The 576,716-nt window shown below is 43.5% G+C and overlaps 13 protein-coding genes and 1 non-coding gene across 23 annotated transcripts in view; 11 read left to right on the top strand and 3 right to left on the bottom strand.

Annotated features, from left to right (window-relative positions):
• Nucleotides 1-21,921: 21,921 nt before the first annotated feature.
• KIAA2013 (KIAA2013 ortholog) lies at nucleotides 21,922-28,551 on the bottom strand. Its single transcript, XM_054009149.1, has 3 exons — nucleotides 27,368-28,551; nucleotides 24,549-25,402; nucleotides 21,922-22,660 (listed from the first exon to the last, which is right to left on the bottom strand). Exons 1-3 carry the CDS (start codon nucleotides 28,365-28,367, stop codon nucleotides 22,643-22,645), a joined length of 1,872 nt encoding a protein of 623 aa, XP_053865124.1. The 5' UTR covers nucleotides 28,368-28,551; the 3' UTR covers nucleotides 21,922-22,642.
• A 6,967-nt stretch (nucleotides 28,552-35,518) lies between these two features.
• On the top strand, nucleotides 35,519-58,752 carry PLOD1 (procollagen-lysine,2-oxoglutarate 5-dioxygenase 1). The gene is made up of 19 exons (XM_054009399.1): nucleotides 35,519-35,735; nucleotides 41,575-41,666; nucleotides 42,408-42,541; nucleotides 43,469-43,632; nucleotides 44,436-44,548; nucleotides 46,540-46,603; nucleotides 49,089-49,186; nucleotides 49,966-50,067; nucleotides 50,221-50,352; nucleotides 51,073-51,194; nucleotides 51,729-51,833; nucleotides 52,823-52,948; nucleotides 53,701-53,842; nucleotides 54,391-54,504; nucleotides 54,847-54,912; nucleotides 55,467-55,571; nucleotides 56,132-56,278; nucleotides 56,577-56,702; nucleotides 57,009-58,752. Exons 1-19 carry the CDS (start codon nucleotides 35,654-35,656, stop codon nucleotides 57,162-57,164), a joined length of 2,190 nt encoding a protein of 729 aa, XP_053865374.1. The 5' UTR covers nucleotides 35,519-35,653; the 3' UTR covers nucleotides 57,165-58,752.
• Nucleotides 58,753-60,394: 1,642 nt separating this feature from the next.
• Nucleotides 60,395-79,071, top strand: MFN2 (mitofusin 2). Of its 2 annotated transcripts, XM_054009039.1 has the most exons (19): nucleotides 60,395-60,465; nucleotides 62,029-62,167; nucleotides 63,780-63,958; nucleotides 64,619-64,754; nucleotides 65,387-65,549; nucleotides 65,888-66,012; nucleotides 66,310-66,418; nucleotides 66,506-66,613; nucleotides 67,101-67,254; nucleotides 67,501-67,568; nucleotides 67,755-67,876; nucleotides 68,243-68,369; nucleotides 68,693-68,797; nucleotides 69,392-69,494; nucleotides 70,729-70,949; nucleotides 71,101-71,256; nucleotides 72,060-72,256; nucleotides 72,714-72,848; nucleotides 73,776-79,071. In XM_054009039.1, the coding sequence occupies exons 3-19, from the start codon at nucleotides 63,784-63,786 to the stop codon at nucleotides 73,843-73,845; spliced, it is 2,274 nt and encodes a 757-aa protein (XP_053865014.1). In that variant the 5' UTR covers nucleotides 60,395-60,465; nucleotides 62,029-62,167; nucleotides 63,780-63,783; the 3' UTR covers nucleotides 73,846-79,071. The 2 variants fall into 2 exon arrangements, with proteins under 2 accessions (XP_053865014.1, XP_053865015.1); XM_054009040.1 differs by lacking the exon at nucleotides 71,101-71,256.
• Nucleotides 79,072-81,722: 2,651 nt separating this feature from the next.
• On the top strand, nucleotides 81,723-102,738 carry MIIP (migration and invasion inhibitory protein). Its single transcript, XM_054009517.1, has 10 exons — nucleotides 81,723-81,881; nucleotides 87,784-87,974; nucleotides 88,723-89,196; nucleotides 89,838-89,940; nucleotides 90,588-90,699; nucleotides 91,719-91,783; nucleotides 92,213-92,342; nucleotides 92,759-92,855; nucleotides 95,681-95,788; nucleotides 96,122-102,738. The coding sequence occupies exons 1-10, from the start codon at nucleotides 81,842-81,844 to the stop codon at nucleotides 96,260-96,262; spliced, it is 1,461 nt and encodes a 486-aa protein (XP_053865492.1). The 5' UTR covers nucleotides 81,723-81,841; the 3' UTR covers nucleotides 96,263-102,738.
• Nucleotides 102,739-116,781: 14,043 nt separating this feature from the next.
• On the top strand, nucleotides 116,782-156,271 carry TNFRSF8 (TNF receptor superfamily member 8). 3 transcript variants are annotated; one of them, XM_054009283.1, is made up of 11 exons: nucleotides 116,782-116,912; nucleotides 134,986-135,076; nucleotides 139,180-139,305; nucleotides 140,462-140,617; nucleotides 140,740-140,833; nucleotides 141,719-142,077; nucleotides 142,466-142,588; nucleotides 143,042-143,092; nucleotides 145,808-145,833; nucleotides 149,235-149,448; nucleotides 152,982-156,271. In XM_054009283.1, exons 1-11 carry the CDS (start codon nucleotides 116,850-116,852, stop codon nucleotides 153,227-153,229), a joined length of 1,551 nt encoding a protein of 516 aa, XP_053865258.1. In that variant the 5' UTR covers nucleotides 116,782-116,849; the 3' UTR covers nucleotides 153,230-156,271. The 3 variants fall into 3 exon arrangements, with proteins under 3 accessions (XP_053865258.1, XP_053865259.1, XP_053865260.1); XM_054009284.1 differs by lacking the exon at nucleotides 143,042-143,092; XM_054009285.1 differs by lacking the exons at nucleotides 142,466-142,588; nucleotides 143,042-143,092.
• A 4,212-nt stretch (nucleotides 156,272-160,483) lies between these two features.
• TNFRSF1B (TNF receptor superfamily member 1B) lies at nucleotides 160,484-198,714 on the top strand. Its single transcript, XM_054009128.1, has 10 exons — nucleotides 160,484-160,600; nucleotides 180,527-180,629; nucleotides 187,227-187,355; nucleotides 188,642-188,794; nucleotides 192,325-192,418; nucleotides 192,518-192,726; nucleotides 193,593-193,670; nucleotides 194,354-194,364; nucleotides 194,835-195,081; nucleotides 196,441-198,714. The coding sequence occupies exons 1-10, from the start codon at nucleotides 160,538-160,540 to the stop codon at nucleotides 196,740-196,742; spliced, it is 1,389 nt and encodes a 462-aa protein (XP_053865103.1). The 5' UTR covers nucleotides 160,484-160,537; the 3' UTR covers nucleotides 196,743-198,714.
• Nucleotides 198,715-206,321: 7,607 nt separating this feature from the next.
• VPS13D (vacuolar protein sorting 13 homolog D) lies at nucleotides 206,322-390,762 on the top strand. Of its 6 annotated transcripts, none has more exons than XM_054009133.1 (69): nucleotides 206,322-206,480; nucleotides 210,037-210,114; nucleotides 210,439-210,629; nucleotides 213,020-213,100; nucleotides 215,018-215,134; nucleotides 215,463-215,567; nucleotides 216,682-216,852; nucleotides 217,023-217,123; nucleotides 217,746-217,914; nucleotides 219,939-220,031; nucleotides 220,853-221,063; nucleotides 221,843-222,022; nucleotides 222,763-222,893; nucleotides 223,959-224,031; nucleotides 224,927-225,097; nucleotides 226,325-226,455; nucleotides 226,916-227,048; nucleotides 228,570-230,795; nucleotides 231,297-231,448; nucleotides 233,141-234,175; nucleotides 236,008-236,098; nucleotides 237,164-237,290; nucleotides 238,733-238,913; nucleotides 240,726-240,908; nucleotides 243,770-243,998; nucleotides 245,171-245,381; nucleotides 246,746-246,917; nucleotides 248,114-248,226; nucleotides 248,730-248,939; nucleotides 251,894-252,159; nucleotides 252,376-252,509; nucleotides 254,046-254,201; nucleotides 254,943-255,171; nucleotides 256,032-256,106; nucleotides 256,979-257,185; nucleotides 261,355-261,444; nucleotides 262,521-262,661; nucleotides 264,130-264,249; nucleotides 266,029-266,103; nucleotides 269,503-269,608; nucleotides 270,114-270,266; nucleotides 271,154-271,289; nucleotides 272,425-272,472; nucleotides 277,434-277,584; nucleotides 279,110-279,320; nucleotides 281,041-281,288; nucleotides 282,506-282,697; nucleotides 283,413-283,539; nucleotides 285,314-285,456; nucleotides 289,145-289,275; nucleotides 289,890-290,065; nucleotides 290,690-290,813; nucleotides 291,810-292,045; nucleotides 293,598-293,706; nucleotides 295,155-295,318; nucleotides 296,016-296,124; nucleotides 299,111-299,290; nucleotides 299,604-299,720; nucleotides 300,072-300,221; nucleotides 301,523-301,672; nucleotides 302,792-302,888; nucleotides 306,265-306,413; nucleotides 313,707-313,841; nucleotides 314,414-314,581; nucleotides 341,969-342,101; nucleotides 344,054-344,249; nucleotides 380,032-380,163; nucleotides 387,341-387,581; nucleotides 390,267-390,762. In XM_054009133.1, the coding sequence occupies exons 1-69, from the start codon at nucleotides 206,384-206,386 to the stop codon at nucleotides 390,396-390,398; spliced, it is 13,200 nt and encodes a 4,399-aa protein (XP_053865108.1). In that variant the 5' UTR covers nucleotides 206,322-206,383; the 3' UTR covers nucleotides 390,399-390,762. The 6 variants fall into 6 exon arrangements, with proteins under 6 accessions (XP_053865108.1, XP_053865107.1, XP_053865106.1 ...); XM_054009132.1 differs by having other exon boundaries at nucleotides 306,262-306,413; XM_054009131.1 differs by having other exon boundaries at nucleotides 243,767-243,998.
• A 31,125-nt stretch (nucleotides 390,763-421,887) lies between these two features.
• On the bottom strand, nucleotides 421,888-466,445 carry DHRS3 (dehydrogenase/reductase 3). 2 transcript variants are annotated; one of them, XM_054009222.1, is made up of 7 exons: nucleotides 466,173-466,445; nucleotides 465,499-465,648; nucleotides 428,932-429,075; nucleotides 427,348-427,467; nucleotides 426,265-426,503; nucleotides 425,164-425,289; nucleotides 421,888-423,572 (listed from the first exon to the last, which is right to left on the bottom strand). In XM_054009222.1, the coding sequence occupies exons 2-7, from the start codon at nucleotides 465,646-465,648 to the stop codon at nucleotides 423,488-423,490; spliced, it is 864 nt and encodes a 287-aa protein (XP_053865197.1). In that variant the 5' UTR covers nucleotides 466,173-466,445; the 3' UTR covers nucleotides 421,888-423,487. The 2 variants fall into 2 exon arrangements, with proteins under 2 accessions (XP_053865197.1, XP_053865196.1); XM_054009221.1 differs by lacking the exon at nucleotides 466,173-466,445 and having other exon boundaries at nucleotides 465,499-466,160.
• Nucleotides 466,446-489,960: 23,515 nt separating this feature from the next.
• On the top strand, nucleotides 489,961-503,985 carry LOC128826123 (arylacetamide deacetylase-like 4). Its single transcript, XM_054009224.1, has 4 exons — nucleotides 489,961-490,146; nucleotides 496,787-497,006; nucleotides 499,950-500,013; nucleotides 502,335-503,985. The coding sequence occupies exons 1-4, from the start codon at nucleotides 489,991-489,993 to the stop codon at nucleotides 503,107-503,109; spliced, it is 1,215 nt and encodes a 404-aa protein (XP_053865199.1). The 5' UTR covers nucleotides 489,961-489,990; the 3' UTR covers nucleotides 503,110-503,985.
• A 21,465-nt stretch (nucleotides 503,986-525,450) lies between these two features.
• On the top strand, nucleotides 525,451-530,035 carry LOC128826234 (arylacetamide deacetylase-like 4). Its single transcript, XM_054009429.1, has 4 exons — nucleotides 525,451-525,633; nucleotides 526,984-527,203; nucleotides 528,814-528,877; nucleotides 529,255-530,035. The coding sequence occupies exons 1-4, from the start codon at nucleotides 525,451-525,453 to the stop codon at nucleotides 530,033-530,035; spliced, it is 1,248 nt and encodes a 415-aa protein (XP_053865404.1).
• Nucleotides 530,036-537,800: 7,765 nt separating this feature from the next.
• Nucleotides 537,801-548,862, top strand: LOC128826235 (arylacetamide deacetylase-like 4). Its single transcript, XM_054009430.1, has 4 exons — nucleotides 537,801-537,821; nucleotides 540,428-540,644; nucleotides 543,385-543,448; nucleotides 548,088-548,862. The coding sequence occupies exons 1-4, from the start codon at nucleotides 537,801-537,803 to the stop codon at nucleotides 548,860-548,862; spliced, it is 1,077 nt and encodes a 358-aa protein (XP_053865405.1).
• A 2,032-nt stretch (nucleotides 548,863-550,894) lies between these two features.
• LOC128826296 (5S ribosomal RNA) lies at nucleotides 550,895-551,013 on the bottom strand. The gene has a single exon (XR_008442828.1). It is a non-coding gene; the product is annotated as a 5S ribosomal RNA (ribosomal RNA).
• A 14,066-nt stretch (nucleotides 551,014-565,079) lies between these two features.
• Nucleotides 565,080-575,095, top strand: LOC128826166 (arylacetamide deacetylase-like 4). The gene is made up of 4 exons (XM_054009309.1): nucleotides 565,080-565,752; nucleotides 572,001-572,217; nucleotides 572,641-572,704; nucleotides 574,039-575,095. Exons 1-4 carry the CDS (start codon nucleotides 565,576-565,578, stop codon nucleotides 574,811-574,813), a joined length of 1,233 nt encoding a protein of 410 aa, XP_053865284.1. The 5' UTR covers nucleotides 565,080-565,575; the 3' UTR covers nucleotides 574,814-575,095.
• Nucleotides 575,096-575,196: 101 nt separating this feature from the next.
• CFAP107 (cilia and flagella associated protein 107) overlaps nucleotides 575,197-576,716 on the top strand; it is an 8,832-nt gene continuing 7,312 nt past the window's right edge. Inside the window, exon 1 of the mRNA XM_054009310.1 lies at nucleotides 575,197-576,557. Within this exon, the coding sequence (XP_053865285.1) occupies nucleotides 576,447-576,557 (111 nt within the window). The 5' untranslated portion in view covers nucleotides 575,197-576,446. The remainder of the gene's footprint in view (nucleotides 576,558-576,716) is intronic.

Here is a 576,716-nt window from a genome sequence, read left to right as displayed (position 1 = left end):
GCAATCCACTCCCATAGTCTCCGAGATACTCCCCTTGGTCCAGACGGGCACCGTTGTCCCCTTGCCCAGACACTGGAGAGCCCAGTGGAACAACGTTATTCTTGAGGCTCTGTGGGGAGCTGTGATGAGATCCGTTCTTCGGCTCCCAGCCTGCGTCGCTGATCGAACTCCCAGCTGTCCAAGCCAGGTCAGAGGTTACTCTGGTGTGGCTGGCTGAGCCCGTCCCATCCTGAGATGCTAAGGTGCTTCTCTCACTCAGCACTGCACCCACGGTACCTGTACTAGACTATCAAACACAAGGGAACACTAGAGTTATCATCCATACACTGCAGGGGCCTCCCAATGACTTAGAGGAGAAAAAACGATCCAAGTGCCCCACTTATCTCGGCCGATCACCATTCATTACATAGGACCTCCCACCGACCAGAACACTCAGCCCCTTACTTGTTGGGCAGACAGCAGACTGTTCTCCATCTTCTTTTTCCTGGAAATGGCTGGATTCCAGTGACAGACCAGGCTGTCATTTTGGACGCTGTAGTTCTTGTTCCCAAGGAGCCAGTAGGTTTTCATTTTGCCTTTGCCCTGGGCAAAAATGGGGAGAGAGCAGAACAAAACCCATTGCCATTGGCTGCGATCAGCACAGGGAACTACTGCTGGGGCCAGACCTATGATTTGTGTTGTCAGTGCATGGGTCTGACACTCATAGGCTCTTTCTACTCTCCTCTCTGGAGGAAATGATTGTGCTCATGGAAAGATTTCATGCTCTGCACAGACTTGAGGCGCTCGTACCACAAGCAGAAGGGGCATATTTCTCACATGCTCAGGTTCCAGAGAGCTGCGGCTTCAGATCTATTCTGGACTAAAGGAAGCAGCAGTGTCAAGCTGCTAAGATGGCTTTGGAGCGCAGGGAAAGGATCAGTTCAGATAAGGGACTTGCAGGGGGGAACTGGCAGCATCATTCCATGTCATGATGATGCTCTTCTATTTATACTTCATTCCAAAGACATTTACAAACTGTATACGCAGGGATGCTACCAGCCCCACCCCTGCCAATGAAGCTGTGTGGGTCAGATCCAGCAACCATGTTCACAGCACACACCTTTAACATGACAAAGCAACACGCTACCACAGATGAGGAGACGTGAATTGCCCCATCTGGTTACATTGGCAGGGGCAACTTAGGTCAGCCGTTGGAACTGGGCCTGAAAACCACACTTAAGAGCCCTGCTCTTTTGTGAAAAGTGTCAGGACGTGATCATCCGGGCAGGAGGACAGGGACCTTTCAGTGTCATGTCTTAGCCAAAAGGCAGCACTCCCAACAGCAGAGTAACCCCTAAAACCATGACAGGACATCAAGAATTCCTCAAAGGGCTGAGTGTCCCCTACTAACTCACCAGCACCTCTTCCTAGACAGCTGGCTTTTCCCTCATGACTTCCGATCCAATCACCCACCAGGCCCAACCCTGATTAATTTGTGAGGGGGTCACAGACGATCACAACTTGAGGTGATGGGACTTGGGGGGTGGGGGAGGAGATCTGTTTTCTGTTTCTTCCCTGTCCTATTAAATTGCTTTATTATTGCTTTATTACAGGAGACGGTTACCTTGATTTCAATTTCCCCTCTCAGCTCGATTTCATAGGCGTCGTCCGTGAGCAGCGCGTGGTACGTCACAGAGCTGATGTGTATCTTCTGAGCTACAATTCAGTGGAGAGCATTAGAAGTGCCTGGCGCCAGACCGCCCCCTAGCAGGAACCCCGTCCCTCCTGCTTCAGTGTCGGCCTGGCCCTGTCTTTTCAGCACTGCATGGGATTCAGCCGGTGTGAAAATCAGTGGGTCTAGCTATGTGCAGCTAAGGCTTTTGTAAGTCTTGGATAATGGAGGGTTGAGGGGAGAACTGTGAACCACAGTGAGGGCAAGACCGGTGGAGAGTTTGGACTTTGTTAGAGCAGAGGAGATGGTGCGTACAAGGTGGCGGCTGCAGCCAGTAATGCACAGCGCAATAACAGGAGCATTGCCATGGCCCGTGTATCCATGGGATTTCTAAGGGACCTGTTACTTTCATATCAAAGTCCCTACCTCTCCTTAAAAGCAGGTGCTTAGCTTGCCTCGGACAGCTGTGGCCCTTCTCTGCTATGGGCATAGGCACTGACTTTTATTTTCCCCGATGGATGCTCCACCCTGGCTCCACCCAAAGCCCTGCCCCCCTCCGCCCCTTCTCATGAGGCCCCGCCCTCATTCTGCCTCTTCCTGCCCCTGCTCCGCCCCCCCCCACCTGCCCTTCAGTCGCTCCTCTCAGCCCCCTTCCCCAAGGCTTCCCGCCCACCCATCCACTGGTGGCTCCTCTCTGCCCTCCCCTGAGCCCCTGATCAGCTGATCAGCAGCCAGTCCCGGCCCACCCAACAGCTGGTGGGTGCTGCGCACACCCTATTTATTTTCCAGGGGTGCTTGAGCCAAGGAGCACCTACAGAGTCGGCACCTATGGCTATGGGTCATATTCTAGTCAGGTTCTTGTATCACCCACCTCGCCGTAGTATCTGAGTACCTTCCCAGAGCACCTTAAGTGACATACTAGCGTTTGTCAGGTGTCACGGTCTCTCTTCTTCCCTTTTCTCTCCAATGGGAAAATTGTGCGTGTGTGTCTGAATGCAAAGTGGTGATGCTTGAAACGGTTCTTAGAGCCTATGGGAGTTCATTCACCAGCCCCAGAGAAACCTCCGTCCCTTGCACACTTAACCCCTGCCATTGTGCTGACATGGCCAGTGGGCAGGATGGATACGTTGGGTATTTCTGAGGAGTCAATCATCATGGTATCGACATGCCCTGAAACGTGGACCTGAGCCTGTTTGGGGCGTCGGCCTGTTTGCTGAGTGAGCGCTGGGAGAGACAGGACTGGGGGGGAAAGGGAAGCACCTGAAACACTTACGCAGGCTGGTAGACTCCATGCGAGAAGCTGTGTTCACCGTGTCCCCGAAGAGGCAATAACGGGGCATTTTGTACCCAACAACGCCAGCCACGCAGGGGCCTGCAGAAACGCAAGGCAGAGAGAGTCCAGGGTTGAGAGAGGCCCAGCAGAAATGCCAGAGAAAAGTGAGATGCAGGTGTCAGTTTTAGTCTCTTCTTGAGCATATCATTTCTGACCCTCTGAAGTCAATGGGAGTTGCAGGCCCTCAGGGCCTTGCTTGAGTAAGGACTTCCGGACTTGGCCAGCTATTAATACTTTGTACTGATGTGGCACTTGACATCGGAGGGTCTCAAAGCGCTTCCCCAATATTAATTAAGCATTAGAGAACCCCATGACGTAGGCAAGAATCCTTATCCTCCCTTGGCAGAGGAAGAAACTAAGGCACAGAGACGTGACCATCTCAGGATCATACAAGGAGTTAGTGGCTGATCTGGAAATGCAACCGAGAAGCCCCAATTCCTGTCCCCACCCCGTCCTCAAATCACTCGACTGCTGCCTCTCTCCTGGTTTTGTTCTCTGGTATCTGTCTGCACACCTGTGTGGATCCCAGCCCGCAGCTGCAGCCTCTCCATTGGCATATGGGGGATCAGGACCTGTCGGACTGCAGCCACCAAGTCCAGAGACATTTTGGCAATCTCATCAGCATGCTTCTCGCCATTCCTCTCCGGCAGGCCACTCACTACCATGTAGGCATCGCCGATGGTCTCTATCTGGTGGGAAGGGACAAGCATCATTGAACTGCTGGTGCCGGTCGTGCCAAACCTCCCTCTCAAAGAGACAGGTGGGCTCTGGATTCAGGGATCAGGAGAGAACAGGTTGCCTGTAGCACCCCACCCACTGGCCAACTGGATGGATTTCCCTCCAGGAGGGTGTTTTAGAATCACACCCTGTCCTGCCAGGCAGCTGGTATTCAATGTTCTCCTGTGCTGTGAAGAGGTGTGGAAGATTTTGGGGACATTCCTTGCACTACTTATCCCGCTGTGGGGGAGCCCCATTAACCTAGGCAGTGGCACTGGGACAGACTCTGGTCTTCAGAGCGTGGATTAAAGCAGTGGTTCTCAACCAGGGGTACGTGTATCTCTGGGGGTGCGCAGAGGCCTTCCAGGGGGTAGATCAACTCATCTAGAGATTTGTCTAGTTTTACAACAGGCTACGTAAAAATCACTAGCGAAGTGAGTACAAACTAAAATTTCATACAATGACTTGTTTATACTGCTCTCTATCCTATACACTGAAATGAAAGTACAATATTTATATCCCAATGGATTTATTTTATAATTATATGGTAAAAATGAGAAAGTCAGCAATTTTTCAGTAATAGGGTTCTGTGACACTTTTGTATTTTTATGGCTGATTTTGTAAGCAAGTAGTTTTTAAGTGAGGTGAAACTTGGGGGTACACAAGCCAAATCAGCCTCCTGCAAGGGGTACAGTAGCCTGGAAAGGTTGAGAGCCACTGGACTAAAGAACCAAAGCTACAACTCCCAGCCAGACTAGTGGATTAAGGGTTAAATTCCTAAATGCCAGCCCCTAATCAGCTCTGCTGGGGTCTCTGGGGGTTAGGGCTGGGCAAGTAACCTGTGGCTGTCTTGCTGAACCTGGCTTGATCAGTGCAGGTGACCCTTGTTGCCTAATCAGGAGTTTATAAGAGGCCTGGCTCCCTCTGAGGGAAAGAACACCCCGTCCCCGGGTCCTCAGTGAGAGATGGGATCACTCCACAGCTTGAACAAGCCCGGTATGTACCTAGTTTGTTCCTTGGCTCCAGCAACTGAGTGTTTACTTTGTCTGCAAGTTTATCTTAATACTAGATCTTTGCTGGGCCCTCAAAGGCTGGGGATGTCCTGTGGGTTAGGGCTCATGTGAGCTGAATCGTGAAGTCTCTTCATGGAGAGGAGAGAGGGTTCCTCCTCCACTGGTGGGAGTTTTTGGGGTGTGCAGGGGGAACCTTCTCTCCTCTCCTATCCTATCCATGCCCCCCCTCCACACACACCCCCTACCCCTCTGCCTTGGTCTAATGGTTGATTCACACATGCACAATTTCTACATATGTTTAACATCTGCTGCCCCCCTGAATTTACACAGAACTTCTCCACAATAGTCCAGGTACACGGAGCAGAAGGCTCCGGTGGGAGAGAATTAGTTGAAGCAACAGTAGCATTTGTTGCAACCGAGCAGCTGGAGAGGTGCCAGCTTCCCCCCTCCCAGACCGCGAATGAGAAGATCCATGGCACATAGCCCCCGCCTCCACCCCCACCAAAGAATTTCACTCACCTTGTAAACATCATAGGACTCGATCCTGGTGTCAAAGCAGTTGTAGAGGTTGTTGAGCATCTCGACAACTTGCAGGGGGGTGCAGGAGGCAGCGATGCTAGTGAACCCCACGATGTCCGAGAAAAAGATAGTCACCTGGCAGAGGGAGATGGGTGTCCTGAAGCTAAGGTTGCCAGGGAAGGTGGCAGAGTTTTTGAAGTCTGTGTGTGTGTCTTACATTGATTAAAAACCACAAACAAGGACCTGATCCCGCAATCCCCGCTCAGCGAGGTAGTCCCACTGGAAATCATCAGGACCCAAATTTTCCCAAACCTAATGATGAACAAAGGTGCTGAAACTCCCGTATGCACCTCTGTGTGAAGGACCAGCACATGGTGTATGCACCACTGCAGCCATATTTCAAGGACTTTAATAGAACTGCCTGCCTGGAAAAGGGATTGCAGGATCGGGCCATTGATTTCCAAGAGTCTTCATTTGTATCAACTTAAATTGCTTTTACTAGCAGGAAGTTTTAAAACACGCTGTACTAAGGTTTCAGCTCTGTGAGCAGGCCCCTTCCGCCGGGGGGGCCTATTTTTGTTTCATTATTCAAATTGTGGTGATTGGATTCAAGTATCTGCACAGATTCAGAAATAAACTCTCAAGATTGTGGGGGTTTTTTTCACATTAGGAAATGTTAATAACTGGGCATTTTTTCCTTTCACATAAAGCCTGTTTTTCCTATTCTTGTTAATCAAAGAACTTACTGAGAAGGGAAGATACGTTTTAAAAACAACCCTTCACCACTGGCATGAAAAAGAAAATGTGTGTTAGTGGCCTTGACAAATAATTCACTATCCTGTGGTAGCACCTGATCAGTGTCAGTTCCTTAAATTGCAATTCATGGTTGGGGCTTTTTTTTGTTTTATGTTAGTAGCAATTATAATGCCAGATGGTTTATTTTAAACCCCCTCTGCCTTGGGTTAGCTTCTTTTGATGGCACAGCTATGGCTAATTATATGTAATTATCTAATTATAGGTTATTATTTGGGTAATGACACCTAGAAATTAAATGCAAATATTCAGTTTTTGTGTGTCTCGGATGAAAGTAAAGGAGTGTCCAGTAGACAGGATTTCTGGAGGGTGATGATCTTTGTTGTGGGCTCTGCAGTGCAGACAATATAAATGTCCCACTAGCTGGCTTTGTGTAGCAGCCACGTGCATGAGGTGGGGGAAATCCTCTGGCAGATCTCCTTGAACTCAGTTTGACAAACTGGATAGAGCTCAGAGAACAACAAAAACTGGTTGAGCGAAATGACTGAGAAGGATGGAGTGAACGACACACACATTTAGCTCGTTTGGCTAAGAGATGATTATAGACCTGGCCAAAGCAAATTACATTTGTGGTGTTCTCCCAGCTCCAGCCCTCAGCCAACTGCACAAATGCAGAATTAGCAAAAGAACATATGGTGCTATCTGATGTTACTGAGAAAGGAGATCCTGGCCAAACTCGGTCCTTGGTTATATCCCTGTAACCCTATTGACTTCAGTACAATAGCAACCAAGAGCTAGTCTGGCCCTGTTGTCCTTCTGTCAAAGCTTCTGGTCCAAATTCTGCTTTCAGTTACATCCAGGCAACCCCACTGATGTGCAGCTACAGAGGTGTAACTGAAGGCAGATTTTGGCCCATTCTGCCATGGTGGTTCTCTTCATCTTGGAACCGGGCAGTTCAGACTTAGGACTTCATCCTGCAAGCCAACCCAAGTGCGTGGTCCCTTAAGCCCAAACAGAACAGTTTATAGAAGCAAGGCCTTTGATAGTTAGAGCTGGACTTTTAAAAACTAGCCTTTCTTTTTGCACCAGCCGATTCTGCAAATCCATTTATAAAGCATATGTTGGTCGGATTTCCACCCTCAGTTAATGGTGGATGCAGAATCACACGCACAACAATGGAAACCACGTAGAGACTCTTTTAAATAAAGTCAGATCCATCATACCTTTCCATCCAGGTTGCTGTGACTCTGCTAGTCACACTACACATTATGGACTTACCTGGTCATAGTTTTCTGCCTGAACATGTTTGTGTTTTCTCAGCTGCTTTGCCACAGATTTTGGCAACATCTGGTGCAGGAGGTCCTCAGCCAGCCGCCTCTCCCTCTTCAAGTCTTCTGTCCTTTCCTTAAGGCTCCTGGCATAATTCTGGATCCAATCTGTCATTTGCTTAAAGGACACCAGGACTATGGGGTAGATGAGGCAGGCTATCACCAGTAGTGTGATCTTAAGACTAATTGTGGAGACGATTTCCTTAGACTTCCTGTGGAGTTTTTCGTGCCCTTTCTGTAATAAACAACTCTGTACATAATTGAGTTCCTTGGCCAGGCTTCTGCTGGGAATTGGTGGGGACGAGCCCAGGAATGGGATGAAAAGAGAAATGCCTTCATAGTGAGTGAAATAGTGTGACAGGTTCATGTTCTCCATCCAGCACATCTGTACGTTCTCTGATGTGAAGATGGCATAGTTCAGAATGGTGGTGATCAGCTGCCATGCTGATTGCAAGCTTCTAGGTGGTGGTGATGCCTTGGACATCTCATGAGCTCGGAGGATGACTTCCTTTATTCTAAGTATGAGTCTAAGGGACATCACATCTGCCCAGTCAGGGTTGGATCTCACAGTTATGAGGTCCTCACTGGGGCTATCAAAAGCCTCCAGCAATTCTGAGATAACTCCAGACAACACCACACCAGGCTCAACAACATCCCAGGTGTTATTTAATCTTTGTCTCATTTTAGTGATGTAAATCCCACAGGCAGATCCTTTCTCTTCCTTGCATTGGTGGTTCTTGCTGTATAATGTCTCTTCAGTATCTTGGCAGAGAGAGTTTAACCTTTCCAGTAGATGAGCGTGCCAAGATCCATTCCTCCTAGCTGGTTGGTCCCAACAGCAGAGATGTCTTTCTTCCTGGAGGTGAACTATAAGGCGAAAAGCCAAAAGATTCTCACAGGAGGAAAATTCCCGAAGGGCTTTCTCCGTGTTTCTCCACATTTCAAAACTACTGCTTAAATCAAGAGAGATGGCTCCTAGGAGGGTAAACAGGGAGACCATGCATGCTGCCAAAATCCTCTGGACTGTTCTGCTACCTCCAGAGTTTAAGTTGGGAGAACATCTAGAGGAGAGAGAGAGAGAAGAAGGAATTGGATCATTGCAATAATTCTTCCAGTCACTGGAAATATACTAGCAGAATTGGAGACACTTCAGAATTTGCATGTGTTAAATGTAGAGCACAAGGGGACGTGCATCATGAAAATTTTTCAAAGGCTATTAAAATATTTTTTATTTCTTTTACCCTGCCTTACTCCATGAGGCTGCTTGAAATGGAAACTGGGGGGGGGGGATTGTTTAGCTCTCTCGGCCTGCTCTGTGCAGCACAGAAGACATAGAGACTGTCCTGGCCTCATGTATTCTAGGATTGGTCACCTAAGTCACATGGTATTTGGTTTTGCTCCTTCAGTGGTGGCCTGATCCAAGTCCCTTTGAAGTCCAGGAGAAGATGCTTTGGATGATTGAAACATGGTAAACAGGAGAATTAATTTTTTGGTGTGAATTTTCAGATGTAGAATCATTTGTGCTAAAATGTGTGAAACCTTTAGGACAGGTAGACCTTTGGATGAATGTTCCCCAGTTGTCCCCATGCTGGTGAATAAGTGAACTAGATATTTGGTGCTTTTATTTAAAAAATAGTACTTGTAAATATTGTGCCATTCTCATCCATGCTGCTGGGATAATCCATGCTCAATCTGTTCTATGGCAGAGTGATCGGTAATATGGAACAGAACCAGTAATCAGTCTTCCATCATCTGTTACTTGAATGGCTCTGATCAAATCGAGAAGCAGGCTGGGAACTGATCAATGGGAGCTTTGCCAGTTACTTCTATGGGCACGGGATCCGGTTCTTGATAAAGATATTTGGGAGCTGGAGAGGTTCACATTTGTTCCAGTGAGGAGACCGTTTGTCCAGTTCTCCTTCTTTGCTTGGTTTGTTGTATGCGGTAAATGTGAATTTAAGAAAACTCACATGCCAAACATCCCTCAGATTTCCTATTGCGTTGGATGGATGGCTTTGGATTTATAGCAGAAGGAGCATTAAAAAATACCCTAAAACAGTATTTCTCAGCACAGGCAGATCTCAGGCAGATCAGACACTTCTCCTGATCTCTCTGGCTTTCATTATTATAAAGAAGAAGAAAAACTGTCCTTGCCGATGAAAAATAGGCATGTAAATATACTCCTTATTACTGACATTTACCAATCTAATATAAAACACAGAAAAAATACTACTCCTAGCGTACATCCAGACAGATGTATTTCAGAGCCCGATGGCTTTATACTCAGAATTATTATTCACTTTTTGTTTTCCTCGCTAACGGTTGCTTGTATATAAACTGCCCCCCCCCCCTTTAGTCAATCGTTTTATTACTTTTGAAACTATCCATAAATGTTAGGAGGAAAAAAATAAAACCTTGACTTGACTTTATACCGCCTGCTTTTCAGCCCACACTGGTCATTGCAGACAGATTTTTTTTTTTAAGTTGGCACAAAGCTAGAGGTGATGGGTTTGTTTGCGTTTTATTAAGATGCGTTTGCGAAGATGCAATGGTTTGAATTGTCGCTAGATGTTTTGCTCGGTTAACATGATTGTTAACTCCTCTCAGCTATCACAGCGCTGGTAGAAAGCAACAGCATCAAACTAGACCTTAAATCAGCCATGCTATTCGAGCAGAAATCCAGTACTGAATATTAAACTCTGGCCTGAGCATTTTTCAATATTTCCATGGACTGTACTCAACTCTTATGTCCACATTTATTTTACGATATCTTCGGATTTTGATATGAGCCTTCTTTTACCCCATGATTCTGGATTAAAATAATATCAATTAAAACGCGTAATAAACATCCCCGTTTATCATTCCGATTGTTAAGCGCATGGGGGTTATTGCGTATTTAAAGATCACGGTATTTTAAGCACACGTATAAAATCAGGCAGGGTAAAGACAATATTTAAGCTCGGGTAGGTTGAGGTTTAGCTCTTTCCCCGTAGACTTGTGTGATCGTGGTGGGAATAATTCCCTCTCCCCAAGAACGGAGTGTACCGAATAGACTCTGTCAAATCGGGGAGACTGTATTTGTTCGCCAGGTCTCCGTTATCCCGGCCGAGGGCTTGTAACGGAACAAGACACCCCCGCTTTCAAAAGCCATTCGTTGCCCGTAGGAAAACTGGGCCGATCTGTCCTATTAAAGTCCAGTGAGAATTGTGCCATGTATCTCGGCTGCAACAGGATCGGGGCCCCGGGTTTCGGCCATTTCTCAGCAGCGGGGGGGCCCTATCCTAACTTCTGTTCTTTAGAATCGTTCCTCCCCCTTCCAATAAGATGGGGGCTCCCCCCCCCGCCCCCAAGTCTTGCCCCGGGGATTAGCTCGCGGTGGGGTTGCGATCCTCGGCGTCTAGCGCTGCGCTCCGTGGCTGGCGTTATTGAGAAAGTGTAAGTGACGCTAACCCCGCGAACAAATGCACCCGTCAGGGCGCGACCCCGCAGCCGAACGGCGACCCCCCAGGTTCTAAACGGGCCCAGAAGCGACGTCTTTGCAGGAAATGTGGGGCACCTCTGAGCTCCTCCGACCCTCCTCGGGGAGTCTCCGTCACTAATGGGCTGTAGCGGCGAGGAAACCCAATTCCCGGGGCAGGGGGGAGATTAGAAAGTGCCCCGGGATTCTGTGGTTTAAAACCCATCCATCCATTTCTCTCCCACGTCCCCACGGAGCACTTCGGGTCTCGGAGGAAACCACGCACCGGGTATCCCGTCCTGCGCTGCCGTGAAACGAAGTCCCCCCTTTTCCCCCAGTCACTGGGGTACCCTCCCCCCCACACTGGCAAATTCCCCTGGGCTTCAGTCCGACCCTCAGCTCACACTTCCCCCAGAGCCCCCTAGATTTCCAGCCCTGGCTTCTCCTCCCTTGTCCTGCCCACCCCCCGCCTGCCCCACCAGCCCTGGCTTCTCTCGCTCCCTTCCCGAACCCACCTGCAGGGTTCGGACTCCCCTTGCTCCGCGATCCTTCCCTTCTGTGCTCCGGCTGCCTCCTGATCCTGCCTGTCCGCCGGTTTCCCCCCCAGGGAAGGGGAGGAGAGGAAGCGGCCCCTGCTGCCTGCCCCCGACATGGGAGCCGGCTCTCAGAGGCATCCACAGCCCAGGAGTGATGGGGGCAGAGGCGAGATGCGATCCAGTCCGGCCCGAACTTCCCCGGGCTCTTTTATCCTGGGCGGAAAGGCCTGGAGGGTCCCCAGCCCCCTGGCTGGGTGCGAGGCGCAGAGCAGCGGCGCAGCCCTTGGGGAGAGGCTAGACCTGTGAGGGCCCATTTCCTCCCCGGGAGATCATCGCAGGGGTCTGGCGCTCTCTCCTTTCGGGCTGGAAGGACAGTGCTGGCTCCAGGAAGCCAGGGCCAAAGGTTCCCCTGGCGAAGGGGGCTGCGATAAGCCCAGGTTCAATATTTTCACGTGTCCCTGTAGGCCTGGGTCAGAGGCCCCGGCCGCACCCAGGCTTCCAGCTCTTCACTGCATCAGGACCAGCAGCCCGGCAGAATCAGAAGCAGGCTGGCTCGTCTCAAGGGCTTTACGCAGCGCCCAACCCGAGCGGTGTAGAGAGTGACTCCTCAAGTGCAGCTCTCCTGCGACGCAGGTGTGAATCCGACACATCCTGGGTCCGGATTGACCCCGAGAGTGTTCTGAGCAGCAGCCTGGCTCCAGCCAGGGGCGCTGGGGCGGCTGGAGAGGCCCGGGGAGGAAAGCCAGGACCTCTGTCCTTGGTGCTGAAGCGCCCAAGACGGACTAGGCCTCAGCTCGAAGGGGATTGGATAGGGCAACAGCCGGGGTCGTCAATTACTTTTGGTCAAGGTCCATTTTTTTTGACCAAGGTATAGTCAAGGTCCAGACTCCAGGGAAAATAATAAAAAAGGTAAATCAATGAAAAGATCCTGGGGTATGTTCAAAAGCAGCTGGCATTGGCAATTGTGAATGGAGCTTCCTGGTATTCTGTGGCTTGAAGGGAGGTAAAGTATAGTCCTAGTAGGGTTGTAATGGTGAGAGTGAGGATGGTTTGACTTCGGTTGGCTTCTATTAGGGTGTGGTGGGCCCAGGTGACTACCCCCGGTCTACGGGTTTTAATTTCTCCCTCCTCAAATGGTGGGATTCATGCCCCATCTGCTTTCCTTATCTCAGATGCAGTTAAGCAGTGCCTTGTTCATCCACACGGCTTGTCACCACCTCAGACTCATTTTCTGTAAGCAAGCAGCGCTTTTAGGTTTTAATGGAGGCCTTTGGCACCTCCACCAACTCCCAACCCTTCACCCCCATGGCACAGATATTCCAGGAGATCACATTCATCACTTATCCCAGCTAGGCACCCTCTCATGCAGCTTGGGAGAGGTCGTAAGGGTCACTGGGAGCATCAGTAAAGCTGCAAACAAACCCTTCTGGATAACAGATAGGAACAGTTGGTCAATGTCTTCAAAATTTGGCCAACCGCTCCCCTGCCACCACCTACGCACATCCCTGCACCTTGTGTCAATGTTCTCCTAAGAGCTTGAATCCCTGAGGAGATCCCCTCAGTTATGTGTTGGATCAAACCGAAAATGACATTTTTTTCTTATTTGCCGTGTCTTTCTGGGGATGGTTTATGATGACTTAGTTGTATGGTTTCCATCTATCATAGGCAATCCCATTGCCAAACCTGAGGACATTACAACCTTTCATTTAATATTTAGCACCCCTGCAAAGGAGTGAAGTGCACATATCCCCATTGAACAGATGGAGAAGTGAGGCAGAAAGACACTAACTGGTTGTCCAAGGTCATACAAGAAGTGTGTGGCAGAGCAAGGAAATTGTATCCGGCTCTCCCAGCTCACAGAGCTAACACTTTAACCACTAGACCATGCTCCCTACTTGGTTTTATGCCCGGCTTTTCAGAAGTGCAGAGCACCTACAGTGAAAGTCAATGGGCAAACTGACTGTGCTCAGCTCTCCTGAAAATTAAGCCCTTAATTTTGGTTTCCTGTGTGCACTGGTGGTTTCAGTAATCTATAATTTGCAGAGGAAAGGGGACAACTCAGGTTTACAGCCTGTTAATATTTAAATGCATTTTGGTGTGGAAAGCCTGGACCGTTCTACTCAAGGGAATATGGATCAGAAAGCATGTCTGGTATTGAAGCATAAATTCCCCCGCAAAATCAAAAAAACAAAGTTGAAATTTGAGCTGAGGAAAAAAATGGTCTCCGATCTCTTTTTTTGCTTCATTTTAACAGTCCCTGGTAAATTCACCTTTAATCTGCATTGTGTCAGCATTGGGGATTAAGGCCTGATGCCTTTTTCTCCATTCACCCTGTGAGGGGGATGGTATGTGGACTAAGGCTGTTGCTTTCTCCTCACAGTATTGACTTCAGTAGGAGCTGCAGGCCCTCAGCATGTCTGAAAGACAGGCCACTTAGGCATTTAAATAAGTCCTTATGCATGTAAATAGTTCTATTGAACACCAAGGGACTACTCACCTGCACCAAGTTAGTGATGGGCTTGCATTTTTGCTTGATTGGGGCCTAAATATGGATTGTGGTGCCTAACTTCAAGCACCCAAATTTGGAAACTTTGACCTAAGTTTGCTTTCTGATGTCCTTATTCCCCACAGTTTTGTTGATTTTGATCTAGCGTAGGTATGTGGGTAGATGTTCTGATAAGGAGATTAAGGTGAAACCCCATGTGAAGTGTTTATTTCATCTTATGGATGGCACTGGGTGAGGAATAGGAACCAGCCATGCCCACTTTTCACTTTCCTTCTATAAAGCACGCAGAAAATTATTATTATTGTGTTGCATTACTTGTGTGTATATGTCACACAACACACAACTAACTGTGGAACTCAATGCTAGGGGATGTTGTGATGGCCAGAAGTGTAACTGGGCTCAAAAAAATGTATGCATAAGTTTATGGAGGATAGGTCCATCAATGTCCATTAGCCAAGATGGTCAGGGGGGCTGCCCCATTTCAGGGTGATGCTAAACCTCCGACTGCCAGAAGCTAGGAGTGGAAGACAGGTGTATCCCTTCATAATTGCCCTGTTCTGTACACTCCTCCTGAATCTCTGTGTATGGGCCACTGTTGGAGACTGGGTACTGGGCAAGACGGACCATGGTACGACCCAGTATGGCAGCTCTTACATTCTTATATGGTAGCACCCATATGCCAAAATCAGGATGGGATCCCGATTGTGCTAGATACTGTTCAAACACAGAGGTAGACACAGTCCCTGCCTCAGATTTTTGCAATCAAAAAAGATCTCAACAAAGAAGCTCCAGCATTTCACCCCCCAAAACCTACCAGCCATGTAGCATGGGGACACAATACTACCAGAGGGGAGTCTGAAACGTGATTTTCTGTACACTTATTTCACAGGCAGTATTGCGACTCCCATTGGTGACTTAGCCACACTGCCCCTCTTGGAAGAACCGTTCTCATATGCTTCCCAGAAACCATCCCGTGGAACAAAGAGGCTGTCAAACCAGCAAGGATACTATCAGACCCCCTCTTTATTAACAGAGAACAGCACTGAAGAAGAGTTGAAACAGTCTGAGTGAACGGAGACTATCAAGTTACTGTTTAATCTGAATCAGTACTTTCTAGGGCGATGTATTTATTTGGGTAGGACACAGAATTCAATTTTTGGAGGTTTTGTTTTTTACTATGGCCTATTTATTTCACTAACATTAACTGCTGTGAACATTTACTAACATGGACGATCATTTTGATTGTGCTATCGGGGAAGGGAATGGCCTCATTTGTGTGTCTCTTTTATAGCACAGAGGCACTTAGAGCTGAGCTTCCCAAGACCCCCGGGAGCCGGCTAATTTTCTGTTGTCCATTTGTGAAACACAGAGAGATTAAAAGAAACTTCCCAACTCTCCAGTGAGGCCGAGGTAGAGCTGGGAAGAGAACCCAGAACTCTAAGCACTAGATTTCTCACACACACGTGACTATTTTCAATCACCCCATAACCTGTCTTTGACTCACTAGCTTCTTGTTCTGACTGATCTGATTTAACAGTTGGTGGTGGGAAGGCCAGGCAAAGGTTATGATGTCATGTTCTTTCCACAGCTGCCAAACGGCGACGCTTTGATTCATCCCTTCTTCTTCACCAGTTTCACTTAACAAATGATTTCACTAACTCCTTTCTCAGGCAGGTTGCTCATTTTCTGACCAGCTGGATTGCTGCAAAGGGGCTGACCTCTGTAAGGGAAGATGAGTGTCAACTGACTCAGGCAGTGTTCTGTACCCCTGCTAAATGAATAACCCCACCAGTACAAATATAGACCCAGAAAGGTCCTTTCTCTTTCATCAGCCTGTAAGTAGATATCTTGCAGATGCAATGATCTGAGAGCCCATCACATTCCATTCAAAAAATGGGCTCCAGCAATTGTAATATGAACAGTGTGAAACCCTTCTGATCTGGGATGAAAAGAAAAATCAGGCAGGGGCTTGACAAGACATTTCAGGGAGGAAGAAGAGAAAATTAGTTATTAGGTCTATTTAAAGCTGGATCCTACATTCCTTACTCAGGCAAAACTGAACAAATCAGACTAAAATAATTATAACATTCAAAGCTTAAACATCTGAACGAATCAATGCCAAACTCATCTGTCATTGCTCCAAATTTATAGCCCTGGGATTCCACTGGAGTTACTCCAGAGTTTCACCAGTGTATCCAAGAAGTGAATTTGACCAAATGTGTGTCTGCTTCCAAATCGCTCTCCAGCTCAGCTATATGTCTGTTAGTGGTACCATTGCTGCCTAGTGAACTGACACTGCCAAGGTATTCTGCAATACTTTCCTCAGTGTGCTTTATAAGATTCCAAGGAGTTCTTAAAAGTGGCATCTGATTCCTTAACACAAATTTTCTTTTAAGAAATTGTCTGCACGCTCCCTGTTGTAGAGATTATCAGGGCCCTGTACTTTATATACTGATTGGCGGTTGTTAGAGTTGCTGGTGCTGTTGTTTCCTAAGGGAGCACTGGAGCCATTGTTTTACAATATAATAGAATGGCATGGACGTTTTCAGACAAAGGGGCAGATAGATCACAATGTCTCTTGAATGCAGAACCCCCTGAAAGCCTTCTGTTTTCTCCCTCCTGTGATCGGCACTGACAGCTCGCCCACCTCTTTCCAGGTCTAGTCATCAATATGCATGTAAGCAAGTCTCACTGAGCTGAAGTAGCTTCCCTGGAATAATTGTGCCCCAGAAACTCTTTTGATGTTCATTGGTGGAGAGGCCAAAAGCTCCAAACTGCAGCTGAGGCCAATGATGATCAAGGACCCAATTCACAGAGGGCTGCTATAGGCTCATGTCAGCTTCATTAGAGTCTTTTCATCCCATCCTCTCATTCCAGCTGCTGCACAAACCCAAAACACATCATGGAACTTCAGAAAAAGCCAGAGCAGGGACAGCCTGTGGGTGTGCAGATTCTACTGACGCATAAGAAGAAATTTTTCTTACAATATACTTAGTTCTTACTATCTGAAGAGTTATAATGCCTGCCACTTGCTGTCTCCCCGTTAGTCCATTCGCTCTTGGGGTAGCAAAAACATTAAAATAGTAGGTGTTGAAATCTGCTTTTCAGAAGATTTCCCACAAACTGTACTTTGATTTTGCATAGCTTACTTTCCAAGGCAACAGAGTGCAACTCATTGAGATGGAGAACAAATAAGATTCAAGGCCAAATCCTGTCCATGCCCTTCAGGAAAGCCAGAGAATGGAGTTTCAGCTTTCCTACAAATCGGCTTGTTAGTTTACCTGTGTCTCCACAGGGCATTTGACTCACCTAACCCACAACTCTCCTGAGCGCTTTGTGACCTCTGCAATAGGCTCAGGGCTCTTGCAGAAAGGCCTGTGGGCCCCGTTCTACTTTCCATCACCCATGGCAATATGGATCTCTTAGGAGCAATGTTGCCGTTGGATCTTTCCACCAAGACCCCGCTCAGGAGGATGCAGGGGGCCGCTGATGGGAGCAGAAGGCTCAGTAAAATAATGTCTAACACTTGGGTAAATGTGGACTAGATGCTCCAATGTCACTGCTTGTTTAATGACTCCTGAAGTTGGCCCCTGGCAATTCCCTGCTCCCTTCTCAACAGACTGGCATGTTCAAAAGCTTGGCCGGTGGAAGTGGCCTGTGCGTGTTGGCTTTGTTTTTTGCTGCCCAGTTCCAATAATCTTGTGATTCATCCTCCCCTCTGCTTTGCATTCCCTACCCTGCCCCACTGCTGTCTGGTGCTCTGTTCGGGATGTTCGGGATGTAACTAACTTGGAATACGAATTGCAATAGGCCCTGGCAAATTATTTTGTATATAATAAACGTAGATGACAGAAATCTAAGAGTCTTCAGGCTCTTACTGCATCTGTGGTGATGGGGACCATGGTGAAGGCAGCTGTGATGCACATGGAGAAAGCCAGCTGAGGTTGCCAAAACCAAGCACTCAAAAGTTAGGAAATGACAGAATTAAGGTTGCCCATGCAACCTTAATTCACCCCCTTGTGTATATGCATTGTGATACAGTCTTCAATTACATGATCATATACTATTTTTTTTTCCACAGGACCCTGGCCTCCTTCAGTGCACAGAATGAAGGGTGCTTATTTAACGAAAAAATATTCACTATTTTGTTTATCCTCATTGTTTAGCGTGTGGCTCCAGGCCTTATTTAGTGCACACTATTCAAATCCTGCTTTGAAGACAGAATTACTAATTCTTCATGGGCTTTTCTATGGTGCTCATCGCTATACGCTCTGAATGCTTCACAAATGTTAATATTTATTTTCACAATGCCCAGTGAGGCGAGGAGCGCTACTATCCCCATTTTACAGACAGGGAACTGATGCACAGCTTAAGGTAAAGAGTATCCACTAATTTGGGGTGCCAAATCTGAGACACCTAGGATCTGATTTTTCAGAGTATTTAGCATTCTGTAGCACTTCACATGTTCAAAGCACAGTTTCTGTGAATTTCAGGTGCAGCTTTAAGTGTTCGCACTTTAACAAATCAGGCCCCAGGACACAACTCAACCCAGAAAATGAAGAACACACAGTTAGTGACCGCCTATAAAAAGTTGGGTTTAAGTGACTTGCCCAACATCACACAGGAACTCGGTGGCTGAGGCAGGGATAGAATCTAATTCTGCAGGGCAACATTCAACTTCTTTAACCATTAGACCATCCTTTCTGTTCTTCCAAACCCCTGCCTCATCTGGACACATCTTCCAATTTCTGCTAAAAATGAGGCCGGCGTCCTACAACTAAATCTTTACTACACAACCCTGATTCATTCTCAGAACAAGCCCATCCTGTGCACTGCAAGAGGCAGGCCTCATGTGAAAAAAATCGTGCCTGATTATGTAATTAAAGACTGTCATATGATGCATATGCAGAAGTGGCTACATTAAGGTTACACAGGTAACCTTAATTCTGGCATTCCTTAGACTTTGCAGCCAGAGTTTTTAACAGAGCTCTGTGTGATTTCTGAGGCTTCGAAAAAAGCAAACTGAATAAACAAAGTCAATGGAGCATATTAACATCCTCATGGCTCATCAACATGGGTGGAACCCTCAGATCCACCAAAGAGCTAACTGAGTAAGCAATAGTAGTAGTAGGTTGTCAGTCTCATGTGGACCAGCACGGGCTGGGGTGGGACGTTTTGCCTGTGCATTTCAGCTATTTGCTGACAGCAGAGGGAAGAGGGAATTCCTTTCTTGGCTCTGCAGGGATGTGTGTTCTAGTAGGCACAGTGTCTTCTGCCCGCTCCCCACAAGTTTGATACTTTCTTCCTTGTCTCCTCCAACCTGCCCCTTCCTCATCTCTGGTTCCTCCTTCCAGTCCCATTCTCCTGACCTAGCCGATCCCAGTCTCCACTCCTCAGATGTCTCAGCCCAGTGTCCTTGCCAGTAAGTCCTAGTCCCATCCCTCCAAATTACCAGTCTCCCCACTCCCATCCCCCACATCTGATCTGTCTCTCCCCAGTCACCCCATCAGTCCCTATCTCTCTCCCCAGGTTCCTCATCCAATCTATGTCCCCTTCATGTCCTAGTCTGGTTGCCCAGACAGTCCCAATTATCCTCTGGTTCCTAATCAGATCTGTCTCCTCTCCCCACTACTTTAATTTCTCTCTTCCTACCTCATCTAATCTCAGTCCCGTCCCAGTACCCATTCCCTTGCTCAGCCAGGCTCAACTCCCAGCCTCCTCCCCAGTCTGATTTCTCTTCCTCACCCACATTCCCCATCCCCGCTAGCTTCCAGTCCTCATCTCCCTCCAATCTCAGTGTGTTTTCCATCCCCCGGGCTTCTTGTCCTAGTCTGCTTGCCCAGCCAGTCACAGTTCTCCCTAGCTCCTTGCCAGATTGGTCGTCCTTACCGCTCTCCTGCACCCCACCCCAGTTCCCATTCTCCTTGCCGGGCCAGTCCCCCTTGCCTTCTCATCCAATCTCAATCCCCACCCCGCAGCTACGGCTTTTTGCCCAGCCAGTCACAGCCCACCCCTTGGCTCCCACTCTCCTGTCCCCAACCCAATTCCCTGTCCCGTCCCGTCCCACTAGCCTCCAGTCCCACTCTCCACACTCAGGCTCCCTGTCCCAATCTACTCCCTCTGCCCCAGTCCTGCTTTTGTCCCTTCTGCATTCTAATCCTGCTGCTGGGCCAGGGAGGGGTCAATGAGAGTACAGGAGAATGTCTCCCTGTGCTTAGTTCAGGTGCCAAGAGCCAGCATGGCCTCCCACAAACCAGAGCTGCAAGTGCCGGGAAAGTCCTGCCCAGCCCAAAGCTAGAGCACGCCCATGGCAGATCGAATCTTCAGGGGAGTTAACTGCTAAACGGTTAAGCCTCTGAGTGTGTGAGAAGCAATTTTTCAACAGCTTCTAACTTGGCCAAATTTGGATGGATTTTCACAGGAACAGGAAAAGTCACATCCCTGACACAAAGGCTACCCCCTCCCCAAATTTCAACCCCTCTGCTCAAGTGCATGGGGGGCACTAAAGCTGTTTTAAAAAAAAAAAAGTTGACCAGAATTTCTTTTAATATGTGCAAAGCAATGTTTTCCCTTAGCCTCATTCTCAGAAACATTTCCCCCCCAAAATTAGCCTGAGGCAACACGTAGTATGGAAAATTTCAACCTGAATGCTAAAAGTTTGGCAAAATTGTTATTAGTAATTGAAAACAGGGTCTTAGAATGGAAAGTGTTGGGCAACCTTAGCACCCCTGCCTATAACTACTGAGCATGCTCTGTCTGCTGCTGCTATCTACCTTAGCAGAACTGGTAATGTGTTTCTTCCCAGTGTTGCAAGTACCTCATTTTACTTGGAGATACAGCTCTGAAGACAGGTCATTTATTCTCATTAGAAATTCCTTGGCAGTTACCAACCTTGTGCTTAGTTTCCAGAACAAAGTACTGAACTTAACACTGAGAAACCCCTGACCATGATCTTTAAGTAGTAAAGAAGCAGGAGTCTACTTTCCTTGTAATTCAGAAGCATCATGTTCTCTTCAATACTGTGTGGGAAAATAAGATACAAGGTGCTGCTGCTGCTGAACAGATAAACCATTGATCAGTCCTTCAGTAAAATCCTGTTACAGAAAAAGCTTTTCCAGAAGCACTAATCTCTGGTGTGGTGTTCTCTTACAGCCAGTAAATAGGTTGCTCTTATTCCCCTTTTTGGCACTGATTATTGCCCTGAGAGGTTTTGCAAACTGCCTTGAGAGAGAGAGAGAGAGAGAGAGAGAGTGTGTGTGTGTGTGTGTAAAATAAGCGAGTCTTCTCACAGTACTACCTCGGCCATCTAAATGGCACCAGGAGCACTGAATAAGTTTGGATAACGGAGGAAACTTTTACTGACACCATGGACGTGACCCTGTTTCACATAACTAAACTTGTACTGTTTTAGTGGACGGCAGAAATACCACAGGATCAGATCTCATTAGTTTGGCATTTCCCTACAACATACCTTCTGAGAGTTCAGTTTAAAAATATGAACTTTAAAACACAGGTTGAGATTTCCCAGATACTAGGGTATCTAGACATTTGAAATTAATGGAAGATGTTTAAATCCCCTAGACTGCTTGAAAATCTCAACCTTAAAATAGAATATAAAATGAGTAAATATTACTGCTTTAAGGGACAAGTCTTCAGGAGTGGGCTAAAGGGATCCTTTTTTGGCCTATAGCATAACAGGGAAAACACAGAAAAACAAGTTTTTATTAAGAGGTGGTTCCTTCTCCCCCCCCCTTCGATATGGAACTATACTGGGCAAAGCTGAAATTTGTACTTTCTTTATTCTGCTTCCTAAAGTACTGAGTAATAGCATCTTTTGTTCTTTCTAAAAAGATCATTGCCTGGAAATAAGTTTCTCAACATCTAGCTATTGTGTAAAAAATTTTACTTTTACCCATGATTTAGAGAAAGTTTGGAGTTCTTGCCCCTTTTCCCACCATTTTTTCCTATTTAATTATTTTTCCCTTTAAATCCAAACCCGCTTCAGTAACATACTTGGTTCTGGCTGTAACTAGAGCTGCTGGCACTCCGTTTTCAAAAGGTGCTGCTTTTTCTTTTTAACCTACGGAAAAAGTGAACTATAACACGTGTAGACTGAAAGGTATTTATTTAAAAACAACAACTTTGGTATTTTAAAACCAAACAATCTTCAAATCACTACAAAGTAGAATGCCTCCCCAGTAACCAGAACATACCAATGCACAAAGTCTCAATATTATCCTCAGAACAGAAAATGGACAGGTCAGCATTTCCAAATTTAACCCAGAAATCACTTCATTAAACTGATTATTTTGCACTCTATAATCACAAAGGCTGAACTAAACTTGTGACACCAGCACTTATACATACAGTTTAAGTGGGTATTATCTGCTATCAAAGTTGAATGCAAAATTAACATCCTGTCCCACCCCTGCCCCGCAGTGCAATAAATTAAAATGCATACTAGAAAGGAGAAGTGACATTGAATTAAAGAGTTTTCTAGTTAGGTTAATTCTGAAGGGAACATTCAATCTTTATTTTCCTGTAAAGTTAAAAAGAATCAAAGGACTCATATTTTCAAGTATTCCTCACCAAATGGATTAATCTTATGGAACTGAACATGTTACACATCAGAAAGACACCCCAGTGATACATGAGATTCTAGTGTAAACCCTTGCATAACCATCAACTTTCCAAGTCATGGATTCCCCTCTTAACAAGGCACAAAAGGGTTGTTGCTTTCAGAAGATCCTTGTTCTCAGCCGCAGAACTGTCGGGCACTAGGTGTCTTGTGCAAATGGAGGCTGAAAGCAGGACTGTTAGTTCACTTGCTCAGACACTGGGATCTTCCTGTGCAATTAATAAAACAAGGTGTTATCTTGCTTACAGCTACAGAAACATTATATTTCAGCAATAGATTTCACTTCATCTCTGTCTGTGGCACTGAGCTGGCATTAGACCACAGAGGCTCTGCACCATCTTCATTGTAGCTGGCTCCAGCCCAAGACATTGAATGAGCGAATCTGCTGTACATTGCACGACTCCTTGCAAAGCAAAGAGCCCCAATGCCAGAAACAGATGCTTACTCAGCTCCAAGTCTATGGCTGTGCAGTTTCTCAGTAATTCAGTGGATAGTGTCAGTGCTAATAAGCTGTAATGGTGAACACAATCCATTATGTCAAAGGCAGAAGGTGAGTCTCCCCGATCCTCCAGTAGCAAAGGCAGAGAGAGATACAGACAGCAGTGAATAAGGATCACGAGCTAGTTTGAGTTCCAGGATGTAGTAGCACGCACCACAATACAAATGACTTCCTGAGCACTTTTCCCTTTGCGTTAATATTTTGATCATGAGCTCAGGGTAATGCCTGGAGAAAGAATGCAACTTTCTGCAGATTTCTGTGAGCTGTACATTTAATCTACATCTTCCTATGTCTAGCTGGAGTCCCACAGGTGCTGCTGGAGCACCTTCAACTCCCAATGATCTCACAGGGTTGCAAGTGTTCAGCACCACTCAGGGTCAGCCTCCCAACAGCAGTCAGGGAGCCAATAAGTTACTTGCATCTGAGAGATGAGAGAATCTCCTTGAAAGTCCATCTCTAACCCCCTCTTATTTGGTGAAAATTAAACTAAGTCCAGTGTCTAATCCAGCCTCAGCTAACCTTCCTTTAATTTGCTTTTCTGATTTAGAAAAGCAGGACAATCTGAAGCCAGAATGTTTCCCCTGAGCACATCTCTATTTGGTGACTGTTTATTAATAAACACACAAAGTCTTGCAACTGATCCTAAAGAGAGGAGGTTTTGAACAATGCACTTGGCTCATGCAGCAAATCAGTCTAATTTTCCATCTTCCCTCCATGCCAGTAAGGTGCAGCTAGAAAGTATTGGCACTAAGAGCAGAAGAACGTTTTCTAGGCTCTGTTCTGTACTAAGTTTCTATCTCTTCTGCTGTTGCCCTTGACTATACCTCGTAAACCAAGTAGTCAAAGCCCTTATGCAGCTGGGAGGTGCAACAAATCTTGGGACCCAAATCCCCAGCTTTCAGGAAAGAACACTCTGTCCTGCCTTCAGGATGGCTGCATATTTAGTCTAAATAGCAGGAGAACTAATATTGGTTTAGCACTTATCCAAACTGAGGCTGGTAAAGGTGACATTCAATGAGAACCGTGCAGTGACTACAAGTCTAGAATATTTATTCACAGACCCAACAAATAAGCATCTGGACTATGTACTACGGCAGGAGCTTGCATGTGTGTGAATTTCCACACTACACAATTCACTCACAGCAGACAAGTGTGCAAGCAATGCCCACACAACAATAGGGATAAGAGTACTCCATGGAAAAAGCACAGCAGCTTTGTCACTAGCATTCCACTACTGTATAATTGCAGGACAAACACTGTAGGGTGTCACTGCTGCAACTGTGGTGTTAATACAAACAGACCTCCAAGTTGCTACAGTGAAAGAAGGTGTCTGCTTTAAACGGCAGCCATCCAAAGATTTTTACAAGGAACAACAATGGATTTATTTTGTTAATGGGTGAGTGAGCCCTATTCTTGCAGTCTCTCTGACCTAATCCTACTGTCTTGCAGCAAGTGCACACACACACACACACACACACACTTCAAGACAGACTCCAAACCCTTTCACAACCAGAGAGAACCTCCCTAGGAACAGCTGACAGAAAACCAGGCCGATGACTTGGCTCCCAAGAAAGCAGTGGAGAGTGGCAGCTTTATACCTTACTCCTGAAGAGTGGCTTGGCTCCTGGCCCACAGTATTCATTGTAGATGAGTTTGAACAGAAACAGGTGGAAGAGTGTGATTAAGGAGGCCACACTGAACCAGAACAGGAAGGGTAAACCTGGGTACTGCTTGGCCATGTGCTCCTCATGGGCCAGGATCGCTTTCAGATGTAACGTGTGTCTCAGGTCCTGCAGATGGGTCAGGTCTGTAGATATATAAAGTAACGGTGTGATAGGCTGAGTCACCATGACCGGGAATGTGTGACCCCGCAGCTCAGAGGTCAACTCCACAGGCTCATTCAAGCAGCCTGCCTCGCAAGCATACAGCCTAACGGGCTTGTCCTGGAACTTCACAGACACATGCAGGAAGGGCTTTCCTTCAGCATCCAGCAGAACGGCCAGGTTAATCAGGTCCTTGTTATAGTGGATCCCACGCAGGGAATAGCTGTTGTGAAGCACATCAGGGTCAGCCTGAAACTGGAGATGGTTTTCTGTGAACTGCAGACCTCCAAAGCTGAGCACCATCCCCTGCATGAGTCCATGGACCCCAGCTGCCACCAGACTCTTGCATCCCCGCTTCTGGAGAGTCAGCTTCCACAAGTCTGAGAGCTGCAGGATCTGAGGGACACTGGACAGGTTCTCGGGCCACAGGTTCTCTGCATGCATGGTTGCATGGCCACTGAAGCAGTGGTCGGCATAGTTCAAGTTGGCTTCCATTTTTTCTCTGTCCTCACCACTGATGAGTGGGTCCAGCAGAGGAGCTGGCATGCAGGATAGGACATAGTAGAGAGTCATATTGACGGTCTTGCTGGATGGTGTGTGGGAATCTGTAATCTTTCTCATTTCGACCCCTGCAATATAGAGAAAAAAACCCGCTCAGTTTGGGAAACAGGTGTGACGGTAAGCGTTTAAACAGAGAAAACAGGAAGTTCAGATTTGCAAACACTGGTGCCAACAGCTACACAGATGTTGGTGTGGGGGTGACAAGGAACTGAATGTAAACGCTTACGCTTGGCTGCCAGTGCTCAGCCACGTCTAACCCTGGTATCTTCCATTTTAACTTGGTTTGAAAACACTGAAGTGAATGGAACAAATTAGGGACCTGATCACGTCCCATTTATTATAAATCAAAACAGGAATAGTTGCATTTTTCTCATTTTAAAAAAAATTGCTATGTGGAGATCTTGTACTAAGTTTCAGCCAAGAAGAAGTTTTAATGGGCAAGATACATATCCTGTGAAAGGAGACTTACATACTCCCTTTCCCTAGAACCGTACACACGTATAACACATGGAGACCTCAAGCCTACTTTAGTTCCAGTACACTCACGTAACTGACATTAAGAGGGTACGTCTTCACTACCCGCCGTTTCGGCGGTTAGCAATCGATTTATCTGGGATCGATATATTGTGTCTCGTTAAGACGCGATATATCGATCCCCAAACGCGCTCACCGTTGACTCCGGAACTCCACCAGAGCGAGCGGCGGTAGCGCAGTCGACGGGGGAGCCGCGGCCATCGATCCTGTGCCGTGTGGACCCCAGGTAATTCGATCCAAGATACTTTGACTTCAGCTACGCTATTCGCGTAGCTGAAGTTGCGTATCTTGGATCGATTCTCCCCTCCCTCCCTCCCCCCCCCCCCCCCAGTGTTAACCAACCCTACCCAGTCTAAAGCAAGTACAGGACTATTACATTGTTCCTGGAGAAACAAAGGAGCTCTTGGTTAGGAGTGTCTGTGGTTGGAGTGTCTCTAGTTAATGGAAATTCTGCTGCTTTGAGACCCTGTGGATGTATGTGCAACAGTGACTAACTTCCTTATTAATGTAGTTGGATTTTCCATGCTTTTTGAAAAGGTTTACAAACTATAATTTACCAGATTTATTTAGGTACTTTGTTGCCTTATCCTACTGATCCCCAGAATTGATTTCCAGCCTGTAACAATAGATTACCTCTGAGGAAAGGTTAAAAAATGGGTATGTTTAGTCTTGGGGGGAAAAAAAGACCGGGAGGGTAGGGGGGCATGAGTTGATAAGTCTTCAGATATGTTATAGCCTGTTATAAAAAGGACAGTGATCAATTGTTCTCCATGTCCATTTAAGGTAGGACAAGAAGTAATGGGCTTAATCTGCAGCCAGAAAGATTTAGATTAAATATTAGGAAAAACTTTCTAACTTTAAGGGTATTTAAGTACTGGAATAGGCTTTCAAGGGAGATTGTGGAATCCCCATCATTTGAAGTTTTTAAGAAGGGGTTAGACAAACACCTGTCAGGGATGGTCTAGGTATACTTCGTTCTGTCTCAGCACACAGGCCTGGATGAGATGACCTCTCATGGTCTCTTCCAGCCCTATTAAGTGAGAGTGTCTTAGTATTCAGCCCCCACCAGTCCCATTAACTTAAAGTTGTGGGTGCTAAGCACTTCTGAAAAACTAGCCTAAAGTTTCTCAAATCGAGCAGCCAGGATCAGAGGCTACTTAGTTTTGGCCTTTGACTTGCCTTACACTACACAGCAAGTTAGTGGCAGATCCAGAGCAGAGACTAGAAATCAGTAGCCACTTCTTAAAGTTCTCTCCTTAACCTTAGTTTCTTTATCTAATAATGCTTAGCTACCTTTGAAGTGCTTTGAGCAAAAAGCATTAGGTTATTAACAACCTAAGACCTCCCTACTGTCCCTCTAACCATCTCATAAGGAGGATGAAATTTCATGTGAGCTGAAATGCTCCTTAAGTGACCAGAATGTTGTGGGTGGGGCTCACCTGTTAATGCAAGGGGGTGCTCTCACTATTTGGTTGTCAAGTGAACCTAGCACTCCTTACCTGAAATAAACAAATCGGACCAAGTCTGCTGGTGCTCCTGGAACAGGTCTTCAACCCCCATCTGCATCACCTCCAGCATCTCCTTCTTAGCTACCTCCCTCAGCTTGCTGAAGGTTTCCTCCAGGCTGGAAGGCTCTATGGGTTCTGAGGTGTAGACCACGGACAGCACTGTCTCGTAGAAATGAGACTTGGGCGCCACCTGCACCCGGGTCACCAGTTTCTTGGCGGCCACCACCACCAGCACCACCTTGGAGCTGCCAGCAAGGAGCACCCGGCTAGAGGAGAGCAGGAACTGCCTGTCCCCCACCTTCTCCAGGCTGGTGGCGAACTTGGCTCCCTGGGCAGAGGCAGGGGAGGAAGGGGTGGAGGCCTCGAAGGCGGTGACCCTCTCGGTGGGGTTGGAGATGTGGATCCGCTGCAGGTAGAGATGGGGCCGGCTGCGGTGAGCCAGCAGCTCCTCCCGGACCGTCACGCAGTCGCGGGCGGGGGGTTGCGCTGCAGCCGCCCCCTGCCCGCTCTGGATACACCGGACCCGCCGCACCGCCCCGTCCCTCAGCACCACCGCCGCGGCCCGGGCCTCAGCTTGCCCGCTCACCGCCTTGAGCTGCACCAGCGCCGGGTAGTCGGTGGCGTGGGCCGGGCCGGCCGCGGAGGCCCCGGCGGACACCCAGAGCCGGTTGGAGGCCACGTCCAGCAGGAGGAAGCCGTTGCCCACCAGGGCCGGGTGCCCCCCGGGAGCTTCCTGGGCGCCGTCCCCGGGGAGGCGCAGCCTCAGGGCATCGCCGCGCTCCTCCAGCCCCGGCCAGGTCCGCGTCTCGGCCTGGAGGCAGAGCCCGGCCTCGCCGCCCCGCGGCTCCCCGGCGCCCCAGGGCAGGCGCAGGCGGGCGCCCCCCAGGTACCAGTAGGCGACGAGCAGGAAGCCGAGCAGGGCCAGGAGGCGCCGGGCCCAGCTGCTGGAGAGCAGCCCCGGGAAGCCCTTCAGCCGCTGCTGCAGCCACATGGGGGGCGGGGAGTCGCCCCGGGGCCTGTCCCCGGCCTGGAGCTACCAGCCGCCCCGCCGGGGCGCCCTCATCCCCGGCCTGCGCGCCTCGCTCGCCCGCCCGCCCGCTCTCCGGCCGCGCCCCTCGGACCCCCGCTTCCGCCCGCGCCTGCCCGAACTGCCGCAAACCAAGCGCCACCACGGCCGGAAAGGGGAGCCTGCCCCGGAGCACGACACTTTACGACAGACAGGGCCGGGCTTAACCCTTAGAGGCCCGGAAGGTGGAGTGTTCGGTGCCAGGCTGGGGGGGCGGTGCCAGGCTGGGGTTACGCTGGGGGGCGGGGCAGTTCCAGGCTGGGTGTGCGCTGGGGGGCGGTGCTAGGCTGGGGGGCGGGGCGATGCCAGGCTGGGTGTGTGCTGGGGGGCGGGGCAGTGCCAGGCTGGGGGTGCGCTGGGGGGCGGGGCGATGCCAGGGTAGGTATGTGCTGGGGGGCGGGGCAGTGCCAGGCTGGGGGTGCTTTGGGGATCAGGGTGTAGTGCCAGGCTGGGGGTGCGCTGGGGGGCGGGGCGATGCCAGGCTAGGTGTGTGCTGGGGGGCAGGGCAATGCCAGGCTGGGGGTGCGCTGGGGGAGGCGGGGGTGGTGATAGGCTGAGTATGTGCAGGAGGGCAGGGCGATGCCAGGCTGGGAGCGTGCTGGGGGGGGGGCGGTGCCAGGCTGGGTGTGTGCTGGGGGGCGGGGGCGGTGCCAGGCTGGGGGTGCGCTGGGGGCCGGGGGCGATGCCAGGCTGGGGGTGCGCTGGGGGGCGGGGCGATGCCAGGGTAGGTATGTGCTGGGGGGCGGGGCAGTGCCAGACTGGGGGTGCTTTGGGGATCGGGGTGCAGTGCCAGGCTGGGTGTGCTTTGGGGATTGGGGAGCAGTGCCAGGCTGGGGGTGCGCTGGGGGGTGTGGGGGCGGTGCCAGGCTGGGAGCGTGCTGGGGGGGGCGGGGCGATGCCAGGCTGGGTGTGCACTGGGGGGGTGGGGTGATGTCAGGCTGGGTGTGTGCTTGGGGCGGGGGCAGTGCCAGGCTGGGGGCATGCTGGGGGGTGGGGCAGTGCCAGGCTTGGTGTGTGTTTGATGGAATAGGGCAGTGCCTGGCTGTGTGCAATGGTGGTTGCCAGGGAAGCAGTGCAGACTGTGAGAGAGGGGGGCAGTGCTAGAGCATGTCTGTGCTGAGAGTTGTCGACGGTCTCCGCTTGTCTTAATGTGGGGGTTGCCAGACTGCTCTGCTGCAATGGCGGGTTACTGGGCTGGAAGATGATGCCAGGCTGTGTCTGTGTAGATAGAGAGAGCAGTGCTAGGCTTTGTCTGTGGCGAGCTCATGATATGCTGGTGGGAAGGTGGGGGCAGTGCCAGGCTTTGTGCTGCTGGGGCCAATGTAAGATCTAGATGTGTGTCTCTGTGGAACAGTCTCCAGCTATCTCAGGCAGTACCAGAGCTGTGTGGCCCTGCTAGGTTATATGTGTCATAGGAAGTCCATGATTAGTTACAGGATAAAAGATATCAGTTCTTTCTGAGAATCTTAACTCCTGCGCTTGTTGCCCCCGGCTGTGACTTCCTTGTTAGATTTTGTTGGCAGGGGTCAAACAGAAAGTGACGGAGATAAAATGAAGAGTAGATATTCTCCTCTTTGGAGATGTGCTTTGAAACGAAGTGTGGCACAACTGGGCAGTCAGAAACTCTTTAAAGTTCCAATTTGCCGTGTTATATTTCTGGTGACAGTAGGGTGATATGTTCAAAATACACTCACATCATAAAGTATCAGACATAGATGCAACCACTGGAGAGGCAAGGAGAGATGTGCCCCTCAACTTTACTCTCTCAGTGTAGCTGAAGGACGCTTGAATTTCATTCTCGCTCTCCTTCCCCCACTTCTTCAAGCTCAACTTTTTTTTAACTGTGGTTGCACCACTAGTTAAGTTAGGCAAAGAGCAACTTTCAGCACAGTGTAGACCCTACCACATCAGGGGCTTGTTTCAAATCTCTACTATGGGAATATGCAAGATCCACGCAGAGCAAGTCCATCCATTGGGTTGGATCATTAGTAATCGATATAAGCTGCTCTGCACAGACACATACAAATCAGGCAGCCTTCCAGAGTCTAATTTAAAAAACAGCCTGACTTGGCATAGATTTCTTATAATATAACGTGGATATTGTTACTGATAGAGCATTACTAGAGCAGCCCTGCTGGAATACCACCAGCTTCTTATTATAAATCTCTCTTTTCAGACATCTAGATCTCAATCACTTAGCATCATGTTGGTCTGAAATATGATATTTGAGCAGCTGGCTCAAATGAGCCACTAAATCTCATTCATTTGATTTTAAGTTGCTCTACAAATACATTTCTGTAGTTTCTGGAGATTTGACACCGGTCTCAAGGCAAAAAGAATTATTTTGCTTATAAAATTAAAGTTGGCCAGGAAGTTCTTTTTTGAGGATTAGTTGTTACTTAGATGAGTCTACTCCAGAGAACTTCTAGTTGCTGCAGGAAGTGGTGTCAGTGATTTAGAGTCAGTACTGAATCAGTGCCCCAACATGGAGCGTGCTGTACCGCTGAAGATACTGTCTTTTCTTCAAACCAAATTCTTGGCCATGTGACGATTTCATGGTACCTTTTGTATCAGCCAAGGAGTCATGGCCACATTTCAATGTACGGAATTATATTTTCCCTCCTTAAATCTGCTGACTTTACTGACGAAACCAATTTTTTTCTCATAATACAAGTTTTTAATTACATTTTATTCCTGTTATTCTAGCAGAGCCTGTAAGCTTAGGGAGAAAAAGGTGGATTCTCTTCTGTAAGGTTTAAATATTTGCCCACACTGTATAGTGAATGGAAAAAATAAGCGTTATGATGTGACTGAAATCTACAGACCAAGCCAATGCAAATTGTGCTCTGCACTATAGTTTTCAAATGACAGTACAAATCATAGAGAAATATAATGAGTAGAAGTGGGGTAGGAAATGTGTTCACTGGGTGGGAAATTAACTATTTAGAGCCAGAGAATTGACAGTTTAGTGAGGGGAAAGAGAGGAGGAAAATTTCTTGGCTTCCTCCCTGTAAATACATTACTGACTTTATGGCACCTGGGATCTTTTAAAAAAATGGAGGAAGAAATCCCAGTACCATCAAGCGAATGACAAAACTCCCTCTGATTAAATTAAATAGGGCCACGATTTTTCATCCAGAGTATCTACTTTTTGGCTGAGGACCTATTAAAACTGAGTTCTGTTTCTTTAAATCGGTTGGCAAGCTGATGCTTCACATGAAGCACGTGTTGCACGTACTCACTGGAACATCTGCATTGGCAGCTTCTGCTGTTTAAAAAGACAGGCAACGAATTCCAACAGGAGGGCAAAGGGGAGGACAAACAGAGAACCAGGAAATAAACATACACTCCCTGGGATGGTTGGTATAGCTGCAGAATGCAAGCAAGGCTGCCAAGCTGGGATAGTTTGAATAAAGGGAGATTATAAACAATGACAAATTCGGGTTTTAGATGCACCGAGAAATCTCTCATCTTAGAATGGAGATACTTAAACTGACTTAAAATGAGAGACAGACAGGCCTGTTCCAAAAATCTGAGATGAACTGTTTTCAGAGTAGCAGCCGTGTTAGTCTGTATCCGCAAAAAGAACAGGAGTACTTGTGGCACCTTAGAGACTAACACATTTATTAGAGTATAAGCTTTTGTGGACTACAGCCCACTTCTTCGGATTCATTGAGATGAACTGTGGAGCTGAATCCAAAGTTTGAATCTAGGTAAAGTGCGGAATCAAAACCTGGATCTGAACGTAAGACCTGGCTCCAAACATGAACTCACAGCTTTGAAATTTGAATCTATATAAAGGGCTCAACCAAAACCTGGGATCTGAACTTCCCTCACTCTAGGGAGTTGGAATCCAGACCCAAATTTTTCCAGTGTTTGGTGTGTCCAGATCTGGGGTTTGGATCTGTGTTATTACATAGATATTTATTCAGTATTTATATTGCAATAGCACCTAAAGGTCACACACAGGTTGGGGGGCATTGATGGATTTGAGCTGCTTGGGATTTGAATCCAGGGTTTTGGTTCGGGGTTTGTCTCTAATTAAACAAATCCCAAGTGAAAAGAATCTTCCTTAAAAATAAAACGAATGAGACCTGGCAGGTTTGAAGGGTCAGGTTCTCTAGGGAGAATCCATAGCCTATCAGATTGCTACCTGCTGTGGTGCATTGTTTTATACTGAAGACTTTTCTGTTTGCCCAACTATATCGAGAAAACCCCCACTCTGAGGTCAGGGATTGGAATCAAAGGTGATTTAAACACACTCAGGCATTTACTTTGATTGCACAAACAAAATCAAATCTATGGCTCTTTGTTGAGGTGTCAGGGTTGCCAATATTATTACATGAAGCAAAACTGAATGCCCCAACTAGTTATAAAACGGTAGACCCTACATCTCTCTGGGATATCTTTGATGTACTTCATATTTTCTGGTTTCAGAGTAGCAGCCATGTTAGTCTGTATCCACAAAAAGAAGAACAGGAGTACTTGTGGCACCTTAGAGACTAACAAATTTATTAGAGCATAAGCTTTCGTGGACTACAATAATTAATTGGCCTCTCAGAGTTGGTAAGACAACTCCCACCTGTTTATGCTCTCTGTATGTGTGTATATATATCTCCTCAATATATGTTCCATTCTATATGCATCCGAAGAAGTGGGCTGTAGTCCACGAAAGCTTATGCTCTAATAACTTTGTTAGTCTCTAAGGTGCCACAAGTACTCCTGTTCTTCTTTTTTCATATTTTCTCTTCCTTTCAAGATCTTGCTTCCTCAGGTTTCCCTTGCAGAGGCCCATAGTCCTTAGGGAACTAAAATTCCACTTGATTGCAAGTTTGTGTTGCCTGCCTAAAGACAGCATCTACATCACTGAGTGTGTTTCTTCTCTGATTTACAACTGTGAGCTTTGTATCAGGAAGCATCCAGCATCTGACCCATTACTTTGATGTTAATATCCTGATACACGCTGTACATTTCCTGACACTTGCTCCCTATCCTCAATCAAGCACTCCCCATCTCTCTGATACTAATGGCACTTTTTTCTATCCCAATGCACATGCCCTACCATCTCCAGTTCTCTGCCCCTGACTTTCATATACCCCTGTTGATCTACCCAATGCTATTCCCTCTATCCTGACAGATATCCTATCCTCACATATGGGCAGTGGGCCAAATTCACCCCTGTGTGGAGGAGGGGCTTGGGGCTTCAGCCCTGCAGGGCGCACCTGCCAGGGCTCGGGGCTTCAGCTGCCTTACCCCCCGGCTCCTGGCAGGTGTGCCCTGGCTCTTGAACTTCTGAAGATTGTCGTATGTGGCTCAGAGGGCCAGTAAGTTTGGCCACTCCTGCTCTAGATTCTACTGCAATATAAATAGTAGTAATAATAAATAATATTTAATAACTTGCTCCAGGCCACACAGCAAGTCAGTATCAGAGATGGGTCTACTCGGCGCAACATTCAGTACCTTACAAAAATGACCAGAACCCCCCCTCCCCGCCTCATCCTTTTAAATTAGTATATTTTTATTACACCAATAAGGCAAACCAAACATATAAAATAGCCTTGTTACAGAACTAAGCAGGACTTCAAGGGGGGAAAGGCTTGCACAACAAAATAATTAAAGATGAACTAACCAGGTTCTTAATGATAAACAGAAAAATAAATGTAAACAAAAGGAGAAATGAGCAGTAAACGTTAGCTGATGAAACACACCAGGGATCTATGTGAGTATTGTAACAGATTTTATACTATGCTAGTAAGAGATGACTAATGTGAACTGACAGGTGGAAGGAAAATATTTAATAATGATCCCCAAATTCCAGAGCTGTGTGTAATCTTTTTCTGTTGCAACTTTCTCATGCTTAATGTCTGTGCAAATGTGCAAACCACGTGCAGGGGTGCTGGAACAATTTGTGTACAGTAGAACCTCCGAGTTATGAACACCCCAGGAATGGAGGTTGATTGTAATTATGAAATGTACATAACTCTGAACAAAACATTATGGTTCTTTCAAAAGTTTACAACTGAACATTGACTTACTACAGCTTTGAAACTTTACTATGCAGAAGAAAAATGCTGCTTTCCTTTTTTTTAGTAGTTTACGTTTAACCCTGTACGGTACTGTATTTGCTTCTCTTTTTTTGTCATCTCTGCTGCTGCCTGATTGTGTACTTCTGGTTCCAAATCAGGTTTTGTGGTTGACTCTGGTGTTCGTAATTCTGGGGTTCTATTGTCGTGGGGGTGCTGAGAGCCATTGAACCAAACTGTAAACCCTGTATATGATGGAAACCACTTCAAGGGGTGTGGCAGCACCCACAGTTCCATCACCTACAATCACATGATAACCATGCATTGGATGAGGCTGGGGGGAAGTGTTCCTCCCACTTCTAGTGGCTCATCTCTGACCACGATTAAATGCTCCACTTCCCTCAGCTCCTTCAATACAAATCCATCCCTTGGGTCCTGCTACACACAGGGAGGCTGGAACAGTGGGGGTGCTGGGGATGGAAACCATGTTATTTGGTGTCTGTTATTACTACTTGAATCCAGCCACAACTGCCCTAGCTCCAGCACCACTGTACAGTCACAATAGGGGGGGGGGGGGGCGTCCAAAGCAAACCCGGCATTCCCCTGAAGACCCTCCACCCTCAACACACCCCCTTTGGGAAAGTTGGGATCTGAACTTTGCCACATGAGTTCATTTCTAAATAGTAAGAGAGAGGATCTCTCTGTGTAGCATTTCTCATGCCTAAATCGCCCGCAATACTTAACGAGGTGTGTCCAGAAAGCCCCCCTGAAGTGGGGCAGTGGGGATGGGGTGACTGGAGCCGGAACCCTGTCTGCTCTAGGTCCCGCAGGCTGGGGGCTGGGGTAGTGGGGAGCGGGTTGGGGGTGGGGGAAGGCAGTGGGGTGGGCAGACTCCCCAGCTTTCGGGGGGCTGGGCCCTTGTCCCAGTCGGCTCCAGCGATCCGCCGGGCGGGCGGAAGGGCTGCAGTCGGCCGGGCTGGGAAGGGGCTGAGCCAGGACTGCAGGGAGGAGCCCCCCGGAGGGGCGGGTTTAGTGCGTGGCAGCGAGAGCCGCGCAGCGCCGGGAGTTGGCCGGGGTGGGTGGCCGCTTTGTCCCGCTCCCCGGTGCACAGGGCTGGGTCGGGTCTGCAGGCAGCACCGCGGCTGGAGCCGGACTCGGGGAGCCCAGGAACCGCCAGAAGCCGCCCCCATGCTGCCCCAACTGCTCCTGCTGCCCGGGCTGGTCCTCACGCTGCTGACGGCGGAGGGGAGCTGCGGGTCCAAGCAGGAGGGTAAGAAGGGGGCTCTGTGCTCCCGGGCACCGCCAGCCCGGGCCATGTCCCCTGCCCAGAGAGATCTGGACACCGCCAGCCCGGGCCGGCGTCCCCTGCCCCCAGACACCTTGGCACCGCCAGCCCGGGCCGGCGTCCCCTGCCAAGAGAGACCTGGGCACCGCCAGCCCAAGCCGGCGTCTCCTGCCCAGAGAGATCTGGGCACCGCCAGCCCAAGCCGGCGTCCCCCGCCCAGAGAGATCTGGGCACCGCCAGCCCAAGCCGGTGTCCCCCGCCCAGAGAGATCTGGGCACCGCCAGCCCGGGCCGGCGTCCCCTGCCAAGGGAGACCTGAGCACCGCCAGCCCAGGCCAGCGTCCCCTGCCCCCAGAGACCTGGGCACCGCCAGCCCGTGTCCCCTGCCCCCAGAGACCTGGGCACCGCCAGCCTGGGCCCATGTCCCCCGCCCAGAGAGGTCTGGGCACCGCCAGCCCGGGCCGGTGTCCCCTGCCCAGAGAGGTCTGGGCACCGCCAGCCTGGGGCCGTGTCCCCTGCCCAGAGAGGTCTGGGCACCGCCAGCCTGGGCCGGCACCCCCTGCCCAGAGAGACATGGCCACCGCCAGCCTGAGCTGGTGTCCCCTGCCCCCAGAGATCTGGGCACCGCCAGCCTGGGGCCAGTGTCCCCTGCCCAGAGAGATCTGGGCACCACCAGCTCGAGCCCGAGTCCCCTGCCCCGTGAGTTCGGGGCACCACCAGCTCGGGCCGGTGTCCCCTGCCCAGAGAGGTCTGGGCACTACCAGTGTGGGCCGGCGCCCCCTGCCAAGAGAGACCTGGCCACCGCCAGCCCGAGCCCGTGTCCCCCACCCAGAGAGATCTGGGTACCGCCAGCCTGGGGCCCGTGTCCCCCGCCCAGAGAGATCTGGGCACTGCCAGCCTGGGGCCCGTGTCCCCTGCCCAGAGAGACCTGGGCACCGCCAGCCTGGGGCCCGTGTCCCCTGCCCAGAGAGATCTGGGCACCGCCAGCCCGGGCCCGTGGCCCCTGCCCAGAGAGACCTGGGCACTGCCAGCCTGGGGCCCGTGGCCGCTGCCCAGAGAGATCTGGGCACTGCCTGTCTCACAGCACAGAATGAGTAACATGAGCTTCAGGAGCGCTCTCCTGCTGACAAAGCTGCTGCTGCTTGTGGGAGATGGAAGTTTTTTGTCAGCAGGAAAACTCTCTCCTGCTGACAAACAGCAGCTACTCTGTGCGGCTTTTAGCGGCATGGCTGTAGCGGCACAGCAGTGTCGCTAAAAGCTGCGTAGTGTGGCCATAGTCTAGTGCTGCCGAATTCCTCCAGCAAGCAGATCCTAACTATTTATGTGGAGAAACATTTAAGTCCACCCTGGTAGTATGGCTGTTTGCATTTATTATTGATCTAAAAGTTGTCTCTCTGTGACGATACTTTGCTTACACAGCTCTTTTCACCACAGTGCTCCAAGTGTTTTAGAAAGGTTGGTAAGCATCATATATCCATTGTACAGATGGGAAAATGGAGGCCCAGAGAGTGAAGTGCTATGCTAATGTCACAGAGCAGGTCAGTGGGAGGTAGAACCCAAGTCTCCTGAATCTAAGGCTAGGTCTACACTACCCGCCTAAATCGGCGGGTAGAAATCGATCTCTTGGGGATCGAATTATCGCATCTCGTCAGGACGCGACAATCGATCCCCGAATCGACGCTCTTACTCCACCAGTGGAGGTGGGAGGAAGCGCCGTCGACGGGGAGCCGCGGAGGTCGATTTTGCCGCCGTCCTCACAGCGGGGTAAGTTGGCTCCGATACGTCTAATTCAGCTACGCTATTCGCATAGCTGAATTTGCGTATCTTAAATCGACCCGACCGCCCCCCGCCCCCCGCGTAGTGAAGACCTGCCCTAAGTCAAGTGCCTGATCTGCTGATCCATACTGCTTCTGTACCCTGTGGTTGTACAATTAACTGTAACTTCTCAGGTTTCTGGTTGTCCGAGTGGCCCTCAGCGTTGCTGAGTCTGGATGACCCTGCTTGGCAGAAAGGAGTCAGTGTTTCTGTAATGTGGGACAGAAGAGGTGAAAGACTAAACCTGCTTTTAAATGCTTCCACGAGATACCGAACATCTGTTACCCTGCTCGCAAGGGCTTTCGAATGATGGTGTAAACTGGCACCATTCCAGTGATTTCCAGCTGGGGATCTGGCCCTGTGTGATTTATGTCTGGAGAGGGGAGCTAGGATTTGAAATGGTGGAGTGGAGAAAGAGAAGAGCGTTCGGGGAACCCAGCAAAGGGCTTTGCCGGTTATAGAGCAAAAAGGAAGGAAAAAGAAGGATTATTACTGCAGCGTAGGAAGTGACCATTCACTTACAGCAGTGACTTTGAGGAAGAAAGAAAAGAGTAAAAGGGGAAGGTGGCTGGAGGCCGCATAGCTCAGCCTTAAGACTTCCAGGACTGGGCTGAAAGAATGCCTCGTGGGTGGAAAGCTCTCTCTGCAGCTAGAGGTCTCTTGGCACAGAAGTGAAGCCTAGCTAGCATCTCTCAAAGTTGTTCCTCCCCTCCAGATCAGTAATTAAGGGGAATCTTTATTGAGGAATTCGGCCCAGAGTCTGGGTGGGGAGGACTGAAGCTCTGCACTGGCTTTTTCTCGCTCTAATTAATTTATATGCTGCACAGTGCGGGCTTTTTCTATCTCCGAAATATGACACCTCTTCCTCAGCCATCCGCTGGAGCCTCTCGCACTCCCACCAGAGTGGCCATCTGGTGCAGGAAAACTCTGGAAGTCACATAAGATGAGTGTGAACAGTTTGCTGACTGTCTTTGGAAGGTGGCGTGAAAATGAATTCCTGCCTTGTTTGGTTTGAGATCCTCGGTCCTTGGAGAGAATTCAGGCTGGAATAACTGCCCAATAGTGGGCTCCTGTAAATTATTCAGTTAATTTACGTCTTCAGCTCTCACAGCAGGGGCTGGAATTTAAAGTCTCTCTTCCAGCCCCCGGCCTGATATTCCACATTTGCATCCCTTCTCACCAGCAGGCTGATTCCCATTTTCTAGGAAAGCCCGAGCTCCTGGCTCCCTAGCACAGGAGGCTGTCCTGGTGCTCTGCACGCTGTCACATGACTGGAGACTTGCCGGCTTTAGCGTAGTCCGTGGGGGACTGCATACTTTCCTACGCTGTTTACATCTTCTGACTCCACAGAACATACAAAGCAGGAGTGTAATTAGGGCTCCAACTATGCTGGCTAAATAACTGAGTTTAAAAAATCATTCAAATTCCTCTATAGCTTTGTCCATCGGTCTGGCCATCCATCTGGCTCATGCTCAACACTGTGGTACCTAATGACTAACAAATAGCCCAGAAGGGCACTGTGGAGCTCGAAAGCTTGTATCTTTCACCAACGGAAGATGGTTCAATTAAAGATATTATCTCACTCAGCTTCTCTCTAACAAAATATGCTTAAATCCAACTTGATGGTCTCTTATTGACCTGTAATCTCTCTTCATATTGTTCTGGTGGGAATAAAAGATCTCATGGACTTCTGGTTAAAACCCCTTCTCTCCTTCAGCTAGGAATCCCAAACTTACCTCTACCCTCGCTCCCCCTGCCCCAGATTCTCTCTCTGCAACTGTACTATAGTTTCATCCATATCCCAAGGACTCCGACAGATAATTGCTATGGGTTAGTATCAGCCCTTCACCATTTTCATAAGAACATAAGAACGGCCATACTGGGTCAGACCAAAGGTCCATCTAGCCCAGGATCCTGTCTTCCGACAGTGGCCAATGTCAGGTGCCCCAGAGGGAATGAACAGAACAGGTAATCATCAAGTGATCCATCCCATCGCCCATTCCCAGCTTCTGGCAAACAGAGGTTAGGGACACCGTCCCTGCCCATCCCGGCTAAAGCCATTTTATGCTCAGTGGTCTACCAGATCCATCCAGAGATCCTGCTTTTCTCATGCATCCAGAGGCATCGGGCTCTGTGTGCCCAGGAAATCGATCCGGATGCATTGGGAAGGCACATCAGGTACATCCATTAGGAAATTCACTCCTCCAGTGTCACTGGATAAGCCTGCTAGATCCAAGAAAATGCTCCTCCAGTGGAATCGGTTATTCTTGGAATTTTCCAATGTCCCATTCAAATGGCATGGGATCCTGTTTAAACACTGCTGCCAGGACCCATGCACATTCCTAGCCAGGTGAAAGTGTTAACATGAAGACCTGCCAAAAAGTAGAGCATTCAGTTACATCAAAGAAATCCTGGGTCCAATCCTAAAAGTTTTACTCCATTTTTACTTAGACAAAGCTCTTATCGAAGTCAATGGGAGTTTTGCCGGCATACAGATGTGCAAAAACTGAAAAAGTACTTCAGAATTTGGCCTCATATTTTAAGAAACTGGAAACCAAAAAAATCAAGAGCAGTAGGGAGAGAATGTTGGATGGAGACTGTGACAGAATAAATCCACATTATATATAGTAGACATCTGGAATACAGATCCAGAACACAATAGAAAATCAGAGGCGCTTCCAAGAAAAAAATAACAGCTACCTGGCCAAATGCTGCAGTTCCTTACGTCGGTGTAAATGCTGACTGGAGAGAGAGAGCAATGCTGCAGGGAAGCACTTAAACTAAGTGGATGATTTTCAAGTACACACTTTCATTGATAAGAACAGGAGTACTTGTGGCACCTTAGAGACTAACAAATTTATTAGAGCATAAGCTTTCGTGGACTACAGCCCACTTCTTCGGATGCATATAGAATGGAACATATATTGAGGAGATATATATACACACATACAGAGAGCATAAACAGGTGGGAGTTGTCTTACCAACTCTGAGAGGCCAATTAATTAAGAGAAAAAAAACTTTTGAAGTGATAATCAAGCTAGCCCAGTACAGACAGTTTGATAAGAAGTGTGAGAATACTTACAAGGGGAGATAGATTCAATGTTTGTATCACTTGTTGTATCAGGGGCTACACTGGCTGGCTGCTCCAGCGGAGCAGTGCTGTGGGTGGGCATCTTGCGTTGTCGTGGTGCACCTCCAGAATGGCTTTCCACCATTGCTGGCCTGCGGCCCGGCTTCCACCAGTGGACTCCAGGCTGTGAATCAAATCCTGACCGTTTTTTAGGAGCCATCTTTTCCCAGGGACAGAAGCACACCACCCACATTGAGATCAGTAGAGCAGGGCATGCAGAATTTGGTCCAAACTTAGGAGATGAGAGTCCGCAGTGGAGCATGACTTTGCTATTGCAAACATTTGACCCTATGTTCAAGTCAGACGTTGCTTTAGTCTGTGCTTCATAGGACTGTGTTGTCGCAATGAAAAGCACAGGCTGTGTGGAGGCAGTCAGACTGGGTGGTTAGTGAAGAAGACATCAGGACTCTGTCAGTTTCTATTCCTGCGTCTGTGGCTGGCTTGCTATGTGGCCTTGGGAAAGTCACTTAACCTCTTGGGGGTACGTCTACACGGCAGCTTGGACCAAGCCTCCCAAGCCAGGTCGACAGTGGGGCTTGAGGTAGCCTGCTAAAACAAGCAGTGTGGACGTAGCCGCTTGGGCTCTCAAGCCTAGGGGGTCAGAGCCACACTGCTATTTTTTTAGCTCGAGTCCGGCTAGAGCGAGTCTGTCTACCTGGGCGAGAGGCTCGCTCCCAGCTGCAGTGTGGACGTCCCCTCTGTGCCTCAACTTTCCCCACACTACCTACCTTCATGAAGTCAGTTGGGGCCTTCAGGCTGTCAGTCCCCACCTTGACCCTGTTTCTAATAGCACAGCTTCTGTTTGAAGGGGGATTGTTAAACTGTGAAACAGATAAGGGCCGAACGTCTCTCTTTACCTTGTGCTTTCTCCTGCCGACAGAAAACCTGCTGGTTCTTACTGTGGCCACCCAGGAGACGGAGGGATTCAAACGCTTCAAAAGATCAGCCCAGTTCTTCAACTACAAAGTCCAGGTGAAGCCCTGCAGCCTCTGGTGCACAGTGAAAGGGGAACTCTGAGATGGTTCTCCTGAGAGGGAGGAGGCCGGGGGCATGTCCTCTCAGGGATCATAGACAACTCACCCAGGGAGGGCATTCCCGGGGACAGCTCTGGCTGACAGAGGCTGGGACGGTGAGCTGCTGTACACCAGGCTTCCCTTCCTCATTCCCATAGGTGGGCTGAGGGGAGATCATCGGGAGCTGCTCCAAAGGGACCCGCCCCAACACAACGTTTCCATCAGAAAGCTTTCATGGTGGCGTCAAGCCACGCTGCTGTGATGCAGCATCCCGCCGCAGTGACTCAAAAACCGCTACGGCGAGCCAGCCCCTGTCCCTGATCATTCCCTACAGAGAGACTCCCCGTGAAAGCTCGTCGCCGCCAGCTCTCCCGCGCCATTTCTCCTGGTGACGCTCAGTGGCAGAGGATGGCACAGCAGTAGCTGCGTGTCCACCAGAGCAAGTGTCCTTACACCCTTGCCCACAGTGAGTTGCACTGGGAAAGGTCAGGACGGGTGTAACTGAGTTGCTCCTCAGCCAGCGCCCCTGCACCATTGCTCCTTGCCAAAAGTCTAACCGGAGGCCAGCAGTGAAGTAGCTGTGAGTTTCTCTGGCAGCTGGTCCTCCTACCCCATTTCTTACAGTGACTCATGCTGGGGAAACAAGCTGTTGCCTGTGCAGCATGAACCCTTTGTTAAAAGATACCCTGTCCCCCTTTAGGTGCTGGGGCTGGATGAGGAGTGGCGTGGTGAGGACAAGGCGGCAGCAGGAGGTGGGCAGAAGGTCCGTCTCTTGAAGTCAGCTTTGAAGGAGTATGCGGATAAGGAGGACTTGATCATCCTCGTCACAGAAAGGTAAATGGGGCCGAAGGGATTTGCCATGAGTTGAGCCGAGAGGCAGGTTCTTAACAGGGGGTGATTAACGCTGAAGGAGGTTGGTTGGGGAAGATGAATTCCTGCCTGCTGGGATTCCCTGCACCAGGCTGACTGCAAATGTTAAATGCATCAGTGCCAGCTGGGAAGCTCTGACTGCAGTGGACCAAATCCAACTCTTGTGTAAGGATGATAGAGTTACCCCTGCTTACGTCAGACTGAATTTGGCCTCCAAGGGACCAGTGAGCTAGTCTGCCATTCTGGCCTGGCCTTTCCCAGTGGAATTGTCTGCTTGGCGAGGAGAGGCAGAGAGCCCGGCGAGCAGCAGCTTGGGGGCTAGGAACTAGTCTGCAGTGAAGAGAAATAAGAGAGTGGGCTGACAGATGCCAGAGTTGGCGTCCCAGCACCCACAATGGACAGGTCTGGGATACCAGCGTCTGCCGCGGGCTCCGAGGACGTGGAGGGAAAGCTCTGTAGAGGCAAATCCCCTGGGTGTTAAGGGATGTAAGGAACAATCCACCTGCAAGCTCAGCATGTTATTGACCCACAGGAGGTTAGTTTGGAACTAGTACCATATCCCGCTCGACGAGTATTCACAGAACCATAGAAAAATAGGACGGGAAGGGACCTTGAGAAGTCATCGAGGCCAGCCCCCTGCACTGAGGCAGGGCGAAGTAAACCTAGACCATCCCTGACCGGGGTTTATCCAACGTGGTCTTAAAACCTCCGGTGTTGGGATTCCATCGGGCTATTATTGGACCATACTGATGCCTGTAATGACTGCAGGGATTGTAATGCCGTAGCACAGGGTTAAAAGAAACGGATTCCTAGAGAATCTTCTGTTTCTCACACTCTTTTCTTCCTGACCTGTTCTGTTCTCTTTTCTGCCGTGCTCTGCTGCTCCTGTAGCTATGATGTGCTTTTTGCATCGGGCCCTGCAGAACTGCTGAAGAAGTTCAAACAGGCCAAGAGCAAGGTGGTTTTCTCAGCAGAGACCTTTATCTACCCTGACCGGAGGCTGGAAGCCAAGTACCCTCCGGTGCAAGATGGCAAGCGTTTCCTGGGTTCTGGAGGTAAGAGACAGGTCAGCGTCTCCCAGCTTGTGTTTCCGGGAGACAGGGCTCTTGGAGAAGATGGAGCGGTGGGGGCGGCAGAAAAGTACTGTGCAATTAGAGGGGAATTGACACCGTGTATGTACACATGCATAGCACATAAGCTAGGCACTTGCAAATATGTCTCCCTCCATTGACTGCAGCCCATTTAGAGGATAAGGAGTATCCTCAAGATCCTAACAGAACAAAGTGTAATGGTTTCAAGTTGCAGTGGGGGAGGTTTAGGTCGGATATTAGGAAAACCTTTTTCACTAGGAGGGTGGTGAAGCACTGGAATGGGTTGCCTAGGGAGGTGGTGGAATCTCCTTCCTTGGAGGTTTTTAAGGTCAGGCTTGACAAAGCCCTGGCTGGGATGATTTAGTTGGGGATTGGTCCTGCTTTGAGCAGGGAGTTGGACTAGATGACCTCCTGAGGTCCTGTCCAACCCTGATATTCTATGATAAGAACCTGCAACTTACTCTTAGCTAGGGGGATACTCCTTTAGCTCAGGTTACAGCAGCCTGTGCTTTGGGTGTTGAAGATTAAGGGTTCTATCCCCACTGATGACCCATGGCAGGGGAGAGTGAGTATGCACGCAGGCTTTTGCAGAGAGATTGAAACTGTGTATCTGTGCTGTGTTGCAGGGGGGCACTGAGACAGTGTCTATGTCCCCTTGGAGAAGGGACTGAGACATTGTCCACATGTCTGAGTCCCTGAGAATGTTCCCTTCCAGGCTGGCTGGATTGAGAGGCTGACTCTCTTTCCCCTTTGCCTTGTTCCCGCAGGTTTCATAGGTTACGCTCCTAATTTAAACAAGCTTGTGGAGGATTGGAAAGGACTTGACAATGATAGCGACCAGCTCTTTTACACCAATATCTTCTTGGATCCGGAAAAAAGGGTACGTGTGAGTAGGCGATACAGTTTAGGAGGGATTGGGTGCCGCATCTGGCCAGTGCCAGTGATCCCTGGTAGCCCGAACCCTTTTCTGGAGCATGCAGTGTGTTTTTCATTTCCAGACTTACTGGTGTGGCATCCCCCAGCCCCCGTGCAGCGTCCCAGCTGGCTGTAAAAGAGGTTGACCACTTAGGAGCCTATCATCCCAGCAGTATTTTCCTGTTTTTTCCCCTTCTTCTTAGGATGTCTCCCTAGGTGTCTCTTTCTTGCCCCAATAAGGATTACACTGGCACTGGCACATGTAAATGTTCACTTATGTGTACAGTGACCCATTTTGTTCAGGCAGATGTGCCCCCTTGCACACACACTCCCCCACTGTACCGTCCTTGCAATTTTTGTCTTGAAAGGGTCACTGCCCGATCAGATTTGACCCAGATGGCAGGAGTTTTTAAAACAAGGTTTCATGTCACTTAATACCAATGGCAATGGCGTCATCACATTCACATTATCTTTGAACAAGGAAACATTCTCTTAGAGTGTTTGTGACCCAAATATTGCAGGATTGTGCAAGAGCATAGGAACCAGGAAGTGAAACTTGTGACGATAAAGAAAAGCGAAAGCGAAGTCCACTATTTGCAAAAAGCCGGGAGAAGCCAGTAAAGTTGCACGTACTTATCCCCAGGTCTGAATCCGGCCCATAACTTTTACCATGATAGTTTCTCTTTAATGATCTCAGCTAAAGTCCTGGCGCAAAGCCAGACCAGAGTTGAATAGTTCTATTGACAGGGCTTTCAAAATCCAGATACTATTACATCCATTCTCCCCCTCTGAGAGTTATTCTAATGTATCTTAGGTGATGCTTGGAGGGGCAGTGAATTGTTAAGTCAGACCTAGGTTTGAGTGGGATTCTGATGAAATCCAATGTACCATGGTTTGAAGCCGCCTGGTATAAATACAACATCTGCCACCCAGTCTTAAACCATTGCTAAGTTGTGGTTTAATACTGCTAACATGAGCAGCACTTGAGACAAGCACAACCCTGTCACTGGAAGATAGATAGAAGCTGGAGACTGACCACAAAAGAAATGTTTGCCAAACCTGCGCTCCTGGCTGTGGTTCATGACACGTGGTTCATATGCTGTTGTACAGGCAGGCCGGCATATTTCCATCCGTGTGCTGTTATTTGTCGTCTTTTCATGCCCTGGGAAGCTATAAGCAGTTCGTGTTATCTCGTTTTGCCTAGTGCAATATAAAAACCGTAGTCTGTAAAATGGGGATAGTGAAACTGACCTCCTCTGGAGAGCACTTTGAGAACTAATACTGAACAGCGCCATGTAAGAGCTAGGTGGTGGTGGTGGTGTTTCAGCAAAGGGAGAACTGCTAAAGTTCAGGTGGGACGGGGGATCACTGGGATTATTTAAGGTTTTGGAGCCTGTGGGACATGCTAGTGATCAGAATGATACAATACATCTTCATTGAGCACATGGTCTTTCCCACAAACTGTATTTTAAAATGAGTGACATAGAGCAACAATAGCCCAGGGTGGGAAGCATGAAGAAACGTATGCAAGGAGAGTTGTTATTTTCATAGGAGATCTGAAAAGAGACGGAGCATCTGCTGCAGGTGGAGGAGGCTAGTCTAGAGATCAGAAGATAGAGCGGAGCAGGTTCTTGCATTGGCAGTGGTGAGACTGGGTGAAGGGGCAGAGATGAAACCTGTGGTGATGAGTGGAGGGACCAGGGAGCAGGTTCAGGGCTCCTAGGGGGTTGAAGTTAATGGTGTTAAACTGATTTACAGCAGCTAAGGACCTGGGCCTAGATCCGTGAGGGAGGTTGAAGCAAATCCATGGAGGGTTTGAGAAACAAGGGAGGCTGGTTTCATAGTGTTTTCTGCAATGAATAGAGGGGCAGTGGGAGGGCTGGCATGACCCATCTGTTTGCAGAGCGTATGCCTCGGTGTGTTCTAAATGAGGTTCTTTGTTTCATTCTTTTAAAGGAAAATATCAACATCACTTTGGATCAGAGATGCCGGATCTTCCAGAACCTGAATGGAGCATTAGGTGAGATGGAGGGGATGGGGAGAGAGAGCTTATTCCTCCTTGCAGAGTGCAGAGCAGCTAGAAACAGTCCCACTGAGGCTGACGTGGTTGAAGGCCAGAATCCATCCCCAGAGCAGGTTTCTGTTTAAAAACCTCTGCCCAGACGCCTGGAATCGATTTGCAATCCCCAGCCTGGTTCTCACTGCAATGCCAGCTCCACATTTAGGCCTGCAGGTCGGGTTTTCTGTACCACGCCTCCTCTCCACTTTGATCCCCACACATGTCAAAGTACACTAGCTTTGGGGAGTGAAACTGGTAGGGAGCTAGCAACACACAGCCCAGGGCAAGGGCCACCTGCCTGCCTTCTTGGTTCAGTACATTGGATTGAATGGCCTGAAAGGTGGGGAGCTGATGAGATGCATTCAGGGGCCGTGTGCGAGCACTCACTCACCTGTACGGTGTTTTGGCCAGTCGGTTATTCCACTCTTGGAAAGTTTTATCCATTTGTTCTCCCGGAGCGGAGAAATATAAGTATTTATTTTAGTTTATCTCTTCTCCCCTTCTCCTTATTTTAATTAGCTAGGCAGTTATCATTGGGGGGGGACTTTGGGGTCCCATTCTTATCTTGGTAAGGGTGGGAGTCAGAGAGTAGCTGGCCCTGTGGAGGGGGCAGGAGCCCAGCCTATCTCTATGGCTGAGTGAGGCAGCTCAGGTTCATCTGGGACTAGGTCACTCATTGAGTTACTGAGAGGCAATCAATTAGACAGGGAAGCATCTCAGTGAGATAAAAGGACTCTGCTCCCAGCAGGACAGGGCTGGATGAACAGGGCCCTAAGGGAGGGGAAGAGTTCCCAGACTGCAGGAAGAGAAAATGTCTACATAGAAGGTTTCCTGGGGGGAACCTGGTGAGAGGGGCTCACCAGCAAAGGAAACCCGGAGAGAATGCTCCTGAGTGGGAGAGTGGCCAGAAGGAAGGGCCTGTGAATGCTAAGTCTCAGAGAAGCCTGGCTCCCATGAAAGATTCCACCAGGCAACAGCAGGAACCCTAGATGAGAGGAATTATATGATGTCGTGAAGAAGAGGTTTTGTGGTTTGGCCTCTGTGGGGAGACCTTGACCCAGGAAAAGGGACCCTTCTGCTGCTAGAGACAGGAGGCCCCTGACTCCAGAAGAGGGTTCCAGGTCATGAAGGCCTCACCAGTAAGGGGCCTTGGACATCACGAGAGTTGACAGACTAAGGTTGACTCAGGCCCTCCTTTCTCCCACTAGAGAGGCTGAGGGGGAGGCATTTTTGCGTGATGTTCCGCCTTTGGGGTTGAACAAGCTAGACCCCTGAAGAGGCACTGTTCAAGATACGAGCGTCAGTGAACTTATTAAAACCCTCATTTGGGGAAAGTGAGGCAGAGACGCGATGGCGACACTGCACTGGGCCACCAGGGGGCGGTGCAGGGGTGAGGGTCCTTGTTACTGTGGGTGATGGGACTTTGTGCCTGAACTTTAGCCCTTTTTGGATAGCTGAGTTACACAGAGCCCTTGGCTGGTCACTCTGCAGTCACTGTATAATGCCATCTGGGGATGTGCCAGACAGACAGACAGACATAGAGGAGCACAGAATTCAGAGGTGGAAAAGCTGCTTTTGTCTGGATTCTCCCCACCCCCTTGCTGGTGCAGAATTGTTCCTCACCACATATTCTTTGCCTAGTCTTGATTTAAAGGATGCAATCAGTGAGGCTTTACCAGTTCCCCATGGGAGACTGCCCTACAGCTTAATACAGGGGTGGGCAAACTTTTTGGCCCGAGGGCCACATTGGGGAATAGAAATAGTACGGCGGGTCATGAATGCTCACAAAAATGGGGCAGGGGTGCAGGAAGAGGTGCAGGTTCCAGCTGGGGGTGTGAGCTCTGGGGAGGGGCTGAGAGGTTTGGGATGCAGGAGGGTGTGCTGTGCTGGGATCGAGGGGTTTGGAGAGTGGGAGGGAGATCAGGAGTGGGGTAGGGGGTTGGGGCATGGGGAGAGGCTCAGGGGTGCAGGCTCCGAGTGGCGCTTACCTCAAGCGGCTCCCGGAAGCAGTGGCATGTCCCTTCTCCGGCTCCTAGGCATGGAGTGGTCCCTGACCCTCGGAGCGGAGCCATGGCGTAGCTTTCTGGAGCTGTGTGGTGCGGCCCCCGACCCAGCTCCCCAGCGGGAACTCGCGGGCTGGCTTAAAACAGCTCACGAACCGTAGTTTGCCCACCCCTGGCTTAACAGATTTCACTCTTCAAAGCCTTCCCTGATCCTGTCCTTTCTCAAGTTCCATCTCATCACTCCTAATTCTACCCCTTTGGGCCACCCTAAACAATTCCTCTCCCTCCGTGGATTGTCTGTGCCCCACAAATATGATAGATGGTTATCCAGCCCCACTCTCCCGGCTTCCCAGGGATTGCTTGTGTGGGATGGCTAGGGCATTGTGTGGCCAAATTGCGCCTAAAGCCTCCTGCAGATAACATTGCCGTGATGTGATTTCTAGATGAGGTGGTTCTGAAGTTTGAAAATGCACGCGTGAGAGCAAGAAACGTAGAGTACGACACCCTCCCAGTCCTGATCCATGGCAATGGACCCACCAAGGTAAGCAGGAGCCTTGAAAGAGAAGGTTGGGTATGAAACCAAGGCAAATAACCTCTTTTGGCTTGGGGTGGTGAAGCACTTGCCCAGGGAATGCTGGGAAATCAGGCATCCATCCCTCATGCGCTGACTTCTTCCCGCATAAATTCACAGATGGGGGGATTGAATGGCCGCCTGCTATGACAGCAAGATGCGGAGCTCTTTACTTCTTGGTCACTGGGTCAAATCAAGACCAAGATCAGCAGTGACTGAAAGCTGAGGAATGACTGGCCAGCGTGTGTAACCCACACACCTTCTGGGTGTGGTGTTCTGTCCTACCTAGTGGCACCGAGACCACTTAGAGAGAGAGAGATTAATGACTTTGCTGTATAGCCTTAGCTAACAGCCAATTGGCTTTTAGCTCATGTCGTAGAGGCTTATGCACTAAGCTTCAAAGATCCCAGGTTCGATCCCGATGACTGTGGTCTGTCGTGTTACATGTGCAATGAGCTGGTGGACAGGTATTCACATCACAATAATTGCCACCCTTGGTCCCCTTCTTGCCATTCTCTGCACCTAGACGCCAAGGACTGACCGGGCCATGGAGACTGAAAAGTGCTCTCACCCCTTCGCATTATCCCAGCACATCAGTATCCTCCACCATAGGAAATTAGAGCCGCAGTTTTGCATCCTATTCCATTCCCCTTCTCCCAGGGAGAGAAGGAAGATGAGGCTGGTGATGGAACCTGATTGAGATTTTCTCCTGCCTTATAATTAAGCACTTGGGGGATTTCTCTTTGCAGCTGCAGCTGAACTACCTGGGAAACTATATTCCTCGGGCCTGGACATTCGAGACAGGCTGCACTGTGTGTGATGAAGGCCTGAGAAGTCTCACAGGGTTCAAGGTAAGGGTTGATGCATAGTTAGAGTGGCAGAGGCCTAGTGCTAACCAGAGAATACATTGTGTTTTGGGGTTACCTTGGAGATGGTGAGGAGGTAGCCAGGTTTCTGGAGCTGGAGAGCAGCCCTCATGCTTCTCACCCTCTTGTCGAATGCAGGATGATGTGTTGCCGTTGGTTCTGATTGGAATTTTCATCGAGCAGCCTACTCCATTTCTCTCCCAGTTCTTCCTGAGGCTTCAGAACCTCCAGTACCCAAAGAACCGTACTCAGCTCTTCATCCACAACCATGTAAGGAACATCTGCCTTGGATTGTCTTATGCAGTGTTTTTGTAGCCGTGTTCATTCCACGATGCTAGAGAGACAAGGTGGATGAGGTCATATCTTTTATTGGGCCAACAATAACAGATACTTCCGCACCAACCTTGTCCCTTTGTTTTGCCATGTGAGGGATGGCTTGCCTCCTAGAATCATAGAATATCAGGGTTGGAAGGGACCTCAGGAGGTCGTCTAGTCCAACCCCCTGCTCAAAGCAGGCCCAATCCCCAACTAAATCATCCCAGCCGGGGCTTTGTCAAGCCTGACCTTAAAAACCTCTAAGGAAGGAGATTCCACCCCTCCCGCTCAGGTAACCCATTCCAGTGCTTCACCACCCTCCTAGTGAAAAAGTTTTTCCTAATATCCAACCTAAACCTCTCCCACTGCAACTTGAGACCATTACTCCTTGTTCTGTCATTCCTCCCATATCCCAGAAGTCTTTGCAACTTCCCCAGACTGCCAGGACCTGGAAGACAGGTACAACTCATGTTTTGTTTTCCTAGAAGCCTGTGCATCTATTACCTCCAGCCACGAAGACATGGAGGTGAGGGTACATGCAGCTCACATGCTCTGGTGTTGCCAGAGCTCTGAGAGCTGGGCGGCCAGCAAGCCTAGCTTTAGCTGAGGCCAGACAGCCTGTGTTAAGCTCATGTAACCTACTCTTCGCTCTGTGTCATTTCCCTCTGTGTACAGGAGCAACATCACCTGTCTCGGGTGGACACGTTTGTGAAGGAGCATGGCAAAGAATATCACGCGGTCAAAGTGATTGGGCCGGAAGATCACGTGGAGAATGCTGATGCTCGGAACATGGGCGTGTGAGTGAAAAGGCCGGTGCGAAAGGCCAGACGATAGGGATACTGGAGTCCACCCCACCCTCCGTCTGGGCTCAGTAGCACAAGGGAGAGGCTTCTTGCATCCAAGATAACAGGCCTCTGTGGGCAGAGCAGCAGAAGCTTCCTCCATAGATGTCTGCCTTGGAGCTTTGTAGGACCAATGGCTGGTGCAGCCGTGGTATATTGTGTAACACCCCAAACCATTCCCCCGTTCCTTTCCTTCCATATGCCCTCATGCATTCCCATTAGATGCAACGTCTCTGGGGTGACAGCATTACAAACACACTTCGATGCCCTCATTGCCAAAGGGGTTCTCAAACCCTCTGCTAAGAACAACCTCAGGCATGGGGTTTTAACCCTCTCTTCCCCCCAACCCTAGTCAGGGGCTCTGCACCCAGACTGTAAAGGATAAACATCCCCATCCCAGAAGAGAGGGCCCCCTTGACCGCAAAGTGAAGGTCATCTCTGCTGTCCTGTCACTGTTCTCTCTCTGACCTGTGGGCTCTCTGGCTGTAGGGATTTGTGCAGACAGAATCCTGACTGTGAATATTACTTCAGCCTGGATGCCGAAGTGGTTCTGAAGAACTCAAAGGTTCTACGGATCCTGATTGAACAGAACAAGTGAGTCTGAGCGATCCTTACTGGGCAGGTTTCAGGTCAGGAACGTAGATAGGGAGCTCCTTCTTTCCTGGGAAATGTGTAAGAGGCTGAGAAGAGAGAGCATTGCTGGGAATGAAACTTAAGGGTTTTCTCCAGTAGAGATGGACCCAAACTGGAGCCATTTATCCAACTCCCCTCCCTGGATTATTGGATTCAGATGCAGTGGGCCTGGATGTAAACCATCCCTAGTTTTACCCTTATCTCTTTAGAGCAGAGCCTACACTGTTGGGAACAGAGAGGCCAGAATCAGAACCATTTTTTTTCCAAACCAGAAGTGGGTCCAAGCCACAGGGTTGAGGTCTGGATTTGGATTTACGTTTCAAACATCCCAGGCGGTACATTCAGATGCAGGTTTTGCTTCAGCCCATTATAAGGGGAGGGATTCATTGGAAAATCTGGATCTATATCCAGGTTCAGAGTCCAAGTTCTTTCTTCCCCATCCCTAAAGATCATGAGTGTTGGATCCAAGAAGCCAGATCCTTGACTGGTGTAAATTGATTTCAGTGATGCTACACCGACTTTCAACAGCTGAGCATCTGAGGGAGGGAGTTTTTCAGGCCCATCAAAAACCTCCAAACATTGGGGCTTCATAGAGAACAGAACCTATTCCTGGTTATGTCTGTATCTGACTCAAAGATTTAGCTGGGGCTTCAGTCTAAGGGAGCTGGATACACAGCAGAGAAACCTAAGTCATGTTACTGAAAAGATTTCCAGCTCTGTCTCCAGCTGCTAGAACTCCTTAGATCCCATTCAGAGGGGACTGACTGCTGAATGTGTTTAGATATAAGCTTAGGGCCCCAGTTTGCCCTTACTTACACAGGTGTCAAGAGGGGATAGCATCTGTGTCAGCGAAGGCAAAACGGGACCCGGAGACTCTCGTTGGGATCTTCCCCCTTTCCTCCCCTGGCAGCGTCCTGCCCTCCAATCGTCTCTCCCTCTTGTGCCTGCAGGCCGGTAATTGCCCCATTGGTGAGCCGTCTCGGAAAGCTGTGGTCGAATTTCTGGGGTGCGCTGAGTCCTGATGGGTACTATGCCCGTTCGGAGGATTACGTGGATATTGTTCAAGGGCGGAGGGTGTGAGTATTGCGAGGGACTTTTGCCAGTCAGAATCCCCTAAATACAAGGCTTGCTGAATAGACAGTGGCTAGAGAGCATGTACCCCCAAATCAGTCTAAAGCCAATTGGGATCCTGGGGCAAGAGTAGCAGACCATCACTGTGGTTAAAGAAGGAAGGGAAGTCTCTCCTTCCAGGCAGGAGCTGTTTTACGTATCTTTCCTCTACATACCATATGCAATAGCGGGAGTGAGGTCTGGTGACCAGAGTAGGGAACTTGGAGTCAGGAGCCCTGGGATTTGTTCCCAGCCCTGTTGCTAATTCACTGTATGGCCAAATGGCTTAATCTCTCCTGGTGCCTTGTTTTCTCCATCTGCTAAGGATAGAGAATGTGATGCTGAACTGTCCCACAGTGGGTGGGGAGGAGGGGTTGTCATTCTTCTTTAAATAGTGTTTGTAAAGGGCTGTGTGCTGCTTGGATGGAAGGTGCTGTAGATGTCCAAAGGCTGATTACTGGAACGGCTTGCATTCCTGATTTGCTTCTCTTTGGGTTTGTGTAGGTCCTTGTGTTTGGTTGCTATGGGGTTTTGAGTCTGACCCTTTAAACTTTGTGACAAACCAAATTCCAAAGAACAGCAATGCTTTGTTGTTGTTGTTTTTTCCCCCCTAAATACGTTCACAATTAAATCTAGCCCTTAGTCCTTTGCGGCCTGATCCTGTAAGCTCTGTCCTGTTTCTACTTGGTGTCTAAATCTCCTTCTTCCCATTTTGCAGTGGGATTTGGAATGTTCCCTACATTTCCAGCATCTATGTCATAAAAGGCAGCACCCTGAGATCCCAGCTCAACCAGGGAGACCTCTTCCACAGCGGCAAACTAGATGCAGACATGGCTTTCTGCCATAATGTCCGGGATCAGGTCAGTAGAGGGAGCTGGCTGCAGGGAGCAAGGGTGGAGATGAATCAACTCTGCAGGCAGGTTTCCGGGCACCCATTACAACAGTACATACCTAGGTGGAAAGAAATGAACTGGCATCAACTAAGCCTACATGCCTTTCCCGAGGCACATGCAGTCGGGGGAACCTCTTCCTGTGGTCTGAGAAACACGGACTAAATTCAGTTATACTCTAGGATCCACTCGTGCAGCTCTGGAGGACGTCAGTGGGAGCTACATGCACATAGCCGCAGGCCGAGTGACCCTTTGTGAGCTATTTTATCCTGCTTCTGTCTGTAGCTGATGAAACGTGCAGAGGTTCTGCCTCCATCACTGGCCCTCTCTAGGACTGTTTAGTCTTCTCTGCAGCCAGGGTGGGTCTGGGTTTAACAATAAAGGCTCACTGGGGAGGGGATGCCCAATGTGAAGATTAGAGAGGGAGGAGGGTGGACAGAGGGAATGGAGCCAGGGCCACTGGGAAGCAGCTCCCACTGTAGATAGTTGCAGCCTGATGGTTTCCCTCCATCCTACAGAGGGTCTTCATGTTCGTGACAAACCGGCACCAATTTGGACACATACTCTCTCTGGAGAATTATCAGACAACTCATCTCCACAACGACCTCTGGGAGATCTTCAGCAATCCTGAGGTGAGGGGCTGAGCAGGCTTGTCACTGTGGGATACGCCCCCTAGCTTCCCTGTTAGATAACGCTACTACTAGCCGTGTCTCTAAGGGGAGGGTCCAAGCTTTGCTGTGTGACATCCCTCTGATGGGGTTCCCTAGGTGCATAACTGCAGGGCTTTGGGAAAGCATTTCACTCAGAAACTCCTCTGGGCCCTGGAGCGTCAAAGCCGAGAAAATGCTGTGAATTGCTGTTTACTGCTCCACTTCCCCTTTCCGTGACGAGAGAGAGAGGGTGATGCCAGGGCACCACATCCTTAGCCACGTGCCCCAAAAGTGACCGCTTTGCTTGTCTTTTTCTAACCATAGGACTGGAAAGAAAAGTACATCCATGAAAACTACACACTAGCTCTGAAAGGGAGATTGGTGGAGACGGTAAGAAACGCTGCTCCTGTCTCTCAGCGGAGGAGAGAACGGCATGTCACTATCATATGATGAGGCCTTTCACCCTCAGAAATAGGTAGCTTACAGGAGACAGTGCTGCCTAAAAGAACTTCAGATTCAGAGAGAATGTGATCTGTCATTATTTGAAAGTATTCTTTGGGACAAATCCCTCCTTCAGAGGCACCTGTCCAGGTTCCTTAATTTTACTGGGAGCAAGGCATGTGAATCTGAAGGCAGGATTCAACCTTTAACATTTTAGCTGTTTTTCCAGTGAGCCCTGTCTCCCTACTCTTGACTTTGTCTTCCTCTTGTCCGACTAGGGACTGTTCATAAATTACATAACACATTGTTGGGTAATTTTTTTTTTTAAAGACCCAACCACCCCCTTGTAAAACTGAAACAAACAGCCCCGTGATGCTGTCCTGCAAAATTAAGGAACTCCCCCAACCCCATGTGTGATGTAGCTTCTGGAGAGCCCCCGATGTCTGTCTGTGTTTGTCTCATTCTTCTGTTTGTCTGAATTCTCGTGTGTTCTGTCTCTCCAGCCCTGCCCTGATGTTTACTGGTTCCCTATATTCACTGACGTCGCCTGTGACGAGTTGGTGGAGGAAATGGAGCACTTTGGCCAGTGGTCCAAGGGAGATAACACGGTAAGAAAAAGTTGGAGCTTCCAAAGCGACAGCTCCCACCACTTACACAGAGTCCTTGGGCATGGCTGCAGCCTGCTACAGGTGGGAGTTTTAATCCTGTGGTTAAAGCAGGGCACTGGAGTCAGGACCCCTGAGCTTTGCTCTTGACTCACTGTGTGATCTTGGACTTAGGCCCAAATGTTCAAAAGTGGTCGCTGGGCACTCAGAAAATCAGTCTGAGACCCCCTAGGCCTCATTTTTGCAGGCCCTGAGTACCTGCAACCTCCACTGCCGTCCACTGGAGCATTGGAGTGCTCAGTACCTCTGAAGATTAGAGCCAAGGGGTTGTAAAGTTGGACAACTACGATCATCCAGAGTCAGTAGACCACTTTTGAAAACTTGGGCTCCGACCTTCTCTGTGCCTTGACTTCCCTTCTATAAAATGTAGATGATTCTTCCCTGCGTTACAATCCTGAAAAGCCCTATAGATGAGCATTATGTTTGTTGGTTACCGTCAAACTGTTTTTCCTACTTATCATCTAAGATATTTGTCCCCAATCAATCTTATGGTTCTATTCCAGGACAGCAGGCTACTAGGGGGTTATGAAAATGTCCCAACTATTGACATCCACATGAACCAAATTGGCTATGAGAGAGAATGGTACAGGTTCCTTCTGCACTATATTGCTCCAATCACAGAGAAATTTTACCCAGGATACTATACAAAGGTAGGCATCAAACACTTTTTGTCAATGGGATTTGAGTGCTCCGCATCTTTCATGATCATGGCCACGGAGAGGCAATATCATCGGGGCACTGTACCAAAGTATGTGCCATAATGGAGGAAATGACCCTGGAGTATGTTATCAAGGTGTGCACCATCCTTCTTAATAAGAACATGCCCCTTTCTCCCTTACTTAAGGGGTATGTTACTCCTATTACACCAATGTACACACCATCCCCTAGAAGTGAATGCCCCCTGGGTGCTGTGGCACTGTCTGTGTATGCCTCTCTTCTCTCCTGCAGACACAGTTTGAGCTGGCCTTTGTCGTTCGTTACAAACCTGATGAGCAACCCTCCTTAATGCCTCACCATGATGCGTCCACCTTCACCATCAACATTGCCCTGAACCGGGTAGGGATAGATTACGAGGTAAGTGCTTGCAAGAAGGTCAGTCTGGAAGTCTCCCAGACCAGTCTAGGGTCTTCTCCTCTTTGCTGTACCCAGAACACCTCCCAGCTCATCCCCACCTCCATCTTGGGCACCTTGATGCCAAAGGGGACTGCAATCAGTGACTGGGTTTGAATTTCAGGATTTTCTAATGAGGGAGATCGGTGGTAGAACGTTCCAGCAACCCATCACAAGGGAGTCCAGAAAATCAGGAGACTGTTGGGATAATACAGGGATCCTTTCTCTGCTGGTACTTGGCTGATGCCTGTTTCTTTTTGTTTCACGCAGGGAGGAGGCTGCCGGTTTCTGCGTTACAACTGCTCCATTCGAGCTCCTCGGAAGGGTTGGACCCTCCTGCACCCGGGTCGCCTGACCCATTATCATGAGGGCCTTCCAACCACAAAAGGGACCCGTTATATCGCAGTGTCCTTTCTCGACCCTTAGAGCCATGCTACATGAGAAGGACCTTTTTCCCAGCATCACCCACTGCTGACTGTGAGTGGGAGTAGGGAACGCTGCTGAGTTTCCAAGGCATCCATCAAAGTTATTTGGATATTGATTTTTTTTAATGATGGTTTGACTTCACTGTTGGAAGATCACCTCCGCTAACACTGCAGATAATAAGTCGGAGTGTAGTTCTAGAATTTGGAGAGATTCTTTGTGCCTTCAATTCCAATACTCATCCTCATCTGTGCTTGGACTTTACTTCTTCACTATCTGCGATGGCTTACCGGACTACTTGCTTGGACTGAAAATCCAGCTCTTTGGGGGCAGGACATTTCTTTCCCCTCCCCACAAGCCCCTTATCCAAGCAGCAGCAAGACTGTTTCTATGTGCATCTTACAGAGAAATGGACTTTAGGAATCCTTTCTGGACACTGCTCCAAACATGAGTGGGATCAGGGAGCTGGTTCCAGGATCAGGGAGTGGAGTCTTAACAGCTGTAGCATTCGATGAAACTTAGTTTCCCCAGTCTAAGGTTCATCTTAGCCATACCTCTTTAAAGTTACTTGGAAGCACATCACCTTGTTAAAAACAGCAATGATGATAACCCCCATGGATCCTATTAGCCAAACCGTAGTTGGTTGATGATACTTGACTTCTGTGATTAGATTGAAGAGGTAAAAGATGTCATCCCAACCGTATCTTGCTGCAGCTGGAAGGGAATATGTCCACCGAGAGAGAGAGAGTGTATGTGTTTGTAAAAGGGGCTTCTTAGATAGGGGAGGCTGTGGAGAACTGGATGTTAGTCATGTTGCTTATTGCACTGCTGGAAGGGACTAAGATTCTACTGGCATGAGCCCATTATAAGAATCTATGTAGAAAAGAATCTTGGTTAAGGCATGTTTCTTGGGCAGTGTAGGGGAAACATGTACTGCCATCACCCATGCTGTATCTGTTCTGATAATTAAATAGAAGTCTTTAGTCCTCAGGTCTGCCAAACTAGAATATTGCTTGAGCTCTAAATTTTCAGCAAAAGTTATTTTGAACAGCCACCTTCTAAAACCAAATTCTTTGTGGGTTTCTAGAGTGACTCTGCCATTTGTTTATAACTACCAGGTAGTGGAGCCTACTGCCTCTGATACCAGGCAGTTACAGCCAGATGGAAGGAATTGCTCCACGACTGGGGTAGATAGATGTGTGTTTTGACTTTAATTAGCAAATATAGGACAGAAGAAGGGGACACTGACCTTTTCCTTTCTGGGCCCAGGCGCATGCATGTCCACAAACACACCTACAGAGAAGAGAGAGAAATCTGTGCACCAACAATCAGCTAAAAAACGCAAAACTTGCTTCTATTTTTAATGAAAATCTGAATCAAGTTAATTGCACCAAATGAATGGCCGGTGCAGGCCAGTCATTAGTAAGATGTTGAAGAGTTGTATGTATTTATTCAACAGATTTACCCATTTATTTGTTGTTTTTTCTTCTGCCCCAGGAATTGACTGGAATCAATATAGAGGTCTCATAGTATTTCACAGATGATGTACAGTTTTAAACAGCAAGTTTTACATTAAAACTTAACAAAATGATGTGTGCAATAATTTGATTCTTTAATATGTATATTTAAATTGTATGGGAGAGGCAGACTTCATATCATTAACGACAGAACACATAGCCCTGATATACTGGGGATCCACCAAGTTATCTACAGTAACTGGTAAAGCAGATGCTGGAAAATGATGTCACTCCCTACTATGGTTAAGCATGGGTCTTTACATGATCATTTGTCCTTCATCCTGATGATGAGGAGATAAGTGGTCTTGTAGTTAAAGATCAGGACAGATAGTCTGGGTTCAAGTCCGGGCTCTGCTATGGGACCTTTGATAAATCCCAGGACTAATCTCTTTGCTGTTTTACAGATGGGGGAAGTAAGGTACAATAATTATTCTCCCCTCATGTGGGTGTTTAATAAACGCATTCATGCTCATGAGATGTTCATGTGCTACAATGCTGGGGAGCTGTAATTCTTACCAAAACAGATACATTTAAAAAATATTAGAATATTGTTCTGGAAAATGGTGACCCTCATAAATTATTTTCATGTTGTAAAGAAGAAAAAATACCTAATTAGTAACAGTCTTGTCCAGGGCTTGGGTTAAGAGTCAAATTTTTGTGGTACATGTTTGTCACAATGAAGTATTTCCAGACGTTCCATTTGTTTACTGTATTTTGACTGTATGCCCTATGCTTTTCTTGTGGCAGAGGATCTCAGTTAAATAGTTCAAGAATGGCCCCCTAATGTTACTCTTTTGAAGCGCCAAGGTCTTTAAAAGAATCCAGAAGGAAATTGATCTCTCAATATAACTACCTAAGAGAGTGCCGGTGTAAGAGGGTTATTATGACCCCTTCCCAAAGACTGGGGGGATTAGCTGTGGGCTATGGAGGCTTTCAACAATTGGGTTACTGGTTTGAGTCCAGCCTAGGTTAGTGGAGGCTCAGACATTTTGTTTAATGCAGGGGCGGCGTTAGGGTGTTCAGTTTTGTGCCATTAGAAAGTTGGCAACCCTACCCAGAAGGCCTTTTTCGCTACATATTTCAGCCAGTATTTCTTCTTCGGGGGGCTCAATTCCGGTTCCTCTTTCCACTCTCAGGACTGCAGCTGAGGACACAGCCCTGGGCTCAGCTAGGCCTCCAGGTGGGGGCATTATTCCTACTTGAGCCTGCCCACTACCACCTGGGCTGGGTCTGCTGCACCTCCGGCCACTACAGCTGCAGTTTGAGGGAGCGGAGCTCAGCTGGCAGCGCCCTTGGCATGGGTGGGTGACACTGGGCTGGATTACACCCAGGAGAGCGGGCACAGCTCCCCCAGGCTGGCACAGTGCCCCTGGGGCTGCAGAAATGAATCTCCTCCCTGCTGCTGCGGCTCCCACCACTGCCCAGGTAAAGAGCAGGAGGGGAGAGGGTAAATCTCTGAGGACTACAACTCCCATGAGGCATTGGGTTAAAGCGATTGCCTCAAACTACAGCTCCCATGAGGCATTGGGTTAAAGCGATTGCCTCAAACTACAGCTCCCATGAGGCATTGGGTTAAAACGATTGCCTCAAACTACAGCTCCCATGAGGCATTGGGAAATGGGCGTGCCTGGACTACCCCTCCCATAATGCATTGGGGGACAAGGGACTGGTCGGAGCAGGCTGGAGGCGTTCCCGCCAGTCGCGCCGGTGGCGTGACGCACCCAGCCTGGCGCGCTCCGATGACGATGCTGGGGTGTCATGGCTGCTGTGCGGGAGAGAAGGTGAAGGTGAGAGGCCGGGGGAAGCGGGCGGCGGCCGGGCCCCCCGGAGCGGGAGCTGGGGAGCGGGCTGGGAGGCGAGGCGGCGGCGGCGCAGAAGCGAGGACCGGGTAGCAGTAGCAGCAGGCCGAGCTCGGGAGCGGGGCCGCAGGGACACGCCCCCCGGGGAGCAGCTGTGGGGGCTGGGTCCCCTCCACCCATCGCGTATGAGGCCCTGCGTGCCCCCTCGTGTGCAAGGCGCGCGGCGAGGGGAGAGGGCCGGCTAAGGGTGCGCACACACGTGTGTGACACGTGGGCTCTGGGTGTGCATACTGTGTGCAGGGCACGGGGAGGGTGGGGTCAGGGTGCGCACACACGTGTGTGTGACACGGGGGCTCTGGGTGTGCATACTGTGTGCAGGGCACGGGGAGGGTGGGGTCAGGGTGCGCACACACGTGTGTGTGACACGGGGGCTCTGGGTGTGCATACTGTGTGCAGGGCACGGGGAGGGTGGGGTCAGGGTGCGCACACACGTGTGTGTGACACGGGGGCTCTGGGTGTGCATACTGTGTGCAGGGCACGGGGAGGGTGGGGTCAGGGTGCGCACACACGTGTGTGTGACACGGGGGCTCTGGGTGTGCATACTGTGTGCAGGGCACGGGGAGGGTGGGGTCAGGGTGCGCACACACGTGTGTGTGACACGGGGGCTCTGGGTGTGCATACTGTGTGCAGGGCACGGGGAGGGTGGGGTCAGGGTGCGCACACACGTGTGTGACACGGGGGCTCTGGGTGTGCATACTGTGTGCAGGGCACGGGGAGGGTGGGGTCAGGGTGCGCACACACGTGTGTGTGACACGGGGGCTCTGGGTGTGCATACTGTGTGCAGGGCACGGGGAGGGTGGGGTCAGGGTGCGCACACACGTGTGTGACACGTGGGCTCTGGGTGTGCATATTGTGCAGGGCACGGGGAGGGTGGGGTCAGGGTGCGCACACACGTGTGTGACACGTGGGCTCTGGGTGTGCATACTGTGTGCAGGGCACGGGGAGGGTGGGGTCAGGGTGCGCACACACGTGTGTGACACGGGGGCTCTGGGTGTGCATACTGTGTGCAGGGCACGGGGAGGGTGGGGTCAGGGTGCGCACACACGTGTGTGACACGTGGGCTCTGGGTGTGCATACTGTGTGCAGGGCACGGGGAGGGTGGGGTCAGGGTGCGCACACACGTGTGTGTGACACGGGGGCTCTGGGTGTGCATATTGTGCAGGGCACGGGGAGGGTGGGGTCAGGGTGCGCACACACGTGTGTGACACGTGGGCTCTGGGTGTACATAGTGTGCAGGGCACGGGAGAAGGGAGGGAGGGGTTAGGGGGTGTGCACTCAGGTGTACAAGACCCATTGACTCGGTGTGTGTGCTGGGTGTGCCCTCCCAGAGAGGGTGGTGGGTCAGGGTATGTAATGCCCACATCTACCCCTGTGCACAGTCATGCATGCAAGACCCTGGACTGCCTGCCCTGACAGTCACTCACCCCCGAACCCTCACGGGTCTGTGTGCACCATCTGATCTCGCTCCTTCTCCTCCTGTGACTGGGACAGGCTGGATCCACATCGCCCCAGGAGTTGCCAGGCTGAGCCCCACCCAGAGGAGTGAGCACTGTGGAAAGCACTCATTGGCATATGGGACAGAGGGAGATGACCATGCCTGGCTTGTGAAAACTTAACACTCATCCTGAAAGTAAGCTAGATTTATAGTCTCCCCTCCCCGAGGGGCAGAGTCGCTGGTTCATGAAAGGGTAGAAGGGATGGAGGGTGAGGTGCTCCTATGGCACTTCGCTATGGGTGTGTCTGTATGAGCTCTTGATGTAGTGGGCTACAGGCTTCCTTACAGTGTTAAAGGATCCCTCTGAAGGGCTTAGACTCTTTCATGTTGCAACGCAGTTGGATGTAGGGGCACTAGGGTGGGCTGTTAAAGTAAATTTTCTGAGAGGTTTATTTAGTAGCACTTTTCGGAATCTTTGGGTGATGCCCTTTGTCCTTCATTTCTGTCCATTCCCTGTGAAGCACCTGGCATTGGCTGCTGTTTGAAGACAGGTTACTGGGCTAGATGGACCATTGATCTGACCCAGTATGGCCGTTCTTATGATGGAATGCAGTAATAGATTGTTTTGGTGCTATAGGGAGCTTCAACAATGCACTGTAATTGCTTTCTGAGACTGAAGTTGTGTTTTTGCAGCTGGTGTCTGTATGCTTGATTCTGTGCTCCAAAGGCAGCATGGGTAGTAGAATGACTTGGAGCCTGTGGCAGGGAGCCAAGAACTATGTTCTATTTTTGGCTCTGGGAGAGAGTCCCATCATCTCTTTGCCTCAGTTTCCTCATCAGTACAATGGGGCTACAACACTTCTTCAACATCCCTATGAAATATTTTCTAACATTTGGAAGTACTCTGAAAAGTAAAATGGTATAAATTTCAAGAGACACAAAGTGGGTGAGTTAATATCTTTTAGTGGACCAACTTCTGTTGGTGAAAGAGACAAGCTTTCAAGCTTGCACAGAGTTTGTCTCTTTCACCAACAGAAGTTGGTCTACTAAAAGATATTACCTCACCCACTGTCTCTCTCTCTCTCTAATATCCCGGTAACAACACAGCTACAACAACACTGCAAACATAAACGGGAAGTAAAATTTTTATACCCCCAATGCTTTTTTCTGAACTTTATCTATATTAGAAGGATGTAGAGAGAGAAAAAGGGAAGGAAGGAAGGATGACCAGTGGCTAGGTTATTAGCATGGTAAGTGGCAGGCCTAGATTTAATTCCTTGCTCTGGAGTAGACAGCTGTAGCTGATTGTTCCATAATGTATTCCGTGAGTTTCTCAGTGACTGTAGATTGGTGTCTTAAATACCATGTGAAACAAAAATTGCAATCAAATTTAGATTTTAAAATCTAAATTGTCCATACAAGAAATCTGGATGGCAATAACCAGCATGATTCACATTGAATCTGCTACTCCGATACTTATATTTGTGAAATATATCATAGAATAGAATCTCAGGGTTGGAAGGGACCTCAGGAGGTCATCTAGTCCAACCCCCTGCTCAAAGCAGGACCAATCCCCAGACAGATTTTTGCCCCAAATCGTCCCCTCCAGGATTGAACTCACAACCCTGGGTTTAGCAGGCCAATGCTCAAAACACTGAGCTATCCTGACTCTTTGTAACAGAGTGTTCTTTAAAATGTGTTAGCTATTTTTGTATCTGTTTGGGCAATAGACACATTAAAAAAACCTTTAGTTGGGCAGGAATTCATGTTTAAGGAATTGTATCTTATTAGATTTTTTTCCTCACAGCGCAATGTCCCTGTTGTTCACTCGTTCCAAGTCCATAGTTGCTGTAAAGAAGGATAAAAGACACATGGCCGAGGTAAATGCTTCTCCACTCAAACATTTTGTCACTGCAAAGAAGAAAATCAATGGCATCTTTGAACAGTTGGCTGCATATATCCAGGAGAGTTGCACATTCCTGGAAGGTAAGCTGTATCCCTGAGTAGCCCACCATCATGTGTACAGTAGTGCTTTATTTATTTTGATATGTCACACAAAAAACGCTAGATTAAATGCGATCACTAGACCTGTATACGTATAAAAGAGACAAAATTGAATCAGATTTGGATAAAGGTACAGGCTTCTGAATGTTCAAGTTGATCTCAGATTATAGTTATCATTGAACTGATATTTAAAAAAAAATTGAGGAAATTAGTCTTGTACTAGGCTGCACTGGTTTTTTTCTGTTTTTAATCCTTTGATTCTTACAGTCCTGACATCTCATTGCTGGCAACATGTGAATGTCACCTGTGCCAACTTCTGGCATTAACAGATTAAGAAATGCACAGCAGTGTATTTAAGGATCTTTGGGGTGTGAAATGTCAGCTGTGTGCTGTTCAAGGCACTCTTTTACATGACAACCCTTAGAGTTAAGAGAGGGGGCACTGTTCAACAGCCAGGGAAACAGACTTCAGGGTATTGGCAAGGTGTACTTGTTTGTGTGGCCCTCAAACAAGCAGCGTCTGACTGCCATGCAAATAAATATATAACTACACTCCAGAGACTTAGATGAGATTCATTCAGATTTATTTTGCTGTAGGTAAATTACTTCTGAAATTCAGGGGGACAATTTATTTGCGTTTTAGAAACACACAGGAATGTGGAACTTGACCCTGTCACCACAGAAGAGCAGGTATTGGAGGTCAAAGGATACCTGTCAAAAGTCAGTGGCATTAGTGAGGTGCTGGCACGGCGACACATGAAAGTGGCTTTTTTTGGCAGGTGAGTTGGATAATTGTGTTGCTTGGACTCTTCTCAATGAAGCAACTGGGATCTTTAGGATTATGGTTAAAAGTATTTATAGGAACACAAATTGTCCAGACCCTGAAATGTAAAAGTCTGATCATCATTGGTATTCTCTCACTTTCATTTAGAATCTCTCACTCAGTTTAGAAGTGGGTTCTAGCCCACGAAAGCTTATGCCCAAATAAATCCTTTAGTACTGATTCACCAGCAAGTTGCATATGGCAGCTAATGCACTACGGTCATGTTTACACTGAGGAGCTGCTTCTGGCGCAGTTCTGACAGTGTGAAGAGGTGTGATCTCCGATCAACATATCTGAGCTGGCAGAAGCCCCAAGAATACACTCAGACATACCAGCAAAACTGCACCATTAGTGGTATGGCTTGTTTTGCCCAGGGGGGAGAGAATAATCTATACTGAACAAAACATCCACATTAGGAGTGCTCTTCTGGTGTTGTATTTCAGTATTCCTATACCAATAGAATGCTTCTAATATATGACCTAACGCTTTCTGGAGCTGGCTGAGACATGAGATTTGAGTGGCTATAATATGCAAAGAGCACAGCTGTGTCTTGGGAGCCCCAGTGAACCATTTTGCATTTAACCCCAGGACAAGCAATGGAAAAAGCACAGTGATAAATGCCATGCTGTGGGATAAAGTGCTTCCCTCAGGGATTGGACACACCACTAATTGTTTCCTGCGTGTGGAGGGGACGGACGGTCACGATGCCTTCCTACTTACTGAAGGCTCAGAGGAGAAGAGGAGTGTCAAGGTAAGTTCCTAATTAGTATATGGTGATGGACTTTGTCCTAATCTAAGAGCTTTCAGAAAGGAATTTTCTCTTGATAAGGGTAATCTCAGTAATGTGTGTGAAGAATCCTGCCCTTGAGTAGTTCCTAATAGATGGAGACCTTTCTCAGCAGGAACACGTGTGTAGGTTTATGGGGAAGCCCCTTTTTCAGTAAAGGGAGAAAATGACTCTCATTTGGGTCTTGACTTATTCTTGCCTGTGAATATTTCAGGGCAGGGAGATAATTATTCTAGCAGTTATCAGACATGAATAACATACTCCTGTCGATCTTTTCTTGCTCCCTCCCTTCCCTTTGACAGACAGTCAACCAACTGGCTCATGCTCTCCATCAAAATGAATTTCTGAATGCTGGCAGCCTGGTCAGTGTGATGTGGCCCAATTCCAAATGTCCTCTCTTAAAGGATGATCTGGTGCTTATGGACAGGTGAGAGACTTCACTCTTCCCATGCAGAGACTCTGCCATGAAGTGACCTGGAAGCAGAGCTGAGAAATGCAGATGGAGTGCCACTTAATAATTCCTTTCATTTCCTGAACTAAATAGCCCCACAATACAATGTAGCCCAAGTATGGACATTAGCTGTGCTCAGCAGCTACACCTTTTGAATGCCTCTTTTGTAAGAAAATGTAATGTGCTGCTTTCTTCTTCTTTGGAGAATGTCTATCTAATTGTATTTTTGAAGTTTCATAGCTCTCGTGACATCTGTTTTTCTGTTATCTGTAGCCCTGGCATTGATGTAACCACAGAACTGGACAGCTGGATTGACAAGTTTTGCCTGGATGCTGATGTATTTGTGTTGGTGGCAAACTCTGAGTCCACACTGATGCAAACGGTAACTCGAATTCCACTTGTAAATGCTTGCTGGTTTGGGGTCAATGCTTTGACATTTTGCGTATTGATATGTGATTTCTTTGTTTAGGAGAAGCAGTTCTTCCACAAAGTGAACGAGCGTCTGTCTCGCCCCAACATTTTTATCCTGAATAACCGCTGGGATGCATCAGCTTCAGAACCGGAATACATGGAAGAGGTTTGTGCCATATTTAAATTGGTGTTCACTCAAACAAAATCCGATCTATGAGCTGAGGAGTGACTAATGGTAATAGAGGATGATTCTCTTACAGTTTGGACTTTGTTTACCATAATGAGGAGTCATCTGGCAGAAAGTATGGTCTAATGGTTAGAGCAAGGATCTGGAATGCAGGACTTCTGAGTTCCTGTTGTGTCTGACATTTTTGGGGACCTATGACAGATCACTTAATGTCTTCATGCCTCAGTTTATGTATTTGTAAAATGGTTAGAGTATTCAACTATCCCACAGGGGTTTCGTGAGGCTTAATGTATGAAAAGTGCTTTGAGACCCACAAAGGAGCTATAAGAGCAAAATATTTTTATTGTAGACTTGTATTGCTATATAGGGCCTGCAGGGGGCATCTGGTTGCCTGAGCCCGTTGAATGCAATGGCATGGACTGTCAAGCAGACTTTAAAACTGTGTGTGTGGGGGTTTATCCTTCAGGTCCGTCGACAGCACATGGAGCGCTGCACCAGTTTTCTAGTGGATGAACTGGGCGTGGTGGATCGAGCACAGGTTGGGGACCGCATCTTCTTTGTGTCAGCGAAGGAAGTGCTAAATGCCAGGATCCAGAAAGCTCAAGGGATGCCGGAAGGAGGTAGGAAAACTACGAGCTCTGTCTTTCATTTCATTTGTGCGGGAAGGTAGAGATTGTCTTAACCCAAATAATCAATTGGTGATTTAACTAAAAAGCGGGGGAGGGAAGAGAAGCCAAAATTAAACAAGAAGGTATCTGGCAGATCAGTAGAACCAGCCCCAGAGATGTTTCTGCCTTTCCTACTGGTGCTTCAAATTCTCTGTTCACTTTCCGTAAACTTGCCCTGGTGACCTTGTGTCCTCCTAGGTGGAGCATTGGCAGAAGGATTTCAAGTAAGAATGTTTGAGTTTCAAAACTTCGAGAGACGATTTGAGGTAAGCACCATCATTCGGCCCAAGCTACTATTTAAGTCACAGTCCTCTGAGGGGGGTGGGGCTGGAGAATGGAGCCTGTAACTTTGGGCTGACGCTGTGTCTTGACAGTAAATGATGCAGGAGAGAGGTCTATGTTAATGCCTCTGGTCGCTGCTGATTTTCTGATGGCTGCCTCTGTGTGCACAGGAGTGTATCTCACAGTCTGCAGTGAAGACAAAGTTTGAGCAGCACACAGTGAGAGCCAAGCAGATTGCTGAAGATGTTCGCCTTATCATGGACTCTTTGCATATTGCTGCCCAGGAGCAGAGGTGAGCAGCTGCAGAGACTCAGTGCACACAAGACAGAAGCTTGCACTGAATATTTCTGGGAGGGAGTCTGGGAAACATGAGTATCAGGCCTTTGCTTTTAAAATCACAATATAGCATACAACATTTCTGGGGACAGGAGGACACATACCATTACTCCTGCATCTAATGTATAATTATGGAGAAACCTCCTATCTCTCCTGTTTGCTACTTGTGTGTAACATGTCTTAGTTATTGTTACTGCCTGTCCCTGGGAAAGAGAATCTCTGCTCTTCCCCTCCCCCCCATGTCTTACCTCTGGGATTCCATTTAGCTTGCAGATCAGAGATGTGCGGATGCTTCTTTCTGATAGGCACCTTCTTTTCTCAGGGTTTACTGCCTGGAGATGCGAGAGGAACGACAGGAGCGCTTGGGTTTTATTGACAAACAGCTGGAGCTGCTCACTCAAGACTACAAGATGAAAATAAAACAGATCACAGAAGAGGTAGAAAGACAGGTAAGGAACAGGTGCTTTGTTGGCCTAGAGGCCAATCGGAGGGATGAAAGGAAAGGTGTGAAGGGTTGATTGGAAGATGTGAGGCGGATTAGGAGCTGAGAAAACACAACATACTGAATAAGCACTGAAGTCACACGGGTTCTATTAAAACATACATGGTGGAGACTTAGTGCTGTAGGGGTAACCGGTTTATCTGTGTGTTGATTTGCTAATAAGCAGCAATTTTTGAACAGCTTTTTTCAGCTCTCCTGGGAATAGTCTTGAGTTTTCTCTGCTAGTGTTCCAGATAACCCTGTGCATACAGTATATGGTTGTACTTTCAGGTGTCAAATGCAATGGCTGAAGAGATTAGGCGGCTCTCAGTGTTGGTAGATGACTACCAGATGGATTTCCACCCATCTCCAGTTGTCCTCAAAGTTTACAAGAATGTGAGTAATGACACTGGCTTTTAACATGTTGGACCAACCACCTCAACAATTTTGTTTCTTGCTCTGATGACTCAGAAATTGCCACCAGCTGTTCAAAATACCTAATTTTCAAGTGCACAAGGGGTAGGCACAGTTTTTTGTAGTGTAGAAATTGTTAGTTCTATTTGTCTCATGTGCTTTGAGGGGTTCATTACATCCCAGAAAAGGAACTGGGACTTTCCAGACTAACTAGTAGTAATAGACTGGTATAAAAGTATATAGTATTTAAATGCAGGGCATGACAGTAAGGCACTAGTTACCTTAGTATCTTGTTTCACTTTGTATGGTGTAGATGAAATGTAAGCAGCATTTTCACCAAAGCAGAGGGCATATGTACAGTTCTATTCTTCCTTGTCCCCTCGCTTCTCTCGTGCAATACTGGACTACTATTAACAGATGGTGGGATTGGGGGCAGACAGAATTTATGCTTCATATTTTGAAGAACTGCCTGTCTTGGGAGATCCCAGCACCTGCAGTTAATAAGCAGTCTGGATAAGGATGCATCTTGTGTCTAGATTTGCTTCAATGTCAGCCTCTGTTTTCTGTCTGTTTCAGGAACTACATCGACACATTGAGGAGGGTTTGGGCCGTAACATGTCAGATCGATGCTCTAATGCCATCACTGCTTCCCTGCAAACCATGCAACAAGAAATGATAGGTCAGTACAGCATGTAAAGAACCAGCCCTTACTACAGACAAATGACAATAAGTCTAGCATGGCAATTGGGTCCGTGCAGGTTTAGATGGGCTGTGAGGGCTGATGAACTGGTTGCAACTTCTCAATTAATAGTTCCTTGTTTAGTGAGACTGTAGTTCAAAGCGTCTGCATGGTCCCTCTTAAATACCTGTTTTCAGGGGTTTTCCGTGTCATGAAACTCATTCTAGATTGAAACTTCACACCCACCTCCTCTGCTTGGGAGCAGTTTGTTCTATACAATTTCAAAAACAATAGAACTTTTGATGAGGCTTATGCAGCAAAAATGCAGTGGTACTAACTAAAAGGCTTGCAGATCTTGCTGTGACAAGATGCTCTGGAAAAGACCTCATTGCAGGAATAGCAATCTTCTCCATGTTACCGCAAAAAGGTTTGATATTGTGATGTGCACAATTTAAAATACTTTCAGTTAGTCCCACTGCCGGGGCTTTTTGCTGGTTGCTCTAGCAAAGCTCCCGCCCACAGCTGGTAGGAACCATACTTTTCTTGAAGCAGTTTCAAAATTATTTTATGAAACCTAGTTTATGGTTTAGTGTGGTCAAGACAAATAAAGTGGTCATTTGTTCTAAATGAAACCAAATGGTGGAGATTTGATGCATTTGCCTCTTTTAATGTCGGAGCATGTGCTAATTTCTATAATTGATGGAAGGGGTAAACAATACCTCTGGCAACTTCTGTATAACAGAGATTCTCAGAATACGGATCATAGACTTCAGTGGTCCACAGATTAGAGGGAACTGTCTGCGGACCATTTGAATGGCGCTCACAGACCGCTGGTGGTCCACGGACCACTGTTTGAGAACCTCTGCTCTAGGTAACCGTGGGGAAGTGATAGGGGAAAGAGGAGAGAAGCAGCAAGGGAAGGGTCCACAGAAGGATCTCTCACAAAGTGGTCTATAAAATGGAAAATTGGAGAATGACTGCTCTGGGGAACCTTAGTGCCATATTTGGCCATAATAAATTTCAGATTCTACCAGTTGTTCTGGGTCAGGTTTTGGTGTGGTTTTTTGTTTGTTTGTTTGTTTTGTGTGTGTTTTTTTTTATTATTTTGAAACACCAATTAACTGATAAACAAGGTGAGCACAGAACTGAGAGCCTGTTTGATTCCAGTCAAGCCCATTCATACTTCTCAATTATGCTGACATTTTCCCTATCCTCTCCCATTTCTCATCTTCAGATGGTTTAAAGCCCCTTCTCCCAGTCTCTCTACGGGGTCAGATAGACATGCTGATCCCCCGGCAGTGCTTCACACTCAGCTATGACCTGAACTGTGACAAGCTTTGTGCCGACTTCCAGGAGGACGTTGAATTCCATTTTTCTCTTGGGTGGACAATGCTTGTGAATAGGTTTTTGGGACCAAAGAACAGTCGCCGGGCCTTGATGGGCTATAATGACCAGGTATGACATCTCATTAAATGTTCAGTGGGTCAGTAGTAGATACTGGGTTTCACTGAAGACTTCAGTGGCTGTCAAAGCTCTGAAAGAAACAGCTGTGGCTTGCATTCTCCCTTTTATCTGCGGCTTTTTTTTCTTTTTCCCTTCTAATTAGATTCAACGTCCTTTACCTTTAACCCCAGCGAATCCCAGTCTGCCTCCCCTACCCCAGGGTTCTATGACCCAGGAAGAGCTCATGGTGTCTATGGTGACTGGATTGGCATCACTGACTTCCAGAACTTCCATGGGGATCCTCGTGATTGGTGGAGTGGTGGGTTGAAAAATCTCTGTACAGACAATTGTTTCTCAGAGCTAGTTGTGCTGTTTGGTTTGAAAAGTTTTTTAGACTGCAGGCTTCAGTCAGTAACTGATGTGATATTCGTCCATCATGGAGCCTAGAGCGAAGTGTTGTATCCAAAGGAACATCAAAAGGGAGAGATCCACTGAATTATTGCACTTGACGTTTGGGGGTGGATTCGGGGCTGTTAAGATAAAATAACACTTTCAAAGCACATTACAAACATTAACTCCTACTCTTCTGAGCCTGGGTGGTAAGTAAGTATTATTTCCCTTTCAATGACGGGGAAGCTAAGACAGAGGTGAAGGCTGAAACTTTCACAATCAGTCTCTGGTTTTGTGTACTTTCACTTTTGGGATTCCCAACTTCAGACATTTTGGGCTGTTTTTCCCCTCCAGAGGTGCTGAGTTTCCGCAGCTCCCATTGATTTGGAGTTGTGGGTGCTTAGCTCCTTCGAAAATAAGCTCCACATGCCTCAAGGTGGGCATCCAAAATTAGAAGTCGAGAAACTTGGCTGAAGTTGCACAGCAAATCCTTTCTAGAGCAGGAGCTAGAGTCCAAGGCCCTAGTCCATATAGCACACTGTCTAGGTATGGAAGATCTCTTTAAGAAGGCTCTTGCTTAATTGCCTACACTTCAGAGACAGGGATACCGTGAAGAGGAAAGGGATCCCTTACACTTATGGACCTTTTTCAAGTGTTTTCTGTTCCATTGCAAGACGTTAGCATCATTCTTGGCTGATGACTTATGCCACCTTTCTACTGTGCTTATTGCAGGTCTGGAAGGCTGTGGGCTGGAGACTGATTGCTCTCTCTTTTGGCCTTTACGGGCTCCTTTATGTATATGAGCGCCTCACTTGGACTATGAAAGCGAAGGAGAGAGCCTTCAAACGCCAGTTTGTGGAGTATGCGAGTGAGAAACTGCAGCTCATTGTCAGCTACACAGGCTCCAACTGCAGCCACCAAGTCCAACAGTGAGCTGCCTCAATTCAACTAATCTCTTTTATAAAATACCATTTTCAAGGTACTCTACATTAAGCCACATAAGGCCAGCTGTCACCCTGGGTACCACATGGCTGGTCTGTTGTACGTAGTCTGTACTCCAGGTCTAAAAATGTACAGTGATGGATGAGCATGCGTTGAAACTTTATCGCATGTATTTCTAAAGCACCTGTCATCCTAGTAACCTGGTGCTTTTAAACATGAGCACTAACTCTTCAGGAGTATCAAATTCTGAAGTTCCTATACCACTGTCCAGAACTTGCAGTAAATTCCCTGTTGCCCACTGACTGTGAAATGTTCTGAAGCTGGAATGGGAAGAGAGAGTGTCAAGCTATGCTTTCTGGAGGTGGTATAATCAAATCCTTGCACAGTGTAAATACCTTTTGAGTTTGATCTCGTCTCTCCTCCCTCCTCTCTCCATTTTTTTAGGGAGCTTGCTGGGACGTTTGCTCACTTGTGTCAGCAGGTGGATGTCACACGGGAGAATCTTGAGCAGGAAATTGCTGTCATGAATAAAAAAATCGAAATCTTGGACTCGTTGCAGAGCAAAGCAAAACTGCTCAGGTGAGATCTGTGCTTCCTGGCAGCAAATTCATGGAGAACTGTCTGTATACTGTGCCATCTTTAGGGGAGTCACAATTACATGTAATGTAGAGATTTCCCTGGACTGTTCAGGTCAGAATGTGCCTTACTCCTGCTTGGAAGTGAAGTAAACATGGTCATTGATCTCTGTATCTTGTAAGTAGCCAATGAGTGTTCCTAAGGGACCAGATCTTGCATTGCTTCTGTACATAGATATGTTGTATGTCCTTTCATATAGAAGGCATTTCCTTCATTCAGCCTGTAAGAAGAGAGGGTTCCAGGATGTTCCTGGAGCTTTGGTAGCAGTTAGGTTGTTACCTTCAGCCCCTTCCTTCCTTCTGTAGGAAAAACTGATTTTTATTTTTTTTATCTCCTTCTCTTCTCCCCCCCCCCACACACACACAAACACAGATTTTTAGTCATATGGCACTAGCCAGATATCTGGTACTTCACCATTTTCTTCTGACTGTAGATCTGGTCAGGATCATCACAAACCCAAGAAAACTATGGGTCCTACAAGGGCCTTCAGGACCACTCGTATCTCCTAAAATGAGACAAAGGGCCTTTTTCCCCTCCTCATTGCAGGGCATGTGAGTTTCTGCTGTTCACCTTCATTCCAGATGGGCAGGGAGCTCCCCTCTCAAATATTCCACTGCAACAAACAGAGGATGAGATCACTTTAAACTTGCAACTAGGATTTTGGTTTGAACCCCAAAACTTATAGATCACTGTCCATGCAAGCTCCCTGACCTAGAGTAGCAGCACCTCGTCATGGGACTCGGTGGCAGCTCTCTCCATTCTTTGCCACTCCTGCATCCCTTTCATACCTTTTCAGACTGGAGTAGGCGGTGAATGTTAACTAATTTCAGTGCATAGGCCTAACTGAGACTGTTTTCTTCCTTCTTGCAGGAATAAGGCAGGCTGGCTGGACAGTGAACTCAACATGTTCACGCATCAGTACCTGCAGCAGAGCAGATAATGTGGGAAGGCAAAAAACCATTTCCCTTCAGTGCTCTCTTAACTGCTGCAGAGAACGTGGTGGGTGATGGAATCCCTAAGGAGCACGAGCAAAAGCAAGTTGTTGCGTGGTCTATCCCCATGTGAACAATGGGATTCTTCTTTCCCGTATCATGTCCAACCTCTCAACACACCTCTCTTCTTGCCTGCCGGGGAGATTAGGCAGAATTTCTGCTTCATACACGTACAGGAGGCTTTTCTAATGCAGAATGAAGTAGGGTAGTTTGTCAGGTTTTTTTTTTTTTTTTTAACCTCTCACGAGTCACCAAAGTTCATCAAGTTCAGATTTATTCTAACAAAACTTCCCCCTTGATGAATTATCACCTTAATAGGTAAAGATGGATCTTGATAATCCTTTGAGGTACAAAGTCACAAGATCAGATGTGTGTGTGAAAAGCAGCTAGTCATCTAAACGCAGACCATTGCTGCCCACCTCCCCCCACGCATCTAGGGCCCATATATCACTCTTAACAGCCCATGCAGAGACCTATCCACACTTCTCCATTACTCTTCAATTGCAATACAGTGGCAGAGAGACTTGCAGGAGAGAGACTTGCTGCTCTTTTTCTTTCCAAGGAGAAGTGTTAGTGCAAATAAGACCCAGGAGCAGAAAATAAATCCTTTTTTGGTTGGGGGTTGGGATCCTGCTGTAGTAAATTTCTTCTCCTGGTCTCTTTGGGTTTTGGGCATCTTCCTCCTGCAGGCTCTTCAGTTTAAGAAAGCTCTTTGCCTAGCCCTGTGTTACTTGAGAGACAAATCATGGCAGAGACAAAACTGACTGTTATCATTTAGTTATTGTGGAGTTAGTGGAATTAGGAGTTGCATTTGGTGACCTGGTAAATTGGTATCTTATTGAGGAAGATAAGCAGGATCTGAGACGGGCCAGTCGGCGGGGTGTGAATAGCTACTTTATGAAATATATAGACCAATGTGTTTTTTAAAAGTGCGTGTTTTGGGATGCAGGCTTCTGGAATTCCATTATCACTACATGGCCGTTAGGACAGGGTAGATTACAAGCTGTAGGAGATCTTGCTTCATGTAGAGCTTCCATAGGATGTTCCTGTCTGCATTACTATGTTCAGTTTGGGTGGGGTTTTTTTGTAGCTAGACAGACAACAGAATGAAGATGGGCTGATCCAGTGCAGCTTATATGGAACCAAGGAGACATGTATTGGTATGGAAATTCCATGCCAGGGAAGCAGTGGGTCACCATAACTTTCTAAGCTTTTCCTTATTTGTAAACAGATCAGATTAGTTTTAGGGTTTGCCCTAACTGCAGTTTTAATTCTGATCATATTCAGAACAATGTGACCCTGTTACCATTGAAACTGGGGGTAAAACTCCCGCTGATTTCAATAGCAGCAGGATCAGGTTCCCCTTCCTGTTGGTGGAAAATGCTTATCCACCATGTGTAGTGATGGGGCTTTTCTTTTTCCCATGGCACGTCTCTAGAAGTCAGAGATGTCTCCAAAGAATCCAGAATGAGTCCCTGTGGGATAACTCTAAGGAGGTCCCAGCTGAAGTTAGAAAGACCGAAGGGAGTTTGTCATATTGACAATGACACTTGAAAATGGTATCAACAGTCTTTAGAATGATTTCTTGCTCAAGTACAGATGTCGATAGCCATGTGCCAGTAACCAGCGTACTTGCTTCTCATCTAGTCCCAGAAAGGAGGAGGGAGATGTTACCCAGTGTCTGAGGGAGGATAAATAGTGAAGTAGCATTAAGCCAGTTAGGTTATTTTAACCTCGAAGCACTAGCAGTTGGGATTTTCCAGTGGATTAGCACAGAGTGTTGGTAGACTGAGAGTTCTGTTAAGTTCTTGTCACGAGAAGCAAGTCAGTTGCATTTTGGGATGGAAGAGGGGGAATAGATTCTGCCAGGGGCTGGCTCAGGGGATTAGCTATGGGATAATGAAACGTTTCACTTCTAGCTTGCTGGTTTAAATCCAACTCAAACTGGAAAGTCATGGCCCTTCTGATGGCTCTTCATTAGCCTTTGGGGAATGGGAATAATTTAGTCTTTTTCCTAAAGAATGTGTGTTCCCACCACAGTTGCCATCATAGCTTGCAGTAACTCGTTCCTGAGGTCAAAGACTGAATAGGCAAAGAGACTGAATTCTTGCCTCTGGAGGTGGTTTCTCCAGGTCATTGTTGTGGGTGTATGTGTAACCAGAGGCAGCAGCAGCAGCCTCTGGATCAACTCCACCCTTCGGACTGCAGGGCTGCTAATCCAGCATTACAGCAGGCAGTTTGGTTTGCTGATGAGTCAAAACAATAGGCAGATCCCTGCTGCAGTAGGAAATTCTTCCTTCCCAAGTGCAGGAAGGATAACACTGTGTTACATGGGGACTCTGGAAAGTGCCGATGTGACTTTCTGGGACGTTCACCGCTTCAAGTGGCCAGGTCTTTGTGCAGGCCTCAGGAAATAATCTGATAAGTGGCATAGGCTTCAAATCAGACACTATATTCTGGTCTTTGAACCCCCTTTAGAGGCTGGTAGAAGCAAAACAGGATATCTTGCTATTGGGTTGATATTGCGAATGCTTTCTTCAGAGATTTTTGGTGACTTGGGCATTCTCACTATGGCAGTGAAACCCCTCGCTCTACAGGCCAGATAAGAATTACTTGAACCTTTTTTTTTTAAAGCAAACTTGCTAATGCAGGCAGAGAAATGTTCTTAAGAGTATCTAACCCTAGCCACTAGAGTCTGGAGAAGATTGTCTTATGCGTGTTATATTAACAGAATCCAAGTTAACCATAATTGCCAATTAATTTGATTCTTCTAAAACTAAAGCAAAATACAACGGAACTCCTTTAATACAGACGTGTGGAAGAGTTCACACTGTTGCTGTATGCTATGAAGAGAGTTCGCCTCTGCCTCCTAATGGGGAGTGATCAACTCTTGTGTATGAGAGCAAAGGATTGCAAGAACAGACTCTTCCAGATTCACATTAAAGAAGTTTGGCTAAATGCACTTTATTTTATTGCTGCTAATTTACTTTTTTTTTTTCTTGGTATTTTTTTGTGTTGAGTTGATGGAACTTCTAAATCCTCTTAACAGTGAGTTTTCTCTCTGCTGTATTTAAGATGATACATTTGCATGAATTATTCCTGTATCAATGCGGTTAAAATTGGAAACCAAAATAAAAATGAATTGGGGGGGAAAATTGTGTGTGTCTCGATACAAAATCTTCATGAGCTAGGCCAGTAAATTCTGAAGAAAACGTGCTTTGGAATAACTGTGAATAGCTCTTATTCATCATTTGTTGTTAATAGCCTATTGTTGATAATTTCATATTGACCACTTGGGAGTTCTCCACTCTTTCTTCACAGCAAAACTTCTTGGCAGGCCCAGATGTATGAGATCATTTTATCTCATGGGGTAGGATTCGAGTCTGAGAAGGAGGAACTGAATCAGTGATTTCGTGAGAAGATTGCCTCAACTATTAGTGGTTGACAAATCCTGTGTGAAGGTTAATCCTCACATTGTCAGACACAGAAAGGTTAAAGGCCAGATTTCCAGGAACGTTTGACCAACTGGAGTGCCTGCTGACTTCAGTTAGGAGTTGTGGGTACTTAGCACTCCTGAAAAATCAGAGCCGGAGTATCGCGTCCAAGGCTACAGCACATGAGTGTCTCAGTGGTAGGGGTCTGAGCCTTTTCACTTGAACTGTGTCCAGATTTTGTGAAACATAAGGTCAGGAATGGAGACTATTCTATGATTAATAAAATGCCTCGTATTCTTGAAGGTATACTCATCACACGTGTGTTAGTTGTCCCTGACCACCTTGTCATACCCCTGCCGGCCCTGCGCTATTACCCTGACCTGAGTTGGGTGATGTTTGCTAATTCAAAATAGCTCTGCAGACTTGCCCTAAATTAATTACTAACTAAAAAACTTCCTTTGTACACCTTGCTTCCCAGGCTGCCCTGGTGAAGGTAATGGAAGGCATGCTCCCAGACCAGGGAATGTGGTGTCTGAATCGGATTTATGAGCAAACTGATTCCTCTTCAACCCAGTTCCTAAGCCTGGCTTCTGTTTTCATCAGCCCTGCCGTGCTCTGTGTAAGGGAGTGGGGGCTCTTTGCAGCCTGAGAGACTTGGATCTTTACCCTGTGCCCTAGGGCCAGCGTGATCCCAGCCAGTGTTTTCCGCAGGAATTGAAATTGGGAGGGGTGTTCAAATTTACGGGGGGAGGGGTCAGGGCTGATGAGGAGTGAGACCATGAAGGTGGGCTGTATGGCACCATACTGAAAAATGTTTCATGACCATTTTATTAGATTTAACTCATGTTTTAAAATCATCACACAAATTAAAGTTGGCTACTCAAGCCTTCTATGAAGCACTGCATCTACATCCTTGGTTTCTTGTTATAATTTTGCACAACTGTTAATGAACTTGAATGCAATGTGTTCATCTTTGGTGGCTTTTCATGTGTTCACTACTTCCATTCCTTCAATTGATATGCTCATTAGTTCATTCACATGATCAGGCAGAAGGCAACTTCTTTCAGAACACAAAATTCTATTCAATGATGAAAAACAACCCTCAACTGTAGTTTTTGTGACTGTGTACGGGGAGATTTTGACAAACCAGTAAAGTGCCTGAAACCACTATGGCTTATTGTTAAAGGCAGCCTAGTCAGTAAGCTGTAAATTGGCCATTCAGCAGTCTCAGCTTGACCAGGGCGGGGGGGGGGGAGGAGTTGTGGGTGCCTCAGAAAGGGCAGCTTGACCCCGCGTCCTTCCTGAGAAGAATTGTGTCAAAGTTGCTGATACGTGCATTTTAAAAGAGCGGGATGTACCCCAGGAATGTCTGTTGGGGTCTCAAGGCTGCAAACTCTGGAAAAACCCACATCTGGTTAATCAGTAATCAGAAGGAGCCTCTTGCTTGCCCATGGGAACTGTTTGCTTAACAAGTTTTCTTTAAATTCATATCATTCTATTACTAACGTATAAATAAGGGGAAAAGCTTGAGCTAGTTGGACTCGTTTTGGACTCTCCCTTTTGGATACATCTTGCAGTCCCCACTGGCTGGCAGAAGATTTGGCCACCGAAAAATTGCTGCTGTTTCACTCAAGAGCCACACTCAGCTTTGGTAATTATCAAGAGTTGGGGGTGTTTTACTAATCTGTTGTGGACGTGTGTAAGTGCTTGAGACTAAGTAAAGTGTAGCTTTCAGTGAAAGCACTCTTGTGTTGTCCTGTTTGTGCCAGCCATCTATCGGTCAGACGGCCGTGTCTCCCCTGATTTTTTTTCCTGACACCACCTCGCACAGCGTAAAAGTTACCAAGAGCTTTGGGTTGAAAGAACCCCGGGTAACAACTGGGAGTAGCAAGAGATAAATTCCTACTTCTTTCATTCCAGGAAACATAGCACAAAGATCAGGTCGAGCCACTAGTGATGATTTAAAAAAAAAGTTGAAGTCAAATCTTCATTCATTTGTCGTATGATATTCTACTCTGTACTCAAATTCTCTATTCTGTCCTGAGCACATGGCAGCCCCATTGCTGGTAGTGCCTCACCCCACTCAACTGTCGGTGTTTTATAGACTGGGATCTGTAAAAGCTATATAGAGGTTGAGTTGAATCTAGAAGTCGCTGTTGTAGATTTTTTAAGAATCAAGTCTGTGTACTTTTTCAGTTGTCTTAACAAACCGTTCTTGTCCTCTTCACTTAAGGATTCAATATAAAATGTCTTCATTAGTCAAGTTCTGGACTGAAGTCTTTGCTTCTTCCGGTACTTTTTCCATGGATAGCTCTCTGATCCAAATGTAGCGTCTATTGCTGGACAAAGATCTACTACTGTTGTAGCAGATGCCTGGATGGCATTGTTTAATGACCCAAGTGGTTTCAACAGTAGACTTATAAGAGAGAGAACGGCAATAGTCTTCTCTGACCATAGTAGCAAAAGTAATCCACCAGCCTCACTACTTCGATCCATCCCATCTTGGTAGATACTTTCCAAAGCCAGTAATAACGGCTGGAGTAATTTTAAGACAACAGCCAAGGATCGCTCATGAGAAAGCCAGAGGGTTTTCCCAGGTTGGACTAATTTGAACTTCAGGCGCAGTGTATCTTCTCTATTTCCCAAGATATTCAGTCTTTTTGGACTCTTGCTGAAAAAAGAATATAATGAAGACATTAAATATATAGCTTTTTAAATGTCTTTTGAAGAGTCTACAGCTCATACTAGCACTAGTTGGAGTAGATGGCCTCTGCATTGTGTGTATAGGAGAGACTAGGGTTACACTTTTTGCTGAGCAAAGCTTGTAGTCCACCATGTCTTCTACAGAAGTTTGCAGCACCATCAAATGCACAAGCAGCCATCTGTTTGGGGTCCAATTGACAAGCATTTAACTCTTCTAAGATGTGGGATGTCACAGATGCAGCCGCTGTGTCTTCTATAACTTGAACATCTAGAAATGTATCTACTGGCCTATCACTGACATCAAAATAAGATCCACAATGACTTAATACTTGATGTCCCTTTGCATCGGTGCATTCATCAGCCATGTATGCAAATTTTGAATGGGGTGAGAGAGTTCTTCTCTTTTTCAACTGTTGAGTCTTTCACTGTTGCACCCCATGCTTCTAGCCAGTCAGTTGAGTTTTTTGCAGAAAGAGAGTGAGCATTTGCTGGTCTTGTTCAGAACCAGTGTTCAACTTCAGGATGAACAAGCGACGGTGCCCTTAACGTTGGCCTCCGGTTTGTAGTGTGTGGTATCTCTTGCTTAAATAGAAAGTATGATGCCATAGCCATGTTTGTTCGCATGAACTGTGTTGTAGTTCCAGCTTTCTTAACAACCTTATTAACACTCACAGGTGTTGGCGTTGGTCAGTGGAGACTCAGAGTTCAGAGGTGCTTTCACATGAGTTCACCTCCCAGGTGGTGGCAAGAAGGCACCTTGCTCGTTTCTCCAGCTGCTCACTGTTTGCTCTAGCTACCGTTGTTTCATTGCCCCCTCACATTCAAGTGATTTGTAACCTAACCCCCAGCCAAAATCTATTCCTTGGGCAACACAGCTCTGGTTGCTAGATACCGAAGTAGATTAGGGGTGAATGTAAATACAATCTTGTCCTGAAGCCTTTTCCCCCCAGCTCATCAGTAGCTGTCAGGGAGAGCTCAGTTAGACTTTGCTTACAAGTCATAATTTAAATATAAATGAATGCATGGACATTGGCATAAAAAACAACAGCTCTATAAGGAAGCCACTCCATGTTCAGACTTTTCAAATCTATTATACGTTGGTCATATACAGGTATTTTATCATCCACTTTATATGCTTTTAAAGTAGGTATTAATGTTTCAATTTCAATTCAAATTTTCAATCACGAAAGTGGCAACACTGCATGTAACTAGTTCACCACACGGGTGGGGAGGGCGTTGGGGAAATTCAGGGGGGGTGGAGGGAAATCCCTGATGCCAGCTGCCCTGGGGCCCTGCCGGAGCTCCGGTGGCGGGGGAGGAGAAGCACCGGACACGTGAGCCAGCCGCGCACGTGTTCCCTCCCAGCTGTCCGCGGGGAGGAATCTGGCCCTTTAAACGGAGCCCCGGGCCGTTGGGGCGTTGCATGCTGGGGACGGGCGCCCTGGCCAATCAGGAGGCGGCTGGGGGGTGGCTTTTTGCTACAAACCAGAAAGCGACTGGAGGGTGAGTGAGTGCGGGGCTGGGGAACCCCCGGCCCGGGGGAAGCAGGCGGGCACCGGGGGGTCCACGTGGCTGGGCCTGGAGCCGAGCCCGGGGCTGGGGCTGGCGGCGGGGAGGGGAGGTCTGGGCGGGTGCTGTGATCCCAAGGGAGGACCCATCATTCTGGGCATGGAGGATCCGAAGCCCCATCGCCCCCGTGTCAGACTCAGCCCCACACGGCCCCGGAGCCTCCCGCTGACCCGCGGGGGGACCTGCCCAGCCCGCCCCCCATGTGCTGGGAAAGGAGCCCGCTGCTCTCTTACAGGGGATGCGTAAAGACCTCCATCCCCGCGGACTGTGTCTTTCAGGTGACATTACAGCCCGGTCTCTGCCCAGCTCAATGGGGACATTAAAGAGCTCCGTGGCTTTTAATGAGAGGCGGCTGCTTCGCTGCCCAGGCGATCAGAGCCTGAGAAACACCGTAGAAAGAGCAGATCAGACCTGCGTGTAATCCGCGGGGTGCCCCAAGGCCATATACTTCTGCTGTCTGGATGGTAGGGCCTCTCCCCTCGCTGCTGTGAGTTGTGTTGTGTTCAGTTGTTTCTACTGCGTCCTGTATGCCCGGGGGGTTGATCTGGGTCATGTGTCTAGCTGCCAGGGCAACAGGCACATGTAAACAAATCAGATGTGATTTATACAAGGTGCTTTGGGACAAAGGGTGCTATAGAATTGTAAACATAGAAGAAAATCCATTTTAGCCAATGGATACATGTTATCTACAGCCTGTTCAGGAAGGACCGGCAGGGGAAAGAGGCGTTGCTTTGGATAGCAAAGATGTATACTGAGGTTGAAAGAAAAGTGGGAGGCAGACCTGTTGAAAGTCTTTGGGTAAGGATAGAGAGGGTAAAACCTATGGGTGCTGTCATGATCGGGGTCTATGACAGGCCACCTAACCAGAGAGAAGAGGCGGATGAGGCTTTCCTTAAATAACTAACAAAATCATCCAAAGCACATGATTTCATGGTGATGAGGGGAGATTCAGCTACCCGGAGGTCTGTTGGGAAAATGATACAGCATGGCATAGGTTATCCAGCAAAAAGAACTGGAGTTCAAGTTCAGTAGTTTCTCGTCCATTTATTCTTTTACGTAGAGACTGTCCGGTTTGGCCAATGTACATGGCAGAGGGGCATTGCTGGCACATGATGGCATATATCACATTGGTAGATGTGCAGGTGAATGAGCCCCTGATGGTATGGCTGATATGATTAGGTCCTATGATGATGTCACTTGAATAGATTTGTGGACAGAATTGTCATCAGGCTTTGTTGCCAGGATAGGTTCCTGGGTCAGTGTTTTTGTTCAGTGATGTGTGGTTGCTGGTGAGTATTTGCTTCAGGTTGGGGGGGTTGTCTGTAAGCGAAGACAGGTCCGTCTCCCAAGATCTGTGAGAGTGAGGGATCATCTTTCAGGATAGGTTGTAGATCTTTGATGATGAACTGGACAGTCTCTACGCAAAAGAATAAATGGACACAAATCTGACATCAGGAATCATAACCTTCAAAAACCAGTAGGAGAACACTTTAACCTGTCTGGTCACTCAGTAACAGACCTGAGGGTGGCAATTTTGCAACAGAAAAGCTTGAAAAACAGACTCCAACGAGAAACTGCTGAACTTGAATTGAATTGCAAACTAGATACAATCAACTTAGGCTTGAATAGAGACTGGGAATGGCTGAGCCATTACAAACATTGACTCTATCTCCCCATATAAGTATTCTCACACTTCTTATCCAATTGTCTATACTGAGCTGTCTTGATTATCACCTCAAAAGTTTTTTCTCTTACTTAATTGGCCTCTCAGAGTTGGTAAGACAACTTCCACCTTTTCATGCTCTCTGTATGTGTGTATATATCTCCTCTATATATGTTCCATTCCATGCATCCGAAGAAGTGGGCTGTAGCCCACGAAAGCTTATGCTCAAATAAATTTGTTAGTCTCTAAGGTGCCACAAGTACTCCTGTTCTTTTTGCGGATACAGACTAACACGGCTGCTACTCTGAAACCTGTTATCCAGCAAGTTCATGGAATGCATTGGAGACAACTTTTTACTACAGAAGATGGCGAAAGCAACTAGTGGAGAGGCTATTCTGGATTTGATGCTGACGCATAGGAAGGAACTGGTTGAGAATTTACAGGTGAAAGGCAGCTTGGTTGAAACTGATCATGAAATGATCGAGTTCACGATTCTTAGAAATGGCAGGAGGGAAAACAGCAAAATAAAGATAATGGACTTCAAAAAGGCAGACTTTAGCACACTCAGAGAATTGGTAGATAGACTTGCTTGCCACAGGATCTCAAGCAAAAAAAGTGTTCAAGAGAGTTAGTTTTTCAGAGACATTATTAAAAGCGCACAAGAGCAAACCATCCCCATGAACTAGGTCAGATTATGAAGGATGACATTTTTATTCATATATATAATAACACACACAGAGAAGCATGAAAGGGTCGCAGGAAAATATTTTATGAATACACGAGAAGCAAGAGGAAGACCAAGGACAGGGCAAGTCCATTACTAAATGAGGAGGGAAGGACAAAAGCAGAAAACGCAACAATGGCCAAAGAGTTTTAAATGCCTTTTTTGTTTCAGTTTTCATCAAAAAGGTTAGCAGTGATCAGACTAACATAGTGAACAGCCGTGTAAATGGGGTAGGATCTGAGGCTAAACTAGGGAACGAACAAGTTAAGAATGACTTAGACAAGTTAGATGTCTTCAGGTAGGCTGTGACTGATGAAATACATCGTAGAATACTTAAGGAATTGACTGAAGAGATCTCTGAGTGATTAGTGATTATCTTCGAGAACTCATGGAGGACAAGAGAGATTCCAGAGGACTGGAAAAGGACAAACATAGTACCTATCTTTAGAAAGGGGAATAAGGACAACCCAGGGAATTATATACCAGTCAGCTTAACTTTGGGACCCAGAAAGATATTGGAGCAAATAATCAATTTGTAAGCACCTAGAAGATAAGGTGATAAGTAACACTCACCATGGATTTGTCAAGAACAAATTGTGTCAAACCAACCTAATATCCTTCTTTGACAGCACAACAAGCCTTGTGGATGTAGGGAAGCAGTAGATGTGGTATATCTCCACTTTGGTAAGGCTTCTGATATTGTCTCACATGATCTTCTCATCAGCAGACTAGGCAAAGAGAGCCTACTCTACGGTGGATGCACAACTGGTTGGAAAGCCGCACTCAGTTTTTTTAACCTATTGGTTCACCATCAAACTGGAAGGGCATATCATGTGGGGTCCTGCAGGGATCTGTCCTTGGTCCGGTACTATTCAATATTTTCATTAATGACTTGAGTAATGGAGTGGAGAATGGACTTATAAAATTTGCAGATGACCCCAAGCTGAGAGGGATTGCAAGCACTTTGAAGGACAAGATTAGAATTCAAAATGATCTTGACAAACTGGAGAAATGGTCAGAAATAAATAGGATAGAGTTCAATAAGGACAAATGCAAAATACTATGCTTAGGAAGAAGTAATCGACTGCAGAAATACAAAATGGGAAATGACTGCCTAGGAAGGAGCTGAGGGAGTGGATCACAAACTTAACAGCGTATACATGATCCTGTATGTTATACAGCTGCAAAAAAAAGCGAACATCATTGTGGGATGTATTAGCAGGAGTGTTGTAAGCCAGAGCCGAGAGTAATTCTTCTTCTCTACTCAGCACTGGCATGGCCTCAGCTGGAGTATTGTGTCCAGTTCTGGGCGCCTCACTTCAGGAAAGATCTGGACAAATTGGAGAGCTACAAAAATGAGGAAAGGTATAAAAAACATGACTTACGAGGAATGATTAAAAAACATGGGTTTGTTTAGTCTGGGGAAAAGACTGACAGGCACATAATAACAGTCAAAGATTGTTATAAAAAGGAGGGTTATAAATTGTTCTCCTTATCCGCTGAGGGCAAGCTTAAATTGCAGCAAGGGATACCTAGGTTGGACATTAGGAAATATTTCTTAACTGTAAGGGTAGTTAAGCTCTGGAACAAATTACCTGGGGAGGTTGTGGAATGAATGTCATTGGAGGTTTTAAAGAACATGTTAGACACACACCTGTCAGGGATGGTCTAGAATTATAATACTTAGTACTGCCTTAGTGCAGAGGACTGGACTAATGACCTCTCGAGGTCCTACATTTCTACGATTCTTTCCTTTATGAAATCCCTTTTCCCTGGCTTGTGGCCCAGCCTGCTGGACAACGAGGCCGTCGTCCCGGCAACACAAGTTTTTGTGGTTTTAACTCCCTCTACCTGTATTACCAACGAGAGAGGCAGCGTGGTCTAGAGGCTGAAGCAGAGGATTGGCTGTCGGTACACTTGCCCTGTCTGAGATGCTGATTCACACTCTGGCTTTGGGAAAGTCATTTCCCCTCTTTCTGCTCTATTTAGCTCATCTGTAAAACGTGGGTGACAATATTGACCTACATACTTCTCCAGGGTCTTCTATGGATTAATTACTGTGTGCACAATGCTTTGAATGTGTACATTTCTAGGAATTATTACAATAGCTATGATTAAACCAAAAAGTATTTTAAAACCCTAGGCCAAAGTTATCAAATGGAGTTACAGGTGCTCCACCCCTCTACAAATCAGGGTATGGGGTTTGGTGCCTAAGTTTAGGCTAATTAATATAACAGGTTTTCACATTCTTATGTTCAGTGCAGGGTTATTTAAACCCAATTTCATTTAAATATTTGTTTCTTTTGATACTGTCTCGCATGACCTTCTTGTAAACAAACTAGAGAAATGCATCCTAGATGGAGCTACTATAAGGTTTGAAAACCGTTCCTATATTGTAGTTATCGGTGGTTCACAGTCATGCTGGAAGGGCATAACGAGTGGGGTCCCGCAGGGATCAGTTCTTGGTCCGGTTCTGTTCAATATCTTCAGCAGTGATTTAGACAATGGCAGACCGAGTACACCTATAAAGTATGCGGACGATACCCTGGGAGGGATTGTAAGTGCTTTGGAGGATAGGATTAAAATTCAAAATGATCTGGACAAACTGGAGAAAGGGTCTGAAGTAAATAGGATGAAATTCAATAAGGACAAATGCAAAGTACTCCACTTAGGAAGGAACAATCAGTTGCACACATACAAAATGGGAAATGACTGCCTAGGAAGGAGTACTGCGGAAAGGGATCTGGGGGTCATAGTGGACCACAAGCTAAATATGAGTCAACAGTGTGACCCTGGTGCAAAAAAAGCAAATGTCATTCTGGGATGTATTAGCAGGAGTGTTGTAAGCAAGACACGAGAAGTAATTCTTCCGCTCTACTCTGCGCTGATTAGGCCTCATCTGGAGTGCCACAAGTACTCCTGTTCTTCTTTTTGCGGATACAGACTAACACGGCTGTTACTCTGAAATCTGGAGTATTGTGTCCACATTTCAGGAAAGATGTGGACAAATTGGCAAAAGTCCAGAGAAGAGCAACAAAAATTACTAAAGGTCTAGAAAACATGACCTAGGAGGAAAGATTGAAACAATTGGGTTTGTTTAGTCTGGAAAAGAGAAGACTGAGAGGGGACATAACAGTTTTCTAGTACATAAAAGATTGTTACAAGGAGGAGGGAGAAAAATTGTTCTTCTTAACCCCTAAGGATAGGACAAGAAACAATGGGCTTAAATTGCAGTGAGGGAGGTTTAGGTTGGACATTAGGAAAAACTTGCTAACTGCCAGGTTGGTTAAGCACTGGAATAAATTGCCTAGGGAAATTGTAGAATCTCCATCATTGGAGTTTTTTAAGAGCAGGTTAGACAAACACCTGTCAGGGATGATCTAGATAATACTTAGCCCTGCCATGAGTGCAGGGGACTGGACTCTCGAGGTTCCTTCCAGTCCTATGATTCTGTTTTTGTTTTTTTAAAATCATGGTGGCTTATTTCCTCTGTTAGGTTTTATAATCTCTCTTTTTAAGAGCACTCAGATTTGGGGCCTAAATTACTTGATAACTTCCCTAGGGGAAGAGGAATGAAAAATGATGCTTGTTCTTAGAGTGTGTAAAGCATGGAGACTTTTGAGGCTGATTCCTTTCTCAGGGGATCTGATAAAAACTCCAACTGTCAGAAAACCCTCCAACACTCCTGTCTCTAGAGTGGATTCCCCTCAATTTGTAACTCAATGGCTCCTCCCTTCCTGTTCCTTTGTGGAGTGCTCACAGTAATGCAACCCACCTTTCTCTGGCCCTTTAGGGACCGTCATGCAGAAGATGGAGTCGGAGCAACTGGAGAGGCTGCGTCATGCAAACCAAGACCTTCTGCAAAGGCTCAAGGTGAAGCAGGAAGAAATCAAGAAAAGACTTCCTCGCAAGCCACTGTCTTCATCCTCTCTTTCCAGAAGAACAACTCCTGCAGAGAGAGCTGTCCCTGTTCCTAAGAGAGGGGTATGTGCTGGGCTGGGCAGGCTAGATAAGAGTGGTGCAAAGGGGCAAAGATGCAGGAGCAGAAATGCATTTTCCCCTCTAACTGTTCCATGCCTGGAACTGAGGTTTCCTAATGTAAAAAGCCTTTTTCAAACCTGCAGTACCCAGAGGTTCGGGACTAGAAATGCTGAGCTCCACCAGGCACAGGGCGGGGAAGCAAATGGGCACCACAGTGACAGGCAGCAATGCTGCAGAGAGAGTTGCCGGGTAGACGGGGTGCATGTGCATGAGACTGGTGGTGCAATCCAGTGGCTGTGGAGTCTGCTGGAGAAATAAGCGATCCCATGGTCTGGGCTCCGTCCGTCTAGCAAAGGCTCTGCCTCTCAGCCCCATGAGACTCAAGGTGGGAGAGAATACAGTGGCCTAGATAGAGCAGCGTCTGCTACCACCAGCTGAGGTGGCAGGAGGGGTATCCTGGACCATTGTCCTTTAATTCCCCACCACCTCAGAGGCCACCCATTGCAGTGATTCTCGCCTGTGGGCAAAGAGGCCTGGATTTAGCCTGTTCACACCCACTCCGTACAGTGATCAGCAGTGGCTCAAGCCCAACACGAGGCCTTTCCCCTTCTCTCTCCAGCAGCCTCTGTATGACTGTCGCACGGCAGGGTGGGGATGTGTAGAACAGTAGGAGGCTGAGTTATTGAAAAGCTAATTCCCGAGCTGTCTCCGGCTCTGTGTGGTGACGTGTGGGTCTCTGTGCTCGTTACAGAAGGAGAACCACGTCCGTGCGACGAAGGGCACACCGGACCCCGTGACGCTAGTGTCTGTGGAACCCGGAGCCAGCGCAGCCAGGGCAGCCCTTCATTCGCCATTGAAACCCGCAGCGTGCGGCAGGGAGGGGAGGGGTGTGCTGCACCGCAGAGCGGGGGCGCATCCGGGTTCCCCCAGGGCAGAACGAAGCTTCACACCGGCAGCATCCATCACCAGAGAAACCTCCAGAGTGGCCAGAGACGGCAATGCCCTGAGAAACCCAGGGGAAGAATCCACCCCTGTGAAACACAGAGAGAGCAGACAGCAATCCACCGTGCTCCGTGGCGCCCCGGAGAGGGGCGGGCTATGGGCTGAGGCAGAGACGGTGCTGGGCAGGACCCCAGCGGAAGGGAATGGCCGGCGGCAAACGGCCATTAGAGACTCCAGGACTCCCAAATCAATCCTGCTGACACCTGGGGGGAAAGAAGTCAAGGTAAAAAGCAAGATGGGCATCGGCCTGAGCAGCTCAAGCCAGGTGGAGGGGAAATAAATATCCGGGTTCGAATTGTTCCATTCCTAATAGCTGAGGGCTCCGGGCATCTCACCCACCCTCTTCCCCCTTCTCTGTGGAATGAGAGCCGAGCCCCCTCCCTCACCCCACTGCTGCCCTCACCACACACATTTGGGACAGGATGCTCAGACAGCACGGCTACTGGCTTCCCACAGAGGGCCTCGTGGGTTACCCCCATTGCGCAGCTGGTCTCCGTAAGCTCAGAGTATACATCCGGCATCAATTGTTGCCGTCATCCTGCTAGGCAGCTCGGGGCAGCCTGGGGTAGCATTGTCAGCGCGGAGCTGGAAGTCGGCAAGCCCTGCGTGCTGATTGCAGATCTGACACCGACTTGCTGCGTGGCCTGGGCCTCCGTTTTGCAGAGAGGGGGTGAGAGACCCGCCCAGAGCCAGGCAGTGAATTGCTGGGACAGCTGAGACTAGAGCCCAGATTTCTCAGCCCAGTTCATTAGACCACAGCCGCCCCCCTTTCTGCAGCTAGCAAATAGGTCCCCTTTGAGGAGCGCAGTGTCCTTGTAGCCGCATAAGGAGTCTCTAGTGACCTGTGAACTCTTTTCACCCCAGAAGGAAGCAGGCCGAGTGACTTTTCTGTCAGACCCTGAGGAATACACCATCCCCGCCGATAGCTGGTCAGCACGTCCTTTCTTGGGGTACGACTGGATTGCAGGCAAGTCCTAGCTCCACCACACAATTGTGGTGTTATTGGGGTGATCTGGTTGACGGAGGGGCTAAAATCACAACTCACATCCTGTACGGCGAAGGGTACAGACCGAGGTGCAGGCCCGGGGCTGGAGACTGCGTGCGCTTTGGGACCAGGGCATAGTGAGCTGTTGCCCCGGTACTGCTGAAAAATCTGCAAGTTGGGCAGTGTTCTCAGCACAAGAGCTGCAGTTTTGCTAAGCCAGACACAGTTCCTCAGTCAGTGCAGAGATGACCTGTGCTTTCCTGGAAGGGCAGTGAGGAGACTGGCCAGGAATCCATGCAGCTGCGGTGGGGCTGGGAGAATTCGAGGGGGGCCCAGAGGAGCAGGAGATGAACGAAGGAAATGAGGAGGAGAGATCATTTCAAGGCTTTTTGTCACAGAAGTCACTGGCCCCTCCGGGTCAGTGGCACTGCTGGGGTCTCTCCTTCGACAGAGGCAGTATCTGCTTGGCAGTTGGCCACGCTGCTCCCTTCGTGTCTGCTGGTCTAATCAGTCGCCCTCCTTGGCACTCAGCACCCTGGTTAACTGACCACTTCACGTGAGCTTTCCCAGGTCACCTGCCTCTGATGCAGTTCCAGCTTTGAATTTCCTTCTCCGCTTCGCGTTCCCAGGGCTGCTGGAGATGGACTCGTCGTTGTCCGAGAAATCTGAGCAGTACTTCTCTGAGCTCCGGGAGTTCCGGCAGGTGAACAAGGAAGCGTGTGTCCACGAGGAAGACCTGGGGTAAGGAGGGGACTAAGGTGGCAGTGAATGCCAGGAACAAGGGAAGAACTGGCAGGGGGTCTGCGGAGCAGGAGACTGTGAGGATGGCTCATCCAGCCCATCAGCAGGTCACCGAGCGTTTGCTCTCTTTCTGGGGAGCAGCTGTTTGCTATTAAACTAGAGCCAGGTGCAGAGGGTGAACTGTATCATTCCCGCATGGCCAAGAAACCAGGAACGTCTGGGAGCGATTGCAATGGATTTCTGAATTAGTTCCTGTCATCAAGTACAGTAAAAGCTTTGTTATCCGGCATGGGGGAAGGCGGGGTGCCGGTAAGTCAAAAATTCCGGTTAACTAAGAGTTATACTTACCAATGGAGAGGAGAGAGTTTGGGTGTGGGAGAGGGCTTAGGGCTGGGGGTTGGGGTGCAGGAGGGGGTGCAGGGTGCCGGATCCAGGCAGCACTCACCTCGGGCGGCTCCCAGCAAGCGGCGACATGTCCCTGCTGCTCCTAAGCGGAGACGCAGCCAGTCAGCTCTGCATGCTGCCTCTGCCCGAAGGCGCCGCCCCCGGAGTTCCCACTGGCTGCGGTTCCTGGCCAATGGGAGCTGCGGACCCAGCGCACAGGATGGGGGCAGCACACGGAGCCCCCATGGCCGTTCTTCCGTCCAAGAGCAGCAGGGACATGTCGCCGCTTCTGGGGAGCCACACAGAGCCAGGTAGGGAGCCTGCCGGCTCCTCATCAACCGGACTTTTAATGGAGATCAGAAATGCCAGTTTCTAGAGCTTTCCGCTTGGTAAAGTGCCGGATAACACAGCTTTTACTGCATATTGTAATGCAGCAGGTCTGTCCTCTGCCCAGAGATGGGCATTTGCTCTGCGAATAGCCCTTTGGTTTCTTGGTGTAAGTGTGACGAGTGCTTTCCCCACCAAGCCAGTCTAAAGGGAGGTCTGGACAGCAAGAGACCCCCTCAGAGGATATTGCATTGTTCCCATCGCGGTCTCCAGAGTGCACAGCTGTGACTGCATCTTTGTTTCCTTAGGCCAGAGGCACCGGATTACTTGGCTCCTGAACAAGAAGCAGATTTGGTTTCCAGTTCCCATCAGTGTAAGATGAGATGCCTTCCAAATCTAGTTTCCAGGCATGGGCAGCTGTCTTCTGTGGCTTTCTTTTTGGAAAACCCCGGCCTTAAGCCTCTTAGAAGGGGCGTAGGAAGAATTCACAGTTCAGCCCCTCTCCAGCCCCCACTTCCCACTCCAAAGAGGCAGGAGTCCCTGGGTTGATTCTCTTTCGTGTCATCTCTGTTTCTCCAGGGTTCTCTGTAATTGACCTGACTGACTTACGTGCTTTAAGTTGAGGAAGTTCAGTTAAAGCTGCATCTGTTTTCAGGAAACAGTTGAATGGGAGGGAAATTACCGTGTAAAAAGTACTTTGGGAGAACAGCGGGGGTTGGTTCTGTGTGGTGTGTACGGTGCATTGGGGAAGAAGAGTGCCACAGGCTATGAATGAAGTAACGATCTCTCCTCTGCATGGCAGGTGTTTATTGCTATCGATTAAACAGGTGCCTGTTTACAGTCCCTGTGGATTCCCAGTCTGCCTGCCCCGTGTGTAAGACCCCGAGAGCCCGACGGCCTCCGGAGACGCTGGAGGAACCAGCCTACGTCAGGTCTGCACAGTGCTAGTAGCTCAAGTGTCACAGGAAGCCATCAAGGTAGACCGAGAGCAAGCTAGGCATGGGGGAGGAGGTCTCTTTAAGATGCCTCCTTACAAAGTTACTGTCTTAGGGGAGAGGGAGCTCTGGGCTTTGAAATGCAAAAGGGCCAAATTCAGCTATGACGTAAGCAGGAGCAGCTCCCATATGAAGTCAATGGGAGATGTACCCTCTTACCTTGGGGTTGAATTTAGTCCAGAGTCTGAGTCTACACACAAGTCCCTAAGGACTTTATCCAGAGCTCATTGACTTCAGTAGGCTTTGGATGAGGCCTTAAGACTCCAGGTGCGGCAGGAAGAGCGCAGATGCCTTCTGCACTGTGATGTCTCTTCTGGAGGACCTGCACAGTTACTTCCTCTGTTTGGCTGCAGGGTCAGCATTCCCAGGTCCACCCTCCTGCCTGCCTATAAGTACAAAATCCATCGCAGGAAGAGCTTTGAACCAGCAGATGATCTGGCTTTACCCTCGGTAAGTTTCCACCTTCCCATTTGACGGTTATGCAGGTGGCTGCATCATCACCAGGTGAATGGCAATGGCAGCATGTTAGGAAAACAAGAGAACCAAGAGCCTTGATTTGTTAATGCCAGGGATGAGTCTCAGCTAAGATTCCAGAGCTGAACACCCCTAAACTGTGGGGAAGTTCAGAGCGAGGCTTTGAGACTGGTCCAATCATTGTGACAGCCAGGAAGAGCCAAACCTAGGTGCAAACTCTGCCGCTCACGCCCATCTGTAACACAATATAATTTATATAACCCTCTGCGTACACTGCGTGTGTCCGAATGCTATACACTGAGAGCAAATGCCTGCAGAGTTGGGTTGAGTGGCTCTCCCGCAGACAGACAGGGCAAAAGAATGCAGCAGAGAGAGATAATCAGGCTGTTGTCTTTACTGCTCGCAACTGCAAATAAACAGTTTTGCTGGTAAAATCCAGTGAACAGCAGCATGTGGTAAAAGGAGACAAGCAGGATGAATGAGTAGAGTGTGGGCCAAAGCAAAGAAGGCAGGTATTTATAAAGACAAGGTGTATGTCTACACAGCAAAAGAAAAACCCGCGGCTGGCCCGTGCCAGCTGACGGGCTCCCGGGTTGTTTCACTGCTGTGTAGACTTCGGGGCTCAGGCTGGAGCCCAAGCTCCAGACCCTCCCACCCTGCAAGATCCTACAGCCCGGGCCCAAGCCCCGAAGTCAACACAGCAGTGAAACAGCCCTGCGAGCGTGAGCCCAAGTTGGCTGGCACAGGCCAGCCACGGGTGTCTAGTTGCAGTGTAGACGTACCCTCAGTGGCTCGGAGAGCAAAGAGCTCCAGAGAGACGGATCTGGCCTTGAAACTTTTGTCCTTGAAAACTGCAGATTTAAGTTGACTGAAACATTTTGTGAATTCGTGTCAATTTCGCCAAATTGTTTAGGTCAAAAAACCCAACAACCTATAAAATATCGTTTTCCAGGAAAATAGAAACATTTAGTTTTGACAATTTCCAAAGGAAACATTTTGATTTTTTTTTTTCACTTCGAAACAACTTTTTTATTTGAAATTTCCTTCCATTTGATTTAAAAAAAAAAAAAAGAAAGAAAACAAACGCTTCTGAAATTGGAACAAAAAACGGGAGCCCGTTATGTTTTGGGTCAAGCAAAATGTTTACTTCGACCCGAAACAAATATTCTTTTGGCTTGTTGATTCACTGAAAAACTTGAAAAGTAATTCTTGGAGGGCAACCAGTTATTTGCACAGCTCCAGCCAAAATTGTGTCTGGAGGAGTTGAGTGGGTAAATGGAGGCCCAGTGCATTGAGTTCAGAGTGTTCAGGAAGCTGATGTGACAAATCTTGCAACTACGTGTTATGTGTTATATGCAGTGTAGCTGTGAGAGTCCCAGATTAGTAGAGAGATAAGTTGGGTGAGGTGTTATCTCACCCATCTTGTCTGTCATTGCAACCACATGTGATTTGACAATCATTCGTTTTAAGTTTGATTTCAAACAGCAAATAGAAAACCTGGATTTAAATAATCAATTTTAATTTTGTTTGCATTTGTACTTTTTACTTATTTTCGTACAGAAAAGTTGGTTGTGATTGGTTGGTACTTCTTTTTGCTAAACCAGGAGGATACGCTATATTTATACGCATTTATTTAAGAAATTCTATAGCTTAACATTCATTTATTCAGATTCTTAACTTTTATAACTGTTTTATTGTTAGAAAATGATGTATTTTATTACGTTTTATTATGTTAGAGAATGATTCATTTCTTCTTGTGTTTTGTGTGTCAAGCTGCATTTGGATGGAAGTTGAAATACAATTAAAAATGACCCAAACCCAGCATTTTAAAGGGTGTTTTTTTTTGTTTTGTTTTGTTTTTTTAATTAGTTAAATAAAACTGCCATAAGTGTGCTGGATACACAAGAAAACACAAAGTGAGGTCATCAAAATGTTTTGTGTTTAAAACTAACTGGTTTATTAAACAAAGGAAGCACTATCTGTACTAATGAATTCAACAGATTGTTTCTGGTCACCATATCCTTCAAGATTTTAGAACTTAGTAGATTTCATCCTCTCACACCTAATTTTTATCCACAGATTGGAAAAGAGGGTGGGGGAAAAACTTGCCTGCTTTTCCAACTCCTAGTGAGTTTTTCAACGTTGAACTGAACTAATTGAATAAACTGATCTGAAGAAAATTCTCTCTCCACCTGCAGAGTAGGCTACTGCGGTTAAAAGATAGTTTACCGTTTCAACAAATTCTGGCTCCAAGCGCTTAGCCAGAAACTTCCACCAGTTCAGGGCTTTGACTTTCTTTAAAATTTCAGCAGCCAACATGTACTGCTTGAATTGTATTACTTGTATTTAATGTAAAAGATTTTAATAGCGTATAGCCTAAACATACATTTGTCATAATTTCAAATTTAATTTTAATTAGCTTTAATTTTTGAAAAGAAAACATGTATTTAGTTAAAATTTTAAAAAGGCCAATTGTTTTGATCCTTTTTTTTTTTTTTTTTAAACTGCTTTTGGAAATGGCTGGAAGCCAGTGAAGGGGACACCTGGGGGAAGTGAGGTAGCTTTGCACCTTAGAGCCTCTGGGAAGTTCTCATCGGTGCCCCTTTGTGACCATACAAAGCTCTTAAAGAAATGAACTCAACAGTCTCTCGGAGCCCCCTTTTGGAGAGACTGGGTTGTTGCTTTTCTGGGGGCACGTACACTACCAGAGAATTTGTTAGTCTCTAAGGTGCCACAAGTACTCCTGTTCTTCTTTTTGCGACTACCAGAGAAGGCATTCATAGATAGACCTCTCCCCGCAGCACTGCCTGGCCGGTTGGGAGAACGTCGTCCCTTCCAGCAGCCCCACGCTTAGCAGTTTGGATCTGCGAACTTCACTGCAACAAAAGCCCACTGACCATTCTCACCTGGTAAGGACAGGCTATTCTGAGTTGCACTTGCCCTGTTTTCAGGGGCCCAGGATGGTAATTCACTGACAGCTAAGCAAGAGACCTAGAGCGCATCAGGCTCAGTCTCCCAACTTGCCCCATTGGGTATGAAGCTGGGAAGCATCCACCTTCCAATGGGATGTCTGTCTGCCCTTCCAGGGAACGATGCTGCCGCTGTGCGGCAGTGAAAGGGTTAATGGAGCTGGGAGACAAGGCCCTGAGCCAAAAGTGCGTCGTAAGGCTCTCTGCTGTGACGAGATGGGGGAGTGGGAGTTTTGGTTTTGTAGGTTGATGGAGTCTTTGTTTGGGTTCTAGACCTTGGCGTCCCGAATGTCCGGAGGAACCAGAACGGACCAGCTCCTAAACCTGTCCCGCTCAGCTCATTTCAGACTTAGTAATGCTTCTCGGCAGAGAGCTCCAGACAAGCCACTATGCTACAGAGCAACTCCTAATTAAAGTCCTACTGTCTCAACCGTATGAGCTGCTGACCTGATTACCCAGGGCCCATGGGGGATACTGGGAGTGAGTAAAAATGATGGTGTTTGCCTAAAAATGAACCTTTAGAGGAGGGATTTTTTCCAAGCCCTGCAAGTGCAAACGCCCTCGCAAAAATCCTCATGCACGTGTGTGTTGGAATTGTGCAAGCTGCGATTAGACAATGGCAGAAATTGCTTGCAGTTGGCCAGTTTTGGCCTCTAACCGGCCCTTTGTACATACAATCACCGCAGTTGTGCTTTCCCATCCAGGGATGTAAACTAAGTGTAAGTGGTCAGTTGCTATAAGAGACATCTGGTAGGTTTGAGAAAACAGGATGACTAGTCCTGTTCCCTGTAATAGAACAGCCATTGGGTGTATTGCAATAGACACGTACAGAGCGTTCATCCGCCCAACTCATAAAAGTGATACGGTTGACTCATCAAACCAAGAATTCTGACTCTCTGGACAAGAAGTTGGGACTGTAAAGCTGCAGCATGAGGTATGCAAAGATACTCAATTTCATGCTTCCAGGAATTTGGGAACATGATTAATTCTTACATTAAAGAAGAGTGACGGTGCTTTAGTTCCAATAAGAAAAACATGTTTGTTTTTGTGCATTATCTTTGGACAGAGGATTTGGTAGATCATGTTCAGCATAGATCTGTGTGTGTGTGGGGGGGGGGGGGGTAGGAAGAAACCATTGTCAAAGAAAGAGGTGTTTTATGAATCACAAAGCCACAAAATGCCTTCCAACATTCTGATGTCATGTTTACCTCTGATTGTAAAAAGGCTGGTGGGAAGGCATTTTGAAGACCTGCTCATGGGGGTTTTTAATTGCATTGAAATAATGTGGGAGAGTTTGTTTGAGGTGTGTAATGTGGTGTGGTTTTATTTTCCCTTTAGGAAACAATAAAAAAGGAGTTTTATATTTTCTAGTATAACACCTGGAATGTAGAGTTCTATCATAGGAATTCTATGGATTGTAGAATTAACTCATAAGTAAGACTACGATTTACTTACGGGTATTTTTAGTATAGTCAGTATAGCATATACTATAATATAGTATATATTTATAGTAGACAGGTCACGGAAATAAACAAAAAAATTCGTGCCCGTGACCTAGCTATGACTTATACGATAAATACTCCTGGCTAAATCTTGGGAGGCTGTTACTGTGGAGGACATCCTCGGGGGCTGCTGCTGCAGGGGGCCTCTGGAGCAGCTGCTGCTCCAGCCACCCCACGAACTGCTGCTTGGGCGGTCCCCAGGGCCAGCTCCAGCTGCAGTTGGTGTGGCTGGCTGCAGGGCCACCCGAGCAGCTGGTCCCGGAGCCAGCTGCTTAGGCGGCCCTGGGGTCAGCCACACTGGCCACTGCAGAAGTCATGGAGGTCACGGAATCCGTGACTGACAAAGAGCCCTACTCATAAGAGTATTTAGAAACCTTGGTCCAAACCTATCCATAGCGTGTAACACAATTGACTTCTATGGGCTTACCCCAGGGATGAGTTTGGCTCATTGTCTATTAGTGTTACAGAGCTTACTACAGGTGCAAAATGTAGGTTGTGAATTTTTTTTTAAAAAAGCGGGAATTAATTTTACAAGACTATGAATGGAATAATTTTAATATTTAATTGAAAGCAAGTTTGTTTTAAATTAAGTGTTCATCTTTGGTGTGGGAAGTTTAGACATGGTTGGGCTGGGTGACTGGATGAGAAATAGAAAATGAAACTGACTATAAATGGAAAGCGCAACTTTAGTTTCTTTGACTTAATCTGAATGCAGTGCGAAAAAGGTACAACAAACAGTATATCAAATATGATGGAAAGTACATGGAATTTGTAAAGTTCTTTCCATTTTGGGGGCACAGAAACTAGACATACCCCTCAAACTAATTCAAAATACAGCAGTAAAACTTCATTGTGCAAACTTGTATCTTAAGGCAGGACTCCTTAAAACCTTTTCACCACTAAGCCCTCAAATCATAAACCCTTTCCCAGTTCTTCCCTGGAATAAGGCACAGCATTTATATAGAGTGTTATACCCCCCACTGCTCCATTCTACGCACCACCGTGGCTACAACCTGCTGCTGTTACACCCCCATCCACATAGATTATTCCCATATTACTAATGGGGAAAGTTGAAACCCAGACAGGTTAAGTAACTTGCTCAAGGCCACACAGTGTATCAGTGGCAGAACCAGGATTACAACTCAGGTCTCCTGGCTCCCAGGACTGTGCTCATTCCTACAGACCATACTGCCTTTCTAAAAAGGTGGGCTGTGAACCCTTTGGCTCCATATGGGAACCAGTAAGACCTGGGAGGACAGGAGATTTTGGTAGTGTCGTGCTACATGTCAACCAGAAAATGAGTAGCATCCCGTACTGGAAGCCATGAAAAGGAAACCAGCTTTCCAGTCTACACTTGACCATCTTCCCAGGTACATAAAGAGCCAGGCTCTGCTGAATTGAAACGAAGCCAAGCCCAGGAAGTTCCGAAGACGTTGACTGGCGCGCGTGTTCTATAGAATGACCGCTATTGGGCAGCCTTTTGTGATGTTGCTATGGGAGCAAGTAAATATCCCCTGCTAGGTTCCAGCAATTCCAGGTGGACTCTGTGCATCGTGGATTTTGTGATCCAGCCAGAGTACTTGTCCTACTCTAACGTACATGGAAGAAGGACTACGTATGTTGCTGTTCCTGAGCTCTGAGCTGTGGTTGCTGGGGTGTGTTCGTGGTGCCAGTATACAGCAGACTGTAGGTAATTGTTACTATTATTATTTGAATGGTGGAGGTGCCTACAAACCCTGTACATGGACCACTGTACAAAAACAGAACATTCCCTGTCTCAAAGAGCTTACACCCTCTAGCAAAGTCAGGCAGAAGGTGATTTTGTTCGACCTTTAGCGTCCAACTGATGCTCTAGTCGTGGCCTGTATGGCACTGAGGATTAGTAACTGGCTACAAAGTCTCTGATATCTAGATCATTAGCTGGAATATAGCCCAGGTTGATCATGGTGAAAGCTGTTATCTCATGGCTCTTTGGTGACTTCATGAAACAAGTCGGTGGGCCTCAGACCAGTTCCTGAAGGAGGCGTGATGACCTCCCCAAGATGACCATCCCAGTTAAACTCTTTGCTGGTAGACTCAGCAGAGAGGCCAAGGGCCCTCTCCCGCCTCGACATGGTGACTCCACATCAGAGAGGAGGCACAGTGGCATGGAGGAGTGGGTGAATGTTTTATTGCCCAATCTGTGGATGGAAGTTTTCCATCTACAGAGCTTTTGCCTTTTACCATTTTTTGCCATCGCAAAGTTCGCTGGCCTTTTTCATACAACCTTATTCAATCCTGTTTCAGTATAAGAAGTAGTGGTCATGCCAGAACCAATCCATTAGCTGTGCGAGTGTCTCATAATGTGGGTGTATTTGCAGCATTAAGACGTTCTCTTGGTTACATGTTTAAAAATCCTCTTGTCTCTTTCTTCCACCACCCAGTTCTAAGTTCTTAGGGATCTCTACTGTCCTTCTGAGTCCAGTGCATGCTGTCAATGGGAGCTTTGCCACGGATTCCAGAAGTGTAGGATCATACCCTACGGGTAACATACTGCTGCTCTCCCAGTAACGTCTGCCATTTAGAACACTCCCCCTTCCATAGCCTATTATCACTTCTGCCTATCCCCAAACTGCTCTGTTTCCCACCCTCCCTGCCCATGTATCTGATTTGACTCTCCACAGGGGATCAGCTTTTCCACTGGAACAACTGGCAGCCCTGGGTCTGCATGTGCGAGATACACAAACAGGCACGAATCCGGCACTTTGTGGTTTCGGCTGAAAACGTCACCGTGAACCTGAAGACTGCTGAATTCTGGGAGGAAAAGGCCTGCTCCTTGCTGGATTGTATCATGTGCAAGCCGGAGGAGTGTCCGGGCAGTCCTAGGCTATCTGGCTTCTTGCCCCAATTCGAACATCTCTCCGTTTCAAAGCCCAGCAACGCTAACCCACCTCCCATGAGCATCACTGACTTCGAATCTTATGAGAGTCTCCCGGTGGTGGATGACACAGGTGAGAAGTAATGGCCTAGAGGGGAGTGAGGTGTAACTTTCTGATGATTGTGCTGTACTCTGCAGCAACAGACAGGACAGGATTGAGGACAAGGCTTGCAGAGCACATGGCAAGATGGAGCAGAAGGAATACATGCTGCTGGAGCAACTGCTTGAACTGGACTAGAGAATCTGGGCTGGATGACTAAGGGCTGCATTGTATGACTCAGAACTGGTCAGCTGAGTTTGAATAAAGTTAAATGGAAATGTAATCATCTTTGGAAAGTTAACTTTGCCTTTCCCCATCTCGTGCGGCTCTCGTATACGAAAGAAACCTCTGGGCCAAAGGCAGAGCTGGCATAAACCTGTCGAGATGCACCCCCCATAGCCGGTCTGAATTTGGCCCTGCATTTGGTTTCTATTTATCCTGCCCTTGCCTCCTCACTGCAGCAGTCTGGAAACGCTGCCCACTCAGGGAACTTTTTACCCTGGGTATTGTGGTAACAAGTCCAATGATACGGTGTTGGCCCAGTTGGACATTAGAACCATCTCTGATTGCCCAAGTGAGCCTTAGAGCCCCTTCCTCCACTGACTGGACCAGGCCCCAATATGGTCTTCATTTCTTGAGCAGCAGGAGGGCCCTTTCCTCATTAACAGGACGAGGCTCCAGAGCCAGACCAGACCCTAGGACCGTTCTCTCTCCTTACTTAGCTGAACTGGGCCCCAGCTCTCTCTCTGTTCCCTCTTTTGCTAGGTTGGTCACGAAACTTTTTCCTCTCTCAGTAACTGCACTATTCCTCTTGCCCAGTCAGCGTATGCAAGGAGAGAGGCTAGGAACCCTCTACTGAATGGGCTGGACACGGATTTCTCTCATGCCTCTCTGACTGTGTCCTGGGATCTCCTTCCCAAGTACAAGACGGGATTATATGTTCAGGAGCCAGGCTCTGATCCCATTTTCATGGGGTAAAACTGGAGTAACGCCACCGATACTGATGCAATGACTCTGGATTTCTGTTGGCGTGACTGCAATCACAATTCTGTTAATCAGAATGGAATTAACTAGTTCTGGGTAAGAACAAGACTCCTTTAGCCCTTTTTGGTAACTGACTAATTGCAGTTAGTTGGCCAAATCCTCCACTGGTGTAAAATGGGCATAAGTCCACTGATGTCAACAGGGCTACGCTGATTGACCCCAGCTAAGGATATGGCCCACTGTTGCACGTTGAGTAGCTTTCAAAATGTCTGCCAAGCCCTTTTGACTATTTGAATCCCACCCTCTGATCACCAAATGTCTTTTCCTTCCTTCCCTCCCTCCTCCCCCTACATACTTCATTACGCAGAACGTTCTCATGCAGACCTGCTGGCTCAGAGCATCCGGGGCTATACTCCGGTGTTGCCCTCAGCAACAGGAGTGTATCTTTGTAGGAGACTTAATCCCTCCCCCACCCCCCGTTAGTCACAGAACCCCCCAATCCTGCCCCCATGCTACCCTGGCCTCCAGTTATCCCCATTCTTGTGCTCTCGGAGCCTTTGTGTGTGTTTGGGAACTAAGCTTTCCACAGAGGGCACCGTCTCAGAGTCTTTTTCTTTCTTTTGAGCCTAATTCATCACACCAGGGGGAGGGATAGCTCAGTGGTTTGAGCACTGGCCTGCTAAACCCAGGGTTGTGAGTTCAAGCCTTGAGGGGGCCTCTTAGGGATCGGGGCAAAATCAGTACTTGGTCCTGCTAGTGAAGGCAGGGGGCTGGACTCAGTGACCTTTTAAGGTCTCTTCCAGTTCTAGGAGATAGGATAGCTGCATTAATTTTTATTTATTTACAAGGCTCCTGAACTGCTAACCCCATTCCCTTTGCAGTCTGCTCCGGCACACTTCACCTTTGAACATAGGTGCCGACTTTTATTTTTCCCCTGAGGTGCTCCAGCCCTGCTCCTCCCCAAGGCCACAGCCCCCACTCTGACCCTTCCCCCAAGGCCCCACCCTTGCTCCACCTCTTCCCACCCCCACGTGCCAAGGCCCCTGCCTGTCCGCCACTGGCTGCTCTCCGCCTTCCCCCAAGCCTCTCCTCGAGGCACCAAACAGCTGTGGCCGGTGGATGCCGAGCACCCACTATTTTTTTTCCGTGGGTGCTTCAGCTCCGGAGCCACCCACAGAGTCAGTGCCTCTGCCTTTGTAGTGGGAGGAGATTCTTACTAACATTCATTTTCATGTTAACCCCCTTTGGTTTGCTTTCTCTCTGAATTGGTTTAGGGAGCAGTCTGAGGTTTCTACTTTAAGGGGGTGTGTGCTACTTTTCTGAAGCCTGGGACAGCTGGGTTGTGTATTTACACTGTGAATGACCAGATGATTTTTCTTTTTACGTTACTTGTATAGCAATGGCACGCATTATAATAAATGTATGGAATTTGTTTTTCCAACAGTAACCTAACTGATGCCTAGATTATTTTAGAGTGTGGGTCTATTCTGAAGAGTGACTCCCTGAGAATGATTTTGTCTCTTGGTGTTGCTGGATCAAATGTGTTCAGTTTACATGTATTTTTTTTTCCTAATGGCCACCTCTGCAAATTCAGCCTGGACTTTCTGTCCCATCACTGTTTGCAAAGATCTGCTGTTGGAACTGAATTGATGTCGATGATACATGAGCCAGAAGAGTCCAGTCAGCTCTCCAGGGTCAAGAGGGATAAAAAAAACAAATGATTGAAACCTTATATTTTTGTAAGAAGAGCTGACGCTGAATTTGCACAGAGGGGGACTGATCTTCTGGTAAGAAGCTTTTGTTTTTACTCTCTGATCACGACCACACTCCCGTTTTCGATCACCAGTGAATAGCTCAGGCCATCTTCTTTTGTGGCTGGTAGCTAAGGGAAATGAGTGTCCCCTTCTTATGTGGTGTCTCACAGTGACTCCACTGAGGTCAGAAAGGGTGAGTATGGAGAGGCCTGGATGCTGATCACATATGAGATTCCAGTGCTTACACAAATCCTGGCTGTCTTTAGTCAAACATCAGTGACATTCATGGTGACGGAGAGATGATTACTAAAATGTCTGGTCATGCTTGCTGAGAACTAGGTTTGAAAGTTTTGTAGTAATTGGATTTCAGGCCAAATTTTCCTGAAATTTCCCGTGCTTTCCTATGTGGTGTAACAACTTGGCTAAGCAAACACATGACACAGGCAACATTAAGATGATCCATTGTTTGAGGAACTCTTGGTTCTTCTTTTAAGCCAGAACATTCGTTGCTATAAGCAGGCTTTGTAGGATGAATATTGTCCAATGATAGCTACAGCTGATGTTGATTTTAGACTCCTGTGAGGAGAGGTAAGTTTCAAAGAGCAGAGATACCTAGGAATTCTTCTGTGGTGGGGTGGGGTGGGGTTTGAGGAAGAAGGTGAGGTTTCAGCTCAAAGAATCATGGAAGATCTGCAAGTGGACACGCTGCCCATTGAGAGGCCCTGTGCTTCCACCTAGATTTTCGCTCCCATGCCTTCTGTCTTTCCTAGGCAGATACATACTGCCAAGGAGATCCCTGCCCATGACTACTCCTGGAACCAAATTTAAAGGCTGCTGGGGTCTACACAGCACGGCGGGGCAAAGCAGTAGACGTCAATACAGCCACAAGCTGAGGAACGCATGGGGCATGGAGTAGGGGTTTTGCCCACTGTGAACTAGAAAAATATTGCATGTATTTTGGGGAACTGGAAGATGTTACTACACCCGCTCATCAGTTCCATCGCTTGCCTGAGGGGCCAGGGCGAAATCCAGCATGGGCTTCCTCTGCGTTTAGCTTCCTTTTTATCTCGTGGGATACATTGGCTTAGTGTGTGAGAGTACGGCTACTGGGCAGGTGACTGGCCTAGAAAATGTAATAGCCAGCTAAGGGAGTTCTCCTTTAGTACAATTGGTAGGACTCCTGTAGGCCTGTTGCTTCGGTGATGAAGGTCTAGGGTACCACCCTGGGTTGTCTATATGTACGTGGCCACAGTATATTCCCCATAGCATGGGAAACCCAGCTATGCTTAAATGGGTGAGCAGGGTGGGGTAAATGATGCTTTTTTTCATTGGAGTCAGTACAGAGCAGATGTTCCGCAGTTTACGGGCTAAACTCCCTTCTGTTCCTCAGAGGTAGCGGTAGACGCTGCCAGCGGGTTTACTCTGTCTGCTTTTACCTGCTGTCTGCCTCCGGGATTATTGTAAGATATTTTGAGAGTTGTTTCATCATTAAGCTTTCCCGTTAGCAAGACGATCCTCGTTGTAGCACCAAGAATGAGTGTGCGGCACTGGGCTACTTGTGTTATGTAGTAATCAGCTTGTCGGGAAATGACTGTCTCAACCACACACAGCCCCTTTGATATATTTCACCCAGCCCCACCAACCCCCAGCTCCAGCCAGGGCTTGCTTTTGGAATGATTTACCAACTTTGATTTAGGGGGCAGCTTTCATCTCCTGAGACGTTGCTGCAGCCTCGCGGCCAGAACGCCAATCTTCGCTTTTGAATTGTACAACATCTGAAAGCGGGGGAGAAACCCATGACTGAAACCCTCCTTTCAACTCGTTTCCTGGCTAAGGGTGGATGCTGCTTTACTTCATCAGAAGGCTTAGGAGCCCGATTCGCCACTCATCCTGGTGTAATCCATTTATTTCAGTAGCTACTTCTGATTTACACCAGTGTGAGGGAGAAGAATCCACTCCTAGAGTTTTCTGAGTCCAGATTCTCTTAGCCTGTCTGACAAAAGGTAACTTTCTCAAAGACCTGATTGGATCAGCCAGAGACCCAGAAGCAGAAGAAATATACGGCCATGAAATACAATCTCATTTATCTATTTCATATAACAATCTTTTGCATGTCTATACCTCCTTCCAGCTGAGGAACTGGAAGTGTCATCACACCCCTGTCAGTATTACTATCCTCAGTTTCTAGAGGCTCTGTTCCTCTATATTCCCCCATGATCTCTCCATGACCTTGATTGGCTTCATTTCCCCTCACTGAACTGCATGAACCCACACTACCACAAGCCTTCCACCGTGTGACCCTACTGTATCTATCCTGTCCCCTTTGAATGGGTAAGCCAGCAGGCTTGCATCTTTGTGTGGAGTTCAGGAAGAGGGTATGTTTAAGCTAATGTGTGGGAGGGGTGTTCACACTGGTTCCAGGGAGTGGGCTGAGTAATCTAAGCTCTCAGGAGGAGGGAGCAAATAGATCTGCGCTCCAACAGCATGTCTAGAGGCCTTGGGATGACAGCAGTGCCTGGACTCCGTTTAGATTCTGGGTGGGTTTAAAACGGGGATTTAAGGGTTGGATCCCCTCACAGCAGTCTGGTGAAACAGACCGGTGGCACCATATGGGATCAGCTTTGTTGCGTGTGAAGCTTTTTTAAACGGCTTTGGCAAGAACCTAGCACTGCCGCTCTTAAGCGGAGAGCAAAGAACACAGCAGTTGGTTGGTTTCAGGTAAAGTAGATAAAACCAATCATGAATTAGGAACCGTTCAAGAAAGAGCAGCTGTTAAGATCACAGGGAGGGCTGCCTGCTGCTGAGGAACTCCTGGTCAGAGGGGAGAAGTGACTTGCCCCAGGTTACACAGCAAATGTGTGTAAGCGTTAGGAAGAGCCCTCCGAACTTTTGACGCCCAGTCCTGGATTTTAGCCACGAGACGGTCCTTCCCCAAACTAGAGCTGTATTTTCGATTCTGAATGGAAACAGCATTGGAACTCTTGGTGCTTTCTCAGTTTCCCTGTTTTACTTCCCAGACCTGTAAGCAGCTGGAGCCTGCTTCATTTGCAACAAATAACAACACTGGCTTAGCGCTTCGGGTAGTCAAGGTGCTGCCCACACAATAACTAATGGATAGTGCCATGGTAGTTCTGTGCCTGTGCACAGGGTGTTTCATCCTGAAACCCCAGCTAGGGATAGTCTGAAATCACCTATTACTTAGGGTGACCAGATGGCAACCGTGAAAACACGGGACAGGGAGTGGGGGCGGGGGAGGGTAATAGGTGCCTGTATAAGAAAAAGTCCCCCAAAATGGGACTGTGCCTTTAAAAACGGGACATCTGGTCACCCTACTATTAATTGACAGGTGAGTTTTAACGGTTAAATACTTGCTGGTGTCAATTAGGATGGCCCCTGCTGATTTCAGTGAAGCTGTATGAATTTACTCCAGCAGAATATCTGGCCCTAGATTTTTGTTAAATTACATGGACAATAAACGGGGGCTCTGCCGCAGACCCGTTCACCTCTCACCCCAGCCCTGGGCAGAATCGCTCTTTCATGCTGTCAGTTTTCCCAGACCTTGATTACACAGGAGATGTTAAGTAATGTCTTTGAGGTCCTGTGTTTGCCTACCAGCTTGATTCTGGTTCCTCATGAAAGAACAACATCCTCTAAAGCAATGTTTCCCAAACTTGGGACGCCGCTTGTGTAGGGAAAGCCCCGGGTGGGCCGGGCTAGTTTGTTTACCTGCCCCATCCACAGGTCCGGTTGATCGCGGCTGCTGTTCGCCGCTCCAGGCCAATGGGAGCTGCTGGAAGATGGATTTCAGTTTTATTTAACAAGCTAGAGCTATACATATATTACATGCAAAAAAACAGTGTTAAAAGAACATGATTAAAGTTGCAAAGTCAAGCACTCAGAAGTTAGGAGATGTGGAGGGACGGCACAGGGGTGCAGTGCAATCACACATTTGAGCGGCAAGGGGATGGAGCATGCTCAGTGAGGATGGAATCTTCAGCGATTTCTCTACTGAGTACGTGCAGCCTGCAATTTTTCAAAGGTTCGTAACTTAATTTGGACAGATTTTCACAGGGACTATAAAAGACACGTCACTGACACAAGGACCAACCTGCTGTCAAATTTCACATACAGTATGTGGGCGCGGGAGCTGTTCAAAAATTGAACACTGGCCAAACAGTGTATTGTTTATCTTCTCCTCATTCTCAGAAACAGCTGGACTGTTTTGGGGCTGAAATTTCCCACAAAAAATCACTCTAAGGCAGCCAACATAGAAAATTTCAGCCCAAACAGTTAAAGTTTGGCAAGGTTATAAGCAGCTGAAAACAAGATTGGGGAAGCATTGGGAAGCCTTAGTAATAGGTACGCTACCAACTTGGTGTATGATAACCCTATAGGGACTGAAATCAGGTCCTGTGCACTAAAGCACATTTGATGGACCATGTTCGTTCTGAACTGGTCTTCATGAATCACCAGTAGAATTTCTCTGACTCAGAGATGCAAACCAGATTATATTCCTGTACTGGGCATATATCTAGAACAGGCTTTCGCTTTCCCTAATGGGAAGGGACCTGCTGATCTGTTATACCAAGACTATCTATCTAGGTACTTGTATGGCGCCCATCACCATGGTATCTGAGCACCTTAGAGTTGCTGATGTATTTGTCTTCCTAACAGCCTTGTAGGGTTGGGAAGTATTATCCCCATTTTTATATATGGGGGAACCAAGTCAGCTTAAATTATTTGCTCCAGGTCAGCCAGGAAGGTTGCTGAGGCAGGGAACTGAACCTGTGTACCTCAAGTTCTAGGTTAGATCCAGAATCAGATTATTCCTTGAGCAGGATAGACCCTAGGAGCAGGTTCTCTCTGACTTAACTGAAAGAGCTTGAACAGGCTCTGAATGGATGGCCCTGACTCTAGCTCCAGATGGATCCAGGCACAGGCGCCGGGGTTGAAGCAGCCATGGGAAAAAAAAAAAGTGGGTGCTTAGCACCCAGCGAGCAGCTGTTCAGCAGTGGGTCGGCAGTGGGCCTGAAGCATTCAGGGGAGTGAGCGGAGCAGGGGTGGGAAGAGGCAGGGTCTGGGGAGAGGGTAAAGCGGGGGCAGGAAGAGGTGGAATGAGGGTGGGGCCTTGGGGGGAAGGGGTGGGGTGGAGTGGGGGTGGAGCACCCACCCAAAAAAATGAAAATCCGCACTGGTGGATCCGGGAGTAGCTTCCTGGAAATGGATATCACGGTCTCCTCAAATGCTAGTGAACCTCCTAGGCCACCTCATATTAAAATGTCGTGCACTTAGAAACTTGCCAGCCAAAGGGAAGTGTATCCTTTATTTCCTGCTTCACAAGGACTTTCTTGTCATCAGTGGCTTTCCAGTGGTCTCCCTGTGCTTTGTGGTCAGGACAGCGTCGCAGCCTCACTGATACACATGCCTGCTATAGGACTTCAGAGCAGCGTGAGATTGAGGAGGACCTAAGTCAGCCTTGCAGCGGTAGGGCTCATTTCCACTGACATCATAAAAAATAAAACCAAATAATTGTTTCAGTTTTAAATAAGATGGAAACAGGTGAGGGGGTTGTACCAGAAATAAGGAGCTGCAGAGGAGAAGGTCCTGTACAGGCAGGGGATTGCGTGTGGGGCCGTAGCCGAGGCCAGTGCTGGAGGAGTGGCAAGGGAAGCTACAACTGCAGCGTAGGCTGAAGCCTTCATGTGATAGCTTCACACTTTCCCCCCTCCCCCCCTCAACTTTTTCCCAGCTGTTTGATTATCATGGTTGATTGGCTCACAGCATTGACTGTGATGCTGACTCATCCTTTCCTCCCTGAACCCTGCCAGTGGCAGCAAGGGTATAAATCAGAAGGGATGGCACGGTAGGATCATAGCATGCAAAGAATAAAGTGGCATCAGAAACGGTCCTAGTAGAGAACACAAAATGTAAATCGATTGCTCTTTTCCAGAGGCGCTGTCTGGTCAGGAGGAGCATGAGGGTTACCGAAAGCATCAGATATGCTATGATCTTTCTTCTGAGGTTGCCTATCTCTGTCAACCTCTCAGGATAGTAATTCTGCAACATGGTGGTGGTGTCTTTCATGGAAGGCCCAACAGCCTCTTTCCTGACAGCACCCTGAGTTGTCTGTCAGCTTTCTCATTTTTCAGTTTGACTCAGGAAGTGTTTTTGGTTTTGATGTTACTGTGCTCAGAAAGAAAGAAAAAATGTATCACATAGCTTCTCCTTTCTTAATATTAGGGTAATTTCATCTCTACATATAAGCTAAGATTATTAGTTGACAGGCCAAAAATAGGATCAGAGGACTTCCCTTCTAAGTCACCTCTATGTAAATGACAACATTTTGTAACAGCCGTTTATTTTTAAATTAGGCCCCCGCTATTGCGATTCAGATAGAACAGTCTGACATATTTTTTACGCCGGCTTTTATTTTCATTGATATCAAAATAATGAATGAATCAATACAATAAAAGGCAAATAAAATATACATAGCATCACGCTTAATATCAGCCACTAAAAACAACGGGCCAAAATTTCTGCTGACGTCGGTGGACTTACATCTGCAGAAATGTTGGCCCTCTAATGATCTCAACCACTCATACATGCAAAGCAACCTTGCTGCTTTCCGATGGCCAAATAGCAACGGTCTCATCGAGGGTCAGCCTTTGAGGTCAGTAGCAAGATTGGGGGGAAGAGACTTTGATGACAATTTGGGTACACTCGATGGGGCTATGTGCCTTATATATAAATCAAGCCCCCTTTTTATGTGCCTAAATCAAACCCCCTTTTTACATTAAAGTTAAAACCAAGCATGAAGATTCCTTTTCCTTGGTGTTAACTAGGTTCTCCACTGACCATCCCCATTCCAAAAAATATTCCTAGGACTAAATTAAGCTGGGATGTCATAATGCTCAGTGAATGTGTGCCATAATTTTGTGTAACCTGTGACTGCAGCCAGGCCTCTCCGGTCATGGCTGGCTCTGTAACCACCCCCCCAGATCTGTATATTTTTGCGGACTAGGTCTAGAACCTGATCCCAGCCCACTGAAGTCAATGAGAGACTTTCCATTGACTTCAGTTGGCCTTGGATCAGATCTATAGTGAGTGGAGAACAGAAGGATGGGGGTCATCAGAAGAAGGAATGGTGAGTTGGGGAATTTATGTGGTGGCAGAAGGAAAAGTTCAGTACTTTCATAAAGAAAACGTCATACCGAAGAAAATCTCTACAAACAAAATGGAAATACACTCTTTTGAATTAAATTCTAGCTAAACGCTCACTTGCATAAAACACTTTATAGCTGAAGCTAAATCAAAACCACTGGATCAGTGTTCAGATCAACGTTGCTAAATCTTTCCCCATAATGGACCAAATCTGAACTGCGTCAGAAAGCTTGGATGTTACGACAGAGGCAGTGCCTTCTAGTAGGTGGAGTTCAAATGCAAGTTTTTCATTTCGATCCATGTCTACCTTGTTCAATGTTGCCAACTTTCATTATTTTATCACAATATTTGGTGTTTTTCTTAAAGTCCCAGTTCCTGGAATCGTGTGATGATGTGAGAGACTCAGCTTTCATTTAGGAGAAAAGTAAGTCATGGCTGCAGAGGAAAAGTTGAAAATGTGCACCCTGAAGGCTCAGAAACCAGAAAGCAAATAATAGTTTAAAATCCCATGATCTTAAAGCCAATCTTCTGGGGCCTGAATCATGGGTTTTGGGCACCTAGATATGGCTTGCTTGTAACTTACAGGAGAACTTGGTAGCAGATGAAATGGAATTTTGGAGAAAAAAGTAACCTCATGATAGGAGTGACCAACAGATAAATCCTATGAAGGGCCAAATTCTTCCCTAATTAACACCAATGTACATGTGGAGTAACTCCACTGACTTCACAGGAATTATACCAGGGTGGCTAAGAGCAGACTTTGGTCTAATATGGGGAGAAAACAAATGGAGAAATGTCCAAAAGGTAATTTTCAAAATTATACATTGTAATAGTAATAATGATCTTGATATTGCGTGGGATAAATGACCAGTTGGAGTAAATGGCCCAAGATGAATCCGCTTCCTATAGCTGGCCACTAATTCCCCCCAAAAACACTGCACTTCAATTATTACTTTTCAATAGCACAGCTGGTTGAGACAGAAGTCCCTTCCCCACTCAAATGAGAAAATCTGGTCTGTTTTTCTACTTTCTTTTTCTTTAGATTGCAGATACTGAGTGTGGAACTTTACATACTATTAGAGATGTTGATATTTCCCCCCCTGTTGTTTATTATAGAACAACTCCTCAGTATGAGGATGTCTGCTATAGTGGAACTGCAAGTGTTGAAATAATTTGGGACTTTCCCTCTGTTCAAAGACTTGTTGTATCCAAGTCCACAACAAGAAATTCTTAGTATTCTCCTAGGACTTCCTGTTTTAATTCTTAGAGATTAAATGTATGGGAGAGAAACAAATGGGAACGTTTATTACATAAGAACGGCCATACTGGGTCAGAGCGATGGTCCATCTAGCCCAGTATTCTGTCTCCAACAATGGCTAGTACCAATGCTTCAGCGGGAGTGTACAGAACAGGACAATTTGGGGAGATGCACCTGTGTGTTCCCCTCCTGCCTTCTGGCAGTCAGAGGTTTGGGTCATCCCAAGCATGGGGTTACATCCCTGACCGTCTTGGTTAATAGCCATTGATGGACCTATCCTCCATAAAGTTACCTAGTTGTTTTTTTTAAACCCCATTTATACTTTTAGCCATCACAACATTTCATGGCAGTGAGTTTCACAACTTAATTGTGCATTTTGTGACAAGGTATTTCCTCTTGTTCCTATTAAACTTGCTGCTGATTAATTTTATGGGGTGATGACCCCTGGTTTTTGTATTGTGCAAATTAATTCTCAAGAACATTGCTACATCTCCAAGACTGCAGCAGTCAACTTTCTTTTCATGTCCATAAAGATCCAACCCGGCACTCCTTGCACAACCCAAACCCTTACTTTTCTGTGACCAAAGTCGGAGTTCTGGGTGTGAAAGGAAATGCAGTATCAAGTCTTAAAAGTTCAATGAAAAATTGCATAATTTGTGTGCTAATGACCTAGGCTAGCCAATTTATAATCAAAATATGTAGAAATAGCAAAGTCTCCATGTAGCCAATATTAAATCTAGTTCAAGAGGCGGTTACTTTTAATGAGACACTGGACAACAGCTAACACGACATAGTAAGAATAAACAAATGTTGGAACTGTGGTGAAAAAAAAAGAAGAGAACTAAATACATCTGCTATGGTGAAGTCTGACCATAGTTGACACCCATTCTGGGGTGAAACTGGAGAATTAACAGCACTCTCCAGATCATGTTATCAAAGTTGCCCTGAAAATATTTAACATACAGCAGGTGATTTGAACAACTGGCTGAATTTAAACCAACTGCAGAAAGTTTAAAATTAAGAATTAATGCAACATCTCCATACACATCCACCACAGTAAATACTGCAGGATGATGTTCCTGGAATGATTGGCCTGGCAAACGGACCTAGCCCAATTGATGTAAATGAGGCTATTCTCCAGCGAGTGGCAATTTCAAAGCGTTCGGAAACCACGGTTACTACAAAATGCGGCCGCTTGGGGGTCAGATATTTTAAGGTATCTCTAAGCACACCCTGCTTTTGAAAATCACACTATGTGCCTATCTACATCATTAGGCACCTAAACACCTTAAAAATCTGGCCTTTGCTTGCTAAGGGCTTGTCTACACTTGAAATGCTGCAGCTGCACCACTGTAGTGCTTCAGCTTAGATGCTACCTACACCAGCCGGCAGGGCTCTCCTAGGGCTGTAATTATTCCATCTCCCTGGGAGGCAGTAGCTAGGTTGACAGAAGAACTAAACTCTAGGCCAGTTTAATGATGTGGATTGTTCACACTTGTGAGTGATGTAGTTTGGAAAAGAGAAGACTGAGAGGGGACATGATAGCAGTTTTCAGGTATATAAAAGGGTGTCATAAGGAGGAGGGAGAGAACTTGTTCACCTTAGCCTCTAAGGATAGAACCAGAAACAATGGGTTTAAACTGCAGCAAGGGAGGTCTAGATTGGACATTAGGAAAAAGTTCCTAACTGTCAGGGTGGTTAAACACTGGAACAAATTGCCTAGGGAGGTTGTGGAATCTCCGTCTCTGGAGATATTTAAGAGTAGGTTAGATAAATGTCTATTAGGGATGGTCTAGGCAGTATTTGGTCCTGCCATGCGGGCAGGGGACTGGACTCGATGACCTCTCGAGGTCCCTTCCAGTCCTAGAATCTATGAATCTATGAATCTAGTTAACCTGACTTAATTTTCTAGTGTAGACCAGGCCTAAGTGGTGTTTCCTGATACAAGCACAATATACCACTGCCCCATATCTGCCCTGGCGGCCAGCTGATTTCCAGCAGAGGTTTAAGATGCTGGGTTTCACCTATAAGGTGTTAAATGGTTTGGGTACTGACTATACAAGCAGCCACTTCTCTCGCCGTGTGATACTGCAGCAGGTGTGATCCTCCAAGGCCTCGGGTTGGAAGCTCTCCCCTGGTAAAACTGGGAACGGGGATGGCAACAGAGAAATTTGGTAAATGATCTTCAGCTGCAAATACCTTCCTGAGTATCACTGTAGCCATGAGAGTCCTTGACCTGCAAATGTAACAGGGCCGTGTTCACTGAATATTGTGTTAGGACCTGATTTTGCAGCCTGCACATAGCGTAGCCCTTAACTCCAGCAAGAGGCTCCTTTCAAGCCATTGAGACTAAAAGAGTCAAAGATTGTAGGTCCTTTGGGTCTGATCCTGTACTAACAGAAGTCATTGGCAACACTCCCACTGCCATAAATGGGTGCACAACTGATGCCTTAGGTCTGGTCTATACTACCCGCCTGAATCGGTGGGTAGAAATCGACCTCTCCGGGATCGATTTATCGCGTCCCGTCGGGACGCGACAATCGATCCCCGAATCGGCGCTCTAACTCCACCAGCAGAGGTGGTAGTAAGCGCCGCCGACAAAAAGCGTCAGAAGTCGATTTTGCCGCCGTCCTCACAACGGGGTAAATCGGCTGCAATACGTCGAATTCAGCTACGCTATTCACGTAGCTGAATTTGCGTATCTTAAATCAACTCCCCGCTGTAGCGTAGATGTACCCTTAGATAGCAGCTGTGAGTGAAACCCAGTTTTCAAAAGATGGCATTTTAAACTGGCTCCTTTGATAGAATGATCCCTTGTTTCCATTTGACAGTGTTTAAGAATACCTCTTTTCTCAACTATTTTCTCACTCATACTGCAGCCAAAATATTTACCTTGGCACTGTGCTAATAGCATTGGTAATTAACAAAGCTGTCCACCTGAAAATCCATACACATTTAAGTAACTTTGCACCTGCATGTAGTACCATTGAGCTCAAAGGACTATTTATAGGCAAATACACATTTTAGTAAGTGTTTAAATAGAGGGACAGATCCAATTAGATGGGTATTATAAACAATAATCAATTGTGCTACCAAGGATTTTCTCTTTCTGCCCGTTAAATTAAAATTCCTTATGGAGAACTGGGACCTGGAGAAACAATTTTTCCGTAACATCTGTGTTTGTCTTCAGTGCAGGGGATTATTTTCTAGGAAATGAATGGAACATTTTGAGAAAAATAATTTTATTTTGCTGAAGCAGAGGTGGGTGTTGTAGTTCCTGGTATGGCTCCTTTCAGAAAGTCCCTGGTAATTCACTTGAATATAATCAAAACACGGTCTGAATCGAATGTGTTTATTTCAAACGCCTGAGGACTGGAATACCCATTCTGAGAATGGTATTATTTAATGCAGAGCCTACCTCACACAGTAGACAATAACAGTGGTCGGTGACCATGTCAGGGTTTTTTCCCCACACTGACACGGCACGTTCAATTTTGATTTGATTTAAACCCACATCTCTGTTTTTGGAAAGACTTAAGCTCTTGCCTAACATTAGATTCCTGTTCTATGAGCATCCAAGTACTGTGGTCTTGGGAGCCCTTCAGTCACCTAGCTGCACTTACTTCAGTAAGACCACTCATATAGGTAACATTAAGCAGAGGCAGTCCCATGTTGGTGCTTGTGCTAATAAAACACACATCCTATCCCCAAATTTGGCTGTTGTATTTATGTCGATTAAAGTTCAAAACAAAACCAAAAATAAATCAATCCAGCAACCTTGATTCTAGGAACCAAGAAAACCATGTAATCTACCATAAAGTTTAAATAAATTTTCCAGACAGTAATTTTAACAGCCCAATACACACACACACACTATCCCACTCAACCACTCTGCTGTCCCCAAACCTCAAACACCTGCTACCCACAGCCAGTTTGTGTTCTGTAAATTTATAACTGAGACTGCAGCCCAGGACATATTTTGCCAAACTAGATAATATGCTGGTAGGGATCAGTGAACTCTACAATGCAGTGCTCAAGGTCACCTCTGAAAATTTAGGGCCCTATGTTTATTTTAGGTTTCAGTTCGTGTGTGATAGCTGGGAATACATTGGTGTTCTATTGAAGGCATTAGACTGCATTTTTAAATGTAAAAATTGCTTTTAAAAATAGCCGAAGATAAATTTTACAAGTAAGGACCCAATCCTGCAAACACACCTGAGTCTACTAGTCCAAGGGCATGACTCGGGTGTGTAAAGTTAAGTAGATGCTTATGTGATTGTGGAGGGGGGGGGGGCTCTAGAAAAGACATCCATGACTCTTGAATAAAGTGAGTTAAATAAGGACTTCAAAAGCCATTTCAGCGAAAGTGCTCCCATTTTGCATAATGAACTTGGCTGCAGGAGAGTGAAATGCCGGGTAATTACAGGGGTTGTTTCAGTGGGGCTGTTGCACACCAGTGATAAATCAACGAATTATCCTCCACTCATTCTGTACTGACCTTTTCTTAAGCAGAATTTACACGCACAAAAAAGCATCGTCATGAAAACGCAGCTTCTCGGGACTTTACTGCCTGGCTCAGGGTGGCTTTTTTTTAACCCGTTCTGTCCTTTTTCAAGGGGCTATTTTTACAAAACTTGTTTTTGTTGGGGGGGGGGGGTGCAGAAGAGGTTTCATGCAGAGTCTTACAGGGAGGGGACTGGCTGAAATTCTCTTTGGGATAAAGCTAATCCCGCGGGGCTTTGGACCGTTCAAATAGAGAGTTGCTCCAAATCCACCTGAAATCAAGGGCAGGGCAAAATCCACCTGAAATCAAGGGCAGGGCGGGTTCCCCCCAGTTCAGGTTTAAAGCACCCAGACTTTCCCGGGGGGGGGGGGTGAGCTCGCTGTCCTCCAAGCAGAGGAAAATGAGTGTTGTCTCAGAGGGCGAGGGGTGGCTGGAGCAGGAGTTTGCCCAGCCCGAGGCAGAGAAGAGGGGGGCTCCGAGGTTCTTTGTTCCCGCTCCCTGCAGCCAGGGACGGGCAAAGGGGGGAGAAACTGATCCCCTCGGCCTCAGTTGTTTTTCGGGCAAGGGCGTGAAACCCCATGGGCTCCCTAGCGCTGCAATTTGCATGCTGGGGGAGCCCGAGGGGGGGGCAGGCGGGAGGGGGCCGGGCTAGTGACACGCTCTGTCAAACCCCTTTTCTCGGTGTGATTTCGGGGTTTCGGATTCTGCCGCCCCCGCTGCTCGCGCTAGAAAGTCTCCGCGGGAGCTGCTGGCGCGCGCAGGGGCGCGGGGCTGGCTCCAGGGAAGTGGCGCTCGGCGCGGTCCAGGCGAGCCGAGATGCGGGAGTCCCGCGAGCGGAGGCGCTAGGAGTCGGACCTTCGCGCTCGCGGGGAGCGGGGCTGATGGCTGCCCGGGGGCTGCTGCTCCTGCTGCTTCTCCTGGGGACCCAGGCGGCGCCCCCGCAGGTAAGGCAGCTGCGCCGGGGGCACGTGGCCACGCAGCTGGGGCTGGCAGGTGTGTGTGGGCTGGGGGCAAACAGCTGGCGCTGGGGGATTCCGTTCTCCCCCGCACCCATAGCGCGGACCCAGGGGAGGGGGGCACGGATTCCCCAGCGGCTATTGGCTTAGAAAGGGGATGCCCTGCCGGGGCTGGGTGGTAGAGGGGGCAGATCCCACAGCTGCTGCCCCCGGAGGTGGGCTGGGGTCTCCCCGTTGGAGAGGAAGGTGCCAAGACGGGCGGGGGCTTGCCCCAGAGAGCTGGTAAAGGATCCGGATTTATTCATCGCTTGCATTATGAACTTAACACGAGAAACGTCCCTGGCTCATCAGCTGGGCCGGAGGGTGAGCGGAGCCTGTTCTGGGAATGTCCTGGGGGAAGCAGGCTGGGCCCGGGTCCTCCTTATGCCTTGGCACGTCCCCGGAGATTTCGGGAAATCTGTCTGGCCCCGGCTCGGTTACAAGCGGAGAAACTCGGGCTTGACTTCGATCTCCCCAAAGTGTAAAAAGAAAACGGCTCCTTCTTTGGACCACCCACCACCCCTTTCTGTAGCAACTTCTGAATGGGATGCGGCTTCTGCATTGAATTTCATTCAAAGAGATTCCATCGTGATCTAGGTCTCTTCCCCCAACTCATCCCCGGTTTAAGACTTAGCTGTTAAAGCTCTCGATTTCAACCCAGGAGATTACAGCTCTGGCCTCAGTTAATATGGGTACCGGGTTAGAATGGGATAACAGACATCTAGTCATCTGGGTATCTTGGTACAGGGATTGCTTGGTGCAATTCCCAATAATTGTCCTCAATGTGTATAATGCATGGGAGTAGGATCATGGAGGCCAGGCACCGCCTTGCCTGAGTGTAGTCAAGCCAAGGGTGAGTGCCTGCAGGAATCAGGCCTCCAAGCTGACCTCTTCATGATTTTGCCCTGTCAATGGAAATGTTAGCGAAACCCAAACAGTCCCTCCCATGTGAATGAGTCATTTGTATGTGTACTGTGCCTAGGCAGTGCCTATCATGGCAAATTAGGGAGAAATATTTCAGCAGAACTTTGTGTGCTTGGAGATTTTTAAATAGAGATCAAAGCCAGATCTAAAGCTTGTGGGACTTCTGGAACAGACCTTTAAGAACACTTAGTCCTGCCTATTCTGCACTGACGTTAGCAGATCCTCATGGCCCTTTTGATTAAAAGTAGGGGTTTGCCCTGTGGCCCTGAGCTGTAATTTCCCCTCCCACACTCACGCAATTTACTGTACCATGGTGATCTGGCTCCCATCCTCTCATCCTTAAGGTGGAGTGATTCCTCAATATATAGGTCCTGATCCTACAATCCCTTCTCATCTGAGTAAGGATTGCAGGACTGGCCTGATGGTCTGCAGACCGATTAGGGGGGAAAGACCCCATATCAGTGCAAAATGATTGTTATTGCAAGAGACAGTGCATTTGCTTTTCTAATATTCAGCACCAATATTCAGACTCGGGTCCCATCCATTACTTAGCCCATGCCTCTTAAAACCTGGAGTCACCGAGATTATGATTGCTTTGGAGCAAGGATTGTCTTTTTACTGTGTTTCTGTAGGACGACTCTTGCTGGCACCCCTGGAATTCAGATGCTACCGTTTAGTGTCGGGCAATCCATAGCCTATTTCTATTTGAAATTGTTTCTGCTCTTTAGTTTACTTTTTTTAACATTCAGTTAACAGTTATTATTGATCTTTTTTTCCACACGCCCCATCAGACAGATGAAGTTTGTCTGGTCACGCTCTTAGACTTGGGCAGGATTCTCTTCAGTATTCTCAGCCTTTGAGTGGGAGCCCAAGAATGAGGCAATTGTTTTACTATTGCGGTACTGTAGTCAGTTCCAGAGCCGCTAGTGCTGGTAGAAGAGCCTTTCTTTTAATTTTTTACTGTAATATACTTTTCTTCCTGACGTACGACTCATCTATAGCAAACTGACTTTCTCATTTCACTGTGATTCACCACCACACTTTTTTTTTTCTGTGAGCTCAAATGAATATTAACGAATGAGTTCAGTCAGCACAAGACTCAACTGCAGCATAACCCACTGAGATCTGCTCCACCTCGGTAATGACCCTCACTTCAGCTGGGGTAACCCACATGCCTGCTGGCACCAGAAGAGTGAAGACAAGGAACAAGCCCTGATGCTCTCGAACAAACGCATCCACACGATATCCAAAGGGGTCAGTGCTCCCAGGCCAAAGACGTGTTCGTTTTCAGGGAGTCATAGAAATGTGGGTCTGGAAGGGATCTCGAATCCACCCCCCAAGCAGAGGCAGGATTCAATAAATCTAGACCACCCCGAAAGGTGTTTGTCCATCCAGTGGTTCCCAAACTTTAACAAACTGTGAACCCCTTTCACTAAAATGTCAGGTCTGGTGAACTCCCTCCTAAAAATAGATATTTCCAGGGATTTTCTCCCTTACCTCAGCATCAATTATAAAAGCAGTGATCTTGGAAATATAAAATTTGTTTTTAGGACATGCTTATTACAGATCATTTATTAACTATGATTTATCATCACAGTGTTTTTATTACATTCGGGAAACAGAAACACTCTGCCAAGATCTCACTTGTGTAGCTTGTATCACTTTGGATGAAGCCTGTTAGGCTCCTATCAGAGGCACCAGGAGAAAAAAGGGTTGCAGGGGCAAAGCTTTTGTGCAGCCGGGGGGCAGGGCTGGTGCTACCATTTAGGAAAGCTAGGCGGTTGCCTAGGGCGCCAAGATTTGGGGGTGTCAAAAAGCAGGTGTTGTTTTTTTTTTACATTGTTCCTACGCCCCCTCCCCGAGCGTGCCGTTGCTGCTCCACTTCTCCTGCCTCCCAGGCTTGCGGCGCCAATCAGCTGTTTGGCGCCCCAAGCCTGGGAGGGGAGGAGAATTAGAGCGGGGGTGGCGTGCTCCGGGAGGAGGTGGAGCAGAGGTGAGCGGGGGTGGGGAACTGCTGCACGGCTCCCGGGGGCGGGGGTGATGCCGTGGGGAGGGCGCCTCAGGGCAAGAGGGGGGGAAGCTGCCGCGGGGGGAGGAGCCTCACTGCAGGGTGGGGCGGGGAGCTGCTGCAGGGCTGGGGGGGGGGGGGCGCAAGGTGGAAGTTTCGCCTAGGGTGCGAAACTTCCTTGCACTGGCCCTGCTGGGGGTAGGGCCGGCTCCAGGCACCAGCCCACGAAGCTTGTGCTTGGGGCGGCACCTGGAGGGGGGCAGTGCAGCGCTCCAGCTCTGGCCACCGGGGAGAGCGGAGCCCCGGCCAGGCTCGTCGCCCTCCCCCAGGCGCTCTGGCCACCGGGGAGAGCGGAGCCGCGGTGGGCTCACCGCCCTCCCCCCCGGCGCTCTGGCTGCTGGGGAGAGCGGAGCCGTGGTGGGCTCACCGTCCTCCCCCCGGCGCTCTGGCCGCCGGGGAGAGCGGAGCCCCGGCCGGGCTCTCTGCCCTCCTTCCAGGGCTCCGGCCGCCAGTGGAGCCGCGGCAGGCTCGCTGCCCTCCCCCCCGGCACTCCGGCTGGTCGGGGAGAGCAGCCCGCGGCCAGGCTTGGCGCCCTCCCCTGCCGTGCTGGGGGGGGGGTGGAGGGAGGCTTTTTTGCCTTGGGCGGCAAAAAAGCCAGAGCCGGCCCTGGCTGTGGGGGCACTGCCAGAAAAGTGTGTGTGGGGAGGTCCATGGGGGCTGCTGGAAAAAAAGGGAGGGACCCGCAGGGAGGAGCACTGATATGGGGGCGGCACGTGACCCTCGTGACCCTCGTCGCCTCCCCGTCCTGGCGCCTCTGGCTCCTTGGTTTCATCAAGGAGGATCAGATGTGAAACAGCAGGAAGCTATTTAAGAAGCCAACTCAAAGAGTTCTTCCTACACAATCATTCAGCTCTTGAGCAGTCCAGGCAAACAATGAACGTTGCAACAAAGCTTAAACTTGTTCTTCGTAATCATTTAAAAAAAAAACCAACACTAGCAGCCTATTAAATTTTAAAAACAGCAGAAAATATCCACCTCCCTTTCTATTTCGTATAAGGAGTCTTGAAGTTTCAGTCTCCTCAGTGTGATAGGCTTGCTGTGATCTGCTTAGCTCTTGGAAGTCCCCAAGGCTCTGGGCGGCTGGCCCTGTGCTGCCCAAGGTCCCTAGGGACAGCTCTGTCCGCCATTAGGGAATTTTTTCCCGAGAACCCCCAGGGGTTCATAAACCCACTTTGGGACCCACTGGTCTAATCTGTTCTGAACCTCCAGTACAAGGGATTCCACAGCCTGATGAGGTAACCCGTGCCAGGGCTTAACTATCCTCATAGCTACAGAGTTTGTCCTAATATCCAACTGTGAGGCTTTGGGGCTCAACCCAGACCAGAAAGGGGTTGTGTCAGCCCTTGCCCTGCGACTCTGGGTGCCTTAGATGCTATGCTGCTGTGACTCACAGCCCTGACACCAACAGCCTGCATACAAGCCGCCAGGTCCCACCCTGGCTTCCACCACCCAGTTACTGTTTGCAGAGTCACCCCACAGCGTCTGATCCTGAATTTCCTTCAGACCAGCTGCTGTGTGACAGGCTGCTGGGGTTCCCAGGACTGAGTCACCACCTTACCCCTCTCAGCTTCAGCGAGGGAGAGTTTTGCTACTGTTAAACTGTGTGACAGCTCCCTGACACATCCGCTTGTGTGTCTTGCCAGCCAACCCTTCAGGACTCCATCAGTCCAATCCTTGTCTTGCAGGTAATAAACACTGATGCCTGACTCCTGAGTTCCCCAGAGCCATCTCCCTACAGCCCACGAAAGCTTATGCTCAAATAAATGTGTTAGTCTCTAAGGTGCCACAGGTACTCCTGTTCTTTTTGCGGATACAGACTAATACAGTTGCTGCTCTGAAACCAGTGAGTTATTAGTTTTCCAGTGATGTATTGCATGCCACCTTGTGGGTATGTATTGCAACGACAGTGTGTTAGTGAATATGTCAGTCCTGACAAAAGTTGCTGACACAGAGTAGTGAACCTCTGTGTCATACCAACCTAAATCTCCCTTGCTGCAGATTAAACCCATTACTGCTTGTCCTGCTCTTGGTGGACATGGAGAATAGTTGATTGCTGTCCTCTATATTTGAAGACTGTTATGTCCTCCTTCAGCCTTCTCTTCTCTAGATTAAACATGCCCAGTTCCTTCAACCTTTCGTTCTAGGGCAGGTTTTCTAAACCATTTATCATTTTTCTTGCTCTCCTCTTGACTCAACTTGTTCACACCTTGCTTATAGGGTCGTGCAGTACCCCAGCTGAGGCCACACCACTGCTGATCAGAGTGAGACAATTACCTCCTGTGTCTTACATATGACGACACATCCCAGAGTGACCTTTGCCTTTTTCACAATACCATCACACTGTTGGCTTCGATTCAATCTGTGACCCACTGTAACCCCCAGATCCTTTTCTGCAGTACTGAGCCTACCCTGTTATTCCGCATTTTGTACTGGTGCATTTTGATTTTTTTCCTTCATTTTATTTCATTGGTTTTTAGTATCTTGCAGTTAAAAATAGGATCTAGCTCCCTTGTAAACAGCACTCATCTTTGAGATCCATCAAACTTACTGCTCGGGGAACCGTTGAGTTCTGGGCACCTTCTAATATTCAAGATAGTCTCAAGTGTTTTAGGGACTTGTGGGTTCTATTGCTCTATTGGGGCCTCTCCTCCTGCTCCCACTGAAGTGATAAAATTTTCTTTGGCTACCCTGTGAGCAGGATTGGGCCCTAAGCACAGTGGTCCACTAGCTGAGTCCAGTCTCTGTGTGCTCTCTGCTAGTCCACTCTGAGGGGAAAAAACACCTCCACCTCTATCCTGCTCACAACCACATCTGGGGATAAGAAAGAGCCACTATCCACACGCCTCCCAGCTTCTGACCCTAAACATGGGGGTGGCATGTTTATACTTGAACTTTTAGTCATGCTGTGACATGACTAACACAATGGCATATTCTGCCCACACGAGAATTTGCAAATTGTTGTTAGTTGTGTCTAACCCTAGGCGGCAGTTGAAGAATGCTGGAAGTTGTATAAATTAATATATTTTCTCTTTCAGAGTTGGTAAGTCTTGTATGTCACTGAGATAAAACTAAAGCTTTTTGATTTGGAGTGGCTGGTCCTTTGGATGGGGAAATGTGCCATTTAATCCTTCTCCTTCCTCTTCTTGCCTTCAGGAACAGTTGTGATACCCAAGCTTGGGTGATGGTTGCTACTGATGTTGACTTGCCCACTGGAATTGGAACAGCTCTTTGGATTCACCTGACCAAAGATGCTGAGTTCAATTTGCTTCCCCATTGAGGTTCAGAGATGACAATGGGGAAGGAAACACAGTCAAAAGATGAAAAGGGAGAGATACACTGAAGATTAAAAAGAGTTTGAGGTTACCATGTTTTCATTCTGTACCTTTCACAGATGAGGGAAGCAGTTGAATTTGGCTTTTGAAGCTCACAAGAGGTTTCCCTGATAAAGCCAACCTCTGTGCTGTGTTGAAAATGCATACCAATTATATTACACTGCACTCTTAAATGTGTCTAGATATTAACAGGAGAGAAGGGGGGACTGGGGCAGAAGTGAAAGTTCTCATCCAGAGGCCGTACTTTATGACATAAGAAACAAGGGGTAAAACTTATGAAGTGAATCTTCTCCAGCTGACTAATCAACCATCAACACCTGCAAGGGAGGGATAGCTCAGTGGTTTGAGCCTGCTAAACCCAGGGTTGTGAGTTCAATCCTTGAGGGGGCCACTTAGGGATTTGGGGCAAAATCAGTACTTGGTCCTGCTAGTGAAGGCAGGGGGCTGGACTTGATGATCTTTTGGGGATCCTTCCAGTTCTATGAGATAGGTATATCTCCATATATTATTTATTATTAAGATCATTGGGTCCATGAAGAATGAATGATCCACATTTGGTGAGAGGTGGAGTGGTTCCCTGGAATGTTTTTGCAGCCCTCGCTTTCTTTTTAGGGGTCCCCTAAAGAGAGGTTTAGGGTAGGTCTCCTGGCATAGAGGGCAGCAGCTGTTTTGCAAGAAGGTGATAGTTTTGAGGTTTATAGAGTTCGGTTGACACCTTAGATTTCCCCTTCCTCCCCACCCCATTCACTTCATTTCAAGAGCTAAATATGAGCAATGGGGCCAGCTAAGTCAAATCTTTACCTTCAGTTTTTAGCTAACAAAGCGTCTTTATTGAATGAGACCATCTCCACTCTGAAATAATCAGTTATTAGTGATATTAATAACAATGAGTCAGGACTGGATGAAACCCTTCTCAGAACAGGATCTGCGTTTGCTGGTTCCCACACTCATTGTGTGACTTGTTTATAAAGACCTAAGGACAATATAACAAATGGGGAAATCCTCCTCTTCAGCCAACTTGGTGAGGCTGGGGAGGGGAAAGGGGGAATGAGAGAAGGACCAACATATCTCCAGAAAGAGTAATTGGCAAAGGGCCCTTTTTTCTTTCTGTGATCATAACTAGTCCTTATAAAGTGATTTTCATCTGTTGGTCTCAAAATGCCTTGTAAAGGAGGTCAGTGCCATTACCAGTGTCCCCATTACAGATGGGGAAACTGAGGCACAGAGCAATGGTGTGACTTGACCAAGCTCTCTAGAAGAGTCTAGATCAACTGCCTTCTGCTATGCTGTAATTAAATCCTCCTATCCTACTCTGCCAAGTCATAACCACAAGGGATGACCAGATCATCCAATCCAACCTCCTGTATATCGCAGGCCTTCAACACCACCCAGCCCCTGTGCACTAAACCCAACAATGAAATAGACCAAAGTATTTCAGCCCACAGGAGACTGAACTATTATATGTCAGGCAGAGACTGGGAGGGACTGAAGTGCACCAATGCCTGAGACCCCTGCAAGGGCAGGGAATGGATTGAGAGACTCCCAGGTGAACCTGGCGGTGACTGACAGCAGCCCTGAAGCATGAGATTTTAGGGACATCTGATATGAACCAGAAGGGACCCTCAGGGATCCCGAGCCTTGTCAGCCACCATCACAAGCCACCCCATCATACAGTCCCACTCATCAATTTGTTCAGCTTGCTCTTAAAACTAATTAAGTTGTTTGCCCCCACAACTTCTGTTGGGCGGCTGTTACAAGACTTAGTCCTCTGGTGATGATTAGAAACCTTCTACTTTCCAGCTTGAATTTTTTCATGGCCAGTTTATCCCCATTTGTTCTTGTGTCCTTTAGCTTAAATAGCTTCACTGTCCCTGGTGTTTACCACCTGATGTAGTTCTAGAGGGCAATCAGATCCCCTCTCAGTCTTCACTGTGCTAAGTTAAACCCACCAAGCTCTTCCAGTCTCCTCTCATAAGAGAGGCCCTCCATTCTCTTGATCATCCTAGTAGCTCTTCTCTGCACTTGTTCCAGCTTGAACTCCTCTTTCTTGAACATGGGTGGCCAGAATTATACAGTTTTCCATATGAGGTCCTACCAGTACCTCGTACAGTGGCACTAATACTTCCCTATCTCTGCTAGAAATGCCTCGTCTGATAACAGCAAATGCAAACCTAGCCGCACCACATAGGTGGCTCATAGTCATCCTGCGGTCAACGCACACACATAGGTTGGTCTCTCCTCCTCTCATTCCCAACTGATGAGTCCATACTTATAGCAGAAATTCTTCTGGTTAGACTGTAGGTGCATGACCTTACACTTCGTACTGTTGAATTGTATTCCATTTCTGTCACACCAGTCTTCAAGCTCATTCAGATCTTCTTGTGTAATATTCTGATCCTCCTCTGTATCATCCGCAAATTTCACGAGCACACTCCTACTTTTTGTGCCAAGGTCATTAATAAAAGTACTGAATAAGATCGGTCCCAAGACTAGCCCATGAGGAACTCCACTAGTAACCTCCCTTCAGGCTGGAAATTCACCTTTCAGCACAACCCAGTGTCTTCTCCCCTTTAGCCGGTTTCTTGACCACCTTGCCATTCCTTTACTAATTCCCATCTTCTCTAATTTAGCTAAATTTCCTATGTGCTACCATGTCAAATGCTTTGCTGCAGTTCAAGTATATTAAATCTACTGCATTTCCCAAGTTTCTTACTATTTTACAAGATGCATGTTTTGCCCCATGTTTGGACCCTTTAACACCTATAAAGACATTAGGGATTATTATTTATGTTGAGATCCTACCCGCAGGGGTGTGTCCAGGCACCAGCGCAGCAAGAGTGTGCCTGGGGCAGCAAACCGCGGGGGGGAGGAGGGGGTGTCAGTCGCTGTGAGGGCTGCAGTCAGGCAGCCTTCGGCGGCATGCCTGCGGGAGGTCCGCCGGTCCCGCGGTTTCGGTGGCAATTTGGCAGCAAGTACGCCGAAGCCGCGGGACCGGCAGACCACCCACAGAAACGCCACCGAATCCGCGTGACCGCAGACCGCCCGCAGGGGTGCCGCCGAAGCCCGCCTGACTGCCGTGCTTGGGGCGGCAAAAAACATAGAGCCGTCCCTGCCTACCCGCAATGGATGCATTAGAAACTTGTGTAAATGGGGTATTCATTTGCACTGTCGATCGCTCTTCCCCCTACAGGAATTATTTTTGTTTAGTCCTTGTACAAACAGGGCCTTAGCTTGCATGTGAATGATCCTCTGTGATTCCCTCCCCTCTGGCAGATGATCATTGAGCTTTCTAGGGCCTACCTCCCATTAGGAGAAATTAAAACAAACAAACAAAATCCTACTGTTGGTTCCCAGTGTTGCCACTGAACAGGTTTTAGGGAAAGCAGACAAGGCACCTGCGGCCGCAACCACTGTCAACACCTCTCACGTAACCTAGCTCAGACCAGTTCGAAGTGACACAGTGTGTCCAGGGCGATCAATGTTGCTACTACTGGTGGGAAATTTTCTCAGAATTTTCCTCATGTAGACAGGGCGGAGTGATACAATCTGCTGCCAGACAGTCCCAACACTGTAAATTCATTACCTTGGCCCCTGGCATCTTTGGCTAAGGATACCATATTAGCACCCTTTTAGCAGGTTGGGCTTAGATGTGGGGTTTTTTTTCTGGCAAGGTGCTAAAACGGCTTCCCTGGACAAAGGTCCTGTCTGCTTTAGGAAATTGACCTGTTGCTGACAGTGGATGCTCCCCCTGCACTGGCGACGAGAAGTTTAACTGCTAGTGCAGACAAGACCCAAGCATCTCCAGCACCACTGTTGAATCTAATCAAGACTTGGTGGAACCAAGCAATCTGCTCTTCATGGAGTGGAGAGAAGAGGTCCTTTTTAGCTGCCACGGAGCACTGCATGTATTGGTCCAGTGCAGCTGTATTTTCAGGTGATTGCCCTCTGTGCCGGGGAGTAGCTGGCTTCACGTGATCCATAAGGAGGACAGAAACATGTACAGGGATACAAGAATTTTGTAATGGGTATTTTGGCTATACGTGCAACATGTGTCATGCCCTAATATTATAAGCTTTATCTTCAAAACACTGTACAAACACTAAGGGTAGGTCTACACTTACTTCCGGGTCCGGCAGTAAGCAATCGATCTTCTGGGATCGATCCCGGAAGTGCTCGCCGCTGACGCCGGTACTCCAGCTCGGCGAGAGGAGTACGCGGCATCGACGGGGGAGCCTGCCTGCCGCGTCTGGACCCGCGGTAAGTTCAAACTAAGGTACTTCAAATTCAGCTACGTTATTAACGTAGCTGAAGTTGCGTACCTTAGTTCGAAGTGGAGGGTTAGTGTGGACCAGGCCTCAGTAATGAATCCTTACCACAGCCCCAGGGGGAAGGAATTACCACCATACAGATAAAAATAATAAATGACTTCTTTTCTAAGGGGTAAACTGAATCAGCTCTTAAGTTACTGACCTATGGTCATAAAGTGACAGAGCCAAGAGGGTGGATTGATTTAAATCACCTTTTTTTATCATGATTTAAATCAGGAAACCTTGGTTTAAGTCTTTGATTTTAATCTTGTTTTGCATTTGTACTTTTTGGTTATCTTCCTAAAGAAAGGTGGTTTGTTATGGGTTGGTCTAGTTTGGTCATTCTTTTTGCCAAGCAGGAGAATCTACTATATTTATGTAAGTAGAATATCAGGGTTGGAAGGGACCTCAGGATGTCATCTAGTCCAACCCCCTGCTCAAAGCAGGACCAATCCCCAGACAGATTTTTACCCCAGATCCCTAAATGGCCCTGTAGACGTGTCCTTTGTTGCTCGTTGCACAAATTTGTGGGAGACCACTCTTTCAAACACCAGTGTCCTTTTATTTTCCCACCACCACTTATATACAGCTTTATACAGTTCACTCCCAGGCAGGTAGCCCCTTAGGGGAACAGCTTGCTTTTACAGCTAGCTGGGAGAAACAGGTCCTCGCTTTCCTGTTCCTCCCCTCCTACTTCCTTCCTGCTAGCTTTATAGGCCTTCCCCCATCAAGCTCACAGGTGTCTCTCCTTTAGGGCTTTAATCCCTGTCCGCTCCAATCTCTTCCCCTTACTGGGAGCTGAGCTAGCAGGCTCTGAGCTACCAGGGGCTGAGTCAGTGCCTTTTGGCCAGCACCTTGTTACAGGCCCCCCTCAAGGATTGAATTTATAACCCTGGGTTTAGCAGGCCAATGCTCAAACCACTGAGCTATTCCCCCCCCTGCTCATTATCTGGGCAGGGATCTTCACCCCACATTTTGACTGCAGTATCTAAGCAAAACATTCATGCTTCCCAGTGAAAACAGAAATAGCCTCTGACAAAGTTATTTTCCTAAGAAGTCACTCAAAACTGCTTTCATAATCTTTTTTGTAATTCCACGGAAGCCTGCGGTCAGCCCTTGGAAATATTTCTGCTGTTTTTAAAAGGTCTGTCTTCATCTGCATTGCAAACATTTCATGATTCAGGGTCTGACATGAGACATTCCATCCCAGGGCAGCAGAGGAGGAGTGGACATTACACAAGAAAATGGCTTGCGGACCCACCGGACTGTGCTGGAGGGATCCTGCAGGAGCAGTGTCTAGCCTTCCTTAATCAGAAAGTGAGGGGCTGCTACACGGCCCTCAGGATAAAGGGGAAAAAGAAGTACCAGGGGGTAGTCTCCAGAAAACCCACCTTGGAATGTGGGAAATTACATACATTTTGGCTATTTGCATATAATGGACAATGGTCCAATATATAGTCAAATCAAGAAAGCACATGAAATATCACTTAATTATATTGGTACTAGAATTTTGATTTAGCCTAACCCCCATTAAAAAAAAAAAACAAAAAGGTAGAATTCTCAGCACTACCCTCCCTGATGCTCTCTAATAGGCACAGTGATGCAGTGGGCAGGCCAAGGGGCTGGGAGTCAGGAAATCTGGGTTCTACACCTGGCTCTGTCATTGGCTTGCTCACCTCTCTGTGCCTCAGTTTCCCCACTTATAAAATGGGAGTAATAATGCTAAATCACCGAAATAAAATGCTTTGAGATCCACAGGTGAAAAGTACGGTGTGAGAGCGAAGTATTATTGTTAACCTGAAACTTATCCTTCTGCACAAACACACCCATGATTTATAAAACTGATTGGATTAGAAAAGCCAGAAAGGTACCTCCTTAACTAGCATTTTCTGAGCTGCAGTGAGGATATGAATTTGTATCGTGTTACCTCTCTCTCTCTCTCGTTCTTCCATGCATAAGTTCTCACGAAAGGATAGTAAAAATTAGAGCTGTTTGGAATTGTTTCTTTCTCCGGAGAAAAATTTGACGACAAATGGAAAAAAAAAAAAATTTCGTCAATTTTAGTGTGTGGAAAATTTTGATTTTTTCCTCAAAAAATGTTTTTTTGTTTTTGTTTTGTTTTTTTGCCAGATACTTTTTGATTTTTAGTTAGCCAACAAAAAAATCAAACGTTTTTGAGGAAAGCAGTCACTTTCTATGAACATTTTAGTGCAGTTGAAAACTCAATTTTCTGCACAAAATAAGTCTTGATGGAAAACGTTTGACCAGCCCTTGTGGAAATGTAACCTAAAGGCAGTACTTGTGCTAGAATTGCTTCAGAACAGGGTCTGAGAGTGGTACTTGGAGGGCTGAGGGTGGCTAAGAAATAAATAAGCTATGATGAATTCTGCCCTCTGATATGGGACTGCACTTTCCATTGATGTTGATGGAAGACTGGCTTCTATTTTTGCTCAAAAGGCAGACGTTTAAACACTGGCCTTGACTTCATTTCAGGAGCCAGTGCTTTCAGTCTACAGCTTTGGAAATGTCTGAGTCGATTAGAGACATTGGTTTAATATCTAGGGCTGTTGGCACCAACAAATCTTTCCTCTGTCCCTCTGGCAGAAATAGCGGAGTCTCGGTAGGTTTCCGTACCGTGTTTCAAATTCTACAGACCAAGGGGCTTGGGCTTTAAAACCTAGAACAGTGATACTCGGACCGAGACTCCTGATCCACAAGCGGCTCTTTTCTGTGTCTCCTGCGACTTTTTGCCGCACGTGATATTAAAACACTGTGTGATTTTAATTATTAACCAGTCAGGATGCGTTTACTATGTTAACCAATTGCAGTTGATAAAATAATACTTGGTCAGTCATTTTGCTGTGAAAATAATATTGGTAGTTAGTTATAGAATTTCCCGTCATAGTGTTGAAGTATGAATAGTACTATAGTAAATGAAACAATGGATTAACACATCTTTTGGGTAATGCTGATCGCTAATTTGACTCCCGAACCACTGAGTATCACTAACCTCAAAAGATCATTTCTAGCAGCACCTTGGATGCTACCTCCTCTGCTTTTTGGATTCTCCAGAGAATCACTTCCCTTTAAACTGGTTGGGCAAAGGAATTCAGCTTCATTGTCTGTGATCCATCTCTCTTCTGCTCTCTCAAAGCATTGAGGTTTATTGCTGGGCCACTCACCCTGGTTGAAAACACTGAACTCGTTTCAAAAAGAAAAAAATCAAACCAATCAACCCTTTAATGTAGCTCCAGGGCCGTAATCAGAGCAAATGCGTAGGGGGGTTGAAAGTGACACATGGGTATACCTGGTTAAAGGCAGCTAAAATGAGGTAATTCACACCTTCTGTCCCTGAGTGTGTTACATCAGTTTATAGTGAGACCCTCTTATACATCAACAAACTGAGAGGCCAGAAGAAGGTGTAAATTACACCATCCTTGCTGCCTGTAGACTCACTTTGCCATGTGTAACTCCGACCCCCACCTTCCCCAAGCATTCAGTTCACACATGTACCCAGTTAGTTGGCCTTGTCATTTTTAACATGCCGCTCTCAACCCCAAACGCCTTCACGCCACTCGCTCCGAGGCCTGCCAGTCGGTTTTGGGGACACACTTGCCTTCATCCCACACAATCTTGCGGTTGTCACTCTACATTTTTGACATCAGAAGTGTGAAATTCTGAAACCAAGGTTATAGAAAACCCGGTACATGTTAAAGAAGCGAAGCCCACATCATTTCTCTGCTGTCAGTTTTGCTTATATCATTCATTTTCTGCCTTGATCAGGCATAAATGGTTTGCTGCTACTACAGGGACTGGGGATGTGGGGCAAACTGCCTGGCCAGTGCTAGTGCCCCATGAGTCACTTCTCAAGGGCCATTGTTCTGTTCATCACACCTAACACAAGGGGAGGGCTAGCTCAGTGGTTTGAGCATTGGCCTGCTAAACCCAGGGTTGTGAGTTCAATCCTTGAGGGGGCCATTTAGGGATCTGGGGCAAAAATCTGTCTGGGGATGGGTCCTGCTTTGAGCCGGGGGTTGGACTAGGTGACCTCCTGAGGTCCCTTCCAACCCTGATAGTCTCTGATTTTATGATAAGAGGACTTGACTATGCTGTGCTGCTGTTGGCTGGTTGAAATAGCTGAGGGAATGAAAAGGGGAGGCCAACAAAGGTCTGAGTCAGAAATGGGATGTCCACTGGCACCGAGCGGACAGTGGAAAGCGCTTGATGAGTAAGTTCATGCTCATGACCCAGCATAAGTGACAAACCCTCAGTGAGGCTTGGTGGACTGCCAAGAAATAGGAAGGCTGAGTCAGCAGAAAGAGACAGTCCATGGTAGAGAAACCGTGCCTTGATTTTAAGGAATCGTTTTCTACAAACTCGGAGCACTTTGGGATTTTGCGTAGAGGATAATAAAGGCAGCAACGCTACTGTGCTGGCCGCAGGGTGGTAATGGTGGGTGGATTGCGTGTTACTATGCTGTGTCATTTTCAGACCTGACCTTGGCAGCAGATCAGTCTGCGAGGTTGTGGATGTCAGGCAGTGAATAAGCGGTAAACCGGCAGGCAGCTGCCCTCTTGTGGCAAAATGAGGTATTAAGTAATTGAGTCACATTTGTTTGCAGATGTGCAATAATTTATCACAGTCGTTATTAGGCAGTGGGCCAGATTCTGCTCTCAGTCAAATCTGGAATAAGTCCATTTTCCAGATTTATGCAACTGTAACTACGAGCCAAAACTGGTCCTGTATGTTCAATATTTTAGACGTTGTAAAAACCCTCTCATTTAATTAAATGATGAAAAGCGTCTACGTGTTTTCCAGAAAATTCAGTGGAAGAAGCGGAGTGTTGCATCAATCATTTAAAGTCACATCGCTCAACTTGCTCTGATACTAAACATTCCTTACAGCCCAAAGTCGGATTTCATCGGAGAGCCAGGAAGGAAGCGCTGCACTTGTCAGTGACTTTCCAGAGAATTTACAGAAAAGCTGGGCCCGCAGCCAGTTTAGATGTGGCCACGGACTGTGGTTTTTTTAAATTTATCTTTTTAAAACTGGGCTTAGTTCTAATCCCCTTCACAGTACGATGTCTTAGCTGAAACAGTCTAGGGTGACCCCGGAGGGACCTTTCCCTCTAAACGACTGAGTTAATAACATCACCTCCTGCTGCTTAAATTAGTCTTAGAAGTTAGCTAAGGTGCTTCTGCAGCAGAGGCCAGGAGATCCCCCTTCCTCATTCTGTGACCTCAGACAGCCTCTTGAGTCCCTTTGAAGTGTCAGGATCCTTGGTTCTATTACTGTCTCTAGAAGGTAGTGTGTGCTAATGGTTAGAGAGGTTCTAGTGCCAATTCTGCTACTAATTTGCCATTTGACTCCATTCCAATGGGTACGTCTACACTGCAATTAGTCCCCCGCAGCTGGGTGATTCAGACTCCTGCAGTCCACCCATCTGTGACTCTCCCAGAGCCCAGGTTCCAGCCCGAGCTTGAATGTCTACACTGCAATTAAAAGGCCCCTTAGCCCGGGCCCCTTGAGCCCGACTCGGCTGGCACGGGCCACCATGGGTTTTTATTTGCAGTGCAGACGTACCCTTCCAGGCTTTCCTATCATTCTGCTGTGTGATTGGGGCACCAAATCCCTCCCCTGTAGAAAAGAGAGAGAGCTTCAGAGGCTGGGTGTGAGGTTCATGGATGAATGTCGGTAAAGCTCTGCACTGTCGACAGAAGGCATTGCAGAAGGGTGAAGTGTTATGCCAAAAGACTGGGGGAAATTCTCCCGCAGAAGCCAAGGGGATCATAGAAATCATAGAATGTCAGGGTTGGAAAGGACCTCAGGAGGTCATCTAGTCCAACCCCCTGATCAAAGCAGGGCCAATCCCCAGACAGATTTTTTGCCCCAGATGGCTCCCTCAAGGATTGGGCTCACCACCCTGGGTTTAGCAGGCCAATGCTCAAACCACTGAGCTATCCCTCCTGTTGATCTGCTGTGGATTTCCCAAGGTCCTTGTTACCTGTCGAAACGCCATCAAGAGGCATGGTCTATGGTGGATCTCCTGGTTCCATCTCTTTCTGAGACAAGTTGCTGTTTCAGATGATTTTACACTTTCCACCAGTGGCTGAAAATGGAATTCAGAGAATGGGGCGGGGGGTGAATGGGAGAATGCCAAGTTCAAACGATCTCATCAGAAAACTTGTAGCAGTGAAATTTCCCAGTACCTGCTTCAAATTGCTCTAAGCAAGGTGCTGATGCCACTGAACAGAGGTGCCTTCTGGCTTATCTGCTTCTTGAGACCATTCACAACTGAGTCTTTTTATCTAAGGTCAGAGCAGAGGCTGCTCCTGAAAACCTTTTACACACAAGAAAAGCTTCACTGAAGACAGTGGGGCTGGACATGGGAGTAAGGGATTGCAGGCTCTCTCCTTGGGCCACTGATGTCAGTGCAGGCTCTGTCCCCATGTTACCAGCGAAACAACTGAATTGCAAGCAGGTCTTTGGGTTGGATTATATCCAGTTAAACAATTGAACACAGATATCTATTTCCTACACTGAGAGGAGACTGCTGGACCCAGCAGGAGCTTAACAAAATGGCAGAACTGTAAAAAGGTAGTTTCAAGGAGCCTTGAGAAGGATGGCAGGCACCTGTTGTGTGTGGCCCAGGTCACCAGATGCCTGGAAACAATCCATAAGACTGACTATTAATGTGAAGAGTTAGTTTTATTTATCATGTCCATTCTGGCTGGATATCTACACAGCCCCGACTATGACCCAAAGTCTAGCATACACCAAGTCTAAAACCTGATATGGATTCCTTAGGGAGTCTACTTTGGTTATTCCAAAGTCCTGGTTTGGAGTGAAGAGAGGGTCATTCTAGGACAGTACTGCAGTCCATGCCAGGGCCGGCTCCAGGCACCAGCTAAGGAAGCAGGTGCTTGAGGCGGCCGATGGAAAAGGGCGGCACGTCCGGGTCTTCGGCGACGGGTCCCTCAGTCCCTCGCTTCCTCTTTGATCTGCCGCCGAAGAGGAAGGGAGGGAGTGAACGACCCGCCGCCGAATGGACCGGCGCGATAGAGCTGCTGCTGACATGCCGCCGGTTGGGTTTTTGGGGGTTTTTTCGCCGCTTGGGGTGGCGGAAAACCTGGAGCCGGCCCTGATCCATGCAGTTGTGTTTGTTACCATAGGCTTTTGAGCACTGAAATGGCAGATGGACGGGTTGCAATACAGCCTCCCATTCCCACACTCAGCTCGTCTACTCGTTCACAGGAAAGAGCTGCAGGAAGATGGGCTTTTCTGTGTTTTGGACTGGGTGCATATTGGATAATTACCAAGTGCTGTGCATTGAATACGGCTGCTTCTGCTACCGAGCTTTAATGCTGTCTTTGGTCTCTTTGATTTTCTAGACATTGATTATCTCACCTCAGTCCTGTAATGTGCTAGAGAACTGGCTCTATGATGAAACTTCACAACGCTGCTGCTACCAGTGTCCCTCAGGTCAGTATGTTTGTAACTCGGGAACAATTAACAGGCAAACGTTCCGGCACATCTTACTGGTGCAAATGCACTAGTCAACATGCAATGGTGGGGGGAGTTCTTTCTGTTCCCTGCATACGTGTGCCGTGTGCAGTTTTATGAATGAGCAACAGGTCTGGATCCAGATCCCCCTCCCCTCAAACGTCCCAGTGATCCGTAGTATGAAGGGCATAAGCCCCTGCTCGTTTTTAGGCATTGACAGTTTTGTCAGTGTGGCCTGCAGACATTTAGGCTTAAAATTTAGATCAATGTAGCTACGTTGGTTGGGGAGGGGACGACAAATCCAACCCTCACCCCCCCCCCCACACACACACCCTGCTCACTGTAGCTATGCAGACCTAACCCTCAGCAGGGAGGTAGCTATGCTGACAGAAGGATCCTTCCATCGCCACTGCTACTGTCGTTGTGGGAGGTGGTGTTCCTACACTGATGCAACAACCCCTTCCTTCCATCAGCGTAGGCAGTGTCTCTATTACAGGGTTCTGCCAGCATAGCTACAATGGAACAGCCAGACCAATATCGTCTCTGGGGTGTAAACATGCCCTGTGGACTTGGTCTGGCAAGGAGCTGTGCCACTAGCAATAAGGCACTCAGCACCTCGTTGGAGGTGCTCAGAGCCTTTGCAGAATCGAGTCCTTAATTTGCATCCCGCTGAATTTTTGCGTGGTCGCGTCCAGTGGTGCGAAACACGTGGACAGACGGTGTAAAACGCTGCCATTGTGAATTGCTGGTGTTTTGCACCCACTGCTGCGAGGGACTGCACCAGAATCGGCCCCACGGATTTGCTGCTGCAGGGTTTCCAACTGTCCAGTAAAACTGTGAAGCTCAATTTGCATCCGATCGCAGGCCATAAAAATAGCAAACGGCACCGGGGAAACTCTGTCGCTTTCTTCAGAGTCAAAACAGTTTAGAAAGTGTTCCAGAGGACAGGGAGGTGGGCAGCTTGTTTTCAGCGCCAGCAGCAGACCGCTCGGAAGTAGCATGACTCATGAAGAGTAACAAGCCTTGTGGTCAGAAACAGGAAATGGCTTAGAGAGACCAAGTCCCGGAAATGCCTGAAGCTAGCCCCATTGGCCAAAATAGTTCAGTGGGCGGGGCATTTTGTGGCATTTCCCTCTCGGTAAAAATGTTTTTCTTTTTTTTTTTTTCTCAAAAGGAAATTTTTGACATTTATTTGTTCGGCTGATAGCGTGCGGGGGTATTGTGCTTGGCTGCGAGCATTTGCATGAAGTTGGATTGGGTCAATAGCAGGACATCCTGCGCTGTGGCCATTGATGTCAAGACTATACCAGGGCTCCTGAGAGACCCATCCCTGTGTGTGGCCAGCCGAGACTTTACAAATTAGGAAGAGGGAGACTGCTTCCAGTAAAACAAGAAATTAGGGATGACGAAGCTGCTTTTACCCAGTTTGGAACCTACTCAAATGGATGGACGGACATCTGTCTTGTGTCTACACCATCCAAATCCCACATCTGGGCAGGGGGTTAGACTCGGGACCCTGGCGGTCCCTCCTAACCCTATGGTTCTATGATCCTCAACTGGGGTATGTCAGTGTAGCTTCGTTGCCTTCAAAGGGGCTTCACCATTTTTATAGCAGCTGCAGATGTGGGAGTTGTTACATTTGATTTGTACCTGAAGGATGTTGGCTTGGTGTTGTGCTTAAGGAAGACTGGGGAGGAGGAGAGAGGAGAAAAGCGGGGGGAAATCTCGGGGGAGAATAGCATTAAAAAGGGATCAGAGAGAGGAATATTCCCTGGACAAATAGATACTATAGTACAGGGGTTGGCAACCTTTCAGAAGTGGTGTGCCGAGTCTTCATTTATTCACTCTAATTTAAAGTTTTGCGTGCCAGTAATACATTTTAACGTTTTTTAGAAGGTCTCTTTCTAGAAGTCTATAATATATAACTAAACGAGTGTTGTATGTAAAGTAAATAAGGTTTTTAAAATGTTTAAGAAGCTTCATTTAAAATGAAATTAAAATGCAGACCCCCCCGGGACCGGTGGCCAGGACCCAGGCAGTGTGAGTGCCACTGAAAATCAGCACACGTGCCATAGGTTGCCTGCCCCTGCTGTACTACATAGCAAAAATGACACTAAACAGATCTTAAGGTTGCAAAATCAAGCCCTCAAAAGTTAGGAAATGCCAGAATTAAGGTTGTCTGTGCCGTCCTCCCTTAGCTGCTCACGCCAGTCCCAGTCCCCCAACCTCAGCTCCACGCCTGCATCCCTGAACCTGTCCACTAGACCAGACCACCTTCCTCCCAGCAGAATCCCAGAGTAGGCCAGCAGTGTTTACTCCCTGGGCTGCTGGTCAGATGTTCCACAGCCACACTCCGCCTGCCCTCTGCAGTGCATTATTTCAGCCTCAGTTCCTGACACAGCTGGTCGCTAAAGGGAGTAGCTATTTTTTTTTTAAAAGGACCATGTTGCAGGCCTGCGCACCGGCATCGCAGTGGTTGCCACCCTAGTGAGACTGGTTTCAGACAGTGGGAGGTGGGAGCCACGTAGCTGGGAGTTGTCTGGTGGCATTTAGTCACCTAAATATAGCACTGATGCTGTCACCTGCGCCGCCCACGCTGGGCTTGCCAGAACGTTTAGCGAGTGTGTTGTTTTCCTCCGAGTCGTTAGCCCGGAGGGTTGCGTTATGCAGAAAGAGGTGGGCCGTTTTCCTGGAGTCTTTCTCGCCCACCCTGTGCCCCATTCCCGTGCTGCTGCTGGGATTTCTCATTGTGCATCTGTTGCTGCCACTGTGCCTTCCTCTGTGGTCGTGGTTACCCACCTCCCAGCAACTCCTGGGGTCAAGCTTTCTGCAGCCCTTCTGATCTCCATGGTATAGCCAGGGCCTTCGTTAGCCCGCGTACCCAGCTGCTTAGAATACTGACCTTTTAGAGATGCCTCTGGCCCAGCCACCCCTGCTTGGCCTCCTTCCACGCCCCAGCACTGCTTTTGAGGGCGCATCTCTGCCCCTTCAAGCTCCCGTTTGCACCAGCATCCCAGAGGTGCTGGCGGCAGTCGAGAGGAAAGCAGATATCTAGGGCAGTCAAACGTTGAGCACCGGCCCTGGGGGTTGCTACCATAGACCTGAAGGAGCCAGCGAGGAGCAATTGTCTGAGAAATCTGCGTGGCAGTGGGGCACTTCCCTGCAGACCTGCCAGCCACCTCTGTCTTCCCATTTGTAACCTCCCTGCGCAACGATCCCAAGCTCTGCACCCTGGAATAGCATTACTGCAGCCCGGGTGACAGGTGCAGAGAGCAGATCCAGCCTAGTATTGTGTGGGAGGTGACCGCATGGACTGAGGAGCCTTCGGCTGTATAACAGGGTGACTGTCCCCTAAAGGGCAGTAAGCACTAGTGGTCAGTCAACACCTGTCCTGTGCTGTGTCTCTTTAAGTCCTTGGACTTTTTAAGAGCGGATGAAGACCCAGGAAAGGCAGAGCTAGGTACTGGGGGAGAGGAAGATGGCCTCAGAGGAGATAGTTAAGGGTTGGGGAAAACCCAGGCTGCTGTTTCTTTAAGGGCCTGGGATCAGGAGCTTTGTGGAGTGGGCGGGGCAGGACTCCTCTCTCAGCCAATCAGGACAAGCTCTGGGAGGGAAATCTATATATATACACACACACATTATCCTCCCTCAAAAGGAGTGGAGCCAGTGGCTGGGGGAGATCTGCAGGGGAATGCTCCTGGGGGAGAGTGAAGGACTGACTGGGGCAAAGAGCCAGCCGGAGGAAGAAGCTAGCAGAGGCTCAACACCCCCAGCTCCAAGGAGGAGAGCTGGGGGCTGGAGCAGAAAGCAGCGGAATAGAAGATGACTCCAGCCAGGTAGGGGCTGGGCAGGATGAAATTTGGACTCTGAGACCTTTATTTTGATGGGAACCATTTCTGATGATAATCCAGGGTATTATTGGAAGAGAAGAGCCTATTTGAAAGGGAAACTGAGGCTTGGCACGTCTGAGTGGCGCTTGGCCAGTAGAGGGTGCTGCCGGGCAGGCACAGCATTCTCTCCCTCTGCTTCTCTCCGAGCCCTTGGTAAGAGGCTTCTTACTTATTTTGCTTTCTGTCTTTCAGGCTACCATAAACGGAAAGAGTGTCCCACGGATCCAGACCGGGACTGCGGGCAGTGTGAACCCGAGCACTTCCTGAACAGGGAGCAAGGGAAGCCACGCTGCGAGGCCTGCGTGTCGTGCAAGCCAGGTATCTGTTTTGCTTATCCCCTGCACTTGCATCATGCCGAGACCTTCTCTGGGTTTGGGCTGGGCCAGTTTCATTGTGTCTTGATTTCCTGCCTTTCCACTACCTGTCTGGACTGGCGAGGGAAGCTGTCTTATCTTAGTCCTTGATCCTCCAGCTGCAGCACAGGGCCGATGAGAGCCACCTCTCAAGTTAAGGTGCACTGCAGTAAGGTATCCCCATTACGTGAAACTGGTCCCATTTGTATATTTGGGTGGGTATCTCAATAGGACATCCAAAGGCTGCATTTGGGGTCAGTGGTGGAATTTGAATCAGGCTCTTGGAGAGTGCACGTCTGGCTATTTTACTTTTCTACGTTGTGCACCTACTTGAGCATCCAAATGCTTGACTTGGATGTTCTGTTCAGTTTTGAAAAGTTGTCCCACCACGTGACATGACATTAGAGAGAGGAACGAACCACGGAGCTTGGATCTGAATTCAGATTTGCATCTTGGTTCTCCCCAAGTCTGGATCTGGGGTTCTGGTGCGGACCCATCTCTTGTGTTTTTTCACCCCAGTGGATCCCAAAGAGTTTTGCAGACGCAGAATTGAAGTGCAAGCCTTACTGGGATTGCAGCTACCTCTGGGGGGATGCACAGAGATGTTTAACAATGCACAACAACATTACAACAAAGGTTAGAACAGGGAGGTTAGCATGTTTAAGAGAAGCTACGAGGAAAATTTAGGAGGACGGAACACAATTGCCTGAGCTAAAATTTGGCTCAGGCAGGAGAGTTAACACCCTGATCTTGCAAATGTGCAGTGAGCTCTTGACAGCCTACAAGTGATTGGGATCCCAGTAATAACATTTCATTCAGAACGGCATTTCCAGCAGTAGAATGGCCCCCTGTGCTGGCTCAATACTTAGAGAAGGGAATGCCACCTACCATCTCACCGCGCCACTTCCTGCGGGACCTGGGATTTCCCCAGAGGTCTCTTATTCAGCTATTGACCAAGTCTGATTCCTGCTTGGTTGATCAGACTCCAGCCCATTGGTCCGCAGACTTCTCCTGCTCTTGTGACTTGAGTTGTCGTTGAACAGAACATTCATTATCCTTTCCAACTCTTCTCCTCTCCCTGCGTCTCCTCCATGCTAATTTTCTCTCACTCCCCCTTTCAGAATATGACCTTGTGGAGAAAGTCCCTTGCTCCTTCAATTCCAGAAGGGTGTGTGAGTGCCGAGCAGGGCTGTTTTGTAAGGTTGCCGTTCTGAACAGCTGTGCGCGATGCATTTCCCACGCTGTCTGCAAGCCAGGATTTGGAGTCCTAGTCAGAGGTAAGCATCCTACCCATGCCAGCCAGTCTCCTCTGGCTTTGGCCTCTGGACGGTGCTGGCGACACAGCTCACTCGGTCGCGTACGGCTCGACGATCGCTTTTTTTTTTTTTCTTTCCTGCAGGCACCTCAGAAGTTGATGTCTCCTGCCAAGAATGCCCTTTGGGGACCTTCTCTGAGCGGCACTCCAGCACCGAACGCTGCAAGCCCCACACGGAGTAAGCCCAGATTTTTGACCGGCTGTCTAGAGCTAGAGCTGGAGCTGGAGCTGGCTGTGGGAGGGCTAGCTCAGTGGTTTGAGCATTGGCCTGCTAAACCCAGGGCTGTGAGTTCAATCCTTGAGGGGGCAATTTGGGGCTTTAGTTGGGGATTGGTCCTGCTTTGAGCAGGGGGTTGGACTAGCTGACTTCCTGAGGTCCCTTCCAACCCTGATATTCTATGATTCCATTTTTTTGCGGGGGAGGGATAGTTCAGTGGTTTGAGCATTAGCCTGCTTAAACCCAGGGTGGTGAGTTCAATCCTTGAGGGGGCCATTTAAGGATCTGGGGCAAAAATCTGTCCGGGACAGTACTTGGTCCTGCTAGTGAAGGTAGGGGACTGGACTCGACTCAATGACCTTTCAAGGTCCCTTCCAGCTCTATGAGATAGGTATATCTCCATATATTATGGAAGCTGTCGCTCTTCTGGCACAAACTAGCCAAATCCAGCCCCGGGACAAAGGAGCAGCTTTTTGCTAGTGAGCAGAGATTTGAGGGCATCCCTATTTCTCTTATTACTTACACAAGATTACATGGCCGAGGGGGTGGGGAGGTTTGAGTGTGGATGAATGAACCCCTCTAACCTCGAGCTCTCTTGACTAGAGTGGGTTAGACTTGAACATGAATTCAAGTCTAGATTTGCATCTGGTTTAAAGAGATCCTGTGGGGCAGGGGGAGGAGTAATGGGAAGGGAGGAGCTTCTGGCTAAGGGCAGATGGCACAAAAACGAGCAAGGGGGTGCTTATCACTTAGGTAACCTCTCTCCTATCTTCCATTCCCCCAAGGATTCCTCATGCGTTTTTACTCTGTGACCTGTTACCTCTGTGTTCTCCTTCCCCTTCCCAGCTGTGCCAAGCTAAACAAAGTAGCTGTGGACAGCGGAAATTCCACACACGACCAAGTCTGCATGGACCCACCTCCCACCCACCTCACACCTGCCACTTTGTCTGCGAAATTCAGCAATGAGTCGAAGGATTCCGACAGGGCAAAAGCGCCGCTCCTGAACGAGCAGCCAACAACCGTGGGAGGCCAGCATTCCCACACTACCACAAAGCCAGTGACCAGCGCCAGCATCCTCATGAGTGACGCAGCCTCTGGTGATGCCAACTGGACCGCTGCGGGAACCGTCGGTGGATCGGATACAAAACACGCAGCTGGCACTTCTCCTACCTCAGATATAGCTACAGAAAAGACTGCCAAGACAGGTGATAGCACTGATAACGCACGTGGTGAGTGCAGTACATGGGGGAGGGATAGCCCAGCGGTTTGAGCATTGGCCTGCTAAACCCAGGATTGTGAGTTCAATCCTTGAGGGGGCCACTTAGGGATCTGGGGCAAAATCAGTACTTGGTCCTGCTAGTGAAGGCAGGGGGCTGGACTCAACGACCTTTCAAGGTCCTTTCCAGTTCTAGGAGATAGGATATCTCCATTAATTTAAAATTTGTTTAATTTAAGGCGGGCTTGGGTCTGCGTGCGTGTTCTGGCGTGGGAACGTCTTTCTCTCTCATACTGCCTGTGGACACCCCATACCTTTTCTTAAAAAAAAATCCCAGCTTCATTAACAATACCCCCTCTGCCCGCTCTGTGTTGCAGGTGATGGGAGCTTTGTTCCTTGGGGTGCGGTGGTTCTTTGCAGCATGGTGCTTCTCGCTGGTATGCTGGCGGTTTGGCAAAGGAAGGCCTGCAAGAGGCGGATCTTCACCCCCAATGGGAAGAGTGAGTTTCCTGAGCCCTCTAGCTGTTCATTAACCCGTAGCATGCTGGTAGTGTCACCTGTTCTTGCAAAGGTTTGGGTGGCTGCTGCATGTGTCGGGGAGAGCGACCAGCCCCTGGGAGCAGGCAGGGCAGGGTGAGGGCTCCAGGCAGATTCTGACCTCCGGGTTTTCAACGTTAGAATCCTATAAGCAGTTCATGGAGGAAGAAAGAGATGGTGCTGCCATGAAACACAGGCTGCGTGGGGAGTTTCTCAGAGGCTGTGGGAGAAATGGTAACAAAATGTCTCTCCTCAGCACAGAACGGTGTCGTCTGGGGTCTGTTTTGTGTGTTAGCTGGTATAGCCCCAAGCGGAGAGAGGGGAAGGGTAATCTTCGTTGGTAATGATCAGATCTCGTCCTCCATATGTCCCAGAGCTACTTTGGTGCTGAACATGGTGTCTCTTTATTTTCTCAGCTCTTGATCTGTATCCAGTCACTACATGTAGACTCAAATCTTCAAGTCAGGGTAGGTGACTGATAGAGGCTGGAGCCATCTTTCTGGTCTATCGCAGAAGGTTTTCTAGCTGAATTTCAATCCATTTTTGTGTTAATTAGGACAACTGTTACTGAGTCACGTTTTTACCTTATTAGACTTATATGACAGGTGCCAGGGGAAAACGCATTGCATTGCTCTCTCCAGCACTATTAAAACGGTGCAACAGATGGCGCTCTTCCACCTGAATCGATGCCCTTGTGTAGTAAGTGGGGCCCAGTGCTGCTAGAGGTGTGCCGTTTTTTAGATGGAACTTAAGATGGAACTTTTAGATGGAACTGCCTGACCTAAAGGCCTGGTGGCTTGTGTTACAAAAGTAGAGAGGGCATTAATCACAGTACCCTAACCAAGCCCCAGCCTGAGTCATTACTGTCATGCTGTCTGGAGTGACTCAACAGGGCAGACACCCCAAATGGTGGTGTATTCTAGACAGGGGCTCCGGATCGGGGAGGGGCAGGTGGCCAGGGCCCTCCCACTTAATACCTGCGGTAAGGGCGAGTGACGGGGGGAGGGGCGAAGAGAAGTGAGCAGAGGGCGAGGCCTTGGGGGAAGGGGCGGCGCGGGGGGCGTGCCCATGATTCGGGTGCCTGTGGGGCACCCCCTCCCCACGCTTTTAGGGTACTTCCAACACTCCTGGTTCTAGAAGTGGATTTCACCAAGCCAGTAAGAAATGCGAACTCCTTGATCACCATGCTAGCCTTACCACAGAGTCACAGACCATCCCCTTAGACTCTGCAGTGTGTTTTGAAATCCAGACAAACTAGACTTTTGTGATAAATGATCACTTACCCCCCCAAAAATCACACCACATTCAGGTTACTTCCAGTCCCAAGAGACCAGTCACTTACCCCCAGATCAGTTAGCACCTGACAACGCCAACACCTGTAGCCAATCCTGTAATAAACTAGCTAAAGGTTTATTAACTAGGAAAAAGGAACCAGAGAGTTATTTACAGGTTAAAACACGAATGAGTTACCATCTAAATCGTAAGAGTGACAGAGTTGTAGTGATCGGTCCATTCCAAGTGTCTTTCAGGGCAGACCCAGGAGGCAGCCCTTGGGGATCTCTGGCTTCAACTTAGGCTACCTGCAGAGTGTTTGCACTGTCAGTTTCACCGGTGATAGTGAACCGGTGAAAGAAAAGCGCTGGTTTGTGTTCTCACTTCCACAGGCGTCAGAGAGTGTTTACATTTGCAGCACTTCCATCGCCAATGAGAGCCACACACTGAGGGCAGCTATCCCACAGTGCAGCTCTCTCCATTCTCATGATAGGTCTCATGGGAAGGGCGGGGGGGGGGTGATCGTGGGGCATCCTGGGGCCCTGCACAGCCTCCTCTCCCCAAACACTGATCAGATTCAGTAGCTCAGCATTGCTCCAAGCAGGGGAACGTTTGCTCCATGGAGCAGCCAGCGTCACCTGGCCAGAGGATAAGTGAGCGCTTGCCAAAAAACCAGGCAGGGGAGTTTCAAAGTTCCTGGGGCTTGACAGGGGGAGGGGCAGACGTCTGTTTACCGGGTGTTGGAGCAGCAGAGCTGCTGGCCGGAGTGGCCACCTAGGCACTGTGGGATATCCTGCGGAGGCTAAAAGCTCTGTAAACAGGAAGAACGTGTCTTCACTTGTACATCACCGCAAAAGCATCACCGGTAAGAGCTGTATGTCTCTTGTGGAGGTGGTTTTCTTTTTGCGGTGAAACTCAGAAGTTTCACCGCAAAAAAGTCATTGGCAAGTGTAGACACTCCCACGGTCTTTGCGCAGAAAAGGGACTTTTTCCGCTTTCGATGGCAAATGTAGACATGCCCTTCGAGGCTCTGGCACTTCAGAGGGCAAACAGCCAAAAAGATGGAACTGTTTCCTGTGGTTTTGTTTATTTCCTTCATTCAGCTTCCAAGCCCACAGGAGGAGCTTCCTTGCACAGAGCATTTCCCAGATGGACAGGGCCATTAACCAGTCCTTTGTACTGCAATGATTCTTGATGGCCCATCTGACTTTGATAGTCCTTCTGGATGGGCAGAGGGAGTGGAGGATGGTTTCCATGTTTGAGTTCACAAGTTCAGAGCAAAGCACAACTTACCTATTTTCTTATAGCCTGGAGAACAGACATTACAAGTGAGATTAATGCAGGCAGCAATTTACAAGCATTTCATAAAATCTCAACACTAAATACATTCTTATAAGACTAACACCTATTTTGAGCAAAACTAACATACAGTTGACCTGGTCTGGTCTCCAGCTATGAGGTTGTCAGCTCTTAGCCAATGCCGGCAGCCTGGGCAAGAACTGCCATGTGGCCTGCCAGCCTCACAATTACGTTTTACCCAGCTAACCTCCCCTTGCGATTTCAATCGAATAGTCTGTTCTATCTGGCTTTTCTTCCCTTCTCGGTGCCTTCATATCTAAATACATTCAGCAGGGCATTAACCAATGTGACTAACATCTGCCGTGCATGGTTCATTCTTTATTGAATATGGGGGGGTTCTTTACAATTCAGCTGCATTCACTCCAAATGTGTCTGCATTTTAGTGGTAGGAAGGAATGCAAAGGGTACTTCAGTTTGTAAAATAACTTAAAATACATCAAGGTGAAAGCTGCTGTACAAATACAAGATGAGACATTGATAGTCTTCTTGGGATTGTTAAATTAATATAAACTTACCTATGATATGTTTTTTTCCCCCTCTTCTCATTGTAGGTTCTGATCTGATGAAGAACTGTGCAGTAAGTATGAAATAGACGCTCCCAAATCACTCCTGTTTTCTCCAAAAGGAGTAAAAATAATTAGTGGTATTTTATAATGTCCTTTTAAACCATCAGTGACAACCTTTTCAGGCCAGGTCTACACTACAGACTTATAGCTGTGTAACTACGTCACTCAGGGGTGTGAAAAATCCTCACCCTTGAGCAATGTAGTTTACCAACCTAACTCCTGGTGTAGACAGTGCTATGTTGGCAAGAAAGCTTCTCCCATCAACATGGTTACTCCCTCTTGCAGAGGTGGATTAACTCCACCGACAGGAGACGTCTCCCATCAGCATCTTCACCAAAGCGTTTTAAGTGTAAACCTGCCCTTCAGTTTGCCCCTTTCCATTGTAACCTCTGATGTACATGCACGTGGGGGATGTAGCCGTACTTGTTATCTGGGGCCTGATCTTGGAATCCTTCCGCTGGCAAAATTCCCATCAATGTCATGCTGCTAATGGGAGTTCTGCTTCAGTGGGGCGTGCAGGCTGTGACCCCGTTGTCATTAGATTGGGGCAGGAACCAAAATCGCAGAGGAGAACATGCCTGATCTTTTGGGAGCAGTTGGGATCTGAACTTGGCAGTTTCGTCCCATCTCCACTTGTCGCCCCCCAATGAAGTCATTGGGATTGAGCCCCCTCTGGTGCCCTTCTCTGCAGGTGTGGGCAAGAGTGCTTGTCCTAAAACGGGTGTTAGGAGGATATTGTTTGCTGGGTGTGCCAGGACTGGTGTAACGACACAGATTGAAGCTGGTTAGCCAACATGACCCTCTGGAAATAATTACCCCCATCCACAGTGCAGGGATATTCCCAGTTAATACAAAACAATGCTAATGATAAAGTAAGAATTTCCCGGGCTAGGGATGAACGAATCAAACGTAAATAAACACAGTAACATTAGAGGACAGACCCTGAGCTGCAGTCAATTGTCAGGGCTCCATGGAAGTTCATGTCTTTTGTTTGTTTGTAATCTTTGACACCAACATGGATGCCGTGCTAGTGAGGTAGGGCTTTCAGCTGAGCTCTGTATTTTTAAAAGCATTTCATTTCACCTGTAAAAAATGGTTTTTAAATCTCCAATTGTAAAGCAACCTGGTTTTACAAACTTCTGCCATCATTTCAATATTTCATGCCAGCTACTCAGGAAACTTCCTTTCGTACTTTTTCATAGAAAATGAGTCAGACGGGTGCCAAGTGCTGGGAACTTCACACTTGAAACCCCTTGCTCGGTTTTTGCTGATCTAATCGTGTGCAAACGGCAGCAGAGCTAGGAACCATCAGCAGAATTTGGCTCTGGGACAGGAAAGCTATAGCTTTGGTTAATTGGATCTTAGTTTCCCCTTTAAATAAATAATCATTAACCCCTGAGGGGGAGCTCTTCTGAGACAGGATTGCAGTGACTCTGCGTTGAAGTTCTATAACGCCAATTCAAATCCTGTGCTTGCTTGACCTTCCACAAGAGGGCAAGAACTTGCAAGAAATCAGGGGAAATTTACATGCATCTGTTTTCCTTTAAATTCATTGCCCCTTGATCACCCAGGGCTACATAATTTCAGCGGGCTATTTGCTTCGCTCAATGCTAAATACAGAGCGAGAACAGTCTTAACACCAATCCAGCTTGAAGTTGTGATGCTTGTGATAACAGAACAAGGAGTAATGGTCTCAAGTTGCAGTGGGGGAGGTTTAGGTTGGATATTAGGAAAAACTTTTTTTCACTAGGAGGGTGGTGAAGCACTGGAATAGGTTACCTAAGGAGGTGGTGGAATCTCCATCCTTAGAGGTTTTTAAGGTCAGGCTTGACAAAGCCCAGGCTGGGATGATTTAGTAGGGAATTGGTCCTGCTTTGAGCAGGGGTTTGGACTAGATGATCTCCTGAGGTCCCTTCCAACCCTGATATTCTATGATTCTAAGTTCTGCCTGAATACATCCATTAAAACAAAGTTCTTCTCCCTGGGATTTCTGTTCATTACACATACAACACTCCCCTACAGCAGGGGTTCTCAAACTGTGGGTTGTGACCCCATTTTAATGGGGTCGCCATGGCTGGCATTAGACTAAAGCCAAAGCCCAAGGGTTTCAGCCCTGAGTGGCAGGGCTCAGGCTTCAGCTTCAGCCCTGGGTGCCGGGGCCCAGGTTACAGGCCCCCCCTTGCCAAGGGTGGTGGGGCTTGGGCAGGCTCAGGCTTTGGTCCCCCATCCTAGGGTCATGTAGTCATTTTTGTTGTCAGAAGGGGGTCACGGTGCAATGAAGTTTGAGAACTGCTGCCCTAGAGCTTTGCAAACTCTATACTCCACCGCTGAAGTGCAGCTACTGCTAGGATACAGGCTAGCAACTGCTGGTGCACAGCATGCAGTACTACAGGTGGGGAGAGGACAGTCTTGGCCGTGGGTGCTACTTCTATGAAAATGCCATCGGACGATGCAGCGCAGCAACCTCCAGATGCTTAGACAGCGGAGGTCCGGAGCGCTGAACGTCCATGACCGCAGTGTACGGTATCTAGTAACTCCCCAGGATCGTTCCTGATCTGCTGCAGCCAGGTTAATCGTGGGCGACCACATAACCACCACCAGTCCGTGACCAGGCAGTGACCTCATAGTCAATCTTCAGAGTTCAATGTGCAGGGACTTTGTCTCTGAGTCCGGCAACGTGACCAAAAAGGGCAAGCCGGTGGAGGCCAATGATAACTTCAATCCTCTGGAGGCCAGTTCTCAGTGATATATCCCCATTGCTGATTGTGTCATGCAGAGCAGGCAGGATCTATTTAAGGTCTCATGTCACAAAGTTTATTGTATCCAATTTCTGTAGGACAGATGGTCTGTGTTTATGGGACAGGCCTGGGAACTTCAGTTCTATCACTGGCTCTGCCAAAGAGATCACTTTTTCAGTTTGTGACCTTGGACAAGTCATTTGACTGCTCTCTGCCTCAGTTTACCCCTCGATCCGATGGGGAGTGCTATGAGACTTAAGTCATTGCTGTATTTCAAGTGCTTTAAGACGGAGTAAAATTTTCAAAAGCAGCTAGGTTCCCAACATACAAAGATATTTAGGGTCTAAAGTTGCAGATAGGAGCCGAACCTGCTTCGGCACTTTATAAATCCCGATAGACACCTATCAGCATCTTTAGTCACCTACATATCTTTGTAAATCTGGCCCTAAAGGACTTAGGAGCCTAATTCAAAGGAACCTAAGCTCTGAAGTCATTTAAGCCCTCTTGAAAATTTGCCTCAACTGATGGAAGGTATTCTGTAAATACGACTATTATTCTTGCGGATTCAGAGGGATGCGGTTGCTTCCAAAACTACTGCAGTCCCTCCCTGTTTTGCTTCTTGTTATGTGAGCCGTAGGTTCACTGCCCTGTTCATCTCCTCTTTATGTCGACAGAAGAGGTTCAGTATGCTGAAAGCTGACAAAGAGTCAGAAGAGAGGGAGTTGTTAAACAGAATCCCCGTTGTGGAAACCAACAACAACTTGGTCTCCAGCTCAGAAAAAAATCCCAGTCCTGACTCAAGCCTGGCTGAGACGATCCAGAGCACCGGGAACGCCACAGACTACCCCGCTGATTCCCGAGTGAGGGACCACACTAATAACCGAATCGGTGAGTCTCGTACGCCTTTGCAGAATAGGGTGTGTGTGTCGGGGAGGTGGGAAGGAATTCAGACCCTTTGTATAATTAACTAGCAGCTTTTTAAAGTTTTCATTTACTGTCAGTTGCATGACTTTGGTGCCAAACATTTCCTCGAACAGTCAACCAAGCAGCACAGAATCCTGACCCGGAGTGACTGCTGCCAAAGAAAACTGCTTAAAAGGAAATCAAGAACTGCTGAGCTGGAGCAAAGGGGAAAATAAGCAAAGGCCATTTCCTGTGCAGCTGGGGGCATGCCCAGGGTGGGATTAAGCAATACAGTGGGTGAAGAGTTAATGACTGAATATATTTTAAAAAAAATATTTATCGCGACTCTTCTCCAGACTGGCAAACTGTTTTTAAATCATGGTCATATTTTTCCCAGTGAGATTTCACAGGCAGTTTCTGCAATGAGGCTGGAGGGGAAGAAGCATTTGAGGGCCTCCTCTCCTCTGCAGAAAATCTTGAGTGATGGTGCAGATCCTCTGCTGGTATAAATTTTGCAGAACTCCACTGGACCTAGGCAGATTTACACCAGCTGAGATCTGGCCCTACGTGTATATCTGAAGGAAGGACAAATCTCCATTGGAACTTGTTCTCAATTACAGGGAGACAGACGATACAGATTTGAGTTGGATGTTACGAAATGATTTGGTTTGAGAGCTTCCCTTTATTTGTTTAAGCAGATGTGTAATGAGGAAGGGTCTTTATTAGTGACCGGGGTCATTTCAAAGCCTGGTTGTCAGATAATATGCAAAGTGAGGAAATGTGGGGTGCTGCAGGTTCTGTATTGCAGTGGCTCTCAACCTTTCCCGACTACTGTACCCCTTTCAGAAGGCTGATTGTCTTGCATACCCACAAGTTTCACCTCACTTAAAAACCACTTGCTTACAAAATCGGACATAAAAATGTCACAGCACATTCTTACTGAAAATTTGCTGACTTTCTCATTGTTACCATATAATTATAAAATAAATCAATTGGAATATATATATCGTACTTATACTTCATTGTATAATATATAGAGCAGTATAAACAAGACATTGTCTGTATGAAATTTTAGTTTGTACTGACTTCACTAGTGCTTTTTATGTAGCCTGTTGTAAAACTAGGTGAATATCTAGAGGAGTTGATGTACCGCTGCCCTGGCAGACCTCTGCATACCCCTGGTTGAGAACCACTGCTGTATTGTATGCAATCCATGCTCTCTTCATGCCCGGTGCAAATGCTGAGAAACACTTTGAAGTGATGTTGATTAGAGGGCACTGTGTGGTCACGGCAGTATGGTTTTTGGAACAAAGCTCCTATACTGTACTCCACCAGGAAAGGTTATCATCAAAGTGCAGGCCTGTTGTGTGCCAGTTTTCAAACTGATAGTATGTTTGGACGTCATGGCATCCTGTCAGAGTTCTGCAAACAGCTCTGAATTAACAGTCCCCAGAGAACTTGGCTGCCAGGCCTAGTTTACATAACTCACTTATTCCAGTAGCATCTTGGTGCCAGGTCATGGTACGGTATCCATGGAAGTCCGCTCCCAATCTAAGCTACCCTGTCCTTGTTAGTGCTGACCTTTTGGAACTAAGTGCCTTTCATAGGTCCTGCAAATGCACCAGAACCTTCCCACCCTGTGAGTGATGCACTTGTAACTTCTGCAAAAAGACCTTTGCATCAGTAAGATGTGCCGGAACACTTGCCTGTTGTTCCCGAGTTACAAACATACTGACTTGAGGGACATTGGTAGCAGCAGCGTTGTGAAGTTTCATCATAGAGCCAGGATGAGAAGCTGGATATGAGTCAGCAGTGTGCCCTTGTTGCCAAGAAGGCTAATGGCAGATGGACGGGTTGAAATGCAGCTTCCCTTTCCCATACTCAACTCGTCTACTCATTCATAGAAAAGAGCTGCACGAAGATGGGCTTTTCTGTGTTTTGGACTGGGTGCATATTGGATAATTATGAAGTGTTGTACTCCCCTCTATTTGGCACTGGTGAGGCCACATCTGGAGTATTGCGTCCAGTTTTGGGCCTCCCACTACAGAAAGGATGTGGACAAATTGGAGAGAGTCCAGCAGAGGGCAATGAAAATGATCCGGGGGCTGGGGCACATGACTTATGAGAAGAGGCTGAGGGAACTGGGCTAGTTTAGTCTGCAGAAGAGAAGAGTGAGCGGGGATTTGATGGCAGCCCTCAACTACCTGAAGGGGGGGTTCCAAAGAGGATGGAGCTCGGCTGTTCTCAATGGTGGCAGATGACAGAACAAGGAGCAATGGTCTCAAGTTGCAGTGGGGGAGATCTAGTTTGGATATTAGGAAACACTATTTCACTAGGAGGGTGGTGAAGCATTGGAATGGGTTACCTAGGGAGGTGGTGGAATCTCCATCCTTAGAGGCTTTTAAGGCCCGGCTTGACAGAGCCCTGGCTGGAATGATTTAGTTGGGGTTGGTCCTGCTTTGGGCAGGGGGTTGGACTAGATGACCTCCTGAGGTGGTCTCTTCCAACCCTAATCTTCTATGATTCTATGATAACAATGTAAAGTCTGTAAGGCCTGTCATCCCCAGGTACACCTCCCCGCCCTCACCCCCCCACCCCCCACCAGCACCACTGAACTGCAGTGACCTCTGGGGTGGAGTGTGCCGTTCAAGTCCTAATGAAGGCCTTGAATTCCCTTTCCCATCAGGACCAGGTTTAACATGTTGGACACTACATTCATGTCCTACAAATCTGTCCTAAAATACCCTTTCTAGCGTAGTTGATCCTGCATTGCCTGACCCCTGATACCAAGTCTCCTGTGCAAGACCTAAAAACAGAGTTCAATTATCTCTCTTGTTACAGCTATCTGAGTTTCCTGTCAATTGAAAACTTTGCTTAAAGGCAGCCTTTTCATGCCGCTATTGGCGTCGCTGTAGATTAAAGCAAAAAACCACCTAGAGCATATGCCCTGGGGTCGTAGAAGACTCTTGCATCCTGTTTGCTGGCGTTATTAATTTCTCTGGCCCTTGCAAAAGCATTGTTAAGCAGCAAACACGTCTTTTGGTTAGAGAAGAACTTGAAACATAGTTTATGTTGCTGGTGGAGGGGAAGGTGGTTCAGTAATCACAGATGAGATTTGCAGGAGACGCGAACAAATATTGACCCAAAACTTTCTACATGATCCAAAAAATTTGGAAATGTTATAGTATGAAATATCCAGCTCTCTTGCACATGGCCTTTCCACAGCCCTCTCTTTCATTCTCTGTGTTCAGTACTTAGATTCCAAATGAAAGGTGCCTTATGAATATCCAAGACTTACTATTCATAACTAGTGGGGCACATACCAAAGGCCAGCATGGCTTAACCATTAATTATAGAGGGGAATTATGGTCTAGATGGGCCAGATCTGCACATCTCTGAACTTTGGGAAACTTCAGATAGGCATCCAAGCGTTGCAACAGAGGGAACCATCTCTGGCTAGCACCAGAAATGATAATTAGTAATGCTCAGGACTGATTCCTATCTGCTTCCTTCCGCAGACAAAATATACATAATGAAAGCCGACACTGTGATTGTGGGGTCCATTTCGGAAGTGCCCGTCAGCAAGAACTGCGCGGTTAGAGGATGTGAAAATGATTCTAAGGCTCAAGAAAACATGGAGGAAAATGAACTTGCAATGCATTATCCGCAGCAGGAGACAGAATCGTTTCCAGGAAGTGATGTAATGATTCCAGTGGAGGAGGAGGGCAAGGAATTTCATCACCCTACCACTGCCACTGAGAAGTGATGTCTTGCAGAGAAGCTCTTGAAGACTAAAGCTACACAGATGCCAATTGTGCTAGTGATATCCAGTGCATTGGGGAGCCATGAATGTCTTATTGTCTCAGATGCTGGAAGGATGGTTGGGGGTCATGGGAGCACTTTGGTACAAGGTGTCATAGAATTGATTTCATCCAGGAAACAAGAGAATCGTCAATAGTAACAAGCAGGATTTACACTTATGGATCACATCAAATATTTCTCTCCACTTCTCCTCCGCACATCCAGTTACAGATGGGACTGAATCAAAACCCCACGTTTGAACACTCCAAAACTCTGAGGACTTTTGGATCCTGATCCAAACCCTACAGTTGCCCCATCTTCATAACTGAATGATATAAATCCATTGTGGAAATTCAAGTCAGGATCCAAAGACTGAAGATTGGGGCCTATCTCTGAATCATCTATCTGTAGTTGTGTTGTTCCTATCATTGTTGCCAATTCTTGGGATTTTATTGCTATTCTCACAACACTTTTTTTCTGAAAGTCCCAGCTCCTGGAGTCATGTGATCACATGAGAATCTCAGCCCTGACAGTAGTGGATAAAAGCTTGGAAACATGACCTAAGTGTGCCCTCAAGGCACAGATACTAGAGTGTAAATAAAACAAACCCAACATTTATTCATGATTTTTTTTTTTTTTAAGCCAATCTCATGAATAGTTTGAAGCTGGACTCAAGGTGGACTTCTGTGATTAACTTTTTGATTTTGATAAAGAAAACTGACAATGAAAAGTACAAAAAGGTAAATGACTTACAGCTTGTATATATTTCCCAATACTGCATGCTTCACGGGCTCTCCAATGCAATTATGCTGTTTCAGAACCTGTCAAAGCTGCAAGACCGGACAATACAAAACCAGACACTACTAGATAGACATAACATGATAGAAATAAAATAGGAGAAGACATACATGAATAGGGAGAAGAGGGAAGAGGAGTCCAAGAGGGAGGGGAAAAGAGAATGGAGGTCTGGCATTCTTTGAGCCCTCTGTACATGTGTTTTATCTAAATGTATCTAAAAAAGAGGTCCACGTTTCTTTCAATTCAGACTCCAGGGTTTTGATGTTTGGGATTGGCAGTGCTACTACATCATGGCCTTCTCCAGTACAAGCCAAAGGGTTTTGAATATTTAGATGTTGTACTGAAAGTGAACTTTGCCTCCGAGTCTGAATTAAGCAGGCCTGGCGAATATGGATATGGTTGTATAAGGAAAACAAAAGGTTTTCCAAAACAAACCAAGATTTTTTTTTTTTTAAATGCCACATTGCTGGTTTCCTAAAACTATGTCCGTTTCTGCTGCGTTTGGAAGAAGTGCAGGTGGTGATCTGGGAAGCGCTTATTTACATATTATTTTTTAAAAAAACCTCTCAAGTTTTGTGATCAAATGACGCAAGATGCTAAACTCTCATGCTGCTAAGTCTATAACTGTAAATGTAATGCATCAGTGCTGACTGCGCTTTCACGTGATTATGGAAAATGAGTTACATGACAAAGTGTTTCTTGATAGGTTTAACAACAACAACAACAACAACAAAAAAGAGGAACCACAGAATTACTACCGACTCAGTAGTTTTTATATTGGACAGAATACAATGACAGATAATTGTGCTTCTCTAGTGCATTCATAAGAACGGTCATACTGCATCAGACTAATGATCCAGCTAGCCAAGTATCCTGTGGCCAGTGCCAGATGCTTCAGAGGGAATGAACAGAACAGGGTAATTTCAAGTGATCCATCCCCTGTCAACCAGTCCCAGCTTCTGGAAGTTGGAGGTTTAGGGATACGTGAAGGTTGGGGTTGCATCCCTGATCATCTTGACTATTAACCATTGATGGACCTATCCCCCATGAATGTACCCAGTTGTGTTGTGAAAGCCAAAAGTATCCCCCCACAATACATTCCCCAGGCTGACTGTGCATTGTGTGGAGAAGTATTTCCTTATGCAGGGCTTAATCTGTACCAGGGCTGAGCCCTGACACCTCTGGGCTTGGCAGTTCAGAGCCCTGTCACCTCTGGGCTTGCCCTATCAGTTACTTCTTTCATTACAAATTAAGCACTGTCCTTATGTTAGTTTTCAACCTGCCTTTTATCTGAGACTCAGTGCACTTTCCAAACATTGGTTAAGCCTCACGTGACCCATGTGATGGAGAGAAGAACTATGTTATGGTTGGGACCAGCGGCACAGAGAGTGTGACTTTCTGAGGACACAGTAAGGCAGAGCAAGCCGGAGAATCCCACCATCCTGACTCGCTGCCTCTAATTCATTTGCAAAATGGCGCTAGGCCCAAACATGGGCAGCTCCTTCACATATTCCTTCTTGAATTCTCCTTTCCTCTCCATAAATCTTCTGAGCTGCTCAACACCAGTTGCTATTGCTGCTGCATGTTTTCTTCGGCTCCTCCGCAAAGTTAAAGAAACCTCTGGTGTGGGCCTTCTCTGTTGTACTTGTTTGTTACATGCAGAAGACATGCTGCTCCTAAAACTAAAAGGCAACAGTCTGGGTCTCTACTGTTCTTAGTACTCGTCTTCAGTGGAAGTTGCACATGGTGGTGAAGACGGAAGCAAATCGAAATAACATTTCTCGCTAAAACTTCTTGATATTGTGCAGCAGAAGGCCAGCTCACCAAATATTGTCGTTAAACTAAGATGCAAGAAGGAAGTGAAACCACAGAGGACAAAATTTGCCCAGACTTTCTTCATTTTAACCACGGGTGCCTCATTGTTTCCCAGGGCTCAGCATGGGTTATGGAGAAATGACTCTTCTTTCAGCTATGAACACCGACGCGGTTCTGAATAACAATGCTCATGTGACTGTGATTGTAAGGGTTTTCCACAATAATGGAATTAGTTATAGAGGTGTGTGCCCTGTGCATATGTTAATCTGGTTAATACAATAGTTTTTTCAAGGGGGATTGAATGCATTTTTTTGCTAGATCTAGTGTAGTTGGTTAAAATGACAATTTTGCTAACTTTTGTAATGGAAAAAATTAAATGTGGATTAGCCTGTGGGCACACTTTGCTTTTTGATATTCTTGATGAAAGTTTGTATAAAGTGCCCTGTAATTAAGCAAGTGTTAAAGAACCAGATGGGTCCCAGGAAAATGAAAAGGTTTTTTATTTTTTCCTGTTTCAAAGACCAAACAATTTTAACCTTTAAGACAGCAGTTTGGCAGCTGCAGGTTCCCTCATCACCAGGGAATGCAATTCACATCCAAAGGGTCTGATTCTCGTTCCCATTAAGCAGGGATGAATGTAACTTAAAAGACGTACCAGTACTCCGGAGTCCTGAGCGGGGGGCGGGGCCTCAACCCGAAGAGGTGAGGCCTTTAAATCCCCGGGCCCTTTAAGTCTTGATTTAAAGGGCCCAGGGCTCCAGCTGTGGTAACTGCAGGGAGCCCCAGGCCCTTTAAATCACCCCTGGAGCTACCAGCTGCAGAGGCCCCAAGCCCTTTAAATCGCTGCCTGAGCCCCGCTGCTGGAGCCCCCGGGGTGATGGCGGCAGCCCAGGGCTCCAGTGGTGATTTAAAGGGCCGGGGGCTCCTGGCCGCAGGGGAGCCCCGGGCCCTTTAAATTGCTGACGGACCGCCAGGAGCTCCTGGCTGCCGCTGCTACCCCGGGGCTTGGGGCTCTGGCGGAGATTTAAAGGGCCCGGGGCTCTGACCGCCGCTATCGCCCCTTTAAATCCCAGCAGCGGCCAGAACCCCAGGCCCTTTAAATCCCCGCCTGAGCCCTGCTGCCAGAGCCCCTGGGGTAGCAGTGGCAGCCGGGGGCTGTGGTGGTTATATACAGGGCTCTTTAAATCACCGCCTCCGCCACCCAGGGGCTCTGGCAGCAGGGCTCTGGTGGCAATTTAAAGGGCCTGGGGCTCCGGCCGCTGCGGGGAGCCCTAGGCCCTTTAAATCGCTGGCCTGGGGAAGCTGGTACGGTCCGGCCCAGCGTACCGGCTTACCTTCACCTCTGCCATTAAGGCTTATTTACACAATTTGGGCAGAAGCTTTCAAGAAGCTTTCATCTGGGTGTCAATAAACTTCAGTGTAAATTCAATTCAGGCTCAGAACAGAAAGTTCCCCTTTCTAATTAGAACAGAAGGGCAGATGTATCCATAGAGATCTTGTGCTAAAATGTATTGCGTGTACCAGAGGTAATGTATAAAATATAGCTATAGCGTTGTGACAGGAGGGGGTAAAGGTAAATTTCGGACATCACAATCATCTTCTTCACAAGGGCTGAGATATTAGATTGAGGGAACTTACTTATTTCCTCCCCCCAAACAACCCCCAAGTTCAAACCTGTGTGTGTGCCTAAGAAAAAATGGAGCAGAACTGGGGAGCGGGACAAAGAGAGTGAGGCTGGCCCTGGGTTAATGCTATGGTTTATTTTAATTAGGGTGAGATGGAGACAGGACCAAGGCCACTGCAGTCACTGAGAGTCTTTCTGATCTTAGTAGGGGTTTGCACACTTATTCGCTTTGGTAGGCCGAGTGTATCGCATACACCAGGGCCTCCTGGCATCCCTCCATTCCTTCCAACGAGTTCCCTAGGCACCCCTCTCCCATTCCCCTCTATTTCAGGGACTCCCTGAAACTCCCCACAATCTCCACCTGCTAGTGGCTTTTTGGGCGCACCCATTCGTTCTTCCCCCTTCCCGGTGGCAAGTGTTTATATAACTTCCGTTCTCTCCTTCCCCCTATAGCAGGGTCCTCCGTTCCAGCTCCATGGCAGGTGCTTTGTGTGAACCTTCATTTTCCCCCTTGTCCACCATGCCAGCAGGCCCCTTTCCCCTCATATAGGGATCCCCCAATATACCTTCTTGTCAGTGGCTGTGCACACACACACACCCACACACCCCCCAAGATAGGAGTACTGGATTGAAGAGCTGAAGCCCAGATACTCAAATGAGTGCTGAAGTGTGAACCAAATTTATCCTTCATGGAGCATGAGATTACATCATAGGTTATGATGTTCAGTCTGCACCTTGCCTCCCCGGAATGTATGTAATAGCTGATTTATTACCCTGCAAATAACCACTGGAGCAATTTCACAGATGTTTGTACGGTGACCGTGTGGGTTGCTTAGAGTGTGATTCCCATCCCCCCCCACATCACAAGTTTTAAAAGCATATTTGGTGGATGATGAAGCTGTAGAAGGGATTGGAAAAAAGCTGGAATGTTAAGAGAGGCAAAATAGCAGATCAGAGAAATAAATAATGAAAGGGAAACAGAAAAGGGACCAATGAGCTGGAGAAATTCCCGCTAAGACTACACTTCCCATCTCCACTCCACCCTGCTGTATTGTTCCTATCTTCACTCCTTCCCCCTAATCTGAACCCCACCTTCTCTCCCTTCCCAAGAGGTGACTTGAAGGCTGTGGGAATATTCCCATGAGTAAGGGGAGTAGTGTTTGGCCCATAAAACATGACAGTTTTTGCTACAGAGTAAATTCAGACAAGGAAACATTTATTATACTCATAGGCTGTGTCTACAATGGGAAAATGTATCTTGATGTCAAATATGACAGGGCTAGTGTAGAGCAGGACAAAGCATGTGTAAAAACTTACTAGCTGGTCACGGTTTTCCCCACTCCCACCCAGGGATCGTGTTACTCAGTCATGGTTAACTCTGGAGAGGAGCGGGGCATTAACCACAATCAGCTACCATGTTTTTAAACATGCCGTGTCTCTGTCTACACTAGGTGCTAAGTCATGTTTACTCTCATGTTTTAAAGCCAGTTAGCTGGTCATAGTTAACCTTGGAAAGGTACCCTAGGGTTAATCACAAGTAGCAGACCTGTTCTTAAACACCATTCTCTTTGTCTGACTAAAGACAAAATTGTGCTTGGTAGCTAGGTAACATGTTTTCTATCATGAGTCACTTCCCCAGTGTACACAAGGCCCCAGGGATTAGATTCCCATCAGATAGGTGCAGCTGATTGTACTGCAGTTGATGGGTGGAGTGCTGGAAGGGAAAAATGTGTCATCTGCTCTGGAGAAATCTGTCTAATCTGGGCAGTAGTGACGAAGGGCTTGTCTACACTTACAGCACAGCAGCTGCACCACTGTAGTGCTTAGTGAAGATTCTACCTACTCCCATGGGGGGGGGTCACCCATTAGCATAGTTCAGGGGTTCTCAAACTGGGGGTTGGGAGCCCTCAGGGGGTCGCAAGGTTATTACATGGGGCGGTCACGAGCTGTCAGCCTCCACTTCAAACCCTGCTTTGCCTCCTGCATTTATAATGATGTTAAATATATTTAAGTGTTTTTAATTTATAAGGGGGGGGGGGTTGCACTCAGAGGCTTGCTATGTGAAAGGGGTCACCAGGACAAAAGTTTGAGAACCACTGATGTTGTTAATCCACCTCCCTGAGAGGTGGTAGCTATATCAGTGGGAGAAGGCTTCTTGTCGACACAGCTCTGTCTACACCAGGAGTTTGGTCCGCTTGGGATAACTGCGTTGCTGAGCAAACTGGAGTTATACCCACACGTTTATAGTGTAGACAGGGCTTGTAAGCCATTTCTTAGGGCCCCCAGCAGGTGGAAAGGGCCTTACTTTAGTATTGCCCCCCCAAATCCCATTCATCTCATTTAATGAGAACTCTTTACCCCCTGTATTAGTGCAGGTTGGGGTGGGATATTTTTGGATTGTGGAAACAATGCAAGGCAAGCAGTAGTCCTGAGCGGGCAGCAAAAATATTCTTGCTTTGGGCTAGCGCTGGCCCTGAGCTGGCCCAAGCCTTGGGGGAGCCCCATTTGCCCTGCCCTAAGCCCAAGGCACCTGCGAGCCGAGCCATCCTGCGCCATGCAGAGACGGGACTGACCTTTGGGGGATTGGATCAGCCTCCTGCAACCCCACCTCGGATATTTCTGCCCCCCCTCAAGTACTTCCCACCCTGCAGGGCCGCAGCTGCCCCCGCCCCAGGCAAGGCAAGGAGTGCTTGGGGCGGGAGGTAGGATGCCAGATAGCAAGTGTGAAAAATCGGGACGGGGTGTGTGTGTGTGTGTGTGTGTGTGGGTAATAGGCCCTTCTATAAGAAAAAGCTCCAAGTATCCGTCTGTCCCTATAAAATCAGGACATCTGGCCCCCTGGGGGGGCTTTTCCTAGCAGCCCCCACTCCTTAGCCGGGAGGGAGGGGCCGAGGCCGGCGCTGGCTTGTGCTCAGCCCCGGGGGGATGTCCTAGAGCCGGCGCCGCCCCGCTCCACCCCTCGGCTGGCTCCCCGCGGCGGGTTTCAGTCGCGGCGCCGCGGGCTCTGCTGGGCGAGTGGCGCGGCGGGGCTGCAGGATGGGGCCCGGCTGGCTGGTGGGAGCGCTGCTGCTGCACGTGGCGGGCTCGCTGCCCGGCAAGGTGGGTGAGCGCGGCCCGGGACCCCGGGCTGGACCTGGACCTGGACCCGAGCCCGGCCGGGCTCCGGCCCTTTCCCGTAACAGCTCCCATTGACTCAGACCGGGCGGCTGCTGGGAATCCATAGGTGGGGGGAGCGGGCTGGGCGCCCGGGCTCTGATCACCGCAGCCCGCCGAGTCCTGGCCTCCCTCTCCCCCGATTGCATCTGTATTAGCCCCCTGCTTACTCCTCGCCTTAGGGCTACAGTCATTTCACTGCCTCCCCTCCTGGCACCCCACGAGCCCCGTTTCCAGACGGGGGGGAGACCAGATTCCTCCGTTGGGTGCCTTAATCCGTGGCGCAAACGCGCCCCCCTTTTCAGTGCACCGAGGTTTGGGTGCATCCTGTTCATTCTTCTTCTATTGACTGTGCATTGCGGTATGGCCCAAGGGGCCCCTCGGAGATGCGTGTGTGCAGAGCCAGTCTCTGCCCCCGAGAGATGATTACATCTGGGGGCTGGGGCGTCTGCTCTGAATGAGTGAGAAAATAAATTGCTCACTGTTTTACGGTTATGACTACAGTACTTGTAATTCTCAAACGGCCTCTGCTTCTGCCCCTCGAGCTCGGCAGACCCTCAAATCGCAGCCCAGGTTTAACCCTTTACAGCGTTGCAAATGTCACTACTTTTTAAAAAACATTGTTACACTCGGTGGGTTCCCTCTTTGTGGAATCCGCGTTAGCACTATATCCGCTTCCTTGGGCTGTTTGCTTATTTTGCACAGACTAAGTGCACCCTGGCAAGTGCAGAATAAAAATCTGCACATTGTTTATGGGCATTAAACAGGAACCTTTGGTTGTACTTGATAAGACTTTAAAATCTGCCCTTATATACACAGAAAAGTCCTTTGATTTAGATCTACAGCGTGATTTGGAGCTACAGCTGGGACCCTTCCACTTTAGCTTATGTTTCTGTTTAACAGAGCACATAACTTTCCAAGTAAGAAACCTTGGAAAGGCCATTTTGACTTTGAACGTTGTGTTTACACACTATATTGATTTATGCCTGGATAAATACGAGGATAAATACAATAAAGGTGGTGGTGTATTCAGATACTGTGCAAGGGAGACCATATAAATACTTTAGATCTGTGATACTCAGATCTCAGTGGTTCAGGAGCAAAATTAGCAACCAACATTACCCAAAAGAGCTGTAGTGGTGTGAATTCATTGTTTCATTTACTATAGTGCTAGTCATATTTAAACAGTATGACGGGGAAGTACTTGTGTTTATATTTTTATAATATATATATAAAAATATAAACAGAAGTACTTCCCCGTCATACTGTTTAAAGTGTGTGTGTGTGTGTGTGTATATGTATGTGTGTGTGTGTATATATATATACACACACACAATTCTCACAGCAAATAAATTAATTTAACTTAATTGGTTAATAACATACTAAAAGCATCTTGATTGGTTAATGATTTAATTAAATTACCCAGTGTTTTAATATCAGGTGCTGCAAAGAGCCGCTGGAGACCCATTAAAAAGCCACTTGTGGCGCATGAGCGAGCGTCAGTCTGAGCATCGCTGCTTTAGACAGAGTTTCAGTGAAGCTTTGTATGTACCTGGTCTTGTGTTCCTTGCACACCCCGATCTCCAATAGTCTGGGATGTGCAGAGAATCCAAGATTTGGCTCTTTGGTGCTTATTTATAGCAAATGTAGAAGTCTGGAGACCAGAATGATGTTAGTGAACAGGACTAGGAATCTGGAGAAAAGAACACCAGAAAAATTGAGACATTCAAAGAGCTGAAAATAGCTTCCAAGCAAATGTCGATAGTAGGGGAGGGACCTGGATAACAGGACCACAGTGAAGGTGAGATAGTCAGGGGTGAGCCCCAGGACCTTGACACTGATCTGCATGCACAGTACAGTAATGAGGGATCTGAGGTGTCATTTGCCTTTCTGATATTTAGGAAGAAGTGATTTTGTAATAGTTTTAGTGACCTCTGGTTCACATGTTTAAAATATGACAAGTTTCAGAGTAACAGCCGTGTTAGTCTGTATCCGCAAAAAGAAGAACAGGAGTACTTGTGGCACCTTATAGACTAACAAATTTATTAGAGCATAAGCTTTCGTGGACTACAGCCCACTTCTTATGCATCCGAAGAAGTGGGCTGTAGTCCACGAAAGCTTATGCTCTAATAAATTTGTTAGTCTCTAAGGTGCCAGAAGTACTCCTGTTCTTCTTTTTATGTTTAAAATATCTATACAGTATAACAAACACATTATATAGGCCAAGACATGGGTGACGTTATCTGAATAGGTACAGAATTGGACATTCATAATTTACCTCCATCATGCTGATATGTACGTTTCTTATTTATTTCAAGATCTAAAATATTTCCCATGTTGGGGAAGCTTTGATAGGATGTGCAATTTATTTACGTATTTCTTTATATTAATTTACGGTTTATAGGATGAAAAGCTAAAGTGACCAGACAATCAGGATGAGTGTGTGTGTGTGTGTGTGTGTGTGTATACGTATACATACTACTGTATAACTCCAGGTGTAATATATATAAAATACCATTGTGTAACTCTGTGTGGGTGGGTGTGTTACACAATGGTATTTTATATATATTATACCTGGAGTTATACAGTGGTATTGTAGAGGGACTGGATACCTTGGTGGATTGGTAACAGTTTAGCAAGTTTTTCAGCCATAGTCTTCCAGTTTGAATCTAACCCAGGTAAGCAGTGACTGAAAGCTGTTAGCATTTGGTTGCCAGTTTGCCTGCTTTGTGTCTTCGTCTTGTGGTGCATTTCATCACCAAAATCCTCACAATTAGCCCTGCTTGTGCCCCTTGCTGGCAGCTTCAGTGAGGCCAAAGATTGATTGGGTTATCAACCGTGAACTCCTTGTTCACTCCTACACATGGTCCCACACTGGTGGCAGAGAATTGGGGACGCTTTCACCATCACTGCCCATGCTGTACCCATTCTGTTGACAAATAGGGGTATTTGGTCTTTTTGGGCTGTGAATCTTGCACCTTTCACCAGCAAAAAAATAAAATAAATAAATCACATGCAGATTGGGGGGAAAAAAAAAAGGTCACTTCAGAAACGTTGCAGCCACCATAATGATGTGGAAAAAAGAGATCTTCTGCCCATTATTGCAAAATGTGATCAGTTCAAAGAACCGGTGCGTAGTGGATCTAATGAAAGCTCAGCATTTTATTTGCTGGCAGGAGGGTTCAGTCAGGGGAAACTAGCAAAGCAAATAGCTCTTGAATGACACACTTTTTCTTGGTTTGTTTTTCTCATTCATTCGGAGTTACTTGAAAGATTCTTGTCAAAGGCTGCACTTACCCACAGGAACTGAGCCTAAATCTTGCCATTTAGAACATTTCAGTCAACCAGAATGTTTTGGTGTTTTTAATAGAAGTGGTTTCAGCAGCCCACAAGGGCACATGCCTTTCACTCACAAGCTGAGTGTCTCTGGTCTCTCTCTGGTGACCCATCCTGTAAGTGATAACTGGTTTCCGAAGAATTTCCATTTAGATCTTGGCCGGATGAGCGATGACCATGATACAAGGCCTGGGCAGCTGAGGGATGGGAATGGGGGAGAGGTGGTTAAAACACCAAAGCAAGAAGCTCAGAATAACCGTGCTGATTTCCCCAGCTTGTCTCACCATTAGGTCTGTGTGCCAGGGCTAGCTGGTTGCACACATTTTCATTTGTGCTGCAAGGATGAAGGAGTTCTGTGGCTAAGAGACTGTAAACGGAGCTGTGCAAAGCCGTTAGTGTCACAGGGGAAACAGGAGGTAAATTTAGCAAATTTAGAGTAAATCTCAGGAAAAACCTCCTTACTGTAAGAACAGTAGGAGAACGGAACAGACGCCTAGGGAGGTTGTGGAAGCTCCTTCACTGGAGGTTTCCAAAAGGAGGCTGGAGCCATCTGTCTTGGGTGGTTTAGACGCAACAAATCCTGCATCTTGGCAAGGGGTTAGACTGACCCTTGTGGTCTCTTCTAACCCTGTGATTCTGTGTTCAACATACTGGCAAAAAATGTCACTCTAATGTTTGCAGTTTGTTTGATCCATAGTCATTTTTTTTCCAGTGGCAGGTATGAGAATACCAGGCCTGCTGTGAGTTAGGTCCTATGTACAGCATCATTTTCGGAATTCCTTGTATCTAGATATGGGCCCAAGTTGCCAAGTTTGGAGCCATCTCTGAGTTTTCCCAAGGGCCATGGATACAGGGTTTGGGTTTGGCCGGGAAGGTTATGTCTAGATTACAATTAAAAACCCGTGGCTGGCCCATGCCAGCTGACTCAGGCTTGTGAGGCTTGGGCTCCATCATCATCATCATCAGATATTCCTATTACGCCTCTGACATTTAGGGCAGTGACGAAGTTTCTCCACTCCTGTCTGTTTCTGGCAAGTCTTTCAATGTGCTGTGCCCCAGACTTTTCAGCTCGGCTTCCACAGCTCTTCGCCATGTTGTTTTCGGGCAGCCTTGTTTTCACTTGCCTTCAGGTGTCCATCTTATTGCTACTCTGGTGGTGGAATCCGTTTCCATCCGAAGCACGTGACTGATCCATCTCCAGCGCCTCCTGGCAATGACGGTGCTCAGATCCTCTTGGCTGCACTGTGTCAATAGATCTTGGTTTGAGATTGTGCTGGGCCAAAAGATAGGGAGGATTTTTCTGAGGCAGGTTGTATGGAATGAAGACAGTTCAGACATGTCAGACTTTCTCATTCTCCAGCCTTCTGCACTATAAAGTAGGGTGTTGAAAGCACGCAGCTCTGATAAATCTTGTGTTTGGTTTTGGTGTTTGTATTTTGATGATTTCCAGACTGTATTTAAGCTCCTGAAGGTGTTCCTGGCTTTATTGATTCTGTTCCGGATGTCCTGGCTTGTTCCACCATCCTGGCGGATGGTGCTGCCCAAGTACACCTCTACCCCAATATAACGCTGTCCTCGGGAGCCAAAAAATCTTACCGCGTTATAGGTGAAACCGCATTATATCGAACTTGCTTTGATCCGCCGGAGCGCGCAGCCCCACCCAGTCGGAGCGCTGCTTTACCGCGTTATATCCGAATTCGTGTTATATCGGGTCGCGTTATATTGGGGTACAGGTGTATGTGAATGTTTCCACATTGGTGAGAACATAATCCTGTATCCGTACTGGTGATGGTGAGGCAATATTAGAGGTCATGATATCTATCTTATTGTGGTTGATTTTCAGTCCAATTTGCTGGCTGAATGCGTTGAGTCGAATTATTTTTCCTTGTATATGGTGTTGGGTATGTGATAGGAGAGTGACATCATCTGCAAAGTCCAGGTCTTCAAGGGATGAGAAGAGTGTCCATTTAATGCTTCTTGGCATGTCTCCTGTTGTATGCTGCATGACCCAGTCGATGGCAATGTTGAAGAGGATTGCAGACATGAGACACCCCTGACATACTTCTGTTTTGACTTCAAAACTGAGCTCTCTGTGATCAACACTGCATGTAAAGTTGAAGTAGAAGCTTTTGATGATGTTGATTATACGGAAAGGAATTCCATATGCCCGCAGAATGCACCGTAGGCTGGTCCTGTGAATGCTATCAAAAGCCTTCTCAAAGTCTATGAAATTCATGTAGAGTTGCTGTTGCCATTCTAAGCACTGTTCTGTTATGTTTCATAGAGTGACGATCTGGTCTGTGCATCCACTCCCTTTCTGAAAACCAGCTTGCTCTTTTCTGAGAGCGCTATCAACTGCCTCTGATATAAGCTGGACTATGATCTTACACAATACTTTGCCTGGCACAGATAAAAGTGTGATACAATGCCAGTTATTACAATCACTGAGAGTTCCTTTCTTTGGTATCTTCACATTGTTCCACTCATCTGGCACTTTTCCCCTTTCCCAGACTGATGTAAACAGAGCGGCCAGGAGAGATGCTGGCTGCTAATTTAGGATTTACCTTGAACAACTCTGCATTCAAGTTTCGTTTCCCCGGTTGACGTCGGGGTGTGGGTATTACGCAGAGAAATTGTAGTCTCAGGAGCACAGTGCAGCATACGCAAGAGGAAGAAGACCAGGCAATGACGGAGAATAATGCACTAATGCCCTTTGTATGATTCACAGTTCAAATTATATTAAGCAGGAGTTAAGGTTGTAAGGGAGAAAATCTAAATAGGACATTGTAGTTTAAAATACACAAACGCTGCAGAGCCAGGAAATTCTATATTAAAAATCCCCCAAATGCCACATTACAAGAAGCCTTTATGAATGTTTCCCCTTAATTTTATATAACCAGAACTTCTCCTTTTACGCCCTCTCTCTGGGTGATCTCGTCTCCTCACATGATTTCGTCTGCTCTCTTTTTGCTGATGATTTGCCTGTTGTCTTCCCCACTCCCACTCTGCCCCTCTCCATTCAATCTTACATCTCCGCCTGTCTCAGATACCTCTTCCTGGATGTCTTACCATCAATTTGTATTTACTTAATATGGGCAAATCTGCTTCCTTGTTTTTTTTTTCCTTCTGCAACTTTCTCCGACCCTCTTCTCTGCCAGTGTTGACACCACCATTCTCCATGTGCTTCAGGTGGTCATCTCTGATTCCTCCCTCTCCCTTACTCTGCTCAAAATGGTAACTGTGTGTAATATCTATCCTCTTTTCTCATGACCCTTGTCTTATGTTGTAAGATTTGAGGATTAGGGACCATGTCTTCATATTTGTTTGTACAGCTCCTGTCATCTTGGGTTCCAGATCTTTATACAGGCCTCTGGACACTCGGGACTTGTCTACACTTAGAGCGCTGCTGTAGCGCTTAGTGAAGACGCTACCTACACCAACGAGAGAGCTTCTCCCATTGGCATAGGTACTCTGCCAACATGGGAGGTGGTAGCTATGTCACAGGAGATGTCCTCCTGTTGACACAGCGCTCTCTACCCCAGAAGTTCGGTTGGCATAACGGCGTCATTTAGGGGTGTGGATTTTCCACACCTGAGCAACACAGTTATACCAGCATGAGTGTAGTGTAGACCAGGGCCTAGTCAGTGAAATTGAGTGTTATATCAGCACGTGCACAGATATAGTCCTATTGGAGAGTAGTGAAACTTGAAGGTGCTCACCAGTATCAGAATTAGAGGGACTTTAATTCAATTTCATAACTGTTCTTATAAAATTCCACGTTATTCCACATAAATGTTATTAACATTTACTCTGAGCCTGCATGTACAAACTTTTTGTGTACGTATGCCCCAGAGCAGTGTCTTAGTTAATATACACCAGTGATGGTTAGCAGAGCAAGATCATAGAAAACGAACAGGATATATGACTAAAATCTCAAAAGTATGATTCTCACCTTCAACATATTGTTGAATGTTGGTATTAGAAGATGTATCATCAAAAGTAAACCAAAGTTAGCTATCAGCAACAAATCAGAAAGCCACTGACAGCTGTGGTCTCTTAAGCATCTGTCTCTGGATCTGATATTACAGACGAGATCAAGATACAGTATTCTAGACAAGGACCAGTAAAGAAAATCAAGTGGCGGGTAGGATTTATTAAGTATTGTTGACTGGATTCTGATTTTGTCTGTTAGACTAGCTCTCCCCATTGGGGTGACACCGGATTTACATCAGTGTGACAGCGATCAGATTCTGGCCCTGCATCTTCAAGCCGGAGTGTGGGCCAGATCTTTTTGGACACTTATGTTGTTTTTGTGAATTAGAAATGAGTTCCGTGCGTAATAAAGTTTCCTGCTTTCCTAGTTTATGATGGGAAAAATGTGCTCAGATGCTATGGTGATGAGTGGCAGTATAAAACTCTAAGGTAAGCTAGGAAAAGAAAATCCATAGTCCTAAGAAAGGAAAATACAGAAGATTTTGGGGTTTGGGGGGCTGATGGTCAGGGAAGGAGAGTTGTACTGTCCATTGCTATCAGAATATGCCCAGCTCCTAGCTTATAGGGTGAAATTCACCCTTGTGCAGAAGACCCGCATTAAGTAGTTTACAGGCCTTGTTCTGGCCCTTTTTACTCCTAGAGAGTACAGGATGGGTGAACTATTCATACAATGGACCCATAAACTTGTCTTAGAGCAGAGATGGGCAAACTACGGCCCTGGGCCATATCCGACCCTTCAGATGTTTTAATCTGTCCCTCAAGCTCCCGTTGGTGAGCGGGGTTGGGGGCTTGCCCTGCTCTGGCACTGTAGCCAGGGAGCAGGGTCGGGGGCTTGCCCCACTCAGCGTATGCTGTGGCTCTGCACAGCTCCCGGAAGCAGCATGTCCCCCTTCCGGCTCCTATATGTAGGGGCAGCAAGGGGGCTCCGCGTGCTGCCTCCGCCCCGAGCACCGCCCCCGCAGCTCCCATTGGCCGGGTACCATGGCCAGTGGGAGCTGCAGCGGTGGTGCCTGCATACGTGGCAGCATGCAGAGCTGCCTGGCTGCGCCTCCACGTAGGAGCCGGAGCGGGGACATGCCACTGCTTCCGGGAGCTGCTTGAGGTAAGCACCACCCGGAGCCGGCTCCATGACCCCCTTCTGCGCTGCAACCCCCTGCCCCAGCCCTGATCCCCCTCCCACTCTCCTAACTCCTTGGTCCCAGCCCAGAGCTCCCTCCTGCACCCCCAGGCCCACCCCAGAGCCCGCACCTCCAGCTGGAGCCCTCACCTTCCCCCCTGCACCCCAACCCCCCTGTCCCAGCCCAGAGCCCCTTCCCGCACCTTGAACTCCTCATTTCTGGCCCCTCCCGAGAGCCCGGACCCTCTCCCACACCCCAACCCCAATTTCATGAGCATTCATGGCCTGCCATACAATTTCCATACCCAGATGTGGCCCTCGGGCCAAAAAGTTTGCCCACCCCCGTCTTAGAGCAGTGATGGCAGTAAGTGATTTTGAAGAGCTCAATGCTTTGAGGGTAGGTCTTAGGGCCTGGTTCTGATCTCAGTTACAACGGCGTAGCACCCCTTGACTTCAGTGAGAGTTGCCACCGTCTGAGGGCAGGATTTGGCCCTGACAGTATTTGTCCTCCAAATTACCAGCTCAGTTATTTTAAATAAAGCTCTATATTTTCCCCTCTTGCAGGAGATCTTGCTGCTGAACAGACTGCGTCTCTGAACCACAGTCTTTTCCATAGCAACAGGTTCTGATGTTCGAGTGTTAGATGACTTCATTGTGGTTTACCTACAGGAGGCAGTTCCTGTTTAAAATCCTCCACTTGACCCTTTGAATTTGGAGATGGCATTTGAGTGGAGTGTTACCAGTTAGGGCTGTGTAGGAACGCTAAGGGCTGAAATGGGGAAGTTCCTGGCTAGCAACAGAGCCTGAGGGCAGGATTTAGAGAAAGTCAGCATCATGCTAATAATACCTAGCACCTGTGAAGTGCTTCACATTGTGCCAGCGGTGATGCAAACCTGGGCGTGGCCTGGGGGCAAATCCCCCTGAATGTTGGGGAGGAACCTTCTCTAAACTTCAGAGCTGGTCAGTCCTCTCTGTTACATGGCGCCTACTCAGTGCTTCCGTCCCAAGCCCCTCACGCTTTGGGGAAGGATGACTCCCAATCTGGATTTGAACTTTAAGACCTCTAATACGACCATGCGGGTCTGGATTGTGGTTGGGGGTGTGAGGAGAGTGAGTCTCCTCCCATCGGGCCCAGCAGAGAGGCCAGGCACAGTTGCAGTCCCTGGAGTGCGAATCCCCCAAAGGGGGCAGGGAGGAGATGGCTCAGCTCCATTCTGGGAATCTTTGAGCACAGGGGTGTTGTAAATGTGTGTTTTGATGAGCTACCAGCTGTGGCCCTGGTTTGTTACAGAAGCTGCTGCTAGCTCCCTCATAAGCATGTGGTAGGTTAGACCAAGGGTGGCCAACCTGAGCGGGAGAAGGAACCAGAATTTATCAATGTACATTGCCAAAGAGCCACAGTAATGTGTCAGCAGCCCCCCATCAGCTCCCCCGCCCCGCTCCCAGTGCCTCGCACCGATGAGCACCTCCGGACCCTGATCATACGCGGTGTGCAGGAGGCTCTGGTGGCGGAGGGGAGAGTGAGGGCATGGCTGGCTCGGGGGAAGGGGTGGAGTGGGGGCAGGGCCTGGGGCAGAGCAGGGATTGAGCACTGAGCATTCCCCGGCACATTGGAAAGTTAGCATCTCTAGCTCCAGCCCCGGAGTCCGTGCCTATGCAAGGAGCCGCATATTAATTTCTGAAGAGCCGCAGGTTGGCCACCCCTGGGTTAGACCATCAGGTTGCTGGGAGTCTGTAATACACCCTGCAGAGTGGAATGTGCTGTAAGCATTTGTGTGTTTAACTCAATAGGGACAGAGTCCTGGGTCTCTCACTTCTTGCATGTCACCTCTTGTGCTCTGCCTAATGTCCTGGGCATTGTCTACTGTACTGTACTTCCCCTCTCTGTGCTGTTCTGTGTACTAGGCTTGTTCCTTTTTGTCCTGATGATAGTCCAGCACTGTAGCAACATGCCAAAGTTTGCTCAGCTAATGTACAGAGGTTGCAGTAGAAAACAGTTATGAAAGGGTGAATCAAAATCTCTGGTGTAAGTGTCTCTGCCTGCTCTTGGGAAATGGGTTTTGCTTCCACTGACATCATTCAGATGTTTCCATTCTCTGAAAAGTCTTTCCTCCTCATATGCTACTGTCTAGTCTGAACAACTCTAAGTGTTCAGCGCAAGGTTCTTCTCAAACTTGTCTTGTGCCAGATTGTTACTCTGGGTTATGATTAACTTTAATCTGGGATCAGATTTTATTCCTGAGTGATGGTATGAGTCACATCAGCCCATGAAAGGGTTTCAGATTTACATCATTCTTTTTCAGGTGAAGAGTTTATTTTCATAATACGAGTTAGGCGCTGTAATTAGAGGTACAACTTAAAGCAGAGGGAGAGATGACTTGCACAAAAATGGGGTGGAATTGAAAAATGTTAGGTCAGACTCTGGCCCCTGCTGCACCGGTGTTCTGTCACTATCCCAGTGTAGAGCCACCATAAAACCAGTGCATCTGAGGGTTCGCCTGGCATAACAGCTTCTACACTCATCCTCTTCTGGCCCCTGGCATAGGGGGCAAGGGTGGGAAAACAGGAATCATCCTGCAGCCAAGTAACCTAGCTTTAGGACAGCTAAACATCAAATGAGGCCTAATTTTGTCCTTGCACTGCAGATCTATCTGACTGTTCTTGACTGTGCTCTTGCTTATGCCAGTGTAAATAAGAATTAATTCCACGGACATTTTAACAATGAGATTAGAACCTGGCCCATTGTATTCAGCCGAGAAGTCAAGTCCAAAGTGATAAGATTCTTCTTAGTTTAGGTTAGGATTAATTGACAATTTCTTAACAGTTAGTCAGCAACAGCCACCACTAATCAGATAAACTTTGTGTGATCGTATCAGTCAATAGACGCACTGTGTCAAGCAACATTTCTGAAAGGCGGATGTGAACCCATCGAGCAACAGGTTTTTCTGTCTCTTCAACGCTTCCAGGACAGTATTGCAACATCTAAAAGACAGTGCAGAAAATGAGACCAGAATGTGTCTTGCCGGGAAGCCTCACCAGCAGGATAATTTATGATGTGGTTTGTTTTATTTCTCTCTCTCTCTCTGTTTTTGAAGTGAAGGTTTAAGATTTAAAAAATTCCTTAGGTGTGTTGGACTAAATACTGTTCATCATGACCTGACCGGAGAACTGCAGCTACTGCACTTGATCGGCCTCCTCTTAATAAACAGGCGAAGAGTTTCATCTAAAAATAATGCGGCCAGCAGCAGAGCCTGTTTTATTTTGCTAGCTTTTGCAGCAGAAGTGCTGTCAGCTCACATTTGCAAATGGTGTGGTTTCTCTATTACTTGTTACTCTTCCTGTGAGATTACTATAGCAAGCCCAGCATTAACAAGGATCACTGAACCTAGACGTTTTTGAAAATATTTTTTTCCTTTTTATATAAATGAGAATAATTATAAATAAGAATTAATCGAAGCTCCTGCTGGTGAAAAGGGCTGCATTGTCTGCCTCAGAGTCCCCAACCCTTGACTGTAGCTCAGGAAAGGGAACATGCTCACAGCTTTTTGAGCTTATTAGAGCTGGAATGTGGCTTTGTTCTCATCCCGGGGGGCTACAAAACTTGAAAAATATTCTGTGCCCCCAGCAGCCAGGCCTGACCAAACCTAGCAGCCAGGAACTATGGGAGATGAAGTGCAGGGGCAATATCCTACTGAAAAACCCAGCTGTCTCAGCTGCTGAGAAGGTGCGATTCCTACCAGGATGCTGCTTAGGAACTCCACTTTTGTATCAGTCTCTGGGGTGTAGGGATCTAAAACATTTGAAGACCTTCTGTGGCTCCTGAAAGGGAGAAGGGGCTTCCTGTATGCCTTCTCCACCCCATCCTGGAGCCTCGAGGATGTTGAGGGGTCTGTGCTATTCTACCCTTCCCCCGAAGGGTGTCTGCTGTAAGCTGTATTTGTGTGTGTTTGGGTGCTGGTAAGGGGGTGGGCACTGTGCTACTCTATTCGTCCTTCAGCCTCTGGTTTGGGATCCCCCCTGCTCCCAGTGAATGTGCACGTTGGTTCAAAGATGTCTCAAGTAGCTGCAGATTGAAAGTGTCCTTATTCTGGTCAGTTTCACAGCCATCCACAAGGTCTACAGTATTTTGAAGTGCTGTTGTGAAACTGACCAGAGTCCCGTCAATGTCGCTTTGCGGTAGAAGCAGGAAGGTGGGGTACTATTGCTTTACATTCACTAGATTTTCTTCACAACCACCGTAAGTAAGGCTACGATTTAGTCATGGGTATTTTTTGTAAAAGTCATGGATAAATCATGGGCAGTAACCAAAAATTCACGGCCTGTGACCGGTCCATGATTGTACTATATACCTCTGACTAAATCTTAGTTGGGGGGCATGGCAGGGGCAGACGCTTGCGGGGGGGGGGGGGGGCCTGCAGCATCAGCCACCAGGGGCCATCGAGACCAGCTGCCAGGGGCCCCCCAGGGCCATCCACCCACTGTTGCTCCCGCCGCCCCTAGGACTGCTGTTCCGTTGGTTCCAGGACCAGCCACACCGGCGGCTGCTCCGGGGATCCCCAAGGCCAGCTACCCAGGGCCGCCCAAGTGGCTGGTTGTGGAGCCGCTCCATCAGCCCCGTGGCAGCTGCTTGGGCGGCCCTGGGGTCAGCCACACCGGCCGCTGCAGAAGTCATGGAAAGTCACGGAATCCGTGACCTCTGTGACAGACACGGAACCCTAACCCTAAGTATTATAAACCTTTTTCTTTTGTTGTTGTTGTTGAAGTGAAAGCTTACGTTTGATAGAAAGGAAGGGCTCAGCCCCACCTTCACTTGACGGGAAGTTCTTCCAGTGGCTCGCATATTCCCACTTAGGGATATTGCACTGTCTAATGGTGCTGAACTGTCTCAAAGCAGCGTCTGAGGATGGGGCTATATAAGGGGGCGCAAGTGCCCTCTACCACCTCAGTTCCTTCCAACTGCTGAGCCAGATGGAAGCGAACCACTCCAGTCGGTCGGGATCCGGGGTGTTCTCCATTCCTTGGGCTTGTGTGTGTGTGTGAATGTGAAGCTTGTTGCGCTGTGTCTGGTAAAGCGCTGTAGGTGAGCTGCACCAATAGCATGCACGTGGAACTCCTGTTTTGTTTCTCAGTTTGCGTCATGTGTATGCACAGTGGTGGCTTGTTGTGAACCAAAGGTGTTGCCTTCTCAGAGAGTGAGGTCCTTTGCTTCACTGCACAGCAGTGGACCTCCTGGGATTGTTTTTGCTATGAATTGTGGGAAGTCAGGGGGCTTCAGATTTTTGAGAAATCCCATGTCTCCACCATCCTGTGCTGGCTAGCGCCATTTTTGAATTGCTGTCGGCCAGCATGGACCCGGCAATGCTCTGCTCCGCTGTGGTGGTAGTTGTGATCACACGGAGTCTGCTTGGGGTGTATTTCAGCACTCAAAGCTGGACAATTTCAGCTTTGGAGACCACCTGTCACGTCGCTAAACGGGAGCAGCGGGAGATTCAGCAGTGGTGGAAGCAGGATGGGAGCATGGAGGAAGAGAAAGCCAAGCAGTTGGTACTAGAGGACCGGCTCCTGGATCAGCTACACAGTATGCAGTGCTATTTCTGGGTTTTGGAGACCAATGTGGCTTGGTGTGAAAGGATTGTTCTGTGGACCTGGGATGACCAGCACTGGCGAGAGAATTTCAGGATTTTTTTTTAAGTGATGTGTTGAACTGACTGCAGAGTTGCAGAGGCACCATACCAATCTGTGCTCCCCCATACCTGGGTCACCATTGTCATCTGGAAGCTAGCCACTCCAGAGTGCCACCAGTTTGTGGCCAACCAGTTTGGTGTGGGGAGATAGACTGTTGGGGCCACTGTCATAGGGGTGTGTCATGCCTTGGAAAAGATACTGTTGCACCAGGTTATAAAGCTGGGTAATGCTCAGAAAATTATTGAGGTTTTGCACCAGTGGTGTTCCCAAACTATATTAGGCACATGGGTTCCATCAGTTGCCCCCTGTACTAGGGCACAGAAAGGGGAATTTCCGCAATGGTGTTCCAAGGGCCGGCTGACCGCCGTGGCAGGTTTACAAACATAAATGTAGGGTGGCCAGGAAGGGGCTGTGGTGATACAGCTGAGCTTTGAGAGATAGGATATTTATTCACAGGAACCCTATGGACATTAATGGTGGTGAGGTTTCTTTTGGTTATACCCTGGCTTATCCTCTGCTTCCCTGGTTAACGACGCCATTTGTAGGCCTCTTGGACAAAAGGAAGGAATTTGCAGAATGGAAGTGGAGAGCGCAGTTGGCCCGTGGAAAGGGAGATGGCGCTGTTTGTGGACTAGGTTCAGAAGCTGCTGAAAAAAACCTGCGCTGCCCATTTATAGCAGCACGTTGCATTCTGCGCAATATTTGTTGGACTAAGGGAGAAACCCTGCAAGATGAGTGGGAGTCCGAGGTGCAGACACTTGCTCGGCACTTTGAGCAGCCACCGAAAATAGAAAATGGAAACACCCAGGGGATGTTATTAGGGATGCCTGTCGTTCTCAAGTCTCATGCCTGAAAATGTGCAGCTTTGCATCCAGCTGTTAGCCCGTGGAGGGAGGTGTTTGGGTCGATGGTGAGCTGTGTGGTGTAGCTTATGGGTGTTGGAAGTGGGACCCTGCCTGTGACTTTTCCCCTTCATATGAAGGGGCTTTTGGCTTCAGAGCAGCGATGAGTTATAATGGATGAATTTTAAACTGGTTTCATTAAGAGCCAACCAACAGTAATATAACAAATCAAAATAAAGTTTTTAATTGAACCAGTATTAAAACAACTGTTACTTAAAAATACACTTAACAAATCAAGCTGCCAACTGTGGAAAAAACATTAAAAATAGTGCAGCCAAAACTGAAAGTGCAGGGTATGGCAGAACAGCTAAGGGGGGTTAGAGTCAGAGGCGAGTATACGCCTTCGCTTTTCCTCTTCTTGTCTGCAGGGCTTCTGGGGTGGAGAGTCACCTGCCAGTTAGCAGAGCCAGGGGTCAAGCCAGAGTCAGAACCAAGAATTGAAATGAAGGGTCAGAGCTGAGGTCAGATGCCAGAGGCCAAGCCAGAGTCAGGGTCATAAGTTGGAGGCTGGGGCCAGAGAAAGATCTGGCCACTGAGGATTGGAGGCAAAATGTAAGGGCAGGAGGAGGAACAAAGGCCGGGGTGAGGCAGGAGCCAGCAGGAATCAGGAACTGGTTTGGATGCAGGAAGCAGCCACAACAGGATACCACCTGGTTGCTTGGACAAACTTCCTGTGTCTTCTCCTGGCTTAAACAGCGTGGTTGGACCAATTGGTGGAGCCGGGCGATCCTCCAACCAGAGCTCCCGTGGGTGGAGCCTTGGCTGGGGCTATAGTCCTAGTCGTTTCTCAGCCCACCAGATATCAGTAGGCTTTGGGTGATGGCCAGGATGTAGCGGCTATCTTGAGACTCCTAAGCCTGGGTTCAAGACCAGGGACGTCACATTGTAGATATTGCAAAGCAGATGTCCACTAACAGGTCTTTATGCTGGTGGCAGGCCACGAGAGCTTACTACTCCGATTACTTCTTCCCAGATGGCAGTGAGCTCCAGGATCTTAGCACGGCTCCAAGCAGCAGCACCAGGTGTGCTGTGGGGGTTGTGGGGTAGAATTGCTGTAGTGTCACAAGAATGCTGATACGCTTGAATCCAGGAGCAAGTGGCCAAAATCTGGTTCCGTGCCAGCTTTTAAATGGGGGAAGGGTTTGTCCTGGGAACTTGACACCAAGGCAGGGGAGGGCACAGGATGTAAGCCGGTCAGTAATGGTTGACTGTAAAGCCATGTGGGATAGCTATTGGAGGCACGCAGTGATGCCAGCTGTTGCTTGCACATGAACAACAGTGCGAACTAATTCAGTTCTCCGCAAACTTGGTCCACTTCGCAAGAGGAGTCCAGATTTCAGGTGAAGTGCAGCGTTAATGCGCTGTGACGCATTGCATCATTGGTAGGCCTCATGTTTTAGAAGCGGATTAACTCTATTTGTATGCTTCAAAACCCCCATGTAGACAAGCCCTTAGTGTCTTGATAATGGTTGTGTAGTTACAGTTGAGCGATCAGTGCAGGTAGTTAAGTGAGGTAGTTCGCTCGGTTTCATGTTATGGTGGTGCTGAAGAAAAAGACGACGCTGAGAGATGTACTTTATGTATGTTAGGTGCCTGAAGTGCTTGGGACAGGGGCATTCTCCTTCTGAATGTTCTATCTGCTGGACTTTCACGCCCAGAGCTCCTGAGGGGAGGCAGAATGGATTGCAGGTGCTTCTCCTTAAGGGCCTCTTGAGGCTAAATCCACCCGGTTCTGGGCACAGGCTGGATCCAAGGTCCGAGAAGTCAGTCTTGCTGGTGATTGCCACTGGCTAAGTGGATTTTCCGAGCCCTGTTCTCAAACACTGCTAAAAATAAGGGCAAAACATTTCTACCAGCTAGAAGAAAAACAGTGGGGTTCCCTTTAAATGAAAGTGGGAAGTGGATATCTGTGTCAGACCCTGAAGAGGAGACACAATGGAATATGAACGCGTTTTTTTTTTTTTTTTACAAGGAGGAAGGATATTTCCTGCTTTTTATTTCTTTTTTTTATCCATGTTTGAGGCACGTCTCCAAGTTTATATAAATCTTACAATAACAACTGGGTTAATGAGATTTCTGACTCTGACGCAATTGTCTTTTTACTCTTCATTGAATTAATGACTGTTAAGTGCTTTCTGAGCTGTGCCCTTTTAATGTATCAGGAAACTCCTACACTTTTGCTGCCCAACAAAAAGCTTTCCTTTATTACTATTTTTAAAGGCACAGTGAACTTTTTGTGGTTGCTTTGAGAATAAAGGACCAGATATTCAGACATTTGTCCATTGAAGTAACTGACCTATGCCAATTTATACCACCTGAAGATCTGGTCCAGAGTGTTTTATGATTGTTCTGTATTCATCTGACCTGCCATATACATAGGTTTTAAAAAAGGAGACTCACAGCCAGCCACTTTCCATTAGAAGAGGCATCACTGTTGCCAGAAGCATCATTCCTGAATTTTATTTTGATCAGGTTTTAAACAAAGAGGTTTCTGAAGTCCGCAATGGTATCAGAAAGTACTGACAATGATAAAACCACTTCCTGCTTTCATCTGGCGGCCTGGGTTTGATGGCACCGGTTCTTTGCCGGTAGGGACAGAGTCTCTTGCCTGCACTGGTGTTGCTTGGATGTAATTAAGGGCTGCAGAGGAGAGGAATTTAGGGTTTCATCCAATGTCTGTTGAAATCGATGGAAAGATTCCTATCCATTTCAGTAGTGCTGGAGCGGTTCCACAGTTAATTCTGTTGATGTATGGGCGAGAACATAATCCATCTCCCTCTCCCCCTGCAGCGATGGCTCACAAAGCCTGATGGGAGTAAAAAGTTGTAAAATTGTACCTTTATTTTAAAAAAAATGAAGTTGGGAGATATGAGACTGAATGCACACAGGGAGCAGAACTGCGCAGGTGTCATTGTCATGTATTCACTTTTAAACACTAGAACCATGTGTCAAGCGGTGCTTAGGGCCTGCTGCTTGGGGCTGGATTTTATTTTGATCACAGCTGATTTTGATGGACTGTGGATTTTTGACCAGGAGTGTTGATGATCAGATTGTTCGTTGTGCTATGAAATTACAAGGAAAAAATTGCAGAGCAGTGGTTTACAAGCTGCACAATTTATGTTTGTGTGTAGTGATTTGTCACTAGAAAGTAAACAGTCCATAAACTACAGGCCTCGTTAAACGCGAAGTCATCATGAAAATGAAGGAAGAAGGCCCAGTTCCTTCTATCTATAAATGTACTGTGGTTTTGCTGAATGTCCTAACATTTTCATCACCAGAGTGGTGCTGGAAATGTTAGAACTGTAACATGATGCAAAACACGTTCTCCTTTTGATTATGCAACGTTGCCAACGCTTACGATTTTTATTGCCAGTCTTGTGATATTTGATGTTTTTTTGTTGAAACTTCAGGTACTGGACTCAAGAGACTGCATGTGAATCTCAGATCTCATTTTTTAAAGAATTGCGTTTCTAGCCTTCTTAGGTATGGAGGTAGTTAGATAATACGAAGCAAGTGCAGCTTAAAGGCTTAGAAATCAGAAGGCAATTGAAAAGAACTCCCAAAATATATTTTGTAAAAAATCTCTTGATTTGTATCTTATGATTTTTTGGGTGCCTGACTCCTGATTTTTGAATGCTTGCAATTGGTAATACTGATTGTTAAACAGAAGAGATGGGGTTAAGCTGTAAAGTTTGGTACTGGATTCAGTTCAGATCTCAAACTTTCCCAGTGTTTGTGGTAGTTTAATATCTTTGTTTCCAGTTTGGGGCGTTACAGAGATAGTCCTGACTTGTGATGTTTGGATTACCCGAATCTGAACTTTCCCAAAATCTAGGATGGGAGGTGTGGATGTTTGCAGCCTTTTGCCATAACATGGAGGGCGAAAACATTGATGTTAATGGGGTCAGGATTTCATCAGGAAATTTCAGTGGCATTTGGAGTCTCTTTTGCAAAGGTTTTGAGGTTTATTGGGGGGGAAATCTCTCTTTTAAAAATAGCCTCTCTGTAATATTACTTTTTAGCAACCCATAAGAGAAAGCAAGTTGTTATTAATATACACAAGGACAAGGGATAATGAAGATACAGAGATAAGGTACTTAAACATGCCTGAAATGACTGGATTTAACTTCTCTTCAAGAACTACAACATGCATCTGCTAGAACATAGGACAAGCTTCTGCCCTGGCTGCAACTCTGGGTACGTCTATACTTACCTCCGGGTCCGGCGGTAAGCAATCGATCTTCTGGGATCGATTTATCGCGTCTTTGTAGACGCGATAAATCTATCCCGGAAGTGCTTGCCGTCGACACCGGTACTCCTGCTCGGCGAGAGGAGTACGCGGCATCAACGGGGGAGCCTGCCTGCCGCGTCTGGACCCACGGTAAGTTCGAACTAAGATACTTCGACTTCAGCTACGTTATTCACGTAGCTGAAGTTGCGTATCTTAGTTTGAAGTGGGGGGTTAGTGTGGACCAGCCCTCAGTGGGGTGTAAGTTAGGACAAAGTCTGGCCCATGCTACTCCACAGACAGAGATGGCCTCGGCTTCCTCTGTCTGTTGGGTCATGCACACAACAGCAGATTGAAAAGAAAGCTGGCTGTAAATACATTGATTCTCTAGCGCTATATCTTCAATTTCTACGTTATAATTTATTTGTTTTGAGCTTGCCAGCTAAAAGCCCCAGTTAGAGGTCTGTACACACATACAATGAAACGACATTCCCTGTCTCAAACGGCTGTTAACCTTTTATTTTTCCTTTATTCAAAAACCCAAAACACACCAACAACATGCAGGGTCATAATATGCTTGCATCTGACAACTTTTCCTTTCTTTTTCCTAGAACTATTCATTGCCTTATACGAGGCAGACTCCGGAGTGCAAAGACCCAGACTCTGAATACTTTGAAGAAAACATTAATAAATGTTGCAGCAAATGTCCTCCAGGTAATGGATTTAGGTTATTTATGACTATTACTGTGTAAGGCTAAATTCATCTGATTTCTGGATAAATGTGGTGTGCATGTACCATTGAGAGAGCCAGAGGAGTTACTGATTTTTGCTGCTTTAATATACTCCCAGCCATAAGACCTTGTATTTTTGATCCTGGGACTGTAAGAAACATTTATCGCAGGGCCTAGAGCCAGTTGCCTGAATTACTTCTGGCCAGGGTTCACCCTGTTGGCTTAACCAACCTTTGAATGAGTCTGGCGCCAAAGTGTTGTCTTGCGTGATTTGGATCCCATGCCAGCTGCAGTGTGGCAGATTCAGCTGTTTCCTGGTGAGGCGTGGGGTTTCTTGGGAATTTGCTAGGTTCTTAAAAGTGAACAGATGCAGTTTTACCTGCCAACTTTTTGAGCATAATCTTTTTATTAAAATATTTGTAAAAATGTACTTTCATACAAGGAGAATAACATATAAAACTAATTAAACCACCAGCACCGAATCCTCGCCCCCAATTTAACATTATTAGCCAATGTCCGCCCGAGTACAGTAATAGCAAATACACTGTTAATCCCTGCGTGGGGTACAATGTAGTATTTGCACAGTATTATTAGGTACAGTCTAGCTCTGGGAAGATTCAGTTATTCTATAATTGTTCATTATGGAGTTAGGTGCCTTTTTCCCATGAAGCATCTAGTGCTGATCACTTTCAAAGACAGACCACATGGACCACTGATCTGATTTGCAATGGCTTTTCCTATTGTTCCCAATTACGCCTACTAAGAAATGAGGCAAGTTACGAATGTCAAGCCAGGCCTACACTTATACTCCAATGATATTTTGTAGTGAGATCTTCTTGGTAAGTATTTATTGAGCATAGAAAGCTTTCTTTTGGTTGCAGGTGAAGACATTTTAGTTGCTGGTTGTTGTAATTGCCCACCAAGTATTTTGATCATATAGAGATAAAGCCCCGAGAGAGCTCAGAACTTTGGATACGTTGTTGTCAAAGAGACGAACCATCAGAGTTATTCTTACTCCCCTGGCATTTACCTCACAACATGCTGAGCAAATGTTCTTTGTCTCTCTAAGTGCAAAGTTCCTGTCGCAGAGATTTGGATGATTAAGCAGGAAACGAGCATGTGCTGAAGCAGCCTAAGTGGCTCGAATTGACCAAAAATGTCAAGACTTAACGTCTTGGTTTCCTGTGTTAGAAATGCAATGGAGGAAAATGTCATGATTCATAATTAAACCTTCACACTCTGGCAGTAAATAGCGATCAAGCTCCAGTGGCACCTTCTCCCCTTTATTATAATATTTCACAATAACAAGCCCAGGATTTGGGGCAATGCATAGGAAACTGAAAGTCTCTGTAGTTGTCGATATTTGTGAAGTTGAACGGAAGGGTTTTTCATGTTGATTTATATAAAAAAAAAAGCCCAGATTTTTAAAGGTATTAACTCATTTTTCCATCAGCAATGCACAGCCTAAGAGATTTAGGAGCCTAGGTCACATTTCCCCAAAAGGGATTTAGGCACTTTAGAACCTAAATCCCTTGAACCGTCAATGAGATTTAGGCTCCTAAATCAGTAAGGCGTTACAGTGCTGAGCGCAGTGGTGCCTAAATGCCTTTTAAAAATCGGGGCCTAAGAACCTAAATCATTAACAGGATACATGGAGCCAAATTAGAAATTGTAGATAAAATATATTTGAAAACCAAATATTTGGAAATCTTTTCCTGTGTTACTTAACTGCCAGGACCTGGCTTCATGGTTCCCTGTGACTCCAGTACATCACTAATCCCTAAAATGGAGATTCTCAAAGGAGGGGCCAAAACTAGCTATGAAGGCTTTCTTGGCAGGGCCTCATTGTTCCTCTCATTGAGCAAGCATGTCCTCCAGCGTGTTTCTGTATGCCATGCTCCTATACCAGATATGGACTGGCTACAGAGCCTCCCTGTGAGTGATACACACCAGATGTGTTCAGTATAAAATCCTTCAGTGCTCTGTCTGTATGGCTGAGTGTAGTTGAAATAAGGTACAGCAGAACCTCGAACTGACCTGTCAACCACATCCCTCGTATGGAACCAGAGGCAGCAGCAGAGACGACAAAGCAAATACAGACTGTTAGTGTTAATACAGACAGTGTTAAACGTAAATTACTAAAAAAATAAAGACAGGTTTCAGAGTAGCAGCCGTGTTAGTCTGTATCCTCAAAAAGAACAGGAGTCCTTGTGGCACCTTAGAGACTAACAAATTTATTAGAGCATAAGCTTTCGTGGGCTACTGCCCACTTCCTCGGATGCATCTAGAGTGGAACATATATTGAACAAATTTATTAGAGCATAATAATATTGGCCTCTCAGAGTTGGTAAGACAACTCCCACCTGTTCATGCTCTCTGTATGTGTATATATATCTCCTGAATATATGTTCCATTCTATATCCATCTGAAGAAGTGGGCAGTAGCCCACGAAAGCTTAAGCTCTAATAAATTTGTTAGTCTCTAAGGTGCCACAAGGACTCCTGTTCTTTTTAAAAAAATAAAGGGAGAGTTTTGAGAGATTTGACAAGGTAAGGAAATGTTCTGTGCTTGTTTCATTTAAATTAAGATGGTTAAAAGCAGCATTTTTCTTCTGCATAAACAACGAGGAGGCCTTGTGGCACCTTAGAGACTAACACATTTATTTGGGCATAAGCTTTTGTGGGCTAGAACCTGCTTCATCAGATGCATGGAGTGAAAAATAAAGTTTCAAAGCTGTATTAAGTCAATGCTGAGTCTTACCACCTCCATTCCTGAGGTGCTGGTAACGCTGAGGTTCTACTGTATGCCACACACAACACCACCTAGTGGCTAACTAGTATAATACAAGTTTCAGAGTAGCAGCTGTGTTAGTCTGTGTCCGCAAAAAGAACAGGAGTACTTGTAATTTAGCATTTCATTTCATCTCCCTTTAAGTTCTACATTCCTACCATTTTACAAAATTTATTCTATCCTACTGGTTTTGAAGTTCAATATGGAACAATCTGTTAAGTGTCTCTGAGTTGTGTTGGTTTTCTAATTGCATGTCCTGAATGCATAGCAACTTCGTCATCTGGCGACTCGTTAGCTGCAATGACTGCTGTGGTCTGTTTCGAATCCTTGAGTTGTCTTGTTCTGCATCTGCCATCTGTAGAGTTAGTTGGCTCTGTTGATTGTTCTTTCTGAGGAACGGACTGTAGATGTAAACAGTTTCTGTTGAACTCTCCACTGTCAGTCTTGATTACATATGATCTGACCTGATTTTTTTTTTTTTTTTTCTTTTCTTTTCGACAGCTGGAGTTGTCCATTTCCCCCTGCCTCCTTTCTCCCCCCCCTCAGATTGAGAGGAACACGGTTACCAGGTTCTAGACTTGGCAGTTCTCTAATGAGTGACATCTGTTGTAAAAGTGTTTGCAAGCTTTCTTAGCCTTTTGTATCCAATTTCGCTACCTCTTCACGTCTGACCCCTTTGGAGATAGATTCTTTCCCAAAGTTGGAACAGCAGTTTTGAGCTGTCTTCCCATCAGGAGTTGTGCTGGACTATATGCAATAGCAGCTCTTGGTGTTGATCTGTAGCTCAGAAAAGCAAGGAATGAATCTTCCCGCTGTAGGATTTTATTGGCTGTCTATACAGCTCTCTCAGCCTCTCCGTTTGCTTGTGGGTAATGTGGGCTGCTAGTAATATGATCAAAATCATATTTTGTTTGGAATGACTTGCATTCTGCTGCAATGAATTGTAATCCGTTTCCCATGACGAGTTGTTCTGGAATACTGAAGTGAGCAAAAGGGCACTTTAGTATTCTCAGCAACACTGCAACATGTTATATCTTTCAAGTACGTTATTTCTATTGGAAAAATAGTCCACGATGACCAGGTAATGATGTCCTCTGAATTTGCATAAATCTACGGCTAGTCTCTTCCAAGATCTCTCTGGTAGAGGTGTTGTTATTAAAGGTTCTTTGTGTTGTTTTGGTGTGTTAGTTCTGCAGTGTTTGCATGCACATATTTCATTCTTTGTCCTTGCCCAGCCACAGTACTGTCTGGTTGGCTGTTCACAGTATTTAATTAATCCTTAATGTCCTTCGTGGATGAGGTTTAGGATTTCTCCTTTCATTTAGTTTAGAATTACGATGCAATTGCCTTTATTCATGTGTCCATTTGACCTGCTTAATTGTCTACGCACTGCAAAGTAGTCTCTTGTCATTTCCTTAGCATCCTTTAGATACTTGGGTGAGCCAGCTCCAGTGTAACTTAGAACTTCCTAAACTTGCATGTCTGCCACGGCTGCTTTTTGTAGCTGGTGTCGTCCTTTTCTGACACTGGTCTGTATGTGTTCACAGCTTCCATGTACGCTGTTACAGCATCTTTGAACTCACGGGTAGTTGAGTGCAAAGCTGCGCTCCGTGACAGAGTTCTGCAACGACCAGATTTTGCCCCAGAACTTATTAGCAATTGGGTTAAATCTGATTAACCTTATTGACAGACGTTAGCATCTTAATGGTGCTTGATCCAGGACCTTTCCACTGATGAGGGTTACAGCAGTTTATGGTGTGTCGTCAGTGTAAACGAATCCAATCCACGCAGATAGCTGTAAAAGTTCTCCCGTGTCCATACGTTTGCCAGGTACTCCTTTTCAATCGGTGCATATTCTTTTTCTGCTTCTGTAAGTGTGCAAGAGTAAAATGCAACTACTTCCACTCAGAGCTGTGATGTGGCAACAATACCGCACCTAAGCCATTGCTCCCTGCATTGGCACTGATCCCGATTGTGGGTTTGTACACGTCATAGTACTTGAGAACTGGAGCTGTTGAGATCATTTCTCTTACCTAGTTGAAGGCAATGTCTTGATTTCCCTTTTTCCCACCTCAGAACCAAGATGTGTTGGACTTTTAACAGTTCATTCTGTGGTTTTGTCACTGTAGAAAGCTCTTGCAGGTTTTGACTAAGGTAATTTACCACACCCAGTACATGTTTCTGTTCTGGTATATTCACTGGTGCATTCAGTTCTTGAATTGCTTTTACTTTCTCAGGGCTAGGACTGATTCCATCTTTGTTTATTGTCTGTCCCAAAAACTTCATTTAGGGTAGGTGGAAAACGCACATTTCCATGTTCCGTTTGTGTCTAGACTGACTTATTAGCCCTTAGGACTTTGTTGATGGTTTCGTTGTATTCTTCCATCGAACAGCCATACATCAAAATATCATCCATGAAAACTACAACTCCATTTGTGTTCATTAACAGTTCTGCCATCTTTCTTTGGAAAATTTCAGGTGCACTGGTAATCCCCAAAAGTAATCTTTTGAAAGCAAAATCTCCCAAAGGGTATGATAAATGTAGTTGGTTTAGCACTTTCTATGGCTAAAGGGATTTGCCAGAATCCGCTCAAGGCATCCAGCTTGGAGAATATTGTAGCTCCTTTCACTTTGGAGAGAAAGACATCCAATGTTGCGAGGATATGTTGTTCTCTCACAACTGCCTCGTTAAGTCTTTTCAGTTCCACACAGATTTGTATTCTCCCATTTTTCTTTATAACTGGTACCACTGGGGCACACCTTGCTGTTGGCTCAGAGATTGTCTCCATTATGCCAATCTGCTGCATTCTCGTTAACTCAGTTTCCACTTTAGGAAGTAATGGGCTAGGAATCCTGTGAGGTGTATGTACACTGTATGGTTCAGTATTGTCTTTTAAGGTTATTTTTACTGGATCTCCTTTCAGAAGTCCAGTATCACCAAATATTTCATCCAGTTCTTCTACCTCTCTCACATGGCTGCCATGTTGTGGCTGAGATGGCTGTTGGTCCAGGGCCGGCTCCAGGCACCAGCTTAACAAGCAGGTGCTTGTGGCGGCCACTCCGGAGGGGGGCGGCACGTCCAGCTATTCGGCAGCAATTCGGCGAAGGGTCCCTAACTCCGGCTCGGAGTGAAGGACCTCCCGCCGAATTGCCGACGCAGATCGCGATCGTGGCTTTTTTTGGGGGGCGGGCTGCTTGGGGCGGCGAAAACCCTGGAGCCGGCCCTGTGTTGGTCTGTGATCCTTTTTGATCACACGCACTCTGAATGCAAAGCTTTTGTCTTGGCTTAAATTCTTTGCTAAATCAGTGCTTTCATATTTGTAAGGTGCTTTGAGATCCTTGAAAGGTACCAGATATTTGTATTACACAGCATAGATCATCAGACTCTGCCCTTGAGTAAATGTTTGCAACTCCTACTTAAATCAATGGGACTTGAGTATATTTATCTGTGGATCTGTGGTAATTCTAAGATACTTATCAGCTTGGTATCCAAGTGCCATACAAAAATAAGTAGTATCTTAGGTCAGAGTTTGGTGCAATATTTAGGAACAAGAGGATGAGGAGTTGAGGTTGCTGTGGCATTGCTTCGCTTGTATCCTTTAATGTCTCCGTCTCACCATTATTTTAACATCTATGTTGTGGTTATCAAAACTTCTTCATGTTTCTTTTAATCAACGAGCAAACAGGATGATGATGAAGGGAAATCGGTGCCACAGCTATGAACGAAACTTACAAGATGCAATTCCTACTGAGTCATTCCAAGCAGACATTTTCATTGTTTATTTTGCAGGTTACCGTGTGCTTCAAAGCTGCAGTAGCAGTGCTGACACAGAATGTAAACCGTGCGAGAGAAACACGTATACAGCGCTCTGGAACAGAGCTCGGCGCTGTCTTGCCTGCTCACCCCGCTGCAATACCGGTATGCCGAAGTGATTGCCTGGGATGCTTATCCCTTTGCCAGCTCGGTTTTGTTTTAGGGATGCTGAGAATGAGAAGATGAATCTAAATGATACGCTAGAGGTGAAACTCACCTCTGTGTTGAGAGCCTACACAAAGATGCCTGTGCACCGCTTAAGTCTCACTTCAGCTCTGTTGTGAAGGCAGCAGTGGCACGTAGGCTTTGCACTGGGCATCTGCTCAGAGGTGAAGTTCATTCTAGATGAATATCACAAGCCAGAAGGAATTTATGGCCTGGAAATGGTACTAATGGTCTCTCCTAGACCGGTCTGGTCTCCGAGGGAGAGCCCTGGTGCTGCACTAGGATCATCTGAGTGGTGCCTCGGGGCCCCTCCTGAACAGCACTGTGACCCCCAATGCGGCAGGTTGTAAGGCCCCTCACTCAGTTTTGCCCCCACCCTCTTGCCCCGGCTGCCCAACAGCAGTGCTGAGGAGGAGATGCACTGCCCACTCATGTTTGGCTCCACGGCCCCTCCATCATGATGGACGGGGCCAAAACGGAGCGAGTGGCATTGCCACCTGGCGCACAGGGGCCGCAGTGCTGATCAGGAGGGGCTGTGTGGGCCATGGGGCAGCTGGCGCTTCTCCTTGCTGCTGCTGTGAGGCCAGCTCCTACACCAGGGCTCCTTCCTGGGGGCCTGCCCAGCCTCATCCCACTTCCAGCAACTGCTGAGCCCTCAGGACTCGCTCAGTGACAACCTCAAGACTGCTACAACTATGGGGAGCCGTGGTGAGGTCCCGTGCAGGGGAGCCCAGCCAGGAGAGGGGCAGTGGGGAGCCCTGACGAGAGTTGGGGGAGGACATGAGGGGGTTCAGCTGTGTGTACTATGTGAAAAAATGTCTGGGTGGCCCTTTCAAAGCACCAAATTAAATGGTATATTTTCCTCTCTCTGTGAGGTATATTTTCAGTTGTTCTGGGTCCTGTCCTCTCTTTGTATTGAAAACTGGGTAATCAGAGGCACAAGAGCTTAGATTTATGGCTGCAGTTCAGCTGTGGGGATCCACATCTAAGTGCAAATTTTGCAAATGCAAATTGTGCCTGTACAAGAGAGGTCACTCTTCAGAAAATGTGCACACAACGGCAAAACTCATCACAAAATCTCTTCCTTCGAAGAGGAATATAAGCCTGCTAGTCAGCTGCTGCAAAATACTTGACCTTCACTTGCATTATGTACTAACAGTCGTGAGGACTATCACTTGAATTCTTCCTTCTATCATCACAACTTGCTTTATTGTTTTTGGATTTAGGATTCGTGCAGATTCATGAATGCACAAGGACCCAAGACAGAATCTGCAGCTGCTCAGCCAACACCTACTGTCCTTCAAAACCAAGTCACGGTCGCTGCCTGGCGTGTAAAGCACACAAGATATGTGGAAAAGGCCATGGCGTTTCCAAACCAGGTAAATTAAGTTTGAATGAGCAGTTTCCGTGTACAAAGAATTATTGGATGAAGCGCGAGTATTTTTGCTACTTGTCTGCCCATAAAAATAATTGCTGATCCACCCTGCACACTATACATTACAGAAATATTTTCCTCCGATCGCCTAAATTACTTTCTTAGGTATTTCTAGTGCACCCATCATAACAGTGTCTATGCACCAAATACAGCATTAAGAGTCACAATAGAGTTGTCTGGGTGGAGGAAGGATATATGGTCCCCTCTTCTCTCAGTTGCGTGTTTCAGTAAAGCTCTCCCTATCTCTCTCCACTCTTTGCTTTATTATTTTGCTCTGTTTTGCGATTTGCTCCATATGTGTCACTCATAGAACCATAGAACTGGAAGGGACCTCGAGAGGTCATCTAGCCCAGTCCCCTGCACTCAAGGCAGGACTAAGTATATCTAGACCATCACTACAGGTGTTTGTCTAACTTGCTCTTAAAAATTTCCAATGATGGAGATTCCACCACCTCCCCAGGCAAATTATTCCAGTGCTTAACCATCCTGACAGTTAAGAAGTTTTTCCTAATGTCCAACCTAAACCTCCCTCACTGCAATTTAAGCCCATTGCTGCTTGTCCTATCCTCAGAGGTTAAGAAAAACAATTTTTCTCCCTCCTCTTTGTAACAGCCTTTTATCATGTCCCCTCTCAGTCTTCTTCGCCACACTAAACAAACCCAATTTTTTCAATCTTTCCTCATAGGTCATGTTTTCTAGACTTTTAATCATTTTTGTTGGTGTTCTCTGGACTTTCGCCAATTTGTCCACACTCTTCCCGAAATGTGGCACCCAGAACTGGACACAATACTCCAGTTGAGGCCTAATCAGCACGGAGTAGAGCGGAAGAATTACTTCTCGTGTCTTGCTTACAACGCTCCTGCTAATACATCCCAGAATGATGTTCACTTTTTTTGCAACAGCGTTACACTGTTGACTCATATTTAGCTTGTGGTCCACTGTGACACCCAGATTCCTTTCCTCAGTACTCCTTCCTAGGCAGTCATTTCCCATTTTGTATGTGTGCAACTGATCATTCCTTCCTAGGTGGAGTATTTTGCATTTGTCCTTATTGAATTTCATCCTCTTTAGTTCAGACCATTTGTCCGGTTTGTCCAGATCATTTTGAATTTTAATCCTATCCTCCAAAGCATTTGCAACCCCTCCCAGCTTAATATTATCCACAGACTTTGTAAGTGTACTCTCTATGACATTCTCTAAGTCACTGATGAAGATATTGAACAGAACCTGACCCAGAACTGATCCCTGCAGGACCCCAGTTGTTATGCCCTTCCAGCATGACTGTGAACCACTGATAACTACTCTCTGGGAATGGTTTTCCAACCAGTTTTGCACCCACCTTATAGTAGCTCCATCTAGGTTGCATTTCCCTAGTTTGTTTATGAGAAGGTCACGCGAGACAGTATCAAAAGTTTTACTAAAGTCAAGATTTACTATGTCTACCTCTTCCTCCTTCCTCTCCCCCACAAGGTTTGTTACCCTGTCAAAGAAAGCTATTAGGTTGGTTTGACACAGTTTGTTTTTGACAAATCCATGCTGACTGTTACTTATCACCTTATTATCTTCTAGCTGTTTCCAAATTGATTGCTTAATGATTTGCTCCATTATCTTTCCAGTTACAGAACTTAAGCTGACTGGTCTGTAATTCCTATGGTTTGTCCTTATTTCCATTTTTATAGATGGGCACGATATTTGCCCTTTTCCGGTCTTCTGGAATCTTTTCAGTCTTCCATGACTTTTCAAAGATAATTGCTAATGGCTCAGATATCTCCTCAGTCAGCTCCTTGAGTATTCTAGGATTTCATCAGGCCCTGGTGACTTGAAGACATCCTCTATCTTGTCTAAGTAATTTTTAACTCATTCTTTCCCTATTTTAGCCTTTTCTAATCCTACCTCATTTTCACTGGCATTCACTGTTAGATGTCCAATCACCACCAACCTTCGTGGTGGAAACTGAAACCTTTCCACATTTTCTGTTGTTTTCCCCCCTTCTCTCACCCATGAGTAACGGGCCTACCCTGTCCTTGGTCTTCCTCTTGCTTCTAATGTATTTGTAGAATGTTTTCTTGTAACCCTTTGTCTCTAGCTAGTTGGTTCTCATTTTGTGCCTTGGCCTTTCTAATTTTGTCCCTACATACTTTTGTTGTTTGTTTATATTCATCCTTTGTAATTTGACCTAGTTTCCACTTTTTGTAGGACCCTTTTTTTGATTTTCAGATCATTGAAGATCTCCTGGTTAAGCCAGGCTGGTCTCTTGTCATACTTCCTATCTTTCCTATTCAGTGGGATAGTTTGCTCTTGTGCCCTTAATAATGTCTCCTTGAAAAACTGCCAACTGTCTTCTATTGTTTTTCCCCTTAGACTTGCTTCCCATGGGACCTTATCTACCAACTCCCTGAGTTTGCTAAAGTCTGCCTGTTAGCATTAGGCCTGTATGCTGCTCAAATCCCACTTATGATCTCAAAACAGGGCGTAGAGTTGATTCAGGTGAAGAATAAATCTTGTGGTGGCCCACTGCACAGTGTAAACGAGTGAATTTCACCTTGTTATAGATGGTTCTGCATTTTCCTAGGATCCTCTGACAGTGTAGCTGTCTCAAGATGGCTTAAAAATCTGGAACAGGTGGATTTATTTCTGCAATTCTGTTTTCAGTGGGAGTTCTTCCTGAGTCAGGATGGAGTAAAAATGACAATATTGTAGTTTCCACACTGGTATCATGTCACCCATCAGTAAAATGTAGCCACATCTTGGGTGGAAGATGGCAGTCACAACTGTTATTACATTTATTTATAAAGTGCCTATTACCATGGCATCTGCAAAGCAACGCTACCCTGTGGTTCAGGACAAAAAGTGAAGAATACCTAACTCGATAAAAAATTCAGGGGAAATTTTAGATGAGTCAACTGTTGTTGTTGTTATGATCCTGTCTCTACTTGTGAAATATGCGTCCTCCAAACGCTATTTGGATTGCATCAAGGTTTAGATGGTATTTTAAATTTTGTGCCTACGTTCATTGGCCCCGGAATGGTGGTGAATATACTGATGTGAAGAGAAAGCATCATACCCAGAGGCTGCTGGAGAGTGGGGACTAATTTTTTACGGTTGCCAACCGTTGCAGTCCTTACTCAAGTAAAACTCCATTGACTGGATTAGGAGTTTTGCCTGATTAAGGATTGGCAAAGACTGCAGGGTTTGGCTTTTAATGCCATGTTTTAACTGTTCCAGTTGATTCCAAGTAAACCTTTGAAAAATACCGTAGCCCTCAAGGGCATAGAAATAACAGCCCAATTAATCTTCCCTTCTGTAACTGGGCAGCATGTGGGATGCTTGGCTGGGAGGCTGTCAAAGCCAGCGCTTTTGTTTACTGTCTCCGTAACATTTCCAGGATCTGTTTGACCCACCTAAAACTTATGATTCACTTGGCATTTCTCAACAAGTGACTAACTGGCGACATTTGGAAATATTTGTTTAAAGGAACGAACATTACGAACACAGAGTGTTTCCCCTGCCCCCCCGGCACTTTTTCAGATGAAGAATCCTCAACTGCCTCCTGCAAACGGCACAGAGTGTAAGTTCCCAATTTGCCCTTTCTCATTTAACAAGACATCCGCCTGTAATTGTGTCCGGGGCTGGTTTTGTTTTTAAACCCTCCTCTTGTTTCTTAAAGCTGTCAATCAGTGTCTGTTGAAGGAAGCAGCACAAGTGACACCGTCTGCAGTGACTCCGAGGTAGATGTTGCTGTCATAGCGACATCTCCTCACACCACCACACCCAGCACTGGCCAGCTTACAGCAGAAAGCTCCGTTTCTGGAACCAACGAAATAAAAACCAATGTCGTCCAGCAAGGCCTTTCTCCTGATGTGTCTCAGACCATTGGTGAGCTATTGATTAAGTTCACGTTTTGTCTGTTCAGAAAGTGAGGTGATGCCTAGGTGTTTCTTTGCTGATCGCTTATGAAATCATTTGCAAATGCAAACTCGCAATGTTTACATTCCGTTGGAGGAGTTCAAAAGGGCTTGCTTAGACTGGTTTGTACTCTTTCCTCCCCCCCCCCCCCCCCCAAAAAAAAAAAATATTTACCCAGCTCTACTACACTGCAGCTCTCTTGTGACTTGGCAAATTTCCTCCGGGGCCCAGTGTCAGGTTATGTGCTGTGTCTCCTGAGAGATGCAGCCCAGGAGGAGCAAGTGCAAAGGTGTAATTCCTAGAGTCTGGGCTGTTGTAGGGGCCAAAATTGCCTCTGGCTTAACAAGCCTCCTGGGAGTCATTCTGATGTATGGCAGTCTTACCTAGGCTGCCTATGAGCAGCTCAGACTCTCCATAGTATTGAACGTCGTGGGGATGCTCTCTCCTTCTCCTGGCTTCCCTTTTACGCTGAGGTCTGTGTGTGTATAAGGGGCAACATAGGGTTGCTTATGTCAGCCCTATGCTTCTCCTGCACCTGGGGAATTCTCCTCCTAGCCCATTGTGGCTCCCTGATGGGCGGTGTGTGGGCCAGAATCCATCCCTCACTTTTCAAAATTATGGGAAAGTCCAAATTAATGAGGCAAGTGAGATCAAAATAAGATCTTTTTTGTATCTATCAGCCAAAAACCAACGCTCACTGTTAAACTTAGATGCACAACTGATGTGTGTGATATTTAACTTTTATAGCAAAGGAGAACAAAAAAAAAATAAAAAATCATGTTTTTACCAGTGCAGCTTAGATCTGTCCGCCAAATTATTTCTCTTGTTTTCTGTAGGTATAATTGTAGGATTGACGTTTCTAGTACTCATCGTAGTTGCAGGGGTTGCCTGTTGCATTGTTTCTAGAAAAAAAGGTAAGATTAACAGAGTGAAAATAACACAGATGAAATTAAATGAATAATAAGCTTAGATATACAAATGCTAGTCCCCTAGCCACAATATTCAATATGTATTTGGGGTGAAATTCTTCCCTGCATGGAAGGTTGGCATGAGACCTGTGCACCGCTGAAGCCCCATATAATCCCTCGTATCTGGGACACAGGCCTGTAAGCCTCCAGTGTTCCCGTGAAATCAAGCACCTGTGCAACAAAAACTGCCACTGCAGTTTGTAAAGTATTTTGTGCTGCATGATATAATTACACGACATTATTTGTTGTTGTTTTACTTAATTATTATGGCTATGATTTTGATTGTGATCAGCACTCTTTGTCCTTTTCGCTAGAGAATGCTGATGATTTAATTCAGTTGATTTTTTTGAGAATTCCCTTTGTCTCCTGCACCTGTCCCAGACTCTAGCCACATTGCAGAGTGAATATAAAGCAAATGTTTGATAACATTTTAAAACCGGGTACACAACCAGGTCTGCTCCACCGACAGATGATACAAGAACAAAATAAAATGCAGACCCCTTGCAGGCAGCATATCCCTGTTTAGTTAAAGTGCAGCTCTTTTGTCATTGATAGTACTTGGTGTTCTGTTTTTAATTTTAACTTTCTTTTCTCACTTGCAACCTGATTTGGTTCTTGTCCAATTGAAGCTCCAGATTTGGTGAGTATCAGTTCATTCCTTCTTCCCTGCTGCCCCTTTTCATTAATTAATGCTTTATAAATTCATGCAAGATCAATATCTGTTAATATGATAAAAATGAATAGCTGGAGAGATAAGGGGAGTGGGTTGCCCCCTGAGCAAGTTAGAGCCTCAGATGCACCAGTTTGCAATGGCCTTGTGGTGGTCAGTATGCCAGCGGGATCACCAGGGGATCACTAAAGGTTTCTTGAGGCCCCTAAGAACAGACCTAGGACATAAGGGGTCAGACCATCACCTGGTGTAAATTGTTGTGGCTCCATTGACGTCAGTGAAACTATGCCAATCGACAACAGCTGAAGATCTGACCCAACCAGTGAAATAAAGCCCCATGCTTTATTTCAACCGTCTACCTTCTTTTCTGGTTAAAAGTTTCACAAAATTTGACCTTTTGCCATTTTCTGTAACCGTCCCAACCCTTCTTGTGTCCTCAGAAGCAGCCTGACAAGAGGCCACGAGATGCAGGAGCACAGAGCGCCAGTAGTCCTAAGCAGGAGGAGCAGCATCTCTTAGAAACTCCTGGGTCCAGCAGCAGCTCTTTGGACAACACAGCTTCAAGAATCAGTGTAATAAGTATTAAGAACACAGAAAAGAAAGAAACCGAGGGAACTCAGCAGAGACGTATGACCTCAGGAGGTTGTAATCATCACAGTGGAGCCAGACCCGGCTCTGCAAGCTCAGGTAAGAGTCTATCGAAAGGTGAACACCAGAGCCCTGCGGTATTTTATTATCATTCTTTTTTAACAGAGGGAGTGCCACAAATGTAAATAGAATTTTAAGATACAAGACAAGCGGTGGGAGTGTATGGAGATGGTCGATGAGAAGGAGGGAGGAGTGACTGCTTGAAGAAATAGGATTGGGAGACTAGAGTCGCTGGACGGGTGTGGACAGAATGTTGTGGGCTGTTGCTCCTTTGGCCTGAGCAGTTAGCCAATATCTGGGGCCCTTGCAGGTTTGTTTTTGTTAGGAAGAGAAATTAATGATATGAGTCAGCGTTTTCTTGGATGAAATCCTGTTTATTGAGGAAGAATGTACACAAAGTCCTGTCTTCCTGAACACACTAGGATCAAACGATAGGCAGTTTCCTTGTTCACCATTTTCAAGTCTGCCCCTTCAGCCATTTCCATGCCCAACAAGTTCTGTCCCTGTTCCTTCTTAGGGCCATGCTCACAGCCGTCTCCCTCACTGTCTGCTGGCTTTCTCCTAAAAACACCCACCCCCACACCCACCCACCTTCAATCGGTATTCTAGCAGGGAACCCCTCAGATCACATGGCTTAGCTAATCAGGCTTCATCATGTGGCCTAGTGCCTTGGGTGGTAGCCTCCTATTGTTTCCAGCTATCACTACATAAAGGGACATTTAATTGCTCCTTCCATTTATAGCCTGAAAGAGGGGGACCCATTAGCTTTTAACCATGTCCTTGGTTGTGTATATAGCAAAGTACAACTTGTTGGCAGACGTTAACATTTTCCCCAAAAATTCAGCCTGGGGCAGACACCTGGCATGAAAATTTTAGTCCAAACAGTTAAAGCTTGGCAAAGCTATAAGCCACTGAAAACAGGACCTTATAATGGAAAGTGTTTTGGTAACCTTGACTCTAGGGGTGTGTCTACAGCAAACAAACACCCACGGCTGATCTGTGCCAGCCGGCTTGGGCTTAGGAACTGTTTAATTGCTATGTAGCTGTACAGGCTGGGGCTGCAGCCCGGGCTCTAGGACCCTTCAAGGTGGGAAGGTCCCAGAGCTCTGGTCGAGCCTGAACATCTTCACCTCAGTTAAGCAGACTCTTTGCCTGAGCCCTGCGAATCTAATTCAACTGGCTTGGACCAGCCTCGGGTATTTAATTGCAGTGTAGACGTACCCTAGGTGGTGCTACCAACTCTGCCTATAGTAAGAGAAGGAAGGAGATTCAATCTACAGAGTCTGTTTTAAAACTTATAATTTTTTCTTAAGTCATTAAACTGGATAAAGAATCTTATCCTGCTGTAGGTTTCACTCTTCCACTTTTAATTTATTTCGTTTTCTGTTTGTTTCACAGAGCATTCTGCTAGTGGAGGAACGCAGGTGAACGTAACTTGTATTGTTAACCTGTGTAATTCAAACCACAACCCACAATTTCCAGAACCGACCACTTCAACCACCACGGATTATGAAAATGTTCCCTACTGCACTCCAACAGAGGAAGAAATTCCCCTTTCTAAAGAAGAAAACCCCTTGAAAAGAAAATCTGAAATTCAAATCTCAGTGGAAGCTGCAGATAGTTTACCTCCAAGCTTACTGTTTCCAGACGGAAAGCCATTTCCTCTGAGTGTTCAAGATGCAGGGATGAAAAATAGCTAAAGACCAATAAAACTCTAAGCAGCTTCTGATCTGCTAAAATAAACAATGGGTTAAGAATAGCATTCTTATGGAGACTTAAAATCTAAAATGTATAAAGATATGGAGGGATGCAGAGCCCTTTAAAAATGTTTTAACCTTCTGATATGTAATGGCTTTAAAAGTTGAAGGAAGATCTTTGCAGAAGTCAGTGTTATTTTTAAAAGCGTTTTTTCTTTTCAATTTAGTATTTATCCATCAAATTGTCATGTGCTTCCTTCTGTCATGCCTTTACCACATATCTTGATCCTGGCCTAGAGGGATCTCCTCTGCAGCTGAAAAGGAAGTGTATTCAGTCTTCGTGCTTGTTCAGTCATTGACCTATCTGCTGAGTCTGCCTCAAGGATGCCATTTAGGGATAATGATGGAATTTTTGATTCTCCCATCCCATCGGCTAAGAACGGGACTAAGACCAGCATTCCATGAGAAATGAGTTAATGACCAGCCATCCAATGCTATTGATTTAGTCACATGTTTTTATGGCAACAAATTATACCATTTCCCATCTGATCCACCCACCTCTCAAAATATTCACTTTTTTTAAGGGATGTATGCTTCAGATCTTTCCTTCTGTCCTTGATATTTTTTGCTGCTGTTTTCTCTCTTTCTCTCTCATACCGTGGAGGCATATCTGTTCTCTAAGATTTATGTGTATTAGAGGGTAAAATCGTCTACATGAGCTTTTATACTAGATTACAACTCTTCTATTCAACAATAGCAAAAAAATGCACTTATTTTTGTGCCAGCTGTACATATTTAATATTTTTTTAAAAAAGAAAATATATTTTAAGTAGAACTTGATACATTGAAGTAGGTAATTGTCAATCTAAGGGCTGTCATCTTTGTGCCATGGTTGATTTAATGCTGTTAGCTGGCTGACTCTTACGTCATTTCTTGAGGTCTGTCGGAGACAACTGTGTGTGCCATAATATTTTCCTCTACATTTCAATTAATAACGGTAAAGACAAATACTTATCTCATACAACTCATCCTGGTTGACCCCAAGAAACGGTGAAAGGTTGAATGGAATGAAACCTCAGAACCACAAAATCAGCTGTTTGTGATTATATCGTTCTCTAGTAGCTGATCTGCAAGGAGATTGTACTCCCTACTGACAACTAATGGAGACTTTTCTTCAGTGCCGGTGGCAGAAGTCTGCGCTTTTGAAGCTCAAATTAACCAGCAACTGTGGTGTCTGCATTCAAACATAAATTTGTTACAAAGTGCCTGAGTCAGATTCAGGCTAAATCAAACTGGGGTCTGAATTCTGTCCTTATTAAAACACCTGCAAATCTTATTGGACCTGCTCAAGAGTAACATAATGCAAAATTTATTCCAGAGGCTTTAGGCTGAAGAAGAATGCCTTTACGGAGCTTTCATTCAACAGCTGCTGAAGAGCAAGTATGCTTTACACTTTCACCTAAACTTTCAGGATTATCCTCTGTGGCTGTGGAGGTTAGAGGTGAAACATGCTGAACTATGTTTTAACTTGCATTTGAGAGTATGCTCTGAAATGACTTAGCATATGGAAACACTGAAATTAATCCAAAACCACAGAATGTACGCTTACATAGGACTTGATTGCACAGCAGGCTGTTTCCAGCAATGTGCTGAACATCTGTATCTGTTGCTCATCACTTCTAAGAACTGGGTCTGTATTGAAACAGCAGCCCAAAGGAGAAATCAGGGGTTCAACCATGGCAGTTAATTTTACGGGCTCTTCATATTATGGTGGCAGAAAAATCCTATGTATTCATGTAAATATTATCAAAGCAATTTTTTTAACCTGTTCATAGCTGTGTATAAAAAAGTAAAACTGGTTTTATTTTTATAATTTATGTATGACTTGAACTCTCCTGTTCTGTTCTTTCTATTAAACAAAATGCCTTTACATTTTCTTTGTTTTATAAAAATTAAAAAACCTACTATTTGTTGATTTCATTTGCATCCCCTTAATTTCTGTATCCAAAACATTACTTTTGGCTCTTTTTATCATTATTGCCTAATTAAAGCAGGTTTGATCGAGTTCTTCTTCTAGTGATTGCTCATATCGATTCCAGTTAGGTGTGCGTGCGTGCCGTGTGCACGGCCTTTGGATAATTTTTACCCTAGCAACACCCGGTGGGTCGGCTGTTGAGCCCCCTGGAGTGGTGCCTTCCTGGCGCTCGATATATACCCCAGCCAACCCAGCACCTCCTCAGTTCCTTCTTACCGCCTGTGATGGTCGTTGGAACGGTGGAGTTCTGCTTCGCTGCTCTCCACTCTCCCTAGCATAGTTTACAAACAACAGTTATAGTTATTGATAGTTATAACTAGTATTAGTGGGGTTGGGGTCCCCCCCTTCCAGATTTTTCTCTTGGGCTCATGCCCAGGGCTCTGGGATTTCAGCCCTACGGTTCCTGCTCTAAGCCCATGCCAATGGGCGACCCCCATGAATCTTGTCTGCTTGATGAGACTCCCCCAGACACCTCAGGCAAGTGCAGGATCTGCAAAGGGTTTCGTTCCTGGACTAAGAAGGGTCTTTCATTTAAAACAGCTCCTCATGGAGGCGGCCCTTAGTCCTCAGCCTCCTGCAGTGCGCCAAGATCTGGCACTGAGCACCTCAGTGCGCAGTGCGCCCCGGTAAAAATTCTCTGATAGCCGTGCATGCGGTGCGCACACACCTAAGTGGAATGGCTATGAGCAACACATGTCGAAGAACAACAGTTACAAAGGTGAGTAACTGTCTTTTCAGTCTCACCTACCACTTTCTAAAGGTTGGTACTAGTTAAAATTAAGTAGGATGTAGTAAAAAGCCATTCACCTTGAATTTCAGAGAAGATGAGTGAAGCTGCGATCCTGCAATCTGTTCTGTGCCCTTTAGTGGTGGACGTGTGTAGCTGTGTGGAACTCATTGCAGGATGAGGGGCCCTAGTGATTATATCAAAAGATAGTGTATGGAATGGTGCACAAAAATCCCAATGTCCTGTACTGCATGTAAACAGGCCTATATAAATATTTATTACAGCCAACTCTTGATGACTGGCCTACAAAGAGGCTAAACATCCTTATGCTACTGCCACCTTGTGGAGAATCTCCTTTTATTTCCTGTTGGAGAGGTCTGTGCTTTTACGGGTGGAAGAACCAGAATTCTATTTCCTGCTTCTCACAATGCTGATATACAGAAAGTTGTCCCTATGTATATGGCCACAACAAATTGTTACAAAGGGTCACTGCCCCGTAAGACTGATTTACAGGTAAGTTACTTAGGAGTGTCATAAAGAGTGACTTACTATATTTTATCTGAAATTGAAATTTTACAGGAGTTATGAGTTGTGCTATGGGTTACTCTTTTAAGATTCAGTCCTGCAACGTGCTGAGCAATATGGCCTGATTCAGTAAAGTACTTGTTTAACTATAGGCTCGTGAGCAGTCTCATTTAAAGTAGTGGGAGTCTCTGTTGTCTTCAGCAGGCATTGAATAATGCCCTTAGTGTGTGTTTGTGGGACAATGGAGGAAATATCCTTTCAATACGAAGCCATGCTAAAGTAGGGTTTCAACCATTATCAGATATTAACTTTTTGTTTCACTTGTTTCCTTGAGGACACATTCTTGTGTCTAAAACATGTGCCTTATGTGGCATCTATTGGCTCATGACCATTATCAAATCAAGTGCTATTAAGGAACATTTGATCATACTGAAAATGTTTTGAAGCAAAAAAAAAAACATACACTTTCACCCACTTTTTAAATTGTATCACATTGTGTGGTGGCCTCCCTTACAAATAAAATTTACCCTGCATTTTCCATAGCTATCCTTTGTCCTTGAAATGTAGGTGGTTCCACTGGTACACTCATTGATGAACATCTCTATTACACACTCAATGGTCTACAACTCATGTGATAAGGGTATATGCCTCTGGTACACACTTAGTGGTTGCACTGGGTGAGTTCCTGTTGTCTGGGACTTGCAATATTTATTAATTTTTTCTAATGTGCCAGCTGCTGGAGTCATAGAATCATAGAACTGGAAGGGACCATGAGAGGTCATCTAGTCCAGGCTCCTGCACTCAAGGCAGGACTAAGTATTATCTAGACCATTCAAGACAGGTGTTTGTCCCACCTGCTCTTAAAAATCTCCAGTGATGGAGCTTCCACAACCTCCCTAGGCAATTTATTCCAGTGCTTAACCACCCTGACAGTTAGGAAGTTTTTCCTAAATGTCCAGCCTAAACCACCCTTGCTGCAATTTAAGCCCATTGCTTCTTGTCCTATCCTCAGAGGTTAAGAACAGTTTTTCTCCTCCTTGTAACAACCTTTTATGCACTTGAAAACTGTTATCGTGTTCCTTCTGTCTTCTCTTCTCCACACTAAACAAACCCAATTTTTTCAATCTTCCCTCATAGGTCATGTTTTCTAGACCTTTAATCATTTTTGTTTGGGTTCTTTGGACTTTCTCCAATTTGTCCACACCTTTCCCGAAATGTGGTGCCCAGAACTGGACACAGTACTCCAATTGAGGCGTAATCAGCATGGAGTAGAGCGGAAGAATTACTTCTTGTGTCTTGCTTACAATATGCCTGCTAATACAGCCCAGAATGATGTTTGCTTTTTTTGCAACAGTGTCACACTGTTGACTCATATTTAGCTTGTGATTCAGTATGACCCCCCAGATCCCTTCCTAGGCAGTACTCCTTCCTAGGCAGTCATTTCCCATTTTCATGTGATAACAACAGAATCTTGAGCTTTCATTGACAAATAAGAGTATTGTTACCCTTATGGTTGGGAGACAAGCTTGAAAATGGGAAACGGAAGGGCTCAAAAACCAAAGAGAAATCAACAACCCCACGCTATTACATTTTAAAATCTTATTATATTTAAGCCAGTCTGATGATGATGGGGTTGGGGGGAGGGTATGTTGACTCTATGATGTCTGAATGCTTGGTGGTGACGGTGGCACTGTAGTGGGTGCCTACTTGTGGGCTGCACACACCGCTCGCTGCAATGCATGGTGGTAGGGTGACCAAATGTCCCGATTTTATAGGGACAGTCCCGATTTTTGGATCTTTTTCTTTTATAGGCTCCTATTACCCCCCACTCCCGTCCCGATTTTTCACATTTGCTGTCTGGTCCCCCTACATGGTGGTTTATGGCCAGGGTGAGGCACAAGGCACCTGGGTGGGCCAGGAGGTGGCCAAGCCCCACCAGTCTCTCTAACCCCTAGGCCCCAGGGCTCATTGGAAAGCCGCCCGGCTCAAAAGGGCTGCAGCGGGGCAGGTGTTTCCTTCCAGGGGCCTAGCTGGGCTCAGAGTGCTGCCAGGCCCGGTGGGGGCGGGGACGACGAGCGATTGCTCGGCACTCTACAGGCAGGCGGCCCCATCCGTTAGCTCCGGCTCGATTGGCGCAGGCTCCGGCTCCCTCGCTCGCAGGCCCTGCTCCAAGAGCGCCATTGAGGGGACAGGGAGCGAGGCAGGTACCGGCGGGGGGCGGGGGGAGGCGCCGCTAACGGCTTCGGGGAGCGGGCCGCTGCCTGGGCTCCTGTCCCTGTGAGTGACCCCCCCCCCGGTGCCTGGTCTTCAGAGAATGACCCCCCCACCCCCGGTCTGCGCCCTGAGTGACCCCCCCCACCCCGGCCCCCCTTAGCTCCCAGGGGCCTGGCCCGTAGAGAGTGACCCCCCCCCCAACTTCTGCCTTAGCTCCCCTGGCTCTGAGTGACCCCCCCGGGGTCTGGCCCTGGCTGTGATTCTCTGGCTCCTTGTTGGGCCCTGGCACCACTGCCCCGCCCCCTGTTACTCCCTCCCTCCCTCCAGCTGCCCCCCCCCCCCCACAAGCGCCCTCATAGTGACCCTGTCACCCCAGCCTCCTGGGGCAGCCCCTGCTGTGCTCTTAGCAACGTGACCTTTCCCTGCCTCATGCCAGTAGCACCCACCCTTTCCTAGGGGTTTACTGCTGTCTGCTCCCCAAACAGTGACCCCACCCACCACCCCCCTCGGACTGTATAGCCAGAGTCCAGCAAGGTATTCACCCCCCAATAACCCCTTACACTGACCCGGCCTGCCTTTACAGGGGGCAGGCTCTGCCAGCCCACTCACCCCAGTAATCCTATCCCGCTGGGCCTGTGCCACTGGTTTAAAAGTCCCCTTCTCTCCAAAGAGTCGTCCCGAGGTTTCTGAGATTTCTTGAGGCATCCTCCCATCAGTCCCCACTCCTCCTGTTTACTCACTTTTGTTTAGTATTTTTCAAGTAAGATTGTATATATCCCACGGTGAATTTAAACTGAAGTCAGAATTTACTTGAGTTTAACTCCACTATGATGACTTGCAGAAATGTGTCTTTTCCTTTTCACGTGATCCTGTTTTTTGATAACATATCCAGTCCATCTTAACACTGTCTCAAGGTTTTCATCTTGATTTTGCATCTACAGTTCTCTCTGAAGGGTGGAGTGGGAAGGATAGGGATATTGCTTACATGTTGGTTAAAACTTTTATTTTGTTAGTCAAAGCTAAAATTTCAATCTCAACTAAAAGTGAAAGGTGGATGCCAATGTCGGCTGTGTGAAAGACAAGACTTTAGTTTGTGGAGTGTAGCTAGCATTGCCTATGAAAACTATTAAAGGCACTTTAAGTCAAAAGATCTGATAATTTTAAATAATGAACTCCTTGACATTTAATATTTTTGGTTTTAATAGTTTACTTTGCATTATTTTAAGTTGTTTTGTGTTTAACTTTTAGTTCTAGTCAGTTTCACTTTTCAGCCTTAGCACAACTCTGTGTTTGGGTTTTTAATGCTGAAGAGAAATTGAATGTTTGGGGGCGGGGTTTAATAGAAGAAAGGTTTCATTGATGTTTTAAAAAATGTGAACATTCATGTTGTAACCATCAGTCAAGTAAAACTCATATTAGCTATGGAAAAACCCTGAATTTTAATATAAAAATTAAAAATGGTCCCCAAATTAATCATTTCCCTTTAGTGTCCTGCTTTTTTATATAAAGTATCTTTTTCACTTTCCACCACCTGCAACTCCATGTTTTAAAAAATTGATTCATGTTTCCTTGGGGAAAATGATGTACCCCCAGACACTCAGTTAATAAAGCAGGGGTATGTATAGTATTTTTCCACATCATACTGTGTATTCATCCTTTGTTTACCAATGTTTAGGTAAGTGCTTGGTCCTGCTCCCATTGACACTAATGATAGTTCTACAGTTGACTTTGATGACAGCACTGTGAGGCATAAATTACAATGTGCCTTTTTATTTTCTGGCAACAGCACAGGTTGAAATAGAAATGTTTGGTAAAGATTTTGAGGATAAAAAATTGGAATTGTGACCATTGTCGAAGTATGTATATTTTATCTTTAGAATCTTGACAGTATCCCTTTAAAAACTGTAAGGTCATGATAGCTGTCAGTATTATCTGAGCTTATTGAACCTGAGCAGACAAGAAATTAAAACTAAGTAAATTGTTTTGCAAGTGTTTATAAGAGTGCCACAAAGAAATAGAATTAAAGGCCCTGTACTGGAAGCTGATCCACACAGGTAGATCTCTACTGGCTCATTGTACCCATTGACTTCACTGGGTGTGAAGATCCTCCGACATGAGTCAACTTGTAGAATTGGCGCCTTTGTTAGCAAAGTTTCAGAGTAGCAGCCGTGTTAGTCTGTATCCGCAAAAAGAACAGGAGTACTTGTGGCACCTTAGAGACTAACAAATTTATTAGAGCATAAGCATCCGAAGAAGTGGGCTGTAGTCCACGAAAGCTTATGCTCTAATAAATTTGTTAGTCTCTAAGGTGCCACAAGTACTTCTGTTCTTTTTGTTAGCAAAAGTTGAGTTGAGCTTTCCATGCATATACACTACTCTTTCAGTTCACGTCCACTGAGGCAAGATTAGTAACACTAGATTCTTTTCAGCAATGGGTGCTGGCATCCCAGCACGATCAAGTGGCTTCTTATTTTATTAACATGATTACATGTTGGTCAGAGAGCTTAAAAGACTAACCAAATAAATACAACATAAATATTTCAGACTGAAACTACTAAAGGTGTATAATGTATCACTGGGGGTATAACTATGTAGTGTATAGAAGTGTGCTGAAAGAAGGCACATGCTTATTTGCATCCTGTGCACAGAGCTAAGTAAAAGTTAGGATGAAATTACCCATTTTTTCCTGTTCTAGGGCCACATTGCCTTCCACAAAAGTAACTGCTTTTTAGGGGACAGGAAATCCATCAATTTCCATTTATGGAGTTTCCGGTGCACTCTTCTTTCAGGGAGTTTGGGTTTCACTCTTCCTATAATGGAAAGGGCTGGAAGTTTGGCTCACTTCTTTTCCCAGAAAACCTGATCTGTAGAGTCCCTGAGATCCACAGAACATGGGCATTGGCTCCTCTCAGTCATTTCCAGAGCAGTGCTGCAAGGATTTCCCCTGCTGGTTGCTGCTGCTCCTGGGAATCTTGTTCAGGGGTTTTTACACAGAATGGAGCGGGGATAGCAAGTAATATTGACCAGATCAGCATTAATGTGAACTAAAATAGGTTTTGGGGTGCGTATGTGCATGTGCACTCAGATAGCAGTGATAGATCTGGTATGAAGCCATACATAAAAATTGGGGAGAGAACACTGTCACAGAGTGTGGCCACCCTCCACTCCAGACCATAATTTCCAAAGTTGGAGAGCCCAGACCTTATGGGGAGTACCAGTAGAGGGGTTTCCTATGGGATTTAAGGGACAGGTACAAGGCTACAGAAACAGCACATTAACCTGCATCCAGAACTGATTATTTTCTGTCTCCTTCCTGAAGACAGAGAGGACAATGTGATACCTTTTCTTTTATTGCTTCAAAATAGGACAGTGCTGCAATATGAAGGCAGCAAAGATTAATTTTTGTATGATGATTCTATGAGTAGAGGTTATATAAGATCATATTTTGTAAGTATAATGCTTTGATCAGTAGATCTCAAAGTGCTTTACGAAACAGGTATCATTATCCCCATTTCACAGATGCGAAAGCTAAGGCACAGAGAAGTGAAGTGGTTTGCTCAAGGTCACCCAGCAGGCTAGCGGCAGAGATTGGAATAGAACCTGGGTCTCCTGAGTTGTGGTCCAGTGCTCTATTCACTAGGTCACTCTGCTTGGTGTTTTTAATCACTAAAGCACTACAAATCTCAGTGTGGAAAAGGTTTAAAAAACTTAGTGCAGTCTACCACAATAAAGATTGCAGCAGGTGAGGTGGTATTATGGGAGTTCATACAGTCTAATATTGTATAAATAAAAACAGGGCAAATAGTAACTTCATTGCACTATGCTCTGACCTAAGATTAACAGGGTAATTAAAAGTAGCTGTATGTAGCAAAATTCTTACTTTTTTTTTTTTTAAGCAGCTGCTCTAGGAAAACATATTGTACTTAATATTTAATTTTCCAGTGCCTTTGGGATGGGATGATTAAAGTGAAAATTGTTTGCAATTGTCTCACAATTTCTCTATGTTGAAGGGTGGGAAATGGTTTGAGAGCACATAGTATATTTCTTAGACATGTTTCTCTTTTGCATTTAAAACAGAATACAACTGAACTATGGAACAGAGCATGACAACAGAGTCTTAGCCACCCCTTCCAGGATACAGTCATGTTGGAGGGACTGGTAGCCTGGGTCCTCAACACCTATTTGGGCAAATATGTCAATAACCTGAACACAGACCAACTCTCAGTAGCTCTTCTGAAAGGTAAGGGTTATTAGCATTGTTTGATGTATCAGTCTTATATTTTAAGAATTATATTGATAGAATGATTTTGTATTCACTGAAAGCTGGAAAACATACATTGAATATATTTTACATTTGTCTTACTGATTAGCACTTATGTCCCTGTTCTTATATTGTAGTAATAAATTGACATAAATAAGAATATACAATTAAAATAAAAATAGTGTGTAAATCTTCCTGCTTTCCCAGCAGAGGTGCTCCTTAAAGGGTTAGTGCCAGCTTAATTTGTTTTAAATAGCCTAATGAAAAAAATGATTTTCTGATAATGCACCCCATTAGGGTGTACTGAGGGTTTGTTTTTGAAATCTGTAACAAAATCTATCTGGGTTTTCTGTTCAACTCTACTCTTGATGTTTTGAAGGGCCTTCTGGGAACACCCAAGAGCAACAACTCCAAATGTGCTCAGGCAGACCCTTTTCTATGTGTGCGCACACTTGTCTGCTGCCTCTTTTGTTTCATTTTCAGTTTTACTGCTGCTGTTATTAGTAAGGAACCTCTTTCAGAGCCTTGCAAAGGTTATGCACCATCCATGAACAGTGAACGTGACTACCGGTATGCACTTGACCACTGTGCATGTGTGTCAAGTAAAGAAATTGACAAAATAGAAGGAAATAATATTTTTTTTAAATCTATTCGTTACAGTAATCATAGGGGTTGCTTGCAACAGTAGTAGATACAACATCTTCTAATGGAAATCTGATTTTTTAAACTGGAGTGCCTTTAAATATCAAGCAACAAAGAGTCTTGTGGCACCTTATAGATTAACTGATGTATTGGAGCATAAGCTTTCGTGGGTGAATACCCACTTTGTCAGACGCATGTAATGGAAATTTCCAGAGGCAGATATAAATAGGCAGGCAAGAATCAGTCTAGAGATAACGAGGTTAGTTCAATCAGGAAGGATGAGGCCCTCTTCTAGCAGTTGAGCTGTGAACACCAAGGGAGAAGAAACTGCAGTTTCAGAGGCAATTTTAAAAGTCACTTGAATTGTACCGGGTTTTTTCCATTGGTCCGAAAGCACATGGAAGGGGTGCAGATTTTTATTTCTGTGGGCAAAACCACCCTATGTGGAAATGTAAGTGTCAGAGCTAGAAAATTTGATATATATCAAATTTGGTATTTGATATAAAAATATCAAATGACAATAGCAAATGTTTCAGGAAATCATTGTATTCTCAAGATATTTAGTACAATATTTAAAGTATTTTTACAGAACATATATCAAAGAGCACACATGACTCCAGCTGATGATATGGGTTATTCATGTAATTTTTGAAAATCAGTAAAGCAAATAGTGGCATGTCATCTCTCTCTCTGGAGTGCTCTGTGCAACAGGAATTTCAGGAGAATTTTGAAGGTGAGAAATAGTGCTTAGCAAATATTAATCGGAAAGTTGTATCAAGCAGATAGGGATGCTTTTGATAGCGTATTCAGGGTGAACAAGGGGAGAGATTTGGAGAAAAGCTTGTATGGAAAATAGGCAGCTTAATAGTTGCTTTAGTTTTCAATATGTAGTTGCAATGATAGTTTGTGTGTGCATGTTTGTGAAATTTCTTCTCGCACTATAGAATGTACATAACAGGTAATGGTGAGAACTTATTTGAATACTCACTGACTCACTCGTGAAAGGTGGGGTAATAACTCATGATTTAAAAAAAAAGTCTTGACTGAGTTATGTAATGTACTTCCTCACCTTCACTTGTTTTGAGAAGAAATTCTTTTACACTGCAAGGAGCCAGTTTTGACTGTTGGTTACTTAAAGAAATAATTCTAGGATGGAATTTTGGCTGTCAGTGTATAGGGTATTAAGTTCTTTTTGACTCTTGGTTGGCCCCGCCTTGAGCTGTATTCTTATTATTAGGTACAGCAATAGGACTGGTCGGTGAGAAACAAATAGAAGTATGCATTAGATTGCCCCTGCCCTGCATAGTTTACATAGTCCTTTTGTGTATTAGTACAGTGCTTAGCACAGTGTAGCCTTGATCCTGATTGGAGCTTTTGGGTGCTATGCCAATAAAAATAATAAATATTAATAATATAATGAAGCAAATGTAGTCACATAAAGTTCCTTCATGGTTGGAAGTATATTTCCTGACCATCAGAGGCTGGGAACTTTAGGATTTCATGGAATAGATTCTTAGTGGCTTCCATTGAAACCCATGGGGAATTTCCATTTTCAGATGTGTTGGTGAGACATCTCCTGTAATTATTCTTCTCCCTAACAAAAACCAAAGTTTATATTCTGTAGTACTTACTGAAGTCAATGAGCGTTGTGTACATTTAACAGATTGTGGGATTTGGCCCCAGTTTTTCAGTATGTGGCCATGTTTTCTTTTAAGGGCCCAGTCTTGTACTCCTCACTCAGATGAAACTCTACTGAAGCTAGAAGGAGTTTAACCTGAGTAATGAATGTAAGGACCCAGGCTCTAAACAAGTTTCTCACAATGAATTTTCCACATACCATTTTATTTTCCCTCTTCTTCATGCCTTTCACGCCATCATTTGTTCTTTCCCCTCCTTTGTCCTTCCCACTCTCCTTTGCTTCCTGTCTTTCATCCTGTTTATTTTTAATGCATTTCATTGTTGTTATTGCTAAAACCCTCCCCTTTCCTGAGTCTGAAACATTTCAAGAGAGTCTATTTTTCTTCCCTGTGTGACAGATAAATTTACATATTTGAAATGAGCAGCCTTTCTTGAAATGGTAATTCAATGCTAGGAAGGAGGAAAGAGGCCACAGTTCTCATCTGGGCCTACTCAAGCAATAAGGAAGTGTAAATATGAAATATGTGAAATATGAAAGTGTAAAAATGAAATAGGAGTTAAATATCTCTACCATATAAGACTTTTCATAAAAATATGATTGCCTGCTATGGAACTATAGAGGTCAAGGGTGCTACAGTTGTGTGTTGGGCATTTGTTTTCCCTCGCTTTTGGAATTATTTTATTTATACCATGCTACTGTGGCATACTGTGGGTATGTTTACAAAAACTAAAAACTCAATTTCCATTCATCTGCTTATTGTCCCACTTGTAACTTTAGCAGGGAACATTTTAGAACAACAATCCTATTTTGTCTTTTCTACATATTAATGTCAAAGTTTCTGTCTTGTTTTCTTTTGAAAACGTGTCCTTGTTTAAAATCCTCTTGTGTGTGTATTTTTGTAATTTCCGGAAAACATCTAATTGGTTACTTTTTTTTTTTTTTTTAATTGCCTTACAGATGCTTGCTGTTGATGGAGAAGTTCAGATTAAGTACTTTGAAATATATGCTGTGACCATATCAAATAACTCTGGCATTTGAAAATCATTACAAAAATATTAAATATCACATCTAACTGCCTCATTCTTTAAAATGACAGATTTGCTTTGCTCATGAAATAGAATTTTTATCCCACTTCATTTATTTTTATGAGTTTTAAAGAAAAAACTTCTTATTGCTATTAAGTTCATAATTCTCAGCCAAGCAGTCTTTAACTTAATGTTGCATAACAGATTGCTATTTCTCTTCCTCCTGCAGGTGCTGTTGAATTGGAAAACCTACCATTAAAGAAAGATGCCTTGAAAGAACTGGAGTTGCCATTTGAAGTAAAAGCAGGTATGTATTTGTGCCTGTGTGTGTGACAGGTGTTCTCTACAGGAATTATTCATTTTGTTAGTTCCTGCTACAAGTATGAAGCATTTCATACACTGGTGATTCCTTTAAGAGATCTTTTAGTAATAAGTCATAGGTGGAACTGACCTTAAAATAAGAGTTAGCAGCTAAGTGTCAAATTCTTGGACAAATAATGTAATGTGAATTTATAGCGATCAAATTCTGTTTTAACATTGCAATATTACGTATTTTCCTTTCTCACTTTAAATAGAGTAGAACAGTGTAACTCTGTAGGATTCTAACAATGTTTCATCTTGGTGATTCTAGGGTTCATTGGCAAAATAACGCTCCAGATACCTTTTTATCGCCCACATGTGGATCCCTGGGTGATATCTATCTCAAAGCTCCACTTAATTGGTGCACCAGAAAAGCAAGAAGATTTTGATGAAGAAAGGGAGAAGTTGCTCGAAAGAGAACGCAAGAAAGCTCTTCTTTTGGCACTGGAAGAAAAATGGAAAGTGAGTAACATAGGACTTATCTTTTAAAATGAAGGAGTTGATTTTGTTTTGCTGTTACGGAAGATTGATCACTTTTCAATCTTCTACCAAATGTAAGTCTCTTTTTGAGTCAATATCCAGGAAACCAAGTTATGATTTGATCTGCAAGTGATAAGGCAACCTGGTCTTTGGCTTGATCAGTAGGCTGAGGAGACCCAGATCTATTTTATCATCACTTTAGATCACAGCAATTTCACTGTAGCACTGTACTGCTACCTGGCCAGTGTTTCTGAGTTGATTAAAGATACCGGTTAAAGCTCAACCCGGATCAGATGAAGTATTGGTTGTGGGCTGGGGATATCTGGAGAATCTCCCTTGATCATTTAATGCGGTTTACCCTAGAAAGTTTGGTAAGCGTAGCAACTTAGGTGTACATTTAAAAAAAAATTTTTTTTTTATGTTGAGCTGTATGTGGTAGTGTATGGTGTATTTTTTTTTTTTTTCCCTCCAAGATATTCACAAGTTTCCTTTTCTTTTGGACCCAGACTGCTCCACAATGATCCATACTTTGGCTAAGTTACAAATATGCTGTTTGTTTGGAGAGCCACTTTTGGTAGTTGCAACCTGCATGATACAGCTGTACAACTTCAAGAGCCCTTATCTACACGTGTTGATTACTTCCATGCTTTAGGAACTGTGCTGACTGCCTGTTATTCCACAAATGTGCTTTGAGAGATGACTGCTAAATAAGATGCAAAATCTTAAATATAGGACCAATCTACTGGAGGAACTGACTGCTGTCCGGTTTCCCGTTCCTGGCAGCTGTGATTGGCACATTCTCCGTTCTCAAGGGGATGGGAGGCAGGCTGTGCTCCACTGAGAGCCTGCAACTCTGGAATGCTCTCGTTCTAGATACAGGAAAGAATAAATGTGTAGCTCAAACATTTGTTTCCAGTTTTATTTGGTTGGAAGATGATGTGGGAGTTATGAAATCACACTGATTATTGCTGGCCCATGTTGTAATTTTGAGTGTGGGGAAATATTTTTTATAGCACTATCGAAAATTTCACCTTTTAATGTGTGTTTACGTATGAAAATAATGTTAGGAACTCAGGGGCCTTTGACCATAACACGTTAATTAGTGTGAATTACTGATAGAGTTCCATTAACCCATGCTTCTGTTGATGTGAAGTATACAGACGCTGTTGTTTCTAAGAACATGTACTATGTCGGTGATTGACGCTATCATAACAAATTCTTTGGAACGTACTATGGGCTGCTGAATAGATTTTTTTTTTTTTTCTCCATATTTATAAACTACAATAGATGGCTCCAGTCTGAAGTAAGATACACATGTACAGCAGAAGAAAAGTCAAGAGACTAAAGGAAGACAATATGTTACAAAAAGAGATTTTAATAAAATAGAGGAAAGAACTTGTTGGGGATTATTTGCTTTACATTTCTACTAAAATCCTATCTTCTTAGTAGTTGGCAAGTGGTCTGTGTAGGGGGATATTTCAGAATATCAAAATAGGGATTAACCCCCCCGCCACTTTAACCCCAAAATAATAGTAAATCATATAAACAGTAGCTAACTATAAATATTTTCTAATACATTTCTTGTTAACCATATTTTAGCTTGATGTCATTACTACTGATAGTTTGATATTAAGTACAGTTATAGGACAGTTTCTAACCTTATACTCACAAGTAGTGTAACTAGTAGACAACTTGTAATTGTCCTGGTAAAGAAAAGCATCTGTTACCTATCTTTTTCCTTGTGTGATGTGTAAATTATATTATAATTTTGTCTTAATACACACGTTCTATAACATTAACAAATTACTTCATATTGAATAGATTTTTGACTTGCAATACTTCTAATGCTCTTCCATCTTCCAAGAGAGTGTCATGTAGTTCGTGCCCCAAATTGTGGTTTTTAAAAAATATTACCAAATCTAATAGTAATAGTTTTAAAACGTCCTGAAAATGGACTATTTCAATGAAAATAGTCTTTTGTTTAGAAGTAAACATTCCCTACCAGTGTTTGCAATGCAAACATAGTGCTAATGGAACAGAACCAGAACATGAAGCTAACTAGCTTACTTTGTGTGCTTCATTTAACATAGCCTTTGAAAATAAAAAGCATAAATGGTAAAAAAGTAAAGTGGTATTTAAAAATTCTTTCTTTATTATAATCTAAACTTTTGGTAACGCAAGTAAGTCATTGTTTGTTAAATAGGAGTTTTAACATGACAGTCCCTTTCTAATATTGCGTCAGACTAGCAATCTCCTACATTATTTAGATTTTTTTCCTCTGGCTTTGTAAACATTAAAATTTATTTTCCAGACCTTATATTTAAATAAAATACATTATCTTTTTAATAAAATAGCTGTTCTGTCTCTTTCAGAAAGAACGACAGCAGAAAGGAGAATCTTACTGGTATTCAGTTACTGCATCTGCAGTCACAAGAATTGTAGAGAACATTGAAGTAAGTCTAATGGGACCCACAATCTTCCATTCTATTTACTAAAGAATACTTAGTTTGTATATAATGTGCTTCTTGTTTATTTTTAGGAGACTCAATGTGTGTAAAATGGAGGTGGATACTTAGTGGAGAGAGACCCTTTTCAGAGCTAGAATCCTTTTTTCTCTGAACCAAGCCAGAATTGGCAAAGTGAGGGGTTTATGGGGAGGAAGGAATCTTTCACCCTCCCAAGCCTTCGAGAAGGCTTCCTTGCTTTGTAGGGGTAGATGGATAATCCATATAAAAGCTGTCTAGCTTTATGGTTCTCCTTACCATAATATTGGAGTGCCTCCCAAGTTAATACTTCCAATTTTAAAAGTTATAATGTATTACACACAGGTTTATGTATAATGTTTTGAGCGTGACAAGTTTGGTGAGGTAATATCTTGTACTGGACCAACTTCTGTGTTTTGTTCTTCACATCTGCTTGGGAAGTAGATATTGCTGTTAAGTTTGACTTCCTTCTTAATGTTGTGAAGTTTCCATTTTAAATGGCAAAATTCATTATCTTCCATTGTTGCTTGCAGTGGTAGTGTTGCTGTGTGAGTCCTAGGATCTGAGAGTAGCATTAAAGTCGAATATAAAGAAGAAAATGTAAATACACTTCTGAGATTCTGGTACTTTGATCTTTGCTTAATTCTGGTGTATGAAGCTTGATGCTGCCTGAAAGACTGTTTAACATGCACAAATAAAATGTATATGCAGTCTTCATCTAGCAGTATTGGCTAGACACTCAGCAAAACCCTTTTCTTCTTAGTTGCAAGCTCACTCAAAATTCTAGAGCTTGGGCTCTTTGACTTTTCTCTTTTAAAGCCATAATAAAACTAATGATATTTTCACATTTACTTATTCTTATCTATATGTTTGCTAATTAAAATCTATAAGGACATCTGCATTATCAAAAAACATGTCTAAAGAAACCAAAAAAAGATAAGCAACCCTCCCTGTAATACACCTCTACCCCGATATAACATGAATTCGGATATAATGCGGTAAAGCAGCGCTCCGGGGCGGGGGGGGCTGCGCACTCCAGCGGATCAAAGCAAGTTCGATATAACGCAGTTTCACCTATAACGCGGTAAGATTTTTTGGCTCCAGAGGACAGCGTAATATTGGAGTAGAGGTGTATCTTCTAAAATCTATTTATGCTAGCTGCCATATAATGAATTTGTCCTCTTACTTCACCTATATGTAGAGGATATAGTCTGTGCTAACTCTTTATTGAGGGATCGCTTCCATGTACCGATGCTGAGGTAAGTCGGTTGTAAAAGGCTGTCATTAACAATAACTAGAAATAACTGGGGCCTTCCAGAGATGATATAGCGTTTAGTGATGACACAAGTCAGATATTTTGGATGTGAAATCTTGGGCTGAGTAGGACATTGTACAGTAAAGCATGAAACAGCAAAATTCAATTGGTTCCATGACCATTATGAGATTTTGCCACATGTAAAATTAATTCAGGTCACCACTTCATGTTCTGCTAATGAGCACTAGTTTTTATTCTAGTCTGTATTTGAGCAACATGAGTTTCTGTATGACTTCAGCAACTGCAAGCAAGGGTAGTAGTAAAACAGCAGAGAAAAATAGCCTGTTTTGTGAAAATGGCAAATGACGTAGCTGGTATTTTTAACATCTGGGGAGATGGGTAGACCAGAGAGATCAGAGGAAGAAATATGGAGTGGAGCCTGTGGGAGTGCAGTCAGGAAATGGCGGGAGGGTCCCATCACAGAATAGCCATTTAAATAAATCTTGTTTGTTTTTTGGAGGTGTAAGTATTGAAACAGCTTGAATATAATTTATCAGCATTGCAGTACACTCAATCTGTTTCAAGCATAACACAATCTTTTTGCTCCATGCCACTTCTTTCTCTCTCCTCAGTTAAAAATTCAAGATGTCCATTTGCGGTTTGAGGATGGCATCACAAATCCTTCACAGCCATTTGCCTTTGGAGTGTGCATCAAAAATGTATCCATGCAAAATGCTGTAAATGAGCCTGTGAGTATAGGTCAAAGTTAAAATTGCATGAAGAAATGATACCCGCGAGGATGTGATGTGTCACTTTTGTATGAGAATGATGTAACTTTTTCCTGTTTTTAAAATGCAATACAATGGTTGCTATTAAATAATTACTGCAAATATTGTCTTATAATATAACAATCGTATCCTTAAGAATTATTGTGGACACCATGATAAAGTCAAAAAACAGCTGCATGTTCATGTTACACACTGAATATTTAATCGTGATCACAATACAGTTAGATTTAAAATAATTTGTCACATTTCGTTTGATGCATTGTGACTGAGTTCAAATTTTTCACTTAAGGTAGAGAAGTTGATGCGGAAAAAGCAGTTGGATGTTGCTGACTTCAGTATTTATTGGGATACTTGTTGCACTTTATTGGGAGACCTGCCTCTTGGTGAGCTACAGGTACGAGATGAACATTTGGAAGGAATAATGTTTACTTGCATGTGAAGGGGGAAATCAAGACTTTCACGTTCTTCCACTGGTTTGTAATATAATGTAAAATAAATTTTATAGTGGATTTAGGTCTAGGAATGTTTGGAGCAACTGAAGCTATGTGGATTCATGATGTAATGGAAAGATTAGTATGGGACCAAGTAAAAACTGGACTATGAACTACCTAACATTGCCTATTTAAATTATTTTCTTTAAAAGCCCTCCTTAAAACATGCTGTTTCCATGAGATCTGTCAATGGTACTACAAATACAGACTGTAAAATAGTAATTCGGCCTATAAATATTAAACAAAAATAACTTAATTTTGCTTGTTTCTTGTTTATTACTTAATCCACTCAAATGATATGCTCTCAACATGATTACCTTCTCTTAAGAGCAGTTTTCCTCTCTTTGTATTTACTGGTCTCTTTGTTCCACCTCTTGATTTGTAATGATATGTTCTTGGTGTAATTTAGGCCTCAGTGTAGCTATTGGATCTTATATCTGTGTCGAGTTGCACTGAATTCAATGGGAGTCCATTCAGGATTCAAGAGTGTACCTGAGTGGATCTTACTGCTTTAGATTGTGGGCGCCAAAGGACAGAGGCTGGGTTTTTCTTTTCAGTTACTATGCTAAATATGGTTTTGTGGCTAAAAATGGGACCAGCATTTCCCACAACTTCTGTATGATCTTTGGTAAATCATTTCATCTTTTTATGCCCCAGTGTATTTATCTGTGTAATGGGGATAGTATTTTCTTACCTCCGTAGGAGTTTTACTAGACTAAGTTCATTCTTTTTATAAAGTGCTTTGAGACCCTCTGAAGACACTATAGAAATGCAAAGTATTATCATTTGTGAAGTACCTTGCACAGCTATGGCACTGTATAAATACTTTACCCAAATATTTAAACAAGATTACCTTTTTGATAAGAACAATTTCATGAGGAGAAAACCTGGTTAAAGGAGATGGAATTCCAGCAGTGTAAGACACCTAGTAGAATCCTTATTAGCAGATCGTCATTTAAATAAATTGTGTATGTGTGTTCTATGCAGTGACAGATTGAATTTGCTTGTGACTCACAGGAAGCAATGGACAAAAGTATGGAGAGCCGTGATCATAATTACATCATGGAGCCTTTATGTACTTCAGCTCTCCTCAAGAGAAACTGTTCTAAGGAGCCTTTAAGGTCACGACATACACCACGGCTTGAGTGTGATATCCAGCTTGAGACAATACCATTAAAACTTTCACAGGTAAAATGATTCCTCAGTGAATCATGCTTTAGATGTTGTTTATTTTCAGTTGACCCACGGAACGTAAAATTGAGATTTAATCATTGTGCAGATACATTATAAACTACTCTGATAATTTTACAGAATACATTAACACTGCCTAATTTATTTATATGCTGTTTTATTAAAAGATGCAGTATCAACAAATCATGGGGTTCTTAAAGGAACTGGATCGAAAAGAGCGACAGCAAAAATTCAGGAAATGGAAACCAAAGGTTATGATAACTGACAAGTAAGGTTTTTATACTACTGATATTTTTATGTAGTGTTGTAAAATACCCTTTTATGCAGTCTTATGTTTATTTTACGCTTATCTGAACAATACTGTTTAGTCTAAAGTTAGGGCAAAAATCACAAAGGTGGTAGCTAGTGGTTATGTGGTGCACAGAATTTAGAAATAAATTGAAATTATAGTTCTAATATTCTGTGCTCTACCAGGTGAATTATTGCTTTATATTTAATTTGCATTTATACCTAAAATAAAAGTTGCATTTATCCAAAGCTCTTAAGTGCTTCTGTCACAAGTTATAAGAATGAAATGAGGAAACAATGAAAATAGCATAGGAGTTTTGCCCCCCTTCCCTTTGGAATGAGCTGGCTTTTTTTTGGTTGAAGAAGGTGGGGAACCCCACACGCTCTGTTCACGGCTCTGTATTAAGAGTAAAGGTCACAGGAGCTGATGAAATGAAGGTAGCGCTTCTTACTGTAGTAGTAGGACATGCTGGGTTGACGTGCCATTGAGGCTGTGGTGCCCATTTATTTCCTGGCTAGTGACCCTCTATTTTTCTCACCCAGCCTTTCCTCTGGATTGAGAATCAAACTAACTGGAAATGTATTCATTTGACATGTTTTAGCTGCCGAGAATGGTGGATCTTTGCTTTGAACGCTAATCTTTCAGAAATCAGAGAACAGAGGCAACACTCTACCTGGGACTTCGCATTACACCGGGCCCAAGATGCAGTGTCTTACACAGATATGTATTACAATCAGTTAAAAGGCATCCCGCTGTCTTTTGCGGAACAGGTATTGAAATTTGCAAGTACTGTACAGTATAGATAACATCTCAATATGTGACCCTAGCATCTTTTTGAAATGAAACTAGATGTGTTTTGCTTATGTTCTTGTTTTAAAATTTACCTCATAGTTATTTTAAATTTGCTAAGCAATATGTTGTGTGGCAGCAAATTGTTTTTAGCACGTACAAAATCTCTTTGTATTGTAAGAGATAATCTTTCCTTGAGCTGTTACTTGTTTCTTGCAATTATCCATGGTGCTTCTTCCCTAATTATTCATGCTGATCTTTTTATAGATGAAGGAAACTTCTACTTGAAGTCTTTCAAAATGCAAAACTAGATAGTGTCCCAAGCCTTCCATATTGGGAGGAGGGAAGCATAGGAAAAGTAAATTTTTATGTTTAAGGTAGTTCTTTCAAGATTTGGTTTTCAAATGGAAGACAGAATTGCTATTCAGTTTTCCTGCAATTTGCAATGTTGTTTAGCTATTTCATTCAGATTTGGCTGAGCTATAAACTTTGGAAAATTGCCATTTGCCTTTTCATTTGCAGCATGTCAAAGTAACTGAACACAAACATTTTAAAGAGCCAGGCCATGCTGCTGCCAAAAGAGCAGCAGCGCATACTGTATTGGGAACACTTTGGAGCTTCCAGAGCTGTTGCAGTGACAGGAGCAGAGGGAGAGAGCTGACCTGGGCTCCCCTTTGACCATCACCTGGCACGGGGCCCCAATGGCCCATCTTCCCCCATGAGGCACGCATTCCCCTAGCTTCTGGGAGATGGGGAGAGACTTGAGTTGTGCCCTCCCCACTCACCTGATCAGACCCAGCACATGGGCCCCAGTAGTTCATCTCCACTACATTCCCTCCTTCTCCCTTCCTGTAATCCCCAGGATTATATCCTTCTATAGCCAGCTAATGTCGTTAGTCCTTAGCTCAAGCTTGGCTGCAGGGCTGAAGGTTCAGGGCTGAAACCTTGCTGATGATGCATGATAGGTGGATTGTTAGCTGTACATAGCAGAATGTTTTTTTTTGTTTGTTTGTTTGTTTTTTTAAATCTTAAAAAAACTACACACCTAGAAAATTTCATACAAAAAACTATGTTAAAGGAACGTTATTTAGATTGCAAAATAAAGCACTTAGAAGTTAATGAATGTCAGATACATGGTTGCCAACTGATGCAGCCTTCATTTTGGTTCCTTATGCCCATGCAGTTTGATGCTCTCTTAATTCCATTATAACATTGTTTCCATAGACCACTACCTCGTTCAGTGCATAGAGAGGGCTTCACTTTGTAACCTAACTAACTTTTTAATGTAGTTTTTTAAAATGTATATTTCATTAATTTTGTATATTTTTACTTAGTATGATATCAAATGGTTTTCTTTTGAGATTGGATTTGAGCATCTATATACCCGGTCACAAAGTTTGGAAACAATACTTAATAGACAAGCCTTTTTCTAGCACTGAAAACAATCTTTGGTTTTATATATATTTTTTTGCCGTTAGTAAGATCCCTCAAGCATCCAAGAAACAGCTGTTCTAGGGTTGCAAGTCACCCCCCACCATCACATACACACTTGGTGTTGTAGACAATCCAAGTCCTCCCTTACCATGCAAGAGTTGGAACAAAACTACCAAGTACACTGTCTCTGATGCATCTGGCCTCGAGGAATGAATTCTCTTCACAGAAAGTAGTTTCATAGCTTTCCTTGTCCATTTTCGTTAATTCAATTCCAGTTTTGGCTCTTATATGCCTGCAGCATAGATGCATATTTGCACTCAGTTTAATTGTATATCAAATGAACTAATTGGCTTTGATTCCCATTATATGTCTGTGTTCCAGTATCTTCTCTGGAGATTTTCAAATTCACCTATGGGATTTAGGAGCACATGTCCCAGTGAAAATCTGTGCACTTGTGCTGCTAAATCCCTTAGATGCTTGAAAGAATCTCCCTCTCAGAGTGTGTTTTTTGAAGAGTATAAAGCTTTAATAGCCTGTGAACCAGCACAAACATACCTTTTTGCCACTTCAGGAAGAAATGCATCGTATTGAAGAAGAGCAGACATTTGAGGAGTTGAAGATTTTACATGAGATTGTTTATGACAAATTCCATGACGTAGCTGAGGTGAGTGACTTTCTGTACACTGGATAATATTGAGAACCTAAAGGTGCAGTATTACAAGAAATTATATTTTCCTCATTGTAAAAGGTATTGTAGCATGTACAGTATATTCATGCTGAGTAGTGTGATGCCAGTGCTAAAACCACAATCAGCTTATCACAACTGAAGAATCTGAGCATGAGTGCTATTATTAGGGTGCTCGGGCAGCAAGCCCCCTCCCCTAGCCATATGCTGACTGTCAGTGACGATAACATTGAGCTCCATACTAGCAACTCCTCTTGCTCTTTAATATTAAAAGAGAGAACTAAGACTGAAACCTATAATGGAATTTTCCTGGAATAAATAGTGCAAATTTTATAAATGTACAAACATTGACCCTTTAAGGTCCATTTCATAAGATGTAATGTTGACTACTGATTGTAACCCTGAGTGCGAGTTCTATTAAAAGTAAATGCTTATTGATTGAGCTATGGTTAGGGTGCCTTACAAATGATTCTGGCAACTGTTAGGTTGATCGAGTAACTAAGAAAAATTAAGAAACCGATCTGGATAAGTCCAGAAATGTTAACTCCTACATATGCCTGTAAATATGCAGTAGCTAACTATGGTAATAAGTTTAGAATGTATAAAACAAGATTCTGATGATAGTCCGTTTAGACATCACAAGTGAAAACAGCATTGTATGGTATTTATGCTTAGGAATGTTCAGTAAATAAATAGTAGATGGAATCATAGTAAGAAATAGTACATTCTGTATTTTTAAGACCAAGGTTCTTTTCATTTATTTATCCTAATGTGTGTTTGATTTTGTTTATTTGGAACAGAGTGTTAAAGAGCCTTTATCTGAGTCCCCTGGAGTTTCTCCTACTGCAGACCCTGAGTGTAGCAGTACCAGAGGGATGCTGCAGTATCTTCAGTCTTGGTTTCCTGGGTGGGGGGGCTGGTATGGATTCGCTCAGCAAACATACGAAGGTGAACCTTTTGAGGGACTGATACCAGAAACACAAGAACAGTGGAATCCAGAAGACATATTGGGTATGCTAATATTTTTATCCCCAAATTACCACCTTAGGGAATGTGTATATTGCAAAAAAAAAAAAGTGAGTGAGTTTCAGAGCCTGAGTCAACTAACTTGGGCTTGTGCTACGGGGCTAAAAATAGTAGTGTAAACTGCTTGGGTTGGATCCTGGACTCTAAAATCCAGTGAGGGGCATGGGTCTCAGAGGCTGGGATCCAACCCAAACGGGAACATCTACATTGCTATTTGTAGCCCTGTAGTGCAAGCCGCACAAGCCAAAGTCAGTTGACCCAGGTTCTGAGGCTTGCTGCCATGGGGCTTTTTTTTTTTTCTCCACTGTAGATGTTCCTCCGTTAAATACTTGTTAAAGAGGAACTGAAATGATTTTTAAAATTCATATCATTAAAAGGAGAGAGATGTAGACTTAAATTTCTAAATAAATATGTATAAAAGAGAAACACTTAAATATTTTTTCTTAATCCTAGACGAAAATGAAACTAAAAGTTGTGTGGGTTTTTTCTGTTAGAGTTGATGAGATGGCTAATTTCTAAAGCAGCATAAAGATTGCAGCTGCCTGCACTGTTTTAATTGTTTGCAGTGATAACCATTGCAGGAGAAGTATAGACTGCTGAGCTCTGATTGAGCAAGTAATAAGCTGTTGTCTACTTGTTCATTCCTCCCACCCCCGTAATTGGGCCATCTTTGTCCTTCATTGAAAATGAAGTCTCAAGTTTTTGCTCACTAGCCGTTATGTAGCTTGTTTGTTAAACTCACCTTGTTCTCCTTTTTAAATTAGGTGCTGATGAATTTTTTGATCCAGCTGCAGATGCCTCCAGTATGAACACATTTACAAAAAGAGATCACGTGTTTGCTAAATTAAATCTCCAGTTGCATGGTGGCACTGTCACCTTGTTGCATAAGGAGAAGAGGGCTCTCAGTACCAATGAAAGTGCTTTCATGCAGCTGGAATTTTCAGGTAACATATTTCAAATTTTGATAGTTGTCATACCTAAAATAGGACGGGAACTTTGCCTGCTTTATAAACAATGCAGCCACTCATGACTGAGCTTATGTCATGGAACAGTACTGAAACAATTCAAGTTCAGATCTCACTTCCTTTGGTAAGCCTGTGTTTTTGTTAGTTTATACCTTGACTGGTTTAATTATTTTAGGATTGAAGTAGGTAATTGAGATTGTGAATACGAAAGTAATGTATTAAACTTTCATTTAAGTTTTATTATGTATAGAGTGGTGTAATAAATCTTTTTACTTTCAGACATTTGAACAGTTTCACAGTAATCAAATTTTATAACTTGATTTTTTTTTCTGGTATTTAGTTCTGAGTTCAGACAATATTTTTGTAGAAATAAATGTGCAAAAAATGCTGTTAGTAATCTATCCCAAAATGCGTTTTTCAACATTTTGATGCAAATATTTGTGGACACTTCTAATCACATTACTTGCCCCCCCCCCAAAAAAAATTCCTTATATTACAAGGGCTTTAATCCTTAAATTTGAAGAAATGCTTAGCAATGAGAAACTGATGGTTTAAAAGGCTGTCAGTGAAGAATAACTGTCCAGTCTTAACTCTTGTCTTATTTCTTAGCTTGCTTATGAATATATAAGATGACATTTGTATCTTTCATCCATAAATACATTTATTGTCATTTATTTTCTCTAGAATGCAATATAGCCACTTATGTCTTTATTTTCCAGGTGTAAAGATCTTAGCAGAATCCCTTCCCCGCAGAAATTCTTCCCTTCTCACAGTTCAACTGGGTGGCCTTTTTCTGCGAGATTTAGCAACACAAGGGACCATATTTCCTGTTCTTGTCTTCCCTAATCCTGTATGTAAAAGAATGCAATCACAACTTGATATAGTACTGTTGCCATTTCAGGATTAATATTTAAATAAAAAATATATAGCAAAACATGAATATAAAAATACTGATGTTAATCTTCATATGTATCTTAGTATGAAGCATTAACATCATAAGCACAGACGAAAATCTATAAACTAGAAAATGTCTGAATGATCTTTGACTTTTTTTCTCTGCAAGGATCCCCCATAAAGCTCTTCCCGTTTTTTAATCTTTGGGACTGTTGTTCTGGATACTACTATTCAGAGCCAGTTGGACTGAATTTAGCTTTGGAATAATCAGTGCTGTTGCTTAATTAGCTAGAGAGAGGTTAGTTCTTGCTTTATTTACCAACTTTCTCTCTCCCTCCCCCTCCCCCCACGAAAAACCTTGGGTCCCATGGAAGACTTGCTTCAATTGCATGTAGTTCTAGACCACAAACCTAGGATCCAGGAACTGGGGGGAGGGATAGCTCAGTGGTTTGAGCATTGGCCTGCTAAACCCAGGGTTGTGAGTTTAATCCTTGAGGGAGCCATTTAGGGATCTGGGGCAAAAATCTGTCTGGGGATTGGTCCTGCTTTGAGCAGGGGGTTGGACTAGATGACATCCTGAGGTCCCTTCCAACCCTGATATTCTATGATTCTAACTTTTCTTCTAGTATTGTCACGGAAGAATTTAAGTGTTTCTACCAGAGGGGGATGAAAGATTTGATCTTGCTTTAGCCTTGAAGACTTGAAGTTTATTAACTATAATTTGTAGAAATGGGATTTCCACTTGCAGTTTTTATTCAGACATCAGCTTGTTGACTGAGAAAAATAGCTTTTCCGCCTTATATGTTCACATGCAAATTGTTTTCCTTTCTTTCATTATTGGTTATATGAAGAAAAAATACATGTCATCATGGCATTATAATACTAATTATAAATCACATTGCATTATAAAATTGGCAACAAATATAATAAGGAGAAAAACAACTTAAATTTGGGTATGTACATTAAATGGCTTATTGTTATGTTCAGTTTGATGGCCTTCAATTTTTTTTGTTCTAATTAGCAAAAAGAGGTTGGCTGCGTCTCCTCCTTTGGTCTCCAGACTTCATCTTCAGAAATGACTAATCAGAGCACTGGTAATATTTTCATTTTTGTGCCTGATCTGAGCATGCAACCAGATTATGTATTTGAAAAACGTATTAGTGAAATACTTAGGCTGAAAAATTTCAAATGTTGATGCCTAACCTTAGGCTCCTATATCCATATTTAGGCTCTGAACTTGCATAGAGAAACTTGCAGGATATCTCCCACGCTGAAGTCAATGGGGCTTTGCATGGACTCAGAGATCCACCTTTGCAAAGCAAATTTGCAAGATTGGGTTGTTATACACCTAAATAAATGGCCTGATTTTGATAAATTGAATTCAGTAGGAACTGCAGATACTCAGCATCTTTGAAAATGAGATTGCTGCTTGTGTTAGGAACCTAACTTTAGGTACCCAGTTTTGAAAATTTTAGTTGTTTAATTATAGACAAATACTAATTCCATATTTGGGGTCGGGAAGGAATTTCCCCTTATGTCAGATTGGCAGAGACCTTGGGGGGGTTTTCGCCTTCCTCTGCAGCCAGGGCATGGGTTACTTGCTGGTTTCAACTAGAGTGGATTGTCTGTAACTTGAAGTCTTTAAATCATGATTTGAGGACTTCGCTAACTCAGCCAGAGGTTAGGGGTATATTACAGGAGTGGGTGGGTGGGTGGGGTTCTGGGGCCTGCGGTATGCAGGAGGTCAGAAAAGATGATCACGGTGGTCTCTTTTGGCCTTAAAGTCTATGAATGTTTGTTTTTAAATTGAGCTGCTTTTGTTGTACCAACATGGGGATATCCAATGTAATTTAAAAATTTGAAATACTATAGTACAAGTGATTGTCAGATATTTACTACCCCCATGCAAACTAAAAATTGATTTTTATACCTGCCACACTGCTATTTTAGACAGAATTGCTTTTAGATGATTTTGTTATCTTGATTCAGATGCAGATCCCGATGCACCAGTATTTGAGATGCTGTATGAGCGAAACCCAGCCCGAAGCAATTTTGAGAGACGCCTGGAAGTCAGTACCAGACCTCTAAATATTATTTACAATCCACAAGCCATTAAGAAAGTAGCCGATTTCTTCTACAAGGGAAGGGTTCATACCTCAGGTTAACCTTTTTTGTTTTATATATTTTTTCATTGCTTATTTATTTTTCTCAAATTTGATTGATTTTTCTCATAGTTACTACGGTAAAGCAGCAATAAGAGTTTCCATTGTAAATTCAAATCAAGAAATAGTGCAGGGCTTCTCTTGATTTCTGAAGTAGACAGGATATGCCTTCAGGATATCTCCCTACACTACCAGCTTTAATTTACTACTCTTGTAGATTCCACATTATCACAATCTGTCCCTCTCTCAAGTCTGTCGTTGCCACTCTTGGATTTGTCAGAGGGAGTCTCTTCCTTTTTACAGTTGTTGTGTCTCTTTCATAAGGATAGAGCTTCACTGAACTAATTCTTGCTTGTCCTGGGCTTGACCTGAGCTTGAACTTTGTCAGCTGCCATTAGAATTTCAGCTCTGTATGTTTGCTTCTGAGGGCAGAAAGGGTGAGAATAAGGAACAATGAATGATCCTGTTGAGTCCTTAATATTTGAATACTAATAGTTTGATAGCAGCAAGATATGGGACAGGCCTAGTATAGAAATAGTTTTCCTTCCTTTTCACAATATCCGAATGTTCCTCAAGGGACATGGATACAATTAGGAAGGATTTTGGCTGCCTCATAGCCCTTCCTTAAATTCCCGTCAGTACATTTAGTCCGATTTTGTTCAGGAAATTAAAATGGAAGGTGTGACCCGCCATAATGATCAGACAAGGATTTAAGAAATCCTTTGTTTGCTTAAAAGCCAAATAATCATTTGTAATACAAGTATCAGAGGGGTAGCAATGTTAGTCTGGATCTGTAAAAAGTAACAGAGTCCTGGGGCACCTTTAAGACTAACAGATGTATTGGAGCATAAGCTTTCATGGGTGAATACCCACTTCATCAGACACATGTAATGGAAATTTCCAGAGGCAAGTATAAATATGCAGGCAAGAATCAGTCTGGAGATAACGAGGTTAGTTCAATCAGGAGGGTGAGGTCCTCTGCTAGCAGCTGAGGTGTGAACACCAAGGGAGGAGAAACTGTTAGTGTTTAGGGCTGTTATTGGGAATGGTCACTCCAGGCTATAGACGCAATTTTGAGCTGTCTGTTGTTATGGACTTTCCTGGAAAAAATAACAACTTAGTTTACATTTTTATAAATCACAATAAATAAATTCTCACTTCTTCTTCCTGATTCAGCAATATGTGAACAAAATTATACATAGTCAGATTTGTATCTTTCATGCAGGTTTTGGATATCAGTCTGAGCTAGAGCTGAGAGTGGCTGAAGCGGCTAGAAGACAGTACAACAAACTAAAAATGCAGACAAAAGCTGAAATCAGACAAACGATTGATCGTTTACTAGTGGGAGATTTCATTGTAAGTTTTTTCTCAGAAATGTGTTTTGTTTCCTTGCCTTTTATATTAGTTCTGAAACATGGAAGGGATCCACAAAGTTCCCCAAATTTCAAGTTCCCATTGAAATCAATAGAAATTGTTGGGTGTTGAGGTTTTTTGAAATTCTCTCCAAGTATGTAGTAATCATCTTTCAGCTGCTCTCGGAAACTACTTTGCCCTTCCTAAAAATTAAAGGGTAATTGTATTAGTAATGTACATGTCATAAGTAGCTATTATAATGAGAAAAAATTAAAGCATTTTTTTTTTTGAGAAGAAAATATTCGGGCTCTGATACTTTTTCATAAAACAGTGTCAAATGCATGTTATGCTTATACAGGTAACTTAGTATCAGTGGAGATTTGCTATTTGAACTTTACAATTTGGATAGGATTGACTCTTGTTTTGGTTTGTGAATGGGAAGAAAATATTATTTTATTTTCAGGAAAACAGCAAACGTTGGACAGTGTGCCTCGATATTTCCGCCCCTCAGGTGATCTTTCCTGATGACTTCAAATTTGTGGATCCCGTGTTAGTAGTATTGGACCTGGGGAGAATGTTACTTACCAATTCTCAAGGTATGGCCTGGAAATAAACTGTATCTGTTTATATGTATAAGGTAGAAACACACTTTTTTCTACTCTAGAATTCTTCTATTTGCCTGGGCGCACATACAGTTTTACTAGTATTAACACCATATTTATTGGTGAAGGTTGGGAGGGGGTAAACTTTAGTCCAGGGCTGGCCTTACCTCTACAGGACCTAGTATGAAATCTGAAGTCTGCCTACAGCAGTTTACATCTGTAACCTGTGTGTCTGGCACATTTGAGCGGACTGGGGATTCTTGTCACAGAGAATCAGAAAGGCTTAGAGTCTGAGACAGCTGTCCCTGAGAAAGCATGTTTTGAAGATGGTCTCCAAAATATGGAGCCTTGTGAGGCTGTACTCTTGGCATTTACCAAGGGCTAGCTGGTGAGAGTGAAAGGAATTTTCTTTTTTTAAGTATCCAATAAATAAAACAATTACTTTTATAACAGAGCCAAACCACAGTGCTGATAGTAATGTACAAAAACTGAAAAGGAAACTCAAACACAATAAAAAAAAATTAAGCTTTAAGATAAAACCAAATCTGCTTAAAATGCAGTATAGCTAAGTAACAGTTATTACATTGGATTTCTCTATTTAGTACTCACTTCTGAAAATGAAGATGTCCTAACCTTAAAAGAACCTAGTTTTAATGTTTCCTCAGGGGAAAATAGTATGATGCTGATAAACTCTACAGTCCGGAGTAAAATCCTGATCCCACTGAAGTCAATGGGAGTTTTGCCAGGATTTCATCCTCAAGGTCCTTAGACGTACCATTCTACCTCTTTCTAGCATATCGAAAAACCAATTTCTGCAAGGTTTTCACAGCTTTTTTTTTTTTTTTTTAGTAACTGCTACGTTATGGATTGAACTGGGCAAACTGAGTAAACTATTTTCACAACATCCATTTGGGTTCCCTAGTAAGGTTTAAATTGGAATTAGATTCTTTTGAGTGGCATGATTTTTCTCTCCTCTCGTGCTATGTTTAAACCACACAGAAACAAAAATGGAAATTGCAAGATTAGTCTTTTACTGATTCTCTTCTATGGACAGTAAAGTTGATTAGCCACAAAAGGGTTGATCCCATTGAAGTCAATGTAGTCTGAATTAGCTGGCTTCAGTGGCCCTTGAATCAGCCCAAGTGTTGTGCATCACGTCAACATAGGAAAAAATATTTTCCTCTAATCTCCTTCAGTAATAGTAATAATAATGTATGATAATATATTTTAATAAGAGATTAACAAAAGTTCACGTAAGTGTAATTTTTAAAATTGTATTTTTAAATATGTTTGTCACTTTTGCACCACGTGCAAGAAATATAGTGTTTACTTTTCTTTTTGCTTTCTTACTGTTATCAAATCTAGCGATAAGGGATTGGGTACTACATGAGTATTGCACTTGACCATTTCTTGACCATGGTTTAAAAACAAAACCTACAACAAGGTCAATATTTTAGAAGTAGCCAAAGGAAAAGAATGTACGATTTTGATGAGTCCCTCCTTTTTAATCTACAGATGAGTCTAAAAAGAAGAGTGCAGGTGGTTTGTCATCAGAGGTCAATGAACTGAGTGATGATGAATATAAAACACCTCTTGCAACTCCTCCCAATACCCCGCCTTCTGAGGCCACGACAAGTAGTGGAATCAAAACATCTGAACTGACTGGAGTAGAAATCAGTGAAGAGCAACTACAGGCACACTTAATGAGTAAAAAAATGTATGAGAGATACACCTTGTCATTTATGGATCTTCAGATCATGGTTGGACGAGTGAAAGATAACTGGAAACATGTTCAGGATAGCGATGTGGGTCCAACTCATGTGGTAGAAAAATTCAATGTTCATTTGCAGTTGGAGCGCAGATTGATATACACGTCTGATCCAAAATACCCAGGAGCTGTCCTATCTGGGAATTTACCAGACTTGAAAATACATATCAATGAGGATAAAATATCAGCTTTGAAGAATTGTTTTGCAAGGCTGAGTACATCTGAAACTAAGTCCCCAGATGCTTTACACATAGGGAAAGAGAAGATTTTCACAGAAGTCGATCAGCGTGGAAGTTTGCATGATTCTGTAATGAATTTAACACAGAGTGTTATGATGGTTGAACAACATACTAGGGAGGTTCTTGTAGAATCTCAACTTCTTTTAGCTGAATTTAAAGTTAACTGTATGCAGCTAGGTGTTGAAAGCAATGGTCGATATATCTCTGTACTCAAGGTTTTTGGCACCAATGCCCATTTTGTGAAGAGGCCTTATGATGCAGAAGTGTCACTAACTGTTCATGGCTTATTACTGGTTGACACTATGCAAACATATGGCTCTGATTTTGATCTTTTGATGGCTTCTCACAAGAATCTTAGTTTTGATGTTCCGACAGGAAGACTTCAAGATAGTAGGGCACAGTCTCCTATTTATGGACCAAATGAAGCCTGTCCAATTGATGTGGCCAGTTTGACGGAGAAATGTGCAACAGCCTCAAATATTTCATCTGGTAATTATGCAAAAGATCAAGAATCTTTGATTAAACTGGAATATCAATTTGTGAGTGCAGAATGCCCATCAATGAATTTGGACAGCACGCTCCAAGTGATATCAGTGCAGGTGAACAACTTGGATATCATTCTTAATCCAGAGACAATTGTTGAGCTGATTGGGTTTCTCCAGAAATCCTTCCCAAAGGAAAAAGAAGATTCTAGCCCTCAACCTTTAATGACTGACTTGGAAAGAAGTTTCCGGGAGCAGGAAACCTTTCAGTCTACCCATGAACGAAATATAGAAGTAGCAGTGGACATTCACTGGTTAAATATACTCCTCCTTAGGACAGTTGGAATGACAAATGGAGAAAAATATGGCAGAAAAATTGCAACAGCGAGCATTGGTGGCACCAAAGTTAATGTCTCCATGTGTAACAAGTTGGATGTAAATGGCTCTCTTGGCTGCTTGCACCTTATGGATCTGACACAAGATAACGTTAAGAACCAGTATGTTGTCAGCATAGGGAATACAGTAAGGTATGAAAATCTCATCAATGATATTGGCTACTTTGAATCTCTATTTGTCAGGCTTCATGAGGAAAGTAGCCTCCCAGATGCTCTGAGCTTCAATTTCGTAGAGCAGTCAAAAGAAGAATGCTCCCTGAACCTCAAAATGGCTTCTTTACATTACAACCACTCAGCTAAATTTCTGAAAGAACTAACTTTATCCATGGATGAATTGGAAGAGAATTTCTGCAGCATGCTGAAGACAGCAGCAACAAAAGTTACCTCTGTCCTGGCAACTAAAACTGCTGAATACAGTGAAATGGTTTCTCTGTTTGATACAACACCACGATCAAGAGACCCTTTCAATTTAGAAGATAATGAAGAAGATGGGTTTGGACCATCATCTCTCAAAACTGATACCATTAAGCTTATCTTAAATGTAAATGTTGAGTCTCCAATTGTATCAATACCTCGCAAGCCAGGTAGCCCTGAACTGCTTGTAGGACATCTAGGACAAATATCTATTCAGAATTTTGTGCCAGGAGAAGATGAGTCTAGAAGTGACAGACTGCAAGTTGAAATTAAAGATATTAAAATGTATTCTTTAAATAGCAACCAGTTTATGGTCAGGAAAGAGTCTGCAAGTGAGATGACTCAAGGGTTACACCCTCCTTCAGGTACTCCCAGTGTTACTAGCCAGGAGGAATCCAACTTTACTCGTCATGATTTTTTTGAATCATTACATAAAGGTCATGGTAAGTAACATGAAAAACTCTGGCTTCTTTCTTTTAACTAGCAAGTAGTATTAAAACCTGAGCATATTTAAATAAATATCTGTTTAAAAAGAGGCTTTTCATAAAATGTGCTGCTTGGGAATTTAATTACAATGTGGACAAATTCACATTTATTTGTATCCAGATTTTGCACTCCTAATCTGAAAACTGAATAGTTGCCTCCATGCACAGCTTTGCTAAAATATAATCAGAACTACAATTAAAAAAAAGTTTTTAGAATAACCGAAAGATTCAGAATTAGATCAGCAACAGCAGACTTATGTTGTCCTTTTTGGGCTGTACTTATTCAGTCCCATATCAAAAGAGAGCCAATTTCAGTCTCCAGGTAATTATATATTCCATGGTGATATAATTTTTGCCTTTATTTTAATTTGACAGTTACGTTTCAGTATGATGTGATTAGTATTTAATACTGTAGATGTTGGGGATAAAAATGTAAGTATGTATATCTTTTAATAACAGCTTTCCACATTCTGAACAACACCACTATCCAGTTTAAATTGGAAAAGATCCCAATAGACAGAGATTTAGATTTGACGTTCCCTTTGAGTAACGAAGACTTTGGAATATCAAGCATTATGAGAATCGAGGGAAAATTTGTCAACCCTCTTCAGGTATAATAATTTAATATTTACCAGTATGAATATAGATGTTTTACTCCACAGTTGAATATAGCAATTTTTTGATTAAAAAGCCCTTTTTGATGATGTAGAAGAATGTCAGGGACTGGGTTGTTTAGGGAACTGGAAAATGGAATACAGAATTCTACCTCTATTGCCTGTTCAAATCTAACCCAGGGCAATGTTGTCCAGAAGTTAGTATCATAAGGCATTTTGGTAGTCTGCTTGAAATTAGTTGATGGTCTTTCATTCCTAGTCATTCTCCGTCCACAGCACCAAGAACCCCCTCTACCATTGTCCTAATTGGCATGCTTGTTAGGAATCTCAACAAAGATCAAGGATTCAATAATGTAACAGGGTTCATGTCCTGCCCCTCTTCCTGGGGCCCGCTTGCTACCCCCAATAAGGCTCAGAGAGGCTTCAGGGTTGTGGAACACCTGTTTCTTTATTTGCTTAAAGTTATCCCACCACCAGTGTCTGTCTATATACAAGCTTTACAGGATTAGTCACCTCCTTGATAGGCAGAGTCAGCCTTCAGCTAGGAGGCCTCCAGTTCCCTCCCCGACTGACTTCTCCCTGGCTGCCCCCCTGCCTTCTGGCTCCCTCCCAGCCTTTATAGCCCTTGGTTTCTCAGGCCAGCAAGTGTTGCCAATCCTCAGGCCGGCATCAGGCCTTTTCCATCATCCCCAATCTGTTTCCCCTGATTGGAGTTGACTGGGCAGGGGCTAATTAGGTGCTTTTGCACCAGCACCCTGCTACAAATAACAATAGAAAGTTGGCTTTCCTCTCATCCCAGAAGTGTTTCCTCAAGGTCAAGTTGTTTGGGCTGGTGTTGGGAAGCTTATACTGTCTCTGCCCATGCTGTACTTGGTCTGTCGATAGGCAGAAGAATTAACTCTTCAGCGCTGTCATTCTGGTAACTTTCACCAGCATTAATTAAAAAAAATCCAATTCCTGCAAAAACTGTGGCATGAAGTAGAAGATCAAATTTGATCAATTAGAAGATCAAATTGTTTCTGTAATTGAACACAGTTATCATTGATCAAAAAATTATATTTTTCTCTTTGAGATTGAATCCCCTGATTTTTAGTTTGGTGTTTCCAACACAAGTTTTGTGCTACGGGAGATTCTGAAATCTTGAATTTGTGGAACTGTTCAATTTGTGTACCAGCTACCAGGATCTCTCTAGTCAGGCCTATGCTGGGTTCAATCTGAAACAGAATGTAGTGTATTTCAAACATTCCCCATGAATTGAGCCCACGTTGTTTTTTAAAAGGCTAATCCTCTGCCTGTGACATTGATTAGTTGTTGTGGAAATTATGATGGTGTGACACGGAGGATTATGACTTCATGTGAAGAAGCAGCTGTAGAACAGATGAAATGTTAAGAATTTAAATGCCTTTTTCATGTGAATGTTCTTAAAAATCGAGTAACAATGATGGAGGTAGTGAAGGGAGGGAAGCAAAGTAGATACACCTAAGCAGTATTGATTCTGAGTAGAATGTTTTTCAAGATTTGCTATATGATGTTTTCAGATCTTTAATGAAAGTTAATTGTTGGGGCCTAACGTACTTGAAACAATGATATTTTAACATTAAGAAAATATGGAGATGTTTTTTACACACTTGCTGAGCTTGGAAAATATTAATAGATACTAGACTTATGACTATTTGTTTTTAAATGCAGGTGGTGTTAGCAAAACATGTTTATGAGCAAGTTTTGCAAACCCTTGACCATTTAATTTACAATGAAGATTTGAATAAATTTGCATCCAGTTCTACATCTTCAACTTGTCCTAGTTCTCCTTCAGTATCGCTTCGCAGTGTAGGCTCAGAGTTCTCAAATGAACGGAAGGAGAATGGATTGTTCAGCCATTCCAGCTTTGCTGCTGTTCCAAACAAGTCAATGCCTGTTAGGGAAACAAAATCTTTTACCCAGATTCAAGCAAACTTTCGTATTTCAGAACTCCAGGTTCAGTTATGTGGAGATCTTACACTTGGAGCACAAGGTCTGGTCAGCTTAAAGTTTCAGGATTTTGATGTTGAATTCACTAAGGATCATCCACATACTTTATCCGTTCAGATTACCTTGCGTTCTTTGCTGATGGAAGACCTGTTGGAAAAAAGTCCAGACTCTATGCATAAGAACCTCATGGTGTCCCGTGGAGCACCCAAACCATCCAGTTTAGCGCACAAGGAATATCTTTCCCAATCTTGCCCTTCAGTATCCCATGTGGAGTATCCAGACATGCCACGTTCCCTCCCTTCCCACATGGAAGAAGCACCAAATGTCTTTCAGTTGTACCAAAGACCAACTTGTGCCTCCCGTAAAACACAAAAAGAAGATGCTGACTCTGAGTATCCTTTGACTCCCCCACCTTCTCCAACATTAAACAAGTCCAAGGTGCCTTCAGGAAAAAATAACTTTGATGATTCATTGGTTCATATCAACATATTCCTAGTGGACAAGAAACATTCTGAATTTTCTTCTCGCTATAACAAAGTTAACCGTAGTGTGGATGTTGACTTCAATTGTCTAGACGTTTTAATAACTTTGCAAACCTGGGTAGTGATATTGGACTTTTTTGGGATTGGATCCACTGCTGATAACCATGCTATGAAGCAGCAGCCTGAGGATATTCAGCAGATGGTGAAGTCGGAAGCAAGTATCTTATCAACTTCTGAAGTTCAGGATCCTGTAAACACCAAGCTGAACCTTAAGGTACTAGAAATACAGATGCTGGACGTTGACCATGTTTGTCTCCATAACACATTGCTTTATGCAAATTTTAGTTGTGTTTTAATTCAAGTTAACATTTTATATTTACAGTGGAGATCATATGTATCCTACGCACAATATATATAAAACCTATGTGGTAACTCCCAATTATACAAAAGTCTTTGGAAGGAAATACAAAATCTTTGCAAAATAGGGGATTAATAATAATGAATTTGCATTTTATGTGAATTTGGGGTAAGGGAACAGATTTGATTTTTAGAGAAAAGAGTTTTGGATAGCCAGTGTCTGGAATACTGGAGTTTGCCTGTTCTGTGGTAATCAGAGTAAGAGAGACTGTCAACTACTCTGTAGTAGGAGAGTAGTCAGAGCCCCAATCCCACTCTCACCTCTGCAAGCCGTATGGGACACATCAGGAAGGCTTCCTACTCCCTGTTAACCTTATCTGGCTGACTGGACCCTCAATAACTCATCACCCCAGCCATCCCAGATAGCTGATTATGCTCGGCAGAATCTGATGGACTCCTAAATAGGGTCATCCTCCCATGTCACGGATGAACAAGCCTCATAAGGCCTCTGGGGAGAGGTTGGCTTTGTTGGGTCCCCAAAGAGCATCCCAAGAGTCACTGATGGCACCATGACCCCCTTGAGGCTTGTATATTCCACTCAAGTGGGCAGGTTTGAGGGCCCCTGCCAAGCCCCAGGAGGCTTGCCTGGGTTAAGGATTAAGAAGGCCCCAATGAGTCTCCTAAAACTTTGTGAAGGATGAGTGTTTGGGAGACCTCGGAAGAACCCTCCTAAGGAAGATGTGGCACCTACAATCCTAGAGCTAATGTGGGTGGTTGATTAAAAATCTTAAGATCCCTAAGGTGCAGCGGGTACTCAACCAGCTCCCTAAGACTTGCACTCAATGGGGGTTGAGAGGCCCCCAATGAGTCTCATAAGACTAATCAGGTGGTTGTTGCACCCATCTACGTCCCAAAGGCCCCCGTCAAAATTGGGGCTTCATTATGCTAGGTACTGTATAGACACATAGGAATACAGTTCTTTCCCCAAGGGTCTTGCATTCTAATTGTGACAAGGCACAAACATTAAGAGGGAAGGGGAAGGAGGACGAAGGTAATCGTAATATATCCTTGTGGTTACATAGGATAACTGAGAGTGTGCAACTTGAGGGGTTCCAAATAATTTGAATGTTTGTTTTTTTTTTAATGTAAATAAATGTCTACTAAAAAGGATGACACCCACCTCCCAACCTACCCATTGTTAGTGGATTGATTTCATTTAGGAGTCACAGTAGAAATGTCTTGAAAAGGCATATGGAGGAGGATAGGGTAGTGGACTTAGAGACTAGTTCAGTTGGACGTTCCACGTATATTGGGTACTTGGAGGAAAGTGCAAAGGCAGCTGTGGGAGAAATGGAAAAATGGGTGGTTCAGACTATTATTGGAAGAGTGGACAATGCAGCAAGAGACTAGCAGATGTGGAAGGATGGGCAGAGTTGTGAAGGACCTTGAAAGTAAGGACAAAAACCTTGAACTTTATGCAATGGAGAAATGAATGACGATGAGGGATTCCAAGAGGGGGTTCAGATCATCAGAAAGGCAGGCGAGGAAGATAGTCTCGTTGTGTGGAGGCTGTGAAGGGAACGATATGGGTGTTAAAGGCAAATGTTCTCGCTCTTAAAATTGAGTTTTTGTTTTCAAAACAGAGAGAAAGAGGGTCTTTACCTCCCCCTTCTTTAGATCAGTTCAAAGTTGGTTCCAGTTATGTGATCATATTACACACTACTAATCTGTTTCTTTTTGCTTGACCAGGTTCATTCCCTATCCTTAGTGTTGAATCAGACAACCAGTGAGCTAGCTAAAGCTAATGTGTCAAAACTTGTCACATATCTGGAAATGATTGGTGAGTATAGGTGGTAGTTAATATTTAAAAAATGCATACAATTTAGAATGAGAGGAATCACTGCATTGGAATAGTGTCTTGAACTGGTTTTCCTTTACTGGGAGTTTGTTTTTGCTTGTCAGAACAGGCAAATTTTAATGCAGACTTTCAGCGGTTAATTGGTGTTGATTAAATCACTGCATCAGGTAGCTCGCAGTGTTTTTCCACACCTGACTTGTCCTGTGTCACATGGTGTTCCCTGTAAACACTGAAATAGGAATACCCTCTTAGGACTGAAAGCTACAGGGCTTACTGTTTCAAATCAAGGGGTTTAGAGATTAAGTAACTCCCAGTAGTTGGAGGTTCCACAAGAGTATAGAACCAGTTCATTTTCTGTAAATGACAATTTATATTCTACCAGTCTAGTTTTTTATAAACCTTTATATAAATGAAAGATGGTTGTTGTGCACAACTATTCTGTTTAAACGGTCTTGCAGCCATTCTTTTCCAGTCTTATAAATTAACCCCATCCAGATATGTGTATTGTCATATTTTAAAGTTAATTTCCAGCGTGTTGTGCATAATAGGGTGCTAGGTTTGGAGGATTAATCTCCCAACAACCTCTTTTTGGAACTTTTGCATCACTTGTAGCACACTGAACACTTAATTCTTGGTGCTGAGATCAGCTAGGATCTAAATCTGTTTAGTTTTTGAAACCTTTTTTGTTCTGTTTTATAAAAAGTGACATTGATTTTTGTTTACTTTTCAGAATGTGTACATCTCAATTTTTAGGCATGGGGTTGAAATGTAATGATTAGACTACATATGCAAACCTTATTTTTGGCAACATAAATTGTTTAGATTAGTACAATCTTTTTATTTTACTTGTAGGAGTGATTTGCTTTGATTTTTGGAATGTGAGATTTTGTGTTTTCCCATCTCTTTTGTTGAATAGTCTGTTAAAGGTCTAGGTTATCCCAGTAAAGGTAAGCCTGTTGTTTGGTAACAAGGGATTTACTGCAGAAAGTTATTTAATATTAATGTCCTCAAAGGTAGATAATAAATGGTCTTTCTTTTGTTTTGTAGATGGAGATATAGCCCTACAGGGAAGCATTGGAAGCCTGTCCCTAAGCGATCTTACCTCTCATGGAGAGCTTTACAGAGAACGTTTCACTACAAGTGGTGAAGAGGCACTCATTTTCCAAACTTACAAGTATGAAATGGAACATTTTGTTGTTGCACAATGTTTAGTAGGTTATTAAAACAAAATATCAAAAAACATTAGAATGTTCAGCTTATAAAGAGCTCTATCTTGAAAGCCTGTGATGTTAAAATTTTACTCTTGTATCTGTTAAACTCTTTTTTTAGGGATTTGACTGGTAATTTTAATTGATGGATGTCTGTCAACACACAGCAGGGAAGGAATTATTTAAAAATGTTGCTCATGTTTCTGTCAAGAGTGATTTGAAAAACAAAAAGAAGTTTGACCTTTCCCTAAATAAAATAGCACTTGTTTTTTTAAACTGAACAGTTTTGTGTCATTTGATACAACTAATGTTAAACAAAGATTTTATTATTATTAGAGCAAAGGTTAACTTTTAAACTTTAGAAAGCAGCATGTTGTGTAGATAAACACACTAGACCCCATCATGAGTTCTTTACAAAGACAAAGCTCCCATTGACATATTGGGCAAAATTCTCATTTTAAGGAACTCTGCATCAGACCCATGAAAAGTATATACTGGCAACCCCATGGTCCTCTTTAGGTTTAGCCTAGGACTGTGTGGGTGGTGTCCTCTAAAGGATGGAATATTTTTGTAGTGGCAGGCTGCAGAGCATATATAAATGAGGAAGTGAGAAGGGAAGATATGTGGGAGAGGCGAGGGGACCTCTTTTAGGTCACAATTCCAGCAGCCCTTGACCCTTTAGGGGGATCAGCTAGTGTTATGATAAAAATCTGAACTATTCTAATGACATTTGGGTTTTTTTGTGTCCTCAAAACTTCCCATTCATTATAAATTATCCCATTTTTGAACTGCAATAAGTTCGTTTCCACTGGTCTCACTTAGATTTTAGACTTAGGCTTTTTCAACCTTATGTACTTCCTAAAGCTTGTTGTGCTCAATGTAAATGCCATTTTGTGCTGTCTTTTCTTCGTATTCTGTCATTAGAAAATAAGTAGATTTAAAAATTGTTCAGACAGCATTAAGATTAACTTAAATCAACAGAACACATTGAAATTCAGAGTTGAATGTTCTTCTCTCTTTTTTTACCGTCACTTATGACTGAAGTATTGTAACACATAATACAGTATTTGAGATATAAAATATCATGGTTCTGGATATCTGGATCTATGACCTACTAAGTTAAAGATAAAGTAGCAGTCAAAACTCTGAATTTCATTTTTTTTCTGCTAGCTTAATTTAATCACAGTGGTATTTATACATGCGTGGATTTAATTAAGAATTTATTCTTTCAAATTGTGCTCTAAGTTCAGTTTTTAATTGTGCAAGTGTAAGGTATTGTTAAAGTTAAAATTGTCACTTTTCATTGAAACAGAATTTGCAAATGTTGCTGCTCAATTGTGAGTGAATGTAAAATGTAGGGGTTTTAAAAATTTTTTTATTATCTTCAATATTTTATTTTTTATCACAGATATGGGCGACCTGACCCTTTGCTACAAAGAGAGTGTGATATTCGTGTCAGCTTGCGGATGGCATCAGTTCAGTATGTGCATACTCAGCGCTTTCAGGCGGAGGTGGTGTCTTTCATCCAACATTTCACTCAGCTTCAGGATGTTCTGGGGCGCCAGAGAGCAGCAATTGAAGGACAAACAGTATGTTGGGTTTTTTTTTTTTTTTTTTTAACATTTCTTTCTACAGTGTAGACATTCCTGTTCGTTGAAATACGGCATGCACTTTGTTTTACTGCATCGTCTCATAGTAACTTGAGAAGTATTAGGCTGTAATGAGGTTTGATTTCCCAGTATTGCAGGAAATGCATAAACTGTTAACATATTAGATGTTATGAGGGATCTTATTTACTGGAAACCATTTCTGATTGCCCCCCTCCCCTAAATTACATTTTAAATGGGGCATGTGTCAGTGTATATTAGTCAGGCATGTCAGTGTATACTAATCCCTGTGATATGATGGCATATAACCTTTTGCAATCGTGACCCATGTTGTATGGTTGGGGCGAAGAAATGAAGATCAATCAGTCTGCTACCAGCTATCCTGTGGGTCACACCTGTATTATGATAAATAAAATCATCGATCTCATGTGGAAGTTCTAATTGGTGAATTTATCAGGAAAATGTATCCCAGCTTTACAGGGGAATGGATTTGATGGTCTAATTGATCTTTTCAGTTTGTAATATATGAAATCCTAAATTGTTCTCACTCTACCAATGAAAGTTAATCCTTACTGTATCTGGATCTTATTTACTAGGTGACTGAATATTATTTTAGTGATATCAATATTTTTTCAGAAATGTAATGGACCAATACTCTGAAAATATACAAAAATCTTGGAGTTCTATTGGCAGAAACAGCCATTTTCATAGCACATCTTTTGATTATGACGAATACATGAGAATTTTGGATTTTGTATAAAGAATTTCTCATGGCTTCTTATTTGGCACTTTTATACATGTATTTGTGGAGCTTATTTATTTGTGTCAGGAAATGAAGAGAGATTACATATGGTTAATTTGTTTTTCACTGGCCTCTGGGAGGAAGGGGATTGATTTATATTGTGCTTTTGTCTGACTGTAAGGGTAAACTCTGAAGGTGAAACAGTAAATGCTGGCTCAAATTCCCTATTTTCTGAATTTAGATTGGTACTTCTGTGTGTTGCAAAGAATGCCTGATTATTTCTGGAATCCTTAATCCTAGTTGGTTTAATTAGGCTGATTTGAAGTAGATGGGTAAAAACTCTTTCATATGCTGATCAAATTTCAGCCTAATGTGTTTTCACTAATAAAGAGCTGATGAAAAGTGTTGTCAGCTGTAATGATTTACAGATGTGATTATGTACTTCCTTTCAATTTGGGATGACTGTAAACAACAATTTGTAGGTAAACTGAAGTTGATTTTTTTTTATATAGTTCAATTTTACTTCAGTGTACCATATTTTAATACATACTTTAGTTTGGCTGGGACAGTAAAACGTTTTATGCTTTACTTTTCTTGTCTTCAACATGACTTCTGGCTTGTTTTCAGTGTTTGTTGCAGCCCTTTCTTTCCAAACCAGTCATCTGTTTCTCTATAGTTTAAACAAGAATTCACTATTGTAGGTTGGGAGAAAATTTAGAGTTTCTCAGATTTCTGTCCATCTATATATTTGGTCTTAAATTAATATAAATGTTAGCTGTTATCCGCATTTGTCAGTAAACGAGCCAATTTTTAATTGCACTGCCTCTGAATGTATTTTAATAATATAACAGTCAAGAGCCGTAATAGGAGGAAGCTATTTCATATTAGATGTTAGAAGCAGTAGAAATAAATCTTACCTTTAAAAAGTTTATATAAAGAGAGATTACAAAAATGACCAGTGGTGTTACAGGATTACCAAAAATGACTACATCTTGGTAAATTATTCTGTGGCACTTCAAAGTATCTTTTAAATTGGATGTTTATTCCATTAGGTGAGAGATCAGGCACAGCGAACCTCCCGAGTTTTTCTTGACATTGAAGCTGGTGCTCCTGTCCTGCTTATCCCTGAAAGCTCCAAGTCTAACAATCTTATTGTGGCTAATCTTGGTAAACTAAAAGTCAAGAACAGGTTTCTCTTTGCAGGCAGCCCAGGTACCTTCTCATTAAAAGACAAGGTAAGAACAATTTTGTATATTATCTTTCTGAATTGAAAGAATATCTCCTATTGATGTTGTTTATATTATTTTGCATTACAATCTTAGCTGTTTTGCTGCTAATAAAATTGCCAGAATATTGAATGAGATGTACAAGAAGTCCTTCAATTCCTTTGTGCAGCTGCCAGTCCTCTTCCAATAATTAGTCATTAATGTCAGGATCTTAGTCGTAAGTCAAACAAAATTCCTCTTGGGTCAGTAGAGAAAAGTATGGTTAGATCTCCAAGAATAACTAGAACATGCTTTTGATAAGCCAGGAGTTTGAGAGCAGAAGTGGTGTGATGTATTTTCTCCTTCCTCCCCATCCCCTTTAACAAAGCCAAGCATATGTTCTTTGGTGGGGAGCAAAATTAAGCGAGACTAATACTGAGAAGGCCAGCAATGTAATTTGTGTAAGGGAATGTATGTGGAACCCTCCTATTCCATCTCTACATCCGAAGTAGGTTGTTTGGGATCAGTTTCTTATAGAAAGCAGCATTTGGCAGGAGAAATGGAAAAGGGCTGACAGACTGAGATTACGGCACCAAAATGAACTGTTGGTAGCCGGTGTCATACACTGTTCCCCCTTCTACTGATGTTCAAAAATGTTGTTCCACTGGTTTGGAAAGTGGACTAGTAGCAAACTGAGATCGATCCTTTGCTTTCGGGATGCTTGATGCCTCTGATTCTTTATCCTCATTTCTTCCCCAAACTGTGGCTGAGATGGCCATTAGGGAATGTGAGATGTGTCTACTACAAGGTGATGATGAAATTCTAATGGAGAATTGACACACTGCAATGTTGCTGCATTAACAGATTAAAATGGGATTTACATTAATATTTGGGGATTAAGGAGAAGCTGTGTGAAGGTCAACCTCTTGAACTTTTTGCATAAGCAGTTGTATTAATAAATGTTGAATAATAGAAGATGTGTATCATTTGGGGCCTTTAATTGAAATTTTTTCCCCCTGCCCCTAATTTGTTTTTGAGGATTTGATTTTGCAAAGCAGTGCATACGAGGATCCCATTTTATGTGAGGTATTAATACATCTTTGCAGAGGTATTAGGTGTTCATTTAAAGAAAAAAGATCATTGTGGAATTCAGCACTTATTCACATAATATAAAAAAAATTAGTTTATATATTAAAAAAGGTGCATTTTTTTTTTGTTGCAGTGATTTTGTAGAATTCCATAAGGATTGGCTTTGAGTTTATTTTGCAGTGTTCTTACACTTATTTCTCCTTTAAGTTTTTCACACATGCCTGAAGATGACCATGTTTGGATTTTTTACGTAACTTTGTGGATTCATGGGTGTTGCGTTATGATTTTTGGGTTGTATGTTCTTTCTTTATCTTTTTTTTATTAATTAGGAATATGATGAAAGTTGCATATAAAGAATCCTGTCCAAAATGCCTTAAACTTTACAGCTAGAAAAATTCCTAATTTAAAGCTAAAAGGAAGGCTTTGAAGGAAAATTTAAAGATATGGAAATTACTTAATGGCTTATGAATGGGGGTGGTATTCTGTAACATCTCAAATACAGTACAAAACTGAAAGAGCAAATTCTAGTAGTAGCACTGTAGGGTCAGGAAAGTGAGAAATCCAAGACTACTGAAGCAAATGGGGAAAATGGGTGGTGATTAGCTCAGGCAGGTAAAATGTTAAATCTAAGGGGTGTGTTTTTTAAAAAAAAAAAAAACCCAAGCCCACAAAGATAACTTTGAATTGGATTTGGGGTATACAGAAGGTGTGTAACCCCAGTAGCGTTCAGTGAGAAGTATACAAGCATTAAAGGGGGGAAATAGACCCCATAACATTAACATATTTTTAGTTCATTTCCCACTGTTCAGAAAACCCAGACAAATTAAAAAACAAACAACCTTTCATGTAGATTTGAACTAGTAGGTCCCTTGCAACCCTCTGATGTTATATGCTGTCTTTTGAAGATGGAAAACTTTAGTGCATGAAACTTCTACAATCTGAGTGAAGAAAAGGTATAATACTAAACACAAACATAAACAAAGCTCCTCTTGGTTCTGGGGAATTGTAATTGTAAAGATGAGAAATTATTCTGAGGCAAAGAGATTTGGCATTTTAAGGTGTTTACTAGTGGGGAGTTACCTTAAATTGTTTTGCTGCACTTAGGATGCATTTTTATATCATGTCAAAGGTGCCTAGAGCATATAGAAAGGCACCATATTTAACATTTCTATAATTAAATGAATAAATTATGATTTTGTAGTAATTTTCTGTTCACAGTATTCCTCATCTGAGAAATATGATTGAGGAGTAGTTACTATGCTGTTTAGATTTTTTTTTTGAATCTATAGCAGTTATCATTTTACCCAAGTGAGCAAAGGCCTGAAAACAATTAGCACAAAATTGATCATAAAATGTATGCAGTCTGACACTTCCAGCTATATCAGAAATATTCAAAATACAACCCCCTCAATAATAATAATTTGTAATGAAATATCTTTCTGAAACTTTAAAAAAAATTTATATCTGTGTCGATTTTTCACTCCTATTTTTCTAAATGTATTATACTGTAAATCTTGTTGTAGTGAAAAATTAAGAGATTTTTTTACAAGTAGGGGCAAAGAGCTCATGTCTGATCATATGACTTCATTTTGGATCTGTTATAATATTTAAGGTGGGCCACAATTTTGAGTGACTTTTTTTTCCCCCCAAATAGATGACTTTGTTTATGGTTAGTGGTTATATTACAGCTTCCACCCTTTATACTTTTTAGAAAATTCTTCATGAATACTGTATGTATTAATCTGTTTTAAAATTAGAAGTCCAGTCTCTATTGTAAATGACTGTATTCCTTTTCTTAGCAGGATTCTGTTCCATTTTCTTCACCACTGGGAACCCCAAAACACAGCATAAAGAAAACAACAAATGCAGATGACTCTAAGGGGGTCATGAGCCCGAAAGAAGGGTTATTCATGAAATCATCTTCTGGAACAAATATTCTGAATCTGAAAAATGAGTCTGGACTGAGTACATTGACTAAGCACCAAGGACAACCACCAAAATCACCTGTTGCACAAATCCCTGACAGTCCAGGTATGGGAGAGATAATAGAACATCTACTTAACTTTTCCTCCTTTTAATGTCAATTATTCATTTTAGTCTAGGAGATACCTTATATGGCATGGTTATGTCATGGTTTTAGGGTTGACCTTTCTGTCTGCTACTGTTCATGTGAAGGGTGTAGGAATGTCTGTCCTTCCTTTTTGTATAGTTTGTAATTAAATTTCATTTCACTGTAGCATAATACCATTGATAACAGAAGCCTAGGAACAGAAGAGAGAGGCATTTGAGTGCCATGGTGAAAAAAACCTAGATAGATTTCCCTATCCACTGCTTGCCCACAGAGTTGTACTTCAACATCTAAGGTTTCATTTAAGATTTTAATGAAATATGAAAACTCAAAATGTACCCAGTAAATTAGGTCGTATGTTGTTTGTTTTGATATTCAATTTATTGTATGCTCTCCCATATTTTCAGGCCACAGGTTTTTGTATTGCCAGGAGATAACTGCATTATAGAGGAAGGAGAAAGCTGAAGGTTTGGGCGGCAGAGTAGTTGACATTTGGGATTTTGGTTTCTGGGAATGAGTAATAAGCAGTTTAGATTTGAGGGCATGAGTTAGTTAACAGTGTTCAATCCAACTCCCATTGAAGTCAGTGAAAGTATTTCTATTGTCTTCAGTGGGAATTAGGTTGAGCTTTAAATGATCAGCAGTGATATAATTAACAATGTTTAGATCTGTACATTTTGTTTTTAGGTTTTCAGAATTAACAACTCATTGAGAACAGTGAGGAAGTTTGCAAGGTGGCTTCCCCCTCTTCTTCCCTCCCCCCCACTTTGTCTGGAAACTCAGAAAGATGTTACTACACGATTCGTGTTTTTAAGGTTGTTTGCAGTCACAAGGATTAGAAACCTAACTTTTGCCTAAACATGAAAATTTAATTCTGGTGCACAATTTTGTTGCATGAAGTGGATTCCATGACACATTCTGAACCCACATAATTGAGGAATTCATGGTATAATACCTATGAGTTAATGCTTATGTGCATCAAATGCCACGGTGTTGGAGGCAGCAGCATAAGAACATTAACAGAACAGAATTATTTCCATAATAAAGTCAACTTTCTTCTGCAATAAAGTCGGTGGTTTTATTACTTCAGAATGTTTGATCTTGCTTGATATATGAATCTTGTATCTTCTTACAGAAGATCATATCTGCCTGTTAGACTGCATTGTGGTTGATCTGCAGAACATGGACATCTTTGCTGCAGAGAGATACTCTAGAGAGTATTCTAAGGCTATGGAGGACACCAGTGCAGATCTGATCTTCCCTTCCTACTTTGTCAGGCAGACAGGAGGAAGTCTCTTAACAGAACCTTTTGGATTGAAGCTGCAAGTAGAGAGAAACTTAGACAAGTGAGTTATAGTTATCTGGATAATTTCATACTCTATACTATGGTTTAATGTATATTGTTAATTCCACAACAAATTTAGATTTCCCCCTATCTTTACTGATATTTTGAAATATTGCTACCCATGTTACACAGCCCAGCAGTTTATAAGTAAATATGATAAGAAGCACTTCACACTATAGTTTTTGACATGTATTTGAAAATAAGGACAAAAAAAATCAAATTTAGATGCCTAGGATTAAATACTTAAATCTATATTGAGGCACCTAAATATGTTCCTTGATTTTCAGAGGTGCAGAGTACCTGCATTTGGCATTGACTTCAGTTGGAATGATTGAATGCTTTTAGTATCTCTGAAAAACAGGCCACTTATCACAAAAGGCTCCATACTCCACTTAAGAGCTCTTAGGCTGAGTATGCTATCTTTCACTGAAGTTTCTAACTTGCCCAATAAACCCTTCTCCCAATCCTCTCCTGTTCTCCCCCCCCCCCCTTTTCCCATCAGCAGAAACTCCACTTCTCTCTTACTCTTACCCTCTCAACTAACTTTCCTTCCTACTGCAGAAGTGGTTTTAATTACCCTTTCCCTCCACTGGTTCCACTCTGACCTCCTATTTGTTTTTCCTGGCCTGTTCTTCCAATGCACTCTGCTTTCCATCAGCTGATTCTACGCCTGAGTGGAAGGAATTAGAGGGTATTTCAAGAAAGCTCCCAGCAGTGCAGAGGTTGGGCCAATTAGGAATTATTCCAAACAAGAATCCTCACTCAGCCCCAATCATCTGATGGTCAGGAACCCATTCGTACAGGCACAAGGCCCTTAGCAAATCCCACCCCCTAAACCATGGAAGTGGGAGCAATGTGCAAAGTACTAAACACTTGAAGCGGGGGTAGTATTAAGCGTTAGCATTTTGGGTTTTTTAATAAGTGTTTTTAAAAAAAGCTTTAAGCATTTTCTTGAACATCTATAATTCTATAATGATTTTATATTTATCTAGAAAGTAGTCAAGAACTTAGGTAATTTTTAGGCTTAAAGTAAAATTTTCAAAAGCTCTTAGGTGCTTCAGTCAGACCCATTGACTTTCAATGAGACTTCAGCACTTAAGTCCTTTAGGTGCTTTTGAAAATTTTACCTTAAAACACTTAAACACAATGAGTCTATGATTTGTCACTTAAATTGGTGATCTGTCTTGGATGGAAGAATATCTGCCATCTTCTCATATACCATTGAAACCCATATCTGGATGAGAGATACTGCAGTTCAGTCAGGGAGGTGGAACTGTTTTCTGTTAGATAATTTGTTGTTTGTTTTCCCGGGCAGTAGGCATTGCAATTGAAGGTTTTATGACATAGATTCTTTCTCTTTTGTAGGGAGATGAGTCATGCAGTTCCAGACATATCAATTCATGGCAATCTGTCATCAGTCCATTGCTCTCTGGATCTGAATAAATATAAACTGATCCGAGGACTATTGGAGAATAACCTTGGGGAACCTATAGAAGAGTTTATGCGACCTTATGATCTGCAGGATCCAAGAATTCATGTGAGAGAAACTTTGAGTTCTATTAGATTAAAAACATGCAAAAAAATCCTGTCTAGAGTTTGTTAAAAGACACTGTTTCACTGGTAGGTAAAAGTTTTAGTGGAAGAACACTGGTGGTTGTGAAGCTCTCTGTTTGAATGTGTTTGGGAATACTCTGTTGTCTCAGGAGCAAATAGAGGAATAAAGGGGAGCATGTGTATCATTTCTATCATAACCTGCTATTGTCATGCTTGTTTCAGAGATGGTTTTGAAAAGAGATTATGAACAGTAGTAATTGACCATGGATGGTAGTGGCATTTAAACAGGCTTGCTGATTTAAAAGAAAAAAAAATAGTGTTCAGTATTATAACAAACATGAAAACTGAGTTTTAGTGAAAACTCTAGTGTGGTTTTTCTTAGATGCCTTGTAGCAGAGTCCTGAATGTCCCCTACTCATTAGGCACAGCATCAAATACCATCCTTCCAGAAAGACCGGACAGCACACCATCTGGAATGAATCAGTATTTGTCGTTAGCTGTTGGAAGGAGGAGCTGAATAACAAATTTAATCTTTGTTCCTTGTGGGGATCCCGAGTACTGTCTCCACAGCACACTGATCCATGAAGGCAAATTTACATTTTTGAAAAATTACCAAGAACATGCAGGGTTCCCCAAAGATTTTAGACAAGGCTGCGTGAATCCTTCCTGGTACTAATATGTGCACCGTATAAGTGTTTATTTTTAAAAAGCGCATCCTTAACTAGTTAATCATTTGATTAGTACTTGAGATTAAATTTAAAGCTTCCAGGGAAGGGAATTAATTGGAATTGAAAATGTAGTTGGGTTGTTGTTTCCTTTAGGGCTTTGGTGAAAAGCCTGACATGGAGAGTACTTTATTTAAAATAAATACATGATTTTGTTTCACAGGCAACAAAATTATGTTCATTATAGAAGGAATTTGAAATTATTCTTTTTTATAAAACCAATAGAACAGGTTAGTTGACATTACCGTGAAACTGAATTACATTTGTTCTAGTTTGTGGTTACAGTTGTTCTAAACTTTAACTTTTCTGAAGTACGTTAATCAAGTTTAGTTGAGAAAACACAGTATATGGCCTCATAAATGTTTGCTTATTTTGCTCATTAGAAAATTCTTAAATCAAGGATCTGAAATAACCCAGGTGTTTTATGGGGAATCTTGGTGTTTTCCGTTTTCAGACTGTGCTGAGTGGAGAAGTGTATACCTGTATGTCGTTCCTTATTGACATGGTTAATGTGAGTCTGGAACTGGTTGAACCTAAAGGAAAGGATGGACTCAGCTCATTAGCCAGGTATGGCTTTGACTGCTGCTTTTAGTCTGAATTAATGCTTACTAAGTGTGATGATTTTCTTAACATTGTGATATGAAGGAAATAAAGTGTGCTGATTTATTATACAAATTGATACTTAAATATTTGTACAGAATGCATAAGCTAGATGGAGTCTGAATTAGATGGTTTGATGGGCAAATATTATATTACTCTAAACCTCTTAATTTCCTCACCTCTCCCAAGTTGTCTTTTGGAATAAGAACAGTCACCTAATAGTTGGGCTTTGCGTGAAAAACCCAAGGGTTGAAATTCCAGATGGGTTGACTCAGCCCATTATCCTTCCAAGACAGATGGGATTCCATGCAGTTTGGGAGTTGAAGGACTTTCAGGATAATACTTAAAAACAGAAGTCCTGTCTGCATTTCATAAACACTTGAGATTCTATGGCTCTTCTTTTTTGTAGGAGTTTATGTAGAAAGAGTCTTAACAATTTAATTATTTTTCTTTTCATTTAAATCTGCCAGGTTTGACTTTAAGAAATCCAAGTTGCTTTTTGAGAGTTTCTCAAATCAAACAAAATCTGTTAACTTGGTTTCACATTCTATGATGGCATTTGACACTCGTTATGCTGGGCAGAAGACAACCCTAGGCATGCCCAATGTGTTCAACTGCATCTTTCAGTCATCAAAGAACAGTAGTAATAAAGGAGCAATACAGATTGAGTTGCATTTCAGGTAGGTGAATCCAGGAGCTCTTTTCTTTATATCGTATTGGCGTATGAATGCATAGATACAAAAAAGTATTCGGTGTGGTTATAGTGATGTTAGTCAACAAGAGAGACAAGGTGGGTGAGGTAATATCTTTTATTGGACCAACTTCTGTTGGTGAGAGAGAGAAGCTTTTGAGCTTACACCGAGCTCTACTTCAAGTCTGGGAAACTTATTCAGAGTGTCACAGCTAAAGACAAGATGGAACAGATTGTTTAACGTTAGTAGTTAACACATTTCAAGGTGAAGTGGCTTTTATAATCGGAGAACATCAGTATTTCTTCTTCATCATAAACTCTTCTATACTCTTACATTTTGTAATTTTTTTAAAAATTACCTGCCTACAAATGAAGTCTATTACATATCTACATACATACATATGATATGTATTTAAATTATGGAATTTTTATTCAAAGGTCAGAGGGGTAGCCGTGTTAGTCTGAATCTGTAAAAAGCAACAGAGGGTCCTGTGGCACCTTTAAGCAACTCTTGCGTCTGATGAAGTGGACATTCACCCACGAAAGCTTATGCTCCAATGCTTCTGTTAGTCTTAAAGGTGCCACAGGAACCTCTGTTGCTTTATTCAAAGGGATTATGCACCTGCAGTTAGAATAACTTTCCAATAGATGTCGCTCTTTCCTTTTTTGGGGAGTTAAATACATCCAGAAATGGCGCCTCATCTACATAACGTATTTCAACAATAAATCCCCATGCTCCCTCATGTAAATGGACATTGGTCTTTCACTTGCTGTCTTGGTTCATATAATACTCTTGAAATGCTTGAAAGCATCAGAAGTTTGAGTGTTGTCCAATAATTCTAATTATATGTTGTTTGAAATGAAGGTACCTCATGATAATGTAACCATGTAAGAAAAATGCATGTATTTTGCACATGGCAACATTTAGAATTCTAAATGTAACCTCTTTTTATTATTTTTTATTAGTGGGTGTGTGTTGTCTCATTGGTTAAAGGAAGGGAGAGGGAAGTAAGACTCTTGTGATGTATTCCGAGTCCTGACACAGACTCACTGACTGAACTGAGACAAGTCATTTGACCTCTAACTCTTTCACACTTCGTAAAATTAGTGTGATACCTCAGAGTGGTCTTGTGCAGCTCAATTAATGTTTCTAAAATGCTTTGAGCTCTTCTTATGAAAGTCACTAGAGAACACAGATGGATACCAGTTTTTGTAGTATATTGCATTAACAGTTCATGATACATAAGCTTTTTGAAGGCCTGTATCTTATAAGACTGTAACAGATACCTGTGTAAGTATAAATACTTGTTACATAGGTTCAAGGAATATATTGTACTGTAACTGTGTAGAATAAAGTGGATCAGGAACATTTGATGGCTTTGTCTATTTCAGTGGCTCTCAATCTTTTCCAGTACCCCTTTCAGGAGTCTAATTTGTCTTGCATACCCCCAAGTTTCACTTTATTAAAAAACTACTTGCTTACAAAATCAGACATAAAAATATAAGTGTCCCAGCACACTTTTTTACTGAAAAATTGCTTACTTTCTCGTTTTTACCATGTAATTATAAAATAAATCAATTGGAATATAAATGTACTTACATTTCAGTGTATAGTATACAGAGCATTATAAACAAGTCATTGTATTACATTTTAGTTTGTACTGACTTCACTAGTGCTTTTTATGTAGCTTGTTGTAAAATTAGTCCAATATCTAGATGCTTTGATGGACCCCCGGTACACCTCTGCTTCTTCCAGGGGTGCACTGGTTTATTTGAACTACCTTAGAATAGCTACACATGTTTAGCAAGAACAATTATTATGGTTATACTGGAGATTTTCAAATGTAGTGCTTCATATAATCATATGAAATTGTTGTGACTGACCCTAGTATTTGTGTAAAAGGGGAGTTGGTTTGAACATTAAAGATTTAGCTTTGTTGAGATCACATCATATGAAATATAGTGCAAATGATTAGTAACTATCTATATACTATGTATTTTATACTTTTTTCATTGCTGAGTATCTCCTTGGCACTAGATAAAAGATTTTGCAGGGTTAAGGGATAGTCTTGCCTTAGGAAATATCCCAAAGAACCAGTGAGGGTGAAAGGATTTTACTGTTACAGGCTGGGCATGTATGTCACTTCTCACAAAGGAATTATGGTTCTTTAGGGACTGTACAGTTCAGAATGTGTCCGAAAATAGATTCATGGGTATTTAAAAACTTGAAATAGTTTCCATTTAACATGACCAGATATAATTGACATTCCAGATAATTAAGTCAAATTTTCTGTCCCTCCAGAAGGGATATTCAAAATGTGGTGCTAAAAAGTTCAGTTAGGGTAGCATTTTTTCTGAATGACAAAGAAGCTGCCTGTGCTACAAAAGGTGGTCAGTGTGTGAGAGGAGACATATTGTATATCTAATCTTTTTAAGAGGCATTGAGCCAGGTTTAAATTTCGCACACACTACATCAGAAGTGATATTGAACAGATGTCAAAAATACCATTTACAATTTAAAAGTTGACCTTGTCACATATTATATGTTATGTACAGAATACTTTCATTGTGGTAAAGATGGTTGTATAAGTTAATTTATAATTATATGAAGCCCCCTATTTATACCATTGTTCCTTGTTTTTCCTTTTTATAAAAGTTTTGATGATTTTTGATTTGTTAGGTTTACATGCACACAGCAAGCTCACAAACTTACTGATGTAAAAAACAGACTTTTTAAAAATCTCTAATAGAGTTCCAGAAAACTACATGTAAGCTGATTACATTCACATAAAATCCACTATATTACCTGTTCACCTGATGCATAGATCTTTAATATCAAAATTAATTTCAAGGTGGAAAGTCATATGCTAGAACTAAAGAACAGATTTTACGGCATGTGAAATTGATATGATACAAGCTCTTATTCTTTTTTTTTTTTTTTAGATCTACTAAGGATTCCTCCTGTTTCACAGTTGTTTTGAACAACCTTCGTGTATTTTTAATATTCGACTGGCTGCTGCTTGTTCATGACTTTCTACATACTCCCAGTGATGTTAAAAAGCAAGATAATCTGACTTCTTCCCATCAACGCAGTTCTAGCTGTGAAACAACTGTAGTTCCGAAAACAGTGAAGAGTGGAGTAGTTACAAAACGTTCTTCTCTCCAGGTGACTACTGAAAAACAGCTGGAAGTCAAGATTAATGTAACAGGTAAATACATACTGTTTTACGCTTACACAAATGAGAATAGAGACTGTTTGCCTTTAGGAGCTGTCAAGTTTACATTCCTCAGAATAATGCTGGAGCAGAGTAAAGTCATGTGCCTGGTGGATGGATAATTAAGAATCCTCTACTAAAAATTTTAAAAACCGTATAAATGAAGTTTTCAAGTTTCACAATTAAGTATTTTTCATTTATTTTGGTCAGGTACGGAATTTGTGGTAGTTGAAGATATGTCTTGTTTTGATACCAATGCAATTATTCTGAAAGGAACCACTGTCCTCACGTACAAGCCCAAATTGGTGGATCGTCCTTTCTCCGGTAGTTTGTTTGGCATTGAGGTAAGATGAAACTTTTTGGATTTTTATAAGCATTTATTCTAATGTTGGATTAATGGAGTAAAATGCTCTACTATTAAACCTTTGATTGAAATGCAGTGACAAATAGAATATATTAAAAATTGTCTTTGAAGTGCTTTGTTACCGTAGCCTGTTTAATTTCCTTATCAAATGTTCTCAACCTATTGCAGTATAAAGGCCTTTTCTGCACTGCTCCTGCCACAGTGTTAGAGTACTTGGCTGGAAACTCACCAAACTGTCAGTCAGGTACATCTTCTCAATGGGCTAACCTTTAAACTTGAATTTGCAAAGGACTGTTGTCTGCAGTGGTATTGGTCAGATATTTTTTTTCAGGTGTTCAGTGATTATGTATGTCTTTGATTTTTATGTTAAGCTTTGTTAATATATACCTGTGGAAATTTCACTTCTGAACACCTATATATAATATGAAGTAGGAAACTCTTGTATCTTTAATTTGTATATATTTAGTTTGCATACTAGCTTTGGAGAGGTTGGGGGATGTTTCTAACCTTGCAATAGCACTGATTCCAACTGTTTACCACGGAATAAAATATAACCTTTGGATTTGAAGCTAGTTGATCTGAGTTTTGATTCCCCAGATAAATGAGGGTTATAGATTTGTGATTCCTCTTTAAAAATATTATATATAAAATTCCTGTATATAAGACCTAGAAATGCTGTCGGATAAAGTATTTGAGATTCCTTTCAGACTTGGGATTTGGAAAGTTTTGCCAATCTAATAGTTTCTTTTGTCATAATAATACTGTGATTGAAACACCTTTACTAAACTGTTGGGTGGATATAAGAGCTTTTCTCATCTAGGTCACCGGTTCAAATCCAGGTCACGTGAGGAGTGAGGGTTAGTTCTGAAGAAGTGAGGTTTTTTACCCACAAAAGCTTATGCCCAAATAAATATGTTAGTCTTTAAGGTGCCACCGGACTCCTTGTTGGTTAGTTATCTGATGGCTACTGGTGGCATACTTTAAATTGTTTGGTTTCATTCTACTTTGCAGTAGGTAAATGTCCATGTGAAAAAAATCACCACTACAATCGACACTAATTGGCCACTTTGTTGATATTTTCAACAGAGACCAAGAATTGAATGGGCCATGAATACTGAGCCAATTTCTTGCCTACCCCCCACTTACCCTAAGTGGCTCCTATAGATCTGGCATTTTGGTAGGGTATTGGGGGAGAAGCTTGTCTTGCCATTGTCTTTGTCATGTTTTGTGGGTGACATAGATTACTTCTGTGTCTAGAGGACCTTAATTCAGCCCCCTTTCATAAGCCCTAAATTCAGACAAAAATCTTTAAAATAATAATCATCTTGAGCTTTTAGTTTACATAGTTTCTGTATGAAATGGTGTCAATGAATTTAAGAATTAAAGTAGAAGGGAAAGACTTAGATTTTATCAAATCTATTTTTAATTATCTGCTCCCTCTCCACAGATACCATAACCCCTAAAAAGGGGAGTTGAGAGACCTTCATTTTGATTTGCACTCATTTCAATCATTTAGGTTTTTTCATGCCGACTGGGAAATGAGCAGGACACAGCACTGTCCATCATTGATCCTGTACATATTCAAATGGAACTTGTAGGGAATTCGTCCTACCCTAGTGGCTCAGGACTGTTGGATGCATTCAATAGTGAAGATTTCCCACCCATTCTAGAGGTAAGATCAAAGAAAGTGACTGAAACAAATTTTATGTGCATTGTCATCATAATATAGAATACTTTATACTGGTACATCACATTTGGGAATTCAGAATAATGCTTTGTCATATACACAAGAAAAGAATAAGACAAAATTGTTTTTCAAAATAAAATGAGGAGGCAGACAACCTGGAAACATATTTTTAGTGGTAAGGATAGTGATTTCTGGTGGTAATTTTAGGGGTATTAGCTACATTAATTTCAGAAATCAGTAGAGAAAAAATAACTTGTGACAAATAGCAAGAGATGTCCCAATGTAGCTTTTGGGTCTTGGCCATAAGTTTAGTAAAAGAACTTTATTTTTCTGTAGATCCTCTTTATTAACATTTGCTTGTAGGAAATACATTTAGAGTTCTCCCCACCCCCTTTAAATCCAAACAAAAATACCTCTCCTGATTGCGAATTTTGATTGCTCCCTTTCTGGACAGGAGCATACTAATATCTAGGGTTCTTCAATATGTTCAGATGGTTTATCCTGTAGTTGGATATTGAAAATTACTACATTATTGGTTAATGACAGAAACTTGGCATTTTTAGTATGAAGGCTTTGAAACTAATATAAACATCTGATTTTGATATGGTTATTCTTACCTTCATCCTGGCAATGCGTTGCTACAATATATAACATTGAAAAGGGAAATGAATGAAAAACGGTCAGTTTAAAAGCTTTAATCATATTGGATTTTTAAATTTCATTTAGATTCAGTTACAAGCACTGGACATCAGACTATCCTATAATGATGTTCAGCTGTTTTTGGCCATTGCAAAGTCCATCCCTGGGCAGACCTGTGTTGCTGTGCCTGAGTCCTGTGTCTTGGATACCGACACTGCTGCTAATAATCTTTCCAATTCATCTTGGGAAAATGAGACCTCATCATCAACATCTGAAAACCGAGACATATCTAAACATGTATTGGATCCTGTTCTCGGTATGCATTCAACTATTAGACTAAAGCCATTTTCCATGCCTTAAGGAGGCTTCTGCAGAGTAAAGCCAGATGTAATTTTTAACAAAACAGATGGTTGTAGCTTGATTATATAGTATTTGATATGGTGATGGATGCCATCAAGTAGTGATGAAACTTTCATTCTGCTTGTAATGTGAAAATAGAATAGTCAATGTTAGTCTTCAGTCAATTTTAATCAGTATTTGCCTTCCTACTTCAGCAGACTGCAATAATGCTTAGGTTGCAATCACTGCAGGGGAATACTGTCTTTTTAAATTGTTTCTATTGAGAATTATAATTAAAAATAATCATCACCAGCCTCTCCCTCCCAGCTAGCAACATTTCACTGTTGTTAAAGTTTGTTTCTAAAATTTGAGTGTAGTTAGGAGTATAACTCAACACAAACAAGGAAATACACAAGAGTGAAATAGGCTCTGTCTTCTCTACTACAGTACTTAGGCATTATGGGGGAGATGTGAAAGTAGATGAGGAATGCCCCGCAGCATAGAAGGATTGGATGTATGGACTAAAGAATCGTTAGTACAGAATAAAATTAAGTGTATATGCTAAAATTATCCTACTGGAATTGAGATCTAGCTTGTGCTCTAACACACAAACGTTAAACAAAATATAATGTTTGGCCTAAACGCATCCCTGAATCCTAATGCTTTGTTGTTGTTGTTTTTAAGTAGAAATCTTTTATTTTTTCAGCATTTATCCACTTGTAGAGGGAAACTAATTTTTGAACAATAATATATTTCATTTTAATAAAAAAAATAAATAAGAAAGGAACTAATTCATATTGGGGACAAATGTTTGGCTAAATGTTTCTTTAATGACAGAGGTGCAGCTGGCTCGACTTCAGGAACTTGGATTTGGTATGGATGATTGTCGTAAAGCTCTTTTGATTTGCCAAGGTAATTCCAAATAATTTTTTCTATTACTTGCATTTATAATTTTGGTAAATTAGAGCCTGGCTTTTAATACATCAAAACAGACAAATTAGCAGTCATTTGATATATAGACAAAATAGAAAGTCGCTATTTTCCATCCTGCAGTCATCAAAAAATCTTCTTAACTAGATCCTTTAAATATTCTCATTCTCTTACTGCTAGTTCTTCCCTGTCTCCTAAATATTCTTCCCTTTTGAGTTTGTCTCTGAATGATAAATCTTACTTTAAATATATTACCATAGTGTCTTTTATTCAAGTTACCACTTAGCATGATTGCAGTTTCCCTGTAGCTGTTACATGAATCAAGTATATTTTCTCCCACCACATCCTAATTTTTTTTTTTAAATCTAGAAATTCTCATCAGTTTCTACGTTGCACATGTTTCTCACTTGCACCTACTACTTCCCCATTGCACACACTGATCTTCATGCTCTTCATTTCTTCTTGTTAAATGGTTTGCTTTCTTTACTTATTTTTACACACAAAACCTGGAAAAGAAATTAAAGCTTAAGGCACAAAATTCTCTTTTGGTTTGTTTCTTCAACATTGTCATTCTCCTTCTCGTTTATAGTCAGTCACATTTTGTTGCTTCTCAGTATGACACCTTAAAAGATCACTTTGTATTGATAAAAAAGAATGCCATTGTATTTCGTAACCTTAATCTCCCTTCATTTCCTTAAATGAAACAAACAATATACCACTTCTACATTTTCTTATAACTTTCTGGTTTTGTTGGGAATTCATTTGATTCCTTTTCAGGGTAATTTTGTATGAATATGTTTTATTGAAATAATGTGCATAGCAAATGGCTTGATTGTTTGCTTATTTCTTTTAAGGCCAGTTGAAAAAAGCGGCAAGTTGGTTGTTTAAGAATGCCGAACCTTTGAAATCCCTTTCGCTAGCCTCTGGACGTCGAGATAGCCAGGGGTCTGTGCCGATTCAATTGATCTCTGGGGTGGAGATTAAAGCAGAAAGCATATGCATTTGTTTCATTGATGACTGCATGGACTGTGATGTTCCCCTAGCTGAGTTAACCTTTTCACGTGAGTATTTTTCTTAATTGTCCTCTAATCACTTCCCTAATTTGAAGAATTCCTCTGGGCCACCTACTATTTGTGTCCATAGTTTGGGTTTCCCTTTGTTAGGGCCAGATAAGATTTTTGAAACTGTTTGTGTATATGATTTCCACAAAGGAATATGTGTGAGCAAATGTGTCAGTGCACAGCACAAAAATAAGGTGGTGTTGATGAAATTATTTTAAAATTGCTTAGCGGTGGTGTTGCTATTTATTTGTATTGTGGTAGTGCCTAAAAGCACTAATTTAGATCAGTGCTCTGCTTTGTTAAGTACTGAACAAAATCATAGGAAGATGCTGCACCCATCCCCTTACTTTGAAGTTAGCAGAGGGCCTATAGGGAATGGAAAAAGGGGTTGATCAGCAAAGACAGCTACATCATGAAGGTGAGAAAATGTAGGAATAAAGAGACTTTTAAAAAGTCAAGCTGAATTAGGTCTTGTCAAGGAAATGAAAATAAAATAATGAGGTTTTTTAACTCTATAAATAAAAAGAGAATAAGGAAGGATGAGGTGGAGCTACTCTGCAGTGTGGATGGAAAAGAGATTAAAGATAATCTAGGTATGACCTCAAAACTAAATGAACACTTTGTTTCAGTTTTCAGTAGGCATGTTAATAGGGAACAGGTGCATGAAGGCAGTAGAGCTGATAGAAACGAGTGTCTAGAAATGGAAATTACCACATCTGAGGTGGAAGAAAAATGTAAAGAGCTTAGTGCACTCAGATCAGGGGGACCGGATGATTTCCATCTAAGAATACTGAAAGAACTGGCTCATGAGATTGCTAGTCTGGTAGCAAGGTAGTATCATATGATTGGAGAATAGCTAACTTTGTACCTATTTTAGAAAGGGGAAAAAGTGATCTTGGCAATTTCAAACTTGTCAGTCTGACCTCAGTAGTACGCAAGGCTACTACTGTGAAGGAATTATGAAGGAAAGGATAATTAAATGGTAAGGGGTATTTAATGCAAAATGGGTTTACCAAAGGTAGATTGTACTCTAACCGGATTTCCTTCTTTGAGAAAATAACTGATTTTTTTAGATAAGGGAAGTGCAGTGATCTAATATTTGGACTCCAGTAAAGAATTTGAAAAGGTACCACGTGGGAAATTATTAAATTACGGATCAGTACAAAAACTGTAAGCTGGATAAGGGCTTGGTTAAAGGGGAGAAGGCAATGGCTTGTGCTGAAGGATAAACTATCAGACTGGAGGGTGGTTACTAGCAGAGTTTCTCAAGGATCGGTCTTGAGATCATTCTTATTCAATATTTTTATTAATGACCTTGGCACAAAAAGTAGGCATGTTAATGAAATTTGCTGCTGATACAAAGTTTGGAGGCATCGTCAATACAGAGGAGGAACAGAATATTATACAGGAAGATCTGGATGACTTTGAAGACCAAGTGACATAAATTGGATGAAATTCAATTGTACAGAGTGCAAGATCATGCACTTAGAGTCTAATAATAAGAATTTCTGTTACAAGCTGTGGACTCATAATTTGGCAGTGATAGAAGAGGAGAACTCGGTGTGTTGGTAATGGTCCTGTGATTGATGAGTCACCAATGTGATGTGGCTATGGAAAAAGCAAATGCGATCCTAGGATGTATGAGGCAAAGCATTTTCAGTTGCGATATAGACGTGTTAATGCCTTTGTACAAGGAAACAGTAGAACCTCATTTGGAATACTGTGTGCAGTTCTGATCAGTCATGTTCATGTTAGATGAACTTAAACTGGAACAGGTGCAGAGAAGAGCTACTAGGATGATCAGGGGAACGGAGGACTTCTCTTGTGAGAAGATACTGGAAGAGCTTGGCTCATTTAGCAGAAAGAAGACTGAGAGGGGATGTGATTGTTCTCTAGAAATACGTGGGGGTAATTAAATACCACGAATGGTGAGGAGCTATTTAAGTTAGAGGACAGTGTTGGCACAAGAACAAATGAGGATAAACTGGCCATGAATAAATTAAGGCCAATAGGAGTTGTGTGGGGCTAATCAACTTAATTTGTTTTAAAAAAGAGCTGGATAAATTTGAGTGAGATTGTATGACAGAGTTACTTGTGATGGATGGTGGGGGCAGGGCCCTCAGCAGCCCTGGGGCTCACTTCCGGTTTATGTCACATGTTCCAAAAAGCTCATGCTTCAGGGTTTCAGCTAGCCACCTGCAGGTGTCAGGATGGGATTCCCCTCCCCCCAATATATTCTGTCCCTCTGAAGCATCAGGGATGGCCATGTCTGGAGATGTGATAATGGATGGGGTGGGCCAGGGCTCTGAGATGGCACTGAGCGTTTTCTCTGACAGGTTCTTGGCTGGCTGGTTCTTGTTCACATTCTCAGGGTCTAACTGATCGCTGTATGTGGGGTTGGGAAAGAATTTTCCCCCAGGTCAGATTGGCAATGACCTTGTTATATATATGCCTGCTTTTGCAGCATAGGGGCGCTAGTCTCTTGCCAGGATTAACTGGATATATCTCACTTAATCATTTTCCTACTGCTGCTGTGGCCTCAGGCACTCCTATGGGCTGCAATGCTTTGGTGTAATTTCAGTGGTTGAGTTTAGTATGTGGCTTCTTGGGGGGTAGTGGTAGCGGCCTGTGATATAGAGAAGATCAGACTAGATGACCCAATGTTCCCTCCTGGCTTTAGTCTATGACTTGTGATTTCAAAATGCTTTCATTGTGATAGAATAGATTCTTTTTTCACTAAAGAGAGCCTACTTTTCTTTTATCAAAAGTAATCAGACTGGCTTAAGTATGGAGTTTTCTCTTGCATCCTTGCTATTTTTAATTTTATTTTACTGTGTACCCTTGGCTGTAAAATCTGACTGAAGGTTGTGGGAGGCTGTGTTCCATTAAGAAGTAGATAATTAAGCCTTTTATTAAGGAAGGAAGCTAAATAACTGTCTGTCTTGACCTCTGGCAAAAGTGACTCAGTGTTTTTTGCATAGATATCACACACAGGAAAAGAAAGGAACATTTCCTCTATTAAAGTAATCTATAATTATGTCTTTTGGCAGATTACCTTGCGGGGCTCGTAACATTTACTTTTTTTTTTTTTTTGGATCGCTAGTGCAGGACAAAGCTTGGGAAGTTTATTGGTCCTGGTAGTATTTGTACTAGTCTCTTGAAGTGTTTCTGTCTAGCTCTTGAAGTTTGAGGTATTGGACCTCAAAACTGTATCTTGCTGACTACGTTTTGTTGTTCCCCCACCTCAATTGCAACAGGATTCCAGCACCAACTATCTTACAGGTTGCTAAAGATAGAGATGAATGGTTTACGCTATTTTAAATCTTGTATTCATAGATACTTGCAGATAGTATTTAGTAATGGTGTTTAGTTTTAATAGCTATCAAGATACCAGCTGCTAACTTCATGTTAACTGAAATGTGAAGCAAAAAGATGGTAATCAGATATACGCTATTTTTTAAAATCTAGGATTGTTTTTGGGCAATTTGTGAATGCTGCCAATCAGTGCACTTTCACAGTTTACCCATTGTATGCAGCATTTATTTCTAGTCTTGTTCGTTCTCAAGATACTAAACTTTAGGGCCATCCGTTAAGCCCTCAAAGTTAGCTGTGCTGTTTAGCACTGATTTAGAACCTGTTACAATACTGTAGTGGGTTTTGTTTTGGTGCCTTCTGCCATATTATATTTGGAGAAGTGACCCTTGTACTTTTTGTTTAATCTGAACCCCCCCCCGCCCCCCCCCCCCCGCCAAAAATTGCCAATCTGTGAAAATTTGAGGAGTCTCTTAATGATCTTCAGTGGAGCAGCCCATTGTGTTAGAGTAGATTAAATATAATCATGAGGGTTTTATTCTGGTACTGGGATGGAAGGTGGTGGTATCCGAGGCAGATTACAAGCTGTGGGGCTGGGAGTGTGTCCACCTCGGTTTGTACAGCATATAGCATAGTAGAGCCCCTGTCCTGATGTGGGGCCTTGGGTGCGGTAACACTATAATCCTTAATTATCTGTACATCACATTGTGTGATTTAAAGAAAATTGTCAAGTGTGTTGCTTTGTTTCTGCTGTTCAGTATTTTTTTATAAAATTCTTCATTGCTTAAGGCAACTTTAAATTAAGGACTCAGTCATATATTTTTCTTGTATTAGTACAATGTTTACTTTCGTTACAGGTCTGAATTTTCTCCAGCATGTGAGAGCCAGCCCTGAAGGCTATGCTCATTTTACACTCTCTGGAGATTATTATAACCGTGAGCTTTCGGGTAAATATAAAATGCATACATTGTTGTAGGAGTTGGAAAGCAGTCTTTCATGCTTTAGCAGTGTGGAGTTCACTCAACGTAAATTTTACGTAAGGGGTGGGGAGGGCTTCTGTGTCAGCAAGTTTTCTGGAAATGGAACAAAGGGGTTTCCTTAAATACACCATGATGAAAAAGAAATTTATAGACACACTGTCAACATTAAAATCAAATATATTTTAAAAATCCTTACTTGAATTATTAATTACATCCTAAATAAATCTATTACTTGTTATTTTATACTCACTTTCCTTTTTGGTATTTCATTCTCTTGTTCCATCCTACTTAACCTTTCTTATAATACAAGAACTGTAAAGAAGATATCCAATTAAATTTTAGATCTAACCTATTTAGAGCTGATAAAAGGCAAATAGGATTAGACATTTATATGGACAATGAGAACATCACAATTACTTTAGATAAGATTTTTTAAAAAGTATACAAACTCTCATAGCTCAGGGTATAAATCAACCAATAAGCGAGGGAAGAACAACTACATTTTATGCTAGTTTACAATGTTTCTACAATTTATATAAAAAATTCCAGAATTATTAAGTGTTGACAATGAAGATATTTTCAGGAATAATCTGTCAATGAAGAAGTAATTAGCTACACTAGCTAGACTGAGTAATTTCTTTCCTGGTTTTGGGATGTGTTTCATGATCTCTTGTAGTAGATATCAATTCACAGCCAAATTCTCTGCAATTGTGTGAAATTCTGCTTATTTATACAGCGAGAGAATTTGGTACTCAATCATGCCACTAATTAGGATTCATTTAGGGCTGTATTTCTTCTAAGACTTGCCATGACTAGATAAGAATATCAGGATATATTTGGCATGGTTCCTATTTGAACAACTTCATACGATCTGGAAATTTGCTTGACTGTTGCATATAAAAGTTCATCTTGAACAGTGTTTGAAAGTAGGAGGCCTTTTCACCAAGGTTTGTCTTTCCTGGACACTTACTTATGTAAACAGCTTTCCAACATGAACTTAAGATGTTTGTCTAATGGAGGTAACATTTCCTGTGTTCTCTCAGGCTGGGAGCCATTTATTGAGCCATGGCCATGCTCAGTATCCTGGCAACAACAGGCAGCCAGCCGCCTCCACCCTTCCCGTCTGAAGCTGGAAGCAAAGGCTAAACATCGTCTGGATATCAATATTACCTCTGTGTTAACTGGTGTGTATGAGAACACTCGTAGAATAGCATACGATACTGACATTAGGCATTGCTAACTGAGTCCCATCAGTGTCCTCTGACATAAGCCTTGGTATAAGTTTCTTTAGATTCTTCAGGTTGTTGTTGTAGGCAAGTGCTGGTTCAGACATTCTATATTTGATCAGAGTTGGTAGAAGTGTGAAGAGTTTAACTGTTTTACAGCATAGTGGGCATTCTTACTTTGGCCATCTGAATTCTCTTAATTCAGATGCTAGCAGTAATTTATCTTTAATGAAAAGCAGGCTTTCATTAAAAACTTCCCACATTTCAAGAATTTAAAAATATTTTAGTACACTTATCAATTTTCAGCAAGCCGATATATGACTACTCATTTAGTCCAGTAATGATATGTATCAATATTCTTATGGGAAGACTAAGTCATGAAGCTCTTTCTTTTGATTCCACATTAAAATCTCACAGTGACTCCTGGCCTAAGTAATAAAAAAAGCCTTGTTTCACCGTCACCTGACACTTGAGATATGGGTTCTCCTGGCCAAACAGAATGTTTGTCGTAATCTTTTTCTGCATTGATAGTGGAGAAGTGGCTATTGTACACTTCTCCTGTTCTGATCGAGGTTCCAGGTATCCATGGTACAGCAGTACAAGAGTAAACTACAAAGAACAAAACATCAACAGTTTGCATTTAGCTGTCCTTATTCATGATTTTATTGAGCCAGCTAAGGATCTTTGGTTTACTCGAGGCTTGATCGCAATGAGGAAGAAGGCTTATTGTCTCCTTCAAATGCCACCTCAGGGATACATGTATTTCTTAAATTGTCCTGCACCAAGTGGTGCTGAGAGAGCAGAGGGAGCCAACGTGGGGGGTGGGATGGAGGACTGGAATCATCTTAGTCCACACTTTATTTTTTTCTGGGCACTCTATTAAAACTGGTGAGTGCCAGCAAACTGGTATGATTAATGTTACTTTGATTATTCTTCCCTGGGTATGTTTATATAATATGAAAGAGAGCCATAATCTTGTGTGGTACTTTCCAAACCATTACAAACTGTGCCTGAAGCTGATATAGTAAATAAGATGAATTTCCCCTTTAAATTGTGATATTACCCCCCAAGAACATTTTAAGAAAATAAATGGTAGGAATGTTATCAAAGTATCACACCAACAATCATAGGAAGATAATATAAATAAGCTCAGTACATGAGTGTAGCTGAGGGTGGTTGTTTTGAGCAAACTGCTGTGATTTTGTGAGCTGTGGCTTGAAATTAACCTATAAAAGTGGCCTATTGCGACTAGCAGCTAAAATAACTTTGAGATAAATTTAGTCACTTAAATATGGAAGAGTAATTTTAGTCCTATGACTTTAACATCCATTTCATTTAGTTAGCTGGTACTTGATTCAACTGTCATCTCAACTGACATTTAGCATTTGTCCTTATTCTTATGACCTTTTTGTTTATATCCTTCTAGAACAGTACACGAGTACCAAGCAGTCATGGATGGCAGATTACTGTAAACAGGAGAAAGTGGACACAGTCAAATCAGAAGATTGGATGGGATCTTCTGTGGACCCGCCATCCTTCGGACAGAGTATGACTTCCGTTAATCATGTATTTCTTTATCTGAAAGTCCTGACATATGCAACCATTTCACTCATAACATTACAAGCTCAAAGTTTGGTTTGTTAAGGAATTCAGGGCAAGAAGAAGTTAGTTTCTGTTGTACTGCAATAATCCCTCTAGGAGTATTTTCTGTTTTAGGATGCTTGGCTTTGAATTAAGAATTGCACTGCTAATTTTACATCCTTATGTCTGTCAGATGCTCTCAGTGAATGGCAAACTATCTTATAACACTATCATAGAAAAGAACAAATAAGCTGAGTATAATGGTAGCAGTACATTCAAATCTGGGGAGGTTTTGTGCCTCATGTTGCTCAGTGCTCTTTTGCTTGCTACGGGGTAGTGTTAATGATCTCCAAAATAAGCTCACTTCAGTCTTCTTTGCACCAAGGCTTATTTCTCTGAGGCCATTGAGAACTGGAGAACTCTTTGCTGGACAACTGACTTGCTTCTAGTTGTCACATGACTTAATGTGATCTTTCTGAAGTTCTAGGAGTCTTAGCAGTTTTTCTAGTTTCTTTGGAGAATTCAGGTATTGTCTTGAGCTTCAGAAATGTCTCCTCCATTCAGTAAACATTTCATTGCCAAATAAGAGTTCTTTACACCTAAAATTTCTCTCCTCCCTAGTGCGCCAAGTTACTCTGTTTGTTTGGCTCTTACAGCTAAAAAAGAGAATAGGGAAATAAGAAGAAACAACAAAAAGCATCTATTTTGTATTTTTTTGGCTCCTCTTCCATAAGATTCTGAGATTATTTCAAGAGTCAGTTTTAAAAAGGACAACGCTGGTCTGTCCCACTCACCCTGGGCTGTACTAATTCACCTATGAGGTATCTTTTGCCCAAGAATACAGAAGATAAGTTTCCCCTCCTCAATGAACAGACAATAAAGTTTCAGAAAGTTCTGAAATCCTTGGACGATGTCAGTTCTGAGTTGCAGTCCTGCAAGGCAAATGGTTAGTTTGGCAGTCCAAATGCCACTTAATTGCTATACAGTCAGATCCTGCAGAAACATGACTTTTCAAAAAAAGACCTCTCCTGGTATAATAAAGGAAATACAGGCCTCTTTTGTTTTATTGACTTTTTTTCTTGGTATTGTAGCAAATTTAATCCTGGGACTTTTTCTGTATCAGTGTCAGCTTTCACAGTGAAACTGTAATAGCAATGGTTTTCCCAGCACGAAGAGCCAATGAATTTAATATCCCAGCAGGGTTTACAGTATTGTTACACTAACTGTAATTTGGCCTGACTGTATTAGTTTTACTTAACAGTATGCATTGAGCATGAATAATAAAATATCCCCATCAAAGAGAAAATATGATCCTCATGATCTGTTTTGTTTTTTAAAATCAGTTGAGAAATAAACATTGAAGCTTTCCCTGATTTAACTCCATGTCTCTCAGATCAGCCAGGAGATATTAAGGTTAACCAGTCTGACAACTGAATTTGAATGAAACTATATTAAGCCTGGCTAAACATTTTGCTTTGAATATTCACCTTAATTCTAAGAGAGCATTGCATGTGGGGGTTCTTGACTTGCCCTTCTCACCCACGTGGCGGTTGGAACTTTTTTTCCAGAAGGAATAGAAATTCTCAAATTCTAGTTTAGCATTAGGAAATGGATAGTGCCCATTTACTGATTGATGCCAGCAGTCTGTGTAACTCTCCTTATTCTTGTATGCATAATAGAGAAGCATCTGCCTGTATATCTGCATTTTTCCTTACCTGCTAACTTTGTCTTTCCTGTCTGCCAGGCCTTCCCCTTGTCTACCTTAGAACTAGGAGTACAGCCAGTCTGACTAACCTAGAACATCAGATCTATTCTAGAGGTACTGTACTGCAGAGAGAGAGAGAGAATGCTTTGCTTTTTCTAAGAAATGTCTTGTTCAACAAATACTGCAATGTATAAGTGATGTGCCTATAAATCAAGCCTCTAATTCCTATATATAAAAGCTAACAAGTACCATATAATATATATATATATGGATGAGTTGTGGGTCTGTCGGCAGGGAGGGAAGTTGAACAGCTAGTCCTATTGAGGAAGGCTATCTCCTTGAGGGAATGAAAGCGGAATCTTATCCTGCTCTGAGTCCATTTCCTAGGCATTAGGGTAGAAGTTTGGTAGAAATTCCTCAGTGTATAGACAAGTGCTATAAATACTTACTTAAATGCCAAGATCTGATAATCTGTTGAATACCCCTGCTGTATTCAGTGTATTAAAAATTAGGATGATTTGAAAAGCATATTTGTTTTCAATGAGCATCAGAAAGTAAAACATTTTTAATAAGTGAAATGTTAATTTATGTGCTATATGTTTAACTTCTACTGTCTTTTTAACAAAGTTTTCCTATTTAAATAACAGGTTATTTTCAATTTGAGTCATTATGGAAAAGTAAATAACAAGTTTGACATAAGTCATTTCCCATGTAAAAAAGTTAACAAATGGTTAGGGGGGGGAAAGCCTGAAATAAAACAACATTTGAAGTCTTTTTATATCGCACTTCATAAATGTTTTACTCTTGGTGCACAGATAATTCATAGAATCAAAAACAAGTTTAAAATATAAGAGCTATATGTGGATTTAATTTTTTGAAGAGTAATTTATTTTGCTTAGACCCTTTAATGAGTTTCTGTACTAAAATGATACGCACACAGTTACATTCAGAATATTGTATGTAAAAGTAAAAATCTTGCCCAAGTAAGAACTCCTGTGTTCATTCAAAATTTGATTTACTGGAAGGCTAAATTACAGTATTTTATACTTTTACAATTGACTTTAATGAGAGTTGAAACAAAAGAGAATAACTTGTACAAAAAAAATCCTTCTTAGTTCTGATTTTTTATATTTTTGAATCCGCAGTTTGAGAAGTTGCAATCTGTACAGCATGTTTTATTTTGAAAATCATCATACCGTAAAATTATTGACGCAATCCAAATTTTTTTTTTGTAATTGCTCTTGAAAATATAAATCAACAACTGATTAAGTGCCAGATTAAAAATTTTTCTTCTGCTCTGTAATCCTGGAGGCAGCTATATTTTACTAAATCTAGCCCATTGTCAGAAAGATGATTGCGAAACTATGAATGGCAGAAAACAAAATTTTGATCTGGAAGAACTTGATCTTCCTGTTTTTGAAATTATTAAAAATTTTGCCATCAATTTCAGTGGAATCCCTATTAAGTCATAACTGACGTTGATAAGAATATAGACATCCTTTTTCATTCACTGTTTGGAATAAAGTTGAATCTGATGTTTAGTAACATATTAAAGAATGGACTGTTTTGGCAACTTGTCGGTATGTGTGTGAAGAAAGACATATTAAGATGCTGTATTATATTTTGTAGACCTAGACTGCTGTAGAGTTTTTACTGTTGGTAGGCACTCCTGACCGCTTTGTTCAGAAGCTTCATAATTATTCCTTAACTTTGCACTTTTTAAGTGCTTTTACATCTAATTCTACATACTTTCAAAATTTATATTGCCATAAGAACATGCAAAAGTGTCAAAATAAATAAGATAATGTGTGCGTCAGGGTGACTATAAGCAAAGAACATGTATTTTATTTGTGTGAGTAAGCAGTTGAACAAACCATGCAGGATTAAACCCTTGGCAGTGATTGTATTACATCTCTTATCCACTAAGAAATTCCTGTATTTCGTGGGACAGATTCTCAGTAGCTAGAAATTGTCATAGCTTCATTAAAGTCATAGGAGCTATGACAACTTACACCTGCTGAGGATCTGCCCCATTAGATCTAGAAAACTAGAGACCTGCTTCAGGATACAAATAAGTCCTGCTGAACTCAGTAACTACTGCCTGTATGTCGTGGTGGGAGAATAAGTCCTCAGAATATGAGAAATACTGAATTATGGAAGTACTGTATTTATATGGATTTTCATCTTAAAATAAAGGCAATGATTAATCATTAGAAACAATCATTTATATTTGAAAATAGATAAATGATTGTCAATTATTATTATATTTAATTTCTGTGTTGCCATTTCATGAATCCATTCACCGCCGGAGGGCAGTGAAAGACAATAGTTAAAATATTTGTGCTCTTTTTCTGACTTTCACATTTTAGCAAAATGTATGCTGAGCAATATATTAGGCTTCATTCCTTTATATTTTTTTAAAACCATTTTGTTCTAGTGATGTTTTCCTAATGATTAAATCTAGTGAGCAGCCACTTTTCTTTAAAAAAAAAAAAAAAAAAAAAAAAAAAAAAAATCATCTTTGAAGTTGACCGTTTCTTTTTGTCAGTCAGAACCAATATCCTGTTATGACAATAGCCTTAGTTGACAGAATGCAATGTAATAGGAAATAGCAGGGTAGAATCTGCTCTTGTTAATAAAACAGTCTTAACATACACACTGTTTATTACATGAAAAAGGTCAGCTATGATAGATGAACTTCATTATTCAGTGTTTGTGTAGCCTTTAGTTCTACATTTTAACAGTTCCAGTTTTTTCTTTGGATGCATTCAGGTTGATTTTGTTTACTTTATGATCTAAAATGACCTTAAGCTGTACAGACAACATATTTCTGCCTTGCAGTCATTGTTAATGATTAATAATAACTTTTAAGTGGGTACTGGATGGCTCAGTGATCTGTAGTGAGTCATGCAGAGCTTTTCTTCTTTAGTTGATGGCTTAAATCCAACCCAGGGAAGTAGTAACTGTATGAGGTTACCATCTCATGAGTGTTTGGGCATATATGAAATATGTTGGAGATCTCAGTCCAGTTCCTAGTTGGACAGCCGTCAACATAATAATCACCGCCACTGTGGAGATACTTGTTTGCCAGTCTTGGTAGAGGCACCAAAGAATGAATGTACATGGCGAATGAACTGACTTTTCATTTCTAGAGGGAGAGCCTCTGATCTGGGGCTGATGCAGATTGGGGAGACTGTGTGGGGAAAGCTTCCTTTGCTCACTGTATACCTGTTCTGTGAATATAGGACTTCAGTTTCCAGTGATGACAGTTTGACACAAGCTGTGTGTGTGTGTGTGTGTGTGTGTGTGTGTGTGTGTGTGTGTGTAAAAATGCTTTTATATTTCTATTATGCTATATATTTCTATTTTTTTTCTCTTTCACTTTGTGCCAGTTTTGGTTCTCTAGACTTTCTGATTTATTATAACTGTGAAATCTCCACCAAGTTTTGTCAGTACCTAACAACATGTTTCTGTGAGATACATTTAATAAGGCCCGCTTTTATTCTTTTATAGCTGAAATGAAGACCCCAAAACGCAGACAGCCCTTTGTACCATTTGCATTGCGGAATCACACCGGATGCACTCTATGGTTTGCGACCCTAACTACTACCCCTACCCGGTAAAGAACTGTTATGGTCTCATTGTAACAATATTTGTCATGCCTTTCTGTGATGCAGGTGATGTGGAAAAGGATAAGAAAGTAGATTTGTTTTCTGTTGATGTATCTTGCCGTTCCTGGCAACTTTTTTTTTTTTTTTTTAATTCAGAATTTTTTAAAATAAAGCCAAGAGGAAGCATAGTGACATTTGCGATAAATTTAAAAAAAAATCACTTTTATTCATATTGGATCTAAATTTTTTAACACAAACTAAAATCTCTAATCATGATGACCCTTTAATCACTTTGACGCATTCCCAAAGTTGCCAGCACAATGTTTGATTTTCTTTTAAAACCTTTTAAAGACCATCTCCGATAGACAGTTTTGCAGAGCTGTTAGTTTTCTCTCATAAGACAGGTTTTACTATATTGTGATGCTAAGTTGTCTTTTTGTTCAGGAATATGTACAAATTAAGAACAACAACTTATACCATAGAAGTTTTAGTCTGGTGTGATTCTGATTACAGTGCAGCGCTATCTCACAGTGGGAGTCCAGGTGTCGTTCCTGAGGAAAATGGAACATTTCTTGATGATGCACACAATGTCAGTGAGTGGCGAGAAGTTCTCACTAGTGAGGAGATTCCATTCGAATTTGAAGCCAGAGGGAAACTAAGACACAGGTGAAGGAGAAAACCATCAGTTTTCCTTTTGAATTTATTCACACATTCACAGGAACACACATTTATATACTCATTCACGGGAACATACTTTTTGGAATGCTGTCCAGTAGATTTTTTTTAATATTTGGCAATTTTTTAATCTTTCCTTAATTTTTACATACTTGCAAATGTATAATATCTGTGGCTAAATTCTGCCATTAGACAAGCAACCTATTCACATGGATGTCAATGGGAGTTGTGTATAAATCATTTTTTTTATTTTAATTGTAAAAAGTGGTACACTTCTACCCCTATATAACGCTGTCCTCGGGAGCCAAAAAATCTTACCACGTTATATCGGACTTGCTTTGATCTGCCGGAGTGCGCAGCCCTGTCTCCCTCCCCCCCAACCCCCCCCCCCGCCCCCCCGAGTACTGCTTTACTGCGTTATATCCAAATTCATGTTATATCGGGTCGCATTGTATCGGGGTAGAGGTGTATTTCCTGTATTTCTAGAGAAACTTGTGGGGAAAAAATTGTCCGTTTGCTTAACTGAATGTCTGCACACTCTGTGAAGAATACCTGTTGGTTAGCAGTTGAATTTAAAACCAGAGGATACTAACAAATATTTAACAAGTTTAGTTTTTGGTTTGCATGCAGTGTGTACGGGCTATAGTTTTATTTGTATAATTTGTATTAGCTGACCGTGGATAATTTGCCTCTTAAATTAAAAGCACATTTTTAAATCCTTGGAATAGAAAACTATATTTTTACATTTGAATAGTGAAGAATTAATCTTCTCTTAATACAACAGATAAATATAGACATACATTGGTTCTAATTATTGTCTTGGCTTTCCTTTGCGAGACGATGCCTTAATGATAATTTGAGTTTATCTGAACTGACAGGCACACACATGATCTAAGAATTCATCAGCTGCAAGTGAGAGTAAATGGCTGGGAACAAGTCAGTCCAGTGTCGGTAGACAAAGTTGGAACCTTTTTCCGATATGCAGCACCTGACAAGAACACATCATCTTCTACTGTAAGTTCTGATTCTGAGTATATTTCAATGATATCGTTTCACAAAGTTTACTTGGGGTAGTAATCTTCTCTTCAAAATTTTATTTCTAAAGCAGTGACTGTTCACTGATAGGACCTTCTTTCTCTTCAGTCAGCTCAAAATGAGTGTTTAGTGATCTTGGGCCAGTTACTAGCTGACAGTTTTACACATTGCAAAAATAACATACATTCAGTAGTTATCAAAGTTAGTCTGTGCTCAACAGAGCATCGAGGCTTAGAATGACAGAAATATTGCATTAGTGAAGGTGTCATGGATTGATTAAAATTATGAATCCCATCAACATTGCTCCCATGTCCTGTTCCTCTATTGCAGGCTTATTAGGTCTTCCTTCCATGGTTATTTGATTGAAAATAAACGATCTTGACAATTTTGTATAATTCTGGGGTTGTTGTGTTTGGGGGGGGGAGGGGTGTTGCTTTGACAAAAATCTGTTTTGTGAATGAAAAAATGTAATTGAGCCAGCCCACAGGCTTGCATTCCTGGTGGGGCCTCATGACAAAGCAATCCTGTAGGCATAAGGAGTAGATAATGAAACTGAAGGGCGCCAGGCTGCAAGTTGCTGAATCCCCAGGGAAATTTAAAGTTGATGGTCTCTTGGCATTAGGCAGGATTTGGCTCTAATTTTATAAAATTATTCAAAGGGAAAATCACTATTCAGCAGGAGTTTTGGGTGTGGAGGACCTGTTAAATATTTTCAGTAGTCTTGACAATTGCATATTATAGCAAGCATCGTATCATCTCAATTTCCTTGCCATATATATATTTAAGATCTGTTCTTGCTTATGTCAGCAAGGTGATGTGGTAAAGAACTACTCTGTGGTTGAAATTACTCTGCATATATCTCTAATACGGACACATTTTCCAGCAGCTCCCTTCTCTTCTTTGTTGCAAAACAACAGAACTACAAAGTACAGGAAACCATCACATTTTACTCTTTGGAACTAATCTTCCTGACACCTCTCCAGAGCCAAGGAGAGCATCAGGAAGACTATTGACTATAGTTTAGCTTTGCTTCTCACAAAGCAATGAGGTACTTTAGAAGGGACATTGACAGTTTACAATGTACTCTGGTAAGTTTTACTTTATTCTTGTCTAGGTTGGGAGCCCCATCAGTAGAACAAATATAATACATCCCCACGTCTATGTGAGTACATTTTTTCATTGTTCCTTTAGACATGCGTTAATTAAAGTAGAATAATGCTATGAATGGAGTGATGATTCTTCTCTCTTTATAAACAGTTTGACCGACTTGGTGCAAACTGTATCCATGCAATGATACTGTGACTTCCACAATCAGATAATTGTTACTCCTGCGGGAATTCTGTTCCAAAAAAATAAAAATTCTGTGCACAGTATTTTAAAATTCAGCAGATTTTATTTGTCAATAAATTAAATGTGGAAGCTCCAGCTTGGCAATGGGGAGCATAGGCCACTGGCTGCATGGAGGTGGGAGATCACCCTGAAGCCCACCCCAGCCCTCCATTCTTCCCTGGGGACAGGGACTCGGTGGGGAGGCTGCACCCGACCCTGACACAGCGCAAGGGCTGAGCCTGCCCCAGAAACACCCACGGCCCTGCCCCTCTGCACCAGATGTGGGCAGGCAGGCTCAGCCCAGCAGGATCCAAGTAAGGAGGAACTTAATGTGTTTGTAAGGCCCGGCTTGACAAAGCCTTGACTGGGATGATTTAGTTGGTGTTGGTCCTGCTTTGAACACAGGATTGGACTAGATGACCTCCTGAGGTCTCTTCCAACCCTAATAATCTATGATCCCCCTGCCCAATCCCATCCCCTTTTCTTCTCCACTGCCTCTTCCCCCACTCCACCACCCCGACCCCTTTGCCCTGCCCCACCGCAGGCACTCAACATTGTACAGAAAACAGGATGGCTCCCAGCACACACAGAAGGGGAGGACAACTGGCACTAGGACCCAAGAGGCGGTGTCCAGCTGCAGTGTCAGCTAGCCTGAGTGGCACCATCTCTCACCTGGACAGCTCTGGTGCATGACCACTCTTGCGGCTTCCTTTGCTTTCCCATCATTTGCAGGGAAGCAAAGATGTCCGTGCAGGACATGAATTCTGTGCGCGTGCAGTGACACAGAATTCCCCCAGGAGTACAATGTATTTATTTGACATCTGATTTAATCACTCCTATTTCCTTGAACCTGTTGTATGTTCACTTCCATTCTTCCATTATTTCCTTTGCAAGGAAAGTTGTTATTTTCTGAGGCAGAGTGGAAAAAAAAAAAAAAAGATCCCTAAGGAACAACAACTTATTTTGTCCTTGCAGGACACCCTTCAGAACACCAACAACCCTTACTCTTCTGTGTGACTTACCTCATTTCATACTAATTTTGCAACAGCATGACACGTTGCTGCTTCTCTATCATCTCCAGCAACACTGGGTGGAACTGATCTGTTTGCACACTAGATTATTTATAAACAATTGTATTTCTGAAGGATTAGGGGTTCTACACAGCAATAATAATTATGGAGTAATAATTCGGGAGACCAAACAAAGCTGTTCATCATTCTTCAACATTCAAATGGAGCGTCACCAACATCAGCTCTCCCACATACCACAAGTGTGGATAGTTGTTTGTAGAACTTTAACTTATGTCCTTTTGCCTGTTGATAGAGTCCCCTAAGCTAGTAAAATACCATTTTGGTGAGTGAACATCGCTCCAATATTTCAAACCGTTCCCAAGAAACCCAGACAATATGCACCTTCGTATATATGTGAAACGAGTCCAGACTTCGTTGGGAGCTCTCGTCTAGGCTTTCACCTTCTTTGATTCCGGTTTCATATCCTGTTGATCCTGTTCCTCTCAGCCTTCTTCCTCTTTGACTTTCCTTTTTGACCCAGACATATTCCGCTTTCTTTCTATCTATCCCCATGTCCTCTTGTCTGCTGCTTTGTTCTGACTATGCTCAATGCTAACTCATCCCCCAGATGGGGGATTTCGTAAGGAGACACCATAGACCTCCCTCTCTGCTGCCGTGGGTCATCAGTTACATATTTGTGAGGCGAATATAAAACCCTACCAAATCAGAATGTTAACACTTACCACCACTAGTCAGTCTACCCCAGATGTAAATGATTACATAAGGTGCCAGGCTTTTGGAGAATAAGACCCCAGTAGTTTCCAGGATGACTGAGCACTGGTTAAATGTGACTGTCCAGAACTGTAACTAGTTCACTCTGGCACTGACTTGGTTAAATATGGAAACGGATCTGCAGACTTTTAGGTCAGCTAAGAGAAAAAAAGAATAATGGGAGCATCTGGTAGAGTTTTCTTGGAATAGATTTATAGGCATTGATATGGTACCTGAAAAGGTAGAAGGGATAGGTGAGTGGGTAGTTATTTACATTTCTGTATGTTTTAATGTAAATCTTTTTGAGAACTGACCACTCAGAGTTTGTCAGAAGAGACCATCATGATCATCTAGTCTGACCTCCTGCACATTGCAGGCCACAGAACTCACTCACCCACTTGTGTAATAGATCCCTAACCTCTGGCTAAGTTAGTGAAGTCCTCAAATCATGATTTAAAGACTTCATGTTACAGAGAATCCACAGTTTACACTAGTTTAAACTTGCAAGTGACCTGTGCCCCATGCTGCAGAGGAAGGTGAAAACTTCCCAGGGTCTTTGACAATCTGACCTAGGAGAAAATTCCTTCCCAACCCCAAATATGGCAGTCAGTTAGTTAGACCCTGAGCAGGTGTGCAAGACCCACCAGAGAGACACATGGGAAAGAATTCTGTGTAGTAACTCCGACCCCTCCCCGTCTAGTGTCCCATCATCAGCCATTGAAGATATTTGCTGCTAGCAGTCGCTGATCAGCTACATGCCATTGTACACAGTCTCATATCATCCCCTCCATAAACTTCTCAAGCTCAGTCTTGAAGCCAGTTAGGGTTTTTGCCCCTACCACTCCCCTTGGAAGGCTGTTCCAGAACCGCCACTAATCACGAAACGGCTTTAAGAAGCATTGCAGTCTGTTTTCCCTGCTCGTTCTCATCTACTTTGACACCCTAATCTGCACCAAACTAAAAAGGAAAATAAATCTTTTCCACGCTGGCACTGCTTGACATGTTTACCCCTATTCAAAAGAAGCATAAGAAGAAAAGGCTGCTTGCTATGGCACATTACTCTTTCTCTACCTTTATTTATTTGTTTCTTTGTATTGTGGTACCACCTAAAGGCCCCAACCTTGGATTGTTCTAGGTACTGCATACACATAACAAAAAGGTCCTTGACCCACCGAGCTTACTGTCTAAGTAGAACACTGGTTCTGGGCACATCTTCACACCATAAAACTCTTTTTAAAAACTGATATATTTAGTGCTCACAATTCAGTATGGGGGAAGACTGAGGCATAAGAATGGAAATTCCAGTTGATACGTTTACCTCTATAGAGCCTGATCCAAAGCCCATTGAAATTAGTGGAAATTCTCTGTTGCTTTACAATGAGTTTTGGAGCATGTCCTTAATTCCATTGAGGATTGTATCCTGTGGGGCTAAAATATGGCATTTTAGAAAAGGAGCAGTAAGGCTTCTCCTATACTGCATCAACCTGTGATTTAAATATTACAGAAAGTGTTCAGTGTTGTAGTAATACAAGCTACCTGCAACAGAAGGGAACGTTGGTAAAAGCAAACGCCATAACCACAAAAGACCCACACTGGCCAGATTATCAAAAAATCAATCTGCAAAAATAGCAGAATGACAAACACTATTTTTGATAGAAGAGTACTGTCTCCTCAAACACGATCATTGAATGACTCTTGGACAGAGTCACTAATTCCAGGAAAAAGAAGTGTTAGTTTCTCCCTGCCAGAATTTTTGTTTATTATTGAATCCGTTTTAAAACAACAATCCTAAATGATGAAGCTAAGAGATCTTGGCACTGCTCATCTTCTCCTGCTGCTGTTGTCGTCCGCAGTGCTGGGAGCACAAGGTTAAACGCAGAACTATTTGTCTTCCACCTGAACTGGGTTCAGAGTTCACCAGAAATATTTAAGAGCAAAACTTTAAGAATTAAATAAAATATACTGCAGCATAACATGATAGCAAGATTATATTTGTTAATACTTCTCTTTAAAATCTTTAGAATTCTTCTTTAAGGACATAATATTTTGAAATAGAAAACCTCAAGTTAATTACTAACCCCATAACTAAGGTTAGTATTGTGAGATGCTTTCATTGGATGGTGAGTTTAGTTGAGGTGTCTCAGTTGTTTTATTTAAAATCTTCTTGTGAACTTTGTACCCAGAACTGGGGCTGTGTTTAAAAAAATAAAATACTTCTGTGTTTTTCCTTATGATCTTAGACTTGCTGAATGTGCTGCTGGCAAGCTTCAGCAAAACTATGTACATTTCATTGTGTTATATTTGTTTTTTTTTACATTGTTTTAATAAAGTTTTTGGCAGTTCAAAATCCTGGACCGACTGTCCGTTCTTTCTCAAATACAAGAACATTGTCAGCATGTTCTGGGCACAGTCTCTTAAAACAATAGTTACTGTAGCCATTTTTCTTTGGGTCTATATACAGTATGGATTTTTTATGTTTCTGTAGTGTGAAGGGACAAATGAATGGTTTTAAAGTTTATAATGTCACTAAGGATTTTGTGATAATGCATTGTGTGTGTGATATATATACACACACACACAATTTGTTAATCTAGAAATGAAAAATGAAATAAAAATGTTTAGCATAAATAATGCTCTTAACATTCTAGCTCAGGAATGCCCAGGATGCAGCCATTTTCCTGTTTGCTACCATATATAGGGAGTTGCAGTTCATAAAGAGCAATGATTGTAGCAGGCCAAATCTGCTCTTCCTTTCTAGTGGGTTCCTTGTGTTTTTATTTTCATTCCTTTTTTCCTGTTGGTTGACGAGCCCAAATAATGAGTTCGTGTTTATCAAACATGATGTAAGCACAAGTAAAAATTATGGGTATTTTTAAAAATATATGAAATGTGTAAAATTAGGTGTGGCCCTTGGGTTACTGGCAAGCTGCAGTTATTGTAAAGATTGGGTGTTCCTTTGCTAGATATCGTCATTGCATTTTCTTATACATAAACTTTTAAAATGGCTTTGCAGTTTTCTTCATTGCCTCCAGTTCGTGTGGTATTTGAAGTTACCATGGAAGGTAGTGCTCGGAAGGTGATTACAGTGCGCTCTGCGTTGATTGTGAAAAACAGGCTGGAAACACCAATGGAACTAAGGCTGGATAGCCCGTCAGCTCCTGACAGTAAGTCTCAGAACGCTATCGCTACACTGCCCTGCTACATATCAGTGAGAAAAACCTTGCCGTCAGAACCACTTATGATGGACCCAGTTTTGGTTGTCTCAAAACATTTTTTGTCCTGTTATCTAGTAAAAAGGAATGTCTAGAAGATGCCATCAAAAGGTTCAAAGTATAAAAGCAAGTAAGACTTCCCTAAAAATCTTATGTAGAGATTTTTCCTGTGGATAAAGTACGAAATCTCAAGCAACAACAAGAATTTTGTGTTATGCTATTGTCAAGTTAGAATGACATTCCTGTCCCCAGCTTCTTTCAAAGCAGAAGAAAGGAATGCTTAAAGTATTGTGCTTTGTTTACTTATCTTCAGTTTAGAAGAGTCAGACTTCTTTTATTTCTTTGCTTTAAGTCAAAATTACATAAGCTTGTTTTCTACAATAGATTCTTTACCTAACGTCTAGGATTTTCATCATCTTAGTCAAACAGCTTGAGAGCTCTATAAACAAGTGCATTTGAAAGACTTTACAGTATATTTGTGTCATATGAGAGAGGGCTTGCTTTTTTCTTTAATTGCAGCTTTAAGACAGTCATCTTTCACATGAGCAAGGAAAACGCTAGTACTGGCAAAGAAATTAATTCTGTACGTTGGAATATTTCAGTGCAGATCTGAGGCACTGGGATCTAGTGGTCTCACATCCACACTCTTGAACAGTTTTTAACCCAAATTCTCTTGTGCGTCCACCATAATGGCAGCAGAACCGATTACCCCAATGAAGTTTGATTCCTGGAACCGAAGTTCTGAAAAACACCTGAATTTGTTTTTTCTTGGGGGGGGGGTGGGGGGACTGAGGAGAAGAGCGGGGTAAAAGGGGGGAACCTTACAGATGTCAACACAAGTAGTGTTGAAAAAAAATAGCCCTAACTAGGGGGGGAATGGTCAACAAGCTAAATTGAAGGAACCAAACGGAGTTTTAATTTGCTGCTTAGGTGAATTGGAGGAGATAAGGATGCAAGAGAGCCACACCGCCTTATAAGTCCATGTCTAGAACATGCCACAGATGAGATAAAGTCCTTCTGTCCTCCAACAGTCAGAATTTGGCAGAGGGGTTCGGTCTTTGGCGCTGTGTGCAGACGTAATTCAAGAGTGTGGATCTATTTTGGCAATTTACTTGAAGAACTCTAGTAATAGATGAGTAACTTTTCCTTCCACACCCACTTAAAATGGGGCAACCTGAGAAACAAAGGGAAGCAGAGAAACAAAGTTAGAACTCTAGCTAATTTTTTTAATCCATTCCCAATTTATCAGGAATCAGCCCACTGGTTCTATAAGCAGGACTTTCTTGCTGTTTGACTCACTATTAGGGGCACTTTAAACAACAGTTTGGCGTGTGGACCGGATGAACTACTTATAATGGGAAATGTATTGCTTCTTTCATTAAAAGCGTTGTCCAAAGTTTATAACTGAAGAAATTATTTATAGTTTGACCAAAGGACGCAACCTGAAGCATGTGTTTTCTTTGGGATTTGGTTGCAGAACCTGTAGTGCTTCCAGCAGTAATGCCAGGGGATTCCTTTGCTATTCCATTACACCTTACATCTTGGCGATTGCAGGCCAGGCCAAAAGGAATGGGAGTCTTTTTCTGTAAGACTCCCATTCATTGGACTAATGTGCAGAAGGCAGCAGAGGTATGTAGCAGCAAACGAGAGTGCCATTCGATGGAGTCTGAAAACAGCCGATTTTTCAGGTAATTATGACCTTATAAGGCTAAATATTTTGCTATAACTTACCAGTTATTGATAGGTGAATTAACGTGAAAGTAAGTAGTACTAGAAAAAGCTGAAGTGGAATGGGAAAGAGGTTGTTCAGAGATAAATCTTTGTAGAGTTTTGTTTGACACCTTAAGTATAATATGAGGTGTTTAAGTGTGACTACACTGTAATTATACAAGGAAGATTAGATGGGATATGAGGTCATATCCATCAGAGTATTTAAAAATAGAAAATGGGCCCTGCTATGATGGCTGGAGGGAAGAGCATTATGTCTCCATCCCAATCCCACAAGCTGTGGCTGGATGTACAAGGGTAGGGAACCACAAATCACTCTCCCAACTTCCTACAGTCACTACAGGTGCAGGAAGCAGAAATTGGCATTAGTTTGGCTGTGACACTTTCTTCTTTGCTGACATCAGAAGTGTACAGAATCTTCTTAAGAACCAGAAAACAGTTAGTAAAGCATTAGAGGCTTTTTAAAAGTTTCTGTCATAAGACCAAAATGGTGGTTCTTCCTGTTCTTGACCATCCCTATAGCAAAAGTGTAAAATTACAAAACAACTACTCTATTAACCTTTAATGTAATAAAATCAAATAATAGAAATTAGAGATGGGAATTAGGTTACCTAGTCTGTCTTTCTGCCAATGCAGGATTGTTGTTTACGGTCCAAGTGCATTGTCCAAAATAATAAGTACTCTGTTTTAATCCCCATAATGTCAACACATAATGAACACTACATGGTATCTCATAATTCCTTAGTTTGATACAGGTATGGATGCCATCAACTTGTTTGGCCTTTCCCAGACCTGAAGAAGAGCTCTGTGTGGTTCAAAAGCTTCTCTCTCTCTCATCATCAGAAGTTGGTCCACTAAAAGATATTATATCACCCACCTTGTCTCTTGAGGCTTTATATATAACATTCCTAAAAATAGTTGAGGAAAATGACCTTTGCTTAGTGAATAGTTATCATTTCATAAAGCCAACACTTTATAGTTCAGATTTAAAAAATATATACTGTTTTGAAGTCATTACTGTAGGATGCTAAGCAATTTTTATAAGATGTGAGTACCTCTCCAAAGAACATGTTACCCGAAGAAGTGTTATTTTACTTCCTCATTTGATTGTCTAATTTAAATCCCAGAAGACGATATTGTCTAGTGGTTAGAGCAGGGAGGACAAGAAAAACAAAAATACAGTTGCATTATAGAATGCAATTTTAATTTATTTTGGCAAGTATAATTTAGTTTTTAATAATCAATATTTTGGAGCGTACCAGTAAATGTATTGTAATATATTTTGTAAAAGTAAAAGTTTAGTATTCTGAGACCACTTTGCTATTAAGTGTGTGTTGAGAGGTGCAATAGGACTTTTTTGTGAGGATAATCAGTTTGTAGATTAAGGAAGATTCCACTATAATTATGTGTGGTAGTTCACAGACTTGTTGTGAGGTGTAATTGTTTGTAAACTGTTTTGAGAGTATCAGATGAGTCAATATAAGTGCGAAATATTTGGAGTATTTTACAATCAAGTTTAAAATGTTTATTATAGAGAATTCATTCTAAATGCTGTACAGGTTTTGAATCGTGTAAATTGCACTGTGGCGCGAGATTCAATCTAGTGCTTGGGAAGTCAAAGTACAACTATTCCATTCAGTCCATTGCTCTTTTTTCACACGCATCTGTCTTTCTTCATAGGTTTTGTGTGGCTATAAAGAAAGAGAATTATCCAGATTACATGCCCTCAAACATATTTTCTGACAGTGCTAAACAGATTTTCAGACAGCCTGGGCATACCATTTATCTCCTGCCAACTGTGGTAATCTGTAACTTGCTACCTTGTGAACTCGAATTTTATGTTAAAGGGATGCCAATTAATGGGACACTAAAACCTGGCAAAGAGGCAGCATTGCATACAGCTGATACATCTCAGAACGTTGAGCTTGGTAAGGTATTACAGAGGTAGTATTATTTGCTGTTACTACAAGAGCAGCTCAGAATGACTGCATGTTTTGTTATACAAACAACGATGGCACCAAAAAGAAAAATAAGCTTTTTAATACGATGTGATGTTTTCATTGGGTTGCAGCATTTCTTATGAAATTGTTCATCAAACACACACTTGTTCCCCTTTTCCCTCACCTCTTCCCCTTTGTTCCCCATACACAGAGAAAATATTGCCAAAAAGGAGCCAAACAGGAGTCTTGAGTGGCTTGAGTTTGGTGTAGTTTAATTTCAGTCAGAGATTCAAAATGGTATCTTGTCACGGACAAGCCTTGGTGTTATCAAGCACAGTGTAAAACATCTGTGGGCTTTCTTGTAGCCTCCATGCAACATCTTGGAGTGTTAGGATATGTCTACACAGCAGTTAGACGCCCATGGCTGCCCTGTGCCAGCCGACTTGGGCTCAGGGTGCAGGGCTGTTTCATTGCTGTGTAGACTTACAGATCGGGGTGGAGCCTGGGCTCTTGCACCCTGTGAGGAGGAAGGGTCCCAGAGCCTGGGCTCCAGCCCAAGACTGGAAGGCCGCACAGCAATGAAACACCCCTGCAGCCCGAACCCCACGAGCCCAAGTCTGCTGGCACAGGCCAGCCACTGGTGTCTAGTTGCTGTGTAGACCTATCATTAAAGGCTCTGTCAAATGAGTGGGTAATGTCTGTTTGTGGGCACTTGTTACCAGGGGGATTTGATAGGGTTTGAGTAGCTGGGATGATTAGTGTACCTCTCACTGGTAGGGGTTTGAAGACTTTCAGAGCGTACAAAACTCAAAGGGGAGGCGTTAGTAGAGAGTCATCTGGTCCCCACATTAGTCTTGCAAGGTGGAAGTAATTGTTTCAGGCCAACAAACTGTGGAGGTCTTGGAGAAATACTGGGAGTAGGAGGAAAGTGATGCTGAACAGAGGGCCTGCACAAGGCATATATATATATACAAGTTACTGTGATCACAGTCCTCAAACTAAATCTCAAATGATATATATATCATTTGAGATTTAGTTTGAGGACTGTGATCACAGTAACTTCTTAGCTCACGTTCGAAAGTTAAACAGGTAGTTTTATAAGGAAGTAAAATCAGAGAAAGCTGTACAAAATAATTCAGGAAGCCTTGACTCTTTCTCAGAACAGTCAGGAGAACATGGTTTTTTTGTGTGTGTTTGTTTTTTAGGAGTGTCCTTGGAAAATTTTCCACTGTGCAAGGAGTTGTTGATTCCTCCTGGGACACAAAACTATATGGTCCGAATGCGATTGTATGATGTCAACAAGCGACAACTAAACCTAACCATAAGGATTGTATGTCGAGCTGAAGGGTCTCTAAAAATATTCATTTCTGCTCCATATTGGCTAATTAACAAAACAGGTATGTTTAACTTAGCTGTTCATAACTACTACTGACAGTCACTCACCTGGAAATGAGGATGACATTTAGTATTGATTTGTTGTGCAGCCAGGTAAAGCTTTTGAAAACGGATTAAAGGAAATGAAGTTGCAGAAAATAGGCTTCATCAAATAGCAAATATCCATTCTCATTGCGAAGGTCTTGTAAACAATTAAATAACTGAGTTGTTGCAATGAAGATTTTAAAACTTGGTAGTTATGCATTTTTAAATTTAATAAGGTGCCTAAGTTAGAGCCTTGGTTAGGCTCTGTATACATCAAAATAAACTGATAGAGAATTTATGTTTCAAACACTGAAGAACCTTCATCAAGTAAGAGAAGCCGAAAGCAATAATTGTCTTGTGATAGTGCCATCTTGGCCAATTTACAAGGGTATGGAGAAGAGAACTCTAGAGCTGAAAGCATCAGACTCTGCCGCTTGAACTAAAAAGCCAGGCTGTGTAGCTTGGACTTGTAACAATCTCATATCCTGTGTGGATCAGACACAGAGTGGAATGTGCTGACCAGTGGGTTACATATTACATAAAATTAAATTGTTCTTAAACTTTAAAATTGCTGCTATGGTTCCCATTTTTCACAACTAATAATATAATACCTGGTCCTGAATGAAGTATATTTTTGTTTTAAATTAAATTAAATTAAATTAAAGTTTAATTTATGATTATTTTTGCTTAAAGGGTTACCACTGATCTTCAGACAGGACAATGCAAAGACAGATGCTGCAGGTCAGTTTGAAGAACATGAGCTTGCTAGAAGCCTGAGCCCGCTTCTCTTCTGTTATGCTGACAAAGAACAGGCAAACTTGTAAGTAATGTTGATGGGAAGGAAAAATGCTTACAAAGAATGAAAATTATTATTGAAAGGGTCTGGTGCTGATATTTAAGTATGAATATCCTGTAGGAAAAATCCTTCATTGGCAGGATGATGTGGTAAGGTGTTTAGTATGAGATATTGAAATGAGCTTACTCACTATTTAGACATTTGATACTGAAAACTAACCATTTGGTTGGCTAGTTTTATTTTACATGTAAGAAATCATGCTTCTTTTCCTAACTTGGTAAAGCAAGAAAATCCAAAGTCTCTTTTCCCTGAGGAAATTTACCAGACTGCTCACTCTGATAATGTCATTACTATAACTAAAATAATTTGACTAGCATAAAAAGACATAAAGGCACGTTGTATAAACATCAAACAATTACTCAAAAAGTGTGTTTTTAAAAAAGTCTACCTTCTGTGTTTGAATTTAACAAATTAATTGACTGAACTTGTCAAAAACCAGGGACAGTTTTAAATTATATACATATGTACACACACAAATATATATTTATAAAAATACAAATTTAAATATACTGAAAATATTTAACAGCAAAAAAGGAAAATTGAGGAGTCTTTGTAATTTGTGGTGGCTTATTACTGCTTCAATGACTTAAAGCTCAGTTCTTTGCTGATTTTTCCCACCTATTTTGACTTATTATTGTGAACATATCCATCAGCCTCAAAAACTGCCCCAAACTACCCATTTCATATGAGTTAGCTACTACCTGCAGCAGAACTGCTATGTTTCTGATGCACAAGGGAATGGCAGGATTTTGGAGCCGTTAAACTCCATGACGCATCAGGGTTAATCTCAGCACAGGCTTCCTGCAGTTGTTCTTTGGGAGAATCTGCTGCTACATGGATCCGCTGATCATCGATCCCCATGTATAGTACAGCAGTCTGTCAGGAGATTTCTTAATGGATTGTCCTCTGGAAACATGATTCACTCTTTAATGACCATTCTTAATGATTGTTGAAAATGTATATTGAAAAAAATCAAGACTTATTTAAAGAAAAAAAACAAAAAAAACCAATTCCAGTTTGGTCTCTCCAAGCCTATTTTAATTCCTAGGCCCTTCTGTTGAGATTGTCAGAAAGTTAATGGATACTGCCAATTGTGATTTTTGTGATGTGGTCTGAGAAATAGGACTTCTCTAATATTAAGCTGAACCTAATCTGAGGAAGAAAAACGTGCAATATTTTATTGAGCACATCACAGCTTCTTCAAGTGCTTTGAGTTCTGCTAATGAATAGTGCTATATAAAACCTGGGTAGTTGTGGTGGTGATTATTATTATTGAAAGGAAACCTAGATTTGTTGATTATTAAGAGGTGTAACTGTTCTGCCATGAAAAAAAAATTATAAACAGAAGGTAAAAATACGAAGTTGGTTGCTAATTTTAGGAAAATGTGATTTGAAATTTGTTTATAGTCACATACATATTTTACTTCTAAAAAAAATTACTCAAATCACTGAGCCTCTCCTTGCCTCAGTTTACCCACCTGAAAAATAGTGTTGTTAATGCCTATCTCCTATGGCCATTGAGTTTTCCTTAATGTTTGCAAGATGCTTAAAAAATTTTAGATAAAATATGTAATGTATTATTACTAGGCAAGAGATTTTGCTTGTAGTTTGTAATAGTTTTGTTAGTGAATTCAGTCTGAATACATCTAGGTTCAGCAGAAAAATCACCAAAGTATTGTTCTGATACTTAACCCTTTATTTAGATGAGTAAATCAGCATGTTCTTTCATTATCCATAGTTGTACAATGCGAATTGGGAAAGGAATCCATCCCAAAGGTATGCCTGGCTGGTGTCAGGGATTCTCACTGGATGGAGGCAGCGGTGTCCGAGCCCTTAAAGTGATCCAGCAGGGAAACCGACCTGGCCTGATTTATAACATTGGTATGTAATCGTGGATCAATTTGTTAAATATTACAGAAATGGTGCAGCCACCATTTGCCTCCGTATAACAGTAAGAAATTAATTTTCTTCCTCTACCTCTGCGAACAAACCACACATACATACTCTTGGTCTCTCAAATACTGCAGTGACTATAAAGACGTTTGGGGAGCAAGCTTCCCTGCACTTAATTTCATCTGTAACTTCATTATTCAGTGAAAAGGGACTTCCTAATGTGAATTATGTCAAGATTTTTTTCCGTTGAATTATGCAGTGCTCTTGTGACGGAGACAGATTTAGGCTACTAAACTCATTATACCCATGGCCTAATTGGATATAAAAACAAGTCTCTAACTGGGAAAGGTTAATACAATAAGAAAGTGGTATAATCTGAACACAGGGACCGGGGGTCTGGAATTCTTGGGTTCTAATCCTAACTGTGACATGGATATCTTTTGTGGCCTTGAGCAATAGCTTGAACTTTACCTGAGTTACTCTATCCGTAAAATGATAATACCTACTGTATTTACCTCTCAAGAGTGTTGTAAGAATAAAGAGGGTAAAGTGCTTAAAAATGCTATGTGGTGTTACTTTTCAAAAAAACTCAGCACCCAAACCCAGCAGCTTCCGTTTTTCTTCATAGTCTCTTTTCTGATTACTTCTGATCTAACCTATCTGAAAAAATCCATGTATTTCTTAAAACATTTAAGTATGTGCTTTGTTAGTTAATCTGTAAAAATGAATGGCCAGGTAATCCACTCCAAGTTTTGACCAGTATTTAAACTGCTTACATTTGTCAGAGGAATAAATGAATTTTATAGATATAATCATTCAAATACCAATTTAAAAAAACAGTCTAAAAAAACCCCTGAAGGAAATGCATCCATCTCTCCTTTCCTTCAGCAGTCTAGGGATGCTTTCATAGTACTGAAGAGAAATTCGATTTATCTCTTTCTCTAGGCCTAAGGCTCCTGCTCCATTATTTTAACCTTAGTGGAAATTTTTGTTTTTCTTGATTTTTCTGTAAAGATCACTTCTGACTAGCCTCTTTCTAAACATCACAGTCCCAGCAACTTCATTGTATTCATTTCTGTTAATAGACGTTGCACAGGAACAGGCCAAATCCTACCAAAGAAAGCTCAGCTTCTGACCTTTTGTTAAGAATGTAGAACTAGAGTAACGTCTTCTGGGTCTGATCCTCGGCCCCTGTGGCATATGAGACCGAAATCTCCATTAACACTTCAAGGTTTCTAGTATGAACAGACTGCAGTACTGCTGAAATGCAATCTGAGCGGCCGCATAAACCTTGTTGACACTGTGTGTATAATAGAAAGTAATCCATCTTGATCTGACCCTAACATTTGGGGTGTGTCAGTTTTTCCTTTTCATGAAAAGATGTTTGCCCCACCCTCTGAATAGAGAGGTTTTTCTCTCTGGGGCCATGTTTCAGGTTCAGAACTTCATTTGTTGCAGCGTATGAAGCAAGACAGCACAGGTCATATATTAACAAGGCGGGGCTGTTCAGGAATATTATTTCAGCTAATGGAAAACACAACAGGCTGGTACATTTCCCAAAGTAGTTGTCTTTAAAAGATCATTGAGCAAAACTGTGGTGGTAGTTTTGCATTGCAAATAGCGTATCTTTGAAGTATAAATCTTACATTATTTGGACCTTTTCTCCTGATGCATTGTAGGAATCTTGCTCCAATGTTAACTACTAAGGCATGAGACAAATTACCCATCCCTTGGTGTCAAAACAAGTTGTCACAAATTATAATTGATAGTGTAAATTTACCAGAGTCAGTTTTACACATTTAGTCTAATAAACAGAAGGAGAAAGAAAATAGCTAAAATTTTGGCTTCATTGGACTTTTGGGTCCTTAATACAAAAACAGGCTTTGCCAGTATGTAGGTTTTTTTGCTAGTGTGTTAAAGTGACTTGGAACTTTCATATGATGATGTAGTTAACCTTATATATGTGTGCTGTCAAATTGGGTGAGAGAATATAGATTAAATTAGTCCATATTTCAAATGTTTAGTACATTATTTGCTTGCATCAGGTTTGTTGATTTTAGCCTAAGGAACTGCACCACTGGCTAGGTTTTCTGATTCAGTGTACATGAAGGATTTTCAGAGAAGCATGTTAGCACATGCTGCTATTGATAGTGATAGAAGCTGAAATCCTAAGGAAAATAAAGGAAGCAAAAGTTCTTAGTTTTTGGAGGTGTAGCGGAAAAGAACTGAATAAAGTATTATTGAAAAGAAGTTCCATAGGAATACTTGAATTATTTGGAATCGCAACTATAGTAATTCAAATGTGCTCTCCAAGCAATGACAGTGTGAGTTATCTGAGCTATTTTTTATTTTGTATTTCCTCAGTGCGCTTTGAGTTTCTGTGAACTCTGTTTGCAAACTGTCCTTTCAGGCTTCCTATGTTTACATATTTACACTTTTATATAGTAGTTTTCAAAGCACCATTTTGACTCCCGCTACAGGCACTGTTGCATACTTCCTGAATTTCTTTTGAATGTCTCCACTGTAGCTTCTACACCATATACTGCCTGGGTGTTTTTCATGTTGGGTATTTATAGGTGCTTTTGTTTCCAAACCTCTCTTTTGTCTCCTTTTTTTTTCTTTTCGTTTTACTCCATGTCTGTTTCCAGGGTGTTTCTCCTTTCTCGTGTTGTTCATATAATTTTTCACTTTTACCTAAAGGCATTTTTACCTTCTGGAATCAGGGGGGAGGAATATTGGATGGAAGAGAAGAGCCACTAAAGCAGCTGTTTGAAAGAAAAGTTCATTGTGGGGGGGGGGGAGATGGACAGATAATTCACTAAAGGCAGGGAGGCCCAAAGGGTGATAGAACTCAGTAATCAGCAATTTGGATATAATGCTTCGTTTTTGGTGCCTAAGGGTCAAGCAACCCACTGAATTTTATGGGATGAAAATTTTATTTTGGCAATTTGTTGTTAGGCTCTGCCTTGACTCACTGTCTTTCACCCAGATCCTTTAATGCCTTGTTTAAACATGATTCTGGCTCACCGAGTTTGAACTGCAGTGTAGTCCTATTTTACCAATCTCTAAGAAATTGCTGCAGAGCAACCTAGGTAAGCCAGTAAAAGGAATGGGAGAGCATGACTACTTACTTCTTGTCAGTGCCCCAAGGACACAATTATTCCTCCTTCTTCAGAACTCTACCATTCATTGAAACCTCAGGCTGAATTTTCACAATGAAGTGCTTTTCCCCCAAAGTGTTTTGAGGAACTTCTGGGGTGTTCAGTAGTATTTGTATTTGCCTATCCGTGTTCATGTACCTGGTTTTCATGATTTGAGGAGCTCTTGGTGACTTACTTCACACCCCTAAGGCTCCAACTGAAAGTGGTTTGGACCGTTCTTTTGAAGAGGAAAATAAACATAACTTCTGAAAAGGACCCCAAGCTATTCTTGTGCCATCTATAATGCTGACAAGACTAAACTACTACATTCCACTTTATAGACAATAAAAAAGTATAGCAGATGGCATTATATAAACCAGATTTTGTTTACTATTTCTGTTCAAAATATGTGCAAGCTGTAGAACATATGCATTGCATCGGAGAAACATTATTTTTAAAGTTTACATTTCTTATACTAAATATTTTTTTCAGACAGTAGATATTTTTATTTTTAACAGACTATTTCTTCTCATTAGGTATTGATGTTAAGAAGGGCAGAGGTCGTTATATTGACACTTGCATGGTAACATTTGCACCCCGTTACCTATTAGATAATAAATCATCACACAAGCTTGCCTTTGCTCAACGGGAATTTGCCAGAGGTCAGGTAAGACTACTTTTCTACTAGCAAATATTTCATATTTTTTAATAGCATAAACATATTTCATAGAAGATTATCTTTAAAGGAGGGGAAGTGTAATTATCATAAGGTAAAATCCCAATAGTGTTGATTCTGCCGTTCTGAATTATATATATCTGAGTTTCTTGTCAGGCTGTTGGATCAGACCTTGAAAAATGAGCTCCTATATAATTTGTATGCACATTAAAGATCCTGTGATTCTTTTTAAAGAAGTAGGGGTTTGTATGTGTGCCCTTTCCAAAATATCCCCTCCCCCTACCATTGTGAAAGACATTCTGTGACAGTAGGTTCTGGTCCCCTCCATTCAAGAAGTGATGCCATTGCAGTGTTGCTATATATATATATATAATATAAAATAAATAAATAAATTTATTTGGAGATGCTTCAGGATGAAAGTTGGTGTGAAAATATAAACTACTATTAATACTTTGTTATGAGAATATATTTTCCTATGTATCTAATTGCTATAATTCATTTCATGAAAAAATTGCTTCATTCAAATTTCACGGTCTGTACAGATTGTTTGTAGTGTATTGTTTTTAAGGTGGTGGTGATATTACTGCCTGTCTTTCTGTTATTAGGGTACCTCAAATCCTGATGGCTATATCTCCACTCTTCCTGGTTCCAGCGTTGTGTTTCACTGGCCACGTAATGATTATGATCAATTATTATGTGTACGGCTAATGGATGTTCCAAACTGTGTTTGGTCTGGGGGTTTTGAAGTCAACAAAAATAGCTCTTTCCATATCAATATGAGGTAGTTACTGTACATGGATGATATATATTTAAAGTTGTCTTCTGTGTCTGATAAAGAAGCAAATGTCTAAACTTGGGACTACAATAACAAGTCACATGTCTGCTTCACTTGTGTTTGACCTGTTTTTCGTTGGTTTAATGTGAAAAGCAGATACTTAACAATCCACCAGTCAGAAAGTATCTTAAGTAAAAGAGCTGTGAATGCTTGTGTACATTTGCTATTTGTTGGGAAATAGACTACATGGGGTGTGTGTGTGTGTGTGTGTGTATGTGTGAAATGTACTACAGTGTTAAAGTCCAAGGATTTTATCAACATGGAGATGATTCAGCTTACACGTATCCTGGTGATGAGCACAATTTAACAATCCAAACAGAATTGCATAAGAGAAATAATGAATGATTGCACTTACCTTGGGGAAGTCCTGCCCAAGCAAGTTGTTTAGCTGGAGGATTAGATTACGTTATTTTTCTACTGTACCTTTTTAAATATATGCCTAAGCTTTTCCAGTAATTGTTTGACTAATTGATGCAGCATTGGTTACACAATGCTGACCTAGATACTAGTTTATAGCTCCAGTTTATAAATGCTTTAAATGTTTTGTGGTGCTTTGTTAATGTTCTGCAGAGACACTCTCGGAAAATGTTACTTTTTACGAGTTGAAATTACCCTTCGAGGAGCCACGTACCGCATCTCATTTGGTGACACTGATCAGTTACCTCCTCCTTTTCGCATAGACAATTTTTCCAAGGTAAAGAGCTATAGATCCATTGAAAAGTAAAAACAATTTTAATTGTGTGTACTTGATGTATTCTCAACTATTCTGTAAAAGAGCTGCACCAGTTTGCCCAGTGAAGTGATCGGAAAGTTCACATAGTGAGAAGCATTTGTATATTTCAGCATTAAAATCTTTAGTTTTCAGAACAAGTTTGTGTTACTGAGCTTCTTACTAGAAAGCATCATTTTAACTGAATTATTATTAATTATTTATTATAATCTATACATGAAAAACACACACGTGTTTTTCATGTATAGATCTCAAAGCTCTTTTACAAAGGGGGGTCGGTATCGTTACCCTCACAGGTGGGGAAACTGAGGTGTAGATGATTTATAACTTGTTCTGTCATACAGCACATTAACAGCATAGCTGGGAATACAGTCCATGCCTCCTGATTCTCAGTCCTACACCCTATCCACTGGAGATGCCTAAAATGAGGCATTATTTAAATTCCATGCCAGCAATTGTAAAAACAAGTTCTACCTTACTTTTATCCTACAAGGAAGTATGTCTTGTGTTTAGAATAGGAGACTGAGATTCAGGGCTACCCAGTTCTATTTCAGGCTTTGATGCTGAATTGTTGTATGACCCTGGGCAAGTCATCTAACTTAGCTAGACCTCAGTTTGCTTATATATAAAATAATATCTCCCAGAGGATCGAAGGCATTGGGAGCTTTGGATGAAAGATATTCTATAAGTGCAAAGTATATTAACATTCATCATCAGACAAACTTTAATATTGAAACTTGTATGAAGAAATAAAATTTCTTAAACCATAAGAAGGAAGCAAAAATTGAAATGATGTGGAATAAATTTTAGTCAATTCAGGGAAATAACATAGGACATATAGAATGCAACTGACATGCTGAAAAACTACAAAATCACAACCCTTAACTACACTGGCAACAGCAGCTGACTCCTGAATCCCTTACACCTACCATTTTCTAAAGTCTTCTTTCATTATTATAGGTCCCAGTTGTTTTTACTCAACATGGTGTTGCAGAGCCCAGACTCTGCACTGAAGTGAAGCCAATGACTTCTTTGGATTATGCATGGGATGAACCCATCCTACCACCTTTTATCATGCTGACAGTTAAAGGGGCAGGCTCCTCAGAAATTACCTGCAGCATGAATGACTTTCAAGACGGCAAACAGCTTTATTATGAAAATTTCATTTATATTGCTGCTACGTATACTTTCTCAGGGTAACTCTTTTTCATATTGTATTGAAAATAGCCTTTAAAAGCAAATGATGAATATTCAGCCATCAATTAGAGCTATTCTTTTTAAAAACGGTTGCTGTTACACAGTGCTTATCTGTGTAAGGATTTCACGTATTGAGAAACTTATGCTGGCTACAGGGTCAGCAAGAGGAGCCTATTAGTTAGACTGGGAGTCAGGATTCCAGTGTTGTATTTCTTGTTCTAAATTTGGTAATATGATGCTTATCTCACATGGTCTTGTGATACTTAATTTTTGTACGTATTGCCAAACAAATTAATACTTACGGCACATAAATTTAAAGAGTAGCTGGTGTACTGCATGAAGTACTGCTCCTTACATGATTGAATTTTTCTTACGGAATGAATCTCTACTTTGAATTAGTACTGGTCTTTCAGTTCTGTTCACCTCAAGCTGTCATTAATATTAGAGCATTGAGTCTTTTCTGGTATTGCAAAGACAGAGTTAGAGTACTATCAGCCATGGAAGCAGCAGTGGAAGAAAGAAAGATCTGGTTCCATATCAGATTAGATCATGGTGGAAAACATGGGTGGGAGGTAGGTTAGTAATGGTCTCCATTGGAAGATGGAAGTGGGGAACTGATTTCTGAGAAAAGTGAGATGAGGACCTGGTGTCTTCAGCTGGGATATCTGCTCTTTGTGATGTCTCCAGTTGAAATGAGTATCACTGAATATCTCAAATAGAGGGGAATTGATCTTTGAGTGAGGCCTTCTTATAACATCTTTGTTACTATAGATTATAGTGGAAGATGTCACTTCATGTATATGTTGCTTATCATGACTGAGCCAAGATTAGTTAAAATGTGAACTAAATATTAAATGGACTTCAAGGTGTTCACATGTACAAAGCACATTGTCCACCAGTTCTTCTAGATATGATTTCTTTTGATCAGTATCTCCTCTGTCTGTCTAATTGTTGAAAGATGAAGAGTTTAGCATTATTCATTTCCTGTAGTGTCCCCTTGGGGATTTAACTTACTGCATCCACAGTTACCCCAATATCTGCCATCCAAGGGAATGAACAATCGGGACGTGTATCCAAAACTTGACGTTACCCATGGTGGTTCAGAGCACTGCCACAGGGCAACTATTGCTTGTAACTTACTAGTTGCTTTTCAGTCCAGATACGCCAGTGTAACTGAGTTATAGAACACTGAAGATCGCTTTTGATGAAAATATTGATTCTGCCCTACCATTATTGATGTAAGCAATGAAAGCATTAATCTGTCTGTCAAATTGAACTCTGAGTTGGATATTTAGCCTCCCATTACTAATTCCAGACTCAACACTTTTAATAATGTGAATGCCATATGCTTATGGTTTACCCTAGTGATTCCAAAAATGAGAGGAAATACTGTAATGGGTAACCTGACTTAAATTTGCATAATGTGTAGTGAAGGACAAGCATAAGTTGTCCTGTTAATAGTTAGGTATGTTCTGACTCAGTATTCAGAAGAGACAGAAAGTTTGTATAGGAATGTATCTGAATGCATGTTGGATTTTCTCGCAATTCTAGTTCGCAAGAGGGAACTGGAAGGCCAGTTGCTTCAAATAAAGATGTTGCTTATGCAGAGCTTGTCCTGGATGTTTCTCCAAAGACACAGAGAGTCATACTCAAGAAAAAGGTACGAGATTCAGAAAACAGTATTTCGCTAGGGATGTTGTTGCTGTATGATTCTAGTAGCAGAGACACTTTATAACCCTGCTTTAAACATTACCCAATTATAGTTTTTTAATTGTGTATTTAGTATTACAAGATATTTTATATTCTGTTAAAGAAGAATGCAACGTCCATAATATAATAGACTGACGATAAAAGAGTGATATGGGGTAAGTGCTGAAGGGAGTTGGGAGAAGGAAACAGAGGAAATGGGGTGTTTCAGGTTTGGATTTGTAAAGGTTAATAGCCTCTGTAAGATGGAGAACAGAGAGAATCTGTTATAGGCAAAAGAAGTCATTAAAGATCCTTTCATTATGATAGTAATAATACTTAACACTTTTATAGCACTTTTTAATTATTTAATAGTGAAGAAGGAAGAGATCAGAGTAGCTCAGACCGAGCAGAATAAAAGATACCACTGGAGGGGGGAGAGGGGTGTAGTGTGTGGTAGGTCCAGAGAGGGAGTGGAGCCAAAGCTGTTGAAAGATTTGAAAATGGTTGGTTGATATGAAGTTTGTATTCATTGGGAGAAGGGAATTGATACAGGTCAATAAAGATCACTAAGTGAGGTGATCACGCTTATACACTGTAGGAATGATAGTCTGGACAGGAGGTGGTTGGATGCCAACAATACAGTAGTTGCAGTGGTCCAATGAGGAGTTTAAGGGAAAAGATTGCAGACTGATAGATCAAAAGAAGAATGAAGTGGATAGTAACAAATTTGGATATGGATCTTGCAGATATTTTTGCTCTGAGAAAAGCATAGAAGAGCAGAGGTTTGTGGAAAGCCAGGTATGGAAATTAAGGGAGTGAACAGGAGAGGAAAAAATGGTGAGAATATTTGAGGAAAAGAAACTAGAAACCTTCTGTTGAAGAAAGTTCAAGTACCTTCATGCACTTATGAGGGAGAGATATGAAGGTCAGAGATAAAGAGAAGGGAGTAATCAGAATAAAAGTAGTAAGAAACATTAAATTTAGAGATGAGATGCCTCTAGGGTTATAGTGAAGTGTAAAGGACCAAGAGAGAAGTTAGAGGTGGTGATGAAGTTGCAGACAAGAAGTCCTTTTGTTGTACAAGAAGATGGCAATGTAAATAAGCCAATTATTTCCTAACAAAACTTTAAGAAATGAAGAAATGTATGTAAATAGAAGCATTATTGAACAGTATTGTTTATGTAGCCTAATAGCCTCAGATTTACCAATGTGTGGGATTTATGCACATTTGATTTTGATAATTGCAGTAGACTTTAATATGTACTATTAGCACCTAATTTTAAATCAGGGCTGTGAACATGGATATGTAAAAGTCATTCCAAACACCATCACTTAACGAATTCAGTAATTAAATATAAATATATATTATTTGCTCTGCATTATTTATGATCAACTTAATCTTTTATGCATATGCTACAGGAACCAGGGAAGCGATCCCAACTTTGGAGAATGACTGGCACCGGCATGCTTTGCCATGAAGGTTCCTCAGTTCCTCATAACCCCAATAAGCCTTCTTCGCCTCGATCTGTTGAGTCCTCCATGATTTTAGATATTGCCGGCCTGGCTGCAGTCACAGATAACAGGTTCTCTGGATAGGATTTCTATTTAATTGTTATAGATTTAAAAATAAAAAAAGACTACACTGTAAAAAGTTACAAAAGTTAAATAGTCTAAGATGTTTAAAATACCCACATTAGATTATTGGATGGCTTGAGGGATCAGTAATTTTATTCATAGCCTGTCATTGCTATATCACCAGTTTGAATCCAGCCGGAGCTGGTAAAACCCAGAAGTTACCATCTCGTAAGTGTTTTGTCACAGAACAATTCCTTGAGAACGAGTGTCCACATCACCAAAACTACCACCACCACAAGTGGCACTGACTGGCTGCCCTTGAGCAGCAGAAAGGCTAAATATTAAAAGGGCACATAGATTGAATTATCCCACCCCACTCCCAAAATTGCTTGGGCTATCTGTCCCTTTGGATAAATAGAGTACTTCATTCTTAAAGACTGTCAACCTTACTGAAGCACTAAATACTATTTGTCTTCATATGTGTATTATAACTCTTTTGTGTTTCATGCATATTGTTGGTTACCTTTGCCCTTAAACAAATGGACAGTTAATGCAACGCAGCAGGAGCAAATTGAAATAACACTTTTAAGAGCTATGGGTGAGGAAGCCAGGGTAGAACAAAATAGGGATGCATGGCTAATTAAAAACTCCCCAACAATGGAATCTGAAAGTAGAAATTTTTGGTCTGTCACTTGTTTTTTTCAGGTATGAGCCCCTGATGCTGAGAAAACCAGATCGACGGCGCAGTACTACTCAGACGTGGAGTTTTCGAGATGGCAATTTAACCTGTGGTATGCATGGCCTCGTTGTACAGGTCAGTATTAATTATTCTACATCTAACTTCTTTTGACAGCTGGCTGAGGTGATTGGTGTCCAAATCAGATGGGCTAGTGCTTTTACAAGCTTTGTTTAAAAGACCAAACCTTGAAAGAGGTGGGGGGAAAAACCCAAAGATTCCAGTAGCAATTCACATGATGTAAATTTAAGAAACACCTTTAATTGTCTTCACATGTTGTTATTGGTAAAAATTCATTAAACATGAGGCACCCTATCTTTGTGGATTTTCAAATAATGAATTGGAAAACTGGAACCAGAGTTTTCAGTCTTGGGTACCACAGTTAGGCACTTAAATCCACTAAAAGTTAATATAAGCCAGAATTGCTCATCACTGCTAAAATAGGGTTTTAGGTGTCTAACTTAAGGCATGCAAATCTGAAAATTTTGGCCTAAGGGCCTGATTTTCAGAGATGCAGAGTACCTACAACTCACTCATGTCAATTGGAGTTGTGCTCACACTTCTGACAATCAGGACATATAACTTTCCTACCTCAGCCTTGTTTCCAGTCATGCATGCTTTATTAAGTTCTGTATGGCACTTGTACATGTACTTTTCAAACAACTAACACGTACATTTGCATCTGATAAATTCTGATACCTGCATGCAGGGTACATGCTCAGAAATGTGAGACGTTGTTTTGAAATTCTGGCCCTGAAAGTTAAAGGATGTTGATATTTATGATCCCTGTTGTAGCTGTTACTATGTGTTTTGTATCTTTCTGTTTTACTCATATTTATCTGTATCTTGTTTACAAAGTTTTTAGAAGGTATATTCTGTGTACGTATACTACCTCTTGCAGTAGAAAACAATTTTTGTGATAAATATGATTGTGCGAAGTTGATATTTTATAATAAAATGATGTTCAAAGACAATGTGTTGTGCAAGCTATACCAATAGAAATCAATCCTGCTTTAGTGTAAAGAGGGAGTATGATATTTGCTATGTGAGCCCTTTGATCAAAGACTGACTGTTACATTATGCATCTGGAATGGATTTGTAAGTTACAGGATAATAGCATCACTATTCAGAATTCCGTGTTAAAGGGACACTGTCAAGATTTGGGAGCCCTATATTTGACCTGACTTTTTTTTTCTTGTTTCTAAATTCCATGTAATTTTTATGTGCTGTTTTTTCCAAAACAATTGCTTCAGTTATGTTTGTTCATTCAAAACAAAACACCAGCATCTCTGCCATGCTGATGACTAATCCTAGAATAACAAAACAGCATGTGCAGGCAATGGAGGAGGAAATATTCCGTCAAGATCCAGTTTCAAGCTTGAGATAAATCTCTTTTGTTACAAGCAGAGAGGATAAAAATTATGGAATTTATTATTAATGTGTTTCACAATGGCCTTTTAAGACTATCTGCAGTTCTGTTCTGATGAAGCTTATGTGAATGCTATGCTTGTAAAAGGTGCGAGATTGAGAATCTTGGAGATTGAAGTCCTCTATTTCTAGGGGGGAGAGAGAGAGAGAAAGGACAGCAGCGGTGAAACACTCCCACGTTTCCCCTGCCAATGTGTTTCAATCCTGATTTTAAGAGATTTTTCTTGAGATGAAAGTGTAATTCAGTCTTGGTGTTCATTCACTTCTTAACCTCTCGGCTGAGACCCCCAACAAGAATGCCAGTCTGTGTCAATCTGATGTTTTTCTGATGTGGATACGTCTCCTTTGGGAGCTAGACTGAGAGCATCAAATTGATTTCACTTTGGCCATCAAGCAGTTTGTGATAGATTAATAGTGGCTGAAATTTATCTTTCATAGGAAGGCTCTACAGACCATAGTCAGTCCCCTTTGCCATCCATTTTCCCTGCACTTTCCTTATAAACCAAACTTGGGTAGCAAAATTTTAATTGTGTTGAAACTTGTGCAAGTTTGCAATCCAAGAGAACATATTCAAAACCATTTTTTAAACAGGAGAAATCTTGTTTTAAAACCATATGAATTAACCCTGTGTTAACAGGTTTCTGGACTTTCTTGTTTTTATGACTCCACTGACTTTGTTTAATAACTAAAAAAAAATTTAGCAAGCAGTTAATCCTCAATATGGTCTAATTACTTTTTTGGCTTCTTGAGGGGAAAAAATACATACAATCTGTCAAGATACTAAATTGCAAAATGTTATTTCCACAATGTTATATTGGCTTTCCCTTTGCACTATGGCATGCTTGTAATATATACATGCAAGTTGTATACATCCTACATGTGGTGTATTTATGCAGTACATTGGAATTGCTTTGATGTAACATCTGTGTATACTGTGGAAACTGAGAAGCTAGGACATTCCTCTTCTAGTGGACAATCCAACCTTAGCTGCATATTGGTGGTGGTAGCGTGTTCCTCTGTTGTCAGTTTGAAGCAACCAAAGAAATAGAGGTTCCACTATTAAGGACTTAACTCTTAGTGATGTCAGTCTCTTTTTAACAAGTGAAAGCCACAGTGTATTTGACTTAACTCTGGATCTATTATAAAAGATTAGAAAACAGATGCAAGAAATTTTCTGTCGCTCTGCAGAATACCTTTTAAGAAGAACTTTCATTCACTTTGAGCAGGGCTTTGATCCTGTTCTCAGTTCTGAAGATGCAAGGGGAATGTTTAATCATGGACCCAGACTATATTTTTTAACCATGCAAATTGCTGAAGTTCACTTACCAGAAACTTTAGTAACATAAAATACAACTTCTGTTGCAGCCGTCATCTTTTATACCTGTGCTGTCTGAATAGTACAGTTGGCCTAACTGCCCATCTGCTCAAATCAGTTGTGGATTCTGTTCTCCAGCTGCATAGAGAGAGAGAGAGAGAAAAATTTAAATACATTTTCAGTTGCTTGAAATAGCTTGAGCTATAAAAGAGAAGTGATTTTGAAATACATTTTAAAATTATTGTATTCACACACCATTATCTGTGCCCTTCTGTACCATTTCAGTATTTCTACTTTATGCTTTTAATTTTTTTTTCCTAGGCAAAAGGAGGAATATCAGGTTTGTTTGATGGGGCTGAAGTGGTTCTTGGTCCTGATATGTCTCTAGAGCTTTTGGGGCCCATTCCACCTGAACAGCAGTTTATAAACCAGAAGATGAGGCCTGGGTCAGGAGTCTTGGCAGTCAGAGTTGTCCCAGATGGGCCTACTCGAGTTCTTCAGGTGAAAGTTATTCATAAATTCTGGACACAGTGTCATCATTAATTTTTATTCTGATGTTTCTATAATGTATGGAATATTTTTGATATAACAATTCAGCTGTAAATTCTTCTGCAAAAGAAAGGTAGAGGAGCATAGTATTAATTTGTAATAACGAAGGGGAAAAATCTCATGTGATATAGGATTAGTTTCAGATTTGATCAGAAATGTTGCCATTGTATTTTTTAGTTTAACGCTTATGTCCTACCATATATAGATAGCGTCTCCTTGATTTCTCTTCTTGTACATAAATAAGAAGTAGTTCATTTTGTTTTAGGTAACCGATTTTAACCAACGTAGAAATGATCGTTTATCGTGTGAAGGAGGTGAACTTCCAGTTACAGAACAAGATCTGCGCAAGTTAAAAAATCCAGACACGGATCAGGAATTGGAAGTAAGATAATAAAACTGATAGGCCTTCATTTTTTACCATGAAGGAGGCATGTGTACAATATTGTTTTTTATAAATCTTTCTCACTTTTCAGACCTCTTACTCCGTTGGTTTTGCCATGTCACAACCCCAAACTCTAAACTGAATTTCAGCAGTGAAAGTAGCAGGTCATTCAGCTTGTCACACAAGTTTGCTGTATAGTTTAGGACCTCTATATGTATTTGAAGACTTGGCTAGCAATGAGTATATTTTTAAAACAGTTAAATAAATGAACTGGCCAACTGTGTGTGTGTGTGTGTGTGTGTGTGTGTGTGTGGCATCTAGAATTTTTTTAAATTGTTTTTATGTTTTCAGGTGCTAGTGAAATTAGAAGGTGGAATAGGATTATCTTTAGTTAACAAAGTCCCTGAAGAGCTGGTATTTGCAAGCCTCACTGGAATTAATGTTCACTACACACAGTTATCAACCAGTCAGGTGCTTGAGCTCAGTATACAGGATGTACAGGTAACTATTTTTGGAACAAATTTGTGCATTTATTTTCCTAATTTATGTAAGGATGCAATGGATGTTTGTGTGTCCATATGTAATAAAGTAGTGATTTGTTGTGCAGTTTACAGTGCTTAGGGACAGGTGATGTATTTCAGATGAAACAATAAAAACCCAGGTCTGGTCTGCAGCATATCAACATTAAAGGTGTCATAGTCACCTTCTTATAAGAGCAGAATTTTGCTCTAATATCGTGGTCAAAATGTCTGTTCACTACCCTAAATCAATCAGGTAAAACATTAAGATTCAGTCTATTCTTTCCTCTTTTTGTTTGATCGCAGATCCAGAGGTAATGTTTTGCACCTGTGCTTTTTCATTGTCCTCTGTCATATACCAGTAGTTGAAACACTAATCTATTTATTGCTTTAGTCTTTCCAATCCTTTTTAATTTTAGCTGTTGTATGAGTCAGAATCTTTGTAACGTGCATAACTTTGCAAAAAAACTTTCTCCCCATTCTGTTCACTATTATACAAAAATCATCAGGTGCTGTAGCTGAATAATGAGAAATCAACCACTGAAGGTGGTGGCAGTGGTACGTATAGTACCATACATAGGTCAAAGTAGGACAGACGCTTAAGAGACATTCTTGCAGTTTTTATTCAGATGGTGTTTTGCCTGAGAGAGGAGAAATTAGGTCTTGGCCTTTAGGGGGTGCCACTTTACTCCTCTTGCATTGTGGTGTTTCACATTCACGGCTGAGGAAACAATTTGTCCAATTTGGCCTCATTTTTGAGAAAATAAAACACTTCCAAGTATTTCCAAGCCCGTTTGTAATATTTAAGTTCTGTTAATGACAGCTGTGTGTGTTTGTAGGATACCATGTGTAAATTGAAAAAGGGTGGGTATCATAAGCAGACTTAAAACTGGGAAGCAATTTAATTCTTTGTATCTTTTGTCAATAAATGCTTTGATTTATGCCTTTAAAAATTCAGATCCAACTTGCTGAACTTATTAAGGATCCCTTTTCTGCTACCTAATGGTGTCTAGCATTTCAAGATACTCATGCACATTTGTATATGTTGCTAGTTGTAACAACATTGGCAAAGGAGAGGTATTTCTGAACACTTGTGGAAGGATTTTAATGATGAATAAGAAAAATGAAATGTGCATAGTGTTCTGTGTGTCTGCTGTTCGCGAGACATAAACAACCCCACCCCTTTTGCAAACTTTTATCTTTCCATTTAAAAAGAGAGCTTAGATTTCATTATGTATGTTGAGGAGCTGTCACATTCTTCTGCTTTCTTGTTTAATTCTGCAGGTGGATAATCAGCTCGTTGGCACCACACAGCCTTTCATGCTCTTTCTGACCCCCCAAATCAATGAAAATGAAGCAATTGAGACAGGCCCTGCAGTGCAATTAAATGCAATGAAATTTCCCAGTAAGAATGCACTAACTGATATATACAAGGTAATCCAGTTTGATTGTAGCATTCAAATGACATCATGTTTATTAAGAGTGTGTTTACCTATTCCTAGTTTTTAAACTGTAAGTAGTCTAGTCTAAATTCAATCAAATGTGCAGATGTACTAGTTTTTTGTGGCTGAAAGGACCTCTCTCATTCATACCTTTGATGCTCTAAGTATCCTAAAGTACATTGCGGTTGATGAGTTGATAACAGTGCAGCGACTTTGTGGGCAAATGTGGGAGCCATTTAACTTTCTTTAATAGCTTTCCCTTAAATTTTAGAACCTGATTTATTAAGGGAGAGAATATTGGCCAGGACCCTAGGGTCATCTTCTGCTCTTCTCCAAAAAAAGTTATCTTTTAAATTCCACCCCAACACCATCAAGAATGACAATAAGGTCCTGAGTTTAATTAGTCATCTGAAGAATATTACATATAACAGTACATGGAATTGCAGAAGTTGCCAAATTAGACCAGACATTTAGTGCTTCAAATCTCGAATCTAGCCTTCAAGCCACTAGCTGATGCCTCAGAGAACTGAGAGACCCCCCCACCTACCATAATGAACGGGCAGGATCAACTGTGCTATGCTTCACATAATGTATATAACGTGACCTTTTATCCCCTGGTCTTTGTGATGAACAGCTGCCACCTTGTAGCATCAATCCTAATTTAAAAGCATAACTGCAAATGGCAATAGTTATATATAACATTATTTACTAATCCTAGCCTACACAGCAGTAACAAAACTAAGTTGGTTCTTAAGGCCTACTATGAAACTTAAACCTTCAAAGTAAGCCTGTATTAATTTTGACATATCTGAAAAATAGCTGATGGCAATGTCAGAGTCCCTTGGATGGTAATAACGCTGCAATTTTAACATTTAGTAGTTAAGCACAGATAGTTACAAGAACTAACCAAATACAATTCACTGCAGATTTCTTGTAACTGTGGGGCGCGGGGGGAAAGGGCCCAAGATATTTTGACAGTGGGAATCTTATTATGAAACCCTATGAATGAAAGAACTGTGTCAAGTTACAATAGATTTTCGTTGTTAATCAGGGTAGATGGAGAATATTTCTGTTGTTCACAATGTAAATTGAGATATATTTATCTCTGTAGCATCTGATGGTCACAGCTCGGAGGTTCACAATCCAAATTGAGGAGAAACTACTCCTGAAACTATTGAGTTTCTTTGGCTATGATCAGTCAGAATCAGGTACAGTATAAAGTTACAAGGTCAGTTCCACAGTATGCAGATTTTATTGTATCCCTGTTGTCTGCATACAAAATTAGTTCAAAATGCCTGGCAATTTCCACTGTTCACTTGAAAGCCTTTGACAGCCTGGAAACTTCCACGGTAAAAAGCTGGAAAGCCAAGATGTGTCAATAGCCGTTTACATACTGTACAGTGTTCGTTCCAAGATTTGAGGAATGACTCGTAGAACATTTTATTGTCCAGTGCACAGTTGAGCTGAGTCCCTCTGGGAAGAAGTTTAATATTCCTCTTCAGTTCCTGTATCTGGAGGATACTGAACTAGGATGAAAGGAATGTTATTTAGCCAACCACTTTGTTTGGCAATTTTGTTTATTAAACAAACTCAGGGCTAGAGATTGGATCTCTAGTCATTTGTTCCTGGGACACTTCCTTTTGGTTAATTCAGAAAACTTTTTGGCTGTCCCTGACCTCTTAACTTGTGACATCCATACCCTTGGCTTTAAGTGTAATAAAAAGGTTTCTTGCTCTTAGTTGAAGCAAAACAGACCTTGGAATGTTTTAATCTCATAGAAGGATTAGAGAGGCATCTATCTATTTGGAGGCTTATCAACATTTGGAAATTTGCTGAAATAGCAGTTCTGGAATAATGATTTTGGTATAATTATTCTGAAATAATTAATTTGGCATAAATCCCTGTGTGGATACTCTTATACAAACATATCAAAACAACTATTCCAGAATAGCTATTTCTGTAAATTTCCAAGTGTAGAGAAGCCCATTCTAGTAGCTAAGTGCCTCATAATCTTGAATGTAGTTCTACGTGTGAGGTAGGGCAATGCTGTTATCCCCCGTTTAAAGATGGGGAGCTGAGGCACAAAAAGACTGAGTGACTTTGCCTGTAGTCATATGGGAAGCCTCTGGTAGAGCAGAGAATTAAAACTTGGTCTACCAGCTCTCAAGCTAGTACCCTAACAACTGGACTATCCTTCCTCTCAGTTTACTGCATTGCTTTTGCTCTCTTGTTTCCTTGTTTCTCATTGGCTCTTTGCTATAAAGAGATCACAGTGTGTGTACAAACTAGACCTCGCTTAAAAGACTCTCACATGTCATCAACGGTGCAGACAAAATATGGCTAAACTTAGTAAGTGCTTAAATGTATATGACAAAACAATTAGAAATGCTTTATGATTTATAAAGATGGCCTCATCAACACTAGAAAGAAAGAAAGAAGAAGCTTGTATCATTTGTATTTGAAATACTGGAAATTGTTCTCTTTTCTGGAGGCCTCAACAAGATCTTTAGAGGTTTCATAGTCACATGAGGTGGTAACCTGAGCTGTTTCTTGCCTCTTGTCTTCCTCAAACTGAAGTGAGGGAGGCGAAGAAGGAAATTGTATCCTTTCTCCCTTCAGTTTGAGGGTGGGAGAAAGAGGATTGAAGCTAAGGTTACTGCCTCAATTTATACCACAATTGAGGTCCTCCAAACAGCTTGTTTGTGCTCTCCAGAAATAAGAGGGAAAAGAGAATCTTTTACTCCAGATGTGAAGTACTACTTCTGTTAGTAAAAACAAAAATCTTTGAGGTCATCTTGATTCATTGTAAGGAATCCATAAAGGGGAACATTTCGTTTTTCAGCCTGCTCGGTATTTACTTATTGCATTTGTCAATGCGCTGCAGAAATTTCTTCCAGAGCAAAAAGGAGTTTCTCTTTCCAAAGTAACAAATTTCACAGCAATCTGTCCCAGAATTCCCCATTGAAACAATCAATGTAACTGAGATCAGGAGCAAGATTCTCAACTATGGAAAAGAAACCTATTTCTTGCTGGAGATCCTTAAATTATTTTTGTTGGTTGGCAGACTAATAATTTATCTTCTTTCGTTCTAGTAGTCTTCCTTTGTTGTTTTGGGAATCTTTTAATTGTATGATGCTTTAAACAAGCTGTATAATATTTGTGGAAGCTCAATGAGTCTCACTGACTTTGCTAATCATTTGAATCAGTTGGCATATATTCTCCGGGGTTTTGATTTATTTTCATTTTCCCACATGATCCATTTAACACAGCTCTGCCTGGTGGCTTGTCTACACTGGCAAGTTTCTGCGCAGTAAAGCAGCATTCTGTGCTTAAATTGTAGATGTTTACACACTGCCAAGCCACTTTAAGTGCAGAAACTCCTCAGTTGCAGAGCTGCAAAAAAAAAAAAAAAAAAAAAAAAAAAAACACCTCGACAAGAGTCGTAAGGCTGTTTGTGCAGAGGCTCCAGGACTCTATTGCCAGTGTAGACACTTGATTGCTTTCTGCGCTGTAATTGGCCTCCGGAACTGTCCCATAACAAGTGACTGCTCTGCTCGTTGTTTTGAACTCAGCTGTTCTGAAGACACATGCCCCTCCCCTTTCAAAGCACTGTTTCTGACAGCCTTTGCGTGCTGTGCTGATCTGCTCTGGGACACAAAGCAAACCATTAATGTGGAATGCTCATGCTGTTGAATACAGAGGTGTGTGTGAGAGAGAGAGATTGCTGTGCAGAGAGCCCAGGGAGGGAGGCGGGGGCTGATGTCAGGGTTTCCCCTTCCCCCTGCCTCAGGACTGATTATATCAGCCTGTAGCTACCACTGTCTATTCCCCAGTATTTTCACATAAGGGGCTTTTTAAATAAAACATTATTTCTTTGCCCCCTCACCATACTCTGGTAATAGCTGTTCTTTTGACAGAACTGAACAAGGTGCTATTTGTAACAGGTTTTAATTCTTTTCATAGAGATTTTCTCAATTTCCATTCTAGTTGGGGCAAGAAGCCTAAACTCATTATCAATGTCAAGTACTTAATACATTATTTCAAAACCTCGATATATAAGAAAGTCTGAAGGAAGCAAAAAGAGAACAGATTTATTTGACTGCCAAACTTCATATTTACTTTCCTAAATGTAGTTCCCTTAAGAGACTGTGTCTCAAAACCAGGGAAGGTTGTGTAGTTGTAAGATATTTGTGTTCTACTTTGTCTGCCTCAGTACACACAAACTAGAAGTGAAAGCAAACAGACTGATTGAAGACTAAGGTATAAGGTCACAAGTTAAGTGTCTGGGTGCCATAATTTGTATTAACTAGCTACAAGTAAGGAGTCAAGGTTTGAGGTGAAAGCACTAAATTGAGGTTTCTCTCACATCAGACGCAGATGTATTGAGTAGCGATGAGTCCAAATGAACACTCTAGGTTGAAAAGCCAACAAGCATGGGAAAGTCTTGATTTAAACATTACAAGCTGAATCCCCTTGTAATCTTCAGCTAAGAAAGCTCATAACTATTTATAAAATACACATTCATAGTTTTGTATACTTTCATAATTACCTGATTTTTATTCCTATGTTATGCTTTGATAGCAGAGGTTGAAAAGTATGACGAAAACCTCCATGAAAAGACCGTTGATCAAGGTGGGGCGCAGAAGCGATACTACTTTGAAAATCTTAAAATCAATGTGCCACAGATAAAGTTGAGCGTCTTCACTTCCAACAAACTGCCTCTAGACCTTAAGGTAAGCCAGTGCACACAACATCTCATTAGATCCACTATCTTTCTAACTTGATAGATTTACTTTGGGAGAAAAAGATGTGTACGTTTTAATTTGCTGCTCTCTGTTTCTGCTTATGCAGCATCTTCCTAGATTGCAACATCTTGTACAAGCTTTCTTAGAGCAGTAGGCTCAGAGGCTCATTGTTCCAACACCGCATATTAACTTCTTGTTGCAACAGTCTAAAGCCTGGAGGTTTAAAGCTCATTGGTTATAGTAAGGAGCATAGGCGTGCCGCCTTCACTATATTATCGAAAGAAAAATACCTATTGCACAAATTTAAATGCATTGTTGTCATCAGTAGTTAAAACAAGATATACGTACATAGGGATCAAGTGGTTGCAACTGGGGTTGAGTGAATAACGTCTGCTGAATCAAATACTTTATAATATTAGCAGCAGTGTGGGTTCTCCATTAAATTCTTTCTCTCTCACACACACATGCTCAAAAACTAAAAAGCAATAATACAGGGTAACTAAAAATGGATAAATCCTAGCCTTAGATTGAAGGCCAACACAAGTAAGACCAGCATACACTGGAATTTAAAGCTAGTGCCTTTATTTCACAGAAGTTGACTTATAAAAGTACATTCAATTGCAATAAATAGCACGATCACATCTCAGAGGAAACTGCTTCAAAATCCTCTGTCTTTCCTGGATGCCTATGACATGCTGGTCCATAAAACCATTGGATTATTCTAGCGATAAGATGTACAACCAATGCAAGTAATATGCAGTCTGACACAAAAAGATTTTAGTTCTAACTAGTGTTTAACATCTGTAGGAGTCATGATGCTTTAATACGTTTTTGAAATGTCACTAGGAAATGCCAGTTCACCAATAGGAATAGGAATTCACCAATAAATGAGATTTCAGTTAGTTCTCTTCTCCTCTTTCAGGCTCTTTCCCCCCACACTTTATGCAAGTTTAAAGGAGAACAAGTGATTAATATTGCTCAGATTTTCTTTTCATGCAGTTCTTCATTAGCATAGAATTTACCAATTCCAGCTAATTGAATTCAAGAGAAGTTGTATTGTCAGAGTTTTAGGAATCCACTTACATAGAAATCTCACAGTCTGGGATCTCAAACCACTCGGAAGTTCTTGCCATACAGTCTGCCCTTAAATTCTTTAAAGTCCTGAGGAAAATCATTAAATGAGCAGTGGATCTGTGTGTAGCTATTAGTGCATCCATTTTGCCATCTATGTAAAATGTCTGTACCTAAAACTGAGAGTTGTATGAAGCTCTGAAATAGTTTCTTGTAGCTCATCTTTTGCTTACTGCAATGATTAGATTTGTGAGCTTTAATTCAGAGTCAAGTAGCCGCTCCAGTATGAGGCAAGCCCCAGGGTCATCTGGCTGATATTGCTCTGGAAGTATCTTGAACTGGAGGGGTGGGGAGGGAGAACACTGTTACCAGTTGTGCCTTTTTCCTGCTACGCATTTTGCAGTGTCTGCTTCAAGAGACTTGTATAACTTCTGCTAGCACAGAAGGCAGAACATTTCCAGCAGAAGGGAAAGTAAACCCACAGGAACTCAACTGTGTCTATGAGCTGCTTGATTCTCAGAGCTGAATTCTGCCCCATTGTCTTTAATTATAGAATCAGTGTTAAATGTGGTAACATAGTATCTAACTAACTGAAGCCTTCTTTAATTCAGAATGGCCTCTTAATGATTTATGGAGAATGTCAAGCTAATGTCCTACTCTGAAGAGATGGCAAGAAAGGAATAGTCTGTGTCTGGAGGGAATGGGGAATATAGAATGAACAAGGCAAGCTCCTCAACTGTAGGGAGCGGCACGTGGATAAGAGGAGGACCACAGGAGAGTGACTGTAATATGAGAATTCCGAGAGATGGTAGAGAACTGGTTGCTAGTGCTGGTCATAAACTTTTTCCCTTTTTTGGGGTTTTTTGGGGGGAGAGGGGTGTCAAAAACTGCCATTTTGTCAACCAAAACATGTAGGGAAAACAAAAATATGTTGATGTGAAATCTTTCCAGGTTTAGGATGGATCAGAGAGAGAGAGAGAGAGATTGAAAACCCAACTTTTTGCTCTGAAAACAGACATTTCATCACAGTTTTTTGTTTTGCAAAAACCAGTGCACAATGAAAACAAATTTCCAGACCTTGAAAATTGTCATGAAACAGAAGTGTCATTCCCTGACCAGCTTTACTGGCCACCTGAAATGATGGGGAAGGCTAACCTTTCCACCGTTAACCCTTTTTGTGTACAGCACCATAAAATTAAAGCAAGGGGAAGGGAGTTCATACAATCTGATTAAACCAAAAAATCCGACACCATTTCTGGTAGAAATGCCAACAATGTGCAGAAAATAAATTAATAGTGCTTTGAAAATAATATCAATGACAAATGAATTCAAAATTGACTTTGTTTTTAAATGGATGCAAAGTAAAATTTAAATAATAAAAATAAAAGATGGGAAAACCTGTTTGGATCATTTACTGTTTTCACCCCACTAATACAAACACTGCTAAAAACGACACATTTTAAAAATGTTTTCTTTTGTGGCATGTGAGGTGTTACCATGGAATCCTGTGGAGAACTCAGCCATGGGAAATAAAATGAGATTCATCCCCACACACTCAGGCTGTTTTTAACAACCTGTTCTTGACTTGTCCTTGTTCACAGAACCATTATCAGCATTCTTTGTGGTGTAACACAGGATGTAAAATGTGTAAGATTTTTTTTTTTGTTATTGGCACAAGAGAATGCTCCTTATCCATATCTGCTTGAGGAAGAGGAGGGAAGTGGTCGTGTGTGTAGGACTGCCTGGCCTGCCAGGCAGGTTTGTAAGACAAGTTGTTTTAGAGACATGCACTTATCAAACAATGGCAGCATTTAGCAAGAACACTAAAGGTATTTTCACAGATCTTAAATACTTTTGCTGGAAAATTTTTGACCCTACTACAGTCTCTCTTGCTTTTTTTTTTTTTTAAAGAAAGAAACTGGTGTTGTTAACTGAAAAAAGATACATCCCAGCAGCTGCCAGCATTATCTCAAAAGAAAACTGGGCATATAAACTTTTTTCTTATAAAAACAGTCAGTGACCATGTAACATGTATGAAATTTTCAGAGAAGGGAGTTCCAGTCCTGTGTGGTACAGAATAGTTTGGGAGAAAAAGAGAGAATTTACTATACAGTTTTATATCCAAGTTATTTTTTTATACTATTGATAGCTATTTTTCCCTACCTCCTCAAATGTTTTTAAGCCTTGGGCACTAATTTTTGTCAATGTCAGTGCAGACGGATTATTATTTTTATTAGTTACCTGTATCAACAGACCTGCTTTATGTTGTATCTAACAATCATGGACAGGAAACTGCTTGCTACTTGTGCAAATAAGTGACAGGTTTGTACACTATTGCATTTGTTTAGTTATTCAGTTGCTACATGAATAGTTCCTAGTTTATCCCGCCCCCAATACACACACCTATGCCAGCTGTGTAACATAATTTAGTGGCCTGAAGATGGCAGAATAACTCACTTTGCCTAATTTAACTTTACATTTTAACATGGGTGTAACAATGATTAATGTGGAAAGATATAACATAAATGCCAAAGATTTCTTGATACCTTAGAGTCTCAATGGATTAGGTATTTGGTGTGGATTGTGAAGTTAGTAAATGCTTCAACAGCTAATGCCACCTAGGAACTGAAATAAAAGTGAATTTTAATCTTCATTTCCTTTCTACAATTTCTTGTTAAAAGGAAATAAAAGGAAAACAGTTCCGCAGATGCTTTTCATCTCATTTTCTGTTGTTGTATTTGACATACCTCAATTCTGTGATGTTAAAATATATTTTAATTTAAAAAATCCCCACCTCCAAAAGAACTAAGGTTTTTCAATCTAAATGTTATCTCCATTTTTTTTCTTTTCATTTCTTTTCCTGAATTCATTTGTCCAAAATTATTATGCTTATATTAAAAGGTAAGACAGGAGATCATAACATGCTTGTCTCTTGGGCAACATTCACTTTTGGAGACCAAGTGACACTGGCTTCATGGAACCCCACTCTTTTCTAGATATAACATGTAGTCACACTGATAGCAGTAACGTCACGGATGCCATCGCTCATTTCAGTCACAAATCATCTAGAGTTGCAGTTCATGAATAGAAAAAGTTCTGCCAAAGATGGTTTCTGTTCACGGGTAGGAAAGGTTCTGCTAAAGCTTGTCTTCATCTAAGAGTAAGTTTCAGAATCAGTGCTCTGAATCAAACAGAAATTTGGTGTTAGTTTGAAGGTGAGAAAAATATTTCAGGTATATCACTTTTCTGATGTATTTTAATACTGTCAAATAGCCACAGCTGAAGATTCCAAAGTCCATATCTTCTTTGTGCTAGTCTTAGTGAATAATCCAATAGATACACTTCATAAAGAGAATTGTCCTTTTCAAAGTTACTTTATCGCTGACATTGTCTAAGATGAAGATGAGCAGTGCTGCTCTAAAGTAATTTTAGCGTATGTGCAAGCATCACCTGGGGTGTCCGTTTCTTCAGTCATCTTCCTCCCAGTGCTCAAACTTCCCCCCATAAGGCTCCCTCCACTTAGACCTCTTCTATCTTCATCCTATTTAAAAAGTAAAAACTTGCTTTCTTCTACTGCTCCCACCCCCATCCCTTTGATTGCAGAGGGGATAACACAAACATCCTTCCTTTTATTGTATCCTTAAACAAGCTCTGAAAATGAGTTTATGGAAGATGAGCTATATGGGGCAGGCTGTTGTAGGATCAAAATGCATTAAAACTACTGGAGGAAAGCAAAGGCAAATTCTGACTAAACGGTTTTATTAGAGTTGTAATTGGTTTTAGGCATAATTTTGTAATGCTAGAACTATAAATCATTTAAAAAAAAAACGTGCAGCAAATAAAAACATCTACAGTTAGTCTGAGGGTTCCTCAGGTTCCCAGCCAACTTGTGAATGGATAGACCATTAGACTATATTTTATTTTTTAAGTATGAGCTTAGGCCATGTTTACACTGTCACTTATGTATGCAAAACGTATGCCATGCAGGGGTGTGAAAAAAACACTAAATTTCACCAGCATAAGCAGTAGTGTACACACTGTGTCGGCGAGAGTGCTTCTCCCATCAGCATAGAGCGACTCCATGAGATATCTTACAGTGGCGCAGCTATATCGCTGTAAGGTAGTGTAGATTTAGCCTTAGGTACAGCATGTCTACCTTAAATATCCTTTTAACATACATACCAAACAAAATCCAGATGGGGCCTGTATTCTCATTGCTGGCACAATTCCCTTCCTTCCCTTGCATCTGAAGAAGTGAGGTTCTTACCCACGAAAGCTTATGCTCCCAGTACTTCTGTTAGTCTCAAAGGTGCCACAGGACCCTCTGTTGCTTTTTACAGATTCAGACTAACACGGGTACCCCTCTGATACTTCCTTCACAATGTTGTTTGCAGGGTCCTAATAATAGTTGTCTGGGTAAAACCAGACACTAACTATATTGTTGAATGAACTCACACAGAAAAATAAGAAACAAAAAACACCCTGTCACCTATGGGCAAACGCTTTCAACAAAGCAATTGTCCCATATCTGACCTATGAGTCCTCTTCCTCAAGGGAAACCTGCTAACCACCTTCAAAAGAGGAGCTTGGGAACTTAAATTAATAACTCTGCTAGACACTAGAAATCATGGTCTCAACAGAGACGCTGATTTTATGGCTCATTACAACAATTTATAATCTTCTAAGCCTCCTTTATCATATGACTGTAAAGGTGATAATTGCCCTCTTCATTTTAAGTGGTTTCTTGCAACATGTGTTATGCCTTACACTTAACAATCTGCCCCACCTTGTATTTAACTATGATGCTCTGGTTACCTTTTCCGGACCTGAAGAAGAGCTTTGAAGCTCAAAGCTTGTCTCTTCCTCCAACAGAAGTTGGGCCAATAAAAAATATTACCTCACCACCTCATTTCCTTCACAATGTTAATTTAAAGGCAGCTGTAAGTGAATCACACTGAACACAGATAATGATGAGAGATGAGACTGAGGTACATTAATGCCTGTGGCCTCAAGGAAATTGTTTGTGTAGGTAATATATACTCTGGTTTCTCTTCAGATCGTATAAATCTTTCGCCTTTCACTTCATCCAAACACATCCAGAAGAGTGGAAAACCTCTAATGTGCCATCCAATATGTATGGAGGGAAAATTCCCAAACTTCGGGTTCTGTTTAATTCTGTGTATTTGAACAAGTATCAGAATAATTAAGTATCTGATACAAAATTAAGCACAGGATCTTAGAAATAAGTTTAAAAAACTTGTTCTTTTGAAACTAAAATCCTGTCAAGTTGTTGGAAGATTTGTTACATCAGGAAGTGTACTTAATTACTCTCTAACCAGTGGGCAAATAGGGTTCAAACAATTTATCAATTGTCAGTATATTGGCGATGTCCAAAATTGTTGCTATAATTACAAAGTGATTACTGCATGCTGCCAATTATCCAAATGACATGGGGGATTCAGATTTTATCTGAATAATCAGGAATTTGGATAGCCGAGAGTGCAGGAGTCATTCAGCAGCAGGGTGTCTCCCCAAGTCCGCACCCGGGGCTTATCCTTCCTGGCCTGGACTGCAAAGAGGAGGAAGTCTCTGCTCTGCCCTGTTCACTCCGGGGCTGCAGAGGGCTCCTTGCATTGCCCCTAGGGTCACAGACACCCGATCCCTGCAAATGCAAGGTGCTGGAATGAGGCTGCAGTCCTGGCGGGGCAGAGCAGGGACTCCTGGCCAGTACTCTACTCTGTCCTGCCAGAACTGCAGCCTTCCCTGCACCTTGTGGCTGCAGAGATCGGGTGTCACCGGCCCTCTGCAGCTCCGCTGTCATGCCCCACTAGCTCGCTGACTCCTGTGACAGCAGGGTTGCGGAGGGCTCCCTGCGCTGCTGCACGAGCCATTCAGTAGCAGGGTGGCCTCCCCGGTTGAGGACTTGTCGTCATCCTCTTTCTCTGTGACTGGGGATCTCTGCTTTTTTATCCAAACCTTCTCATTATCCAAGTCCCTTCCTGGTCCCCCAGCAATGAAGGGATTCGGATAATGCAGCGGTTCAGATAATAGGGTTTTGGATAAAGGCGAATATACTGTATCAGGAGAAAGTTGTTATAGCTGCTAGATAAATTTGGTTTGTTGCCTGCTTAGAAATCAGTTAATTCAGATATCATGGAGGAGAAGTACAGATGAACATAAAAGTTGTAATTCCAGTTTTTATTTAATTAGGCACTGAAAAGCACACTGGGATTTCCTCTAATCCGATTTGAAGATGCAGTGATTAACCTGGATCCATTCACTAGGGTCCACCCATATGAGACAAAGGAGTTTATCATTAATGACATCCTTAAGCACTTTCAAGAGGTGAGTGTCAGATAAATCATATTGTGACATCCACTAAAAGTCTACAACTTTTCTGTTTTAGTAGCTCTTTACCAAATATTATAAAATATTAAATTCCTTTCCTGTTTTAATGAGTAAATATGTAACGCTTAATCATTGTATGTGTTTATATAAATACTCTTTAATCATACTGAATGTTAGGGGCCAGATACTCTGCTGGAGTCTATCAATGTAGTGCCACTGAAATCATTAACTTCTGGCTCCTCCATCTTTAAAGTTCTGGTATACTTTTTACTTTGAGGAGAATTAGTCTCTCCAGAACTGAATAGTTAAACTATGTTCCCATTTTTCATATTGATCAACAGACACAGACTGGTAGACAGATATCATATTAGATAGATTTACCAATCAGAACACTGTACAAAGTAGAAATGTTGTTGATGTCTCTTACGATAATGTTTTGACTTTTGCATTTTTTTTGTTCTTTCCAGGAGTCAAATGTTAGCGTGTTGTAGTTTTTAAAATACTGTTAGCTCTGCTGACCATGAAATCTGATGTGTAGATAATGTTTTTCATTTAACTGTGTTTTATAGGAGCTGCTTAGTCAGGCAGCAAGGATTTTGGGCTCGGTGGATTTCCTTGGCAACCCTATGGGTCTCCTGAATGATGTTTCAGAAGGTGTGTCAGGGCTAATAAAATATGGAAATGTTGGTGGCCTTATAAGAAATGTCACACATGGAGTATCAAACTCTGCTGCAAAGGTAATTGTTGTTACATGAAATAATTTGTAGATAACGTGCAAGTTAACACACTAAAAAGACATGTTGCATATTTATAGATACATTAAAACTAATTAGTTAATAACTAAGATATAATTATAAACAGATCGTCCTTGAATTTTAATTTCCATAGGTCTTGCGTGAGGAATAAAAACTGTGTTTGGGGTGCAGGCCCCTAGCAAACACTTATGCAGATAGTTAACTTTAAGCATCTGAGAAGCCCCATCAAAGTCAATGGAATTACTCAAGTGCTTAGAGTTACTCTGAAACTTGTCATTTGTATAAGTGTTTGCAGGTTCAGGGCCCCCGTTAGTAAAATAATAATTCTCCATCATGGTTAAAACATGAGTCTTCCTGCATACATGAACAGAACTGTATATTAACTCTGTTATTGAATCCTGCTGAAATTCTAGGGCTTTGGGATGTTCAGGTTTAATTCTTCACTGGGAATTTAATCAGTTAATATGATGTGAATGTAAAGATTATTGTCATCCTGGAGTTGAAAGATTTGCCAGCACTACCCTGGATGCTCCCTTTTCTGTGCCACATAGTAGCAAGTTTTATTTTACCAGGTTTTAAAGTTGTTTTGCTTGTTTTGAAAATGTCATTTATTCAAAAAAAAAAAAATCTTTGATACTCTCTGTGTACAGCTTTGTGGGTTTGTGCCTTTTTGATACTCTTACAAAACAAAAGTGTTTGATTTAAATTTAGCTAATAAATAATTCTGTGCTATGGTGAAAACGCTTCTTTCCTTCTGAGGAAAGTGAAGGTAAGTTGATTAGGAGGCTCTAGTGCATTAGTACTGTAACTGTTTCTAAAATCTCATTAATTATTTTGTGCCTGAGAAAAAGGCATGGTCTGAGCACAGGACTTAAAGCTAGGAACTCCTTGAATTATTTTGTTTGTTGTTTGTATTGCGGTAGCTCCTAAGAACCCCAATCATAAACCAAGAGCCCATTGTACTAGGCACTGTACAAACACATCTTGGTTTTGGCACTGACTCCCTTTGTGGTCTTGGGCAAATTACTTAACATCTCTTCCTCAGGTTCTTTATATGTGAAGTTGGAATAATACCTTCCTCATATGAGGACTTTTTGATGGAGAAGGGGAGCTCTATTTAAGAACTTACTATTTTATGAAAACCTATATTTCCATCATAGACCATGGTGGATCCTAAAGATATGTTCTATCAATTTGGGAACAAGAGAGAACTGAAAGTCCATGTTAGTTGCATGGGAATTTAGATTATAGAGAAAGTAATATACATAATGGTTTTAACAGTCTGAATATCAGTGCTTTTGGGAGTTCCGTAATGATGATCTTTCATCTTTGTGGGTGGATGCAGTTAAGGCATCTACAGATGAACAAAACCGAGTCGTAAAAGGGTTATCACATGGTGAAGAGCAGTTATTTGTTCAAGGTTTAAGATTTCTGGAGCGGACTGTTTTTGGGGTGGGGAGGTGTAGGCGAGAGAGAGTGATTAAACAAGGAATACACTTCTGTTTGTGGGAAAGAAAGTATTATCATATTGGTAGTCTCTGGTAGATTGGGGCTTGCACCTTTTCCTCTGGTTCTGGAAGCTTGCATTCTCGATTGGAGGCATGCGGAAGTTAGGCAGTCAGTTTACACTGGAGAGCAAGGGTAGTCAATAGGCGGACCGCAGGCCAAATCTGGACTGCCGGCCACTTTTGAACAGACCCTGAAATATTTGTATTTACTTATTATCATGATTGTTGTTATTTCTATTCTTATTTCCTCTGGAGTCTGGACCTTGACTATACCTTGAGCAAGAAATTTGGACCTTGACCAAAAAAACAAATTGACGACCCCTGCTGGAGAGGCTGTGGTTACTGTCACAGCCCAGCTTCATGGTGCACTGTATGTACAGAGCATCTTCCTGAGGGGACTATACTCCCAAAATTATCCTTGTGCTTTTTTTCTTGGGAGAATCCCAAACATGGGCCGTCTGTGATAGGATGATGGGAGAGAATCCTTTTTTCCCCCCTTAACTTAGAGTGGCAGCCAAGATGTAAGGAGAGCAATCACCAGGGCAATAAGGCTCTATAGATATCTTCCTTTATAAAAATGACCTATGTTAATTACAAAAAACAACTATTTGTCAACTTCTCAGTCACAATATGTATGAGATAAAACAGATCAGGGTTAGTTATCAGGCATGTCAAATGTCCAGTGTCAGTTGATAAGAGGGGTCAGTCCGTGTTTCAAGCACAAAGATTTCTAATAAACCGAATTCCGTCCTGGAAGATCATTCACCTAGGATTGAGGTAGACAAGATAAGGGCAATAGTCTTTCTGATACAGGAAAAGAGTCAACATGATCCAGTTTCTAATTTCCGAAGTATCGTGGAACTGGGTGATATCAATCCTTCTTTGCCTGCAGCTTCTGTCTCTTCTAGTCTCCTGCATGGAGATTACTCCAATGGTAAGACAACACATGTGAGAGTTTCAGAGATTGTTAAACGGACATAGATTAATTCCCAACAGCAAATGTAAAGGAAAGTGAAAATACCATTCAAGAGGGATCCATTGTCTTATGTAAGGATTCTCCTTTCCCAGTCTGGTCCCCAAGCCCCTGGCCACAGACACTAGCCGTTATGTCGGGGAAGCCCATTCAGGACTCACCGGGAACGCAGTCAAGGTATGAAAGGCTTCACAGTGTCAACTTTTGCTAGAGATAAGTGGTCAGGTTGGCCCTTCAAACCTTCGCAGAGCGCCTCCTGAGCCAATTGGGCAACCAGACAACTGCAGCGTACATAAACCAGAAAATGGAACTCAAAAAGTTGATCTAAGTACGGGAGCTTTATGGCTGCTGTCCTGGACGGAACATCACTTTAGTTTCTATCAGGGTGCTCCACATAAAAGGAAGCACATTGAATGCAAAAGCAGATAGACAATGCTGTGCAGTCTCTGCACCAAGGAATATTGCTGCTGCTATGTTATCCCCAGGTGCAGATGTTCCCATCTAGTAGAAATTTTAAAAGAAGGCTGCTCTTCGCTAGGGAAGCAGACAGGTCGATAGGAGCGGAGGCTGTGACCCAAACATGGCCAAATCTACTTTTAGACACTTTTCCCTTTCTCCCACTAATAGGAAGAGCAATTCAAAAGGTCAAAAATGTAGTAGTATTGGGCAGTCTCATAACCCCAGATAAGCCAAGACCAGGGTTTTCATACCTAGCAAATCTGCCACAAAGCTCTTCAACAGGTCTTCTCGGTAAACAGAATCTTCAAAGTTCGCGGCTGTATCCTAACCCAAGTTATCGGAGTCTTAACACCTTGTCTATTGAGCAGCAGCAAGTCTCAACCAAGATCGCGTGCTGCTTCTCAAAAGTGATAAATACCCTCCTTGCCCCTAGCAAGCTTTCCACCATTTGGGCCTATGCAAAAGTATGACCCAGATCTCATACTGGTGTCAAGATGGAAGCATCAGCACCAGTATACGCGGTGTTCCATCTCCTTTAGATTTCTTACAGGGCAATCTAGACCTGCAGCTGAGATCTCCCATCCTATCATCTATGTCTAAGCACTAACAGTGTCACAAATACAGGCCTAATACAGGATAGGGCCTATATTTGTCACGGTGGTGCTGGTGGTAGATCACTTAATGATATGGAGCTTCCTGAGAGCTGTACATTTGTCCAAATGAACACTTATCCCCATGTTCTGTGCTTACAGTGCTGCGTGCTCTCATGATCCAGCTGTTCCAACCATTGATATCTATTTCTTTTGTATTTCCTTTCCATACGGATTTGTTTCCTGGTTGCAATCACATCTGCAGTAAGAGTCTCATAAATCTCTGCCTTTAAAGGCACGAGCCTTACTAAGTTTTCCACAAGGGCAAGGTCATTCTTTGAACTTCAGAGTCATTTGTAACTAAGGTTTCTGTTGGGGAGATTTTCAAAGACACAGTGGGCAGTTAGATGTCAAACTCCCATTGAAACTGCATGCGAGTTGAGCAACCAACAGTCTCCTTCTCAAAAAGGGCTTCTCTCAGCAGAGTGATAATCCCCCTGCTTATGCGGCGGGGGTGAGCAAGACACTTGTGATGAAGGTGAAGGCTTGTTCCCAACTAGTTGTACTGCTTTTGGACAACTAGATATAACCCTGGAATGCCAATAGAACTCCAAACTGATATTTCAAATATAACTTGTGAAATGCCAGAACTGCTGCAGTGAGTAAAATTAATTAAAACCTGCTTTCTCTTTAAAATATATATAACTGTGTGTCGCATAGGTACCATTTTAATTTTTGTTAAGTATAAGAAGGAAAAACTCAAATCTGACCGTAACTGCAACAGAAAACATGACCTGGCCAATAGATCATGTTCATGTCGCTCCACCGGTGCCGTCTGTAGAGACAGAATGATTAATTAGTGTCTGCTCTCGCTACAAAGGGTTTCACCTGATTCAGCGGTGCCAGAAATTGTCCCTTTTCATCAATGCAACCAATTCTGTGGAGCTGGCAGTGCAGCCAAAACTTGATGAACTGTCCTCAATATCTAGTAATTAGCAGCCACAGGCTGGAAAATCTTTCACAAATCTTATTTGTTTTTCAGTTACCCGGTGTCTTATAAGATCCTTGAATAAAATTTATATTAGATTTTAAGGTGAGTTGGAGGGTGTAAATAGGACTAGATCTGTTCCTACAACCATGTCAGGCTAAACTTTAATCATCACTGTAAAGGAAATATATACAGAGTGCCTGCATGAACTGAAAAGTAAGTTATTTATAAGTTGAATCTGTTTTTGTCATTTTATGGCTTTTCTATTTTACAGTGCTGTTGATTATTCCTGTAATGGCTTCTCCATGCATCTCAGAACACGCAGTGGGTAAATGCCTTCTTTCAAGTGGGAAAAGTTCAGTGTATTTAAGTTGGCACAAAACCCTAGGTTAAATAAAGTTCATTTCAGACAGTTTTGTAGTTTTTATCCCTTGGAGGCTACAAGTTTTGTATTTTAAAAAGTACTTTGATCCTAAATATAGGCACCTGAGGGAATTTGATTCCCTCTGCATGTAGGCTCCTACAGTGGCCATATGCACAGAAATGACTCAAATTCTTGGCATGCAAACTTTTTTCTTTTTTGTTTTCCGCCTTAGGCATGATACCACTAAAACCTAAAATTATTACTCTTTCAGTCAGAAATGCATGTTAGATGCTGAGCTAAATACCAAAATAAATTAAAACCCTGTATTGACTCTGTACTCTCTTCTGACTTGTCTGTTTCATTGTACCCAATACTAGTAAATAGATATTGTGCCAAGATAATGCAACTCCTGGTGCAAAATGATTTGAACGTTTAATATACTTTATAATTGTTTTGTGCTATTTTATGTGAGAATCAACTTTTCAGATACTGTACGTGATTTGTCTAAGATTTGCAATCCTTATAGGAATCCATCCTATGGGTATATATGCATTACAGCCACTGGTATGAATAGCAGCTCATGTAGATGTACCCACGCTAGCTGCGCTCAAGCTAGCTCGCTAAAAATAGAAGTGAGCAGCATGAGCCCTGACCACCCTGTATACCTTCTCGCTTGTGCAGCCAATGCTGAAGTCCATACCACTCTCCTTCCTTTTCTTTATGGCAAGCTAGCAACAGTACAGCTAGTGCCAGTGCATCTAGCCGGGCTGCCACTCATCCATTTAAACGCCTGGCTTCAGTGTAATGTATCCTAAATCACTGCTATGTGATGGAAAAGCTACGTTCCATTTCTGCATATAAATATTTAATGGGAAAATGTTTTAAACAAATAAAAGCAACACTGAAAACAAAACAATATTATAACGCTTTCGGGCCTTGAAAATTCCACCAGACAGCTTTGCCGATGCACCTCAGTCCTGACTTGCAGTTTCCCTGGTTTTCAAATTCTAGGTCTCTCTTGACCCATGAATGCCAATTATAATAATTATTTGTGGACATGAACAGACAGGAACTAGTAGGAATCCATTACAGCCATTTTTACTTGAGTTAATTAAGGAGGTGAAAGGCTTGAGCCCTGAGCCAAACCCAAAAAGGGCCTGTCCGGGACTGTCTGCGTTACAAATACAACCGTGTCAGGGGTCCCAGTTATAACAGGACTGCTCCTTAGCCGACTACAAATCTGTACTGCAGACAAAGTGTTAATGTGTTCCGTAACCTGCCTAAAGACTTGGTCATGTCCCAGGCTTTAGCCTGCTTATGGCAAAAGGTTAAGATCCTAGTTTTACTTCAAATGAGAACTAGGTCCGTTGACATGATTCCTTTTTGTGGCAGAAAAAAGTCTCTTTTGTAACTATCTGTCAATATAATACTAAAAAACATTTAAATCAAAGGAAGAAAATCGTAAGTTTTTGCAAAGGGATAATAAGGATTCTGAAAGCCATAAATATAAGCAACATAAAAGGATAAACCTCATTTAAAAGAGAGCTGAGATTTTCTAGTAAAGTTTGATGTTTTCTGAAGGAGGTTTTATTTTGCTTCCTTAAGCAGTTGCCAGCTGGTGGCTGGCTTTTTGTAGGTGTACTTTTTGCACTAGCTCTTAGTTTTCCAACTCTGGAGTAAGAGAGAAACAAAAAACCCAGGTAAAGGAGAATTTTTCATATAAAATCAGGGAGAATTCAGGGGTGTGACAAAGCAGTTTATAAACTCAGACTTTTAGTTGCTTCCTGTGCAAACTAAATATAAACAAAATTTGATTAGTGGCATTCGACCTATCATTTATGCAATGTCCCTGAAGCAGATTAAAGCTGTAGAACATTTCATTGTGTGAACAGATGACAGTGATTACTTATGAACTATTTGCTAATAGCCATCTTCCCTTAAATGTATATATAAAAAGGCAATTTACTTCCTGAACTTTGCTACTTAAAGAATCTATAACCAATCAGGATGTCACTTTTTAAATAATATTTGGTTTTCAGCACAGAGCACAGCTGGGAGATGCATATTTTAAAAAACACATTAACATAACATTAGGGAGGGATTCTGTCATATATCTTTGATCCCTTATGACACATCACCCATCCTTTTGTTCTGCACAAGAGAGTTCTTATCTCTACATTTTTACCAGATTTGCTTTTCTTACTGAATTAACGCAACATTTTTAGATTTGTCAAATAGGTCTTGGCAGGGTTTAAATCAGTGATCCTTCGACTGAAGCTCCAAGTGGCTCTTTAATGTGTTCTGCAGCTCTTTGCAGCACATGATATTAAAACACTGTAGTTAATTATTAACCAGTCCGGATGCTCTTACTATATAGATATCTATCTAGTAAATGAAACAATGAATTCACACTACTACAGCTCTTTTGGGTAATGTTGATCGCTAATTTGGCTCCTGAACCACGGAGGTCTGAGTATTACTGATTTAAATAAACACTTTAAAAGAATCTTTAAAATGGCATTTCAGCGCATGAATAAGTATTTTATTTTCCATGAACTGTTTCCTGTTTTCTTTAGTTGTCAAATTCTTTGTGAGATTCCTACTTCATTAATATAGTAAGTCTGCATTGTTGAAGAGAGCATCCTCTTTTTTTATATTTATATATACATTGTTCTGTTTTGTGGTTTCCCACCATAAAAGAAACTAGCTTCTCTGATCCTTGATGTTTCTCATCCCCATGGTGGTTGAGCAATACTGCCAGTTAGTTAACAGTTCTGTTAGTCGTGTGCCACTCCATGAATCTTGTTCGATGGTATCACAGAAGAACACTGGCTGCACAGCCAACAAAGGCAAGACATGTTTTTTCCATGTATATATTAGGACTTCCTTTGCTGTTTATCTGACGCTTTAAATCATTCTTTTGGGGCAGATGTCTGGAAACATTCAGTGGGATATATCCATACTTCACAAGATACCTTCATTGAGCCAGAGGCTCGGCCCATTGTTTCAGAGCTCATCCTACTTGTATATAAAGTTTTAGAGCACCAGAGGTTTGCATGGACCTTTTTAGAGAGAATAAATACTGTCTTGAGGATATTACTAGCCGTGTTAGATACGATACAAAAGCATGCAAAGAAAATTGACATCATGCAAGGCAGATGGAAGGAGGTTAATTCAAATAAGGATAGTGTGTTTCTTGTTTTCGTAAGGTATGCATAATGTTAGTTCCAACTTTTAAAACTTAAATGTTGCCGTAGGAGTGTGAGTCAGTGTTAGAGAGGTGGGATTTTGAAGCCAAGTAAGGAGGCAGCATTAAAATACAGGTATGGGAAGGATAGTCCAGGAATTTAGAGGACATGCAGGCATGTGTGGGAAGGGGAAGCAAAGACAACATGAAGGGCAGTAGAATTGGCAGAGCATATGATCCTAATAGGAGACTGACAGGAAACAAGAGATGAGATGGTTGGCAGTGGCAGGGCTATGACTAGGGGATATGAATTTGAAGTGGAAAGTGATTGGGAGTAATGGAGGCTGCAAAAAGGGAGTAATATGGACAAGTATTGGCAGAGGAAGATGAGTTTGTCAGTGCCACTTTAGTCAGGCTGGAGGGATGTAAGAAGGGAGTCCTGTACTCCAGAAAGAAGAAGGTTGCCGTAATCTAAGCAAATTACTACCAAGGTGTGGATAGCTGTCTGTAAAATAAACAGCAAGTTAAAATTTTGCATCCCTTGATTTATACAGTCAGCCATTCTCATTTAAGATACTTCTATTCAGAAGCTAAGGCAGTTAATGCACGTCCATCATTGGAAATGTTTTGTCTGAGCAACTCCAGGATCATTTTGACAGAACGGAATTGTAAATAGCTGAAATGAGTCATCCTATGGTAAATTTTATTCAGTAGTGCTCGGAAATTTCTCATCATCAAGGATCTTCACACATGAAGTTTAGAAGAGCTAACTTTTCTCACCATTCTTCTTTTGTGTATATGTGAAGCTAACTAGACAACTGATGATGTGCTATGATCTTCATTGTCATCAATTCATTATATTGTTGTGTCTAGGTTGTGGCACTTTCATCTTGGCACCACTCTGCTGTCTGACCAAGACTAATGAGTGGATGTGACAGCTGGTTTAGGTTCAAATTCGGCAAAATGAGAAAAGGCTGCGGACACCTAATTGATTGAGTTTGTTTTGCCCAGGCAAATTGTTAGGTGTCCTTTTGGATACTGAGCTGAATATGGAAGTGCAGGTTTCAAGGTTCATTACCTTGAGTGGATTTTTTTTCATTTCCAGAATTTTAACATTATGTTGGTACAGGTTTATGTACCAGAAGTCTTCTGTATTCTTAATTGTGTGCCTAAAATGGAGCCAATGCAGCCTTCTGTGCTGTAATCATTTTCTGCTGTTTTTAAGTAGTAATCTCCTCTTAGTTTCAGTGATTGAACTTTTGAAGATTTTCCATATAAACATCATTTATGACATCTGTTAAACTGGATTAAATAGTAGATCCAGCGGACCGTGGCTGCCTCTTGTCAGTTGAGTTTGCATTTTAGCATAAAGGGATGTGACAGCACATCTGCTTTTGCTGCATCAGAAATCAACAGAAGTTGGAACTGAGGACAGTGATAGGAGATATTCCAGTTACTATAAGGACAAATGGAAAATTATAGACCAACTGTCTGGCCAAATTAATAATCAGAATTGGTGATGTAGTACTGTGCAAACAAACAAGATGTATGGTCAGGTTGCTTAATGCACTAGTGCAGGGATCGGCAACCTTTCAGAAGTGATATGTGCCGAGTCTTCGTTTATTCACTCTAATTTAAGGTTTCGCGTGCCAGTAATACATTAACGTTTTTAGAAGGTCTCTTTCTATAAGTCTATAGTACAATTAAACTATTGTTGTATGTAAAGTAAATAAGGTTTTTAAAATGTTTAAGAAGCTTCATTTAAAATTAAATTAAAATGCAGAATCCCCCGGACCGGTGGCCAGGACCAGGGCAGTGTGAGTGCCACTGAAAATCAGCTCGTGTGCCACCTTCGGCACACGTGCCATAGGTTGCCTGCCCCTGCACTAGTGAAAGGTGATCAGATACAATGGTGATGAATGCAGTATAAGAATCTGTGTAGAGAGATACAGAATATGCGGGAAAGTTGGGTTTAGTTTTCAATCTCTTGCTCCCCCAACTCGGGGGGAAAGTCTGTAGAAGCAGACCACTCAGATCCTTGGGGGCAGTGTAAAAGGGAAGTGCCTCCTTTTAGTAGACAGTGATTCCACTGACTAATGGGGTGACAATCACAAACCATGAAAAATGTCACCCCTCCTTCATATGTTCAGAAAGATCTGGCATCCATGACCACTGTATCTTGAGAGAGATTGGTTTAAATCTGTGCAAAGATAAGGCAAGTCTGAGTTTTAAAGGATCATTGAATCTTTGTTTCTTCACTACCCGCACCACCTTAATCCTCATGTTTTATTAAAGAAAATTAATAGATAAATAAATAGATCTATGTGGTCCCTATGATTCTGTTGTAGCCACAGTCATAGCTGAGGGAAAATACCATTAAAGAAGAATGTGTGTTTTGTTAAACAGCTACATAAAAACTGGTATCCTGCTTTACCTTGCCTGTGAGTTCAAATGAAATTGATGATGTGCTCTGTTGAAAGAACTGTTTGATCTGGACTTGGTGTCTCTTTTAATAAGTATGCATTCAGAAGCAAACTGACATGTATTTGGCAGCTTTATACCAAGCTTTTTCCCAAGCAAAATTATGTGGTAGGCAAAAGGCATCCGTTTATCAACTGCTAAAAAAAAAAAAATAATAACTTTGCCATTTATTGAATTTTAAAGTGTGTTGTCAACGTGTAATCTAGACAGTTTCAAAAAACAAGTTAAAGAACTTGAGTTTCTACACCTGCTTTAGACCCCCACCAGTTTGAGATTTTACAAGCCATTATTGCTATTTTTCTTAATGTTTTTCTGTGTGATTGACTCCAAGTGGAGGAAACTAACTGTACAGAGGAAATACTAAAACATCATATACACAGTGCTGCCAAATACACAAAATAAACAAATAGACTTAATAGAGAACTGTTTTTCTTCTATGTTTTGGTTACAGTAATTTTAAGTATTGTATAAATATATAGTAGGTTAAAAAACTTATACTGAAGTGTGATGCATAAGTTGCTGGTATTCTTTTTAAGCAAACAGTGATCTGTGTTCAAAGTTCTCATTTTTAGTCTTTGGTAGGTGAAAAGGGTAGAGTCTCAATTTTTCGTGAGTTGGGATTAGTCAGTTTTTAGTGATTTCGTGTCAGCCCAAACAGGCCTCCCAACTATAATTTGGATACAGACAATATAGAAAGCTTTGTGGAAAATTTAAAATAGATATATACAAAGCCTTAATGAGAATGAAATCTGTTGGCTAATAAAATGTGTTTTATTTTTGAACATAAGGTGAATACACGGGTTTATTTGTTTTTAAAGAAACGCTACAAGATAGTTTTGGCCACACATTTAGGTTTCATTTTAAACTTTAAAGCACTACAGAAAGTACAAGTGTCTTAATTCATTAAAAAAAAAAAAGAAAGAAAAAGAAAATGCTTTGTTTTAAATATTCTCCAGCAGTTTATTACAAAATGATAATAGGTATCAGCCACAGAAAGTGAAACTGACTGGAAACAGAAAGTGAAAGTGACTAGTCGGTTTTCCCAAACAGAATGAAGTTCAGAATGTAAACAAATAGCACAGATGGTAAAATGAAATTATATTGTTTTGCTCATCTAAGGTATTAAGATAAAGACATTTTATTTTTAAGGAGACTTTTAAGCTGACAAAGTTCTTTAAGTACATTTAGGAATGGAAGGATTAGCTTTCGATCACTAAATGTCGGTAAGCGTAAATTTCACCATACACACACACAAATCCACCACCACCACAACAAAATCCATGGATAGTAATAGATATTTACAGATAGTCAAAGTAGGAAAAATGCTGCTTGAGAACTTTACAGTTTGATTTAAGGATACTTACTTTATGTATTTTGACATGAGGTGTTGACAATTTGGATTTTAACGGTTATAAAGCTTTCACTTTTTGAATCTGAGTCCACTGTCATAAAATAATTGTCTGATCCCCTCCCTATAATTCCTTTAATTGTGAAAAAGTAAATCAATGAACATTGAAAAAATGCTGAAAAATAGATCTGTCAGATTATTTAAAAAAAAAATCAAATTGTGCCAAGATACTTTTATTACATGTTAACTCAAAGAACTAGAAAGGATCTTTAAAAGTACTATAGAGTTTATAATACATGCCATTACACTATGTAAAAAAAACTTAGACGATTTGAAAGAGTTAACTTTCAGAAGGAAAAAATATTATCTGTTAAGAGTATTAGTTGTTTAATAAAGCATAGCTGCCCTCCAGATGAACCCGCCAGTGACTCTGCAGTTGGGGTCATTCCAAGTTCATGCTGTGGACTTTTGACTGCCTTCTGTGTATGTGAAAACAGCTGGCAGTTCCTGCAGGGATCACTCATTCAGCCCTGTAACACAAAACTATTGCCAATGGGCACCTGCTGGTGCAGCTTCACAGGAGATCCTTGGGGGAAGCTACCCAACTCATCAGGCATCTGTGGAGATAAAAACAGCGGGGGCTCCCCTGGGATACCCAGCTAATCAGGCATCCATACAGACAACTCATCAGGGGGCTTCACAGATTACCCAGCCAACATGCCGTTGTCAGAATGTATTACGAAGCTTAGTTAACGATGGGATGTGAGCTAATTAAAGGCCCTTTACTTTGATTCTATGACATAAGTGGGGGTGGGGGAAATGTCTCCGGAATCTCCAAAAAGGTATCCTGTGCGTTCACTGTTGAATGCAGCTGTCTTCTTTTTTGTTCTTCTGTTGATCAATAACTAAGGACAGAAAGGAGTCAGAGTCTATATGCATGTTGTATGACACCACCATGATTTCCGCATTTGTAGAAATTCAGTATAGTACTACCTAATTCAAGCTTAAATCAATTCTGTCACTATATTTAATGTTCTGTCAGTATTTCCATTATAAATCACTGTCTTCAGAGGATTGTAACTTGGTCGTAAACATTTTGTTCTTGTCTTAAACTTTCTCATACATTTTCTCTGCTGGGCCCACTTGTTTTTTAAAAAAAAAATCAGTCTGGTATGTTTTATGCTTTCTAAGAGAGAATATATATTAACTGATTTTTAGAAATGCTCTTGTGCTTGAGCAAGGGAGCTGGGGTGAGGGGGAGGTTAATGACCAGTGATATGATCTTGCCACTTCAAATACTTTGCTAATCAATTTTAAATGACTACGGCTTTTAATTTGGAGAAGTCGCTCCTGCCACATGTACGCAATAAGTTTTCAAAGACCACAAGTATTTTTATTATTCATATTTCAGGCCCAGGATAATACACGGTTGACAAATGTGTATTTATAAGTGGGGAAAATGGCTTCTTGCCTTTCTGTTAAATAATGTATGTTTTTTTTAAAAATTCTTTAAATATGTACTATTTATACAATCCATCTAATAACAATGCATATTTTTTTAAAAAGCTAGGTAAATGTGCATTTGCACAGTAAAGAGGTTGGTCTGTTGTGAGAGTAATTTCTAGTACATTTCCATTAGAGGGGTTTTTATGCTTTAACAAGAGACACAGAAATGCATTAAACATTAACCGGTGACACCACAACAAAAGCAAGGAAATCTATAGTAAAGGATTGGCCACATATTCTTAATTCACTCATTGTGCCTACGTGTTATGTATATAGCTCATAACTCTGCATGATTTTCCTTGTTGTATGTGCTTATAATAGCTTTGTACAACAGCATGAGTTGAGGATAGATTGCCAGTGTTAACTCCGAGTTTGCTTGCTTTTCACTAACACAGTCTGTCCTTGGTGCATGTCATTGTGCTTGTTCATTAAACAAGATCATGCAGTGTGTTTAAGTTTAGGGAACAGCTACACAGTGAAATAAACAAATGATGCTTTTACTTTGCATTTCTTTGCATTTCGATGTGAGAGGTTTAATTAGTGTAAAATCTTTATTTAACCAACTAAACTGTAGATTTTTTTTTTTTTGGGTAGTGAATCCTATAACTGACTAGTAAAAACGCTCAATGAACTGACTGTGGAAATAGCTTGATAAAAACAAGGCAAATAACTTCAGGGGACTAAAACATATTGACTTCTGTTAGCTGAAACCTATTGCATTATCAATTACGTTAATCACTATTAGAGACTTGTCCAAACAATATTATTACAACATATATATTCAATGGTAAACTTGTAAAAACTGGTTCAAAGTGTTATTAATGTGACACTTTTTTAGTACAGTATATATTATAAATACAAATCTTATGGACATGGTTCTTGCAAACAGGAAACTCATAGCACAGGTGCTGACTTTTCAAAGTGCTGGGGGGGTGCTAGACTCTGGCTCCACCCCAGGCCCCTCCCTCCCTTCACCTCTTCCCACCCCCACCCCTCACTTCCTGCCCTGTTCTGCCCCCTTCCCCGAGCACACCACGTCCTCGCTCCTCCGCCCTTCCCCCCCAGCCTCCTGCATGCCACGGAACAGCTGTTCGCGGCAGGCGAGAAGCGCTGATCCACGTAGGGGAGGGAGTGGATGGGCACTCACCATTTTCCCCCAGTGGGTGTTCCAGCCCCAGAGCACCCATGGAGTCGGCGCCTATGACTCATAATACTTTTTTTCTAATTCTTTAGTCTTCTGTTCTGTAGCTTTCATGAAAGTGGTAAAGAAACTTTTCTCATTTGTAGGAAGAAGTTTAAGATACATTTGGGCGATGATAAAGGATAATTTGATCAGATTTTGTACTACACAGGCCAAAAGAATACACTTCTCAGGAACACTTTTCTAAGTTTCTCAATTTTTTTTTTAATATATATACACACACACGTTTGAACCTTTGGTTCCCATGACAAACACAGCTGAGATACTAGGTCATTTCAAGCCCAAGCTTTCTGTGGATGAGAGATTTAACTTTCTCAATAACACTTAAAGGAAGTAAATGTTAAGATAGCAGCAGAAAAAAGAAAACGTTTTCAAACCCTGCATTCGTGCTTAGGACAGCCTTCTTTGCTTCTGTGATAAGGGATGGGTGCATTTGACGAAAGCTCTGGAAATCTTAATACTAACTGTGCCGTTCATGGCTTTCCTATCCCTGCTCATGGAGGCCTTGCTTCCTGTAATGAACAGCTGTCCCACTGAATCTAGATACAAAGGATTCTGTTTAGGATTTGCTGTTGTGATGTCAGAATGACTCTCCAGACATCGTGATCTGGGATTTTCCTGTTGCAAAATCCAGAAGTGTGAGGGAGTCAGCGATCACATGAGAGACTTAGTTCACAGTAGATTTTTCCAACTCCTAACTCTGTTCAGTTGGCACTTAAATTATTCCTGCCTGTCATTGAATTTGCATGCTTATAAGTTCTCTCCCTTCTAGTCCTTAAGACTCTACTTTTTAAATTTGAGACAAAATTCTGAACATCACAGAGGTGGTGATAAGAGTTTGAGAAGAGAAAGTTGCGAGGGCAGCAATTTAGAGCATTCTGCATGACCAACAACATACAGTGTTGGGGAGCCTGTAAGTCCTCTTGGTTGCAAGACTGCTTTGGATTTGCCATATCCTCACTAGGCTTGGAACATCATGTTTTTAATAATAGCACCTAGCTTAAACACAGTTGTTTCTAACATAGTATCTGTAGCAAGTGTGGATAAGGATTAATTTAAAAAAAATGATAAAATATTGATCTAGATTGGCTGGGAAGCTAGTCAGTATCAGATACTCTGTATTGTATTTTTTGCGAAAGAAATCCCTGCCCAGGCTGGCTTTTACCAAAGCAGTGGACAAAGCCTAGCGAAAACCAAGAATTTTCCACATCTCGGGTTTAAGTTTTGATTTATATAACAGTATTTGTTGCCAAACATGATGGGAGAACCTAATGTCTTTCAAAGATGCACTGCAAAACAAATTTTAAAAGTGAGTTACGCTGAGGCTTTGTCTACACTGGCACTTCGTTGGCAAAACTTCTGTCGTTCAGGGGTGTTTAAAAAAAAAAAAAACACACCTCAGAATGACAAAAGTTTTACCGATGACAAGCACCAGTGTGAACAGCGCTTTGTCGGCAGGAGCGCTCTCGTGCTGACAAAGCCGCTGCACTTATGGAGGGTGGAAGTTTTTTGTCAGCAGGAGAGCTTTCTCCCGCCGACAAACAGCAGCTATACTGCGTGGCTTTTAGCGGCATGGTTGTAGCGGCACAGGTGTCTCACTAAAAGCCCCGTAGTGTAGCCATATGAAATGTTCTCACCAGCTGGGATCTATGTGCGTGTTGAAGGTGAGGGAGTATTCACAAAGAATAAGTTATAACTGACCTTTATTTAATTCCCTCCCTCCCCTCCCCCAAAATCCATCTTGTCATGTCTTGGTTTGCTAAAGGATACCCCTGAATGTATTATTCTGTAACATTTCAGTGGGTGGATTACAATGAGTTTTAGGTATGTGATGTCTGTTTGTGACATCTTCAGTGGACCGGGAAGTACCAAAAGGATTTACAGAGGATAAAAAGACATTTTTAAAAGTTAGTTAAAACTGATTCCTGTGCTGAATGCCTCACACAGTCTGATTAGTGGGAACAGTCAGTACAGAAATTTGGGCTTAACTCCATTTTCATTTGCTTTGCAGTTTCTTCTGTGTCAGAGAAGTTTATTATTTGGCATGAGCTTTGATTTGCAAAGAAACTGTGTATGATTTTGATTTTTACAGGACTGGAGTTGCTCTGGATGCATCGTTTCTGTGGGATAACTTAGTTAATGTCTTAAATAAGAATAGTGCCTTTCTTCCCAAAAAATCCTGAAGAAATTTACAAATTATACAAAAACAACAACGAGTCCTTGTGGCACCTTAGAGACTAACATTTTTTTGGACATAAACTTTCGTGGGCTAAAACCCACTTCATGAGATGCATGGTGCCACAAGGACTCCTCGTTTTTGCTGATGCTGACTAACACGGATACCACTCTGAAACCTGTCACAAATTATACAGCTAAATATATTTAACAATGCACAGCAACACTGCATACATTTAAGATAGGAAAGTACTAATACTCTACGTGAAACTCTAGAAAATGTAGATAGATAGTGTAATTACCCAAATGGGAATTTGGCTAGGACACAGCGGCCAACACACACCTAGTCTTGCAAAAAATACCATGAAATCTTTAGTGATCACAAGTGCTCAGAGTTTTTACATGTTTCATCTAAAAGATGGCATCTCTGGCAGCATAGTGCTAACTAACATTGAATATGATTCAAAGGGAAGTGTGCAAGCCACTGATTTAAAATCTCCAAAGTGGACAGTCAGATTACAGCAAGTTAGATACTGATTTCAGCTGGTAAAGGAAAATGCAGAACAGTTTAGTTTTTAGAGATATTAATTAACTGATTGCTAAACTCAAAGAAGGTTTTAAGACACGATTCATGGGATACCGACCTAGTCTTCACTGGGGGGGGGGGGAGGGAGTATGTTAACTTGACTTATCAAACTTGAGTTTAAGAGCGCACCCTATTTCTCTGCTGTCCTCAGGGAAGAGGCCTCATGTCAGAGAGAGCTGGTGAGGAATCATGGGCCAAATACTGTTTTCACACCACTTTACCAATGTAACTCCATTGATTTCAGTGAATCACTTCATTTGTTTATGACATTGTAAGTGAGATCAGAATCTGGGCTCAACAGTCTCTGTAGTGGAGGATCAGAGAGAAGTTCATTGCCCATTCATGGAGAAGGGAATTGGAAGGTATAGTCCATTTGGAAGGAAGATCAAAGAACGCAGGTGACAATTGGGAGGAAGAATGTGTGAGAGTTGTGGGGTTTTTTTGTAGAGCTTCCAAAACATTTAATTCATGCTGCTTCTGTCCAGGCATGGGGAACAAGGCAAAGAATCAGATGTTATATTCTCAAATATGCATAAACATTTTTTTCAGTCATTTGAATGATGTCCGTGGATCCATTTTTGTTCAATATCTTCATCAGTGATTTAGATAATGGCATATGGGGTCCACTTATAAAGTTAGCGGATGATACCAAGCTGGGAGAGGTTGCAAGTGCTTTGGAGGACAGAGTTTAAATTCCAAATGATCTGGACAAACTGGAGAAATGGTCTGAAGTAAATAGGATGAAATTCAATAAGGACAAATGCAAAGGACTCCACTTGGGAAGGAACAATGAGTTGCACACATACAAAATGGGAAATGATTACCTACGAAGGAGTACTGCCGAAAGGGATCTGGAGGTTGCAGTGGATTTTGCAAGTTAAATATGAGTTAACAGTGTAACACTGTTGCAAAAAAATCCAAACCTCATTTTGGGATGTATTAGCAGGAGTGTTGTAACCAAGACATGAAAAGTAATTCTTCTGCTGTTCTCTAGTCTACGCTATACTCCGCTGTACTCATCTGGAGTATTGTGTCCAGTTCTGGGCACCACATTTCAGGAAAGATGTGGACAAATTGGAGCAAGTCCAGAGGAAAGCAAGAAAAATGATTAAAGATCTAGAAAACATGACCTATGAGGAAATTGATTTTGTTTAGTCTGGAGAAGATAAGACTGTGGACGGGACATAAGTTTTTAGTGCATAACTGGTTGTTACAACCAGGAGGTAGAAAAATCATTCTCATTAACCTCTGAGGCCTTGGCTACACTGGCAATTCACAGCGCTGAACTTGCTGTGCTCAGGGGTGTGAAAAAACACCCCCCACCCCCGAGCGCAGCGAGTGCAGCGCTGCAAGCTATTCCCCTCGGAGAGGTGGAGTTCTCACAGCGCTGCGAGAGAGTTCTCACAGCGCTGGCGGCGCGACTACACTCGCGCTGTGAATCGGCGAATGTAGCCAAGGCCTGAGGATCTGACAAAAAGCAATGGGCTTAAATTGTAGCAAGGGAGGTTTAGGTTGGACGTTAGGAAAAACTTCCTAACTGTCACGGTAGTTATGCACTGGAATAAGGGCTTGTCTACACTGGCAATTAACAGTGCTGCAACTTTCTTGCTCAGGGGGTGTGAAAAAACACCCCCCTGAATGCAGCAAGTTGCAGCACTGTAAAGCACCAGTGTAAACTGTGCCCCGGCGCTGGGAGCTACGCCCCTCGTGGAGATGGGTTTCTTAGAGTATTGGGAGAGCTCTCTCCCAGCACTGCGCCACGACCACACAAGGCACGTTAAAGCTCTGCCGTGGCAGCACTTTAGTGTTGCCAGGGTAGACTAGCCCTAAATTGCCTACAGAGGTTGTAGAATCTCCGTCATTGGAGATTTTTAAGATCAGGTTAGACAATTACCTGTCAGGGATGGTCTAGAGATAATACTTAGTCCTGTCTTGAGTGCAGGGGACTGGACTAGATGACCTCTTGAGGTCCCTTCCAGTTCTACGATTCTATGACATCTAATTAGCGATCTGGGAGATCCAAGCTTTATCTGGATTTAGGCTTCCAGTTCTTAGATCTAGGAGAAGCTAGGCATTTTGAGTCTAGTGGTAAGGTGCAGCCTTCTTCATTCAACAGCATGCCTGTTAATTATTAGTCGCTAAAGAAGGAATGTGACCACTCTGAGCAGGAGTTGAGGTGCCCTGTTACAAGTCACTGTAGCAAAAGGGAAGTTTGGGAAATATAAAGAACATATCCAGGATAAAAGGCCAGAGTAATACTTCCCTTTTGATAAGGTGTAGGCAAAGAACTTATTCTGGAAAATTTAAGGATGGAAGAGATTAGGTTTTGTTCTAAGAAGTGCCTTGATTCAAGCTGCATGTTTATTTATTCCTTAGATTTCCATACTTAGTAACATTAGCATTTAAATGGTCTAAACTAGGTTTTGAAGTTAACACCTCATTGAGGAAAATAAGGGGGTATGGGTGGAATCATGCTTTTGTTGCCATTGTTGTTTAGCTGTAGGCTGTTTTCTGCATGACTAGATAAACAGTGCAATAAGCCATGAATTATATTGTGACTGCTATTTCACAAGGGAAGAGCCAGATACCATCACTTTTAAAAGGAGGAGGCATCAAAAAGTGAAACACCCAAGTTTTCTTTTTGTGTGGACTTCCTTGGATTTCCCTTTGCAATACTCTTCTTAAGCCAGGCACAAATGTGGGTGAATTTCTTGTGGGCTTCCGTCTACTCAGAAAAATTCTCTGGTGCTGAAATGATTTTCAAGAGCTGTTCTAAAAAAACATTTCAGGTAACATGGTTGTACTGGTCTGAGTGGATGGGGCATAGTGTGGTTTATTGGAAATCTTTTTGGTTTTTGTTGGGTTTTTTTGCTCATGGGGTAGGCACAACCATGTTACCTGAGACACAGTTGAAAACCATTTCAGAGTTGGGTATTTGGGGGTTGTATGGGAGAAGGTTGGAGGGAAAAGGTGTTAAAAGTACCTGTGGGCCTGACCTTATTTCATTTTGTTATTAGGCCTTATCTACCCTACATCCATGAGAACCAGGGGATCTCATTGGCTCATGGTGTCCATATAACCAAATTAATCACCTGGACTGTAAAGATATTAATCAAGTTATGGACATGGTTAGGTCTACACTACACCTCCTAAGCATTTTGTAATTAAGGCCTTATCTTCATTGCAAAAAAAGAGGAGTGTTGCTAACTTGAGGTAAAATCCTACTGAAGACAAGGCAGTTGGTAGGTTTCACACAAGTTAGCTGGTCCTGTAAAAGCCTATGAGGAAGTTTAGGCTTTAACTCAAACGAAAACGACAAACTGCCTTGTCTTCACTAGGATTTAGCTAACTCGAGCGAACAACACACTTTTTTCCTAGTGAAGGCAATGGATAAGTTTGGGTTTGACTCTGCTGTCACCGAATCTCCTGGCTGGGTTACAATTCTACTGTAGCATGGCTATTGTGATGTGCAGGTTGAAAAGATGGGCACCACTTTCACTATGAAATGTTTCAGTTCATATTAAGAATACTGTGGTCATAAGAACAGTTTGCTATGCTTCAAAATAAAGGAGTACAGTTCTCTGGTTTACTCTTCTTCACTCAGATTGTTAATATTTGCCACACCCAATCCATTACACCCCATCAGTCCCACCCACAAGCCAGGGCCGCCCAGAGGATTCAGGGGGCCTGGGTCAAAGCAATTTCGGGGGCCCCTTCCATAAAAACAAGTTGCAATACTATAGAATACTATACTGTAGGGCCTGGGGCAAATTGCCCCCCTTCCCGGGCAACCCTGCCACAAGCAGAACCTTATTTGAAGACTTTTCTCTCCTCCCCATAAACTGAAATAGTTTTCAAAGCTTTAGTTTTTTTCTACACAAGCACTTAGCTTGTGGCAAGTTGAGGTTGGAATTCACCCTGCACTAGCCTGCTGCACACTAACTGTCCGTGTGAGCCCTGCAGACAAAACACTTCCTTAGTGTGCTAAGTAGATCACAGCACACTAGGGAACCATTAGTGCTTGGCAGCGGAGTCCACAGTAAGTGTGCAGCAGGTTAGCATGGGGTAGATTTACACCCCATCTTGCCATGAACTGTTGGTGTAGACATGCCTTAAGATATCTTTAGTAGAGAAATACATTTTGTGCCGTATCTAAATATTCACTTTGTTTTCCCATACATTTGTTCTTACAAAACATATCAAGGAAATTTACATGCCAGTGGAAAAGAACAGGTAACTGGAAATGCATACCACAAATAATATATGCTGGTGTTTGTGTAAGTGGTGACACTGCTGTTGCAGATCATTTTGGCACCCTACCTGCCAAAAGACATTGGGGAATGTAGTCATAAGAGAGGGTGTTGGATTGGCAGATATGAAAATCCAAGTCCTCTATATATCTGGAGAACTGAATGCATCTTGAACAATGGTACTGCACTACTCATGTGCCCTCAACTCTGTGTGCTAGTGAAAATGGGCATTCAGCTTCCATACTCAGCTAGTCCATGGCACCTCTGAATCATTGTGGCCTAGAGACACTGGGAACTGGACTGACATTGTCAACTCATTTTACATAGATTAGCTGTCAGTTTACAACAGTTTTTGGTGGCCCATCCACTTAAGTGCTCAAATAACATGGTGATGGATGCTGTATAAAAGCCCCAAAAGATAGGTATTACCAAAAATAGGAAGGTGCCATCTATTTCTTCACTAGGGAAAATGGATGCCTACCACGTCTTTTCTGTGATAACCTATTCTTTTCCAGTAACCTCTTGTGGATTGTAACATGGTTAAATAATACAATCAAGCAAATACTGGTAAAGGCATTCAACATTAAAATTTAGTGTTTTGTGGTTAAAATCTGGTGAAGAATTTGGATTACATCACTTGAGCCAGGACATCAGGGAAAAAACATTTTAGTCCATTAAAATCCTTATGGTCTAACTATGAAACAAATGTCTGTCTTTGGGCACTTGGTGCTATTTGCTACAACACGCAAACCAAAGTGTCCCTGTTTAACCTTGTTTTTTTCCTTCGTCATGGACAGAGTATTAAAATTGCCATGTGATGACGAGATGAACTTTTAACCGGTACATTTATGAATGTTTCCTCTTTCGGCTTTACTAAGAAAACAATTCTCATATGGAGGCATTAAAACAGGAATTGCGATTGACTAACACAGATGGTGGACTCCTTTCATCAGAGGAGGAAAATGTGAGGAGAGAACACACAAGCCTTATTTATTCAGGAAAATTTGATTGTTGTGCTGCCCAGTCTGAACTGGGCAAAAAACTTTCCCCAGACAGCTGTTATGAAAGCCCAGTCATTTCATTAATAATAATTTATAATTTGTCCAATTCACATTGGCTGGCACCAACCATCACAACCAAGCTAACTAATTTGGCATTCGAGGTCAGTTCTTGACAACTGTTTCAGGACATGGCACTTTTTTCGGTGTGGGCTGAAAATCTAGAGCCAGCAGAAAATCTGCCTGCTCCCACCTAAATACACATTTCATGTGTGAGCCTTTAATCCTTATGGTAACTCTTCTAATCCCTGTAAAAACTATTACCCTCTAGAGAGAACAACACCTGGTTATGGGATAGTTTCAATTCAATTTGTATTTCTAGACTAATCAAAATAGCATCTACATTAAGTTCAGAAAGGGGTTAAAAATAATTCAGCCAATGAACTGTGCGCTCTGTTTTGTGTCTGTATGGTTAAGTCACAAGAACAGTCATGGGATTTAATTTTCATTCATATGATTAAAATCTGCTTGTTGAGATAATGGAAGATGCTTTGAATAGTTTGCATTTCTTAGCAGGAAAGGAGGAGCTACCGCTCAGTAATCATATAGCTAGCAAAAAATTGCACAGCCTTTAAAAACATTGCAGATGTAAGTAGAAGAAAAAATTGCGTCAGACACATTATATAACTAAATTTTGTTTCTTATTTTGAGTTTTTACCTTATTATAACAAGGATCTCAGGCATATTTCCAAACTACAATTTACAAAATAATGACATACTCTTTGGTCACTTTTTATATTATGCAAATTATGTATACATACATGCTATTTAATTACTAGAATTGGGGGGCTGAGGGAGACATGGAATTGATGCTCTTGCCCCCATTGATGGCTGCTGATCAAAACACCTTGAGGAAAGGTCATTTTTGAAAAAGAATAAACTTTTGACATCTTTGTCATCGATCAACATGTGATTTTAATATTGTTATACTTTCACTTCTCTGCTAAACTTGGTACAGATTTCCTTTTTAATATAGTCAGTAGATAATATTGGAATATCTAGCTATTCTAAATGATCTTGTTATAACATGAAAATGTTAATCTAAATGAGGATTGTTGTACTGTATTTGCATCTGTGCAAAAGCCCAATCCTGAAGACGTTACAATGAATAATCCTTACATTAGGTTTATTCTTGTATAGATGGCTTTTGTGGCAAGGGCATGTAGACTAGGGTCTGATTTTATAAATTAAGGATATGTAAGATTATTTTTTCTAATACGTACACACTTTGATCCACATGAGTTTTCTGTGTCTAAGACACAACAGGGTGTTGAAGTTACTACCTTTCTGAGTTATAGGATGGAGCAAAGGTATCAAAGGAAATTTCCATGAAAGAATTACCAATGAGGGAATTCAAACCTAGAATCTTGTTACACTGGCAGAGCACCATTCATGTCACATGCAGGGGACAGATGAGAATTCTAAACTATTCAAGAAAGAATTTTTAGGCTCTCTTGTTTCTCCTCATCAGTGCAAGGTTTCATGAAGCATCTCTAGGCATTTTACAAAGGCCTGGTCTTCGCTACAAGTAAGGTTGACTAGCTGCCTTGTGTCAACCTAGATGTACATGTGTCTATTCTTAAATTTGTCTCCCACCGATGTAAGTGCCCCGTTACAGCGATGCAGTAACACCGCCTCCCTGAATGGGGTTGAGCCGTGATGGGTGTACTGAGGTCGATGCAGCACAAATGCAGGCACTGCCTTACTTATGTCCACCTTAACAGTTGTCCAGCTGCTGTCCCACAATGCCTGACGCTGACTGCTCTGGTCACAATTGTGAACTCCGGTGCCCAGGGATCACGGAGACTACCAGGCCTCCTTCCTCTTTAAAGCCCCGCAAATTTTTGAAATACCTTGTCCTGATTGTCCAGTTCGTCAAGCACACCTAACAGCTCTCCATTGTTGTGTGCAACTGCCCAGCTGACCATGCCGGCTCCATGCTCCATTTGCACTCCAGCTTGGAGTAGACCTGAGATATTGGATCTCCTGGGCCTTTGGGGAGAAGAGGCTGTGCAAGCACAGCTACAGACCAAAAGCACAAACAACTGTCATTCTGCATCTGCCGATCTGGTAACTGAATCTTTCCTTGGTGCTGTCAGGGTGGCCAGCATATGGCTTCATGAGCAAGGGATAGGCTGGGTCCCCCATGATCATTATTGGCATTCCAACATCACCAATGGTAATCTGCCGGTCAGGAGGGAAAGTCCCAGCTTGTAGCTTTTTGAACACTCTTGTGTTCTTACAGATGCATGCGTCATGCACCTTCACTGACCAGCCAGCACTGATGTCGGTGATTCACCAATGCTTGCATAACCATAGAAAAGTCTCCCTTTCTGTTGATGTACTCTGTGGCCAGGTGATCTGGTGCCAAAATAAGGATGTGTGTGCTATCACTCCAGTGCAGTTCGGGAACCCATTGCTGCAAATCCATCCACCATGTCCTGTACAGTGCCCAGAGGGTCAGTCCTGCGTTGCAGGACATGATTAATGGCCCTGCACACTTGCATGACCGTGTTCCCCCACTGAATTTCCAAAATGATTTCCCACTGACTGGTGCTAGTCCGGCGTTGCACGTTTCCACGCAGTGATCACCATGCTCGTCTCCACTGTCAGTGCAGCTCTCATTTTGGGGTCCCTGCACTGGAAGGCAGGGGTTTGCTCTGCGCACAGATCCAGGAATATGGCCTTGCTCATCCGAAAGTTCTGCAGGCACTGCTCGTTATCCCAAGCCTGCATTATGATGCAGTCCCACCAGCCAGGGCTCATTTCTCTGGCCCAGAAGTGGTGCTACACCATCTGCAGCTGCTCTGTGAATGCCAGAGTCCTGCTAGGCATCCTTTTCACTACTGATAACTGTTCTCAGTTAGAGGTAAGGGTGCTGGGTTGTTTTGTTTTGTGTTTAGCTTAACTTTGGGATGTGATCTTATCGAAGTGGCTAAAGAATTAATGGAGCACTGGGACTGACCTACCCTTCACTCTAGCTGGTGTTTTTTCAGTATCTTCATTCAGTAATGGCCAGTGTTCTCATAACTCCTGCTCGGATTAGATATGTCTTAATCCTTCATCTATATCATAAAAGATATATGATTAGGAAAGAGGCCAATACTTTTATAATGGTTCTGCACATGCCTTCATTACAGTCCATTGAGATTTCCCTTACATTAGTTCAAATCTTTGTCCTGTGCTGTAGTACTCGTCTGTCAACATAGCCATCTACCTCTGGATCATCCTGCACTTTTCCCTAAACATGGCATTGCTACCCCACCAGCTGTAAAATAGATCCACTTTAAAACCCCGTTACTGAAATGTATTTAAATAGCTTCTTAACTTGCTACAAAATGTAAAGTACACTAGTACAAGCATATTTCTGGGAATGTTTGCCTTGAAGGTTTTCACATATCTCTGCAAAAGGATAGCTGTATGTCTAAATAACATTCCAGTGAGTTTTCTGAAAGGTTAAACTAGGGTCACTGGCATTTAACTACTTGTTTTGGGAGAGGTTTCACTAGACAGTTAATTATATTTAGCAGTTTTCATTTGTTTCGTTTGTTCACTTGACTACTATAGTTAGGCATAGATGTGATTTCTTATTTACTGTCACTCTAGAACTTTTCAAATTGCATAATGATAGAACACAGGTAAATGTTCTTTCTCAATCCTTTTCTGATAAAACATCTACAGTGAGAGTTCATGTTTATCAATAAGATCCTCTCCTGATTCGTGCCAGCAAACATACTTTAACTTCATTTGATCAGAATATAAATTGGCTATGTATTGTTGAATGTTTGTTTTTTGATTGAAATGACTAATTTACTTTATATGCTATACAGCTCAGTATATATAAAGCCAAGTTGAGTTAGTACATTTGGCGGGGGGAAAATAGGTTGACCTATTTTGCTGCCTAAGTAAAAAAGTAGTGTAAACATAGCCATCGGATTCAACCGTGCTGCTGAAGTCAATGGCAAAACTCTGTTGACTTTGACACGAGCAAGATTCGACCCTAAATCATTTAGCATTCCAAAGGGGAGAAACTGGATGACTTCTGCAAATATTTATTTTTTTAAAAGTGTCAAGACACTGAAACACCTAACAAAATCAAATATCATTTGTAGAAATTTGCATAGTTGATGCAAATTACAATTGTACTACTTAAAAAATTTCCTCTAATTCCAGGCCATTAGAGTAACACTTTTCTTAAAACTTCCCACCATTGTGCTGCCATTGGTGCAGATCCACTGATGGTTGCAATGAGTGAAACTCTGGTGTGGAATAGCCAATGATGTTTTAACCAACGTGGGCTAAATAACACTGCAAGATACAAGTGGCTGGCCTTACACTGGTGCTACTTCCAGTGGAATGATAACTGTGGGGCAATCTTAAGGAAAATACTAATGCAGACAAGGCCTTTCTGAATATAAGACATAGTGGTTATGGAATTAGACTGTAGATGCATATCTTCAAACAACCAAAAATTCTCTTTTCATGCTGCCATGTAAGTGTGACATGCAGATATTGAGAACGGCACATATTCTGGTCTTTAGCACTATAGTAATATTTAAAGTAAAGCAATAAAAAGGAGAATTGCATAAATCAGTGTTTAAAAATTAAACACCGCTAGTTTCAACAAATCTCGATAATTTAGAATTCTGTTTTTTTTTTTTTTTTTTTAATTTCCCATTGTTTCTCTTACTGTAGTTTGCTGGGACTTTATCAGATGGTTTGGGAAAGACGATGGATAATCGACATCAAACTGAACGAGAGTATATTCGATACCATGGCGCAACCAGTGGAGAACATCTCATAGCTGGGATCCATGGACTTGCTCATGGTAATTTGTGCATCAATAGATTATACTATTGTAATAACGGTTCCTTTGTTATCTCTGTCACTGTGGTTTCAAAGTGATAGGATTCAGAAAAACAATGCAGTTCAATTTAAGCCACTCCACACTGGTTGGTTACAAGTGGCTTAAGGTAATGGAGCAATTGCTGGCTTTCCTTTTAATTTAATTGTGTTTTTAATTTTGGCCAAGGCACCTAGATTTGAGAATAGGTCCTATTGAAGTGTACTGTTGGATATCAAAACTAAATTTAGGAAAGAGATCAGCCAAAATTTCTAATTTCCATATAGGTTCATAAATATGCTTACAATCACTTTGTAAGTGACAAATAATAAGATAATATTCAGCCAGTGGTACAAATGAATGAATAAGTGTATCGCGCTTAGCTTCCCCTGCTTTCACTCAGTTCCCACAGATTCCAGTTTTCTTGCACAATCCGGCCCTTAGCCTGTCTGTATTCAAAGTTGCACCTGTTTAACTTTCAGCTATCTTAAAAAAAAAAAAAAAAAAAAACAGTTTATTTAAACTGGTGCAAAAGACAGTGTGGACACTCTTAATTTGATTGAAGACAATTATGGCAATTTAGCTTGTCGATTCTCTGCTGAATTAAGCTAAATCGATATAAGCCAGGTTTAAATCATTTGAATATTCACAGTGTATTTTGTATCAGTTTCATTAAATTTGTTTAAAATTGTGCCTTTAGTTAACCTGGTGCAATTTCAAATGCAGTCTGTATGATTATCAAAAAGTCTTGTACTTAAGAAATGTAAAATTAGGGGTATTTGTTTATTCAGTCTCTGTATTAGACTGAAATAGTTTTCTAGGTAGTTGAAGCCCCATCACTTGAGATAGATGATGGCCCAAAAACGGAAAAGGTTCGTTTCTGTAAGTTGTTTCCATATCTAACTCTTGTGGTTCACTTAAGTGCAGGAATAAAAAAATTTCTATGAGAAAGATAGCAGTGAAGTTCTAAATGGATCACATTAGACTTCCCTTTGAATGCAAAGCATTTTGATTATTTCAGGTACAGAACATTAGGTGTGTTCTCAAATCAGGGATAAATTATGTTGTTAGCAACATGTGAAATCTGAAATATGATTGTTTAATGAAGAGTCAGTTAGAAACATTCATTAGCTGATTAGCTTCTTTGACTTGAATCCTTTTTGTTTGTTTTTTGTTTTTTTAATGTTTCCAATTTCCATTTCTTCAAAGAAGCAGCTGACTGTTAAATTCTGTCTGTTGAACTGTATTTTTCCCAAATACTCCACTGTATCTCAAAGTTACCCAAATGAACATAGCATATGCTATATGCTTCTCGACTCCAGAACTTATGTACCAACAATACTGTTTGTACTACCAACATCACAATGTTTACTGTCTTTTGGCTGTGATGTAAAATCTGTAGGGCAGTCAAAGAAGTCTATGGAGCTAGGTCAGTTGATACCAGCTGAGGATCTGCCTTTTAAGTTCCTAACCCCTTGTTGGGCCCTGAAGTTCTCATGGACATTAACATTTTGCAAGAATGAGATGCCTATCCCCAGTGTCCTGGTCAAAATTCCACTTCGCCTGCTTAAATTTCTCTTTGTATTTCCAACTGAACACAGTATTTTTTTTATTTCCTGTCCTAAGCTGTTGTGTAATATTTTGTGTTCTGTTAAATCCTTGTCACACTGTTGGAGGTGGCTTCACTTCAGCAGTAGACAAAATACTTCTGTGTATGTATAGCTTCAGGATAAATTGCCCTATACAAATATAAGATTAATAAAAAAAAACCCATTCAGACTTTTCATGTGCTGCATTAAGTGAGTAGCATGCTTTCCCACTATCAAGAACTTTCAAAAAAGTAAATCATTTAACATTGTCAGCTGTAATAACATCCTGTCGTTTTATTTTTAGTGCAAAGCAGTTGGTCCACTTACAGTCTTTGTTGTCTTTGCTAGGAATCATTGGTGGATTAACAAGTGTAATAACCTCAACAGTAGAAGGTGTCAAAACTGAAGGAGGAGTCAGTGGTTTCATATCAGGCCTTGGGAAAGGGCTGGTTGGCACAGTAACCAAACCAATGGCTGGTGCCCTTGATTTTGCTTCTGAAACAGCGCAGGCAGTGAGAGACACTGCAACTCTTAGTGGCCCCAGGTCAGTGAACGCTTTTCATTTCTAATCATAATAAAGTGTCTACAAAAGCATATTGCAATACCTTCTGCAATTTTGTAATGGATTTTGTTTCCTAGCCCAAAGGAATTGTAATTTTATAATTATTACTTTGTATTATTAGTTTTGCTTCTAGTTGATTTAATTAGATCCTTTTTGAAATACTGCATTTAATTACCTCCTTTTTGAAATACTGCATTTGTAGACTAACTAATATGGCCTTTTGTACTAGTAAAATTGGTACAGAAAAGCTACAGTGTAATATAGGAGATTCTCATTACTAAGAACATAAGAATGGCCATACTGGGTCAGACCAAAGGTCCATCTAGCCCCGTATCCTGTCTTCCGACTGTGGCCAATGCCAGGTGCCTCAGATGGAATGAACAGAACAGGTAATCATCAAGTGATCCATCCCCCGTCGTCAGGGCCGGCTCCAGGCACCAGCTTCTCAAGCAGGTGCTTGGAGTGGCCGCTCAGGAGAGGGGCGGCAGGTCCAGGTATTCAGCGGCAATTCGGCAGACGGTCCCTCACTCCACTTGGGAGTGAAGGACCTCCCGCCGAATTGCCGCTGCAGATCGCGATCACGGCTTTTTTTGTTTTGTTTTTGTTTTGTTTTGGCTGCTTGGGGTGGCCAAAACCCTGGAGCCAGCCCTGCCCGTCGTCCATTTCCAGCTTCTGGTAGACAAAGGCTAGAGACAACATCGATACCCATCCTGGTTAATAGCCCTTGAGGGACCTGTCCTCCATGAACTTATCTAGTTCTTTTTTGAACCCTGCTATAGTCTTGGCCTTCACAACATCCTCTGGCAAGGAGTTCCACAGGTTGGCTGTGCGTTGTGTGAAAAAATACTTCCTTTTGTTTGTTTTTAACCTGCTGCCTATTAATTTCATGTGGAGATCCCTACTTCTTGTGTTATGAGAAGGAATAAATAACACTTCCTTATTTACTTTCCCCACACCAGTCATGATTTTATAGACCTCTATCATATCCCCCTTAGTCATCTCTTTTCCAAGCTGAAAAGTCCCAGTCTTATTAATCTCTCCTCATATGGAAGCCGTACCATACCCCTAATAATTTTTGTTGCCCTTTTCTAAACCTTTTCCAATTCCAGTACATCTTTTTTGAGATGGGGCGACCACATCTGCATGCAGTATTACTACATCATATTCTAATAAATCAGGAAAAAGAAAGTCTGAAGAGCTTAAATATAATAAAAAAGAAATTGCCATCTTGGTATCCTGATGCAGAATTGAACTAAAAATGTTGTTCTTTAGGCTTCCATTAAGAATTCATAGGAAAACAGTTGTTTTAAAGAAGTTGAAGAGTTCTGAAGATAATGTAATAGCAACATCCCTTCTATTTTTCTTTTGCAAAATCAGTTTTTACTAAGAATATGTGTGTGTGTGTGATTGTGCATGTACACACATTACTCCTGGGGGAATTCTGTGCCAAAAATATTAAAAATTCTGTGCACAATATTTTACAGTTCTGCAAAATTATGCATATTTGTCAGAATAATACAATATAATCAAGCCAGTTTCAGTTATTTTGGTAATTTATCCCAAACTATCTGTCAGCAAGTATGTCTGTAGCAATACAGATAGCAATAAAGATTCCCCCAGGAGTAGAGAGTTAAAGAAACCCCTACGACAATCCAGTTCCTGTTTCTCTGTTATGCTTTTACTGGGCGCCTCAGTCTAGGTGTGTCACATGTGCCGGCTGGGCATATCGTGGGGGAAAACTCTGCCCCTCTGGTCTTAGACACCCGCCCTTCACCCCTGAGTCTAGCCATGGGGCATCCCCCCAGCCCAGACACCCGCAGCTCCTAAGCCCAGAACCCAGCGGGGCAACCCCCAGCCCAGACACTCACCCCCAGAGATCAGCTGCATGTACCCCCCATATCAGGATCCTCCATTCTCCCCATGTGCCAACAATTCTGTCTGCCCTTCCCCATGCCCTCCATTCCTCCCTTGCTCCCTAAGCCAGGGACTCAGTGTGCACCCTGATTCCTGCCTCCCGCCAAACCAAGGGTTCTCTGTCCTCCCTCCTTTTTACCTTTCTGCCATAGCAAGGGCTCTGTGTTTGTGTGCCCCCCATCCTCTCCCCTCCGCTTCCCTCCACCACTCCAGGATCCACCTTTTACTCCTTTGGCAGGGGCTCTGTATGCCTTCTGTTGGGCAGACACTATGCCTTTCTGTGTGTCTTCAGTGCCTTGCATGCAGTGGGCACTACCAGAAATAAATAATATTTAATTATATTAAACATGTTTAAGATCAATGTTGTACAAAACTGATAAAAATAATAATGGCAAAGTAAACGAGGAAAAGGGGAAAGAATAGGAGAGTTCTAAGAGAATAAACATTTTATTTCCATTCAGCTCTTGTATGTTGATGCTGTGCTGTGTTACTGCATGCCTTAGGAACTCTGTCTGTTGTACAAGATCCTGCACAACAGGGGGGGTTAAAAAAATCCAGGTATATTATTTTTGTGATTTTCAGAATGGTGGGGGCATTTGTTGTTTTTTAGTCTTTCCATTTCCTGCATTTTATTATGCCTCACTCAGAATCCTGATGCGTCTGCCATCACTATTTCAGTAGGGAACAGTAAGCTTGCTGAAGTGTGAGTGAGGTGCAAGAAACTCTTAAGAACACAAACCTAGACATCCTTTGTTATGGAAGTAGGAAGTGTTCCAAATGCACCAGCCTTTTTAACTGCCGATGAATGTAATACATCTAAAAGGAATTAATGTTAAGACTCATAAGGTTCAGTTAGCCCATCTGTTGTCGGTAATGATGAATTTTTGTATAATAGGGCCCCACGCTTTACCTGCATCAAACGTAACAGTAAATTTGAGCAACGACTAAATGAGCGTGTTGGGGGCTGGGAAGGGAATGGGAGCAGCTAACTTATAGTTATATGCACTTGGGACTTAGTTTAATTTGTAGAATTGAAATGTCAGGGATCATAGTTTGGATAAGGAAAGAGGGATTTAAAGAAAAAACCCATATAGAGTATGATTAGAAATGTTATATCTTGCAGCCTTGCGACACATTCAGGCAAAATGACTAATGTGTTAACCTAAGCAGTCTCCGGGTTCATCTTAAAAAAACACGGTTATACTCTTTTTTAGAAATGATTATGAAGGTTGTACTATGTATACATATACATACTGTACATTAAAATGCGTATATCATAATGTGCACGTGCATACAATGTGTGCATTACATTGAAATATCTGCATTTGTGAATTTCCAACCTATTTGCAATATTACTAGTGATGAGGTTGCATGACCGATGAGAAACTAGACTGCAGGCAAGAGCTAGCTTTGTCCACCTGCCAGGGACCTGGGTAGCACAGTGCCCTCCTGCTGATGGCTGTTGACTGAGTACAGATGAGGAAATGTCTATGAGCTGAGCTTCCACTGAATTTGGAATAACTTTTGTTTGTCATGGACCCACAGCAGTATGAGGTGAAGTTCATCATTATGCAATTTTCAATCCTTCGCAAATTAAAAAATTCCTAATTTAGTTGCATAGTAAACGAATATCAGAAACCATATAAGGCATCTAAATATAATTGCAGGGCAAAAATGTGTCCAGTACACACACATCTTGTATTGTTGTAACTGTCCTGTGAAAATCCATTGACCCATAAACCTTCCTTAAAGAAGAAAAAAATTCTAATTAATTTAGGATGCCTCTTTACACAGGTGTGACTGTATTTATTTTTCACAAAAAGATTTTAATCACAGATGTATAGACCTTTATAAATTTAAATACACTCAACGGCACTTATATGTTGCAAAAGTTCATAAAAGAATCCCACACCCACTTTTCTCTCTGATTCTCTTATTAATCAAGCAACTGAATTGTTCTTTGGAGGACAGGGAGAAGAACAACAAAGGCTTTGGACTGTAGACTGTTGTGTACCAATAGCCCCCTGTTGCATTTGTGAACTGTTCAGCTATGTGTGGTTTGGAATCAGAGTAAAATGCTGTTCCAAACTGAATCGCTGGCTCAGGTGGCACTTTCTGCTCTACGTGTGCTGGGCCATGACTGCTCCGAGTTGAGAAGTATACAGAAATAAAAATGCTTAAGCTGATCTGATTAGTGTTGCTTAACCTTGCAAAGTGTGAATTAAAGTAAGTTTACTGTCATGGATGGACTCAAAGTCTGTGGTTGACACTATTCCAGTGCTGAGATCCCATTCTGATTCAGATGCAGGGGGGCACACACGGCCAGATACTAGAAAAATCCGCTGTAGAATTTCAATAGCTGATTTTAAGTATATAAGGCAAATGGTGGTTATGGGTAAAGGAGCATTTTTTAGAACTTCCATCTGTTGTTGTTTTTATGATGTAGGAGTGGGGAGTTATGTCTTCAGCATGCTACTAGTGCAATGGGAATTTTCTGTCAAGTATGTCTGACAGTAAATGAATTTGTAGTTAGTACAAGCCGTGCGTGATCCAGAATCAAGCAGTCTCGTTTTTGTGGTATCTAAAAGTTGGAACTGTTTGTTCTTCTTCAAGTGATTGCTCATATCGATTCCAGTTAGGTGCGTGCACGCCCCGTGCACAGTCATGGGAAAGTTTTTCCCCTAGCAGCACCCGTCGGGTTGGCTGTGGAGTCCCCTGGAGTGGTGCCTCCATAGTGCACTATATATGATCCTGCCGAACTGGCACCTCCTCAGTTCCTTCTTACCACCAGTGTCAGTCGTTGGAACTGTGGTATCTTGCTCAGCAAGCTCTCCAAGTTTCCCTAGCTTCTATCTACTTTAGTGTTTGTCTTCCTTAATTAGTATAGTTAGTCATTAATTAGTGTAGTGTTAATAGTTCGCTGTTGGGAATGGGGAGTTCCCCTCCAACCCGACTGTGCTCTCCCTGGGGACTCAGGGCATGCCTAAGTCCCAGGGGTTCAAACCCTGCAAAAAGCCTATGTCAATGTGCAAACCCCCATGACGCTTGCTTAAAGTGTCTGGGGGAAACGCATCAGGTGGATACGTGCAGGATTTGCAAAGTATTTAGCCCAATAACGAAAAATGAGCAGGACTTTAGACTGAAGCAGCTCCTTATGGAGGCGGCACTTAGACCACAAACAGCATCGGCAGGAGTGCATTGGTGCTTAGTGCCTTGGCAGTGGTAACGGAGATGGCTCTGCGGTGCAGAAACAGTCAGAGACAACTCAGCACAAATCCCATTCCTCAGGGCAGAAGCGGCACTGGAAACAAGAGAGGAGTTGTTCCCTGACTTCGTGGCCCACCCCCTCGGAACAGGCCAATGGGTGCGTCCGAGGAAGGAGTCCCCAGTGCTGAAAACTTTGGAGCCTGCACCATCGACTTTGGTCCTGCAAGGGGGTCCATTGAGTCCGGTGCAATTGGACTCACCATGTCAGGTGGTGGAGGAAGTGCATCTGCCTTCTACCCCAGACACATTTGAGGCCACAAGAGACCTCATAGATATGACTGCACCGGGGTCACTGGCCCTTTGCGCCAAGTCTCTGATGCCACAGTGTGTGGCACTGTCCTGTGGAAAACCAGCAGTGCTCTGCCCCTCGGTGCCAGCTCTTGAGGCAAGATACCACTAGGAGTCCCGGCACCACTCGGATTCCCAATGCTGATCACACTCTAGGCACCAGGCTGACTCACAGCACCACTCCAGGTCCCACCAGCACTCCCGTTTAAGGCGTCAGTTGCCATCACGCAGCAGGTCCCGGCACAGTCGGTCTCGGCACCATTCCATGTCATCGTGCAGACCCTGTTCAAAGTACCGCTCCAGGTCATGGCACCACTCTCTAGCCTCGCTGCACCGCTCCCTGGCCCAACAGCACTCGGCACTGCTCTGGCCCTCGCGGTCTAGGTCCCTGTCTTTGGGCTCGGAGACGGGGTTTAAACATTCGGAGCAGGCCCGATGCAAGTCAGCATGGGGCAGACCCAGCCCAGTGAAAGTGAGTGAGGGTGGGGGAGTGCCAGCCACACAGGGAGGTGGAGGAGCCTTGGAGGAAGGGCAGGGAAGGGGGCGGGGCAAGTGTGTTTGCGTTTGTGTGATGAGACAGTTGGCAACCCTAGCATGGCCCCCAGCTAGATTCCTAAGTCACCTTGAGGATTGGAGAGGGAGAGCGCTGAAGAGCCTTCTATATTCCGCATGGGGTCTGCTAAGCGTCATAGGCTGCCAACAGGAAATGGGCAAATGCCCGTCACCAGTTACCACCATCTCTCTAGGCCTCTTTCTTCCCCCAAGCAGACTTGCTAAGTGACTGCTGTAGTAGTAGGGATCTTTTGCTGCTGGCCTTCTGTGGCTCACAGAGGTGTGAGGACTGAAGAGACTGAGGGACAATTTCTACTCCTCCGCGATGTCTGTGTAGCAGACCTGAACGGAATGCATCACCTTTCTCCCCCCCCCCCCCCCACCACTTCACAATACTAAATTAGCTTGTCCAAAAAAAAATGCTGACTTACACACATTTAGCATTTTAAAGTATAAAAGTATAATCTTTTTTATTCTGTGTTCTAGAAAGTACAGTAAATGATGATTTATCTCTCTACTTCTCATCAACATTATTACGATTGGCTATAAAAAGTCATTAAAATTATTTTTGGACTCTTCATACCTCTCTTCTTTGGGGGTCATTCATGAACACTTTATCCAACTGAACTCCAATTTGGCAGAAAAATCTAACTAAGCTACAAACTTAACCCCCCCAGTTTCAAGGTAGATGTTCCTTTGTCTGCAGATTTAAGAGAAGGAACCAAAATAAAATTTCTTATAATGGAAATTCAGTCACGTCTTACACAAAGTGGGTACTAGATGGCTGATTTATGATTGCTGCTTGTGGTCACAAAATATTCTGAAAAGCAACTGAAACATTACTGCCTCCCTCTTAAGTATAGCTGTCTCCACCAAAGCACAAAAATTGTATTCCAAGTGATGTCTTCTTTTCCTTCTGTTTGGCTGATCTCTAAATACTCCCTAATACCCAGAAGCCTAAAACAAAACATTGCTCATTATAATGCAGCTTATGTAAGGCTCTTACCAGTTCCTGAGAAATTATTTAAAAAAAAAAAAATTCTTTGAATAAAGTTATGAAAGTGCAAGATTTGTTTTCTATTAGACTGTCTGATGGAAAAAAATACCCATTTCTTGGTCATGGTAGTTTAATATAATTGCTAGAAATGAGACATACTTTTTCCTTTTACCATTTTGGCTCTAAGTTACCATGACTGGTTTAATGGAAACGGCTAGATATCAGGTGCACACCTTGGAAAAATAGAAGGCTTGGAAACGAACCAAGTATTTTGAAGGCACTTATTTTACATTTCCATTTCTACCATTTTTGGATAGAACTATTGCAAATCTGACTTTTTTTTTTTAATGTGTACATTTGTGTGCTTAATACAAGTTTTAAAAATAAAAGTAGAGATCAAAATTTATAGCCTTAGTCAGAATTCATTCATCCTCAAACAGAGTGGTATAAAAGACCCCTAGGTAAACAGGGCCTGATTCTATTTTGCCGGACAGTCACACTTCCAGTTGAGTTGCATGCTTATGCTCAAGTTCCACATTATGTGAAACATTCCACATTTTGGTCTAAAGCAGAATGTTTATTCCACTTGTTAGAGAATAAGGAGCCAATTCTTTTTCCATATGGATGCATTTAAATGTTTAGATGGTTGTATTAGGGAATATATTTAACATTTTTAGGTCCATATTATACTGTAGTATAAAATATTTTCTTCTAAAAAATTACTCACCTTGCCTCAGGGTTGGAAATTTCTACCCTTTTCAGTACAATTTAAAGTCTCAAGTAGATGAGAGAGCCGAGAAGCGTACTTGCATAGCAAGCAAGTACTGTAAGCAAGCAAGTACAGTAAGCAAAACGTACTGCTTTATTATAAATTTCTGGGCTCAGAAATTTCTATAACATTTTAATGTTCCCTTTCATGTCGTAAGTAATTTTTATGCTGTTTGAGCTATTCTGAGCACATACAGATCCAGAAATCTGGAGTTCAGACCTTTCACATCCCTGTGGTCTTGGGCATGTTACTTTAAACTTCTGTTGCGGTTTCCTAATTTGCAGAATTGGAGTACAATACCTAGATCACCAAGATGTGGTGAGGATTAGAAAATGGAAAGCACTATAGTATTTATAGACTTTTAGATTGTTAAGTCTGTTAACATGCATACAGTCACAGTGCAACCACAAGTTGGAACTTTGAGATTTTTTTTATCGTTATTCCTGTCCTGGGCAGCATCTGATCTATTCTTTTAGATTTCCAGTTGCATAGGCGGCTGTTGCATGCTTTAATTACTATTTTTCTTTTTGTCGGTATTAAGAATAATAAATACACTCATTATAGCCTGGGGCTGACAAGTATCATGCAAACACATTTAGAAGCCCTGTCATGCCTGCGTCATAGGTCAGCCTAAATCTCACATATCTGGCAGAACTGTGGGCAGGAGTTGCAGTTTACCTTACAGCCACTAAAGAATGTGGCACTGGAGCCCCAGAGAGGAGGAGTAATAAAGAAATTTAGTTCCAAAGGCTGCAGGGTATCTGAGGAGAGTGAATCTTTGGATGGCTGAAGAGGATGGGGCAGGAATGGAGGCTGGAAAGGGATGAGGGTAGAATGGGGACGGCTGATGGGGAGTGTAGGAGAAAATGGGAGATGTTGTCTCATTTAAAATCCTCAATAACTCCCAGGCTCTCACTACCCCTCTATGCCTAGAAATTTCCTCCTTTCTCCCCATCCCAAGGTCAGGGGTGGCATGCTGGCAGGGCAGTATGTGAACCAAGTTTGCCCTGCTGCTGACCTATAGAAAAACCCATTGTTCCATTCACCAGAGCTGTCAAATAGACCACCTTCACCACCACTAAATACATACAGTTTATTAGGTAAAATGTATGGTTATATGCCAATTAGCTCATTAAATATTTTTGCATAAAATATCACACACAGAACTATACAAAACTTGGAAGCTATGGGAGTCAGTTTTTTATTAGTTGCAAGTGTCTTTGGGAGAATCATAAAATCGTGGATGCTAACAAAGACTAGCAATGCTAGATAATCTGGATGGAGACAAGTGTAATGAATGAATTAACTTTAAGAAGTGTAGTTTTGAACAACATATTTATTGGCCTGCATGGTCACAGTACATCATTTGTGAGAAGTATCACTTTTAAGGCTGGAATTTCCTGTAGTGATCTTAATGTCATTCCAACATACCTCTAAGTCAGTTGGGTGTTGGGAGTGAGTTGAGTGGGTCAGGCATTACATTTCCTCTTCTCTTAAAAGTGACATGTGATACATCACAATAAATTACTAAAAGTTCCCATGCAAAAGATCTGTGCAAAATGAGAACTGTAAAGTTGTGTTAAATCTACCAAATATTAAGGATGGGAAGACATTCCATTTCAGAAGAGCAGCGATACTCGGACTCTTTTTAATGTGTGTCTCTTTGCAGCACACAATATTAAAACACTGTGTGATTTAATTATTAAGCAGTCAGGATGCTTTTACTATGTTATCACCAATTGTAGTTGATAAAAATAATACTTGGTCAGTCATTTTTGCTGTGAGAATTATATAGCAAATAAAACAATGAATTCACACTACTGTGGCTCTTTTGGGTTATGCTGATCGCTAATTTGACTCCTGAATCACTGAGGTCTGAGCATCACTGCCCTAAAATAATGCTGGGTTTTTCTGTTCCTCTCTGATACCGTAGCAAGCACCATAGAGGGATGAGGTACTAGAAGGACTCTTTAATCTAGCATATAAAATCCAATACCTAGAAGTTGAAGCTAAAATATTCAAACTGGAAATAAGGTGCACATTTTTAATAGTTTACCACTGGATGTGGTAGATTCATCACTCAAAGTCTTGAATCAAGATTGCAAGCCTCTCGAAAACACAAACTCTAGTTCCAGCACAAGTTATTGAATTCCAAGCAGAAATTACTGGATACAGTTCTATGGTCATGTTATGCAGGTGGTCAGACTTAACTGATCATAATGGGTCCCTTCTGGCTTTAAAATCCATTAATCTATGTTGAGACACACCCAGCTAGCACAAACTGTGGTTGGAGCATGGAGCCAAGCCATGGAGGCTGGGATAAGTGGTGGTTTTATAGCATATGGTGCCAGTTTAAAAACGTTTCATGTACTTTTAGCAGGTTGTATTTAAAAAGCCTGACCTCCTGATGAACTTCTTTAGAAGAAAGAAATCCTATAATTGCATAAGCTGTCTGAACTTCTGAAGCATAAACTCATTTAATTTGTGAAGAAAAACAAACTTAATATTGTTTTGTTGGAGATAAACTTAACATTAATTCTGTTCTTTATGAAACAAGAAAGGACAGCTGTCTTAATTTTTTTAAAATGTCAGGGCACTGGGAAGATATTAAAAGAAAATCTATCTTGACAGTGCAGCATGCATTTAATTTATTAGCAACTAATGTGTATGATTTGATATTTTATTTTTAGTGGGTTTTATATTTTCTTCTAAGTACTGCAGTGTCACATACTGTGGTTCTGATTATTTCCACATTTGTGTTGCATACTGCCAAAAAGCTCAGTCCAAAACAAGAAAACTATCCTGTCATTGAATAGATATATTCAGAAAGCTATCTTCTAAAAATCTGCTTTAATGCATGCTACAGTACTTTTGTTAGTTAAGAAAACATACATTAAAACTTTTTCCTGTAATTCACAAGGTAGTAAAAGGAATTTTCTGATATTACCCTTTAGTGATCTTGGATACATGCCTGTGGGCTTTTGGAGAGCCTTATTTGAAATCCCTTTTTATACCACAATCACATTCAATACAGGAAATTGCCATTATGGCTTTCACTCAGACTTCTGCCAAAGCAGCTTAACTCTGACCAGAGACTTTTCCTTAGTTATTATGGAACTATGTTGTTTTTTAATATCAGCAACATGAGACTGAAAATAAAGAATTCACTTTCTGAAATGTCAGTAGAAGCAAAGGATTACTCCATGGGGTTACCCAGTTCTAGCAGGTTTGTTGGATTGTGTTAAGTTAGGAGCACTTTAGTTAGGGCTAGCCTTAATGTGTAGTAGAAAATTCTCCTATGCATATGTATTGGGTTCTTAAAAATATACTTCTATCCCAGAAGAGAGGCCCAGTAGCTGTGCAGTAAGATCTTGGTTCTTGGACAATGTCAGTGAGTGACCAAATGACCTTTAAAATAAAAAAAAAAAAATTGTATGTCTTTGCCTCCTCTGCTACCCCTTTTCGTATCAGCAAATAGGATTGTAGCATTCAAACTGCTGATAAAGAGGCATAGGAAGAGAAGAGGGAGTAATTATCTCTGATGTGTCAATTTTATTGTTCAGCCCTGGAATTCTTCATAATGCAACAGCAGCAGAACTAAAAGAGTGCCTGGGAGTAGAAATAGAAGGAAAGAGGAAGAGTATGCACATAATACCACATAGTGTATAAAGTCTGTGGGAAGGGGAGAGCTCATTTAAGATTCTATCAGGAGTGTCCCTACATGCCCCTTGTTTTAATCTAAAGTTGTCATGCTTGTTTTCACCAGTTTACCCATCTTGTGAGTTGTTAATTAATATTCAGAGAGAGTACTCCCTTACTAGGGCACTTGTCCCTGGAAACAAGTCATTTTGTTTGGCATTCTGCCTGTGTCCTGACTGAGCAGGGGATAAACTTGTTTACCGATATACCTATCTAACTCGTTCCCTCTTAATGATTTCTTTTATGTTGACCCTTATGCTTGGAAATCCTTCCCTAACCTGGGGCCTGCCTGATTCAAAGCAACCTTGAAATCAACAACAGTTTTTCCATTGCTTTCAGTGGGCTTTGGATCAGGTCCCTTTATGAGACCTTATCTGTCCTCTGCTCTTTTAAACCCCTCCCAAAAATTCACCTAGAGATTAGATGTGAAACCGATTTATCAGCTAATTCCCAGTCTCGTGCCAATGAGGAACTGTTGCTTACAGTGTATTCCTGACTGCTTTATTGGTGTGATTTGTAAATGACTCGGGCAATGGGATTTCCTTCCTTTGCGTTCCCTTCGGGTTAATAGACCTTTGCTATGATATATTTTCTCATAATCAATCTAATTAGAGGGGGACACACTTCATAGCTTCTGTAGGTCAAGCACATTGCACATACCGGGGCTCTGGGCATTCCCACATTTCATCCCCCACAAGCCCCGCATCTCACTATAGTTTAGGGACTCCGTATATCTTTCCCCCAATCTCCCCACTGCCGGAGATTCTGTGTGCCCACCAGTCGCACTCCCCTCATGGCAAGGGCTCTGGGTGCCCTCCTACCCCCATACCAGATTCCTCCAGTCTCTCACCTACCAGCGTTCTGCGCCCAGCCCAATCCTCCTCCTCCTCCTTCCCCCCTGTTTCACAATTTTCCATTCTTTCCCCACGTGGCAGAGGCGCTGTTTGCACCATCATTCCCCTTTTCCCCTGTGCCAAGGGCATTATGGGTCCCCCTCCCCATATCAGGATCTGCCATTCTCCCTCCACACCCCCAATGTTAGGGGCTGTGTGCATGGCTCCAGTGTCCCTTCTTCCCATGCCTCCATATTCGTCCTTCTCCTCCCCACCATTATCTACATGGGAAGTAAATCATTCAGGGTATTAATATGTTCAACTCTGTTGGGAGGATGGTCAGTGATATTGTTATGCTGGAATGCATTAATGCGGTGGTCTCCAAACTGTGGGGCATCCTCCCCTAGGGGAGCACAGAGGCGTATTCAAGGGGGCACAGTGGAGCCTGGGCCAGCCCCTTCCCCCCTGGGGGAAGAAGGGAGCCCCACCCAGCCCCACTCCATCCTCAGCCACAGCTTCCCCACCCTGGCCTCAGCTTCCAGCTCCACTCCTGGCCGGGGCCCTGACTGCGGCCTTGCTCCCGACCCTGACATGGCCCCTCTTCCAGCCCTGGCTGACGACCACAGCTCAGGGGAGCATGACCAAAAAAGTTTGTGTACCACTGCATTAATGGGTGCCATAACCGAATTTGTTTTATCTGCAGACAATTGCAGAAGTGTTTTGAAGCTGTATAACCCATCTTTTCCCCATTAAGTTTTCAGATTTCCCCCCAAGGTCAGTATGGTCACGTCTTTGATGCCTAGAACATTCCTTGAAATTTTGGAATTGATCAGAGACATCTTTCAAAAGTTAATGCGTTAGAGACAGACAAACACAGAAATGTCATCAAGTTCAGTGTAGGGCTTTTGCCCGCTCAGCCAACTTTTCCTTTGTGCAAGTTTGTTCCCGTTACTTCTTGTGAAACCCTGTTGGGCTGCTCAAAACAATTGCTGGTCCTCGTTGATGTTCATGTCTCCCCTGCCTTCAGTCATTGTTAGGCCAGATTTTGCAGGTTTAAACTCCTCTCCTGTAGTCAGCTAGCCAAACTCCCTCATCATTTTTAGTGCTTATCTTTGAATTTCCTCTCGTATAACCTCTCCCTGAATTGTAAGTAGCATCAATACCATGTGAAAACAGACCATCATCTCCCTTTTCTGTGACCTCCTGCATTGCCTGTGCAAGCAATCCAAAATTGAATTGTCTGGTTTTGCTACCATATTTCATTGCAAACTCTCATCCAATTTTCTGTTCACTCTTATCCCAAGGGTTGGGGTGGGAGATTGGCTTGACTGCTTTACAAATGTCTCCTTGTCAATAAATATCTGTGTTGTGGGTTATTTTTCCCTAGATATATTGGGTTGCAATTTTCCAGGTTGAATCTCATTTCATTTCCTGACATATTTCTAACCTCTTTAGGTTCCTTAGTGTTTCCTCTCCTCACTAGTGTTTTAAACACCTCATAGTTTAATGTCATCTACAAATGTACTTTCTGTGCCTTTTTTACCAGATCCTTAAAATGAAGTTGAGTAAGCCGGAGTTAAGTTGCACTCCCTGAAGAACCTCACTAGACATTTCTCCCTGGTTAACTAGATACATTTCTGTTCATCATTGCCATTTGTTCAAGCTAGATTTTAATCCATGTGACAGTGCTGATACTCAGGGCACCTATATTGTCTAGCCCAAATTTGGAAGGTCCTGCTAAATTCCAGGGAATCATCTACTCTTGGTGTTACACAAGTGGAGGTGGGGAAAACAATAATCTCTCTCCAACTACAGCCCCTTCATCTTCAGTCCTGAACACTTTGATATCTGTCTTTGGGATATCCTCCCTAAAAGAGCATCCCTTAGCCATTTCACGTCATCATCTAGAAACCGACAACAAGAGTGATTAATCGCCCGATAGTGAAACACTTTCTGAAGGGGCTGGTGAGTTTATTCCCTCTGCTGAGGAACCCAGCATCATCCCCTGGAGATGTAAATTTAGTCCTCAGGGGCTTCTGATGCCCTTTTAGGGCCCATGGAAGACTGTTTGTTTTCTGTTCAATTTATCCATTAAAACAGTTTTCTTTATTGCCATGAGATTGATTCTAATGGCTGGTCATCCTTTTACAGTCTTCCATAAGGATAAAGTGGTCCTACACCCTCATTCAAAATTACTTCCCAAAGTAATGACCATATTAATCAGATCAGATAATAAACTGCCAATATTCTTTCCTAGACCACACTTCCATCATGGGAGATATAAGTCGCATAAATTAGATATTGAGAAGGCATTAGTTTCTACCTAAGTAGATTAAAAAATACAGAAAATCACCCTAACATTTCATTGCCTATAGGGATAACCACAAGGGAAAGAGTACTACTGCCCAACATCTATGCAAGTCACTCAGACTCTGTATTGAAGTGTAATAAGTTAGTAAATATTCCTGTAACAGTTGGACTTTCCATAAGGGCTAATATGCCTTAGACATAAATCCCTAGAGCTGAAATTTGTTGAGTTGCATCTTGAAGCTAAATACGTACTTTGACTAACGCAATCTTTAGACTTAGCTTCAAGATCTGATGCAAAGTCTGTAACACTCCCTACCAACAGTGGGAAAGTGCAGAAGCCACTCAAGAAATGAAGATTACTTACCAATAACTGGAGTTCTTTGAGATGATTCTCTGCACATTCCTACTACCCCCCCCCCCCCCCCACACACACCTTCCTCGCTAGCTCAGAGAACTGTTGTCCAGCAGATCTTCGAGGCTCTGGTTGGAAGGACTGGGGCAATTGAGGCATCTCTCACGTTCCATGCCCGGTTCTACGCCAGCGTTCCTTTGAGACTTTCACCACTGGCATGCCCAGCGCCATGACAGGGCTGCACAGCAGCCCCACTGGACGCTGCTTCCAGAAGGTTTTGCTGTACTCCTCAGCCATGGGCACATCTTCCAGGTGTGTGAATGTACAGAGACGCATTTCAAAGAAATTCAGTTACTCAGCAGTAACCTTCATATTTCATGGCTTGCATGTGAAATGCAAATTAAATATTGTATAGAAGTAACTGGATCCTCTCCTGGGATTTTGTTCCCTTTGAGATCCCGCAGCAGATGATAGATGTGGATGGATTTTGCCTATAGAATGTTTTCTTCATGAAACACATTGGCAATAACGCAGCAACTGGAAGAGAGGCAAATTACACTAAGTTCTACTTTTTTCATGCCAGCAGTGACAGACTGGACATCCCACAGTTTGTTCTTTTTTCAGACAAACAGCTGTGGCATGATTACTCCAAAACTCAATCTGTGTAAGTCCTCACAATAAAACAGCATTTGCTATGCCTGGTTGCAGAGAAAAAGCTTGACAAATGCAGTTTCTCTGACGTGTCTTTCTTCCGTAGGATACAGGAGACAGTAAAAAGAAGATGAAGCTTGTAAAAATGCCAGTTGCTTCTATTTTATTTGATTGTAGTGTCTAAAATTTTGCAGCCCCATGTATAGATCCACTTCATGTCCAAAGAAGAAAAATGCAATTTTAAAAAAAAGTATCATTCATACTGATATTGTTTAGCGTCCAATCAGTGAACGGGACAGAGCCGAAACGATTCAGAGATGGACTAAAACCTATATCAGGTATCCATCTCATTTCCACTTTGAAGGTGTGAATAAAGAGGGTCATGAATTCGGATGACCCAGGAATTAGCAAAAACTAAACGACCACATCTTTTTATGCATTTCTCCAATGCTGCCAGTAATGTATGCCTAAGAGGGTGTTTACTAGATATTTGAATGCACTCTAAAGGGAATAGTTGTGAAAAGTCACAATAACCATTACAATTGATGGTGGCTTTGTGATTTCATTGGGAACTTACTTTCATTTGGTGACTGATGTCAGTTTTAAACATGTGGAGGAAAAAAGAGGGATTGTGTTTGTGCTTTGTGATGGACCTGATGCTGCTCTGTGATAAGCTATGAACGCTGTTTGGTAATCTGGTTATTAGGGAGTTTACGGTATTAATATGTTGGTTTAGCTGTTTAATAGCAGGCTATTGGGGGGAAAAAAGCAAGAAAATGTTAATCAGTTACCTAGAAATGACTTGAGATTTGTCCGATAGAGGGCCTAACTTAAGGGGTGATGCCAAGAGCCTTTTGCTTTGATGTACTGTCTCCAACCCCTTGTGGAACTCACCAGACTGGTTTTGGGCAACAAGGTCCAAGCTGGGGAGGCTGAGGAAAACAAAGACCCCAGCTAATTTAAAAGGATAGTGCCTCAAGCAGTGGGGAGACAGTTCGGGGAAGCAGACTGACAGACACCCACTGGTGTGTCTAAAGTTTGGCTTTCCAACACTTCATCACGGGAGTGGTAAGCCTTTAGGTAAGACAGACATTCATGTAGTCGCTTTGTTCTTCTAAAACCCTTTTTCTCTTCTGTTATGCTTTGTTCCTATTGGTTTAAGAAGGCTGTTTGGGCGCTGTATTCACCACATGTCATAGAGTTTCAAAGGGAAGAACTGCTGGAACAAACCCAGGAAGAATTGCTAGATAAGCATGGTTAGTAGACAGTGTACTTCAGCCCGGGACCTCTTCTCAGAGGGAGATTCACATGATTCCACTCCAGGAAAGGTAAAGGCTCAAGTCCCGATATCTGTGGGCGGTGTGCTCGGAGAGACCAGAGTGAGGTTTAAGGGGCATCTAGAGCCCATAACTGCAATTTGCACCTTTTACATTTTTGAGGCGCATTAAGTACTCAGGGCAGCTTTGGTAGCTCATGAAATAGCACTTGTATCTTTTCAATGGATATGACCCTGGATTCTTTGGTCCTCTGATGTACATGTGCAAACATTGGTGGAGACTTTCTTCTGAATAAGAATGCTGCAAATTGTTTCCTCTTATCAAGTAGATATTTTTTCTGTAGTTAGTTTCCTTCCCTGGCAATATACTGCTAATAAAATCCTATTGGTCATGATCGGTTTACCTTCCTGGAGTGTAGAATAGGAAACGTATCGGTACCAATCTGAAAAACTAACCAGAATTTGAATCCTGTATGGCTTAGGAACTTGCTTTTTTAGAGGCGTCAGTTTTTAGGCCACATCCTTTGTTGTTGGAATTTCACTTCTGTACTTGAGAAGCATCAAAATGCCAATAAGCATCTGTTATGCTTTGTATGGAAAATATATTATTTGTTTTGAAAACAGAAATTGTGTAGTTCTTCTAGCTCCTTCCTTCAATGCGAGTTTGTTCCTTGTGGTCTTGTTTTCTACTGCTTGTCCAGTCTAATTTTACATAACAAAGTCAGGGCTTACAGCACTTACCCTGGAAAGACTATTCCATAGTCGGATAGAACTCACCATTAGAAGTTTCAAATAGCAGTGAAGACGGAAACATTTATTTATGGAGAACAGTTAAAAATTCTGAGGGGAAATTCACACTGAAGCCAGATTTGTTTGTTTTTGTTTTTGTTTTGTTTAAAAAATTAGTTTCAGTTCCACCAGTAAACCACCCATATGTCACCTCTGATCTCACCTCTTTGTATTTGTATATTTTAAAGAGGCTTTTTGTAGATGGCTCTTGTCAATCCAAGACTGCAACATGAAAGAGGGAGCATACAAACCATTAGTGATGAGGTGCCGTCGTTACTACCACTTGTTTACAAGTAAAAGAGATTTCAAGGGAGCCTTGAAATTCTTAGTACTGATGTTCATTTTATAGTTTAAAATTAAGGTTGTTGAAAGTTTCCTTATCTTGTTATTCGAGGGTAGGGAGGTCAGTCTTCAATACCTCATAACAAAAAGAGCAAGAGCAGTGGAATTTAGCACTAAAATCTTAGATCCTTTACCAGTCCTGGGAAAAAATAAGAAAGGAGAATGGTTGAATATAAATAGAAAAAATTAAAATTAAAAACACTGGAAGGGGTTTGTGAAGTTTGGGATGTGAAATTTGCAGTCATTCTCTATAATTCAGTTCCCCCCATTTATAGTGTAGCTGCAATTAGTCTGGAAAAGATTAATCAATACAATATATAATTCTTACTGTGATTGTCCCTGCAAAAGTAAAATGTTGATATCTCAAGAGAAGGTTTAATTTAAAGTATCATTGACTGGATGAAATGACATCAAACAAAACTCTTAAAATTCCCACGTTACACAAGAAGGTACCCAGGCCACTCCTGTGTTCTGAACAGGAACTAGATTAAGCTTAATATCATTGTGTACAAGAACTGAATTGAAAAAGGTGTGTGGGGACATGAACTCACTTTGAACCCTCTTGTCTTAAGCAGGTGATCAGAGCATTATTGTTAGTGTCTGTTGTAAGTGATATGCCTCTGGGTTCAAGCAGAGTTCAGCCAGGAGTCCCACATCATATTGAAACCTGCCCTTGAACCAAGGTTTGCTGGTAAAAGTTATGTGGCAAATGCCTTTAGGGGTCAGCATCTACAGTATGCAGGGGCAGTGAGGATTAAACAAATGACCATTCAATAACTGGAGCTGCCTAGTTCTGTAGCTAAACCATCTGTCTCTGAATAAACAGTTTTTAGAGGCAGTCTCTTTGCAGAAAACAATTTATTAAAAATTGTTATATTTTCAAGAAGCGTGAACATTAATTGTTCTTTTGACATGCAAGAATTGGGAATAGTTGAACAAGATTCATTGAGATAGTAACCAAAATTTTAATCCATTCAGATTAATACATTATTAGTAATAAAATCACATAAGCCTGATACTGTCTATCAGAAAAAGTTAACTAATTACCTAAACAGTTTTGAAAAAGAGTCAACACATCCCTTATCAGTTTTTATGGAGTCTATTACCTCATCAACTAAACCAGTTGTTATTGTATGAATTCTTCATAATTCAAACTGTGTAATTTAAGATCACCAAATGAACTTTTAATAAAAAAGAATTAAATGAACTTTCAAATTTAGAAATGCTATGCATAATTAATTGTCTCAACTACAGTTCAGCTGCCCAATGTATATAGTAGAGTTCTATTTGTGTTTAATCTATATCGGGATCTGAGCTCATTGGCTCTCAATATATTAACACAATAAACCGATTTTATATAGAATATATACATTTAATATCACTATGCCAAACAAGTTCTCTTAATAAGAAGATGGAACTAATGATTAGGCCTGAGCAAAGTTTTTCTGCTTTTCCTTGCAATTATTTTTTATAGTGAAATTAACAAAAATATTTCATAAACATATTCAAAATTCACAATTGACAAAAAGTATTTAATGTGGACCTAAAAACAATGGCTTCATTTTACATGCTGAATCTTTTGCATCACTCTGTAACTAAGGAGTTGTCTACGTATAAGTTGCACGAGTTCAACTTGTTTCAGTTTAGTTAAACTGGTGCAACTTTTACGTGTCGAGTCGTATTGATTTGAAACTGGTTATATTGGTTTAGTTGACACCTGTAAATTTACCAACAGCTAATAAGCCAGGTTTAAACTGATATGTGTCCACACACAAAGTTGTACTGGTTTAACTAATTTGATATAAAATCACACCTTTATTTAAACCACTACAACTTTGTATGTAGACCAGGCCTCACACAGATGACTTTTGTGTTCAGTATAAAGGATGGCTAATCTCACTATTTGGTACTGTAACCAGTACACCTGAAATTCTGTAATGTTTAAAGTGAAATTAATGTTCATGTGGTGGAGATAATTCTAAGGCAAGCTTTAGCATGACACACAATTAGCTGCAGTTTCAAACTGGTAGAATCAAGGCTTTGCCAACAGAGTGCTAGAAAACTTATTTCCACAATTAGGTGGACATGGCATATATTTTAAAACCCTTGGAAAACATATGGATATATAGATAATACCTACGGAAGTGGATAATGCACTATGCCTCATAACAGAAAAATTTATTCCTTTTAGACATATCTCATATGACACCGTTTTTAGAGTTCATCTAGCCAATGAAACACTGCAGGGTCACTGTTACAGAATAAAGTTCTGTGCATTGCTATCTCTGTCTATATTCTCAGATAAAAACTGTGGGGCTACTGCAGAGAATATATATCAATAATTTACAGTAAGAAAAGATTACAGATTGTTGTAATTATCCCCAAAACACCCACAAGTCTTAAACTCGGAGTTAAGGTTTAATTTAACAGAATTCCAAATTCGTTAAGCTGTGGAAATGCAGAGTTAGGGCACCCAAACAACCTTAACTCTGCCCATAGTAATGCCATGCAATAATTATATGATTGTGACTAGACATTTTGGTATATGTGGTATTGGATTAGCTTAAAATGTTTTTTAAAGACACAAACTTGATTGTTTTCCCTCCTCATGGTGTCAGTATAGGGCAGAGTTGAGGTTGTTTAGGTGGGCATGTATAAAGTATCCAAAAATTCTCTTCCCCAATTTGATTGAGATAGTGAGCATTTTGGGGCAGAGAGCATTATAACCAAAGCTTGATTTTGCAATTTAAAATTTCTCATGGTCTTAGACCATAATTGGTCAAAAATTAGTCTTCAGAGAACTGTATATACACTATTTAAAAATCTGCACAGAACTGTTCTTATCTATGCAACATTACATGGGACATAAATGTTGCAAGCCTTTGACACATGGGTTTATTCCATTTGACACACATTACATTCCTAAATGGCAATCCTACCAAAAGAAGCCGCAAGTTCATTCCCCAATTGAAATCCGCATATGGGCTGTCCAGTTCAGTGTACTTTTGTGAACTGAATCCCCTTTTTATTTTATTCATTTAGATATGTATTAGTTAACCTAAAGTTACTGAATGGAATAGTTTTAAGAGAATAAAGATAGATTTGCACATTTCCAAAATCTTGCATATTTTGTCCTCATTTTTTATCAAATGTTTTTAGACACTAGAAAGTCTTAGCAAAGTAATACCTTATGCACTGTATGCATCTCTCTCCTGGTGTTTATCTAAACATTACAATTCCTTTTTTATCCGTTTTTCCCATGGAAGTCCTTTAGCTTCATGATGTCACTGTTATGGTGTATCTGAATAATAATCTTGTTACAAAAATATTTAGAAAAGGATGTAGATTTAAGTAGTCCAAGGGGATACAAATAATGAGAATTTTTCTCAGACAGGTACTATAGATAGTTTGGAATGGAAGCTATGTTGGCTCATACATTAACATCAGCAGAATAAACTGAAAAGTCAACAAGGATCATGGAATAAAGTATTCACAAATCTATTTATTACTTAGAATTAGGGTGAACAACTTAAAGCGTCTACACCCCAGGAATGAACAAAAGCTTTATTCAGAACAGACATCTGTAGGAATGTACACGGAAAAATCATCAGACTGCATTAAACCAGTCAGACTGGATCTCCAGAAGTGAAAACATTTACTGCTTATCCAGTGGTTTTTATAACTTTTGGCCCCCTGTCTAGTATTTTCAGTTTATAAAAATAGTTGAAAAGATTAAACTAGTGTTTAATGCAACAGGAAAACAATTAAAAAAAAAAAGTAAAAGAAAGCATAAAAGCAATCAACCACTTGCCAATGCAGTGGCTTTATGATGTAATATACAGAAATATCTTCTTTCTGTGCCAAGGGGTTCAAGTCTGGTACGGTATGTCTAGGGTAACTTCTTGAAGTTAGCTTTACTAATCTTGTACCAATAAAAGTTTTTAAAAAATTGTAGAAAATATGCGAGTAGCTTTCAGATTTATTGCATATAACTTAACTACGTAGATTATAGCCTCTGATAGAGATAGGTAAAGTATGTGGGACACACACAAGCCACTTTAAACTATAACAGTCTCCGTAAGCCCTAAAAAGAGAGAGTCAGATGTCTAATAGTTTTTAGTCCTTCTGTTTTTCTTTTTTACATTTTTGCTTCTGTGTGAGCCTTTGGAGCTACAGCTTCCACTTTTCTTTTTCCATTTACTTCCACGTGAATTATTTTGCTTGAGGTTAGTTGTGAGCACCTTAAAGGCTTCTCCGTACCCTACACCTCACGTCCCTTATCAGGAAGTGTCTTTTAACTCCAACAATAATAAAGCTTTTACTTGAAAAAGCATCTGAGAGTATCCAGGCACGCTTTTCCTTTCTTTTTTGTTCTTCCCTGCTCGGTGACCAGAAGACCACTATAAATCTGTTGGAGCTCTGGAAATATTTAGCATACGGCAAAGCCAAGCCCCATTATCCTCTTGTAATCAGTATAGTAAGCCACCATGTTTACTTTTTAGCCTTCATGTTCAGTGTATGCAGAAAGATTATAGCTATCGATTTAGATGCACTATCCGCAGAACTTAGTGGCATATGTTTTGTATAACCTGATTTTAATTTGTAGTGTGTTTTGCTGCTGTTTTAGCTCTGCTATTTTCAACATGAAACTTGAAATTATGTAAAAGGATATTTTTTAATTGACTTTAAGCACTGGGCAGAGATTTCTCTGATCAGATTTGTAAAAATCAGAAAAGGTTTTAGTGTTATGTTGGTTTGAAAGTTTTCCTGGTATTTCTGTAGCTGCACAGATCTCTGAAATGTCTTGGCCCAGAATTTCCGTGTGTGTGTGTGTTTTTAATTGGACTTGCTGAAAGGAGGTGCGTCTTCACTTTGTTTTTCTTTGGGGGTGAAGAGAAGGATGGCAGAGTTGTGTTTATGTGTATAAAGAGCAGTGTTTAAACCACTACTACTACAGTGGATGTATATGGACTTTCATAATACAAACTGACCATCGTCCAACTCCAGGCTTTGCTGCAGCAGCTCCTGGCCTGGGCCAGAGATTGAGGGCTAAGAACCCAAGGGAAATGTGATGGAGCAAGAGTCCGATATGATACACGGAGAGGGGAATAGGAGCAGGAAGGGACATGGAGTTTGGGAAGTGCAGGACTGGAGTATGTGGAAGGATGGCATGCAGCAATGCTCCCTGGTCTCCGAATGAGGTGGTAAGAGGAGGAAGCACATGTCAGGTGGGCAAGACAATGGCAGGGCATGGAAGGGAATGAGAGGTGCCAGGGGTCCTGGGCACATGTATGGGAGCATGGACGTAGAGCGGGTCCAGGGAACTAGTGTGTGGCGTAATGGGTGTGTGCGCAGGGAATCAGAAGTGGAGTGTACCTGGGGGAGCATGGAAGGAGGTGCACAGCACAGAAAGAGGACATGGATGGGGTTAGGGAACATGCAGACCAGGAACCCTGTCTGCCAACGTATGTACAGCCCCTAGCACAAAGGGATCCAGATCTCGCTTGGAAACTTGGCATTCTAACATAATATAAATAACAAAGGATTTTATGGCAGTGGAGACCTTGCTGAATCCTTTAACTGTTCATTTGCAGATATTGCACCAGCTGGAGGCAGTTTATATGTTTGTTTGTTTTTTGTAAAGAAAATGTATTATTGTTTTTGAGGTGTTAGTTGGAGTCCATTAAAACAATCTTTCAAGCTTAACTCTTGATAAAACTCTTAGTTTTTTGTATTGATCATGAAATTAAGATGAATGGAGTAAATGCAACTGAACAGAGCCTGAGTTCCCCACATTAGGAAAAAATCCCGAGGAACTCCCCTTGGGAGTAGATAGGCATAAAGATCATCACATCAGGTTCTCTGGAGCTCTTCCATAGCTTTAAAACTGGTCATTTTAAAACTATTAAATGTGGTGTTAGCCAGGTGACAATGTTTGCACTTCATAGGTTTCATGTTCATGTTTAAAAAAAGAAATTAGAGCAGTGCTTCAAAGATAATTTTCATGCTAATTAGTATATTATGCTGAATTATTCAAATTAATCTGTGTGCAGTAATATAGCTTTGGTGAAAGTTTAAGTGACAGTTTGGCAAGATATTGTGCTAACTTACTGGTTAGTCTGTTTAGCAGATCCTAGAATGAGATTTTTCTTTTTGTCATTAACAGCAAGTTTTTATGTTCAGTGCTAGTCCAGAGTCCGTATATGGGATCCCAGAGCCTGCTGGGATAGGGTTTTACACTTGTGCTGTCCTTTTGCCCTTCCATTGAACTCTTTTCATTTCAGTCATGAGCAAACAGTCAGTGCCTGAACTAACAACCCTGCAATCCTCCAAAGCACGCCTTGCTTACAGTACCAAACAAAGGGAGGCCCGCGTGGGCCGGCCCAAGCCAAGGAATGCAGCTTTGGGGTTCTGCTCCATAAATTTAACCAGCACGACAAAAAGGAGATAATATGAGCCTTCGTGATGATCTGAAAGGGGGAGGTTTGTGTCCCATTGATTGCGGTCTGGCCCATTGCCAGGCCCCGAGCCTGACCGACAGTTGAACCATATCGTTAAGGCGTGTAATACAGCTCAAGTCTTGTACGGCAGCCAATGAGTACATATCCAGAGGGCAAAAGTTTATAAAGAGTTGAGGCTGTCCTATTTAACCCTCTCACACTGCTTGTAATATATACTGCTGCCATTCAAAGTAGTCATATTGCTATTAAAAATGTAAACCTTCAGTTTTTTTCTTTAAAAAAAAAAGTGTCTGATCTCTGATACGCAGCAGATTTATAAAGTGATTTGAAAAAAAAAATGTAAAACTGATCCTTCAAAAAATTCCCAGCCTACTCTCCTTTTTCAGTCGTTCTTTATCCAAAGTCACTTTGAGAGTGTTTGTTCAGAGATATTTCCTGTTTTCTAGGTTGCCATGCAGGCTATTTCTTACCCTGATCTAACATCATCTAGTATAAGTGTTGGTATATTTTATAGGTAATTTTTCCACCTCATACTGCTAACATGTAGAAGGCCCCTTATTGTATTGCATGTTCTACCAGTTGATTTAAAGTGTTCCTTGCAACTGTAAATTTTAAAAGTCCCAGTCAACGTATTTAACATCTTTGCCCTTTTCTGTTTGTGTATCTTAGAGTTTTGTATAGCACCCATTGCTGTATCATCTGTAGCAGATTTAAAAAATATGTACACCAGGGTCTGGAGAAAAATACTGTTACAGCTTTATCGAGGAAATCCATTTTGTATGGCCTTTTAATTATATACAGTTTAGTATTTAGCCCTGTGTTCTGGTTGTAAGCCTGTTGGTTAGCTTACTTTCTCAAAAGGTTCTGCTTGCCCAAAGTATGAAGCTGTACAACAAAATAGTTTTCTTATTTAATGTAATTGAGTGATCACATGGTAGTTGTCATTACAAAGTGGCAATTCTTGGTATATGCTAACTTTTTAATGGTGAGCACTGTAGCAATTGTCATACTACAGAAGACTAATTCTCCAGCTAGTCCCGCATCCCACCTCTGAAGCGATCAATTCTAGAAGCTTCAGGAGTAAGGTGCAGTATTCCCACATTGTACCTAATTGTGAAATACTGTGCTATGGAGTGGGATTTCTCTGGCTTCAGGTTATCAGCTTGTGCCCTGAAACATAGGCCTTGTGATTTTTATCTTAGCTAAGGCAACTGCAGCACATTTTATTCAAATAAGTTTTAATCCTTTTTTGAATGTTCAGAGTTAAAAGTAAAGTCTTATACTTGCATACAAGATAGCAATGAGTTATCTGGCATTAGTGACTCATCCTACTAAGAATTAGGGCTATGTGTGATTTGCTTTAACCAGCATTTAAGAGTGAGACTGCAACTCTTTGCAGTCGAAGGCGGGAGAGGAGTAGTTTTCTCGGGCAGCAGAAATCAGTGATGTATTTGAATGAGGTAATTGTCAAAGTCCATCTGACTTTTTTTAAACAGGGGTGAGTGAAAGAGTTTTTCAGCATCTTACAAAATATCCTAATGAAACAACTACTGTGACATCAGCTATCCAGGCTGAAACTGGAAGCTAATAAAGGCTATAGAATATTTTCCATTTATTACGTTTTTTTTAAATGTCACATCTGTTAAAAATGACATTGTTATGCTAATACCATGGAACTAAATATTCAGACAGGGCGTGTATGCACGTACATGAATAGGGTATGAGTTAGGTAATTGCAAATGCATCCAGGCAGTTAGGCACACAGTTATTCAGTTTGCAAATGCAAGTTTTAGTTAGACTGTACAAATATCAGTTCTGATGTGGGTGCCACAGGTACCTCCATTCCTGTGGGCAGACCTGTTGCTTTCCTATTTTGAAATTTTGACCCTCAGGATCTGCCTTAAATTTATAAAGGCAAAATTTAAGTGCATTCACCTGACCCTTATTCAGTCTATTCAGAAGGTTTTACCTGGTCCCTGTATTAAAACACACAGGGCTTGTTTCCGATCTGATCTCACATAAAAAATAAGTGATGGAATGGTTACATCTTTGAGGAGCTGGCAAGAGCAGCCTTCATAATAAACAGTTGCTTCCCCAGGACACTACAGTCCTCCAAAAAGCATATTGAATCAGATAAAGGTCTTCCTCATCTGAGCTAGTAGATTCCCCAAAGGAGGAGTGATTTGACTGTAAGTGGGAGGTTTTAGTCCTAGGCGCTGTTTACCTGGCATGTTTTTGCCTGAAACGAGCATATTGGGAGCACATTTCACAAGTGCAATGCATTCCATGCATTTGCTGGAATAAACAACACATGTGAATCTCCTTCAGTGTGTAGTCAGTAGAGAGCTGTCTGGCTGCATGTGATTTTACACGTTTTTTCAGTTCACTCAGATATTCTATTGCCAAATCCAACATTGGATTTCATGTGCATTTGTAACACACTTTAAAGGCATCTGTGACCCTGAACTGGTGAATGAGTTACATTGTAGAGCTGTGACAACTCATCAGTTTGTTTGCAGGAGTTCATATAATCATCTTCTGTCCTCCTTGTTTGGGGTTTGCACCCCCGACACTAAAATTGGACAGGTGGCAGCTGTAACCGACCTTTAAACATTTAACACGAACTTTATCAGAACAGTCGCATCCAGTCAGGAGCTTTAAATTTGAGTAGGCCTGCGTGAAATTGGCCACAGTTGTCAAGATATTGATTCCTTCTCTCTGAGTTTCTCTTCTCCAGACCCCCTCCAGTCCAACTTGCACCCCTTGCACTTCACTGGAACCTTGCTTGCCAAGGTCTTTAATAACCTTTTACTAGCTAAAAGCTCAGAACCTGTATACCATCTTCAATCTCATTAACCAGTTGGCCGCCTGTGATACCATCAACATGCTCTTCTTGAAATCTTATCCTTCCTTGGCTTCCATGATTCTGCCCTCTCCCGGTTCTTTTCCTACCTCTCCAATCCCTTCTTCAATATGTCCTTCAGAGGATCCTCTTCTAACTTTCTGGGAGGGTTCCACAGGGCTTTGTCCTTAGTCCCTTTCTCTTCTCCCTCTGCCCCTCATTTCTGGGTAATCTCATTCACAGACACAAATTCAGTGCTCCTAATCAAGCCCAAGCTCTCCGCAATACCTCCTTTCTTATTCACTGGGGGTAACACCACCATCCTGCATGTTACTCAGACCTGTAACCTGGGTGTTATCTTTAACTCGAACTTCTCTCTAGGCCCTCACATCCAGGCTATGTCTAAATGTTGCCAGTTCTTGTCTAGATGATGAGTTAGTGCACAGCAAGCTGTGTGTGTGTGTGTGTGTGTGTGTGTGTGTGTGTGTGTGTAAATCTACAGCATTCCAGCGTGCTGCACGCTGCCAGCCCATGTAGACCCTATTGCTGCACAGGAAAAGATTCCTAGTGCACTTTGCGTCCTGCTGTTTCAAACTGCAGTAGGTCAGCACGCACTAGGGAACTTTTGGTGCACAGCAGCAGTGTGTGTGTGGCATGTTGGAGCACAGTCGATTTACACCCCAGCTTGCCACACGCTAACTTGTCATTTAGATGTGCCCTAAAATACAGCTTTTCTTATCCACACACACAGCTAAAACTCTTGTCCAACCTCTCATCATCTCGCATCTGAATGAAGCCTTGACGAACATTTTAACAAGTTGTTACTGCCTATATAAAAGTTTTTTTTAGCAGCCAAACAATTCTAGCTTCCATCAGTTCAGCACTTTTCGGGGTGCTTTATACATTTCATTCATCCAACACCATCTGGGATGGAAGTAAGAAATTGTCCCCATTTTATGGATCGTGAAAATAAGAGACATGGAGGTAAAGTGACTTGCCCAAGGCTACTGATGGCGTTAGCATCACAGCTTCCAGTCTTGTGTTCAGACCACTATGCACTCACTGCCTCTAATCACTGCATATTTTAAGAGAAAAGTTGCAGTAGTCTTCCTTCTCTTATCCTCCTCTGTTTTGTAAACACTGTAAAACACCTTTAGAAAAAGTACTTAATATGTTACGTGCACCAAACTCTTTCCACAGTTAAGTAGATCAACAAATTTAATGTTCTCTTTCTTCAAAACACCAGCAGTGATTGAATTGTTTCATGGACAGATTACCTGCCAAATTTCCTTTGTTTAAGCTGATGTTGTTTCATAATTATTTAAAGGGAAAAAAGAATTGTTCCCAGCCTGAAACTTTTCATGCCAAGTTACAGCCTGGAGCAGACTTCTTACAGATGAATTTTATACAAACGTGGAAAACAGGATTTACAATGGAAACATTGACAGGGCTTTAACTCTACCAGCACCAGTAAGTTACTGTTTTAATGAGGTACGGTGACTAGGCTGTTAAATTGGAAAACTGAAACACCTTTTTTAACATTGACATTGGTGACAGTTGCTTGCAGTTATGTTTTGGCATCAAGGAATAGATCTGGCTGAGGAAATTTATTACTGGTGGGAGCGTTGAAGAGCTTGATGGCTTCAAAGAGATTTGTTTTTAGGTGTTTGTCTCTGATTTATGTAGGACTATTTGTCAGATGGAAGAGAGCTACGGTCTTGTTCTAGGTGTTGCAGGGAAGGGTTTGGTAATAGGGAGGATTGGTAGGGTTTAGTGGTATATCCATTCCTAACTTTCTGTAACTTCCAGAGCAGTTTATCTAGATGAGTTTGTGGCTAACTGCCCCTGTGTGCTGGGTTTGGTGGTGTGCCATCCTCTTCTGACTGTGGATCAAATTCTGCATACAGCAGCATGTTCCAAATCCTAGAGTGTCTCAGATCATATTTGGGATTTGAATGGCTCCAAACTGCATTACATACTATTGCATGCACAATTCCATGAAGGGCCTGGCAGGTAAGGCACAAGTAGAGCCCAGCACAGAGGTATCTGGGCTTTAAGCCACTTTATGATGAAGAGCGAGAGAAAGTGTGTTTGGAAATCTGACTGGTAAGATTGAAAACAAGATAATCTGCCTCTTATCTTATCCCTTTCCGATATAAATTGGCAGAGGCAACCCCCCAAAACAGAAACAATCCTAGTGAATTTAATCTTCACACAGCTGCTACTCTGAAACACATAGTCCTTGTAAGCAATCATATTTGTTTATCCATTTATCTGTTGAGCTAACTGATTTTCACCTTAATGATTTTAATGCATTCATTTGAGAATTGCAGTGAAGTCCTCTGGAAATGTGTAAAATTGATATGTCCTCCAAGAGGAACTGTTGTCTTGAAAATGCTTGAAAAGAAGATTTGTCTTCTTGCAAAGCACTTGATGCAATAGCATCTTAAGTACTGTACACAGTGCCTAAATATGCAGAATTTGTGTCATTGCAGACACTAAGTCACAAATGTTATTAAGATCAGTGAAACTAGTAATCTGAGAACATGTTTTGGATCTCTTTAAATCTTGCAAATAAACTTAGTTCCTGGGTTATTCACGGAAATCCTTTTTAAAAACAAACAAACAAAAAAACCCTATTGAACAGATCAGGATATTTCTGTATACCGAGGAAAAGCTTATGATCTGTTGATTTAAAAATGTGTTTAACTGCTTTTAAATGGGACAACACGTGACAAGAGTGGCAGCTTTCTTACCAGGAAGACAGATTTAGAAAATCTCACGAGCTTTTGTTTCTTAGCAAGACCACAACTTACAATGCAGTGGTCTGTTTCCTTCTTACAATGGAAAGAGATGGAATTTGATTTTCTTACAACTACTGTGATACTTTGAATAACAACTCTTGATTGGGTGATGAGGAAATGGAAAGGTGCAACCCATTAGATATGCTGTAAACCAAGCTATGCTGTTTATCACCAAGTTCTTAAATAGCCCTCACCAGTGAGATATGTGAGTGCCTTGCTACAGTCACTGATCGATTTGCTTACTAAACCTTTTTAAAAAAACGTGAAGCCATTTTGGCTGACTCACAAAAAAAAAACCCTGCAGATTGTATAGCAGAAGACAACCAATTAACACAGCTACAATAATAAAAGCCTTACGGTTTTTAAACGTGTATAACAAATTGAAATAAGAATCTCAAGTGTCATGCTTTGTCTGAACAGTGAAGCACTGTACTGTGCGCCTCAACCTTCTGACACCATTCACAATCTTTCGGTCTCCATTGAGCAGCACTCTTTCCTGCTGTGACTAGTAGACATAAGGGCATTTCTCTCTTGTATTGCCTTTGTGTGCTTATTAAAAAAGAATCAGCAAATCTGTTGAGTGCATGTTTAATGGAACACAGATGTGGGCACACCACCGTTCATTCTGCTCTATAGATTTTCAGTTTTTTGTATTTCATCATTGGTGCTTTTTATTTACAGAACGTAACTTGAGACAGCAGAACAAATTGTAGATTTTAAAAAAAAAACCAACCCAAGTAGTGAGGAATGTTTTTAACTGTCCAGACCAAGCAAACCAGTTTGCCCAGGGCTGATGGACTAAGACAGTCAACACAATTGGTGTTAATATTAGTGGCACTTAATGAAAAGGCAGCTGACCTTCTTATCACCAAGAGGAGAATTACCTTTTATCACCAGGTTGAACATCTTAGCACCAAAAAAGCAATGAGGAACAGTAAATAAATCAGTTTAGTAGACACACTGTACTCCTAATTTCTTCCAGACTAACTCATAAATTGCCAAGAGTCTTTCAGAAAACACATTGCAATGCCTAGCACTTTTCTTCTGTTTCTCAGACCTGCTCCTAGGCCAGTCATTGGAAACCAGCACTCTCTGATGTCCTGAATAGTTGTGATTAGAAGGCCCTATTCTTTCCACTTCCCACAGCATTCTCACATGCCACCTTTCAGATGCCTCCAGACGCTGTGCTACAGAAGAGAAGTTGACAAAATATTAGTAAAAATGACATGATGGAGTGTTACTGGAAGAATATTTTATATTGAAAATGATTGGATACTTTGTTGCCCATTCCAGGGCAGGTGGATTAATGATCCATTATTCATTTCACTTTCCTGAATGCATAATGGAACAGTCTTTCATTGAAAAGTTAATTATTGACCTGTAGCTTAAATAGTTTAAACCTTTTGTTAAGAGTAAGCCAGTCACTCCTTAAATCTGTCACTACATAAGCATTTCTGAATCACTTGTCGCTACAGTCTCTAGGTGCTGCAGAAAGATTTAAGAGGCAGTGAGGGCTGCCAAGAAACAATAATTTCTCTGTTGTTCTGCTCTTTTAAATGTGGGCTATTCAGACACCCTGCTTTTTCTTTGAGGAGTGTGTGTGACAAAGAGGTGCGACAAACAGCAAGATGGAAAAATAGTGAAGGTGGAACTCTGCTTCCTATTGTGGAAGTGTGTTCTATAGCCTTCAAACATTTTGCATTTTCATTAAGAAAAACACACATTTTATTTAGTATTGCATTATAATTGTAGAAATTGGTGGTGATTTGCACATCTCACACATAGACTTCATCCACAGATCTAGAAGTACTTAACAATTAAGCCAACTATACCCCTATGAAGTTTTAGTATTCCTGTTCTACCTATGGGAAAACTGAGGGACAGAAGTTAAGTGACATGGCCAAGATCACAGGGTGAGCCAGTAGCAGAGATGGGACTAGAACCCAGGATTCCTAGTGTCCTGTTCTAACCACAGTTCTTCCCCTTTCACTTCCTTCTACATTGTCTTAACTGTCCACATATATGACACTTTTGAAATTCTCCACCAATTTTACCCTCTCATACTAGGCTCTTTAAGTAATTCTTCAGTAAATTAAAATCTTTGTTTAAGCACTTTAGGTCTGATCATTTAATACTCAGGCTACTCCAACTCAGACAGATGCTATTGATGAAAAATTACTGTTTGCTTCAAACATTTTATTTCACTCCTCTTAGTTTTCTGTAAATTTATATCAATAAATACATGGTCAGACCTGCAGTAAATATCTTGTACCATGCAGCCCTAAATCCTCACAGACCATTTTTGATTTAAATGTGCATAGTAATATAATTTTTAGTGATCTATATGCTAGAGATCTATATGAACTTAAAGGTTCTTTTTCGATAGGTTCAGGGTGAAGTAAAGGTCATCACTCTGTCATATACTAGTTTTCAACTTCTAAAGAACATAAGAATGGCCCTACTGGGTCAGATCAAGGGTTCATCTAGCCCAGTGTCCTGTCTTCCAGCAATGGCCAGTGCCAGGTGCCCCAGAGGAAATGAACAGAACAGGTAATCATCAAGTGATCCATCCCGTCGCCCATTCCCAGCTTCTGGCAAACAGAGGGGTGGTTGGAATAATTAGCTCTTATATAGCATTTACATCTTAAAAATGCTCTACAATCAGTCCTCTGAAAGTTATGTAAGATAAGTATGGACAGGTAGAAGTATCATGTGTTCTCAGATGGGGAAATAAGACATGGAAGAGTGTCTACAGTGTGTTCGGTGCAAGATCACACAGTGAGTTTGTGGCAGAGCCAAGATTAGGTGTTGTCTCCTAGTTCCCTACTCAGTCCACTTGGTGATACTGCTTCTTAGTTTTTTTATCTAGAGAAGTGATTTTTCATTCGCCAAAATCAAAAGCTGTGTGGCAACATGGCAAGAGAGGCTGAAAAACAAATGTTGTTGGTAGAGGGTATGTCTACACTAGAAACGCTACAGCAGCACAATTGCAGCAGTTCAGTGTAGACACTTCTGCCTGGTCTACACTAAAAAGTTAGGTTGACCTAGCTACATCACTGCAGGGTGTGTAGTTAAACTGACCTATCCCCCTGATATAGACAGTGCTAGGCGAAGGAAGAAATCTCCTGTCAACCTAGCAATCAAACTCTCAGGGACCTTCGCTAGCAGGAGAACTCCTCCCATCAGTGTTGGTCGTGTCTCTACACCGAAGTGCTACAGTGGCGCAGCTATAGCGTTTCAAGTGTAGACAAGCCCTTACTACAGCGATGGAAGAATTCTTCTCTCGACCTAGTGCTGTCTGGCTTAGGTTGGCTTAACTACTTCTTTTAGGGCTGTGGATTCTTTTCTTGATCTGAATTTTTGCAGTTGTAAGTCCCTGGAAGGATGAGAGAGATTGCGCAAACTTGGGAAGCAGATAAAATAAGAAGCCAATAACCAGTTTGTACCTGTTTTCTAATCTCTAATCCCTTCTTTCATATTCAACAATTCATTTTGTTTTGTAAAGTTGTGAAAACTGCTGTAAGGTGTGTGGGTGCAGGGTGGAAGAGTTGGGTCTTTAAAGCTGTCGAGAACGTGGTGCAGGGAGAGAAGGAAAATTCACACAAGGTTCACAAGTAAAATGTTCTGAGAAGCTGATGGATATGTCGTGATTTCTGCTTTAACCTTTATTTATTTAAGTTCTTTGGTTACAAACTAGCCTTCTTCACAGTTCCAGCTGCCTGGAAATAGGAGCATGCAAGAATTTTGATAAATGGATTAAAGTGCTGTCTAGTTTTACTTCTAAGTACCTGTCTGTCCCTTATGAAATGCTGTTTTATTACTTTACACCTTTGTAATTCATCCCTGCACCACCTCCAACAGCAGCACAAGGGGGGATATTTTATCTTTTTTTCTCCAGTGCAAGAAAGACCATTGCTGGGCACTAGTTATCTACAGGTTTCTAAACAACATACAGCACAGCAATTCCTAGGTAAATTAGATATAGCAACGTTTTTAGACAGCTACTAATAACAAAACTGTGGAAATGTCGGCTGGTTGTAGAGGCAACACTGGAAATTTTTAAGGATCACGGTTGTGGCCTTTGAGGCATTGCAGGTTGCCATTTTGTATGCTAATTCAGACGTTTGAATAGTACATCCTACACATCTGACATCTATCCTCTCCTTACCAGCACATCTTATTCCTGCATTTCAGGTGCAGACTTAAACAAATAGATCAGAGGTAAAAATAAACAAACAAAGCCTGCTAAAAGAGCCAATGGCATTTATGATAGTAGCCTGTTCTCTGCATTCCAAGGGATCGGGAAAGGGAGGTTTCCATTTCTTACTTCCACTGAGCCAGCTGAATGATACCATGCCACAGAGGCTACAAGAAAATAAAGCCACAGGAAGCAGCAATCGTCAAAGTGCTTAAAGTGAATTTAGTCACAATAAGTGACTCAATAAGTAAACAGTTACGGCAAATAAAGCCGTGACTCAAGTTAAAGGCAGCACATGAGGGACATATAGAAGATGACTTTTACTAGTAGCTGTAGCCAAGAAGAGTAGAGGCAGTAAAAATAATATAGTTTGCCATGATTAGAGTTAGTAGGCAGGGATGCCAAAAACTCAGAGGAAAGCAGAGTTGAAAAGTGTGTTCGTGTATGTGTGTGTATAGGGATAGGGTTGATGAAAAGGAAAAGCACTAAAGAAGTAACAAGACTCCAGAGAAAACATCTGCAAGAAGCAAAACTTAGAGGGCAAGTACTCTTGTGTGCTGTTGCCAAGCAGTTTAAGAAGTAAACGAGTTGTTATGTGGGATTTTCCCCCTCGTTAGATCAAAAGGACAACAGCAGTTCATTCAGCAGTGTCTGTAGAGAACATGAAGAGGGGAAGTAGGGTTCAATAATCAAAAATACTGCATTCGGCTATAAGTAGCCTCTTGAAAAATTAATAGTACTAGCTTGAAAGAGATCTCAACAGCAAGCAGCAATCTCAAAGTGGTGGGATTGGGAAGAGGCAAAGAATGAGGCAGGGGTGGGTATCCTGCAGCACAATTCTGCACATGTTGGTAGTGTCCCAAGTTTTAAAAGCATTCAGGATTTTTTTAAAGTAAAGATAGATACACTATAGTGCTGATACAGATACCAGTGGGTAGAGCATTAACATGTGCAGAGTACTTGTGGGTGTCTTACTTTTCAACCTATTGCCATCTTGTCCATCAACATGCAACCTTCTCCAACAAATACAATAACTGTCTGGATACACCACATGTGGATTCCTGTTTCTGGAAAAAAGGGTAAAAACCTTTATGTATTAATACATATTTTTATTAAAAATTTGTAGGCCATTGTGCTTCACAGTGCTTTTCCACATCAATTTCACCTGCTTTTTTTTCCAATTTCAGACCAGATTTCAATGGAAAATAGCGAAAAGAAGCATAAAGATCTGTGTCTACTAGAGAGACCCCCAGATAAAATATTATTATATTTATATGAAGGAGATACCAACAGAGATCTAAAAACTTAATGGCTTTTTCATGCCAAACCTTGCTTATAATATGACTTCTTATATTAAGTAAAGTTTCCAAGGGAAACTTAAAAGTCGCATTAAATCAGTTAATGTGTGTTTTGTTTGTAGGACGCAGGCCGAGAGAGTGAGAAAGCCACGCTGTTGTAGAGGCCCTCAAGGGCTATTGCCCCGGTATTCAGAAAGCCAGGCAGAAGGACAAGAGCAGCTATTCAAGCTGACAGACAACATCCAAGATGAGTTGTAAGTAATAACCCAGCAACTGCTGTGTTGCAATAGAATCATTGTATGAAAATACATTGTGTCTTTGTGATAGCCACTAAAAGCTTTTCTTATCCACGTCATCGATTTCTCTTGTTTTTGATGTACTGGAGGATATTTTTGGTGCTTGAGAACGTCCATCATCCCCTCCCTTCCAAGTGTGTTCACATGTTTTACAAATATCGTTTGATGTAGCCTCACAAAACCCTTATAAGTTAGCTCATTGTCATTATCTCTGATGCACAGATAAGGAAAATTGAGGCAATAAGATATTAAGTAATTAGTCCAAGGTGTGTCTCTCAGGCTATTGCAGAGCCAAGATTAGAACCCTTGTCTCTTGATGCCCAGTCTGAATTACATGGTCAGTCTCTCCCCCAACATTTACGAAAGAAGAAATCTGAGCAGTTAGGTTTCTAAATGATGTAGCAGTCTTGTTTAACTGCATGTTATCAGTCTCATTACTCTCATTTTGCTTTGAAAGAATAAAACAGTAACATTTTCCAAGAAGGTGAGGTTATAGAGAAATTATATCACTTGACATCTAGCCTTGTGCCTCAGTGTATCTAATCTGGTGGCACCATGACCTTCCCTGCCCTCTCCATTTTTGCATTCTCCCTACTACTATTCAAGTTGGGGGTCTAAGAGATTTGACAGCTGCTCTCCAGCAGCTGTGCGCACACCAGGGTTTTCTTGTTGGTTGTGCACTAGTGATCACTGTGTCTCTCGTGGGAAGTTCTGTTGTTTCAGTGGCTGTGAAACACACATGGACTGCGTGGACAGATTTTTCACTGTCAGGGGCCATAATCTGGCTTCTGCTGGGGGAAAATTGGGAAAAACTTGAGCTCTGAGATAGATTTAAATTTTGATATAGATTTTCCAAATAAGACTTTGATGAGTGAGGAAAGGGGGGAGGGTGGCGGGGGGGGTGCGCGAGCGCGCTACTAAATGAGCAAGTACATCAGTGAAATTAACAAAAATGTCTAACACAATTTCAGCTGTTGTATTGTTCATTCACTGTGACTTTCACCAACAGGAATATCACTCAACAAGAAAACGGTATCTCTTGTCATGGAAAACCAGTACAAAATTGTGCCTCTGACTTTTATCCTAGTATTGTAATTCAAAACAGATCTAAAGACCTGATTATTTGCATATTTTCCTTCAAAGTTTAATCCATAAAAGGGGGGGTATAATACCTTGCTCTACTGTTCTAACTAAATGTTTCCACATTTTTTTCCAGTTAGGCTCACTGTTTCACTTCTGGAAAATATTGTGTAATTACTTCCTGATGTAGTTAAAGCCCCATGAATTCTCCAGAGATCTGGTTGCTTCTACTTTGTTCTACTGGATCATGTTTCATTTAATTTTTCATTTTCTTTTATTAATTTGATTTTTTTAAAATCCTAGAAATGTAGGAATATAGAAAAAAACAAAACTGTCTTAGTTTTCAGCTCTTCTGTTGAAACTTTAAGCACAGAGGAGAGGATGTATGTTGTTGGCAAAAGAAAATGAGTAATGATGTGTGACTCAAACTTAGAACGTAATGTAAGGTTTAACTACAAATTTGCTAAAATGTCAGTGCTTCACCAGGAAATCACTGCCCTTGGTTTTCATACCTCTGTTCCTCAAAATACATCCCTTACACCTTGTAGAAAAATCGATAAAGATTAAATCTGGCCTGTTGTAAAAAGCATCATAGAAATTAATCGTCCGATTTTCTAAAGCGCTGGGCCTGAGAACATCAACGAACTCAAGGGAGCGCCTTATGCTGAGCACATTTGAAGATCGGGGCTTAAATATTCAGTAAACTGCAGCAAGAAAAAATAATTTCCTTTTATTGTCTGTTTGCTTTAGTTTAGACAATAGTCTTGCCATTTGGTGGGATTTTTTTCCCTCTGTAAAATAATTTGATTTATGGAATGTGACTTTAATTGATCAAGAGAAACTGATAAAATGAAGTAAATCCTTGTCAGTCAGAATATGGTTTTAGCATTCTATGTAATTGTGTAGCTTTCTATATATAGTAGAAATAATGATATAATAGTTTCTCATCAGATGGGCCACATTTTAACAGAGTTTGTCCCATGATTGTCTCCCCATGCCTTTGCAATTACACAGACCACCTCCTTTCCCATCTGAAATTTCATAACTTCCCTGTGGCAATTTCTTATATAGAATAATAACACTATGAATTTGTGTGTCTATTAGCTTCTTTTAATGCAGTTTAGTAGCTGGGAACAAGGAAAACCAGAACCATTTAGCCAGTAAATTCTGTGGGGACCACATTTTTGGAAACTTCTGACTGAAACCAGAGCACCTCACCGTGCCTCAGTTTACCTGTCTCTAAAATGGGTATAAAATATAGTACCTGTTTTGTCACAGTGGTGTGTTGTGAGGAGAAATTAGTATTCTGCCAGGCTCTAGTATCTGTTTAAGTCTCTAGTATCAACTTAAAATTAAAATTCCCATCACGCTTCTCAGAAAATTATGTAACAATTCTACTGTCTTAGCTGTAATGTCCTCTTAAAAATGATATATGGTAAAGATTTAAACATCTAAGGCTGTGAGAGCTACTGCTGTTGAACAGTATAGTACAGTGGTGGGCAACCTGCGGCCCACAAGCGTAATCTGCTGGCGGGCCATGAGACAGTTTGTTTACACTGACTGTCCACAGGCACCCACCACTGGTATAGTAGTATAGCAGATAAATGAAAGTTGGGATTGTTAACTAGAAATAGTAAGTTAAACAAGCCTCTGAGAAGAATTTTATCAGTCAGGTTCTGGGAACAGCAACATATAAACTGACAGTATGGTCATTTTATTTCATAACTGAATTGAGAGGCACTAGATCAGGGGAGCTGGTTGAATTTAAAAAAAAAAAAAAAAAAAAAAAAGTTTGTCAAGCAAAGAGTGTTAGGAATACAATGGCCTATGTACATATTACATAGAACTAAAGCAAGATGGATTTAATTTGACAATCTATATATTAATCAGACTAGTTTCAAAGGTCTTTACCTATCTGCTAAATGGCACACCTGTAGTCAAAACAGTAGAATAGATACATATGATAACTAATGCACTTAGTGTTTGAAACATCAACAGCTTTTAAATCAAAAAAAAAAAAGAAAGAAAGAAAAACCCTAAAGACAAGGTGTGGCGAGACTTCTCCTTAATCATAACATCTGGGTTTACAATGACAAGAAGCTCTATGAATTGTCATGACTAGGAAACACAAAGGCATGAGGGGAAAAGACAAAGAGTTAAGTGTACAATACAGAAGTCAAGTATCAGGGGGTAGCCGTGTTAGTCTGTATCTACAAAAACAACAAAGAGTCTGGTGGCACCTTAAAGACTAACAGATTTATTTGGGCATAAGCTTTCGTGAGTATAAACCTCACTTCTTCGATACAGAAGAACTCTCTTGGAGTAAGCTAGTAATAGAAAGGATTTGTTGAAGATTATTGGCATGATTCTTTCAATCAGAAACCGATGGTGGTATTATTTGTGTTACCATAGCAGTTTGGAGCCCTAGCCATTTTATTGAGGGGTGAGGAGAAATCTGATTAACTGACCCTGCTGGATGTGTTGGTATTAAAATCCTCTTTGATAACCAGTGGTTCGGTCAGATGTAGATTGGTATATTGTGCAAAATGCTTCTCAAATGGTGGACCTGATGAGTTTCGCAGCCAATAACTAAAGCCGATTAGTAACTGGATTTTCTGTTCCATGAAAGATTTTGAAATTTTGAAATGTTTTTCACTTCATAATAGGAAAAAAAAAATTCTCAAAATGTTTCCCAGAATGGCTGCCTGACTCCGTGGACACCAGGAGGGCATCGCTGGGGAGCCAGCCAGGCAGGGAATCAGCCACCTCGGTCCCTGGCTGTCTGTGGCAGCCTGCCAGGTGAGCGGCTAAGGAGCCAGAGTTTGCCCAGCAGATTGTCCCAGAGCTAGGGACCATGGGAGCTCGGGCTGCCAGCAAGCTTGGGTGCCAAGGACTTCCAGGTTCTTGGCTCCTTGTCAGTCCAAGTTGACAAGGAGCTGGGAGTTCTGGTTCCCCAGCAGGCTGCTGAGGTACCAGCAACCAGGTTTCAAAACCTGAGTAGCAGGCAGGGTTCCATGAGAAACCTGCCTGGTTTCTACTGGAATGTCATCAAAATCGACATGTTCCTGCGGAACATTTCAATTCCAATGAATTGGCATTTTCCGTACAAAAATTTCCACCCAGTTCTACCAATAACATTTATCAGAAATTCAGGAACTCCTTCCACTGGCTGTGCCCTCCAACCCCTTTGGTATTTCTCTCCTTACACTGAACAGTCTGTGAAAGAAGAACTTCCAAGAACATGCGACAGTGAGTTTCTCTGCATCTTCCTGCCACTGCCAGTAATGGCAAGAGGTGTGGAACCTGTCCTGCAATAGATTGAGAACTAGTTAAAAGACAGGGAACAAAGGGTAGGAATAAATGGTAAATTTTCAGAATGGAGAGGGGTAACTAGTGGTGTTCCCCAAGGGTCAGTCCTAGGACCAAGCCTATTCAACTTATTCATAAATGATCTGGAGAAAGGGGAAAACCGTGAGGTGGCAAAGTCTGCAGATGATACTAAACTGCTCAAGATAGTTAAGACCAAAGCAGACTGTGAAGAACTTCAAAAAGATCTCACAAAACTAAGTGATTGGGCAACAAAATGGCAAATGAAATTTAATGTGGATAAATGTAAAGTAATGCACTTTGGAAAAAATAACCCCAACTATACATACAATATGATGGGGGCTAATTTAGCTACAACAAATCAGGAAAGAGATCTTGGAGTCATTGTGGATAGTTCTCTGAAGACATCCGTGCAGTGGCAGTCAAAAAAGCAAACAGGATGTTAGGAGTGATTAAAAAAGGGATAGAGAATAAGACGGAAAATATCTTATTGCCCTTATATAAATCCATAGTACGCCCACATCTTGAATACTGCGTACATCTCCTCATCTCAAAAAAGATATACCGGCCTTAGAAAAGGTTCAGAGAAGGGCAACTAAAAATGATTAGGGGGTTGGAATGGGTTCCATATGAGGAGAGATTAAAGAGGCTAGGACTTTTCAGCTTGGAAAAGAGGAGACTAAGGGGGGATAGGATAGAGGTATATAAAATCATGAGTGGTGTGGAGAAAGTGAATAAGGAAAAGTTATTTACTTGTTCCCATAATATAAGAACTAGGGGCCACCAAATGAAATTAATGGGCAGCAGGTTTAAAACAAATAAAAGAAAGTTCTTCTTCACACAGCGCACAGTCAATCTGTGGAACTCTTTGCCTGAGGAGGCTGTGAAGGCTAGGCCTATAACAGGGTTTAAAAGAGAACTAGATAAATTTTGAGGAGGTTAACTCCATTAATGGCTATTAGCCAGGATGGTAAAGGAATGATATCCCTAGCCTCTGTTTGTCAGAGGGTGGAAATGGATGGCAGGAGAGAGATTACTTGATCATTACCTGTTAGTTTCACTCCCTCTGGGGCACCTGGCATTGGCCACTGTCGGCAGACAGGATACTGGGCTGGATGGACGGGGCCATTCTTATGTTCTTATCATCTGCTCATCTTTGAGACATCACATCAGCAGGCTCATGCTGTGGTTGTCACATGTTGGCACACAGTGTGGATCTGCAGAAACAGTGCCTGCAGAGAACACTTAGTTGGTAAGGAGAATAGGACAGGTAACACAAAGTTGTCAGTTTCATTTGAATAACATCATCATCTCTGAAAAATTGCAATAGGCCTCTCAAGTTGTAACCATTTGGAGGAGGGAGATTTAAAAATAACGGAGTGAGAATGTTAATTGTTGCTATGCATAATAATTTTCAAACTGCCTAATAATTGATCTAAAGGAGTAGTATCTCCTTCCTGCAGGCATGTTTCCTACACTAGTGAATTACTGACAGTGCAGGAATAACACTAAAAATTCCATTTAGCACTCTCATTTAATAGTGTGAATAGAGAAACTAAATACATATTTAAATTTGTAAAATATCCCATTAGTGTTCAGGTTTGTTTGGTGGCTCGAAATGTTGTGTGTGTATATATAAAATATTTCACTTTTGAATTGTCATTGTTTTTACATTGATCTTTTCAGACAGTATAATTCTCTAAATCTCCTTCATTCCCCCTATACTCCCTCCCATATTCATCACTCAAACTAACTAATCTCTCTGGGAAACCCTCCTGCTTGCTGCTTAACCTTTCACCCCCAATGTTAAACAGCTAATTTCTCTTCTCTAGCTACTGGTCAGGCAGCAGTTTAATGTTTTTGTTTTTGTTTTTGTTTTTGTTCTGAAGAAAGGAAAGTGAAGCACTGTAGTTTGTAATGTATCATGAGAGACCGTCTTGCGGTTTCATTAATACATTCCAACACACCTTTCATCAGAGTAGATTTACAAACAATTTCAATTTAAAGAATTTGTCAGCAATAAAATTGGCTTTAAACAAACAAACGAACAAACCACCACGTCTCCATGCTGGGGAAATTTCTTGTGTGGTTTGAAAGGTAGGGTAGTGACTCAGTCGAACCCCCCACTAAACGATATTTATTAACAGAATGCTCCCAGCTACCTATGTCATGGGGTGATTGCATCTCTACCCTTTCCTCTCTTCTTAGTCCTCTCCTACTGACATAAATATAAAAAAAATCACACCCCTAACCAACAGAGTTACGGCAGTAAAACTTGGTATGCTATGTGCTCACTCCAGTCTCACTGCCTTGCTTTCTTATCCTTCTGTTCCATGTCACTTCTAACGCTATGCTTTCTTTGGTTTTTGAGTGAGACTATCGTATACCTGATGTTTTGTTTGATCTAGAGTTAACTCTGTAACTCTGCCTATTTTGTAGCCCTCCTCTCCAAAGCTAGAAAGGCTACAAAACGGGCACTTTAATATTAATATTACGCTTATTGTGCCAGCGTGACTGTTTGGGGCATGTTTATTTTTGATGAACGGATAAAAAAACATTTGCATCCTAAGGTCACAGCACTATCTCTGCTGCAGTTCATTTTCCTGGTAGGTTTTCAGAGGTCACACAGGGAGTAGCAAGCACAAGAACAGAATAGTCTCCCTCCCAACTGTGTTTTACAAATAAGATGATGTAAAACACCACGGACTTATCTTTCTGGTTTTTGCAGTTTCATAGCGGTGGAGAACACAGACAGCTATTGTGTTCTTATTTCATCCAAAGCTGTTTATTTCCTGAAGAGTGGGGATTATGTCGACAGAGAGGCCATCTTCTTGGAAGTCAAATACGATCATCTCTACCACTGCCTCATTTCAAAGGACCACGGGAAGGTCTATGTACAGCTGACAAAGAAAGCTGTGAATACAAGTAGCGGTGTAGCAATACCAGGCCCATCACAGCAGAAACCTATGGTGAGGACCCAGCACTTACTCTTCTATTCATATTATGTTTTTTTGCTTTCTATATTGCAATAGTCAAATACTTTGTCATCATTGGTATACCATCTTCTATGCCATTTAATTATGAAAATGTCATTCAACCGGCAGTGAAAGTAGACACTGTAGTCTTTTTTTTTTATGGTGTTTTGCCCATCTGTGAGGGAGACCTGGGTGCAGAAGTGATCGCGGTACTTTTGTTCTTTAAGCTCAAGAGAGAAAGATCAAGGCAAATCCAGCAGCTCCCTGAATAAGGGAAGGTATCACTGACAGATATGGAGACTGTGTTCCACTTCCCTAGACAAGAAATCCAATCAGAATGATAGACGGGGCATTACCCAGAATGATATTACTAAGGGTGGAATCTAATTAAAAAAAAAAAAAAATTTTCAGAAGCCTGACCCAGTATTCCTTTGTTTAATGGAATATCCATCACGCTGTTTTACAGTGTTGTCTGCTCTTCCTCACCTTGTAGTAGCAAAATATTCTCTCCAATCTCATGATATTTATTCCATGTGTATAGTAAAAATTAATCTTTGTAATGTAGACAGATCAAAAATAGCAGAGCTCTCAGTTCTAATCTAACTGGAGTTACTGATGTAAGTATTACGGTAGCACCTAGAGACGTGAGCAGAGATCAGTGTCCCGTACCTGCCCCAAAGCACTTACATTCTAAATAGAAAAGAGACAGAAAAGATAGGAGGGGTAAAATGACTGGCCCCAAAGTACTTGTATGGCCCATCTCTCTCCCTCCAGTGCAAATAGCATACCTAATATCTGTAGGTGTCTGCCTGTCTGTCTCTTTGAGCCAAGTTCCATGTAAATAATTAAAATACTGTTGCTCAGAGTATCTCAGAACCCTTTTACAAACATTAATTCACTCAACTTCAGCACTGAGCTAGGTAAGGAAATCTCTACTTTAGAGATAGGGGAAAATGATGAGTAAGTGGTACACCTGGGAACAGAAACTGAGTCCCAATTTCTAGTTTTCTACTTAACACTAGGGTCACGTCTTCACTACCCGCCCAGATTGGCGGGTAGAAATCGATCTCTCAGGGATCGATTTACCGCATCTCATCTAGACGCGATAAATCGATTCCCGAATCGACGCACGTACTCCACCTCATCAGGAGGAGTAAGCGGCGTCGATGGGAGAGTCGCGGCGGTCCATTTGCCGCCATCCTCACAGTGGGGTAAGTCAAATAGAATACTTCGACTTCAACTACGCTATTCGCGTAGCTGAAGTTTGCGTTGTGACGTGCAGTCAATATGGTTTTATAAAAACATGATAATAAGTGAATATAATGTAACCGGGATAGATTTAGAAAAATATGGTAATAAGTGAATATAACGTAACTGGGATATACTTCATGCAAAAGGTCTCTTGTAAGGTATCATTACAAAGCTTATAATCTACTGAGTGATCATCCAATTTGTATAAATGTACCACTCTCGTATCCAAAACTAGAAATATAAAATATAACGCTGAGGGCCTATTGTAATTATGTAAAGTGTGGGGGCCATTAATGATGGTTTGGCATCTTGATGACTCCCATTGTCTGCAGATGGCTGTGTTTACCTGTGAGTCTTCCTATATATGTGTGTGCTGGCAAGTGGGTAATGAAGTCTTGCAGTGACATGTGATCATGTCACCTGAACTGGAATCCATCTTTAACCTGGTGCTTTTCCAGTGAGGGGGGGGGGGGTGGAAACCCAGAGGGACAAAGGGTTCCCACCTTATGCAAAAGATATATAAAGGGGTGGACGAGAACAGAGAGAGAGGAGCCATCATGAAGAATCCCCTAGCTATCACCTGAGCTGCAACAAGAGCTGTACCAGGGGAAAGAATTGTGTCCAGGCCTGGAAGGTGTCCAGTCTGATAAAAAACTTACTGAAGCATCTCTGAGGGTGAGATTATCTGTATTCAGTTTGATTAGGCATAGATTTGCGCATTTTATTTTATTTTGCTTGGTGACTTACTTTGTTCTGACTGTTACTACTTGGAACCACTTAAATCCTACTGTCTGTATTTAATAAAATCACTTTTTATTTAGTAATTTGCTCAGAGTATGTATTAATACCTGGGGGAGCAAACAACTGTGCATCTCTCTCCATCAGTGTTATAGAGGGCGAACAATTTATGAGTTTGCTCTGCATAAGCTTTATGCAGGGTAAAATGGATTTATCTGGGTTTAGACCCCATTGGGAGTTGGGCATCTGAGTGCTAAAGACAAGCACACTACTGTGAGCTGTTTTCAGGTAAACTTCCAGCTTTGGGGCAAGTGATTCAGATCCTGGGTCCATGTTGGAGCAGATGGGAGAGCCTGGCTCAGCAAGACAGGGTGTTGGAGTCCTGAGCTGGCAGGGAAAACAGGAGCAGAGGTAGTCTTTTGCACATCAGGTGGCAGCTCCCAAGGGGGTTTCTGTGATCCAACCCGTCACATGCGTATCTTACATCCCCCCCCCCAACCCCCTCAGTGTAGACCAGCCCTAGGTAGGACTACCTCTTAAAGTAACCAGCCTGGTCATTGCAGGTAGATGACAGATTTGATAACTGCAGATAGTTACTTTAAGTGGATTTTTTTTTATCTTCACAGCGGTATTAAAATTTCCCACTACTTTAAACACTGCTGTATGTATAATAAACTTTTATTTGTGCAGGTCCATGTGAAGTCTGAAGTTTTAGCAGTAAAGTTATCTCAAGAAATAAACTATGCAAAGAGCCTGTATTATGAGCAACAACTTATGCTAAGACTCAGTGAAAACCAAGAAGAATTGGAGCTGGACTCCTGAAACCAAATTTCCCTAACACCATCGCAAGTACTAATCCAGGGGATAAAGGTATTCTGTCTCCAAAATAAAATGAAAGAACAAAAATTGATTGGTGGAAAGTGTATTCTGTAATTGAAGAACATAGTGCACTGGAAACAAATGAATGCAATTAGAGCATTTGCTGTGTGGAATTATTTTGTTTATGAAAGAACAATTTTTTTTAAAGTGTTTATTGAATAACAGACATTTGAAATATTATGGGAGAAGTTCTGTATTTTGCTAACGTGTATATATATATATACAACTGTTTGTAAATAAGGAAGTACAAAATAGTTTGTGGGTCTGTATAAAGGTCTGTTTACTGTAAAAAAAAAAAAAAAAAAAAAAAAAAAAAATTAAAGAAGTTCTATTGAGTCATATTGCACTAATTGAAACTGTACATTCTCTCTAGAAAGCTATTCTTAAGAGTGAAGGAATGTAGTTGTAATATAAAGACATTCATTTGTCTTCTGTGGAGTTGTATTGTGGGCGGTTAAAGAATCTTATCATAAGGGTGCACTTTTTTGAATTTCAGGACCCTGGGTGCAATTTAAAGCAGATGCTTAAAGTGCTCTGCCAGAAGTTCACTTCATTTTTTACACCAGATTCATAATACTTTTGTGAATCTGTTTACTCGAGTAGAGTGGTAGGGCTTACTGGGTCACATAGTTTAACGGCACTCTTCAGTATTAAAAACAGAGATCATTTTTTGCAAAATGATTGCTTAGTTTTCAGAAAAATAACCACACCCTGTTCAGAGCTGTATTGTAGACAGATATCATCCAGTTGCTGGGGACATTGGCAAGATATTTTAAAAGGACAAAACTTGAAATCTTAATTTACTGGTTTCACACACGCTTCCTCCACCACCCCTTGATTTAATAAGTGTGATTTAATATGTTAGTTTGTTAGTTGTTATTGTAGGGCTGCTCATAAGTGTTAGGCAGCTGGCACAGATTTGAGTTGATTTGAAAAATCACTGCATCATTTGTTTTGGAATCTTAAAAAATGCACCTCCTAATTCAACTTTTTGAATAGATACAGTATTGAGAGACAGAGGTACTTGACATCAAATGTCGGACTCATTAACCTTGACAGTGTTCCCTTACCAAAAGTAGAGTGTGATCTCATAGAGATAGACTTGGAGGAAAGATGGTGGCTTGTCCCGTAATACAAAGAAACTAGGAAAATTGACTTTATCTGTAATGGAGTTAAGTCTTATTTTGTAAGTTTTTTCAATTAAAAAAAATATAAGGAATATCTTGCGGTTTACTTTTTTTTTTTAATGGTGCTGTTGGGCTCTTTGTCTCTCTGAAAGTGGTTTTCAATTGCAATGACTTCCTGCCTGCAACATGGCATCTGCTGTGTAAGTTTCAATCATGGGATATGCTATTGCCACAAAATTACCGAGTAATGTGTTGCGGATTTCAGCAGGTTTTCCCAACATGCATACTTTTTTGTAAACTTTGGATTAGAAATACACAGTCCATTAAAGTTTTACTCTTGAATTCACTTATTTGTCAAGTTCTTAAATAAAGGCACACGGTAAGAATATTTTTAAATTTAAGGCTAGAGTAAAACAATTTGTAATACGTGAAATGCAGAGGTTCAGTGTGTAAGGAGAAGCTGTGATGATCAGTTGATGTTGTGGTCTAAGTGGTTAGAATTTAAAATCCATAAAGGTCCATTACACAAACTTAACTGAATGCTTCCCTTTTGGTACATTTCTCTGCATATTATATTTTTAAGTAAGTTTTAGCAGTTCAGCCTGTGCATTGGCTCAATATTGCTTTAGGCTCACTGCAGCTGTCCCATATAAAATTCATACTTGTTGCAGTGAACATCTAGCTCAGTGTTTCTCAAACTGGGGGTCGCCGCTTGCGTGGGGAAAGCCCCTGGCGGGCCAGGCCGGTTTGTTTACGTGCCCCGTCCGCAGGTCCGGCCGATCGCAGCTCCCACTGGCCGCGGTTCACTGTTCCGGGCCAATGGGAGCTGCTGGAAGCGGCGCGGGCCGAGGGACTTGCTGGCAACCACTTCCAGCAGCTCCCATTGTCCTGCAGCGGCGAACGCAGCCAGTGGGAGCTGCAATCGGCCGGACCTGCGGACGGGGCAGGTAAACAAACCGCAAGCGGCAACCCCAGTTTGAGAAACACTGATCTAGCTATTCGAGCTGGAAAGTTTTTTGGGGGAAGCAGCTAATCATATTGGATCACACACAATCTAAAATAAGAAATAAATGTTGAGACAGTGCCCATCATCATGCCAGTTCAGTGGCAAGAATCAAGTTACTACCTGATGAGTCGTATATTGTTGCTCAGATACGTATTGGTAATTTAAAAAGCAAGAGACACAGCTAAAAAGGTTGGTTACTGCCCCCTGCGTATAGATGTTAGCCAGAGAGGCTCCCTAGGCTCAAATAACTATTTCTGTTTTCATTTCAGAAAGTATTTACCTGTTTACGATGGTAATGACCATCCAGTAAGCAGTGTCTATTGTTCAGATCTTAGAAGATCGTAACCCACCAATTGGACATGAATACAGTGCATGTATACAGTGCATTGTGGCTTTAAACCATTCTAAGACCAGTTGCCCCACGCCCTTGAAACACTGAAGAAAGTTCTTTTACTAGGCCAAATTGTGCCCTTAGGGGAGCATCCACCCTACTGTTTGCAAAGGGAGTGACCCACACATAACTGAAGGCAGTAACTTACCTCACTTAACAACCTTGTGCTCAGTGGGTTTGAACGTTAAATATGTATCTTAAATGGCTTTAAAAGACTATTTTTGTATTATTTCAGTAAGAACTCTTGCTGTGTGCTTCCTATTGTTACCGGCACTCCTAACCTATTGCTAACGTAGCTTTCAAATTCCAAGAGCCATATTCAAAAATAATATTCTGCAGAGGAGGGGAATAAGTGACATTTTCTTCTTCGCCCTCCTTAGAAGATTCATAACAATTCAAACAAGCTGTAAGCAAACAAGGAGGACCAGTTGCTGCATTTCTTTAATGATACAGTTAGTAAATGCTATCACCAGAGCTTGAGCACCAAGAGGAAAATCTTGCCTTCCACTTTAGGACAATTGAATATGACTATTTATCAACTAGAGAGCAAATAGCTTAGCAACCCCATCCTGCTGCTAGTGATGGCAGTAGGGGTACTGCAGCCTACGACAGCAAGAGCAGGTTCAGGCTTTCAATGATGGGCGTTGCCTGTAAATGTAGTTTAACACCCACCTCCCTCACGCCAGACCCTTAGTATTGTAAATAAATCTAATCGCTAGAGAGACTAACCTGTGAGAAACTCTAAAATTCGCTTGCGGAGAATACAGTAAGGATGACGCTGGGTTTTTCTTCCTTTCACTCTATTATCCTCAGAAGACATGATACACACAAGTTTGATGAGCAAACCAACAATTGCTTCATGCTTAACATGAAATTGTTCACAACGGCCTTAAGTATCCAGCCACCTTTATTTGAAAATAAAAATAGCGCATTTAACAAAGATGCAAACGCCACATTGGCCTTAACAGTTGTATAAAAACAATAAGCCAACAGGTATCGGGGTAGCCGTGTTAGTCTGTATCCACAAAAACAACAAGGAGTCCGGTGGCACCTTAAAGACTAACAGATTTATTTGGGCATAAGCTTTCGTGGGTAAAAAACCCACTTCTTCAGATGAATGGAGTGAAAATTACAGATGCAGGTATTATTATTCGTGAAGAGAAGGGAATTCCCTTAGAAGTGGAGAACCAACTGTTGACAGAGCCAATTCAATCAAGGTGGATGTAGTCCATTCCCAATAATTGATGAGGAGGTGTCAATACCAAGAGAGGGAAAGTTGCTTTTATACCACTAAAGATGCTCTGGTTCTTGATATTTCTATTTTCTCTTCAGTTGAAAATCGTACAGTGTATTCTCTGCCCATCTAAAACCGCTTCGTTTTCATTCTAGTTTGAGCAGCTAATGCTTCAGCAGTGGGAGAACATTTATAATACCAACTGGGAAAGGGTAAAGTTATTTCAAAATGATTCTGAGGATCTAAAATAAATATTTGGTTCTACACTCTGTAAACAATGTGATCCTAAACCTTTTAAGGCACTATCTTGCCCCTTATTATGTTACTCCTATTGAAATATTCCTCCCGCCTATGGAATAGAAATGTTATCTGCCTTATAGAATCTGAGAGGGACAAGGTGTGGAGCATGCCTTCAGAAGTCTTAAAAGAGCAACACTGTGCTGTGGAAACTACAGAACCCGAACCACCACAAAAGAAAATCAACCTTCTGCTGGTGGCATCTGACTCGGATGATGAAAATGAACTTGCTTCAGTCTGCTCTGCTTTGGATGGTTATCTAGTAGAACCCGTTATCAGCTTGGGCACATGTCCTCTGGAATGATATTTGAAGCATGAAGGGACATATGAATCTTTAGTGCATCTGGCACATAAATATCTTGCATTGTCGCCCACAAGAGTGCCATCTGAAGGCCTGTTCTCACTTTCAGATATTATAAAAAAGAAGCAGGCGCTCCATTCGCAGGCCTGGCAGTGCTGAGCCACCATATGTGGTTGCTCAATAAAGGCCAGAAGCAACCTGGCATTTTTATTCACTGTATCCATCATCATCCAGTCATTGTCCTCGAACATTTCCTCTTCCACAGCACACCACTGGTTGCAGCAGTTCTCATTGAAGTTCTGCACTTACAGGAGAATCCTATACTCTGTTTTATCAAGGGTCATCAGAATTGCACTGAGCTCTGTAGGGTCCATGCTTCTGCCAGCGAGAGGACAGAGACCAAAAAGCAGCACACAGGATGGTGGGGATTTTTTAAACAGCATGAAAACTGTGGGATGGATTAAGTGTAACGGAATGGAGAAAATGGCATTGTGAGAATTTGACCCCTCTCCTAGTTCCCAGAAATCTTTGGGTGAATCACTGGCATCCCACAAAGCATTATGAAAATGTCCTACAAGGCAGTGCACTGAATGGCAATGCAGGGCAGTTTGGGATACCTACCATGGTGCATCACATCTTTCCATCGCCACAACCACTTGTGAGCAGTCATGGGTGTATGTGCCCTAGCGGTCGACAAAAGTCAGCAACTTAAGCCAATGTAATTTACAGCAATCAAACTTGGTAGTGTAGACACGGCTTATGATTAAAATAAAATAAAAACCCCACCAGATCTGTAATGAACCTTGGTTGTTTTCTGCACCACGACCGGGTTTGCACTCTGGTGGATAGTGACCCAGTGTAGCAGCATTAGTTATCGGAGAGGAGGCTTGCCAAAAACATTTGAGTAAGTAACTCATTAACAATTGCCGAGCACTGAATAATAATGTAGCCATTTTCCTCGGTGGAATTACAGCACACTCATTAGTATAGAAGTAAAAATAATCTTGGAACTAGCTGTGCTTACATAAGAAATGCCTATTCCATTATATAAATTCTATTAATGGCCTGTTATACAGTTGTGTCCTTACCTAGTGCGCTTTGACTCTAGTATCAGACGGCCCCTTTTGGAAACTGACACACTATGGCCCAAGCCGTGTACCCAGCACAAATAGTTCTCAAAGAGGATAAGAATAACCTTGCACCTCAGGCTTTTTCTGCTCTGACTCAAAAGTACTAAAAGGCCATGAGGGAAGTAAACAGCTTTCATGTGCGTTTATCCTTTGGGTAAATGGATGGGTCACCCAAAGGACAAGGATTGTTTCCAGAGGCTGAGCACGCAGGGAAAAATGGCCCCCTGAACATTGTGGCCACAAAGAGCTTTTTAACCCCCCAAAAAAGAAAACCAAGACAACTATTTGTGAAACCCCCCTTCCCTGCTGTCCCTGGAAGGCGGAGGCTACCGGAGTCTGTCTGATCTTTAATTGATCCCTTTTACACACACGGCTGCCAGCTGCTGTGCAAGCCTCTCCCAAAAAGCTCAGGCACAAACGTTTGCTTTGACCCTGGAGAGTCACTCATCAGAGACAGTCTGTTATGTCCAGGCTCTTCCTGAACGCTAGATTTTCCAGTGGTTCCAAGCTACAGGTGGTAGGTTAATGACAGTGTGGGGACTGCCCTGGCCCTGTAGTTCTGAGGGGGTGTTTGGGGGGTGGTTTCCTTCCAATGGACTCTGATACTTGCCAGAGGAATAGATGGGTGTGCCAAGGCGATCTGCCCCTTTTATAGGCTCGGTGAGTGGAGAGGCAGCAGCCAACCCTACCGTGGAGAAAATCCAGCAGACAGCTGCTGGGACACGGCTGCTCAGCACCTCATGAATGGCCCGCGCTCTCAGCTGGACAATATAAAGGAGAACTCACCCCCATGATGGGGACGGGGGGAATACTCGCTGCTCACCAGAGAGCAGATGCTGTGGAGCCCCCTGGGGCCGGAAAGGGCCCTTTCCAGTAGCTCCTGGAGGCCAGAGGACCCCAGGCTGATTTCTCTAACCAGACTGTTGTTTGTATTACTTCCTGCAGAGTTTTCTTTCTTTGCGAAGGGACTAGAGCCCTGACGAAAGGGGCAGAAACCTAACCTGGCCGTGGCTGACTGTCTATCCCCAGCTGGCGACTATGGCTGCCAGCCTACAGTGCGCTTCTAGTTTATTTAGCAATCAAAGGGCTTGTGCCTTCCAGGAGCATTGTAACCAGCCACATCAAAATAGTCAATTTCCTTCCGCCCAGAAATCTCACTTTTTAATGCAGCTACGTGGGCAGACCCCCGTCTGCACGGCTATGAACCTATGGAGGCATAGCTGTAAATATCCTGGCTGCCCAGCCCAGCTCTGAAAAATCCATGATTGTATCTCTAGAACATGTGCAGTAGGAGCAATTTCTAAACATTGAGAAAGCACCGTAACATCCCTTCAGTGTAAACCGGTATCATTACGCCCATTTTCAGATGGGTAAACTGAGAAACAGAAGACAGATCAGTGTCTTGGTCAAGAGCTTATAACATCAAGGGCAGCACCAGAAACCGGGCTCTTTCTCCCTGTTCTGTTTCTAGCCAGTAGACTTCCTCAGTTTTATCTACACAGAGCCTTAAACAGCAGCACCGAGGGAGGACGAAGTGAAAGCAGCCAGGATGACCCAGTGTGTGATGTATGTGTATTGGCAGCTAGAGTTAGAACAAGAGGGTTTCTGTCTCCTCTCTGGGATCACAAGTCAGTGTATTCACTAGAAAGTTTAGTTTTTGCCAAGTTCTGTCTGCCCACAACGCTCGCCCCTTCCCTCGCTCCCTCTTCCACGAAAGAGGATGAAGGCTCAGAATATACTGGCTGCAGTGTTTTTTCCCCAAAATAATGTTATCCGCTCCTCTTACTTTTCTAAGGAAATAGGGGGAATGACAAATGCTTTACATTTACTGAGTTCTTCTTGAAAAGGAAGGGGAAAAAAGCTTTCTCTGAAAGCGAGTGCATTTTTCAATGGCTTTGCTGAATCAGCACAAGCTGCATTTGTTGCTAAAGAAATAGTTTCATTCTAAGTGCTTTGCAACTGAAACCCATCCTGGATGACTGATAGGGAAGAGAGATGTGGCATTTCAGAACTAAAGCTGGTAGAATCAATAGACTGAGATAGGAAAAGGACTCAGCTGAGTTTTGTTATACAACGACCATATAATCTTTATTAACAAAGAAAAACAGATGTTTGAAGTACATTGATTTAAGAAGAAAAAACAAACCCTGAACTTTAGAGTAGGGTTCGATGGGCTACAAAAATGGGAACCTTTAAGCCAAATTTCTTAAGTGGCTACATATGATGGGGATGACCTACATTACTCCTCTTCGTTTAAGTTTCTTCACTTTGCAGTCACCTGATCAAGCCAATTTGAACTAGTTTCCACGGTATGTTTGTGAGATTGACCTTTTTATGAAAATTTAGATCTCTCACTTCCCCTTCATCCGCTAATCTAGAAAACGATAGAGTCTCTTGCGAGATTTATTCCTTAGGAGTGTGAATGGTTACAAAATCCTCTGTCTAGTAATTCTCTTATTTGCTCAATTGGTTTTCTTGGGCTACAAGAGAGCCTTACTCGATATAATTGTCAGGATCACTCCTGTTTTTTGTTTTTGTTTTTTAAAAGATTAATACCTAGTTTGCTTGTCTCTAATCTTCTAGTACCTTTTGATTGCCCCATGACTCAAAAAAAAATTCTTAATAAGCTACATTTGCTAGTGCTCCTAACATCCTACGATACATACCATCCAGGCTGCCTGATCTGCCTGGAGTATGTTCAAATTTTCATTCCCTTGCTCAATTTTTTTCATCTGTTTGTCTCTCTTACTTTCCAGTTGTCCAGATTTCTTTTATTTTTCTTGTTAGTCATAGATTATAAAGCCAGATGTGATCGTCTGGTCTGATCTCCCACATAACACAGGCCAAAGGAGTTGAGTATCTCAGCCATTATATAGTTCTTAATTTAATTCCCCGCATCATTTATTCAGACATCGGGCCCCTCCCCCCAGCCTTCCCATGATCTGTGAAAAACCCTCATTCGCTTAGTCCCTGAAAACGTTTTTTTTTATTGAGCTGTTCCCTACAATTTTTCCCTATAAGACCTGGTTTGGTTTGTATTTCCAATATAGGAACCTCGGCTCGTTGAGCAGTTTCTTGGGAAGCCATACGAGATGGTGTTTTGTTCTTGAGAGCTGGTCATAAAGAAATCATTTTGCCCTTATCACTAGCTTGCTTCGTAGCCCAAATTCGTATTCCTGAAATCGCTTCTCCATCTCCTGCTGAGGCTTGTGACCCATTATATGGCTCGCAAACTATGCAGCAAACATGATCTTAGCTGAACATTGACTTAAAACCAGGCCACTTCCACTTGGTTGGGTGGTGATATTTCATAGCTGTCTGGTCCTTACTTTTGAATCCAGTCTTCCAGATGGCGGTGCATTTGACCTAACAACTGCCCTATTCCTTTTCCCCTCACCCCTTTTTATTAATTCACTTCAAATTATACGAAATTCAGGGTGGTGTTCTGGAAAAAGTTACAATAAAACCAAGTTCCCGAATTTCCTCTCTCAGGTCCCACCTCGGCTTGCTGACATGCCCCAGGCAACCCTGATCAAAGGTTTATTCTCTCCCTGGTTCAAATGTCCCTAGCGGAGGAGACAAATAAAAAGCCTCATGGGCATAGAAGACTGACAGCATTAGCAATACAGAACCTTGTCCTACAAAGGGCTGAGAACTTCCTGACTTTGCCTCATGGGCTCAGACACTCCCCCAGGAAGTCAGCCAGGTTCCTGCTGCACAAGTGAAGATCGGAGCGTTGGAGACCAGGGTCCACTGGAGAAACAAGGCAGAAGGAAGTGGTGGCAGGACATCCATGGTGTAGACTCGGTCTTACTCTCTGGGTCAAGCACACCTTGGCCAGATTCATACAAAGAAGGCGTGTTCCCATTTTCACCCCATGCTCCCTGAAATCACATCCTTCAGACAGAGCTCTACAAGCTGATGCTCTTCCTTGCCACACAATAAGAGGGTCAAAGAATGTCATCTGGCCGCAAAATGCTGTGGGCGCTTCTATTCTGAGTTTTATCACTCAGCACTTCCATTCACCATTCTTCGAGCCAACCTCAGGTTTTTGAGGCCTTGCCAGCTTTGGGCTTGCCCAGGAAGCAGCTTAACTGGTTAGAGTTGAAAGACACTAGCAGCAGGATAGTACCCCAGGCCTCTATACGTGAACGTGGGGAAGAGCAGAATGCCTCCAAGCTCAGCAGCACACTTCAAATTTGGCCACCTCACTGCTACCCCTCGGCGGGAGGGAGAAATCCATTGCTCACTGCAATTGCTGATCAGTTTATGTCCTGAGGAATGGAGATTGTTACCCCTTGTACAGTTTTCTCCACTGCAGACGCGAACCTTAGTCCTCAAACCATCAAATCCCTTTTTGACACGTAACCTGTGATGGTAGGGAGGCATGAATTGTCAATAATGACACAGTGTGTGTGGGGGGGGAAACAACTCATATTTGCAGTGAGCAAGGGTGAATGCTTATAACTAAGAGGTTAAACAGAAAACTCCCCTGCTTGGGGTTGTATGGCCCATGGGTACTGAGCCTAAGCAACCCAAAGGCATTTTCCCTCTCTTGTCTCTCAAACAGCCCCTTAGAGCCCTTCCCCTGAGCACAAGGAGGTGGAAGCTGAGCTATGCCCCAGCTCACTGGAGCCCTGTGAGGCACCACAGAAGATGTGCTCCCACTAGGTTCTCCATCCACAGTGTCAGCGAGCAGCAGACTTAATTTTTCAGCAGTGGCCGTTCACAGCCAGCCAGGCACGTCTCAGGTGGAGGCTATCCAGCTATTGGGGCGGTTACGGCTGCAGCTCCCAGCGAGAAGTTTAGTCCTGGGAGGGTGGCAGGGCTGTAGACATACCATTGGTTACAGAATGCGGTAGTCTTGTAAAGGTCTGGCATTTGCGGCAGGATCTAGTGGAAGTTGAAGGAGGCCATGCGGGGGAATATTGGACCTGTTTTTCACAGAGCAGGCATTCCAGAACTGTGCTAAGGCGCTGGGAAAACATTGCCTGGCCTGATTCTTGCTCTCGATAAATTGTATGTGTTCCAGGCTGTGCAATGCAGTGTCTGTATCTTCCAAGGAGCCGAGGCCTGCCCGTTCGAGCCCTTGTTTGGACGCCATTCAGCAGTCTCTCTTCCCCAACGGAATACTTTCACATACTGCAGCAGCTAGTGGCAAGCAAAGAGGCTTCCAGCACAAGCAAGGCACACAGACGCGACGTGACATTTGCTGGTGGGGAGACCAGGCGAGGGGAGGTAGTTTGGGAAAATCTGGGTTGTCCCCAGCCGAGACCTGTTTCCCTTGGCTTGTGAACGTTGCTCAGGCTGCGAGCAATAACAGGCTAGAAAAGCCAGCTTTCCATTCCCCTGTTCCATTACTCTTTTTGATTGGCACTTTAATGAGGGCGCTAGGGGTCGACCCCCTGCCAGGGGGCTGGTTCATGCCCCGTTTATCTCACAGTCCATGTAAGACTAAAATAACACGCCAGGCTGCGTTTCACTGCCTTGTGATCCAACAGCCCACCATGATGGATTGAGTGACTGCGGCAAGTTGGCAGCTGAAGTGTGTTGTAACAGTATCTTTCTGTCAGCACAACACAATGGATTTGCTGAGTCCCGGGTTTTCTCGGTGTTCTCTGTTGCCATCGGCTCAGGAGTTGCTAACGTTCATTTTCCAGGGGGCTGCAATGTGATAAAAAAAAAAAAAAAGAAATGTTCCAAAGGTTACTTCAGGCTTTTCTTCGCCTCGACTGCCCTGCAGCTGATGAAGTAGGTGTTGTGGTGCCAACTTCACTCCCCACACAAAAGGCGCCATAAATTCCTGTTGCCTGCTTTTCCAGCGCTGCTTAAAGTTCAAAGACGAAAGGAGCCAGCCACGCCAGCGCTTTTCCTGTGTGCGCATTCTGCTGGGACAACATATGGTGCACAGGGCTCTTCCCCCCGAAAAAAGTATTATCAGCCGGCACAGGGTTGCTCTGTTCTATTTAAAATGTGATCATAAGAATCGCTGCGCTGTTAGCCTGGGCTAGAGTTTATAAAGTGAGGTCATGCAGTGAGAAAACTCTATCCCATGCGGCTACCCCACATCGGTGCAAGGCTTAAAGTAAAACTACTCCACGCTGTGTTTCAGCGAAGGGTCTCGGAGAATCACAACCTCTCTAAGGTATTACTGTTCCTTCCTCTGCCCCACCAGTCAGCGCAACCCTGGTGGGGAAAACAGGCCCTGTGAAGTTACGTGACCTGCCTCCAATCAGTGAGTCACTGGCAAGGGTGGGAATAGAAGCCAAGTCTGATTGATTGGGATAAATAAGTGGCGTCAAGCCCGGGACTGATCTGGCCTCAGATTCCTTTCCTAAACATTACACCACATACCCTCCCTCCATCAAATATCCTGAGAGCCAAAAAAGGGGCTGTTCATTTCCTAAAAAAGGTTGGGGCTGAAGGTTCAGCGTGAAGGGGACGAACTGGGTTTTTTATTAGTCATCGGAACAGGTTCTCCATCCCCCCTGCGATCCAAGGCCTTGCTGGCATTCCCGGCAATTCTTAGTGGCTCCCAAAAGTGAAAGCATTCTTTCCATGTGAAACCGAGCCCTGACCCTGAGTATTGGAGGCCATCGCTGATGTTCCGCTTTTGCCATCACCAGCGTAATTCCAGGGTGGGACCTGCAAGCTGGTGGGGTGAATCAGCAGGCTCCACAATCAAAGGGAGAGCTTTCAGAGAGCAGGTTTCCTCCCCAAGGATGAGAATTTTGGAGAGCAAAGATTTCAACAAGAGAAACTGGAACAAAATGATTTTATATAACCAGAAAAACAACCCAAACCCCGGGCTCTGTAACAACCAAAGGGTGTGGAGATCTCCCTTCTCTGCAATGAGACCCAACCTCATCACTCTTCTGACACCTAAGTAGCCGTTTATATGGTTTCCTACCTCCTTAAGTCTATCTTGTGCAAGATCTAAGCAAGGGTATTAATACTTAACTTGCTGTAAAATACCCTGTCATGGGCATGAACCAGAACTCCTGAACTGAGCCAAACCTGCGGATGGGGGGTATCCAGCTCTGTCTAATCATGGCTGACCTCAAGCCATGCTACGAGCACATGCAGAAAAGTGCTATGAGGGAGAGAGGACGGAGACAGGGCAGGAGTCCTGGAAAGGGGAGATGGAGGAGAAGAGGACAAGAGTTTGGAGAAGGCAATGGGGATGATGGAGAGGATCTTGAGGGAGCATAGGAAGGCGGCAGAGCAAGAAGATGCGTGATGGAGAAAAGGCAGATGGTCACAAAGGCAAAGGAAGGGGGAGAAGTGGCTTTAAAAAGAACAGGAGTACTTGTGGCACCTTAGAGACTAACAAATTTATTTGTCCATTCTATATGCATCCGAAGAAGTGGGCTGTAGTCCACGAAAGCTTATGCTCTAATAAATTTGTTAGTCTCTAAGGTGCCACAAGTACTTCTGTTCTTTTTGTGGATACAGACTAACACGGCTGCTACTCTGAAACCTTTAAAAAGAAGTGGCTGCCCTCAGCAGCACCTGTTTTCATCTTTTCAATATGGGCCCCATGAGCCATGTGGTGCTAGAAAAATAGACCAACAGTATTTGTGAAGGGACAGCAACCATTGTTCCTACAAGCTGGCATCGTGGCTGCCCAGGGTTCTCTAGTGCCCCACGGCTTTGCTGGTGGGTACAGGATAAATTCAGCATCCCCCCCTAGAGAGGCCAGTTAGATAGGCCCTGTGCTGAAAGGAGTAAATCTCACTCTTGAGAGTGCTACATACAGACAACTTGCAAAGCGGAAGGAGATATCAAGTGTGCAGCCAGGAGGCATGGACTGTGTCTGGGACTGGAAGTACATGGCAGAGTCCAGGGCTATCAGTGGAAGGAAGGTGGAAATCAGTACAAATTGAGCTACATCCCAGTAAGTATTCGGTCTTCTCCAGTGTGAATCATCTCCCAAAATCCCATTATTTGAGTGAGTCACTTAACAGCAGCCTCAAGGAGACAGAGGGGAATAGGCTATCGGGAACTGTCCTGTGCAGGCAGATAACCCAATAGGTCTTCTCCAGCCCTTACTCCTAGAGCCTGGGCACTCTCGCTAAAGTGTCCAAGATGGAGGAATTCTTATGTAGGACACAGGTCCTCTGATCAATTTGCCAAACAAATTTGTCTCCGGACAAGCCTAAGTAAGAAGTGCTATTCCAATTAGCAGTAGCTATTAATAGCGCTGTGCCAGCAGATTGGGAAACTGAGCTGCAGCCAGATTCTTATTCACTCTCCTACCAAGTTACGGGGGGGGGGGCTGCATTTCACCAGCTCTTTGAATGCTGAAGCACGTTTCTTTTCAGGTTGCAAACGTGGGCTCTGAGCAGCCACTAGAAACACCAGGTTTCTGTATCCGGCCTGCGGTCCTGGCCTCCCAGGCAGGGAAGGGAGTAACACTTTAGGAATGAAACCATGCTCAGAGGGAAGGATGGCAACTGCATAATTGGGTGTCGGATACAAAGTGGGGAGCATCACATCTCTAAGCGGGCTGTCTCGCTCTAAGCATTCATCACGACAATTTACACTGATTTAAATGAGATCAGAGGTAGGCCCTATATATATATATATATAGTTTAAACTAAAAGAAAATTAAACTTAATGGCTAACATACATGTAATGTTCTCTCCACATCTGTCAGTAATTATTTGTATACTAGCCCTGCCAATGCAAAAAAAGGTCAGTGAAGAAGAAACATCAGAATTCATTGGCTTCCCATCAGAGCTTGGAATCTTCCCAGAAGGGTTCCCCAATAGCCCTTGTTTAACCACTGTCCCCCCTTTCTTTGCCCTCTCCAGCGTGGAATGTCTTCCAAGTTCTGGTGGGATACAGCTAGAAGCAACACAACCTCATTCTCCTCTCTGGCTATGCACTGGTGAGACCCAGCAATTCGTCCTTTGAAATTAGTGGGGCTAACCTCGACGTGTGCCTGTAATGTTTCCTATATTTCAAAGAGCAGATCAAGCCCCTTTCAACGCTGGCTCCGTTGGCCTCGTCCCTGGCCCATGCCTGATGCTCGGGTAGCGGAAGGCAGTGGGAGTGAGCCCTATGCTCTACTGGAGTTGCTCTCCACCTGTGCGGGGTCGGGTGAGGAACAGGTTAGCTGGGTGAAAAGTTCACTGCGAGCTGAGCTGTCTGTTTCCCTTGCTTAATTTATCTGATATTTGGCTAACCTTGCTCTGAACCCAGCCCCCGAGACCTCCTTCCCCTCCCCTCTCCCCATCGGGCTCATGTCAGCCAAAGACCCCTCCTCCCCTTCTCTCTGGCCCTGCTGAAGAGAGCGGGGCTTGGGACAGAAGGCCAGGCATTGGAGGAAGACCTTGTTGCACAGGAGAGAGAATTATTTATGGGCTGCACTTTGACAGCCTCGTCCTCAGGAACAAAAATAAAAGCTCCACCGTCAGCAACACTTGCCTTGTTACCGTGGTCAAGAAACTCAGCTTGCCCTAGGCTGGACGGCCCCCAGCCCATGTCCTGTCCTCTCTCTGCCCTGTCACACTTCCAGGAAGGTGTCACTCTGCTCAAGGATCTTGTAGCCTTTTGGTCCATGGACTCCCCATTTTGATAGGCCTCTGCAGCAGGATTTTCTGACAGAGGCATAACTAAGAGACCCCCCACCCTCCGCCCATGCACATGTTCCCGACTGGCTTCCTTCCCACATGTCTGAGCACCTACCCCCAGTAGCGCCAAAGAAACAGGCCTGTCCCCTTACTGCATAGGGAGGGAGTTCCCCAGAAGGAGCAGAATGGCTGTAGCTCCGCTGTGTTGGAAGGGGGCTAGAGGGAGGGTTTGGTAAGCTCATGCAGCACACAGCGGAGCAGGATGGGGTATGGTTGGAGCTGGAAAACCCTACGTGGCTCATCCCGTTTTCCCTGACGCCCCACCTATGGCACACAACTTCGTAAGGTTGCCAACCCTGCGGGAAGCAAAGATTAATCTTGACGTCAAGATCATGTCATTTGACGAAACCTCCAGGAATAGGGCCGACCAAAATTGACAACCCAAGTGAGGCAGAGGCCGGCGTAGTGGCTACAAAGTTCTGCTGCTGATGCTTTTGTGGGAGGGAAAGACGCCTCCCCCAGATCCTGGTGACACCTGCAGCCTAAGCTGTTCAGGCTGTACACCAGGGAAAAAATGTGCTCATCTCCGTAGGCTGAGCAGTTCCCTTTCAAAGGGGGGCTGGTCCCTTGCAACATGTAGGTGACATCCTAATATCGCCCCCCACCCGGGACGCAGCTGCAGAGCGCGACTCTCGCTTTCCGGTCAAGTACAAGTGATGCTTCCCCCCCAAGTCGGAGCCTTTCAGGCCAACTGGCACAAGCCGTCAGAAACACTGTCCAAGAACATTCATCTTTGTTATCGTCAGGAATCTCCGTCCTGCGCTCCGAACTGCCACCAGCTCCCTTTGTGTAAGAGAGAACATTCCTGGGGGCCTTCCTGGGCACCAGACATACTGGTGGGGAAAGTACAAGCACAGAACTGCCCTGTTCACACTGTTCTGCTGAGGACAGATGGTCTGGGCTACATTGGAGCTTGGATTTTAAAGGAGTCATAAGAACGTAAGAACGGCTGTACTGGGTCAGACCAAAGATCCAGCCAGCCCAGTAGCCTGTCTACCGACAGTGGCCAATGCCGGGTGCCCCAGAGGGAATGAACCTAACAGGTAATGATCAAATGATCTCTCTCCTGCCGTCCATCTCCACCCTCTGACAAACGGAGGCTAGGGACACCATTCCTTACCCATCCTGGCTAATAGCCATTAATGGACTTAACCTCCAGGAATTTATCCAGCTCTCTTTTAAACCCTGTTATAGTCCTTCCTGTTAGAGTCAAAATTTTTCTTGTTTTTACTGCCACCTGGTAGCAATCTGACATGTCCCCTCACCCCCCATCATAAATGTGCATCTGTGGCCAGAGGAAAGCCCTAGAGTAGTGCCAGCAGAAGGCAATCCTGCTGTGATAGTGTGTTTTGTAAAGTATTGCGCTCACTGCCTCGGTATTAGCCCTGCCCCCAAATTAAAAGTGATTGTCCTCCCAAATCCACATATGCAGGCAGCCTGGGGCAGTGTGTCTCAATCTTTTTTTTTTTTTTGATACCAGGGACTGGCTTGCTGCCTTCCTAAGCTGTGTCAGGGACTGGCGCTGGTCCACGGACTGGTCATTGAGAAACACTGGTCTGGGGGAATGCAGATGATTCACGTAGGCCTAACTCAGCTGTCAGTGTTCCAGCACACTACAGTAGAGTGTTCCAGGGAGTCTGTTATCCTGAGAAAGGGCTTTCTAAGTTCTTCACCGCTTCTTGATTCATGCTGGCTGCTTTAGCGCTAATGGAAACTAACAGAAACTGAAGGAGAGAGACTGCAGGGTCTTTAAAATCAATTTTTCTTGAAAGAAACAAAAATCAGACATAGGGGTGACGGCTTTATAGTAAATGGAAATTCCTTGTGGTCTAAGACGACTGTTTAACTGGCTTCTCAGGCTCACCCCATGACCTGGCCATGTCACAGGGCTAAGTGTGTCTGCAAGCGCAGACTGAAGTAGCTCTGATGTGGTCACTCGCTTTGGTGACACCATCCATTTCAAGCCTCATCACGCCACCTATACACAGACGCCACAACAGGCCTGTTTGATAATCACCGATTCCCCTCTATTCATGGAAGCCTGGGCAAATATCCGAGAACACGCCTGAGCACCTCCCACTTAATCCGTTGCATCGCTTCAGGGCAGGAAAACGGCAAAGATGAGTTGAGTATGTTTGCGCCGAAAGGCAAAAGTTAAAAATGCAAGATTGCAATGAAATCAGAGGACATCACTAAAAATCTTAGCCTCTCACGAGATATATATATATATATATATATATATTTTTTTCCCAGGTATCAGTACCACGTAGAATGTGGGCAGCTGCTGATGGCTCCATCCTGTCAGGATACTTTAATAATAGTTATAATTTCCACTTACTGTCGCTTGTATCTGGCAGCTCAATGCATATTAGCTAATCTTGCTAACACCTTTTTGAAATGGGCATTATTAGAGTCATTTTACAGATTGGTGGGGGGGCGGGGGTGTCAACTGAGGCTTGAGGAAGCTTAAGGGCCTGTCAAGGATAGTGATCAAACCAACGGCAGACCCTGAGTCCTGCCGCCCAGTTCTCTGCATCAACTACTACACCGCACAGCAAAACACAGCTTCTGCGATAGCAAGGATTGCCTTGGAAGATACTCCTTGAAAAGCAGGTTGACTGGGAATGCAAGGTAACAATTGACAGAGCGGGCTTTAAAAATGGCCCCACTGAAGCGCTTTAGCGGTGACTTAAACCTGCTCCGTCCTTTCCACCACACCATCGCTCCAGCACTAGGCAATAACAGGAAATAGTTTATAGAGGGCTAATGCTCAGGGGAGGAGGCTCAGTGCCTTGCACATGCCAGACGCCCCTGCCTGCACTGTCAGCGAGCTAGTGAGGGCAGGTCACGGATAGGTCAGGCTCTAAACGAGACAGACAGTTCATTCACTGCCCAGCCAACTTAGGGGATTTCACTTATGCAGCAATACAAAAGTGATGGGATAATGAGCGCTGCATAACTCTCTCACACAGAGTCTGTTGAAACAGCCCCGATCCCGCCCCCCACCCCCAGATATTTGGGAAAAGTGTCATTTCAGTCAACTAAGAGATGAATATGGGCCAAAAGACTATGTACTCTTGTTCTGCTCTCTCCCCATGAAGCTGAATCTGTCAAGTGGACTCCTCCCATCAGCTGAATTTGCAACTCAGAGCACATGGCAGGAGGGTGAATTAAAAACCCCATACAAAAAAAAACCCATACCAAAGGAGCTAAGGATCTCTGTGCTGCTTGGACCCTGCTGTGGGGAGGGGGGAAAGAGAAAGGTGTTTCTGGGCATAAGCAAGAGATCCCCAACTGCTGAGCCTGGATTAGGGCTACAGGACTGTAATAAATAAAGGGAGAGGGGTAGCTCCCTTTGATGGACACCCAGCCAGTTAGCTGTAAAATCCCTCTTGATAGCTGTTCTTGACTTGCTTTGCCTGTAAAGGGTTAAAAAGTCCTCCAGATAAAGAAAAAAAAGTGGGCACCTGACCAAAAGAGCCAATGGGCAGGCTAGAACTTTTTAAAATGGGGAAAGAAACTTTCCCTTTGGTCTCTCTGGGACACGAAACAGCAATGCTATAAGCAGGAATGCTGTGTAAGGTTTGAACCAGGTATGAAAAATGATTTTCTGTGCCTAGCAGGACTCATTGGGATAGGGAATGTTCACGTAGATGCAATCAGGTTATTTCTTTATTTTGGCTTGTGGGTCTCCTATGTGCTAACCCCAGATGCTTTTGTTTGCTTGTAACCTTTAAGCTGAACCCCCAAGAAGTTATTTTGGGTGCTTAATTTTGGGAATTGCTCTTTTAAAATCTAGCAAACGCCTACATTCCAAATGTATTTTCTTTCTTTTTGTTCTTAATAAAATTTACTTTTTTTAAGAACAGGATTGGATTTTTGGTGTCCTAAGAGGTTTATGCACATGTTCTTTAATTAGCTGGTGGCAACTGCTAATTTCCTTTGTTTTCTTCTCAGCTCTTCCCTGGAGGGTGGGTGAAAGGGCTTGAGGGTACCCCACAGGGAGGAATTCCCAAGTGCTCCTTCCTGGGGCTAAGGGTTGGGGTTTTTTGCATTTGGGTGGTGGCAGCGTTTACCAAGCCAAGGTCAGAGAAAAGCTGTAACCTTGGGAGTTTAAGACAAGCTGGAGTGGCCAGTATTAATTTTTAGAATCCTTGCAGGCCCCCACCTTCTGCACTCGAAGTGTCAGAGTGGGGATTCAACCTTGACAAGGAGAAATGGAGCGTTCTGATTATAGAGCACTGTAATACCTTTTGAAACCTAAGGCTATAACTCATTCGTGTGTATATGTTTGCTTAATAACTGTCTCATTTCCTTTTTTATTCAATAAATCTTCATATAGTTTTACCATAGGATTGGCTACAAGCCTTGTCTTTGGTGCGAGACCTAAAGTGCTCCTGACGTGGGATAAGTGACTGGTCCCTTGGGATTAGGAGTAATCTGAATATTGTTGTGATTCTTGATGTAAGGGGCCATCTACCATAGAGATTCACTCACCTGGGTGGCAAGACAGACCAGAGTACCCCAGGGGACTGGGACTCTGTATTAAGGCTGCTAATGTGCCTGAGAAGTTTGCACTTGGGGCAATGGGTTGGTGAAATCTAAGTTTAGACCTCACCACCAATTTGGGGTTTGTGCTGTGGTTTTTAACAGTCTGCCCTGAGGTGGGTACCCATGCTCTTGGAGCACCGCAGGGAGCTTCACACCCTTAATCCTTACCCTCTACAGCTTCAGATCAACTCTGAAATATTTGATTGGCTTAACAAATTGTGCCAAAGTGTATTTGACAGCAAGCTCAGGCATCTGTTGGAGATGGATAGACCCCACCAGGCAGCTGCCCAGGATAGCACTGGACAGTGCGTGGGTGGTGGTTTAGTAAGGGGAATATCTATAGGGTGGGATCCACAAAAGTACTCCTGACTGTTCCACTGTGGATAGACACGTAGAGAGAGACACATCCTCCAACCACACTATTTATGCAACAGCTTCAATAGGAGAGATTGCGGGAGGTCCACAGCAGACTATCCCATAGTTCAGTGGTTCGAGCCTGCGCCTGAGAGGTAGGAGCCCTAAGTTTAAATTCCTTCTCCTGCCTCTGGCAGAGAGGGGCAATTGAACCTGGTTTTCCCACATCCCTGGGCTAAAAGTTACAAGGTGGGGCACCAGCACCTCCCCCTCCATACATTTTGGGTGAAGCAAGGAAGGTGCCTAGCTCATTTTCCTCAAGAAATGTCTCTAGGTGTCTTAATCCGGGTGGTGAGTGCTCATTCGTGGATCACTAAGCAGAGCTAGGTGCCTCCCTGCAGTCTGGACTTAGGTGCCTATCTCAGAGAGCGGCAGGTCTTAGCACTCATCCCGTCATCAGTTTCTCCCATTGGCTAGCTTCCATGGCACGCCTCCTAGCTTGCTGACTTATGTGGATTGCATTCTAAGGTGCCCATCTCTCCCCATTGGTTGTATAAGGAGCCAAGACACCTAACTCTGCTCTGTGGATGGCAGGGTGGTCCTGTGATAGTCTCCATGTCTAAAAGTTGGATGCTGTGATGTTCAGTGTTGCAATGGCTAAGTTCCTTGGGGGATCCCACCCCAGGTTCTTGGCCAACAGTAACAGTCCCACAGGCAAGTTTGCTACCTACTGAGCAACCAAAATATTAAAAATCCTTAACATGTGGAATCTATTAAGACATTTAGAAGGAATTCGCATTCATTGTTTCATTTGAAATATAAAGGTTATAAAACGTAATGACCGCATGACAAGGGAACTATATGAAACACTCGGAGATTTACAGAGTAACTGTTACGATCTTTAGGCAGGTAGGGCTGAAAATTGCTTAATGATAGGCAACCCAACGTCTGGTTTGAGAGCTGGGATTTTCTGGCAGGTTCTTATTTTGACCTTGCTGACTGGTATTCAGTTACCACAGCAGCACCGAAGTAAAACAGAAACATAGCTTGTATCTTCTTTCAAGTATTTATTTCCTTTGTCCTGTTAACATGCAGGACTGAAAGGAATTGTAAGGATTTTAAAGAAAAGAAAATACCAACGTGATGGCTTAATTTCTCACAGCAAGTGCAGCACAAATGAACAGCCAACACATCCTAAGGAAAAATGCAAAATAAAAGTTCACGAGAAAAGCATCCTGAGCGCCAAAGCAAACATTTCCATAACAAAATCCTGAGTCTTTGCATTTCTGGGTCAGCTTAGCACAGCAGCTAGTCTCTCTCTCTTCCCCCGCCACTCCACCCCCCACACATCATGCTACATGTCCATGGTCTGGAAGGGACATGTAATAGGGACAGGATTGCTAAAGTCTCTATTCTGTGTTAACTAACAAAAATAAAAAGCGGGGATCTGCCGCATTATGGCATTGAGCAGGCGACTGTAGTTGAGGGGATTGAACACAGGGCTGGAAGTCAAGAAAGCCAGGGTGCTGCTCCCAGACTGGTCAGTCAGTGACAGTGGGCAAGTCTCTAAAGGGTTCTGTGCCTCAGTTTCCCCATCTATAAACACTCGATTATCTTTGTAGCGTGCTTTCTGATCTGAGGCTGGAAAGTGCAATATATGTGAAAGCATTGTTATGGTTGCTGCTTGGCCACAGAAGGCCCTTCAGTTATGTACTGAGGGGTGGGTGGGTGTGGGTGTGAGAGAGAGAGAGAGAGAGAGAGAGAATTCTGTTCCGCAATGAGCACCAGGGAACAGAAACACCCCCATGTGACTTAGCGGACCAGTCCCACAGGCTGAATATTAATTCCTGGATCACAAACATCCAAACCAATAGTCATGGTGAACAGTTAGAAAACAACTCATTTGCTGAAAAACATTCAGGACAAAAAGTGTTTGTCAAACAAATTTTAAAAAACCACAGAGTGTCCTGTGGCACCTTTGGAGTCCGGTCCTGAAGTTTTTTTGCTGTAAGATGGCTACCTTTACATCTGCTATTGTGTGGCCAGGGAGGTTGAAGTGTTCTCCTACAGGTTTTTGTATATTGCCATTCCTGATATCTGACTTGTGTCCATTTATCCTTTTACGTAGGGACTGTCCAGTTTGGCCAATGTACATAGCAGAGGGGCATTGCTGGCATATGATGGCATATATTTAACATTGGTGGACGTGCAGGTGAATGAGACGGTGATGTTGTAGCTGATCTGGTTAGGTCCTGTGATGGTGTTGCTGGTGTAGATATGTGGGCAGAGTTGGCATCGAGGTTTGTTGCATGGATTGGTTCCTGAGTTAGAGTTGTTATGGTGTGGTGTGTGGTTGCTGGTGAGAATATGCTTAAGGTTGGTGGGTTGTCTGTGGGCGAGGACTGGCCTGCCTCCCAAGGTCTGTGAAAGCAAGGGATCATTGTCCAGGATGGGTTGTAGATCACTGATGATGCATTGGAGAGGTTTAAGCTGAGGACAAAGAGAAACTGCTGAGCTTCAGTTCATTTGCAAATTTGACACCATCAGATCAGGATTAAACAAAGACTGTGAATGGCTATCCAACTACAAAAGCAGTTTCTCCTCCCTTGGTGTTCACACCTCAACTGCTAGCAGAGGACCTCACCCTCCCTGATTGAACTAACCTCGTTATCGCCAGACTGATTCTTGCCTGCATATTTATAGCTGCCTCTGGAAATTTCCATTACATGCATCTGACGAAATGGGCATTCACCCACGAAAGCTTATGCTCCAATACATCTGTTAGTCTATAAGGTGCCACAGGACTCTCTGTTGCTTTTTACAGATCCAGACTAACATTGCTACCCCTCTGATATTTAAAAAACCTGACCTCTGTTTAAGGATAGTTCAGAAACAGAAAAAGGGGCGAATTTTGTAACTTGAATTGCTCACTTCCAGCAATTCCCCCAGCTGTAGTGAGGTTCTCCAGGGCAGGCTTGGTCCACCAGCTTTGGGTTAGACACATCATCATCATCACCAACTTTTGCTGGGAAAGGGCTCTTTTATGTGCCGGTTTGCTCTACCCACTTTCAGGCATCATCAGTTTCTCTTTCACGAATCCCAAAATGTTTCAGATTTGATCCCAAACTGTGCTGTCTGCAGCCTCGGGTAATTTATTTTCATGCCTAAATCTCTTATTACTAAGTTAGCAAAAGAGCTCTCACATCAGGGTGTAGTCAATAAATCACGTAATACCCCTGGTAATTCTGCCAGGCATGTCCTATCGCCACATTTCCAGTGGAGTTGAGAGGATTCGTATGTTTGACTGCTTGTACCTCTCCACTTTTCAGTGCTGATCTACGAAGGGCCGTGGATGCTAAGCCCACACTCGCTCCAGCACTGTCACTGGCTCGATCTCTTCCAGCGGCATGATTTCCCTTTGAATGTTTTCCTTTTGCCAGTTTAGTTCATGTTCTTCTGAGTAACAATCTTTCCAGGGCCAGGTCCAAGTCCTGTGGCTGGTGGCAGAGAGTAGTAGCTCCTCACCACTGGGTGGCACACGCAGCACTAGCTCTTCAGGCTTATGTGCCTGGTTCCTTGCGCTCTGTGCTTTAAAGGAGCCTAAACTCAAAGATATTTAAATTGGGCTGCAACGTTAGCACATGCTAAGGTGTGTACACAGGTGTGCACAGATGAGAGACCGCCTCTGGGGAAGGTGAGGTGAAGGATAATCTGCTTACACTGCACACTGACTCAGAGACACTCAAATTACAGCCCTTCTCAAGGAGAAAAAATGGAAGGGGAAAAATTATGAAAACAGGCGTGGCGGGGAAATACCCAGGGTTTCACAAAATCATACGGTGCTGCTGTCAACCCTGCAAAGAGGGAGGCCCAGCTAATATAAACTCAGCCTGGCTCTTATCAGCTTAGTCAAAGCGAGGTTCCTGTTTGGCTTCGCTTGTCTATAGATCAAGTCACTGCAGGAAAAATGCACAGCACGTGGGCGCTCTGGTATCCGATAGGGATTCAGCTAAAAAATTAGCACCATGCTGGTGCCTAGGCAAAGTTGCACTGTGCCCATGTGGAGTTAATAGGTATTGTGTCTGGAGATGGACACTGACGTACAAAGAGGGGAAGTGATCCAGACCCACTCACCCAGCCAGACTGTGAGCGAGATAGGCGCAGAACCTTGAGTTCAGTGCTTTAAATATTCTCATGCCTAAGCAAAAAAATAAAATTAATAGATCACGTAGCTCTAAATGGCAATGTGTTTTAGGGGCTTTAACTATGGGGAAGTTTATCCTGCTTACCTGAAAGATTTCCTTTCTTCGAGTAACGTGGCCCACAGAGCCATGACAGGAAGTACTTCAGTCTGCTTGCAGCTTGGGGACAGAACCAGACCTGCCAATCTTTGGTAGCATTATAAACACCAGAATGAGGTTTCAGTGTTTTGCTCCACCACATTGTGGGCCGTTGTCCTAAAGAAGCTTTTAATGTTGGGGTCTGCACAAAACATCGTGTTCTTGAACATACCAAAAACATTGTAGTACAAAGACTTGAACTTTTGCTTGGACGCTCTCACAAACCCACATTAGAGGCATTCAAGGCTATGTGTCACTTGTTTGATGTGGCTGATAAACCACGGACTTTCTTCCAGCCAGTAGAATCAATTCTAGGTTGACTTCTTTCTAGGCTCCATGAGAGTAATAACTATTTTGTCCAAGTAGCCATTTTGAATCTGTCTGCTGTTGGAGAGAGGATTGTTTTTTGCAATAGCAGTCTCCTATGAGGTAGAGTCATCAGATGGGCCAGGGCTAGCTTAATTGTGCCTGATAACCATAGCCTCTTCAGACAGAAAAATCATAAAAAGTATCACTGCCACTTTCTCCTTCCTAGATTTTGTATGGTCTTGGGGAGCAGTGAAAAAAGTAGGAAGACTTACAGCAGGGACCCTTCCCAGATTTCTGAGAATTATCTATCACCTCACATCCCAGGTCCCACGAGATGGGCTGCTGTTCCCAGATGCAAAGAGATAATCACCAGTCCATCATATGACTTACAATGAGTGAAGAAACCTCTGTATGCAGGTTCCACTCTGCTTAACCCAGCTTCTGCCGTATGAGTCTTGGTGTTCATCTTATCCTTGACTGTCCAAGTCTATCATCCACGGAAGAAAGAGTACTCCGAGACCTCAGTAAAGCACTATGAGCCAGCGAGGGGATGCTGTACTCCTTTTTGCATCCTCTCCATTTTCCTCAGCTAGCATTTGACATAAAGATTGCTCTTAAAAAAAATCTGATTCTCTGCATTCAACAGTTGTGGGAGCAGAGACTAGGCAATGGGATCTTGACTGCTCCCAACAGATGTGCTAGGCTGGGATGTGGAGGGGCTAACAGAAATTACTATGTTGGGTTTACATGAAATCTAGTTCAGTAATGCATGTCTGTGCATGAGATCAGCATTCCCAACAGGCTGCAATAAGAATTGGAGTTTTGTGTCTGTGACATTGCTTGTTTTCCATTAGGCACATCTTCATGTGCTAACATTCTTCTGAGCTGAGACCTTGGTACCTTGAGACCTTGATTTATCCTCAGACATGGCTTATGACTGTCTTTCCTGGTGCCATATGTCTGTGTTTATCATGAATCCAAGATACTCCAGTGTGTTTGTTTCAGCTCTCTCTCTGTACAGAGCCCTGAGCAACAGAACATTTCAAGAGAGAGAATTGAATTGCCTTCTTCTGTAAAGCCAATATTAATACCACCATGAAGAGACCCTGGGAGCACTGGTCAGGTCAAATGGTAATGATCGAAGTTGAAGAAAAAACCTACCATCCATACAGAAAGTGTGAGAATAGGGACATGAAGATGAGCCTCCCCTAGGAACTTGTTCATGTGTTTCAGACAGCACTGCTATCTGAGGCTAGAAATAAGACTGAATAGTCCTTCATGAGGAATGGGCAAGATCGTGCTGATCTGAAGGAGCTGAGATCTGGTTTCATTCACGTCTTGGCATTTCCATGGGCTTCTTGAATTTGGCAATGGGACAAAATTGTGTCTGGGAGTCTTGCACGGCTCCGTAGGGTACCTCCCTCTGGACAATGGCCAGAGCTGTTGGTAGCCATTTTTTTCCCAGGCTGAAAGAACCTGGAACTAACTGGGGGGTCGAACTCTGCATAGGGCGGGTTGGGAGTCATGCAGAAAGCTCTGAGGCATCTGAGGGCAACTACTGACCTTGCCTCAGCATTCTGGATTTGTTCCAGCTACCACTTGTGAAGTGGTAATCTCTCTTGTTGTACTTCAGGGACTTGTGATGTGATCTTTATTCTTTTCTGCAGTGTCTGGCAGGAGCCAAGATTGTAAATCTACTTTTCCAATGAGTCTCTGAATAGCCTCAGCTTTCCATAAAGTTTCCCACTGTAGCACTAAAAGAACTGGGAACACATTTGCCTGAGCATCTGGTCTCAATAACAAAGGCCCCATGTACCTGCATGAAACAAATGTGTGTCCCAATAACTTTTTCAGGGAAAACTCCTTAGTCTATGTGGTTTTTAGACTGAGAGGGATCCTTCTTGCAATATCATCCGTCTATATGAGCATTGCATGTGAAAGCACGTGGAGGGTGTCCAGTGACATGTAATGCTTTCATTTTTATTTATTTCTGTTGTTAGGCTATGCTGCCTGAGAGCTTTCATGCCCTGGCTGCCTGAAAAGGGTCTGTACAGTGAGGAGGACAATCTTTCAGGTAAAGTAGTTCTCCCAGTTAGAAATGTGGAGTCCCTGACTATCACAGAAGATAGCCAGGGTCATCTTTGGGAGTGATGCCAGGTTGAATTTGGACTAGTTTACTGAGGCACCATACGGCCTTATGAAATGGAGACCAGGGAGCTCAAGAAGCCCCCTACTTCCTGCTTGTTCCTCCACATCACACCACAGCCATCTGCTGCAGGAAGGAGGTGGCGGTGGCGGCGAGACATAGCACCCTGCAGCTGGGAACAGTAAACTGACCATTAGGATGTGGTGGCCCACAGAGGTCATCGGAGGTAACAGGCTGATCTTTAGGGGAAGGTGACCCCAGCAGTGGATGAGGATGACAGCAAAGACTTTCCTGGTCTTTAGGTGTGGTGGGGGATCGTTTATCATGATGTCATCCCAGGGAACACGAAGGAGGATAAATAGTTATAGCTTGTCCAGGGCTGCAGCAAACCGCGTAAGCCTAGTTTCACAGTACTGACTAATCTGCTTGAAAGAGTACATCATCGGTTATGTCTGTTTTTTAAATTATATATATATATTATGTGATCCCCTAACTCTAATTCGGACAGCTGGCCTTCCACCCCGGAGGAGGGAGCCCCTTTTTGTGTGCGAGCATATGCACACAGCGAAATCAGCACAGATCATGCTGCACTCAGTGGAGTAGGGGAAACCAGCGATGATTTTCTTTATTTAGCTCTCCTTTGGGAGTTTGTCCCTGTGATCCTGCTTCCATGCTGGGGGCTCATCGGGAGCTCAGACACTGCTCCAAAGATACTGCCAAGCGGCTAGTGATTGCTTTGCCTCAGAAGAGGCTGGGCTTCCTGTCTTGTCTTTCCAACAGGGGCCCTCTCTTCGTCTCTCAGGGAAGGATTGTGAGGTTCAAGAAAGGCTTTGCCCCAGGCTCTATCCCTTTCTATTGTATGGGGTCCATATGGGGCCGATAGAGCTGTGTTTTCCCTGGAGGTCGCAGGTTGGGGTATGAACAGGGATTGTGTTGGGAGGGGCTTGTTATAGAGGGGGAAGCAGGAGGAGAGAGCAGGCCCCAAAGGCCCCTTCCTGCACTGTCTGCTGTTGACGGCATCTGGGCCGTGTCCAGACAGGAGAGACAGATCTTTCCTTGTGCCTTTCTTGGCCTACCTCGCTCCCCGAAGCCTGCAGGGGTGCCAGTCAAAGGGGAAGCGGAGCTCGGGTTGCCACCTGTCCAGGTTTTCCTAGGATCATCCCTTTTTTGAAGTAGCTCTCCCGGATGAAACGGTTCAGATGTCCTGGGTTTTTGTACCTCAGAGGTGACAACCCTATGCGGCGCTGAGAGGACAATCCCCCCAAAAGGCACGGGCAGCTCTGGGACACAGCTGGGAGTTAGACGGACACATTATAGCGCTGAATTATGAGTCCGGAATTTGATAAAGTGGAGAGAGCTTCCCTGCAGCAGGGAGGGCCCGGGGAACAGCTCGCACTGGGGAGGCAGATAAAACTGGAGGGAACTTCACGGGGGCAGGGCATTTCCTACTGCCAATGACTTACAGTGCTGGCTCTAACCTGAAATACCCAGATCTGTGGGTCTTAGCACGATGAAGAAAGTGGTTGTAAAGAGATCACTTTCGACACTGCTGTTTGCTGGGTGACGCTGGCAGCCGAAAGTGCAAGAGGTTACCCTCATCAGCAGCTTGCCAGATGCCTAAAGCTTACGACAGGCTCAGCCAAAGAGCGACAATATTTATCACCTTGAATCAGTTTATTAAAGCCAGTGCTGGCATGCAAGGAAACCAGAAAATACAAAGTGGCTGATCCGAGGCTGCCCTGTTATCCTTTTTTCAGGCAGAAAAGCAGCTTGATTTCAATGAAAGAAAAATAACCTTGGGCCAAATTCCCACAGGTGTGTCCCCACTACAGACGAAGCACCCCCTTATGCTGAGTGAGAATTTGGCCTGTTGCTTTCTGCGATTTGGCAAGCGTAGCATTATCTGTTAGTATCCGACCGCAGGCGGGGGAGTAGTGGGAGCAGTCTGAAAGGCTTGTAAACCTAGATCTAATCACTCCCACCCACACGGATTAACACATGACAGAAAAGTATAAAAGATTTTATTTGCAAATGCTGCAGTCATTCGCCCAGGCAGGGACTACAGTCCCAGGAGGGCTATGTGTGGCTAGTCTCCATCACTGCTTAACTGGAAGAAAGAAATGGGGGTGCAGGACTTCATTGCATTGAGGGGAGCTCTCTCTCCTCTCTGGAGTCTTCTAAAACAAAGGATACGGCTGAAGAGGGCAATTTTTATTTATATATATTTTTGCTTCTAAGTGCACCAGGTTGCACTAAGTGGCATGGCTTTTCATTAAAAAATGTGAAGTGGGGAGGACCACTGGCCTCACTTGCAAGGGAGTGTTCCCATCCCCCATCCACCCGCTCTGCAAATTATCCCGTGCAAATACCAGCCTCTGACAACACACAGCATTGCCATATGCCCCCACTTAAACCCCAGGCACTCTGCAGGCTTTAAGTCAGGACAGAACAAGTCCGACAACGTGTCAAGTTTTCCTAGCAATCTAGTTCTAACAGGGGCAACAGCAGCTTCCTGCACAGGGCGGAAAAATGCACCGTGGGTACTTTTCTATTGGGTCACACGTTGGACCAAGCAGAGAAAACCTGAAAAGCTTTGCTAATGTCACGGGAGACCTTGACGGCCTGTTCCCGCAGCCTCATCTCGACTCCTTCTCCGACAGGCTAATAAATATATACCTCTGTCTTAGATTTATTCCAGACCCTCTGTTTGACATCTGGCTACAAGATGGTGGCACTGAAATGTGCAATAATGATATAGGGATTAAAAAAAAAAAAAAAAAGAGTGGAGAGAGCAGGGAAAACCAAAATTAAAATAAGTGGAAGGGCGGAAATTCTTTTGCAAAGGCCTTAAGGCTTCTACAAAGCATGCCTGCATGAGCCGTGCCTCCAGCTTACCCGATGTCAACCTTATATCTGACGGGACAGAAGACCTTACCAAGCATTCCAGAGGTGTCTCTCAGTGAACCAAAGTCTTCAGAATGTATCCAGCCAAACAAGAAACTGGTTCATAAAGGCGCAAAACATTCCTTCTCTTAGCACCAGAGGGAGGGATCTTGTCCAACTCAAATTCTAAAGCGAAGCGCCAATGTTTTCCTTGTTATGTTCTGTTTGCTGCATACCTCTCCCCCACTGTGACTGCTATTTGACCTGCTGTCCGCTCAGAGACCCTGAGGGGAGGGGTGTGTGTGTGTGTGCGGGGAAGGGAAGGGTGAGTCTCGGGTGGTATTTGACTTGTTCATAGGCATTAGAAAGAAACAGACAGCACTGAGTGTGCAGGGAAGGAGCAGGTCCAGCAACTGGCAGGGATGGGGGGTTCGGCATAGTCTGTGGGAATGCCTCTTTCACCTCCTCTTTGAATGGGCATGTTACTAATGGAACCGCAAAACAAAGTTTTAATTTAAGGGTAGACACCCAGCAGGGAAGCCCCCTTCCACCAATTCTGTTTGTTCTTACAGCTGCAAGGCTGGCATGCCTGATCATGGATAATGAGAAAATACACAGGATTAGAGGGGGAGAGGAGGAGGAGGGCAGCATTCCCCCTCACCCCAAATGGGTCTCAATACAGATGGTACCTTTGTATTCCTGGCAGATCCCTGGAAGGGCTCTCCCATGAACTAACTAGAGCGCTTGACAAATTCTCCCACTTCTCAGAAAATAAATAGACCTCCAAGAGCCCACTAGAGGAGCAACCTCTCCACAGAGCCGCAGCTATCTCGGGAATCAATACAAAACCCCACGGGCGGAAGCCGTTTCAAAGCAGCTGCCATCATAAAGCTTGTAGATCCTGACCTCAGGAGGAAAGCAGAGTTACAGGTAAATGTCCAAGAGCTAGGGAAGTTGGATCCCATCATGGCAATAATGATCCCCAAACTCCTGAGCCTGCAAAGGGATCTACTCTGGTGGAATCCTCTTTACTTCTCTGGGACTCTATGTAGGCAAAAGAGTCTGCATGGATCAATTTCTTTGCAGAATCGGCCTCTCAAGCCCGATCAACACTAAATTTAAAGTTAAGTTGACCCAGTTACGTCACCCAGGGATGTGAAAAATCCAGTGTCGCAGTGTAGTTCAGGCAACGTAACCCCCATTGTAGACCGTGCTAGATCGATGGAAGAATTCTAGCTCCTGCCTCTTGGGGAGGTGGATTATCTATCCCAACAGGAGAATGCTTCCTGTCAACATAGGCAGTGTCTACATTGAAGCGCTACAGTGGTGCAGCTGTGCCATTGTAGAATTCAAGTGCAGACAAGCCCTTAGGTCAGTGGGGCTTCCCACAGCTCCCATTGGCTGGGAACAGAGAACCGCAGCCACTGGGAGCTGCGGTGGGCTGTGCCTGCAGACGGTCAATGTGAGCAAAATGTCTCACGGTCTGCCATCAGATGACCCTGATGGGCCGCATGCGGCCGACGGACTGCCCACCACTGCCGAAGATTGTGCAATTGGCAAAATCCATTCATTGATGAATCTACGCAGATGTACACCAGCCAAGGAAGATCCTCAGATTTTGAGTATCACCAAATCTCGTTCTTTGCTCTCCATGCTACACAATAGAACAACGAGAGCATCCAAATGCAAAAATCCACTTCCAGCTTTTCCAACGAAACACCGATCTCCTCTAGAAACAGATGTTTTATTATGTGGATTCTTCCTCTTGTCTCTACATTTTTGCAAGTAACCTCTCAGTCTGTAAGCAAACAACACTTTGCTCCCACCATTTTGAGGACTGCAAAGCACTTGACAAACATTAAGGAACAGAGCCTCACAACAGTGAGATCAGGAAATATTGGTATCCCTGCTTTGCGGATCGAGAAGCTGAAGCACAGAGAGTGAAGTGGCTTGCCCCGGGGTCCCACACGAAATCTGAGGCAGAGTTGCAAACAGAAGGCAGGAATCCTAACTCACACTCCTGTGCTTTAGCCACAAGACTGTCCTTAAAGCACTTGTCTTGAGGCGCTCGCATATCACACCTGTGGCCAATCTTTGCTGCAGTTAAGATTAATTCCTCCCTCGGTTGTGTTCTCTTATGTGTAATACGCCCAGAGCTGCACATTGGATCGGTCATGGGGATGTGTTGCTGCACTACACTGGTTGTTAAAGAAACTGTATTGTACAAAAAAAAAAAAAAAAACAATAATAAAAAAAAATGAACGTCTAGTTGGGAATTCTACCTCACGGCTTCCTCCCTTTTTCAGCTCATTTAGGGCTTGAGCCAGCTGTCACATAAGACATTGGAAAGATCCCCATTGATTTCAATGGGTGTTAGATCAGGCCCTTCCCACCTTCACGTTTCATGTCCATGCGTTACATCCCTTCTGCTTTTTGGAACATATTCCATTTACTTCTCCGTGCGGGTTGACCGATGGGATTTCTCGGCGAAAGGACTGCTTGGGTGAATAAGAGTGTGCCGAGGAAGGCCCTAAGGTTAGTTTGTTTCCAAGCCAACACTGGCTAAATGAGTGGAAATCTAGGGATTATTGCTAAAGGGAAATTATATTTCACCCTAAATGAACAAAAATAGTCAGAAAGACCATTACTTTCTGTACATGATTTCAGTGGCAAGTGGGACCTTCCACTATTCACTGTTCTGTCTGAGCCTCCCAGTTCAGCAATAAAGACTTGCTATGGCTAGCGTTGTCCTTCCACACGCAGGTCCCCTCAATGGACCAGCTGTTTACTCCTTTCCAGAGATGCCGAAGGAATTAGAGGAACAATCGGCTTCAATGGTTGTAAAGTACAGCCACCCAATGCAGTGAGGGGGGAAAAAGTGGGATCCCAATAAACACCCTTAACTAGTAACCCTGCAAAGCCATTTTTAAAATTCTCATTCAATAAGCTGATCTGAAATCAACACTAGTTGCTCTTCCTGTTAGCAGAGTGGGGAGGGATGTGCTGCGCCCTGGTTGGAGCAGCCTAAGGGTACAATTAAATCTTAAAACTATGAGCAGATTTAACAATCAGACTCTAAAGAATTAAACATTGTACAAACATCTCAACATTTTTGTTGTTCCTCCCAAAAGTCCAGTCTAGCCATGCGGTCCTGTGCAAAGGTCATGTTGCTATGGATATGACCTGCAAGAAATTGGTTGCCTGAGAGCAGCACAAGTCACGCGAGCAAGGCAGGCTAAAAGCCAAGACCGTTGATTCACAATCTTGTCAGGATTTTGCTGCTTGTGTTGGCTTCACTTTAGAATGAGTCTAAGTATGGCCAGGTCTATGTTCGCCCTTTAAACGTGTTCATACAGGTGTAGCTTCCAGAAAACTTGTGGATTTCTTCAAGTGCTGACCGAGGGAGAATGCTGCAGAGGAAGCAAAGGGAAAGGAAATAAACACACCGTGCAACCTTTTCATCTCTTCTAATGAGAAGACGTGCAAACACACACACACACACACACACACACACACACACACACACACACACACACACACACACACACACACACACACACACACACACACACAAGATGGGGTGACTACTGTGGCATGGGGCAGTAATTTTGCAGTCAGAAATACCAAGGGTCCAGTCTTGCAAGTTGCTATGTTTCCAACAACTTCGGTGGGGTCTGAAGTTGATCCGAACCTGGCATGACTGGCCCTAAGGGAGAAAGTGCTACAGAGTCTCCTCCTACTAAGAGAGAGCTTACTAAACAGGACTTGGTAGAACAATGTAACCTGTAAGAAGGCATCATTCCTAGCTTCTGTTTCCCAGAAGCTGGGAATGGGCAACAGAGGATGGATTACTTGTTCTGTTCATTCCCTCTGGTGCAACTGGCATTGGGAGAAGACAAAATACTGGTCTAAATGAACCCTGGTCCTACCCAGTACGGCCATTCTTATGTTCTTATCTACGTCTCTTAAATTGCAAGATTCTGTTCAATGTTATAAATCTTGAGAATTTATATTGAGAATCAATCTATATATTTATCCTGAATACCCATCTATCTGTTTAGGTTTTTACCTTTTTCATCACATGGTCCTGGTATGAATGAAGTGCTATTTTCCTGTTTTCTATTGCGATGACAAGCTAAGTGCATAATTCATAACAAATAATATATTTGACAGATGCCCATTCTTTTTCTGATTGTAATGTGTCCATGAACTGATCAAGATTTTCTCAGATTTATTTGGTATTCAAAGTTATTTAACATATGTTGAGAATTTTGTTCACTTTTGTTTCCTATCTGAAATCTGGGATGTGTCATTTAGTTGTGATTGGTGACATAAGTCACATGGCATTGTTTCAGTTCTGTGATTGGATGAGCTCTATTTTTAGATGGTTTCTGGTCTCAATGCTCACAGAAAATAAATTTAAAATGTGCTGTCCTCAATTATTTCAGGGAGCCAGACTAGGATTCCCTTTCTGCACACAGTTTCAAGTTCCCTTAAAAAAGTGATCACATAAAAATAATTTTGGTTTACATTTTTATGTTCTCATAGCTTTACAGAAAGAGTGGTCTCTAAATAGAAATGAGAAGTGTATATTTTATACGTTTTGTATAGTTCCTGGAGCCTGGAGACGGGCTTACTAAATAAAAATCAAATCGATAAATGAGTTAATAAGTAAGCCATTTCCTGGAAATGGATGGTCAGTACAGATCTCAGGGATCTGTGAGTTTTGAGGGCTCAAACTGCTTCCTCATTGTGGGGGCGCATACTCAGATGTAACAAGCTTAAGACAGCTCTACAAACGGAACCTTGCCAAGTTTTCTCCCCATCCTTGATGCCCTCTGGCTTCTGTGGGAGGGGACAATCTGGTCCTAGGTAATTATTGTATTGTGCGACTGCCAAATTGAGATTTGGCTTAGCAGACAGAAAACGAGACTGCCTCCCATCCCTGCCCAAAGGGTAAAATGAGTGGGTCAGGCAGCCACACACAAGTGAAATATTTACCTTTTCAAGATGACAAGTACATGCATTGTCCACGGAAGGAGGAGGAAGGCTTGGTTCAGCTGAACAGCTTCTACTGTTCTCCTGGCCACTGTCTCTGGCTTCAGTGGGGGGAAAAGATTGGGGAACCTGAATGAAGAAATTAAGAAGTAAACTCATTACCTAATTAGGGTGCAGTACAATCCCAGTCCTTGGGCTCTCTGAGCTGCTGCTGGCATTCAACTACCCCACAAAACTGGCAGGGAGGAGCAGAGAGAGGATGAGACCCTGATCCTCTCACTCACTACCCAAACCAGCAAAGCTGGGCTGGCACCAAGGCTGAGGGGAGCATATGCTGCATCCTATAAGAGGTTCATAACAGGGGCCACTCCCTCCTCTTCCTCTCTCCTGACTTTTTCTTGGATTAAATTACTGGCAGTGAAAGACAAAAACCAGATGCTCCCCACGCCTCTTAATACCAGGAACATGGATTTCCAGCTGCCAACGGTGACGTCACATTGCACCATTCATCACGGCGGAGGGTGCACAAACCATGTTAGCAGTTCATATCAAGAGATACAGATCCGCCACTGGCAAAGGGTTAATTTGGCTAGTCATTAGCCCCTTGAGTATGGTTAACGTTCATAGGAACAGGCATGGGTCCAGTGCTCTCCTCACCGCTGTCAGCGGAACTTTTTGCCATTCATTTCAGTGGGGGAGGATTGAGCCCCTCAATAGGAATAAAGAAGGAACTAGGAACTTGTCGGGTGGATTCCCAATTTGTAGGACTATTCGCCCCTTTGAACAACCTCAGACATCAGTTTGGTTGCTCTGCTCTGAACTGGGAGCCAGCTGTGGACATCAAAGTCACTTCTAATTTTCTCTCTAGAAACAACTGCCTGGAAGACACCCTCCCAGAGGAAAGGCAAGTTGAAGTGTACACGTTGGGGGTGTACCAGCAAATCAGAAGAACCAGCCTGATGGTTTCAGGAGGCACAGAGTGACCCCTCTGATCACAGCCAGATCAGACATCAAATTCTCTTTTAAAAAAAATCCAGGCGTTAACGAACATGTTCAGTTGATTAATTTCAGTGAGATGTTTTACCCAGTCTCTCTTGGACTGACCTTATTCTCATGCCCTGAAACATCTCTGTGCTGGTGTGGAACGGCAGGACTGTCGTAGCGTTCACTCCAGGACAGTCCAGCAAGCCCAAGGTCAGGCTCTCCATAAAGGCAAAGGAAGAGGCTTTGGAGGTGCAGTAGTCAATGGCACCAGGGATGGCTGACAAGGCCAAGACAGAGTTCAAGCAAACAATGTGCCCATTCTGCAGCTCCAGCATGCGTGGCAGGAAGGCCTTGGTGGTCTGTAATGGAACAGAGGGGGGGGGAACTTCATTAAGCAGAGACACAACAGAAATGGTAGCCACTAAGAAAACAAGCCTAGTGATGCAGGGCCCAATTGTGCTTTCAGTTGTGCAGAGGTATGCGGAGTAATTCCATTCAAACTTCATGATTCATGCCCAGCTTCATAGTGAAGGGAGCTTCACTGCTCTGTGAGGGGTTCCAAAAAGCCTCAGTTAACCTGATTTCATGTAAACCAAACCAAACCTGCGCTATCACAAGACTAAGCCGTGCGCAAAATAAAAGGCCATGAAGATCACGACCTGGTCTGCTCAGATGCACATTATTTAGGATAAAGACTTCAACATGGAGAGGAACACCACAAATATATTATTTTTTAACTGATCTAATCAGAAACGGAATGAGTTTAATGCAAGCTCTCTTCCATGAACAATGCAGCCATGCATCTGGTCATGTTTCTCTCATGTTCCAGATGTGCATCAAACCGAGAAACTCTCCTTTTGTGCCCCTGGGATTTCTCAAAGGAAATCAGAGTTTTTCTTGTAAGTCACAGGGTGGGTTTAAAAGAGCATCAGAGACTTTATAATTACTGGAAGCCTTTAATATGATATTTTAGCAGAAGTAACTGAAATCAATTTGAGGGAATCTGTCAAACTCAATTTTTTCCTCAGACTTCTCTCCTCTGGCCTTTGCCTTTCACATTGTTTTTCCTGGCTCGTTTTCATGTCAGGCTGATCTTACCAAGCATTGTTTGGAAAAGTCTAGCAGCAGCCAAGTGTTTACTGGCTGTAATTTGTCACTCTCATTTCCAAGTCTGAATACGCTGGATACAGGAGCTTATCTTACCCAGAACTGTCCCAGGGTATTTATGTGTTGTGATTTGAGTAGAGCATCGTCATCGCTGTCCATCAAGCTCTTGCCATGAACGACAGCAGCATTGTTCACTAGGATGGTGATATCACCCACCTGCAAAAAGAAAAAGGGGGGCAGCTGATTGGTTACAGTGAACATCTCTTTTCACAAATACAGTGGTCACTTTGGTCCTTCTACTGAAGTGTGAATCCATGGCCTCTTCTGAGGCTACGTCTACACTACCCGCCTGAATCGGTGGGTAGAAATCGATCTCTCGGGGATCAAATTATCGCGTCTTGTCGGGACGCGACAGTCGATCCCCGAATCGACGCTTGTGCTCCACCAGCGGAAGTAGGAGTAAGCGCCGTTGATGGGGGAGGTCGATTTGCCGCCGTCCTCACAGCGGGGTAAGTCAGCTCCGATACGTCAAATTTTTGCGTATCTTAAATCACCCCCCTCCCCCGTAGTGAGGACGTAGTCTGAGTTCCTGCCATAAGGGGCGTTGTAATGGTTACTGCAATGTACCCCCAGGTAGCTTAAAGTAGCTGAAGCACAGATACTTAACGTTTGCACAAATGAGTTCTCCGTGGTTCTTCTTTCTAGGCAGTTTCCTAGCATGTTGTTTGGCTACTAATGAAATTCTACACAGTTTTGAAACAAAGCCAAAGTGGTGTAAAACATTTATCCCTACAAAGAGATACTCTAAAGAAGAAAGGCAGCTGGACAGACGGCCAGAAGCATGAGAAGGACTAGCGACAGATGTATAGTTAAAAGAAGCTCCCCGAAAATCAACAGCCAATTGCCTTTGTTGGGCTATTATTAGGATTCTCTTATATATTATTATAACTTGCATTTTATAATTCAGGCTCACTCCTATATTATCACCTAGATCAGGGGTTCTCAAACTGGGGGTCGTGACCCTTCCAGGGGTTGCGAGGTTATTATGGGGGGGGGGGTCGCAAGCTGTCAGCCTCCAATCCAAACCCCTCTTCTCCTCCAGCATTTATAATAGTGTTAAATGTAAAAAAGGTTTTTTTAATTGATAAAGGGGGTCACACTCAAAGGCTTGCTCTGTGAAAGGGGTCACCAATGCTAAAGTTTGAGAACCACTGACCTAGATATTTCAAGCAAAGAGAGGCTGGCTCCGGGATGGGATATTTGTTCTTTCACAGCTATTTAGCTCTGCTCCTTCCATACTCAGCTTCTTGATCCAGCATAAAACCTACCAGGACTGATTCTCTGCTGTCTTTACACTTTGTGCAAATATTTCCTCTGTACAAAATTGGTGTCAAATGGACACCCGGTGTGAGTGGGTAGAGAATTCTGATTTGGTAGCACTCCATAACTTCTTTGCCTAGATATAAATGTCAAAGGAAGGTCGCATGGCATTGGAGAATCAGGCCCTTTATTCCCTACCATAAAAGCAAGAAACAGACAGGGCCAGGTCTTTGAGACATAGCCAGAGGCAGAAGGTATAGCTTCCCTTCTTCCTAAGTTGCCAGAGAATGTTTCCTACTTGCCACTGGTTAGGGGATTTTCTAAGCTCTGCCCATCACTGGATCCACCACACAGACCAACCTTTTCCCGGACAGCTTTGGCTTGCTGATAGACTTCCTCTCGATTTCCCACATCGCAAATGAAGTAATGGCACTCTGTTCCCATCATTCTAATCTCCTCTGTGGTTTCCTTAAGGCACTTCTCGGTTCGACCCCACAGGATGATCTGCAGCAAGAAACATTTGCTCAAGTAAAATTGTTCCTGTTTTGAATCTACCGTAATTAAAATCTGTTTCTAACTTGAACAATTCGACATGGATCATTAATTGCATTTGCAGTGCCAGTTCTGTCACATTGTTTCATTTAGGGCCGCGCTGATTTTTAAACGAAAATATTTATGTAACACATGGGTCTAGGGAACTACGGTGGGGGTGGTGGCCAGAGTGAAGTGATTCCATTGTGATGGTGACTGATGCACAACATCCAGGTGAAGGCTTTTTATTTGCAACCTGTGTAACAGCCGACACTGAAAATCTGAACTCTGGGCCGAATGATGGGCCAGTGGCATAAGGCGATCATTAAATAAGCCAGGCACATGGGCAATTAAAACAAACAAACCATCAAAACAAACACAGTTTCTCTGATCGAATCCTAATTTTGTCATGCAGACGTGGGGTGGAACTCAGGAAAGTGGGTTAGGTTTAACCCTAAAAATATTGACCCTATATATACACACTGCATATTATTGCGTGTTACATTGACACTACACTTTGTTAGAGCTTCTGCTCCCTAGTAAGGTAAAATACAGTTTAGTCAACACATGGAAAGTAACAGTTTAGAAGGCTGACATTATAAGCTATTATTCCAGGTCAGTGGTTTTCAAACTGGGGTATGTCAGTCTCGTCAGGGGATACATGAGAAAAATTCGGAAATGGCGGACAATGCATTTTATTTAGTAAGACTTGGCAATCTAATCAGAGGTATATTATGACTCTATCTCAGATGGGGGTACGCAGTAGACTACATTATTTGGAAAGAGGTATCCAGCCTACAAAGTTTGAAAACCACTATTCTAGGTGAATTCCCAATGCAAGAGAATGAAGGAGGAGAAGCCAAAACTATACGAAAGAGGAGGAAATTAAGCAAGAAGCTCATTATAAAACAATGTTGTGGTTTTCAGTTAAACCCACAAGAGCAAGGACACTCACCATTTCATGAGTTCAATAGGCTTTTTGTCTAAGTAAGGCCACAGATTCAAGCCCTAAGATTCCTAAACCAACTTTGTCTCAGACTTGCTGTCCAGGGGACATTGCAGCACCTATGACATATGCTCAGAATAATGGGTCAGCGTCTGCAATGGCGCTGTGGGAACTCTAAACACACATCAACAAGGACATTTGAAGTCAGAAACCGCAATTGTTACCTTGCTTTGTTTTACAGTCAATACATGCAAGCTCTCATTCAGCATTTATTTAACAAGCTGAGAACACCACTCAGGATAGAAAGCTTCTTGTAACAAGAATTAGAACAATTCTTAATGGCCACCTGAACAAGAAATTCAGCTTGTCCAGCACAGAATTGGTTTATAATGAAGACGTAAGTGGAGCCACCATGTTCTACATTTTAGTGGCCCACAGAAGTTAGAGATGGAAAGGTCCTCAAGGTTCATCTTCTTCCAGATAGAATGTACTCTGCAACACGTTTTCTTGTGACTCACACAGTCCAGTTTTAAAATGTCTTGAGTGAACAATGAAGCTTTCACCACTTCCCGTGGTGCATTAAGTCCACGGTCTAATAGATTTAACTGACAGGCAGATTTAACCCCCCCCCCCGAAACACACCATCAATTTCCCCTTTCTGTAAAGCCCTTAAGAATTATTTCTGCTTCCCCAAATTCTAATGTGCCAGCAATGCCCCTCTGCCATGTACATTGGCCAAACCGGACAGTCTCTACGCAAAAGAATTAATGGACACAAATCTGACATCAGGAATCAAAATACTCAAAAACCAGTGGGAGAACACTTTAACCTGTCTGGTCATTCAGTGACAGACCTGCGGGTGGCTATATTACAACAGAAAAACTTCAAAAACAGACTCCAAAGAGAGACTGCTGAGCTAGAATTGATATGCAAACTAGACACAATCAACTCCGGTTTGAATAAGGACTGGGAATGGCTGAGCCATTACAAACATTGACTCTATCTCCCCTTGTAAGTATTCTCACACTTATTATCAAACTGTCTGTACTGGGCTAGCTTGATTATCACTTCAAAAGTTTTTTTTCTCTTAATTAATTGGCCTCTCAGAGTTGGTAAGACAACTCCCACCTGTTTATGCTCTCTGTATGTGTGTATATATAGCTCCTCAATATATGTTCCATTCTATATGTATCCGAAGAAGTGGGCTGTAGTCCACGAAAGCTTATGCTCTAATAAATTTGTTAGTCTCTAAGGTGCCACAAGTACTCCTGTTCTTCTTTTTCCAAATTCTAAGACTCTTGCCCATGAACCAATCCACCTCCTCTGCTCTCTAACAGTTACAAAAAAACTTCCTAGCCTCCATATCCAGGGCCGTCCCTAGGAGGGTACAGGGCCCGGGACAAATCAGCCCCCGCCGGCTTTAGAGCCCTGCTCTGCATCGGTTACTGGGCTGGTGGGATGAATCCGGCCTGGTGCTAGGCTGCCTGCTGCTGCTGGCAGTTGCCAGTGCCCACCGCGGGGCTACCATTGGCCATAGCGCCACGGTGGAGGGGGCAAGGGACTCGCTGCACCAAAACGTGGACGGCTGAGCCGGGCGTGGGGTGGCTCGGGGCGGCAGCCGGGACCCCGGGCACAATGGTTTGGCAGCCCGGACCCCAGGGGTGCTGCAGCATCCCGTGCACCCCTAGTTCCCGCACCTATGTCTTCTGGGACCAATGGCACCAGCCCCCAGGGCCCCCCCAAAGTGTGGGGCCCGGAGCAGTCGCCCTAATTCGCCCTACCCAAAGGACGCTCTGTCCATATCACCACGAGCCCTCATAAACATATCATTTTACAAAAGTGAAATTACAGGACAGCGTGTATCCCTACAGACTTTAATTGCACTGACCTCCCCATGAGCCAGTAGGCAAAGCAGGAAAAAGAAGAGAAAAATCTGTAGGTTGCTTATGCTCACAAGTACAGTTCTCACCACACAGAAATCCCCACAGAAGAAACATTCTTAATTCAAATTATTATTCAGGATTAAGGGATCAACACAGCTAAAACAACATGGCATAACCAGGATTAAACCATAGCAGAGAAAAGAAATTCTCAGGGCCAAATGCTCCTCCTAAGCGGGTTATTCTGCATAGGCGATTGGCAAATTGGGCTCATGACAGGAAAGGCTTTTAGCCTTCATGATGGTGTCATTTCAGAGCAATTTGCTAATACTGGTAGAAAAATCTTCTGAAATAAAGACCTTACGTGACCGTGTGACTCAAGCTTTCGGACACTGCACTTAGTGTGAACTGATTGGTATATTGTATTTTTTAAAAAAAGGATTAAAGAAGTAGTACATTTCATCTTTAGAATGTTAGCGATCTTTGCCTTTTGGGTAACCGAGTGCTGAAAGACAAAAAGGTCCAGAGACCGAATTACATAACTGCCCGTAACGCAACCCCCAGAGTCAACCGGATGACAGCACAAGACGACAGGGCAGTCAGCATTCCCTGACCACAATAAAGCTCTTGAGGAAAGTTTCCTCGCTAGACAAGATGAGCCACTTCATTATCAGCACAGGGCTTGATTCTTATTTACACTGCTGCGGCAGCACAAAGGACACTTGAAGTGCAGTGGAACATGGATAAAAATGGAGTGTACAGCCAACTTCCTTAACGGGTTAAATTTAAAACAAATGCTGTTCTTTAAACCACTGGAGTCTTTCTGTAGCTCTATTTAGACACACACCCAGAAACGCACGTACATCTAGAGATGTAAAGGAGCTTCTGAAAAGACCAGTGGCTTCACAATCAAACAAAGAGCTGGTTCGAAGGCAGCTCAAGCACCGAGTCTGCCTGTCTCTCTCTTTCACACCCTTTTCATTTTCATTTCTTTCTCTTTTTCATTTGTTCCAAAGGCGTAACCAGAAGATGCAAAAATGCAAATCTCTCTAGTTAACCCTATTTTGAAGCTGCTCTGAGAAGAAACATACATACGGTCTTGCTGTGATATGCAATGATAAAGCTAAGTGGGCAGACACTCACATTTCACTGGGGTTGTCTCAGGACAACACTTGGGAGGAAAGAAAAGAAGCAGAACTTCAGTACTATGCACGGGGGATAGGATGCATAGAGCTTTTAGAGCAAGCGACATTGGGCCAGAGTCATTTTGCTGGAAACCTTGGCTCACAGAGGAGGTTGTGGGCAAGGAGAAATAAGTCTGCAACTTTAAAATTCTTCAAGAAAATATCCACTACGGCCAAAAGTCTGAACAAATAAATGGCAGAGTGTAGAATACTCTCCTAGCCAGCCCAGCAGCCCCCTGCTTAAAAGCCACTCTTTTAAAAGCTAGCTTTGACGAACCTGCGCTTGCAGGTCTCTATGCTTCACCCTATCCCATAACCCCTACCGCCTCCACCAAACTTGCAAAACTGAAGTTAGCCTGTGTTCAGCGTCATCTTGTATTCATAGCTTGACTGGGCGTCACTTCCAATGTCGGCTCTGTAGACTCGAAGAGAAAGTCAGAAGGTGTGAAATTTCACAAGATTTTAAGTGACTGTTGAAGATGTATTTTTAAAAGGGTGGAGGAGGAAGAACAGTGTGACCACAGAGGGAGTGATGAAATATAAAAGGGATAATATAAAATTCTCTGGGCATCTCTCACTTATGTATAAAGAGGGAAACAAAATACAACACTGGTGGCTGCTTATGAAGGCATCAGGCAAAAATCTATGGAATTATGCATTTACAGTCATGGGGAGGTTAGCCTGTTGTTTGCATGGGGACTGCCAGGTTCATGCCCATCGATGCAACTGGTGAAAAAATACGGTAAATCAACAAACAAGGTGGAGAGAGTGAGCCAGCCAGATAGGGGGAACTAGACAAGGCAAGAAAATGACCTATCCTCCCCAGCTGTCTGGGCTATCACACGACCGATAGATAACAGGAAACAGATTTCTCTCTCCATTTCCATTCTGCTTGTCAGCATTGCCATCTGTATGAGTCAAATGGGGACAAACTTACACATAATGATGTCAGGAAATACATTGTGAAGAACTGTACGAGCAGGGGACGAGTGTGCCATCGCATTGTGATGCACGCGTGGGAGAGGTAACATTTTGTAAGCCAATAATGGCTATTTTGGCACCTTAAATAGCTTGTGGCTAGTCTTGCAAGATGACTCCATCAAAATGTGGGCTGTTCTGGAGGTATGGGGGGGGGTGCGGTACCCCGCCACAGCTCCATCTCCTCCTCCTTTCGTTTTCCCAGTCCATGGCACTGCCCAGACTCAGAGTGTGTTATAGCCTTTGTGGAGGAGAAAAGTAATGGCTACAAGACCAACCTTCCTACTGCCATTTTTACTGGTTTTAGTGATGGGCAAAACTCAAAATGCTTCGCTTCTATGTCTAGCCAAAATGTCTTTGGTCTAGAAACCAGGCTGAATACTCTCACAAGACCAGGTTCACATGTGAGGCTTTCAGTCTCTGTCTGACGTTTGCGCAGACGGCTGAGTTGGCACATACTACTCTGACACTCCTTCAGACGTGGCCCTCTAAGCAACTCATTGTACCTTATGCTTAAAGTCAGCCTTAAGAGAGTTCAGTCAGCTTTATCTTATTGCAAAGAGCATGTACACCTCTACCTCGATATAACGCCACCCGATATCACACAAATTCGGATATAACGCGGTAAAGCAGTGCTTCGGGGGGACGGGGCTGCGCACTCCGGTGGATCAAAGCAAGTTCAATAGAATGCGGTTTCACCTATAACGCGGTAAGATTTTTTGGCTCCAGAGGACAGCATTATATCGAGGTAGAGGTGGATGTAGCTTTTTAACACCCTAAACTTGAAAGGTGTCTGGCTCTGGAGTTCAGGGAACGGCCCATTTTAAAGATAGGAGCCATTTGCAAAATGCAGGGGGGGGATTTGGACTTTGAATGCTCCAAAGTTCTGAGGGTTTTGGAGCTGGGATTCCAGTTTGGGCGCCAGTATTAAACTTTAAGCCTTTTGTCCCAAACTGGTTACTACGTTGGCAGCTAAAAGCTAGAGAGAGGAAACCTCGCGGTGCCAGGAATTCCTGCCTTAGAAAGAGAGACGTAGTGGTGAAGGAGACAGAGAGACACTGTTCCTTATTACATGGCATGTCAGGATGTTGCATAGCCATCCATTCATGGGTTTGGAGGTGGAGAGGGGAGGGAAGGAAAATTTAATCTCTCTCATGAAGAAGTTATTGGACAGATGGTTTCCCACCCTGGAAAGAATCCAGCCACCGTGTCTTCTCTCCCCGCCCCCTCCCTACAGCACAAGACACGCTCTCCTTTCAAAAAGTTACTGACCAGAAAATTGTTGAGGGCAGCGGCCCAGTGAGGCGGTTAATCCCCGCTGTGGCAGGGCTGCTCACAGAGGCTTCCTGCCCTGTGGTTACCTCTGGGTGACCCCAGTGGTTGGCAGTCAGGGGGGCAGGTGGAATGTGAAAGCAATCGCTTCGACTACCAGCTGGTGGTGGTGGAAGGATTCTTCCTGCTAGCGGACACATGAAATATGGGGAGATTTATGATGGCACAGGAACTTTAAAAGTAGCTAATGGCTGCGACCTCTCAGATCACTGCACATTTCCCCAGGATTGATGCTCAGGTTTGGTTTGCAAAACAAGCCCGATCACTTTATCTTCCCCTCTCTGGCAAATCACTGAGCTCCTTATCTGGCCTTAGGAGAATCATTCTAGCCAGAGCGCCAGGCTCAGCAGACAGCGCTGGACTCTTAGGAATCTTTAACTCTGAACTTTAGGGTGCTAACGAGACATGCCCCCGGGGTGCAAGAAGGCTCTAGCTGCCATTATTCTAAGGCAAGAATGTCCCATAGAGACCTGTGCTGGCTATTTGCCAGGAGTTTAACGCCCCCCAGGCTTAAATCCTAATCTTCCCCCATCAAACACGTCAATGGGAGTTATGCTGTTGGCTTCCCTAGCATGAGGGATTTGTATAAACTGGTGCAGATTATCAGCTGCCACCATCCTGAACACAGATAGGAGACCCATGGAGGCCCCAGCCCGTCTTGCTCCAAGCAGGTTTTGATTGCATCTCTATATCAAAGAGAAAGGCAGCTGGAGATTGGTGTAACACACTGCAGAACAACGTGAGCTACATTTGGTCCATCAGGAGTGGGGTGGACCCTTTGGCCAGTGATGTCATAAAGGTGTCCTATGGCTTATTCACAGCTTTCAGGTGTCCTCCAGGGAGATGTCACATAGCCGAAATCAGAGCAAGAATAGCATGAGATTTTACAGGAGTGAAGAAGAAAGCCTGAAAAAGGTGTATTTTAAAAAGAAGTAGAGAGACAGCATGAGAAAGATAAATTTCTGCAGGGGAGATCTATAACCCTACTCTGAAACCCAGACCTTTAGATATCGATGACAGGGTTTTTACAGTCACAGGAGAGCCTTGGCAAAGCTATTTACTCTACGGCCCAGATGCATTGCTGGCACAAATTGGGACAACACCAGAGAACGGTCACCCTTTTATTATGTCATCGGTGATGAATTTGGCCCTAATATTTAGGGAAGCTACCAGTTCACTAAATAAGGGCAGGAAAAGAGTCTATAGCTGAAATAGTTTTGAGAGAGAACGTCTCCCACTCCATGCTACTCACTCTATATTAGTCAGGGCGTGTTTTAATAGATCAGAGCAACTCAATTCTCTGCAGTGGTTAACAGATACAGAGTTCCATCCCGAAAGGGGGTAGCGGTTCAGGATGGATGAAGCAATCTTGTTCGAAGATCAGTTTGAAGACACTCTGGGAATAAAGGTGTTTCTATAACGATATCAGAGTCCTTCCCACCTTGATCTCATTACTGATATCATCACAAATAAAAGAAATCACAGCCTCTCCTAGCCACAGATTACTAGAGATATTCTGGGGGGCGGGGGGGAGGGTAACACATTTTGGCCCCTCTCAACCTCCTTCCTCTGTCAGAGAAACAAAAGTCGCTCTGTTGGAGCTGGCATTTCCAATTGCCCAGGCTGTTACGTATGTTTAAACAGAGAGCCTTTGTGTTCCCAGTACTGAAAGCTGCTGCATGGTTTTAGGAAGGACAAAGTGTAGATAATCCAGAGAAGTATTTCAGCCTTATCCCAGTATTTCTGCAGAGCCCTGGCACTCACCCCTCAGAATTAGCCTCCCAAAGACACACATTTCAGTATATCCTGGGAGAGTTTTTGACATCCTGGACTCAGGGTGCCGCAGGCCCCCACGGCCTGAAAAACATTAACGTATTTTGGTTTTGATGTTGTATGGAGTTTCTCCCCCACCCCTTCCACTCCCTTGCCCTCTGGGTAAACGCAGACAAGTTAGTTCAGGAGTCCTTCACAGGAGAGGCATGCTAAAGACCTGATTACAGGCAGAGTAGGAGGTGTGGCTGTTCAGAGTGAAAAGTCAGCCTTTGCTTTAAAAAGAAAAAAGAACCTTTTGATGCCTGGAGTAGATCAAAATACTCAGCCCAGCCCCATGGGGAAATCTGTATCAACTGTAAGCATAGGTGCTGGAACTAGGGGTGCTGGGGATGTGGTAGCACCCCTGGTTTGAAGCGGTTTCCATCATTTACAGGGTTTACCGTTTTGTTTAACGGCTCTCAGCAGCACGCAGAGCAATGGCAAAATTCTGCCAGGTCCTATATTGGAAAGCAATCAAAAGTGCAGGGGGTGGGGAGGAAAGGGACAAATATGGGTATAGGGGGACTGAGAGGGGTAAGAGGGTAGCCCTGAGGTTAGCCATTTCACACACAGGCTTTTGTAGACGAGGATTTAAAGGTCGGATGTTGGTTCGCATTAGCTAGCTCGACCGAACATACTCACTTCCGTCAGGCCAAGGGACGTCATATATTAGAACATGCTACGTCGATCATGTTAAAGCCCAGGGGCCCTAAGTGTCGTTGAATTTAAATACACCTCTACCCCGATATAACGTGACCCGATATAACACAAATTCGGATAGAACGCGGTAAAACAGCGCTCCATGGGGGTGGGGCTGCGCGCTCCAGCGGATCAAAGCAAGTTCGATATAACGTGGTTTCACCTATAACGCAGTAAGATTTTTTGGCTCCCGAGGACAGCGTTATATCGGGGTAGAGGTGTATCACAAAGAGGTCTGCTACATTCTACTAGGAACACCTCTGTGAAGGGCAATGAGGACACCCTGCCGTTAAAGGGCCTGACTCTGCTCTCACATAGACATATTTTGACACTGGGCTAACTCAACGGACATCAGTGGAGTTCTGGATTTACACTGGTCAGAGTGAGCAGCGTCAAGTCCAAAGTCTTGAGTGGAAGGCTAAATTGAGGAAGAAAAACAAACGTTAGAGACAGAGTTCTGGAAGAGAATATATAAGAAATGAAACACGGGTTTGGAGTTATAGAAGGGTGCAATGCTTACGGCTGGATATTTCAAAGGAGACTAAGGTGTTAACCCCTATTGAATTTCAACAGAATGTGGGTGCCCTAGCGTTTAGGTTCCTTTGATAATCACAGCCCCTAATGCTTTATGACATACAAGGGGTAAATTGAGCCATTCCTGCAAAGCTAAAATACAGATTTATTGTTTGAGGGGTGTGGGGGCAAACAAACAGAATTAGCACAAATGTTTTACACAAAGCGCTGAGGCTAGTCCACCATGCCCCAGTTCCCTGACTGCCACAGAGCAAGGCATTGTTGCCATGTCAGGTGGGAACATTTGCTGAGCTATGAAGAATAAAGGTCAATAAAGACTATGAAAGGCGTCCATGGGATTGCCATAAAATGAGAGGCCTCCTGTACTCGCAAGGCCAGGAGGTGCTTTCATTTACAACGGAGTAACTACTGAGGTGAGCAGAGATATGCTGGATTTATACTGGAGAAAAGGATCTGATCTCACTCCCATTGAGGTTAATGGTTGTTTTGCTGTTGACATCAGTTGGAGCACAGCTGGGCCCTATGTGACATCAGAACCTAGCGTTCAGTTTTAGCTATTGAGCTCATGGACAATTGAGTAGGAGAGCAGTCCATGGTATCTTCTCAAAACGCTGAGTTAATGTTGCTCCAGGACTCTGATTGTTACTCTGAGGTTCCTCCTCTCTGAAGTCCTTGCTTTTGCCCTTTCCCAGTTTCCTCTCCTTCCAAACAGGAAAGAACAAAATAAAACAAAAAACCTTCTGTTCCCTGCACTCGCCATCTCCGAAGGCTCTGGCTGCAGCCAGGTGCACTCCTGCAGCACAGTTGCAATCCGTCACCGAGCCCAGCCAAAGTCATCTTCTTTCCTTCTTTCCTTCCTCCATCGCAAATGTTCCTTTCCTCCAGCTGGTGTATGAACATCAAACATATTTGAAGTTTCCATCCTCTCCGAAGAAGTCTTTCACATCTGGAGGCCAGGGGGGTCAGATCCTCAGCTGGAGTAAACTGGCATTTCTCCATTGACTTCAGGGGAGCGCTGGTGATTTACACCACCTACGGACCTGACCCCAAAAGTTTAAATATAAAAGTTCTTTTAGACCAGGGGTTCTCAAACTGGGGGTCAGGACCCCTCAGGGGGGTCACATGGTTATTACATGGGGGGAGGGGGGTCATGAGCCGTCAGCCTCCACCCCAAAGCCCACATTGCCTCCAGCATTTATAATAGTGTTAAATATATAAAAGAGTGTTTTTAATGTATAAGGGGGTCTCACTCAGAGGCTTGGTATCTGAAAGGGGTCACAGTACAAAAGTCTGAGAACCCCTGTTTTAGACAGCAAGCTGCATAGCAGGGACTGTCCTTAGTGTCTGACCTTGTTAAGCAGCAAACACACTGTCAGCACTTAGCAAATAATGGGGTCCACATCCTATTGTAATAGGGCCCCTTGTGCTGCTCCATTGGTACAGAGCGGACACGGCCAGTTGGGGAATTCAACCAGGATGCAGGAAATCCCTGGTTGGTGTGGAGTTGGTCACTGGCTCTCCACCATCCCCTGTAACAGGCAACGTGGCCATGAAGAAAAGGCCAGAGCATTTTTGGGTTGCTAACCTGACCTTTGAGGCCGCTCTAGCTTATCAGGGGGTAGTGCCACCAAAATGGCCTAAAGCATCTCCAGGTCCTGTGTTCAGTGCAGCCTGGCCAAACCTGAGAATCAGCCCCAGTAGTTCTCAGTCATGTAAATGAAATAAACAAGGTTTGCTCAGTTTTGTTCCTCCAAGTGAATCTCTGGCTTTTCTATTGTAAATGTTGACTTCCCAAAACCCAAAGGATTGTGTTAAAAATCACTGGTGGGCGTTGTTATGTTATTCATTTAAATGCAAACCAGATTCCAGGTGTCAAATGTACCCCTCTTTTCCCCCACAGGGAAGGAAAGGGGATTGGGAGAAGCAACTGAAAACCAGGAGTAATATGCAGACACCTGCTCCCAATAATGCTGGACCAATGGAGGCCTTCCTCGCTATATGGGAAAGAACACTTTGATTTTCTGTCTGCATACAGGAATTTAAGATCATTTCCCACCACTTTGTGAGAACAGAGGGCATTTGTTCACCTATTGGGGGTGTGAGGACAGGTGGCCCCATGCTGATTTCTCTTCAGTGGTTTTTCCAGTCGCTTTTGTCTGTAACATAAACGGCAACTGCAGCTTGCCTGGGGAGCAACACTTCTCAGCTCTGTTGTATAGAACTGTGGAGGAAGAGGAAGGGTGGGTTGTTTGCAAGAAGAGGTCACGCAGGAGTCAGCCTTTACAATCCTATTAACGCTGGGACAGGGTCAGCTGGAGTGCACCGTGCCAACAAAAGCAACAAGTGGCCACAAACTGCCACACTGCAAAGGTTCATGGAGGCATTTATGGGGGGGGGAAAGAAATGACAGCTTTTTAACAGTCAGTTTCTGCCACACAATGTGCTAGAACTTGCCTCTGCTCTGGGAAATTAAAGCACCCAAAGCAACAACCCGTCAGAAAAGTCTCTGCCTGCAACTAGTCAAAAGCAAAGGGTAGGGGCACCTTTGTGGGGATTTGTTTTAAAAATGTATTTATTTGTAGAACCGCTTTGAAAACGTCTAGTGACAGAAATACAATGCGCCATCTCGGAAAAATAATTGCTGTGTCCTGTCCAATTTTTTTCTTTACTGTTAATATTTGCTTAACAAACCTGGCATGTCTAATATGTCTAATATGTGCAATCAGAGATTTCACTCAATTTAATAAAATCGCTTGAAGTGACATGTCATGGGTCGTGTAAGATGCTCACTCTGTACATTTGTAACACCCTGGTAAATAGACATGCCTGATGATTATATTACTGTCTAATGTTCCTTTCAACCAAAGCTCACTGTTGTAATGGTTATTGTATTGTCTCTGATATTTAAACCAGTTAAAACTTCCTACATACCTAGTTTAAAAAAATAATCAAACTGCTACACTGCAGCCCTCTCCATCCACTCTGCAAGACAGGCCACTAGCCAGAGGTGAAAGTAAGCCAGTACAGGCCGGTACGCTGTGCTGGACCTGAGTAGCTTCCCCAGGGTGGTGATTTAAAGGGTCCAGGGCTCCATGCAGCGGCCAGAGCCCTGAGCCCTTTAAAATCGCTGCCGGAGCCCTGCCGCCGCTACCCCGGGGCTCTTGGCCCTTTAAATCTTGATTTAAAGGCCCCGCCCCTTCTGGTTGAGGCCACGCCTCTTCCGGTTGAGGCCCCGCCCCTGCCCCGGATTCCCACGTACCGGTAAGTCCTTTAACTTACTTTCACCCCTGCCACTAGCCCACATAATCCACATTCATATAAAAATTTCTGCAGAGGGCTCAGGACATTGTGTGGAGATAAAACCCACAGGTGCAGAAAGCACTACTGTAGCAGACTGGGATCAGGGAAAAGCCAATGAACAAAAAGCTAAAAAGAGCGTCAAACGTTATTGGGTCTGATTTGATCCAACATCAATATACTGAGCAGTGTCCTTTTGCACACTTTCTTCTGAATTCAGCATTATTCATTATTATTATGACTGTGATTGCTCAGATCTCCCAGGGTAATAGGATCCCACAGAACATAACGCGTCGCAGGTTAAAGCCCGGGTACAACAGACTTATGCATTAACTGCAACAACAACAAAAAGTGACACTGACATTAAGGGTTAGACCATTTATTTTCATAAAGCAAGCAAAGGCAGAGTTCAGGCTGCCCATTTATACTGTAAGAGCGCCAATTGTTAGGGTGAAGGGAAATGTGAAATTCAAAGGTTAGTCATGACTGGTCATGTAAGTCACCTGACTACATGAGCGTAACTCTTAAAATCAGATTTCTGGTGTGATTGCTAATGGAAAGGGAATGAGCATTTGAACATGCAAGCTATAAAACTGGTGCAGAGAAAACAAACAATGTCTGGGGAAAGAATAAAAAAAGGGGGTGGCACAAACACAACTGGAGGGATTTGTTTAGGAATTTGCATGGACATTTGTGTAACATTTTCCCCTAGTATTCACCCAACTCTGTTACTGATTTTGGGCTTGATCCTACAGAGGATCTAAGTGCTCTCACCGTCTACTGAAGTTACACTTGAGGGATGAGTTGAGGACACTTAGCTGAGTTGAGGACCTCCCTAGATTGGACCCTTTAATTCAAGCTGTGATGCTTTCCACCCAACGTTTAGGTTGACTGCAATATACAAACCAAAAAAGGATGTTCCGTTTCATTTAGAATTTTCTTTCTAAATCTTAATATTGATATTTTAACAGTGTTCTATTTATTTTTGTGTGGACAATATGGAGAAATTGGGGAAGAGTTTTATAAGAAGAACTGTACACCAACCAGGTAATATAGTAAAAAAGGCAGATAAATTAATCCTCGGATACTAGGATGTGTCTAAACTTTGACAGGGATCTATGAATGCTGTTCTGTGAACTGGAGCTGAGATTTGCACAGCCTTGTTGCCAGGTACTGCCAAGATGCAGCCTTCTGGCTTCATTGCAATCCAGGGGATTTTGCATTTTATTGCACTGTCACAATGGAAGACTCCAAAGAAGGGTGACAAAACGATAAATGGATTAGAGGCTCTGACCTATGAGGAGAGCCGAAAGGAATTTATACAGCTCAGAGGCAAGACAAGGCGGGATATGATAACCATCTTTAAATACAGGAGAGGGAATGACAAGGAAACAAAGGAGAAGATTTCAGGTCTCAAAGGAAAGTATAACTAGGAGCAGTGGCCTGAACAGATTTCTAACACGGCGATCAGTTATTCATTATTGTTTACTTGCATTCCACTAGGGTCCACAATGTGTAGGCACCGTCCACACGCACAGGAGGAGAGTCCTTTCTCAAAGAGACTATTTCCCCATGAGGCTTTTGAGGGAACTCTGAGTAATTTTAAAGTAGACTTTTTGGGGGGGAGGGGGGGAAAGAGAATCAAAGAGTAAAGCCAAATTATGCCCTGATTTAGACCTTATGCAACCACATGGGGCTAACCTCTCACTGACTCTAGATTTGCACTGGTGTCACTCCAGATATACTGGGAGATGCTCTGATTTCACACTAGTGTAGCTGGGACCAGTATTTTATCCATTGACTTTAGTGGGGTGCATTGTAATAATTGTGATCTAGCAGGCCTATCGCAACTGTGAGCTCAATTACTGAAAAGTGGGTGTAAATTCATAATGTTATATCATCTACAGCAATAAATGGTGATAGAAAAACATACAAAAGGGAGACAGAAAGACTGGATTAGTTCAAACAGAGTGGTCTACCAATACCACCCAAGGACCCTGATGAAATCATCACTGGCAAAGAACAAGAGATTGCAAGTGGAAATTAATGGACCAAAACGGATGTGGTGGAAAGTAGGCCTAATTGTTGGACAAACTAATGAGCCATGCCCTATTTTGCCTATCACACTTTTTTGGGGTCCTTAATACCTCCCCCCGAAATGGAGGGGATCAAACCACGGGGGTACGGGTGGACTAGAAGGAGTGAGTTTTACTATCATGGCTGCCACCCCCACCATCTATTGGGACCCCAGGATCCACCATGACACTGCTAGGCCCCCATAGCTCTGATCTTGAGAAATGTCCTGACCAGACTAGGCCAGAGAGAGGGAACAGATGACATCACCGCTTCCATCACCTTTGGCTAAAACATGAATAGCCCCTGGAATGTGACATTGGGGGTCCAGCTCGCACTCCCTCCCTAACCTGGCCTCTTCCTTACCCACCTTGTTCATTCTCTTTCCTATTTCCTTTAGTTTAATAAGAGTCTGGCTTAGCTGGCCAAGATTACATCTTTTGCAACGTTGCCGTGAACCCACCAGCAGCGAGCCCGCTAACAGCAATGCCCTGACACTGGTACACGGTTTGCTAGTCACAAAGCGGTTGATAAGACCAGGTGCTTTGCCCTTGTTTCCCCAGCAGTGAGGTTGCAGTAAAAGTCAACACCCAAGACAAAAGCTGCACTTCCCAGCATTGCTGTTCTTTTTGCTCCCCTTTTATGCGTTTGTTTTGTTCGGTCTTCAAGGAAGCAGAATCAAACTTTAGCAACAGCTCCAGCCCACACAACTAACTTCTCTTTTTCCCCAAAATGGGCAGTTTATTGTCTTGGTAAAGATTGTCAAACAGGCGGGTTTCCTAGCAAAAATCTCTCGACAGCTAAAGTGAAAGGGAATAAGGGATATTGTTAAAATAAAAACCCGCTTTAAGACTTTACATTTGAAATGCTTTAACTCTTTTTCTGTATCTTTAACAAAGGATTATAAAGATTCTTAATGGTAGTTGGGGCCTTGGGACTAAGCAGACTGATTTCTCAGTACCTGAAACCCCAAACCACGTTTAACTGTTTAGTTTTGTACAGTGACAAAATCATGTTGATGCCTTTGATTCTCTGGGCTCACTTATTCCCTTGCAATTAACACAACAGGTGAAAGGGGTAGAAACCAGAGTATTACATGGGGCTGGACTGCTCTCTGCCATAGCAAAGCACATAGGAGAGGTTAAAAGGGAAGGAATAGTCCATAAGGATCCCGTGGTGGAGTTAAGTTGTGATGTGTTTGTTGGAAGGGGCGGGGGTGATTTGCTCTCTCGCTGCAGAATAGGCAGTGGAAGCGCATTCACAAACGCTGCAGCTCCTTCAAGATAAACGCAGATAAATTGGCCTAAAGCCGTGAACTAAGAACACAAAATCTTATTTTAAACTTTGTTAACTGCATCTACTCTGATCTTAACCACTAGAAGATCTCTGTTACACCAGAATAAATCCAGAGTAAATCGGTTGTCTTCAGTGATGTTTACACTGCATAGCTGGCAGGTGGCTCTGACACCTGAGGTTTTAATGGCAATATGAAGTACTGCTCTTGAAATATGACATTCTGAATGCTAGGAATTTTCTGACTCTTGTTTTTCCTTTGAACTCCTAATCAGGAACAGAGACTTAAATTCCCTTTAGTGTCAAGACACTTCCTTACTATGCTTCTGGTTCTGCAAAAAATTGCTGGGGTTGGAAAAAAAAAAAAAAAAGATGCTGATGGTGGTCAAAGCCCATCATCAGTACAGCACTTCCTCTGTGTGAGTGGTAAACAAGTGTAATGATGTCATTAAGAGCTGGCTGACCTGCTGATGAACCCTGGGCTGTACATGAGATGCAAGGTGCCAACTCGCTCCCCCCCCCCCCCACGCACACAGAGCCAAAGGTGTCAAACACCAATCTGCAACTGTTACATATAAACCCTGAAGAGCCCCTTTGATAATCAGCCCCTTTGCTTCTAAGGAGGCAAACTTCCTCTCCCCATAAACCACACAGTCAAGCAAACACAGGATAATCGCTGATGTGTTTGGATTAAAATAAAAGGGCAAGGAAAGAGGGTTGTGCAATTTTGCACAGACATCACATCCTGCAACCTAAAACTGAGCAACCTGATTCAGAGATTGCTGGGAGACCCAGTTTCACAAGGTTCTTGGAAATGCTCTTGCTTCAATGTGGCAGGAGCTTATACTCTTGAGGCCTAGGGAAATAAATATTTATACCAAGAGAGCTGCAGTGAAATATTTAATGTTTCTTTGCCTTGTCGTGGGGCGGGGGGCGGGGGGCAGGGGAGGGGGCTCCTTTCAACATTTCATTTGGAAGCACAAATTCTTCCTTTCAGGCAACAACCTGGAGTTTTGTTCCCTCCGTTAAATGATTTTTTGCCGGGAGCAGGGAAGTTAGTGAGTTCGTATTCAACACAGTTCCAAGTTGTTAAAACTGGCTCTCAGCATTTCCCGGTCCCTCCCCAAAGTTTAAGAGAGCCAAATCTCACTCAGTGAATATTCTAATCACAGGGGTTGGTGTCTCTGTTTACTATTAGCAAGGAGGTTAAAAATCACAGATCCAAGAAAAACACGAATTTAATCTTCAAACTGGAAAGGTCGAAGGGTCTGTTTTTTGTTACTGAGCTTTAGTGACAAAACTGCCCATTCCCTATCAGAGGAGGGAAAAGTGAATAGTGCAGCCTCTTCATGGTCAACGTTGCCAAATCTCATGATTTGATCTGGTGTGGTCATGTTTCAGAAAAGCAGGCATGAGCAGACTCGGAGAGCTGGTAGGTAAGGTCTCATCGGAAGAAAAATCTAGGGGAAAACGGAGTTCAGGAGAGCTGACAGTTTCTCTGGGACTCAATATTAAAGGCACAACTGCAAACTATCCTGATGAGAAGCAAAGATAGGATGAATAGGTAAGAGGCCAATATGGCTCCATCAGGAGCTGTTTAAGGACGCGAAAACTACAAAAAATGGAAATATAGACAAATTGCGAAGGAAGAACACAGAAGACTAGTACACGCATATAGGGACAAAAATTAGGAAGTCTAAGGGCTTGTCTTCATTAATGGGGGTAAGTCGAGCTAAGTTACACTACTCCAGCTACGAGAATAACGTAGCTGGAGTCAACGTAGCTTAGGTCGACTTACTGCAGTGTCTTCACTGTGCTGCATCAACGGGAGATGCTCTCCGGTTGACTTCTCTTACTCTTCTCTGAGAGCTGGAGTATTGGGGTTAACCGGAGAGTGCTCTGCAATCAGGCTAAGGTATTTAATGCCTATTTCACGTCAGTCTTGTGTAAAAAGGTTAATGTGACCAGATACTCAACACAATTAATATTAACGACAAGGGGGAAGCAACACAAGCCAAAACAGGAAAGAACAGTTTAAATGAATATTTAGCTAAGTTATGTGTATTTAAATCAACAGGGCCTGATTAAATTGATTCTAGGGTACTTACGGAACTAGCTGAAGTAATCTCAGAACTGTTAGCAATTATCTTTGAGAACTCATGGGGGACAGGTGAGGTCCCAGAGGCGTGGAGAAGAGTAAACACAGTACCTATTTTAAAAAAGAGGAACAGAGAGAACCCAGGGATGTATGGACTAGTCAGCCTAATATTGATACCCAGAAAGATACTGGAACAAATGATTAAACAATCAGTTTGTAAGCACTTAGAGAGGATACTAGGTTATAAGGAACAGTCAGCATGGATTTGAACAAATCATGCCAAACCAACCTAATTTCCTTCTTTGACAGGAATTCTGGCCAGGAAGCAGTAGAAATGATTTATCTTGATTTTGCTAAGGCTTCTGACACAGTCCCACATGACATTCTCATAAGCAAGTTAGAGAAATGTGGCCTAGATGAAATTACCACAAGATGCGTGCACAACTTGTTGAAAGACTACTCAAAAGGTTTGCTGTCAAACTGGGAAGGCCTTTATAGGGGTCAGTCCTGGGTCTGGTAATATTCAATATTTTCACAAAAGACTTGGATAATGGAGTGGAGGGTATGCTTATAAAATATGCAAATGACACCAAGCTAGGAGGGGTTGCAAGCACTTAGGAGGACAGGATTAGAATTCAAAATGACCTCAACAAATTAGAGCAACGCTCCGAAATCAACAGGATAAATTCAAGAGAGACAAGTACAAAGTACGTCAGTTAAGGAAAAAATATCAAATGCACATCTATAAAATGGGGAATAACTGGCTAAATGGTAGTATTGCTGAAAAAGATCTGGGGGTTCTAGTGGACCACCAATTGAATATGAATCAATAATGTGATGCAGTTGTGAAAAAGATTAATATAATTCTCGGTTGAATTAACAGGAGTGTTGTATACAAGACATGGGAGGTCATTGTCCCCTTCTGTTTACAATGGTGAGGCCCCAGCTAGAGTACTGGGTCCAGTTCTGGGCTCTGCACTTTAGGAAAGACTGGAGAAATTAGAAAGAGGCCAGAGAAGAGCAACAAAAATGACAAAAGGTTTAGAAAACCTGGCCTCTGAAGAACAGTTAAACAAAACTGGGCATGTTCAGTCTTGAGAAAAGAAGACAGAGGGAATATGTGAAGGGCTGTTATAAGGAGGATGGTGATCAATTATTCTCTAGGTCCACTGAAGGTAGGACAAGAAGTCATGGGCTTAATTTACAGCATGGGAAATTTAGAAAAACTTTCTAACTGTAAGGATAGTTAAGCACTGAAATAGGCTTCCAAGGGAGATTGTGGAATCCTCATCATTGAAGATCTTTAAGAACACGTTGGAGAAACACCTCTTAGAGATGGTCTAGGTGTGTTTGGTCCTGGCCAAGTGCAGGGGGCTGGACGTGATGACTTTTCCAGGTCCCTTCCTGCCCTGCCCTTCTATGATTTGGTGTTTTCTTAAAGTCCCAGCTCCTGGAATCAAATGATGACCTGAGAATCTTGTCTTTCATTTAAAAGTATGTTTCCAGCCCTCATGGCTGCGAAGAAAACAATGAAATGTGACCCAAGTGTACCCCAAAGGTTCAGAACCCACAAGGTTAATAAAAAGAGCCCAACTGTATTAATTTATTTTAAATCTTGTGATGTTTTGAGGACCGATGCATGTTTTCTGAACAGCAGGGGTTGGCAGTACTGTTTTACTGCTGAGGTAGGATACCCCAATACATTCTGAAATGCACTTTTGCTAGGATTTGAAAGTTGTTACCATCTGACGCTGGTATTCAGTGGACTGTGTAAAATAAGTTAATGGTTTCAGTCCAGTACCTAATGGGAAAAAGTGCATATAACAAAATTAGCTACTGACACAATGATGCTAATTGGCCCCCCCATGTTGGCCAGGGAGATATCATGGACTGAATGGGTCATAGAGCCTTAGCTACCTCCTTCACATCCCCACACAGGTGGTCTCATCCAGGTCAAGGTTGAAACAGAAACAGTGTGGCATTAAGTCTGCCACAAGCCCTGCCTACGCTGTACCTGCTTTGCTAAAAAGGGGCCTTCCGTTGACAGGGCTGTCTCAGTCCAGTTCCATTTCTGAGCAGTAAGTTTATACCTCCACAAAGCACAATGCAATATTAACACCCCCTCCACACACAACCCCTCCTTAAGTGTACAACGCCCACAGGTGACAAAGTGTGAACCAAATTCTGCTTTTAGCTATAGAGGCGCCACTCAGCTGACTTAGCAGCGCGTTGTGTGTGTAACTGAGAGCATTTCGGTTTTCAAATGTCTTTTTCTCACCACACGTACAGTTCTTAGGCATTTGCTCAGGCAAAGTTAAAAAGCATGAATCGCTCAGGTTAGCATAGGGTTGCAATACAGTCAATAAACTGTAATTAAGAAGGCAGCAACGTTAGGGTGGCTGCCTGCAGGACCCTTAGTTAATTAGGTGTAATTCACGGCTAACCTATGAGAAGGTGCAATTTAAATTCATTACAAATTCTGCTAAGGTAGCCATCTCTTCTCAAGACTATTAATTAGAATCAATTTAATCCTGCTGGGACAAAGGTCAAACCACATGGATTTGACCCTTCTCTGCTGGTGTCAGCGTTATCAGCCGATGGATCTGGCACTGCCTGGGTCTGACTTGTCCGAATCTTCAACGTGTTGACACGATGCTTTGAAGAGGAGAGGTCGAGCCAGACTCATCCCTCCAATAACTTCTGCTTTATATTCCAGCCAAGCACTAAGGTATAAAGCCCTGTGAGTACAAATCCACATTTGCTCTCCCAGGGGGTCAGCTCTGAAGCTGTCGCTGTTCTTTGGCTTTCAGGACTTACCCTCTCTCAGTTTGGCATCCTCGGCCTAAACACTTCCTCCAAACCCAAAGCCAAAATGCCTAGACTTGTACGTTTAATTCAGTCTAGAAATACAAGTGAAAGATTTACAATAAAGACAACTCGATACTAGTCACTAGATTGTAGAAAACTAAAACAGGATCAACTTTCTGAAGGGAAGCAACAGCCAGTTTCAAAGGGTTGACCTAAAAAGATGCAGACTTTTCATTGGAGTGTCAAAATTCGGACAGAGAGAGAGAGCGCTAGTTATAAATACTTGTCTATTTCTTGTTCTTCCTTTAATCACTGCAATGGAAATGAGTCCTTCTGTGGCTTTCATCAGACATTGTGCCTCAGTTTCTTCATCCTATAACAATATTTTCCTGTCTCACAGGGATATTGTAAAAGGCTAAATTTTCTGGTCACGAACGTGTCAAATTGCCTTTGAATCCTGGTGTGCTGTCTTTAACTATGCTCTCTTTTTAGGTACCCTCTGAGGAAGTGTGTTTGGAGTCTATCCACAGACTTTACTAAGGCCTATGGTTACTACTGTTCATTATTATTAGTTGTATTGCGGGGTCCCCCAAATGCTCTGCTCAGGATTGGAGTCTCGCTGTGCTAGGTGCTGTACAAACACATAGGAAGAAAGATCAAGAGGAGCTGAGGGGTGCGCGGCCATTTCGAAAATCCAGGCCACTTATTTACGTCCCTAAATATCAATTCAAGAGCCTAACTTTAGGCTCCTGTTATTTAAAATGTTGACCCCCATTCCCTGGCCCTGATGTACTGACAAGCTAGTTTTGGACAAATCACAACAAGTGAATGCAGCAATCAATGTGAGGGAAGAAGGTGGGGAACCAGGGGTGCAGGAACAATTTGTATCATGGGGGTCCTGCTGAGAGCCATTGAATCAAACTATAAACCCTGTATATGACGGAAACTGCTTCAAGACAGGGGGTGCTGTAGCCCCCACCCCGAGCACCTCATTTCAGCACCTACGCAGGGAACAGTAATATGTTTGTGATATATCGCAGGCCAGCCATGTGCACAACTTGTTGGTTCTCAATCATTTCCCAGGTTGTTTGGTTCGGTTTGTTTGTTCACCTGACTTAGCCGTGGTGAGTTGGCTGATTTTTTTTGAAGGTATCACAGCAGATGCACGTCCAAAGGAGGGATTTTAAGGAGACGGCAGAGGCTTTATGGATTAATTCAGGGAGGTAGTTCCATGTGTGAGGAGGGGTATGTAGAAGGAAATACAAAAGTGATTGTGGAAGAAGCAGATAAATGGGTGGTCAGAGGCAGCATCACTGTAATTCCAGCAGGGGGTGACATGATTATACTTTGTTTAAGTAGGGGCATTGCCAGCAGATCGAGGGACGTGATCATTCCCCTCTATTGGGCATTGGTGAGGCCTCATCTGGAGACTGTGTCCAGTTTTGGGTCCCACACTACCAAAAGGATGTGGAAAAATTGGAAAGCGTCCAGTGGAGGGCAACAAAAATGATTAGGGGGCTGGAGCACATGACTTACAAGGAGAGGCTGAGAGAACTGGGATTATTTAGCCTGCAGAAGAGAAGAATGAGGAGGGATTTGATAGCTGCTTTCAACTACCTGAAAGGGGGTTCCAAAGAGGATGGACCTAGAGTGTTCTCAGTGGTAGCAGATGACAGAACAAGGAGTAATGGTCTCAAGTTGCAGTGGGGGAGGTTTAGGTTGGATATTAGGAAAAACTATTTCACTAGGAGGGTGGTGAAGCACTGGAATGGGTTACCTAGGGAGGTGGTGGAATCTCCTTCCTTAGAGGTTTTTAAGGTCAGGCTTGACCGGAGTGAAAGTAACTTACAAGATTTACCGGTACTGCCGGAGTCCTGAGGGGGGCGTGGCCTCATCCAGAAGAGGCGGGGCCTCTCAAGATTTAAAGGCCCTGGGGCACCAGCTGTGGCTGGGAGCCCCAGGGCCTTTAAATCAACCCGGGGCTCCCAGCTGCAGAGGTGGCTGGGAGCCCCCGGGGCTCCAGCCGCCGCGGAGCTCCGGGCCCTTTAAATCCCCCCCGCAGCTCCGGCAGGTGGAGCTGCAGGCAGGATTTAAAGGGCTCTGGGCTCCGGGGAGCCCAGAGCCCTCTAAATCCCTGCCGCGGAAGCCGGTGCGGTGCGGCACGGCGTACTGGCTCTTGCCGGTATACCGTATCGGACTGTACCAGCTTACTTTCACCTCTGGGCTTGACAAAGCCCTGGCTGGGATGATTTAGTTGGGGATTGGTCCTGCTTTGAGCAGGGGGTTGGACTAGATGACCTCCTGAGGTCCCTTCCAACCCTGATATTCTATGATTCTCTGATTCTCTGATAAGAGACAAGAGCAAAGAGATAGGGTGGAACAGAATTGCCAGGGGCCATGAAGGCGAGCACAAGAAACTTTACTTGGCTTTATTCAGAATTTCAAAAGGCTCTTTCCTCAACCCTGACTTCCACAATTACATTAGTGTTTCCAAGTCACCCCATCCCCCCTTCCTTCCCTGCAGCACTACAAAGGCCATTTGGGTTCAGCACAAAACAGTCCTTGTATCTTCCGCTCACCAGCATCCACAGAGAAAAAGAACAAAAACAACAACCAAAAAGGATATTAAACTCTTTATCCCTTCTAGACTTTTCAGTTGCAATCCTTTGACCTGACGCCCTGAATGCATTTCTCTCCTAAAGCAAATTGCCGTGCCAGACTAATTAGGCACTAGCTCAACAACATGTTCAACTCTTTTTATAGTGCAGTAAAAGCCATGTATATATTTTAGTGCTTCACAGGGAAACAGTTCTGCCAATCTGAGTCAACTTTTTCCTAGCCTGCACCAGACTCAAGGTGTGAGTGTGATGTACACAGACTGAGGCAAGGTTTCAAGTCTTTATAGAGGATGGCACCCCACAGACGAAAGAGGGATGGATGAAACCGTTTAAAAAAAAAAAAAAAAAAAAAGGACCAACACTGAAATCAAACCCGGCTCCTCGCTTGTTTGAAAAAAGTTTGGCTATGCAGCCTCTTTTCCTCGCTGTGACCCTGATGAGACGCCTCATCTTTCCTATCTAGGGTCCCAGATGGCACGGTCAAGCTTCTCAAATCGTACAGGAACATCCAGTTTTACAGCGTTGAGTTGCAAATTTCTGAAACACATGATCTCCCCTCACTACCGCGCTGCTGCAGTGGGATAACCTTTGACAACTTTATGACACCATGATATGATGGAGTTGCATGACACCACCCTGTTGCAATGTGATTTCCTCCGCCATGACATTGCTATTTATCTCCTTACACCATCATGTTGGGTTGCAAATGCCAGGTCTGTCCGGAAGGACAAACTGAAAAAGGCAGTAGGCATAATACTGCTTCACAGATACCCAAAGGTCGGCGATTTGACATTTCTGGCTGTACTTGCCAGCTAGAGATTGTGTCTTTCAGCATTTTATTCAAGCTGCTGGCCGTGGCCTCAGTCCAGGTCAGAAGAATAAATGCCATCCATTCCTGGGACTTGGATCAAGGCTTCTGGCCCATATTTAAATCCACGAATCAACAGGAAAGTTAGCTGCCAGCAGGAAGCAGTTAAATAACATTGCTGTGATTACATAATCCTTACAGAAAGGACGCCGTTCCAGAGGCTGTATAAAGGGGTAGATTCACTCTGAGACGCTGTAGGTCAACAAAGCCAGCAAGGAAGGTTAATCGTTTGATGAAATCATTGACAGGGGATATAGAGGGCAAATAATCACTCAAACCTCCATGCCCAACACACAAGAGGAAATGCTGGATTCGATATTACAGCGTGCTCAGTATCCCTTGTAAGGAGCACCCCCGACAAGCGCTCATGGAAAAATCCTGAACATTTTGGATGATTTTTTCATTTCTGTTGCTGTCAAAAACCATATTTTTTTTAATGAAAATACTTGTAGAAAATTCAAAATGCAGAAAGTTTTCACCAGCCCTCTCCTCAGCTCCTGCAGCTTGCAGATAGGTTGTACAGTCATCATGGGAACAGGGATGCAAATTGCAAGCACAATGGACAGAAGGGGGAGGGAAAGAGAGAGAGAAAAAATAAATGTAATTGTCTATTTATTCAATGCTGTGTTGGCCGAAGAGAATTGTGTTTATTCATCACTTTAGAATGGTACACAAGAAATGTAAAACAACATGTGTGTCTGGACAACTAGAAATCCGTCTCTAGAACCAATGTTGGCTACTCATCTCCTTTAACCCATAGGAATACAGATTATTGCCAGTTCTTCAGTGTTCCCAATCACCATTTCAAATCCAGTTTGGCTGCCACGCCTGCTATGAATGAGACTTCATTTATTGCCGCTGAAACATGCCCGAATAACAGCTGGGGGAAGCAAAGTCCTCTCTTTAGCCATAGAATATGTACAGCCTACGAAGTTCTCCCCGCTACTACCTAGAGAATGTGCATTAACTGTGACGATGGACCCAGACAAGGGAAATCAGACACAATGGCCCAATCACACCTCGTTCTCACAGGTTAGGCTCTCAGCAAGAGTTCCAAATTGATGGGGTATTTTGTACGATGTGGACAAACGTCCACTAAGAATTGGACTGTGACCTACCAACTCATCTCATATAGGCCACTGAATAACTGATGTCTGGTCACTATTAACCTAGACTGGATTTAACAGCTACTCACAAGTTTAAAGGCTTTAACCCCCTATGACATTTCAGGGCATAATTCACACCGTGAGGGGTTGTCTCACCCCTGCTATGCAATCTGGGGGGGCTTCACAATGTCTTTGCTGCTGTAGTGCTTAACCTGGTCTCCTCACAAACAGCCGAACAGCATGCAGGTCACACCCTGAGTGTCTGTGTATAGCCACAGCCCTGGTCCAGCAACTCTGACCCCAGCAACCTATCCGCAAACACCAGTCACACTCTGGCTTCCAGCAGCCTTGGTTACGACTTACAGGGTGACCCCAACACATTCCCAGTCCTGGATTTCCCCCCAAAAAACATATGTTCTGCACTGTCCAGCCCTCTCTAAGACAGCCCACATATATTATGTCCCTAAGGGGAACAATATACAATAGTTTGCTACCATAAATGGAGTTTCCCACACAATTCAGTTTAAAGACAACATTGGATTATTTTTATTAAAGAATAAAACAAGTTTATTTAACTACAAAGAGAGATTTTGAGTACAAGTATAAGGCATTAAAGCCAGAAATGGTTACAAGAGAAATAAAGATAAAACGCTTTCTAAACTTAAACTAGACTTGGTTCAAGGTGAAATTCTTACCACATTTTCCCAGACACGGGGCTGACCAAATTTCAGGTCAGGCTCTGTTCCCAAATTCCATAGTCTGTTTCTTTTGTCTTCTTAGGTGGAAAAGAGAGAGATGGATTGGGAGAGACCACTCAGGGTGTTTTTGCCCCTCTTTGTATAGTTCAGTCACCCTTTGAAATTGCATTTTCCTGAGGGTTACACCTATATAAAGTTCATTCCTGCTGCGAGGATGGAGACAAAAAGTGTGATGGTGAAAGGCATTCCTGCTGTTGTCTGCTAAGGCCTGGTCTACACTGGGGGACGGGGGGAGGAGCGTGTTGATGTAAGATACGCAACTTCAGCTACGGGAATACCGTAGCTGAAGTCGACGTATCTTATTCCGACTTACCTCACGGCGCGGGATTGACGGCCGCGGCTCCCCCGTCGACTCCGCTACCGCCGCTCGCTCCTGTGGAGTTCCGGAGTCGACGGGGAGTGCGTTCAGGGATCGATATATCGCGTCTTAACGAGACGCAATCTATCAATCCCCGATAAATCAATCGCTATCCGCCGATATGGCAGGTAGTCTGGACGTACCATAAGATGCAGTCTGCCCCCCTTTGTTGCCAAAGAATGGCCACTTGATAGATGATTGCCCATCAGCTTCGATGACACCTGGCAAGAGGCATCAGCTTGTCCTTTGCCTTAGAGAAACAGGTTTACTCACTCCCCACACACACTTTCAGTTGTGATTTCAGCTTATGTTCATAACTTTACATAGGATGTTGCTACATGGCTTTCAGCAGGATATTTTTGACCGGTGAGTTATTAGTTTTTAAATGACACCTCGCAAGGCATATTTTGTACAAAAGATTATTACAATAGTGTGTAGGGTGTGAATACAGGGGTGCAGTCCGTCACACACAACCCCTTAGAAAAACCCTGAAACCATCCTGTTCCAGTGCTGTAGTATCTAAACGTAAGTCTGCACTGCAACTGGAGGTGTGACTGCAGCATGTGCTGACATACTGGAGCTAGCTTTAACTTAGGGCTTGGCTACACTTGCAGCTGTACAGCACTGTGAGGTAAACCTGTCTTCCTACAGCTGAGTAGGGAAAGCGCTGCAGTCTGTCCACACTGACAGCTGACAGCGCAGTGGCGTGGCCACACTTGCAACATTTGCAGCTGTGTTGGGAGCGGTGCATTATGGGCAGCTATCCCAGCATTCATGTGGCTGCAATGTGCTTTTCAAAACGGGGTGAGGTGGGGTGGAGTGTGACAGGGAGTGTGGGGGGAGAGAGTATGCTTTTTGGAGCATGTCAGCACTCTATCTTGCAAGTTCCGAACTCCCGACCCCCTGCGCATTCATTCACTCACTCAAAGCAAACAGCAAACTGTTTGCTTTTTCTCTGTGGTACGAGCTTTGAAACCGGCACTTCCGCATTCCTGCAGCCGGTCACAACAATGGAGAGGATTGGCCACTTGACAAGGTGATCAGTACAGCGCTGCAGGTTGATTCCTGGTACACACTCACAGGGGCAAGTCGTAGCCACTCCGCGGTATCTCTTATGCTTCTCGGGGAGGTGAAGTACCTGCAGCGGTGTTACCAGGGAGATACAGCGCTGCACGTGCCTTGCCAGTGTAGTCGGTCAGTGAGTTACAGCGCTGGGGGCAGCTTTACAGTGCTGTAACTCGCAAGTGTAGCCAAGGCCTTAGCTAGCACAAATGCTAATAGCAGTGAAGCCATGGGCAGCACTGCCGTCAGTGCAGGCTAGCCACCCAACTACGTCTCTGGTGGGGCTTGCACAGCCCCCGCTGAATCCACGACTTCACTGCTACTGGTATTCGTACTAGCTAAATTAAAGCTAGGGTGGATATATCACGCCTCCATTACAGTGTATGCAAGCTCTAAGCGTTCACAGAACAGGAGTTTCATGAGATACAAAGTGATATTTGCACAACAGAGACAAATGTCCTCAATGTACCCAGATATCTACACCATGTTAAATAACTTCCTTCTGTGCAAAAAGTCCCCTCAAACAAGCACATCTGCTTCCCTTTTTGCGACAGGTCAAATCGTAGTTTCAGTATGTCTGGCTTCGGTATTGTTAGGTAACTAAACCACTTATGGAAATCTCAGACGATGACCTATGGGTAGATGGTCTCTGACCAGATGTCATTTTGGTGTCTCTACACAGTACCAAGGAGCTTCAATACATACATACATATTCATACGTTTTGATCCAAAATCCAAACACTATAACGTGTTAGTTTTATACTGAGAGTTTAAAACATTGTACATAAAGCCAACGGAATGCTTATTTGCACAATACTTTTTGCCTACCACAGCTGACCCTGGAAAAAGTAGATTGGGAGTGTATCAGTTTCTTTTGTAAACCGTGTTCTTAAAGGATTTATGATTTCATTGTGTCAGATCACATGACCTAAAACAAACAAATACAATGGTGAATTATGGTGCAAGTAAGATCAACTCCTTTGTTCTGAAGGTCCTTGGATAGAAAACTCTCTCTTATCCTTATACTGGAATTCACCTGCTCTTGAGGAGGTTAAGTCTGGCACTTTCATTGTTTTGAAGTCAACGTAGACTATAAGCCATGTACATGTATAATCAAACTACATGTCAGAGTCTGGTTTGTTATTTGTATTGTGATTGTATTCAATGGCCCCAGTGATGACCGGGATCAAATTGCACTGACTTTACAAACACATAGGTAGGCATGAACCCTGCCCTGAAGAGCTTAAAATCTAATTTGAAACAAAAGGCAATAAAATGAGATGACTTTGGGTATGCTAGGTCAGCCCTGCCAATACCAGATCATACCCATTCAGGATGAAAGTCAAAATCCACCAAATCACAAATTTCACTCCTTTGTCATCTTGTGGGTACTAGAAATGTCTTCCTCTGAAGAATGTTTCTGCCCTAGAGGTGTGTCTTGTTTGGACTTATGTGGCAGATTTAAATTCCTATAAGTTAAGTATCCGATGGCAGGTGCTTTCCGCAGAAGAGAGTTTTCAAACACAAAATAGCAGGGCATTCAGAGTCTTCAGCAGTGCATTCCGAAATGGATTATTGAGTCTCTCTCTAAAAAGGGCACATCAGAGCAGTGGATAAGTCTTTCTTTGATTTTCAGACTCCGTAGTATGTCAGCACTTCAAGGCCTCAGAATCATTTGTAAGTCCATCTGTTGCCATAATGCAGCTGATCTTTTAATATATAGAACTGGGCAAAAACACCTAAAAAATGTATGCAACTATCTACACACAGATACAAAAGGGAAAACAACATCTAAACATGATTAACAAAGGCCAAAGTCAAACATTCACGGGCCCATAGATTCAATCCACGATTACTGTGGAAGGATCACGAGAAGTACTCAACGTCTGCAACTTGGGGCGATACCCGAGTCCTTCCTCCGTCCTTATTCTCACTGACTTCTGTGGAACCTTGTTTGAATAAGGACCGAGTAAGATCTTTGCTGAAACAGATTAAGGAGCTCAAGATTTGGAGCATTGATTTAGATGGGAGTTGCGTGTACTCATCACCAAACAGGATTTGACCCAATGGGAGTTTGTCTACATTAGGAAGGACTTTAGGATTTGACCCTGGAAATTTTGCTTGAATAAAGCCACATGGGATTTTGTTCTTTGGTTTTAGGCTGGAGGGAGGAAAAAACCCCAACAAGCCTTTAGGTGGAGGAAATATGAGCCAACCCAAAAGCCATGTTCAGTTTTCAAAGCAAAACTTCTCAAGTAATACTTGCAGGGAATTTTGTTCACCATCCCAAAATAATTACTGTGTTATTATCAGGGCGGCATTTTACAGCTGCCCACCATGTCGTCATCCTGGTTAATAGTATTTTGCAGACTTAGTGACATAACTGTCTAGATTCAAGTGCTGACAGAGTGAGGTCATGGCCATAAAACAACACATATTCAGCCTGACAGGGGAATTCTCTCTCTGTCGTTTTTATTGGCAATAGGAGATTCTTGCCATCTAGCACTGGCTCCTTTCTGTCCAGTCTGCCTGCCTTATTTTCATACCACAAGCTAGTAATTCCCTTTAATCATCTTGTCTCTGCTGGTGCAGGGAAGTGGCCATCCAGAAGGTGTAACAGGCCAAGGGAGAGACATTCCAATGCACACATGAGGCCTTATCTTATAGAAGACCTCATGTGTGCATTGGAATAACACTCTTTGAAGGTTCAAAAAAGAACTAGATAAGTTCATGGAGGATAGGTCCATCAATAGCTATTAGCCAGGTTGGCAGGGATGGTGTCCCTAGCCTCTGTTTGCCAGAAGCTGGGAATGGGCAACAGGGGATGGATCATTTGATGATTACCTGTTCTGTTTATTCCCTTGGGGGCACCTGGCATTGGCCAGTGTCGGAAGACAGGATCCTGGGCTAGATGGACCTTTGGTCTGACCCAGTATGGCCATTCTTAAGTTAATGGGGTTGAGGGAGTTCAACATCTTAGGAGAGGTGTGCAGCACCTTGTGGCATCAGGCTTGCATTAACACAAGCTCGTCGCCACCCTGAGTTACTATCTGATAGTTTGTGGATGTCTCTAGCGCCAAGAACAACATTGACAGCTTAAAAGCCACCACCGGTCCATTCTACATCAGCTACTGTTGCCAATTGGGCACACCTAGTACAGATAAGAACAGACTTACAAAGGTTTCCAAAGAAACTACGAATACTACTAAAAACGGATTCACTCAGAAAAAACAGATGGGACGACCAAAAAAAGGCAACAAGAGAACATTGCGATAACTAAGGTCACCTTTATGAATGCTTTGGGGGAATTCCCATGGATAATTTCTGAGCCCAAATTTCATGCATGTCAATGCAGTGCCCAATGAAAATCAATTTTGTCCAGCTTCCAGTAGCGGATAGCCCAAAATGCACTGCAAAATTCAGATTGATATGTTTGGAACCCAAAATTCAGTAGACAGGTTGGAGCAAAGGAGTTCTCTCTATGCAGTAATTATACAGGCTTTTTTGTTGGCTTTATTACATTCTGGCAATAACAAACATTACAGGATGTGTCCAATCAGAACAACTCTTTTGTTTAGTGTTGACTCAGTCTAAATAAACAAACTATCAACAAAGAAAACAAAAATGAGAAGCGTAGAGGTGAGACATCAAGGAAACTGCCTGAAAAGGATCATTCGACAATGGAACAGATGGCTTGATGTAGTAACCAAGACTCCATCATTGGGGATTATTTAAAAAAAAAAAGGGTTTGACAGATTTTTGACCACACTACTATAATAAAAAACCCTGCAGGATGTGGCAAGTTAGACTAGAGGATCCAAGCAGGACCCTCTGAATGTAACCATCAATGAATGAATCATACTCAGGGCAGGTCTTCACCACCCGCCGGATCGGCGGGTAGAGATCGATCTATCAGGGGTGGATTTATCGCATCTCGTCTGGACGTAGCTAAATCGATCCCTGAACTCGCTCCCTGTTGACTGCGGAACTCCAGCTCACGAGAGGCGGAAGCGAAGTCGACGGGGGAGCGGCAGCGGTCGACTCGCCGCTGTCCTCACGGCCAGGTAAATCGACCTAAGATACGCCAACTTCAGCTATGCTATTTGCGTAACTGAAGTTGCATATCTTAGGTCGACACCCTCCCCCCACCCCCCAGTGTAGACCAGGGCTCAAGTCATTCAGGCCCTTATACATTGACTGATTTCACACCATCTGCTTTCTTGGCCAGGACTCTAGATGCCTAGGGTCCAGAATTTACAATGTTAAGTCAATAAAACGTTTCTTACAAAACAGAGTTAGGAAAAGGAGTGTGGGTCAATCGCAACTGTATTTTCATAGTACGGCCACATAAAGACACACCATCATACACCCAACACTGAAATCAATTATAAAGGTTTTTTTGTTTTTAAATAATGCAGATCTATGCTGTTCCTCTTGGCTAAAGGCCCATGATGACAAGCTGTGCGTCCCACTACACAACCTATGTGTGAGATTATGGCACAAGGCGCAAGCCCCATTGTGAGCTGATGCTCAAATTAACATAAACCTGGAGTAAAAAGTTGTAACGGTTACAGACAACATCAAAACAAGCTTTTGGGATTTTCTAATCACTCAATCAACCAATAATCAGCCAAAAGTAAAGAAAAAAAACAGTCCTCCTCTCCTTTTTCAGGACTTGAACGGTAGTAATATAAACCCCAAATATAATTGAACTGACATTCGCAATCAGCAGTTTTGAAACTGTACACATCACTGGGGGAATAGTGTTTATTTTGAATCAGAGCATTTGAATCCTTCCGGAGGAAATTCACAAGAGTATGTTCAAATGCAATGGGTTGCTGTTCACCTGAGATAAGACACGAACACATCCAGTTTCTTCTGTAAATAACTCTCTTTATATACATTAGCTTTGTACACTTCTGCCAGAAGTGCTCCTAAACATCTTTCAATCCTAAATCCCTTTACACCTGTCCAGCTGTTTATTGCAATGTAGGTCTTGCAAACCTTTTCTCCAGAGAATCCGAAAGGACTCAGGATACAAGTAATGGGATATAGAGGGTTTCATCTCTATGATACATCGCTGGCACAAATTCATCCTGGCTCTAGTAATAACCCAAATCTCTTACTGTCTGATGGTTGCTGGTGGTCTCAGTCCAAAACCCTAGTTAACAAGTATTCACGTAACTAAAACCAACGCTGCAACTGACCCTTAACTTGTCCCACTGTTGGCAATTTCAACAAAAAGGCCAATGAATAAATGAAGATAGAAAAAAAGTACCCCGAGAAGAGGAAATCTTCTCTCTTTGAGGTGGTACATCCAGATCAGATTTGAAGTACATTGTCAGGACAGAGTGGGGAAAGGAACTTGAACACTGCCACTGACCATGATGCTTCTGTCCTGTCAATAGAGGACTTCAGTCTCCAGGGCTGTCAATACAGCTCTTTTTGCAAGCATGACATTCACTGAGACCCAGGCACATACACATCCTCCTTATTTGCTGACATCTTTGCAATTTTAACTGAAAATACATCATATTTTAGAGTTAAAGAATCTTCAGAATCTGAAATATTTTTAAACTGATTCTCAGTGAGATACAGCACTTGCGATAGTCTCTTGCTGTCTCGCATAGAATCTGTTTAGCTATATCTTGCATATGCTTTAAAAAAAAAAAAAAAAAAAAAAACAGGCCATGATAAGAGGGATAGGATCTCAGGTGAAAGCCATCCCCTATTTAATTATCAGGTATGACTTCATACACTAGCAATAACAACTAACCCCTCTGTAGGAAGATTCTAATCTCAAATACATGGTTATATATCGCCGCCTACCTCCAAAACTCCTCCACTATGCCTGCGTGCGAGGCGCAGTGATCGATCTTTCAAGGCATACTGTGCATCCACAATTAGAACCTGATTTTTAATGTCAGTTTCCTCTCCCCATCACCCAGCAATGTTTGTGGCCTCAGAATTTCATACCAGGGATGAGAGCCTGAGTTTGTAAAACTTGCTATCAGACAAGCAGGATCAACAGTGGAAAATCAACTATAACAGATAGTCCCAGAGTACGCACAATTATCTGAAGTAATTAACTCTAATGGGAGAGGAATCGCAGGACAATAGAATATTTAACTCCTGTGTGTCTCTTGGCAACATACTAGAATATGCAATTTTAATTATTTTGTTTAAAAACTTTTTTGCAATTCTTTCCAGTTGTTTACAACCAAAACGCAAAATCAAGGAGACTGATAAATTAAGAGATGGGTTGCATCCTTTATGAAGATACTGCATCACATGGAGGAAGTCAGCTTTTGAAGTAAAAGGGAGACCAGTTAAATCTCAGGACCAGACAGTGGAAGTTATGAAAACGTTCCCTAAACAAATACTGAGGGAGGAATACAGTTGGGTTTATGAGTCAAGTTCCACTCTGAGAATTCCTGCTTTATATACAGACCACCATCTGTTACACAAAGGGGCCAAATTGTGCTCAGTGAAACTTCATCAGAGTTAATGGGCTAATGGAACAGGGGAGCGATAGCTCAGTGGTTTGAGCATTGGCCTGCTAAACCCAGGGTTGTGAGTTCAATCCTTAAGGGGGCCATTTAGGGATCTGGGGCAAAAATCTGTCTGGGGATTGGTCCTACTTTGAGCAGGGGGTTGGACTAGATGACCTCCTGAGGTCCCTGCCAACCCTGATATTCTATGAAATGGTGAAATTTGCCCAAGGTTCTCAGTGAAGACAGTTCCTGAGGCAAACGATAGCCAGAAAAGAAGACATGGAGAGCAAAGCCAGAACATATTCTCTCTGGCCACATACCACCACATAAATGATAACGGGCATATTTTCATAGAAAGTACTAAACTCTCAAATACGTATCACCTTCTAGTCAGGTTTACCCCTCTCTCAGAGACATTTTATGATTCTCTATATGACTTAATATACAAATGAACTGTATTGTGAAACAAATGACAATTGTTTTGGTTTCAGCTCTACACCCTCAGTGAAAACAGCTCCCTTTCCCTCCACCCACGTCAATTAATGTATTGGGGCTTATTACCATTGTTCTGTCTCCAACAGGGTTGCAGCCAAATAGCTAATAAAACTAGTTACAGAAATGGTGATACTTTCATAGCGCAGCCAGGCTTAGCCACCAGTCTGACAAAATAAATAAGTCAGGAATCATGGTATTTTAATAGATGATGAAAGTACACTGTCAGCAGATTGTCTAGGTCCAAAGTTCAATGACTTGTATGTTCAGCCTCCAAGGAATTGTAAATCTCAATGCAGGGTTTTAAACTCAAACCCATACAAAACTCAAAGCTGTACACAAGGCACACCTCAAGCCGCACACCCCTCACAGCTAGATGCAGGTAAATCTCAATGCCACACACAAGGCTAATCTGTAGACAGGTGAATCTTGGCAAACGCACACATACACCCTGCAAGTTGCATACAGGATTTACTTTGAATAGATATTTACTCCATCTCCATGCACTATGTGATGGTCTCCTAGGAGCTGACTGTGGGGGATTGCTGCCAGCCCCTTCATAGCAGCTAAAGTGTAAATCTATCTAAGCCATGTTGTGGTGTTTGCTTTCCGGAGTCCCACCTTTGGACTCACCAGGGCCAGTGAAAAACTGAAGTTCCTATGTGATTGCTCTGGGTAACTCAGTGACCCCAGCTCTTTTCAAGGGGAGAAACGCATTCAGCCTCACATCCTGGCATAGGTGCTGGAACTGGGGTGCTGCCGCACCCCCTGGCTTGAAGTGGATTCCATCATATACAGGGTTTACAGTTTGGTTCAGTGGCTCTCAGCACCCCCACTACACAAATTGTTCCAGAGCCCCTACATGGCAACTTAGATTCTTACCCTCTTCCTCCCCCCCCTTAACTTCCCCCCACTTCCAATGATTCTGGGGAGCAAACAGCACAAGGGGGGGGTGTTTAAAGACTGACTTTCAGTGGAAAGCCACCAGGGTGAACTGAACCTGGCCGCTTAGGGCTGCCCCTCCCCCTCTCCCCAAAAGCCCAGCTCTGCCCCCTTTCCAGGCGCTTAGGAATCGGACCAGGATCCCGTCTAAACGGCTGTAAGAGAAGAGGATCAGCCGCATTGATTCCCTGCCTCTCAGGTAGGGTGACCAGACAGCAAGTGTGAAAAATCGGGAAGGGTGTGTGGGGGGGTAATAGGCACCTATATAAAACAAAGCCCCCAATAGTAGGACTGTCCCTATAAAATCGGACATCTGGTCACCCTACTCTCAGGCAGCGGGTGCCCCCGTGCCCAGCCCCGAACCGAGCCCCACGCCCACCCCTTCCGAGTGCGCTCCGCGCCCCAGCGGAGACACAACCGTGTAAACAGAAAACGCCACTCCAGTTCCTCCCCGGCGCAAAACCCGGACCCGGGTCCAGACAGACCCCTCTGCAGCAGGGGTAGATGCACGAGGGGGGCCAGGCTCTGAGGACACAGACGCCAAGGTAGCAGAGCTGGGATGACGGGGGGGAGGGAGGGGGGGTTGCAAAGCAGCCGCCCTCTTCCCCCCTTCTCCCTGCTGAACCCGGGGCAGGGTGGGTGGGTTTGGGGGTCTGTTTCTCCCAGTCACCCCGCAGGGAGATCTGGTAGCAGCAGCAGGTGGCGGCCGAGGGCGGGGGGCTGCCCCCCCTACTCATTCTCCCCCCCCCCAGCTCAGTCCTCACCTTTCTGGCTCCTCGCTTAGCAAACTCCCTGGCCAGGTGGCGACCGATGCCTCTGCCCCCGCCGGTGATCAGCACGTTCTCCCCGGACAAGTCCCGGAGCCTGGCCGGCAGCAAAATGCACACGGCAGCTTTGACCACCAAATAGACCATCTGCACGGGGAAAAGCAGCAAAGCGCCCAGCCATTTCCAAACCATCCTCTTGATCCAGGCGGGGCAGGAAGACCCCACACCCCCAAAACTGTTTCAGCCCTTCACAAAACCAAAGCAAGAGAGTATGAAGGGCAGCACGCCCTCTTCCTTCCCCCACCAATAGGGGGAACAGTCTTCAAGCCCCTTCCAAAACCTGGGGAGAGAAAACCTTGGCCGGGAAAGATCCTTCTCCCCCCCTCCCACCAGAAAAAAAAAACCGTGGGGGGTAGGAGTAAAATGGTGCAGAAGATAGTTGCTTCCCCTCTCTCGCTGCTCAGCTCCCTTTGGGATTGTCACATGCAGGTAAAATGTTTTTCTACTGGAGGAGGACAGAGTTTGTTTAAGTTAAAAAAGAGAGAGAGAGATGGGGGGGGGAAGAAAAAATAAACCCCACCAACCCCTACAGTTTAAAAGTGCAAAATTAAAATCCAGTTTCCAAATGGCAGGGTTTTATTTTTTAAAAAATAATAAAAAAATAAAGCAACCTAGGTCTCCAAATTTCAGCCTGCAGTGCCTTCCAGACTCAGGAAATTGCTTAAGGCTTGCCAGGACTTTCTCTTTAAGAAAGGGTCTATTCAGTGTAAGGTGGTTGTCGGTTTCTTAAATATATATATATATATATAAGTATCTACAGACACTTCTCTTCTGAGCCTGGTGCAAAAGGCAGAGCTGATTAATTCTCTCCCCCCCTTCTCCTGTTTCTTTCACTTGATCACAGCTCGGGTTCTTATTCATTTCTCCCCATTGCTCTCTCTGCCTATCACAGCTGCAGCGCCGGGGAGGTTTTATACCCCATTGAGCCTGATTGACAGTTAAAGTGTTGGGGAGATTTTACTACTGTTTCTGAGTGGCTGGCTTTGCTCTCCCCTCCCCCCAGAGCTATCTCTGAGCCACTGCACATAAACTCACACACACACTGAAACAGACACTCTCTGGGTTGCAAGCCTGCAAGCCAAGACTTGCTGCATGCCACGTTGGGCTTGTGGCTGTAATTGAAGAGCATTGTAACAGAGAGAGCCAGCTAACCTCCTCCTCCACGTTAATAAATTTCAGATAACATGCAGTGATCTTACTTGAGCCCAACAAAAGCAAGAAAAATTGGGGTTAAGGGTCAATTCAAGGGACTCATCTGGTCCTAAGAGTTTCAGCTTAATGTGGGGTAGAAAAACAGAAGATCCCCTGGCAAGGCTAGGAAGTTGGTAATGGGATAGATGCTTTCACCCCTTGGTTCCTGGTCTGGATCCAGGCAGCACAGGCTGGTTAAGGACTGAAATCTGTTACCATTTGATGGTGGCTGTATGGAATTAATTTGGAAGATTTAATCCAGTTCCTAGTGGACCAAGTTCACAACACAGGAGTCAATGAGGACTGGTTTTAGAGTAGCAGCTGTGTTAGTCTGTAGCAGCAAAAAGAAGGAGGAGTACTTGTGGCATCTAAGAGACTAACAAATTTATTTGAGCATAAGCTTTTGTGGGCTAAAACAGAGCCAGGGAGACTGCTTCCCTCAAAGGGAGTCACTTTTGGTCATTTCATTTGCCTAAGGGGGAGTGGAGCTCCTTTGAAACTCTGCCCATTCATTTTCCCTTCACTTGTCCCAGGCTTTAGCCCAGGTACAGGGCAAGGTTACAACACATTTAGGTCACATCAATACGATAAAGCCATGTTGTAATTGGGTGAAGGGGCAAATGTGTTGTAATCAGGTCTCTTGACTTGGTTGTTTCGCATTGGTCAAGCAAGTGTTTGGTTGTTTTATATTCAGTTTCATGGTGTAAACGCTCTTGAGGAGGGTCTGTTTGCACATTCACTAAGTATACACAGCTAATAATTGTGGTTACAGTTAGGAATGCTCATCTCATTCATAAACAACGAGTCCGGCGGCACCTTAAAGACTAACAGATTTATTGGGGCATAAGCTTTTGTGAGTAAAAAAACCTCTTAGTGGGTTTTTTTATGCCCAAATAAATCTGTTAATGTTTAAGGTGCCACCGGACTCCTCGTTGTTTTTGTGGATACAGACTAACACGGCTACTCCTCTGATACTTGCCATCTCATTCATGTGGAGCTAAAAACAAAGGACGCCATCCCCCGCCCTGCTATTTTTATCAATGGTGTCTTTGATTCAACAACCTTGGAAAAAGCTGCTTTTTAAAATGACATGTTTATGATTGCATATTTTGTGTAAACCAGTGATGAAAAAGGTAAAAGTAAAGGCTTTACCAAATTAAGTCCACAAACGAATTCATATGGAGTTCATCTTTCTTTATCTGTTATACTGGGAAGCCATCTAGTGGTCAAAAAGAAAATGGAAATGACTGGTCTGGAGCAGTGAATTTTGAACTGTTTTCAGATTGACATTTATTAAGGGAACAAACACTGTCAATTTGAATTACTTTTAAAATGGGCTGGTCTGAAAAAAAATCTGTACTTAAGTACTTAGGTTAGATTTTTCAAAAGCACTGAAATGATCTGAGCCTAAAAATCACTGGGGTTTATTTAGCCTTCTGAGTCATCTTGGGCAGGTCTACACAGCATATTGGAGTAAACCACCCAGCCAGGGTCGATGCCCTCTAGGGAGGAGATGGGTTTCAAAGCCCAAGCTCCAGCTATAACTTCAAAGCAGGGGTGACACAGCTATTTTTAGAGACTAGCGCTAGCCTTGCTAGGCCCGGGTCTGTCAATCTGGACTGGGAAGCTTGTTCCCGTCGGCTGTGTAGACATACCCTCTTGCGCTTTTGACAATGTTCCCTTCACATAAAAGTGGACTTATGCCACTGGGAACTTGGTGCTCACATAAGACCACCCGTATTTAAGTGCTTAAATGTGGATTTAATATCTAATTTGAGGCACCCACATTTGAAAATGTTGGCCATGTGACTTGCTCAAGATCATAAAGCCTGGACTGTGAGGGCCAGAACCCAGTGGTCCTGAATCTCAGCCCCATCTTGGTCCATTAAACCACAAGGGCCCTCAGAAAGTATGTAGAATTTAAAGAGAAACCTTCATCACAATCCTAATCCTTAAATGCCAGATTACCTCACATGAAGCAGGCCATCTGACTGCCATCATACGGCACAATACCCTCAGGAGAGGTTATTTGGGAGAGATGAAAATCTAAACTTTCTAACTGCGGGAAAGGACACTCTAGATTTTAAAAATGAGATGGCTGCCCTAACCTAAGAGCGTATGAAACGAGTCGCAGTTCAGAGAGCTTCTTTTGCCACTTGGCAGCATTTAGCACCTCCGTGTTATTACAGTGATATTTTTAGAAAGTGAGCGGTTGGAGGCCACCTGGTATTGCAATTTTCGTCTCCATCCGACAATTCTGGAGGGGAAAAAGAAATTACACAGAGGGCCTAGTGTCTGGTTTGAACAAGGAGGACTCAGTCTCTGGGCTGGTAACAAAAGTAGCCACCTCCTGGTGCGGAAGTAAGGGGCAGTGGTAAAAACGAAGGGAGAATAAATGACAGTTTATTCAAGGGAGGAGGAGTTTTTATGTAATTTATTACATTTATATATAATTCGCTCTGTATATTGATCTGGATACAGAGGTGTGTGTTTAAAAAAGTTTTTAAAAAAAAGATGAAAACATTTGCTGACATTACTCATGCATTTGAGTCAAAGGGCTAAATTCAGCTGTGATTTACAGTACATGCCCTGGATGTCAATGGAACTTCTCTAGTGGATACCTCACATATGTGTCTACGGTTTGAGTATGCTAGGGAACACTGGAAGAATAGTCAAGTATTATTTTATTATTTGCTTTTTTACTCTGTTAAAATTAAGCCCAACATTTAGATTTGGAGTAAAATCAACCAACCAACCAAACACTAACTCCCAAAAGCCAGCAAACGGTTTTAGATATTTAAACAGAAGTGTTTTCGTAATTTCTTTTTCAAGGTCAATGAAAATATGGATTATGTTTAGTATGGGTTTAAGCTTCCCCGGCAGCATTTGCAACACAAACGGCTTTGTGCAAGTGCAGAAAGCGAGGCAGGCAGATTGATAATAAAAATGAAGTGACTAGTCTGTTTTCTCCAGAATGAATGTCGTGCAAAAAGTAAAACAATAAAGAAATGAGGTGAGGCTATTAGATGGTAAAATTCTTTCCGCTTTAAAAATCTAGAGTGTTATAGAAAATTTTAAATATATTCTTATCCTGACAGCATATTTTAAAATACCATTCTACACCGAAAGACGATGAAAAGTGGTAGTCTGGAATTTCAGGTTACTGTCAGTGAATGCACAACACATTTGCTTATTTTACGAGAGACTTTTTTTTTTAACCCCCTTGCAGAAATCAAACTGGGTTCAAACGGTCAAGCTGAGCTGTTTCTTTCTGGACCATCATCATCAGCAATAAACATTCTGCAGGCTAAATTATCCCCCCTCAGTTATACCAGTTCATCCAAATTGCTTTCAGCAAGTGTACACAGGTATAAATGATTGGAACACAGTACACAATTCTGTGGTCGATACTTAGGGCTTGTCTTTACATCTGAGTTAACATGGGTTAGGGGCAAAACACTAGTTATAACTGGAGTCCTGTCCACACACACAAACCCTTAAGTGGGGTAATGCTTTCAACTCACTGTCAGGGGGCATAGGCAACTCAAATTAGCGCAGCTGATCAACTGCTAATATAACTCTGCTGCATTATTTTGCAGCGTGACTGCTCTCACTCAAGTTAGTCTGGCTCTAGAGGACTTAATAGGAGTGTAGATAACATAAATTAACTGAAGTCAACTTGTGGAACTCCTTGCCTGAGGAGGTTGTGAAGGCTAGGACTATAACAGGGTTTAAAAGAAAGCTGGATAAATTCATGGAGGTTAAGTCCATTAATGGCTATTAGCCAGGATGGGTAAGGAATGGTGTCCCTAGCCTCTGTTTGTCAGAGGATGGAAATGGATGGCAGGAGAGAGATCACTTGATCATTGCCTGTTAGATCCACTCCCTCTGGGGCACCCGGCATTGGTCACTGTCAGTAGACAGGATACTGGGCTGGATGGACCTTTGGTCTGACCCAGTACGGCCATTCTTATGTTATGTTCAGTGAAAACATTAACAGAATCGAGCTCCGTCACAGTTGTGTAGGCTTTTAGAAATAAAAAGCAGTTAAAACTTGTTGGTCACTAGAGTAGATGTGCCTCTGAATACAAGCCACTTGAGTAACAAGGTGCCATTTTTCATAGTACAACTGCACTTTAAACAGGCTCAGGAAGTATGTTCAACGTGCGCACTAAGTCCTGATCCTGTAGTGACATAGATGTGGGTGGAACCTGCACCTGTATATAGCCCTTTTGTTTTCAATGGGCCCCAAGACAGGCATAGTGGTCTGCCTTTGCACACATAGTCACAAAATGTCACAAACTTTCTCAAAGAAAAGGAGGGGGAAACGGAGAAGCGTGATCAGAAGGGGGCGAGCTTTTCTGCCTTTTCAGTTTGCTACTTTTGAGAGCTTTGCTTTAGAAGCATTCTTTAAAAACAACTATACATTGTCAAATAATATGCTGTCAGCAGAGCTGAAAAAACCCTTTGGACACAGACCAGACCTGTTACAAAATGGAAATTTTTCATGACAAGTAGCACTAGCTTTTTACATCATGCAGGGTGCCCTGTTATGGGCACTCCAGGTCACTGATTAAAATTAAACCTCTTTAGAAAAAAGAAAGCTCTTGCCAAGTTGAGCTGTTTTCTGTTCCGTGAAGTACTGCTGTCACAACTGGATAAATCAAGAACTGATTAAAATGACCTTTTTGTGTTTCTTAATTTTGTTTCCCCTTGAGTTCACATTTTCCCTTTGAAACATGTGTCAGTGGCACTATGATCTCACAGTGTCCTTCTGTGTAACTATCAAGGGCCTGATTCCATTTTCACGTAACTCAATGGCAAAACTCCTATTGACTTCAGTTAGGAACAAGATTGGGCCTTTAATTCTCTAGCTCTAGCACAGGGGTGGCCAATCTGAGCCTGAGAAGGAGCCAGAATTTACCAATGTACATTGCCAAAGAGCCACAGTAATACATCAGCAGCCCCCCCATCAGCTCCACCCCTCCCACTCACTGGCAGCCCTGCCAGTCAGTGCCTCTCCCTCCCTCCCCGCACCTCCCGATCAGCTGTTTCGTGGCATGCAGGAGGCTCTGGGAAGGGGGAGAGGGGAGGATCAAGGGCACGGCAGGCTCAGGGGAGGGTGCTGGAAGGGGTGGAGTGGGGGCAGGGCCTGTGGCTGAGCCAGGGGTTGAGCAGTGAGCACCCCCCGGCACATTGGAAAGTTGGCGCCTGTAGCTCCAGCCCTGGAGTTAGTGCCTATACAAGGAGCCGCATGTGGCTCCGGACCCACAGGTTGGCCACCCCTGCTCTAGCAGAAGCTAGTCTAATGTCCAGCCTTGTGCAAATTTCTGTGTTTGGGTTTGGGAGACACATAGGACCTGCTCAAAGTCTCACAGTGAGTGGTATAGACAAAAGTGGAACGCAGGAGTTATTGCCTGGCTCTAAGTACCAGACAACACCCCTTCTTCAAATTCAAAGTCTATATAACAGAGTAACACATTCATCTGGAATACCAGGCACGGTGTTTTCAGACTAATAAAGTTATCTTTACAGCTTCTATTACTCAGGACAGGACCTTCCATTTCATTCAGTCATTGATTAATTTTATCCTACTTTAAATATTATCAAAGCCGGAGAAACCAAATTATTCATACTAAAAATAACTCCCAACCTTTATTTTGTTCAGTTGAAAGAGGATTGTTATTGGTCAGTCATTGTCTATTGAAAATTACAATTTAATTAAGAAGGGGCCAAAATTCTGAATGAGAAAAAAGAAAAAGAAAGGTCCCATCATAATACAAGACAAATACACTAAAGTTGTCTTAGCCACACATTTGTAATGACACGAGGGGCCTGCCTTTCAATGTGGCCTCACCTCAGCCTCCATCGGCGAAGGCGTAACTTTGCGCATGAAAATATCTGTGTAGACGCTGTGACAGTCTGTACCCCTATGTTCACCCCTTGTGAGGTATGATTTTAAACTCATAATTTGCTGATCATTATTGTGTTAGTAAAAGATGTGTGGCAATGTTGTATGTAAAGTTGTAAGATTCTACTGTAGGCTGCTACTAAGACATATTCTAAATCTGGAGATCAGTCATAAACTGGTTCTCCAGAGACAAAAGGCTAGCCAGTGCCTCAGCTAGGTGACAACAAGATGAAATGGGCCATAATATGGTTAAGTGGCCATTCTTTGGCAGGAAAGAGAGTGTAGGTGAAAAATCTACTTTCGGCTTGGGGTTCCCATCCACACAGACTTCCTGTCTCCTGAATAGTAGCTGGAGATGACTCATAAAAAGAGAAGGAACTATAAGAAAAGAGAAGAGATTTCCTAAATCATCTCTCCCTTCATCTCCACTCATGGCCTCAAGTTAATAAACTTGTTTTACTGTTTTATCTAAACCAGCGTGTTTGGATTGAAGGGTTTGGGGAAACTCCATTTGAGATAACAGGATCTGGGCATATCATTTTCTATTAATTAAATGTTGGTCTTTATATGAGTGTGTGTTGTCCAGGAGAGGGCTGGGCAGTACAAGGCGTACATTTCTGGGAGAAAGTCTGGGATTGGGAGTTTGCTGGTGTTGCTTTGCAGTGTAACACATGAGTGGCTGGCAGCACATGCAGGAGGCTGTGAAAGAACAGACCAGGAGTGGTTGCTCTCACAGCAAAGCCATGCAAAAGGCACCCCAGGTTGGAGAATTGAGGGGACACAGCTGTTCATCAGTCCAGATTATACCTTGGGTAACGTCACAGATGCAGTTTGTGTACTATTAATTGCATGGGGATGATAGGTTTTGCACAGTAAGGGCTGGATCCAAAGCGTATTGAAGTCACTTGAAAGACTTCCATTGACTTTACTGAGCCTCTAAAGTTCTTTCACCCGCGTGTATGATTCAAACGATTGACGATCACCCTGGCATGTAGTAGAAAAAGCATGTTGAATGCATGTAAATGGAAACCACGTTTTGAAAAATGGATTCTATAAGCAAACTACCACGTGGCATGCAGGTTGCAGTCATTTGGAGAATATCATCATCTTTTATGTATCAGAGGGGTAGCCGTGTTAGTCTGAATCTGTAAAAAGCAACAGAGGGTCCTGTGGCACCTTTGAGACTAACAGAAGTACTGGGAGCATAAGCTTTCGTGGGTCAGAACCTCACTTCTTCAGATGCAAGCGTCTGAAGAAGTGAGGTTCTGACCCACGAAAGCTTATGCTCCCAGTACTTCTGTTAGTCTCAAAGGTGCCACAGGACCCTCTGTTATCATCTTTTATTTCATCCGAAATGATGGGAATAGAATTCTCACCTACAGCTCTTCTTGGAGAGTTCCCGTTGCTGTGATAACCCTGACAAATCGGTGTCTGTTTACAGACAGCAAAAGCAAGAACAAGGTTCAATGTGCAAAGACCTTAATACGTGCAATTAGCAAACCTCTCATGCCTAGGACTGATTAGTAAGAGCCTATACGAGATCAACGACGCTAAGCAAACCTGTGTCAGTGTGCTGTGTCACAGTGCTATCCCTCTTTTCTGTTGGCTTCCTCCGTGATAGTGAGCGGGCAGGCAAAGCAGAGGACAGTGAGTTCACATTCAAGTGCACAGGAACCAAACAAAGCTGGCAGCCACATTCTGGTCTCTTTTACAGTGGTGTAACTCTGAATGATATTGATTTTAATGGACTTACTCCAGATTTGCACCAGTAAAACGAAGATTGGAATCTAGCCCTGTATTTGATTGAATGCCTAATTCCTGACACCATCCCTTTAAGAAACACCAGGCAGTATTAGGGCAGGAGGTGGAAGCCAATACTTTCTTCTTTTGGAAAGGCCATCAACATTGCAGAAAGCAATAGTTTGCTTTGTTCTGTGACCCTGAAAATAAATCCTATTAAACACCGTAATATGGATTTGACAAATGGAACATACATAGGCTAATTCCTTTAATGATCATTTGGCACCAGAAGTTTGCAGACTAATATAAAAAAAAGAAAAAAAAGCAAGACAAAAATCCCTTTCCTAAGCCCTTTCTAACAATGTGCTTCTTTCAGAGGGTTCATAACATGCAAGTGTTCTTGGTTTGCTTGTGATTCGGGGCTTGCAGTGAACTAGTTTTCCCTCCTCTCCACACACCTCCCCATCCGAGATCTTATAAAGCAGTGGTTTTCAACCTTTTTTTTGGGGACCCAGTTGAAGAAAATTGTTGATGCCCGCGACTCAACGGAGCTGGGGATGAGGGGTTTGGGGTGTGGGAGGGGCCCAGGGCTGGGGCAGAGGGTTGGGGTGAGGGCTGCGTGGTGGGGCCAGGAATGAGGGGATCAGGGTGTGGGGGGGTTCTGGGCTGGGGCAGGGGGTTGGGGTATAGGAGGGGATCATGACTCTGGGCTGGGGGTGCAGGCTCTGGGCTGGGGATGAGAGGTTTGGGGTGCAGGAGGGGCTCCAGGTTTGGGGGGACTCAGGGCTGGAGCAGAGGATTGAGGTGCAGGGTTGGGGCGTGGCCTTACCTCCGGCAGCTCCCAGTCAGCGGCGCAGCTGGGGTGCAGAGGCAGGCTTAGTGCCTGTCCCGGCACTGCAGACCGTACTGCGCCTGAAGTGGCCAGCAGCAGGTCTGGCTCCTAGGCGGAGGCGCACAAGTGGCTCTCGCTCGCAGGCACCGTCCACCTTCCCTCTCCAGCTCCCATTGGCCGGTTTTAAATTAAATTAAAACAGAGCAGTGGATCTGATCCCAGAAGAGAGACCCACCAAATTTGAACCCTCTGATCATGGGAATATGATCAGTGGGAGGCCTGCCCGTTACGGTCAATCAAAAAGAATAGCTTGGAGCTAAGGAACCAATTAGTAGACAGAGGAAAAAATCCTTGGGAAATAGGAGTTAGGGGGAGAGTTGGTAGTAACCCAGAATTTGTTCTTCAGAAAATTCCAACCATTTGAATACAATTTTGTTGCAAACTGGAATGAAAACTAGAAATTTTGAAATTTCCCAAGGAAAGGAAGTTCTGAAAAAAAAAAAGGAAAAGGAAAAAAAGAAAAGGAATTCTGAAAAACAAAACAAAACAAAAAAAACCCAACCCCTGATTTTGGAAAAACTGAATTTGTTTGGTTTTATTTGTTTTGTTTTTAAATAGATCTGCCAGTTGCCCCAACTCCTGGGGACTCTTCGTGCTGCCTGGGAAATCCTCCTCCATGGAGTGGGAAGCCTAGAAGCCCTGAAAGACCCAGGTTCTAGGGCATCCAGGCTCTTGGCTCCATGGCAGGAAGTCTGGAAGCCCTGGGGACCTCAACCCCAGGATGTTCACATGGTTGGGCTGCCCCAGAGCTATGAACTCTGGACTCCCCACCTCAGGGCATGTCTGGGTAACATTTTGGTTTTGATGAATCAGCATTTTCAGCAAAAATCTGTTTTGTTAGAAAATTCTGGACCAGCTCTAGTTAGGAGTCGGGGGCTGTTAGGAAAGGGGAACTTCTGAAACTTTTCAGAACAAGACACTTCGCGTTTTTACGCTTAGTAGAATAGAGTAGATTTGCTTTTAAAACTTGCTGACGTGCAGCCATTCTGTCTTTATCACACTGAACAGCTACAGCATTGATTATTTTCATGCTAGAAGACATGAAGGTGGACTTTGCATCTGCATGCGATGCGGGGCAAACTCGCTGGTCAGCCAGAAGCTAGATTAGCTGTAGCTAGTAGCTGATTTACAGCAGGCGCTGCCCTTCTGAAATTAACCTCGGTGCTGTTTATTTACACTAATATGCATAATTTGGGCTATCGCAGTTCCCGCTAAATAAACAGGCATAAGTGCCAATTTGTCAGGGGAGAGCAAGATCAGTAATGGCAACAGAATGCCCCGCAGCGCCAAACTTTCCCATGTGATTGACCAGCATGCAGAGCTGAACAAACAGCATCACTTGCGCAAGTTGAAAGAGGCTCTTTCATAATTCCTTGCTGGGTGATATATTTTAGCAGCACGCAGCCTAAAGCAATGAACTGATCCCAGGCATTTCCAAGGAAAATCTTAGGCTTACATTTTTAAGGGTTGTTGGCATGTTTCTTTCTGTCTGTCTGACCATTTACCTAGTGTCTCTGAAACCACAAGGGGATTCTTGTCTTACTAGTGCCCAATTAAATGGCAATTATCAAGGAAGCAGGCAGAATGACAGAATGGATGATGGGCCACAATCTGCTTGAAATTATACCAGTGTAAATGTAAAGTAACAATTGAATTAATCTGAATTTGATTACTAGAGTTTCGATACTACTTACTATGCCAGAGAGCAATTTAAATGGGTCAAGTGTGCCGAAAAATATAGGTGCCAATATTACATGTTCCAGACGGGTGCAGGGGGCTGCCTGCTTGGAACAAATCCCCTATCATAATTAGTATAGAAATAACAAGAGAGTCAAATTCTGCTCTTGGATTTACTTGGTAGAACTCCCATACAGAGTGGTAGAACCTGACATAGTGTACTAATAAGTCTAAAACCACGTACATGTCTATGAAAGAAAGAAAAAGTGTGATTTTTACCTTATTATTCAACATATTATTTTTCTTTGTTTGAGAAACTTGCTGTTTCAGGGGCCTGTGAAGGAACGCAGTGTACGTGCGGAGTACAGAAAAGTGAAGGCCCAATTCTGCAACTATTTGGCAAAAGAATGCTAATATTCATATAGTGCATTTATCTGAGGACAAACTGAAAACAGTTCACAGAAAAGTGACCATATCCTCAATACCACTTCACATGTGGGAAAACTGTAGAGGTTAATATCTACAATTTCAGAAGTATCCACCAATTTTTGGGTGCCAAACCTTATACTTGGGCTTGATTTCTAGGGGTGCTGAATACCCAAAATTCAATTGAAGTCACTAGGAGCTACAGGCACTCAGTACCTTGGAATATCAGGCTCTTGGTATCTTAAGCTAGGCACTGAAAAAAAATGATGAAACCCAAATTCAAGGGTCTTGTTGTACAGCTTCTACAATGGTACAGCTACAGAGCTGATGCTATAGTCTAAATGCTTTCAACATCGATAGAAGAGAAAGGGGTGCTTCCACCAATGTAGGTAGTCCACCTCTCAGAAGCTGTAGCTAGGATGACAGAAGAATTCTTCTAGTTGTGTCTATACCTGGGGTTAGGTCAACCTAACTATGGGGCTCAAGACATGAAATTGTTCACAGCTCTGAGCGATGTAGGAAAGTCAACCTAAGTTTTAGGTGCAGACCAGGCTTGAGTTGTTGATGTGGACCTTAAGTGACTTGCCAACACCTACACAGTAAGTCAGTGGCAAAGTCTGGAATATAACCCACTACTCCCATTCCTCCATGAACCATTGGATCATCACGCCACTCAGTGGCACTATTCTCATCAATGTTAATATCACATGAGGAAGGTTCACTAGTTTGGGGAACGTGTCTGCCTATCAGTTTATCAATTCCATTTTTTGATTTGGGAATGCCTGTTGTATGTTCAACATCTGTTTTGAATGGGATCTTTAGAAGGCCTTTGAGCATTCATTCTGTAACTGGAACTTCACACCTAGGACAGAAGCTTTGTCTGGGAACCTGGCACAGAACAATCAAGGCCCATCAACATGGAATGATTTTTTTCCCCAGTGGAACAATGGTCTTAACAGTATTTTAAAAAGAAAACAAAAAACAAACGACTTTTCAAGCTATTAAAGCTGAAGCCCCAGAAATATGTTTTGTTAAGAAATACACCTAAAGGAGGAAATAATAAATACAAAGGTACCTGGTTCTACATTCCTTACCTTTCTCCAGGAACATCAAATAAGAGAGGAGTAGCAATCATTACTGCCAAACATATACCTTTCCAATTAAAGGATAAATTTATAGATAATGAAGGCAGAGATCTACTTGTTAGAAGTACAGTTGGTGGTAAAATGCTAAAGTTAGTAAGTATTTATGCCTCTAATCAAGGTCAGATGCATTTTTCAGAACATTCTTTCAAATCTTAGAGGTTTTGGTGGAGTTATTATTGGAGATTATTATAATTGTATTTAAAACCCCATGTTACATAGGTCAGACAGCAGTATAATAAAGGATAGAAAAATCAGGCACAGAACTAATCTCACTAATGAATAAACATGATTTGATTGACTCCGGGAGGTGTCTGAATCTAAAGGAAAGAGTCTACTCTTTTTCAATGCCACACAGAATATATATAAGAACTGATATAATGCTAATCTCTTTCTTAACACAGCAGCATCAGCACAGCAAGGCTACATCTGGTCAGATCATGTACCAGTTTGGGAAGATACACTTAAAATGAGGTGGAGATTAAACACGGCACTTCTATGTGAAGAGAAAAGAATTCAAGATATTAGAGAAGAAATTAAGCAATAATTTAATGAAAACAATGCTGACTAGATTAAAACGAGAGGGGGGGGGGATTCCTATGTTAGTAGAAATGCAAACATTACTTAGTAGGGTTGAAAAACTTAAAAACATTACATCAGAAAAAAAATCACAGAAAATATATAAAAAATAGAGGCCAGAAGCAAGTTAGATTTGTTACAAACAGAAAAAGCTGACCAGGCAATCAGAGACACAAGACAAGTCCATTATGAAAAGGGTAACGAAAGTGACAAATTACTAACTAATAGACTGAAAAATAATACAAAAGAAAGTACAATTATTCCTCCAGCCTGGAAAGCCCCAAAGGACATGACCAGGGGTTCAAAAAGATAGACAGAAGGCTTTTGCATACCACTGTAAGAGACCTTACTCCCTAGAGTCAGTTGACCATAAATTGATAAAGGAATATTTAGCTAAAAGCTAACATACTCAAACTAGAACACCCAAAGCTAGAAGCCCCGGAGGAAGATATTAAGGAGAGCCCTAGAAGTTATTAAGTCCCTTAAAAATGGTAAATCCACTGGCCCTGATGGACTTCCTCCAGAATTCTATGAATTTTTTAGGGCACAGCTAACATAACAATTAACAAAGCTCTTCAATGAAATAACAGAAAGATCTCAGACACTTGGAGAGAAGAACAAGTTGTAGTTATCCCAAAATCTGGTCAAGGACTCGTCCAACAGTGTATTTTACAGGTTCATCTCCTTATTACATCAAGATGCAAAAATTTATGCTTCCATCCTAGCAAATAGATTGTTAATATATCTAGGTACTTTTGTCAAAGACCAGATGGAGTTTGTATTAAATAGGCAGCTATCATTTAGCGTCCACAGAGTTTGAGACCTGATCTTCACAGGCTTTACCAGTGAGCTCAATCTAGTTTTATGAACAGATGCAGAAAAAGCTTTTGACAGAGGAAAATGGCAGTTCTTAAAGTTACATTTGGTTTAGGCCCTAAATTTCACCGTTGGATTTCCGTTTTGTACTCCAGTCCATACGCTTTTATTAGAGTAAATGGATCTCGATCAGAAAAATTCACCCTTTTCAGAGATCCACACAAAGGATGCCTTTTATCACCTCTTCTTTTTGCCATGGTAATGGAGTCATTCGCCCAATCAACCAGATATAACCTAATATAAAGGGAATTACATCAGGAAACAGGGAACACATGCAGAATCCGTGCAGTCTGAGGGCAATATGAAAGGAATCAGTGGTCTCAGGCCAGCTTTTGGGAGGGGGTGGGGGAAGGCCTGAAGGCTCCCTCGTGGCAACATTTGGAATTTTTTTTTTTGGTCAGCTACAGAAACAGCAAAATGGGCAGAGAATGAGGATACTTCTCTAAACTTATCCTCGTAAAAAATATTGTTATAGAAACACAACAAGGTAGCCATTCCAGCCAACAGCCTGCCAAAGTAATGAATTCTCTCTCAGCAGAAATGATGAACCTTGGTGCAAGCCACCAGGAAACCAAGACTCTAAGAAGTTCTTTTATGAAAGGTAAAACAAAATCTTACCAAACCCAATCCCCCCCTAAAATCAATAAGACCAACCCCCAAGGCAATCAAATCCCCTGTCAATCAAATCAAATTTCCCCAGATTAGTCAGCTGAATTCCCCTTCTCAAGATTTCTTTCCATGTCTCTCTTCACAACAGCTGCTCAGTTCTCCTTACCCCAGTGTTGGGCCAGGCTGCTCTTCACAACTGCTACTGGATGGTTGGCTTCCTGACAGCTGTGTGTTCCGCACTGTTGCTGTCACGGCCCCCCTCCTCAATCTCTGTTCTAAGGGCACAGCTACGTCACTGCCAGGCCCTCACATGAGGACAGTTTCTGGGACACGCACAACATTCTGGGTGTGCTTCACTGGTGCTGGAGGTGCCACCAGCTTCCAAGATATAGGGAGACAGCCGGGCAAAAATAAATTCCAAATGGTGTGTGTCAGTGTAAAGAGGCAGCCCTCTCTTTTAATAAGAATTCTGTGGCTACAACCAGTGCATAACTGGGACCAGAGCGTCTCTGGGATATTTTCCAGCGTCTTTGTGGCTGTGTGAGCCTGTCCCAGAGTCTAAGAAACTGGAATTGTGTGGACAAACTGCCCCTGGGAAGAAGGAGCTGCAGCTAATGGGAAGTGGCACAGGAGAGAAACAGGAGAAGCTGCGAGGGTTTAGCATTGCATGGAAAGATCCAAATCCCAACATTGTGCAAACATCTCCAGGCCAGATTCTCTCTCTGTAATGAGACAATTACATCCTTTCCTAAGCCTCTCGGATTTCCCAATATGCACATACTTTTTCTGGCATGCTTCACTTCGCCAAACCAGGCATACTTGTCTTCTATAGCCATGTTGCTTATTTGTAATTGCATGTACTAATTGTAATCAGTTCCCAAACCTTTAGTAATGCTGGTCTGATGTTAATTGTATTCTCTTGACTGGCCGGAGGTATTCACCGAGTAAATACCACGTCTGGCATCCTCTTCTCCCCTTGTGGCAAAACTCCTTCACCCCAACTTGAATGGCTGCTCCACACTACGTGCAGCCTGACAGGTTTCAGGGTCTTGGGGTTTTAGACATTCTCAGTCAGGAAAATTGGGCCCATCATTTGGAGTGTATAAACAGCATTATATCCGAAGTTAAGTTATCAAGAAACATAAAACTCCTGCAGACGGACAGCTTATTTTCAAGAGAATCTTAAAAAGAAAAACAAATGTGTTTCCAGGGCAGGCAAGTGCCGTGGGGGGAAGTGGTCCATAGAATGGTCCTATATACATATAATTTTGAAGCAGTGAGTATATCCTCAGCCATGTCACCATTGCCTCTGCCCATGCTATCATGGCTACACTGCTATTTATACACCTCTACCCCGATATAACGCGACCCGATATAACACGAATTCGAATATAACGCGGTAAAGCAGTGGGGAGGGGGGACTGCGCGCTCCGGTGGATCAAAGCGAGTCCGATATAATGCGGTTTCACCTATAACGTGGTAAGATTTTTTGGCTCCCGAAGACCGCGTTATATCGGGGTAGAGGTGTACTTGCGTTGTCTCTCAGCGAGCTGCCACACGTATGTGAGCAGGGGAATCATACACCTAGCTCGTAGTATTAGTCTTACAGTGAAATGTCAGATTCTCTCTCCCCTGCCCTGGATTGCCCATCAGTCACTAGCAGCCCCTGTAATCCAATTCACTCTCTTTCTCGCAGGTATTCCTAAAATACTTTCACCATGGTTCTGGCGTGCTGGACGGTAATCTAAGGTAGTACTTCAGTACTGCGAACTCCAGCCATTCAAAATCATGAGTCCGGCCCCAAAAATCCAGAGATTTGGCTTAAAAACCATAAGTTAAAAAAATTACATGTTTTATTTGCAGTCTGAGCTATCAGGGTGCTCTTGGTTTGTGCTTTCAAGCTTTTCTTCATTGCCATGAGTCCTAGAAATTTACTTTTTTCATGCAAGCTGAGATACTCCCCCAGGGGCTGGCGCTTTAAGGAAAATGCCAGATATCACGAGACTCACGATAAAATCTTAAGAACTGGTCACACTTATATTGAGTATTCCCGAACAGGCTAGGTTATCTCATTCTCCCGAGCCCTATTTTTAACATCCCCTTCTCTTGTTTCCTGGCTTATGGTGCTTTTGTCCTTTCTTCTATTTTTCCTCAACCCAACTTCATTACTATGGACTGGTCATAAGGACTAGGGAGTTAAGGGGAAAGAAATCACTACCGTATATACTCGTTCATAAGCCGATTTTTTGGAGTAAAAAAGGGAAGCATCAGAGAAGGGGGTCGGCTTATGAACAGGTATAGAGAGGGAGCAAGGAGAGGCAGCGCACCCAGCAGACACAGAAGGGAAGAGGCGGGGCCAGAGTCTCTCCGCTTCTGGCCACGCTGCTCTCCCCACAGCCTCCGAAGCAGCTGCAGCTCCGGGGCTGGCAGGCTGCAGACGTGCTGCTAGTCCCGGCCCCCCCAGAACTCCTTCAGAACCAGCGGCTTATCCTGATGGCCCGGGAGCCAAAGTTTGCTGACCCCTGAATTATAGGGTCGGCTTATGAACATTTTTACATCTTCGGAGGGGGTCAGCTTATAAATGAACCGGCTTATGATCGAGTATATACGGTACTAAGAAAAGGCCTTAGAGAAGAATTGACTCCACGACAATAGGATCCCCTCTGGTATCCCATAGCTAAGGTTCTGCTGCTCAGAAAGTTCTGGCTCCTGGACCTGCCTTGTGGTGATGTTACTGTCCAGCATAGTTATCTTGTAGGGTCATACTTGGACAGAGAGTTTTTGAGATAGTCAGGATCTGTTGTGGTAAGGGTCTGGTGCATTATGATGAAAGGTTTCAATTCAATTCGGAAAGAAACATGTAGCCAGCAGAGTGTGTGGGGGGTGCTGATGTAACATTCCTGCAGGCTTCGGTTACTCAATGAGCATGCTACTGTGTTTTAAGCAATTTGCAGCTTGCTGGTGATGTTTATTTTTGTACCCAGACAGAGGAGGTGTAATTAGGCTCAGTAGAATTCAATTTTTTTTTTAAATAATGTTGATGGAAAATATCAGCGTTTATTTTTAAACAATTTTTAAAATCTTTATCCATTTAAATTTTCGCAGTTGCAGGAAATCATGGGAGGGTCAGATAATTATTTAAGGACAGTAGAGTCCAAAAGTTAAAGCTTTATAACTGTTAAAATACAAATTGTCAACATCGCATATCAAAGTATACTAAGCAAATATCCTTACATCAAAGGGGGTGGACGGCGAAATCAGCATTCACTGACATTTACCGATAAACATCCTTCAAAGGCTAGTTGAGGTCTAACATGAAGACAATGAATGCATAGAACAGAGTAGCCAAGTCCCTATCCGAGAGGAAGAGTAGTAGTTTCCTGGGCAGTAGAAGCTGGTAAAAAGTGCTCTCCTTGGATGCAAGCTGCATGTTCAGGAGTAGTGAGGAAACCAGCACAACCTTGAGGCTACCTTGATGAGTGGTATTTGCCTGGCCTCAGCTGAGGACGAAGCCAGTGTTTTGGCAAATTTCTCAGAATCTTCACCTTTTCGTGTTCTCTGTATGTATATATATATTCTTACTATATGTTCCATTCTATGCATCTGATGAAGTGGGCTGTAGCCCACGAAAGCTTATGCTCAAAGAAATTTGTTAGTCTCTAAGGGTACGTCGACACTACCCGCCGGATCGGCGGGTAGCGATCGATCTATCGGGGATCGATTTATCGCATGTAGTGTAGACACGATAAATCGATCCCCGATCGCTCTCCCGTCGACTGCTGAACTCCAGCTCTGCGAGACGTGGAAGCAAAGTCGACGGGGGAGCCGCGGCCATCGATCCCGCGCTGCGAGGATGCGAAGTAAGTAATTTTAATTCGATCTAAGATATGTCGACTTCAGCTACGCTATTTTCATAGCTGAAGTTGTGTATCTTAGATCGATCCCCTTCCCCCCCATTCCCCCAGTGTAGACCAGGCCTCAGATGCCACAAGTACTTCTGTTCCTCCCTTCCTAAGAGCATCAATTCTGTCTTCCCTGGATTAAGTCTGAGCCAATGGCTGTTTATCCATTTCATTATTTCCTGTAGGCTCCAAGACATCTTAGTAATGACAAAGGGCTGCATGACATTCTTGAAAGCAAAGACAAGTGACTTATGTTTGACACAATAGAGAAGGGGGAATTAGTGGAGGGAGGCAAAGAAAGGAGTGATGTGAGAAAACTAACGGGCTGGAAAGATAACCTTTGCAGGAGACATGGAGCAACCGGACAACGATCTGGTTCTGCTCCTGCTCCTTATTGTGACACAAGTGGTGATGTAATGGACTAGGTGATCGGTGAGATGCTGGATGGAATCTGGGCAGAGCTTTCCAACATGCCAAAGGTGTCTGGCTGTAAGGTTGAATGACAATCTATTTGGGTTCCATTGGACAGATATGGTGACTGCTGGTATTGCCATGGTTTTCCCATGGGTGGATTGTCAGTTCTGGTGCAGGAGAACCAGCATGGTGTGGTGAGATCACATGGTTTTGGGAACCTGGGCTGACAAGCAGTGGCTTCAGACCTTCTGAAGGAGGAAACAGACCTGAATGGAGCTGTCTGAGGAGCTTACAGCACATCTCCAGCACCAGAACACTCAATTCAGGAAAGTCATACCTGTGCAGAAGTGGGTGGCTATTGCCCAGTGAGAGCTGGCAACATCAAACAGCTACCAGTCAGCTGCAAACAACTTTGGGGATGGAAAGTCCACTGTTGGGGTTGTGGCTTTGCAGGTTTGCAATTAACTCTGTCATCTATCCATGGGTAGTTACCATAAGAAAAGTTCTGGAAATAGCTTGATTTGAGAGGATGGACTATGCAGGGGCAGTCAGTGGCACCCATATCCTAATACTTTGCCCACCAAAAGCAGCATCTAAGTATGTGAACCAAAAAGATCACTATTGACCTGTCTTTCAAGGCTTGGTGGACGACAGAGGCAGATTCATGAATATAGATATGGGAAATATTGGAAAGGTTCACAAAGCTAGGGTACTAAGGAGTGTGGGGTTGTACTTGAGGGGGAGCTTTATTCCCCAGAGACGATGTGGGTTTCTACCGTGTGTCTATGAGCCCTGACCCCGACCCCTGCGCTGGGCTGCGACCCCTGCCCACAGTTCATGATGCACTATGATGCACACCTTATATGTATTAGTTGATTTTGTACGCGGATCTTATGATTAAAGTAAATAAACATTCTATTATCATTATTATTCTTGTTATTTATGTATTTTTCTTTTTTTTTAATACAAAGTAACTACTATGAAACTATATGGAGGGGGGAGGGCGCAATTTTATATTCTTGCCTCGGGTGCAAAAATAGCTAGTTATGGCTCTGATGCCAACAGTTATTTTGGGGGACCCCACATACCCATTCCTCATTTGGTTCCTGAAGCTGTACCCCGACATTAATGATTCTGGAAAAAGGGAATTCACTTACAAGTGTAGTAGTTGCAGAATGGTCATGGCATGCACATCTGGCTGGCTGAAAGCTCATTGGTGATGCCTGTGCACTGGTCTGGAGGCCACCGTGGCCAAGGCTGTTTGCATAATGGTCATGTGCCGCATAACAATTGTGAGGGTAAAGGGAAGTGCTTCGATCCAGTGTGGGCCCAGAACAGGTCTGAATTCTCTGCAGTCAACTGGATGCCACTCACTTGCATGTGGTCCTGGTTCCCAGTGGGCATTTCAGGGATGCCGAATGTGCATACATGCTAGAACAGCAGGGAGGCAGAAGGTGACATCTGCCTGCACTGAGGGACACTTTCACACCTGCGCAGCTGCTGGAAAAGCACAAGACGGGACATTGGCACATACTGTGATGCTACCTAGCTTTGTGAGGGTTTTGTTCCCCTGTCGCAGACAGTCTTTAGCCATTCATTCCTGTGATTATTCACCACTACAGGGTGCCTCCACTGGATTAACACCTTAGGGGTTGGGTTAGTGCTGTGGAGGGTGCAAGCCTAGTTGTGTAATGATCACGGTGCAATGCTTGTGTGTTCATATGAACACCTGTCGCAAGACTATGTTACCTGGAGCACTCAGTTTAAACAACCTTATCAACATTTCCTTAAGCAGGGGGAGGGATTCACACATTCTTTCTATTCACCATTTGTTGTGGGCAGTGCTAGGAGCACTTAGAAGCTGGTATGCATCACCACACCCGAGGTTGAAACTGGCAAAGGTTTTGAGGGGCTGCGAGAGAAGGGGCCATTTAAATCCCTGTTCAGTGGCAGACGACTTTGTTACTTTAATTGGGTTTTCCTGGTCTGTATGTGAAGCAGCCATAAAAGAGGTTTATCTACCCATTTTCTGTGTTGTGACACAACAATACGTTTTCCTCACCCCTCCCAGATAGTTATGCACCTGGGGGGCGGGGGGGATGGTTGGAAGTGGGTGTGGGAGGGACAGAAATGTGTTTGCAGTGTGGTGGCAACAGAGTTTTACACTATTCAAATTCATGTGCTCTGAATCATGGGGACAAATCCCAACTCTGAAAACACACTGTTCATCACATGCAGGAAGGAGGCGCCACACCGAGTTAATGTTATTGCTTCCTTGACTTGAAAGTGGCAATTAAGAAAGAACTATGTGACTGGAGTCCCAGGGGGGCCACAATGAGATTGCTTAACCAGGGCAAACTACAAAGAATATGGCAGATGATTCCCCAAACTGGTTATTATTTTAATACTTAGATTCATCAAACCAGCAACAAAACAACTTTTACAATACCTTCCTGGTTACCCAGAAGCCAAAACACAGTTCCCTTAAAACAACCCAGTCTTGGGCTCCCACCCAGACAGCCAAGTCAAATATGATGAAGATTACTGAAAATCTTGTTCATCATATAAAAAGTTCTACCAACTTTTTGCAGGGAAGGGGGGAGTTTGCAGGGAAGGGAAGAAGCAAACCACTGAGAACACCCTCTCACCCCCAATGCCAGAACATCCAGCCCCTGTCCAGCTGACAGTGGTGAAAGGGACAGGGAAAGAAGACACACCACAGGTATTGTGTTCCCAGAAGTTTCAAATCAACGCCATAAGCTGCTTGCCTCTCCAGAGCAAACGCCGGGCAGTAACATCTTCCAAGGAAGAAAAGACTTCTGAGACATTCCTCAGACACCCAAAGGGTTCCCTTTCCTGTTCTAGGCCTAACCACCACTCCACCACATCCCCCAGTCTCCCATGTTGTGCAGCTCCCATTTGTAAGGGAACCATAGATACTCTTTCAAGGAAGAATAAAAAGTTAATTGTTACAACCAACTAAACATTTACTATGCCCAACCAGGACCTTTCTAAATCCACCCTCACCCTCTTCCCAATCCACATGGCCCCTGAACCTTCGCTGCCTGCACACTGGCCGAGAAATGCACAGTCGCAGGAGTGCCAAACTTGTTGCTTAATTAATCTGGTTTATGGCTTCTGCCAAATGCGTAATAGCAGTTCCTGGAAAAAAACAATAAAATCATTGATTTATAGCGGTGTCTTGCTCGGGGACCATTTTGGAAAGGAGCAGAGCAGGGCTGGTCTTTAAATCAGGAATGTAGCGCTGGAGCAAGAGGGAATCTTGGTGGGGACAGTGGGGGCCCATTGTAATTTATCAGCCTGGGATTCTGATTCCTGCTGCAACTTGGGGTCCTCCTTGTGGGGCTTGCTCAACTGGGTTCTCCAGGTGGAGGTGCAACATGACATGCTCCTTTTACTCTGGGTCTTCTGTGGTTTCCTCTGCAGTCCATGGTGCCTCTTGCCCTGGCCCTCGTCAGCATCCCATTGCATGAAGAGGCCAGTGTGGTTGAGGAAAGGATTGTGAGCTGCTTCAGGCTGTGTAGTGGGAGCCCTTGACAGCACTCAGTCCTGGCATGTATGAAGCATGTCCTGGCATGTACCTGGACAGCACCCAGCCCTGGCATCTACTTAAAACGGGCATGTATGAGGATCCCTCCCTAGAGTGACCGTTCAAGTCTGTTGTCCTCTGATACAGGAGCCTCAAATGCTTCATGAATTCCTGGCACTGGGATAGAGTCTGGGAAATGCCGACCTCCTCCAGCCTTCATGAAGTTTCCTGGTACAGGTGTGGTTCTTGCTGTCCTGAGCAAAGTTGTGTAAGATGGTGTGTTCCAATCACACACTGATCGGAGGCAGGTGTGGTTGGTGGAACAGGTTGCTGCTCTCGGAACATGATTCACGTTCACCTGTCCTGATCAATAAAGTGCAGCAGAAAAAACTATTCTGAAGTGGTGAGTGCGGCTCACTATTACCGGTGACAATGGGGGGACAGAGCCCTTTACAGACTGGGTAAGGATCAGGCAGGAAAGTTTCACTGCATTGCGGGAAGGAGGGATGGAGGACTATTGAAACTCGGGACTTGTTATTCGCCTTTTGCCCTGTTGTACAAACATCTTTGACAATGTTGTCGCTGCCTGGAAGAGATTACATTCTCAGCACACAAGAGGCATACATAGGATTGAGGGAGAGGGAAAGCATTTACAGTTTTCAACAGCTCTCTATATATTTGCCTTTTGGTGAGTTATTATAAGCAGATGACTGAAGTACCCCCAACTTTCATTAGATCTAGCCATCAGTAGCTTGATGATTTCTTATAGGCGCCATGGCAGAGGTGGGTCTTAAGGAGAGATTTGCAGGAGAAGGTACTGGCCTTAAAAATCAGTGTTTCATGTGAATTGGGCAGCATGGAAGACAGGGCAGAGAAACTTGTGGGCAAAGCTGACAAATGGGCCGTTGAGATTGGCATCATTGGTAGAGAAGGGTGTGGTTGCACAATCAGAGACAAGAGAAAACAGGTAAGGAAGTACCTAATTGTGAGTGCTCTTGAAGATGGCTGTAAAACAATTTCCCATAGGAGTTGAAGAACAATAGAAGCCTGATTGTATCTGAGGAAAACATAACATGTCTTGGCCTTCCCATAAAATTGTTGCAAAATGTATAAGAAATCAGACTGCCAGCTCCCAGGACTGGAAGAGAGAAGAGAAGAACAGAAATGCAAGATCAGTGCAATGAAGTACTGCAATATGAGAGAGAGAAGAGAAATCTCAGGTCTCTCGTTAGAGCTAATATATCTTTGCCAAGAGAAGCACTAATCCCATAATGATAGGCACAGTAGGAAAACACATCTAGAATGTGTGTTGCCATTATATCTACTAATATGAAACAATCATTTATGCAAGCCTTCCCCTTTTCTGATGTGGTGAGATCTTCACCTACCTATGAGTATTTCCAGGAGTAGGAGGATGGGGTGTGGAGGGATTTTTTGTTCCTGCCACTGGAGATTTTAGCTGTGGAGACAACTGCAGGAGAGCAGTCAGTTCCTAGTTCCATCCTTCTCAGCACCGTGAAATGGAATTCACATTGGAAATTTTTCTTGTTGCTTTTATCTTGTTGGTGGCATTGGCATTTTACTATGAACATCCAAAGGCTGAAATCCCTCGAGAAGTGGATCAGCACATAAAGCTTTACATTCTTCATTACGTCGTGAACTTTGCCTTTGGTCTGGTGAGTGTATCTGGTTTGAAACTCGGGTTTGATTGTTGTTTCCGAACACAGAGGTGAATGTTTGTAAGAGTCAGCGTTTAAATATATTGTAAAGAGCTGGCACAAGATCCCTGTCAACTGGGTTAATTCTTGGAGGTAAAGAGAAGAAAGCACCAGGCAACATCATTCACGGGTAGTTGCGAGGGAGAATTATTTCTTAGTGTTTAGGCAAAAGCCTTTCTAGAAAAAGTATAAAGAGTGATAAAATCTGTGCTAGGTAGGAGCTCTGGGCAGGGCTGTGAAACCTGTTGCTTATGCAAATACAGTAGAAAGACTTCAAGTAGGGGCAGCACAACCTGCAGTTCTTCAGTCCAAGGTGTAAGAAAGACTATAGTGTGTATATATATAAATATATGAAGTGTTAAAATGAGGCAAGAGATATGATTGAAGTCAATGGAGTTGCATCAATTTACATCAGCTTAGGAGCTAGGCATGGTCTGAATCCGGCCATGAAGAGAGTTCTACTTAAAAGCAGTAGTAAGGAGCTGTCAGCTGTGATTCCACAGTGAGGCTTATGTTGTGTTTTTTAGCAGGGATTCAGCCACCTCTTTTTGTGTGTGTGACGAATACAATGTATCTTTGCCAAATTCACAGCACATCATCTGAGTCAGCATTGACTTTTCTGAGGATTTTCAAGGAAATCTTTAATTAGTTTATAACCCAAGGGTAAGTCTACACGTCAAGCTCTCTCTCTCTCTCTGTGTGTGTGTGTGTGTGTGTGTGTGTGTGTGTGTGAGAGAGAGAGAGAGATTGCCAGGGAAGGAAACATACATGCACTAGCACCAGGGCCGGCTCTGGCTTTTTGGCCGCCCCAAGCAAAAAAAAAAAAAAAAAAAAAAACCAGGGCGGCCAGAATGGCAAAGCAAAAAACAAAACAAAACAATAACCTGCCGCGCGGCTGGAGCGCGGGTGCAGGGGGACCGGCTGGGAAGGGGAGGGAGCTGGCGGGAGAGACAGAGAAGGGGGCGGCCAGGGCTACACCAGGGGCGCTGCCACGCGGCCCCTCCCGCTGCGCCGCCTCCTGCCACCTGCCGGGAGGGCTCTGCTCCGGTCGGGGGGAGGGAAGGAAGAGGACTGCCCTGCAGGGCGCTCTGGTTCTCCGTGTCGCCGCCCCCTACAGGGCAGCTGGAGCGGAACAAGAAAAAAAAAAAAGCGGCCGTGCCGCCCTACGATTGGGCAGAATGCCGCCTCCAACAATCTGCCACCCTAAGCACCAGCTTGCTCAGCTGGTGCCTGGAGCCGGCCCTGACTAGCGCTCAGGATAGCACGCTACAGATAGAATGGAGCCATAGTGAGGCAAATTACAAGATGGCTAGCAGCCCTGAGGACACACCTCTTCGCCCATACTTGGGGTGACTAGCCCAACCTCTCTAGTTCTGGCACACTGGCTCAAGGAGAGCTAGCAAAAGAATCATAGAATATCAGGATTGGAAGGGACCTCACGGAAGGTCATCTAATCCAACCCCCTGCTCAAAGCTGGACCAATCCCCAACTAAATCATCCCAGCCAGGGCTTTGTCAAGCTGGGCCTTAAAAACCTCTAAGGAAGGAGATTCCCTCACCTCCCTAGGGAACCCATTCCAGTGCTTCACCACCCTCCCAGTGAAATAGTGTTTCCTAATATCCAACCTAGACCTCCCCCACTGCAACTTGAGACCATTACTCCTTGTTCTGCCATCTGCTAGAACTGAGAACAGTCTAGATCCATCCTCTTTGGAATTCCCCTTTCAGGTAGTTGAAAGCAGCTATCAAATCCCCCCTTATTCTTCTCTTCTGCAGACTAAATAATCCCAGACTAAATAATCCCAGAATGTCTCCTTGTGCTGGGAACCACGCCCTCCAGTTTGCAGTGTAGACTTGCCCTAAAATTAATTTTAAATGGTCCCTTTAAGAAATGTGGCCTGGGGAACCTCACCTTTTTTTTTTTTTTTTTGGAACCTTTCTAAGCTAAAGATACAGCCCTTACAAGCACCAGCTTTACTCACGCCCATCTCTCAGATAAGCGCCTTTCCAAATTTTGAAATACACACTTAAAAACAACTTGTCCCTTATTGTCCCCCCACCTGAAAAGTTAAATGAGCTAAGAATACACATTCCCTATCCTTCCACCCACAGATACACATCTTACCACTAGAGCTGCTGTACACCACAGACTACGAAGCACAACCATAACCCTTCCTCCATAGGGCTGCAAATCTCCACCACTGCCTATTGTTGCCAATGGGATCTGTTTTTCACTGTTTCAGCTTGAGTGTCTACTGTGGATCGCATGCTACACCATTTGTGTTGATTGTGGGAGGAATCTTTGAGCAGGACAAACTTGTGAAATGAGGTCACAATTGACTTGTCGTTCAGCTTTTTTTTTATGCTAGCTTGCAATTCTTATGAAATTTGAGAATACATCTCCCATTGCCATAGCTATTGGAAAGAAAGAGATTGCTGCAGTCAGCTCCACCAGAAAATTGTGTTTTTTGATTAGGTGTTGCAACAGGTGACACATTCAAAACCATGCCAACTCATGAGTTACTAATGTAGGAATTAAAATGGATGAAGATAGGCCATTTATAGGCAGATATCAAGATGCTAGCTCATGCTTTTAGCATGTTAAGACTTGATGACAGCATATACTCTTCCCTGGAAACTCTCTGTGTTACACTTGTTGCAACATTTCAGAGTCGGAGGCTGGCATCCTTATGGGTTACAGCTGATTATGGTAATTGTGGTAGTGCCGAATTGTATATCAACAAATGGAGAAGTAGATGGCACAAACTGGAAGGTAGCTCTGTTTTTTACTTCCTTGCTGTTGTTGTTTTGTTAGGTAATGTGAGTTGTGTATTTAGATAGTTAATTTAAAGCACACCATCTATTGCATATAAGAAAATGTTCATAAGCTTGTTGGTTTAATAAAGCTTTTAAATTGTAAAAGGCTTCTTGACTACAGACCTTAACACGCTGTTAGAAGTAAATCAGATTTGTTGCCCCTTCTTCCAATACTGATGTTCCTCTTCTGACAAGCCGGGTCACCTCACTACCAAGCGGTAGCAGATTTTGTGGCCTTCCAGGTCAGCTCCCCAGTGAAGGGGAAAAAGTCAATGATACAGAGTATGGATATACTCTAACTGTAACTTGCTTTTACACATTTATCAGTCCTGGATCAGAGATGCAGGCAATCCCTTCTTTCAGGAATCTCAGTCCAACACAAATGCCCGATCTCAGAGAGTAAAATCTACCTTAAGAATGGACTCTAATCAGAGACTTAGGGTATGTCTACACTACCCGCTGGATTGGCGGGCAGCGATCGATCCAGAGGGGATTGATTTATCACATCTAGACTAGAACGATAAATCAACCCCCGAGCACTCTCCCGTCGACTCCTGTACTCCAGCGCCGCGAGAGGCGCAGGCAGAGTCGATGGGGGAGTGGCAGCAGTTGACTCACTGCGGTGAAGACACCACGGTAAGTCGATTTAAGTACGTCGACTTCAGCTACGTTATTCACGTAGCTGAAGTTGCATAACTTAGATCGATCCCACCCACTAGTGCAGGAGCGCCGCCAGCTTTTTTGCCGCCCGAGGCAGTGGAAGGTCCCGCCCCTGAAATGCCGCCTCCCACAGAGGCGGCGGAAGGTCCTGCCCCCGAAATACCGATGACAACCAGGGTGGCTGAAGATCCAGCCGCCACGGTCGCCGCCCCCAAAATGTTAGCACCCGCCCTGGAACAGTGTAGACCAGGGCTAAGGCAGAAAGCAAAACTCTCCTGCTGTTCCGACAGTTTCTACTCACTGAACCTAGTATAACCAAGAACTGGCAACAACACATGAATTTCTTCCAAGACTAAAAACTTGTTCACTCTCTAAGAGAAAGAACTCGGAAGACAATCTTCAGAGTGGTAGCCGCGTTATTCTGTATCAGCAAAAAGAATGAGGAGTACTCCATAAATACTCCTCGTTCTTTTTTTGGAAGACAACGTGGAACAGCACCACCTGATGACGTCTGCGATAACAATACTTTGTTGTTGCTAACCAGAAGCAAATAGTCACTTTAGCACTGACTGTGAAGAATATTTCACATAACTTGTGAGGTAGGCACCTGGGGCTCTGCAGGGCAATGTGAGGGAGATTTCCTTTATTCTCACCCTAGTTTGAGCTGTGATTAGCCAGACTAATAAACTCTTGATGAGTCTGAAGTCATGTAGCACAGTACTGAAGCCACTCCACCCTTGTCTAGATCAAATCAGGGGGTGCTGTGGTTATATCTATCCTGCAGTAACAGGGTGTGACTTCGGTTCCAGCTGACATACCACCTGGGCTAGTTTTAATCTGGCTATTTTGGGTTACAGAACATCAAAGCCTCAACAGCTCAAGCTTCATGGCAGGCTGTGCAACGCCCCCACCCCCATGGAACCCTGGGAAATTCCTCGCTGGGCTAGCCCACGCTGAGCCTTGCGTGGCCACAGCTTCACTGTTCAAGGACCCAAGATAGTTAGATTAAAGATTGCTCGCGTATGTCCGCTTGAGTGGCAGTCACACCCTCTGACTGTCGAAGAAACACACCCCGAGTGCCTCAGACAAGAGGAAATATCCCTGTCTGCTCCTGCCCAGTTTTAGAAAAGATCGAATTGACCATTTTTAAAAAGCCCCCACAGACTGGCCGCTGGAAGGGGCAGTTGACTCCAGAGTGGCGTTATTGTTGCTCTATCCGTTGGGATGGAAACAAATTAAATGCTGGCTCCTCATGCTGTGTCCCCTTCAGAGTCATTCAACATGATGAGTCCTTTCCTTACCGGCCACAGAGGTTGAGCGGGATTTCACCAAGATAGACAGAGGAAGCGAGAGCTCTCCAGCATTTAGCTGAAAAGTTGGACCTGTACTTCCTCATGCTCCTCCTTTCTTTAGAATCAAAGACCCATATGGTTAGAAGAGACCACAAGGGTCATTTAGTCAAACCCCCTGCTAAGATGCAGGATTTGTTGCGTCTAAACCACCCAAGACAGATGGCTCCACAATCGCCCTAGGCGTCTGTTCCATTGTCCTGCTGTTCTTACAGTTAGGAAGTTTTTCCTGAGATGTAATCTACATCGGCTTTGCTGTAGTTTGAACCCATTGCCTCTTGTCCTGCCCTCTGTGGCAAGAGAGAACAACTTTTCTCCATCTCTTTTTTTATGGCAACCTTTCAAGTATTTGAAGACTGCTACCACGTTGTCGTCCCCCTTAATCTCCTCTTTTCCAAGCTAAACATATCCAGTTCCTTCAGCATTTGCTCACAGGGCTTGCGTTCCGTCCCTTTGATCATCTTTGTCTCTCACCTCTGGATCCTTTCCAGTTTCTCTATATCCTTTTTTTACATTGCTGACCACAACTCGACACAGTACTCCAGCTGAGGCCTAAACCAGAGCGCTGGTCCAGCCTGCCCAAAATATCTCCCTTACCTCACCCAAATCACTCCTACAAAATTATTGCTATTGTTGTCCCTGCTGTCCCTTCCTTTGTCTCATGATAAATTTCAGTTATATGCTGGTCAGGGCAGAAACCATGTCTCTACTTTGTAACAGAACCATTTAAAAAACAAACCATCAATAATTCTATATTTGCCACTATTCACAGAGTGCACCAACAGCTCCATAGATCCCCATACCATGGGTTAAATTGAGCTGCATGCAATTGTATGTGAATGTATAATAAATAAAAAATGTGTGCCTCCTATAGAGCTTCTCATCTGAGCACCGTACACACCCCAATATATTTTATGGGGGGTAATCCTGGCTCCAGTGAAGTCAACAAGAGTTTCGCCATTGACTTCAATGGAGACAGGTTTTCATCCTAGATGTTTTATGAATCCTAAAAATGAACCCATTTGAGACATGGCAAGGATACCCTAGCAGGTTTTGTCTGGGCTTTCTAAGTTTCCTGTTGTAAACAGGAAATTGCTACCAAATAAAAAGGAAAACCCCGCTCCATGTTGCACTGGGTAGTGTTGACATCACAAGCCTGGGATCATTGCCAATCAACCAGGAAGGTCTGTTAGTGTTCAAATTTCTAAAGCAATTTCAGAATTGCTGTGAATTTGGAGAGGGAGCAGAGAACTGATTTTGCCATTTTAACAAAGTGTTAGCTTGTGTGATGAAGATTATTGCAAGCGGGAGGGAAACATTGATTTCCTACCCTAGTAACAGAGTCTGAAAATAATACTTTTTATTTGAGGAAGGTCTGGATTATCCAGCTGCCAAAGATGTCAACTACACTAGGCTTATAGTAAAATTCTGTAATGGTAAGGACGGCATGACTCAGGGCACTGGGAGTGGGAGAAGGAGCATTTCAACTTTGCTGTAGGTTACCAATTCAAAGCCAGCCAGAGTTATCATTACAACTTTTTGATTACTAATATGAAGGATAATTGGTAGCACATGTGAAACAAGTTGGTTGTCTGAATCTACTTCGGAATGAAGGAGCACGTTACCATCACAACAGGGCCCTTCGATGGCAGCTTCGGCACAGACCCCGAAGTTTGAATTGGTTATGGAGACAGTTCCCTGTTCACCCTCCAAGGTATAGCTGAAGCACATTGATAGGGAACTAATTTTTGGTCTCTGTCTCCCTATAAACAGGGGAGGATTTTGGAGAAACTGGGCATCTGTAAGGAGGTTTACCTCATCAGGACCTTCTTGAATGGAATACCACCTTGGAAGGATAATGCTAATCTCTTCATCGAGGACTTGAAGTTTGCAAAGGTGTCAGTGAGGGTTTACCACCCGAAAGTGCCATCTGCTGGACGAAGGAGAGGAGTCCTTTACCTTCACGGAGGAGTTGGCCAGATTGGAAGCATAGGTAAGAAGTTTAAAGAAATTAAGAACTATGATAAATACGAAGTATTATCTAGTTCCTTCTATTATGATAGTTCCTACATGATAATTAAGAACGACTGCAATTAAGAATTTAAAAAATAAATTAAGAATGATAACCAAACTTAAAAGTTACATATTTTTAGTCAGACTGGCCGGTATTTATGCCGCTAAGCATTCCCTTCTACGAAAATTTGTACTTATCCTTGGATTTCTGTTCTCTGACCATTCATGAGAATTACTTTACTTTTCCCTTTCACTGTTGCTATTGGAGACAGAAAAATTGGAGCTGTGGCCTCAGCTAGGCAAACTGCTCCCAGGCTGGAAGTCTTCGAGATCAGTAACTTCGTTAATAATTATAGCACCGAAATGTCCTTTGTACCTTTGAAAAATCTCCCATGATAACAATAATCCCTTAGACATATTTTTGGTTGCCCAATCTGAGACATCATAAGGTATCTGGATTTCAGTAGGTGCTGAGTACCCACCCTTTAAAAAAATCAGGGCCCTTTAAAGGCATCTCACATTGGGAAAAAATTGATGCATCTAAGATCACTGCTCTCTTTGGGAAATCTTGGCCTATATGCAGACTGAGTGTTGGATGCTGTAATTAGAGTGGGGTGATTTTTTTCAGAAGCATAGTTTATTCAAAGAAAAATGCAGTTTGGGGTTTACCAAAACTATTCTTGAATTGGGAGTGAATTCAGTGAATAGTTTCTATGAAAAAGTGTTTTTTTTTTTTTTTTTAAGACAAAGTTTTGTTTCAAGAGTTTCTAAATGAAGTGTTTTGACCTTTTGGTTTGAAACAAAGTTTTGATTAGAAATGTAGCTAGATTTAAATAAAGCAAAAAGGGTAAAGGCACCCAAGAACTAAATGAAACCCCAAATCATAAAAAAAATTATGTTTTGGGTTGAACCAAAACAAAATATTTGGCTTTTTCAGTTCAGCCACTGCCTTGAAAACAAACAATTATTTACTCAGCTCTAGTAGTGTCTGCAAAAGGAGGTATTAAAACAGATAGAAACTTTACAAATGTCCTCATCAGACATCTATTATTCCTCTGAGCTATAATAATCCCTTTTGAAGGGGTAGCCCATTTTGTCATTATATGCTTCCTTGGTGCAAGTTTTAAGCCCTGTGACAGGGGATGCCTCAGAGGATTTGGCTAACAAAGCTGCTCAATTCCTGAATGTGCAATTGAGATGCACTTATCTTCCCTTCCAATATCCAATTTGCACTATTCCATCATCTCTTTCTTTTGTTTCGGACAAATAGACAGCCGAGACATTTCCTAAGATCTGTGTTAAGATGTTGTCATGGCTTTTGGAATAAAGGCCCGGTCTATTCTGAGGACCTGTGGAAGGGACAATTACTACATTTCCATGAAACTGGCCCCCAGACAACGTTCCTTCTCATTTGTTTTCCATATGTGGAACAAATGACAGCCTTAACTCAGATTTAAAAATCTATGGATGCAGTTTCTTGGACTCCTTTTCTCGCTCTCTCTTTCTACATCTCTACCCTACCATTCCAGCTACCATTTCATTCACTCATCCCTTCCTGCCTGCCTTATCATTCATTCTATATCCCACACTCATTATTGACTCTTTTACAGCACTCCTTTTCACTCTCTTTCCCTTGCAAGTTTCCTTTCCCCTCCCTTTCTTCATTCTACACACCACTTCTTTTTTACTATATTCTATTCTGGTTTTTATCTGTTGCTCATCACTGTGACCATGCAAGCACCTCCCAGAAGTGTATTATACAATGTTCCTGGTATCTGTCATGTGTTGTTCTTCCTTACCACAGGAAAAAAGCTGCATGAACAATTATAAAAAAATTAAGATAATATTTATGTTATATATGCATGTATATGCACATGCTGTATGTTTATACTAGTAGAGACAAGCTTTAAAAAAAAAATGTCTTGCCCTTGCAGTGGAAAGTTGTGAGGTCTGAGGTAGTTCTGTGTGTGTGAAAGAAAATACCACACTTGCCCCTTAGGAAAATCCCACCATTGCATTACCCTGGATGTGGCCCTGCTAGTGGTACCGGTGGTGTCTTTGTCCAACCTCCCACTGGGCTGGTTTACATAACGTGAAGGTAGAAATGTGAATCAACATTGGTGTCCTGTCCTCACTAGGGCTCCCACAGATGTTAACAAAATGGTGGGAGAGTTCATCTCTGTGCCACTCCCCCCACAAAATCTAGTAGTGTCAAGGCCAAGGACAGGTAAAATCCAACGCAGGCTCATTAGTATGAAGGAGATACAGATTCCAGAGAGTCTGACTCTTTTTTTAAGTGACATTACTTTCACACCTTGACTCACTCAAAGAGGCATTGAGGAGTATTTTGAGTATGGTGTTTGGATACTTCTGCCCCAATGCACACAACTAACTCCCAGTGAAAAACCTGAGAGGCCCCTTTGCCACATACTGAACACACTAAGGGTACATCTACACTACAGCGGGGAGTCGATTTAAGATACGCAAATTCAGCTACGTGAATAGCGTAGCTGAATTCGACATATTGCAGCCGACTTACCCCGTTGTGAGGACGGCGGCAAAATCGACTTCTGCCGCTTTTTGTCGGCGGCGCTTACTACCACCTCTGCTGGTGGAGTTAGAGTGCCGATTCGGGGATCGATTGTCGCGTCCCGATGGGACGCGATAAATCGATCCCCGAGAGGTCGATTTCTACCCGCCGATTCAGGCGGGTAGTATAGACCAGACCTAAGACTCTCTGGATTAGTAAACCAAGGATGAGCAGAATTCCAAGTCACATAAACCCCCCTAATCCTCCTGTAAGATCATGAGTCCCTCATCAAAAATGAACACCCATGTGAATTTTCTTCTAATTTTGTAGGGATATAGAATTGAATATCTTGAAGACATTAATACAACTCCACTGAGAATGTTTGTGTTGCAGGCATGTATGAAAGAGTATGCCGTTTTATTGCCAGGAGAAGCAACTCAGTGGTTGTGTGTGTTGGGTAAGTGATTTTATTTCAGTTGCATTATGTGGGAACCATTTACGATGGGTCAGCTTCCAGGTGTATATGTCCGTGAGACACCCCCTCTCAGCCCTGGTCTACACTGCGAGTTTAGGTCGAATTTAGCAGCGTTAGATCGATTTAACCCTGCACCCGTCCACACGATGAAGCCATTTTTGTTGACTTAAAGGGCTCTTAAAATCGATTTCTGTACTCCTCCCCGAGGGGATTAGCGCTGAAATCGACATCGCCGGGTCAAATTTGGGGGTAGTATGGACACAATTTGATGATATTGGCCTCCGAGAGCTTTCTAAACCGTTTATCATTTTTGTTGCCTCTCTCTGGATTCTCTCCAATTTGTCCACATCTTTCCTAAACTATGATGCCCAGAATTGGACACAGTACTCCAGCTGAGATCTCTCCAGTGCTGTGTAGAGAAAGACAATTACTTTCCTTATCTTACATACAACACTGCTGTTAATACAGCCCAGAATGATGTTAGCCTTTTTCACAACTGCATCATATTGTTGACTCACACTCATTTTGTGATCCACTAGAGCACCTAGATCCTTTGCAGTGTTACTACCGCCTAGCCAGATATTCCCCAACCACGCCCCTTCCGCCCTAGGCCCTGCCCCTTCCAGGGGCCAGAGCTGGCCCCAGCGTACCGGTAAGTCACTGGACTTACTTTCACCCCTGGAGAAGGGGAGCAGCTTTGGCAAATGAGTCCTCAAGTCCCCCCACTGCAAAGCATGCCATTGTCTCTCTCCACAGAGACTACAGGAGAATTGGGAGCTTCTGTGTAGGACTGATAAGAAGGGTCGTGCGCGTGGGGGCAGGAAGGGAAGTTGTGCCTCTCCTTCCATCCCCCAGCACTGACTGTTTTTTGTGAAGGGCTGGCTTACTTCGTTCCAGTGTTAGTTATCAACTAACAGCCACTGCCCTGGTACGCACCTAAATAATATCTGTATATATTGGCATCCACTATTAAAAGCTCAAGCTTCGAGGCTGTTTTCAAAAACATACCCAAGCCATTAAAAAAAATATAGCAGCTGAATGATTTGAGTTGCAGTTATCCAACTCCCTTTTATTTAAAACGTGGTCCCCTCCACTGAGAGCCGATGCAAAGGGCTGTAAGAGGAAGCCATTTGAAGCACACAGGAAGAAACATTATTGATCCTACCAAACCCAGGAATTATTCTACATATTCTGGAGAGCCATCTGCTGTCCCTTACCTATTAAAAAACTGTTTACAGATAGAACAGACCTTTAAAAACCTCCCTGCTAGTTATCCCCCAAATGCTAAAGTCAAAGCACATGACCCTGTTATGGATCACTGAGATTTTCAGGGAAATTATGTCGGTGTAATGAATGAGGAAAGTGGCCTCCCTAAACGCTTCGATTCATCAGCATTCATCATGTTGTAACTAAAGATCTCTAGCTAAATTGCTTTAGTCCTGATAACCTGATAGAAGATGGCTGCTCCAGGACAATCAGAGAAAAAAGCAAGCAAAAGACTTTGCGGTCTGTATTCAACAGACTGTCTGACTAGCTTCCCTGATTAACAAATGTTTTCGGTGTCCTGAGACCTTTGGCTAATCAAGAGTGCATCATAAGTTGCTAACAAAAAGACATAACCACAACGAATATTAATCTGTATATTCCAACCCTATGTATATGTTAACCATCCATATTAGTGGAGCTGTTAAAATGAATGAGGATTGTTGCTGACTACCCTGTGTAGTGTGTTTGTGGGTTAATGTTTTTATGTTTCCTGATATTGTGTTTCTTTAAGGGAAATTTTATCTCCCAATTTCTTTACTCCTAAAAAAGGACAAAAAGTTGTTTCCTTGAAGTATATTAAAAATGGCACTACCTGTTCCCTTAATCCTGGGCTATTGGAATTCAGCTAACAACCGTGCGGAATCCTTAGCGCTTATTGGCTCCCTTTGTAAATAATTCCTGACACAAAAAATAGTAAATCTTTATCACTTTCAGTGTTTATTTTATAAATCTCTGTTCTCACATATGTACTCGGGGACGTATTAGACTTTATTGCAAACCTAAAAGCAGAAAAGCTGATTACTGGTACATACTCCAGAATTCTTCAGTACCACACAGTCAGATGATGTGTCTACAGTTGTCTAAAACGTAATTAAAAAGGATGGGTGACTCCTGAAGCTATTCTACAAAGCAGAATTTTAAATACATACATAAGAAATAATAAACATATATTTTTCTAACTTTAAAAGGTACTTGAAAGAGAAGATGACACTACTCATAGATATGATGATATTAAACCACTGTCATTGATATTTTAGGTATCGTTTGGCTCCTGAGCACCCATATCCAACCCAGTTCTTGGACTGTCTTACTGCCACGGTACATTTTATGACGACAGCAGAAGACTATGGGGTGGATCCCACCCGTATTATCATCTGTGGAGACAGCAGTGGAGGTACACTCGCTGCTGCTGTTTGCCAAACCCTGGTGAGTAGAACAGACCTCCCAAAGGCACGAGCCCAGATCCTGCTCTATCCATTTCTCCAAGCTGTGGACTTTAATTTGCCTTCATATCAGCAAAATGGTTCAGTCCCCCTCTTGTTAAAGAAACGGACCATTACACTTGGTATGCAGTATCTCAATCAGGACTTGTCACTGATGAAAGGTATCCTAGAAGGTTCCCATGTGCCTGAGGATTTGAAACTGAAGTTTAGCAAATGGCTGAGTCCAGACAATATCCCCATGGAATTTAAGATCAGAGGCTACAAACAATCTGCATCTGCTACATATTCAGAAGAACTTTACACTTTGGCCAAACCAGTTTTTGAGACCACCTTTTCCCCACTCTTAGCTGAAGATGCCATTGTTCGCCAGCTCCCAGAGACTTTCATCTTGACCTGCGAGTACGATGTGGTCCGGGATGATGGACTGTTGTACAAGAAAAGATTGGAGGACAATGGCATTCCGGTGACTTGGTACCATTTAGAGGATGGATTCCATGGAGCACTATTCCTAATTGACTACGGGTATATTTCATTTCCATGTGGAAAGAGAGCAATGAAAAATGTAGTAAACTTTATAAAAGACTTATAACCACCACCCCTCAAAAAACAAAAATACCCCCCTCCCCTGTTCTTCAGATCTGGGAGTCTTGCATTCCTTTCCCAAAGTGATACCTCTGAGTAGCCACAGAAATTACAGGAAACTCTCAGATTTCAATGATCTTTGCTCAGCTCTGAAATACTGGCTATGGGGCTGCCCGCCACACCCCCCGTGGCTGCTGTTTCTGGCTGCTTGTGACAAGTGCAGCTGGAGGAGCTTAAGATTCCCCTCCTTCTGCTACTCAGCTGGTCTTCCAGGGAGAGATTTGTGCAGTGCTGCCCAGGGGATGGGAGAAAACACTAGGGCTGGGAAACTGAACAGACTTGGGGCTGAATCTGGAGGTAATGGTGAGGGGGATGAGTTGCGGGGGAGGGGAGGGAGAAGTGAAATGGTGACTCCTGGGGAGTTGATTCTGTAGCTGGCTGCAGAGAAGCCTAAATCTGATGGAGGCTGAATCCAAAGCAAATGCTGTAGGGCATAGAGAACTGAATACAGGGGCTGGATCTGGGGATGCAGGCAAAGAAAAGATGGTGGAAGGAAAGAAGAGGAAAGGAGGGGATCAGCTTGTGGAGAGCAGAGCAGTGCAAGTTATAAAGCCATAAAATATGAACAATATTTAATCAGGAGCTAGATGCCGTTATGAGTTTCAAAGGTAAATGAAACCACCTTGTGCCAGGAGGTAGGAGACAGGGTTAGTGTGTCTAATCAGAGCAATACTCAAATGGTATGCTCCTGCTCCACAGAGATGTTGCATAAAGTAAAGTTGTTTAGACTCAAACTTCTGTATTAAAGAGCCACCCATCAGGAAGAGGCTTTTACCTCGGTTTCAAAAACAGCATTTTAAAAATAAATAAATTGTTGACTTCCCACGAATGTACTTTTTGATCAGCCACTGTAAAGAGGACGTGTCACTTTATTATCCAAAGCAGAAAGCAATTTCTGATCAAAAGAATGGATCCGTGAACACTGTACCATGCCATGGCAGAGAAAGATAGAGCTGGGATAAAGGAACTGGCAACATTCAAATGGTCTATATCCAGGAGAGAATGACGGATAACAGGGGCAGCTCCAGGCACCAGCGCACCAAGCGTGTGCCTGGGGCGGCAAGCCGCGGGGGGCGCCCTGCCGGTCCGTGAGGGCGGCAGTCAGGCAGCCTTCGGCAGCATGCCTGCAAGAGGTCCGCCAGTCCTGCGGCTTCGGCGGCAATTCGGTGGCAGGTACGCCAAAGGTGTGGGACCGGCGGACCTCCCGCAGGCATGCCACCGAAAACCGCCTGACTGCCGTGCTTGGGGCGGCAAAATACATAGAGCCGCCCCTGACAGATAAGCAAAAACGCATTAGGATTTTTAACTAGGGAGATGTGCCTGGTCACCAGGTACAAACGATGGAGCACATCATATCTGAGTGTCCCCTTTGGTCTTTTGCGGGGGGCCTGAAGGACATTACCAGCTCACTGCTGTGGCAATGTGCTGGCTACAAACCTAGATATAAATTTGTAGTTGTTGCTACCTCCCCAAGCCATACGAAAGACGACGACGAAGTGGATGGAGCAAATATGGTCTGAGCTCTTGGAAAATCCAGAACACCCCAAGAGACACTGATTTTAAAGGACTGGTGATTCGAGGGGTGGGAGGAGACCGAGTCACAATAGTCCTCCCCTTTCAGAGATACTCTCAAAGTCTTCCACCCCAGCCCAGGCAGTCCTTAAGTCCGTCTCCCTGTCTGTGCCACTCCTGCAATGACTAGAACGAACGATCCCAGACAGTCTTCAAGTTCACTGCCTAGATTGTGCCACTCATTCAGTGGCTGGTTGGGGAATCCAGGCCCATCCCTACACTGGTTTCCAGCCCAGGGGCACCAGCAGCTAAGGTCTGTACTACCATGAACCTTCCTGCCACTCCCCTGGAATGCTTTCTGCCTGGCCTGTCCTAGGCTTGCATTCTCCACCCTTCTAGCCAAACCCCTACCTCCTGAATCTGCTACATAAACTCTTTCTTAGTAATCCCAATCCCTTTCTCACTCTTGTCCCAGGGAGAAAAAATTGCAGCCTTCCTCCGTGCAGCTTCCTTGGTTTTATAGACGCCCCACCTGTTCTTGCACAGGTGTGCTTCCCTTTATTAGGGCTCTCCTCTCCCCGCTGGCCCTGTTTGCAGACTAATGGGTTACTTGGCCCATCTGGCCTACGTTTACCCCATCAGGGTGAGTATGGGGGCCTACCCTATCACAAGGTGATAACCTACGTAGAAAAATGATACCAAGAAGATGATTATTCAATATTCTGAGACCCTGAAATCTCAGTGCTCATTATTTGCAATAAGCATAAATCCCCTGCTATCAGAGAATATTCGACATGCTGAATAAAATATAATGAACATATTTATAATACATAGATACAGTACAATACACAGAGGGTGAAGTATTTAAAATGACCTGATACCAATCAAAGCTCTCAGTAGCTCAAAGAAAAACAGAGATAGAATCTTACCCAAAAATAAGGGTAATAAGCCTTAATAATACTAAAGAGGTTGCAGCTGTTTTTAAAAACAATGAAAATACCTTGAATGTAGAAAACTAAAATATTAAAGGTGGTTAATAAATGTCTGTGATTACACCCAACAGGTGATTTTCAAGAAAAATTAGTAAATAGCTTAGAAATCATTCAGTATATTTATTTAAGGTTTACAATCCAGAAATGTTTGTGTATGTGTGAAAATATGACAGTTTTATGTTTTTAACTTCAGGGACATAGTTTATATTAGTTGGCTTTCAGTAACAGAAGTAATGATATAAATTATTATGAATTTTAAACCTTTCAAATTGATTTTGATGGTATTGTCACTACCGGGGTAACTCATTCAACTAGGATCTGTATTAAGGTTTAATGTTTGATAAACACAATCTTCCCACAAGAGAGCAGAATAAAGTTAGATCAAATTACCTTTAATATTACTTTGATTGTTGTATTGAAGAGCTGCAGAAGCTGGAGTAGGATGGGTTTCAGAGACTGTCCAGGAAGGGAGAAGATAAGGGTAAGCTCAATGGTTGGGGTTTGCTGAGGGTTTAGGTCGGCGGGCATGGGGTGGAGGAAACTGGGGTGGAGGGCAGTTAGCTTTATCAGATGTCTGGGGTAACTGGATAGTTTCAGAGACAAGCTGGGGCCAGCTGGGAGTTGGTAAATACATCACAGAATGTGAGACGTTAGGAACAGCAGTAGGCAAAGGAGAAAAGAATGTTTTGAACCAGATGGATGAAGTGGACATGAGCAAGTAGCTGGGGTGATGTAGGCTGAACATGGACATTAGTAAATATAGATACGGTTGAATGTGTTGGATTCTGAACTTTGTGGTCATGCAACAGTGGCGTAATTATTCCCGGGGACAACTGGAAGACACCCTTCTTATTTTAAAAGGGTCATAGCACTGAAGATCATGCAAACTACCGTGCCAAATTCTCTTTCCACTGATGACATATCTGGCTGAAAATTCTACTGCTCCATGGTCCTCCAAAAATGTTGGTATAAAGTTTTTAAAAAATTGTAAGAAAGCCAGTTCCATAAATTCTATGAAAAATGTAATACTTAAAAAGGTACCTCAAAACCCTGTAAATAAATACAACAAAAGGAGGCTTTCCTCATCCTAACTGATCACAGAGCCAAGAAAAACAATGTTAAGTGTCTCTTTACTTGTCCCATAAGTGTGGTGTATTAAGGTCTGTTTTGGAATTGCGAGCTATCACTTTAAGAGTATATGTCTGGAGGTTTCTGATCCTGATTGCAGGTTAGGAGACTCTTTGGGGAAGTAAGTGATCAGAGTCAGTCTGGAAAGAGCCAGCTTAAAGCAGGGTGGGTGAGTTATGCCCATCTGCTTTAGGAAGCAACCTATAATCTCGGTCTCTGTGTTGGGGTTCTTGTGTGTAGTCGTTCTGAATTCTAAGCAATGAAGTAGTGTTACATTGCAGCCTTCCAGCAGAGGCTTTCTATATAGCCTCTCCGTGCACATAGTGTGAGCAAAACAGTAAGGAGTAAAGCAGTGTGCAGGACTTTAGTCATTCTGCCGCAGCTGAGTGGTTTCTCATAGAATCGTAGAACTGAAAGGGACCTCAAGAGGTCATCTGCACTCATGGCAGGACTAAGTATCGTCTAGACTGGGGCTGGGCAACCTGCGGCCCGTCAGGGTAATCCACTGGCAGGCCGCAAGACAGATTGTTTACATTGAACGTCTGCAGGCACAGCCGCCCACAGCTCCCTGTGGCTGCGGTTCGCCGTCCCCGGCCAATGGGAACTGCGGGAAGAAATTCCACAACCTCCCTAGGCAATTTATTCCAGTGTTTAACCACCCTGAAGTTTTTCGGAAGTTTTTCCTAATGTCCAAACGAAACCGCCATTGCTGCATTTTAAGCCCATTGCTTCTTGCCCTATTCTCAGAGGCTAAGAAGAATGATTTTTCTCCTTCCTCAGAAAGAGAGGAGGCAGAGGAACAGTGAGGAGCAGCAAAGCCATGATGAACCTTGACTACGTTTAAGCTGGTGAAGTTTGCCAAAAGCATATAGGATCCCCCTGCACACATCCTCCTACCCTCACAAAAAGGGATGGAGAGTATGGTCAAGTGATTGAAGCAAAGACTCTTGTGAGTTAGGATTCCTAGGTTTTATTCATACTCTCAGGGTGAGAGGGGAAATATGAACAAGACTCATGGGTTTAGCCCTCACATCATAGGAACTTGTCTCTCTACAATGCAAGGGTTAAACCCAGTTGTCCTCTTCTGATCCGTAGCCAGAGTTCTCCTTGCCTCCAAACTAGGAATAGAATCTATGAATCCTAGTCCCCAACCTCTTTGTTCTAATTTTAGACCAGATTCTCTTACAGTGCAAGGAATACTGAATCCATGTGGACATAGTTAGTGGAGGCTAGCTTTTCTCAGTAGTTGCTGCAGTTTTGTTGACTCAATAAGTGGCTGTTAAACAAAACTAGTCATACATGGAATGTTTCAGTCATTACAATCTCAGCAATTGAATGTAAATTGTTTAACATAACGTATAGATCAGGGGTCGGCACTTTCAGAAGTGGTGTGCCGAGTCTTCATTTATTCACTCTAATTTAAGGTTTCGCGGGCCAGTCATACATTTTAACGTTTTTAGAAGGTCTCTTTCTAGAAGTCTATAATATAGAACTAAACTATTGTTATATGTAAAATAAATAAGGTTTTTAAAATGTTTAAGAAGCTTCATTTAAAATTAAATTAAAATGCAGAGCCCTCTGGACCGGTGGCCAGGACCCTGGCAGTGTGAGTGCCACTGAAAATCAGCTCGCCTGCCGCATTCGGCACGCGGGCCATAGGTTGCCTGCCCCTGGATAGATTATGAACTCTTTAGGGAAGGGTCTGTCTTTTTACAATATGAACGTACAGTGCCTAGCTTGGGTTCTTACTCCCCACTAGGAAGCACTGATACAGTACTCCTTCTACTAGAGGAAGGAGAGAAGTCTCTGGTATGTTGGAAGACTGCTTATGAGAATTCATACAGAATTGTAAGCGACTCTGATATATCATGATGATAGGGTATAAAAAGATACATAGAGACAATGTCAAAGCAAGGTAAAAACAGTAAAAGATCCGTTATGCAAGTTTCCTCCATTCCTAATTAATACCTGTGTTCAGATATATAATGTGATTAGCATACATTTTCACAACCTTATGAGCACATCTAGAAGGATAGGAGGAGGGAATTTTTAATACCATAATTACATTAATTTAATTGTTGAGACACTTCAGAAGTCATAGTGCTGGGAAAGTCAAATCAAAGTTGGTTGCCTGACTCCATTCTTCTCAGCAAAGTGAAACTGAGTTGTCTTCTGCATTCTTGACATCAGTGGTAGACATTGCTTGCTGCTTTCTCTGGTTGGCGGTGTGGGCAGTTCATTATGATCTCTTCAAATCAGAAATCCCTCCTGGAGTTGCTGAGCCGCTGAAGCTCAGAATCTTTCATTGGCTGTTGTCTACTCCATTTGGTCTGGTAAATGTACCTGGTTTGAAACTGGGATTTCACTTTAGTTTTGAGACAGAGGTGAGGGCTGGAGTTTGTAAGTCAGTCATATGGGAACATCTCAGCATGATTAGTTCTTCAAGATGAAAAGAAGGAGCTCTGTCCAAATGTTTACTAATACAAAGCTTTTCACTTGTATAATATTTTTAATCTGAGGATCTAAGTAATTATATGTTTCCCATTATTGTAGTATCTGAGCACCTGCCAGGTTTTTAAAACAGCAAAAACACACTCGCTCACTCTCCGATCAGTTTATAGGTTTTTGTTCTTTGCTTTGTGTATATGTGTTCGTTTAAAGAAATGGCGGCGGGAGAAAAACATCAGAGTTTTGCTCATTTAGTTCTAAATAGGGTGAGGTTTGCTATCATTCTGATCTCTTGTGGAAGCAAGTTCCATAATCTACTTCCGATATTAGTTTAGTTCTAATTCCTGCATTAACAAGCCTCCCAGTGTAGGTCAACTGTTTTATTGTTATCGTAGATTTTAGAGGAGGACATGATTACGGAGAGAGAAGTGATCTTTCTGGTCACGACTATGGGCCAGGTCTTAGAATATCAGGACAGAGACCTTGACTGAACTCTGAATTCAGTGGGGAGCTACTACATAGAATGGAGTTCCAGGGAGGCCAAAACATTCATGGCAACTTACTTGCATCGCTAACCAGATGGACTGCTGTGTTTTATACCAGATGAAGCTTTATCAAGGTGTGCGCCTTCATTCCTACACACGATAAGACAAATTCTCTACTGATGTATACTGGAGCAGAGAACTGACTTGGAATAATCAAGGGTTCGTGGTGACCAGATACTCAACACAATTAGCATTAATAACACGGGGAAAGTAACGCCAACCAAAACAGGGAAAGAACAGGTTAAATAAAGACTATTGAGATACGTTAGATGTATTCAAGTCTGGAGGGACTCCCAAAAAGCAAATCCTCAGCTAATTATCCCTGGAGTAAACTAGTAGTAGACAACATTTTTGTGTCTACATGAAACTAAGTGTCAGCTATGATAAATCTGGGTCCCCTGTCCCAGACTTTTTGCAGGTGCCAAAGGGTCAAAGGACTCTGGTGCCATCTATAAACAACAGAGTAAATGGTGCCAGTTTCTCAGCACCAGAATGACAAGAGAGACCCACTTTATGCCTTTCTCCTGAACCTGTGGTGCAGCATCCCCAATGCTGGACTGCCACGGATAGAGTCGATGGTGCTAGAAAATCTAAGGTGCCATCACTTTGACACCTGACTCAGCCACTTGCAGCTCATTAGAGTTGCTGATGCTGCAAAGCTGACACCAAAGTAGGTTGATGCGGATACTTTGGTGTCATGTCTAGAGTTCCCGAACCTCAGCACCAAAGAAGGTCAATCTAGAAGGATGCAGGGAGCTCAGTGCTTTATCAACAGTGAGGAAGCCCTGGCATCAGATTAGGCTAGCCAATTCAGATCCGGGAATTTTGGTGCCATGACCAGTGTGCCAAAACTTTGACATTGGGTTCAGCCAGCGGGATAAGACTGGGGATCTAGTCATCGCATAAACCAGGAAATGAGCCACTGAATCTAGTGGATCTCTAAAGTTGATGCTGGATTACAGATTGCCAAACTTAGTTAACAGGGTGAGACTGCCCTTCCCATCCATGCAGGTCCAGGTGTTACTTATGTGGCACAGGTACCACTTTGTTCTTTTAAATAAAGAAACATCTAGTAGTTGATGATCTAGCTAATTAAAAGAAAAAATAGCTCTGAAAGGGCTGAAGAATAAAACAATGAGGGAAGCATTGATGACACTGCATGGGATCTGAGCTTGCTGTACTTTCAGTGGTTAAGAAGGAATTCAAGGGTGGTTGGACCCTATTTCCTCTTTTATATCCTTGGAATCCTCTGTAAAGGGAGGGACAATTGGCCCCCAAAGACCCTGGTCTCTAGAAGATTCTGCAGCTTTAACTTGTAGACAATCACAGAGGTGGATGAAGCTGCTGGCGCTGCTTAACCAGTTGCCCGGTGCTCCCCCGTCCCCTATTTCTCCCTTACGGTGATTCCGCTTTTCACCAACACCAGTAGGGTTCTAGCCACTGATACCTAGAATGTTCCCTGAAATTTTGGAATTGAACAGATGCAGCCAGCAGATGTCACTGCAGGACCACATTAAGTGACAAGCTTTTATTAGCCACAGAATAATTTCAAGCAATGTTTCTAGCCAAGTTCCCAGGGCAGAATGTGGGTGCACCACAGGCATAGTGGAAGGGTAATAACCAATTTAGTTTTCAGTCTTTGCCCTGTTTTAGAAGAGCTCTATTTTAAAAAGTTTTCCATTTTTATTGGTAATTGTACAGCATCTACAGCTGTGCTAAATGTTTAATAGAAAACATACAAAAGACAATGCCCTGTGTGGAACCGCTCTTCCTTTTTCAAACAACCTTAACCCCGGAGGACAATGGATCCAGACGCAGAATGTCCTGCTATTTCAATCTCAGTGTGGAGGGAGCTCACACGTGCTCCAATACTACAGTGATGGGTGTCAGTATAAGAACAAAGATAGATGAAGACAGATCGATGCAAAGCTATTGAGAAAACAGCGGAGGAAAAAAAGTTTGTTATTTTTCAAATCTGTTTATCATTCAGATTGCATGTTGGCAAAACATTTCTAAGCAGCTGGAGCACTGGACAGAAACTGGAAAACATTTTCCACAGATTATTTTTCATCAAAATTTTGTTTTGACGGGACTTTTCCAACCAGCTTTACTCCTACAGTCTTTGGAGCCGACTCTCCTATATGCTCTTTCTTGTCACAGTAGGAAGCAGCCAGGGTATGCAAATTTTATACGATCCTCATCATGACTTGGACCACTTCTGTGCCTGGTCTAAATTACATCCCTGGTGCTGACAGAACATCTCACAAGTTCTCTGCCATTTAGCTTAGATGCAGTAATGAATGTTCGGATACTAAGAATTGTGTTTATCTGGTGGATCTACTACCTCTTATTACCTGGAACACACAGGAAAATGACTTAATCACAGTCCCAGAGCTACAAGAATCTTTTGCTTTAAATATAAGACCAGCCAGGCAGTTTGCACTGCTGTGGTATGAAGCTGGATACCTTAAATAGTTGTCGGCTGCTTCATAAGCTTGAATGCTGAACAGATAATTACCTGGTTGAAACACCTGAGAAAGAATCCTTTAAGACACCCTCTTGAAATTCAGGTTCTGCGGAAGGTATCAAACATCCTGTATTCATAGGCCCATAAAAGTTAGAGATGGGAAATACTTTATTAGTCCATACTGGCAGAGAAAAGGACTATGAGCTGGATTCACAGAGGCATTGCGAAGCTGAGCATTGCAAGAACTCTCTCTGAGGTACCTAGAAAATCACAGGAACATGAGGATTCACAAAGGCTGAGCCAGGTGCCTAGGATTCCCTATACAATAAATGAGGAGATATAGGTAGGGCCGGCTCTAGGCACCAGCGTTCCAAGCATGTGCTTGGGGCGGCACTTTTCAAGGGGCAGCACTCTCGTTTTTTGTTTTGCTTTGGCACTCCGGCCCCATTTTTTTCTTTTTTTTTTTGCTTGGGGCGGCAAAAAACCTGGAGCCGGCCCTGGATATAGGCACCTTCAACTGCAATTCACAAAAGCCAGAATGCTAGGTGGGAAGCCACCTGAGCTAGCCAATGGGAGATGTGCTAAACGACACCTCACTCACAGAGATAGGTGCATAAGCCTGCACTTCAGAGAGACGGTAGAAATTCACATGCGGGACCCCCTCTCCTGGAGTCAGGTGGATTAGGCGCATAAGCCCGTTCTTCTGAGAGTGAACTAGGCAACTGCCTAACTCCACACAAAATGGCAGGTGGTGCTACCACTCACCTTCTAACCCAGTGGTTAGAGCACTCATCTGGGATGTTAGCAGTTCCTCCAGCCAGATGTTGAATGAGAATTGGTCCTGTAGGCAGCCTCTAAGCTGCTGCACACGATTTAGGTTGAGGAATGCCTACGTTCGTGGTTTGCTAAGCTCGCTGGGGCACCCAGAATGAGGCTGCAGTGAGCATGCTCAGAAGCAGAAACGTAGGTAGCAAGGGAACTTTTACCTTGAAAATTTAGGTGCTGAGTGAGTTTAGGCAACTACAGCATTTGGAGGAAGTTTTGTGAATCACAGTGAAACCTAAAATTGGGATTTAGGTGCCTAAACCCAGATTTAGGCACCTAAATAATGCTGAGAATCTGGGCCAAATGAGTTCCTGATAGTACATTTATTAGTGTTTTGCCCAGTCTAGTTCTGAATGTCTTATAGCCTTGGGGGTTCCACCACTGCCCTTTTGAGACTATTTTAAAGGCCCAATAGATCTCCTTGTCAGGAAGTGTTTCCTGACTTAGTCACCCTAATTTACTTCTTTGTATTGACATCCCCCTTGTTCTACCCTTCATATTTTCTCTGTCTTCTTGGTGTTTTACACCTTTCAGTGCTTGTAGACTGTTAACATGTGCTTCCTTGGTTGGGGCTTAACTAAGCTCTCCTCAGTTCGCAGTTTTAATCATTCCTCATTCAGCCATTTTTGTTGCTCTTCACTGACCTCCCTCCAGTTAGTCAGCATTTTGCTGGTATTGAAGATTCTAGAGCAGAATTCACTATTCCAGAGGGCTTTAGTGAGGATGCCCTAGAACTGCCTGGAGAAAAAGCAACCGTCACATCCTTCGTCTACGATGTGATGCTTTGCTTCTAGCACTCAGAATTGCACTGAACTTTTTTTGCTGCCCCATCACATTGTTCACTCTTGTCTAATTTGCTGCCCATTGTCTTGGCGAAGTCTTTTTCAGTCCTACTCCTTTCCAGCTTTCTTTGGGTTGTCATTGAACATCTGTTTCCGATTATTTTTCTCCGAGCTACTAACGCTGCATTTTTCCCCAACTTGAATCTCATGTTGTTATTTTCTGCCCATGTTTCCAATCTCACAAGGTTCTTTTGTATCATTGTCCTCACTGCGTAGTATTTCCCTGCTCAGTTCTATGAATTCCAGTAACATGCAGTTTATGCCATGTTGGCAATCTATACTCCTGGCTGCATGAGTGTGAATTTTATACATGGGACAACAGCCACCCACCCACATATAGTAAGAGTTAATGCAGTCTCATTGCATCTACTCTCCTCCTTTGCTCCTATCTGACATTCATTGGAAGCACACCTATGGTGCCCTAAAATGGAAAAAACAGTAGGTGATCATCAGTGGCGGATTAATAATTTTGCCGCCCCTAGGCCGGGAAATAATGGCTGCCCTGGCCCTGCCCCGACTCCGCCCTTTCCCCGCCCTCATTCCAACCCCCTCCCCAAAGTCCCCACCCCAACTCCGCCCCCTCCCTTCCCCTATTGGATCCCTTCCCCAAATCCCCGCCCCAGCCCCTCCTCTTCCCCCAGCACGCGGCGTTCCCCCTCCTCCCCGCCCCGCGAAACAGCTGTTTCGCGGCGCAAGCGCTGGGATGGGAGAGAAACAGGACGCGGTAGCGTGCTTGCAGAGGAGGTGGAGGTGAGCTGGAGCAGGGGGGCGGGGTGTGGAGGGGAGCTTCCGCCCCTGCAAATTTGCCGCCATAGGCCTAGGCCTTGTCGGCCTAGGCAATAATACGACGCTGGTGATCATGTAATTAAAGACTATTAAAATGCATCCGCTGAAGGGGGCATTTCCTAACTTTTGCGTGCTTGGCTTTGCAATGTTAACATTCTTTTAATTTTTTTTGGATGTAACTAAAGTAGAAGCTGGAAGTGACAGGGAGAGACCATGTGAGTGCCTTACCCCCGACTCCTTCCCCCTGGGAGCAACATTAAAGCCCCTCGGTGCAGGATGGCAGTGGACAGGTCAATTTTGGCATTTTAAAAAACTCTTACACCAGCGTGAGACAGAGGTTTGCGAGGGGGGTAGTTAGAATGGAAGGAGGTCCCATGTTGTGGCGTTTAAGGGCTGTGAAGGAGACTAACTGACAGCTGGAGCTGGACAGAGGAGAGTAGTGTGTGTGAGGGGGCATTGTAAGCGGAAAAGGGGGAGAAATTGAACTGTAACTTTTGACAAATTGTTTATTTGTTTTCTATCGATGCGCAGGGGTGACCAACCTGGGGATCCGGAGCCGCATGCGGCTCTTCAGAAGTTAATATGCGGCTTCTTGTCTAGGCACCGACTCTGGGGCTGGAGCTACAGGCGCCAACTTTCCAATGTGCCGGGGGGTGCTCACTGCTCAACCCCTGGCTCTGCCACAGGCCCTGCCCCCAGGCGGGGTAGCCAGGTGGAGGGAACAGGGGGAGCAATAAAAAGGCGCCACTCACTGCGGCGCTTTTACTCACCCGGCTGCGCTCCATGTCTTCGGCGACGGGCCCTTCACTCACTCCGGGTGTCTTCGGCAACACTGAAGATCCCGCCGCCGAAGACCTGGAGGGTCTGGGAGGCAGGAGCTGTGGGAGGCACTTTTGGGGGCCCTGCAGGCCCAGAATGGCCCAAGGGATTAGCGGGAGACGGAGAGCAGCCTGCTTGCTGTGGCACTCCACTTCCCGCCGCCGGTGAGTGCAGAGGAGGGGGGAACCTTTCCCCAGCCCCCCCCCCAAGCAACACGGCTGGGGTAGGGCTAGGGGCAAGGAAAGCAAAGCGGGCTGGGGCCACATTGCTCAGCTTCCTGCCACCGCTGAGTGCAGGGGGGCATCCTTTCCCCAACCTCCCCGCACTCACCGGCGGCGGGAAGCGGAGCGACGTGGCTGGGAGCTGGCAGAGTGGAGCGGGCTGGGGCCGGGCTGCTCTGCTTCCTGCCGCTGCTGGTGAGTGTGTGTTTGTGGGGGGCTGCCCACAGCAGGCAACCCAGGGGGGGCACACAGGGGAACCGCTCTCCACCCCAGCTCACCTCCGCTCCGCCTCCGCCTCCCTGGGCCTGAGCGCGAAGCCACCGCTTGCTTCTCTGTCCTCCCAGGCTTCCCGCGCGACCAGCTGATTCACGGGAAGCCCAGGGGGAGGGGCGGAGAAGTGGAGCAGGGCAGCGCGTTCAGGGGAGGAGCAGGAGGTGAGCTGGGGCTGGGGGGCAGGGCAGGGAGCTGCCGGTGGGTGCTCTGCACCCACCAAACTTTCCCCATGGCTGCTCCAGCCCCGGAGCACCCAGGGGTCGGCGCCTAAGGCGCCACTTTTGGAGAATTTGCTCAGGGGGAGCGGCTGCTCCCCCCCTAGCTACGCTACTGCCTGCCCCCACTCCACCCCTCACCGGCTCCTCCCCTGAGCCTGCCGTGCCCTCGTTCCTCCCCCTCCCCACCCAGAGCCTCCTGCACGCCATGAAACAGCTGATTGGGAGATGTGGGGAGGGAGGCGGAGGGCTGATCAGGTGAGCCGGAGGTGCTGGGGGCAGGATAGCTGATGGGGGGCTGCTGATGCATTACTGTGGCTCTTTGGCAATGTACATTGGTAAATTCTGGCTCCTTCTCAGGCTCAGGTTGGCCACTCCTGATCTATGGGTATGTTTTCACTGCCAAAAAGGTGTGTTCTTAACTCGGGTTAAAATAGCAGTGAAGACACAGACACTTGGCTTTTAACTCAGGTTAGTAGCTGGAGTTACAACCTGTAAGGGAGCCTGGGGTCGAATTTGAGCGGCTAACCCGAGTTAAAAGCCATGTTGCTGCATCTTTGATGCTACTTTACCCCAAGTTCGCTAAGCAGAGTTAAGAACACACCTTTTTGGCAGTGAAGAGATACTCTATATCGATTTGTTTTCGACTATAAACTCTTTGGGATAGGGACCATCTTCTCTTCTGTTTGTATATGCCCTAGCACAATGAGACCCCAATACAGATGGAGGCCTTCAGGCACAACCTGTACACAGCAAAGAGTCCTGTGGCACCTTATAGACTAACCTGTACACAAATAATCAACAAGAATAAGTAGTAAATAATAAAAAGGTCTCTTCAGTGAACATGTACATTAGTGGTTTGTCTTCTAGTGCATATGATTGTAGTAAGATTGCTGGCAATGCTGGGGCCTCTCATGATGGCTGACGTTTTTTCTTAAAGCTTCAGCTCCAGGAGTCATGTGATTTTAATGAAAGCTGAGATTCTCACACAAAGAAGAAAAACAACACAACACAAAAACACAAAAACACAAAAAATAGCCAGGGTCTAGCCCTTGTGGTTGTAGAGAAAAAGCTTAAACATGAACCTCAAAGGCTCAATACTCAAAAGGCAAATCAGAAATGCAAACGTATTTTTTTAAAACCTCCTGATTTTTAAGCCAGTTGCATGACCTTATAAGGCCTGACTTATGATTTTTGAACATTTGGGGCTGGTGATGCTGGGGCCAAAGCATGCTGTAGGTTGCCTCTACTGATTTGCAAAGCTCCACTAGAAACTTTGGGGAAGAAGAACCACAGCTTGGTAGCTTGCCACCACAGAGCTACAACTGCTATTAATTCCTGGCGATGCCTTCACTCCACAGGTGAGAAAGAACACTTGCTTTATTGTTAAGCAACAGACCATGGGGATGAATCTATTGATACTTATGGCCCTTCAATCATCTTGATACAGGTCAGCTGGACCATGAAATCGATCTTCCCAGATTCACATTAGGTGCAGCAGGTGATAGAGTGGTGGTGTTACAGTCTTTGCATCAGAAATACTTGCTCTGACACCTGGCCGTGGAATAAGTGAAGCTTCTTTCCAGCCAAGCCTTAGCCGCCATATTGGCATATTGAAGATCCGGCACATGGAGTGAAACCCGAGGGCTGTGCCGGCAGCTACCCCCATAACTATGTGACCTGTATGCCATTGTGAAAGCAAGTGAAAGAGTGAAACTCTGGCACACTGCAACCAACAACGCAGGAAAAAAACTGGCGAGGCCAGTTAAAAACCAGCCAGGTGGCAACCTGGGCCCAAACCTGGTCAGGGGCCACCTTGAGATTGGGGGCCTTGGACAAGTGCCTGGAGTGCACATTGGTTAATCAGGGCCTGATCGACACTCAGTTATTTCACCTCTGAACATTTTAGCAGTAGCATCAAGCTATTGTACTTCTCCAACAGTGAGGGACAGCGTGTCAGACATGAGGCACAGGGTAGTGGTCCGGCTAGTGGCTGTAAGTGTTTGCTGGAGAAGGGAATGAAGAGTCCTCTCCAAATGTAAAGTTGGCCCCACCTGTGCCCAAAACAGGAAGGAAAAACGATGTTTCCCGCCCAAGAAGAAAAAGCCTCAACTGCCTCCTGCTTATCTAAAAAGCAATTGGACTGTCATGTCTTTGTGCCACATAATTCTGATGGTGTCTATCCCTGATTTAGTTCTCATAGGCTGACTAGGACGCTGGGCTTTAAGAAGTCAGCAGGCCCATCCCACGTATATTGTAAATGCAGAGTTTCCAGCTTCACAGATACAATTCCTCTTTAACAGCAACGACCACCAGCCCGTTTAACAATAATGTAGCGTTTCACAATTTCAAAGCATAAATAGGAATATTTTCTGCTTGAAGGGCAGATTTCTACATAAAGGGATCTTCTACATTATAAAGTTGCTCTATGTCAAGGGAGAAGCAGTGTGTGTGTGGGGCGTTTAAGAAGAGATTTTCTTTATTATAAATTAGCTGATGAAGTCATTGCAAATAATATCCCATCTCCCCTCATGAGAACACATCAGAAAGTCACAGGGAAAAAAAGCTTCATTCATTATGTTAAAGTTATAAAACCAACTTTGTTTTATTTATGAGATTTACAGACTTCTGAATATTGAACATTGAGAGTTAAGATTCACAAACTCAAGCCTTGACTCTCCCCCTTGTATTCACACCCATTTTATTCCTAATATTGATATAACAAATAGTTCAATAGCTTTTATGTCACTAATAGACCCTATGCCAGTGGATGATAGGTACAGCACCCCTTCTTTGCCATCTTCCCCTTGGATATCCCTCCTGCATCCCTCCCACACCTGAGGGGATGGGGGGACAACTGGCTCAGAAGCCTTCTCTACCACTAGTGTTAGAGGAATTCTTTGCCAGGATCTGTGACCAGGCTCCTGGCTGATGCAAAGGGGCCATGCTTAGTAAGGAATCTGACTCTTTTGGTTTAATAATTTGCATTGTTATAGTGCTTTCTATCTGAATTTCTCAAAGTATTTTACATAAATTTATTAAAACTTGCAGCATCCCTATAAGGCAGGACAGACAGTGCACATCTCAATTATTTTGACACATTTTAGAAAGGCTCTGAGAATGAAACCAGAATTCTCAGAGTCGCTTTATGATGTTACAAAAATTGGAAATTTATTTACAAATCAAGAAAGAAAAAAGCTAGCCTGTGGTATAGTGGATATTACTGACACAAGGAGCATCGAATTAGTGGCAATCAGAAAGTATTGTATTGTATTATCTAAAGTGAGTGCAGAATCATTATGAAGTTAACGTGTGGACAGACAATTGCTATTGCTGTCTGCATGAAGTAGGTGCTTGTTCAGTGAGGCTTATTCCAGAGAAAACTTTAATTTTCTGCCCTGGATACAAAGACTAGGATTGATTCCTTATACCAGAAGAATAACTAGATTATTCAGTTATTCATTGCTTCAGCTACAGTAGATTTAAAACAAAACTTTTTTAAAGAAGAGACTAGATGGCTCAAAAAGATGAGTAAAAGCAAAGCAGAGGTTTTTGTCTCTAGATTACGGGTTGAAATCCAGCCAAACTCTAAGAATAACCCAATCTTTCTAACTGAAAGCTAATTGGAGATCTACATGAAATGTATTGGTGATCTCAGTTTACTTCCTTTTGAATAGATGATTGTATAATAACTGGCCACTTATCACTTCCGCAGCAGACCTAGTCAGAAATGAAGGAATGTATGGAGACATCTAGCCTCTGGCATAAACCGAGGCCAGCTGATGTGAAAATATGGAGAATCTACATGGACACTGGCTCATAGACTTTAAGGTCAGAAGAGACCATCATGATCATCTAATCTGACCTCTTGCACATTGCAAGCCACCGAACCTCACCCACCCACTCCTGTAATAGATTCCTCACCTTGGCTGAGTTACTGACGTCCTCAAACTGTAGTTTAAAGACTTTCAGTTACAGAGAATCCACCATTTACACTAGTTTAAACTTGCAAGTGACCCGTGCCCCATGGTGCAGAGGAAGGCGAAACCCCCCCAGGGCCTCTGCCAATCTGACCAGAGAAAAATTCCTTCATGATCCCAAATATGGTGATCAGTTAGACCCTGAGCATGTCAGCAAGACAAACCAGCTAGTCACCTGGGAAAGAATTCTCTGTAGTAACTCAGAGCTCTCCCCATCTAGCGTCCCATCACCGGCCATTGGAGACATTTGCTGCTAGCAGTCGCAGATCACCTACATGCCATTGTAGGCAGTCTCATCATCCCATCCTCTCCATAAACTTCTCAAGCTCAGTCTTTAAGCCAGTTAGGTTTTTTGCCCCCACTGCTTCGCTTGGAAAGCTGTTCCACAACTTCACTCCTCTGATGGTTAGAAACCTTCACCTAATTTCAAACCTAAATTTGTTGATAGCCAGATTATATCCATTTGTTGTTGAGTCCACATTGGCTCAACTTAAGCAACTCCTCTCCCTCCCCTTTATTTATCCCTCTGATGTATTTATATAGAGAAAAATATCTCCCCTCAGCCTTCATTTGGTTAGGCTAAACAAGCCAAGCTCTATGAGGGGGAATACAGGTGCAGTTGCCCTGAATTATGACACACTGAATCTTACCTGGCCATTTATTGGGTCATTCATTTCAGATACATGATTCCAAAATTCATCAGTTCTCATAGTGCTGTCATAGTCAGAAAATGCATCACAGATTTGATAATCCCTAACTTTCGAAATCAGAGGATCCATTTGTTGCGCCCTGATCACATCAGGAGGTCGATCAATCATCACTTTTGTATCATGGCAAGGTGCTGATACACAACTGCATGGATTAACAAAAGCAGGCTCTCAAGTACAACATCTTGTAAAGGCATTGCCTTTTCTCACATAACCCAGTGCTTTGCAAAAAAATTCAACGACGAATGTCGTATCTGGATGTCTTGTATTGATCATGCTTTCCATTCTTGCATAGTCACATGTCTCAAAATGCACCAACGCTTCAGATGCCAGTGACTGCACAGGAGAATCCTTGTAATTGATTTGCAGAACATTCTCACTTGCAGCGGTCACAAAGGGTTTCATAAATCTCAGAAGAATATCTTTGTGTAGAGTCATCATTACTGGGTACAAAAGGTGACTCACCGGTGCTTCTGCTTGGAGCAGTCAGTTGACCTTGTAAAACATGGGCAGCACTGCATAAAAAAAAAAAATACACCTTCATTAAAGGATATTTGGAGCTCATCGGTATTCTTATTTCCCGTGTTCCAGCAGCACCTCTTTGCTCTTTTTCATCAAAGGTACTGACAAAAAAAAAAAAAAAAAAAAAATAATAATGGAGATATCCTATCTCCTAGAACTGGAAGGGACCTTGAAAGGTCATCGAGTCCAGCCCCCTGCCTTCATTAGCAGGACCAAGTACTGATTTTGCCCCAGATCCCTAAGTGGCCCCCTCAAGGATTGAACTCACAACCCTGGGTTTAGCAGGCCAATGCTCAAACCACTGAGCTATCCCTCCCCCCAAAGATGGAGTATAGCCCAGGTACCCTCAATAGATCTCTCAGCAAGTGCATTTTCACATAGGACACACTTTTCTTCACACTAGTATTGCAAAATGCAATGTATTCATTCATGATGCCACTCTTTTGACACTTCTCTGAAAGTGGTAGTAAATAAGAACATAAGAATGGCCGTACTAGGTCAGACCAATGGTCCATCCAGCCCAGTATCCTGTCTACCGACAGTGGCCAATGCCAGGTGCCCCAGAGGGAGTGAACCTAACAGGCAATGATCAACTGATCTCTCTCCTGCCATCCATCACCACCCTCTGACAAACGGAGGCTAGGGACACCATTCCTTACCCATCCTGGCTAATAGCCATTAATGGACTTAACCTCCATGAATTTATCTAGTTCTCTTTTAAATGCTGTTATAGTCCTAGCCTACACAACCTCCTCAGGCAAGGAGTTCCACAAGTTGACTGTGCACAGTGTGAAGAAGAACTCGCTTTTATTTGTTTTAAACCTGCTGCCCATTAATTTCATTTGGTGGCCCCTAGTTCTTGTATTATGGGAATACGTAAATAACTTTTCCTTATCTACTTTCTCCACATCACTCATGATTTTATATACCTCTATCATATCCCCACTTAGTCTCCTCTTTTCCAATCTGAAAAGTCCTAGCCTCTTTAATCTCTCTCTCACCCGTTCATGCAGCACTGCATGAAAAAAAAAAATGTTGATCAAATCCTCAACATTCATCTGTAATGAGTTCAAATGTGCTCTGCCATACAGTGCAGGTGGTAGGAGAGGCAACCCAATACCTACAGTCTCTAGTTCGTTGTTTGCTTGGCTTTAATTTGAGACAATATACTGTTGTGTTTACCCTGAATGTTTGCAGGGTAATACACAACACATTTATTCCAGTCAACATCGTGTTTTGAAAGCACAACGTTGATTGCATCAAACAATTCCTGAGGTGTATTTGATGCACAAGAAACCATATCTAAAATCTCGGTAACTGTAAGGCCAGTTTCTGGGTGTTCATACACAATCAAGATTGGAAAATACTTCTCAGACTTGTTCAAACTAGCATCCAGTGCCAAAACATTGTTTATGGCCTTCAAACACACGTTGTACATTTTCACGGGCTTTTAGTGAGATAGTCCCTGGTATAATATGGGCCATTTTTCTGGAAACACACGCATAGTGCTGAGCAATTTTGGAGTCTGGGAACATTTTCTTGAAGAAAGGTCTCACATGATCACTGCTAGCAGGAGGAATGGTATGCTCCAAAAGTAAATGTGGGTGTGGGGGAAGGATAGCTCAGTGGTTTGAGCATTGGCCTGCTAAACCCAGCGTTGTAAGTTCAATCCTTGAAGGGGCCACTTAGGGATCTGGGGCAAAAATCAGTATTGGGTCCTGCTAGTGAAGGCCGGGGACTGGACTCAGTGACCTTTTGAGGCCCCTTCCAGTTCTATGAGATAGGTATATCTCCATATATTATTATAATCCTATAAATAACACTTCAGTTTTGGTTACACAGTCACTCATTTTTGACCCAGCAGGTGGAGAACAAGCTACCAAAGATTTTGACTGCATTGCAGCCTTGGCACTGCTCGCTTGTTTCTCCTTAGCAATGTGTCTTGAAATATCATTGTATCCACCATGACGAACAGAAAAATCAGCCCTGCAATACTCACAAAAGCAAATGTTAGCCCTCTGCCATTTTGTTTTTTTGGTAGAAAATGATGCTGAACCCCCTGCCCCCCAAGAGTCTTAGGCTAGGTCTACACTACGGGCGGGGGTCGACCTAAGATACGCAACTTCAACTACATGAATAGCGTAGCTGAAGTTGAATATTTTAGGTCTACTTACCTGGCTGCCAGGACGGCGGCGAGTTGACCGCTGCCGCGCCGCCGTCGACTCCGCTTCCGCCTCTTGCCACTGTGGATTTCCAGAGTCGACGGTAGAGCCATTGGGGATCGATTTTATCGCGTCTTCACTAGACGCGATAAGTCGATCCCCAATAGATCGATTGCTACCCGCCGATCCGGCAGGTAGTGAAGACGTGCCCTCAAACTGACAAAGTCTTTTCACTTTTTTCTTTGGCGAAGCCTCAATGTCTTCATAAGCCCCTGCTGCTGCTGAGTCTTGACCAAAGCCAGATTAAGACAGAGTCAATGTAGGCACGTGCCTAGGGCTCAATTTGTGGGGGGCCACCCAACGTTAGCTCATGATCCCTGACTGGTCTAGTTCAGGTACTGGGGCAGCAGCCAGTCCCTGCGGCAGCAAGGAGTAGCAGCACCAGCTGCCCCACTACCCACTGAGGAGTAGCTCTGGTGCCCCCCATCACGACGGTGCCAGGGCCAACACTAAGTGAGTGGCATTGCGACCTGGTGCATGGCGGTCACAGCAGTAAAACATACGACAGTCACAAATACATTTAGTGGGTTCCTCTTCACTTTGGTTAGAGACGGTCTTAAAAACATAGATTCCTCCATTGAGGAATTAGTTTGGACTTGTGCCTCTTGGCCTAGATGTTTCCTGAAGAAAGCTTCAGAAAGAACCCTGTTGTGAGAAGCATCAGAAATTTGGGAGAATCTCTCAAATGTCCTACCCCACTGGTAGAAGAGGGTGCACGAATTTCCTCAGCGGAAGTAGATCTTGAAATCATGAAAGACTTGAAGAACTAAAGTAGGGGCAATGGTATTTGGGAACCTTTCTTTGCTCTGAAAAAGCACTGTATGCAGATGGATCCGGCCACAGCAATTTTACAGCCATGCAATATTTGGGGCACCTTGCCGGTGGGCCCAAAAACATTTTTTCACCGGGGCCTGAACCCGCTCTCGGCGGCCCTGGCAATATGTATGGCACAACTGTCTGACTAAAGATTTTTCTGAAGTGCAGTAGCCCTGCCGGGGAGTCTCCTGAAGAATACGAAAATCGGAGAGACTTCAGGTCCAGCTGTGTACAGTTTTCACATTGAAGCCCATATTTTACAACACCATGTATTCCAGCATAAAGGCGAATATCTATATATAAAAACTTTACATCAGCTAAGTGCTGACATATAGGTGTAACAATATACCGTGGGTCGATCTTACAGAAGCACATGACAAACACCACACCGAGTAACTGTGCTCTTACATGTATATAGCACGGTACATAAAATCTGATTACATACCTGTGTACTTTACTCATATTTACTGACAAATAGGATTATGAAACAAAGAAAGTTTATGAAAATAATCATGGAATTGATTCTGCTCTAGAGAAGCGTCTACCACTATTGCCAACACAAATATCGGGCTTTTGGAATGTCCAAGGGTTAGTTCTGCAGTCCCACCAAGAAGTCCACCCAGAACTGAGTCATAATGAAACCAGATACAGAATAAACAGAGTTTTAGGCCCATTTTGAATGTTCATTTCTCCTGTGTTTAATAAGAAATCATTAATAATATTACGCCAGAGTTTGATTGTTAGATTCTAGTTGCTTCTGTGTGTGGGTGGAGCCATCATCATGATTCATGGGAGGAGGGTGGAGAAAATTATTAATATTGCAATCTTAATCTGATTATGTATTTTGTGCTGTGTATCAGAAGGGTGCCCTGTATTGCTTAGTCTCCTGTAAGGACACTTCAGAAACGAGTACTGGGAGAATCAAATTAGAATAATTTCTCTGAGTACATCATCCTCATTCAAGTGAAATGGGGTTTGTTTGTGCTCCTTTGACATTAATAGGAGTGATTTGGATTGCTCCCTTTTTGCTACCGGTATTGTTCATTTGGGCAATTTGTTATGATCTCTTCAAATCAGAGCTGCCTCCTGGAATTGACCAGCCGCTAAAGCTTCGATTTTATCACTCGCTATTAGTTATGACTGCTGTTCTGGTAAGTTGACTTGGCTTCAAAGAGGGGATTCAACTTTTATTTTTGACTAATGGGATGGGAGTTGGAAGATCTGTAAAAAAAAATTTCTTAAACAGTCTAGAAACATCTGGAATATGAACTATACCAGATTAAATTACCGTAATTCTTAAAGGTAAAGACTAGAGGCTGATTTTAGAGTTTATTTATTTCAATTTTTTTCAGTGCCTCTCTCAAAAACTCTAGACACTTCATAATTTTTAAAACACTGCTTCACACAAAATGTTTTAAAAAAATCTATATTATACTTATTGAATTGTCCATAGATAGATACTCACATAATAGCAAACCTGACAGAATTCTAATACATCCAGTTCCATAACCCATTTTCTTGTCAAATATGTCAGAGAAAAAATGAAAAGTCATTTCAAACTGGGAAACCAAAGTTTTTTGTTTTGATAATTTTGAAACGTTTTCCTCAACTATTTTTGAGTTGAGAAATTCCTCAAAACTGACCCTTTCCCACAAACACTTTCCGGTTTTGGCCAATCGACTTTTTGACAGGAAAATCTCACTGAAAAAATCCCATCCAGCTCTAGTTAAATGCACATACCTGCATTTGTACGTTCACTGAGACAGATTGTACATTCACAATTCACAGACATTTTACTACAGTGAAACCTATCTGAAAGCAACAACCCCAGAAAGTAATAGATGTATTCTTTAGCTGCAGATCAGACTAATGCAGCTTGCACTGTATATACACTATACCCATATTTTTTATATTGTATGTATTATGTATGCACACACACAGATGGAATACAAAAAGATGTGCTACAAGTTATATTACTCTGAGTTTGGGACGGTTGCTTAATCACAAATGGCAAAGAGAAGAGAAGAGTGGAGTTATGCAGATAATCACAGATGAGTATCAATAAAACTTTTATACCATACCAAACCTGCCACATATTTTTCCTTTTCTCCCTATATTTTTAAGATCAGCTGTTTTTGTGATTATTTGGCTCCCTAAAAATGAATGATCACAACCACAAACAACAACACAAGGCGACCCTTTTCTGTTTGAAATGGGGCTGTGTAGGGAACTCCGCACTGCACCATATCCCCATTGCTCCTTGTCTGTGGATAGAGATGACAGGTCTCCAGCAGTGCCAACCTGGCCACTTTCAGCACCGCTCAATTTACTTAAAAACAGTTTGACCATTTCTTGGTTTGTGACCATACTCGGCACTAAAGTGCCACCTCTGTTTCCTGAAATTCAACGTCACAGCAAGCTACAGTCTATGCATTTTGTGTAATTTGAAAGATTTGGGTCTCTTTGCAGTAACCAATTTCAGATCTCTTTCATTTTACTAGGGAAGGATTTTGGAGAAGCTGGGGATCTGCAGGGACATAAGCCTACTCCGGTTTATGCTGGATGGAATACCACCACTATGGAGAGATTCAAAACTCCTCATCAGAGATCTGAAGTTTGCTGAGGTGCCAGTGAGGGTTTACCAGGCAAAAGCACCATCTGTTGGCCAAAGGAGAGGCATCCTTTACTTTCATGGAGGCGCTGGCACTCTGGGAAGCATTAGTAAGAAATATCAAGATTAAAATGAACAGGAAATGATGATTGATAATAATTAAAAAAAAAACAAACAAACAAAAAAAAAAAACCCACCACACATTTTTGGAATCTCAGAAGAGGTTTGTGTCTGGCTTGAAGCCAGATCTGAAATAATTTTTTAAAAATTTTTGGTCCATCCAACAAACAAACAAACAAAAGCAAAAACAATGAGGAGTTCTTGTGGCACCTTAGAGACTAAAATTTATTTGGGCATAAGCTTTTGTGGGCTAAAACCCACTTCATCAGATGCATGGAAAATACAGTAGGCAGGTAGAAATACACAGCACATGAAAAGATGGGAGTTGCCTTACCAAGTGGGGGGTCAGTGCTAACGAACCAATTAAATTAAGGTAGAAGTGGCCTATTCACTTCTTGTCAACTGTTGTGAATAAAAAACAGGAGTATTTGTGGCACCTTAAAGACTAACACATTTATTTGAGTATAAGTTTGCGTGGGCTACAGCCCACTTCATCAGATGCATAGACTGGAACATATAGTAAGAAGATATATATACATACAGAGAACATGAAAAGGTGGAAGTAACCATGCCAACTGTAAGAGGTTAATTAATTAAGATGAGCCACCTTAAAGCATGAATTAACATTTTGGTCCATTACAATACTATTTCTGTTATAGACCAAGATAAATAAATTTCCATAGTTCTGTGCTTATTATTTCCTTTTATATTTACACATCTTCTAGGCAACTATTGACTGTAGAATACACCTCTAGAATCTGTAAATGGGAGCAAGAGTCCCCAGACCGCTAAAGATACTTTGGTGATTAATTTGGCCCTGTGGGAATACATGCAAGAGTAAGGTGATATGGATTTGGCCCTTCTTGAGGTTTTTTGGGATTTGAAAGCCATTTGTATATTGAAGTCAGCCCTGATTCACTGACTGATGGAAAGGTTTTATTGTGTGGAGAAATGTACGCACAGGACTCAGGGTTGCAGTGGTTTCGACAACATGTGTGCTCCACACCTTATTAAGGGGTATACATAATAACAGATGTCTAATGTATTCCAAGGGTGATTCACTATTATGACATCAAAACTTCCCAACTGTGAGAACAGTAAGACAAGGGAACAGACGGCCAGCAGAGGTTGTGACAGCTTCTTCACTGGAGGTTTTCAAAAGGAGGCTGGATAGCCACCTGTCTTGGATGGCTTAGACATAACAAATCCTGCATCTTGGCTTGTGGTCCCTTCTAACCCTATGATTCTATGATCAACAGAGTTACACTGGGCAAGAATTTGGCACAAAAGAGTACGGAGCAGGATTTGGTACTTAGATTTTACGTAATTCTTCATGAGTTTCAGTCTTATTTCTAAAGAATATGGAACATATAAGAACTCAAATATCATCTTCTTCCTTGCCACTTCCTTATTTGGAGTTGGCGACTTTTTTAGCCTTCTTTCAAAACTCATGATCGTACATAAGGCTGTCGCACAGATTGGTCTCTGAGGTCTGCTGATATCTGGTTCATGTACCGAGTTTTCAGTTTTCCCCTTGGTTGTCTTCCATTCACACGTAGTAGAACTCAAATATGTCACTCTCGAAAATTTTTATTTTCAGATGCCTTTGAAAGAGTGTGTCGTTATATTGCCAGAGAAACTGATGCAGTGGTTGTGTCCGTTGGGTAAGTGAGCTCAGCCCAGTGTTTTTATATAGGTTTTTTCCCCAGTGTGACAGTTTACAATTGGAATGCTTCTGTAATACATGCGGAGATCTGAAAATGTAACGGTCCTTGCTATTTTAGCTTGGGCCCTATATTTCTCATTTGAGGGATTTGTTCATTTTAGGCATGTATTTTTAGGCAAATCATACTAGATAACTCAAATAAAATTATTTAAAATTTTGGACATTTTTATTGAACTAATTAAAATACATAGGTTTTATAATTGTGCAAATTTAGAACGGCATTTTTAAGAGACGATGCCACACCAATTAAGCATAAAAAGATGGAAACAAAATGTTTGTAATTACTTTAAAAATCATCATTTCTTTGATATTTAGTTATCGGCTGGCTCCTGAATATCTGTATCCAAGCCAGTACTGGGACTGTCTCAATGCCACCATACACTTTATGAGGACAGTGGAAGATTATCAGGTGGATCCTGCCCGCATCATCCTTTGTGGGGACAGTTGTGGAGCTAATTTCGCTACTGCTATTTGCCAAATCCTGGTGAGCAGGACAGACCTCCCAAAAATACGTGCTCAGGTTTTGATCTATCCAGGCCTCCAGGGGCTGGACTTTTATTTGCCTTCATATCAGCAGAACCGCTCAGTTCCCATCTTGTTCCGGGATCGCGTTGTCTATTTTTGTTTACGTTATCTCAGTAAGGACACATCCGTAGTGGAAGATGTCCTGAAGAGTTCCCACGTTCCTGAGGATATGAAACTGAAGTATAAGAAATGGATAAGTGCGGACAATATTCCTGAGGAATTTAAGATCAGAGGCTATACACCACAGAAACCGCCTTCATATAAATATAAGCATGACGTTCATGAAGTGATTAAACAAATGTTAGAGGTAATGTTTTCCCCACTTTTAGCTGAAGATGCTATTGTTAGCCAGCTTCCCGAATCTTATATTTTGACCTGTGAATTTGATGTGCTTAGGGATGATGGACTGTTGTACAAGAAACGATTAGAGGACAATGGTGTTCGAGTCAGCTGGTACCATAATGAGGATGGTTTCCATGGAGTATTAACCCTTTTTGGTTATGGAATTTTTTCATTTCCATCTGCAAAAAAGATACTGGATAATACTGTGAACTTTATTAAAAAATTGTGAAAAATATTCTTTTTTAAATGCTGCAGGTCCTGTATTTCCAATAGCAAGCGCAAAATACTTTATGCAAATAAATTAGGCACTTTTTGTTCAGGTTTTAGGTTTGCATTTTTTAAAATATGGAGTATGTTACACTTTCCAGTTTCCACCTGCATAATTGTGATCCTCAGATCGAAATGATAACAGCAGCACACAGTAAAGCCAATATCACCACTGAAAACACACAATAAAAACATGGCTAAGACAAGGGGGGGGGGGGAAACAGAAATATTCATTCCGCCCGACCTCTAGCAACTCATAGGTCATTGTACAACAGGTCAGGGTCCTGAGAGAAGCAACAGGGACAACTCTCCAGCCCCTCCAGAAAGCAGGGGGACATGCAAGAAGAGGGGAAAAGAGGAGCATTGTTGTCTCTTGCCCCTTATCAATATGAAGGATGTTTGGGGAAACACAAGGATGGGAGAGTCTCTTGATGTATAATGCAACACCACTTCCCTTTTTACTCTGCCTGTCCTTACTGAACAAGCTATACCCCTCTAAACCAATATTCCAGTCATGAGACTTATCCGGCCAAGTCTCTGTGATGCCAATGAAGTAATAATTTAGCTTATGTCCTAATACTTCCAGTTCTTCCTGTTTATTCACCATACTTTTGCATAGACATCTAAGTTGTAGAGCAGTTTCCCCCAGAGATGTCCCTCTTGTTGCTCCAATGACCGTAGTGTAATTCCCCCCACCCCCTCCACACACACAACATAAGTTTCTGTTAAGATTGCCTGTTTTATACTGCCGGCTTTTGTCACCTGCCTCCTTTGAACCTGATTTAAAACTCTCCTCACTAGGTTGGCAATTTAGTGTGTGAAGATGCTCTTCCCCCTTCTTGGCCAAGTGGACCCCATCTCTTCCCAGAACACCTTCTTCCTGGAATAGCATCCCATGGTTGAGGAAGCCAAAGTCCGCCCTCAACACCGTTAGTGCAGCTGTGTGTTCATCTCCTGGATGCATGTGTCCCTGCCTGGGCCCTTTCCCTCAACCAGGAGGATGGACAAGAACAAAACCCGCATCCCTGACCCTTTCCCCCTAGCTCCCAGAGCCCTGTAGTCACTGCTGATCTGACCCATATACGCGGAGTGACAGATGTCACTCATGTTGCTTAACACACAGCTGGAAGGTGCTCAGATCCTATGTAACGAGGGCAGTATAAGAATCTGTACAGAACAAATTAGATCTCAGTTTTTGGGAAGAGTTAGTATCACTGCCTTTTATTTCCCCCTCTCCCAAATCTGTCCCAGAACTAAAAACCATCTGAGAGAATAGCTTTCTCCCTGTGATTTTGTTACTAAAGCAACACAACAAATGGGCCATATGGTGATACAAAGCCTCCTCAGAGCTTCACTGTAATGAGAGAGGATAACTAGGCGTTCACTTGCCCCTCCCAGATGGATTTCACAGGCTCCTTTTCTACATTCTGTTCCTGCCTAGTTTTGTCTTTTGCCCTCTTCCTTTCTCACACTTTGCCATCCTTACCTTCCCCCGTTGTTCTGTCTCCTTCATCCTCGAGATGGAGGGGGACTACACTGGGCCAGTCAGAATCTAGTCTTGGTTACTCTTGAATTCAGAGTTGGTTGACGGAGATTAGATAATAGCCACTTGGCTTCCATTTCTTCCTGGCTTCCACCTTTGCACAATTCAACATCGCTCTCAACTGCCCTGTTCCAGCTACCAACCAAAACTGCCCCTTTTACCAACCTCAGGTCAAATGGACCCATTTCAAACTGACCCTCCCACCAATCCCAATTGAAAACGTTCCTCCCAATAGCCTTGCGTCAAGCCTCGTGACACCCAGCAGCCTCATTTAACCTGCCAGGCAACCTTCCAGAACCTTTTGATGGCAACATTCCACACCTGCTGTTAAAAGAACATCATCACACAGATCAGACTCTCTTTCTTTGCACTATCTCAGTAGATACAAAGAGATAAAGAACATCCCTTTATAGGTAGCCTGCTGAGTATTTTTGCAATCCTCTTGGCTACTAATGAACTAAGCAATTGTTTACCATAATACTTAACCTCAGAATATTGGGATATACAAGAAACTAGGGTTTTTTTTTAAGTCACAGGTGTCTTTCTACCCTGCATTGATCATAATGCTTCTGTGTGCCAATGATGCTGGAATGGTACAATATTGTCCCCCCCTGGGGGGACACTGCCTGCCCATGCAAGTCACAGCAGTCTGTAGGCTATTCTAACTTGTGTCAATGGTTGAATTGGCTCCTGGCCAGCAATAAGGGGCATAAATATGGCAAAAAGCTATTTTTGGTCTTCCCAGGTCCTGCACTGAATAGAGCTTAGCTGAGAGGTCAAGAATCAGGGTCATTGTTCTCAGACCTAGCTCCATTGTCATGCTCCTCCCCCGCATCTCTACTCTCATTCCCCCATCCCTGTTCCCATTGTTCTTTTGCAAACCTGACACCTTCCTGCTTCTCCCATAACAGACTTTTCCCCTTCCATCATGCTGTTCCATCCTCTTGCTGCTGGAATAATGCCCCTTTTCTCGCCTACGAATCACCCTCTTTTCTCCGGTTTCAGAGTAGCAGCCGTGTTAGTCTGTATCCGCAAAAAGAACAGGAGTACTTGTGGCACCTTAGAGACTAACAAATTTATTAGAGCCCACAAAAGCTTATGCTCTAATAAATTTGTTAGTCTCTAAGGTGCCACAAGTACTCCTCTTTTCTCCTTCTTTCAAACCCATGTCTTCCAGAAATCCCTCTTCTAAACATTAATATTACCCACTGCCTCCCTCAAAGGAGATGTTGGCCATTGTCTTTTGTTGTCTGTTTTGATCTGATCAGATTCTAAAATATTCAGGTCAAGGGCATGCCTATAATTATATCCATAGTTTTAATCTGCAGATCTCAAAGCACTTCAGCCAAGGTGGGTAACCATAATTATTATTTTTGCAGATGAAGGCAGAAATGAACTGCATGGTATTTTACAGACTGTGTGCCCCAAAATACTTTAGAGTTTCCATAAACGGTGCAGTTACAGAGCTAAATAATATCAGGGCCCGGGGGAAATGTTGCTAAGAAGGAAACTATATTTTTTCAGCTGAGTTTCCAAATGAGATAGAGAGTTATTGAGGCAAAGAAATGCAGGAAGGCTGGTCAAGATGTCAGGAACTGCAGAAATGATAGCTCTTGTACCTACAGTGGTACAGGTAGAGGTACAGAAAGGAGAACATTAGGAAAAAATAGGGAATGTAAAAGAGGAAGAGAGAGTGACCAAAGCCACAGGACAGGCCATAGCAAGACCATAGAGGGTTTTGGGAATTAAAAGAATAAAATTAAATTAGGTCCTTACGGGAAGGGGCCATGGAAGTTGCTCTGAGGTGTGGGACTGACTTTTCTGTGCATGTTAGGAGGCAGTAGGCAGCATTCTGTAAATGCTGTAATTCAAAGAGCTGGGAACTAAGGCAAGCCAAATGGGAGGTGTTACAAAAGCTGATGAGGATTTTGGGAAAAGGTGGAACCAACTTACTGCTAGAAGAAGAAGAAGTGCACACAGTGACTTACAAATGCTGGCAGAACCTCAAATTGGAATGAAGTTGGGAAGGGTGGCAAGACATGAACTAAGAATTGTTCCCTGCTGTCAGAATTGCTTCCAAACACCAAGGGCTAAACCAATTTGGTATAAATTGATGTAGCTCCGTTTGAATTCAATGAAGAGATACCAATTTACACCTGCTGGCAATCTGGCCCATTTAACATAGTTTGGAGTTCATCCCACAGTCTAAATGCAGAACCACTATTGAAGAACTAAACAGTTTGCTCCCTTCATTGGCAAAGTAGGTATCTTAAATTCCCACTGTATTGGGCTGACCCTTCTGGTGCCTGTTTTGGGGTGAAAGAATGAGGCTGTGGATTAGCCCAAGCCGAATACCACCAAATATACAGAGAAAATCATCTGAACTTTTGGATACTTGTCTGAATCAAACTTCTAAAAGATTCAAGACATTGTCACTTCCTCCCCCTCCTTTACCCTCTGAAAATAGTGGGATGCCTAAGAAGGTCTACAATTACCAGCCGCATCAAAAATTAAATGCATAAGTCCCATGTCCCTTGGGAGAAATACACTGTAGATAAGAACTGTCCTGCTGACTACCTGTAGCAGTGTTAACTTTGTACATGTGCAGTTTAGGTTTAGCTACTGTAGTTTGGCTGGTTCTGTCTCTCCATGACCAAATCTGCACATCACTTGTGTGGCTGTCAGGATGGGCTCACTTGCCAAGAGAGTCGCTAGCAGAATTTTATACTGCTGTGCATGAGAAAGCCTAGGTTAAACTCATGAATCCAGCCAGTTGCAGTGCAGGCACATACAATCTCATTTTTGCACAATGTTCAATGTGATCCTCTAACTAGTATTTATCTGCAACACTTGCCAAAATGGTTATGAAATCCTTTACAGGCGTCAACAGTGCTGTGCTGAAATGTTGGGTGCCATAAAAACATTCTCCATTGTTGTTTCAGCTTGGGACTACAACCCACATTCTTTTGTGGATGTAATAACTTAGTTACATAACCAAGACACTTCAGAAACTGGAAGGAACATCAAGTCAAAGTCAATTCTCTGACTAGACATGGAGCTTGCTTACTCCTTGTTCACGATTGCAGCAGAAATATTGATTGTTTCTTTTACTCTGGTGGCAGCATGGGCAATTTATTATGAGCTCACCTATTCCAAAATCCCTCCTGGAGTCGAGCAACCTGGAAAGCTTCGCATCCTTCACTGCCTGTTGATTATTTCATGTGTTCTGGTGAGTTGACGTGGCTTGGAACTGCATTTTCATTTTGTTTTTTGATTGACATGGGAGGGTTGGAGGGGAAGCAGGGGGGAAATTTTAAAAGTAAATGTTGAAATGTGTCAAGTATCAGAGGGGTAGCCATGTTAGACTGAATCTGTAAAAAGCAACAGAGGGTCCTGAGGTTAGTTCAATCAGGGAGGGTGAGGTGCTCTGCTAGCAGTTGAGGTGTGAACACCAAGGGAGGAGAAGCTGCTTCTGTAGTTGGATAGCCATTCACAGTCTTTGTTTAATCCTGATCTGATGGTGTCAAATTTGCAAATGAACTGGAGCTCAGCAGTTCTCTTTGGAGTCTGGTCCTGAAGTTTTTTTGCTGTAAGATGGCTACCTTTACATCTGCTATTGTGTGGCCAGGGAGGTTGAAGTGTTCTCCTACAGGTTTTTGTACGTTACCATTCCTGATATCTGACTTGTGTCCATTTATCCTCTTGCATAGTGAGTATCCCCTGTTGTGGCCCCATGTGGCAGGTAGGATTTTAAACAGCTTACGGTCCTTTTTCCTTTGTACAGAGGTGAAGTGTGTAATGTAGATGTACATGGGGCCACAACAGGGGTAGCCCTAACTCACCCAGCAATATCGTCAATTTATCCAGCTACACACTCAACCCAGCAGAAGAGTCTGTCCTATCTCGGGGACTCTCTTTTTGCCCCAGCACCCCCACGAACATGATACAGTTCTGCGGTGATCTGGAAGCCTACTTTCGCCGCCTCCGACTCAAAGAATACTTTCAAGATAACACTGAACAGCGCACTGATACACAGATACCCTCCCACCAACAACACAGGAAGAAGAACTCCACATGGACTCCTCCTGAGGGTCGAAATGACAGTCTGGACCTATACATAGAATGCTTCCGCCGACGTGCACAGGCAGAAATTGTGGAAAAACAACATCGCTTGCCTCATAACCTAAGTCGTGCAGAACACAATGCCATCCACAGCCTCAGAAACCACCCTGACATTATCATCAAAGAGGCTGATAAAGGAGGTGCTGTTGTCATCATGAACAGGTCTGACTACCAGAAGGAGGCTGCCAGACAACTCTCCAATACCAAATTCTACAGGCCACTTTCCTCAGATCCCACTGAGGAATACACCAAGAAACTGCACCATCTACTCAGGACACTCCCTACACTAACACAGGAACAAATCAACATACCCTTAGAGCCCCGACTGGGGTTATTCTATCTACTACCTAAGATCCACAAACCTGGAAATCCTGGACACCCCATCATCTCGGGCATTGGCACTCTCACTGAAGGACTGTCTGGATATGTGGACTCCCTACTCAGACCCTACGCCACCAGCACTCCCAGCTATCTCCGTGACACCACAGATTTCCTGAGAAAACTACAATGCATTGGTGATCTCCCAGAATACACCATCCTAGCCACCATGGATGTAGAGGCTCTCTACACAAACATCCCCCACACAGATGAAATACAAGCTGTCAGGAACAGTATCCCTAATGATGACACAGCACAACTTATTGCTGAGCTCTGTGACTTTATCCTCACACACAATTATTTCAAATTGGTGACAATATATACCTCCAGACCAGTGGCACCGCTATGGGCACCCACATGGCCCCACAATATGCCAACATTTTTATGGCTGACCTGGAACAACGCTTCCTCAGCTCTCGTCCACTCACGCCCCTTCTCTACCTACGCTATATTGATGACATCTTCATCATCTGGACCCATGGGAAGGAGACCCTGGAAGAATTCCACCATGATTTCAACAGCTTCCACCCCACCATCAACCTCAGCCTGGACCAATCTTCACAGGAGGTCCACTTCCTAGACACCACCGTACAAATAAGCGATGGCCACATTAACACCACCCTATACCGAAAACCCATCGACCGCTACGCCTACCTTCATGCCTCCAGTTTCCACCCCAGTCACACCACACGATCCATTATCTACAGCCAAGCACTGAGGTACAATCGCATCTGCTCCAACCCCTCAGACAGAGACCAACACCTATAAGATCTTCACCAAGCATTCTCAAAACTACGATACCCACACAAGGAAATAAAGAAACAAATCAACAGAGCCAGACGTGTACCCAGAAGCCTCCTGCTACAAGACAGGCCCAAAAAAGAAACCAACAGAACTCCACTGGCCATCACCTACAGTCCTTAGCTTAAACCTCTCCAACGCATCATCAGTGATCTACAACCCATCCTGGACAATGATCCCTCACTTTCACAGACCTTGGGAGGCAGGCCAGTCCTCACCCACAGACAACCTGCCAACCTTAAGCATATTCTCACCAGCAACCACGCACCGCACCATAACAACTCTAACTCAGGAACCAACCCATGCAACAAACCTCGATGCCAACTCTGCCCACATATCTACGCCAGCAACACCATCACAGGACCTAACCAGATCAGCTACAACATCACCGGCTCATTCACCTGCACGTCCACCAATATTATATATGCCATCATGTGCCAGCAATGCCCCTCTGCTATGTACATTGGCCAAACTGGACAGTCACTACGCAAGAGGATAAATGGACACAAGTCAGATATCAGGAATGGTAACATACAAAAATCTGTAGGAGAACACTTCAACCTCCCTGGCCACACAACAGCAGATGTAAAGGTAGCCATCTTACAGCAAAAAATCTTCAGGACCAGACTCCAAGGAGAAACTGCTGAGCTCCAGTTCATTTGCAAATTTGACACCATCAGATCAGGATTAAACAAGACTGTGAATGGCTATCCAACTACAGAAGCAGCTTCTCCTCCCTTGGTGTTCACACCTCAACTGCTAGCAGAGCACCTGACCCTCCCTGATTGAACTAACCTCATTATCTCGATACTGATTTATACCTGCCTCTGGAGATTTCCATTACTTGCATCTGAAGAAGTGAGGTTCTTACCCACGAAAGCTTATGCTCCCAATACTTCTGTTAGTCTTAAAGGTGCCACAGGACCCTCTTTTGTTGAAATGTGGTGTGCTCTGCTGAGACAGAAACTAGGAGAGATGGGACAAGTATTTAAGATAAGAAGAAAGGCTGAATTTGAGTTATGGAGCAAATTCCATTCTCCTGCTGGTGCAGATATGCTCCTGCCAGCAGAATTTGATGCATAAGTCAATGATAGAATCATAGAATCTCAGGGTTGGAAGGGACCTCAGGAGGTCACCTAGTCCAACCCCCTGCTCAAAGCAGGACCAATTCCTAACTAAATCAATGTGGCAGAGAATTCAACTCTGAATTCCACTGTCCAGGGACCAGCTGAGATCAGGTCTGGGACTGAGGGGGCTGGAAATCTGCTGCTACGTACATCCTCTGCTACCCCTGCCCTTCAGGGAAGGGGTATCTTAGGGCAACAGCAGCTACTGTCCTCAAGACTGCAACAAACACCTGTAGAACAGCAGCTGGCCTGACACAGAGGTTTCCTTTCCTTGCTGCTCCATCCTTGTGGAAATACTTAGGGTAGAGCGTTCACAAATCCTCTGGGATCTGCAAGGAAATTCATGCAATGCATACCATTAAGAAGCAACACCCGGCTTTCCACCAAATATATAAATCTCACTGGGTGAAATATTTCCGTGAAACATAACTCAATAAAAACTGCTTGCAAAACTGAAATGGTTTAACTTTTTTTTAAACTGGTTTGTATGGGCTAGCATGCCTTCATGTTCAAAAAGAGGTTGCCTTTCCATAGCTTAGTTGGATTGTTGTGAGCCCACAATGCAAGGTTTAGGTCTGATATGCTCTTGCATGTTCATGCAGATTTGTATATGTTCAGAACTATGTATGGGAATGAAACTCACAAGCTAATAGCAGCCTCAAATGTTTGCAGTAAGTTGGTGTGTTTTGATTGTTCCGTAAGCTGGAAAGATGTAAACTTTTTGCCCCCCCGACTCACCTACAGTTATTAATTTTCTTATTGTCTAAAAGTCCAATGGCTTAGCAAATGGCCGTGAATGGACAAAGTCTAATTTTGACAACTTTTGAGATCCAAGTTGAACACTTCACACAATTCTAGTGCTTGTGTAAGGAGGAGATGATTATTTTATTTCTTGGTTACAGAAACGATAATCAGTTTCCTGTATCTGATGCTCAACTGCATTACCAAATTTCTCTGTCTGAAAGCTAGTTTTAGAGTACAACGTTTTAACAATGGAGATTAGATGGCTCATGGGGATTGGTGATGGAATACAAAGCCTTTTACCTCTAGGTCAACTGTTCAAATTAACCTGTTGTGGCAACCACAATTCGCAATAATCTGAAGGCTATTTGGTTATCTATGTTGAAGGAGTTGATGATCTTAGTTCACTTCCTAGTGGACCAATGACCACTATTGGCATGGACTGGAACTTTTGTTAGCATTCTTGGCAAAGGCAAAGGACTTAATAGGCCAGGAGAGCTAAAGCACCCTCTATTTTGAGGCATAAAAACTGGGAGATGTAGGGGTAACTTGCACAGCCACTACCAATGAGGCATTTATTTGGAGGAAAAACAGAGGACTTCCATCTCCAGACCTATCAACATGGCAACTTTTACCATCAGAACTGGGGGAAAATTTTCACACGAATAGTATATTCACCAAAAAAAAAAAAAAAAAAAAAAAAAAAAATGGCAGTTTTGGGTAAACCAAAAGTATTCCCAAATTTGACACGAATTCACCAAATAGTTTTGGCCAATTGCCCCCAGATTTAGCTGCCATTCACACAACCAGCAACAGGTGATGGTGTCCTCCTTGTAGCCCAATTTCTCCTGCTGTCTGATGTGGAGAAGAGATTTGAACTTGGGTCTCCCACATTATGAATGCCTGTGGAGTACCGCTGTGAATGACCGTGAATAGCCATTGGGCAAGGGACAGAGGCTGACTCTATAGAGGTGGTTAGCCACTCATTCATCTGTGGTATGAGAGACCCAAATTCAAGTCCCTGTTCCAATGACTATTTAATTATTTATACACTGTTCAGCAGCTTCATCAATGGAGACAGAGACACCCACACCAGAATGCCCCATTGCCCAGTAGTGAGGGTACTTTTGTGCACTGCGGGGAATGCAAAGTCAAATCCCTTCTCCACATTAAATGGAGGGAGGAACTGAATACAGGTAGGTGCCTTAACCACTGGACTAAAAGTTATAAGAAGAGCACCAGCACTGCCTCCTCCTCCAGCCATTTTGTGAATCGAACCCTTTAAAAATGCCACCAATAAAATATTTCAGTCAAACAAGAAGTTTCTTTTGACCTGTAATGGATTTTTTTCCAGTTTGCCAACGTCTTTATTTTTAATTTTTCAAAATTGGTTCGACCTGCACCAGTCCCCCACCCCCTGGTTTTTCAGAATGGCCAAAAAATCAATTATTTGCCCAGTTCTGATGACAATCACTACATTTACTTGAAATCCTGTTTTATGAGCTCAAAACACTACAGTAAAAAGCCACATCTTTAGTTGCCCGTAGCAAAAAACAAACCAGTAAGCCCTGTGCACTATCTGCACAGTGGCCAGATCTGGGCCCATCTTCAATTAATTTCGGGCCTTCCTTGTTCCAAACAGGGTAAGATTTTGGAGCGCCTGGGTTTCTGCTCTGAGATTGACTTCATCCGCTACACACAAGATGGAAAAAAATTGCCGGAGGACCCCAAACTCTTCATCAAGGATCTGCAGTTTGAGGACGTGCCTGTGAGGCTTTACCAGCCTAGAGTGCCTTCTGAGGGCCTAAGGAGAGGGCTCATCTACTTGCATGGAGGAGGCTGGATGTTTGGAAGTATTAGTAAGTCTTTAAAGGGGCGGGGGAGAAACACTAACGGTATTTAAAACAAATAACTCATCTGAACTGTTTAGAACCGCAGAAAAGGTTCCAGGTCTGTTTCCCATTTCAGGAGAAGTTTTGGACCAGTTCTTATTGTATCCAAATGGAGTTGTATTAGTATCTAAATTAACGTACACTGGTTGCTGTTGGTAAAAACAGCTTTCAAATCCAACCTTCTGAAGCCTGATGGTCTAACGCCCTGTTTTTATTTAAATTTGTGCAACTCCATTGAACTCTGAGGGGAGGATTGAGGTCTGTAATGTTTATTGGTGCTGGTATTTTGGGTGTCCATGTGATGTTAAAATGTCACATGGAGGGTTTTGGTTTTTGGGGGTGGGTGGAGAGTTCACACTAGGTAGAAAAGATTGCCTGTCATAGGCCACCCAAAGCTTTTCTACTACGATTGGAAGAAACAAAGAAAGAAAATTGGGCTGTATAAGTAGGGGCATTGCCAGCAGATCGAGGGACGTGATCCTTCCCCTCTATTCGGCATTGGTGAGGCCTCATCTGGAGTACTGTGTCCAGTTTTGGACCCCACACTACAAGAAGGATGTGGAAAAATTGGAAAGAGTCCAGCAGAGGGCAACAAAAATGATTAGGGGACTCGAACCCCCTATGAGGAGAGGCTGAGGGAACTGGGATTGTTTAGTCTGCAGAAGAGAAGAATGAAGGGGGAGATTTGATAGCTACTTTCAACTACCTGAAAGGGGGTTCCGAAGAGGATGGATCTAGACTGTTCTCAGTGGTACCAGATGACAGAACAAGGAGTAATGGTCTCAAGTTGCAGTGGGGGAGGTTTAGGTTGGATATTAGGAAAAACGTTTTCACTGGGAGGGTGGTGAAGCACTGGAATGGGTTCCCTAGGGAGGTGGTGGAATCTCCTTCCTTAAAGGTTTTTAAGGTCAGGCTTGACGAAGCCCTGGCTGGGATGATTTAGTTGGGGATTGGTCCTGCTTTGAGCAGGGGATTGGACTAGATGACCTCCTGAGGTCCCTTCCAACCCTGATATTCTATGATTCTATGATTCTCTAGGAAGTGGATTGTCACGAATTGCTTGGATGGCTAACACTGGTATCTTTGCCACAAGGAAACTAGCCTCTTGTTTTCTAGAAAACTGAAAATACTCCGGGTAGAGCTGGATGAATAATTGATTTTTTCGGTTCCGCAAATTAATTAATTAAAGCCATCAGTTTGGATCAAACTGAGTGGGGAAAAAATGGTGGTGGTGCATTTTGTTGCCATCCACATTAATAATTTTCAGCCCAGTGGTTAGGACACTCACCTGAGATGTGGTGGACTCAGGCTCAGATCCCTACCCAAGAACAGGGATTTGAAGTCACATCTCGCTTCTCTTAAATAAGGGCGTCAACCTCCAGGCTATAGGCTATTGTGGGGCGGGTCTATTTCCATCTCTCCCGGTATGGCTGTTCCCCTTTGTATAAAATACTTGAATAGTCACTGGGCCAGAGAGCAAGAGCAAGAATGACGCTATAGCCTGGGATTAAGGGGGATGTAGCAGGGGGAACACCCAAGTTAAAGACCTTGTGCCAAGGAATAATTATGTATATAAACTAGAACAGCTGCAACAGGAGAGAGAGTGCCCCACCCTAGAACAGCCCATAGTCTAGTGGTTAGGGCAGTCAGCGGAGAAGGTAGAGTCCTAGTTTCAAACTGCTGCTCCAGAGCAGTGATTCAAACCTTCATCTCCCACATCCAGATGAGTCCCCTAACCACTGAGCTAAAGGTTGTAAGATGGGCAGCAGCACGGCTGTCCCTCAAGTTGTAAACCTAGCCCTCCCCCACACATTTTTTTTGGCCAAAACTATTTGGTGAATTTTTGTCATATTAGTAAATAGTTTCAGGTCAAACAAAACTGCATTTTTTGGCAAATAAACTAAGTCTGAAAATTTTGCCCAGCTCAAACAGATTTTTGACGGGTCTTCAAGCCAGTCTCCAATTTTGCACACACTTTCAATTGCAGGCTTAATATCAGGAGTGCAAATTTAGGGTCCTTTTCAAGAAAATTTAGCCATCACTATCCATTTATTGTCGTAGAAAGGATCAAGAGACCAAATTCTGCCCTCGGTTTCTCCCTTTCAACCCCACTGCCTTCACGGAACAATAAAAAGGTTAGACAAGTACCAGACAGATTTAGCACAAGCCCATTAGCTGGGTTACAGAATATTCATCAGTACTGATTGGACCGCCTCAGAGCAGAGTGACATGATATGGTGTTAAATGTTGATTGCCCATCTGGATTAAGGCTCCCAACGTTGGTGGAGCTGAACAGTAGAAAACTTGTAGAAATCTTCCCTAGCGTATAGAGAACCAACCTGCGCCTACTGTTAAATCAGGAATGGGTGGTATGTGTGATTTGGTTGCAGTGGTAATCTGAAAATACCATACCTGAACTTCTTGGAAATATGCATGTGAAGGGAAAGGTGAAAAGCATTGCACTTTAACAGTGCCGCAAACAAGTGAAAATGCAGTTCATGAGCTAACAAATGCAACTATTTAACTGGCAAAAACAAATAAACCCAAGACGACTAGAAATAGGCCCAAACCCAAACTACGGATTCACCCCACACTATTTGGGATGGAAAATTTTGGATCCGGGTCTGGATCAAGAAACAAATGTTCAGCTGGGACTCATCTGAATTGAAGACACTAATTCAGTGCCATTGGAAACATTTGTTTTCAGATTCCTATGACAGAGTGTGCCGCTATATTGCCAGAGAAAGCGAATCAGTGGTGGTGTCTGTTGGGTGAGTTAATCCAGTACAAATGGAGATTATGTACAAGGAGTGGGTACGACAAATATTGCAACCTTGTGCAGTATCTTTGGGGACCGTTGTATTCAGTGTTGATGTATTATTGTGTTCTACTTCCTGTGGGAGGGTTACCACAGCTCTTCCAGGAACTAAGAACATTGGGGGTTTTCATACATCAGATCAACTGCACCTGGATTTCCCCTCAATGGTCCAGCGAGAGCACCCATTCTCAGGCTTCCACTGCCTTTTGTGAGTGGAGACCTGCCTCTTCCTCCCTTCTGACTGGGGTATTTCTAGGCTACCCAGCTCCCTGCCTTCACTGTGGTATTCCCAGCATAGACTGGCTGCCCAAGCACACCTGCTTGCTTTCTCTTCCGAGATGATTCACAGTGCGACTGCCCATCGTTACAGATCTATCACAGCTCTTTTTATGCAAGCCTATTTTATTGGTAAATGCACTACAGAGAAAACCTACTAAAAACAATAAAAACCTACACACATACTAACAAGCTTACTAGACATCAACCCAGTTCTAACATAGACTCTAGCAGGAGCAATCCTTTAAAACCCCACAAAGGGGGACTCTTGTATGGTCACAACTTTCCACTGGATGCATCCGATGAAGTGGGATTTAGCCCACGAAAGCTTATGCTCAAATAAATTTGTTAGTCTCTAAGGTGCCACAAGTACTCCTCATTCTTTTAACTTCATAACAGCATCAGCTCAGAACTAGCACACTTATATCATTTTACTCCACCCTTTATACAGGTCAGGGTCTTTGATCTGGAGTTTCTAAGAGCAGGTAATTAGTAAACAATGGGTTTTCCTCCCCAGGGTGTACTTCCAAAGGGTGGTTTTGAAGTGGATCATTTGAATTCCCCCAGGTACTTTCTAGAAAAAACACTTCACATGCATTGTTCCAAAAAGCCCTTTGAAGTTCTTAATATCTTCCAGGGATTGCATTAGTCAGTCTTCTAGAGAAGTTACATACATACAATTCCACAATATCACACACTCAATTGCATTTTTAATTCGATGGACCCCAAAGACGATAAACCTAATTCAACAAGGTCCAACCTAATTCAATAAAGTATATTCAGGAAATTGTCAGTCTGTCACAGGGGTGCTTGAGGTAAGTTGCTGAGATGGTAAACAACTCCAACCCAGAGGATGGTACCTCTTTGGTTTGAAAGTTCTGGTTGAAACTGGATTTTCCAGAGACCAAGAGACAAAGAAAGGGTTTTTGGTATAAAAAGCTAAGCTTGAATGGATACAGGGTCTTCCTCTTGATTCAGCAAATGGACAGGATCTTTGGTCTTAGTAGGGCCCCAGGCCATATTGGCCTACCACAGCCCTGTAAAACCAACAGATGATTTTGGGTACATTTCGTGTCTAAATCTGTTTATGGTTTATTATAGGTTTTCTTTGTGATGCTTTTACCTTAAGAATAAATGTTCTCTGCTGAGAAAGAGCTGTGTGGTAACTCATAAGTGCTGGTATACACTGGTCGTAGACATTGGAGAAAAAGCCACACGGGGCTGGCCATCAGGTAGACTGGCTTGCTGGGGAGATCACAGTGATGTCGGGGGGCTGTGGAGCCTTGTCAGACTCCTGGTCAGAAGGGAGTGGGACACAGGTCCTTGCCCAGGGACAGATGACAACTAGAGACCTGAATAGGCAGTCCTGGAGTAGAACATGGAAGTGGGATACAAACGCAGTCACCCTGAAACTGTGACAGAGAGTTTAGAATTGGCACGTTGAACTTTCAGGAATATGCCTTTATTGGCCAACTGCCTGTCCAGCATGAAAACAGCTCACCAAAAGGCCCTGATTTACATTCTGCACTGTACCCCATTTTCCTCCATGCTGCAATGATGCCGGGCCTGCCCTGTGTCACAAACTAGTCATCCCACTACCCCCAACCCCGATACGGTTCCTGCCATGAAAACAGATTTTTTTCCTTTGCATTTAATCCAACATTTACTATGGTTTTTGCAGACCCAAGAAATAGTTTACACATGGTATGGAAATATTATTGAGACGGTCACACAAGGTTATGCTGTAGAATGAACAAGAGGGTGTCTGAACACACATCTAATGTCCTCTACCCTTTTTTGTGAGGGCATGTGCTTCAAACCTGTGAAAAGCAGACATTGCAATAGGAGACTCTTCCTCAGGGTTACTTTGTTTGGGATATGTTCTTATATTACGTATACAATTAAGAGAGAGCATGCATCATTTTCCTATTTACAATACACAAAAGGTGCACGCCCCTCTGAAAAGCCTCTTTCTCTTGTATCATAACTGCTAACGTAATTGCTTCCTGTTTAGGAACGACTCACTCCATTTTATTATGAGTGAACTATTTATTCTTTATTTGCCTTTTCTGTCAAAAATCTCTCCTTGTCCAATCTATTGCAGCAGAGTTAAGAGAAGTGTCTACCTCTTTCTCCTCATATGTCCCGCTCTGAAGTTTCTCATGTTGGGAGGTAGATACTTGGCATTTTCAGTACCCCAGACTAATGTTAGGGAATGTATCTACTTGTCGCCTCCTGTATGCCTCCTACTTGGTATGCTCCACCTTTTATTAACACTTCCTGTCTCCTTCACTCCCACATTGGTGACCTTCTTTCATGCCACTCATAACTTAATCACAGCCTCCAAATTAATGTTTATCAAGAGGCAGATTAAGGCCCCTTTAAAATCTTGACCCCATATATTTTAAAATATTTACTATATTCACGGTTAATATTGGGATCCTTGATTGATTGGTCCTTTCTCTGAAGCAGTCTGTGTCTCATAAAGAGAGCTGAGCATGTTTTAGTTCTGATTGTTTTCTGCTATTAAATGGAGCCCATTCCTGAGGGAAGACTCTCTATTGAAATGTGAACAGTTGCAATAAGATTGCAACTTATATAAAGGAAATGCTTCCTGCCCACAGAGGACTTATTTATCTTTTGGCATAATAGTAGTAATTATTATTACTAAATAGCACACTTAATAATAACTGTGTACAGCTCAATGAAGAAAAATGCAAAAGAATGACGAAGCCAGGGTACTTTTTAGACGCCAATAGCCATTTTGAAGAGCACATCCATAAGGCTTTGAGTGAAGACAAAGCTCCACTCAACATTAAACTCACCATGAAGGGTTTCCCCAACTCCTTCCAGGTCAGGATATTAAAAATTTTCCAGAGTGTTCACCCTGGGAGAGGAATGGTAGAGGCAGGGCTGGCTCCAGGCACCAGCGAAGGAAGCAGGTGCTTGGGGCAGCCAATGGAAAGGGGTGGCACGTCTGGGTCTTCGGTGGTGGGTCCCTCAGTCCTTCTCTTCCTCTTAGAGCTGCCGCCAAAGTGCTACCGAAGAGGAAGAGAGGGAATGGCACAATTGAGCTTCCGCCGAAGTGCCACCGATCGGCTTTATCTTTTTTTTTTTTTTCCCTGCTTCGCTGCTTGGGGCGGCAAAAATGCTGGAGCCGACCCTGGGTAGAGGGATGGAAGAGCAGAAGAAAAAAAATTGACTATCAATAGAAAATAGTTGGTGTTGAACCTCCTCTCCCAATTATTGTCTTTCCTTGCTCACGGGTTGCAAGTATCAAATCATGGGGGGAGGGATAGCTCAGTGGTTTCAGCACTGGCCTGCTAAACCCAGAGTTGTGAGTTCAATCCTCAAGGGGACCACTTAAGGATCTGGGGCAAAATCAGTACTTGGCCCTGCTAGTGAAGGCAGGGGGCTGGACTCAATGACCTTTCAAGGTCCCTTCCAGTTCTAGGAGATCATTTAAAATTTATTTATTTAAAAACAAACAGAATATTAGGGGCATCTAAAAAGGATGCTCTTTCTGTAAGAAAATCCCACCACCAAGAATGAAGAATGTTGAAAGAAAATTTTAAATTATTATGATTTATGTAGATTACAGTTGTGCCTAGAGAACCTAGCTGAGATCTGCACTGCATTGTGGTAGATGTAGTAGAACCCACAGTGAGGAGCAGTCCCTGCTTTTCAGAGCCTCCAATCTAAATAGATAGAACTATATGACTAACTGATTTTTCAGTTCAGTAGCTTAACTAAAGGATTTAAAAAACAACTGTTTTGGTTTCACCCAAAACAAAAATTTTCTGGTGAATCCTCAAAAAAAAAAAAACCCCAAAAAACAAAAAAACCCTCAAAAATGTCATTTCAGTTTGAACAAAATGTTTCATTTGACCCGAAACCAAATGTTTAGGTTTTTGCATTTTAACCCCCCCACACACACCTTTTTTAAAATAAAATGGACTTAAAATTCAAACAAAAATCATTTTGAATTGAAAAATCAAAACTTTTTTTTTTTTAAAAACGTTGAAACAAAAACATTTTGATTATTTTTACCCCCTGAAACGATTTGCAAATTCAGTACAAATTTGCGGAATGTTTTGGACAAACAATCTGCATTTTTAGATGAAGAAAAGCTTTGTCTGAAAAATTTTAGCCGGCACTCTGAACAGACAGAGCCGTTAAAGCGCGTGAGGGAAACAGAGGCACAGTTAGGTGAAGAAGCTTGTTGCAAGGTGAGTGACAGGCCCAGGAATAGAACTGTCCCTCCCAACCCCCAGTCTCTGCTGCCTCTCCAATAATCAATGTCTCCAATGTTGTAGGTATCGTTTGGCTCCTGAGCACAAGTATCCGTCTCAATTTAGGGACTGTCTCACTGCCAGCATACACTTTATGAAGACGGCAGAAGACTATGGGGTGGATTCTGCCTGTGTTATCATTAGTGGGGACAGCGTTGGAGGCAATCTTGCTGCTGCTGTTTGCCAAGCATTAGTGAGCAGATCGAATTTGCCAAAGCCACTTGCTCAGATTTTGATCTATCCAGGCCTTCAGGCAATAGATTTTTATTTGCCTTCATATCAGCAAAATTGTGCGGTGCCTCTCCTGTACCGAGAGCACGTTATCAACTGTTGTCTGAAGTATCTGGAGAAGGACGTCTCAGTATTGGAAAATGTCATGGAAGGGTCCCATGTTCCTTTGGACATGAAACTGAAGTATGGGAGATGGGTAAATCCAGACAATATCCCTGAGGAGTTTAAGATCAGAAGCTACAAACCACATTTACCCACTTCATACTCAGATGAAGTCTATGAGGTGGCTAAACCAGCTTTAGAGACAACTTTTTCACCTCTTCTGGCTGAAGATTCCATTGTCAGCCGACTCCCCCTGTCTTATATTTTAACCTGTGAATATGACGTGCTTCGGGATGATGGACTGCTCTACAAGAAACGGTTAGAAGACAGTGGCGTCCCTGTGACTTGGTACCACGTTAAAGATGGCTTCCATGGAGTGATAAGCCTATTTGATTTTGGGATTCTATCATTTCGCTCTGGTAAAAAAGCAATGGATAACATTGTAAACTTTTTAAAAAGCTTATGAAAACTGTTTTTAAATGCAACAGAGTGTCCTGTGGCACCTTTAAGACTAACAGAAGTATTGGGAGCATAAGCTTTCGTGGGTAAGAACCTCACTTCTTCACACGCAAGAAGTTCTTACCCACGAAAGATTATGCGCCCAATACTTCTGTTAGTCTTAAAGGTGCCACAGGACCCTCTGTTGTTTTTTACAGATCCAGACTAACACGGCTACCCCTCTGATACTGTTTTTAAATGTTTGTATATATTTTAAAGTCTATATTTATACCAAGTTTCCGGAAGTCTGGATCAAAGATTACTATGACAGGATTAGGGGTTTGTGGTTTTGATTCTGCTCTTGTGTTTTAATTGGGGGTGGGGAAGGGGAAGGGACAAAATAAACAGGTCTACTTTTAAGGCTTATTGGGTTCACATTCTATGAGAATACAGAGTATTGTACATTTGTCTTTTGTTCAATTTTGACTCCCAGACTGGAGTAATGATTTATTTTATCCTTTTAAATGATTAGCAATTTTAATAACTAATTAAACAATGCTTTCAGGAGTACAATAGAAAAAGAAACACACAATGCAAAGCAGTACCATAAATAAATGCACTTTGAATAGCAGCCACTTTTTGGTCGCTCCACCACTGCTGTGTGATACCTATTGTGATGGTTCTCGGGGTGCCCAGGGCTGTGAATCCTTGCCTCTAGTGAGAGGTAGCCTTACCCTTGGTGACTGGGTGTCAGCACCCTAACACCATCAGCCTTTCAGCCACTCAAGCACTCCTCTTTGGGCTATGCCAGCCTTGTAGGTTCACAGTAGGTGCACCTCTGTCTCAGAGTCTCCTTGAATCATTCCCCTGTGATATCCAGCCCCTTACACTGGCTATGCACAGAAGTCCCAGATCCGCTGCCTGAAAGGACCAGTGTACCCCAGTGTCATAACTATAAAGGAAAGGGTAACAGCCCTCCTGTACAATAAAATCCCTCCTGGCCAGAGACTTCAAAATCCTTTTACCTGTAAAGGGTTAAGAAGCTCAAGTAACCTGGCTGACACCTGACCCAAAGGACCAATAAGGGGACAAGATACTTTCAAATCTTGGTGGGGGGAAGGCTTTTGTTTGTGCTCTTTGTTTTGGGGGAAGTTCGCTCTTGGAACTAAGATGGACCAGACATCAATCCATGCTCTCCAAATCTTTTTGAACAAGTCTCTCATATTTCAAACTTGTAAGTGCAGCCAGGCAAGGCGTGTTAGTTTTATCTTTGTTTTCTCAACTTGTAAATGTACCTTTTGCTAGGGTGTCTACCTCTGTTTGCTGTAACTTTGAACCTAAGGCTAGAGGGGGTTCCTCTGGGCTCTTTAAGTTTGATTACCCTGTAAAGTTATTTTCTATCCTGATTTTACAGAGATAATTTTTACCTTTTTCTTTAATTAAAAGCCTTCTTTTTAAGAATCTGATTGATTTTTCCTTGTTCTAAAATCCAAGGGGATTGATCTGGACTCACCAGGAATTGGTGGGGGGAAAGGAAAGGTGCGGGGGGAGGGGGTGATTAATTCCTCCTTGTTTTAAGATCCAAGGGGTTTTGGATCAGTGTTCACTAGGAAGTTGGTGGAAGAGTCTCTCAAGGCTACCCAGGGAAGGGAGTTAGCCCATTGGGAGTGGTGGCAGCGGACCAGATCTAAGCTGGTAGTTAAGTTTAGAAGTTTTCATGCAGGCCCCCACATCTGGACCCTAAAGTTCAGAGTGGAGAAGGCGCCTTGACGCCCAGTTTACTAGTTTTACCTTAAACCACTGCTCCTGTAAACCACACAGCACTTATGAGCAACTTTTAATAGAACAAACAAATACAAATACAAATAATGGAGATATCCCATCTCCTAGAACTGGAAGGGACCTTGAAAGGTCATCAAGTCCAGCCCCCTGCCTTCACTAGCAGGACCAAGTACTGATTTTGCCCCAGATTCCCAAGTGGCCCCCTCAAGGATTGAACTCACAACCCTGGGTTTAGCAGGCCAATGCTCAAACCACTGAGCTATCCCTCCCCCCCTAAAAGCCTACAGCACCCAGTATTCCCAGGAGGTCTCCCATCCAACTACTAACCAGGCCCGACACTGCTTAGCTTCCGAGATCAGACGAGATCGGGCGTGTTCAGGGTGGTATGGCCGTAGACAACATAGGTTTCTTTAAGAAATAATACAGATTCAACTTGGAGCAAGAAAGAGTGGTGGAAACAAATGATTACAAGACAAAACAAAACCATAGAATGTGAACTAGGGCCTGCACTTGTTAACAGTTGCCTTCCCTGCCTAATCAACTAGGTTGTTCCTCCAAAGTCAGAGCTGGCTGGCTTTACAGGAACCAGGATCCAAGCTTTCGTGAAGACATTCCCCACTCCACAAAAAGTTTCCTCAGTGAATGAACCTAGAGTGCCTCTACCCATTCTGTATGATACCAAAAAAGTCTTTTGTCTTTATTCATACACAGGGCGATCCCCTGCCTCTTGAAAGGTTTCTTTTTTTACCTCCAAGTAGTTTCAATTGTTTGCAGTTGTCCCGGCTGGTTTTCCATTGACAGTCTTGGGATTGAGCAAGACTTAGACAACTGAACTTTACATTACATCATTGGCTAATTGGATAGGGGTGACCACTCCCTCCTGTTTGAACGGGCCATCACTGAGACATACTACCCCTTAATGGCAAATTTTTACATCCAAGACCTTAAAGCAGATTTTCAACTTAGTTACGTTATTCTTTAAATATTGCCCGTACACACGTTTCACAATGCTTATGAGTCTTGATAAGTTCTGAGCTTTCTGTAGCTACCTTACATGTTACCCTTTATATATAAATACCCTGCAAGACATGTGTTTGGTATAGTGAGTTTGCTAGGTTTGAGACAAAGACTGTTTGCGAAGAACAGGGGACCTTTGCCAAGGGGTTTCTGTGTCACACCCATCATATAGGTGAATGTTTTACTGCAATTTCAGATTTACAAAAATACATATCAGAACATGTAAATTCTAGTCCTCAACATGGCAAAAGACACGCACAGAAAGTTAGCCTCAAACGTGCAGAACCCCCATAAAATCCCAGCCTCACGACTGCAAAAGTCTATAGAATTAGTATTAGGAGAGTATATAGAATTATGCAATAAACAGGGCTCATCAATGCAAAAATGCATGTAGAAGCATGCAGTAAAGCGGCCTCCGCATTACAAGAATACATAGGAAAGCACACCCAACCATCGTCTGAAAATCCTGCTCAGCTCCTTGTAGGGGAGGCCCACTTTGTGACTTTGGGGATGGAAGGACCCTCAGATACTTATGACATGAACAATAGCCAAACTCTCTGCAGGAAGGCTCTGAAAGGTTCTAATTTCACTCCAAGAGGCCCCGCAAGAGGCTCTTGTGGAGGTACCCAGGGCTGTGAGATGCCTCCCTACTACCTGCCCATAGTGTAGAGAAGCCTGCTCTGTTCCTGCCAGGACTCCACCCTAGCCCTGCCCCTTCCCTGAGGCCCCACCCCCACTCACTACATTCCCCCTCCCTCGATGGCTCGCTTTCCCCCACCCTCACTCACTTTCACTGGGCTGGGGCAGGGGCTTGGGAGGGGGTGAGGGCTCTAACTGGGGTTGCAGGCTCCGGGGTGGGGACAGAAATGAGGGGTTCAGGGTGCAGAAGGGGGCTCCGGGCTGGGGAAGGGAGTTGGGGTGGAGGAGGGGGTGAGGGCTCCAGCTGGGGGTGCGGGCTTTGGGGTGGGGCTGGGAATGAGGGGTGCAGGAGGGGGTTCCAGGCTGGGGGGGGGGGAGCGGAGGGATTCGGCGTGCAGGAGAGGGCTGTGGGTTGAGGCGGGGTTTGGGAGGGGGTATGGGCTCTGGGCTGGGGGTGCGGGCTCTGGGCTGGAGCCAGGGATGAGGGATTTAGGGTGTAGGAGGGGGCTCCAGGCTGGGGGGTGGAGCTGAAGGATTCAGATTGCAGGAAGTGGACCCCCTGCCTAGGAGCCAGACCTGCTGGCCACTTCTGGGGTGCAGCGTGGTGCCAGGACAGGTAGGACTAGCCTGCCTTAGCTGTGCAGCACCGCTAATCGGATTTTTAACGGCCTGGTCGGCAGTGCTGCCCGGAGCTGCCAGGGTCCCTTTTCGACTGGGCATTCTGGTCAAAAACCGGACACTTGGCAACCTTAGCCACGGGCCACAGGCAATATAAGCATTCCCCTCTAGGCCTATACAGGCCCTGTTCTCTCTACAGGTCAGCAATAGGCACACTCCAACCCCCAAGTCCTCCAAGCATCTGCCTGGAGTGCCCAGCCCCGGTCCGCTGGACACTCACAGTATTCATAGATTCACTGCTTCCAAAGAAGCAGGACACCCCAGTGAACCAGTTTCACCTCAGGTCATTATTCTGCTTCACACACAGCTCCTAGGTACGTTTATAGTGCAGACAAGTACAAGCTGATTTAACAAAGTAGAGAGATTCAAGTCAGAGCAGGTAGAAGTATTGGAAACAGATGGTGACATAGAAAATCAAATCAAATGCAAATAAGTATACATTATGACGCACACAATACACAAGGACCAGATGGGAAATAAGCATCTGTTACCCACTGCCTGAAAGGAAACTGTCTGAGAATGTCACTTCCTGGTTACCCGCCTTAAGAACAACATTTTCAGGATAGACACAACTCCTGAAATATTGTCTGAACATTCATTTTGCAGCGATTATGTTGACCAGTGGGCTACTGTTTCTTGGTAGATACCTCATGTGTCACCCTTTAGTGAATTATTATGCATGTATCTGACCCATGTGATCCTTGGAAAATCCTATTCACCTCCTGTATACTCTGCAAGTTGGCATCAAAAAGTCCCTGGGTCATTTCTCTCTCTTTACTCCCCCTGCCCCTGGGGAACAGGAAGAGAGCCACAAAGGGTCTCCTCCTCCCTCTCCTAGAAATGGGAGAGTCACATAATTAATTCCTCGAGAAAAACAAACGTCAGCTACGTTTGGTATCAGAATACGACGGGGTATTTTCAGTTGATGCTTGGTTAGCAGGCATTTAGGTTTCCCATTCTCACATCTGCTACTGTTCAGAACAGCTGACCAGCAACTCCACACTTGGCTGTTTGCCTGCCCAGCACAGCCAGCACATAACCTTTGAACCAAACAGCCAGGAAAAAACATTTGTACCATGACTCTTACAATGTAAGTGCAGCAGATTTATACTACAGTAAGGTCAGTGCAGCAGTTTTTAGCCTGAAAACTACATATTAAAAGTAGACAACATAATAAAACTACCTTTTTCTTCAGATGACATGATGGACACTGCAAATGGTACATTTATCTGAAAGCTACATTATTTCAGATAAGTACTAGAGTATGCACTGGTTCTCTTGCACAGAGGTTTTATTAGTATATTAACACCTGTAATTATTAAATCAGACTATAGGGCCACATTCTGTTTTCACATCTCTCAGGGGCACTGCTAGTACCGACTCATATGCCTGGAGCAGGTCCTGGGTGCATATTTATGTATCTGTTTACAAGAATTAATTGTATCTTTAGGGAGAAAGAAGCCAAACAAACAGGAAAACCAGATTAAAACATAATAGAAATGAACAACAATACTTACCAGCTGGAAAAAGGGGAAATGAAGCAGGCAGCAGCCATTTGCAAAACTGCCACTTTAGGGCTATGGCAGCTTGTCTCTGCCAAATTTAAAGGGACAGCTCCCAGAAAGGGATGCTGGGAAAGGGTTTTTGTTATGAGCTGGGTTAAACCTTGTTATGGGTTGAGTTAAAATCTCATTAAAAACTCATGTATGAACATGCCCTCTACTTAAGAGAGTTGTGAGATAGGTAAGGGACCACACCTAAAGCAAGGTCTCATAGAGTCTGTTTGAAAACTAGAGACCCGAGGGCAAAGGGGGCAGAGGGATTCCAGTGTGTATTGTAACCAGGTGGGGCTGGGTGTATCTGTGAGAGACGACCGACACACAGGCCCAGATTCTCAAAGATATTTAGGCTTGTAGTTCTCAATGATTTCAGTAGGAGATAGGCACCTAAGGTACCTTTGAGGAACTGGCTGACAGAGACAACTGGAAAAAATCTGAGTAGAAGCCTGTAAGCACAGCGTGGCCCAGGACCCTAGAGAGAGGGCCTAGGTCAGGGTGCTGGCTGAAAAGAAGCACTCCTTTTGCTTTCGGTTCCCCCCTTTGTACATTCCTTGCAAATAAGCAAGATGACATTAAATAAAATACCAGACTCCATCATCAGTTTCTGCTCCCATCTGGAACATCCTGAGGGCTACTTTGACGAACCTCTTGCATCAGAAAAGGGTAATAACTCCTGTAAGACAGTAAGCCTCCAGTGCTGCATCTCAACAGGTTCTTTTAGACAAGAGGGCTGCTTTTCTTTCTCTCTCATAACCATCACAGTTCTATGTGCTATGACACAGTATTGCCGAATAAAGGATTTGCTCTCTGGACGTTCGGAATGTTTCACTTATTCATACTGCTACTCACCCTTTTCTCTTCCATACCTTGGTTCTGGTTGGAGGCCTAAATAGACTCTTAAACTGGACCTTTTTTTTGCATCCACTTCTACCTTAAAATGTCAGGGAGCTTTTCTATTATGGCTCAGTAAATTAATACTGGACTTAATATACTGAAGCCAAAATTACAGCATTGTCTGTGACAATGTTTTACTAAAGCAAGTAAATGACCTTGTAATCAAATGCATTTGCACAGTGAGCATTTTAAATAAAGCTGAATATTTTGCTGTTATAAAAAAAAAAAAGACTGATTTGATCAAAAATATTTTTCTCTGTCCGGAATGCTGACTATGATTACATTTCCATAGGAACTAGTAAGATATTGCCATGTAGAAGATCATTATTTGTAGTAATTTCATAACGGTATGAAAGCATATGAACAAAGAAAGAATAATGTCCTTGATGCCGCAAGTTGTTCTATGCACAATGCCCCCTTGACTTCAGTGGGAACTTGCAAAATCAGGCTCTAACTCTGAAAAGTTATCATTATTATGATGCCATGAAATAAATATGAAATAACAGGGCACTATGGTGGTAATTTAAGTCAGACACAGACCTAGCGTGTCACCCTATCCCAGTGTTTCTCGAACTGGGGGCGCCGCTTGTGTAGGGAAAGCCCCTGGCGGGCCGGTCCGGTTTGTTTACCTGCCCCGTCCACAGGTCCGGCCAATCACGGCTCCCACTGGCCGCAGTTCACTGTTCCGGGCCAATGGGGGCTGCTGGAAGTAGCGTGGGCCGAGGAACATACTGGCCGCTGCTTCCAGCCACTCCCATTGGCCTGCAGTTGCGAACCACGGCCAGTGGGAGCCGTGATCGGCCGGGCCTGCAGACAGGGCAGGTAAACAAACCGGCCTGGCCCGCCAGGGGCTTTCCCTACACAAGCGACAACCCCAGCTTGAGAAACACTGCCCTATCCAAAGCTGCCAGAGCATAACATGATACTACAGTACTTATGTGAAAAGAGCATTCTGTACAGGTAGCGGGCTGGAGGACTGGGATTGGAGGACGCTTTAGAGAATAGCGATGCAATAATCAAGGCAGGAGGAGATGAAGGCCCAGAACCGCAAAGGGAGTTAGGTGTTGCAATGGGGCAGCATCGCATCACCTAACATTTAGGTGTTTAGAAAATCACTGGAACCTCACTGTGATCCACACGGCTTGAATTTGGCGCCCAGGCTCTCTGGGCAATGAATGGGAACAGATAGGCACCTCAGAACAGGAGCCACAAAAGCCAGCATACGAGGCGAGGAGCTGCCTAAGCCAGCCAATGGGAGATGTTGACAAGAAGGATGTGTCCTAAGCCCCCTTCTCGCACAGTTAGGTGCTTAAGTCCAGGCTGCAGGGAGGCACCTATCTTTGCTTGCAATCCACAGCTGGGAACACCTCTCCTGGAGGTAGACAGTTTGGGGCCTACACTGTTTCTTATGAGAATGATTTGGGTACCTAAGATTATCTAGAGAATCCCTCATAACCTCTAGCCCAGTGGTTAGAGTGCTCTCCTGGGAGAGCTTAGTCCAATTATCCCCTCTACCTGTTGGGGAAGAAGGGATTTGAACAGGGGTCTCTTACCTCCCAAGTGAGAATCCTAACCACTGGAACCAACCCTTAGAATATCTTAAAGCACTCACCTGAGACAGGAGAGGTTCCTGTTCAAATCCTTTCTCCTCATCAGGCAGAATGGGGAATTGAATCAAGGTTTCCTGCCGAGAGGGCCTTATACCTACCATACTTCATCCAGTGCAAAGGGGTTGTGTACGCTAACTGATTAACCACATGACATTAGAAAATGTAAACCACGATTGCTGGCCTTTCAGAACCAATTTCCAAATACCAGTGATGTAAAACAATGCACTTGCCTTTGGAATTAATGTGGGGTTCTTTCAACAGTTCTGTGTCTTGGGCTTTGAGTGGGGAGTCAAACAGACTGCTCCCTCATCTTTGCATCTGATTGCACCCCATTTGAGCATTGGCCTGCTATACCCAGGGTTGTGAGTTCAATTCTTGAGGGGGCCACTTAGGGATCTGGGGCAAAATCAGTACTTGGTCCTGCTAGTGAAGGCAGGGGGCTAGACTTGATGACCTTTCAGGGTTCCTTCCATTTCTATGAGATAGGTATATCTCCATATATATCCTATTACTGGTGGCAAGATTATCCTTGCCAGTGATTTTTTGGGGAAAGTGCACGGATATGCAGAGTGGCCAATCCCATGCCAAAAATGATGAATCGGGCCTCCAAAAATCATTACAAATCATGACATGTTACAAAAATAAAAGTCAGGTACATTTTCTTTGCTTTCTGGCTTCTGAGCCCTTGGGGGTCACATTTTCAATCTTCTCTCTGCAACCACAAGGGTTAGAAATTTACTTTTTTTAAAATGGAAGCTGAGATACTGATGTAATTCCATCATTCCCAGAGCTGGGCCTTTAAGAATGCCCCTGCCCCCAATCATGAGACGCTTGTGATAGAACCATGAGAGTCGGGAACACTGGATTGCACGGCTGAGAGCTACCGCAAATGCAGGCATGATGTAAGCACCTCCAAAATGTTCAGAGTTCCTATTATCTGCTGCATGTCTAAAATTTGGGATGCTTATCTGAACTCAAACTTTAAAATGGGATTGCTTTCTCTCTTTTTTTCGGTAAAAGTGGCTTGTTGTTTAGCTAATGCCTTTCTAAAGGTCCCATTCTGATTTTTTTTTTTAAATAATGGCATAATCCCAGTGCACTCTGAGATGAATAAATTATGGATGCAGATCACATGCAATATACAGTACAGCCTTTTCTCTCTCTACTGGTAAATGTATCTGCATACCACAAACTTGAACTTCAGGTTCTTTACGCAGTCCTAGATAAATATCACCTACGAACAGTCTCATATACCATCATGGAGACATGAGACTGAACTATAGACATAGATTACCATGGTTCACACCCTTTCTCCTTCCCACTGCAAGGTTAAATGCAGTCTCAGTGTATGAATAGCTGGCAGCTTGTACAGTATTTTGGAGTGTCTAACACCTCATTGGCAGAGCTGCTGGTGTTAGGTAAAAAAGCAAGTCCTCACTCACCTCTCCAGCACCCGAGTTTGTGCGGAGTTGGTATGGGGCTCACAATCTGTCAGAGACCAGACACCAATTCGTTGATCAACGGGCTCACACTATCCTTAGCTTGAAAGGCTTCAGAGTAAGTGTGGCAAGTTTATTAGGGGTGAGCATCAATATTTATACACAGAAGTAAACAAAGTGATTAACAGATCATAATGGTCATGCATAATCAATCAAGATTCTACAGGATAAAACAGGTTAAAATGTAAATTCAAAAAGAGAAAAGGGGAGATGGCTACTTAAGGGGAGGGGAGTGTCATGAGTAGTTCGCAGGTCAGAGCTTTGATTAAAAGTTCAGACAGAGATATCAAGTCTGGGTTAAGTTTAAGCTCATCAAAAGTTCAGACTCAACATTCCTCCATTTGTAGCTTTGGGATAACTATTTACCAAAAGCTACACCCCATTTTAAGGAGCCAAGGGCCGCTTGGCAATTTCAGCCTGGGCCAACTCGAAGAGAGTAAGGCCCTTGGCTGAAGTAGGAAAAGAATAAACTGACCCACATGAGTCTATGAGGGAGGGGACACACTGAATACAGCAACACAGTATTATAAGGATTATTATGGCCCCAACAATACCCACCAAGAGTTTTTTAACCCACCCAAATCCAGGCAGCCAATTCCATAAGGCTCCCCACCAATCATAAGGTGGCTGGCCAGAGGAGTAGTTCTTAGCCATTTCCCTTAGATGTTTGGTACGTTGAAAAGTGTCAGAGTAGGTGTCATTTACAAAAACACAGCATTCTTCATTTATGAGGGCGCAAGTTCCTCCCTGGGCTGCTAACATTATGTCTAAAGCCATTCGGTTTTGCAAAGCTAACTGGCGCAGCTGGGACATTTCCCCGGCCTGATTCTCAAATAGGGTCGCAGTTCATTGGTTAAAGATTCTAGTAGTCCCTGTAGACGGATGACACCACCCCTCAAGCTAATGAGACCAGCCCACCGCTGCCACGACAAACCATCACGGATATTAATATCTCTGAAGGTTTCACGGATGTTACGAACGTGGGGAAAATGAGGGGGAGTGAGGGAGATGCGAGAAGGCGGTGTTAGCCACGCTAAATAACATGACCCTGCCCAATCAGGGGAGAGAAAGTAATAAGCTTTGGGCCCGCACACCCAGTATGTTCCATACAATGCGTTTCGGGTATTCCATTTCTCAAAGTAGGAGGTAACCCACCACCCGTTGGACCACTGTTCCCCTGGTAACGCAGAGGGGTCATTGTGCGAACTGCAGAGGCACAATTTGGTAGTGGTGTTTTCAAAGGGCAGTGTAGTACTGCTTGAGCAGTTGTAGAAGGCAATCGTATGTCCCTTAGCAATTAGTTGGACACCCTCGTGATCTGAGCAGGGCTTCTTAAAAGCTGACTCTGAAGGCTTGCCCACCCATGAAAAAGTTGGATCGGGGTGAGGATCCACATATGGGATAAGTGGGATGCGCAAGGCTTGAAGCCAAGATTTTTACTAAAGGCGGTGCCATTAAAATACATGTTGCATTTACTTGTTCCCACAAAAGTTGACCCCTTTTCTTTAACAAAACACAGTGATCCTGTCTGATTGGTTACCCTGAGATATCTGTTAATTGGCACTCCTGTTTTGTTCCATGTAAGATTGTGTTGGACTGGATCTTTTACTCTAGCCGGTGGCATCCAAGTCATATTAGCAGTGGTCAGGGGAATGGGTGTGAAGGGGAGTCCCTGTTCTGCATTTACTGGAAATTGAGTACATACCCAGCAATTACTTCTATTTCCTAAAATACGAGTTTTAACCTCGTGGGAATATCTAATAAAAGCATTATCTTCATAGGCAGAAAATAAACTAAAAAGGCATAATAAAAAACATACAGTTGTCAGAATAAAAGGTCCTCTCATTTTTGCCGAGTCAATTTAAGTCTGATGTCTGAAAGAGGTAAGCTGGTCCACTGGTCGGAGGCAGTGTCCTCAGTGGTGGCAAGAGCTGCTGGTCCGTTACTGTGGTCCACTACAGCTGGCTTGACGTGGGAGTGGTGGATCCAGGATTTGCGTCCTTCCAGGAACAGTGCAGTCTGGGTTGTTAAAAGAACCTGGTGGGGTCCAGTAAACCTCGGCTGGAGGGTGTCGCCACGAACGAACTTTTTGGCCCAGACGAAGTCCCCTGGTTGGAACGGGTGGATCTGTTCTTCCAGCGGCACGGTCTGGGAAAACTGCGAGGCTTTCCAAAGGGTACGGAGGTGAGCCTGTAGGGAGAGAAACTGGCACGCGGTCATATGATCCCCTCCCAATAGTGAAACATCAGCACGTGGTAGCGCCCCGCCTTTGAAAGGGGGGTGTCCATAGAGCAGTTTAAAGGGGGATAATCCAAATACACAGGTTGGGCGAGTACGAAGGTGAAACAGGACCAAGGGAAGTACCTGAGGCCACTTTAACCCTGTTTCCTGACAGTATTTAGCCAATGTAAACTTAAGCTCCCTATTCATACGCTCAACTTTCCCGCTAGACTCGGGGTGGTAGGGTGTATGAAAGGAGTGTGAAATGCCCAGTTCTTGTTCTAAACGGCCAAGGACATGACCAGTAAAGTGAGGTCCGCGATCTGAGTCAAGCACGAGAGGGATGCCAAAACGGGGTACAATGTCTCTAAGGAGAATCTTCGCCACTGTGGCAGCAGTACAATTAGCAGTAGGAAAAGCTTCGACCCAGGAAGTTAGAGGGCAAACGAAAACAAGGAGGTGCTTTTTCCCAAAAGCCTTTGGCATATCTGCAAAGTCAATTTGAAGATGTTGAAATGGAGCAGCAGGCAGAGGTCTTCCACCCTTAATTTTGTTAAGAGGCGGAGCAGGTCCATTACGCTGACATGTGCTGCATGCTTTCACTATTGACAGACAGTAGGGTTGAATGCCTGGAGCATACCAAAAGCGAGCGATGGTGTCCACAAGGGCGTGCGTGCCGTAGTGACCCCCCTTATCATGGTGCCAGCGAACTACCATGGGGTATGTGGAGCGAGGGAGGCAGGCTCGGCCATCTGGCATAAGCCAGGTCCCTTTGACCAGAGTGGCTCCGAGGCTCTCCCACAACTGTAGTTCAGCAGCGGGTACTGGTACGGGGTGCGGTGGAGTAAAGGAGGAGGCTGCAATAGCCAACGTGGGCATGGCTAAGGGTAAGACGGCAGCCGTCTTGGCGGAGGCGTCAGCCAGGGCATTCCCACGGGTGACGGGGCTATCATCTTTAGTATGGGCCCGGCAGTGAACTACAGCCAGGACCGAGGGTTCTTGGAGGGCGTCCAAAAGCTTGTGGATGAGGGGGAGGTGCTGAATGGGTTTACCGGCAGCTGTCTGGAAACCTCGAAACTTCCAGAGGTGGATGTGACAGTGCACAACTCCAAAAGCATACTTGCTATCAGTAAAAATGGTAACGGTCTTACCAGCGGCCAACTGGCAAGCTCGGGCCAGGGCATAGAGTTTGGTGGCTTGGGCTCCCCAGTTGCCTGGTAGTGAGGCGGCCTCTTCAATGTCCCATTCAGAGGTGACTGCATAACCGGTGAAACGCTTGCCATCAACATAGAAGGAGCTTCCGTCCGAGAAGAGGATGCAATCAGGGTTGTCCAGTGGCACGTCAAACAGGTTGTCCCTTATCTGTAAGATGCTATAAACTACTTCCACACAGTTGTGCTGATCCTGGAGGACTGGCAGGTCAGGAAGCAAGGTAGCTGGATTAAGGGGCCCACACCTTTCAAAAATTAGGTTAGTGTCTTCTAAGAGTTCGGCCTCTAGCTGTTGCTGACGATGGGCCGAAAAGACTTGGGTTGTGCCCCTACGCAGAAGGGCTGACAAGGCATGAGAGGTCCAAACCATGGTAAAATGACCCAGGGTCAGGCTCTTTGCCTTTGTGATCAGCAGGGCAGCTGCTGCCAGAGTCCGGGTGCAGGATGGGGTTCCCTGAGCGACAGGGTCGATCTGCTGAGAGTAAAAAGCAAGCGGGAAATGGTGGGGCCCGCTCAGCTGGGTAAGGACGCCACTAGCAATTCCGCCCCTCTCGTGGACAAAAAGGTGAAAGGGTTTGCTGTAATTGGGGGGGCAGAGAGACATGGAGGAGGCCACACTGTCCTTGAGTAACTGAAAGGCTTGGATTGTGTCCGGGGACCACTGCAAAGGGTCAGGAGCAAGGTTAGCAGTGAGTCGGTGGAGCGGTTTGCTTAACTCCCCGCAGGACCACAACCAGGGGCGACAGAAGCCAATTAATCCTAAGAAACCTCGAAGTTGTTTCTTGGTGTTTGGCAGAGGGCAGTTTTGGATAGTCTTTATGCGGACTGGGTCCATTTGTCTCCCCTCTGGGGTTAACAGGAAGCCCAGATATCGGACCTTCTGTGAGACCCACTGAATCTTGTTAGGGTCTACCTTGTGGCCTCTGGTGTGTAGGTATAATAAAAGTGCCTTACCATCGATGCGGAGGGCAGCTTCTTCGCGGTTACCTAATAGGATGTCATCTACGTATAGGACTAACGTGGATCCCTGCGTACTGGTGAAGCCTTCCAAGTCGTGGCGGAGGCATTGGCTGAAAATTGTGGGGCTGTCTCTGTAGCCTTGAGGAAGTCGTTGCCAGACATAACTTTGTCCCTCCCAGGTGAAGCCAAAGAGATACTGAGAGTCTGGGTGCACAGGAACGCTGAAAAAGGCTGATTTTAAGTCAATAACAGTGAACCACTCAGCATCTCAGGGGATTTGGCTGATGATAGTAGCTGGATCAGGAACTACTGCATAAAGAGGGACCACATACTGATTAACAACCCGTAGATCCTGTACAAAGCGCCAACGAATAGGGTCTCCGTCCTTTTTAGGAGGCTTTTTGACAGGCAGTATAGGGGTGTTACAGGGAGTGCGCTGAGGGCGGACTAGTTTTTGTGCAATGAATCCCTCGATAATGGGGCGGATGCCCTCCCGGGCTTCCAGCGACAGGGGGTATTGAGAGACTGACGGGGGGGTTAAGGAGGGCTTCACTTGAATCCTTACTGGCTCTGCCGAAAGGAGCAGGCCAACATCAGTGTCAGAAATTCCCCAGAGGGTTAAAGGCAAGTCAGTGAGGTCAGGGGAGAGAGATGGGGGGGTTTCCCAATTACCCTGAGTTGGGGCCGAATCTCCTAACAATGTCATCAATAATCCTACCCCTTCAGGAGTGCAGGTTAAAGTAGCCTCAAGCTTACAGAGTAAATCCCGGCCCATCAAAGGGATCGGACAAGCTGGGGAAAAAAGAAAACGGTGAGAAAAACATTTATCAGCATAAATAACATTTAGAGGCAAAGGGAGTCCCAGAGACTGTGGGTTGCCCTCCACCCCAGTTGCAGTTTTAACCTCAGAGGATAGCCAGGGAGAGGGGGCATGATTTAAAAGAGAGAAAGTAGCTCCAGTATCAATGAGGAAGGAGACAGGCAGTCCTTGGACTGAAAGGGTTAGACGAGGCTCTTTGCTGGGAGGGGAGAAAGTGAGGAAGGAGCCGGCTAAAGACATTAAGGAAATAAGACCATCACATTGTTTGCCTTCGCCCCCGGGGTACTGTCATTGAGGAGGCTGAGTTTGCTGCAGCTGCTGCTGTTGCCCGTAGTTGATCCAGGCCTGGGGAACGGGCTGAGCTGGTGGTGCAGGGGTGTATTCGTCCCTGCTGTAAGTATCTGCGGATGCGACCGGACCCTCTGGGCGTCCCCAGGGGAGGGGTATGCAACCTGCTGCATCTGCTTGATTTTTTTTGCCTAGTAATTACTTCTCCCAAGGTGTGCCCTTCCATTTCCCCCTTATCCCTCTGCAGAGATTCCGATCTGGAGTCCTGCAGATTCCCCTCTGCGCCCTGGAGAGAGTCCCCCTGCGGAGGAATAGGGGCAGGTGCAGTGGGGACCAACTGACGAGTCAAAACACGCCGTGGTTTACACCCTTCATCGAAATAACATGGAGGGGGTTCACTCTCGGGAGAATACCTGACTGCCATAATTTTTAAAGATTTCCACAGCTCTGCTGCTGTGTCCCAACAAAACCAGTAACATAACTGTCCCGGATGGTCTTTTTCGATCTGGCTCCTTACTCCTCTTAAGGCAGCCTGTTCGAAAGAGCCATACGAAGGCCACCTCATCTCCGGGTCGGCCAATACCGCGGTATACCCAGTCCAATTCCTTACACACAGTGTGTACAACTTCTTCCTAGACATTCTTGTCTGTACTGGGAGTTTCCCTTCATTCCATAACTTATTTACAATCCCCAACGGACTCTCAAGAGGCACGCTAGTCCCTTGACCCATGGTGTCTGACAGGAGCCCTCCAACTGGCGTTTACCCTGCTGTCCAGTACATGACCCCTCAATATTGAATTGGCTGGGAGAAATCTCCCGTGGCGCCTGCCAATTCGTATATGAGTGGTCTGACCACTGGACAGAGGCACCGCACCAGAAGGAAATCCCGGACGAGCCCCCAAATTGTTAGGTAAAAAAGCAAGTCCTCACTCACCTCTCCAGCACCCGAGTTTGTGCGGAGTTGGTATGGGGCTCACAATCTGTCACAGACCAGACACCAATTCGTTGATCAACGGGCTCACACTATCCTTAGCTTGAAAGGCTTCAGAGTAAGTGTGACAAGTTTATTAGGGGTGAGCATCAATATTTATACACAGAAGTAAACAAAGTGATTAACAGATCATAATGGTCATGCATAATCAATCAAGATTCTACAGGATAAAACAGGTTAAAATGTAAATTCAAAAAGAGAAAAGGGGAGATGGCTACTTAAGGGGAGGGGGGTGTCATGAGTAGTTCGCAGGTCAGAGCTTTGATTAAAAGTTCAGACAGAGATATCAAGTCTGGGTTAAGTTTAAGCTCATCAAAAGTTCAGACTCAACACTGGCATATGCACAGCTGTGAGAATCATTGACATATTACAGTTCCAGACCTTGAGGACTCCGCAGCATTTGCTAACTAACCGAGAGGCCTTTGCACGACCTGTAACTGAGAAGGGGAAAATTCATCCTAGTGCAGCCTGATTACAGGCAGAGGTGCTCCAGAAACAGGAAGTAACACATCAAAGAACGCAGGAGTCAAGCGAAAGTCAGATTCCTGGCTAGGTCCGGCCTCGTTGCATGAAATGGAGTTTGTTTATGCACTGCTGGTGTTAGTACTGGCAGTTTTCGTTGCTGCTTTCATATTGTTAGTCGTGGGGACAATTTATTTTGATCTCTCCAACTCAGAAATCCCTCTTGGAGTGGACCAGCCTGTAAGGCTCCGAATCGTTCATAGTATTTTGATTGGCACAGCGGTTCTGGTGAGTTTACCGATTCTGACAGGTGGGGTACTTAGGTGAGTGTTTAAATGTCACTCTAAGCATAATGCAAATGCCGGAAATAGGAATCCTGCCAGATGCATTTACTTGTGGTGAAGATAGGATGCTACTTTTATGCTTTTTGGCTGTACTTAGGAAGCAGTCTCTAAATCTAGACTCTTTACCTTTGTAGTGCATGTACAGACAGATTCTGCTTGGCTCGTAAGGTGGTACCTAGTGGGGTGCACCCCAAAGGATTCAAAAATCATGAATCAGGCCCTAAAAATCATGAGTTTTTCCTTTTTTTAAAAAGATGATAAATGTTGGGCTGCTTTTATTCCCTCCCCCAGTTCCAGACCCTTTAAGGCTGCACTCGGGTCATGTTTACAACTCTCTCTGCAACCATGAGGGCTAGAAACTTTGTTTTTGAATAAAGGCTGAGATTCTCATGAAATCACAGAATCTCAGGAGCAGGGGCGCTGAGCAAAACACCTTGTGTTGTGAGAGTCATGATACAATCATGACGTTTGGCAACACCACACGGTGAGGAACCTTTCCTTGCTCCACACCACATGCAGAGCCTGCCGCAGGGCCAGGCAGAAGTGCAGTCCCAGCATTCTGGGGAGTGCAGGGTCACTTCCAGCCCTACTCTCCCAAGGGCATGTGGCTCACCAAAGGGGACAGGTGGGAACCAGAGCCCTGGCTCTGCCCCCTCTATTAGCTGGCCAGTCGTGTGGAGAGGGGTAAAATGCACCCCACAAATAAACTCTTCAGATTATTTAAAAATAAAAGCAAAACAAAACAAAGACATACTTGTTTCTCAGCTGGGAATATCTACAGTTGTAATAGCCCAAATAGGGTGGAATTCTGTAACACAATGCGTGCTTACAGTTCACAACAAGAATGTAATGAGTCGTTTTGAATTTTTAACAACCGGGTCCTGGATTTTCCAGCTTCCCAAACCAGAAAATCCAGTTCTCTGTCTCTCTTATTAACCATACACTGGCTGCTTTATAATAAGTCGGCTTTACATGCTGCAATATAAGTGACTGGGTTTAGAACATTTTTAAACTGGGAATAATTTAAAAAAACAATGCATATACTGAGGCAACAATATTGTTTGCAGTTGCTTTATTTCAATTGTTTTGGTATCTAGAAAATACAACTGTACAAATCAAGTCACCCAGTGGTTATATATAATCAAAACCATGAGTATAAGCTTTTTAAAGTTACCAGAGCCTTACAGAACTTAAATCACTACTCTACAGAGTCTGCTTAGTTTGGTTATCTTCAGTGTCAAGTGTAGGGAACATATTTATTTACAAGCAAATTCATTACCAGTTTAATAAAATGCCTTTCATAGGTAAGTACTTTACTGAGAGATAGTCATGCAGTTTTGTCGCTGTGTTATCCCCAGGATATTAGAAAGACAAGCTGGGTGAGGTTATATCTTTTATTGGACCAACTTCTGTTGGTGAAAGAGACAAGCTTGCGAGATTACACACAGCTCTTTGCCCAGACCTGAAGAAGAGCTCTGTGTAAGCTCACTAACTTGTCTCTTTCACCAACAGAAGATGGTCCAGAAAAAGACAGCCATTGATGGACCTCTCCTCCATGAACTTATCTAATACTTTTTTTAATCCAGTTATACTTTTGGCCTTCACAACATCCTGTGACAATGAGTTCCACAGGTTGCCTGGGCATTGTGTGGAGACATACTTTTTGTTTGTTTTAAACCTGCTGCCTATTAAACTAATTCTGATTTCAATTAACACACTGCGGTGTTAGTAGTGGAAATGAGCCCAAATTCTGAGCTAATAATCTTCTGACTCAAGAGGCAAGTGACAAATACCCAGATGTTATCAAGTGAGGCAGTTTGCATCAGAAGAAAAGGAAAAAAAGAGGACAGGACAGAAGATGATTGCTCTGAAGTGCCTGAGATGTATGATAGGGTCTGAGAGTGGCATAGAGGGAGTAAACCATGACACGTTACATTTTTTTGGAAGAAACAAATTTAATGGGTTATGGCTTCAATAAAATTCCAAATAATATGTTATGGTTTTGAGTCAACAATACCATATAGCACATTTGGACCATAACCATGAGCCTCATATTGAGAGCTTAACGTTACTGAATATTAAACTATTCTGGTGTCATTAGCCTGCTAATGTCACTCTCGCTCCCAGAAGAAGTCACCTTGCCAGGCTCAAGGACAATTGCACTGATATAACTGCCCACTGCTAACATTATCTGTGGTACAAAGTCCCATTGGGTCTAGATTAGACAATCACCAGTGAACTGGGCTCACAGTCACATTCATTCAGGGTATTTTCCCTTACATCTTATACCCCTTGTTGATTCTTGTAAACAGTGCATTAGGGCTCTGCTAATTCCTCATGCCTTTATGTAGCAAATTCAAGGTTTTTTTCTTCCCTTGCTTTCAATTCTTTCCCTCAATACCTCTCCTAGCTGATCTCCTTTAACTTCTTTGCTCATACCGTCACTCTACCCATAACTAGAGCTAGTCAAAAAAATTTCAGACAAATATGGTATTTGCTGAATAATGCAGTTTTGAATCACGTTCGCGAATCTGACAAATTTGTGGAATAGTTTTGGCCAAATAAATTAAACTGAAAAATTCAAAATACCACATTTCAACATTTTCAAAACAAACCGTCTCAATATTTTCATTTCAAAATGACTTTTGCATCCAAATTTGCCTAAATTTGTTTTTTTTAAACAGGATTTAAAAAAACTCAGCACTGAAACAAAATATTTTGTTGGACCCAAAACAGACAATTTTTAAAAAAACAACACTTTTTTGTTTTGGGGCAACCCACAATAATTTTTATTTGATTTCTTGGTTTGGCCAGAGAACCAAACAATCTCCTTTGCTGCAGATTAAGCCCATTACTTCTTGTCCTAACTTCAGTAGATTTGGAGAATAATTGATCACCCTCTTTTTTATAACAGCCCTTAACATATCCGAAGACTGTTATCAGGCTCCCCGTCAGTCTTCTTTTCTCAAGATTAAATATACTTTTCTTCATAGGTCAGATTTTTTAACCCTTACATCATTTCTATTGCTCTCCTCTTTACTCCCCTATTTATCCACAACCTTCCTCTAGTGTGGCATCCAGAACTGGACACCTCCTTTGTCTGCTTCTCACCCACACATCTCCAGGTCTCTTTGATGCCCATTCCAAACGTATCCACCAAACCACCACTCTTGCCTCATCTAAGTCCCTCTTAAAGCCTTAAAGCTTGCGAAGCCCACAGGAAGTGAAATGATTAAAATGGAATTTACAAAAGCAAACAAACTTGGAGCCCAATCCAAAGTCCGTGGAAGACTCTCATTGACTGTACTCGCCTTTGGAGCAGTTGGTTGGTCATTAAGGCTGCCCAAACTACTTCACTTCATCCATTCCAACTGTCCTCCACTTCCTGTTTGTTCGCTCATTATGTCATGTTTCAATTCTAGATTGTGAGCGCTGGTCTGTGAGCTGACTAGAAAATTTTTTGGGCATGATGCAAATAAGAAACAATAAATAACTTACACAACATGCCTCATTACTAAGGGTACACAAACCCAGAGAGTTTCATGTTCTCCTCATTCTTTATTAATGTAACTGTGACATTCCCCATCGTATAATCTGGATGGCTGAACAACTGTGTCCCCTCAGTGCTCCAATTTGGGTGTCGTTTACACTGCTTTGCTGTGAAAGAAACAACTACTGGTGTGTGTGTGTGTGTGGGGGGGGGGTATAATAGGCCATGGGAGGCTCTTGCGGAGTTTGGCAGCAAAGTTTTTGCTTTAGCATGCCCCAGGAAGGTTCCTTCCGGGGTAGCTGAGGAGGCGGTATGTGGTATGCAGCTTCCCAGGTTCATCAGTAATCTCTTCGGACTCCAGAGAGATTGTTGAGGAACCCAGGAAGCTGAGTAGCAAATATCGCCTCCTCAGCTGCCCCAGAACCTGCATGGAGCATATCAAAAACATCAGGAAGAGACGCTTTTCCCCAGGGCGGCTTGGGGTCTGGGAAGGGGAGGCCTGCCCTGGGGCTTCTCCAGGTGTGTGTGTGTGGGGGGGGGGCTCGGGGCATCTCTGGGCAGGTGAGGTGGGGGCTCGGGGCTTCGGCCAGCCTGGGGCTCCTCTGGTCAGCCCAGGACTCCTCTGGATGGAGGAGGACTGCTCTGGGCTTCTCTGGGTGGGGGGAGGCTTGTGGCTATGGCTGCAGGGGGGCGGGGCTTGTGGCTTCAGCCATGGTGGGGGCACGGGTAGAAGGGGTGGAGCCAGTGGCTAGCCTCTCTGAAAGGAGGCTCCACCCACCACCCATGACTGGTGGTTCTGCTCCCACACAGTGTCTAGCATATAAATTACTCCCAGGTGAATTTCATGAATGCTCTGGCCAGCCAATCATGAATTGTATTGTGGAGTGACACCAGGTGACACCAGCAAATCCTCAGCCCCAGCCTTGTCCCCCAGAAATGTGCATCTTGTACTGCCCAGCACCCCCCTGGACAATACAAGCTCATAGAAAGTCCGTCATTTCATCTGTGGAAAATGATATGCACCAGCCCTGTTATCTCATGTGGAGGTTCCCAAACACTTCAATCCTACCATACTGCTTTAGCTAAAAAACAATAAAACAAATTTATTAACTACAGAAAGATAGATTTTAAGTAATTACCAGTAATGAGGCATAAAAGTCAGAACTGGTTACAAAGAAAATAAAAAGATAAGCCATAAACTAATACCTAAGTTAGCAAGCTAAATGGAGTTAAAGAAAAGTTTTTTCTCACCATATGCACTATACAATCTTTACTGGCTCGAAGCCTCCAGACAAGTACTCCTCCCACACTTCAGTGTTTCTTCAGGCATTGTTACTGCTGTGAGCAGAGAGGAATGGAGGAGAGAGAGGAGAGGTAATTTGTGTTGTGTGTGTTGTCTCTTCTTATGCTATTCTCCCCTCTTTGAGGATTATCTCCAGCTGGAGTTCAGGTGACAGCCAGTCTGTTTACATGGGAACCCCCAGTTGTTCCATTGTCAATAGGTAAAATTCTCGCACATGCCCTTCTTTCTGCCAAAGAATGGCTGCTTAGCTAGGTGATGGTCCACTTGACTTTGTTGACACCTGATGTTGCTTTGTCTTTTGTTTCTGAGGAACTGGTTTGTGCCTGCTGTTCTAAACTTGGAGCAAGTTACAGCAATGTTATAAAGTAGAATCTTATAACTTTACATACAATGTTGATTCACATATTTTATCAGGACAATAAGGTTCAGCAGATTATGAGTTTTCAAATGATACCTCACAAGGCATATTTTGTACAACATTTATCATGGTCTTGTAAAAGTGGTGAACATTGGGAAACAGTCTGTCACAGTAACTATGTGCATTACTTTATTGCTGTTATCAACTAGAAACTGAACCACAAGGAGGAAAAAGCCAGACTGACATCTGACTAGACATTACTGACAACGTACATGCAGATCAGTAGGGCCAATCGGTTGTGTCAGATTTCTAAAGTGATTTCAGCATGGCTATGGATTTGGATGGGGGATAGACCATCTCTTTTACAGCCTGTAAGTGAGTGAGTGAGTGTGCAGTGAGGGTTGTTACATTGGGAACATTAATTTCCTACACTGGTTACAGAGACTAGAATCCATTCCTTATTTTTACCTACCATTTGGATGGCAAATTACTCTGTGGGCCAGCTTGATTTTCAGCCTGCTTTTTTTTAAGGGCGGACCAGGTGATTGGTAATGGGGTACATGGTAGAATCCTTTGCTTCTAATTGCTGGTATAATGAAAAATCATTGTTGCCTGAATTCTGGTTGGTGACCTCTTCTCTCAGTCCTTGTGGATGAGTGTCCATATCAAGAAAACCACTGCTACAGTTGTTACTTATCTGCTCCCTTGGTGGCACTCTTAGCAGAATAACTAAGGACTGAATAACCTAAGGAGACCAAACTCTCCAGTAAAGGCAGAGGACCAGTGATAACGCAGTGTGTGGAGATGGCTGCATAGACATTGCCTGCACTTCATTTCTCTGTGGTGCTGCTGCTGTTGTTATTTTTATTTTATTTATCCATATTGTGCTAGTGCCTGGAACTCTACACTCATTATTTTTTTTCTGTATGAGCTCCAGACTTTTGATCCTGCCTTAGTTTCTCCAAAGAGAGCACAGCGTATGCCTATCGAGGAGAATGGAGTTTCTTTATGCGAATCCCTGGTCTCTTTCACGCTAAACAGGGGAAGATTTTGGAGAAGCTGGGTCTGTGCAGTCAACTTCGCTTCACCCGCTATATGCGACGGGGAAAGAAATTAGGGGAGGACCCAAAGCTCTTCATCAAGGACCTGCAGTTTGGGAAGGTGCCAGTGAGGATTTACCAGCCTAGAACGCCTTCTGCTGGCCGGAGGAGAGGGGTCATCTACTTTCATGGAGGAGGCTGGATGTTTGGAAGCATTGGTAAGATATTTAACAGAAAAAAATATGCTGGATAAAGATAAAAAGTCACTCCGTTTTTACAAACATCAAAGGGAAGTTGGTTTGGGCCTGAGATTTGGGAGAAGGTTTGAGGTTTGACTCTTCACCAACAAATACACACATACTCTGGCAGATGTTGGCTGCAAGAAGAGAAGACTTGGTGAACATTACATGGCTGTTCCAGACAGCGGGGCAGCTTGGAAAGAGGTGTGATATCATGATGAGCAAAGGGGACAGTGAGAAATGAAGCCGGGATAGTGCGTAAAGGGTGGGGAAGAGCAGGACTTAGATGGGGGAAAGGAGAGAATTGTCATTTCCCTTAAATGCATCAGAGAGCTAACAGGGTATAGAGTTGCTACTCCTTAGAGCGCTAGCAAGGCACCAATGAAAACATTTGTTTTCCAGATTCCTATGAACCCGTATGCCGCTACATCGCCAGAGAAAGTGAATCGGTGGTCGTGTCTGTTGAGTAAGTGAGCCTGGTTCACTTCTATTATCTAGGACAGTGTTTCTCAAACTTGGGACGCCACTTGTTTAGGGAAAGCCCCTGGTGGGCTGGGCCCGTTTGTTTACCTGCCCCAGCCGCAGGTCCAGCCAATCGTGGCTCCCACTGGCCGTGGTTTGCTGCTCCAGGCCAATGGGAGCTGCTGGAAGCGACGCAGACCGAGGGACATACTGGCCGCCGCTTCCGGCAGCTCCCATTGGCCGAGAACAGCGAACCACGGCCAGTGGGAGCCGCGATCAGCCGGACCTGTGGACGCGGCAGGTAAACAAATCGGCCCGGCCCGCCAGGGGCTTTCCCTACACAAGTGTCGTCCCAAGTTTGGGAAACACTGATCTAGGAACTAGTTACTCTGTATTGTGATAGCCACTAGCTGCACTGTTCTAGGGTGCCCCCCTTCTCAGAGGACTATATTTTCAAGAATCCAGGCGGTTCAGCAAGATGCTCAAGTTGACTTTATGATTTTGCAGCTTTTCACTGCTTTTGTGCTGAGCTCAACAGAACAGACCCAGAATAAGATTGCTGTATATGAGCACCTTTTTCCATCTGATGGGGAAGAAAAAAACTGGAAAGAAGTTATCAGACCATTTTAATAAAAAGCAAATCTATCTTGCACCCAGCAGTTAGCATAAAGTTGTCAGATATTGAGCCAAATCTTCATCTTAAGTCCGCAAACTCCCATTGAGACCTTGAGGTAAATGGGAATTTTGCCTGAATAAGAAATAAACAAGAAATATTTGTATTTCCATAGCACCAACAGTAAAAAATATTGTTGTTGTATAACAGTAGCACTTATAAGAGCTAAGTATTATGATTATAGGCGTCAACCAAAACTGGGGTCGCATGATGCTGATCCCAATACAAAGACAGTAAGAGACTGTCCCCATCCCAAAGACCTCACAATCTAAATAGATAACACAGACAAAACAAGTATAATTAATCCCCATTGTACGGATGGGAAACGGAGGATTAAAAAAAGAGATTAAATGACTAAGCCAAGGTCCCTCAAGGAGTCCGTGGCACAGCTGGGAATCAAACGCGGCTCTCCTGAGTTTCAGTCTAATGCCTTAACCAGAAGACAATCCTCAGCATTTGGCCCTGCTGGTCATAGTTTATCTGTGATCTGCAAATATAGGAATGATCGTTTGGAGGGCGGGTGCACGTTTATGAGGTAATATTGGTGTCCATGGCTGCACAACAACAGGAGGGCTGAAAGTGGAGGAGTTTGTAGCAAATAAATGTCCAACAAATAATAATGATTGTTTTCCATTTTTATAATCACTGACTCGTTGATATATTAGGTATCGTCTGGCGCCAGAGCACACGTACCCAGCACAGTACGAGGACTGTCTCACTGCTACCACACACTTTATGAAGACTGCAGAAGACTATGGAGTGAATCCTGCCTGTATTATCATTAGTGGGGACAGTGCTGGGGGCAATCTTGCTGCTGCTGTTTGCCAAACACTAGTGAGTAGATCAGACCTTCCAAAGGTGCATGCTCAGGTCTTGATCTATCCATGCCTCCAGGCAATAGACTTCAATTTGCCCTCATATCAGCAAAACTGTGCAGTCCCCATCTTGTTCAGGGAACGTACGGCTTTTTATGTTCTGCACTACCTCAAGGGGGACGCGTCATTTTTGGAAGATGTCCTGGAGGGTTCCCATATGCCTGTAGATGTAAAATTGAAGTTTAGAAAATGGCTAAGTGCAGACAATATCCCTAAGGAATTTAAGGTCAGCGGGTACAAACCAAAGGTGCCCATCGAATGCTCAAATGAAGTTTATGAGGCAGTTAGAAATTTTTGTGAGCCAGCCTTTTCCCCACTTCTCGCTGAAGATGCTGTTGTTCATCAGCTCCCTGAGTCGTTCATCTTGACTTGTGAGCATGACGTGCTAAGGGATGACGCCCTGTTATACAAGAAGCGATTAGAGGACGGCGGTGTGCCAGTGACCTGGTACCACATTGAGAATGGATTCCATGGAATCATAAGCCTGTTTGATAATGGCAGGTTGTCATTTCCCGCTGGAAAAAAGGGACTGGACAACATTGTAAACTTTCTCAGAAGCTTATAAAAACAATCTTCTCAAATATTGGGTCTTATATTTCCTCTGGTCTTCATATATGCCCCCAAAGTCTGGGAAGAGATCTATAGGAACAGTATCTTATATCACATGATGAGCTGCCATGACCTGGTTTCCGTTGGTGATGAAGTTCACAGGCTTGTGTGAAGTCCCTTCTGTTACTGGGTGGAATGTTGATTACACACTTACATATTTTAAATGATTTTTTTGCATCATGCTGCAAGCTATTGTCTTTATAAATATCAGTAAATATTAAAGAAGATTTGTAATTGATTTTCTGGTTTGACCCATTTGATTCAATTATGGCCTGACTGTTAATCCTTCCATGGAGAGATATGGTGCGTGTGTGCTTATGTGTGTAAGTAAAAGTACATGCCACCTACATCACAACATTATGATGCAAAGTCTATGCACTGCAGTACTTTTGGAGAGCGGTACCAGCATCCAACTTACATGCAGCTGCAGTAGTGAAACCCTTGGTCCTTTGTCTTCTGCAAATTTAAGGGTTCATTATGGACCATGGAATATTTTTCATCTCAGTGCAGAATATTACTTATACTGCATTACACAAAGATTAGCCAAACATTTTATGATTACCTCTTTTTATTTTGCCCAGTGTGCCACACCTGTAAATAGAATGAAACATGAAAAAAGATCATTGTTGTCCATCTAATGTGCCCACCAAAATCATGGTGCCGTGAAGTAAACATCTTTGCTACATCCCTCTACAGAAACATCAGAGATGCTTCTGCGCTTCCATTTAACAATGCTCCACTACTTTTCAATAAGATCCAGTGTTGTATCAGTTTAATCTCATATTCTATTAGGGAACTAAAATCTTCCCCTACAGTGAAACACACTTGATGATTTGCCTGCACTGTTTTCTCTTTCACTTCTATGAGTAAACGATGTTCCCCCTTATGTACAAGACTCTATTAGGAAATCACAACCTTTCTGGGAACCGTCCTATAAAATGCAGTTAATTATATCCCTGCTATCGAATTCTATAAGATGGTTAAAAAAATTCTGTAGAAAGGATAACATGTTCGATTTTTTTTTTTTTAGGTTTAGGTTTAGAGTAATTTCTACAAAAACCTGCTTAATTTCTGTAGTAATCTTATTGCTGTATCCCTACTAAATTCTATAAGCATTCCTTAAAGCTAGACCCATTGCCCTGTCCAAATTTCAACTCCAGTAATTATGTCCTTTGTACTCTGTCTTTGTAATGTACAGCACTGTTGGGCTACTTTGTTTTTAAATTACCTTATGCACAGTGTAAAGATCCAACCCTGCTCCCATTGAAGTCAGAAACAAAACTCCATTTATCTTCAATGCGGCAGGAGCCTCTCTCTCTTAGGAGTAGGATCCGCTGTTGCTTAGAGAGTGTTTGCATCCATTGACGATCACCATGGAGACAGCAAACAATAAAGATTCCAAGGCAGGGGAGTTCCACACATTAACTAGCTCACCCTGCACACAAGCAGAGAGAAGCATAGATCCCGTTCTGCCTGATCTCCGCTGCATGAACACAGAACCACCATTCACCTCCCAGAAGGGGAAGGGCAGAGGAACCATTGATACTACAGGAGTGGACGGGAAAGGGTACTGCTGAGACTCAAGAAGCATGCTTACGTCTCAGAGGGATGTGCAGGAATGGTACCTTCCCAGCTGGAAAATAAAACCAGAGTATTCCACGAAAGTGCTCATTGGAAACTGGTTGGAAGAGAGGAAAAGGGTAAGAAGGGATAAAAGAAAAGGGAGAATGGGAACAGAGAGGGTCAGACCTGATGCTCTGGAGATGATCAGCCACCAGACTTAGGGAAGTTTGGATCCAGGCCTGTCTCAAAAGAGAAACAAAGGCAGAACCTTGGGTGCCTTGACCACAAAGTTCACT

The sequence above is a fragment of the Malaclemys terrapin genome, chromosome 19 (genome assembly GCF_027887155.1).
Source record: "Malaclemys terrapin pileata isolate rMalTer1 chromosome 19, rMalTer1.hap1, whole genome shotgun sequence".
NCBI classification, from domain to species: Eukaryota; Metazoa; Chordata; order Testudines; family Emydidae; genus Malaclemys; species Malaclemys terrapin.
This window is presented reverse-complemented; position numbering and strand designations above follow the sequence as displayed.

Bases quoted from the DNA above. Each gene is read 5' to 3' on its own strand.
- KIAA2013 (XM_054009149.1), bottom strand. From the start codon at position 28,367: ATGTGGCTGCAGCAGCGGCTGAAGGGCTTCCCGGGGCTGCTCTCCAGC. The intron at 25,403-27,367 runs GTAAGGAGTGCT...TCTATATTGCAG, and splicing joins GTCCGATTTGTTTATTTCAG to GGGTCGAAATGAGAAAGATT.
- PLOD1 (XM_054009399.1), top strand. From the start codon at position 35,654: ATGCTGCCCCAACTGCTCCTGCTGCCCGGGCTGGTCCTCACGCTGCTG. The intron at 46,604-49,088 runs GTGAGATGGAGG...TGTGATTTCTAG, and splicing joins GAACCTGAATGGAGCATTAG to ATGAGGTGGTTCTGAAGTTT. The intron at 53,843-54,390 runs GTCAGTAGAGGG...TCCATCCTACAG, and splicing joins GCCATAATGTCCGGGATCAG to AGGGTCTTCATGTTCGTGAC.
- MFN2 (XM_054009039.1), top strand. From the start codon at position 63,784: ATGTCCCTGTTGTTCACTCGTTCCAAGTCCATAGTTGCTGTAAAGAAG. The intron at 67,255-67,500 runs GTAGGAAAACTA...GTGTCCTCCTAG, and splicing joins TCAAGGGATGCCGGAAGGAG to GTGGAGCATTGGCAGAAGGA. The intron at 69,495-70,728 runs GTCAGTACAGCA...TCTCATCTTCAG, and splicing joins CATGCAACAAGAAATGATAG to ATGGTTTAAAGCCCCTTCTC.
- MIIP (XM_054009517.1), top strand. From the start codon at position 81,842: ATGCGTAAAGACCTCCATCCCCGCGGACTGTGTCTTTCAG. The intron at 91,784-92,212 runs GTAAGATGAGAT...TCTGCATGGCAG, and splicing joins GGTTTCCAGTTCCCATCAGT to GTGTTTATTGCTATCGATTA. The intron at 92,343-92,758 runs GTCTGCACAGTG...GTTTGGCTGCAG, and splicing joins GAGGAACCAGCCTACGTCAG to GGTCAGCATTCCCAGGTCCA.
- TNFRSF8 (XM_054009283.1), top strand. From the start codon at position 116,850: ATGGCTGCCCGGGGGCTGCTGCTCCTGCTGCTTCTCCTGGGGACCCAG. The intron at 139,306-140,461 runs GTATCTGTTTTG...TCCCCCTTTCAG, and splicing joins CTGCGTGTCGTGCAAGCCAG to AATATGACCTTGTGGAGAAA. The intron at 149,449-152,981 runs GTGAGTCTCGTA...TTCCTTCCGCAG, and splicing joins CCACACTAATAACCGAATCG to ACAAAATATACATAATGAAA.
- TNFRSF1B (XM_054009128.1), top strand. From the start codon at position 160,538: ATGGGGCCCGGCTGGCTGGTGGGAGCGCTGCTGCTGCACGTGGCGGGC. The intron at 180,630-187,226 runs GTAATGGATTTA...TTTATTTTGCAG, and splicing joins TTGCAGCAAATGTCCTCCAG to GTTACCGTGTGCTTCAAAGC. The intron at 195,082-196,440 runs GTAAGAGTCTAT...TTTGTTTCACAG, and splicing joins ACCCGGCTCTGCAAGCTCAG to AGCATTCTGCTAGTGGAGGA.
- VPS13D (XM_054009130.1), top strand. From the start codon at position 206,384: ATGTTGGAGGGACTGGTAGCCTGGGTCCTCAACACCTATTTGGGCAAA. The intron at 246,918-248,113 runs GTGAGAGAAACT...TTCCGTTTTCAG, and splicing joins TGCAGGATCCAAGAATTCAT to ACTGTGCTGAGTGGAGAAGT. The intron at 282,698-283,412 runs GTATGTTTAACT...TTTTGCTTAAAG, and splicing joins TTGGCTAATTAACAAAACAG to GGTTACCACTGATCTTCAGA.
- DHRS3 (XM_054009221.1), bottom strand. From the start codon at position 465,693: ATGGTTTGGAAATGGCTGGGCGCTTTGCTGCTTTTCCCCGTGCAGATG. The intron at 429,076-465,498 runs GTGAGGACTGAG...TTCTTGCTGCAG, and splicing joins CTAAGCGAGGAGCCAGAAAG to ATCATCCTGTGGGGTCGAAC. The intron at 425,290-426,264 runs GTCAGTCCAAGA...TTCTTCATTCAG, and splicing joins TTTCAGGGCATGAGAATAAG to GTTCCCCAATCTTTTCCCCC.
- LOC128826123 (XM_054009224.1), top strand. From the start codon at position 489,991: ATGGAATTCACATTGGAAATTTTTCTTGTTGCTTTTATCTTGTTGGTG. The intron at 490,147-496,786 runs GTGAGTGTATCT...CCCTATAAACAG, and splicing joins TGAACTTTGCCTTTGGTCTG to GGGAGGATTTTGGAGAAACT. The intron at 500,014-502,334 runs GTAAGTGATTTT...TTGATATTTTAG, and splicing joins TCAGTGGTTGTGTGTGTTGG to GTATCGTTTGGCTCCTGAGC.
- LOC128826234 (XM_054009429.1), top strand. From the start codon at position 525,451: ATGGGGTTTGTTTGTGCTCCTTTGACATTAATAGGAGTGATTTGGATT. The intron at 525,634-526,983 runs GTAAGTTGACTT...TCATTTTACTAG, and splicing joins TAGTTATGACTGCTGTTCTG to GGAAGGATTTTGGAGAAGCT. The intron at 527,204-528,813 runs GTAAGAAATATC...TTTTATTTTCAG, and splicing joins TGGCACTCTGGGAAGCATTA to ATGCCTTTGAAAGAGTGTGT.
- LOC128826235 (XM_054009430.1), top strand. From the start codon at position 537,801: ATGCTCCCAATACTTCTGTTA. The intron at 540,645-543,384 runs GTAAGTCTTTAA...ATTTGTTTTCAG, and splicing joins CTGGATGTTTGGAAGTATTA to ATTCCTATGACAGAGTGTGC. The intron at 543,449-548,087 runs GTGAGTTAATCC...CCAATGTTGTAG, and splicing joins TCAGTGGTGGTGTCTGTTGG to GTATCGTTTGGCTCCTGAGC.
- LOC128826166 (XM_054009309.1), top strand. From the start codon at position 565,576: ATGGAGTTTGTTTATGCACTGCTGGTGTTAGTACTGGCAGTTTTCGTT. The intron at 565,753-572,000 runs GTGAGTTTACCG...CACGCTAAACAG, and splicing joins TGATTGGCACAGCGGTTCTG to GGGAAGATTTTGGAGAAGCT. The intron at 572,218-572,640 runs GTAAGATATTTA...TTTGTTTTCCAG, and splicing joins CTGGATGTTTGGAAGCATTG to ATTCCTATGAACCCGTATGC.